The sequence below is a fragment of the Rhipicephalus sanguineus genome, chromosome 9, assembly GCF_013339695.2.
Source record: "Rhipicephalus sanguineus isolate Rsan-2018 chromosome 9, BIME_Rsan_1.4, whole genome shotgun sequence".
NCBI lineage: Eukaryota > Metazoa > Arthropoda > Arachnida > Ixodida > Ixodidae > Rhipicephalus > Rhipicephalus sanguineus.
In genome coordinates, this window is record NC_051184.2 from 6,628,742 (window position 1) to 7,164,596 (window position 535,855).

Genomic DNA, 535,855 nt, shown 5'->3' on the forward strand with positions numbered 1-535,855 from the left:
CAGTTGGCGAAAGATACAGCATCCAGGCGCACTCGACGATAGGAAAAAGCCACGGCTTGGGGGCGAAGCTCAGCGTCAAACCCGATACCACGCCAGATGCGCCAAGCAGGCATACGCGCGACAAATGACAACACGTCGCGATTGACGCCGACGGACACCCGAGAAGAACGCTGGACGCGTCTCTCCGCTAGCATCACCGCGCTTTGCCAGCTCCGTGGATGCGGCGCCACTTTGGATAGCTGCCTCCCATTGAAGTTAAATATACATGAACTGAGCAGAAGAAGTGCCAAAACGACCGGGCCCCAGCGCGGTGGAAACCGAGCGGAGCAGCAGCAAAATACGGGTGACCGCGAAAACGCGAAGCGCACAAACAACAACACTCGCGCGCTAAGCGAAAGAGACTGCGACACTTACAGCTGGCCGGATGGTATATAGCCGAAGCGCAGAGCGAAGAAAATAGACAAAAATATTAACGAGAAGCCGTGCTCCTCCTCATATGATCCTTCTTCGCCGAGCTCAGTTTTGAAGGGCGCTTATGAGCGGTGCCCCAAATATAGGCGCTTGAAATTACCTCCTTTTGACGAGCTCGGTGGGGGAACCTCTTAAAGTCGCAGTGAAGGGGAGAAAAAAAAACAAAACAAAAAAAAGGCTAGACGAAAAGTCATTCCTTTTTTTTTTATATAATTAGCTCGGCAAGTGCGTTCGTTCATGTACGAGCTGAACCGAAAAACGGCACTGCTCGGGGGCTTCTAGAGATACGTTATTATTATATTTTTTTTCCGCGTAATGCTTATGGGTAACAAGATGAAGAGACCTCCGGATATGTTCTGTTTCCTGACTTTGGGTAGTTCGGTATACAAGAAAGGAGAATCGCAGAAAAACGCGGCGTAGACACCCGAACGTACGGACTGGCTCTCCGTGTGAACGCGGGAGCAATCTCCAGAGACGTCCGAGTAAAAAAAAAAATGTCACTTAAAGTGAAACGGAAAAATGTTCTCACCGATGAAGGCCTTTGAATGTCCCTGTCCACTCCTTCAGCTGGCCGGTCGTTCGCGCATATTTGCACCTTTATCTCTGTGGTATTGCGGCAGCTTCCTCGGCTGTTCACTGTCACCCTTCTCAACTTCACCTTCTCAGCTCCTCCGTGCGCAACGCGACGGCTGCCATGACGGAATAAACCGGAAAGACATCACGCACGCACGCTACACCGGAAGTCGTTGCGCCGCTTTTTGCGCCCTCTACAGTCAGCTCAAATCGTATAAAAATGTGGTCAGATCAGCGCAAAATCTAAATACGCCATCTCAGTACCTCAAAACATAGAAAATGCAAAAGCCTTTACAGCGTCGAGGGATCTGACTTGGGTCTAAAATAAAGGAAGAAAAAAAAGGTGATCGCGCCAAATTTGAATTTTAAATTAGCGGTGCGTTATTTCCAAACGAACAATCCAATGAGGTATGGTGGACGAATGTACATTTGGAGTGGTTATTGGCATGTAAAGAAAACTGGCGCCGTTTTCCTGCACGCGTCCGCAGGCCTGGGACCTCCATCAACCTGTCGCAAAATGTGTGACAAGTTTTTTTTTTCCCGGGTCGGATGGGTTGTCGCATACGACCGGTTAAGTCCGGTACTAAGGGCAATCGCAATTTGACTATCTGTCTGTCAAAAGTGACTCTAAGGGGCGGCTCCAGGATCATTTTACCAGGGGTGGGGACACCCACAACAATCATTCAAGGTGCAGAAAGGCTGGGAACTTATGTGTTGTGTTTAGACTAGGGGGGTACATGCGAAGATTATGGCGGGGTGTCGACTCCTCCCCCGTGCCGCCCTAGTGGCAACTATGACGTATTTCGACACTTCCTTTTTATACATTGGGAACCGCGAATGGGTGGACACAATCAAGAAAGTTCTGCTTCTTCCAAGCAAGAGGAATTTTGTTAGCACGGACATCATAATGTAGCGGACTGTCATCACCTGTAGAGCAACCACTACAGAAGAACTTACAACTTCAAGAACTTTTCTTTCACAAGCCTTTTTATCAAACACGACGCTAGAACCTCTGTAGACAAATAGTTTATATTCCACATATATCACTTTCCTTCCCTTCTGTTATGGATTACATTGACCCCCCCCCCCCTTTTTTTTTGCATTCTAGTTGCCTGTTGCATCACGTAGCGCATTTTGAAAGTCTATCCGGGGGTGCAATCCTGGACACTGTCAAGTTCTGCCATATTGTCAAATTTCATAATGCCGGCACTTTAGGCCAATCAGAGAGGCTGTAGCAGCCCTCTAGGCCAATCATAGTTGACCAATGGCAGAAATTGACAACATGGCCGAATTTGACAATGTCCAGGATGGCACCGCAAGAAGGTTAGTGACCACAGGGAGAAAATCGAGGTCATAAAAATCCTGTTCAGACACATACAGTTCTGCTGCCCAATTTTTCGAAACAATATACGAGCAGCGAGCCTTATGTGCCCCACTGATGATGAAGAGTTGCTACTTTGTTGTTACTCTCTACCAGCTGCTGTATTGGACTAATTCTGTGGCGTGTGTACTATCATTTGTTAGATAATGCTTCAACTTTGTCGCCAGTTTGTGTTTATACACAATGCTTGTCTCTTGCACAGTTTTGCAATTTTTTCCACTACTTATATGTGTCTTTACTGAAATAAAACCTTAGCTAGGAAGTCAGCGCTAGTCCAACTTGCCTCCCTTTGTCCATTCGTGTTTTTCCCGTGTGGTAATTTTTCCTTCACATTGGGAAATCGCACTGTGGTAGAGAAACCTCCGGGTGTTAAACCTATCTCCACTTTTACGAGACTGTCAATACGCACAGTGAACAAGCAATGATAATTGAATTCTAGGTTTTACGTTCCGAAAACACAATACGATAATCAGGCACGCCGTAGTGGGGGACTCCACACTAATTTTGACCATTGGGCTTGTGTAACATGCAGCTACATCTAAGTACATGGTTCTTCTTGCATTTCGCTCCCATCAAGAATCACGCACTGTGGTAGGGAATCGAACACACATCCTCAAGTTTCCCAGTGAGATACCTTAGCCCCATGGCTGATGAAGAGGCAATCCACACACAGCAAGTCGACTACTTGCATGTATTGAAGCAGCTTGACACCACAGTTAAATAATCGTAACCTCTTTTTTATTACACATGAACAATGATGCACAGAAAGATCTTTTCTCAAATGGCAGCATGAGTACAGAAGGAACGTGAATGGCCACTAAGTACCATAAATAATGACTGGTGAAAAAAATGGTAGAACGATGGGTCGCTTAAAATATAATTATGCAAAATCGAGGCCCTGTCCATGTGGCAATGATGATCAGCGGGGGAAAAAAAAAAAGAAAACTGGACAGTAACACTCGTGACTTGATTTCTACCGGCACGTATGCTGGATGGTGCCACATTCTTTTGACAAAAAAGTGACAAAAAAGGGAGGGGGGCGCAAAGTCACAGGGGTGAGATGTGGGTCGTGGTGCTTGCAGTCTCAAGAACAAAACTCGTCTAGGCGGCAATGTCCACTGCCGTCACAGGCTAACGTCACGCTGGCACGGGTGATGACGGTTGCCTTCTTCCATCTATCTCCATTTTTGGCATCACACGCACACTTGGAACCAGTCTACGGAAACACTTTCTCAACACCTGCTGCAACCCCGCTTGTGCTCCCTGCGGTCTTCTCTACTGGAGGAGCGCTTTCTGCAAGTACAAAAACAATGTAATGTCTCGTCAAGGCAATGCAACGAACACAACATTACGAGCTCGTAAAAGATTTGCATAATGCAGCAGTCCTTTGTACAACTTGTACATGCACAAAACCAGACTTTGTTTGTGCAACCTTATATTTCAGCACTCGTGATGGAATGGCATTCGCACAATAGTCATGTGGTCACTTGATAAATTCTTGCACACAGTTTTATTATAGTCACGTTAGTATTAAAATAGTGTTCGTAAAGACCAACGTGAAGTCAAAGTAGACTAGAAAATTATCCCTGTGCCAAACTTATGTATGCTGGACAGAATAAAATGGCTTATTAGTGACTCCTAATTTGATGCTGAATAGAAATTCCTAATTACTAATCAGTTGGCAGCAATTACTCATTTGCTGATAGCTGATGATAAAACTCACACTCCCGATTTAACTTCAGCTTCAATCATGGTGTTGAATAATGTGGTTGTATATAATAAAAAAATTCTGCCATCTTTCCAGTAGTTTTCTTAAAACTTTCTGCTACAGAAATTTAAAATGGTACTAGAATTTTATTTGCCTTCTCTATTTTTATTTGGATGCAATTTCTTAGAATGAACACTTAATTGGATTTTAACTTGCTGTTGCTACCATCTGCGATGTTGTAAAGAAGAGCTTTGAAAACTGAATGCGCACCACAACACACCTTTATGACTCGTGTAACTTCCTGGACACTAAACCAATGATGCAGGTAGATGCAATTACTTGAATTGGGTTTTGTTATCAGTCTGTAGTCAAATGTCACTCAGCCATGTTTTTCTCGATCATAAATACCACTCCTGTAGCACACTGAATATGAAAAGAAATTTACAATACTTGCCAAGTAAACACTCTTTCTTTTTAATAATTCAGGAGTGGTATGCGTAAGTAACGAAGTCATGTGGAAACGATATGTCAAAAAGGCATAGTTTATTAATACTATACTAATTTGTTACACAGTAACAAAGACTAGCTTCACAGAATACACACTACACACAAGCCTAAGCCACAGTCAGAGTGATAGCAGCAAAGCCATTTTGAGACCTCACTCTTAGATTTCCTGAATCAACATGTTTACTTATTTACTTTTGCACACCCCTCTACAAGCCAATGACTTGACAGCTGCTGTAGCCTAATGTCGGCTAACTGGTGGCTTAGGTCATCGCTTTGAAACATTTTTTTATTGTGCAGCAATGTAAAGATAGAAAGGAACATCTATTTCTGGTAGAGTCCATCTATGACAATATTGTTTTTTATCTATATAATATTTTTTCCACGTATCTTTAAAAGGACACAAAGACAACGTCTAGCTGGGGCGGTAAACTACAGCCCCGAGAATCTGTCGCTACTTTTCCCAAGCTGAGATGCGATGCAGTTGCTGAGAAAATCCAAGACCGCATGTTTCTGGGTGTCAGGTCGATAAACATAACCACGAATACATACTGCTGATAGAACAGTGTGAAGAGGTAGGGCAAGTGAGTTCTGTAGGAAAATTAAAGAGACCAAGCTATGCTTTCTTTCATGTTTGGTGCATCACAGATGTCTCTTTATTGCAAATGCACGACTGCCATGCACAAATTTTGAATGGGACATAATGCAATGTTGAAAGATGACATCATATATCTATGCGGTTGTCTCAGCGCTGCCCTATGTTTGCATCACTTTCTAATCTATAAAACGCTTTGCTTTTAGAATAGCCTGGTGCAGCAGCACGCAAGGTCGTGCTTTTCAGTTCCAAAATGGCTGCACTAAATCCGAGAAAATGCTTTTGCCTACAAAGGGATGCAGAACATACACAAACTGTACATTGTGGCATACATAACATGCAAAATGGCAACACTTCATAATCCATGTGTTACATCAGAAATAGCTGACAAAAAAAAAAAAAAGTGTGCGCGGGGTGTTGGTTTCAATTTGTTATAGTGAGCAGGAAAATAATTACCAGTCGAATTATACTAGGAGGAATGTTTCACATCAACATGAAGAAAGAACCTGCAAGGGCTTAGTGACACCAGTATGTTGTCTCACCAGAAGGAATTGTTACAAATTCTTTCAAGGCTATTTTTTAGGCTTGTGCGAATATTCGAGCACTTCGAATATTCAAACGAATAATACAGTATTCGAATTTGCTTCGATTTGAATTTAAATTATTGAAAATTTCGAAGTATTCGAAAGGAACGAATAGGTGTATATTATTCCGCTTGTAACCCCCCCTGTAAAGATGGCTTCACTGCAGTGCAGTGGTGCTGTACCGTGAAAACACCTTGAAAAAAAAATCCGCAGTCTGTAATCTCCTGTAAAGGTGGTTTCACTGCAGTGGAGGGATGCTAAACCGTGAATACACCTATCCAGGGAAAATCCGCACTGCCGCGAAGCCCCACTTCAAGGTTAAATGAACATATTACCCTCACATAGATTCATCATTTTTTACTTGTTGTACCAGCTTATATGCTCCAAGTGTAGTAAATTTTAAAATGTAACATACTTTACAGGTTATCACTTGCATTCTACCGAAAGCCAAATCCTGCTACTATTTAGAGTTGCTTCCACTTCCTTTGAACCAAGAAGAATGACATTTGCACATGCCTTGTTACAATTAAATGCAGGTTGGTTGGGTCATGACAAATATGCTCGTTTTCTTTATAATGTGTGATATATACTATTCGAATTCGATTCGAAATTATTGACCAAAATCACTATTCGCTTCAAACATAAAATGTACTATTCGCACAAGCCTACTATTTTTATCATCTTTTTACATAACTTCTACAGCCCACAATATGGGCTGTAGATTAGAGCTATATGTACTCAAGAAAACATATCCTAATGAAAGAAGGCAATGTCACGAGAAACACTAGCACAGTCACAACTTATGAGCATTGAGAACTGTGTTCAGTCTCTAACAGTAGATTGAAATGAACCTAAAACTTGACAGCCGTTTTAAATAATGGCCTCAAAGGGATCCAGAAAACACTTATGCAATCTTAACAAAGGTAACACACTGAAATTGCCAACGCTGCTGGCAACAGTGTGCATTTACAACAGTGTGCATACTGGTGTCTAGTTCAAAACACTGCATCCGAGCAGTAGAAAGCCAGTAACCATGATTCCAATCCTCACCAGCCTAACAAAGAAACAACGGCTGTGATGCGTGGCTACGAAGAGAACACGTTCTTGAAAGCGTGGATGCTTTCACCATCATAGCATTGCGTACCTTGTCATAGGTTCGCCACGGTACTACAAACACAAGTTTCCAATAGATATGAAGGCCCCTCCAGATGAGCTCAAAGAATGACCAGTGCCACTGGGCAACCACGAGTGGTGGACTGGGCCAGAACAGAGCGCAAAGCAGGAGAGAAAGAAGGAGACAGGCAAGCGTAAGCATTTGGCACAGATGGTTGCGAACAGCCATTGCAGCCGAACTCAACGCAACGAAGTTTGCGATGTAACAAACTTTTTGTTACTAATTCTTGCTTCCTTTGAAATGCGTGTTTTTCTGTTACGATTTAACTAAGTAGATTCGTGCTACAATTTCAACACAAAATGTTTTGAAGAGCACCAAAAGAAAATGAGCTTGTTTGGACATATACTGTTTCATTAGAAGAACAAAAGAAGTGGTAATGCACCTTAAAACATTGAGGTAAACATCGTTGCCAAGTTTAGAAGTTAGTTCTTTCGTGACTGCCATGAGAAATAATGTTGCAAATCACCGGTGCAAAGCAGGAACTGTACTTCATAGAAGCATATTGTATTAGATCAGATACTGATTGTCCCGCCACGGTGGTCTAGTGGTTACGGCACTCGACTGCTGACCTGAAGGTCGCGGGATCAAATCACGGCGGCCGCGGCTGCAGTTTCGATGGAGGCGAAAACGTTTGAGGCCCGTGTACTTAGATTTAGGTGCACGTTAAAGAATTCCAGGCGGTCGAAATTTCCAAAGACCTCCACTACAGCATCTCTCATAATCATATAGTGTTTTTGGACGTTAAACCCCAGATATTATTATTATCAGATACTGATTGGCCCGTCAGTGACGTCTCCCAGTTTTGTTTAAAAAACAGAATTTTGACATGATAGATAATTCTTAAGTACATCGTTGAAGAACACTGGCAACAACACACCAATCTCATCACAAGGCAACCTAGCGGTAATCACAATTTAAGGCTTCAGAAATGTGCGACATCAATGGAGCAAGTGAAGGGCCAGAACCTCAGCACAACTATGTCATCATGGAACAAAACTTCTTCCAATGTGTACTACGTACTTCGTTGCATCGAGGTTAAACTGTAACAGGAACCTTTACCTCAAGAATTCCTGCTTAGATATATTATGAAATTGTTTCACGTCCCCAACTGCACCAAATGTGAGGCTTGTTGTGTTAATAAGCTCCCGTGGGAACCAACTAATGAACAATCCAAGGTATCCAGACGAATATAGCCCGAATTCCTTCTTTATAAGGGGCCTTGCAACACTTTTTCAGCATGGTCAGAAAACGCTGAAGATTGGCAGTTGAGGCTCCTGAGAACACGTGAGCCAAAATTATAGCGCAGCACACGGCCCGGAATTTACAATTCATTTTCAGTCCAGCTAGAAATTGTTCCCTCTTCTTTCTACAAATGATGCCATATACCCAAATTCACGGCCATTGGCTGATTTGAGCATGGTGAGCTGTATACCATATTTACTCACGTAATGAAGGCACTTGAATAATAAACGCACCCCCAACATCAGTTGTCAAAATTTGGATTTTTTTCTCCCATGTAACAAACGCATCCCCTACATTCATCCACTGCAGTCCTGCGAACCTACACGCAGCACTTTCTCGCCCGTTGATCTTTTTCATTTTTTTTTTATTATGCCGACGCCCCTCGGTTCAATCCCCCCTCCCCTCCACATGCTGCCGTGCACCATTCTTTGTTTTTCTTTCTACCTGTGCGCGGCACGTCCCTCTCTTTTTGTACTTGTTTTTGAAGTATCCGTGCGTCACAGCAGGATTCAGGAACAGTGCGATTGTAGAGACATCGCAGTTCATAAGCACACAGCGAGCGAAGGTTGCGAAACTGTCCACGTCAGCCAACGGTCGCTTCCTGCAAATATGAAACTTTAAGGGGCCGGTGGCAACCGGCGGCGGGAGTGCGCAGAGACAGCTTGCCGAAGATAGCACCATCTACCACCGAAGCGGCGGAGTTTCCGAGGCCGGGTGGGACAGCCAATCTTAACGACGCTAAACAGGGACATGGGTTCTAGCATTCTAGCCATTCTAGCCCTACTTTTTTTTTTGTTCCCACCAGACATTTCCACTCCATTGCGTGTTTGTTTTTAGCCCGTCTTGTGTTCTGCTAAGGACGATGGGCCGAAATGTGACCTACACGGCCGGTGTCAAGCTGTGGAGTATGCAACTGAGCAAGGAAATCGTGCTGCCGGTAAGCATTTTGGACTTAAAGAAATCTGTGTGTGTTAATGGTGGAAGCAGCGACATGCTGCACACTACAAATAGGGAGCGGCGTGCCCTTAGGGGACCGAAGACCGGAAAGTTTCCTGCTGTGGAAGAAGAGGTCTTAATATGCCCAGGACCTGCGAAAGGAAGGCTGTGTCATTTCGCATGAAATGATCAGGACGCATGCACGAGCCACAGCTTGAAGCATGGCCTCGCGACCACCGCTTTCAAAGCAAGTAATGGGTGGACGACACGCTTCATGCAGCGCAACGGACTGTGCTTAAGGAGGCGCACATCCCTTTGTCAGCGACTGCCTCCTTGCTACAAAGAAAAGGTAGCGGACTTTTCCAAGTTTGTGATACGCCTGCGGCGGGACCGAGAATTTCTTCTGTCGCAAATCGGGAACGTGGACCAGATTCCCATCAATTTGAACATGCCGATGAGCAGGACGGTCAATGAGAGAGGACCACGCAGCGTGCTCGTTAAAATGACAGGCGCCAAGAAGCAACATTTCACGGTAATGCTGGCTATCACAGCAGATGGCAGGAAGTTGCCAACGTACGTTATCTTCAAACGGAAAACCGTGCCGAAGGGCAACTTCCCAGCTGGCATACACATACGAGCCCAAGAGAAAGGATGGATGTCGGCCGATCTAATGGCCGATTGGGTCAGGACAGTCTGGGGAAGGCACCCTGGCACCCTGCTTCTCCTGTCTCTCCTCATGCTCGGCAGTTTTTGCGGCCACCTGGGAGAGAATGTGCGTCGGGAACTGAAGGAGCTGCGCACCGAGACAGCCATCATTCCATATAGACTATCTTCGGTGCAGCAGCCCCTTGATGTTTGTGTGAACAAGCCGTTCAAAGACAGAGTGCGCCACTCGTACACAGACTGGATGGCCCATGGAGGGCACACTCTGATGTCGACCGGCAAGATTAAGAGGCCATCTGATGTGCAGGTGTGCTCCTGGATCTTGGATGCTGATTTGATCGCAAAGAGATTTAAGAAGACTGGAATTGCAAATGCGCCGGATGGCAGCGAGGACGACCAGTTGTGGAAGCAAGATGTCGAAGTGGCCAGCGACCTGGACGACGGAAGATGAGTGAAGCGCAACAAAAAAGCTGTTTCCAAATAGTGTACGTGTGTGTTTACCGCAAAAAATAAGCTACCTAAATTTTTTTTTGCCTTACCGCATTTTTTTTGTCATCCTGGAAAAATTTCCATAAAATTTACCCTACATAATAAACGCATGCGCCAACTTTGCTTCGGTTTTTCGGAAAAAGAAAGTGCGTTCATTATGCGAGTACATACGGCAGTTACTGCAGCCGCTGCAAGAAGCCGCCATGTACCCACGTGCGCACTCGCGGTTGCACTGAAAGCAAGCCGCGCATTCAAAGAGAAAAAAAAATGAAAAAGAAAGTGTTCAAGCTCATGATGCGCCCGTGACAAATTCTTTCCCCCGTGCCATCCCTCCCTGCTTAGCTTCCAGCGCGCTCATCGGGACGACAAAAAAGACAGAAAGCAATTACAGCATGCGACAAATACCTGTAACTCCGCTCGTACGTGACGGATTGTAAATATTTTGCAGCTTTTGAATGATTACTTGAAAAAGTGTTGCACGGCCCTTTAAAAAAGTCCACTCTGCACTGCAGAGGCCTTCATTTCTTCTACAAGGGCCATCCCTATAGAAAAACTTCGATGCAATATGGAGGACACCAGCGCATACATGCACAAGCTATCGACTAGAGCTCAGCGAAGAAGGCCGAGAGCACACGAAGCTCGATGGTCGAGCGACATCAAACACTTGCAGGAAACCGCGAAATGCACCTCTTGCGCTTGTAGCCATTTAGGCTCCCTTTGCCGGAGTCCTCGTCAGAGCTCGAACAGCAGGAGGAATCGGATGAGGATGAGCTGGAGCCGGAAGAGCTGTCCGACGCAACACCAGAGTCTCGAGACACATCCACCTTGTCGGCAACAGCGGCCAGCTCGGGCCTATGCTCCTGGTCGAAGAAAGAGAGCACAAGAATGAAACGCTTAGAAACTTTATTCTATTATGTATTGCCACTAATTTTTGCAATCTTGTACATGAGACACAGTACAACAGAACTACTGTCACTCTTCAATCACCGAAAGAGACATATTATCTACATGATTCTTCTTGTTGTACAGCCACACTACAGCAAGGCATTTAAGACAAGGTAAGCATTCGCTATAATGAGAACTTACGGTACATGTGAGAGTCACATAAGCTAACTCGAGAACTCAACAGTACATTAGGTTCTAATTTAAAACTGTTATTCATGACAGTGCAAATTTGGTGTTCATTCTACAGATCCATGCTTTCCCACCAAAAAGAACAGGAAGTTTGGCCAGATGACATGTTTTTTTAGCTGATGCAAACTGTGACGAGGCTTGGCCAAACTACAGATGAGTATCTAATTCTTTCACTTTAACCTATGTAACATTGGTAAGAATTATACAAACTACCGTAAATACTCGTGCAAAGGCCGCACCTCTAACTTAGGAGCCGAAATTCTCAAGAAGGGAAAGATATTTTTAGCTGCCAAATGCACAAATTTGTGCACCAGCACAAGTTCACAAATCGCTACTAGATGGCGCAACGGTTTTTTGCGCCTATCATGAGTACTCTGATATCGTGTGACATGGCCGTAATCACGTCATCTAATTGTGAATCGCATAGATGGTAAGGAAGATGACTACCTCTGGGAATGCATTCGTGAGACGGACTCATCAAATAGCAGCGAGGGCGAAAGCAACGCCAAGCATCCATAAGTAAAGTATGTGTGATCACCCGGCACTGTTTACGGTGTTATCTGCAACAGTGACAACAACAGTACGAGGTCTTTGTGCAAAGATATAGGCCTGACTCGTGCAAGAGCTGCACTCCATCGAGATCGTAAAAATCATGGGAAATAAGTGCGACCCTTACATGAGTATATATGGTATTTGACACTGCAGGATCCCACAGAAACTGCAATAAGCTAAACCCAGATACAGTGCAACAACACTGCTGAGTACTGTGGTGCGAGCCTCACCTTGAGTGCCTCGTACCACTTGCGTGAGAGCTTGGGCCTCCCGCGCACCGTCTTGTGCCACACAATGGGGAAGTTTGTGCGGCTGCAGAAGTTCTGCGTCACTGCTATGGTGTGGTCGAGGTTGAGAACCACGTGCCACCACCCACCTGGCACAAACACCACCTCACCGGGCTTCTGCACCAACTCCAGCTGCAAAAAGAAAAGTGCTGCTGTTGCGACCTCAAGTAGCATGTGTGCGAGAAGAAAAGCAGCATGCCTGAGACGACAAAATCTGTAGTTTAAAACCTAACCTAGCCTAACCTAAAAGTAATCGTGTCTGCTCGGGGAACCTAAGGAAGTTCCAGAGTGAATGCTGCCTTTGAATATATAAGCTGGAACATTTCAATAGCAGTCGCAACATGCAGACTGCTGTCATCGATACCATTAAGACACTTCGGTCAAATGATATTGGCAGTCTAAAGTTAGAATAATACAGTAGAACCCCGCTGATACGTTTTTGAAGGGACCGTAGGAAATAAATGTAAGAGACGGGAAACGTAAGAGACGAAAAACAGGAAAAACGGCAATATATTTAGTGGTACAGAATTTTATTTCAATTCTTACGAGCAGCAAGAAAATTGGCGCGCTCAGCCATGATCTAGTCGATGGACAGAAACGCGGAGCTAAGGACGGCCTCATCCACAGAAATGTAATCAACGTATGTGATTTTTTTAACACCAACAGCTGTAGGCATGAAAGAACTAAGCACACGCAATCACGACCGGGGCGGCGAGTCCGACCGCGAACCGCATGCACGACCATGCGAGCTCCAACCAGCTCGAACTCCTCCCGTTCTCCGACAAATAACGATGATGATGAGTCTACGCCAACGCGATGGCAGAAGTGAATGCCAATCTCGAAGGCCTTGCTTTCGCAAGCAGTTACGTCATTCACGCCATCTTTGTGCAATACAAATCTCAGAGGCTATGCTTTTGTCAATAGTAAATGCCAATCTCGAAGGCCTTGCTTTCGCGAGCAGTTACGTCATAGACGCCATCTTTGCAATTTGAATCTCGAAGGCCATGCTTTTGTTTGCATCAATTGAAAGATTCTGTTGCTTGTGCCTCTCATGCGGCTAATATTACGGTCAAACGAGGCCAAGCTGCGTGAAAATGCACCATGGCCGCTCTCTTTGGTAGTCACTCGGTCGGCTCCGAGCGCACTTCGCGACGTATCATACGGGAACGGTCCGACAGTTACGACGTAACAGCGGGGTTCCCAATACATTGTATCCTATGGGAGCTATGCCGGGACCGGCGGAAAACGACGTAACAGCCGGGAAAACGCAGCAGTGAGGAACGTAACAGCGGGGTTCTACTGTACCAGCATTAGCCAAAAGCAGAGTAATTACATAGGCCTTTCATGTTATCTCTGCAACACGTTGATGTGGGCTAGTTATTCAAGGTACACTTTGTAAATGACACAGCTCAGCAAGAGGAGTACACCCGTACTGTTTGTCAAGGTTCACATGTTCCAACACCTTTGTTTTTACCCCTGAAAATATCACATTGCTCTGTTATAACACACCCTTGATTTTAATGTGCACACATCTTTGCGGCCAGAAAACGGCACAGAGTACACAGCGCTGGGCGAGTTGGTAATCCATTGTGCCTATCAACTGTGCAAAACCACCAGGAACACCAGGAACTGCCAGCAGCAAGTTATCTTTTTGTCCACTTTACTTTCTTCACATTTACATCCTAATTACTACAAAATAACATCCCCTATACTTTCCTTGGCTTTCTTGTTCTGTTAGTTCTAATTAATGTCAGGAAGGACACGACACTGTGTCGTGTTCCTTCCTCATCCCTGGTGGTTTTGCACAGTTGATAGGCACAAAGTTTTCACATCTCCAGCAACATGTAACACTAGCACAACAGCTTTCATGCTGCATAAATTTTGTCTTGTAAGCAAAGTTTGCTACAAATGGTACCCACCGGCTTGCAGTCAGTGGGCCAGGATGGCTGCTGCGTCCTCGGGTAGACCAGACGGAACCAAGTGATGGCCTCGTCACCCTGCTTGCCACCATCTTCGGGTCTCAACTTCAGCATCTCCTTTGGCGTGTGCGTCGGGAACAGGCACCACCTGACGATACAATGAACGAAAAATCATCAAGCAGCCCAACCATGAAGCCATTTGTCGAAGTTGTAAAGTATACAATGTGCACATGAAACAAAACCATAAGCAGTACAATAACGAAAGCCCGTGAAAGCATCAGTTGTGGTTAACATGCATATACGCTGCTTGAGAGCAGGCGCATTCAGAAGTGAAGGCTCAAGATAACCTGACAGGCTTGAAGCTTTTCAGATGTAGAAAAACACCAGCGCACATAAGCATTAGAATTTTATTTTTTAGTTGAAATCAGGCTAGGGCACACAAACTCAACAGGGGATCAACGTGACAGAGTGCCAGAATGAAAACTGCGTGGCATGAAAATAAAAACAGAACGCATCTCATAGTCAACTATTTGAGATTAAGATGTGCAACTAGCTTGAGCGCTAAGTGTGCTTCACATATAGGACGGTGTCTGGATTTGGTAATCCAATCAGTGTCGCACACACACTGGCAAGTCTGACGAGGTGCTTGATTGCCTGATTATCTTGTTCACATTTCATACCAGTATGATATTACCACTAGCATTGAAGGTGATGGCACTGTGCTCTACATGATAAGAACAAGAAGCACCAGGTCATATAACTAGTGCTCAAATTCTGTCAATTATAGAGACTACTGGCTGCTAGGCATCAGATTACTGGTTTAATATCTGGCTTAACCAAGTTAATATTAAATTTTGATTGGTGTAGACACCAGCCATGTACTCAAATTTTAAGGCCTATTAGTCGAATCTGGCCTAGAGCTTTTTCACTTACGGCATTTATCGTAACCAACATGAATGTTCAGAACGTGATTCAACAGTTAGATACTGTTTTGTTACAGCCTAAGTCAAAATGTCGAAATGCCCCTAGCAAGGTTTTAAATTTTTGCATAAATTGCAATATACATCTCGTTGATCTCAAACAGAACATTTGGATTGTTGGAACTGCATGCTTGTCAGCTAAGATGTTTTCTTACCCATGGCAACGTGAAACCCATATCAAAGATGTTTTGCTGAATTCAGAACATCGCACAATGATGCAGTTACTTAAAGGGACACTAAAGGCAAATATTAAGTCAACGTTGATTGTTGAAATAGTGGTCCAGAAACCTCATAGTGCTACTTTTATGCCAAGGAAGTGCTTATTTTGAAATAAAATCACGTTTTAGTGGTCCACACCGCGTTAGCGCACTTCAAATCACCCGCCTGAAATACGACTTTCATACGTCACTGCTGCCGTGCCCAACGTTGCCCGCATTTACTGCGCGGCCGCCGACACTAGTAGCATCAGAGCGAAAGTAGCGGGACCCACAGCAGCAACAACGGCCATCGAAGCCATCGAAGCTTGCCGCAATCGCCGCAATGGATGTGCATGGAGAACTTGACAAAGAGACATTGGCCCGTGACGCTGGGCTCCAATTCAGCAACTTGAGCCCCGATTAACGCGGTATGCTGCTGAGGGCTCGTAGTGCCGGCGTCGTTGCATGCGGCATTTTGTCAAACTTTCTGTCAGAGCGGCTTTCACGAGCGCGCAAAACACACGCGGCAGTACGCGATCCCGAAACTACCACTGAGGCGCGACCGCGTGAGCGAAGCAGGGCGCCGGGCGAAGCGCAGTTCGGCGAAAACGGAACCTTTGAACCGCGCGCGCCGTTCCCCATGGCAACGCCACCGAGGTTCTTTTTCCATCAGTCAAACGGAAACGAACAAACAGCATTTTATCACGTCTTTTGATGCACGGAGGGTTCTTTTTTTATTGCTGCTAGTTTGATTACTAGTGAGTTATTGTAGGCAGACTCTCATACGTCATAGGGATCACTTCGAAAATGTCCCACTCGTGGCGCTCATCATGTGATACATTTAGCTTAATTTCTCGGTGAGTAGGACACTGCTCTTGATAATATTGCCGTTTTAGAAGTTGTCATACATTGAGCTTTCACTCTGACATAAATTGTTATTTGCCTTTAGTGTCCTTTTAACAGTCTACATTCAAAAGTTATCAAGAAGAGAAACCTCAGTCTTTGAATTATCAGCTGATTCATGAATGTGTTGATGTGTCAGTATATCAGATGGCATCTCATTCCAATCTCACATATATCGTAAAATTCCAAGCAAGTGGACCCCCCCTCCCTCAACAACTCGAAATTATTAGCAAAGTGGAGGGAAGGTGCTTTCCTGGAATAGCACCAAAATTCAAGATGGCGGCAGCAAAGTCTTCCCGCCATTTTAAAGACTTCTGGGGAACATTGAGTTCCTCAGGAGTCTTCTGTCTCTTGTTCATGACACAGCGCATTACAATGGTTAACACAAGGAAAACAAAGGCAACACGATCAGACCGCTGGAAGCATGGCATGGAAGCACCTCCGATAATGATCCCATGCCAACCCAACAGCTCTGGACAACAAACAGATCTCGGAGGCCTTGCTATTTCAGACTAGTGCGCCGCAGGCACCATCATCAAATTGTAAATACAGATCTCGAAGGCAGTGCTTCTGCTCGCGGGAACCTGAAAATTGTCATTGATGTCGTGCGCCTGCAGTTCTGGATGTGATCATTTTGCGGGATAGAAAAAGATAAAATTTTCATGACAAATTTCAGATGAAGGCACTTCGTGATCGGGTCTGAACGCGGTGCATGATCACGATACAGAGCGTGAGAGGGGAGGCAGCGTTTTCCTGGAACAGTGCAGAAACTTGAAATTAGCAGTGAAATTGGAGGGGGCACTTGCTCGAGTGGGGGCACTTGCTCAGAATGTTACATTAGTAGAAGAAGGTGTGTTCTGACCTTTTGTGGCCATGCACCAGCGCATTCCAGGCGCTGGTACCCAAGGGATCAATGTGGATGCCAGTGCCTGAACGGGCAGAGCCCATGACGAACCATCGATACGGCGGTCGCTTCTCCTCACCGGCATATTGGAAGAGGTCGTCGCTGAAGTAGTCAGGCACTTGGTAGTCCTCCAGCAGCTTGGCACGGCGCGAGTGCTGTGCAAACAACAAGAGACGAGTTGTTCACTCTGTTTGCCTGCTTTATACAAATTAGCCTGCTTTACAGTGTGGTGAAAACCTGACATGTGTGTAACAGTTGACGATCGAAGCTTTCTTTCATTGAAAGCTTTGGACACACAATGTGCACATTCTTGAGTAGAGGTGTGAAGATACAAGTTTCAATAACAGTCTAGTATTTCCTTTTGCACATTGTTCTTGGAGCTGCATGATTACAGCATAGAAATAATTGTTTACGTAAGCACATACATTTGTACAGTGCTCAGCAATTGAAATGCAATACTTGGAGCACGTGGCTGCTATCGGTGAGGGTGACGGTGAGGACGTGAGCATTCGTGACGAATGGTGACAGCATCCAGTAAACAGTCATTTATCTGTGGTTCTTGGTGGATCCAGCAGAGTGCTGCAACCCTTCATAACACATTCTCGCCAGTTCCAGCCGTGTCACGTGACGCAGCACGTGAGTACAGTGTTTTAAAGCCATGGCAAGCAGCACTGTGCCGGCTCCACAAAGAACTACAAATTGAACGGCTGTCTACCAGATGCAGTCACCATGTGTCACGAATGCTCTCCCCCTCGCCATCACCCTCATTGCTAGCAGGAACACACTCAGAGTATCGCGTTTTAATCGTCAAGCATACATACATACGTATGTATGTATGTATGTATGTATGTATGTATGTATGTATGTATGTATGTATGTATGTATGTACATATACAGTAGGATCTCGGTAATGAAATTGCTGCTTAAAAAAAACAAATGCTTCTAATTTGGTTGGTTTTGTATTTCACTGTTGGTCCCGCATACAACTTTCTCAGTGAACGAAACCCCTGTTAAGTGGAACATACTTTCCCGGTTACTTCAGGACCTGTTAGACGAGATTTCACTACAAACGTTCATTTATCTACACAGTGTACAGGCACAATAACACATACATGCCTGTGACGAATTTCACAAGCAGGACGGCAAAACTCAAGACCGGAAAAAGGTAAAATTCAATAAGACATGCAGTCGGTTGAACTAAAACGGCAAGAAAGTTCCAAGAGAACATATTCACAAATGGAGATAGATACTTACTGTGAAACAAGACATGGAAATCAACTCATTGTGTTTGCAGTGTTAGTAAAAGTAAAAAAATGGCACGTAAAAGTTTCTAAGAAAGTTGAAAGTTGCATTTGCTATCAATAATAACATTTATCCCACCCAAAAAAGTAAAGCAATGTTATAGTAGGATGAAACTTAAGAAGGCAGCAGAGGCCCCGCTCAGATGACCGAAGCAGGGCAGCCGATTACCTCCATTACTAAAGACATAGTCCCGCTCATGTACTCGGCAATGTTCTTTGACAGCAGGGTCATTGTTGACTTGAGGTTTATGACAATACTCTAGTGTGCACGCTCACTGGTGCAGGCTTGTGAGCATCTGCCTTTGAGGTGGAAATGCCACTCATTTCTAAAGTTGTACCCGACTATAGGTACTACACAACAATGAAGTTGTTGGTACTAGATCCATGATGAAATTTATCACAATGACTGCAAGTTCAAAGTTGACGTACGCGGCGCATGCTAAAATGCAAATTAATCCACTCACTAAAATGTTCATTTTAGCACGAATTGATAGGTCAGAGCTCGAGAGCAGATGCGCTGGTGCCAATCGTCACAGCCAACTGTGTCAAATCATTATGAGATTGCGTGTTAAAATGTTCAGTCCACTTAGTGGACTAGTACAGAATAACCCCTTGGTGTACCAGTACTGCACACTATATGGGTATAAATGACAGACTCATTGTTATCAGTCTGCTTTGAGCAAACAAAGGACAATGCAAATGACATATACATTTTCACCACTTGGGATTGCACCAAATAGTCAATACATGGCACATTTCCGCATCTTTCCAAGTCAAAATGGAGACAACGATCAGTAGAGTTCTACCGTATTTCCTACTACAGTAATTTTACTGCAACAAAGCTTACTGCGTTGTGGCATCAGTATACTTACTGGGTTTTGCAAGCAGGCATACTGCACAAGAATGCATAAACATATTATGAAGTTTATCAAAATATTTAATATCACTTATATTACACTCATATTTATGGCACTTGCGCTTCGTAGTTTGTTTTAGTACGATCAATATTTTGCGTCTGCCTACCCTGATCTTGTTTCGCTTTCCTACACCCTGCAAGTGAAAGCACAAATATAGGATTAAGCAAAGTCGCAACCATGCTTTAGTTTTAAAAGCATGATAAAGCACTCATCACATAAGGCCTTAAACATCTGTACAGAGGCCATTACAAAGTGAACACAACAATGACATAATCTCATCGCTTTATTACCTTAAAGACACCTCCAGGGAGTATTACATAAGGGGTATCATATTACATCTAAAATTTCTAATCTAATATTATAGCTTCTTAAATTGATTGGGGTATGAATCAGACCTACAAAGGCCTTACTTAAACACGGAAAAATACACACTTAAACAATCTTCAGTCGAAGCATGGAACTGTAGCTACAATGCATAGAGATATTTAAAAAGACTGCTTAATTTTTTTTAGGTCAGAACAACCCATCCACCTGGTGACATAAATTTTACAGAAAAAATATGGCGCAAGTTCCTAAGCGTTGAGGGACCACTAGTAGCAGCAGCACTTCTGAATGAAAAACTCTTTAGATTACGGCTATATAAAGAAAAGCTATGTAAATGTTCTCTTGTAAGAAACATGCAAAAGCCATGTAACAAACATGAAAGTGGACTGCAGGGGTTTAAGTTTAGTCTGGTATAAGAATGCCTTTTGTTTGTTTTGTTGGAACAGGAGCAACTGCATGTATCTATCACACATGCTCACATGTGTGCTTTAGCTCTCATTAGCCAAGACAAATCAAAACGTTGACAGGAGGACAGAAGCCTGACAAACAGCAGTTAAATAAGGTATGCATCTGGTAGAAGCAAATATTTTAGCACAATGTTGTTGTGCCAATGTGATTTTACAAAACGGCACCTGCTGTACCCCCCCCCCGTCCTTTCCTAATCTGACTGCTTCTGCTTCAGTAAATCTTTCAACAATTCCGAGAGGAACTGTAATTCTGTGTGAATACCATTTAGGGAAAAGCTTCGGTACTACAGCTGTGTGGTGCAAAAAACGTCGAATCACTCACTTCGCCAAAGCTGCTGTCAAAAATGTACAAGGGGCTGTCGTCTCTGTTGTTCTCCATGTAGTAGACGAAGTACTTCATCTTGAGCTTGACGCTGTAGCCATCATTGTCTTCGCCGCATTTGAACTTCTGGTTGCGGTACTTCCTAGCTAACCTCTGTCAAGGGGAGAGCAAAGAAACATGTCAGTAAACGCAAAACGTAACACATATGACCAATCAATGTCAATCGCTATATGATATCGTACCAATCAACACCAACTTGTTCATGACACCTTTTAAAGGTGTCATGAACAGTTTTTCCAAGTAATCACCAAATGACCTTAGTATTGGAGCTTACTGCCACATGAATTGATTGCCGCAAAAAATTTCTCGAATCCGTCCAGAATGGGCGGAGCTATAGGAATTTGTTGTTAACTTAAAGCGCTTTCTTCTCTCATCACAGCGATCGCACTGAAAGCTACACAGGGAGGAGTGGCAAAGAGTGAAGAAGTTACGTCAGCACGCGTCTTGACCTTGAACGCATGTGATGAAACGCGGTCACTCTCTCCCGTTGCGATTCCTATGTGGGAGTGTGGGTCACTGTGTAATGTAAGCAGACTACGGATTGCGGCGACGATACGTGGCGACAACCTGTGGCACGAAGCCCATCTTATCCAAACGCCGCTCTTGATTTATGGCGGCTATTGGCCAACAGCATGCTATTTGCTGTTTGACATCAAATGGCAGGCGCAGGCAGCTCCCATGAAAGTCAGCACAGGCCTCTGCATGAGAAGAGGGCCTGAGAAAATGGCAACTTTGTGCTCAGCTTGTAAACTCTCCTTGCCGTACACAACTGCAAGATTTGGTTGAGGTGTTCATAGCAGTGCCTGCTATCTGCAGGATGCGTTTTCTCATTGAACCCGAGGGGTGGTTTACCACCACTTTAGTAGTGGCCATCAAATGTTCGCTGAACGCTGCCCAATGGGGTTCAAAGAGAATCTACAGTACGGATGAAAGAGGCACGTTACTTCATGTGGCACTACAGCGTTTTCAGGTGTTCCAGCACGTCAGGATGCTAAGAGCAGGCAAGAAACTCACGGGCAGGGTCCACTTGTATTGGGCCTTCCAGTCGTCCGTGGCTCCCTGGATGACGACGGGTTTGTAGAGCTTCTCGTACTTTTCGATGAACTCGTCCGGTGACACGCAGTTGACATGGATGCGCTCGACGTTGTCTGGCAATGAGTTCGGCTCCATGTTGAAGCTGCTTGCGTAGCCCAGCTTGCTCCAGCCATCGCCTTCCTGCTCAAACAGTTCTGCAAAGGAAGTGTATATTGAGTTATGATGGTAGGAACATTACAAAGGAACTGGAAACACAGCTACCAGGAACTGCGCTAAATTTAAACAAAGTATCGCAATGGCCATCGAATACACAGGAGGTTTGGCAACTCACCACCTAGCTTAGCCCCTTCATAACCTAAACAATTAAAACATTCCAATTAAATCAATACTGATTGACAAACGCAGGGGTATGAGCAAGCTGCTGATTCATGGCAAAATCAGCACACTGAGGAAGACGGAGACACAGAAAGGCAGACACATTCGGCACCACGAGCGCACTTTACCTCTGTGTGCTCGTTTTGTCAGAAATCAAAATCATTACGTCGATAGAGCATAAACCGTTTTATGCAGAGTTTAATGTATGGGTTTCTGCTGGCACGAACGTAATTATTCACATACAGCTCTGATTCATATGTGCAAACATTGTATACGTTTTGACATGAACTTGCTTCTCTAATTATTAAAGGCTCTACAGTTTGTTACATTAGACATTAGCTGAACTGCTCAGAAAGTTGGCATTGCATTATGCTAAATGTGTAAGCCTTGGGCAATAACCTATTAAACCACCACTGCCACATATTTGCAGTGTGCTGTCTACGCATTGTACACACCACTAGCCTATTTGAAGAGTCTACTACGAAAAAATTGTATATATCAACTAGTGTGTTGAAAAATATGGGCACACTAATGCAAGTTTAATAATAACTGGACAGGTTCGAAAACAGAAAGAGTCTGAATACTATTGCAGGTTTACTATCTAATTAGAACTACATGAAAGTGAGACAAATGAAGCAAGTGCGCTTGCACACGAACTCTTGTGTATTGAGAACCAGATAATATGAATGAAATTGAAAGTGCAAATAAAGTGAAAATGAGTACAGTACCACCAATAAACTAAATATTTCAGAATATTGAAAACCAATGAAAACATACAAACAGCTTTTGATGAATAAGAAAAAGAGGCAATGAATTCATTCAAAATTCCTACATTCTAGCTTTTTCTTCACTACTGCAGGTAAAATAGATACAGCTGTTGAATATTCCACTGTTATAAACACAAAAAGGACAAAAAAAATCTCGATAAAGCAAAAGACAGGAACACAATTAGGTCATCTTCCCTCCTAATTTGTGCTACAATTACGGCTGTGCATGTGCAAAACACAAAATATGAAATGAAGAAAAAGAAACACAATTGGCAAAGGAATGTCTTTCCATATTGACAAAGCATTGTTGTAAAGTCATACACTCACTGCAGCAAATGCAGCGCAGACAATAATGCAATGAGCAAGCACAGCCATTGTACGCAAAAAAAAGCAATGCGTACAGCAGGTTGCTCACACTGCAACACAGTTAGCACAGTTAGAAAAAGAGATGTACGGATGGTGATTCATAGTTACGAGTACTACGCCCTGCCCACATCCATTTTTTTATTCGTACTGTATTCATGGCATTTAAATGGAAAGTAAAAGGACAAATATAGAGAGCAACAAACTTTGAGTGCTTCCTTAAAATCCGGCGCAAATAACATGTGCGATGTTGAGGATAATCAAACTGCCCTTCAAGTCTTTGTTACACACACATAATGTATTAAATGTGAATAAACTGTACGGCTCATCTGCTGTAAAAGAATCCGCGCCATAATAAGTATGCTGTGCTCTTCCTACTTACCTGCAGGTCATTTCTTTCTAAACAAATAGAATCATCAGCATTTACCCATAACATAACACAAGAGAAGAGTCATTGCTTTCACAGTATGTTCTGCCCTACAATTTCTAACATGGACTACCATTTATGCAGCACAGGTGTATACAGATGCATTTGAAATGCAAGAGATGGTAAAAGTATTGATATCTGCCAAGAGTGATTACTTATTTTACAAATTCATTATTTTACTATCACATGAATAGGGGTCACTGCACCCATCATGTGGGACTGAGTCCCTTTTCTTTATTAATGTTCACACAGTTCACACATGTAATGTGCTCTCTTTATATATGTAACCAATTAGCTTATTCACTTCACTGTGATACAATCTGCCTTTCAATGTGTGTGTATAGGAACAGCTTAACCACATTAAAGAGCATACTGTTTCACAATGAAGTTGAGAATCTGATACACAAGATATATTGAGCAATGTCCCAAATATCAATTGGACAGCATTCCCTTGCACGTACAAATGCACAGAAGTGTTTGTCATGTCTTAATTTTCTGAAAAAAAAAAAATTAAAACCCACTAGCTGTCTAGCTTATTTTATGAGTGACACGAATACACATTTATAATCACTTGATACATTACGAAAATTTTCAGACGCAACAAATTCGTTGCACAAAATAAGAGCTGTGAAACTGAAAAATCTATCTAATGCCAGCACAGTAACTGACTGATTTGTAATATTTAATGGCAAAACAATGAAACATAAGCAGGTGATGCCCTACAACAATAAAAAAAGTACTTTTTATGAACAGTTCCACCTTCTGTGCTGTAACAAGCGTTTATGCAATGATGGAAGATCCTGGGTCGTTCTCAGAGTAGGCAAGGCATAAAAACCTGACACAACAGGAAACAGCTGTTGGTTTGCGTGCAGTTTACAGCAGCACCACGAACAAGCTGGAATTGAAAGCCTACTGGCACATCGTAAAGGGCCATGGTGGTTTATTGAAAGGGTGACGGACACGGCTGCGCGTTTGTAAGGCTTTTAAATACGTTATAATTCTGTATGTCCTAATTGCTCGTGGCTTCCTCAGAGTATTGTGCAGAGGAACCTTTCAACATATATTTTTCGGGTTAATGATACAGTATACTGGGTGCTCGAATATTTAAAAATTTTAGATTGAATAGTGCCCTATACAAATTGAAAAGTCACCATTCATAAATAGGAATATTCTTTTAACAGCGCACGGATATTCCACAGTGTCAACTGGTGCCCATATACACAAAACTGGTGCATAATTTTACAACAACAAACTTCATCCTGGCGGGCACTGTTGATGCACCAGACACGAGATCATGCATAGTGAAAGATTCTGACAGGAGTTATAACCATGCAAATTATATGCATATGTGCTCATGATGCTTCACTTGTGACTTGAGTCCTAAAATTATGAATACTAGAATGTGAAATTCGTGTTGCTTACATTGTTAAAATCTGATTTTCAATATTTAAAAACTACTCGAGGAGCAAGCAATATTCTATGCGCCCTCAAAAGTAACAAGTGATACACTACTAAACAAGTCATCTTCAAGCTTCATACAGTCTGTAACACGTCGCTCGTATTGTTACAGATGGAAATTCCTCCACCCAACAAATGGTGGGGTATACCTACCATTGTTTGGACCGCGTTTGAACCACAACGTACGGCCTGCGCAGAGGCAAAGAACGAGAGAAACCGTGCAAAGGTCAAGAATCGACGAGAAAAAGTGCTGCGACCGCATTTGGCATTCAAGCGTCAATGCTTGCGACATACGTATTGAGCGCCGCTAAAACAGCATGCGAAGGTCTTCAACACTTCATGCTTTTTGTCATTTTTCTTCAATCATTTACAGCTGTGAAGACGGCGAATTCGATCAATCACGGTTAGGTGCCGTAGAGGTATGCGGGGAAAAAAAAAGAAAAAGCGCCAATAAAGGAGCATTGTAACGGTACCTTACCGTACACGTCAACAACGCAACAAGTTGGGACCATGGGCAACCAACGGTAAAACCATTTCCGAAAACCATTGATTCCAAAACGGCGTGCTTTGTTCTGCGGCGGCGAGCAAGCACAACCGAAAGCGCGGAATACAGATGCACGACAAACTGCAGCTAAGCGCCTGTTCTTGCGACTACGTTATTCCTTATAATACGGAGACCCTCTGAGCAAACTCAAGCGTACACACACACAAAAAAAATAATAAGATGTTTCCTTCATATTTGTAGGCGCATTTGCTAATACGAGGGCAATCGAAGTTCATTGTAGCCATGCCCTTCACGCCGCTTGCAGCAGAATGAAAGTGCACGTGAGTGTTGTAAAATAACAATCCGCGTCGACGATTAATCGTCCGCTTTCCCGCTTAACTAATGCAAAGCTTTCGGTACAGATCAGCAGTGCCGAACGACCAAGTTTCGAGCGAAAAACCGTTGTCCCACCATGCAAGCCACGCTTGCGCCGCTTACACGGTGGACTAGGCACTCGCAAGAATAGAAAAATACCGCAGCGCGGGCAACAAGAAACAAAAATGTGTGTTCATCAGCGGTGATTCCCACGAGTTATTTTAAAAGAGATCGAGCTCTTTTTACTGTCCGAGTGACCCATCGTACCTGGCCTCGCCTTGAGCTTGGCATCGATGATGCGCTTGATGGCCCGTCGCTCCAGCCGCAAGGCGTCGTCGGCTTCGTTATCCATGTCTTCTACACTCACGTAGCATCTGAAGACACGTTGGGGTTGTAATCTCACCTAACGCATCACCGGCCACCAATTTTTCGTAAAAGGAACGGCTATGGGTAAGCGTGCAAGGTACCGTAAATGTCACTTTCGCTGCGAAAGCTGCTTTGATTTTTCGAAGCTCTGGTGGTCAAAAATGGCAACTAGAGCGAACAAAATTCATTTCTACAAAGTCTCAGTAACCTAATACAGCAAGACAACTAACAATATTTTTAAAATTTTTTACAGTTAGTCTTGAATGTTAATTGGACATGGAACACACGCAAAAAAAAACATATTATGTTTTCTGTGGTTACTTGATTCGCCGCACACCGCTGTGATTGGCGACACTGTCGCGGCCAGCTGCTACCCGCCTTTTTTCGGATAGTACACAAGTGAAATAACGTGTTGGTTCTTGCTGTAAACTTTACATGGAGACGCGTGACAAGCTGTCGTGTGAGTATCAATCTTATCGTTTGTTTCTCTACGGGTGAAGCTATCTGTACTCTCAAGCGGCCTGTGCTCAGCATTGCGGCCGACGCAGAACATCATGCGGCGATGTTTCGCACCAAGCCAGCTGGCCAAGCGACGATGTATTCAAGATGACGAAAACAGCGTCTCGATACGCAAGGCGAAGGAAACGTACTCCAATGGAGACTCCACCGAGAACGGCGAGCGCATCGTGCTCAGCAAACACGAAGCGTTCATACGATCTCTGCTCTGCAAGCCGTACAAGGTACCCATCCCGAACTACGTGCCGAGCCTGCAAAGCCGCTCGCTGGGACTCAAGCGAACCTCTGGTCCGCGCCCCTTACACGATCCCGACGAAGAAGGTGCACTGGTCTTGTACGCACCTCCGGCGCTGACGAACCACGAACAGATGACGGGAAACAGCAAGCTCGTGCACGTTGTGGTCGATCCAGTGCTCACCAAGGTGCTGCGTCCCCATCAACGCGAAGGCGTCAAGTTCATGTGGGACTGCGTGACGGGCTGCCGCATCGAAGGCAGCTACGGCTGCATCATGGCCGACGAGATGGGACTCGGAAAAACGCTGCAGTGCATCACCCTGTTGTGGACGCTGCTGCGACAGAGTTCCGAATTTGCGACGCCCACCATCACCAAAGCGATCATCGTGACGCCCAGCAGTCTCGTGAAAAACTGGCACAACGAGCTGTCGAAGTGGCTGGGCGATCGGGTCCGCTCCGTTGCCATCGAAAGCGGCAGCAAGGCTGAGATCGACTCTGAGGTCTGCACAACTTGTGATTCCTGTTATTCTTGGGGATGGGGAATACGATACAGTTGTCCGTGAGAATCTCAGTAGTACGTGTTGCATGTGAACATTGTAGCAGCTCACTTTTCATTTTTTGCATTCCGTTTTGCTGTTTAATGTAACTGGAGACCCTTAGCAATCGTGCACTGCTCCATGCATAAAACAGTTGGGAATATGCATGAGCACGTAGAGAGCAGCTGCTTTTACAGAAATATTGAAATGAAGACAATATGACTAAGAAGTGCATATTTGTATGCACTGCTGCCAGTGTACTGTATGCAATATGTTGAAACATAATGTATTTGTTCCATTAGTTTACAAAGCATCCCATGTTGAAATCCGTGTTGAAATCGCAGCACATGCAAAAGACACGGACACTGTCTTTTGTGTGCTGCGATTTCAATACGAATATTCACTAACTCGCGCAAGTTTCAGTTCTACAATGTATAATGCTTCTTGCTGTCTCTGATTCATTTCAGATTCGCAGCTTCATGACGACTTTCGGCAGGCGCGTCTGCACCCCTGTGCTGATCCTGTCGTACGAAACTTTCCGTCTGCATGCTGCAGCACTACAGAGTGGCGAGGTGGGGCTTGTCATTTGTGACGAGGGTCATCGGCTCAAGAACTGCGAGAACCAGACGTACCATGCCCTGAACGGGTTGCAGACGCGAAGGCGCGTGCTCCTGTCGGGGACGCCCATCCAGAACGATCTGCTCGAATACTTCAGCCTCATCCACTTTGTGAACCAAGGCATCCTCGGCACGGCTCAAGAGTTCAAGAAGAAATTTGAACTGCCAATCTTGAAAAGCAGGGACTCCTGCTCGACCGACGCTGACCGTGCGCGTGGTCAGGAGAGACTAGATGAGCTCATAGGAATTGTGAATCGGTGCCTGATCCGCCGGACTAACGCCCTTCTGTCACGTTACCTGCCCGTCAAGATGGAGTATATTGTTTGCTGTTCCATGACAGCGATGCAGCGCACATGGTATGGGTGGCGTCGTTGCATTGTCATGCAACTGTTCATTCTCTTATGTGCTTTCTATCGATGGATACTTAGTTGCCTACTTGGATGGGTATGCAAACTATTTTGAGTTTCTTAGTGCCGGTGAACATACAATCGCTTGTGCATGTACTGAACTGCTGCTTTGTGTTAAATGCTACTGCAGTGTGTACAGCAAAGGTGAGGAGGCACAGCTACTGCTAATGCAGGTATTAAATAGGTATGCTTGACTGTGGTGCAAAATACATAGCCTGAAAAGGGGGAACAAAAGCTTTTTCTCTTTTCTAAATGTATTTTGCCCCACAGTCAAGCACACCTAACCAATCTAAGCGCCATCTCACCTAAAAAGAAGCCCTTTTGCAGGTATTAAAGCTTGTTACAATTTGATGATAGCACTTAGACATGAGTGCAAACAAGATTATGAAATCTCAGAATGGTTGTATAGCTGGAAGATTGCATGACCTCCAAAAATCTGGCAATACTTTTTTTTTCATTGAGATGCCACCACAATTGAAGGTTGTACGTGGAGGGGAGTGACTACGATGCGAAAAAAACAACTGCCAGAAATTGTGTGCAGTTGACCCTGGCCGATGCAGAAAATTCTCAGTTTGAAGAGTGATACTCTGTTATTCCTGTTTATATTCCTGATTATTATTAGCTAATACATTCATGAATGTCTGATGGTAAGAATAGTGACAATTGGAGCTCAGAAGTGATGGTAAAAAAATTTCGCTCTTTGTTGTCAATGCTCCCCAGATCCACTACTTTGGTGTTAAAGTCTGGGAAACCCTTTCCTTAGTACATTTACCCTAATATGGATAACATACTATGCTGAATGCTCACTTGACATATCTTCTCATCAATCACACTGTCACCAGCCTGCCTGTACTCTGTGCTGTCTGACGCATTCACACTTTTTCTTTCTTTTTCACACCTCAGTTATGTGGCATACATTATGTGCTGTGTGGTGAAAACATGCAGGAGTGCTGTTGGGGCAAATCACTATTATTTTCGTAATGCACGTCACTGCTCACACACACGTGGACGTTTGTCTTGAAAAGCCAATGAGAAAGGCCCCTACTTGGTGCTAAGCTTGTTAATTCATAGTTATGGTGTAAAAGGACATGAAATGATCTGAAGTGTGACAAGCCAGTAATGCGACAAGTACCCTTACAATGACCACTTCTTTTGTCATTGCTTTGAATTCGTGTTATTTTGCACTATCTATAGTTCGTTACAACCTATGAATGAATATAAGCCCCGCCCACAGCCGTCACTGACCCAACAAGGCAGAATTTACATAGATGTCCAGATGTCCTTTGCAATGGCATTTTGTCATTTCTGTGACATTGATCACCTCTCCTGTATTTCAGCGAGGCGATTTTCCCACACAGACACATGTTCGTATCGCTAGTTTTTGCTCGGATGTCAGCAAAGATTTCGACACTACGGCTGAGCCAAATGTAATATTTTAAGGAAGGGCGGTGAACTTTCAATCTTAATATGCATGGTATTTAAATTAGCAGTGAAATAGTACTCGTGGTTTGAACGGAAAGCACCGAGCGCGAATCTCTTGCTCGGATGAATAGTAGATGCTCTACAGTTGCGGGGGCAGAGATTCTACTTACTCCTAGGTTGTAACCAACTGTAGAGCTTTTTCTTTGTTAGAGATATCACATTTAGTTTCTGACATTCACTGTTGTGCAGGTACGAGCAGCTAGCCGGCATGAAGGGCACCACTCCCCTGGCCACCATAACGCTTCTTAAGAAGCTCTGCAACCACCCATCACTCGTGCGCGAGTGTTTCCCGGAAGACGAGAGGATGTTTCGTGGACCTTCGGTGCAGCCCGAGCTATCGGGAAAACTGCGCCTGCTCGACTCTCTGCTAGCCGTGATCCGAAGCACAACTGACGACAAAGTGGTGCTCATTTCGAACTACACCCAAACGCTGGACGTATTCGAAAAGCTGTGCCGCGAACGTGGCTATGGCTTTTTTCGACTGGATGGGAGCATGACCATCAAGAAGAGGGCGAAGATTGTGGCATCTTTCAACATGCCATCCAGTCCAGAGTTTGCCTTCATGCTTAGTAGCAAGGCAGGAGGCTGTGGACTCAACCTTATTGGAGCCAACAGGTAAGTGATTCTGAGTCTCTCTGGCAAAATGGAAATAGTGCGAGACACAAGATACAAGATACCTCAAGTGTTCACCTTCAACTGAAATTTATTGACAGAAACAAGCTGAAAAGGTCAACACAAACCAACTGTGCCAGCCTGCAAAACAGGACATTTGCCAACCATTTACAAACATAAACAGGTGGAAATAAAGGCATGCTGATATTGTGCACAGTGATGGCATCACTGTGGTTGGGCTGTGCCACCTCTAGAAAACAAGCCTCATTTTCCTCACAGCTATACAAACCTAGATTAGAAAACCAATGTCACTTGCCTCACAATCTCACAAGTGTACCAACTCGCCCAAATGTCTGTTTTGTTTTGGCGACTTGTAATGTAAGCTTTGCGACTGCAACATTCTGTCGCTCACCGTGTAGTCAAGAGCTTGATTCCCTGCTGTGCTGCAGCCGTGCAAGTTAAAAGAGCTCAGGTGGTCTGGAGCCCACCACTTTGAAGCCTCTCCAAATGCACATGTATCGTGGGAATGCCAATGCACAAGTCAGGAATGTACAGGTTGCACGTTTCTGCAGAGCTGTAGATCATCCTGTTTTATATTTAGGCGGTATCTTGTTAGTGCCAGCAGCTGGTTCAAGTTGCCGAGGACAAATGATAATTTTGCTTTGACTTTCTTAACTTTCTTTCCTATTATCTACCGTAATGTCACTGTCAGCCTGTGCTCACAGTGTTCTTGGTGTCGGCCGTCTAGCTTTTATATTGCGAAAGCTATTGCACACAAAGACCATAACATATTAAGGTCAAAGCTGATATTGAAAATACTGCAGAATATTTTACAATTAAAATTCTTTACACTAATGTTTATATCAATATTCTGATATTGACTGGCTAACCTTGCCTTGATTCACTGATCTAATCGATAATCTTTTTTACAAAGAAGACCGACAAGAACACAATAGTTTCAAAGAGATAAAAAAGCAAGACTGAGGCTGAGCCAAAGCTTGATGCGTATGTGTAAGGACTTTCAAAATGCACATGCATGTTCGCGCGAAGCGGCACTTCTTGGCGATGCGAAAGAACGATTTTCGCCGTTCATGTCCGATTGCTGGCTGTCGCCACGCCTCTACAAGACTGCTATTCCTAGAACCCGAAAGAAAGCCGCAGGTATCATCGTCGTAAAACTTTGTCGCCGTCCGGCTTGCCGTCCAGCAGCATGGCCTCCGAAACTGGCGCGAGCCCGCTGATCTCGGAAGCCATGGCGGCAGATCAGTACCGCAAGCCGCCGACGTACGGCGCCACAGGAGCTCTTTTGAAATGCAGCGCGTAATTTCAATTGTGATAGTTGTGCTACCCAATGGCCGTGGTTGTGTAAACTGTCCCATAACGGAATGGGATATAGATAATTATGGCCTATATCGAACTCGACATTGGATTTAACGAGCTTAGCGCGGATAAAGTCAGCACAGAGTTACGTCTAGTTTAGTTTGTCCGAGCAACGTCTTGGCATCTAGAGAACACTAATCAGTAGCGTACTGTCTTTGCTTTTACGCCTTTTAAAGGGAAGTCGCCATACACAGAATAATGCACATGTACGTAGTAGCTTGACAAACAGGCGAACGTCCGCCATGGTGGCCTAGCCACTTTGGCGTTGCGCTTCTAAGCCGCACAGCGCGAGTTCGATTCCTATTCACGGCGGCCGCATCTCGATGGCGGCGACATGCAATAACGCCCGTCTACTTATATCTAAGTCCACGTTAAAGAATCCCAGGTGGTCAAAATTAATCCCGAGTCTGCAGCGTGCTTTGCAACTATATCGTGGTTTTATCTCTCAAAATCGCTGGATGCATTCATTAATAGGCGAGCGCTCATTGGTGCAGGTTACGGAAGACATCGGAGCTTTATAGTTTCTTGTTGCTTAACTGCTGAGGTCCGCGTTAGAAATGTATGCTTTTTATCATATCTCGGCCTTTTTTTTTTCTTTCTTTCTTTCTTTCTTTCTTTCTTTCTTTCTTTCTTTCTTTCTTTCTTTCTTTCTTTCTTTCTTTCCTCTTCTTTTTTTTTTCTTTAAAATCTTGAACTGCCATACCGAAAGAACAAAACCGACCACTCGCTTTCAGTGGCGACCTCTCTGATGCACAAAACTTCGTTTCTTGCTCTTGCTGTCACCTAGAATATCGGAGGCTTACTCTTTAGTACACATAGCTGTCTTGCTGTTTCTTGATGGTACGTATGTCATTTTTCGTTGCCCCGCTCGTCGCGCTGTACTGAACTCCTCAAGCATGGTTGCTTGTTGCATAGGCGTGCGCAGGGTTCCCCTTCAGGGGGGCGAAGGTTCATCGCAGCGACCCCTCCCCTTGCGCACGCCTATGGCTTGTTGGGCTAGTTGGTTCATTGCAACTAATGTGAAAAAATAATAAAATTAAGGAAAGGACGACGATAGAGACAGAGTGAAAAGAGCACTTAACGCGCTTTTTTCGCTTTTCGTCCTTTGCTTTCTTTCTTATTTTTTTGTGTTGTTACATGAATTCCTCAAGCATTTTTTTTTTTTCTTAACCTCCAAGTTTCTTCACTGACTTTTAGTGGCGATAAAATGCAGTAGTTGCACCCTTTATTACTTTCAAGCTCAGCGGTACGCAGCCGGTCATGAATTAGTGATCCGTGGATTCCGTGTCGTAAGGCTTCAAACCCATTTCTATTCTTCTCTAGTCTGCATCTGTAATCGGTAATACGGATCGTTTGTAACAGTGTCGTCGGTCGGAAGGTGTGTTAATGAAAGGAAGATGCTGTCATGATAGCATAGATCCACAGCTGTTCGGGCAAATGTGTCACGGTTGTGCTGACGTCAGAGTGAAACAAGTGCAATAATAATCTAAATTTTTAAATTTAGTCGCGCGTTCTCTCAGTGTAATAAGTGCTTCGCATCAATTGCAGTATATATAGGACACTTACGCAGAACATCGGCGCCAATACATTTTTTATTTCTTTCCTTCATTCCATTCTACAAACGTCGTTTTCGTACATTCGTCCACGGTCGTAAAGGAGCGCGCGCGTAAGCTCTCTGTTCGGACGCGCGCGCCGCCCCCACGTGGCGTTGTGTTTGCATTAGACGTCGGCTCTTCTTCATCCGCTGACACCGTACGGAGGAGCTCTTCTTTGTTCCTTTAACGTTTGTCCCCCGTGTCGCAATGTTTTTTTCTTCTTTACCTCGCCCTTGGAAGAAGGCTTTCTCCTCTTCCGACCCCGCGGTTACGTGGCGACCGTGTCAGCGTGGCCCGTTACACGCGCTCTTACGATCCGCGCGCGCGCGCTTCTTCACTGCATCATGGGCAGGCAGGACTCGCTGTGCGTGCTTGTCGCAGGATACGCGCGCACAGCGGGACGAAACGTGCAAGGGAGGGAAGAGATGAGAGAGAGAACGCACGACGACGTTCTTTTCTTCAAGAGGGAGGTGACGACACAACACGCCCCCGTCGTCGCGGCGACCCGCGATGTGCTTCGGCGACGGGACGAGACTCCACGGAATCGCGCGTAGCCCGGGGGCTTTCGTCGTCGTCATCCACGTCGTCCTCGTTTATAGGACAGAGAACGGCGGGGGGAACCGAGGGGGGCTCGATTATTAAGGCGAAAGCCTTAGATGCTTTCGTCAAACTCGAAAAGTGGCCGACGGCGGCGTCAACGCGAGTGATGCCGAGGGTAAGCGAGTACCGAGGGTAAGCGAGTACAAGTACCTCGGAGTATGGGTAAATGAGGGGGATAGATATATGGAGGTACAAGAGAAAGCATCGGTAGCAAAGGGAAAGAGGAATGCTGCAATTATGAAGCACAGAGCTTTATGGGGATACAATAGGTACGAGGTGCTTCGAGGGCTGTGGAAGGGTGTGATGGTTCCGGGGCTTACATTTGGGAACTCAGTGGTGTGCATGAAGTCAGAGGTGCAATCAGGAATGGATGTAAATCAAAGGACGGTGGGCCGCCTCGCGTTGGGCGCTCACGGGAAGACGACAAATGAGGCGGTAAAGGGTGATATGGGATGGACAGGCTTTGAAGTGAGGGAAGCGCAGAGCAAAATGAGATTCGAAGAGAGGCTGAGGAAAATGAAGGAGAGTAGATGGGCAGAGAAGGTTTTCAGGTATTTGTATAGAAAAAGCGTTGACACGCAGTGGAGAAAAAGAACTAGGAGGCTCACCAGTAAATATACGGCTAGCAGTGCGGGCGATATGGCAACAAGGAGCATTAAGCGGAAGGTCAGAGAGGCGGAGAAGACTTATTGGATGACAGCGATGGAAAAGAAGCCGGCTCTGAGTAACTACCGAAAAGGAAAAAACGAAATAAGGAGGGAAAGGTTTTATGATAATTCAAGGGGAAGCGCTTTACTGTTTGAAGCAAGGTCGGGCTGCCTTAGAACGCGTAGTTATAAAGCGAGATTTAGTAACGAAGAAGAACAATGTACATGCTGCGGGGGAACTAAGGAAACGATGGAACATGTACTGATTGAATGTGGCGATATTCACCCAGGTATACGTGTGGGCACGAGTCTACATGAAGCCTTGGGTTTTAGGGACAACAATGGAAAGCTGAACACGTCCGCGATAGAAATAAGTAAGAGACGGTTAGAGTATTGGTGGCAGAAAAGTAGAGATAAAGAACAAAAATAAATAATGGGGGAAAAATAAGGTCATTCTGCCTTAAGAGGCAGAGAGATGGACCGTGAATTTATATTTTTTGGTATAATAACATAGTTTTAATCAATGTAGATAAGGTATTTGGCCAACATGAAACAAGGAAGGGTTTTTTTTTTTTTTTTTTTTTTTTCGAGCCTGGTGGCAGACATGTCACCGCCCCGTTTTAAAGGGGACGCTCATAGCATCCATCCAATAAAGCACCATCACGTGATGACATCACAGATCACCAAAATTTGTGACGTCATCATGACTTCGCATAACTTGAGGTCACATGATGACTTCATCACATGAGGTCTGAGGTGTGGTGATCCCGGAGGCACTGCAAAGCCCCGTGAGGTGCAGACGACCACGGGAAGTCTACAGGAAACGAAGCTAGGGAAAGCACAGAGAGAGAATTATCTGTGGTTATATATATATATATATTTTCAAATCTGAAATGTAGAAACGATGAAGTAAAAAGAAATTGAAGTTACCGCCAAACAAACATTTTGCCGCTGCTCGGAGTTCAACCCATATTTCGTTCCGTATTATTCTCTCGGGACACTCGAACAGTGAAAAAAAAACAAAAAACGATTTTTCTCGTATCAGTAAATAGCCATTGGCACCGCCAACAATATAGCCATCTCAAAATATTAAACAGCGCCCCTGCAGCGAGAAGATGCGCAACAAAGAAAACACAGGTGGCGCCGCCGTCTTGAGGCTTCTGCACTACGACTCGCCCCGACGTCATCGATTCCAACGGCGTATGCTACGCCACTCGCGATTTTGCGCATTTAAACCTTCGGCCGCCAGTGTCGTATATGTGGCAAGTCGGGACTCACAATAAAGAGTCAAAGGACTCTTTTTTTAGCTTGCACTAAGTCGCGCAAGGCTGGCTCACAGCAGAGCTGGTAGCGCCTAGCTGGACCTGGCTTGGCTAGGCTTTTATATTCTCACCTATATCTTCTCACCCCTGGCTATATACTATACTACACATGGTTATGCTTTCTCTCTTTTTTTTTTATTGTCTGTCTTTCTATCTCTTTCTCTCACTCTCTTCCCTTTATTTCTCTTTTTTCTCTTTCTTTCCGTGTCTTTCGTTTTCTCTCCCTGTACTCCTTCTCCCCTCCTCCTCACCCTTACATCCCTTTCCCACCCACTTGCTATGTTATGCTCTGCTCTGATATCGTGCCTGGATAGCCAAGTGGACGACGCTCGCCTTCGGGTCGTGGGTACGCGGGTTCGAATCTCGCCTCGCCAAGAATTTCTCTCTTTCTCTATCTTTATTTCTTTTTCTTTCTCTCTCTCTCTGTACCCGTTCTCTCACCCATCAGAGTTATTGCAACCCACACCGGAAACATCGGCGCACGTGTTCTGGGCGAAGCAGAACAGGAAGGCATTGAAGAAGAGGAAGAGAGCGCGTGCCGGTTCATGATTATGATAATTTTCTATCTACGACATCCCGAAAACCTCGGCCATAACAGCTATGCTGTAATACTATACGCATCTAAAACACACGCAGCGCGTACCGAGCCAATGTGCCCATAGGCGTGCGCAGGGTTCCCCACTAGTAGGGGGGGGGGGCAACGTTTCATCGCAGGGCTACCCCCCTCCCCCTTTGTTGGTCGAGTCCAAGAGACATCGTGCTTCACAATGGCCTGCCTTTGGTCCGTGGCTTTCAGGGATCAAAGATGTCCCCTCTCGTGCGCGCGCCTCTGAATGTGCCTGAAAAAGGCTGTTGTTGTTGCAGGCTGGTGATGTTCGACCCGGACTGGAACCCGGCGAACGACGCTCAGGCGATGGCCCGGGTGTGGCGAGACGGTCAGCGCAAGCCGTGCTTCGTCTACCGGCTCGTGTGCTCGGGCAGCATCGAGGAGAAGATCTTGCAGCGGCAGACGCACAAGAAGGCGCTCTCCAGCTGCGTCGTCGATTCCGAGGAAGACGTGGCCAGACACTTCAGCGCCGCCGACCTCAGGGACCTCTTCAGGTATACATGCCATGTCACCAGACTGGCGAAGAAAATAAACACTTAAGCCGGTGCAGATGAAGCCCTTTAGGAAAAAAAGGATGCCACTGAGATTGTATAGATATCGGCGCACGTCGGTCGTCGATGAAACTGATCAGCGGTAAGGCGCGTCGGCATTTATACATGTCCAGCGTTACCGTTGGTGGCCGCGTTAGCTCCGGAACTCTACTGTTAGCGTTGTGCGCGCAATCTGATCAGAAGGGTCTAAAATAATTTGGAAGGTTCCCAGACATTCCGGCACGGTCTGCGCAAGGCAGTGGCTACACGTTAGAAAAAAAAGCGCGCGTGGCAATATTCCTACACATATTTAGCTCTTTCGATTTTCCCTGCGCTGCGAAACGGCTTCCGCTTCGGTTCAGCTTTTGCACTGCAAAATTTCTAGCAATCAACTATAGGCAGCATTACCGCTTTGACATCTAAGGCGCGTACCGACATGACACGAGTAGTCTTTGACGTTACATCGACTCTTTAGCATTTCCAAGTTATCCAGGAGCACCGCCTTTATTTAGCCTCTTGTGCTTCCGGACGAACGGCATGACGCCCTTAATCTGACCTGTTCCCCCGCTTCTCGGCCGCAGGCTGGACGCCGAGGAAGTTCGCAGTTCGACCCACGAGTCCCTGTCGTGCCGGCGTTGCGTGAACGGCATCGAGGCGCGGCCCCCTCCGGAGGACGCCGACCTCGCGAGCGACCTGTCGCAGTGGCACCATTGCTGGGCTCGCAAGCAGTCCGAAGACCACGTGCTACGACAGTGTTGGGACTCCGGCGTTAACTTCGCCTTCGCGCAGCGATCCCACAAGGCGCCAGTGGCCGTGCCCTAAATGTATGCCTCGCTGGATCACAGACACGCATCTTGCGGAGTTGCCATCTCTGTTTTCCGGACGCTTGCTGTCCTGGATCTCCAGCGGACGTCGCTCTATGTACGAAATACGCGGCGTTTCTGGCTTCGGCTTTGTTGGACTTTTGGCGGCAATGTCGTGCCGCGATTATCTGCTGTCCTGGAGATTCAGGAATGTGGCACTGTCTCCCGACACATTGTGTCCCAGAACAGTGTTGTTGTCGCTACCAATCACTCCTGTATAATGGACGTTGACCGTCAGACGTTCTGTAGCTGCATCGTGCCACCCTGATCTGATTGTCTTCGGAGCTGAGCCTACAGAAGATTACGTTAGCGGTCCTGCCGCTGGCGTAATCCGATCGCTGCCGTTGTACATCTGCGACGGTCGTTTTGTACAGCAGCGTAGCGATACAACATACCGGTAACACCGTGACGCCAAAGAAACCTCTGTTGGCATAACTAGATTCTTTGTTCTTCATCGTGCCGGGGCTGCTTACGGTGTGAGAGCAGCGTCATTCCTCTTTCAAAGTGCCGCCAGTTCGTACACAGGCCATCGCGGACCTGTTTTGATTGAAAAGACCTCAGCGAGGTTGTAGAACACGTTACCTAACCTCATAGCGTTATCTTTTTGTCTTGTGTCTGGACGACTCATCTTACTGAGCTCACTAGCAGTCACCCGGACCAGTTGACCTGTATTCGCTGGATGATGAATCTGACATTGCTCGCAAACCGCAGTATACACCGGAATGAACTTCTGGAATCTTCAATCGTTCTGTTTTACTCGATGATAAACCGGTGTCTCGGTCATGCGATGTAGCGCATATACCATACGCAATGTTATGAACTTAGTTAACATTGTTGTCAGGCCTTGCCGTGGTCTGTCTGCAGCCATCTGCATTGCTGACTAATCGAAGAGTAGAGTGGCCGTAGGCGCATTTCAACTGCAACAACGCGCCGTTCGCTGACCACTTTAGTACACAAAAAATCTAACGTAGCAATTTCTCCTGCTCGTTTCAAAGCACAACACCGCTGACGCCATTGTTCTGCGTATCGCGGTAAATTGTTCGCTCACTTTAAGCTAAACTTATGGCAATATTATTTGTTGATAAATTTTCAAATTGTTTCATATTTAAATTTGTGAAGCTTAAGCTTGTTTATATGTCTTCTTCATCCTACATTGAATTACGTCAATTGATAGCAGACTACGCGGGTTTGTCACAGGTCGTTCGTGCACCGCGAACAGCGCGCTCAATTACGTTATCTTTATTGTCGTAGGGACGCAAAACTCATGTGTCGTTTTGATGTTTTTTTTCTAATTAAAGGGGAATAATGGAGTGACACCGCAGTACACACGTCCGCAGAACCGACCGTGGTATACACTTGTATCGCAGAGTTTACGAAACTGAAATGCGGAGGCCATACTCGAGCTTTTTACGCATTCACTGTTTGAAACTTGCGGGGACAAATCGTACAGTACACTGCTGCACGTTTCGGCTTGCTTCTGCAGTGGTGTGCTGTGTAATGTAATGACTACTTGGAGGTTTAGCTGTGTTGATGTTTTGCGTCAATGTAGAGATGTCTCCCGGTGACGCGACGACCGCAAATTCTGCGATAATTGCAACCTCCAACACTTACTACGTTTTTTTTTTTATAATAATAATAATAATAGTGAGTTCGTAATAGTGAGTTTTCTTTTTTTGTTTCTCTCGCGCAACGATTTCTGCTCTCGGAAACTGTTCATGTCACTGAATTCGTACTGTAAAGTTCTGCATTTCACGTCTGTGATTTCACGGTTACTTTTCGTTCCGCCTCACTCTGTTAAATCAGCTTGCCTCCATGCTTGTAAATAAACGGCTTTACGTGCTCACCGTGTTCTGCTTCTTTCATTTTCATGCATGAAAGCTTCGTGGTGCACTTACTTCGTTTATCGATTAAAACCTTCCAACGACGTGGCTTTGGAGAACGTTTCCCTGAGTAGCACGCCAATATCCCGGATAGCTGACCGAAAACAAAAAGTGTTGACTGCATGGTATACGGGTGCTGTTACGTCGTTATTGCGACGCTGAAGCCAAAAATGAACCGGTAATTATATAAATTAACCAAGCCCAATGTATACCTTTTATATGCTAAGTTAAATACCGCAAAAGTATTATTTAAATGCGGGGAAACAACGTTTCTGATATGCTGCTGTTCACAACGTTCCGTTGGGAACAGTTCGAATAATATTTAATGTTTGATTAATTACAAAAAAGTTACCTAAAGCATCAGTAATTATTATTGTTATTATTTCACTTTGATCTCATGAGGGAGTCCTATGAAGGAAGAAAACCAGTTTTCTTTTTTTCTTTTTTGGCGTAGCGCAACCACGGAACATGGTCGCAGGAATAAGTGACGACTGCGTGTTTGTCATTCCTCGTCTATTTAATTTCATGCTCCATCTGAACTTTATTCCAGTTCAGTGTTTTAGCCTGTGTGAATATCAACCGAGAACGCATTGTTTTGTTCTTTTGACAATGAAAGAACAGAAAAGGAAACGGCGGCTAGTGCCCAGGGGGAAAAAAATTTCACCATCTCCCACTAAAGGGAACCACGTGGGGATGCGAAGGAACGCATGGGTCGAGTTAAACTTCCGTTCATCACGGGCACCTTGCCCGATGTTAGCGCGTCCTTGCATGTGGAGCCCACCATGATTTCACTGTTGCTGCTGTTGCTGTTACTTGTCCCAAACTCTTGTTGAAGCACGCCACGCGGGTTCACGGCGCGTCTGCAGAATCTCGTTCCCCGACGCCATCACGTGATTGCTGAGAGAGTGTAAGGGGGAGAGGCCACAGCGTCTTACCCAGCCCCTTACACAGGCCCGAACGCGCTCACACGTGGTTTTGTCTGCGTTACGCCAAGCTAGGACAGCATACGGTAGCCCTGGCCCCTAAAGTGCTCTGCACGTATCATCATCAAGACGGTTGAAGAACAAGACGAAGAAGACTTCTCCTTGGCGCGAGCGCGCGCTCTGCACGTATCATCATCAAGGCGGTCGAATAACACGACGAAGAGGACTTCTACTTGGCGCGAACGCGCGCTCATTATATTACAGATGGCTATGGTAGGTTTTAGAAAGCGGACGGTCGCCAACGGAACTACGGACAAAGCCCAGCGCAAAATCTGCTTCGCATCTAAAAAACGCGAGTGGAAATAGCCAGGCGTCTTGCTCATTCCGTGCGCACATTCTGGTCGTTTCATACCTAACTACGGTAACGCCCCTCCGGAGAGATCAAGCGCACAAACGTTACAAATACGCAGGAAAGCAACGCGGATTAGTGCTCTACTGGAAAAAGTAACTCGTGCAGCATGTGGGCGCGGTACACTGCGCTCCGTGGACGTCTTGAAGAAGGGTGTTTCGTGTCGGGCGCGATAGCGTCTGCATAACTCCTTCTTCGGGGTGCGCGCACCGCGGCGACAGCGGAGCAAGGCCTCGTCTCGGCAGCAGCCAACGCGCGGTGCCTTACTCCCAAAACGGCAACGGCTGGGCCACGTATTGTGCAAGGCCTTTCTATGGCGGGATGCCCGCTCCGCGGCGTCTATGCTATCTCGCTCTCCGATCGTACAGAGCAGCCGAGGCGTGTACTAAAAGCGGCTGCCTCGCCCTCCGTGCATTGAAGCTATATGGGAAGTGACCGGCTTCCGCCTCCGCTGTGATGATATGCGTGTATAACGCTGCATTTTGCTCGGTTTTGCTCGGCCGGCATTGGTCGCTTCTTGCAGTCTTATAGTGTGCGAGGCACGCAACGGCCTTGCATTTTTTAAGACAATGTCGTCCTGGACCTCTCCCACCCCCACATTCTGTGACGGAGTACCATGTCAACGATAATTTCCGACCTAATTCGACTATTGTATCTACTTGTGTACATACTAGCAGCACTGGCTTGTGTTGGCTATAGTGTTGCCCATAGGCCGGCAATCTCACTCAGTGTCACTCATACTCAGATCGAGCCCTGAGTCTTAGTAAGCCCGGGTGAGTAATATTGTGGTGAGATTGAGTCCGAGTGAGTCCGGTTGAGGAACATTTTGCTGAGTCTGAGTCCGAGTGAGCCCTAAGCGTAAAATATATTTCGTGAGTGAGTCTGAGTGAACCCCACTTTTTTTGCCGACCTATGGTCCTATCTCCTCATCTTCAGCATTGCTACCAGCCTCGTGCCGGCTCACGTTTATCCTCGTGTCTACTCACACATACTTCAATGCACTAGCGTTCATACGCCAGCTTTATATTGATTAATCAGAGGCCTGAGTTACGGAGGGTGAAGGGGGAGGGGGTCGCACCACGAACTCTTTGACCAAAAGTTCTTGATAAAAACATCTCGCGTGAGTCGTGTCTTTCAATAAAAATGTCCTTACTGGATTACAACCACTGAGTGGTCGTATCTGAAAGTACGATATCAAAAGGCGTCACGTATAGCACCGATTATTTGAGATATTCGTGTTAAAAACATTGACACCATGTTAGGAAGAACTATTTACACGCTAACAGACTCATGAGTCGACTCACTCAGATTCACTCAGACTCAGATCGAGCCGTGAGTCCGGGTGACTAATAATTTTGTGAGTTTGAGTCCGAGTGAGCCCTAAGCGTAAAATATATTTCTCGAATGATTCTGAGTGAGCTCCAATTTTTCTGCCGACCTATGGTGTTCCCTGATGTTGGCTAAATAACCACTACTTTAGACTAAATGATGGCTAGAGTTCAGGCTGATACTGCCTGACGTTGGTTAAGTGATGACTATTCTGTTGGCCAACGTTCAATGTAGTGCTGCCTAGTTCATGACTACAGTTGGTTAACGTTGCCTGAAGTGTTACCTAATGATGGCTGAATGATGGCCAATGTTGTGTACAGTTAGCAAAATTACGGCTCGTGTCCATCGTCCGAGGGTACCACTGTACTTCAACGAAAAGCTGTCTTAATTCCAAGTGCTGCCTGAAGCCTGTTAATAACAACGAGAACGCAACGGTCGCTTCAGGATACGCGCCATGAACGTCCGAACACGAATAATGACAGCTCGGGCCTTTATTAACTCGTATGACAGTTCCTAGACTACGTATTCCGGCAAGCAATAGCGAAGTGCTTGCTACACTCGAAAAGGTCTTGGTATCTTGTGTGGTTACTGTTCCGTATGCGCGTGACTGTAAGCTCAGAGCCCACTAAAGCTCGCATTGCGGCGCTAAATAGCACACGCCGGGCGCCTCGGGAGTACTCTAAGTATCTGCACAGCTTCTTCGTCAAAGATGGCTTTCCCACAATGACTGTTGTAAGGAGAAGCCCGCTTTACGATACTATGCTTTCTTTTGGAGGTTTTTCGAAAGAAAGAATGTGGTAGTATAACGGGCTTCACCTCAGAAAGCATGTTACTGTGGGGAAGCCAGATTTGACGAAGACGCGCATATGTCGTTTGTGACTCAGTTCGTCCTCGACCGCTTAGCGCCGTAGCATCTGGTCTGAAGTCTTTCCGATTATTAAGGCAAAAGCCTTAGATGCCTCATCAAACGCGAAAAGTGAACGTCGGTGGCGTCGGCGTCAACAAGAATGATAAAAATAATCATCATCATGTGGTGACGACGTCATAATGACCTCACAGGTCACTGAAATTTGTGACGTCACCATGACGTCGCATTATGACGTCATCACATAACATCTTCGCTTGGTCAAAGGTGCGCCGATCTCGGAGGCATTGCAAAACAACGTGAGGTGCAGAAAGCTTCCACTTCCTCCGATCCTGGAGGCAGTGCAAAGCCACGTTGAGTGCCGAAAGCTTTCGTGGAGAGGGGGTCAATACAAGCGACTGAGAAGGAAAAGAACATGACTTTCGCCTTCCATTCGTCTCAGGCAAATGTATAAAGGGCCCTGCATTTTTTTTTTTCCTTCTTCACACGAACCTCTGTTTCTATAACATACTACTGCTTACGCCTCTAACTCACGTTCTATCAATTCCTTTCTCGATCTTTTGTTGCCCACTGACGCACTAAACGTCTCTTGCTTATCTCAGCCACTGGCCAGTTAATACGTCCATTCGCTTTAAACACCAGAGCCCTTTGACAAGTGGACGCCTCCTCCTTGTCCTGCTGGGTGAATGTCCTTGCCTTTCGAGAATATTCATTCACTCACTCGCAAATGTGAGCGCCGTGGCTTCCTCTGGCGAGCGCAAGGTGCGTATGGATGAAATCTACGCGATGACGACACTACATCTGCAGCGCCATATTCGCAGATAGCGATAAAACAAAGCGACACACTTTGGCGTGATTCACCCTGACGCAATGCCTGATTTGTAAGGACCTATTTCTCGGAACAGAAAGTGAAAACAGGCAGTGCGCGCGCCATGAAACGATCTGGACAGCTGCTGTAAAAGTTGACGCACCCAGTGTAATCCCGTCGCGCTCGCGCTGGGCAGCGTTGTGTTTACACCCGCGAAGTGTCACTCTGTATTACTTCTTTTTTTTCATTTTCCGTACGCTCCGGAAACTTGACTGGAACTGTGCACACAATGATGAAGTTACAACACGGAAGTGGCCATCGCAGAGTTACCGCCGCATAGGATCTCGCCCCTTTTGTAGTCCTCCAGTGATGTGAACGACCTTTGTGTGTTGCGCACTTAAAACCCCGTAAATTATTAATATTATTATTTTCATCTAACTTTTCCTATCTTCAATATCTGTTTTTGAATCTAAATACGAGGACGCCGACCACAAGAGGAAAACACTGTATTGACGTTTCGGATCTCGTTCTGGGAGCTGAAACGTCAATATATTGTTTCTCCTCTTGCGGTCGGCGTCCTCCTCTTTTTATTTCAATGATTCTTCCCGACCAGACGGGTGTCCGTCGAAGCCCTGATTTCAATATGTTTTTATGTCTTCCTTTACAAAAATTCAGGAGCTCTTCCCCAATCGCAGAAATGGGAGCAGCTTTGCGTGGGCATGCCTGACGTATATTACCTTTCTTTCTTTCTTTCTTTCTTTCTTTCTTTCTTTCTTTCTTTCTTTCTTTCTTTCTTTCTTTCTTTCTTTCTTTCTTTCTTTCTTTCTTTCTTTCTTTCTTTCTTTCTTTCTTTCTTTCTTTCTTTCTTTCTTTCTTTCTTTCTTTTTCTTTCTTTCTCTCCTTTTCTTTCTTTCTTTCTCTTTTTCTTTCTTTCTTTCTTTCTTTCTCTCTTTTTCTTTCTTTCTCTCTTTCTTTCTTTTTCTTTCTTTCTTTCTTTCTTTCTTTCTTTCTTTCTTTCTTTCTTTCTTTCTTTCCTTCTTTCTTTCGTACGGTACGGCTTCACTCGTGAGGCATAATTTCCACGCCAGCATTTTTTTTTAAATTTTACTTCGTTGTAAGCGACCATAGTTGACGAGACGACGCCTCGCCGTTGAAGAATCGTCCACTGTATTATAGGCGTTCCCCTTCGTTGCAACAGAAAGATTCGTATCGACCACCGTGATCGAAGCGGCGCGACGGTTCTTCGATCGCTGCTATTAGGCCGTTAGCATCCGAGATGCGCCTATTGTGCCGACCCTATATGGACAACGAGCGAAGTGGTTGATTTAAAGAACAGATTGCGGACGACATATGGTTCGCCATTGTGTACGGTAGTGCGTAATGACTGGAACGTACTGCCTGGATGGGAGTCGGATGAGACTCCGCCAAGTCTTCGGGCGGGGTCCTCGTATACATTCGCTTCCGCGTGCTGAAGACTGAAGGAAATGCACAGCGCTGATCCACATATTTTTCCCATGCTTTAGCCGCGATGCGGGAACGGGTTTTCGTTCGTAGTCGCACGGCCGCGCAGAATGGTGTTCTTCGGCAACTCCTGCCTCTGACTGACTGGCTCTCTTGACTGCTGTTTCTGTACCATTTGCTTTAAATGCCCTAGCATTAGTAGGGTCAAGAAAGCGAAGGAAAAAGCGTAGGAGTTTTTGTCTACCGTGTTTGCTCACTAACCGTGATGGAGCTCATCTAACAGCTTATCTATAATTTTAGCATAACAGTTTAGCATAACATGACAGTTTAGCATAACAGAAAACTGAGCTAGTGGTTAATGATAAAAGACGGTAGACGTGCAAGCACGGACATATGGGAGAAATCAGGACAAGACAAACGCCTTTTGTGTTGTCCCGACTCCTCCCTCGTGACCGTGTTTGCAGGCTCCACCTTTCAACGTGATTCTGACAGTGATCACTGGCAGTGCATACCACTACTCTTTAATATTAGGTAATTTATAATAATATGTAACACAGGACCGAAAACCCAGAACGATTAAGTGGCGAATTTAGCGGTAAATGCAAAATAAACGCGCTAGCATTGACCATAATTACCCATATTCACCTTCAATTGCCTTGTCATTATCAGTTAAACTAAGGCATACCATGTTAAAGAGACAGGGCGTGCAAACACGGACACAAGAGAGCAGTCATGACACCACAAACGCCGGCGTTTGTGTCCGTGTTCGCACGACCTCTCTCTGAATAGCAACTGACTAGCTCACCTCTCTGTTATGCAAAGGCATACCGAGATTACTTCCTTTTGATTTTCGTTTGAAAACGAAGGAAGCCTCCAAGGAAAAGCGATACTACACACACTGACGTTTCTAACGAGTGTATGATGGATAGATGTTTCAGCATCTCCTGCGGGACACAACACAAGGACAGAGCGAGATACGACAGGCGCTACGCTACAGATGCTGAAATGGGGTGCTGTTCTGGCCACTGTCGAATTCCGTCATAACGTCAAACTCAGCCAATAAGAGAGGCCGGAGCAGCCCTCTGGGCCAATCGGAGTTGACAAGATGGCGGAATTCGGCCCACGAATGTTCGACCAGTACCCATGGAATACAAACAGGGCCAAACTTGTGTTATTTCAAGTTAAATTTATAATAGGTCGAGTACCGCTTTATTTTATTTTACCCAAAGATGGGTTGGTTTATAATGAACTTTCAGTAAAGAACCTATGGAGTGCAGGAACGACGGTACACGAGGACAGTTTCAGTGTGTGAAACCATCTTCGTGTGCTGCCTACCTGCGGTTCTTGACTAACAAGTGCAGCTTCGCAAAATGAGTTTTTTTCCGTCCGTCAACTGCTTTTTTGCGAATGAAGACTGGTTGTCGCTTGACGGTGTGGACAGCGCTCGCTTTCCAACGACTGCGTGCTGATTGCTTGCTCTTACGTCACGACCGGCAACCGCAGCAGATGCACAGTTTTTCAAGTCGACTCCGCACGGAGACTGTTTTACGGGTCTCTCACTTTACAGTGGTGGCGGCGGCCGCGGTTATTGCGCGGGCCATCAAACAATTCCGTCGGCAACACGTTGCTCGGAAAGTTGTCGCGCAACGCGCACAAAGCGGCGCTCGCGAACACACACACGTATACGCACGTCGAGACTGCAAGGGGGCTTGCGCAGACTTTTCTAGCCTTTAAGGTAGTTGCAGCAGTTTTTTGTGCAAATAAAGACGTTCGAACAACAACAAAATAGCAAGCAATCACACAAACGCTCGCGTCCGGGCAGTTACGAACACGGATGCGCGCATGCGCAGTGTGACGGGTAACAATGACACACTGAGACGACGCAGCTTTATTATACAGACGGCCGGATTTGTGGAGGATTGCGCTGCTGCTTGTTGTCGTCCGCACGTGAGCTCTCTTTCTTGTCATTCTGACGGCAATTAAGGGGTGACCGCTTCGCGAAAGAAAAAGTTGCACAAGGGCGATTAGGCTCTCTTTTCGCGAGCAATGGTGCGTCACGTGTTTCATGCCATGCGGAGGTCGCGCGAGCGACTCAACAAGTTCGCGGGACGAGAGCGCGCTGCCGTGGCTTCGGTGGAACAAAAGAAAAAAAAATCATCAGTAGTTCGAAGTAACCCGCTCTTGCTCTGTCGTTGCTAATGTCGACGAAGAAGATGACACAAACAAGCAAACAAACAAGCAACTAAACAAACAAATAAACAAACCGCGCATGCGCCTATGCATTTACGTTGGCTAATGGCTACGCACGTTTCCGACACAAATGAAGGACGATGGGGGAGCAGGCCGACTGTTCGTTGTGATGCTTCTGCACTTTTTTCTTTTTTTCGCAAACGCTTCGTTTGGCGATTGCGCTCGGACTCGCCAGCGTTTGGCGGCGTATCTATAGGCTTGCGATCAGCTTTTCCAGCCTTATATTACGTTGTTTGTACACGTTAGGAATTCGAAGTTGGACACAATCCAAGCTCATCAGAGCCTCATTATAGTCAGGGCCTCCAACTTACGTCTACGTCATCTACGTGTGAATGAATGATGACCACTGAGCGTTGTTTCTGAAGAATCAATATTCATGGTCGAACTACTCCTTTCGATCTGATTACTTCAACGCAGCTGCATACAGCGGCGTAGTTTGTTGCTGCCACGAGAAGTAATCATGCGTGGAATTAACGCAAGCTGGAAGATGAAGAAATTTTGGGACTATAGGGATGAACATACGCAACGCGTGAGAATCGTTAATCCAAACGGCGTTATTTGTCGGAACGTTGGCAACCAAGTGCGGCGCCTCCATCGATCAATTCTGCTCTTTTATTAGCTTCATTCGTACCTCAAAAAAAGAAAAAACAAAACAAAACAAAAAAAAAACGACTTTGGACATGGTTCAAAGCAACACAAGCGGAGCACTCAATTCCTTTTTGAAATTTCTGTCCGTCCCCGCTTGAAGGAGCTAAGAAACAAATAAAAAATGGAGAAGTAACTTTCCAGTCGAAGCCTCCATTCGGGGCTGCGGTTTTTGGCAGTGACGCCTCATGATTGATTCCGTGCCACTTTCACGTTCACGGCCGGCTGATCTCATTGAAAACGTGAGCGGGGCGTCGCACTGACCATTTAACGAAGCACGAAGAGGAATATAAACGGAAAAGGCATTGGTAAAAATCAAAATCGAAGGGCTAAATGTAGCCTTTCTTTCTTTCTTTCTTTCTTTCTTTCTTTCTTTCTTTCTTTCTTTCTTTCTTTCTTTCTTTCTTTCTTTCTTTCTTTCTTTCTTTCTTTCTTTCTTTCTTTCTTTCTTTCTTTCTTTCTTTCTTTCTTTCTTTCTGCTGCAATAGGAATGACAACTGTATCATTGATATTCATTTTTAAAAAGCAGCGAAGCAAGCAACCAACACGCCCAGTTTTGCATTATTATTAAGATGAAGGCCTTACATGCATGCGAACGCGACCTTGAACGAGAAGCCGGGGTGAGCAAAATGAAGCCAAAAATATCACGTGACCGCGCGAGCTGCGCCTTAATTTACTTCGTCTTTCCGGTGTTCGCGTGATGAAATGTGCACGGTAAGATATAGCCACGCCGGATGGCTTTCACCTACGAGTCCTCTTAGGCGAATGCATAGGGCATCCTGTGAGTTTTATTACGCTCCTTGAATTGAATCAATGTCATCATCACCCCATCATCACCATCTTCAAACGACCTTCCTTCCTCCTCCTTTTTCTTTCTTTTGTGAGAGCGCGTTCCGAAAACAACCGCGTACTCCCTGATTCTGTCATTGCATTTCGCGAAGAGACTCGTCCCGTTAGACACGCGTACGAACGTTCACATACGCGTTCACATACGAACAACGTCTGCAAGTTATCATCGGTGCAAGTTATCGCGGCCAGATCACACAGTATAGACTCGCTCCGACTGCATCTGAATTCGGTGGCAGTCGCAGCACAGAGCGCCGAAGCGCGTGACAGTAGCATCGAAAAAAGCAAAGCCACGCACTCTTTCTATACAACGGGTTGACACCGCGTCCTCGGTTAGCGAGATGTTGTTTGGAGATGCTTCGACTGTACGCACCCGAAGCAAACTATATACTATAGTAACCACTTCACGCGTTGCGCATGCATTAGTATATAACACGCCCTGTTTTCGGGTTCTGCCTATATCGAATAAGCCAGACAGCCGATATCTAGACAAAGCCACGGAAAACCGGTCGCACATGTTGTGGAGCAAGGTCGGCTCGCTGTCTTCGCGGTCGCACTTCTTTATTTGCGGACGCCGTACACAACGAAACACTTCGGGTGCGCCGCTTTTGACGCGATGCTTAAAATTAAAGGGACACAAAAGGGAAACAATAAATTAGTTTAGGCTGATAAGTTATACTCCGAAAACTCCAGTGTAGTTAATTTGACCACCATGGGTTTATTAATAGATAAGAAAATCAATATCAAAAGGTCAAAAGTTTCACTTTTAAATATCCCGCTGAAGTCTCCGATGGTGACGTCACGCGTCTGGTATTTTGGCCACATTGCCTCCACGAAATTTTTCCCCGCCGAAGTCTCTGATGGTGACGTCACGCGTTTAGCATTTTGGCCACATTGCCTCAACGAAATTTCCTGAAACATGATATGTTAAGTCTCTGTTTCTCTCAGAAGACAATGCACTTCATTTTTACCGATTAGGCCCTGGTAGACGCCATCAAAATCTGTGACGTCGCAGTGCGGGAACTTCAAGGCAGAATCGCCACCAACATTTTCGCCTTGCGCGCCGCCTCGCCGCAAGCGTGGTGTTTCTCGTATCGTGAAAGATCAAGTTACTAATACTATAAAAATCGTTTTTCTTTTAAGTTTCGCATCGAACTGGACACACGGCAAGCATGTGACGCTCATTTTGAAGGTTTTCGAGATTTAACGCTTAGGAAGTGATTTGTTGCAGGCGTGGCGTGAGAACGCGCCTACACAGTTGGCATCGTGCCTAACGACTCACGTTCCGGCGCCGGAACCTGAACGTCAGGTCACATATCCAGACAATAATGAAATGTGGCAACGTGAAATTACAAGTCACCTCGAGAAATGGACTCGTCTTGGTCAAGGTAGCAACTCCATGGACCATTTAATCGGTCGCTGCTAGACTTTCTGCACGAATGTTTTCTCGTGTGTCTCTGACAGCGTATGTTACTATGCCTAAGGGCAAACTATCGAGAAAAAAAAGAACACGCATCTTCACGAAGCGAATCATGACGAGTGGGCGAAGCTCTGGGTATCGTATGGGTGAGTAACCAACCGTACGTTACCCGAGCGTTTACCCATATAATGTAAAATGAGTGACATAAAGAGTCGACGACAAAGCTAGGGTCCATAATGTCTACGTTGAAGTCGCCGACTAGTGTAGAGGGTTTGTGCTTGTAGGTGTTTTATATTGTTTTATCACAATTATGATTGATAATAATCTATTGTTAAACCCGATGTTTCGATTTTACATGGTGCTGTGCCGTGAGCACGGACGCCAAACGGACGGCCTCGGCCTCAAGGTGCTTCGCCCCTAAAACTGTCTTCCTTAGCAGCGCACGTGGAGAACGTGCGCTAAGGACAGTAGAGAACACGTCAGCGACACGCGGTTTGTTATGCAGATATTTGCAGTTTTATGCGAGTTTCCAGATTCTTTCGTGAAAGTTATCTTGCTTACGAAACTGTACGAGTCACTTGAATGTTTTTATGTGCACCTGCACGAAACTTGGCAGACTTCTGAGGCCGTCTCCTGTACTTTTCTATAATTCCGAGCTTTTTTGTGTGCCTTAAATTATGCATGTCACGGGAGGAGAAATAGCGAGATCCAGTCACGGCGGCGGGTGGGGGGAGCTCGGCCTTTCTCCTCAACCGTCACTGGATCCCCCCCCCCCCCCCCCCCGCCCCCCGATAACTGACGCCTCTGTTCCCGAGTGTGAAGACATAGGCTTTCCTAACCGCAATGTTTATTTACTTATTTTACACAATGTATATAAAGAACGCTATCAATTTTGAATGAAGCTCTTTAAAGAAGCTATAGCTATCATGCGTGCGCAAGGCATTTCATTTTTCTCACGCGCGACATTCTTTGTATTCTAGCAAACAATTGTAGTCCTTTTTTTTTTGCGCACATTATAGTTTCTTTCTGTCCTCGTTCTACCGTCGTTGCAGCAACTGCTGGGAGTGTCCCGTTTAGACTTTAAGTAGATCGACAGAACACATTTAGAGCATTCGTCGGGGTGAAGAGCTGTCAAAAGATGCGCATTCTTACCAAGGTTTTATTTCTTGGCGAGATCGGGCACGCATTTTGTCACCACAAGAAACTGAGGAACGAATCCAAAACAAATAAACAAACAAGCAGGGAAGATATACATCGGCGTCATATACGAGTGGGATTGAATACACGTCTCCCGGTTGCTCACAGGCTCGCAGCGAACGCAGAGAACGCCGGAAAAAGGTCGACCTCAAAGAGTTGCTGAGCATCATCACCTGACAGCTATCGACATGCAGTGTGACGAGCTCTATTTTTCGGCATTAACACTCCAAACAGGATGTAACGAAATCGTAGATGGCGTTTTTGTGCATCGCGTCTATTATCCCTTGTATAGGACGTTGGAGCAATAACTGCTGGCTGTAAATTTTATTGACAAATGCGCGCCCAGTTACGCGCATACGCATAACCGTATGGGCTGCAACCATATAAACGCGCAACCGTATGGGCTGCAGCCATCTAACTGTATAACCGTATGAGCTGCAACTACGCGGTGTTCTCTATCACTAAAACCGTGTATAGTGGTACAGATATACACGTGCACTACATATGTACACATACACGCACACATACACACATACGCAAGAACACACACTTAAAGGGTGATTGAACTCTCCCCCCCCCCCCCCCCGAAAAAAATTTCTGGCTACGCCCCTCCTTATGAATTCTTTTTCTTCTAAGTCGTTGGATTGGTTTACAGCCCCCCCCCCCCCCCCCCCTCACCGCCTCCACCCTCCGAAAGCTTTATGCACTTGATGTGATTTTCCACAGTCTCCAGAACCGGGGGCATTGCAAGCTTTGTGCACCTCACCTGGTTTTGCACCGACTCCGAGATCGCCCACCTTTGATCAAGCAACGATGTCATGTAATGATGTCAACATTTGACGCCACAAATTTAGGCGTGATGACGTCATACGGTGACGCGTCATCACGTGATGGTAATTTTTTGCATCACTCGTGTTGACGCCGAGGACGCCGACGCCGACGGTCAATTTTCGCGTTTGATGAGGCATCTAAGGCTTTCGCCTTAAAGTACACTCGACATTACAACACAACAGGCCGCGCTATCCATAGCGCACCAAAATGAATGAGATCAACGTAAGGCGACACAGCCTGCTAAGTGCGCTTAGCGCATCAACAAACAAGCGGCTCTGTGCGACAGCGGCGAGGAGCGAGCGACACGTCGGGCGACAGCGACTCAACCCTGACAGCACCACGACAGTCGATCACGCCGATCGTGACGACACAGTGACGATTGTTCGCGGCTCGAATACCGGTGCGTGAGCGCACGCCCACGTCTGGCCGAGAGCACACGAAACAAACCCGGCGATGTTAAGCGCGCCAAAAGACGTAATAGTTCAAATGACTTATAAAAACAAACAAAAACAAATCGTCAGTCAATAAACAGCATGTCGGTCTATCGGACGATGTATATATGCTTTTCTCTCTATAGTGTTATCACGTTTTCTTATGGGTGTTGATTTGCGAAAAGCGCAACTCGTCCGTCAACCAACAGAATCCTGTCGGTCTGCTTGAATACGGATGCTCCTAATCGTAGTTCAAACCACGAGCAGGAAATCTTCTATTTAGGATGTTGTTAAAGCTTCATCGACGTCTACCTTTTTGCGGGGATATCAATTGTACACTTCCCCACAACCGGCGTTGCCAGTCAGGTTTTGGATACAAATACATGTGCTAAATTTAGATTTTGCTTAGAACGGTGTAGATTTTAAAAAAATCCCTACGGTATTTACGCACCGCGCTTGCAGGTTATTTCGTTGCTCCTTGAAGTACTCATTGTGACGAACTACCTGACAAAGTACAAATCTACTAAGAATTTGATATAAGATTACAAATGCATACGACCATTCATGATGAAAATTCACTACATAGCCATGCTTTCTGCAACAAGATTTTTTTTTTTTAGTCCGTAACGAAGTCCTTCCTGTACGGTAGGCGCGACGAAGGAACTTCTAGCGTTCCAAGGGATCATATGTCTCAATTAGATGTCGCAATTACTTTTGAGTACGCGCCCGCGTTCCATGCCCGTTGCGAAGCGTGTTTTATCAATTACGTTTCATGAAGCGTCGCGACACATTGAACAAATTTCTCAAGCGATGTAGCATACGCAAAGCACGCAGCAAGACTGGCTTCTACAGCTTCCGTTTATGCCCCCAATGCTACCGGTAATGTCGTTATTGTCGAACTTGCACATGACCGATAAGCGCCTTCGAACCATCCTGCGGCTGGCGCCCGCACTTCAGTACAATTCTGGGATGAATAAAAAATATCACAAAGATACCAAATCGAATAAAAATGATCGCTTACATTGTTAGTTATCAACAGGTATGCTTGACTGCATGCTTCTCGTGTATTCGTGTCATATGCAGCGTCTCTTTATGCAAAAACCACAGTTGTATTTAGAGGGCGCACCAATTATGAGAGAATTTGCGAGTGTCCCGTGACCGCTGTGTTCCAGAAGTGTGGTTCGTTGGGTTAGTTGGTCACACATTTTTTTATCGGAAAAACAGCGCTAAAGGAGACGTAGCACAAGCGAAGGAACACACATGACGAGCGCTGGACGAACACACAGGACCAGCGCTCGTCCTGTGCGTTCGTTCACTTGTGCTACGTCTTCTTTGGAGCCGTTTTTGCATTTAAAAACTCTTGGTGAACTCTTATGTTACGCGAGGACGTTTCGGTTATGTGAACTGTTATGCCGTGTGAAAACTCCTGTTGCGTGGACATTTCTGTCGTAGCACTGAGACTGAGTACATGTGAATGTCCATATCATGTGTTTAGTTGTCTATAGTTTTGTGATTTTTGGAAATTTTACGATGACAACTATCACGCAAGAGATGAGAAGCAGCCAACGTCTCACATATAGGCACCAACCTCTCCTTAGAAGAAGAAGAAAAAATAGACTTCAATATATTTATTTAAAAAAAAAAAACGACCGGGGGCTCCTGGTGGAGAGAGTGGTCTCAGCAAAACACTTCGCGTGTTAACAAAACTTCAATATTCGGCGAGATCGTGCATAGCTTTCGGAAACGCGACGTAACAATTTATGCAATCTGTGGCGTCACGATGACGTCATCACGTGATGATTTTCTTGCATCACTCGTGTTGACGCCGCCGACGCCGGCGGTCAACTTTCGCGTTTGATGAGGCATCTAAGGCTTTAGCCTTAAGATAGACATTCACATAGATCGAGCACCTGTTCTGTGCCCTGTATGTAGCACCTGTCCCGTACTTCTCGTTCTATGACAATGTCTATTTTTTTAGCTCCCGTGTAATCAAGGGAAAAAAGCGCGGGTGCACATGTCGGTAAACGTAAAGCGGTCTTCACCGCATTGACTTTGTCTCTCGCCAGGAAGCACAACCTTCCTCGCTGCTTTCTGACCTTCTTTTTGACTCCGGAGAGAGCGAAGAGGAAAGAGAGTACCAAGAGAGGAGACTCTGTCAACGCCACAACGCTTGGCGAAAAGAGAGTGCTCAGCGGAGGGGGGCTTCATCCCCCTCCTCCTCTCGCACTCCGCGCGCTCAGCCGCAAGGGTTAAAGAAAGAGTGCGGCGCGCCGTTCGGTCGGTCGGTTCGGCGTTTGTGTCGGGCCGCCAAACAGGCGCAGTCGACGGTCTGACGCGAGCGTAGCCGGCGAGTCCGAACGGGGCTGCCAAAACACCACGCCGGTACAGTTTACCGAAGACCGCGGTCACCGCTTCGGTAAACCATAAGCCCCGTCCGCCACCTCGATTGCGGCTACTTGCACGTCGGTGCACGATGATTGTTAGGCTAATGAGTCGTGAAGGCTTCGTCTAGTTAAGGAGATGCAGCGCGATACCGCGATGACCACTGATGCATCCCGCGGTGTCCCTCACTGCCAATCGCGTTTGTCAGTCGCGCGTGCTGTGTTCGCTTGTCACAATCCTACGAGTGATTACAGTGACTAGGAGCCAAGACACCTCTCGCGCAAAAGACTATCTCGCGGCTGTTACCCGGAAGACTCTGCTCCGCATCCTCTCTGACTGCGGTTTCGCTTCCCCGTGTTGCCCCTTTCTGTCTCGCATCTTCTTGCGGAAAAGTCACTCTTCCAGGCACGGGGAAGGGGTATCCTCTTTGATGGGTCGTCGAGTGTGGTGATTGGTTGGTGAGAGTGGTGACTCGAAAGTGATTTGCCTCGGATCGGTCCTTCGCCCGAGCTGAGCGATGAGGCTGTGCGCGTGTGTGATTGACGTGCTACTGACGTTCCTCGCGGCGTCTCTACTGGGCGCGCGGCCGGCGTCTTCCGTCAGCGCGGGAAAGCCGAACACTCAGGCGCCGCAGGTGAGTCGTCGTATATAGCTCGTTTTGCGCTGTTTCCGTATTTTATTGATTCGTTCTTCAAAAGCCATATAAATTCACTATAGACGTCACAGATATACACTACAGTTTCTCTTCGCCGCATAGCAAACAAAAAAGTAAAACAAAAATGAATGAAAAACGGACTGAAATCGATGAAAGGAAAGTATGGTAACGAGAGGGCATCACCGGTCGACTGTAGAAGTAAAGTGAAAGGTGATGAAAAAGTAAAAAAAAAAAGGTACGAATGAACAACATAGCGTAGTGAGAGGACGCTGTCACACAGCATTTCAAGGCGCCGCATTGTCATACAGAGCGTCAGGTACAGAGTTACTCAACGTCAAACAGCGCACAATGCCATGCAATGGCAATGTTTGCGCAATACGATCTCCAAAGAGAGAAACTGAGAGAAGTTACACGGTAGGAGCTGATATCGCATGCACAAACACGCAACGTATGGTACACTCCCGCAAATACTAACAGCGCAAAGTGTGGGCCTTACACATGTACAGTTCAAATCAATGACGGTATCTTTGCTAATGAAAGAAACTACATACTGTACTCTGTTTCCTTGCGGTAGGTCCCTTCTAGTTTAAGCTAATCTTCGGGACAAAGCAAGACAATGCACTCCTGCTGGGCTCGGGAAAAAAAAAAGCGTTAACCCTGTCTCGTTGCTCGTAACCCTATCAGCTGTATACCTTTATTGAGTACCTCAGCCGAGTTCTCAGCGCGTGTGTTGGTGTCGTCGCACATTCTTTGCGTTTCGTTCTTAATGATCTTGACCTTATAGGGCAACTATCGTTTACAGCTATAAGGATAACGTTTGAAACGACCCTCAGTGGATGTTGTTGTGCTGTGAAGATTAGATAGCAGACTTTAGTGTTGGGCATTAAGAAAGCTTAGGCTCATCGTAAAAAGGATAAGCAATGTCCGGCAAAGGCGCTTTTGTTTCAAGTGTACATGACGGACAACCTCAGGCTGTTTTTCGAGCTCAATTTTGACGGTCGCATTAGCGTTTACAGCTGCGGACAACGCCTGACTTCTATTACGCAATCTCTATTACAGCATAGCGCAATTGTACTTACGAAACTGTAATTACAATACGATACACGCTTTTATTCATTTATTTATTTCTGATCGTCGCTCTATTGCTGTCTGGTCCAATGTAACTGTCCCTAAATCACGCGATTTAATTTCCAGAGCGATGCAAAGACGCGGCCGTATGCTGCCGGAATCTGGTTGCATAACACGTGCGGTCGGCTACACAGAGTGCTCCATATATGGAGATCGTTCTAATTGGAGATCGTATGATCTCCAATTATGAGAAATGCGAAAGCCGCGGCTGCATTAAACACGACACGTGGAATAGTTTGCTGTTTCGCCTGTCCTTTAGAGCGCAGTCGAGTTTCAGGCACGGCAGCTGCATGCCCCAATATCATTCAGTTTGTTTCGCAGCACAATGCTTTGAACAATGTTACTAAATTTAATTTGTGGACATCACGAATTATCCTGTATTCATTGATTCTTGCCTTTTTTAAGCAATGCTATTAGACGGGCTAGTTGATTGCTGTATTCATGAAACACATTACTAGCGCTAACTAAGACGGGTCACATTTGTTACATAACTGAACTACATAAGACGACTAAGTACTTTAGAGAAAAGTATTTACTCTGCAGTATACTCGTAATGTGATTTGACCGTAAGAGGAAACGACTGTGTATAAACACTTCCTAACACCGTCCGCCCCGGTATAGACAGTGGTTGTGGTGTTCGGCTGCTGACCCGAAGGTCGCGCGGATTCGATCCCGGCCACGGCGGTCGCATTTCGACGGAGGCGAAATGCTAGAGGCCCGTGTACCGTGCGATATCACTGCACGTTAAAGAACATCTGATGGTCAAAATTTCCGAAGCCGTCGACTACGGCGTCCCTCATAATCATATCGTTGCTTTGGCACGTGGAACCCTATATATTAACATTATTACTTTCTAACACCACTGAACTCGGGCGCTGTGGTTTCTCCGACCCTGCCGCTTGCTGATTAGAGCCACGATCGAGGCAATCCCTCCGTCACTGTCTCTAATAAGGACCAAGCATTAATTGTCAAAGTCCGCAGTTTCGGAACACTTTATGGTGGAACCGCAATCAATTTTCTTTCTCTTTTTTTTTTAAATTATTGCTAACTATTGTATATGCTTCGCTGATGCTATCATTGTTATTTTCAGTGCCCATGTCGTACTCACCCCCTCTGTAACACCCTCTGGGTCCTGAAGGTATACTAAAAATAAATAAATAAATAAATAAATAAATAAATAAATAACATGTGTCGTGCAGCCCCTCTTACGATCTGCTGCGGTCTTTCGATCGCGTCGCCGCCTCGAACGACCTTTCGTCGCCGCTTAAGTCCGGCCTTTCTCTCCGGCGCATTGGAAGTGCACTCTTGCGCGTTCCAGCGGTCGGGCTGCGCGCACGCCGGCGCTCTTGCGACGCGATACATATCGGAACGCGTAGACTGTGCGTGCGTTACGCGTGCGCTCATACGTGTGGTGTACGCACGCACGCACACAACGCAACGTTAACAACGCTGGCGCCGCCGCTCTTGAAACGCTCCGGTCCCGCCTCCGGCGGCGTCGGTCGGTCGCGGGTCACAGACGAACGGGCGCAATTCGCCGCACGCCTGAGCTGAGCGGAGAGCCGCACTCAGGTGCGCTGCACCGGAGCTCGTATACACGCAGGCACCGACACTCGAAACGAGCTGCACTGAATTCAGTGCGAGATACATGCGCGAGCACGGATGCCGCATTTTCCGGTGCTCGAATAAAAATTTGCATATCACGTGCGGAGATGCGTGCGCGCTCGATCATCGGATTCAGGCTTAAAGAAGACAATGTTAATGTTACAATAGAGGGCAGGCAACATTCGCTGACATTAGGCAGCACTAACCAACACTAAATGGCATTAGCCGGTTCAACCAACTGAAACCAACATATTATCAGGCCAGGGGCCATTAATTATTGTGTTTAACTGTAGTGTAGTAATAATGACGTAAATTGAAATGAATTAAAGTGGACTAAATATCACTCCTTCCGTCGGTGGGATGCCACCGACCGAAGGGGTGGTTTAGCCCATATTAATCAACATAGCTCTGCATACATTCTAAAAAGACAGGGCGTGCAAACAGGGACACAAGAAAGAAGTCAGGACACCACAAACGGCGTTTGTGGTGTCCTGACTTCTTTCTTGTGTCCGTGTTTGCACGCCCTGTCTTTTTTAGAATGAATACTTACCAACTAGCTCAGCTTTCTGTTATTCTAGCTCTGCATAGTTTTCACTTGTGCATGATGTGTGCAGTGGATGCGGGCAAGTTGATGGAAAACACGGTACAGACGCGCACGCACGCCGGACTGAGAATAAATGTTTTCCAATGGCCGGTTGCGGGGCAGGCATGCCTTATTCTGCGGCCTGGACGCCGCATTTGCCATCGGAAAACACTTAACAGTGTCGGAGAGTGGTCAGCTCGAGATTGAACGAGGGCGGGGCAGTTGTCATCAATCACAAACAAAAAAGTTGGCGCTAAGACGAAGCTCGTTGCTTTGTGAAGAAAAGTGGCGCACGAGAGCTGCACGTTATGTATACAATAGAGGAGTGCAGCGATAGAACGCTGGCTTTCGCGGCACCTATTATTTCAATACCGGCCTGATGTTGCTTTCCGTGTCGGACAACCCCTGCATATATGCATGTTTAGACACTGTGTGCTTCAGCTTTCCTTGGCTAGTGAGCGTCCCACGTATGTCCTAAATAGAAGTATGCACTAAAGTTGGAGTAACACACATTTTGTATAACAATAAAGATGGCTTGGGCGGAAGGGGCTGATAATGTGTATTTGCCATATAAGCTCTTTGCATCAGAGCATGTGCAGACTAGCAGATATGCATTAACCAGAGTTCGGTTGTAAGTTAGCTTTGTCTGGCTGCTTTCACTCAGTGCGTAACTGTTTACTGAAGAAAGTAATTGAACTACACGAAGCATTACCATGAGTACAGTGCTCACGGCTTGAAACACGGCAATTTGGGGCTAAGTAATGCACATATATATTTTCGTTTCCACCATCTTCGTTTCTTGTCGTGTGTCACGATGTGGGCTTTATACAGTCATCGTTCATTTTCGAAGCAGTAGTGCATATTCTACAAGGGTATGTACAACCGCGCATGACGTACATGACTACAATAGGACATGCCTGCGAAATCTCATGACTTATGCGTCGTAGCGATATCATGGATCGGATTTTTGCTTCGTTTATCATGTCCAAGAAAAACCGCGAAACGGAACGGCGCGTGCTTTGTCTTTATTTTCCCTTTTTTTCTTTACTTTCGTTTCATTTCCTTGGCCCAAGCCGCTGGCTTCGGGCTACACTTGGGAAACTAGAACAGCCGCAGCGCCATCTGTGCCATCGGTGTCTATAGACGATTTTACGTTAATTAATGCTTTCTTATCTTCCTGTGCCGCGGCATGAAATTGACAAGGTCATGAAACGTGGAACGTACCGACCCAAACGTTTTCATGCGTATGTGTCTGCCGTATATACTGTTCGTTTAATTGTTAAACATATAAAACGGCAAAGTTAACAGCGCAATATGGTGGCGCCGAAACCGATCCATAAAAATTAATAGTCTATACGTGAATACTAAAGGCACACATATACACGCTGATGAGCTAGACACGTTATTCCTTTTGCAGGTAAAATATATGAACAATAGCAGGCAGGAACAATGCACGCATCTGGTTATCAACTTATACAATGCGCATTCGACTAACTAAATATAATAACGCGAGCGCGAAGCCTTGGAAGCATTCCGCGTTATTCTTTGTTTGGGTTGGAGGCTTCGGCCAGGCTAGATAGAGAGTGACGGCTGTGTACCGGTGCATTAGTTGCATGTATAGCCTACCTGCTTATCTTGAAGTACGCAAGCTTCGGCGCTCTGTGGCATGCAACGAAGGTCGCACGCATGCTCCGGTTACCGCGTTCCGTTCTTTTAAAGACTGCAGCGCATTCCGCGCGGAAACACAAAAACGACGCACCTGTGACACGGAGAATGCATCATGTCGGACACTCCGTACACCAAAGACAGATGCCGTAATTTTGCAGACTAGCGCATACTGAACTGCGAAACTGCGCATCTTCGGTCAGTTTATGAAATAACGACATCAGTCGTAATTTCGTAACTCGACCGTAAACTGAAAAAGGCTGTAGAAAGCGGAGAGAGAGATAGTGTATTAGTTTACAAGGTTGTAGGTTCGGATCCCAGCGACAGAAAGGGCCATTTTTCGTCCAGTTTAATGCGCTTCAATTTACGTAATAATTACTACACTACAGTTAAAGACAACAATTAATGCTCCCTATTCTTTGATTGGCCTAATTGTTTAATTGTTGGATTCATTTGCTTATGTCTAACAAAGAAACGATCCCCACGAAAAAATTTCCCTTCTTTCGTTTAGAAGTTTATTAGAAGTTAACGAAAGGCCTATTCGAAATCTATTGCTAAAATTTGAGAACGGCATAAAACACTGCACAGCGTAGTTTTACAGTTATATGGGACTGCGAAAAGCAAAAAGCCTGATTCTATTCCATAGCTACAAATTTCTAATGTTGGTGGTTGGACTTGTCTAGCTTTTTCTTTTTTCCTATCTCAGGAAATTAGGCGCACGAATACGAAATTTTGTCAGAACTGTTCTCAGAGAAACAGATGAAGTTAACCAGATACGAGTTAACGCAAGTCTGTATAAAATGACGACATATTTTTTTCTTTGACTAAATGCCCTTCGACGCACGCTTACCGCACCTGCCTGTCACGAGCGTTTCAACAGAAGCCGTATAAGACCTAAATATTCTTATTCACACTAACTAGTGTAGCTTTCTAGGCATAGACTCCTTCAGCTTCTAGAATACTGGCTATGTTTTGGGCGTGTTTTTTGTTTCTTTTTGTTGTTTTTTTAAGTAAGACACTAAGCTGAGATAGCCCATAATGCATCACAGTCTCAAGAATTCCGATATATTATATACAAAGCTCAAGCCTGTAAGCACGCTCTACACGTGCCACATTGTGAAGATCTACGCACATGTAGCAAGAAAAAAAAAAAAAAACTAGCTCAAGCGAAAACCTGCTACGACACCGTTTCCGGAAAAACAGATAAAAGGAAGTATAGAAACTCATCAGAAATTCTACACAGCGCGCGCCGTGTAAAGGACAAACCGAGCGCACCTTAGCGGGCTATCTACACGCTTACTTTCGCCCATCGTATACATTCTGTCCGTTCCGGGTTTTCTGTATATAGGTAAGACTTCTTAACAATTCTCACGTTGTACAACGCACAATACGTGCTACTATATTCTTCATTTCCGTTCGGAAATCTTCCTTAGCGTAAATGGAGCCTTGTTCCTTCCTGAAAATGAACGAAATTGGAAACATTCTTTACTTGATAACCGTTTATAGTGTATCCTACTTTTCTGCGGATTGCCTGACTTATTAAGTCAATCGTGCCGAGGAAAATGCCAGTAGATCGTATACGGTAGCCTTCCGGTATGTATACCAAGATTCGCGCGGTAGCGAACTTAGACAATCAGAGGTTGTTTCGAACAATATGAACGTACGCTGAGATCACTTCTTTTATCACGCATGTCACGAAGATAACAGCTTCTAAAGGCAGCAGTGGGAAGCTTACGCGTGTCACCGTGCAGACAGCCGTTTCCCGGCGTCATCAGAGAAATGGTCTCGAAAGTCAATGAAGTTGCTACATTCGGTGACTGCTAATATTGGAAACTGACACCACTACTAGCTGCTGCCTTCGAGATCAGTGTTCGTTTAGTATGTTCTTTTGTTCTCATAAAGCAAATGTTGCGTTGCCGTTTGTTAATGTCATAAGAAGGGCCATTTAATAATAATATCCGGGGTTTCACGTGCCAAAACCACGATATGGTTATGAGGGACGCCGTAGCGGAGAGCTCCGGAAATTTCGATCTATCGGGACTCTAACGTGCACATAAATCTAAGCACGCGGGCCTCCAGCGTTTTGCCTCCATCGAAATGCGGCCGCCGGGGTCGGGATTCGGTCCCGCGACCTTCAGGTCAGCAGTCGAGCACCATAACCACTAGACCACCGTGGCGGGTGGGTAACTCTTTTCGACCATCAGCATAAGATACTCACTTTCGCCATTTCCTCCTTTTCTTGACCTTAAGGCTTCTGGAGTTCATCTACCCGACGGTCAGAGCCGCCGCCGCGAAACAAAAGCGTCCCGTTATTTTCTGTATTTCCTCCCCGCAGCTTTTAAACAGCGAAGGCGAAATTCAGTCAAGGGCAACGCGAACGACGGGGGCGAGCTAGACTCGGTTTTGCTTAATGAGCCGTAACAAGAAGGCGCAGGCCATTTCCTGCAACCGTTCATTCGCCGCCACCGGCAGTAACGGAGAAAGAACTGGTTGCGGTCGGCCACGCCGAGTGTTTCGGTTTCGTGAAGGACCTGTGCGATGCACGCAACTGGTGGCGAGGAAGCCGAGAACAACGCTGTTGGCGTCGTGTCAGCGCAGACTTTGTCGTCTCGGCGAAGAAGCGTACAGTTCCACGAGCGGTCGGAGAAATGCCAGAGAACTCAGTGAGTGGACTTGGAACATCGGTCTTGGAATCATTGGAACAGCGGATAGCAAGGCCTACCCAAAAGTCGCCATTATTTAGCCATAATTTAGCCATATTTTAGCCTGCACTAGCCAACAGTAGGCCAACATAAGCCACCGATGAGATGAAAAACTCTTGAACACACATACACGCACTAAGGTGGGCGGCTGCTGTCTTGAAGAAGGCAAGAGCACTTGTCCAAACGCTGACACCACCAGAGACATCCCGTGTTCAGGAATTTTTCATCTCTTCCATCTTCCCCAGAACTTCTGTCTTGTTTGTTTGGAAGCCACAGCTGGTTATATGCGAGCAAACACAGTATCTAGCCAATGAAGGTCTCTGCTCGAAATAAGCTGAAGTTCGGTCAGCAATTATTGTGAGCATAGACAGATAGAATAAACTCACGAAGAGAACTTGAGCCTGACCTATTTGGTGCTTACTTAGAGAAGGCAGTAAGGTTAATTAGGGTGAGCACGGTCGGGTACCCTAAACTGGAGATGGGAGATTAAGAGATGAGAAGGGGGGAAGTAGTTCTCACTGTGCAAAAATAGATAGATAGATAGATAGATAGATAGATAGATAGATAGATAGATAGATAGATAGATAGATAGATAGATAGATAGATAGATAGATAGATAGATAGATAGATAGATAGATAGATAGATAGATAGATAGATAGATAGATAGATAGATAGATAGATAGATAGATAGATAGATAGATAGATAGATAGATAGATAGATAGATAGATAGATAGATAGATAGATAGATAGAACAATTAACGAAGGTGGAGAGGTCGGCCTAACTGCGGTGACCCTAACCGACAGATGTGAGGTAGGAAAGTGGATGTGGCAGGGTGAGAAGGATATTTGATGTAATAGTTGAAATATCAACCTGCCTATAGCACCTCGCAGTTTCCACACTGAAACGTTCCAGAACATAACAAGATTGTACGAGTGTAGAGGATTGGGCAAGTTCGTTCGGCATTTTTAAAGCGCTCTGGCCCTTTTAACCGGCTTGGCTGTCTCATCTTTTCCTTCGTTGCGCTGTACACATAGGCGTGCGCACAATTAACCCTGCACGCGCCTACGGGTGCATATCGATGTTCAAGTTTGTACGGTACTAGACGACGCAAAACCCTGGTGTAACCCTCGTAACGCTGCACAGTATTGGTCACTATTGGACCAAGCACAGGGCTCTTGCTCCTTTTCCCGCATAGGCGTTGGCCAGCCGCTTTATCGCTTGGGACGCGGAAACGGCGAAAGCTATCACTCGCCCGCATATGTTGTATGCATGCTCGCCTTATTACAGGCGGCGGCGGTCGCCTTGGTTGAAGGTGAGCCGGAACGGACTGCGCGCTTGCATTCGCTTTAAACATCGAGGGCCCACGTGCCCTGACCACCTCTTACGCAACGCCGTAGGCCTCGACGTCCGCTGAGTTACGAGCGCCGTAGGGATTTGAATGCTTGCACGCCCCGCGTCTTGCCCCTTTCTCGCTCCCTATACACTCGTACAAGCTTTTTTTTTTCTCTACTCAGCCTAAACGAACACACGAAGCGAATTAAGCAAAGCAAGCTAGCCTTCTTGTGACACAATGTAGCGCTTTGTGAATTCTAGAAGCCACTCCACGCGGTAGCGGCTGGAACTTTTATGCAGATTTTTATCAAGTCGGGCTCAGCCTCGCAGACATTTCATGCGAAGCGCATTTCTTTAAGTTTTCTTTTTCTTTCTCTATTTCCACATTCGGCTCCTTAATATGCGAAGATTGCTTTCTTTTTATAGCTTTGCTTCTCTCGGTTTTTCGTCTCTGTACTTCCGCTATCTGATTCTCTCTTTCCTTCTTTCTTTCTTTCTCTCTCTCTTTCTTTCTTCTTTCAGCATAGACTGCAATCGCCGTCACCGGTACGACAAGCGTGATTCACAATCATAACCATTACCCTATTTTTAATTAGAAGGTCAAATAAAAGCATTCTTTCTTATCGTGATTTACGGCCGATAAAGGGTGGATAGCTAAATCATGAGACCACTTTTGCAACGCCTAGTAAAACTTGCACGTGCTCACATTAAAAAAAAAGATCATGAACATAAGGAGAATACGCTGATCGAGTAGAAGGGCGCTAACACGTACTTTCCTACTTAACATCGCAAACAACACGGCCTACAAAGAAATGATCTTACATACGTTGCAGTTGCGTCTGCGGTACTTTTCCATCCTCTTATATATCGTCGCCTTTGTAGCATCCTCGTAGGATTTAGTGTTCGCGTGCAGCGAAGTACATCTGTGACTTCTTACTTTGTCTTATGCCTTTCCTTTCATTGATTTTTCTTTGCGTCTAGTCGGGCGTACGGAGAATCGTTTATCGAGGTTACTTAAGGCAGGCCTTCGGCGGTTTCCCGTCTGGCCTTTGTGGGGTGAGATCTGTACCTATGCACGACGACTCGGAGGCGAAGCAGCTCGTCCTTCAACTGTTATCGCCGATTAAGCGAAAGTAAAAATAAAACGGGGTTCACCGCGCGGCGATTACGATCTGACCACGTTCGAGCGAGGATGGCGCTGTGCGTATACTCTCCTCTGTATACAGTTCCGCGCAGACGCAGCTCGCTGTAGACTTGAAGATAAATAGTATAAACGGGGCCTTGACCTCCAAGCGGCATTTTTTTCATATTGCGGTCTTTATTCTGCTAGGCCTTTTTTTGTTGCAGCAATGGCTGCAAGCGTTGCAACAGAGGCCAGTTTTCACCACGGTACTTATTGACTTATTCAATGCAAAGCCACCAACACTCCGCATACGCCGTCACTGGCATAGCCGGGGGGGGGGGGGTGCATTGTGGGATTCAACCCCCCTCCCCCGAAAATTTTCAATTCTGCATTTGCATATATACACGCACACATGCAAATGCACGCACCAACACACGTAACGAAAACAATTTATCGCTGTACGCCGTCATTGACCGAATGCGGTCAATGACGGCGTATGACGAGTATTTGACAAGCACGCAGTGATGGGAAATCCAAAAACGAGATGAAGTTCCGTTACACACCATCGTGAAAAGGGTTTGTAACGATCAAGGTTATCAAGGATAGGGAAGAATGAGACATGCATACGTAAGCACTGCGAAATAAAACATGTAGTCATTCTCCTGACAAAGACCAATCCCTTCGTCGAAACCATGGGCGTTACAGGAGGGTGCAAAGGGGGCATCCCCCCCCTCACCCCCTCAGCCACACTAGACCCGCCCATGAAGATTACCAGCGCTAACCCCCCCCCCCCCCCCCACACACACACACGCACACACAACCGAAACGTCGGCTTTAATGAGATTTTTGTGTATTTGTTACAGCTGGTGAGTGATTACAAGCATCACCTTGATTATTGACGGAGCGAGAGATAAATGAGTGAGGGGGGCGTGGTGACTAGCGAGGTTAGCTTATCGACAGGCTTGACATGCGATACGATATACAACATTTTTATACGACATACAAGCTCTTATACTATACGCACTGAGGCTGGCCAATAATTTAACATCGCGACGAGAAATAATGATGTCTTAACCTCTCGTCTCGTTTTCTTAGAGACAGCGAGGAGGGGACAGAGCATTGCGAGGGCGTGTATGGTTTGAGAAAGAGAGGAACGGCGTTTGGCTTAGCCTGGCACATGCGTCAAAGCATGGCTCGTCAAATTACGAATTCGACAGCGCTGTCGCCTAAAGAGGCGCGGAGGGCGCAAAGTAAACTGCACACGCGGAAGAATCGATGAACGTCGCCCAAGTGGGCGTCAAGTGGGCGACGACGTAAGAGTGTGTTTAAGTGACGTCATCGAGTGGGTTAAGAAAATGGTCAAGTGTCGGAGAGTGGCCCACTCGGCGAGTCAGCCACGTGGTATCATACGTGGTGGCACCTTAGATAGAGAGAGAGACAAATAAATATATAAAGCACTGAGGTAAGCGCGTCAGTATTTAAGTAGTGCTTTGTACTCGACGAAGGGCGAACGATATAGGTTCAATCCATGCGAGTGCACAGTTGGCGGTTAAGTAATGCGTACAGCAAAATCTGTATGTGATGGAGGTACAGTACTCACGGATTGAAATATGACAATTTAGGGCTAAGTAATGCACATGTTTTCGTTTCTACAGTCCTTAGCTTGGGTCATATCGGCGTGATTTCGACTTGAACGCGTACATCAGAGCCAACATTATCTTTAGGGATCGTCGCGACATGACATGGTTATCTCGAGCAATTACGCATACAAGTCGTTATACTAAAAAAAATTGATGTCGCGTTTGAATCCGTGAGCATAAGCGTGCGCAGGATTCCCCTACAGGGGGGGGCGGGGGGGGGGTAGGGGCGAAGGTTCATCGCGGCGCCCCCCCCCTATTAATATTTATTAGGACAATGTATGGGGCAGACTTTGCACGACCCTCTTCCTAAGTGACTGGGGGGGGGGGCACCCCCTCCCCCCGCGCACGCCTATGTCCGTGAGTACTGTACAATGCAATCAGTGGAAGGTAGCGTTGAATGAGAGATGGTTGTTACCAAACTCTTGGTTCCATTAGTGATACATAACTCGTCTTAAAACCCTTATTGTTTACATATTTACGCAGCTGGGCAGCTGTATGCCTAAAGACAGGAACAATATGAAGGGGGAGCGGGGCAGCAAATGCGTCTTGAAACGCGTCATGGACGCCTCGAAAGCTGGTCTTTCACATAACGCTACCATCGGTAACGCACCAGTTCTGGGGTGCGCGAAACGTCTTGTGCATGCATCTGAAGGATCGTTCGGACGAGTACAAGGAAGCGGTCGCTGAATACACAAAAGACATGTAATAACGCGTGACGAAGATTAAACGGTTAGCTTATGATGACGGTTCTTGCAGTGCAATCGTGCTCGGCACTGCTTATTTGTAATGGTCACGTTACGCTTGCTCTGGTTACTCCGAGGTGCAGCTTGTTGGGCCTAGAACGAAAGAAAGAAAAGACCACACGCAGAAGGTCTCAGCTTCCGTGGGATTATACAGCGCATTGTGTAGAAAAAACGTTACTGGACCATCCGAGTAAATGTGTGCTTTGGCGCGGTTTTTCTGTCGTGAAAGAAGTCGTCAATGGCGAACGCCGTCACGGTGGTCTACCTTCGTGACTGAACCTCTCACGATCTGGTGCGGAGAGGACGGTTTACAACGTCCAAGCAATGACATAGATGATAATGACGGTATAAGGGCGCTCAGGAAAAGTGGCTCGCGCCCGGTGAATTCGTGTCGCGAGCCCCGTCACAGTTCTTTCCATTTCCTGGTCCTTTTTTCAATTCGGAAGCCGTCACCCCCTTCTTCGCTTCCTTCATTCGGGTTTTTTTTTTTTTTCCTTTTCTCTTTTTCTCGTTTTCGCTGAATAGCGGTAGCAGCTAGCGATTTTAAGTTTATTTCACCCTCAAAACCACCGTCCATCTCAAGAAAGGGTGCACAGCGCTTGTCAGCAACGCGTTCGCGTGTTGAGCTAGTTACCGCAGTGTGCAAAAGAAAAAAAAGAAAAAAAGAAAAGTAAATCGCGTGTTCCACAGCGATTCTAGGTCACATCCAACGCTTTCACGCGTCCGCCCTCAATGACCACAGAAAACTATCGCTCACGCTGCGTTAGCGTAACGGCTGAAGTGGTACTCTGCCCAGCTCGAGGTTACGGGTTCGAATCCCGGTCACGGGGGCCGCATTTCGACGTAAGCGATGACAATGTGCAAATATAATATATAATATCTGGAGTTTTATGAGCCAAAACCACGATACGATTACGAAGCACGCTGTAGTGGAGGGCTTCGGAAATTTCGACCATCTCGTGTTCTTTAACGTGCACTGACATCGCACAGTACACGGGCCTCTACCGTTTCGGCTCCATCGAAATGCGACCGCCGCGGTCGGGATCGAACCCGCGACTTTCGGCTCGGCAGCCGAGCGCCGTAACCGCTGTACCCCCGATGTCAATTTGCAACAATATCTGTGTGCTTAGATTTAGCTGCACGTTAAAGAATCGCAGGTGTTCAAGATCAATACGAAGTCTACCACTACGGCACGTCTCATATCATGTCGTGGTCTTGGCTAGTAAATCCCCAGGATTGAGTTCGATTCCAAACTGAATTTGTTGTGAAGGCTCGATGCTGCAAATATAACAACTTCACTCAACTTTAATCCAATGACTTAGTTGTCAACCAATATTTTCGCAGCCTGTTCTCAGCGTCATGAATTTCGTCCTTTTTTAGACCACGGCCGGACTGGAGAATCGCGCGGGCGTTTCGCGCTTCTCTACTCCAGCCATGTCTAGACATAAGAGGGTTTCGCAATTGCGGTAGTAGCAGCAAGCGTTCTACCCCAAGAAATTTCCAGTCACTTCATTTATCATTCTCTAACACCGAAGCGGAAACTGTGTTTTAGGGGCGAAGCTCCTTAAGGCGGCACCCGTTCGTCCCTCGTAATCGTAGTCGTAGTCGTAGTCCGTAACCAGTCTTACGCATTGACCTCCAAGGTGGTGCCGGTGGGAGGTTTTTCCTGTGCGTTGTTGAACAATAAAAAATTCGCAGCGGTAGCTAAAAGCCGACTTCTTCTGTCTCTCATTCCCATTAGCAGCCATTCTTTACCTCCAAGGTAGTGCCTGGTGAGATTTCTCCTGTGCGTGATTAAACAATAAAAATTTTGTTCAAAACGCCGTTGATTGATGAAATAAACTAACGAAAGACGCCAGATGTTTTGTAAAAGCAAAACGGAAGAACGCCAGATGTTTCTAAAGCAAAACGAAAAGACGCCAGCTGCTTAACGAAAGACGCCAGATGTTTTCTAAAGCAATGGTTTTTAATGAAAATTCACAGCGTACATGTAAAATTAATGTGAGCTGCAAGTCGTCATAAATCATCGAACCTTTAGTATAAACGCGCCCTATCTCACGTCGGTGATGATGTACTGGGCAGAATTCACGGAAGATTCACGGTTTACCGATGAACCTCCGCAGCTTCGCCCACTCATCATCATTCACTCCGTGGATATGCTGTGATTTTTTTAAGTTGTCTCGGAGTAAGGAAAGTCTCTTTTTGCGTTTTCAGATAAAGAAGGGCGCACACTATTCAAGAGTACCTCTTATAATCTTGTGTATAGCTTAGACGGATACTTATTTGGAATATTTGGGTAAACACACAGAGAAAAGTGTCGAAAGTCTGCAGGCTACTCGCCAAGGCTTTTCTTCCCCGCCAACGCTAGTATTCTGCGTTGGTGGACAAAACCGGAAGCCGTTCAGGGCATGTGTTTGTAAACACTGAAACCTTTGTCTCTATCTCAAGCGCACTTGAAAACCCGACAGGCTCCCGCAGCACTGCACCGTTTTAGCGGAGCGGAATGCAGGCTGCCTTTGCGCCGTCTGAATCGGGCGTGCACTCTAGCGAATCTATATTATGCGAGGGCGCCTTATCTGTTGTACGCGTGACGTTTGATCTTGCGAACTAGAGCGGCTGCGCAGTTCGGGCCGAGAGGTCACAGCATGACGCGCTCTTCTTTTATGCGCATGCTGCACGCAGATTACATTGTTCGGTGTATGCGTACATACGTACAGAGCGGCGGAAGGAAGCCCGGGCTCGTAATTCGTTCTTCCGTGCACCCACGTTCAAGTTCTCGGCGTTTCGTGAATGTCACGTTTCCCTGATCGTTGAACAATTTCTACTGCAGTGAACGAATGGCATTATTATTATTATTATTATTATTATTATTATTATTATTATTATTATTATTATTATTATTATTATTATTATTATTATTATTATTATTATTATTGTTGTTGTTGTTGTTGTTGTTGTTGTTGTTGTTGTGAACGAAGATATCAGTGAAAGGCGTTCTTTTTATTTATTGTTTTCTTGTTCCCGATGACGAGAGCTTCAAGCTTAAAAGCTCCTTTTCTTTCCATTAAATCTCACAGTACTGACGCTTGGCAACGCTTGGCAATAAAAACGGAGTTATACACAGTACCATGACACATTTAGAGGCTACCTGTGTACAAATACGTGTACGTTCTCGGGTTTCAGGTGCCAAAGCCCCGATATGATTATGAAGAACACTGCAGTGGGGGACACCGAATCAATTGTGACCGCCTGAGCTTCTGTTACGTGCGCCTAAATCCAGGTACACGGGTGTTCTGTCATTTCGCCTCCATCAATATGCGGACTCCTTTTCAGGGAAGCAAACCCGTGACCGCAGTAGCTTAGCAGCTTGAGTCGCTAAGGTATACCGCGGTGTGGTGCGTCCTTCCTACGTATTGAAGGTCGCCGTCTAAGCATTCCGCGTTCCTACCTATTCCTTCAACTGTATATTTCACTCGTACGTTGCCTTCACCGTCTTATTCTTCTTCCGCAAACACTGCCGTGTGTACAGTGCTATTTCCCATAGACCACGGAAGCGCTGTAGTTACGCTCTTGCAATTCACGCACGCGAAGGAAGGAGATGGAAAACACTGCGCGTGACGAATACTTCACTGTTGCATTGTCGAAAAAAAAAACTTCCCTCTTAACGTCCCTTAACCGCTCGCTACGAACTTTCAAACTTTCGCATGCTGGTCGCACGAACATGCTAACAGGGCGTTAGCACCAAATACGTGTAAAGTGACATCCAGATTGCTCTCAAAACGCGTTCCCGTTTGCATTATGTACCCTTGCGTGTTTCTCCTGACCACAATAGTGTATGTCTTCAAGCGTGTCTTAGGGCGTGTCGTCAAGCGTGCTCAAACTAAGCGTACGTGAGAGAGAGAGAATCTTTTATTGAAAGGAAGAGAATTTAGCCGGCGTACACAAATGGCTGACTTGCTACTCAGCGTGGGCAAGGGAATTGGGGAGAAAAAAAACGGGAGGAGAGAGAGGCGTGAAAAAATACAGCCCGAATGTTAAAACAGGAAAAAAATAAATAAAAATCAGACTGAGTTTTCTGGCTCTTGGGCGGGGACGTGCGCTGGTAGAGTCTTTCTCTGTGTGCATCGTACACAATGCAAGGTGCAACTAAAGGTTGTCCAGCTGACCGATACTATCCAAATATGTATATGTAAATAGAAAATTCGTCGCACACTTCAGTTGCGTGAGGCAGGCTAAATGGCCTATAGGGACTATAGAAATGCCGGAGTGCAGGACACGAGCGCCGGACAACAAGGCACACGGGGCGGTTACGCGACAGAGAAAAAGAAAAAAAAAGAGGAAGACGTCACAGCGCGCAGTGTTTTCGTTCGCCGCGCAGGGTAGAGGACGGCAGCAGTGACAAACGGACCGTTGACACCGTGCAGCGTGCGACGTGTTGCGGGCACGCGACATCCAAAAGCTCGAGTCGAGACGAAGAAAGAAAGAGAAGAAATCTCTCCACGCGTAGAATCGGGGTTTATGGACCAAGGCGGTCGCCGTGCAGTTCTCGTCACGCGGGGGCGACTGACGGAAGGGTGAACAGCGTGACCGCTGCGCCGGACGCGCACTGCAAACGCTTTCGACCGCAGCACACCGGTCGCGTGCATTTCGTTAATTCCTTTAACGCGAGCGCCTGTTGCGCGGGCCTTTTGGTCGGCATAGCTGCTCGCGCGCCACTGCTACTTTTCATCCCGACGTGTGTGTACGCTGTGCGGACGGCTGGTGTAGCCACGCCCACCGTCAAACTGCTCCACGCGTACAGTGTACACGCGTGTGCGTTCGTGTGTGTGTGTGCACATGTGCGTGCGTGCATGCGTATGCTTACTTCCTTGCAAGTGAGCGAGAGAGACTAGAGTGCGTTTGCGTGAGGAAATGTATGGAAGAGAGAAACGTACATATGTGTGTGCATATCTGTGTAGGAGTGTGTGTGTGTGTGTGTGTGAGTGCGTGTGTATGCGTGTGTGCTTGTGTGTGTGTGTGCGTGTGTTTGTGAGAGAGAGGTACACTCACTTACACGTGTCTACACCACAGGGGAGAGTGCCTTCATGCGAGAAAGCCTGTGTAAAAGAGAAGAGTATACGTGCGCGCGCGTGTGCGTTTGGTACCGCAGCACTGGTATTAGAGGACGTCCATTATTCAAGCTCGCGCTTGCATCGGCCGCAATCTGGAGCGAGCGGCCAGCCTATTTACTTATGCGCGTCGCGCACCGTATAGGGGCGGTCCCGTTTCGAACGATAGCAGCATGGTTTATGGCCGTGCAGACAACCCGCACCATCTCTGCCATAGTTTATCTGCGGGTGAAGTTGTGGCCGCTGCTAAACGGAAGACGACATCTACGAATCGGGATGTATCCGTTTTGCACGTAGTCGAGAGGGTGCCTCGTTCTTTTTTTCAAGCGAAGCTTGTCATGACTCACAGATTTCGGTGGAGCCGTCGTACGCGAAAAGCCCGGTGCCCGCGGATCTCGAAGGTGCGCCGTTCGCATGCGTATGTGTCTTCGCAGTACTTTCCAATCATTGATGCTCTCGCGATCGTGGGCTTGTCGGGGATCAACCGTTTCTGATATCGCAGTGTGCCCCTGGTCATGCCACGTTTCATTGTTGCCTGGATACGAAAGCATGACCGTCGTTGTTGCCTGTAGCAAATGGAGTGTTGCGCTGCTAAGCAAGTGAACGAACGTACAATTCCCGGCATGGTGGAAGGAAACCGTTAGGAGGGAGCATTGCGCGATGCGATAGAAAGCAAGTAAGAAAGAAAGGTAGTAGGCCAGGCATGCAAGCGCGAAGCTTCGCTCGCCTCCATTTTTCCTATAGGGAAGGACTTCCGAATTTCTGTATACACAGAGAAGCTCTTGGTGTATAGCTTTGTCCTTGTATTTGTCGAGCATGTTCTCGTGAATCGAAATGGAAGCTAAGCGTATACACCAATTTCACAAGGAGGCTGCCATTTTTAAAGCTGGATGGATGGATGGATGTATACGGCTGTGCCCTTTAGATCGGGCGGCGACTCACGCCACCTAGCCATAAAGTTAAGTACTATCACTATGTATTCACGGCCACCTGGATCGGGGCGCGCGGCGGTGTTGCTCCGGCCGTCCCATTCGGACGGAGGAGGCGTAATTGCAGAAAGGGGCGTGACCGCTCCTTTCGCCGCACCGCGGCGCGCGCCTACTACCCCTCCATTCCTTGCGCTCTATGCGGGAAGGTTTGCGGCGCCTTGAAGATATCGCTGTAGAGTAACCGTGAGTTAGCATAGCACTTCCCCCACCCTCACAAAAAGCAAATAAAAGGATGAATGGCGGCTATCGCTATATTCTTTATTTTTTTGTGTGTGCGCGCCAGTCCTTGTCGTGATGATGGTGACCGAAGCGAAAACACCCGCGAGTCACATTTCAAGAAAATTGTTTTGGTGTTCTTAAGTGCAGCATATCAGTAAAAAGTATACATGCGAAGGAACGCATGAGATTTATTAAAAACCCCTTTTTTTCTGAGTGCTTCCAGAATAGGGGAAACGATCCGAAGGTTGGTTCCGCTGCTTAAAGGAGGTTGGCGGATTTCCCTTGGGATGCTGCGGCCTTGAGTGCGCGAGCTTTACCTGCTGGAAGGAATGCCACTTTGGCGTCGAGGCAACGTAATCTTTCTTGGTGTTGACTTACAGTAAGGCACGCAGCAGTACGGCACGTTTCTGAAAAACACGGTAAATGAGGCAAGCGAGTGAAAAACTCGCAGCTACAGCTAACAGGCGTAACCTCGTGGTACGCAGACTAAAAACAAATTACTTGCCTGAAGTCAATGTGGTATGACAATGTGAAACATCTAAAGAGAGAAAACTTATATTCACGTCTTTCTTTTATTGTGTGTTACGTATTAACACGTTAATTAGTGCAGACCGTTAGAGGCATTTATTTCCGTCTTACATGTGCACTCTGCCCGTAATTAATTCAGATAGAGTTAAACGCCTCTATAAACTGCCCGTTCACATTAAATACGACACGCACCAACACACCAGAAAAACAATTGATGCGTTTTGTTAGAACACGCACAAAAAATAAGAAAAAAAAGCAGAGCAATACTAGCGAGAAACGTCCGCAACCGACCTACGGCCGTCGGTAAATCGACGCTTATGTAACGTCGGGCCTTGGTCAACCCGCGAGCGGCATGCACTCGGCATCGTCGGCCACGGTGGACGGGCCTACATCGGGTGCCGACGCAGGCCCACATGAGGCCAATGTCAATCCCCAAGACCGGCCCTACATTGGTTGCCTAGGTTGAGCCAACGACAGTGCAGTTGGCCAGCGACGTCAGGCCGACATTTTGCCAAGGATAAAATGTTGCTTGGGAAACGGGCTCTTTCATGCTGTCGCGTTAAAACGACAAGCGATACCAAAACGAGAGAAAGTGGCCATTGCGCGACCGACCCTTAGCTAATTCGCAGGCGACAAGCGTCACTCATCGCTTTCGTGTTCAAATTCGCCTACATGCGGCCTGCGCTTAAATAAGAACGTCGCATTCACATCACTGTCGTATCGTGGGAACTTCAGAAAAAATGTTGCCTATCATCGGCAAGGAGAAAACGACTACAGCATTATCATTACCGCAATTGTTTTCCAGCAACGTGATGCTCTTAAGACAGCGTTCGACCGCAGAAGATAGCTATGCAGTGCCGACGACGACAAAATGTATTTCCTTTAGAAAGAAGCATGGCGCGCGCCGGTCCAGGCGGCCGTGGGAGAAACGATTGCCAAAACAAAGAATGAGAAGCACGGAAAATCACGTACTCGGCACAATATATGTGTCATGGCACTTATGTAGCGGCCGTGGTCATGGCACATGAACGCGCCGCGCCACACGAAGTCTCTTAAGCACGCTGCTTGGCTCTATCTCGATTGTAACATGCTACAGAGAACAACACTCACTGTGTAAAGCCCGATTAACATTACATAATAGCGTACCTTGATTCCAGTCACCACGTGCACGATGTCCAGTGTGCATTTTTCCAAACACATCTGCGGCTGTCTACGGCGCGGTCAGCGCGGCATCATTCGCAAGGGGGTAGGAGGAGAGCGCCGCGTCGCGGCGCGCGTCTGAACTACCTCAATTACAACTTTTCAAAGGGGCGCGCGCCGAATGGGACGGCCGGAGCAACACCGCCGCGCGCCCCGATCCAGGTGGCCGTGATGTATTGAAGGATTGCAATTCACTCGTGCCTTGATTGTAGCCACCAATCGGTTAGCCTCCTCCTGGTTATTTCTACTCGTTTAAAGTCTATTTTGCCTTCACTGTCCCTAAACCCCAATGCTTTGAAATATTCCGCGCCATTATCTTGGACTGTAGGGTGAAGCCCTTTACAGAACATTATCAAATGTTCAGCCGTTTCCTCCTCCTCTCCACACGCACTACATAACGTGTCTGTGCCTTCGTATTTGGCTCGGTACGTCTTGGTCCGCAATACTCCCGTCCTGGCCTCAAACAGCAGAGAACTACCCCGAGAATTATCGTAGATCTTTTCTTTTGCAATTTCCTGCTTGAAAGTTCGGTAGGTCTCCAGTGATGATTTCGTAAGCATCCCCATTTTCCACATGTCCCTCTCTGTTTCCTTCACCTTCTTAACCGATGTTTCCTTTTGGCTTGGTATTCTGCTGTTGTCTAAATACTTGCTTGACAATTTTCGAGTTCGCTTCCTCCATTTAGTATCAACATTCTTCATGTACAAGTAGCTGAAAACTTTCCTAGCCCAATGCTCCTCTCCCATTTTTCTCAATCGCTCCTCAAATTCTATCTTGCTGCTAGCCTCCCTGCCCTCGAACGATGTCCATCCCATGTCACCCTGTACCCCCTGATTTGGGGTATTCCCGTGTGCTCCCAAAGCAAGCCTACCTATGCCACGTTGTTTAATTTCCAATCTTGCTTGAACCTCTGATCTCATGCACAAGACCGCATTGCCGAACGTCAAACCTGGGACCATTACCCCTTTCCAAATCCCTCTCACAACGTCATACCTATTGTAGTTCCACAGTGCCCTATTTTTCATTACAGCTGCATTCCTGTTGCCCTTAGTCATTACGTATCTTTCGTGCTCCCTTAGGTACTCATCCCCGTTGTTTATCCATACGCCCAGCACTCCACCACCGCAGCGCCGTCTAGTGTCTGCGATGTTTCGCCGCCCTTCCGGTGTGTGGGGTTCCGCGGCGGTGTATGCTTGCTGTTCTTCGCGGTACACGGGCAAAACAGAGCAACGCTTCGCGAGTGTAAAGGCGCTGGTAAATAATCGCTAAGCTGTCAGCTTCAATATGGCGAAACAGCAAGCAGCGGCGGCTCACGAGACGTTCCCGCAGCAGCGCCGACGATGAATAGAATGCCAATGCAGTTCTTAAGTAGCATGTGTAAATTGGTAATTGCTTTGTATGCTTTGTTATAGCTGGCCTTGTGGGGTTCTTGCGTTAACATTCGGAACAACTCTCGAAGTAATCGGAGAAACGTAAATGGAGACGAGCGAACACGTAGGCCATTGTCCGGCTGCGCGCTAGGTGCGCGCATTAGTGTTTCAGATGACTCTCGGGTTTCCGTGCCGTGATTATTCAAGTTCAACTTAACTCTAATCCCTAATAGACCATTTGGGACCGCTTGGCACGTTGCAATACAATGTTCATGGAACGACATGAGCACAAACACCGATGCTTGTGTTGATTCATGTCACCGTCGTAGTTAAAAGCCTGTGGCCCCTGATCGTTGCATAGGATAAGAAACAGATGTACGAGGGTGAGCTCAACATTCGGCGTAGAAACAACACGATGATAAAGTGAAAATAAGCCTGTTGCACATCTGGAAGCACGGCATGGCGTAAGGTCGCTTCGGCGCGAGCCGCCGCCACTAGCGATACGCCGAAAGGGCGCCCGTTTTTGGAAACATTATTGTCAGTTTGTTTTCTGGCGAGTATTTGAGAAGCATTACGACGAGCGCACGTGTCCAGGTAACGACCTGGCTTTAACAAACGTGGGCCGACTATTCACGACACCCAGGCTGCCGGGCGAAAAAAAAAGGTGCGGTTGTCATAACGCTACCCCAGTTACCGTCCCAAAATTGACAAGTATACAGAAAGAACGTGCTCTCGACGAAACTTTACAGACGCGTACCGGCGAGAAAGAACACATGTCATGCAGACCTCTCTGTCATGTAGATTGGAACGTGCTAATTCGATAATCTCGAAATTGCACGCACTAAGATGGAACATTTTCTAGCTGCAGGCATTGTAAATCACGTGCTGTAGCATAGAACTCAGAGAGGTTGTTGTTATGAGAGGACAACTCTTGGCCAAACATTTTGTGTAATAATCGTCAGCCTTGACATTGCTTCTCTTTGGTGCAGATGATAAAGTGTACGAGCACCCAAGCACAATCACAAGCTGGTGTGATGACTTAAAAAATGGCCATAAGTGCAGACACTACATATACTATTTGCGGGAGAAGAAGGCGTGCGACCTAAGAGAAGCGAAGTCGTTTAAAAGCATTGTGCAATTCGCATGCCTCGGCTGCCAGTCTTTTACGCTTCCATAGCTGTTGCCGCAGCCAAGCACAGCACAGTGGTAGCTGGTCGACCTGTTCTCGTCCGACATTTCGATTTGCGGCAGCACAATTGCTTCAGCACGTCGAGAAATGGAAACACGTTGACATCTCACGCACTATGCAGTGCAAAACTCGGGAATCCGCACACACCAGCGGCAGCAGTCGGACGGTTGGACACACGGTGGAGAGAGGGAGAGCGGTGAAAATGCACCGGTTCGAGGCTACGCTCCTCCTCTCCGTGAAAACGGTCTATAGCCGAAATCTGCACCGCCTCTTCTGAAATACGTTATGTGCAGCAGGCGATGTTTCCAGCGTTTATGAACTGCATACGTCGCGAATGAAATGTCCGGTATGGAGGGCTTAATCTACTATATACCCCGGATGTGCCCGATATGGTTGAAACAGCTAAGTATATATGCTTCGGGCGAATTTGTTGAGGTGTGTTACAGAAAAGTAGTCGTAAGCATCGCGTGTGCAGAACAACAACAAAAACAACCACATTATGGTTAAATGAACAAACCATACACGCACAAGCGCGGAGCCTTAGTTGATGAAGCCGCGGTTTAACCTATGATGCAAGAACATATATGCTAAACTGTTAATAGACTATTACATCAGCATAAGGTTCGAAATGAGGTTACGGTAGACTCGGCGCTACGGAAAATATGTTTAATTGTGGGCTTGAAACATTCCATAAACACTGTTGGTCAGTCCGTTTACATTATTCGTTGGAGTTCAGGAAGTCCTAAATACAGTTAACCCGCAGGGGTGTAACTAAGCGCCTTAGGTGTTGCTTTGCTGAGCTTGAGGACGCGGGTTCGATCCCTAGCAGCGGCGACCACATTTTGACAGGGCGAAATGCAAAGAACACTCGTGTACTTTGATTTGGTCGCACGTTAAAGAATCGCAGGTGGTCTCAATTCATCCCGAGTCCACCACTACGGTTTGCCTCATAATCATATCGTTGTTTTGATACGTATTGCCTCAGAATGACATTTTCTTAGTAAACACGACGTCGTAAAAATAGACGTCTTTAGATACACGTCCGAAAAGTACGGTGCCGTAAGAGATATATATATAATGGAAAGACGGGGGGTCAGCCAGATGAAGCCTCCGGTTTGCAACCCTCTACCTAAAAAGGAGAAAAGGGGGTGTAAAAAATGACAGAGAAGAGGAAGAAGATAATAATAATAATATCTGGGGATTAACGTCCCAAAACCACGATATGATTATGAGAGACGCCGTAGTGGAGGGGCTCCGGAAATTTCGACCACCTGGGGTTCTTTAACGTGCACCTAAATCTAAGTACACGGGCCTCAAACATTTTCGCCTCCATTGAAAATGCAGCCGCCGCGGCCGGGATTCGATTCCGCTACCTTCGGGTCAGCAGTCGAGTGCCATAACCATTATACCACCGTGGCGGGGCAAGAGGAAGAAGAGTCTGTGACGACACTACACAGTCATGACTATGGCACCTTCCAAGTACGACACACCAACATTGTCTGTGAACAGCCACAATATGTCATTCAGCCCGGTTTCTCAAAGAAACCGCAGCAACGCCCCACGGTGCCATAAGCGTTCGCAGAGACCACGTTGACCTGCTCGTACATTATCAGTCCAGACAAGAATGAGCTCATGCGAGGAGAGAGCGATTTCAGCAGAATCCAGCTAGCCCGATGTTTCCCGTCGTCTCGCTGCAGCGATGTTCCTCCGCAAGCGGATGTTTTCGTGCTTCGACCCCAAAACCCTTTGCACCCAGCTACAAGTTCCAGGAATCCCACTATATTATATACATACACTGATCCGACACGCGACGTGTCTGCGCTCGTTAGCTACAAAGAACGGCTTAACCGCTGAACCGTCGCAACGCGGTTGTTATCTTGTACCTTCCATCTTCGCGTCCTCCTCGCGTGTACGTATGTGGCGGGCATGTAACACGTCGCGCGTCATTAGCACGGGGGAACCTCGGGCATCAGATGAAGATCCCGCCGCCGCAGGGCACAGTGACCCATACCGGGAGAGGGCACGGTCTCACCGCAGACGACTGATGACGTGTACGACCTCAGGGAAGTACGCCAGACAACAGCGTCGGTTCATTACTCTGGGATAAACGCTGACAAGGTCGGTGCGCGCGGCTGTCTGCGGAGATTAAGGAATGAATGAGACCCAAGATATGGCAGCGTTCTTTTGCAAGTCCATCAGAGTCAGATATGTGCAACGCCCTCCATGGAATCTACGAGGGCTCAGGTATGAGCTGCGGTTGTTTGTTACACAGGACTTTTGTTTTTTTGTTTTTAACTGCCGAGCAGTTTAAAGGACCGTCCTGTCGTCGTCTCATATGTCGCGTCACGCAGGTCCCACGTTTGATACACATAAGACGAGGAGGCTGCACATTTGGAACGACAGCGTCGCCGAAGGACTGATTCGTCTGTCCGAGCCAGCGAAACACCAGCGGCGGGAGTTAGACACAGATATACGGAAGAGCGGAGACAAAACGGCAGTGCCAGGAGTTAGAAGAGCAGCACTCGGAGCAGCAAACAGCAGAAAAACCGTAGAAAGAACATCGAACAGAAAAAAGATAATCGCAAAAAAAAAGATCAGACAATCACAAGAAAAGAACAGAAAAGAGCACAAAAGAGAAAGAGAAGAGGAAGGCAGGGAGGTTAACTAGAAGGTAGAATCCGGTATGCTACCCTCCACTGGACTTGGGGAGCACAAAAGATCACGTAAACACAAGGGAAGCACATACACACAAAGAAAAAAAATGAAAATAACACAAAGAGAATGAGGCGCGTCGTAGCAGAATCTGGTCAGGAAGAAAGGCAAGTCGTCACCACGAAAAGGCTATGTTTGTAGGTAAGGTATACTTTGCCTAAAAAAGCATAGCGTTTTGGTCTGATGCCCGATTAGAGGTAAAGTATTGTTCTGTTAACAAGTCAGAGTTTTATCGTGTTCGTGGTAAGATGCGGAGGTCTGGCTTCACTTTCTTTCATTATTTTTTAAAAATCACCTTGGAGCCGCTAATCAGGGCCCGTATTCACAAAAACGTCTCACGCTAAAATTTTTTTGTAAGAGAATATTTCAGCCAATCATGATGCGGAACATTAGCGAAGACGCATCACCCATGGGAAAGCGCTCTAACGAAGGAGAAGTTTTGTGGATTTGGCCCCAGAGCTTCAAGGTCTAAAACGCTGCACGGTATTAGTGATGGCAGGAGCAGCAAAACATTCGTCTTCTTCGCGGACGCAAACAGCGCGGGCATTCGCATATTTCATTTTGTTCCGAGAAAGGCAACGTACACCCTAGCTGTGTACGAGTCTCGGCGACCGTTGCGGTTGATATAGAGCTACATACACAGCAAGAAGCGGCGGCGAGTGGTGAGAAATAAGACCGGCGGAGGCGACGAATGCTTTTCTCGCCTGAAAAATGACCGCCCGGAGGCATTGGCCCGCGGTCGGATCTCGCGACGTTTGCTTACTTAAAGCCCTTGGGCGTCAAACGCCGCTCTTCGTAGATCGTATCCAGGAAGGAGTCTTCCCTGTGTCATGTTTCACTTTCGCGCTATAATACGCGCGATGTCCACGGCCGACGCCCCCACTCGGGCTGATGACCGGGTAACAAGTATGTGGCCACTGGCACGCGGAGATCTCGCGGTCGCTGACTTTGTGCGCACATCGCGAACAGTGCGAAGCACGGAACGTCCCGAAAGATATGGTGGTATTTACATTAGCAACAGTTTTGGAAAAGAAATTGATTACTTCTGGGGCCCCTTGTCACCATTGGCGGCGCCAAGAGTTCTTTACTAAAGGGCGGGGGGTGAAGGGGGTGGGGAGGGTATGCGTTGTGTTTTCACTACGTCGGTGAGCCCTTGGAGGGGGGCGATAGGGGGCCGGGAAAATAAATTCCACGTGCCACCTCCTGGCGCCGCCGCTGCTTGTCACGACAAAACATTAAAAAAAATAACGAATTGTAGCGTGTGAGTGTGGGAACCTCATCCGTAATATTTATGCGTGGTACGTTGTGCAAAGCTTCAACTTGGGCTAGTAGGTACGACATCCTAATGTAGTTGCACTGAGCGAAATGCACGAAGGGCTAACGAAAAAAGAGGACAGGACAAATGTGCGCACTGCTTGCCCTGTCCTCTTTGTCGTTAGTCCTTCGTGCATTTCGCTCGGCGCAACTACATTAGAAAGTGGTATGTTGTATTGCTCCAATTGTAAGCAATTAGAAAAAAAAAAGCAGTTTCACCGGAATGGATAAGCAATTAATGCGATAGCAACGCACTGGAATACTACACGAAGTAAGAATAGAAGATTTAAGGGCGATCTGCTTCCGCTTTGTACTAATAACTGCGGGATCCTGTCAACAAGCTGACGTGGACGAAGCAGACGCGCAGCTCGCGTGCTCACTTGTTGTTGTTTTTTTCACTCACGCGACGCCGCAATGACGAGGTGGACGAAGTATACGAACTCGCGTGACCTTGGCTGAGCGTGAAGGTCAGACTCACGCAACGAGCCGCTTTCTTGGTTTTCACCCGGAGGAGTCGTACTGACGCTCTAAAACAGTATTTTCTCTCTGCTGCTCTATTTTGTCTTATGGCACTGTTCAAGCTGCCACGAGCAGCTTCTTATACCCCCACTTTCCGTGCACATAACCGTATTACGTTCCGACGTGAGGACCGTTCACTCGTTTCATAGTTTACATTTTGGCAAGTGGAATGAATAAGGGAAACGATGATTGACATGAACTGGTTGAACGACATCGATTTGAGAGTAGGCTATAATGTACGTGCTTCTGCTTACAAGTGCGAGGTCAGCTTCAAGGGATATCCGAGATGACGGCGTACGAGAGTCATACATGCGAGCACAATCGCTAAGGACAGGGAGCTTTCTCGTTCTTATAATTCCTATTTATGGCAACTTGCCATGGAGATCGCTGGTGACACAGCGTGCGCAGCTGCCTCCGTTTCCCGCTCGGTGCGTCATTAGTCTCGTTTAAGCCAATTAATAGGAGACGGAGAACGAGATAAACACGGGCTTCCTGTCAATGGCGACCGTGTCTTCGACCTTCAACCGTACGCACTCAATGCGTCTTCTGACAACGCATGCTAATTCACCAAACACGTGTTTTCAATGCAGGAAGAGAGGGGGGGGGGGGGTGTGGACAGGCATGTAGACGGCCGGACGGACGGATGGATAGATGGATAGATGGATGGATGGATGGATGGATGGATGGATGGATGGATGGATGGATGGATGGATGGATGGATGGATGGATGGATGGATGGATGGATGAGAACAGTGGTAGTAACTGTTATTAGAATAAATATTATATAATCGGTATTATCTAGGACAAAACAATTTGACTTGTGTATACACAGATATGAAAATACATATAATATAATTAAAATCAAATATCACATAATATGTATACCTTAATATCAAACGAAACAATTTCACTTGTGTGTACGCAGGCATGAAAAAGCAAATAATGTAATGAAAATTATATATAATATGCGTAATCTAATACTAGACAAAACGATTTCACTTCTGTAGATCAATGTAAAAAGCAGGAAACCAGCTAGTTTTTTCCGATACGAGCAGCTTTAGAAGCATTAAACACTGCGGCAAACTAATTCAAGATATTTTACGTGCTCGCATATTGTAAAACACCTATAGAAATTGTCTCTATAGCATAAACAGCATACATTTCTTATGTCTTCTTGTCAAAAGATTAACTTCATAGCAAAGATTATCAGGTAAATATTTACTCGGTGACGTAACGCTATTTGCACGGTCAGTGCCAAAGTATGGAGAAGATGCTGCCCCTCGCATCATCAGCCAATGTTCACTGCTGATTCTTCAAATAGAAAACAGTGAACACCTACCTGTCTCTGAGGCAGCAAGCGTATTTGCTTGCATGCCCAGCGAGTTCATGTAAAGATTACGCGGCGGTTAGTTAATGAACTTGTTGGACACGCTAGTCGTATATTATGCACAGGAGACAAAAAAAAATAGAGAGAGAAAGAAACTCGCAGGGTCATTTATGCATTTGTCTAAGACGACTCGAAGTCGAAAGCCATCTTTTTTTTTTCGTTTAAGTTGATGTATTGATCCTCCCCCGCTCTCCTCCGAAAGCCGTCTGTGCCTAACGTGGTTTTGCATTGCCTGCGTGATCGGCCCACCTTTAACCAAGCTACGATGTTATTCGATAACCTCATCGTGTGATGTCATAGCGACGTAATGAGGACGTCACAAATTTTGGCATCTGTTACGTCATGGTGACGTCATCACGTGATGATCTTCTCTTTTTTTGATTACTCGCGTTGACGCCGACGACGCGGGACGCCAACAGTCAATTTTCGCGTTTGACGAGGCATCTAAGGCTTTCGCCTTAAAAATCCAGCGGTATACTCTACAGGGGCATCCGGACAGGCGAAAAAAAAAAAAGAAAAAAGAAAAGCTTTCCAAGAGTTCCGATAACTGCATTCACTATACGACTTAGCCCGCCGTAGACTAGAACTGCATGCGATAACCTACGGTGAAAAACTGGCGGTGTCAACAGTGCCCGGCGCAGTCACGGCAAGCAGGTTTATCCACACGGCGAGGCGGTATTGAGGACACGTTTGCGCACTGCAGTGAGACTGTTCGCGTAAAGCGTGCAGCGTTATCAGAGCTACAGGCTCTGTTGAAGGAGTGCGTATGGGAGAGTATGTTGGTTGGAAACGCAAATGTGCACTTAATAACGCGCTGAACACTGTCTAGCAGGCCATAAGACAGTCCGTTGACCTGTTCTACAAATGTACAGACCCGTCATTGAGCAGGAAACAGTGGCGTGTTTTTAATGTTTTTCTTGATTACTTGTTCGACTACAATGCAGGTATAGAGCTAGGTGCCGGCGCCACAGAGCTAAGCCGGCTATACTCTTTGCCGAGTGATGTGTAATCAAGCGAATGTGTGGTGGTCACCGCTGCCGTGAGCAAAGAGACCACAATAATTTACACAAAAAATGTGGGGTAATGTAGGGTAAACATCATTAAGTCAGCACAGTGGTCCCACACATTTTGCATCTCATGTGCGGCGTGCGAATCAACTATTACGCTTGCTTTTTTCACGAGACAAATCTTTTCGACTTCACCCCTATGCGTGCTTTACGAAAACCAGACGACGAAGGTCGCAAATAACTGTTGTCCTAATAACAAAATGGTGAAACCAACTTCGGATGACCAGTGTAACGCCAACGGTCGACCAGACCAAATATTACTAAACACTGCAGAAACCCTATTAAGCGACGCGTACATCTAGAGCGACCGGGCTCTCGGTCACGAGCGTTAGTTACGTAAAGGCTGCTGTGAATCGTGCAACTCGACGCTTTCTGAATGCTTTATATATCCTCAGATATACTTATTTTGTTATCTTCATTTGTATATTTGCACATACTGCAGTCCCGAAAGGCCATCGCAGAAGTTGGAAACGAAGATTGTAAAGATGGACACAATTAAGACACTGTGCAAAATCGGTTACTGTTATAGACGGGCGTAGTTCCATCCTCCTTGGCGCAGTTTGGTTATGAGCACCTAGGTGTATAGTGGGACAGGCGTGATGGCGGTGAATAGAAACAAGACGTTAAGCAGGCGATAGATAGCATTGCTTTATTTTTTGTTGCAAATTATTCGCTTCATTATTTATATCTGCATTTTCCTATCTATGCATTTTTAATATTTTCAAGTTATTTTACAATTTTATTTGTTTCGTCTTGTTTTGAACTCGTGCCACATGTTCAAGGTTCTATTCTGCTCTACTATGTGAACAGGAACAGACAGGACCAAGTACTTACAGGATGCTCTTCTTTTTTTTTCTTTTTGATATAGTGCATTAGTTCGATAGTGCATTAGATTAGTGCATTAGTTCATTTTAGATATAGTACATTAGTTAGCAGTGCGAACTTTCAGTGGCTTATTCCAACCTCCGCATGTGGTTAGCCTAATCCTAACACCGCCTTATAGGCTTCCTGTCCTGCAGCATGCGAGTGGTTCTTGTCGGTTAAACAAGCTCACTCTTTTGCTCTATTGGCTGAGTACTAGGCGCGTTGCCGCGCATTTAAATTCGCTCGCGTTGTCGGCGCTAGCGATGCAGTTTCGCATCCGACAGGTGCCGGCAATATATCCGAAGTGGCGGAGGCCGGGTGTTTGCGCTGTCATGCGGGGAGCGGGGTGGGAGCCATTACGTCGTTGTCGAACGTTGTATACGCGAGGACGTAAGCGGAGTGCCCGCGGAGAGGCTCGCCCACGGAAGGCTTCCCACGCGTGCGGTAAATGCACGCGGATGAAAGCAGTAATCCGAGGGCGTGGCAGCTTGGACCAAAGCTGGCTGTCAACTTTCGTTCGCAGCTGTCACGGCGTCCCGATATGTGGCGAGCGAAACGAGACTGCTGAACAGTGTCATGGATCGATGGACTGACGATAAGCACGAATACAGAGAGGGTGGTGAATTCCACTGCGCGGTGTGGTAGATTTCGAGCAGCCGCTTGAATCTGTCAGGCAAGAGCGCGGACTTTGCAAAGCCGAATGTGTGTACCAGTGGGGAGCTGTGCAATGCGATGACCGTATATGTCACACCGGGCTGGTTCCGCTTGAATATTCGTAAAATCTATCGGCGAACTTCATTTACGCTTTGGAGAAGCTGTCTCATTCCTCAACCGAATGCTCGATTGCATCACGGAGTTCGCAAATCTCAATTCGTCTGATTTCTAGATTATGTTCCGCACTTGGCCACAGCGGAAGCTGTCACGCGTGGCTGAGACGAACGACGCCGTCTCTACTCATCAACTCACGTATAACAAAACAGTACATATATACCTGAAGACGTTGAAAAGGAAGAATAAAGAAGTGCAAAAAAACAGCCGAATTTTCTTAGATAATACTCTTGTCTCTTCTATTATCAACTCCTGTCTTAGATATAATAAAGCTGAAACTTAGTGATGGACGTGCACACACACACACACACACACACACACACACACACACACACACACACACACACACACACACACACACACACACACACACACACACACACACACACACACACACACACACACACACACACACACAACAACACGAAGCACAAACAACTATTGCTGGTTTGCGGTTCGCATTGTTGTGTGTTCACGCCCGTCCTTATAAGTTACAGCGCTATTATATAATGGCATCTTCGACAAATCGCACCGGGGCGCACCGGAGCGCCCCGGTGCGCCGTTTCGTCCAATAAACGGGGAGCCTTGGCGTCCCGGTGCGCACTGGTGTGATTTGTCGAAGATGACATGAGACTATTTATTGTAAACTGGTCCCTATTGCGGTGCTTCTTATCAACTCTTCTATGCGCTGTCGGTGACCCGATATTGGCGACGAAGGCATTTTTAATGCGCGACCAACGCAACCAAACTTCTTCAGGAAAGCCCTCGCATTGCACTTCGATTCGTTCGTCGGTTCGTGTCACCGTCGACAAGACCCGTCCTGCGATGTAGCGGCACATCCTTGAGAGACCTTCTATCTCGCATCTTCCAGCGTGGAGCACCGCTGCTCTGCGGGAGATCTATCTCCTTGAAAACAGGGAAGTGGAGGGGCGGGGGGGGGGTCCAAGAAAAGAAACCCACCTACAGCTCTCACTGTACCGTCGACGACGATTGCATGAGAGTTCTTTTGGCAGTCGTTCAGGTGAGCACCTCCGCTTCTGCACAACATCACTCAACACATGGCGACTGTTCTTCGCCGCCACCGTGTCAACGATTCCCCCGCCTCTCAGATTTAGTGCGCGAAGGTATATATTTTCCCTCGGCAAGCTACCCCCCCCCCTCCTCGCTGTGCCAGCCGACGCTTCATTGTTCAACGTGGGAAGTTGTTTAAAGGAGCTTTCATGCCACTGTGTATACGTGATCGCGCCTTGACAGACATGACTCTACGCGTTCATTGAGTCGTCGTCATTCTTAACATGAACGACGGAGACGAATGTCTGTCGGTTTACGTTTAATAATAATAATAATAGTCGAGGTTTTACGTCCAAAAACCACGATATGATTATGAGGGACGCCGTAATGGAGGGCCCCGGAAATTTCGACCACCTGGGGTTCTTTAGCGTGCACCAAAACCTAAGGGCCTCTAGCGTTCCGCCTCCATCGAAATGCGGCCGCCGCAGCGGGAATTCGATCCCGCGATCTTCGGGGTCAGCAGTTGAGCGTCATAACCACTAGACCACCGTGGTGGGTCTTATGCGATAATTGGTAATCGAATACATTCGTAATCTTGTAGCATTCGGAACAAGCACAGGCTGCTCTTCTTGAATTCAACATTCACTAGCGAAACTCAGTGCACATTCGGCAGGCCGTTGCGGTGGCCCAGTGGTTACCGCGGTTACGGTGCTGGACTGCTGACCTGAAAGACGTGGGTTCGACACCGGTCGCGGCGGTCGCATTTCCTCGGAGACGAAATGCCAGAGGCCCGTGTAGCCGTGAGATGCCAGTGCACGCTAAATAACCCCAGGTGGCTGAATTCATCCGCAGCCCTCAACAACGGCGTCTCTCGTAGCCTGGCTCGCTTTGGGACGTTAAACCCCACCAACCAACCAATGACGTTTCGGCGCCCTTCACTGGCCATTGACATACTAACGCAGACAGACAACGTGAATACAGATGACCGTAGCAATAAGTTTACGACACGTTTTCGATAAACACATGGGTGACAGTGCAGTGTGCGTTAACCCGCATACTGTGCCGAGCGCGCCTGCGTATTCCATTGTTCCAGCATGCATATGGGCCGGCACGAGTCCATAACGCTTGTCACAGCGACTTGATCGAATGCTAAATACACTGCGTTGTAAACTCACAAATGAACTTGCTTCTTCAAACGCTGTTATTTTGCGACTGCGAAGTGTGTGGCCGTTCAAAGATCCTGCACATCACAAGCGTGTATAAGCTAAAGAAAGCACGACGGCCAGAACCCAAGAAAGTTCACGCACTCTTTCTGCAGCCTCGCGATCCTGGTCGTTTTCTTCGCATATAGAAGTTTAAAGATAGCAAGTGTTGACGGCCGCGGGTATAAAGACGCGTGCCTCGTTTTATTACTGCTTCCGCTACTGATGACTCAGCGGCAGTTATTTCTGAATCGAACGTCCTTGTGGCTCAGTAGAGTCCTCCCGTCAACAGCATCCAGAGCGGGCCGATAAAACCCGAAATGCTTCTGCCCGCGTTCTTGCAAGTGGGCGCTGCAGAGCTTGTAATACAGAAGAGAGCACTTGTGGCGGCATGCTTCTCGGCTCAGCGGGTGCCTTGTTCTTCGTAATAGCCGAGTATATAAATGCGCCTGGAATCTCCGAGAGAGAGAGAGAGGGCGTGCATTGCGGCGGCTTCCTTTTTAGAGGCGCGTCAGCAGCGAGCTCGAATTCTCGTTCATGGGAGGCGCGAACAGCGCGCAGGCGGCGTTCTTGGCAGCTCTTCGGAGACGGTGTCTGCGGCGGCAGCAGCGCGTTTTTACTGACACCCATTATTATTAGCCCTGAAACACGTGTGCCGACTTCGCATCGCGGTGTATTGGCCCGATCCACGGCCACGTGGCGAGTGTATACAGGGCGAACCTGCGGCCTGTCGGCCTTGAATCTAAACCTCGCGATCTGCGGCAACAAGGGTCTTATTTGGTAGCTGAGGGTGCGAGGCTTTTATCGCCGAAGGTCTGCTAAAGCGAGCTCTATTCTTTCCCCTTCTTCCGCCACCTCCCTGTTATATTTCAACGGCTTAAAGTGCTGCCTCAAAAAAAAAAAAAAAAAGAAAGAAAGGAAAGAAAGGAAAAGCTAGCCCTGCTCCCGTCAACATTGGCTTCGACAAGTGTGGTATATTTACGACTCACGACTGCGTGTGCGTGTGCGCGTGCGTGCGTGTGCTGGTAGCAGGGGCAGGTCCCCCCCCCCCCCCCCCCCTATTTCACTGTTGTTCTTTGTATATGTGTTTATATGTATGATGTGTTTGCATAACAAATAATGATAATATTTATGTATGCAATAGGGACAATTGTCATCCCACCCGTTTGCATGCAGAGCAATCACGAAGCAAACCCTTTAGATTTGCTTCCTAGAAGCATGACTGAGACTCACCGAGCACCTAGACTTCACTTGGATGCGTGAAGGAGCTCTCGGTGTACAGTCGTGAGCAATATTACAGGGAACACTGAAACTGCAGTTCGAATGTCATAGCGGCTAAACACAGTTAGCAAGCGCGAAGCTCTTTCAAACCCTAATTGTTCAAGCGGAAGATACATCGCTTGCAATTCAATACGTCACATTCATATTGGTGCAGTGCAAGTAGTCATTGGTTAAAGACGAATTCCGTGTTCCCTCTCACATTGTTCACGACTGTACATCATCACGCTGGTCTATATACATAATACAGAAAACGAAAGCTCTAAACGTGCGTGACCGGAGGTCACCACGCATACGCGTCTTTTTTTTTTTTTTAACATTCGTTCTTCCTCATCTCCTCCCTATGCCAATGATATCCTTTCTCCTCGTCTCTAGCACTCTTCCTTTTTCAATAATTTTTTACTCTCTACCGCCGTCCCTACCGCCCACCACGATGGCGCTGCTGCTGCGCTGTTGTCCTTTATTATATTTTTTTTTTCCAGCATACAACGCTGACCTCGCGTGCGCCTCGGCGGTGCATGCGCGCATGCGCGTGTGTATGTGCACACCTCGTCTATTGCGCGTCATTCGCTGTAAGCCATTCTGCAGTGAACATTTATTTTTTTGTTTTATTTTATTTCGATTCACTCCCGCAACGCGTGCCTATGTGTGCGCACACCGCTTCTATAGCGCGCCGTTCGCTGTAAGCCTCTACACAGCCATTCAGCTAGCGAACACTCTATTGATTCACTCTTGCCAACTTGGCCGCTGCGGCCACTCGTTCGTCGCATTATGCCGAGCGCCAGCGCTTATTCAAACGCCTCGTCCATGCAGTATACACCTAACGGAATGAAGGCGAGACCCGCTGTGTATGTGTGCCTATGCGTATACACTCTTCAATCCAGCGACGCGACTTCTTCTCTCTCCCTCTAACGGAACACAGCGTACGTCGCTCCTCGACACCGGAAGTGAGCCGCGCGTGTTACGCATTGTGCGCTCAGCGTTGGATTCAGCGCCTCGCGCGAGCTTGCATTCGGGCCCCCGCACGGCTATTTAGTCGCGGCGTATAGGGACGCGACTGGGCCATTGAGTGGCATATTATGCGCGACGATAGATTCGGCAGCACTGAATAGGGGCGAGCAGTGGACCGCAGTGGTTTATATCCATCATAAAGGAGCGGCACACAACGCGAGCTAGCCCTCTCTCCACGCACCCTCTCCCTCTGTCCGTGTGTGCGTTTTAACCGGAGCCTCCTTGGTAACTGCGAAGCGTCCCCTTAGATCAATGCATAGCTGGGATGACGGATAGTGATGGTATACAGTAGGGTTAAAAAGAACGCCATCTTGCCATTAAAGAGCACTGGCGTCGAAGCGGCGCTTCAACCACACTTGTTGCACCAAAATATTGTAATGGTGGTTTAAGGTTCGTCGGAACTGCAATGTTATTAAGGCGAGAGCCTTATATGCCTCGTCAAACACGTCAACATTACGTGATCATAGATGACGGCTTGATGACGTCATAGATCGACAAAATTTGTTATGTCGTTGTGACGTCATCGCAGTGAATCCCCGCATGGTCAAAGGTGGGCCGATTTCTCGGAGGCAGTGCGAAACCAGGTGAGGTGCAGCTACATCCAATGCCTCCGATCCCGGAGGCAGTGCAAAACCTAGTTAGGTGCAGAAAGCTATCGGAAGGGAAGGGGGGGATCAATACAACGACTGAGGAGAAAAAGATAAAGAAGTTTGCTTTCGCCTTTGAGTCGTCTTAGGCGAATGCATAAGGGACTCTGTGAGGCTTTTTTGTGTTTGTTCGTTCGTTTTTTCTGCTACGAAGTAAATCCCCGTATACGCTGCGATCGGTGAAAGTGCCGACCAGGCTGCAAGTCGGATCTGTGGATGAAAAAAAAAAAAAAACTGGATGAAAAAGAAAAAGCGGGGGAAGTTGGGAAGCAGTATAGATAATAGAATAAACAGTCACTTTCAATCAGCACTTGCAAAAAGTCATTCAAAATGGTGGCTGCCATTGCAATGCACTTGCTTATCGCATTAGCTTCTAACGAGCTTCGTTGATAAGTGGCTTGATCATCATCGCAAGTCTTTCGGGTTAACATGAACTGCCCGCGACAGTTTGAATGCTACGCATTAATAGTTTCAGCCTGCATTATAGATACAAAACGCAACTTTCTGTAGTGCCTGTCACACGCTGCGGTGTAACTGCTCCTACGAACCTGTCAGCGTGCACTATATACGCACGCTGCATCCTTCTGTAGCTAAACGGAATAATGGTGCGGTGGCGGCTGTTCTACGGCGGAGTGGTTCGACGGCGACAACATACGAACGGAGGCACGGCTTCCTTTGTGTCAGTGTTGACAGTGCGCAGGCTGCACTGCGTAGAGTGGACACTGCAACGCACGTGTGTGTATGTGCGTGTCACTGCAGGTGATTTACGATTCCAGTGACCCCGCGTGGTTCCATTGTTCCTCTGGCTATAGGCGCACACAAAAGCAGTGGCCATACATTGACACTCGCAAGTCTGCGAACAGTGCAGCTTCAGCTTCAGCGGTGAAAGTTTCGAGCCTTCGCACGACCACTACGATTTTTCTTTTGTCTTTCCTTCACGCTTTATTCGGCTGACGCTTTAACGGACGCGACGGTATGCACAGTGTGAAAAAAAAAAAAATCGTAAACAGCTCATTCATTAGCCGACATTAGCTGTCAGTTAGTCATCATTCAGCAAAATACCAGACAACGTTAGTCATAATTCAATATAGCCAACGCTATATATAGCCATGATTTAGCCATCACGAAGAGGAGTTGAAAAAATCACTAATTATTTTGTACAGCGAAAATATGCGCAACTGAGCGAAAGCACGTATTTACTTTTTAACATTGTCTCCAGGGTAGCCTCCTTTCGGTAGAATGCACGTTTGCCAGTGCATGATTAACGTTGCTTGTTGATTTCCCCAACGTATGTTAGACTTCAACACTCAAGCTTTTCAAAGTCATCGAAAAACGCGCTATGAGTCAACGGCAAACGCGCTATTGGTGAACGTGCTGATCACTAAAATAACTACATTTGCTGGAAATTTTGAAATAAGCAAAAAAGAAAAAAACCGCGACAAACGAGTGGTAAATTCTACAAGCGACTCGGCGAAAAAAGAAGCCCAAATCCGCTTATTATAAGCGGAACTGGCAACTCTGGTTGCTACATGCAACAACGACGGTCACGCGTTCATATCCAGGCAACAATGAAATGTGGCAACGCGAAATGACGAGTTAATTGTCATTTCGATAATCCTGGATAATCTCGATAAGAGATCAGATTACCGAATGACAAACGGCTGATCGCCGACAAGCCCACGATCGGAGAGCATCAGCGATTGGAAAACGGGGCGTACAAATACACATGTCACCGGTGCACCTTCGATGGCCGCATTTCTTTACCCTCGCGGGCGCCGGGTGTTCTTCTTTATTTTTTTTTTCGGTCACACCTTCAACGCCAAAGACACTAGTGAGGCAATACGAGCTTCGCTTGAAAGACGATGTGTACCGCCAGTACCGCGTCGGCGGCGGATGGCCGATGGCGTTTAACATTTTGAAGCTACATGAGAGGAGGAGGAGGAGAGGTTGAGGAAAGGAAAAGGTGCAACTTCTGCAGCCCTAATTGGGAGCACGGCTGAGCGCTAAGCTGCATGACCGCCGCGAACACGCTTCGGACTTTTTTTTTCCCTTTCCCATTACATGAGCTTGCAAGGATTTCGGAGAAAATTCCCGTCTTCCTTCCCAGTGAGCTGTGTTTATGCAATGGGATATGCCTTACCCCACAGGAAAGTTTTGAACGCGTCCGGTGCGGCGGCAGGCAGGCACGGGACGAGGCGGCTGCAAAAAGCGGACGATGAAGCGGTGTGGCTATCGTGGATGTTTTTCTTGATGCTGTGCAGAGAAGGAAAAAAGAAACAGCGAGCTACTTCGGAAGGATTACTGAAAGATTTACGAAGAAAAACAAAGGTAGAAGGCGTTTGCTCCCGATTTTCCGGGCCCCCTGCTGCGTTTTGCATGACAGACTGTTTACATGGCTGCTCCTGGTTACGAGGCCGTCTTTCAAAACAGAGATGCAGCGACTCTATATATGACCTCGTGGAGCACGCGAAGCGTTATACGTAAGCACGAAGGTCAACGTCATGGCTCAGACTAATCATTACATTTTTTTTCTTGATTAAGAAATATTTATTTCCACGTTGGGCCATGCACTGAGGTCCTTACGCCCGGAGGGAAAAAGTAAATACACACAAGATCACGCGTGTTTTCCTGCGGGTAAAAGACGTTTGAAAAATACACCAATTAGGACAGCGGCGTTAGGCAGAACAAAGCCAGCAGACGCAACTATACCTGCCTGTGACCTTTGACCCTGTTCTTTAGTCTTTCAGCTTCTCGGCTTTCTTTTTTCTGTTTCAGTTAAGCGCTGGAAATTCATCAAACGTCAGTATTCTAACGAGCCCAGCTGAGCGTTTTAACTTCGGGTGGTGATCTTAAATCGGCGCGTACTTTAAAATCCTAAAGACGTACCGCAGAATACGTTGCCTTTAAATCGCTCCTTCTTTTATTTCGACTACACGTAATCTGTAGGCGTCACATAGGTAGCAGGTTATTAAAACCAACTGAACACGGACCCCCTAGATGGCATGCACATAAATAATACCCGCGCCACACAGAAAATGGCACACACTTCCTAATGCATTTAAGATTTAATGTCATTTACGAAGCGCCAGCACCGGCGAATCAAATGGCATTCACCTTAATGCCATTCAGTCGCCTAATGTCTTCGCCACAACTCATTAGACTGAGAAATGAATACTCTCGACACCACAGCTTGTTCGGCACAGTATATGTATAACATTTGAATAGCGTCTATAACGTAAAAAAAACCTTTTACACGACTTATAACTTTAAAACTTTTAAGGAATCTTATGCTATTGCCTAGATGGAACTTTGCGAAATTCAAGCGACGGCTTCGACATGACAGGCGCTGTGTTGTTTCTGGCCTTCGGAATCCGCAAGCATTAGCCGAAGTTGATCGGTTGCAACGTTGTAGAAGACAGCAACGAACTCAAGCTAACGGTACCGTATTGTACTTCTACACTTTACTAGCCCTCAACGCCGATTAAAGCCTCTAAAAAAGCGTGTTTCTTTTTTATTATTACCCTAAAAAAATCTTAATTCAGAATCACTGTCAGATACCTCGTTGCCGCTCCGCGAAAAGAAGACATCCAGCAACTAAGGTCTTAACTATTGAATGTCATATCTTATGCCGCTGTTGTAAGGGTAAAGCGTGCACACTCATCGCCTTTACGAGTCTAGCGGCCACATGCAGTTTGTTGAGCAGGACGTTCTGTACACAGGCGCCGATAACAAAAGTAAATTAACTTTCGAGCTCGAACCAATTAGCCCCTAGAGAAACAGAAGCCTTCACGCAGAGCAGTTATTTGAGAGAAGCAAAAAACACGCAGCGGTTACTGAGGGCAACCTCCGACGGGGCAAAGCTATACAGACTCGTCGTAAATTGCTTTCGCCGTGGTGAGGCAAGAAGTCAACGGCCGACGGCGTCTGTCAACAAACAGAGCATGTCGTCGCTTTCGCTGGCAGACCGTCAAGAAAAAGTGTTTTCATTCGCGACTTTTGAGGACGTTGCAGTTGCGAGGCGCTCCCAGCTGTATAGGTGTCGAATAAAAGTGTTACTTGAACTGTTTCCGTTGCTTCCGCAAGCAAAACGTTCCGGTGAAGTGTTTTCGCACGGACCACCGCCGCCTGTTTTGCCTTAACTTCCCACCCGTGTCGCATTTGTTGCTGTTACTATACGCCTCTCCACTTGCACCTCGGCGAGTTTCGGTTCGGAGCGGGAGCCTGGCAAAAGCATGAAATAGAAGAGGGTTGTAAAAGGTGCAGCTCGCCACTTGATAATGCCAAGCTCTCGCGCCAAACACGGAGTTTCTTTACAGTTGCCTAAACGGCGCGCGCAGGTTCCTTCGTTAAGGGGAGCGGGGATGGCGGGGAGACGAGGTGGGCGAAGTTTCACCCCTCTTCCCATACCCTTTCCACTGAGGCCCCTACGATCAGTATACCTAGTGTAAATACGGGCTATTAGAGGAGCCCCTCCCCCCTTCAGTACACCCTATGCGTACACCTAGTGCTCTTGTATGGACGCGAGTGCCGTGAGGTGATGGACTACTGCGCGTCGAAATCTTCCTTAGAGCAGCCACCACACCCCGAGAGGCACCTTCTGCCGAATATTGTTTCGTCTTGCAACACGACTGCTTGTTGAATAACAATAATTGCCGGGGTTCGGCGTACCGAAGCCGCGACACGATTCGCGACACGATTCGCGACACTCCAGATTTACTTCGATCCACCTGCGCTTCTTCAATGTGAAACCAGATCTAAGTATACGAGTGTCCTTGCATCTCGACCTCCTCGAAGTGCGGCCGCCGTGGCCGGAGAATCGAACACGCGCCCTCGACGAGTGCATATTTAGCAGTTGGGTAGGAATGCGTGTTTCAGAATGGATGTCGTAGGAATAAGGGAAGCGCAGTCGACAATGGCAGAGAAGCATATTGTCTGATTAAATGAGAGAGAGAGAGATTCTTATTAGAAAAACAGATTTTTGTGGGCGTGTATATAACCGCTGGCAGGCTACTCTGTATATCGACATCGACGGGAAATGGGATTAAAAGATTCCAGAAGAGAGGGAAGAAAATAATAAAAATAGGAAAGACTCTAAACAAATATGAATGTGCAAGTCAACCTGATACTATAGTATTTACAACTAGAACGTCAGGTAAGTGTAGGCTTTCCTCTATGAAATAGCGAATCATTAAAGCTTTCCGATGAGGCCAATTTATGACAGGTATTTGAATAGTGACTCTAATACCCGTCGCTGTTTTGAAGGGCCGGGCATTGGACCTAACACTCTGTGCAACGTTAAAGGATCGTCGCAAGTCAGGTCCGTTTGTTGCTCAAACACTTGTCTTTCGTCGCGGTACGCGGGACATACAAGTAATGTGTGCTTCCACTGCATCTATGCTGCCACAGTTATCACAGTAGCGATTAGTGGTACGCCCTATGCGGTACAAACAACTACACGTGTATGCCACGTTCAGTCGAGGACGATGAGAAAATTTGCTGGCATGCCTTGGACTCAGCTATACACATATACAGTGTTTATTAGAGATCGATTGGCAGAGGCCTTCTTGCAGTGGACAGAAATATAGGCCGATGACGTAGCGTTTTGCGTTGTGCGCGTGCCCATGCGTGCATCTAAACGCGTGTCGTGCGCACTGTCGAAACCAGCGGTGTACGTACGGTTCCTTTCGTGTCACCCTCGTTTCGGTGGCTGCCGACCTTGGCTCGGACAAAAGGAGTCAACGTCCGCCGCATCATGTGTTCCGTGCACAGGTGGGTCAGGGCCAGCTAGAGAGACGCGCTCCGAGATCCGTATACCATATCATCCACACGGCGCATGCGTCGCAAAGCCTGTCCTATTAATGTCCAGCCAGCGACTTTTACGCTCTGGTACGTTCGTCTACGCCTTTGTTTTTCGGGCTCAAATTGTCCGGAAAGTGAGAGGAAACCACCATCACAGTCGGGTGCGCACGAGTGATGGATTGAAGCGGTGTCCTACATGCCGCTTATATACGTATACATAGGCGAGTACCGTGGCAGTATAACATGCGAGGCCTATGCAGCTGTGCGCGTATAGAAACTGAGAGTCTGCAGAAAACACTGCCGCGCAAGAATCGCTGAACCAAAGTGGGGTTGCCCTCACACACGCTAGCAGCTATGTCGGCATATGGCTCTAAATTTGTCCTTACGAAAGTTCGCCTAAAGTTTTTTCACGTGTGCATGTGCGCTACATACGCCTGTGCCATTGCGTATATCAAATTGTCATCAGACTGCTAGCTGCACTCTGAAAACAGTTGCGCGCTTTGGGGTGTGTTTGTGTCCCGCAACAATGATTGTCGTCTGGCATGCTTGAGTTTCCTTTCTTGAAAGCTAGGCTCTCCCCACTTTCCTGCGGATAATGTTAAAAGCCAACAGACACTGCGAGAATCTTTATGATAAGAAAATAAGAGCTGTACAAAGTTGTTCATCGTTATTGGCATCGCCTTCGAAACGAGGCGGTGGCTAGCTACTACCTAGCATGTTTTGTTGTGCTTTTTTTTTCACAATAAGGTTTCGCTTCGTCTATTGCACTTCGGCATACAATGTTTCTTTGCTTATTTGTCTTTTTATTTATTGATGCAAACCTCTATTTCTTTGATGAACTGCTATCTACGCCTGTAACGGGTCCTGCTCTGTAAATCTCTCCAAGCTTTTTTTTTTTTACATCAAGATTTTTCTTTGGGTCCATTGGTTATATCAAATATACTGACCGTTGAATAGGCTTATTCATTTAGAAAGAAAGAAAGAAAGAAAGAAAGAAAGAAAGAAAGAAAGAAAGAAAGAAAGAAAGAAAGAAAGAAAGAAAGAAAGAAAGAAAGAAAGAAAGAAAGAAGCCGGCTCGCCTGAAACGAGTGCGTTTTGCAAGTGTCTAGTCGGAGCGTTGCTACAATGCTACGTTGGGCAAGATCACGGTCACGCGTGCGTTTCCATCATCAAGAAGTGGCAAGATCCACTAGTTGTAAGAAGTTTCGAGAGGGAAAAGAATGGCAAAGAAACAGAGCTTCTAGGGGCCGGCACGTTCGAGAGCTGTTACAGTGACACCTCTGTAAATGAACGAGGCATCACCGCGCCGCAGGAAAGTGCTTGTTTACGACACAAAAGCGGCGGAAATCGAGTGCAGAGCAACTTTCGCCGGCGCGAGAAAGCAAGATTAAAGGGAGGGGGGGGGGGCGAAGAGGGACGGCTTCGTGAGTGGGGGGAGAATCGGGTCCGTCGGCAGACGGGGAAACCCGGAAAGTGAACGCTCAGTTCAGCAAGCCGGCGGGCTCTACGCGATGCATCTCTCGAGGAAACGCCGACAGTCAGACACACGCGAGGAAATCCGCTCGCCGACGACGATCAGAAGAGGAGGCTCCGTCGCTCCGTCTTGTCCTCGACTAGTCATATTACCGTCTTTCTCTGAATCTGAGGCTGCAGAGAGTTCGTTAAGGTTCAGCAGCGCGGAAGACGGCGACAGAAGACAAAGAAAACCACACGACAAGGTCGCCTTGTCTCGTGCTCTTCTTTGTATTGTGTTACCTTCTTCTGTGCTCTCTTTCTTTACTCGAGTCATGATGCAAGAAGGCACGACTAACACGGCACACGAGAATAGAAGGACACAGGACGACGCGCTTACATCATGAATTACATCACGAATCAACACCAACTCGCCCAACTTTTTATTGTACTGAACCTAATTCCTTACTCGATTTTTGCACTCGAGCAGAGGACGTCTCACGAGCCAGCATTTTCAGGTGACGTAACCTCTCCGAGTCTAGAAAAACGACCCGAAGTGTGCATGTGTGTTTGTGTGTGTGCTTTCACCAAGTCGTCGCGGCTGTTTGCTCGCCGTCTGCCCACAGCGTGTTGTTTGACTACATACAGACTAACTCTCGCAGCTCCTCGATCAGTAAGTTCGAAGAAAAGCTGCCGCGCCCATCATTACGACAAATGCTGCAAACGTGAGCTTGTCATGTCGGCGCACGTGGTTGAACGATGATGTCGTGTAGCGGCGTTGAGAGAGAGAAAGAGAGAGATAAGAAAAGGCAGTGAGGTCATTCTATAGACCATAGAACTATAGACGTCATTCAGCTTGCTACCCCATGCATGCGGAGGGCAATGGGAGGGGTAAGAGAGACCATCAATGAAGAAGATTCACAGTTCACATGCGGAGTACGGCGTAGCTACAGACTAACACTTAGGACAGATGCCTTCAGGTGTCGCAGCAAGTCTCGTATGAATTTCTGGGGCTTATGAACACTGGTGCCAAGCTCCGAAGATATTTTCTTTCGCAGGCCGATTGGCGAGTCTGCCTCAAGGCAGAAGCGTGTCCAGAATATTTTTCCGGGGGGGGGGGGGGGGGGGTTGAGTCCTCGAAGCCATTCTCACCCCACCCCTTCGCTACGCCACTGGCTCTTGCACACTAAAGAGACTGGCGATGTCTGCCAAACGGAGTACGGTGGCTCAGGAGAACCAAATTAGGCTATCACGTGTGTTGCGACGATTCCCGCGGAATAATTTCAATAATTCTGGCTACGGTAACTTAGCCATAATCAGAATGCAAGACCGACAGTCAAGATCGGGTATCATTTTGATGCATCCTACGCAATCTGAGGCTTAGTCGTTTTAATACACAGCTGAGCGCATCTGCATGAGTATTCGTCTATCTGTATAAACCAACCGAAATCCCACAGCCCATTGTTGGTCGTACGTAGCCGCTCTTCCGTCCTATAATCATCCGCCCCATTAGTTCGTCGCACATCGGATTCAAGGCAGCCACTCATCCAACTCTCCCAGTTCCTACGTCATACCTGCACTTTCATCTCATCACTCTATGTAACCTAACCTGATATCCCCGACGACTGATTACATGAATTGTGCAACTTCGGCTTTTCCTCTTAACCTTAACGAGGAGGTCACGAGTTCGCTAGCTATTGATCTCTAATCGACAATGCTGTGATTTTTCGATCTGTCTTCGCGTCAGGCCTGTCGTTATCGTTTCCGGCGCTCTTTGCTCTGGTATACTTACAGCTTCTTCCGTGTTTTATTGTTATGACCTTCCTAAGCCGGCGGCCTTTGCTAGCATCCGCCGCTATTTCAGCTCTCCGTAAACGTTAGCCTTGCAAGTGGATCTCTTAGTTTCGTGTGAGGACGAACACTGGGTGGCAAGCAGGATCTATAGAGCGTATGACCTCTTGCAACGCGTGCTTTGGAGTGTCGCTTACTTATCCAACTCTGAATAGCAGATCATCTAACTCATTTGACCCTGAAAAGCTTAACGCATTGTGTGTCTCGGGTGCTGTTATACAGCTTCCGCAACACTGCACAGTTTTAGCGAGCGTGAAGGTCCCACCGGAGACAAGACTAAACTCGTCGTTCGTGCAAGCGACACGCGCGGCCGGTTGGTCTACGCCAGCAAAGCAACAAAATGGCGCAATGCACGCGGGAAGAAAGCGGTGCATGCGCCGCTGCAAAGCAGATCGCAACGAGCGCGTGTCACAAGTCTGCGTTCTTCGCCGACTCCACCTCGAGGGCAGCGCTTTCGCTTGGTCTGTTCGCTTCCGGAGACAGTTTCCGTTTCTTGGGGCCCGCGTTTCGTTCCGGAAGGTTCTTAGAGTAGCCAACTCACGTTTGGCTGCGGTCAGCGCGCGGACACTCATTTATTTACCTAATGTCGCCGGCATACTTTCACAACAGCGTCCGGGCTTCCAGTGGCAAAAAACGTAAACATGCAGTGGACGAAACGGGTGTGGCAAAAAGTTGCGCGAGAGCAACCAGAGACGACAACACCGTAGCGCTTGCGTCTGTTTCCTGTTTGCTTCTGGCCTTTTAGCCCCTTTTCCGCTGCTGTTGCTATACATCCTGTTTGCCTATATAGACCAGCAGGCTCAACCTGATGCAATATTACTCACAAAGGCATTACTCGCCGCGGAGCAGCCGTGCGATGCGAACGCGAGTAGCTGCAACGTACGGCAGCCCTAATGTTCGCCGAACCGTATTTGAGACGTCGGAGCGGAGGCGTTTAACCCAGGTCTATGCTCGGTGGCGTTGAACTGCATCGTGCGCAGTGGAAGCGAACCTAAATGTTCAGAGGATCGGACAGGCAAAAATGAAATGCAACGTTTGCGTTCGCTGCCCGCTAAGCTCGCCGGGAAAACTGAGCTTGATTAAATGGGCAACGTTACAAAAGGATGGCATTTTATTAAACGGCCCGCTCCGCACGAAATAAAACAAAGCTCACTTTGCGTAATGTAGTGAAGCCTGGTGTGAAATCTTGGTTTTCCACGCATAGCACCGCAGGCGTTTAGCGGAACTGATGACTTGCGGTTGCGGGCTTCACACCAGTAATTACCCGAGATATATTTTTAGGGTTTCAGTGACCACCGAATGTGACAATTCCTCTGCACGTGCAGAGATTAGTATTTAGGCAAAGCTACATTTAAATCACAAGAGGGGAAGTGCGCTGTGATCATGTGCTGTGAAGAAAGCTTAAAGAACAGGCTGCGTACGAAGATATAGGCTCACATGTAGAAGTGTAATACGTGCATCTATCAGGTTTATCTATGTTAGCTTTTTATAGATGTGAGCGATACGAGAAAGCTGCTCGAAGTCAGGACAAAGTTTAGGCAAATCGACGTTCTAAGCATAATTCCCATGCTTGCAGGACGACATACCTGCATGACCCATAGAACTCTGCCCGCCAGAGTTCATCGTAGTAATTTTCGTAGGAAACTACGAGAATGAAATCAAGGTGTCGTAATGAACATCGAAAAGTCAGTTTCATCACTTTATGTGACATATTCTATCCCTTTCTGTTCTTTTATTGTGATTATTTCATTTGCTTTGGGATTATCTATTTTCTGTTCTATGGTGCCCTTTCTGCTGTTTTTCTACTGTTTGCTGCTCCGAACGCGGTGCATCTAACTCCCGGCGCTGGCGTTTCCCCTCCGCTTCTCTCTTCCAAGATCTGTGTCTAGCTCTCGACTCTGGCGTTTCGCTGTCGCTTCGCTGGCTCGGACAGACGAATTAGCCCTTCGGCGACACTGGCGTTCACGGGCAAGCACGCACTCGCGTTCCAAACGTCCAGCCTGCTCGGCTTATGTGTATCAAACGTGGGATCTGCGTGATACCAATGCGAGACGTGAGAGACGCCGACAGGGAGGTCCCTCAAACTTCTCCGCAGTTAAAACTCCCGGATTTATAAAACGTGGCAGAATAATTCGCCATGGCAAATTTAGGACCACAACAAAATGTTCACCGACTGCAGAGAGCTCTTTTCCGCAACGCTTGAGATTAGCTATCCCTCACAACGCAACGCTATGCAACCTGTTCTAGCTGCACGCGCAATGCACAATTCCATAAAGTAGTCCGAAGAAAATGGAGCACCACAAAGACGTGTAATACTGCAGAGCACGAAGTGCGCGCGGCCTTCCGCAATAAACAAGCGCGGTCAACGTGGGTTAACGGCTGCAGCGCGGAAATTGGCTAACAAGACTGTTCTTTGCCAACACACTTGGGACTCTTATTTACTAAACTTCAGCATTACTATCAGCCTTCTGTCAGCTCACGTTTATACTCACGTATACTCACACATGCTTCAGCGCGCTATCGTTCATACGTCAGCTCAATATTTATTGATCAGAGGCTTGAGTTGACCTCCCCCTGCAAACTTTTTCACGGGAAGTTATTGATAAAAATATGTCGTGTGAGTCATCGTTCAATAAAAAGGTCCTTATTGTATTGCAAACTCTGATAACTGCCTTTCCTTCTCTCCTTCGCCTTCCTCCTCCTGATAACTCGTATTGAAGGTACGAGATCCAAAGGTGCTGATATGTACAGCACCCATTTTGCGAGATATTGTTGTTAAAGGCCACTGACACTATGGCAGAAAAAGCTAATTATATAGGCTGACGGTCTCATGAGTCGACTCATTCAGACTCAGATTGAGCCGTGAGACTGAGTCTGAGTGAGCCCGAGTGGATTATATTTTGGTGAGTCTGAGTCCGAGTGAGTCCTGTTGAGAAAAATTATAGTGAGTCTGAGTCCGAGTGAGTCCGGAGGAAGAAATTAAAGTTTGGTGAGTCTGAGTCCGAGTGGGCCATAAGGGCAAGATATGTTTCGTGAGTGAGTCTGAGTGCGCTCCACATTTCTTGCCGACCTATGCTAGGGAGTAACGAAATTACAGTAATTAAATTACTTTTCTGGGGCTGGTAATTTAGTAATGTAATAAATTACTCCGAGCGAAAGATTTCAAGAATATTACTCACTATTTTTCCAATTACTTCTGACTAAAGTATAGCACGTCCACTTCCCTTATGAGATATGAAATTGGCCAAAAAAATAAGGAAAGAAAAATAACGAGTACCAAACCTCAAGCGTAGAAAGTTGAACAAAGATTTCTGAGACTTCACTGTATATATGCGCTGTAAGTAAAGTGTGCACGAGTTAGTGCGTCTATGATGAGCTTTTGTTAAAATGATTCCAAAGAAGCTTCATTACTTTTCAAAAAATGATAGCAATGTAATGTCATTACATTCGGCCAGCTGTAATTTGTAATGCAGTTTACTTACATTTTACAAAATTTTGGGAAAGTAATTAGAAGGGTAATTTATCCCAGGAATAATTTTGCCATCTCTGCATATACCGCGAGCAATCTTTGTGGCCAATAAGTGCCCACCGCTTCAACGACCTGTCTTATCTAACACAATATGTATTACTCGTGCGCTAGCGCATCGCAAGTTGTGCTTTATACGTCTTTCTTTGTGTCCTCGTCCGCTGACGCCAAAAAGTGTTCCGCCAACTCCTCGGGTAGCGAGATGCGAAGGGAAAGCCTGCTTGAGGAATTTTATGTAATTCGTCTCTCATTGGCAGCGCTTGCGTCAAGCTTCACGCTTTTGTCGTGCACCTCTTCGGACATCTGTGGACTTGGTTGCAGCTGAAACATTTTCGCGAAATGTTTCCGCGCACGGTGCGCCGCATTCTCTTCCGTTTTCATCATCACCAGCCTGACCTGGTCCATGTAGCCACCCTCGCCCATGCAGGGCAAAGACTTCTTCCATGTTTCTCCGATCAACCCGGTCCTTTGCTTGCTGCGGCCACGTACGTCATCCCCGCAAACTTCATAATCTCATCTGTCTAACTAACTTTCAGCCGCCCCCTGCCACGCTTGTCTTCTCTTGGAATCCGGTCTGTTACCCTTAATGATTACTTTTCTTTTTATTTATTGCAATAACTTATAATTTTTCTTTACCTTACTATACGTGCCCGTTTATAAAATGAAAAGTAGCAGCCATCGCCAGGAAACGGCAACAATTAATTTGCTTTTCAAACGGGAAAACTGACCGTCGTCCCACGACGTCGGCGTCTGCACGAGTGATGCGAAAAATCATCGCGTGATGACGCCACTATATGACGCCATTATGGGGTCACAGCTCGCCTAAACTTATGAAGTCACCACGACGTCATCACGACGTCACTATGACGTCATCACGTGACATTGTCGCTTGGGCAAAGGTGGTTCGATCACGGAGGCAGTGGAAAACCACGTTAGATGCGGAAAGCTTTCTGAGGGGAGCGGGGGAGGCTCAGTTCATCGATCGAGAAGAAAGAAGAAGGCGGCTTTCGCCTTCGAGTCGTATTGGGCGAATGCGTAAGGGACCCTGTGCGGTTTTTTTTTTTCAGTAAGAAAGAAAGAAAGGAAGAAAGAAGGAAAGGAAGGCCGTAATGGGGTTTGGGGGTTTCGAACGATCATCTTCGAAGTCATGATGGCGACGCGAATGCGACAGTTGCGTAACCTGCGCGCGTGTGTCACAATGGGGGAGAAGGATGCAGCGCGGATCGAGGAGGGCGCATGGTTCGCACGAGAGGTCTTGTAGAGCGCATCTGCCGTGTGGCCAGCGCGGCCACAAATCTCGATTCGCGGTCGTCGTTGCCGCAAAGCGCGCGCCGCTCGAATAAGGTCAAGGAGCGTCTCTCCCTGGGTGCCAGTTTCCAGGGCGACGACGATGCCGTGGCTGGGCTGTGCCCGACTTCTTCCGCGCGAACATTGTTCGCAGTAGCAGTCTCTTCGCGACCGTTTGAAACCACGAGAGAAAAGGCGTCGCACTTTCGTACGATGTTGTCCCGTGAACGCAGCCCTAATCTTTAAAGCATCACAACAAACATATCTATAGGTAACAATGGGGGACCACCCTGCTGAACGCGGATACTCCAGCTTCTCGGAGATGGCTCGCGGACCGGGCTGAGCGAGCGGTACCGTGGCCAAGGGAAGCCTCGGGCTAGAGAGTCTAACAATGGCCTCCGCGATCGACTGTGGCAGCGCTGCCGGGGCCGATCGCGGAGGCCAGCAACGGCGATCGGACCGTCGTGATTTATCAATAAGAATCACTGCACCAATAAAGGTTTGCTCCCTCACACACACACACTGTCCGGATGGCGTTGCCGCTGTGTCAGTTCCCTATGAGTGATACCGACTACCAGCCATTGACTTGGACTGATATGGAAATAAAGAAGAGACTCTGAAGAGTAAACGATCATCATAAAAGTGATCAATAGTACATGTATTCGCCTAAACTTAGTCCTTCTTACTTAAGGCAGGCATGGTGCCTCCGCAAATTGATCTTCAAGAAAGTATTGCGTTTTAAGTACAAAAATCCGTAGCCGTTATGCATGCGCGATGAGTCTTATTGCCATCTGCTTTTAGGGTCGCTATAAAAATTTAGGATCGATATAAAATTGATGTCAATAAAGTGATGAGAAATAGACGAACAGGGAATGCCGCTGGAGGCAACGTTTCGACAAGTTGACTTGTCCTCGTCAGAGAAGCAATAGTTGCTGCCCTGACAAAGACAAGTACACCTATTCAAGATCTAGCTGCAGTTTGTCAACGTGGATTTTTGGGCTAGTTGGTTATATGCTTCAGAATGTCTCTTCCTCGTCCGCGTGTGTTAGCGCTATGCCCCATTCTGGCTGCAGTGACGTTCTTTCTTTGCTGATAACTATCGCCACTCTAAGCTTCCACCACAACTCGTTTTCGATAAAGGCGTGCAAAGCGTAGAACAGACGAATCCACGCACTGCCCGCAGTCGCAATGTTGTAGCCGAACGATCGGAATGACGATGTAATCCGGCATCACTTCAGGGCGATCCACAAGATTTCACATCAAGCACGTGGTATCCGCGGACTTGCTCGAGAACCAGACACAGCTGTTATACCGCATCAGAACCGACTCCGCATACACCCCGCCTTGGTCATTCAGGACTGGGCGATGCGCTTCCCCGCTCTGTGCCTTCTGCGGTGACATCGGCGACATTGAACACTTTATTTGGCTTTGCCCGCAGTTCGACAGAGAAAGAGAAGACATGCTCAGCAGCCTGAAAAGGCGTGGTGTCATGTGCACCGGACATTCGAAGATGTCATTTTTCCCGAAGGGCTCGCGGCAACGAAGAGGAGCGTGCAACGAATTTTGATTGCCTTCCTGCGAAACACTGGGCTGTTTAAACGTACTGTAAAATCCCGAGCAAGCAACCCCCCCTACGGTGAAAGATAATCGGACAAGATTTAAAGGGTGGCCCTTGCTCGGTCGCGGACCAATATTCAAGATGACGGCGGAAGAGCCTCTAAGAAGAATGGACATCTGTGCTTCTAATGAAATGCCTTATTGAATAGGCAGTGCATTCACTATTTTTACTGAACCGGGGGGAATCCTCGTGTGAAATTTCACGTGTTACGACAAGGGGGGAAAGACGTTTTAAAATGTTCCCACAATTTGTGACAACTAAGAATGCAACCCCGAGGCACCACATTGTAAAAGTACTCGGAAATCATGCACATATCCAAAGACTCTCAGAACATGCGTTTCTAGGAACCGCTAGCTGCAGAATTCTGTAGCAGAGAACTGGTTGAAAAAAAAAAGAACAAATGATGGGAGGGGAGGAGGGGGAAAGTGTTTGCTCGGTCATTGGCTCATATTTCAAATCTACCGAAGAGTGGAAGGGGCCGCTTGCTCGGGTAGGGGCGGTATTCTACGGCAGTGACAGACCGGCAATGTAGGCCAGGCTAACCCCGCCTGATGCAACACCACAACAACCATCGGAGTGACACAGTTCCGCCTGGTAAATTCCGGTACCCTCTGACCAGCATATCGGTCAAACCATGAAGTAGCAGTAGCAGCAGCATCGACAAACGAAACACGGGACAAGGAGGATGACCGCAGTAGTGGCTCTCGCAGGAACTACGCTTTCTAAATCGGTCGCCGGGCAAAGGCTTCACTCGGCAACGACCACCATTGTGTCCCCTTCGCCTCACAAGCTGTGCCCGCGACCACGGACAAACACAGCCGAGACAGAAATACGAGCTCTCGGTTACAGCGACCTCTCTTTCTGTGAGAGAATAAAGGATCCGAACGAGGCGACGCTCGGCTTGGCTTGTCTTGACTCGAAGCCGAGTTAAAGACGCGCCCACAATGAGCACCGCTTTCGCGGCCACGCTCTTATATGACGTGTCTACACGCGCTCGCTGCACTTCCCGATCGGCTCGCTTCCCTCTCCTTTATGTGCGTGCGTTTCTCGTCTTCAGCTTGTGCACGAGCCTTTGTTTTCCGCGCTTCTGCCTCGCCTCCACTTTCGCTTTCGCATTTCCTTCTTCTTTCATGCCATTTCTTTTTTTCTTCCGCTGTCTTTTAGTTTGCTTAGTCACCGCAGGACTCGACTATCACGCCTTCTAGTTTTAGGGGCGAAGCTCCTTAAGGCGGCACCCGTTCGTCCCTCGTAGTCGTAGTCGTAGTAGTCGTAGTGCGTAACCAGTCTTACGCTTTGACCTCCAAGGTGGTGCCGGTGGGAGATTTTTCCTGTGCGTTGTTGAACAATAAAAAATTCGCAGCGTGCGCGTTAACTAAAAGCCGAATTCTTCTGTCTCTCATTCCCCATTAGCAGCCATTGGCACGTTCCAGTAGGAAACGTTAGTAGAAGTAGAAGTGTAAGTGTTAGCTAAAAGCCGACTTCTTCTGTCTTTCATTCCCATTAGCAGCCATTGTTTACCTCCAAGGTAGTGCCTGGTGAGATTTCTCCTGTGCGTGATTAAACAATAAAAATTTTGTTCAAAACGCCGTTGATTGATGAAATAAACCAACAAAAGACGCCAGATGTTTTGTAAAAGCAAAACGAAAGAACGCCAGATGTTTCTAAAGCAAAACGAAAAGACGCCAGCTGCTTAACGAAATACGCCAGATGTTTTCTAAAGCAATGGTTTTCTAAACAATGAGAATTCACAGCGTACATGTAAAATTAAAGTGAGCTGCAAGTCGTCATAACTCATCGAACCTTTAGTATAAACGCGCCCGATCTCACGTCGGTGATGATGTACTGGGCAGAATTCACGGAAGATTCACGGTTTACCGATGAACCTCCGCAGCTTCGCCCACTCATTATCATTCACTCCGTGGATATGCTGTGATTTTTTTTATTCTGTCGTCTGTGGACAGTGTACCTGACTGTCAAAAACAACAGTCCAATATTGGAATGAAATGGCATCAAGACGACAGTGTTGGCGCTAATACAACCAATAGCTACACGAGCCAACTTTAGCGATAATTAAGGGATATTTAGTCAACATTAGCCGACATAACCAAAATTAGCCACAATTTTAGGCAACGTTAGCCACTGCTAATTGTTGCTAGTAGTATGCAACCAAACGCGCTAGTTGAAGTCAATGCATGACTGTTACAGTTACTTCCAAGTTCCAGTACAACTGATCATGGTAGCAGTTGGTTGCCAGTTGTCTAATTTTAACTGGAACCACTTGCTTCCATTGCTGGGACCAGTTGGCTTGCAACTAGGACCAGTTGGTTCCGAGCTGGAACCAGCTGATCCCAGCTAACAGCAGTTGAAACCAGGTAGATTCCCAGTTACACATTTTCACCTGGGACTGTACTGCTTTCGAAGTCGCTGCATATCATTCGTCAGACATCGGACACCACCTTACATGCGGGTGCATGGGAAAGCACTAGGAAGCCATTAGAAAGTCGTAGAATAGATTGTACCCAGACGTTGGGTTCCTTGAATACGCGCAATACTTTCGAAAATTAGCGTGCGTACGTTTAACGTACGCGCATTGGCTACAAACTACTGCGTACTCAAAGCTTTTGGTGTCATATTGAAAAGCTCTTTTATCGCCTTCACAAAGTGAACAATGACACTTCGCAGTCACCGTGCTCGGATATACAGTCAGCGTTCCAAACTTTAGAGACCACGAGACACAAGATAAAGCTCAATATTCGCGCTGCTTCGGCAGGCAGCCTTGACTTCAAATTTCCGGCCTGTTCTAAAACGTGTTAACAACATGAGATGTGCAGTTCAACCGAATACGCTCACAAATTCCATGGGAAGTTAAGACGTTTTCTCAGACCTAGCGATCTCGAATCTTCAGACGCCGACTGTACCTGCCTGTGAATCTCTGGCGCCCTTGATGTGTCTCTTCCATTGGAGCCTGAGATTTCTGTTTCCTTCTATGTTTTTCTTTCCCATAGCTGAATTTCCTTGTTCGTCGCTTTCTTCTTCTCAAGGTGCACTTGAAGGCGGTCGACCATAAACCGATCGAAACAGTCATTTCTTTTACTTATTTTCGCGTGTGGTCTCTCTTCTCATTTATGGTCTGCCGCGAGTTTTCCCGCCCGCAAATGGAGCGCCATTGTATACACTTGAAGCTGCAGCAGTTACAGATACGGAAACAATGCACCGTCGACTTCTGGGTCACTTACGCTAATTGGCGGCTACTTGCCTCGCGAAGGGGGAAAAAAGAAAGCGCCCGCTCGGACCTCGAGAAACAACTAACGCCGTTTTTCTAAACAGGACAGCTCGGTCATCGCTCTTTCGTCCACCTTCTTTCCTTCTCTCCCCTTTTTTTTCGTCATTACGCCTCCGTGTAGCTGTGCTTGTCCACTCCGTATAGGTTGCAGAAAAAAGCATCAACCGTCCAGTCGCGGTCACTCAAGCGCACAACGATGATGACCTCAAGACTCTGTCGTACACATCTGCAAAGAGAGATCGGCCAAGAAATTGGTTGGCTTTATTCGGGCCTTTTGTTTTCCTAATCGCCTGTCCATTCTTCTCTGAGGAGCGATTGCCCTTTTTTCTCTGGTTGTTGACCTATATATATATATATATATATATATATATATATATATATATATATATATATATATATATAAACTTATGCATTCGCCTAAGATTTTTTTTTTCTTAGTTAATGCACTAATCCCCCCCACTCGCCCCCCAGAAAGCTTTCTGCATCCAACGTGGTTTTGCGCTGCCTCCGTTAGCGGCCCATCTTTGACCTTGAGGTGATTTCGTCCGATGACGTCATCAAGGAACGTCATCTTATGTGAATTGATAGTGACGTCACAAATTTTCCGATCTACGACGTCATAAGGTGACGCCATCAACCTGATGGTGATCTTTCACATCAATCGTGTTGACGCCGCCGACGGTCAATTTTCGCGTTTGATGAGGCATCTGAGATATTGGCCTTAATAAATATCGATAATGATAGGAAAGGAGAAAGCAGGTTGGAAATCACCACTGGAAGGGGCGCAATGCACGTCTCCTTTTCAGGAAGGCGTTGATAAAAACGTAGAAATCGAAAATAGAAAGAAGTCAAGAGAAAAGCAAGAACAATATGGTATACAGATCAGATATATTATATACAGTAATGTGACGACACAGAGGAGGACACTCCAGATTACTTTTTGACTGCCAGGGGTTCCTTAGCTTGCGCACGATTGTTCTTGCATTATCGTCCCAATCGAAATGCAGCAACCGTGGCCGGGGATCGAACCCGAGCCCTCGAGCTTATCAGCTCGACACGTTACCTGCTAATTTAGCTACCACGGCGTATATATAACCGTGGTAGATAAATTAATAACATCAAAAGCTAAATAAATAACAAGTTGTCGCGTGTACATCGCCTGCGACACGACCTTACCACAATCTACACGCTCCACACAATGTGTACACGCTATACGCAACGAAATCAACGGGGCAGGACACGCTTGCGCACGCAGCTTGATCGGTTGATTACACGGCCGAAATCATATTTCACGTATCACAGACAGGAGCGAGAACACCTGCGGCACGCTGTGATGGCATTGCGACAAACGCCGTGACACGGTGGCATGGATGTCGCGCAAGCAGCGGTCGTGTCGCGAGCCTCGTATCGACGCAATCGGCAGCGTGGCAGACACGCGTGCCTCGGCGATAAACGTGTTCTTGCGCGGCAAACGAGGCGCGAACGACGGGTAGAAAACAGGCGCAGTTGCCGAGGCCCGGCATCAAGACACTCTCCATCATTTACCCGAGTTCTTAATGATTGTTGTTGTTTTTACGTCCCAAAACCACGGTATGATTATGAGGCACGCCGTGGAGGGCACCGGAAATTTCAACCACCTGCGGGTTTTTTCATGTGCGCTTAAATCTAAGCACACGGGCCTCTACCGCCTTCCCTCCATCGAAATGCAGCCACCGCAGGCCGGGATTCGATCCCATGACCTTGGGGGCACCCGAGTTGTTATAGCCTTGCAATAGTCGACGCTGTTCATTCAGAGTTTGTGGCGTTATGTGCCCACCATGCATTGTAGCGCGTCTCCGAATTTTGCCTTGGTAGAAAGTCTTAAAGGAAAGCTCACTTCTCACCAAGGATTCAATCGCTATCCTGCAGTTATCCTTGATATAACACTATTATCCTCGCCATTGTCGTCGTACAGGCCCAGCTATATAGTACTGTTGTGTTGCGTTGCACTGCGGAAGTTTCATTTGAGTTCGCTGCCGAAAGCGTCGCAATGCACTCCAAATTTTCTTGGTTCATTTGACGCAGCCCTGCAATGGTGCGAACAAAGTTTTTTCTTTAAATAGTGAAGTGGGTGTCACACTTTCGTAAGCGTATACCGTGCCAGGCGGCCAGAGAGTGTCTTTCAATGAGAAGTGAGCACATCACGTGATCGCCGGTTATTACGTCAAGTGGGCGGCCGTAAAGGGTAGAACTCAAGATTCTCTTTCGACTGCATGCTGACCCAAAGGTCGCGGGATGGAATCCCGTCCGCGCCGACCGCATTTCGATGGAGGCGAGATGCTAGAGGCCCGTTTACTTAGATATAGATACACGTTAAAGAACGCGACGAAATTAACAAGTTCGCAGGTATAAAATGGAATCAGCTCACACAGGATAGGGTAAACTGGAGACCATTGGGATCGTCCTGCACTGGACTAAATCAGGCTGAGAATGATATGATGATGATGATGATGATGATGATGATGATGATGATGATGATGAGGGAACCCCAAGTGGTCGAAATTTCCGGAGCCCTCCACTACGGCGTCCCTCATAATCATATCGCGTTTTTTTTTTTTTGGAGGGGGGTGGGGCGGACGTAAAACCTTAAGAATTATTATTATCAAGATTCTTTAAAAATTTCGTAGTCTGTCATTCTCCAAGTTGCATGCATACTACTACCTCCCAGCCGTTTTCGGAGTGCCATCGCAAGGAATCTGGCGGGCCTCCATTTGAGTGATATCCCGCGTCTCCACCGGATAATACACGAACTGTATAAGACACTCGCCGCCTCGCTCGCAACTTTAGCGCTCACCCGTGCAGTCGACCGCCAAGACACCTGTCCTGCAACATCAGCGAACGCCGCCTGTCAACCACGTCGGTGCGCTTGTGTCACTGATGACGCGTCGGCTGTGAGACAAGAGAGGAAAAAAGAAAACAAAAAAAACAAAAGGAAGACACCGACGTTGTTCATTACGCTTTTTGCCTCACGCAGCGCGCTTTCACAAACAATAACAAAAGAAAAACAAGATTATGGAATATAAGGGGTAGAATTAAGAATAGAGAGAAAGAGTGTGCGTGTGTGTGTTTGAGAGAGAGAGAAAGAAGAGGCAGTGAGTTCCGACGTGATGGCCACGAAACGGAGATGCCTTCGACGACCTTTCTCGCCGAATTACGTCTCGTGTGCCACTTTTGGGCTGACATAGGGCAGACGGATGCGCATCAACGGTTCGGTCGGACGGACAGCTGCGCAATAATGAAGCGAACACCACCTTATAGTGGAGGTGTATATAACGCTGCGTCCCTGGGTGTTATGTGTGTGCACGTATTGGAGAGGGGAGGGGGAGTATATAACGTTCCGACCATCGGAGGGGGGGGGGGGGCGAGGTAGAGAGAGAGGGGGAGGGGCAGGCCGAGGCAGCGTCATCAACGGCATCTCGAGACGCTGCAGAGAGATGAGACGTGATTCTTCAGATGGCCCCTCCTGAAGCCGCGCATACAGAAAGAAGGCAGACGCCATATTCAAGGCGACGCCGACGCCGCACGTACGAACGAGCGTCGAAAGAAAAGACAAAAGGCGAGGAAGAACCACAAAAGTGACCCCGATAACGTGACGAGCGCGCGAAGCACGTAACACGTAGCACGTATAGCTGACCGGTTGCGCGTACGACGAAAAAGGTTACGCGTGCATGCAGATGAAAGATACGCCAAGAGAAGCAGCATACAACGGACGGGCACTTGTGTTACAAACCTGAATACGCGCGTGCGGGACAGGGTCGCTCAGGGCGCGGCTGTCCAAAACAAATCGTTTGTATCGCGCCCTTGCTAGGTCGGCCTCGCCTGCCGCTAGGAGAGGACGTGGACGATCGAAGACGACTCAGATGGGGGGGTCGGCATTGTTGCTCGCGTATAGCTCTCGAAAGAGACTCGAACCGAGCCGGCGTATGCGCGTGATGGTGGCACAATCCGCCCGGTTGATACTCCAGAGCAATGCGAGCAGCTGATAACGTTTTGATAAGATTGGCCTGGGCTTGCTTGTTCCTTACTACACTGTAGCATTGTACCCTCGATGCACTTGGCGAGCGACGTGGTAACGGCACCATGAAAGAACCATGAAAGATGAAACATTACAAAGAAGACGAGGACGACGACGAAGAAGGAGAAGAGAGAGAGGACCGCTCAAACGAAAGTCATAGTATCAGATTAAACAGTAGTCGTGGACTTGACAACAGCAATGACAGGACTGTACACACGGCTCAAATGGCCCACAAAATTAATTTCTCTTCGATTTTGATAATTCTCCTCGACTATCCAACATTACCGAGCATCATCGAACAGAACGTGAGACAGAGTAATTCATCAGCCTCCAGGTGACGTTGATGCACACCTATACGAGCGAACCAGAGAACTGCGACTTGCGCAATTCATCATCATCAGCCTGACTACGCCCACTGCAGGGCATAGGCCTCTCCCATGTATCGATAGTCAACCCGGTCCTGCGCTTGCTGCGGCCACGTTGTCCCCGCTAACCTATTAATGACATCTGCCCACCTCGATAGAGGCAAAGTGCTAGAGGTTCTCACTACGTGTCCTGCTCATGCACATTTCATCTTCTTGATTTCGACTAAGATGACCCTAATACCCCTGTCACACTGGAGGTGTTAATGTCATTAGGTTCGAATGTCATTCGGCGCAACGAATGCCATTCGATCCGTGGCGGTGCTACACAGGAAAAAGTAATGTCATTCGTTCATGATGTCAATGTCGATAATTCAGAAAAAAAAAATGGCCGGAGAAGTTGTGGAAGGTAAATGTAGAGTGGCATGAAAGCGAAGTTCTTTATTTTAAAAGGCATGTGGGAAGTCTCATCGCTAGATAAGCACGGATAAAAATTTCATATCGCAGGATATCTGGCCACCATAAGCCAAGACGACGCTTAGCCAGTAGCGACAGCCGATAGAATGGCTTACATGGCGGTATCGCTATTCTAGGCACTGTAGTACCGCTGAACGACGACGCTAAGCTGCAGCAAGTAAAATATTCAGTTGCTTTGTATACTTAGCGTTGAAAGGAACGCGCATAAGCCAGAAGAAGAGATTTGACGGAAACTCGGAGCGTTCCGCGTTTGTTCGCTTTCAAAACGCGGTCTCGCACGCGTCCTTGCGGGAAAACAGATTTCAACGAAACTGCAGCACAATTGTCTTCTGATAGCCTTATGAGAGCAAACATGGAGGAATGAGAGCAAACATTTGCACCTCGGTCCGGTGCGCTCGTGGAGTTCATTCCATCGCTGCAGATACACATGCACACAGGCGTCTGTTTGTGTACATTATGGCCGACAGTGCCGGCGGCCAGACGCCACTGAGGTGGAGAGTAAAAACATTTTGCGACAGCCTTCCGTAGACCTGTGCTCGTTAAAATCACAGACGCCTTTAAAAAAAATTCGGCAGATCCCACGTACCGTGGGAGTCGTTGTTATGCGAAGCATGCGGCGGGTAGGTGAATGTGGCGTAACTTTTTTTACTTAGCGACACGTACAAAATGACGCTAAAGATTTGTATAAATTGTGTGTGCGCGCGCGCGCGCACACACACACACACACACACACACACACACACACACACACACACACATATATATATATATATATATATATATATATATATATATATATATATATATATATATATATATATATATATATATATATATATATATATATATATATATATATATATATATATATATATATATATATATATATATATATATATGGCAACGTGGGTATTACCAACACCAGAAGCGGTAAGCTGATATGTAGTGCTTATACGTGTCCCGAGAACGCACGAGCGTTTCACGAACCCGTGTGCATGTGTGCAAGAAGTTCTTGACAGTTCTTGAACAAGGGCATCATCACCGTGATCAGCGAGCACCAGCAGCTGGTCATCACCTATTACAGGATCCGGTCGTGATCGTGGTGACGAATGGTCCATGTGTAGTGAAGTATGTGGTATAGTAGAGCTGTTGGAATTCGTGGATGCCTCGGTCATTTCGTCGACAAATTGTCTGTCGACAGAGCCGGCGACATGTCGGAACCTGAAGCCACCCTTCGTGTTGGTGAGGGAGGCTGGTAGGCCTGGATAGTGCTACGTAGACCAACATCAGTGGATGGTGTTTGTCGTATTCGTAGACTACCTGGGCCTACGTAGCCTATTCTACAAGGCGGCTATCAAGCAATCTGGCATCATCCTCGGTCAGCATGAGGCCATCGCCCAGCCTCGTAAGAAATGAAGAGGACACTGCGTCGTTCTGGTGGACGAAGTGCACTTTACCGTACGGTGATGTGGATATCATATGTAACTTTCGTTAATGTATACCTCCGGGGTCAAGCAATACTTCAATATAGCTTCCTGAATCATAGGAATACAAACGTAATGTTTATTATACTGCTATAAAAGCGGAGCCAACACTGGAGCTACAGACGTTAATCTGATATGACGCCTGTATCGTAGAAGTACACATCGTAGGAGTATCTTGTAGTGTCTATTGCTTTCTTGTAAAATTAGATAGCCAGCACCACAACCACAATTGACGTTGCACCGACACTACGCCTGCGTAGGCTGTTTTCCCAAACCAGTTTATAGACCTTTCGTGGCTCAGTGGTAGAATAGCTGATTGCCACGCAGAATGCTTGGGTTCGATTCCTGCTGGGATCCTAATTTTCATTCTTTCCATTCTTTGAGTCAACGCTGCCAATATTGGTTTTCCTTAACGTTCTAGCATTTAAGTTACCAATGTCTGTTGTCGCCGTTCCAGGGAAGATATAAACTGTCAATCACCTGTGGCGCATACCCGTACACCGCGGCCCGTGGTAAACGGGTATGTGCCACACGTGTCTAGTGGAAAGGGTTTGACGACGTACGCGACAGGATTTTAACGTTATTCATGTCATGACCCGACAGTCATATTCGTCAAATCCTCTTACCCTACCATGCAAATTTTGGTCTAGACCAAGTTAAGGAGGCGATCATGAGAGCACCCAGACGTAGGCGGCTAGATAGATAGATAGATAGATAGATAGATAGATAGATACGTAGATAGAAACGCTCAAAGTGCCAGAGGTTCGCTAAGAAATGCTTTGCATTTAAAAGCAACATTAATAGCGTGTTTGCACGAATGCGTGTCGAATTGAGAATACTAAATGACACATTTGAAGTAGTCTCTGGTGTAGAGACTATACATTCGGTTCGACTTCGACAGCGAATGTGTTTTTCGAACTCATTCGATCGCCTAAGTCATTCGGTTCTAATGACATTAAATATCGCTGTGTAGCAGCCGCATAATATCATTAGGTGCGAATGTCATTCTGTTCGAATGACATTAAAACGTCCAGTGTGGCAGGGGTATAACACACGTTTGTTCCCTGACCCATTCTGTTGTATTCTGTTCTTTTCCCTTAAAGGTGTACATTTTCCTTTCCGTGGCTCGCTGCGTCGTCCTCTATGTAAGTTGAATAATTTTCGTAAGCCTCCAGTACAGGGGTCCCAAACAAGCGGGCCGCATGCGGTCCGCGGCCCACGGACCATACTTTAGCGGTCCACGATTCTTTTTTTTTTTTTTTTTTGTGAGGCACTCTATGTGGCCACCAAGTTTTGAAACATAACCGTGCAACAAAATCACTGTTTTAGAATCGGCGTCCAGATTTTAGTCATTCTGGATATCGGCATCGACATGTTTGAATCCTGACGACAAATCCTCTTCAGAAATGACCCGTATACATGCGATACGGGAAAGGCCGTGTTTCAAATGACAATGTTAGTTGACATTTTGTAGAAACTACAGCCCCCCTCCCCCCTTTCTTCACTGTCCCGGTCCCTGCGGGACTCAATTTTGTGACTGCGGCCCCCGAGCTGAGGCGAGACCCTTGCACTAGTAAATCAAATAAAATTACGCTGCTTCGAACGATTTGAGAGCAGGCCACCATATGCTGCTACACATCACCGCTTATAGTCGGGAACGTCCCACAAGGCAGCTAACTACACGTATATTTCACGCACAGCGGTGATTTACGCAGGAGCGCGCCGCCGAGCCGCTTTCACCGGCGTTAACGGGACCGTGCCTTTGTGCCATCGCTGACACGTCTCCACGACGTATTGTTAGCGCGAGGGAGCAGGTGATGCAATTGTAGACTCCAAAAAGAAGTACAGGAATAAACGAAGATAAAAGTGATTTACACTGGTTCTTATGGCTCCAGATTGTTCTTCAACCGGAGCAGTTAATTTTTCTGAAGAGTTAATGACTGAATTGCCAGAGAAACCTGCTGCCAAGTGCGCTTACACAACGGCTACCAAATCGCACTGATTTGATAACTGCAATCAAAAGGCAATTTACGCGTGCCAATTGTTGTTGCTGTCGATGATGATGATATTTGTTTACTGCTGGCACGCACCTGCTATATACGAGATGGGCGGCAAACCAGGTGGTATTTTGAGCTAATAATGCTAATAATAAATAAGGCACAAGATATGTAAAGAAAGATATGAAAGACGTTGCTGTTGCCTCAATATTTTTGTTGCAGTATTTTCTTCTTTCCAAGTCTCCTGTGTCCCCTCCTCCCACCCCCTTTTCTCACCCTTTCCACCTGCCTTTTATTAAAATACACGTAGCGGTTCGTATTTGCTCCATTTAAAATTTTATTTCAACTCTAAATGCACTCTTCTCTGCTGTATAGAAGAGGAAGTGCTCTGAATGAAGAACATTTTTTTTTTCGAGCTTACTTTGAGTAAACCCACCAGAAAGTTCTCCATTGAAGCTTACGTCTACGTTACAACGACTTCCTTATTTTGCTGACCATTTCACGGGCGTAGAAAAATTGCGCCTTATTGTCCATGCTCGTTCTGTTCGGCTGTCTCCTCTCTCGCTCCCCGTTGGAGCCTTTGTACGAGATTTTCGTATTCATTAAACCACATGCACCGCTTTGTCGTAAAGAACATTCGTCACCCTATTTTGCAAGAAGTTGTACCTCGATTTAGTAAACTAGTAGTATACTCAGTTTTCCCACACCTCCTTCTACTCCTTGTTGTTGTTTTTTAACAACATGCCACCTATCGCTTTTCGGAGCAGTCAGCAACAAGCCAGCGACATACACAACCTCGTTGACCATTTGCCGTGCGCAGCACTACTTGTACGCCCTAGAAGCTATTGGAACACACGTAGCAGTATTACAATCATTCCTGTTCTTCTTTATTCTTCTGTTTTTTTTTTCCTCGGCTTTGTTCGACTATAAATCTTTTCCGTGCCGTTTTTCACGCTTTCATGATTTTCTATGATCATTGCCGATTTACCCTTAAGTGAGGTGCCCTTACCGCCCTGTTTGTGTAAGTCAACTCCCCACCCCCTTTTTTTCTTTCTTTCTCTCTCTCTCTTATTTCGTGCTTCGTGTAGGATAGGAACAACTCAAAAGTTATCATAACATTCAATCGCCCAGCGTCCTGTCGATGTTTCCCAGGCAGTATTTTCCGCTCTGAATGACTTCGTCGCATTCGGCTTTTCAAACCGTTCTCCCAGTTCTCCTGTCTACAGTGCTGTTCTGTGTAAAGTGCTCGCCACTCGTGCTAGTAAATGCATCGAGGCCGTTGTGTTTATCAAACTGGGTTATAGTCTCAAAAAGAGAGATCCCACTTGGCGTTCTATACTACAACATTTTCCTTTTATTAGCTGGTCTATACCGCACTGGTCAATAACAAGCAGCACCAGCGCGTCGAGTGGCCGCCCCGCTGTGTGCGCTCAATGCCGCTTTCGAATGTCGGTCGCGGTGGCCACGGTCCGTTGTGTTGCCCGACCGGCGGCCGCGCGGCGACTGGTTTTGGCGCGCACTTCCGAAACGGAAGCTGCTTCCGGATGCGGCACCGCGGGTAGCGCCACGGACGACACCCCCCCGACGAGGACCGAGCCATCAGATGAGGTCAGCCGCGCCGCGGGAGCGAGTACGAAAAAAGGTGGCTCACGGCCGCGCCGAGGGCTTGTAAACGCCACGAGTGCCGTTTGCAGTCCGAAAGAACTTGTTCTCGTGCTAGCGGGTGTCTATTGATAGCTTGCACGTGATGTCATGGACGCGCAACATGGCTCTCTAACATGGCGGCTTAGATGACGTCAAGGCAGTATAATCACGCGGCGATTAACCTGCTTCAGAGTGATAACGACGTCGCTGGAACGTTATTGGGCCTCTGTGCATGTATGGATAGCGAAAGAACCAGTATGCGATGTACTGATAACCCTAACGTGACGTCACAAAGTTTGCGTCCCACCATGCTGGTTCTCCAACGTGGTTGTTTCAGTGACGCCAGTGCAAGCGCCGTCTGAGCCAACGGTCCAAGCCATCAGGTCCAACGCTGTAGAAGCTACGCAAGAAGTTGCGGTTAGCAAAATGTGCAAGTCCGCACGTCTCGTGCTTGGCCTCCGCGATTAGTTCCGGGTGCGCGCTTCGGAGCCGATCACCGAGGCCACGATACGAAAATAAAGAGACGTTAAGCGATCCAGAACAACCTATTGACAACCGTCTAAATTGCGGGGTTTGTTTATTTCTAAGGCACGAAGCATGTTCATTTATTAGTCAGTCTAAAAACGAAAAAAAAAAATCACATTACGGGTGGTAAAATCATTGAACTATTTCTTGGCGTGAACGCATCTACAGCAAGATGTCGTGAGTCTACTTTCCGTGTTTCCACAGAAGCGATTTGAGAGAACTCTACGTCGTTCTGTTGAACTCACAGCCGAGACAGGTGGTCTTGATTGATCTTGAATTCATTCATTCATTCATTCATTCATTCATTCATTCATTCATTCATTCATTCATTCATTCATTCATTCATTCATTCATTCATTGTACCCTCTGGGCCGCAGCATTACAGAGGGGAGAGGTATCAAACAATAATAAGGGTAAACAGAAGAAAACAAAGAACAAAAGAAAGTAAGGTAAACTTATTAGTTCATATTAGTTAAAGTGGTCCGAAAACGATGATCGGTAATGTCTGCAATGAGAGCGGGAAGGAGGTTCCAATCCTCACAAGTCCTATGGAAAAAAATGAGTTATGAAAAGTGGAAGTCTTATAAAAAGAAACGGCAACCTTATAATATATGTCGGTGATCAATGCGTGACGGCGCATACTGGGGAGATGAGATTACTGGGGATAGAAATTACTTGTACAACGTGAAATACAACATAGACGTCAAAGAAGTACACACAGACAGCGCTCACTCTCAACGGAGGGAGGGGGGGGGGGGCTTTATTGCATACGAAACAAACGTGAACGTGTGCACGGATTCTCAAGGGGAAATTGATTAACAAGCAAAAAGAGAAGACACAAAAGATACCTCCATATGTTTACCCCGGCATGACTTCTTTATCTTCCGTGTTGTATTTCGCCCTCTACAAGATGAGTCGTTCTCCTGATTTGCCTCGAGTAGACTGAATAGCGAACGTGATAGAGTGAACCCGCAGTTAGTAGTACAGAACCGGGTCCTCTATGCGTGTGACACAGCACTTGGGGCTCCGCCAGCAGCCCTTCAAAGTGGTCAGACATAGACAGGCAAAAAGAAAGAAAAAAAGACAACGCTGGGACCTCACCAGCGCCTGACTCACTTCCGTCAAGCTGAAAACAGTTTCACTGGCCAGGGTGAAAGAAACAGAGCAGCCAGGTATAACGGCGACTTGTAAGTAGCGAACAGCTCAGTGTGTCCGAAAACATAACGTCAGAGGCACTGCACTAACCAAGAACTTTAAACTCGGCTCGAATACAGCATCTAATAACTTCAATTCTTCTCTCTGTATGTCTATCTCTCTCTATTGCCTGTGGAGCCCTGGAGGAAGAGCCCCACCCACCTTATACCTAAGGAACTTGCGACTTTAATCTGACATTTTGTGCTGATGTTTGGCAAACATGCATGCGTCATTTGCATCAGAGCCTTTCAATTGGCAATGGAAGTCCGACCACAGTAGCGGGCCGGGCGAAAGAGCCAAAGAAAGCCGCTCGCCTATAAAAATGTACTCGAGCAACAAAGCGACACTTAAAGGGACACTAAATGCAAATGTTAAGTCGAAGTTAATTATTGAAATAGCGTTCCAGAAACCTCGTAGTGCTTGTTTCGTGCCAAGGAAATGTTTATTTTGAATGAAAATCACGTTTTAGTGGTCCGCACAGCATTAGCGTGCACATGCTTCAAATCGCGCACCTGGAAAGGCCTCCTGACGTAGCATTAGCCTTGCCCAACGTTGCCCGCCTTTACTGCCCGGCAGCCGACGCCGTGGTTTCTGCTCTGAAGGGAACATTACACAATGTCACATGGACGCGGCATTTTGTCAAACTTTCCGTTAGAACGACTTTCGTGAGGGCGCAAGGCACACGCAGCAGTACGCGATAACGAAACTATACCACTAAGACGCGACCGCGCGGAAATGGAACTTTTGCCCAACCCGCGCCGTTCTCCATTATAACGTCAAGTTCTTTTTTCCATGAATCAAACAGAAACGCACAAGCAGCATTTTATTACGCCTCGCAATGCTTGGAATGTTCTTCTTTTATCATACGTAGCTTCAATACTTGTGAAAATTTGTACTCGGGACTCTTGACGTCATCGGGCTCGTTTCAAAACCTCCCACTGGTGGCGCGTATAGTGACCTATATTTGCCTTAATTGCTCGATTAGTAGAGCACTGCTGATAATGCTGACGTTTTAGACGTTCTCGAACATTGACCTTTCACTCTGACAAATTGTTATTTGCCTTTAGTGTCTCTTTAGGACAGCAACCATACACAGTCGCTGACGCGCATTCGCGCCGTCGGCCCCGCCGTTGTCGTGATGTCCCGCTGACGGCACATGAGCTGGCGATTAGGTCTCCAGAGACGCGAGTTACCTTTGACTGCAAAAAGGTCGAAGTCGAGGCACCATTTAAATGTCAGGGGCGTAGCCAGAAATTTTTTTCGGGGGGGGGTTCAACCATACTTTATGTATGTTCGTGCGTGCGTTTGTATGTGTGCATGCCTATATACGCAAGCAAAACTGAAAAATTTCGGGGGGGGGGGGTTTGAACCCCCCCCCAACCCCCTCCCCCCCTTGGCTACGCCCCTGTTAAATGTCTACAGAAAACATTCACACAGGGCTACCCCCCTCCCGTTCTCCTTACCCACAAGCAATCAAGCAGTCCATGTGGTTGAGGGGCGGGGCGCGGGGCTCTATGAGCAATGTTGGGCTACCCTTGATCAAAAGGAGACATTAAGCGCTACTCGACCGGCGCTGCTGCAACGCCTTTCCACATTGCTTTACAATTATTCAGAAGTGTTCTTTTTTCTGTCTCAGCGTAACGGTAAAAGCGCTCTCGAAAAATCTCACATGGTCCCTTATGTATTCGCCTAAAACGACTCGAAGGCGAAAGCCACCTTCTCTTTCTTCTCAGTCAATGTATGGATCCTCCCTCGCCCTCATCCGAAAGCTTTCTGCACATAACGTGGTTTTGCAGCTGCCTCCAGGATCGGAGGCATGGAAAGCTTACTGCCCCTCACCAGATTTTGCACTGTCCGTGATCGACCCACCGTTGCCCAGGTGACGATGGCATGTGCTGATGCCATCATGTGACGCCCCGTTGTGTGACGTCATATGGCGACGTCATCACGTGATGATGATTTCTTGCACCCCTCGTGTCGATGCCGGCGCCGCCGACGGTCAATTTTCGCGTTTGATGAGGCATCTAAGGCTTTTGAAATAGGCTATAGGTTCTTGCGTTCGCCGAAACGATTAGAGAAAGCTTGGGCAGCAGCCCTGGCCACGTTGCCGAACCCCAGCGCAAATACGAAGAACGAGCCCATTAAGCCAGTTCTGCAAACCTTCTGGGGGAAGTGAACGAAAAACGCAGACTCAGGCCTGTACGAAATACGTAACACGGATAAACATGTACAAGAGCGTCCTACCCTTTATAGCTTGCAAACACTCGTGAATGCCTTACACAATTGAAAGGTATAAGTGACGTGTCTCAGAAACTTCGACGCAATCGCTACTTCCAGGGGAGCCTCAACCGCTCCCGGCACGTGCGGGCTTCTGGTATATGCGGTCTCGTGGACTGAAGTGGCTTTTGTTTCACCGATATCATCTCGGCGCGTGAGTTCTTTGTTCATCGCGCCTTGACAAACAGTCGCCGGCCCTTGTTTCAGGCTAATGCATTGCTTCAACGCTCCAGGAGTGCATGCGTATGCCAGACGCCACCGAAAAAGAGTAGCTGTTCTCGCTAGCTCATCAGCTATGGTTGGCAAAGAAGGTTGGGGAGGAGGAGAAGGGTGGAGTATTTGAAGCGTTGAAGCAAGCGCCGCGCGAAGTTCGCAAGGAAGGCCCTTGGCGCCAGCGTTTTTTTCTTTTGTTGAGTTTGACGCCGCAAGCTCTTGGCACCGAGCGTTCGGCGCCGCCGCATGCAGTGCAGACGGCGACGGCGGCTCGGAAGTCTCGCAGACTCCCCCCACCTCTATTTTACCAAGGTTGGCGCCTCCCCACAGAGCAAACTGCGGGACGTCCGGAGTACAGCTCTTTGAGAGTCCAACAGTGCGCTTTGACGCCGGCGATGGAATCGAGTCGTATGAATGCTGAGCGACAGCGACTACCTCGTGACAGTTTAACGAAACCAACATACAATGAAGCTAAGGAACATATAAGGTACATTACCGGCGTGTTTTAACTGTACTAGTCGTGACTGTGACGTAAATTGAAAGGAAATTAAGTGTATGAAAAATCAACTTCACGTAGGTATAGGACCGAACCTACAACCTTCAGATAACGCGTCCGATGCTCTTTCAATTTGGTATAGCATCGGACGGGTAATCTCGAGGTTGTAGGTATGGCCCCTACCTGCGTCAAGTTGATTTTTAATCCACTTTATTTTCTTTCCGTTTACGTCACAATTACTACTACTACAGTTAAAACGTGCAAGTAATGTCCCTCATAGGTTCCTTAGATTCGTTGTCTGTTGCTTTCGTTAGGCTGTGTGCAACAAAAGAAACGAGCCCTCGATCAATCTCGCCTCTTTCGTTCGTGACAGTTAAAGGTTGACAAAACGGACCGGCTTATGACAACTCGTCGGATACTACACCTTGTTAGCAGCGCATGACAGAGTGTTGCACGGGTTCGCTTGTTTTGAGACAAAATGTTGACTGATCGCGTTTTTAGCCAGCTTTTGCGGAAGAAGCTGCAGTCGAGGTCTCCTGATCAGTTCTCATCTGCCGTGTGTTCCTAAACACGTCGATACCTCTACGGGTTTTGTTTGCGTGTCTTTGCAACCGAAATGCGCGCTCCGGTACTGGGAATCGAACCTGCGACCTCGTGGTGTAGGAACACCATACCCATGAGGCGGATGTTTCAAAACAAAATGAAAACAAGAATGGCAATACAGCAACGTTTTGAAGAAGCAGGCCTGTCGGGTCTTTATTCGTGCGGTTGATAGGGTAGTGGCAAGTTGGAGACATTAATAACGTATCCGGGCTGTTCTTATTGTGGAAAAAGATGAACACGAAAGCGTCGGTGGCGGATAAACTGAAAAATGATATCTTTTCTTCGTTCTTTTCCTTTCAAGTGTCTCAGTAGAATGTTAGCGAAAAATCAATGATATAGTGAAGAGCACCTGGAAAGACTAATTACAAGAGCTTCAACGTTGGCATGAAAAAAAAAACATATATTTCCAGCCATTTGACTTTTTCTTTCGTTTAGCCACAGCTCGCTTAGTCACCTAACGGTGGCACACGTCCAAGCGTTTGCGGCACCACAGATGGGTTGGAACATAAAATGCAGTCAAAAAGCAAAATAAATCGAGGTACTTCTTGTCGCAATTTCGCTGACGAGACGCAGTTTCCTCTGCGTTCGCGAAGACGGACTGAACAAAGAATCCCCAGAAAACTAAAGACGCCGCGGAAGATGTGTATCATCTGACTCCCTAATCCGACGCCGGACTGCATACTAAATGTGGCATCGCAACTTGGCACCGCTTTGCATTGCCCTAATGACGGCGCCCGTTCCAGTCTGCTTTCTGTGACCTCTGTTGTGAATTCGTCGGCCCACGAGGCGGTGAAGGCACTCTTGTGCTTCTTTAAGGGACGACTGGCCTTTGCGAACGTTTTAGTTAAAGGGCCCCTAAGCCACTTCGCGAGTTCAAAGACGAGAGAGCGGTTTCTTTCTTGCCTTCACTATACCATTCCTACAGGCGTTGTCTCCTCCTCGCCACCTATTCCTTCATAAAACACGCTGTCAATGTCGGCACTAAGCGTTGAGCCTATCAAGATTTCGCGCTTTTCGGCTACACGCTGTTATATCCGCTTGCGCAGTCCAAAAGGCATAAGACGATGTAAAATCAGTTGATCGCGCGTGATAGTCAAGCGAGACGAGGCAGAACGGGCGCGCGACTACATGGCAAAGAGTGGTATAGGAGACAATTCACAACTGATATCCCACGTATGTGGGCCAATCGAGAGCTTATTATTTCCTCATGACGTGACGTGAGCAGACTGCTGGCGTCACGAATTGTGCCGACAAGACGGGAAACGACAGATGAGAATAACGCGCCCGTGTTCTTTACATTTTCAGAAGTTGTGTAGGTGCCCTTTAACTAAGCTTCGGTGCAGTCCAGCACGCGCGCGAAGTCACCGCACCTCCCCTTCCCCACCGCTATCTCATTTCTATTCCCCTTTCCACGCAGTAGGGTAGTCAATCAGACGCTTTTACGGTTAACTTCCCTTCCTTCTTCATTTCTCTTGTGAAGAGTCTATATCTCATTCATGTGAGCCGACTGCACATGCTAGTGCGCTTCGTGCGACTTCTTTCGTGTTTACTTTGATATGAATCAACGTGAGCTGACTTTAGCTTTCATTGTAGAAGGAAGTAAGGCGTGCAAATACGGACACAATTCAATTAAATTCACTGTTCGTCTTGTTCTCCGTGTTCTTGTACACCTGTTCCATATGTTTCATCTGTTAAATACCTTGGGGTACTTCTTGACAGTGACTTCGCCTGGAATTCTTACCTGGCGTATGTTTGTTCAAGGCTCAGGGCAGTCTCTCGTACATTATACACTATGAGATACTATACACCACTATCTATTCGCAAAATGATACTGAAAGCCCTAGGTTATAGTGTTCTTCGGTATGGTGTTACGGCGTTCGGTCACTGCGCGATTCGTTGGAAAAATAGAACAAACTCCATACTTCGTACAATTTTGAAAGTGATTAGTTATGATTTAAGACTGCCCTCAGGCACAGACCTTTTTAAATCATTACGATGCTCCAACTTTGATGCCCTTCTGACTGAGACAGCTGTCCTAAGGCATTTTTGGTCTAACAAGTTTAAAGTTCCTTACGTCCCTACACGCTGCCTCCGACCTAAAAACCGTTTTCGAGTGATTCGCTGCTCCACCAGATACGGTCAGCGCACTCGTAGCTACTTTATACCGTCTCGCCTTAATCAACTACCCCCGAGTGTCTTCCGTGCAAAAACAAAATTCAAGCTTAAGCAACTTCTCCGTCGTATCAATCTTTAACTACTTCGTGATGTCTTTACTTTTCCTTCGGTAAATGCCGCTGCGGCATCAAAACCTTAAGGTAACCATGTATTTCAGGCTGCGCATAGCTGTGGGTGTATTAAAGGCATTAAATTTTTTTTCTCTCTACAGGTTTGAATGATGCTACATTGCTTTATCATGTGTTCTTTCGTTTTTCATGATTTTTCCGCTTATTTTTTTTTTTCTTTACATCACCGAAAATCTGATGGTCTTTTAATATTGTATCTTTGCCATTGCATGTACGAATGGTCAACTCATGTAAGGCTAGGTGACGTTATATGTATTACCATTAGTTTCATTTCTTCGTGCACTGCTGTACATGCGCGTCTACTGTTTGTATGTATGCGCGAAAAGGTAAAAAAAAAAAGGTGTCTGCATTTAAGTGGTCCTATAGACAAATGAATTCCTGTTGTCTGCTGTCTGCCGGCTCTGCCCTTCAAGCCCAATGAGGCTTTGGCAGGCCAATTTTGTATCACATTGTTACTGTGCCAAATGTTAATAAAGCATTATTATTATTATTATTATTATTATTATTATTATTATTATTATTATTATTATTATTATTATTATTATTATTATTATTATTATTATTATTATTATTATTATTATTATTATTATTATTTTCATTTATTCACACAGAACAAGAGAAGAGAACCGAACAGCACAAATGTTTTGTTTGTCTTCTCTTGTACCCGTGTTGGACTCTTAGCAACTATATAGCTCAACTTTTCTCGTTCCACATTTTAATTTGTTTCTAGGGTGTTTTATGTGAGCTCTCTTTTAAGTTGTTTTCAATGCATTACACGCGATCGGAATTTTCGTTCTTGTTGCCACGTTTTTTTTTTCTTTTGCACAGTGGTAAGGTGTTCATTTCATTTTAGTATAAATTAATTCGATACGCAAATCAGTAGCCAAAGCCAATTGACGCCAGCACAGTTGAGCACGACACCTCACTGCACACAACTAACGAGAGACAGGGACGATACTCGGAGCCTCGGCTGCCGGCCATGGTTCGGAGTCTAAGATTAGCCGCGCGATGACTGCCCTTGTTCCTTCCTCGGCGCTTCCGGTATTTATAGCGTGCAGTGCGCTCCGGTCCTTCACCCACATGTCCGGTACACAACACGCGCCCCTGAAGTAGGTGACGGGCAGCCACGTGGCGGTGCTAAAGCTTCCCGCCGAATCGCGATTTTTTGCTCCTCTCTGCAGAAAGAAGAGGGGGGGGGGGGGTTATGGAGGCTCTTAGGTGGCGTGGTGACGTGATCTATAGTGTTGCGCTGATGACCTATCATAAAGCTGACGTGCTGAGAAGCAACGCTGCAGCGAAAGGACATATTAGAGGCCGAAACTGGAAAATGCGGTTTACACAATGATAAAAAGGATCTATCGACAAATTTTTTACAGGAATGTTCAGCTAGAAGAGTATGGCAACAGTGAATGTAACCATGACGGTAAGAAAATTAACAATATAAATTCAGGCTCTAACAGCAAGAACAACAAGCTAGCCAGAATATAACAAATAAAATAAAGGAAGGAACAAATTTAAAGGACACAATTTAGACATGCTACTGAAAAAAAAAAAAAGACTTTTAAAGTGCGATATATCCATGATAGCAGTGAACAAAAGAAGATGAATTTTTTCGTTCGACACAACTAAATGAATCCAAAGGAAAGCATAGGCGACATTAATTGTTTTCTTCTAACATGCAGTGTAGTAACTACGACGTAGACTGAGATGAAATAAAGCGGACGAAAAGACACCCTTTCTGTCGGTGGGATCCGAACCCACAACTTTCGAATTACGGTCATAATAGCAGTAGCTATTCGTGGCAGCACGTTCTACTGCGAGGTGTTCGTGGCAAAAGAATTCATGTGTTAGGTCACGGTAATGCAATAAGGAGCATGAACCTTTTTCTAGGTGATCAATTCTAGATGACGTGGAAGCAGAGGATTTGACGAGCCTATATAGTGTCAATCCATCTGATAGTCTCACCGTTTGCTCGTTTAGCATTTTCATTCATTAGCAATGTTTTAGTCTAAAGTTCCAGTGTCTGCTTTTAGCTCCATAGGTCTTTACCTTAAAGATCCCGCCACCCGGTTCTTGGCCGATCCCCCACTGTGCGTGAGCGCCATCAGAGTGAGGACATCGCCATCGTCATCATCGCAGCCGTTCGCATCAATCAATCAATCAATCAATCAATCAATCAATCAATCAATCAATCAATCAATCAATCAATCAATCAATCAATCAATCAATCAATCAATCAATCAATCTCTTTTATTTTCACAATTTCATACATATGGTTAAAAAGGGGGAACTGGAGAAAAAGCCGAAAGTTATTCGGCTTGACAAAGCTCGTTCCGTATCCCCGGCGTCCCCGGCCGGCATGGCTGCCATCGATACATGCAGGCACTGAAAACACTGATCTCGCTGCGTAGAAAGACGATCATATATTCGTTGCCGCAGCGCACGCTTATGTGCGGATGTGCTACGGCCGGTAAGATAAGGGGCACGATCCCTTTGTGGCCGCGCAAGATTGGACCGGCTCGCCCGACCATCGGAGTCGCGCGTTCTTCACGCTGCATGTCGTTAGCGCTCAACAGAACGGCGCCGCAATGCAAATCTCAAGGCTGACACAACCGGAGCAAGCACGGAGTGTGCCGCTTACACACAAAGGATATGTACATGTAAATCGACGGATTTACATTGGTTCGAGCTCCTTCATTGCCACAGCCGCATCCTCTGGGTTATAAGTTACGTGCAATTCGTGGCTGATGATGCTTCGTACCACATTGACGCGGTTGTACGTAGGCGCCTCACTGATTAACAGCACGTTGTACTCATTTCCAGTACGGCATGACGTCTCCAAGTGGCGCTGTTTGGCGTGCAGCTGTATAGTGGAAATTTCGCTCGTTGACTCATGCATATATAAGTTCGCAGTTATAGGACTGAGTCGTGAAAGGAGGACAGTTTGTGCGCATTATAAGGACAGTTTGTGCGCATTATAAACGACTGACGTTCCGAAATAGCGTAGCGGTGTATGAGGGATGACCCTTGCGTTAACTCACTTGCCACGGCGTTGCAAGAACAAAAGTACTTAATTATTGCGTAAATAGCATCGACTGAAACATGACTTTAGTAGCATATGAAATAACAGAAAGTACATCAGTGAGCAACGTTGACGAACAAATTATACTAGCTTCTTAGCAGCTTCATGCACAGAGCACACTGGCAAGCCTGGACACTAAATTTTGCAGTTAAATGTATAGGCCACGCTAGGTCTGACGCGATGAAGGTGAGCGTGAACTTGCATTTTATTGGTAAACGAGCAGCTGTGCGAAAGCAACGATACACACGCGTAACGTATATGTATAAAACTCACAGGGTCCCTTATGCCTTCGCATAAGACGACTCGAAGGTGAAAGCCACCTTGTCCTTCACAGTCGATGTGTTGATCATCCCCCGCCCCCCTACGATAGCTTTCTGCAGGTAACGCGGTTTTGCGCTGCCTCCAGGATCGGAGGCAGCGCGAGCTTTTTTCAGCTCACCTTGTTTTGCACTGCCTCCGTGACTGGCCAACCCTTGACCAAGTAACGATGTCATGTCATGACGTCATCATGAGACGTCATATTATGTGACGTCATAGTGATCTCACATTTTGGCGATCTGGGACGTCATGATGACGGCATCGCGCGACGATAATTTTTTACATCACTCGTGTTGACGCCGATGGTCAACTTTCGTTTGATGCGGCTTCTAAGGTTTTCCCCATATTAACTTAAACAAGCAATTTCTCGTTTACAGATGTCGAAATGAAGCGCAGTTAAGGTTTTCCTGCAACTAGCTGCGCGCCTGTCCTGAGCAAGCGTTTGAAAAGGCAGGTGACCTCCTTCGGAGTTTCAAAACCAACCGGGCACCGCGTGGCCCATCTGGATCCAGCCTCGCGTTCTTCCTTTCTCTCTCTTCACAGTGTTTCGAAAGCGCGCGAGAAAAAAAAAAAAAAAACATCCCGCGTGCTCATTAAGATCCTTCGCGATGCCGACCTGCGCTGACCCCGGCGCGACAACAGCGGGCATGACGAAGACTCCTAGAAGAGAAGACACCGAGTCGCTCGGGCGAAGAAAAGCGTCGGAGACTCGGAGAGAGGTCGCGTGGACGGACCGCAGCGCGTACATCTATCGGCCAATTATCGATGCCTCACGAAGCCCTTCGTCGGTAACGTGCCTTGCGGAGGAACGTTGAAAGGCCGTGCGTATTCTGTACAGGTTTAGGCTGGTAAACAGCGTCGTCGGCACGCGCTGCAGCCAGCGTATTCGGTATGAATGCAACGGAATTCGTGCCTAACGACGCACGAGAGAGCCAAGGAAAGTTTGCGCTGAAAGCCCGTTTCACGCAGCGAACTACAGCGAACACATACGGATCCCGAACACTCTGCCGCTGGTTGCTGCCAGTTTGTATAGGCACTGTCCTGAGGAGAGGTCGCGCGAGCGTCAGGCATTTCGAACGTTCGCTTGCACTGTCGTGATTGGCCGACGCAGCGCTCTAAGTCGGCACGGCAATGCACGAAAGCAAATTCAACGCCGTCTACTTTGGTATTCTAGCAGCACCGGTTTTCCGTATGCAGTTTAAGAACGAAAATGCCGTACTGTCGTGGCCGGCACGTCCGACCGCCACTGTAATAGCTATAAGCCACTACAATAGTAGTATCACCAGGTTACCGTGCGTATCGAGCAACTCGAATATATAAAGCGTTTTCGTATCGTGGTACATTTAACACGAAAACGCAATACCGTATAGCGTAAACGGGAAGGTATTACCGTTACGGGTAAAAAACCTTAGCACAGAAGGCAACACACTTGTCTAGAACTCTGGAACGGCACGCTCCGGCGCCGTGTATGATGTAGCCCTCACTTGAGTATTCACCCTTGGCAACCGTGCGTGCTATAATTTGGGCTCTTTCAAACCAGGTGTAATCGGCAAACGTCGCCAGTGCTGTCTGGAGCGCGTCTTTCTAGTGTTCTAGATAAGTGCGTTGACCTCTGTACGTGAGACCCAAAGCGAACGATGGGAAAGCGATCGAGCACGTTCGCGCGATTTCAATCCTGGTAAAGCGACACATATTCTCGATAACGTGTTTTCTATAGGCCGTTCTCCCATATCACTTGCAAGTGCAGCGGTCAGCTATAGTGAAATCGCAGCTAGTAATATTTGTAACTGGAAGAGGTAGTAACAGTTAAGTAGAGGCTCGCAATTGAGATATCGCCGAGGAAATTAGCCTGACGCAACAGGTGCACCAACGAAAACTCGGCATTGTTGAGGCTGGGCGTGCAGCCCTATATCGTTGTTGAACCCTTGTCTGTAGACTTAGAGAAGCGCAAAAACGTGTGACGTACAAACATCGACACAAGAGACCTTCTCTTGTGTAACTTCTCTTGTGTCCATGTTTGCACGGGTTACCTTCTTAATCCTTACCAACCATGTCAACTTTCTGTCGTTTTAGATAAGCGCGAAGACGGCAAGAAGGCCCACACAAAGCCAGACTTGTGAACGCTAAGCGGCATGAGAACGAGAACACAGAGAATTACAGCTTTATCGCCTGCTGTGCTTTTGAATTATAGCCGCTGGCTACGACGCGCGCTTACGTACGTTACACAGGCCCAGAAATGGCCGCCCCCTTTAATCGCCGTCCACCGTGGCGCCCCCTATCTTCCGCGGCACGGACGATGAAGCGGCAAAAGTGGGCCGAACAAGCGAACAAGTGCGTGTACATATGGGCTGGCGGCGGACGAGAAGCGAACCGAAACGTCGTAGGCCACAGTGGCACTTGTGGACGCAGCGAGCCGTGTGACATATTAACGCGCGCGATGACAATGAAGGCGCCGCGGCGTCGATGTCAAGGCCCATTGGCTCCGTATGGAGCGCGGGCGTGCTGCAGCTGCTGCTGCGGAAGGCTTTTATGTAACGGGCCGTTATACGACTGCAAGTGACATATCGGGCGATGGCATCGACAGCCCGAGATCGCGGGGCACATTTCTGACAAACAAAATAATAATGGGATGGTCAGATGACGATACGATGATGGACGTGGGTTAATTTGATTATTACATTGTCGTGGTTGTGGCGCTTCGAGATGATTCGAAAGCATGTGTTTTATTACGTAATTTTAAATTCTAGGTTCTGGCATAACAAAACAACGACGTAAGGCACGCCGTACTCTCTGAAAAAAAAAATGAATATTTTGACTCTTTTCGGTCAGTCATAACTTGCCACGTATATGACTCTCTTTAAAGAGACATGTGAACTCTCTTTGGGGGTCATTATAGGCTTTTCGGAGAGTCGTGTGACCCACAAGAGAGTTAACGGGACTCTTTAAAGAGAGTCATATACGTGGCAAGTTAGGACTCGCCGAGAAAGGTAACACATTTTTTTTTTTTTTAAGTGTGGTGGGGAACCTACCAATTTTGCCCACCTGACATGCATCTGAATCTAAGTCAACGGGTGTTTTGGAACCTCGTCCTCGAGGTCAGCAGCGCAGCACCTTAAAGGAGCCATGACACCGTCACCCAACAATTTGCGGTTTTCAGCGAAAAATAGAAGTAAAGGGTCAACTGTGCCTGTAAATATACGAATAACAGACTGCAAAAGAATATTTCAGTGCAAAATGAGCCCTAAAAGTCGCCGGCTATAAACCCCGCCCACCACCGGCGACCGCCATTTTGCCATGGCGTATGTGACGTCATGTGCTGCATGGAGCGGAGCCACCGCCTTCTAAAAACGTTTCAGCCACTGCAAAGCATTCAATTTCATTGCCAAGCTAAAGAAAGCTGAAATAGCTCGATTGTACGAGCAGCTGACCCCGGAACAAAATGGTCCACCGAAATGCAGACGCTCGCAAGGCAAGCAGCTTGTTACGTCACTGCTCGCGAGTGCGCCAGTGTTGACCGACACCCAGGTCACTCGCTTGTTTATAAAAATATTGAATTATAAATTAAGTGCTCGACCAATTGCGCTAAAATTTCTCTAGCTTGTTCGCAAAAGCATAAGGATTAACCCACAAAACACGGATTATGATCGGAAATCGGGTGTCATGGCGCCTTTAAGCGCCAGACTACCACGGCGAGTGAATTTATGCATGACCAAGTGTACCAGAATAACCGGGTATACACTCGTAAATGCAGCGCGCATATCCGCTTCGGGTGTGGTGTCCGCATTTCTGGGCGCAACTTGTTCTTGCCAGCTGTATTCACCAGTAGCTAAGAAAGAGCAAGATACATTGAACTTTGCATGAATTAAATCTCCTGCATAATCAATATCAGTGCCGTAGGCAGAAATTTTTTCGGGGGGGAGGGGGGGGAACCTCCTTGATCCGACATTGGGTCTGGGCAGATAAGTGGGTCGAGTGTCATCTTGTGCTCTGTATCCCATAGGGGAAAAATTTCGGGGGGTGGGGGCACGGGCCCGGTATGCTCCCCCCCCCCCCTGGCTATGCCACGGATCGGTATCTCTTGACTTAAAGTCCATGTGCTCTGTATTGGTGCACATGATCACACTTTTGAAGGCGCTACCACGTTCGACGAGTCATTCGATGTACCGCGTTACGGTAGCTACACCAAAAGTGAAAAATTTATTAGCTCAAAATGAATACAGCAAATGACAAATTGTGCGTGCACTTTGAGCCCGCGATTTGATTCTTTTCTCATGCAAGAATATAGCGTGACTATGACGTCAGAGTAGATAGACGCTTAATTATGCTTTAATGATGATTAATCACAAGAAAAATGGGCAGATCAACACATCTTGTCGAAATGGTCAGTTGTTGGGCTAGTTGGTTCGACATCTTGCATAGGGGAGCGCGGATTTGGCCAGAAAGAAAGACAACACGACAGAAAAGACGCTCACTTGCAACTGAGTTGCAACTTGCAACTCAGTTGCAAGTGAGCGTCTTTTCTGTCGTGTTGTCTTTCTTTCTGACCAAATCCGCGCTCCCCTATGCAATACACCTTGTCGTCCTTGCAAAAGAATATTGAGCTCTTGAAATAAAGTTCTGCAAGTTCGAACAGTTTACAGACAGTCCACCATATATACTTCGTGCCTGAGGAGGTTATGAGCAGCAGGAAAGTCTATAGGAAATCACTTACTGTGTACAATGCGGCGTTAATTACTAAAGGTTGTGTATTCCGTGCATCCGGAGGCCCTGTGCCGGAAGTTTGTACAGTTCAAGGACTGGCACTACGATTGATTTCGGAAAATGTTTCGATGCTACTAGTACTAGTGGGTACTGATGAATTGTCCTTGTAACGGCGTGGAGGCCAACGTTTCGTCTCACACTAACGTGGACAATACCACAGCTAAGAGGACAGGACACGCGCTACAGGATCGGCGGTTGCCCTGTCACCAATTCCCTGCGGCGATTTGTGAGTCACGGTCGCTGACGAATCCTATATATGTTTCGGCGTTTAGAAACTGAGTACGGATTCCTTGTCCACCGATGATGATGATGATGATGATGATGATGATGATGATAACGTTATTTTCCGCCAGATAAGGAGGCCCCCTATACTCCCCGTCCCCGGCACACAGGCCCAGGTGACGGGGGCCGGCACCTCCGCGATTAGAAGCAGGCAAAGAGGTCTTGACTCTCCCTTGTTCACTTCCTTGTTCACCGAGGAGCACAGGCTGTCGTCGTCACTTACGTAGTACGTACGCAACACATGACGTCATGAGCGTGCGTAAACTTGCCGCAGTCTTAAGGCTCGTTCACACCTGCGACTAGCACCGGTCGCGCGACCAAGTTAGTCGCAAAGCGACTGGTCGCACATGGCCGCTTTGATCACAAAGCTTTGGCTCAGTTGCTCGCTGCTCGATTTTTCAGTCTCGCGAACTGCCGTCGCAACCGTCTGGACCAATCATATGCGCGGGAACATGCCGCCAGTTTATTTTACGGGGCAACTGCAATGCGAACAGACGTTAATTCTGTGCTGCGACAGGCATACGCCGCACGCCCGTGTGAACACCGGTCGGATTGAGTCGCTTTTTGGTCTTGCAGTCGCGAATGGTCGCGCGACCGATGCTAGTCGCAGGTGTGAATGGGCCTTTATCGCCGTGGTGTTGTCATGGAGAGTTCCTACAACAGTCATCGCTACAAGATAAGTAGGGAGAAGACCCCGTCGGTCTCATAACCCTGCACTGATCCCGCATCGCATGAGCTATCGCCCGCGGTATACTCTTGCGTATAAAACCGTGCACTACAGAACATTTCCTTGGGCTGGCCGTTATAGCACTCGCGTAACTGGTTGCTCACTCAGGTGTGTAACTGCTTACGAGTGCGTCTCACGTTTTCGCCGGCGACGCCCGCGGTGCGATCCGCAGCGGAAACGAGAACGTGGGATCAGCGAACTCGTTGTACTTCAATTCCCGTACAGCGACAATGGGAGCACGCACACACACCTGCAGTAACCGCCCGCCCGACCTCTAGGTTTGTACGCGGTATACGAGGCGACAAGCGGTGCGGCCGCTGCACTGTTTTGCGCAGTGTTAAATGGGCAACTCTGCAGTGCGCGCGCCCTTGAGTCAAGACTGCGCCGTTAGCGGCCTCTTGTTGAGCATTGTTATTTTGCCGCAGACGGTGCGCTCGTTCGCGCGAGCGGAGATTAAAAGCGGAAGTACATGAATAGTCGGTCGTTTTGTGCAGAGCCAATGTGCTCGCCTTGCAAGCAATCGTTTGTAAAGGCGAACTTCTTTTTACCGAAGTGGCGGTGAGGGGCACTCTTTTTCGGTCAGTCATTGCATAATAATTGTAGCGAGAGAGAGAGAGAGAAACGTGACGGCTCTCGATCGCCACTTATTAAGACTAGATGGCGAACGGCCGAAACGGTTGATATTTGCTTTAAGGCGCGAAAGAACGCAATCACGGTTCTAGACAGTGGTTCTAAAAATGTCGGGACAGAGCAACATTTATAGAACTTGTTGGGACAGATCGCCACAAACAACAGCTGTTAGTGGCAGGGTTGCCAATGGTGGCTACTTTTCGCCAAATTGGCGAATTTGAGAGGCCCGTGGCGACCTAAAATTATGAATGGCGACACGGCGAATTTTTGGCGCTTTTCAGCTTAGGTCTCCACTGAGTTATGCATCCTAAGCTCAGTGCCTTCCCAACGAATGAGCGGCACTATTCTCTGTATTTTTCTGGGTTTTGAGGTGCACATTACGCGCCGTTCTGTATGTCCGTCCTGTAACTCGTGTGTATCTCCTCAATTCATCTAGATGCTTCTAACTCAATTCATCTAGATTCATCTAAATGCTTCAGAGCTTCGCTAAAGTTTCGCTTCTGAAGGGGCTAGATGACGGGTTGGTCGTGTGTTCCGGCCATTTGTTCCGCCAAAGCTCCAACTATTCTGAATAGCTTGGCGACCTATTCACCGCTGCAGTATCCCCTAATCGAGCTCGTATAGCGAAGATGGGCGGATACGCGGGTGTTCGTGCAATAAAAAATTATTTATTCAGGCATTTTCTACTGTTCTCGGTGAGCGTGTGCAATGAAAACAATTGCTATAAAACATTTTACAATGTCTACCTGTCCAAATATAACGCACTGGAATGACGCGGGTAGATATAAGTGATTATATATGAAAGGGACAGTGGCGTCCGGTATCATATTAGTTCACACTGAAAGGTATAAGACTCACTAATGAACGATACCTGTAAGAATTCTGTCTTACTACTTTCAATAAACCTGTTAATCCTTTTTTCATATGAGGGGATGTAAAGCTGTCTACAAACAACGCCTTCGCGGCTTTCGCCCAAGGTTTACCACACTTTTACCTTTGAAACGAGCTGACAGGGATGGAAGGATATCATGAGCGTTTTATCCTTTCATACTAGCGCCTCCGCGCACATCTTGCGGCTAGTCGGAGAACCAGGTGCACCAAGCACTCCCATGGTGAAGGGGCGATGCGCCTGGCATTGAGAAATGTCAAGATACTTTAAGGGCTTTGAATGGCACTGTATTCTACGGGGCTATACATCAGTGAAAATTCCTATTACTAGGATATGCCGCACACATCTAGAATGGCGACTTTTTTGGCGAAATTTCTAAAAAAATGGCGACTTTTGGCGACTTTCTGCTCGTTGTTTGGCGACATTTACTCGAAAGTCAGTGGCAACCCTGGTTAGTGGCGCCCTGTCCCGTGTCCTTTATCGTGATTCTGACAGCAACTCGCCCAAGAAAAAGTTCTCTAAAGGCCGAAACCGTGAGCTCGATCTATACCTGGCTCGCGCCTCGAGCTGTCGGCATGAACTGAGCGACCGGCGCGGCATGATGGCGGAGAAACGGTAATGATGATAAGTGAGGATGACGACGCTACAGCAACAACAACAACAACAACAACAACAACAACAACAACAACAACAACAACACGACGACGACGACGACGACAACAACAACAACAACAACAACAACCAAATCAAACGTTTATTTAATGTGCCCAGGAACAACCGTAAGGTCTTTGTACTGGCGCACGAAAAAAAAAAACTTTCATAATAAAATATCAAGGATAAAAAACGTTATAAAATTGCACATATACAACTATGCGCAGGCAGAAACAAAAATATCAACAGTGTACGAGGCTATGTAAGTACAGTGCAAAGCTCGGAGCAGAACAACGACTGGGAGCTGTGAAAAACATCGAGCTCCAAAAAGTAAGCATTGTAAAGACGTTGTATCCTGCCAATGGTCGAATGTTCACAGAGGCAGGCGGTTACATGAAAAGGTCTATTCTCTCTGGTCAGCTTACGTGGAATTCGGAAATTAAGAGAGTTGAGCAGTACAGGGCAGGATATGATACCATGCACAAGCTTGTAAAGAAATAACAGATCAGCGCGATTTCGTCGGCAGCAAAGTGATGGCAATGATAATAATCCAGCAGCGTTAGAACGAGATCCAGAGTCATTTCTAGCGAAACGATGGTTGTAAATGCTTAGGAATTTTTTCTGGACTCGCTCAATGGCGTTGCTGCTGGAATTAGGAATGCCATTCCAGATCACAGATGCATACTCTAGTTGAGGAAGACATAGCGCGGTGTACAATTTTCGGAAGGGCACAGGAGAACGGAATTCTCTAGACATTCTGCAAACACAGCCTAGGGTGCGAAGACCCCGCAAAGCAACACGCTTAGCGTGAGCAGAAAAGTGTAAAGTGCTATCAAAAAGAACACCTAGATCATTCATCTCACATACCTTACACAACGACACAGAATTGACAGAATATAAAAATGGCACACTAGATGTTTTTCGAGTGAAACTCATTACCTTGGTTTTTGAAATATTTAGGGAGAGGTTATTGCTCCTGCACCATTCAGAAAAAGAACACAAATCAGATTGCAGCAAGCGACAATCGATAACTGAATGAATTTCCTTAAATATCTTTATGTCATCGGCATACAAAAGGAAAGAAGAATTCCGAATGACAGAAGAAACATCATTAACATAAATTAAAAAGAGGAGTGGGCCCAGTACCGACCCTTGAGGAACCCCACTAGTAGCTTTATACAAAGAGGACATTTGGCCATTAACGGCAACGTAACATAATCTATCTAGAAGATAGCTATGGAGGAGATTCACAATTGAAGAATCAACATCAAAGTGTGCAAGTTTATCCACAAGCAGCGAATGGCTGACAACATCAAAAGCTTTGCTAAGGTCACAGTAAATAGCGTCAACCTGTCCTCTCTGCGAAATAGGCGTGGAGACTTGCATCATGAAACTGGCAAGATTAGTGACAGTTGAGCGGCCAGCGAGAAACCCATGCTGATTCACAATCAATGAATTTTTTACATCAAAAGACAATATTTTGTGAAGAGCAAGCTCAAAGATTTTGGATGCGGCACAAAGAAGGGAAATAGGGCGGTAGTTCGAGACGTCACTTTTACAGCCAGACTTAAACACTGGGAAAACACGAGCAGTTTTCCACATGCTAGGAAACGTTGAAGCATGCAGACACTTATTAAATATGGTAGTCAATACTGGTACAAGTATACTGCCATAGGCTTTTAGTATGGCAGAGGGGATGCCATCTGGGCCAGCTGAAAAGGATGGTTTCAAGCGCTTAATGCATTCTGAAATGGAATCTTCATCTAGCGACACAGCATCAGCTGTGCCAACTGCCTTAACCTGTCGACCGTTACTAGCTACAGAGGCTGGAAACTTATAGACAGATGAAAAATGCATGGCAAAACAGTCAGCGACGGCTTGAACTTCTACTCCATTTGGGTCCAGTATCCTGAAGGACTCGCCATTTTTGCTCGACCGTTTGCGCACATACTTCCAAAACTCAGCCGGCCTGTCAGACGCGCTTTTTTCTAAAGATGAAATATATAGACTGTGATCCCGTTTATAAAGGCGTTTACAAAGAGTACGAAAACGACAGAATTCTTCCTTCAAATAAGTTGATGCAGAACGTTTATACTTCCTGTGTGCACGATCTTTATGTTTCAGTGCACTTATAAGTTCTGATGAGAACCAGGAGGGATATTTACAATGATGAGGTGTATACTGGGGAATGAACTTGCGCATGCTGGTCAAGATAAGCTCCGTAAACTGATCGACTTGATCATCAACATTAGGTTTGTCAGTTACCAGTGACCAATCTGTGGTGGACAAGTCATGGTACAAGCCAACGTAGTCACCTCGCTTGAAGGCAAATCTGGGCGTTTTGTCGATTTTTCTGGGAAAGCTTGGTTTTTCTGGTGAAATACAGAGTGTTAGTTTGAGTGGTGGGTGAAATTTGTCAGGTCGAACAAGAGAGATGTGAGAGAGTGATACTTCGATAGGTTGATTATTAGAAATACACAGATCTAAGACGTTACCACAGGAATTGGCAATACTATTGTGCTGCTGTAGGGAATTAAAAGCGAGAAAATCTAACAATACGCTGCATTTGTTCTTTAAGAAATGATGATAATGAGAAAAATTAAGTGTGGTCCAGTCAATTCCAGGTGTGTTAAAATCGCCAAGTACAAGAATTTTGTGCTTCTTATGTGAAATTACCACATTTTCAATAGAAGAGACGATTTGATTAAAAGCAATTGGTGAAACGCTAGGCGATACATAGAAACATCCAATCAACAATTTTACACAGTGCTCAAGACTAATTTCGATCCAAATTGATTCAGAAATTGTTTCTATGTCCTTGCGTCTAACAGATCTTAGAGAACTGTCTATAGCCATCAATACACCACCACCTTTTTGTTTAGTTGCACAGAAGTCCCGATCACTGCGGAAGGTGGTGTAGTTCGACGGAAGATAGTCAAAGGAAGGAATTTCACTGCACAGCCACGTTTCAGAAATCGCAATAAGGTCAAAAGAAGACGAAACAACATTAGCAAAGAATTCGCGCGTCTTAGTGCGAAGACCACGAGCGTTCTGATAAAATATATCCAAATTACACGGCACCGTTGCTTACGGGTGCGCACTCTGAGGGATGGAGCATGTCGTCGTGGAGAATCCCACGGAATGGTTTGAAAATGCAACCGCACGGCCACATTGACGGGTCATTCAGACGTTTCGATGTATCTTCGTCAACTGTAACGCAGAACGAGGAGTAAGAAGGATATTTTGTTTTGAGCCGCCGGCAGGAAATGGCAGAAAGGTCAACAGACTCAATGTGTTTCTTGAGGTCAGCAGATGTAGTGTCAGGGCTCAACTTGGACACAAATATAGCCCACTGCCGCTGGGGTCGTTTGGGGATTTGAGCCACTAACAAAGTGGACGAGTCCATGGCTCCAGTAGATACATGTGTTTTCCTTTTCGTTTCCTTTCTTGCACTCACTGTGACATTGGCCGAAGAGGTTTCCGTACGATCCACAACGCGGAGCTTCAAATCACGCTGAAAACCTGGTGGTGGGGTAAAAGGTGGGAGCGTTTCGGTGTTATGAGTCGTATCAGAGGTCGCAGGGGTGTCGGAGTTCACGGAATACTTTGCCGCTGGAGACAATAATAATAATAATAATAATAATAATAATAATAATAATAATAATAATAATAATAATAATAATAATAATAATAATAATAATAATAATAATAATAATAATAATAAATAATAATAATCGATCGATCGATCGATCGATCTAGTCACCCGGAAACCACAGATCTAGTTTGCCCTTCCCACATACTCACAGAAGAATAAAGAACAAGAAAACGCGTGTAACTTAAGAACTTCACGGCCGCTTGAGTTTTCGGAAGTGGCCGCTTCCCGAGCGTATGCACAGTGACGCCGTTGCGCAACTTCCCTGGGAAACTGCACTTCCCGGCGCCGCGGCGACCTAGCGAACCCGGCCCGTTTGTGCTACCGAGTTCCGCTGACCACGACGGTCACGCGTTGACCACAATGCACGCAGCGCCCAAAGCACGACGCGTCTTTGTTCTTTGCTCACCCTCCTCCTCCTTCTCGCCCATCTTCGTAATGCTAAAACCGTGCGGCACTATGCGCCGCGACGGCGCAGCTCGCTGCACGGCGTATTGTTTTGCTATACTCTGCGCCAAGTCGCCTGTTCGACTCCCACGCGCGTTCCGATTAAGACGGAAGACGAAAACACTTGTTAAAGCTCCCTCGAGGAGGTAACTTCACAAGCGAAATAAGAGGCATTACGTCGATCATTTTGTGTACATATTTAAACAGCTCCCCTCTCCTCTCTCTCTCTCTCTCTCCGTGTCCTCCTTCCTCATCCACGGATGGCCGTCGTTCAGGAGTCAGTTGCTTGAGACAGACGCCTAAAACTGCAGCCATCAATACCAATTTTCCTCTTCCTTCTTACCTCCCCCCCCCCTTCCCCTTTTGCTCAAATAAATAATCACTGCTACTGCTCAGGACACGCGCCAATTAAGCATATGCTTCTTATGCCGAAGGATGCGGTGCGGGCTTGCTGGTAACACATTTTTCAGTAGGGAATCCTTGTAGCGCATATAACGTACAGGACAAATGCAGGCACACAACAGCGCCCTGTGTGTCCATGCCAGTGTGCATACATTTGTCCCGACTTTTATCTGCGTTGCAAGGAAATCTTATGCCGAGGATGGTCAAAAAGGACCCAGAGCTATCAGCTACAGCTTCTGTTGCCACGGCAGTACTATAGGTCGAATCATTTTTGCCGCTACTATACCCGTCCGGGTTAATTAACGGCTGCGCTGTTTCGTTCCCAGTAACGAGGGTGCGGGTTCGATTCCCGGCGACGGCGACCGCATTTCGGTGTGGACGCAATGAAAAAACGCCCGTGTGACAAGAGTATTGCGTGCGCCTGTTCGTGACCTAAGTGCACAGGAAGCGCAGAGAAAGAAAGCAAACACATGCAATATATGCGACGATTATTGTTTGACGACAATGTAAGCCTCGAACGGCGAAAATCTTATCAAACTTTCACACTTTCTAGCGCTGCGTCCCACAGCAAAAACGGCACTGCACGGTATTACAGAGGCGGAGTGGGTATTCAGATGCCTCCGTCAATCCTTTCAGCGAATTCAGAGAGCTGAATGGAGTGTGTGCAGTGAACGGGGGGCCACCAACCCCATCGGCCGCGGCCTTTCCGTGTTGACTTCCGGAACGCGCGCCACCACAGGCAGTGGTCGGCCGCTGTTTCATTGTGCGAAGAACAAACACACAGGCAACGCTTCGCATGTCCTTCCTGCGGCAGTGGACACTCTTGCAATTGCCAGTGGGGTATATAGTGCGCCTCCTGTCGAGTTTCGTCCGTCTATATATTTTCGTTTCCGCCCTTTAATTTCCTGTTCGTCAGTGTTAAACGAATTCAAATAAAGCATGCTAATTCGCGGCAAGTCCACAAACAACCGTATTACATGCGGCTATCGAAACACTGTCATCATTGTCGGCGAAGGGAGAGTCTTAATTGCGCCCCAACAGCTTCGAGTCACGTGACCTGAGTAGAAACGTCACGTATTACGTCATTAGTAAAAAGGCACGTCCTCACGTCGACACTGGCTTTGGCAGTAGTGATGCAGGCAAAATAGTGGGGACCACGAAGCGGCACGGCGTAGGTTACTGCACTCCTTCCCCCTCCCTCCCGTGACACGGGCCAACTACTGACACTGGCAAAGTAGCGATACTTATGCTACAGTGTACTTATGCGACGCCAAGCAGAACCTTTTCCCTTCCAGTCAAATCGTACGGCGGCGGTATGACGTCATGCGTGACGTTTATGCCCACGTCACGTGACCCCGAGCTGGTGAGGTGCAAATAGACTCTACAGTTGGCGAACCAACATACGGAGTCCGCTACATACTTTCATGTTTTGTCTCACGAACAGGAAGTGTTCGTGAGACAAAGCTGTACAGGCATGCACACAGCTTAAAGGGAACATCGGAGCGCGTGTCGTCCACTCGAGCCGGCAGCGCCGAGTAGACGACACGCGCTCCGATGTTCCCTTTAACCGCTGTTTACTTTTTCGTACTCACGCATACAGTTTTTGCAGACAAACGACTTCGTTCCAATGAACTCCACTCAACGATATTGCAGCTACTGAGTCGGTTTAAGCTACAGTTTAGACCACGTTTATTTCAGGGCGCATCTCTTGAACCTCTTCTACTCTGCAACACTATGTCTCTTCAACTCGAATCAACCACAACCCGAAGTTTGATATCTTGGCCAGCAGCGACTACGGTCTACGCCGGACATCGCAGTGCTGAGAAAAATAAATCTAGGGGTTCACTGAAACCGATCACGGCATCTGGTAACAAACTTCAGAAACGTTCGCTTTTAGGCTATAGATGGCGCATCGTACGAGTTGAAGGTAGAGTTACTGCTTAAGGTAGCATATATAGTAAGTCTAGTTGAAGGAAAGAAAATCGTATATATGTCTTCTTTGGTTATTTCCTCCCTTACCCACTCAACAACCGAACTCGGGTAATAGAATGGGCGGCGTCACCCGTGTCGTACTAGATAATCGCCTTCCCGAAAAGCCGGCAGGACGGCGACGCGTCATTCATCCATCACTTTCCCTGCCAATGCACGGTGGCGATACTCAGGCCAATAGAAAATGAAAGAAAAGCCTGCCAGACAACCGAGGCTTGTTCGAGCCTCGCGCCGAAAAAAAAAAGGCACAAAGAAGGACCACGTAAACCAGGTCAGCTGTTCAGGCGCGAACAGGCTGCTATACAGCGAACGAGAACTTTTTTTCTTTGTATCGGCTGTCTCATTTTCACCTGGTCGTATCGGTGCAGTGGCCGAAACGCGGAAGAAGCGGGCGTTGCAGCTATGCGCGAGAAAGCGAGCCTGCACGGAAAGTGATCGCTGATGTGACGGATGCCTGACCCGAAAATAAAAGATAGATGAAAAGCGCGTGCGCCCTTTTTTGTTCGGCAGGACCTGACTGAACGGGTGCGCGACGTCGACATCTCAATTTTCGCAGCGTCGTCAATCGCTTCCTGACTTTTGGTCATAAGTGCTGTAGTGCAGTTTAGCTCTGTCGATCTCACCTTCCGCGCCGTAGCTGTATTGGAAGGCCGCCAAAACACGTTCCACGAGCATCAATAGGGTGAAACGAGAGGGGAAGAAAGAGATAATGACTTTATGAAACAGGGTCAGCAGCTTGACCAGCGCGGAAAGGGTGTATGGAAGGCGCAAGGTATCTCGCATGCATGATGGTGGTGATGGTGATGGCGGAGATGTTGCCGCACGCGGGGTTAGAGTTACCGTAGGTGCTACCATGGTCCCTCAAAGTATTGAGGGACCATGGTGCTACCTTGGTAGCATATACAGTAACTCTAGGCGGGGTTAACCTGGCAGACCTGGCCGGAAATTTCTCCGCCTGAGCGACTCTTTCCATGCAGCATGTCTCACCATACATCAGTTAAACCTGTCTCTGACAGAAAACGTAAAAGAATAGCAGCCACTCCCTCGCGAATCATCCGCACACCTTCCTGAAACACAATCTCATCACAGCATCCGCGGGGAAACCCTCTTTTATTTATTTGTCCATTAGTCACATGCAGGACTCAGTACTGCAATGACGTATCCGTCTCTCAAGATAGATAACCAGAGCTTTTGTGAAGAGGAGGAAGACGTTGTAGGTTGCAGGAGGATCCAGACTCATTTAGGCGACAAACAAACAATCCAGCCTTGCGAAATATGCAGGCAATTGCCTCGCCCGGTTCTCTCCTTTCAGGTTACGTTGGAAACATGATTCTTTAAAAGGGAAGCGCGGGCAGGCCGTACCAAAAAGTTTTTGCGGGTGGCCCCTAAGGGGGCATCGCTAATGGTAGGTGTTCCTGGTCCAGGGCATCTCTGGCTATTCTGGATCCAGCTGGTACGAACGATCCAGTCGATTCATCTTGCTCTGGAGAGCGGAGAGGACGGCGAACGACAGACAGAGCTTCACAAGCTATGTCATTCGACCAGACAGGCTGGCCGTGTAGACACGCGAGCTTTAACGCACGGTGTTCATTTGTCAAGTCCTTGCACGCATGCGAGGCGAAAAAAAGGCTCTGTGCGCCGTCTCGCGTGCGCACACACACACATACGCACATATATGCAGATCAGTGGCGCGAGCGTCTTGTGTGCATTGCTCGCGCGTGGCCTTGCATCGTTGTCAGGAATGGCCCTCAGCCGGCATCCATCAGTTGGGCTAATCCGGCAGTGCACGCCTCAACTCTCGCGGTCTCCACGGCGTCGTGACGTAATACGACCTCCTACGCCTTTCGCGTCTACACGGCCTTTGGCGGCGTCCGATCGACGACTGCGAACGACCCAGACGCAGCCGGCTCTCTCGAGACACTCGTTGAAGTCCGCTTTGGAAGAAGGTCGCGTTCACTCTCGACACCCGCCGCTCGCTTATGTAATCGTTCTAATGAGCCAGGCGAACACTGCCGTCAGTGGGTACACGTACTGTAAGCCTAATCGGAACACAGCACAACCGTGACGCCTTTGAGTGCCACGAGTTTTAAAAACTCACACGGTCCGTTATCCATTTGCCTAAGACGACTCGAAGGCAAAAGTCATCGTCTTCTTTTCCTTCTCAGTCGACTGTATCGATCCCGCCCGCAAGCTTTCCGCAACCAATGTGGTTTTGCACTGATTCCGGGATCGGAGGAACCGGAAGCTCCCTGCATCTCACGTGGTTTTGCGGTGCCTGCGGGATCGGCTCACCTTTGAACAAGCGGCGACGCCATGCGATGGCTTCATCATGTGAAGTCCGTGTTACATTATGACATCATCATGACTTCCCAAAATGTGTGCCCTGTTACGTTATGATGACGTCATATGGTGACGTAATCACGATTATTTTTGCGTCGATCGTGTTTACATTGATGCCGCTAACGTCGACGGCCACTTTTCACGTTTGATGAGATTTTTGCCTTAAAACAACTAGCGACATGAAAACACCGGCAGACGTTTTAAGATAATAAACATTACCACAAGTGTTAATTAAAATTAGCAAAAAGTCATCAGGTCCCTTTAGCTAACGCTAAGGAGATGACAGGGGAAAAGTATGCTCTGCGATGCCTTCTTAATCCACCTGTGCCAATGTTGATTGGCATTTAAGTAACTTGATGCATTCTTGATTCACACTAAGTTCACTTGCTTCACTCTTGATTCGCTTTAATGTAATTTAATTCACTTTAAATTCCCCTTCACCTTGAGTTAATGATGGAAAGAAGGCCAGCTATCGTCGGACCTTGTACCTCAATGCCTCGACTCGTGCGCAGCCTGGTAATTATGCAGGAACACCACTGATTTGTTATGCGATACACTGTTCGTAATCTACTATTCACAAGACGTTTCATGCGCCCGTGCGTGTGTGCTCATCAACGCGGAAGCTAATCAGTTTGCAGTGCAGGAGTTTCAAAGCTGAGAAGTGGCGACGACGGACGCTGGTCTACGCATCCCACGCAGAGAACGTCACATACTTGAGCAACGTATAACGACCCGGCAGATGTAGCACATTGTCGAAAGCTTTAGAGGCGTCGACGCCGTTATGGCGCGCCCTTCCATTATCGTGTCTGCGCTGGCGGCGATCAAGTGCACAGGCGACCATGACTCACGCTGAAATTAGGAAAGCGCGTAGACTTAAAACCTATGCTTAGCGCCAGTTTCTATTTCCTTGTCAAGAATCACGAAAGGCTTCGGTACCCATCAGAGAGCAGTTGAACCGGTTCGCATTAACTTCTGTTGCATTCGAGATAAATGTTTAAATTGTAGACTGTTAAACAGTTGACAGTTGTAAGCGCCAGCCTGTCCCGCCGACTTCTTTTCGCTGTGTCCTGTGTTTTCCGCTGGTTTTTAGCCTTGGTGACTATGTGCCAACTAGCCCAGTCCAACGCCTTGGTATGTAGACTGTCCATAGGCGTGCGCGGAGTTGTCCACCGGGAGGGGGGGGGGGCAAGTTTCAGGGCAGGTTTCAACAATTAATGCCCCCTACCTTTTCTAGTGTAATTGTCTCTTCGATTCATTTGGATGAATCACCGATGCAGTAACTTCGTGTCTGCGTTAATTACACAAGAAGGGAAACTTAGTTCATTGAAAGTCAGCGCTCGTGTCGTCGCCTTGTTCGTACTTTGTCCTCGTCCCTTTAGCGCTGTGAACTATCGAAAAATGCGTTAATTACACATGTTTAAGGTAAGTGCGTCAGTCCCGAAGGCCACATAGCTCACGCGCTCTTGAAGCTTTGCGCGCCACACTGACTGGTGACAACTTACGAGGAAGTCCATTCGTACGCGCTACTGGACGTGCAAGGTGTGAGCCGCGGCTCTTTAGGTTGGCGTATAAGACAACTGGTATAATGACCACGCGTCTCGTAAGCGGTGACCTGCAAGGCCGTTCGAACGCAGACCGCGCGCTGACCTCTTCGCACTCGGACAATGGAAGGTCACCGCCTTGTCCCTCCATTCATACTCCGTCTCACTCTGGTAGAAAGTGACGTCCATTCGGCGTCTGGTCTTCGCGCGGCTCAACGTCGTCAAAACGGTGCCGCTCCCTGACACCTCGTGACAGGTGAACGGCTTGGGAAGCATGCAGCAACAAGCGCGCCAACGGGTTATTGCGGTATTACGAGCTATACATACACAAGGATACCAAATAGCCCCGTGGGTGCAAATTGATTATCGTTCTGCGTCACGAACACCGTGCAAGGACAGAACACCGATTCAAAGGACAGCTGGCGGGCGTTCTTGGCGGGCTCGTGACGTATAAACGTCTATCAAGCGATGCCAATACAGCCTGGAAGGCTCATATCATTGGTCGTATCAGCCTGCCAGGTTGATATACAAGCCGATCAGGCTTTGCTGGAAATCCCAACTATATAATATTTTGTGCACGCACTCGCAAGTCTACGGCCTGAAGAGCTTCCCCCCACGCTATCTGCCACATTTTACATATACTGCACGATGTAGTAGATAAACAATACAATCATGTTTGTTTATTCGCCTGAGTGCCCCACTGAGTGAATGTTCGTTATTTCTTGTCTTGTTTTTCTTTTTCTTTGAAGTGCTTTGGCGACGCTTCTGCTCTTTGTGATGAAGTATTTTCTTTTTTTTTTTCTACATGCCATTTCTTTACCCGCATTGCCATTATTTGTGCACTCGGGCTTTTGAATTGTACGTTCAATCTTTACTTGCGATATCCTATATTTTATATTTGCGATATAATTTTTGTTCTGTTTGTCACGTGCTGTTTATTTTTTCTGCATATTTTTGCATAGCTCACGCCTGACTAGGACCTAATAATCACGCTGGCAGTAAGGAACAAAATAACGATCAAAGCAAACCGCACAGATGCGTGCAGAGAAATTCATAAGCCGTTGTTAAAGGCAGACAGATCGAACATTTTCAGAGGGATGACAATGTTATAATGTCAAAAACAAAATCGTCGTGGTGGCTAGCTAACAGGTAAGGTGTCGCGCTGCTAAGTTAGAAGATGCGGGTTCTATTCCTAACCCCGGCGGCCGTGTTTCGATGGGAGCAAAACGCACAAAAGCACCCGTTTCCTTAGGTTTAGATGCACGCTAAAGAAGCCCGTGTAGCCGAAAATTATCTTGAGTCCTCCACCATGCCCCGGAAAAGTAGATAAAACGCAGCCCAATTTAAGCAAGCGAAAGCTCAACCTCTCTTCGCGACGCCATCACAGAAATCTAAATGCAATTAATATAATAATATTAATCATTGCTGAGGTCTTAACGTCCCATAACCACGCTATGATTATGCGGGACGCTGTAGTGAAGCGCTCCGGAAATTCCGACCACCTGGGGTTCTTTAACGCGCACCTAAATCTAAGTATACACGGGCCTCTAGCACTTCGCCTCCATCGAAATGCGGCCGCCGCGGCCGGGATTCGATCCCTCGACCTTCGGGTCAGCAGAAATCTAAATGCAGGATCCAGGAACGGCACTTGTTTACGGATGCGATGAAAACTTTTCGGTGCCAAAAATCGCCGGGTTGGCCAAGACCTCTTGGAACTTTTTCACTGCTTGCTGTGCGTTTCGCGGCGTATCTTAAATAGCTCCCGCTCTCATCTACCGAGCGCAAAACTTCAAAGGGGAGCTCGGAATTAAAACCGCTCGCTGGCCCGGGTTCAAATCTCAAGGCACGCAACAGCGCACGAGAAATAAACGGGCCGAATATTCGTGCCGCCTCGCAGTCTTGGCCACGAAAACAGCGAACGCATCTTGTTTTCTTTCTCGTATATTAGAGCACGCAGGAGGTGTTTCATCGACAAGTGCCTTCAATATCAGGATGGAACGCTGGAAAAGTTTGTATTAGGTTGCACCTGATAATAATAACGGCAAGGACGAAGGCGCGCAACACATTACGAGTGATGTAACCACTACATCACAAGCGGCCTCGCCATCTTCAAGGCAGCAACAGCTATATGAGCAATTACACACTTGTCATCACATGACGTACAGAGCTGATCGCTCTCAATAGCACTATCTACAGACACACATCAGAATAAACCGAATCGCAAATGAGGGCGACGAAGGTATATACTTGTGCAATTTATGAGGATAATAGATTTGCACAAGCGGCTGTATATGGCCTGTAATGCTGTTGTTTTCTGTTATAGACAAGTGTTATCGCGCAGTGACAGCCAGATGCAATTTTACCGATTGTGATGGTGTGCCTGTGTGCTTCCTCTCCGACTCTTTCTCTTTGCCTGTGCTATCTTATCTTTCAATATCTATATCTCTCCACCTTTTCTCTGCTGGTTTACCTTCCCGCCTATCACTTCCCTGTTCTCCTCTCTCTCATCTTGGGCGCCTGGATACACGCGGCTCATCAGCCCAGAAAGCCATACGAGCCCTTCTACAGCTCTTGGAGGCAACTGACTTAAGTGCTCGTCTGTAGCTGTACGCTGCACTGTGCATGCGAATTGTGCATCATCCGCACTCATGCTTTCTCTCTCTCTCTCTACCTTTTGCCTCCTCACTCTCGTTTTGACGTGTAGGCAAACAAACCTGACAAAGTCTAGTTAACTACCTTGCCATATCTGCATTGTTAACCCCCCCTCCCCCCCAGCCCGTCCTCCCTCTCTCTATCCCGACAATAACGACAAAGGAAGAGGAATCAACTTTATTATCCCTGTTATAATCCCTGTGGGATTGTTATAACCCTGATGATTATTATAATCCTGCAGTTTGTTGTAACCCTGTGGATTGTTGTAAGCCTGGACCTGTTATAATCCCTGCGGGATTGACAGTATGTGTAAATAAGTAAGCTAAATTTACTGAGTCCAGATGGTGTGGTCTTCAGAGTGGCTCAACGTGGGCAGCGGCCTTTTCGGCCCAGGCAGCCATGCTATTTGTTTATCCTTAATTAATGGGAGTTTTAATGAGCTCCTCCCACGCTGACCGTGAGGGAGCTGGCAGGAGCGTTTTGTAGGGAAGGAAAGCCTTCACAGCCCCAAAGTACGTGATTTCGTGTGTCCAATTCTCGCGCGCTACAATTTTGGCAGATTGGGTTAACCGATCCGCATGTAATACGCGCGAACCGGTGAGGGCGCCCATTCGCCGCATTCAAACTTACTCCTTGAATAACGACAAAAAAAAAAACGCAAAGTGAGAACCATTCTTTTCATTACCGTAGCCACAGCACTCGCGCCGCAGCGCGCGCCTGTAGTATCTCGTCACCCCACGCTGCAGCACGTGCCGGTGTTGCTGCGCCCGCTCGGACCGTGCTCGGCAAATGAGCCGGCGTTTAAACGGGGCACGTGCCGCACGCTGCATTGCGCGGTTTGCGAAACTGGGTGACGCGCCGATTATCTTCCGGCAACCACGTCAGCTCCGGGTTATTAACGCGATAGCGTTAAAGAGCTCGTATCGCAGAAATTGCGCTGTCGGCGTCGGGGCCGTTGGTTGTGAGCGAAAAATCATCATCATGTCCGTGACCGAAAAATCGAAAAAGCTGCAAATAAAATAAATAATAAAAATGTTGGGTCCGAATGAGAATCGAACCCAGGCCGTCTGCGTGGCAAGCAGGTGTTCTACCACACAGCCACGCCTCTGCTTGGAGCAGCACTGAAAGTAACTTCTATGCTTCCCAAAAATACGCGTCCTGTATACAGGTGTCACAGTACGAGATGTAATATCGCAGTAATATTGCGTGGCACAAGCGTACATTACCATCGGGCGTCACACCATGCCAATATCATAACGACTTCGTGGTTTAAAGACAGCCACCCATTACAAAAGGCGCACACATTAGTGCGCGTATTCCCTTAAGACCACGTAGTGGGTGCATCGCAACTTCGAAGAAGTTTCTCGCGCATAATTGCTCCTGGTTTAAAGCATGCTACCCATTACATAAGGCACACGCCTTAGTGGGCGCATTCTGTTAAACCCTCGTAGTGTTCGAACTGCGCAGTAGGAACAGAATATCGCTATCGCGTTCAGCTCTTAAAGGTGAAGCTTAAGCGTCCCCCAATTTTTTCGCCCTGCTTCTTTTCTTTCCTTTCATTTCGCCACCTTCTGCTTCTGTTTAATACAACGAGATTTTATATTGTGAAGTGGTCAGCGAAGCGAGTCAATGGGTGCGATGTCGTAACGCGAGTAACACGACGGCGTTTAGCGTTCGTCGCTCTTCACACGGCAGCGAGAAAGAAAGGCAAAGGGTGCGAGCGGTTGAGTGATAGCCATAACCTGCGTTCACGTAGACGTCACGTTTGCCGCACGCTCCGATAACAATATAGGGTGACGTGACGCGCGCTCGAGTGAACGTGCAACCGATGTTATTCTTGCGCAGTAGGGCGTGCGAGCTATAACGTTAGCCAAATTAACGTTAACCGAGCCAAGCTTAGTTAGTCAAAAATTTGACAGAGAACAGCCAAGCTACTGTTTGTCGAACTTTGATGTCGCGTTTCTAGGCTTCTTCCACCCACTTTTTGCGGCGGAGTACGATTACGTCCATATCCGCTATAATATCGGCAATAATTTCTGATAAAATTCAAGTCGTCTTGTGTATACATGCTCTCCTAAGCTATCTACCGTATTTACTCGCATAATACCAGCGCCGGCTAACGTCGGTCGATTACTGGCCAATGTTGCCCAATATCGGCTGATGTTGGCTGTTCATTGTCATTATCAATCCAATGGTCAAGTTGTCAACGAAACTAAAAAAAAAATTTCATAAAGTAATATGTCAATCTGTGTAGCAAATACGGATATCCGCAACTGTCAAGATTGCAGGTTCAGGATGTCCACCCTTCCTCTTCTAACGTGTTGCCGAGTGACTGTCTTCTTTTCTAATAACGGCGCAAAACATGTGGGTCTTCAGCAGTAAGTTTTGATTGCGGTGCTTGGGACCTTGGCCTCTAGCCGTCAAGTCTAGCACGAATCATAATATCCAGAACGAAACGTCCCCTCCGCCCCTCTGCCATGAGTCGCTCGAATAATGGTACTTCTCTCTCGCTCTATCTTTCTAATGAAAGCCTTCCAAATACTTCGTGACGTTCTGTGTCAACTATCTTCTCTCTCTCTCTATCTCTTTCTTAAGAAAGCCTTCTAGATACTTGATCACGCTCTGTGTCAACGTCACATGCCGACTTCTCAGCTGGAGAGACAGCTATAGTGTCCACAATGGATGACCTGACCTGCTGGTCTGGCTCTTGACTGTCGACAACAACGCGTTCGGTTTTTCGCATTCATATAACGTGAAGTCCACCGCTCCTGCTATTAATTGAAAACGTGAAAACTGTCGCGCGCACCTTCTGTCTTTTTTTTTCCTCTCTTTTTTTTTTCTTAAGCTGGAAATCCTTTATCACCGCTCTTTCCGCAAGCCGACCGGAAGCAGCGCCGACACCGATCGGCCGGCTTCTGCGAAGTCGTGAACTCGCGATACAATGTATCTCTTATATGCGCGGACCGCAGCGATTCGCGAACGTAACAGTATTCGCGACAATTCCGCCCGACTGCGGCGTGCTTCGTGCGCGCCCACTACTGCCGCCAAAAGCCCTCTTTCTTTCTTTCTTTCTTTCTTTCTTTCTTTCTTTCTTCTTTCTTTCTTTCTTTCTTTCTTTCTTTCTTTCTTTCTTTCTTTCTTTCTTTCTTTCGTAAAACTCCCTCCCGCTAAGCCTAATGGTTACAGCGTGGCCTGGGTGAACACGCCTCCGTTCTTTTACTCCGCAAGAAGCCCCAGAGAAAACTATGCAGTGAAAGAGACATTTCCACATAAGTTGCGAAATACTGCGTGGCCGCGGTGTTACGTAGTGCCTTGTTTGTGTGCTTTACGAATTTCACAACGAGTAAGAAAGATGGGTAATAAACTGAAGCAATAAAAATATATTGGCCGCTATGATGAAGACCTCAAGCAACGCAGTCAGACGTTGCTTGTAGCCGGTGCAGTTTATCGCCGAAAATATACGAGCTCAGCTTCTCGACGTCTTCATATTAGCGTATTATAAAGTATAAAAAGCGTACGCATTTCCTTTCTCACACATTACTAAATATTTTTTCGTCCTGCTGCCTGTCTCTCTTGCGTGTGCTGGCAGTGTTGCCTGCTTCTCTGCCAGGCAGGGGAGGAACGTTGCAGAGGAATGCTGTGGACTGTTTCATTCTTTTCATTTACAAAGGATCTCTGACGTCACTGGCTCAATCAGGCCTAGGCAAACATGGTCCCAACATATAACACCACGATTATTATCAGCGCCATTTGCGTCATTCATCGAAGCTGGTTTGTTTTGAGCCTCTTGCCGGAACGACCTCCGTCAACCAGGCTTATCTAATCCTAATAATAGACTTGGCGCCAAAAAACACTACCACAGAATGGACACGGAGACAGGACGAGCGCCCGTCCTGTCTATCTGTGCTTTCTGTGGTATTATTTTTTGCGCTGTCTACTATTATTATTGGACATGCACAGACTAGCACAAGAGCAATTACTAGTAGGGTAATACGACAAGGACACCCCACAGTCAGGTTTTCCTGTGCCTTTGACGCGTGGCGGTCACATGAAGTTACTGCCGTCAATGTCTACAGCCTTTATCCAGCCCCATCAAGATTCGTGCATTCGGTATGCGTTACGCGAAAACTCGCCTTTCTTTACAAGGCACTTTTGTCCCCGATAAAATGTCCCGCTGTATAGTGGTACCATGTTCCACTATACGGTATCACTACGTGACCCCAGTACGTGGCCCCTCTAAGTGGTCCCATAATGCCGTGATATGGTCCCATCATGATGGTCCCATGATACCAGGACTGCTTAGCAGCATTACATGTTTGCGAATATGCGGTCTGCAGCTTTCACTGCACTGCACCGCTTTACCGAGACGGAGCAGCTGGCTCGTGCGCTGTTGTCGCTTGTGAGCGGTCACCGCACCAGTGATGTGGCGCGCTCGTGATTTCCTTGTGTCATTGTTTGCTGCGGTCGCATTGCCTCCCGCGTGTGTGTCACTCACTTTTCTGATCTCTTTACTTCGGCATTGTTGAAACAGGGGACGCACGATTCTTGAGTCCCCCGGGGAACTCCGATTCCACGCTCCTCGGTGGCTGTATTCAGCTACCCGAGAATCAGGCCGACCCCGTGGAGTTTTCCGCAGATTGTGCAACAGGACCTCCGACTATATATTTATTTGTTCTGGTTTATTCCCTTTCTTCCTCATAAAAGCTTAGAAGAATGTTAGCATCAGACGATGATGCTGGTTACCAAGCTTCACAAGACAATAAAATCGCCAGTCACTCATCACTAAGTCTCAACGCAACAGAGATTACAGATGCCGTTGAAATTAAATGTTTGAATTTAAACGCTTCTTCAGCACACACACGAAATGCTTTCAAGACTTTCAGAACACAAGTATTACCATGTTCACATTTTTCGCCAAAGTCGAATAACACCACTGCCTTTCTTTTTCATGTTTGCTGCAGCTGGAGGCCCAATTCATCAACCAAGTCGTTGCCAAAGTAGAGAAGCTACTCATGGTCGGGTCGGGGAATACAGGTGAGAACAGGCTTATAGTTTTGCGCACGCGCCATCTTTATGCACCTACATGATGATCGCTATGAGGCGAAGAAGTGGCAAGTAGAATCCGGGCTAGTTAGGGATGCGCTAGTAAGGGACTTGCACATCTAAATGACGTACGTCTTTTCTTCCCGTATTGGGCATTGGAAAGGGACTTGAACTGGATATATCAAAGGGCCACGGTGACCGACGCTAATTGCAGGTTAAACAGGCAGACATGGTAAGCAAAAATCGGACGGAAGCCGCAAATTTCGGCCTCATATGAGCGCTTGAGAAGGCCTACGAGTATACTGTGAACTGGGCTAGTTGGAAGTTATTAAGTTTGCCATAGCGCGACAAAGACAGGGACTAAGGCGAAGAGACGCGAACGACGGGACGCAGCACTGTAGCCATTATCGCGCTGCAGTAAAAGGAACGTCTGCGTCGAAAGTGGGTCGGATGGGGGACTCTCCAGTACAGAACGGTCCATCAAACGGCACCGTCCATTACATGGCGGTATCGATAGCCGGCTATTAACCTGCCTCTCACCACTGTCTAGAAGGTGCTGATCATATAAACGTTGCTCTACCCTTGCTCCTCCTCTCCACACATTCTTTCCCTCAAGCATTCCCTTCTCTAGAAACGCTGAGCTTTGCCCCTTTCAGGTGTCACAGAAGCAGCGTCTCTTTTATCCCCTACCCCCCCCCCCTCCCCTCTATTAACATTATACAAAATATACTCCAAGTGACACAGCTATTTCTTTGTGAAAGACCAGCGAGCCAATGACCGTCGTTGCAGAATCGCTGCAGTACGAGGTGTTCGAGCCTCACGTGGACTTGCGGCCCGCGACGCGCAAGCGCCGTCGGAAAAGGCGACGGCGGCGGCGACATTTGGAGGAAGGCAGCGGTGCAGGCAGCGCAGACCTGAGCCTCGAGCTTCCGGCCTTTGGACAGACGCTGAGGCTGGATCTCGGACAGGTAGTCTGTTGCATACACGCGCGGATCAACGCGTGTTTTAATCGGGGATGAATGTATACGGTACGCAAACGCGGACAGAAGTTTGCGCGCAAGTACAAAGATAAGAAAAAGGTAGACTGCGCTCTGTCCTGTCATCCTATTCTTCTTTATGCTTGCCCAGCACGTAATTAATTCGTTATGAACCAACTTGTCTGTACGATGGACATAAAAGAAGAGAACCAGATAACACAAACGCCGACTATTAACTGAGAGGTTTCTTCAAGAAAAGGCGCAAAAAATGACAGGACAACAGAAGTAGACGCACATATATGTTGTCCTGTCGTCGTTTTTTTTTTTTCGCTGTTCCTTGAAGTACGTGCAACCAACTCAACTATCTGCACTTTTGAAAGGTCTCACTGTGGAAAATAAGGTACTTTCTTCGACGATGAATCCCTGCCATGTAGTACAACCTCTATAGTTATAAAAGTTTTTTTTTTTTTTTTTGAGAAACGTGTAATTTGGATTGTGTACAATTATTACAATGTAGCAAAACCATCTTTCAGCACTGCACCGATAGCGTGCCGGGGAGGAAATGTTTATGTTGAACGCTCTACTAATGACTTCCGAATAACGACCGTAGCCTGTCGGCACGGCTCCAAGACGTAGCCACAGCAAATTACAAATGTAACTTGTTTTAGATGCGAAGCATCTTATGGCGGAGTTCAATTCGGTGGTGTGCGGCGTGGCCACCCTTACTGCGCATGCGCAAACCCTCTCCACACCCCTCCACTCCCCCTCTCCCCTCCCCCTGTCTACTCTCCACTACCCCTGTCCCCTCCTCCTCTGAAACGCGTGCTCGACATGCCAAAACGCTGTTTCGCGTCGCCTCATGGTCTCCTACAGCTGGAGATGGAGTGATTTTTTATGTGATCCACGAACGTAGCGCCTTCATTAACAACATCTGTCCTTCACGTAGACTGAGGAGCTCATCTCGAGCCAGTTCCAAGTGGTGGAAGAAGGTGTCTCGAACAGCAGCTCTAGGCGGCGCCGACGCAGAGACGTCACTTCCGGCGAGGACCTACCGGATGCATCGTGCTTCTACCAGGGGCACGTGCGAGGAATCGCCCAGAGCAAGGCGGCGCTGTCCGTTTGTTCGGGCCTGGTAAGATCGTAATGCGTACCTGGCCATTCGATTTCGCTAGGGTGCTCACCCGGAATACCTATAGGATATACCTTGTCAATATAAAACGCATAATCTAAAATTTGTTGAAGGGCAGGTCCTGGCTGAATCATGTTGCAGTCATGCATTCTGTCCGCAGACACAGAAAATAGGCGATAACGCATGTTACTGAACGTGAGTCGCTGAACCCGCTGAACGCAGGAATGAACAAATTTATCGAATGAAAGTAGATATAAGATGATCTTCTACAGCGTGAAGATAAGCGTGATCTCAGTGATATAGAATCAAATTTTAAGCCTTTTTCTATTTGCGGGCTCTTGCGTGGCAAAAATCGCGATATGATCATATCTGACACCATGTTAAAGCGTATAATCGTCAGAACAGAGCAATGTCTGCGTTTCATGATTGTACAATCTTTTTCCTTCACACATTTGCTGAAATGTTTTCTGTGCCGACATCGAACGGTGGCCGCCCTTGTATACAAAGGTGACCTTCTTCAATTTATACTTGTCAGCCAGCGTTAATTGCTTATGCCAGCCTGGCAAAGAAAGAAAAGCGCCAATTAAAGAGTCGACGTCTGGCGTATCTGCTTACGCAACAGCAGCGCCTCTGTTGTCAATCATCATCACGAAGAGCGGCAGCCAAAACGAAAACAGGGCTCGCGACGTAAAAAAAAGAAAAAGAAAAACAAAAAAGCCCGCGAATGTAGCGTTGGTCAAAGGACCACCGCAAAACTTTTCAGGGCTGTGACGAGTAGACACTGCACTGTTTTCCTTATACCTGCTATGAACCCTTACTAACTTGCCCAGTGCTTAATCCTATTCAGAGTAGACCGATATAGATAAACAATGAGGGGGGTAGGGGGGTGATTAACCTGATTTCGTGATTAGCCTGACCTGGGAATGAACACGACCGTGGGGAAAGGATATGAAAGATAAGAAGTCTGCGTGCGCAGACCAGCAGATGAATGGACATGCTTGAATGGGTACAAGCGCTCCGGGTAGCCCTTGAGGCCTCCATAAAGAGCATCCGCACTTTGGTGGGCCTCGGGCATGCTAATGTTCTTTGTTCGGTAAGGTACAGAACTTTTACATCTGAGGACTGGTCTATCGTCTAAACAGGTGATGCTATACACAAGAGATATCGTTGACAGTTGAATGTTAGACAGTAGCCTAAAGTGAGCTGTATGGTTTCGTAGAATTCGAAATAAATAAATAAGTAAATAAATAAATAACGACGTATGCTGCGTTGTTGGCCATTCTGGTGAGAAATTAATAACCGCTTGTGTAGCTTTATCAATATAGAGTTCTAGATATTTTTGTATAGCGCACAAGAAAAACAAGTGTACACATTTTGCAGTACAGACGGGTCCGCTGTTAAAGGGAAGACTTGCATTTCGGGTATGTTCGCTCTCCTACAAAAGCATAATGGCTGAGATTTGCATAACACTACTGGTGGTTGACAGTTGAGAACCCTTACGATAGACTAGTAACATACACGACCAATCTTTCCGCACCCACTAGCCGTTAAGGGGCCAAAAAAATGAAGGTTCCTCATTCGAGTGTTTCCTTTAACAGTGGACCGTACTGTACATCGGGGTTCTTTTGGAACATATTGCAATGTAAACTTGCGGCTTTTCCATCCCGCTTCTTTAAAATATGACACAGTACTAGTTTAGTTTCATATTGGTTTTCCTATTACTGAAGCCTCCTCTGTGAAGACAGTGTCGTACATGGGCGTCAACAGGGGCGTGCAAAGGGGGCATTTGCCCTCCTCCCCCCCCCCCACCCCCCGAGCCACACAAGCACTTTCCCCCTCACCCCCCGCCGCTTTGTAACAAAGTTTTGCAACCCCCGCAAGACAAAGTCCTGTCGACGCCTATGGGACTGTCGTAGACTCCTAGTACTATTTCATGCGCTTCATCATGACGCTTCGCAGGTTATCATTTCTGGAGGACTGCTTTCACATAATATGATGTATGGTAGATTACTATTGGCTCACCTTCCTTTGCCCTTGCAACAGAGGGGCCTGGTAGAGCTGCCCGGCGCGACGTACTTCGTGTACCCCCTCTACGCCCTGGCCAGCAGCGGCCGCAGGGCGGGCGTCAGCGCAGGGGCCACCAACTCCACCTCGACGCCGCACATCCTGGCCAGGGCGGACACGCACAAACCGCTGCGATGCGGCCACTGTAAGTGTCCCAGCTCATGCAGTTATACGCACCTTTGCTCAGAAGCTCAATTGGTTCAACCTTTATTAAGGAAAAAAAAAAATTAGCGCAGCTTGCACTAAGTCACGCAAGGCTGGGTCACGGCAGAGTTCGTCGGCACCTAGCTGGTCTTGGCTTGGCTAGGCCTTTACCCTCTAACCTGCCTCTTACCCCCCCCCCCCTTGCTATACCATGCGACACATGGCTAAACTTGCTCTTTTTTTTTCAATCTTTTTTTAGTCTGTCTTTCTATTTCTGTCTCTATTTGTCTATTTGTTTCTCTGTCTTTCTATCTTTTTCTCTCTTTCTTTTTCTTTCTATGTCTCTCTCTCTCTTTGTAGTCGTTTTCCCGCCTTCTATCTTTTTCACTGTTTATTCCCTTTCTATTTCTTTCTCTCTCTGTGTACTCATTCTCCCCTCCTCTTCACCCTCGCATCCCTTTCCCAGCACCTTCCTATACTATACTAGACTTATTTGTCTCTGCTTATTTCCATATCTTTCTTTCTCTCTCTCTCTCGATATATATATATATATATATTTCTTTCTATTTCTCGCTATACTTCTATCTTTCTTTTCCTTTCTTTCCTTCTCTATTTCTCGCTTCCTATTTCTTTCTATCTCTTACCTGTCTATATATTTATCTCCATTTCTTTGATTCTTTCACTTTGCGTCTATCTTTCTCCTTCTATTTTTCTTCCCTTTGTTTCTATTTCTAGCTTTCTTTCTTTTTATGCTACGCTCTACTCTCTCCCCTCCTCCTTTCTCTCCTTCCCTTTCGCACCCCTTGGTATTAGCCCCGAGAACGAACACTGGCGGCGCGGCAGTCGTGGAGATCTGACGTCACGGCAAGGACTCTCTTGCTCCGCGGCCGAGGATCGCCTTTTTCTGCGCGCGCCGCGTACCCGCTCTTTCGAGATACGGTGGTGATTACTGCTCATTCTTGCGATGCAAACCTCCCAAGGGAGAAGGTAGAAGTTTACACTACTAGCGAAAGTTTGGATAATATAGCTTATAATGGGCGAATTCCCGTCCGAACGAAAGCTTCACCGCGAAAATGGTGATGCACGAGAGCAAGACATTCGTTGTTTTCACCGCGTACAGTCCAAGACATCGGTGCTAAAGAATTTACGCTAATGGTTCTAACTTCACTACGACTTTGCGTAGACTCCACGGTTAAAACGCGCGTCCCTAAGATTACAAATTAAATTAGGACGTTTTCAATTCACTAACTACATTGCGGCTTATCGTACAAGCTATGTATGCCTTTGCATACATAACTTACAAATTGTAGGTGATTTGACAAAATTGCGCTTTCTGCTACAGAAGACTTTAGATGAATCTGTCTATCGTAAAGAATCATTTAATACACCCGGCAAATTAAACAAAATAATACTGACATGCACACATTGGTTTCGGAAATTCTGAGGTGTTAGTATACATGGATTATGTAAACATTTCTTCTCAATACTCGTCTGGGATTATGTGGCCGTATACCCTGACTCGCATGAACTCACATTCCGACCAACCGCCGGGTCTCGAGCGGTAATGTTAAATTCTCGTGGGAGCACTGTTCATAACAATCGTCTGCAAAACAAACGCTTGAAAGTCGAAATGAGCGTTTTGAACTGTTTTGATGGCACTCTCAGTGACGTTGCCCACGTATTAATTGAACGTCCTTCGCCTTAATGGGCCAACTAATGGTCTCGCATGTCATGTCCACATAAAGGTTGATGATGCTCAGGGGTATATCAAATGCAAAAAAAAAATTAATTTAGCAGCTGGGTATCTAAACTAGTACTTATACAAGTGTAACAGCGCCGTTGCTACGGTGCTGCATGAAGACACAATCTGACAGCAATAAGGAGTTTCCGCAATTAACCTAAATCTTTTTATGTTGTGAAATGAAGCCCCGAAATTATTGCGAGAAAAACGTGAAACTAAGCTACATGATGAGTGAGCGAGTACACAAGAAAAACAAACACAACAACTGCGGCAGTATTCTCGGGCGAGCGCTTTCGAGATATTTTGCGAAGCTCAATACTGCATTCGCTTTCGTAATCGTGCGCGGGGCTTGGCACACCGGCAAGAACGCTGTCCGCCGATCGCGGATGCGTCCGATGCAAATATCACTTGTGGAGGCGAAGCCATCATAATTTTCAAAGGAATCGTCCGTGAGCAACGCAACCTAATAATGTCAATAAGGTGTCTTGCGTGTCAAGACCACGACATGATTGTGAGACACGCTGCAGATTAATTTTGACCGCCTCGAATTCTTTAACGTGCTCCTATATCTAAGCAGAGGAATGTTGCTTTTCACACCCGTCGGAATGCGGTTGCTGTGGTCCGGAATAAGACCCATTGCTGAGGTTAGCAGCGCGACACAACAGCAAACCTGATCACCCCTTTCAAAGTGTGCACGACGGCGCGCGGGCACCGTTGGCGACTGTGAAGAAAAAATGCATATAACTTTTTGTCGTTTTACTAGAAACATTATCGATGCTGCTTTCGTCATTCATCTGAAGCTTGAGACAGGCAAAACGCGAACGTAAGCAGCGGAACAGCGTACGAAGCAAGCGCGTGATATGCCGGCGCGTCACGGCGGGCGTCGAAGAGTCCTTGCCGTGACGTCATCCACGCCTCCCGCCAGGCGGCGCCACCCCAACTTCTCGGGGCTAATACCATAACTTACAAGGCTATAAGCTAGCGTGCCTGGATAGCCGAGTGGTTAAGATGCTCGCTTTCGGATCGTGGGCTCGAATCTCGCCTCGCCAAGAATTTCTTTCTCTCTCTCTCTCTGTACGCGCGTTCTCTCACACACCAGGGTTATTGCATCCCACGCCGGACAAATCGGCGCACGTGTTCTGAGAGTGAAGCAGAAGAGGAAGAAGAGGACGGAGAGAGCGCGTGCCGGTTCTTGATGATGACAACTTTCTATCTACGACACACGGCAAACCTCGACCATAACAGATCTGCTGTAAAAAGCACGTTTGCTCAAAGAACGCCTTTCCTCCAAAAAACTTCCTATTAGGCTCCTTAGAGAAAATTTACTACGACGTTCCGCGAGGTCTCACTCCGACACCAACAACAACAAGTTCAAGTTCACAACAAGTTCAAGTTCAAGTTTATTCATTATTATTGCATGTACAAAGATCGGGTTACATAATACATACAGAATCAGGAGGTCCCAAAGTACGAGACTGTCAGGGGGACCTCCTGACAGTCTCGTAGTTTTAATGTCTCATGCGGGCCAAGGAACAAATAGGATAGAGAGGAAAGGCGGGGATGTTAACCATGCAGTTTCGAATAAGCGGTACGCAACCCTACACCAGGGAAAGGTATGGGGAGTTTGAAAGTTAGAAGAGTAAAGAAAAGAGAGAAAGAAAGAGATAAAGGAGGGGAGCACACGCACATCGTCACAGTCCGTCCGTATTGTGCAGTACACATCACAATCCTCGATCGTAAAGTCTACCACGTGCCGCGCGCTGTTATTTAGTCGCACTTGAACATTACGCGGAACCTCACGGCGACGGCGAACTTTAACTTGGAGTGCCCTTATAATCACTGTCGCGATAAAAAAAAATCAGCAGCTAAAATAATTTTTCTCAGGCACTCGCGCGGATGTTTCTATCGTAGTACGATGATTACGATTGATGCAAGCGTTCTTTCTATTCGCATCGTCGCTTCAGCCAATAAAATTCGTAGCACCTGTGCTGTTGTTTAATCTTATGTGCTTTTCTTTCTTTTGACATTTCTTCCTAGATGAACCGGTACACCAACCAGGCCAACAGCAACATGCTATGCCAGCAGTGCATTTCAGTGATAGCAACTACTTGAAAAGCCGGTGTTTCAGGAGTAGCAGTAGTATCAAGGCATTACATCTCTTCTTTGAGCACACGTCTAACGGATCCGTCGCTTCTTTCGCCTTTTTTGTGCGGCATAGGCGAGAGAGGTTCGCGGCCGGACAACGGAACACGTTCTGCCCGAGTCCCTGCCGGCGACTGGAAGTCCCGACGGAGGAGGACCAGGACAAGGCGAAGGGTGGGGGGACCTTCGCCGTCCGCCAACAGTGGCGGCCGCAGGAGGAACCCCAGGGACGGGGGCGAGGCCCTGGTCGAGACCGCCGTGTTCGTGGACCAGGCGCTGTACCAGGCCATGGCCAGGGCCTTCCCGGGAGAAGACACCGACCGGGAACTGATCACATACGTCCTGACGATCATGAACGCGGTACGTCACGAAGCTCCGTTCGCGACCCGACCGTTGTCTTTATTATACAGACGTCGCTTGCAGGGGCGTAGCCAGAAATTACTTTCGAAGCGGGGGAAGGTGGCGTTTTCCAATAACCTTGATGGATGTTCGTACGTGTTTGTATGTGTGCGTGTCCATACACACATGCAAAGTTGGACATTTTGGGGGGGGGGGGGGGGTTCAGCGCCCCATCCTCTCTTTCTGTTTTTACTAATGGTCGCATAGAACGTGCAATTCGTCTGTTTGCAGACTCCTTCCATACAGCTCTAAATTAATAAAAATACAGAAAAATCTGATTGTACAACACATATCTTACGGAAGCTACCTTGAAAGCTTCTGTAAAATATATAGTCCCGCTCGTGCACTCGGCAATGTCCTCCGACGGCAGGATCGCTGGCCGTCCGTCTCATGACGTCAGATTGAAGTGCACGCCCATTGGTGCAGGCCTCTTTGCATTCGCCTTTGAGGAGGAAATGTCGCTGACTTTTAAAGTTGTATTTTATTATAGCCCCTTTGTTATTGGTTTTGTGTATCTCGAGGATTTATGAAATGTACTTGAAACTGCGCTGATATGACAAATGTCGTTTCCTCACGTCAAACATTCACGTTTCCACCTTCTAGGTACAAATGCTCTTCAAGCACGAATCGTTAGGGAAGAACATCGACGTGACTGTCGTCGAACTTGAAGTATTGAAACTCCAACCCAGGGTAAGTCACTGCTGCCTGGTGTCCGTTCGACGCTCCATAGTATGAACTGGTCGGTGCAGGACCTGAGCCCCTCGGAAAACATCGACACGTACCTGACCAACTTCTGCGTGTGGCAGCACCAAAGACGGAGGACCGCCTCAGCCCAGGGCACGCCAAAATGGGACCACGCGCTTCTCTTATCAGGGTACGTGCCATAGTGCTCCCATAAGATAAAGTAAGCGTTACGTGGACTTCTTTGACGGACGAGTGGTGTGTCGGTTCACGTGAGGTTTATGCATGTCCTTGACCAGCATGCAAATAATCATGGTCGTACGTGGCTATGATGTCGAGGGCGACTGCCAACTTGGTGGTTCAAGCAGCGCATCATTTGCGCGTTGGTTGTATTCACGCACAGACACTTCTGTACTTCGTTCCATCGAGCTCTTAAAGAAACGTACTTACAGGAAACGTGCCGCTTCCGTTTGCTTACAAGGACATGTGCAGGTTAATTTGATTCCCGTACATGCGCTAACTTTCCGCTACGTTTAGTACGTCCACGTGCGAGGCGTTTGCAATGTTTCCTTCGTCGTTCACGAGCGTATGTCCATGTATACAAATACGTACCACTAGGCTAGTTGGTTCACTGAGTTTCAACAATCTGAAATCTATAATTATGACATAAACTGAGAAACACATTCTGCATTTACTAAGTTTCACCTTTTCTTGCTATTACTTTGCAAGAATACTAATCAAAAGCGGCACACTGTTGTTATTTTAACTGTATAGGCAGGTAGACTTGGAGACGAGGCCATGTCATTTATCCGTGTGCCCCTCGTTTTAATGAATTTGCCTCTTACTGTTTTACAGGATCAACATGTTCGTCGTGGACGAGAAAGGACTGCGAAAACGACACGTCGTCGGTGAGACATTTTCTTTTCGTATCGGTGTAGAAGCCACGCAATATAGACAGCATACGTCAAAACTCGCGCGGAAAACTTAACCACCAGCATTTTTGGCATTACGGCAATGCTTAACATTGCAGCAGCGGTCACATTTTGTAATACGACTGGGGAGAACTTTAGCGCCTTATCTGGTGATTCCTACTGGATTTCAACACAGCATGGACAAAAGAGACAAGAAAAAGAGTCAGAGTTTTGCCGCAAGGGCGAAGCTATGAATGCGATAGCAACAAATTGAAATGTTATACGGAGTAAGGCTAGCAGCTAACTCCATTAGCAACCGATCTGGCGTATCTCTACAAAACGCTGGCATATTTCCAGGAAGAGAAGCGGTTTCCATGCTGTCTGTCGCTTCAACGCGAAGTATGCGGTGAGAGCACGGCACGTACAAGGGTATGGAGTCGCCCACGGATGTCAGTCGAGAAAGCGCGACCACCCCCTTTGGATAAAAATTCGCAGTTGCCGCCTGAGCAACGCAGCACCTGCACCCCCCCCCCCCACCTTGCGCCCCTTCGCCCGAGGGAACCGGCTGGCGCGTCTCATCTCTGCTTAAACCGCGCCCATCTGCAGCCTTCGCAAGTTTTCGCTAGCACGTTGAACATACGACGCGCGGGGTGACTGATTTGGGCTTTATATGGAACATGACGCCGACATCGACAAAAATGTGCCTCGAGTGTCCATATAATTGCTGTCGCAATAAAAATACAGGTTGAAAGTTGCAATGTCATCACGGTGCGCATCTTTCACTTACCGTAATTAAACGAGCGTTTTCTTGTCGGTGCGATCGTGTGCGCAGGACTCGCCCCGGTGAGCGGAATGTGCAACTCTCTAAACAGCTGCACCATCAGCGAGGGAACCAGCTTCCAGAGCGTCTACGTTGCCAGTCACGAGATGGGACACAGGCAAGGCCACATTATTTAAGGCTACATAGGTTCCTTCTTAAGCAGACGCAGATGTATGGTTATATCTAATAATCTGTACGAGGATGTGAACGTCGAAACCGGTACGGTCCTCGCAGCCTGGGCATGGAGCACGACGGCTCCCAGGACGGGAACCCCTGCGACGTGGACAATTACGTGATGTCTCCGACTCTGGGGGCCGGCAAGACCCGCTGGTCATCCTGCTCGCGCCAGTACGTGACCAAGTTCCTGCGGCTGCCGGCCGCTTCATGCGTCTTTCAGCGGGGAACCCGCGAGGTCGACGTCGACCTGCTCAAGGCGCGCAAGGCGCCCCTGCTGCCCGGGGAGATCTTCTCGGCCGACCGGCAATGCGCGCTGCGCTTCGGGTCGGCCAGCCGCCGAACAAACCATCAGCCGCTTCAGGCGAGTGTTTCTCACGTCATTGCGCTCGGCGGCTGACTGATGGTCGTGGGACAGAATCCCGGCCGCGGCGGCCGCATTTTCGATGGAGGCGAAAATGCTAGGGGACCATGTGCGTAGATTTAGGTGCACGTTAAAGAACCCCAGGTGTTCGAAATTTCGGAGCCCTCCACTACAGTGTCTCTAATATCGTGGCTTTGGGACGTAAAACCCCAACAATTATTCCTCACATCAAGTTTCAATTGACTTGCTTAAACTGACTGAATACACGTAGGCATAGGCCATCGGCACGGATTCGTGTACACCACGGGGGATTTCAGAATATAGAGCGCGCCACGGAGAGATTACGAAACGTTGAGACAAAGGTACCCGATTTCTTAAACTTATGGACATTACGTCAGCGTGAATGATGTCTATAGTAGCCGACAGTGTTATATAGTCATTGTTATATGAATGTATGTGACGACATATATTTTCTTGTATATGAATATTTGTATAGTGTGCATGAATTGCAAGTGCCCATTTTCATACTAACTTATTGATCCCAGTTCCTCGACGAACATAAGGGTGAATGTAAAGGTGCATGAACTGTTCTGTAGAAAGTGCTTTGGTGTCACATGAATATGTGCATAGCGAGCCGAGGCGAAGTCAGCCAGAATGCTGCCTTAGTCACCGCTTCCTCTCAGAGGTTGAGAATCAAATAAAGAAAAAAAATACCGGCGTGGAATTCAAACGATGTAAACAACTTTCGGAACAAAAGGATTAGCCATATTTTCTTTTTTGCTGTTGATGTGCTTGCTTCGATTCATTTTACTGCGAGTTTTGGCACCGGTATATTCTTTACATTGCACCATTTCTTCTCATACCATGGGACACGTTATACCCCTAATGGCCAACCTTCCACGCTTGTTCCATTTCCCACCTCACGCACAGTAATGCAATTGTTAATGCTACTCGCAGGACATCTGCCGAATGCTGCGGTGCGAGATGAACCGCGGCATCACGCCCGTCTCGTTCGCAGCCCACCCTGCCCTCGAAGGAACGCCTTGTGCCGAAAACATGGTAACGTCCTATATTCGGTTCGATTAAGCTTATTTCGCCACGGCATTATAGCCGAGAAGCCCGCAGTAAAATTGATCTCGCGACCGTTTGATATGATGATGATTGCCTTTATGAATGGCTCACACCCACTCTGGGGGATTCGTCAAGAAACGAATAAGTTATAGATAAAAGTGGTCACATAGGAATTGTATGACTAATAAATTCTAGAATAGTTAGAATAAATTAATAATGCTAGTTTAGAAATCTGAAATCAAAACAGCACTGATTCAATAAAGAATTTTCGTTCAGCGGAACAGATCGTTTCACATATCAAGCTATCTTCGTCTTCGCAGAGCTGTAGAGACGCAGAAGACATAGGCGGAACTGCAGCCGCGCACGAATAGGACAAAATATAAAGCTACGTTTGAAGGACGAAGCATTAGTAAAGACACTTGAGAGCTAAGTTAAACAAATATTTCGTGGACGAAAAAAACCAACAAACATTCAAGATTAATGAACATGCAGAAAACCACAATGTCTTACTAAAGAGGCCCATCCATAGTGGTTGCTCCTTAGTTTTTCGTTCTTCGCATCTCTCTACGACAGAAAAATTGAAAACTTATGAAAATTTTCTTTATACGAACCCCACTGGTTGTGAACCATGAATTTTACATCTCTTTCTCTGACCCTGTATTACTATCTTCGACGACATTGACAAAGGAGGTTGAGTTTAAAGGGACACTAAATAGAAACAATAAATCGGTTTAGATCGATAAATGGTGCTCCGAGAACTCTAATGTCGTTAATTTCGCCATCATAGGTTTATTAATAGAGGAGAAAATCAAGTTCAACGTTTCATTTTTAGATCTCGCGCCGAAATCTCCCCGCGTGAGGTCACGTATTTCAAAGTGTATTTATCGTATTTTGGCGCCATTGGCTCAACAAAATTACCCCAAACTTGGCATGTTAAGTCTATGGCCCCCTCAGATGACAGTGTACTTCATTTTTTACCGATTAGGAACTACGTAGTCCCTAGTAGGCGCCGTCAAAACACGTGACCTCACGGCGAACGGTGCGGAAACTTCAAGGTGGCGTCGCCACCCACATTTTGTTTTTGCGCGTTTTCTCGCTTACTGAGCGTCTTCTCGCAGCACGTGTGGTGTTTTTGGTATCGTGAAAGAGTACTTTACTAATATGTGAAAAATCGTTTTGCTCTTTAGTGTCCCTTTAAGCTTCTAGAGCACATCGTTTTGCTTTGAATGATGGACAGTGGCACAAAAGGTTCAAATGTCCACGACGTGGTCCTTTCCACTTATTCAGTGGTGCAGGGGTGGCTACTGCGTGGCTCGTCGGGACGAGTTGGAACGGCGTCGGTCGCGGGACCCTCCCGTGGACGGCGGCTGGGGACCCTGGTCGTCGTTCGGAACCTGCCGCTCGGACTGTGTGGCGAGGGGAGACTACGCCTACGTCGGCGTCAAGGTGTCTCGGCGACGATGCGACAGGCCCAGGTATTTTTAATGCGACAGCATTGCGAGAGGCTAAGTAGAAAAAAGAAATCTATAGAAGTTTGTGTGAAACCAGTTGGCGCGCGTGACGGTGCAAGTTGTAGCGAGCGCGGGCCAAGAAACCGCCGTTAACTTATCGGCCTACCGCTGCAACGGAGCCGGCGAGTCGCGGCTGCAGCTGATTTCGTTCGCTCAAACCACGGCTGAGAACATGTTCGCTGCGCGCGAATGCGCTAGTCAAGTGGTTATTTTGTATTTGGCGGGCTTTCTTTGCAGCTTGGAAAAAGTTGTATACGTGAGACTTTCTTTATCGCAAATAATGCAATGGGGGTTTCCGAAGACGCTCTCGAACTTTGCAAGTCGCATTTCTTGCCTAAAGTGAATATTTAGCAATTTGGTTAAATAATCCTATTTAACAAATTAAGTAATTACAAAACAAAAAATTGTAGTGCGCAAGGTGACTGTCAGCAATTTGCAACTGATTTCACTCGTCTGCCTCTAATATTGTATTTTTTAACCCTTGGCTAAAGATAGCTGGAACACCCGGTATAAGGGTACGCACAGGAAAAATACAAAAGACGGCAGTGCTGTCGTGTGTTATCACGCATTGTTTTCAGCGATATATTGCACTCGCAACGTGACTAGAAAGGTAGCCGAAGACGGGCATGTATACGAGTTGTTCACGAAAAAGCCTTCGTAAGAGGTAACTTCTCCGCAATAAGCGTCTTCGTGAGGTGAAGCCAACTTTTGGGCGGCATATTTTGATCTTGCGTCATCTGGTTGTCCAGTATGGCACTAGCGCTACGTTAAAAGGATTTAACGTCAAAGAACGCATGCTCAAGGCTGATCACGCGTACAACGTCTATTCACCGAAGGGAACGAGTGTCATATGAGCGCACAGTATGCAAATAAGTATATTTCTAGCGTGTGAGTGTAGCAGGGTCATGTAGCGTGACGGCAGTGTCGAGGAGATGTTGGAAACGAAAATGAGAACACTTAATAATAATAATAATAATAATAATAATAATAATAATAATAATAATAATAATAATAATAATAATAATAATAATAATAATAATAATAATAATAATAATAATAATAATAATATCTGGGGTTTAACGTCCCAAAACCACGATATGATTATGAGAGACGCCGTAGTGGAGGGCTCCGAGAATTTCGACCACCTGGGGTTCTTTAACGTGCACCTAAATCTAAGTACACGGACCTCAAGCATTTTCGAATCCGGCATCGAAAATGCAGCCGCCGCGGCCGGGATAAAATGAGAACCCTTGGGTACACGAACCCACAGTGGTGCAAAAATAAGCAAACTAAGCCAAAGGGAGCAGAAAGGTACGTTTCAGCGGTGAGGCCGTTGGCTGGAGCCTGTGCAATCTATGCTAAATTGGTGCAATGAAGTCGCTATTTTGTTTTCTTTCACTAACTGTGAATTGGTCAAAAAAGGACTTTCCGTCGAGTGTTCCCTGTATCAGTGTCACTATCGCAAAATTAATTTCGATTGCTTCGGCTGGCGGAGAGCACGTGAATGGAACGTATCAGTGCCAATTCATGGGTACACATGCAAAAAGATTCCTCTATCAAAAGTTCACGTACGTTCACTTCGGAATCTAATCGAAGTAATCTATAAGCAATCAGGCGCAACCAGGTGGTTATTGATACTTAATTTCAGTGCGCTTGTTATGTTCTTAAGACAAAAACATTGATTAAGGAACGTCAAAGGGTGCACATCTTCCATGCGTCAGGTAAAACTAAACCTCCTATGCACGTTTACGTATACACAGCGCACCAGCAGCCGACATTACGGCGCGCTGTACGGCACGTGCTTTGCCGCATCGTCGATTTGATGAGACTAAGATACACCGATCACTTATCTTAGCATCATAACCTCTGCTCGTTTATTTTACATGCGGTTGCTTTTCATGTCACCGTCTATTAATCCAAGTAATGCATTCGTTTGCAGCCCACAGAACGGTGGCCGCTTCTGCGAGGGCTCCGACAAGAGAGTGCAGATCTGTGACGCAACGCAGGTGAGCTGACCGCTGACAATTTCAGATTGAAATGAGAGTACTAAAGAGCCTCCAAACGACCTCTGAAAATACAAAGGGCGAGCGCGTTCTAAGACGAGAGATTGGTTTCTTTCTCGCCTTCCTACAGCCGCCATATCCTCCTCGCCACTTATTTCTCCATAAAACACGCGGACAATGTCAGCACTAAGCACTGAGCCTATCAGGATGTCGCGCTTTGCGGCTACATGCTGTTATATCCGCTTGCGCAGTCGAAAACGCGTAAGATGAAGTGGGTACAGCTGATCACGCAGGATAGTCATGCGAGACAAGGCAGAGCGGGCGTGCAAGTGCACAGCAAAGCAGGGTATACGAGACAATGCACGACTGATATCCCTCGTATATGGACCAATCGAGAGCTTAGTTCCTCATGACGTCACGTAAGAGGACTGCTGGCGTCACGAATTGTGCCGAAAAGACGGGAAACGCCAGGAGAGAATAATGCGCTCGTTCTTTGTATTTTCAGGAGTTGTTTGGGGCCCTTTAAGGAACCAATATTTGCTTTTTCTTTCAACACTGACGATCAACTAATTGAATACCGTAATTTGTTCCAATCACTCCAAACAGCTGTGCACGACGTCGAAGAATCAGCGGTTGCTGGATGAGTTCGTGCTCGGCATCTGTCGCCAGGCGGCGGCGCGAGACAAGAGCATCGAGCCGTACGGCACGCAGTTCCCCAGCAGAGACTGTGAGTGCACGCCATTTCCCTGGAAGCCTTCTGAATGGCGTGTTTGCGACGTCACATGAATGTGTCCGATTTACCGAAGAACGCGATATGATGAACAGCAATTTCCACCGAGATCTTTTACCTCCCGTTCAGCCAACAAAGGTCCACCTGTGACCCGTGTGCGCGCTTGTTGCAACTGGAATCAGCTACGCCAGATGCGCAGTAGCTCATGAATGAAATAGACACGTGTAGACAGAGCGGGATTCGCTTTCGGGACTCTGTATTTATCGAAACTAAGTATAATGTGTCTTGCAACCTTTTTTGTTGTTGTGTAATGTTCGATTTTGTCTAAGACTATAGATATGTGACGTTTCTTACATTATTTTTCAGAATTATTAATAGGCGTGAAGCAGTAGCCGTCACCATATGAATAAATATACATCTTTTATTTCAAATGAAAAAAGAAGGCAGGAGTATCCGGAGGTCGCATACTTCTTGTGTGCCTAACTGAACACGAACGCCAATCGGTGACCTTACTCACAGACACGCACTCGTGCTACGTGTGGTGCCGCAAACGTGGAGGCGGCTACATGACCCATGGCTGGCGCATCCCCGACGGCACACCCTGCTGGAGCCTGAGCCAGAGGCGGCAGGCCAGGAACACCAACCGCTACTGCGTCGACGGAGAGTGCCAGGTATTGCCGATGTGCTGCCCTCAATCATTTTGAAATAAAAACTACCGGGGTCCACTGGTCCTTCCTGAAAGACATCAAAGCGAAGGGCTTTTCACCTTCATTGCAACTCTTCCTTGAATTGATACGGAGTGTTAACGCGGGCTTGTTGGTACACTCCTGTCCCTTCTTTCTTTGTCCCGTTGTAGCGCTGTTTACCCGTACTTCCTTGAATGTTTTCCTTGCCCTTCACTGAACCCTTACTTGAATCTTCTGTCTCAGCCCTTTGTGATCATGCGCAGCATAGACGCGCACAGGGTCCCGCATCAGGGGGAACGAAGTCTCACCATCCCCACCCCCTGTGTTCACGCCTACGATGCACAATGATGACATCCTTGTTGCCACGGGTTATAGACATGAATATTTGCAGGCGTTCGACTGCTACGGCCGCAGCACGGAGGACGACTCGTCTGAGGCGTCGTGCCCCGTACGCCAGTCGCCGCTGATGGCGGCATCCGCGTCTGCGAGCCCCCGCGGTGTCGTCCCGTCCGGTTGGGGACCGTGGCACGCAGTCAGCGAGTGCCGACACTCCTGCCTCACCGGCGGCTCAGGATTCCAGCTCGTCGCTCGAGAGTGCAACGCCATGTGAGCAGACACCATTCGAGCATTCTTTCGTCGTCGTATGCAGTAGTTCTGCAAGCGTCAGTCCCTGGGAAGCTATGTCGGGCGCCGTCAAATTCCGCCATCTTGTAAGCGCCGATTGGCTCGCTGAAAGTTGCTACGCCCACTCTATTTGACTCATAAGGCCAATAGGGCACTGACACCAAAATTTTGCATCTTGTTTTTTTCTGTTGCGATAAGTAGTTAACGACCCATTATCACGGCTGGAAAGCTCGCTTGCTCGAGCGCGCAACCGTTAATTATTTGGAGACGGTTTTATAGCGCCCAGTCGCAGTTTCGGTTTCAGAGAGCGCCGAGGGAGGCAGGACCCAGAGTGGTGGCTGTGTAAGCATAGCTGGCTACATGAGCACACAAAACCGCGTGCACATGAGCACCGCGTCGACAACTCTTTTCAACGAAGGCTTCCTGGTGCTGCTACAATGCCCTCTGAGGCGTTGTAAATATGCGTGACTCCCCCAAGATGCACTGCCGAGGCGAGGACATCAGCCTTTGTACTCCCGTGCAAGTCTCCCCTTCTTTCCGTTGAAAAGGTCTGCTAGGAGTCAGTGGGAGAGAGCGCCCGCAACAATCGTGGCAGCCAACACAAACTCGTGACGCAGGTGGCCGTTGGTTGTTTACTAGGATACCGAAGGCGCGTTTCGCGTCAAGTGGGGCGACGCGAACTTTAATATTATCCGTTGATATTTCGTAGATGATGCGTGTGTGTCCACATAAATCCATCACACGGGTTATCTCGCCTTCGAAATTTTGTGTCAGTGCTCCTTTAAGATAATGTCAGGTCTCTCGGTAGGGCTGATAAGTCGGCCCGGCAGAGTCAATAAAATAATAATGACGTTAATAACCCCACAGTATTTCGTGATTGAAGGGGGCTCAAGTAAAGCCTGCCACGCAAGCACAGTTTGACAGGAACCCTGCTTAGTCTGACCGTAATATTAGCGTAAACAGCGACGCAAAGACGAAAATATCCGCAAACGCATTGGGAAGACGAACAAAAATGGACAATACCGCGGTAATTAGTAAAGACTAATAATAATATCTGGAGTTTTACGTGCTAAAATCAATATGATTATGAGGCACGCCGTAGTGGAGGGCTCCGGAAATTTCGACCATCTGTTGTTCTTTACTGTGCACCGACATCGCACAGTACTCTCTAGTATTTCGCCTCCATCGAAACGCGACCACCACGGCCGGGATCGAACCCGCAACCTTCGGGTCAGCGGCCAAGCGCCGTAAGCACTGTACCACCGAGACGGTATTACTAAAGACTGCGTGCTGAAATGGAACTAGCGACTAGGCCAGGTAATACATATATGCATAGCAAAAATAGATCACCTTCGATGTGGTAACACTCCTGTAAATCCATAAACGATTAATGAACATAAACGCACAGCGAGGCACACTCACACAGAAAATGCGAACGGCGAAATGTTTACACAGTAGGTGAGCAATAATTATCGGACACGCTGCACAGTCACTGGTCAACATGGCAGTCGGTGAACCGATGCCACCTTGACACTGTTTTCGATGTCCTGTTTCAGATCGCGGTGCACCGGGAAGAAGGAAACGTACAAGCTCTGCGATTCCACACGGAAGGTGAGTTCAGTGGCCAGAGATTACGTGTTCTTTATACTCGTGCCACAAGTAGTATGTGCACACCTTCAAGACAACACAATGACGCTTTGTAGGTACCACAGTTTCAGACAGACTGTGGGCTGGAAACAGTCTCAAAAGAAAGTTTTGAAATAAATGACATGGCTGAAGGCGCCCCAAAAGTACCCTTCACATCATGCAAGGCGACATACCGATAATGGGTACCCAAAATGCTCAAGATGTCAAATCATATCTGGACTCCACTTGCGACATGTTTGATCAAAGATAACAGTCCAGTTCAGATGTTGCAGAACCAAACACCTTTTCTAGGCTTGTGCGATTATTCAAGCAGTTCGAATAGTTGAACGAATATTACAGTATTCGTATTTGCTTCGACACCAATTTAAATTGTTCCAAATTTCGATTCAAGATGAACGAATAGACATATATAAACCGCATGTAACACCCTGTAAAGGTGGTTTCACTGCAGTGCAGGGGTGCTATACCATGAATACACTTAGCAAGGGGAAATTACCCTCACATCGATTTATCATTATTTAGCTCGTTATGCCGGCTTATATGCTCTAAGTAAAGCAAATTTTAAAATGTAACATATTTTACAGGTTATCACATGCATTCTACCGAAAGTCAAATCCTGCTACTATTCAAAGTTGTTTCCACTTGCCTTCGAACATTTGCACATGCCATGCCTTGTTTCAATTTAAAAAAATATTGTGCAGATTCGTCGGGTCATGACAAATATGCTCATTTTTCTTTATAATATGTGATATATACTATTCGAATTCGATTCGAAATTATTCGACGAGATCACTATTCGCTTCGAACCTAACATTTACTATTCACACAAGCCTAACCTTTTCCCTTGCAGTGTCGGGGAATGGTGACACCAGACCAGTACGCAACCAAGGTGTGCGAGAAATACCGGCGCAAATACTCCAGCCTACTCAGCGGACGAGGAAGGCAGCTCCCGCTGCAAACGGGTGAGATACATATTACATAAGCATAAAGCAATTAAAGAAATGTGGAACACGTAGGATCGGTACCAGAATAATCAAAAGGAAGCTGCACAATAAGTGGGCTTCTCTATCGGAGACACCTGCAGTCCCCCAAAGAAAGCAAGTGAACTGCGGTGGCATCCACTCTAAAATGGCGCACACTCGAACGTGTGCTTGCAGGAAATCCGCACGTATCGTGCGTGGTGGCATGCCAGGACCGCGTGTGGAAGGACACTCACTACCAGATGGACGTGTTTGACGAAGGACGCTTCCCATTCGGCACCGATTGCAGCGGCGGACGAGGAAGGGCCTTCTGCGTTTCTGGACGATGCCAGGTATATGCAGTTCCACAATATGAACGCGCCCATATGCAAAGCCACTATTCTAGCTGTAACCACGACCATAAGGTTAGTATAACCAGCATAACATGCCCTGATCTTTCTTCTCTATCTCTCATTATTTCAGAAATTCACAAGTGAAGGAACTCCTCTCGATGAAGGTGAGCTTTTGGGACAACACTCAGATTCCAAGACGACAAAACAGTAAAACATGGGAATGGCAAATGATGAACTATCACATGCTCTTGTTTTATGTAATGTTCTAGTGTTGTAGTCTCTGTGTAACAATATTCATAGTGTCTCGCTATCTGTGCAGAAAGTGTGACACCCCGTGCCTTGCAAAGGAAGCGCCGACGCCGGAGAATAAAGCGTCACGTCCCTACGTTCCGCAACGAGACGACGAATGCAGCCGTTGAGGAAGGCGACGTTCGGTGGGCAGCCGAGCACCAGGCGGTGCTAACGCTCCCTGACATGAATCAAACCTCGGAGGTTTCGCATTCGTGGAATGTTCACATGTCCGACTGCTCGCTGCCCTGTGGTGGAGGTACGCACGCTTAACACAGGCAGCTTACTTCTCCTCAGTGTTGCTTGTGGCTTGTTAGTCTGCTCTTTAAGCGTTCTGTCACGTTGCAGTTGATGTTTTGATATTTGTCTTTGTTGATTAGCAAGCTTCATGGTTTACTGTTCCAAGGTTAGCTGTAAACTGTGTCTTAACACACCTTCATTATTTGATTTCCATTCATCTCTACATAACATCCTCGAGAATAATTTTAAAAAGTGCTGTCAGTCAATGCAATTTGACTTTCAAATATAGCAAATATTATGCGAACATAAACGTAGTCAGGTGAGAGGGGGTGTTGAGATTGTTCAGATCCCCTCCAACCGCTTCGCCTATGTTCTTACATTTGTTATATGCGCACGAGGTATGTGATAAACATGAGATGATCTTGCGCAAGAGTAATTCAGGGGAGCATACCCTGCATTTGTAAGAATATGTATAGATAGCTTGCACGTGATGTCATGGACGCAGCTCCTGAACGTAACAGCATTCCACGATGGTGGCCTAGATGACAAGTTGCGGTTAATCTGCTTCAATGTGATGACATGGCGGGAATGCCTCTGTGCATGAATAACGAAAGAACCTGCATGTGATGTTTTCATAATATTAATCTGACATCGCAAACATTGCGTCCTCCATGCTGGTTCTCCAACACGGTGGGTTCAGCGACATCAATGCAAGCCATCTATATAAGATGACGCATGCCCGAGTCGGAATTCCTCATATTTTAGCCGCATGGTGCACGTCTCTTTCAAACAGGCACACACAACGTGACTGTCCAGTGCGGTGCGTCGAGGAAGTACCCGAATGGCAGTTGCGATCAGGGTCAGAGACCCACGCTCAAGACGGGCCCCCTCGCTTGCAACACTGAGCCCTGCACTGGAAGGTTAGTTAACGGAGCTTGCCTTTCCCTGTCATAATTCACATTTGGCTGTCTTCAATGTTTCGTGTAGCTCAAAGCACTCAGATTTTGTACATAAATGCGGTTTACCTTCACTTATAGCAGACAATTGTTCATGAGACATAGCTCAAAACAAAGCTCACGTGAGAAATCTAGTAATACTTACACCAATTACTCGCAAGATATTGAATCAACGTAATTTACTGATGGAGTTCAACGTCTAAAGGCAACACCTGGACTGCACAAGATGTGGGAGTGGAGTGCTCCACATTTTGATAACCTTCATCAAAATGTCAATACATGTGCACTTTTGCATTCTGCCCTATACAAAATGTGGCCGTGGCGGCTGGGGATTGAGCCAGTGAACTGAATACACAAGCAACAGCCAATGTGACCACACACGTGTAAAAATTCTGGATACAAGAAATAATTACGTGCCACATTTTTTTCTCCTGTTCGCTGCATTTCACATGTTTTCTAAGAGGAACCTTTTTATCATAATGCACGAGAGTTTAACAGTTAGCATACAGAACTAAAAATCAGTTGAAAAAGTGCACACTCAAGCATTGTTGCAGCTTGTGAGCAACACTGAGAAATCAATATGAGGTTGCGAAGAAAATAAGGTGTGCCATCCTATCGTCTGTGTAGAAAGCCAAATTTCTTGGACACTGTGATGAGACTACTGAAACCTCATCAAAGGTTGTGGGTTCGGATCCCACTGACAGAAAGGATGATTTTTTTTGTCCCCTTTAATTTATTCCAATTGACATCATAATTACTACACTACAGTTAAAGACAAGTGATATACAGTACAGCTAAAGACAAGTAATGTCCCCTATGTTTTTTGTGGCCAAGTGTCTGTAGGATTCATTTAGTTGTAACTGAAACCTCTAAACACTCAGAATTGTCAGATCAAATTAACGTGTACGAAAGTAACTGCACAATTCGTACCTTCTGCAGGTGGCACACAGAACCGTGGGGCGCCTGCATACGCGGCACCCTGCAGAGCCGCCTCGTGGTGTGCGTGGAGCCACTGGTGCCGTCATCTTTGTTCTCGCTAGTCCCCGACGGCCGCTGCCCACCTCCCCATCCAACACGTCTCAGGAAGTGCGCACCCCCGCCGGCAGAAAAAGCCGTATCACTGCCTCAAGCGACCGCTGCTTCGCTGTCACGGCTACTACCCGGCTTCTCGTGACATCCGCAAGGCGTCTTTTGTTGTACAGGTGTGGACAAGGTCGTTTGTGCGGCGTTGTCATTTTGCCATACCAAATGGTTGCACCTTTTGTTGCACTATGTCACGCAGTCATGCTTCGGTAGAATACTGATCTCTAAGCTACTGGGTGTCTACCAGTCTATGCTTCCTTGTGGTCATTCCAGTTCCTACTCGTGCACTCTTTGTAACATGTACTAAACGAATGTACAAAAGTTTATAGACGTTTTACTATGAATATATGTACTGGAGTTTTGAGTCAAACAGTATCCTTTCATCACATGTAGAACACAGCATGAATGAATGAATGAATGAAAAACTTTATTGGTGCAAAGAAATTCTCCCGGCGAAGGTGCAGCCCTCAGTCCAGGGCCCCTGTGGCCTTTGCCATCTTGCGAGCTCTGTCGATCAGCTTGAGCTGTTCTTCAGGCTTCAAGCAGGACAGTGCAGCCTGGGCACTGCCCTGCTCAGGGCAAGCAAACAGAAGTCCCAAGTAACAACAGCACCCCCAGCAGCCGCCCCACGTTTTAATTACATTGTTATTGTATATGTTGGTGCTAACGAAGCTACAGAATTTCTAAGAGAACCAGTTAAGGCATGTGTGAGATGAATGTCAGACAAAAGGAGCAGGCAGCACCAAAAATGATGACTGATCCCTCTGTCATAGGAATCGGTATAACACGAAAGTTAAACGTGTCGTCACAGAAATAGTTGATTGTTTACTGCATTGATATATGAGAGCTTGTACAATGTCTACTGTTGTTTGGCAGATACACCACCGCTTGATGTGGATGCAACTATGTTGATGACTAGTGGCGCATCTCCGTACCGACGACTAACGCCCATGATCATGGTTTAACCTTTACAGCAGCTGAAGTTCTGAACATATACGTGGCCACCGCATATGGTGAATCCCGCGCAAAGGTGGCATCAACAAGCACATAATAAACACTGATACTCAATGTGCACTGCTTCAAACCGTCGTGAAATGCGAAGAGAAACGCAACGCGTGTCGTGTCTTCGTCTAGCCTGGCTGTTAATTTTCACTGGGCAAGCGGGGAACGCGGTGCAACAGCCAGGCGAGCATCGGAGAGCTATTTTTCGATATGGATGGATGCTATAAGCGAGGCTTGGGCTAAAGCCATCACCTCGCGGTGTGTGAAAGCATTGATAAAAATACACTTCTATTGGAAACGCGCCCAGTGGGACGATCGTAGCAACAGTGTTTTTTTTTTTTTTTTTCGAGCCTGGTGGCACACATGTCACCGCCCTGTTATAAAGGGGATGCTCATAGCATCCATGCATCCATGCAAGAGCACTGTGAGAGGAAAGTGTGAAAGACAAAAGGCGCGTTCATGTAGCTTCTGTTATATGTTTGGCAGTAGCTCAGGGCACTAAATGCCCGCCAGCCATCGTCGTGGACCGAGAGGTCATGGGTTTGATTCCTGTCAATGAACCTTTTTCTTATAGTTTTTTTTCTTTGCCATCTGATAGCATTCATTTTGCTGATGTATTTCCGTGATGGAAATACGCCATGAAAGTCTTGATGGACCCCAGCATAAAACACCTTCGTGTTAAAAAAACATGTGGCTTTAGCCTCCACATACCTACTACAGATGCCTTTTAAAGCAACAGTTTTCTTTGCCTATGTATGAGAATCTGTCTGGACTTTGTTTCTAAGGCTGAGCATTGGGTTTGTTGGCACAATACACTACTGCTTAAGAGCGCACTGATTGGTTGACAAGAGAGCTTGCGTCACTCTTCGGTTAGATGATGAAACGCACCTCATCACGCAAGGTCGCAGTTGATTAGAGACAGGGTCGGTCTGTTGTGCACACCTCAGTAATATTTCGAAATTTATGCAATTACTGCAGACATTTGTTAAACGAAAATCTCTTATTAAACGGAATTGCTGCTTAAATGGAACAAACGCCAACATGACTGGTTTCGTACTTGATTTGTGCACTTCTGTTCATGTCTCAGTAAACAGAACAGCTAAATGGAACATATTTTCGTGGTCCCTTCAGGTTCCGTTTATCGAGAGTCTGTTGTATTATCATTCGTTGATTAATGTTTATGCAGATTAGTGAAACTTTACAAAGAGACACCCACTCTAAATAACATATTCATGCAACTTTCATGCCTTTCTCGCAGGTAATACCAGCTGCGGTATTTTAGGAAACAGTGCATGCGCTGGGCTGCTGTGCAGCCCGCCACCAAGTGGCCTCCTCCAGAAGACGTTCGTTCGCCGCTGCCGTTTGCAAAGCCTCGCCAGGGACGTTTGTTTCGCCTGCACGTTATAACTTATTTGTTACGCATCGTCTTAGTGCTGTCACTTAATAAAATACATTGCCATGTTCGACGTTGCTCCCGTTCAGGAGCGCCAGATGAAATTCTGCATACGTCAAAAGGTAGGAAGGCAGCATGACTGACTGATCGTCAGCTTCTTAACGACGATGTGGCATTGCAGTCTCCCAAAGTTAGCACGAGAGCGCCAGCTAATTCAGTCTGTCGCTTTTGTATGTATTCGTAGTGCCGGTGTACAACCTTCGGAGAAGCTGCACAGCTTACGTGTAGAAAATTATGCATGGGCAGAAAATACTGTGCTTGAGGACTACAAGATCTGCAGTCACTCATTTACACCTCCAGTGCACCAGAATAAAATGGTACCAATGCGCCAAATAGAACAGTGGCAATGCATCTTGATACCAAAGTTTGTATCTCTTTTGTTTGTTTTTTTCCATGCCAACGACCGGTCGGCATACACAACACCAGTCATCAACGTGCAATCATTGCCTTCTCCAGCAGTTGAACAGATGGTGATGTTATTTGCTGTATGTTGCCGCAAGACAATTCTTTTTAGAAACAAGTGCAACAAACATAAATGTAGAACATGTACACACTGGTCTTAAAGAATTATCAGAAATGGATGGCACACTCTTGCATGGTGCTGGATGTACACTACATGCAATTCCAGTGCAGTAACGGCGGCAGCTGCCTCTGCTGCATGATGTTCCTTTTAGAGCTTCAAAAGACATCCATAGATGGGCCATGCCCCAAATATGGTGGCTATGGTGACCTTCTAATGCATTTTGGCCAGCTTGTCGCCTCTGTTTCTGAGCAAAATGTTAATTCAGGCTAGTTAGTAATGCATACTTATTAACATTTTAGCACAGAATCTACATAAAAGTAGACACGAAGGGCATTACATGCTATCCCATATACACAGAAAAATAGACAAAAGAAAATGTAAATACTCAATTGTACTGACACATGTGCTTGATACATGTGTTCTAAGCACTCGTTACCAGCTGCCACTAAGAAAACTGATTTCTATGGTAGAAAACGAAAAAGACGACGAGCTGATGGACTTGCAGTGATCACTATTCATTGCTGCAGCCTCAAAAATCTCGCACTTGACGATTTGTCTCTGAACACAACTACAGTTTGTCGAAATACGGTACACCCACACCCACAGTCACAGCAGTGTAACATCAAGCACCCCTGTCCATTCGTCACTTTCCTGCAAAAGGCACAGGCTAGCTGTGGCTTTCACGTCTCTGTGTGCTTTGTGTAACTTCTGTGCTAAATACCTAATAAATACCCATTTCTGCTCTCGTGGGTTGGGCCTAGGGCTGGGGACCATTGCTTCCCAGAACACATACGCACATTCTGTCCCACTCTAGAGTCGTAGTTTGAACAATGAAAAAAAAAAATTCTGCTTATTAACATCACATTTCGTGGCTTTATCTAGTTTTGTCCCTCTTCAGTACGTATCCTACAATCTACAGTTCAGTTCTCAGTTTCCGTAATTATGCATGCATAATCCGTGCCTAAAAATGCAACATTTGAAAAAGTGCATCTGCGTTGCTGCGGGGCCTCCGTGCCGCAAAGCTTGTGCATAGCTGCTCGTTCAAGCTGCACTTGTAGATCACAAATATACCAATACTTATCCATGAGCACCATGTTTCCACTAAATTTACTAACAGTGGCATAAATCCAGAAAAATCACAAAGGGGGACACACATCTTGCCATGGCAGCCATTCTGTTTTTATAAATATAGGTGTCGTTTTGATTTATATAAAAATTAAGATAATTTTATGAAATAAAAATAAGTGACAAGCATGGGTTCCCAGCTCTCGTAATTGGATTGTTCTATTGAGTCTATTGTTGCAAGTTCAATAGTCTCACACAGCTGAGGGGTACTAAATACAAGTATCCGCAAAAACATAAACGGGCATCAAAGAAAGTTGAACGCACTATACATCACTGTCAAGCAATTCAAATACGTGGTGTATGAAAGATAAACCTTAAGGAGGGACATTTGCAAGGGGTGTCCCCGCCAAGTCTGGACACAAGGGGGGTCAGGACCCCCCTGACACCCCTGGGATTTACGCCACTGGTTACTAAACCATAAAATAGTGCATTGCACAGGTCTGCCTTGCTACTTGCTTGAAGTCCACTGCTCAGTTACACATTACATCAAACTCGCATATTCCTGTGGACCTGGGTATCAAGTCAAATGAAAGAAAATATTCTACTCATTCATTCATTTGGGTATGATATACTAACAGATCATGTGTAATTGTACACACACCTAGACACCAAATGCCGCAGTACACAATATATGGTGTGTCTAATGGCAGCTATAGCCTGCTTTCAACGTGGTTATTTGCTGAGGTACCTTCGAGGCTTTTTTTTTTCCATGCTTAGTCATCGATACAAACTGTTCTTTGAAACATTAGAGCCACCAACACTCTATAAGCTTTACCACATTACGTCAAAAAGGCTCCTACACAAAGAAGCAACAAGAATGTGTGGATCTCTCATCACCTAAACTATTACAAACACATTAGACTCTCATTAAACAGAACCTGAAGGGACCAGGAAAGCACAGTAAAACCTCATTAATACGAACTTGGTTATTTCGAAATCCTGCTTAATTCAAAGAATTTCTGCGGTCCCGTATTTTGCAATGTAAATTTGAGTGGATAAATTGAAGCGGTGGTCAGCAGCAGCCCAGTTAATTATTAAAACTTTGGGTGCCATGTTCTAATTCCCGGTCCCAATTTTACCACGAATCCGCGGCAACGACTGCCCTTAAGAGTCACAAGGCAATGCAATGTAGCAATACTTGTGAGTGACAGGTGAAGCACCTTAGCCTTGCTGTTGCCAGCAAAACACACACACACACACACACACACACACACACACACACACACACACACACGCACACACACACACACACACAAAAAAAAAAAAAAAAAACAGTCTCGTAGCTAGCTAAAATGTGTGCCTGCGAAAAAGAATACGTGCTTCACTGCAATAAAGCGTTGACACATAGGCAGCATGTCACATGCTTCTCGCAACGTCAGCACGTCATGATTTACCCATTCTTTCTGGGAAAATGAAGAAACTTATAAAGAACGGTCTGACGGAATTCACGGTGTATGCGAACTTGCCATTGGTGGCTGCTTCGCAAATTTGCACACTTGCACTGCTGCCGGAGTTATTGCCTGCAACGCCTACTTTGAAAACTCAGTTTGTAAAACTTAGGTGATCATGTTTTCCAGCCAGAACATGTCGCGAATTTCGTCACACTGGCCATTATTAAATTCTTTATTTTACCAGAAAGAATGGGCGGATGGTCACATCATGATGCACTGATGCTGCGAGGAGGTGACATGCTGCCCGCGTGTCACCGCTGTGTTGCAATGAAGCCTGTCTTCTTTTACGCAGATGAGCATTTTAGTTGACCACGAGACCGTCTTTTTTTTTTTTGGACCAGCAGCAGCTAGGCCCACCATTTCCCAGGGTTTGCGACAAAACTAGGACCAGGTATTGCTGGAAAACTTAACCCTTGGAGTCGCAAACTAGCCAGCACAGCAAACGACCACCTCCGATTACTTGCAGTAATTCAAAATTCCCTCCATTTCATTAATTCAAAAACCCATTTAAATGAAAGATTTTCCACAGTCCCAGAGACTTTGAATTAACGAGGTTTTACTGTATGTTCCGTTTAACAGGAATTCCATTGCTGATAAATGAACAGGGGTGCCGAATTCATGTACGAAAACAATCATATTTCAGACAGTTGTTCCATTTAAGCAGCAATTCCGTTCTAAGATATTTACATTTACTGATAGTCTACTGTAACAGCACATCTACTGTGTACAGCATCGTGCTATAAATTGCATGGGTCTCACAGGCCTAAGCAGTAGTCTACTAACAATTAGGTAGCTGTTCAGCTATGGACCACAGTTTGCAGGTGCTGCAAACACAGATAAATTTTGTTATAGTAAAAGTAACTGACTTTACAGTGTAGTTAATCTTACTCTTCCCTCAACACCAAAAGTTAATGGGCCACGGAACCTCAAAACCCCTTACGGTTCTTAGTGTCTATGGCCACAAACTGGTTGTAAATTCAATGCTTATTCAGACACCATGGCCCACAAACTTTTGACACCATCTCCTCAATGACCACCAAAACCAAGATGTGCAATGACTACTGGTTTCAATTACCGATGGTATCGGCAGTCTAAAATGGCAAATGCCTTCAGTGTGAGATGTGCAGACCTCTAAAGGCATAAATGTCACTTGGCACAAGGCTCTGTAGTGGCTTTAACAGGCCTCTTGCCTGGTGTTTATTCCTTTCATGTGTAGAGGGCATTAAAACAGATGTTTTCTTTCTTTTTTTTATTACTTTGCCACAAAATTCACGAACACAGCGGAACGAACACTTTCAAGAAAGGAGTGTATACATATGTACAATGAGTCTCAATAAAAAATTAAAGCCGAAGCCAGTAAAACATGAACACATTGTTTTCATAAATACTAAACTTAAATGTAAGCCAAAGCAGGACTAAGTGCGGCATCTTTAACCCCTTCAGCGGCGGTGTTTACACTTGTACACATCAACTACAGAGGCGTGACGGCCACCGCGAGTTTCTTCAAGTGGCTTGAAACGCAATGTGCACATTTGTACATGCTTCCTGAGTGAACAATTAGCACTCATTTAAGTTCATTGTGCTGCGTATTGCCACAGAATTCCACTTTGCTGGAGACACTACCATGTTCGACGATCGTTCGACGTGCCGCGTTCCAGGAGCAACGTCAAGAGTATTGTTTTTATTTTCTCGAAACAAATACAACTAAAAACGAATTGGGATTGCATTTTGAGCCTAATATTTTATTCTTTTCTAGCCTGACTGATTGCAGAATAATTAGATATTCAATTATTGCTAATTACCATTAATTACTGAAAATTACGCAGAACAACGTATTACCTCATTTTCTTTCTTGGGATGTAATATAGAGTGCCTTGGAATTATGTTGCGTGAATATGAAACATTTTCAGACAGTCCATCATAATTCATGCCCGAAGGGGTTAAAGCACATTACAGAGTACTGAGCTTCTAAGCTTAATCAAAGCTGAAATGCCACTGCTTTGGGTCAAGATGGACAAAGTAAGACAACGTAATTTGTAAATGTCTTGGCCTTCACTTTAGCACCGGTTCTAAGCACCATGAGATAGAACACAAAGCAGAGTACCTGCAGTCAATGCATACTGCAGAGGTGTTGTAAATGAACTAGTGTCCCTGAAGCAATGCAAAACTAACTACGGCAGTGCTTTTCACTTTTCGCACTTGATTCCCTTAAGTAGTCCACCTAGTTAGTGGTCACAAAGCTAAACGATGTGAAACACAAACAGTAAAGGACAGTCACTGCTACAAACTAAAGATGAGCAATAAAATAACCTTGCCGGCATAAAATTCGGCATTTCATCGTGACTGCCTACTTGCAATGCAAACGAGAGGACCACAACACAAGTAACTTTTTCATTGAAATTAAAATACTATCTGCACACCATAGGACATCATTTGGTTGTGTCAGAGATCACAGGAAATACTGCCCAATTGCAATAATCAGACTACTGCTTGCATGCACAAATCATACGACATTTCACAAGGCACACACTTCACTGTACAACTGAACGTGCTCTACAAAGTAGACATGTGACAAGAGCTCACGTTCTGCACACGAAGTTACTATGAAAAATAACCCTTACCTTGGGCTATTTAAGTAATGCAGCGCTTTTGTTTCCTCAATGGCTTTGGCTAAATGCTTGCAAGGAATAAAAATAAAAGCTAGGCTTGTACTGCTCCCATGCGTTACTTGTTTGCAACAGCATCACCCCGTGGCGCTTCAGGGCTCTTGCAACGGTTGACGCATCAAGTTTCCTTTTGCCCTGAAACAGCAAGAAATTATTCTGTTTATAATGAAATTTCACGCTTACAGAACTATGTACACAGCAAGCGTGCCAATTTTTTATGCAGCAGTGTTACATTCACAAGCACTGACAGAAAGAATTTGCGAGTCAGTGCCAAATTATGCAGACACAAATATCATGAAAAACGGTAGATGAGTGGCAATAAAGCTATGCTTTGGCACATGAAATACAGAGGAATACATTTAACTGCAGGCACATCAAAGAGAAAAAAAGTAAGAAAGTAGCTGTACCAATTGAAAAGAGCTGGTATAATTAGCAGAAATGAAACATCAGTGCAAGGTAAACACAAACATTCTTATTACTGCAATTAAAGTAATTAACACATTTCTGATGTAGAAACCTCACCACACTGTTATTGCACACAAAATGATCACACTTCGCAGTTGTGAATGCTAGAAAACGTGTCTTAATTCTGCACTAATGTCTCGAAATGCTGGACCTTCTGTCGTGGATATTTTTACGATATCATGACACAGACCAAAAGGGGCTGACATTGTGTATCAAATGATGTTACTCATAAATAAGCTACAGAAAGGCACATAGTTGCTTGAGTTGTGTTTGCTAACGGTAGCTATGAAAATCACAAAAGAACACCAGCAACTGTGTCAAGACCCCATGACCGATCTATCTATCAGTTACCAAATCGAAACTGGTATATAGAAATTAGTACTATATTATTGTCAATTATTTACTGCACTCTGGTGCTTTCTAATACTTTCTCTAAGGTTTAGAATGCTTGGAGCTTCATTCTATATGAACAAAAAAGACAAGAAAAATATGTCAAGCCAGCACTCATTACCCAAATGCAGAAGAATAAAGCTGCAGTGTTTAGCATATACTACGTGCCACACGCATACTAATTGCACTAAGGCCGAACTCTTAAAATAAAGGAAAGTGATGTCTAAAGAATGAATACTATTACATACCAAAATGGAGAAACGCTGTTGTTACGTATCATGGGCTGTAATCGTTCACTGAAACGGTTGTAGTTGCGCTCCAGTTCCTTCTGGTAGTCTCGCTGGTCAGGTCCAATCAGGGTTCTGTTTTTTCGTAGTGCCTCAAAGCATCTGAAAGTTAAGAACACACATAATCCCTCCAGATCCTGTATAGTATGCTATTTCTCAGACAAGTTGTGGTAGACCTAATAACTGACTCATTATATACTCACATTAGGCAGCACCACTAGTACAAAGGTAATAATAGTAATAATATCTAGGGTTTTGCATGCCAAAACCACGACATTATTATGAGGCACATTATGGCTCTGGAAATTTAAGGCCCATTCCTTTCTCCTGCACTTTGTCAACCAGTTCACGGTGGCACTGCACTGTGGCATTCGTTTCACGGAGTCAACATGGCGGTGTCAACACCGCAGTATTCATTCTGAAAAAGTGCAGCCGTCGTGCGAGGCTGATTCACGAATTCCCTGCACTTGCTTGTAAGGTAGTGCCGAGTCTGTGCAGCACAAGATGGCTGGAATGGCAGCAGATGACAAAGCCGCCTGCATTCGTGCCTATTTTAACGGCACCCAACAAGTACGTTAGTGAACATTTTCCGGTAGTTGCAAATGCCATGCAACGTAAGTGGCATTGACTTTAACAGATCATAACTTCCACAACCCGTGAGACAACCAACCGAAGAGTGCCTGCACGACATCTGCACTCTTGTATTTGTTTCAGCATCTCGTTGCTGCTGCACTAGCTGAAATGTTCCCTGCGTGACGAAGGCACCCAGATTGCACCATCATGAACCAGTTCAGTAGTGCAGGGGGAATCGAATGGACCCTTACATTATCTGGTGTTTTTTAACGTGCACTGACATCACACAGTACACAAGGCTCTATCTTCCTAAACGCCAGCTCGGCTGATCAGCAAACTCTAACAGTAATGCAAGGAGAAAGGAAAAGGTGACGACATCTTCATTTTAGTGCTAAAAAGACAAAGACACGAGAGACAAAAGGACAGGTTTTGTCGTCTCTCATGTGTTTGTCTTTTGTAGCACTAAAATGAAGATGTCGTCAAGTATTCACCAACTCGCCCAGCAAAGGCAACTCACTTGCGGCTGAAATCACGGAAACAGAGCCTCAGCTTGTGTTGCGATGGTGTAGGGACGCGAGCAGGGTCGACTAGATCGGCGAGGAAAACAAGTGCCACCTCGAGAGGTCCCTGGTTAACGGTGGTTCCCATGCAACCCTGCAGCACCATCTGCAGGATCTTGGGATCGGCTGGCTCTTGTAGCGTCGCTCGCGACAACTCGGCTGTCTTTTTCTGAATGTCCTCGATGGCCACTTCGATCGGCCGAAGAACAATCTGCACATCAACACAGCCGTCATCATTATAAGGGGGAGGCAACGGTCTTCTGGACCAAGATATCACCAAAAAGCAAACTTTCTGAAGACTTCGTTTTTTTTTTTTTTTTGCAATGTAGACTTTTAAGAGAATTTACTGCTGGAATAACGAATCATTCTGAAGAGTACTCATTTCTGTTATTGCGCTCTAAAGTCAGCTTCATGACAATTTTCACTTGCAAATGCCCCCCCCCCCCCCCCCCCCCCCAAAAAAAAAGAGGCACTTTTTTCCTATGTGCTGGGCTGTTGCTCACATTACTTTTTGAAATAATAGTCAGATTTCGATTATTATTGTTGAAATTGAAAGCTTATGGGTACCTGCACACACAATAACTATTTGGCGATACACAACTGGCAAAAATTGTGGGGTTCCCAACCTCCACAATACACGTGGCAATAAGGTTTATACAAATAGAGCTAAAATTTAGGGATGGGCGAATAGCAAATTTGAGGTTCGAAGCGAATCCGAAGCGAATAGTGATTTGGTCGAATAATTTCTAATCGAATAGTTCGAATAGTATACAGCGCATATTATTACGAAAAATGAGTGTTTTTGTCATGACCCTTGCACAATATTTTTAAGAATTGGAACTAGGTATGAGTGAATGTCACTTTTTTGGTTTGAAATGAAGTGGAAGCAACCTTGAATAGTATCAAGATTTGAATAGCAGTAGGGTGCAAGTTATAAGTGGTACAATATGTTACAATTTAAAAATTACTATACTTAGCGCATATAAGCCCATATAACACGAATTAAACTAAAAGAAAATGTACACTTAACTTTGAAGTGTGGCTTCGCGGCAGTGCAGATTTCTCCTGTAAAGGTGGTTTCACGGCACAGCAACCTGACGCTGCAGCGAAACCACCTTTACTGGGGGTTATGTGCGGTCAAACATACATATATTCGTTCATTTCGAATACTTCGAAATTTCGAATAATATAAATTCGTATCGAAGCGAATTCGAATACTGTAATATTCGAATATTCGAAACACCCGAATATTCGCCCATCCCTACTAAAATTACAATGGTGGTCTAGTTGTGATCTCTGATGTTCAAGGATGTGCCCATATAAATTTTTCTCGGATATTCAATGATAAATTGCAGAAAAGTTGGGCAAGTTGATTTTTCGTAATATATTAACTTTCCCAAAAACTACTTCATATAACGAAAAAATGAATTGCTATCTGCTTTTAGCAGGCTAAAGTATACTTTGCCTGACAATTTCATATGTACAGAGCCGTCCACTTCTACCCTGAACACCGCGCCGTGCGGCCGGCGCTCCGCGGAGCGCCTCTGCCGGGCGCTTCGGAAACTAGCGCGCAAGCGCAATGACAGCTGTAGGCGGGGCCTTCGCCGCGTCGTCTGCTGGAGCGCGGCTGCTCGACCGAATTGCGCCTGCTTTGCGGTGAAGCAAGCATCACTCTTGTGATATGCGCACGCAAATTGGGAAGTTGGTGCGGTTCTCATTCCTGCGTCCTTCATTCCTGTACGCTTGAATGATCCGGTTGACAGTTGCAAGATGACGGTTCGTCATCGCAGGTATTGCACGTTGAGAATATCCTCTAAGGCATAAATCTACGATGCGTCGTCTTTCGCCTTCCGGTACTTTCGGCGTGGTCCTTTAATCGGGAGGCAATACTGCAATTAAGTACTACCGAACATATGCAGCCCCTTTATTATGCGGCGATAAAAAAAAAAAGAAAGTTTGACGGCGCTACGAATTGAAGGGTCACATGAGCAGTGGGCTAGCGTTTCGAGTCAAGAAAGGTATAAAGCAATAAGCGGGCCTTGTGTCGCCCAGAGACAAAAAAGGAATGAAGCTTTATTCTGCACCTGCTCACAGCAGTAAAAATTTGTCATCGGCGCTTGTTTGGTGCACTGAATGCCTCGTACGAGTTCTGCTGAAAACTTGATTAGAACGTTTCTTAATTTCTATGCATCAATAGCACGAAGAAACACGGCTGCCGGTAGGCAGTGAATAGGGTGGAATATTGGCGAGTTAAATTCGGTAGCACATGAAAGCAGCGCTATTGGTAACACATAAATGCTATAATATCAGTTTTCTAAGATTAACGGACAAGTCACATTCTTTTGTTTACAAGTTAGTAACTAATCAAAATTTTCAAACGTTCCAAGATGTTATGTCAGAACTTACACGATATATTCATCACCAATTTTGCGGCGCTAAACTTTGCGCTGATCACAAACAGTCGTGTGAGCTGCGGGATATTCTTTCTGTTCCGCCGAATCACTCATTGTGGCAGTGCCAGCGCCGCTTGAAAGTTTTGCTCATGTATGGGCCGAGGTTTATTACTTGTACGATTGCTTGCAAAAAAGCCAGTCTCGGCGCTTCTCGAGAACCGCACCAAATTCTCAATTCGCGTGCGCATATAACAAGGGTGATGCTTGCTTTACCGCAAAGAAGGCGCAATTCGGTCGAACGGCCGCGCTCCAGCAGACGACGCGGCGAAGGCCCCGCCTACAGCCGTCATTGCGCTTGCGCGCTAGTTTCCGAAGCGCCCGGCAGAGGCGCTCCGTGGAGCGCCGGCCGCACGGTGCGGTGTTCAGGGTAGAAGTGGACGGCTCTGTACATGATAAATATTAAATTTCTTTTTAACAACAAGGCTCCATAACCACATCAACTGCCCGAAAACACTAGGGACAGTGACTGTGACTGCGGACTGTGAATATGACTGTGAACAAAGCCTCACATCCCCTTTACAGACCAGGGGCCAAGCAGCATTCAGAGTGATAATTTCAGTACAGCTAGCCCAGTTTGGAGATCCCCGTGCCACCCAACTAGACTAACAAATAGTGACAATGATTGTAAAAATGGTCGTTCGTAATCAACAAATGCTAGTTAATTTCTTGTTGGCTTGTATAGAACTGTCCCAATCGTTTTAGCTACACAAAGCTTGACACGCAAAACACTCCACTCCATATGACTCACAGCACAGACTATAGATGATGTTCTGGTGGAAAAGTACATAAGTAAAATAACTACTACATACCCAGAACCTTTACACTTTTGGCATAGATAAAGTGTATATATTGTACCTTTGTACAACACTCCGTGTTTATACCCTTTCACTCACCAAGTTGCCATCACTCTCTTCGAGCCCATGACATTAACACAGCGACAAATACGCCTGAAGGCGTTGAACATGATATAATTCTACTTCAAGTGCAATCTGGTAGTCCCAATAAAGCTATTCGAAATAGAAACTCATAAGGCCACACATGCACAAACGTGCACAAACAACACACACAAACTCTTACCTTACCTCAGAAAGTAAGAACTTTATATAAACAATACTACATTATGGCATGCATTTCATTAGCAGCACATGTGTGTGTTTACGTATCAAGCTTTTTTCAACTGAGAGACAGTGACCCTAAACATGAAAGAACGAGCGATAGTCTTGCCTGTGTCCTCTCAATGACCTGGATGCGTGTCTTTACGTATGGAAAAGAGTTTGCTGTGGTTACAATAGTTTTCCGCTTGAACTGCTCGTGGAGGTCACCGTGGGCTCGACCGTCAACTGTGAAGGGCGTGGCGTACACAAAACGTCCTAAAGGTAAAAAACGAGGTGCAACGCATCAATTGAAACACCAGGCCTTTCAGGAAGTGCCACGGGTATGAGCAACACTTACTGATGTTGTAGTTTTTGTCAAAGTATGTTACTCGTTCCCGTAATTCGTACATGTCAAAGTAGGGCTCCACATAGGTTATCTGGATGTACGCCTGCAAAGAGCACAAAAGGGGCATAAATTTAACATAGTCTTTTTCTATATAAGCTCCTTGTGTAACACATGCAACTTACTAGAAATATTAGTGTTGCTAATCGCGACCAATTAAGGCACACAGTGAAAAGATACAACAGTGCAAACTGCTCATCATCCTGAAAACTCATTAGCTCAAGTCAAAGTGGCAAGCATTATTAATCATTAACGAAAAAGCTGAATAGTATCCACCTTTTCTGGATGAAGCCTCGAAACGTCCACCATGTTTGAATCCTTGATGACCTCCACATAGTCGGAGCCAAACCGCTCCGAATAAAAGTTCTGGGAAGAATGATTGAGAATCAGTAAATATACACTCAAACCTCATTATAACGAAGTTACATCTTACACGAAAGTAACTACGTTATATCCAAAAATTCGTTATAAACGTATATTCTTAACCCTGTATGCATTGCAAGACTATTATTCATTTACTTCGTTATAACCAATAATTCGTTATATCCGTGTTCATTATATTGAGGTTTCAGTGTATAAGCACCAAGAAATATTATGATTTAAAACTTTAAAAGATTTAAAGGAAGTTTGTACACATTTAATCAATCTTGTTATTTGTATAGTGCACATAAAAAAAAAAAGAAAACAAGACAACCTGGAAATGAAGCCCACAGAACAAGTGTTTGTCATTTGCAGTTCGTTTTCTGCTCCTTTGTTATCTTTTTTTTTTCACTACAAAAATCACAGGACAACTGAGAAACAAGAAATGCGCATATAAAACAGTACCAAGGTCACAACAAGGTCACTGCAATGGTTACCTCAAGTCTGTGCGAGATTTCAGGCAGCTTGGTCAGAGTTGGTTCCTTGTAGATGAACTCCTCTCCATCCAAATCTCCAAACCGTGGGCCATAGAATCCCACTCGAAAGTATGTGCCAAACACTCTCTTGCCAGCCTGATCAGAAAGAAAGCATGAAGTCAAGCCTGTGAAAGCTTCCGCATTTATAACCACTGGATGATCACAGTTGTGTAGTACCAGCAACTTCACAATGTGCTGCACCAAAGACCCAGCAACACAAACAGCACAACACCTTTTACAGTTGGCAACCACACATTTTCACCTTTAATGTATCAGCTTTCTCTCTCTCTCACACACATACACGCACGCACACATGCACACCCACATGCACACACACACACACCAAATATTTTGTAAGACTGTTTTTTGACAGATGAGCCTTCTATTGCAACCAAAACACTACAACCATCTGGAAAACTTCTATAAACAATTTAAACATGGTCATTAAAGATCTAATCAGATAACGTAAATTAGATTTCAGAGGTGAGCATTGCAGCATAAGCTCACGTTACCTGCAAAAATACACCTCGAACTACAACAATAACCGAAGCAAACCCTACGAAAAATTTAGCAATAATACTTACAAAAACAATATGGCATCAGTAATGTCAATTTGCCTCTGTCTAGTGATTTTATCGGGTGTGAAACAGGAATGCTATAAGGTCATGCAGCTCATTACTGAAGTAGGATTCGTATTAGTATTGTGCGCTGTTACACATTCACCACATTTAGAGTGGAAGTAGTTGAAATACATGCAGTTGAGCAACGACAGACATGAGAATGCCTTTGACGTCTTTCAGCTATGCTTTTAACTTGCCTGCTGGTCAACTTTGGTAAAGGCTTCATGTAGCTTGCTATGAATGTTGGCAAGCTTCTTGTAGTCGCGCTGTGCTTCTGCAATGGGTATCAGGATCTTGTAGACCTCATTTGTCGCTTCATACATGCCAGCCTAAAACAAAGGAAAAAAAAAGAGAAAAAAAATCAGCACTAGTAGTTAGGGTTGCCTGCAACTCATTTTGCGTCATTTTTTTACACTTGCATTGGCATCTCAGTAACTTCTTTTTATTAATGTAGCCTTCAATCCATTTATAGAAATCTATGCTTCTGAGAAAGATATGATACACTGGGATCTAACTGTAGACCAGTCTACAAAACCAACTCTACATACATCGTGTTCTGCATAAATCTTGCAATAAAACTCATTTTCTACAACAGAGGTGCTACGGACCAATCAGCCATCCTATAAATGTATCAAATGTAAAATTAGCAATTACTAGAAGCATCAGCACTACTCCAACAGTCGCACAGCTGTAGATGTCTTCAGGTATCTCTGGCACTGTGGAGAGGCCCACACATTGGCACTGTAAATGGTTTGGTGCATGCCAAGGTTATTTTTTTTATTCTCCGTTTCCATGTACAGAGTTGGCATTGTTAGCTTAGCTTCCCATTCACATGTACATTGCTCTCCTCACTCTAAACACTGTGCAACTCACCAAGGAAAAAGAGTTGGCTGCCTGCTCCAGCAGACCAACAAGCCCGTTCTCGGTGAAGTATTTTCCGGTGCATATTCCTTCTTCGTCTGGGGACAACACATCATCCGACACCGCACTCTCTTCCAGGATGTTTTGGGACACATTCTAATGGGAAGAAAGAAACGGAAAGTGGAGACCCACAATGCTGACTGCTAACAATCACACAATGCCTTCAAAGATCTCTCCTATATTTTTGTCGGTGCACCTGGTTTTCTTCAGCAGTGATAGAATATGTGCATTGTTGCAACGATCTGTCCTATCAGACTTTAAAAGGGCCAGGTAAAATTTTTCTAATAACTGCTGGGGTTTAACGTCCCAAAATCACATGATTATGAGAGACGCCGTAGTGGAGGGCTCTGGAAATTTCGACCACCTGGGGTTCTTTAACGTGCATCTAAATCTAAGTACACAAGCCTCTAGCATTTTCGCCTCCATCGAAAATGTGGCCGCCGCGGCCGGGATTCGATCCCGCGACCCGTAGGTCAGCAGTCAAACCTCAACCACTAGACCACCGTGGCGGGTGGGTATAATTTTTCTAATTCGCTGATTACAGAGAGTTAATGCAGTTTAAGGGACCAATGTAGGCAAACATTTAACTGACACCCTCTATGACAACACATCTTTTGGAGGTTAAAGGGTAATCACTCAGTGTTACAGCAAGGGTCTCTCTTCTACTGCAGTTGTGATGCCAGTGAAATTGTTGACAAAATGCAATACATGACCAAAGAATGAAGGACAAGAAATGGCTACCACACACCTCGAAGGAAACACACCCTATGGGCAGGTGTGGCTTGTACTCTAGCATGTGCAGGTACTCAGCTACTAGAGCTGCCGAGTGGACAAGGCAGTGTGCTGCTTCAGCGTGGTTGCATCTCTGTGGGACAGAAATTGAGAGATGAGGTCAAAGGCCATTCTGAGATTAAATGGACGCTAAAGTGAAACAACCAATCGGTTTAGACTGATAACTTATTCTGTGAAAGCTCTCCTGACGTTAATCTCACAATTACATATTTATTAACAGAAGTGAAAATGGAGGTCAAAGTGTCATCTTAAAATTTTGTTCTCTTTAGTGTCCCTTGAAGGCTAGTATGGAAGCCTGTAGCACTCTTTCATTACAAATGTGTATTTCAGAGTCGATTAAAACTACCACATGCTCATATACTTGATGTAGCTAACTAGTCCTAGTTATCAATGCTTACTGTGATAAATTCTTGCTGCCCTGAAATATGAAAAAAAAGAAACGATTTATAGTGAGGTTCAGCTGTACCGAACGCCCTTCTACGAAAAAATTTTCTCTCGACTAGCTAGAACAGAAAAAAAATGAAGACAGCATGCCTCAGTGTGCTTCTGTGCCATGTTTGCGAGCCAGGTGAGGCGCAGGTCGGGCGAGTTCTGGTAGCCCTTTGCGATGCGGTACATGAGGTCGAGCAACATTTCAGGGTCCTCCTGAAACTCCTTCATCTTCACCGTGTCCGACAGTATCATGTGCAGGTTGAACACCAGGTCCCGAACCTGTATTTTAAAGTAAAATTAAAGTAAAATTTAGAGCAAGTTGACGATGCCAGTGTTCACTGATATTTCTGCTAAACTAAAGTGATGAAGCATACGGGAGTGAAAGGCACTCATTGTTAGGCTCATGCCTGATGCAACGATCGTTAGGCTCATGGTTTTCTGCACTGCATCAGTAATGTTTCCAGCCAATACCTAAGCCAGCATTATTATAAACACCTGCACAAACCTCTCTGCATGTGAATTGATATGATATTGTTCAGTGCGATAGCATTCTTGGTAGAAAGTCGGAACAGAGACGTGTTTCAAACCACTTCATGTTCTGTCTGTACCCACTGGTTCTGGCACATACCGCACTGCTATTAAAGTGATGCCTGTGCACATGCATAATCTACACTAAACTGTCTCTGCACTGCTACATGTACGAACAGTCTCTTGCACTTTCAAATTTTTCCATGTCCATTTAAAATGTACATAACCACTTTTAAGAGTTCGTTTGTTCAACGAAAACACTTTGAGCATCATAGCTTTTATGTACTCCTTTGTTTATGTTAGAGACACACTGGGTTTATCGCACTACTATTATGTTCTCCAAGAGCCTTTTTAGTAACTTGTTTATGTGCTATCTGCAGGTTATCTGTGCACACTGATGCCAACATTGAGCTGGTGTTGCAGCGTACACTTGCGGTGATCGGAGGAACGATGAACAGCTCATTCACCAGGAACTCGTGCAGCCTACAAACCTGCTCCGGGAATGTAGTCTCCTGCAGTTCCACATCCTCTTCGGCATAGACTAGGATAGTCTTGAGTGACTTGCGCAGAAATTCCTCGTTGAATGTCTGGCTTGTCCCAACGAGTGAGCTCAGTGACATTGTCACTTGCATCTTGACTCTTGCAAAGTTCTGCGCAGTGCAAGATACGCCAGGTCCAAATCCATAAAATAGTCATTAGTGAAGGCATCCATTGCACTACTTTGAATGATAAGGAATGCACTGCTGGGCAAGGTGACAACTGGTCAAAACAATAAAGAAAATCGCAACAAATGAGATATATTTAGCTAGGTCACTAGACAGGCTTTGTTCTTGTCAAAATCCTTACCCTCATTTCATTCAATCTAGCGATCGTGATATAGGAGCACAGTACTTCAGCACAGGTTACAGCCATTACTGGGGCTGCAAGAGGATTGCCACTCATTGATTTCTGTTCCTGGAACATATGCCAGTACTGTGATCAACACCTTTTTCTTATGTGTTATGCAAAATTGAATACAGTAGAGTCAACTATTATCAATATGGCAAAGGTTAACCGACTTTTGCCCTAATTATTACCCGTGTAAGGAAATAAATTGATGCCCAAACATTATTTCAACACTTAAATCTTGTAATTGTATCTAAAAATCTGACAGAAAGTTTGAAGGCATTCTATTGAAAACCTGTCTTCAAAGGTCTCCCAGTTAATTTATCTCAGTTTTATTACAGAGGCCAAATAGAGACACATTAGCATTCTTTTTTTGCCAAAGAGAAACAATCTCATCAGCCTGTAGAGGTAACAGGAAAAAGACGGTGCTACTAACATTTCCGATCTCAAAGTTCTGGCGCATGAGGAGGTAGAGTGACGCGGAGGCCTGAGACCGAACACTGCTGATGCAGGAGCTGCAATGCCTTAGGAGAAGCAGGCACAGGTCGGCACACTGCTCCGTTTCTTCCTCGAACAGGAGCTCGGGAAACTGCAAAGGAATGGAGACTCACTCAGTGCACTGTGTTATGGTGTTTTGTTTTTGTTTTTTATATGCAAAGCCAAACCTCGTTATAATGAGCTTGCATTAAAACCACAAATTAGTTTGTTATATCAGATACTCGTTGTAACAGTAGATATAAAGATCGGCTCTAACAAATTGGCAATCTGGCCTGCGCAATGATTGGAGATACAAAAACGCATTATTCCAGGCTTCAAACCCACTATAAACGAGCTAATCCATACCTGTCTCCTTGTGGAATTTCAAACCAGTACGTTTTAGGTGGTGCAACCAGTCAAATGCACTTTCTTTTTGCCCTGAATGACCCAAATTTCTGCAACCTCTTTAACCACATTTTTAATGTCACAACTCGATAAATTTTTAGTGTCAACTGTGATTTCTCTTTCAATATTTATTTTGCTTTCCATGCTGACTTTTCAGTTTTGAGCCTCGCGCAAGCCAGATATTTCTTCGTTACAGCCGACATCATGGCAGCTCTCGCGTTTTTGGTTTGGTAAAAAAATGAACATCACTGAAATGAAACCTGATCAAGTAAACTTTTTATTTACAGTAAACCCTCGTTAACTCGAACTCGCTTATCTCGAAATCTCGGTTAAGTCGAAACTTTTTTTCGCCGTGCATTAACCTCCCATAGGTGCTATGTATTTGCCCCCTCTTATCTCGAAACGTTTTCCGGAGGGAACAGCGGATATCTCGAAATCTTGACCGGGAGGGCCGAAGGCAAAGTCCACTCCCAACAGGAAACGAGGGCTCCATGCGAACGCTTAGCTCTTACTATACGTGCCGAACGCGGTCGTGAAGGCCGAATTTGAAATTCCCGCGGACGCAGCCGTTTCCTATCAGCCTTGTCAAGCAACCGTGGGAGTGATCACATGTGCGCACCTGCGCGCGACTTATGCGCCGTGGGCGGCGTGTGCAAGCGTGGGCCAGTCAGTACGCAACCTAACCCTTGCATGTGCGAGCTGGTATTCTTTGTTTTCCCCGCGATCTGCGCACGACGCATCTTGAGTTCAGTTTTGCTGAGTAGTGAGTGGTGTGTGCAACGGACGCTTCCGAATATCGACCACGATGTCCCGCCCAAAGCAGTGCAAATCTCTGACGTTGGAGAGAAAAGTCGAGCTAATCAAGGAAGTAGAAAAGGCAGGTCGAAGCAAGTCGTGCATCGCCAAGGAATTCGGCATCCCTTTGTCAACCCTCTCGACAGTGCTCAAGAACAAACAAAAGGTTTTGGAAGGCTTCGAGCAAAGCTTCTCAAGCAAACGGAAGCGCGTTCGAGCGTCCAAATTCCCGGACGTCGAATCAGCACTTCTGTTGTGGCTCCAAAACGTTCGAGCAGCCAATCTTCCCGTGACAACCCAAATGATGATGGAAAAAGCAGACGCTTTGGCACTGCAGATGGGTCACGCGGACTTCAGCTGCAGCAATGGCTGGTTCGAGCGGTTTAAGAAGCGAAATAACGTGTCATCGAAGCCTATCCACGGCGAAAGCGGCATTGTCGACGAACAGGCTGCAGACGCATGGCGCAACCTACGCCTCGCCGAGCTGCAAAAGGAGTACGCGGACAAGGACATTTTTAACCTCGACGAAGCCGCTCTCTTTTACAAAATGCTGCCTAACCGCACATACACACCAAAAGGCGAAGCGTGCTCGGGCGCTAAGCAACGCAAAGACAGGATAACCATTCTTTTTGGTGCCAACGCTACCGGCGATGAAAAGCTGCCCCTCCTCATTATTGGCAAGTCGCTTAATCCCAGGTGTTTCCGAAATGCACGGCTCCCGAGGGATGTGACATACCGCGCCAATAAAACGGCCTGGATGACGGCGGCGCTTTTCGAAGAGCATGTCCGTGCGCTTGACCGGAAGATGGCAAAGGACGGTCGGAAAGTGTTGTTTGTTGTGGATAACTGCCCCGGTCACGGAAAAATCGACAACTTGGCGGCTGTTAGGCTGGAGTTCCTGCCGGCGAACATGACGTCCGTTCTCCAGCCAATGGATCAGGGAGTCATTGAGATTGCCCGCAAGTATTATAGGAAGAGCCTGCTGCACCGAATTCTGCTGTCATACAACAATGGGAAAAAGTATGAAATCGATCTGCTGGGTGCAATCAATCTGATGGCCGAAGCCTGGCGCCAACTACGCCCGCTGGCGATTGCTAACTGCTTCGCACATGCAGGGTTTTCTCGCGCCCCCGAATCGATCGAAGAAGACATTGGCGCAGAATTCAGTGGCTGTGATGAGCTGTGCAATGAAGTGCGCAAGGCAACTGGCTGCGTGAACGATACTGAAGACGGCGAGATGGCCTTTGAGGAGTATGCGCTCTACGAGGCGGACGTCCCCGTTACCGGAATGCTGTCGGACGCCGATATCGTTGAGATGGCCGTGAACGACGCAGAAGACCATGCAGACGAGGAAGAGCCCCGAGAAGTGCCTACGACGACAGAAACACGTAACGTGCTGCGCTTGCTCCGCAACAAGGTCGAATGCAGCGGTGGCGACCAACGGCTCATGCGATGTGTTGAGCAACTGGAGAACGCCTTTCTGGGACCGAACGCGAACGCGAAACAGGCGAGCATCACGCAGTTTTTTGGTCCTCGGTAATAAATTTTTTTTTTCGCTCTGAATTCTTGTGCTTTACTACGGTTGCCGTCTCATGCAGTGGAGCTTTTCCTGGCAGCACTGGCTTTTCTTTTACAGTGACCTGGGCAAACATTTTCGGCGTTTTGCTTAACTCGAAACACCGCTTATCTCGAAATTTTCCCTGGATTTTACGGCTTCGAGTTAACGAGGGATTACTGTAGTTTGCTTTAACCGACAATTCACTATATCAGTGTTGTTAAACAGGGTTCAACTGTGCATATATTTCATTTTTTACATTAGGGGGCCCTGCCGTCACAGAAGAACAACTTGTGCAAAAGAACACGCCGTCAGCAACGGTCAAAGAGGTAGCACAAACCTTGAAGACGAGTGATCGTTGAGTCGCGAAGAGGTTCTGAAGCACCAGAGTGCTCTGGTTGCAGTCCAGTGCATGCAACAGGACACGCAGCACAGTGCCCAGCACGCTCTGTTGTGCGTCCGACTGAGACACCACCTGGGGAGCAACAAATTATGAGTTAACCTAACCTAACCTAACCATTTTGAAACTATAGCAACGTGAGCACTAGTAAATACAAGGAGTCAGCTAAGAACTTTTTTCTTTAACCCAAGTAAACTAATGACTAAAAGATTTCAAAGATCTTCGTGGTAATACCGTATTTATTCGGAACCATCGGAATGCCGATGGTTTTTTCGTAATTTCTTTGTATCAAACTCCAGGGTCGGCTTAGATTCGAGGATTTTGAAAAACGCGCCATTTTTCATCGAGAAAAGTGTTGCAAAACTAGCACCACCTAGACAGTATTGTAGCCGTTAGTAGCCGAGCCAACATCTGGCTTAAGGGGAGATGCGGGTCGAAAAACGCGAGTTTTCTAAAAAATTATCGATTTTTTGTTTTCACCTGTTTTGTTAAGATTAGTACCTCTACTGTTCTGAAAAAAAAAAATCAATGCCTAGACTCAACTGGAACCTCTTTAAAATTGCGTCTAAAGAGCACAAGGTGGCTGTCAAAAGGCCGAAAGTGTGTCGTCTTCGAGCACCTTGCCGCCGATAATGCGCCGCCGCTCGCCATTGTCGACCGCATTAGGCGAAGAGCCGAGCCTCACTGTTCAAATAACGACGGTTTCCCGCGCTGCTGCAGCGCAAGAAATAATAAAGAGACGCATGCTTTTGCCGCCTTTTTCGAGCGCCGCGACTGGCTTTAAATCACGTGGTACGGATCGGGAGCCGCCATTGGCCGCTGCGCGCCTGTGTGTGCTGTGAAGCCTACTTGCAGGATCCGTGTCTCGTTGAGCAGCGCAGCTGAACAACGCTTTTCTCGAGTGCTTATCCGTTATGGATGAAGAAAGCCATAGGAAGCGCGGTCACCGGCCTGTGAAGTTTCACGCGGCGTACAAATTTCGAGGACGCCGGCGCAAATCAAAGCCGAACACTCAAACCACGAAAAGAGCGTCTGCTGCCGCAAGGTGTAGTGGCAGTGACGCCGATGCGTCCGACGAGTTTGCCGCGGTATTCGAATATGTGACTGCCTCCCAGAAAAAGATCGGACTCTTCGAAGACGAAAAAAAATCACAGGACGACGAGTCTTCGTTGATTGCTGATATGACAGCACTGAACATGTTGGTTTAATCGAGGGCACTCCAGTTTTGAACGTGTTCTGGAAGAGCTTGGCGTGCTCCCGCCTCATGATCTGGTTGCTCTTGGCACATCACGGGACAGCACACGCCAGAAAAAAATGTCTCAAAAACTAACAGGAGAAGCAAGGGCTCGTCGGCGTTCGCTGAAGAAAAAAATCTCTTGTCGAGGAGTCAGCTCGAAAGAGCTGTGAGGGCCAAACCTATGGTGCTAGCGCATTTTAATGGCAGTGGCCACTACAAGGAGGATTGCTCTTTCTTGTGTACAAATTTAGTCGCATTCAATGACATCTTTGATAAATAAACATGCAATTTTGACTTTAAAACTCGTTTTTCTCAAAACGCAAATTTTGCCATTTTTGTCAATGTGCCCCTCCTTTTTCGGGTACTTCTGGTGCTCAGATCTGCATGAAATTTTTCCCAAATTTTTTCCAAAGTAGGTTAAATGCAATTATCTTGTTTAAGTTTCAATATTCTTATTATATAATAAGAAAAAGTTATGTAAACTTTTACTAGGGTAGGAGAAATATGAACTTCCCACGTTAAAATTTTTCTCGTCTAGTACATATTTTGTATGGACTTCCTAATGAGTTACTTGCATTCCACACTTTATTTGAAACATTATGAACTATCAATTGTAAAAAATTATTGAAGTTTAGGTCTGAAAAGAGGGGGGGCAAAAGGCTTAAGTTTTTCACTTTGTCATGTCGCAGAACTAAAAGTATGCAACTTGCAAGAAAACTAATTATATATTTGAAATCAGCATAAAAAGTTCTAAAAGCAGCTCAAGTTTCATTGCTCTAGGGTGAATATTAAAGAAAAAGTGTCTTCGAGTAGCATCTCCCCTTAAGTACGCACGCGAGGCCGCCATTTTTATCTTTGTGGCGAGTGTTGAGGCGAGCCGTTAGTCATTTCAAGTCTGGCTTCGAGTGGGCTGTGTGTGGCGTAGCTCAATGGCGCCAAACGAGCGTAGTCATTATAGTGCGGCGTATAAAAGGAAAGTTGTGCTAGCCGCGAAGTCGTCCTCAACGTTCAAGCCGGGCGGGACTTTGGAGTGGACAAAAAGAATGTTCGTCGCTGGAGGGGCCAGCGGAAGAAGCTCTTCGCGTGCGCCGCAACGAGGATGGCTTTTACCGGTCCACGGAAAGGCCGTCACCCTGAAATGGAGACGGCATTGGCCGACTTCGTTCGGACGCAGCGAGCAGCTGCCCTTCCAGTGACAACGGAAGTGCTCCAGGCGACGGCGAGGGCGCTTTCAAGGGAGCAGGGTGTTTCGGCAGCAGACTTCAAAGCCAGCCGAGGCTGGCTGCAGAAATTCATGAAGCGCTTTGGCTTCAGCCTCCGTCGTCGCACCTCAATCGCCCAAAAGTTACCGGCTGACTATGAAGAGAAGTTGCTGGAGTTCCAGCGCTTCGTGCTTCGGAAGAGAGAAGCGAGAGCGTATCTGCTAGGCCAAATCGGCAACGCGGACCAAACGCCGGTGTATTTTGATATGCCGGTGGCGTACACAGTCTCAGAAAAAGGGGCCAAGGAAGTAAAGGTGTGCTCTGCGGGCTATGAAAAGCAGCACGCGACTGTGATGCTGTGCTGCGCAGCGGACAGGCACAAGCTCCCTCCTTATATCATTTTTAAAAGGAAGACGCTGCCCGCCAAAGAGGCCTTCTCGCGAAACGTCACTGTGCGAGCCAACGAGAACGGCTGGATGACCAGAGCCATGGTTGAGGAGTGGCTGAATATCGTATGGCGGCGGCGTCCAGGCGCCCTTCTGTGCAAGTATTCTCTCCTTGTGCTGGACTCGTACCGCGGGCACTTGACCGACAGCGTCAAGGCTGCGCTGGCTGAAATAGACACCGACCTCGCCGTCATACCGTGTGGTATGACGGGCCAATTGCAGCCATTTGATGTTTGCATCAACAAGCCGTTCAAGGATCGCCTGCGGGGATTATACACGGACTGGTTAAGCACCGAGGACCACCAGCTGACGCCGACGGGCCGCATCAAGCGGGCATCACTGTCTCAGTTGGCAGGCTGGGTGGCTGCAGCGTGGGACGACATCCCAGGAACTTTGATCGTGCGCTCTTTCAAGAAGTGCGGCATATCAAATGCGCTTGATGGCACCGAGGATTGCGCACTGTTTGAGGGCAGCGACTAAGAGATCAGCGACGACTACTCGGAATGATTTGACATTTTGACCGCACAAAAAAGACGAGGACAGAGGGAGGCACGACAACACGGGCGGTAAACTTTCAACTTATTTTATTCACTGAAAGACGTAGCAATATATAGCGATTTGTGACATGCGCAGACACAGTTACGTACCTCCCTCTGTCCTCGTCTTTTTTGTGCGGTCAAAATGTCAAACAGTAAGCACCAACTAGGCCAAACGCAAGTTCTCCTGACTCGGAATGAGCGCGGCATCTTGCTGATGAACCAACTGCTCCTTTTCATCTTCATATTTCCAATAAATGTTTTCTCTTTGTGAATTTTACCCGGCCTACATTTGAGGTAAGTTTTTTTTTTTTTTCGGGCTTCGGAGTTTAGGGGGTCGGCTTAGAATCGGGGTCGGCCTAGATCCGAGTAATTACGGTACTAGCGTACAGTGACAGTGAACAATCATTAGTTATGATGGCCACCATTAGTTACGAGGATTTAGTGATATTTCACAATACGTAGAAACGTATTACAGCTCCTACACATTACAAGTAGTTGTAAGCTGTGGCAGGCAACATCAGGATTATGTGAAAAGCTACTACAACATGCAAGTAGTCAGACACTGTTTGGAGAGGGCAGCGCAAAGACATAAGGATGAAGACACAAAGTAGATGCCAGTTGTTCGTCCTTGTGTCTTTGCGCTGCCCTCTCCAAATAGTATCAGGCACCAACTAGCCCAAACCAAAGTACTGCTCAAGTAGTCAGAACCGTCGTTTTTTACAGCACCTGTATGATCAACTCGAGGACGTCAAGAATTGTCGCTGTCACTTCAGTGGACAGGTTCCCTTCAATGTGGGCGTCCATTTCAACTTCCACCTTGGGTCTAGGAGTGAAGGTTAGCATAGAGTCAGGACAGTACATGCATTGCTCAAGAAATGCATTTAAAATCAAGCGTGGCTTTCTAAATGCAGTTAGTCCAGTGATGGAAGTGACGTTTTACTTTTTGGAGCAGCAAAAGTACTGCTTTGGAGCAGCCATAAGTGTTTTTGGAGGAGAAGAAATGCTAGTTTGGGGCAGCTTTTGGTGTTTTAGGAGCAGGTGGCAAAATAGGCCATACAAATCCTGGAGTTCCAATCATTGCCGAAGCATCTGATAAATATTAATATTTATTATGAAAGATATTTTACAGACATTCAAAGTAAATTGCAAGAAACGTGCAATTAAAAAGATGATTATCGAATACACTGTGAGATGAGCTATATATTTAAAATACCAGTACTTGTGGCGGAAACGAGATCAAACCAGTAAAGCTAATACCGCATCATAAATGTAACCACAGTGACATATAAATATTGCCAAAGCAGCAGTTGATGATCGGTATGAGATTAAAGCAATCTTGGTCATTTTCACTAGAGCTGTGCGAATAGCAAAATTTTAGGTGCGAAGCGAATTCGAATATTTCTAGAATCATTTTCAAATACTTCAAAGCGAAATTGCAGAAAAAAATGTTAGAGAGGTTTCCTAAGCATATTCTTATGAGATAGAAACATGAAAGTGTTTCTTATCGCTAGGTTCATGAAGCATTGGTGGGGTGGTGTTTCATAGTTGTCTTATCAAGAATGAGGCAATGTAGAGGCCGAATTCTATTTATGTACATGATTTGGTGCAACCAAAGTGTTGCCGACAACACTTTGCACGTGATAGGCAAAGATGCCGTTTCCTCAGCCTCTCCTCCTCTTTGAACTTCTGTGGAAGCCCAACTGATGTGGCAGACAAGGGTGTGCTCCCTTCAAGTCCAGAGTTCCAAATCTGCCTAGACCTCGATATATAAGAACATCTGAAATTCTGGAGGCTAAAAAGCTTCGGCTTCCGATTTTTCGGACTTCCTGCCCAAGTTTCAGGTCCAAAACAGCATTTATTGAGCCCCCACCTCTGCCACATCTTTCATCTCCATGTTGGAACCAGCGTTTTCTTGAGTTAATACATTTGTGACCGTAACGGAGCTCGAAAGGCAGCTTTGCCGCAATACCGGGGTGTGATGAGGTGAAGCATATCAAAAATCTAGGGACCACTTCCATTTGGACGTTGACTGTCTCTTGGCAAAGTTCTACTGTCCGAGCTTGAAAGGCAGCTTTGCCGCAATACTAGAGTGTAACGAAGTGAAGCATATTGAAAATATGAAGGGGTCACTTTCAATCGGGTGTTGACTGTATTTGTTTTTGGGAAGTTCGAATAGTAAAATTACAGTGCGAATCGAATCGAATAGCAAACCCTATACGAAAAATATTCGAAATTTCGAATATTCGCACGCTCCTAATTTTCACATTTCACCAAAATAGCCTGCATGTCAAGTTGAAAAGAAAAACCAGCTAAATGAGCTACATGCTTGATATGCCAGTTCATGTAGCATAAATGTACTAGTAGCACACCAGGATGATAGTATACAGATTATTTTGGTTTCTTCAGGGCTTGCACGTTGGTCACACGGTTAATGTTCCTCGTCTTCATTTTCTCAGTGCTGTTTCGGGGCAAGTTCAGAGCAGTTACTAACAAAATTTACAGTTTAGAGCACTATGAAGCAGCATTTCTCTTTTAAAGCAGTTTGGAGCAATTGGAGCAGCACTTTCAATCACAGAGTTACATAATCACACTCAATCATACTGAGCATGCAAGACATACTGCACCTGTCAAAACTTTCTGAGCCATGACGCCACTGCGTCAGGTCTTTGCGCCACCTCAGCCGGTCACCCTGTTGTGTTGGTGTCTGCAATGCACTACCACGCTCTGAAGAAGCAACAAAATGAAACAAAATTCTCACTAAACAGTCGTTCCATATTAGCACACTGCCTGAACAGACAGCTGAGGGCCATGGCATCCAGAACAAAGGATGCCACTGGGCATCCAGAACAAAGGATGCCACTGGCCTGAGGGCAACATACACAAGATCGCCAGCTCTACCCTCTTCTTTTGAAGTTCGCTTCATCATTACATGGCATAGCTATTTAATCTCTGATGAACAATTAATTCATCTTGCTCCACAATGTTGCCATGCACTATAAATCCCCTCATTTAAAATTTCTCGCCACTAATGGACACTCGTCCCAGTTCAAAAACTGCATGCAAGAGAACGTAAAATGACGGCCACATCACTAGTGCATCACCTGCTCCAGCAGCACCAGCATTGTTGCCACGGCGACGCATCATCATCTCACTGCGTGCACTAGAATGACCAAGGATGGCGTCTTCTAGCTTAGACTTGATGTCCGATGTCTTCCTCAGTGTCTGCTGGGCAAACTTTCGCATTGTCTTCTTTCCCTAAGTAAAAAGACGTAATAGAAACGTCAACAACCAACTATGATATTCCGACACACATGAGCTTCATATGGGGTTATCCTTTGTGCCAACGTAATATCGTTTTCTTTTATTGCTATACGTGGCAAATTATGCGTCTGCACTAATATCTACATTCAGTCATTTTTCTACTCCGCAGTCTGCACTTCTGACCTTTCGGATCAGGTTCATTGTGTTAAATATACATTACACCGAAGACAGAAACTTGGAGGATGCTTGAGCTTCGCTTTCAAGAGTAGAACGCGATAGCGTAATCGCACCGTCTTCGTATAGCCTTCCCAATCACTAGCCTGGCTTCGCTTCTCGGTCGACACCTAAACCATGCCGCAAGGAAAGCCAAAGTGCAGAAGCTCTCCGGCTCCTATATCCATGCATGCGGAGCGACAAAACACGGCGGAGCAATGCCGTTTAAAGTGCGCCCATGGGCCCTTTGTGCCATCTCACGGGTGATAGTCAAGCCTCTACCATGCTGAAGCACTCCCGCAATGTGCGTAACACTAACGGTAAATGGCGTATATAAATAGCTTGCCGTTAGTATGGTAGAAGATGTAAGCGTGGCGGCCGAGCGGCTAAACGCATTGCGCCACGGAGCGAGAGGTCGCAGGTTCGAATCCCCGGTCCCACTCGAACCTAAGATTTCTTATTATTTCTTTATTTGTATCTACCTCAAATTCTTGCTCACGGACAATGCTGATTTTTCGCTCACAACCAACGACGCCATCACCGACACAGGAATTTCTGCAAAATGAGCTCTTTAACGCTATCGCATTAAAAGTGGCACCAATGAAGTAATGCCAACTGTAACAAATGCACACAACAGCCACTCAGTGTCGTACCTTGTACTCAAAGCAAGAGACGCAGATGTAAAGCACATCAAGCAGGTGCTGCAGGCGATGAAGGGGCCAGTCGGCCCACCACTGGCGCAGCATGCGGTGGTCAGCGTTCTTGAGCACCCACAGGAAACAGACCAGCAGGTGCCTGGTGGCCTCCTCTTTCAGCACACTCTGCTGGCCCTGACCACAGCAACGTCATGGTATAAACCAAAAGTGCAATTCATTAAAGAAAGTGAAAATAGAAATTATTAATGCCAGAACTACACTCCCAAGAAACATTAACAATGTTTAGAGTTGCAGGTGAAACCACATACACCTTACAAGGTGGTCAAGTACACAAAAATGAAAAAAAAAGAGAACAGCTAACTCTTACTTGAGCATAGGCACTGCCATGCTCAGGGTTTTCCCTCCAAGGCACAGATGAACCAGCAATCGCCATGGCAACTGCTTGATGAATGGATGGTGGACGGTGCTTGGAATTCAGTTCCGTGCCTTCTGCGAAACGGACTGTGAAGAAAGGGAAGACAAAATGTCGTCACTGCCCGTGCGTTTCAACATTCTTACAAGAATGCACTATTCAGAATAACACACTACAGTGGGACCTTGCTAGTGCGATGCATACATAGATGAGAGATGTGGCTTAGATCCAGTTCATATGAAGTGCTGATGTGGTCACTGTTAATGAAAGTGCATGTTACTTTCTTGTCAGCACTTTCGCCATGTTCCTTCTTCCAGAGTAAGAATTGATAGCAAAGTTACATTGGACCTTTTTCATTGCTTAGGCCTAGCTGAGCTCGTGCACCTCCTCACATAGTTGATAGTAGAAGGGATGTTACATCGGACATTTTTCTTCACTTAAAACAAACCTAGCTGAGCTCACCTCTTGCCTCAGGGCGCCACTCGAACAGACAAGGCAGGGCGTCCACCACCACGGCAATCAGAGGCAGGTAAAGGGCAGCAACCCTTGGCCGAACAACGTCCAGGTCTGTAAAGCGAGGGTCCCAATCGTGCATTGTCAGCAGGTTTCGAGCCATGTTCACAGCCTTGGCCTGTAGCGGTGAGTTGCTGGAAGGACGTTGGAATAAAAAGACGTGACGCTGTCATGAAAAGGCAGAGCTGAAATGTGAGCAAGGACATGCAGGGTAATTCACACACTAGTAGGGCCCCTGCTATGCAATTCCCTGAACTGTACTTTACTTTTGTTTCAAATTTATTGAGCAACCTCACTCTTAAGATCGCAACAGACCACACGAGCCATCTGGATGGTGATAGTGGTGTGCCTGTGGTACCACTTCCGTTATGTATCTCACTTCGTTGCTCTGCACATCTGACGCCCCAATGACTACACCTTTCTTCTCTACAATATTTCTCTACTACCAATTTATAACCTGATTACTTGTGCTTTAACTACCATCAGCTACATTGCTAACAAATACTCGACAATGCCAGACAGCTCTACCTTTGCATAAGCCTCGCGGCTAAAGAAAATCAAAAGTGCCTCATCTTCACCCCAATGATTACATGTTGCCAATAAAATACTATAAGCGATAGGACACATCGCCGTGAATGTCAAAGCACAGATTGCAAGACACCAATTATAAATTGTGTAGTCACGTGATCTTGTGAATACCTAATTAAGCTAAAAATTCCATCAAACTAAATTAATAACAGAACAGTGCTGCAAAAAAAAACTAATGTCACTACAGCAAAACCTCATTAATCCGAACTCGGTTATTTCGAAATCCCACTTAATTCGAAGGGTTTCTGCGGTCCGGTATTTTGCAATGTAAATCTGAGTGGATATTTTGAAGCGGCGGTCAGTGCCAGCCCGGTTAATTCGAAAACTTTGGGTGCCATGTGCCAATTCCCGATCCCGATTTCGCTGCATCTCCGCGGAAGCGACGGCCCTTAGGAGCCACAGCGCAATGCAGTGTAGCGATATTAATGAGTGACAGTTGAAGCAACCCAGCCTCGCTGGTGCTAGCACAAAAAAAGTAATAAAGAAAAAAAAGAAAACGCGGTCTCGTGGTCAGCTACAACGTGCGCCTGTGGAAAATAAGACGTGCTTCACTGCAACACAGCGGTGACATGCGGGCGGCATGCCGCATGCTTCTCACAACGTCCGCGCGTCATGATTTACCCATTCTTTTTGGGAAAAGAAAAGATAATAAAGGACGACCTGACGGAATTCATGATGTATGCGAACCTCCGATTGGCGGTTGCTATGGCAATTTGCGCACTTGCACTGCTGGCGGAGTAGTTGCCTGTAACGCCTACTTTGAAAACTCAGTTCGAAAACTTCAATGATCATGTTTTCCAGCAAGAACATATTGCGGATTCCGTCACACTGGCCGTTATCATATTCTTTATTTTAACAGAAAGAATGGGCGAATGGTCGCATCATGACGCGCTGACGCTGCAAGGAGCAGGTGACATGCTGCCCTCGTGTCACCACTGTGCTGCAGTGAAGCACGCCTTTTTTTTTTCCGCAGGCGCGCATTTCAGCTGATCACAAGACTTCTTTTCTTTTCTTTCTTTCTTTTTGCGCTGACAGCAGCGAGGCCCGCCGTTTTCCCGGGTTTGCGGCAAAAATGGGACCGAGTATTGCTGGAAAACAACCCTTGGAGCCGCAAACTAGAAGGCCAAACGACCACCTCTGATTACTTTCAGTAATTCAAAGTTCCTTGCATCCCGCTTTTTCTGTTTCGTTAATTCTAAAACCCGCTTAATTCGAAAGTTTTTCACAGTCCCAGTGACTTTGAATTAACGAGGTTTTACTGTATTTTACCACATGTTAAGCAAAATAAAGAAAGGAAAACCACAAAAGTAAAGCAGACTAGTCTCAGAACCAGCTTCCTCAGACTTGTGCTTTACTAGCAAAGGTGCCGTTGCCCTTGCTTACTTGGACTGCTAAATACGATTATCACGTGGCTCAACCCCAATGGTTGCGAAATATAAGGACAATTACACATACAGCTGGGCTCCAACCTTTGAAATGTAACCCAGAAGGCCTAGTTTCGTTGTTGATTACATCCATATGGAACAGCAAAGGTCTACTTCAACAAGTGATGGTTTGACGATAAGAATCCCTTGGTTTTACTTTGTCATTGTTCTACAGTGCCTGCACAACACTTTTCTGATTTTGCTCTCTCCTTTCCAGGAGTGATGCCATTAGATGCACAAAAAAGCAATGGCACGAAGGTCAGGATAATGGTGAGACTACCACTGCTTTTTCCACGCTAGTCAAGTCGACAATGAGAAGTTCGGCCTTCAAGTGAGGTTCCTTTCAAGACCATGTCCAGCTTTCTACAGAACAAACCACGGGAAGGCCCCGGATGGGCAACTCATGATTATTTTCTAACATAAAGCCCAAGTTTATTGCCTCGAAGGCAGTTGAATGTAGAGTGCTACAAGTCCAATCATGTCACAAAGAATGGCGGTTCAAACCTGCTCTGCAAGGTCGTCGCAAGGTCGGCCAGGACCAGGCCCACGAGGAAGTGCTGCTGGCGGAACTCGGGTGAAAGTTCGGCGAAGGCGCTGCCACGGTCAGTGAGAGTGGAGCTGGACACGACTGAGCCCTGGGACGATGCGATGCTGGGGCAAGGAGATGTTGGTGGCGAAGGGGTCAGCGGTGTCGCGAAGGGCAGGTTGAGGGTCACAAAGTGCTCGTGACTACACAGCACACGCAAGAAGTCCAGCTTCAGTGATGCCAGGCTGCTTGCGTCGGGCAGGGACTGGATCTTGGCCGATACTTGCTTGCAGAAGGCCTGTCGGCAAGGAAGCAACAAAGTGTGGCCACAAGGCATGGCTACAAGTTGACTTAGTTTTGAATATCGTTTTAGATCTAGTTTCGAATTTAGCTTCGGCGACTTAGTTTGGCACTGCAATTGTGAAGGTGCTGGATTGTTGTTATGGGCACTCTTGCAATAGTACAAAGTGGCATGAAGCTTGAAATGAACCTTTGAAATGTCAGAAATATTCAAACAGCTATCTTGCTGCACATTCACCACAACACTACACAACAAATATTAGTACAGTGGAGTACTACACATGAAGCATTACAGTGGAATATGTTCATTATGAACATGACAATATGGCAATGCTGGAAACTGTTACAATAGGTCAGTGACAGTCGGCAGGCTTTCATCCTTCTGCAACAAAGCAACCAGAGCACTTGGAACTCCTATCAATGGTAAAGCCTGTGGAGATAGGTTTGCACTAGGCTTACCTATATGAGCGCGACCGTGTAGGGACGCGACGTTCTCCACTGCCGCAGCGAACAAAGACGCTACGGCCGGGTTCGTCGATTCTCCGGCACGGCGCAGAAACCACGCACGAGGCAGGGTAACAACAACAACACGGGTTTATTAACCCAAGATGCAGCACAGTACGACACTCACAGGCTTGCAGGCCGTAAGGGGGAACTCCGCAAGACCGATCGAGTACGCTTGCCAGCGGCGCTAAGACTACCACACAAAGGGCAGCGGTCGAGCACACGAACGAGAAGCCGCCTGCTAGAGCAGCGCGTCAACCTCTCGTGCTAGCCTGAGAGCATCTCCCGCCGCGAGCGAATCGTCGGGCGCATCATAGCTCGTAGGAGAGGAGGATGTCACCAGCGGCCCAATGGGGAATGGCGCTGCGTTGTGACGTAGGCCCGCGCAGCACGCCAGCGTAGCGTGTCCGGACATGCCAGCGCGGGACGGAGCCGACGCTTAGCTCGCCCAGACAAAGAGGCGCCCTGGCCGCCATCTTGGCGATTGCCGGTGCCTAAGTGCGCCCGGGCTACGCGGCTGGCACGCGCGCGGCAGCTGGGGAACGAGGCGCCAGGTAGGAGGACGCTCTCGATCCCCACATTCCCCCCTCCTAAAGACCGAGGCCAGCCTGTGAAAGAGGCTGTCCGAGGCCAAGTGGCAAGGTCAGCTCAGCCGCAAGGGGGCTGGCCAACGGGGCAAAGTCCAACAGGGGGGTGTCGTCTTCCTGAAGGTACAAGTCCAAAAGTCGGCCATGACCACACAAAAGTTCCACCACAAGGGGAGAGCCCACCGCCGGGAAGAAGGTCCACAGCCCAGGAGGAACGGGGGCAAGACTGCACAAGGGCGGGCAGCCAGCCCGCTTGAAGGTCACCGGACTGGAGAGGTTGGCAGCCGGGAACGTACGAGGCGTGGCTGCCAGTTGCGTGCGGCAGCCCACTGCCGGAAGTCGCTGGGACGGGGGCCACACAGGAACGGCAGGCCGGAACAGCAGGCAGCCAGGAACGGAAGCCGGAGCGACCACGCTCGGGCCTGGGCCAAAGCTTGAGTGGGCGGACCAGCCGCCGAGGGCGGCTGCCGAAGCTGCCAGGTGGGTTAGGCAGGGTGGTGGTGTCTGCAGGCCCGAAGGCAGGAACCCGGCCACAGCAGGAGGGACCAGGGGACAGCAGGCCAGCTGGTCAGGAACAGGCTGGTGGCACGGTAGAGCCACGCGCAGGGAGACGACTGGGCGACGCAGGAGTGCACAGTAGTGCCCCCGGCATAGCCGGCTTGCCAAAAAAGGTGCCTGCCTGACAGTGCTGCCCAACAAAGGGGGCGCTTGCCAGGTTATGGCTTGGACAACACGTCAGAGGGTATTTTCGACCAAGAGGGCCTTCTACCACTTCCGGACGTGTGCCACCGCACCTTAGCGCTTATTCTCCATTCACTGTCATGGTATGGAATAAAGTCCAGCTACCTGTCAGTGGGAGAAAGGTTGCTTAAGTGCGTTTCCGCAGATTGTACCGATGGCGTGGCTTGGAGCCAGCCTTCTCACGGTTTTCCTGCGGTTCGGTGACCGCCTCCCCCCCTCCCAAGTCGTTGCTGCGGGCAACGAAAGGTTTGAGGTCGGAGACGTTAACTGGACCGCCGACTTGTCTCCCTTGGGAGTCAGCCAGCCTGTACACCAGAGGCGACACTTTGGTCTGCACTCGGTATGGGCCCAACCACTTGGCCGACAGGGAGGCAGAGATGCCTTTGGCGGCGTCACTCAAGACGTGATTGCGCCTGAGGACGAGATCGCCGACATCGTAATGCACTTCCCGATGCGACCGGTCGTATTGAGCCTTCTGTCCAGCTCGCGCTTTTGCCAGGTTGGAACGCGCCAGGTCGAGGGCTGCGTCCATCCGTGAGCGCAGTTCCGCCGCGTAGCCAGACGGGCCGGCTTTCGTGGCGGACGCCCCGCTGCCGCACCGCAGAACACGGTCCATGGGGTTAGGCAGCTCTCTCCCGAAGTTGAGGAAAGCGGGCGTGTACCCGGTTGAACGGTTCACCGTGGACCGCAAGGAGAAGCCTATCTCGTTGAGACAGGCATCCCAATCCCTGTGTTGCTGCGCAAAGGCTGTCAGCAAGGGCTTGAGGTTTCGGTTTATCCGCTCAGTCGGGTTGGCCTGTGGGTGATACGTGGTTGTTTTGCGGTGCTTAATGCCAAAGGCAGCACACGCATCCACAAACACCTTGGCCGTGAAGTAGGACGCATTGTCCGTGATCAATTCCGCCGGAAAGCCAAAGCGGGTAAAGACCTCGGTCAACTTGTCCCAGATTGCGCGTGCCGTTAGCTTCCGAAGGGGAAACAGCTCGACCCACTTCGTGAAGTGATCAGTGACAGCCAGGAGAAAGACATGGCCTCTCCGGCTTCTTGGGAAAGGTCCCATAATGTCACAGGCCGCGACTTGCCACGGTTGTTGGCTGTCGATCGGCTGCATGAGCCCGGGAGGCTTGCCCCCACGAGGCTTCACGCATTGGCACACGCGGCATGAGCGGGCGTAGTGAAGGGCATCACGCTTCATGCCAGGCCAGGTAGCAGAGCGGCACAACTTTTGAAAAGTCTTAAGGCCACTCGCATGTCCGGCCAACCGCGAGTCGTGGAAATAGCCGAGGGTGGCTTTCCTTAGACTGCGGGGTATCACCACCTTGAAAGACTCCTGGGGAGCTTCTTCAGATGGGACATAGCGCAGGAGAACGCCATCAGCATCAAGCAGATACGAATCCAACGTGCCCGCAGCAATACCAGTCTGCGTCCGGCACTCGGCGCCGACAGCAATACCAGCTGTCCGTTTGCGCCCGGCGGCTTGACCGCCCCGCTCCTCTTGGGAGCTCAGCTCTTTGAGCCCGTCAACAATTTGCTGACAAAACGGATCGTCCTGCTGTGCCTTAAGTAGGTCCTCTCTGCTGAAGACGATACCGGCGGACGTTACAGGGTCTACCAGGTATGCGTCCTCACCCGAGGCGGTCGACTCGAAAGTCACTGCGCCGTCGGGGTTCGCGCCTTTCGACCCATTGGAGCCAGGGGCCCCTGAGTCTACTCGGTGCGAGTGCTCTTGGGAGTGGCAGACATAAGTGTCAGACGCCAGAACGGGGGCACGCGACAAGGCGTCGGCCACGACGTTCGAACTCCCTTTCCGGTAGCGCACAACAAAGTTGTACCGCTGCAAGGTCAACGCCCAGCGCGCGAGGCGGCCCGAGGGCTCGCGCAAGCGCTTAAGCCAGGTGAGTGCCATGTGGTCCGTCTCCACCACGAATGGCACGCCGTCGACGTAGCAGTCGAACTTCCGGAGAGCAAAGACTATAGCGAGACATTCCCGTTCAGTCACGCTGTAGTTGCGCTCGGCGGCGTTAAGTGACCGGCTCGCAAAGGCGACTGGCCGGAGGACGCCGTCGTGCTCCTGAAGCAGTACCGCTCCGAGACCCAGGTCGCTCGCGTCCGCTTGGACAACGAACTCCCTGTTGAGGTCGGGCAGCTTCAGATCGGCTGTGGCCACTAGAGCTTGAGATAGAGCCTTGAAGGCTCGCTCTTGCTCTGGCCCCCAGCTCCACCGTGCCGACTTTTTCAACAGTGCGGTCAAGGGCGCTTGGAGGTCCGCGCAATTTGGGATGAACTGTCGGTAGTAGTTCACCATGCCCAAAAAGCGCCTCAGGCCCTGAATGTTCGCCGGCGTCGGGTACTCCACAATGGCTCGTACCTTCTCCTCGCACGGCAGAACGCGACCGCTCTCGATGGTAAAGCCCAATAGCGAAATGCGAGTCTCAGCTATTTGAGCCTTCTTCGGGTTCAAGGTCAACCCGGCGGCACGCAACCTCCCGAGGACATCCTCCAAGTGGTGAAGGTGTTCCTCGAACGTTCGAGAGAAGATGACGATGTCGTCGAGGTACGCCATGGCGTGTTGCCATTTAGCGTCCCCGAGAACGCGGTCTATCAGTCTCTGGAACGTAGCTGCAGCTCCAGAACAGCCAAACGGCATGCGGGTAAACTCGTACAAACCTCTGTGGGAGGTGAACGCAGTTTTCTCCGCGTCAGCCGGCTCCATCTGAACCTGCAGGTAACCGCGGCTAGCATCCAAGGTGCTGAAGTAGCAAGCACCGCCTAGCGCAGCCACGATCGAGTCAACGTTAGGCATAGGATAAGCATCCTTCCTCGTGACCTCGTTCAGCCGGCGGTAGTCCACACAGAGCCGGTGAGAGCCGTCTCTTTTGGGGACCATTACCACCGGTGAACCCCAGGGACTGTTCGAGCGTTGGACAACCCCGGTCTCAATCAGCTCATCCAATGCCTGGTCAATTGCTTTCCTCTTCGCCGCACTGACGGGGCGAGGATTGCATTTCCACGGTTGTGCGTCGCCTGTGTCCATCCGGTGCCTCACCAGAGAGGTGCAACCCGGGCGTTCCGTGAACATGTCACTGAAACGTGTCAACAGCGACGACAGGCGCGCCTTCTCATGTGTCGACAAGCTGTCCGGCAAAGGCGGCAGCGAGCGATCCGAGCTGCTGCTTACCGGGGTGGTCACCGGCGTAGCCGAGACCTCGTCCACCACGGTAGCGCTATGCTCGAGAGAAAGCGGTAGGCACGGACCGTTTGCCGCCGCGCCGGCCAGAGGGCCAGTCTTGGCGCCGGAGTGAGAGACACGGGCCGAGGGGGCCACGCTTTGTCTCCTCTCCTCCTGCTCTCTCGTGGCGTCCGGCGACTTACAGGCAGCCGAGACCACGGGAGGTGTAGCGAATGGCCGTAGGGCGCCGGAAGGGCCGTCCCTGTAGCCTCCGCTCGCGACGTCTATCACGATACCCGTGTGCGCGAGAAAGTCGCGACCAAGAATCACGGGCACGGAAAGACCCGGGAGATGCACGAAGCGCTGTCGGCGCGCGCGATTCTCCCAGCGCACAACCAACCGCGCAGCGCCGCACGAGGTGGCGGTACCGCTCGCGAGATGGAAGGCAGTGTCGCAAGCTCGAATGCGGACAGAGCGGTCGCGCAAATGAGCCATAACCTCTTCGCCGAACAGCGAGATCGAAGCCCCGCTATCCAGCAACGCCGCAAACTCTCGACCAGCGATCGTAAGGGCGATGAACGGCGCCGGCGTGGCTGGAAAGTCATGTCCAGCGCGACACGCCATCGGTGCCAGAGGTTGGGTTACACCCCCATGCTCTCGTACTGCTGTAGCCGCCGGCGAGGGGGAGCTCACCGACGGCTCACCCCGTTTCCCGACGGGCGAGCAGGCCCTTGCATCGGGTGGGGCGCGTTGCATGATCGCGCGGTGTGGCCACGCTCATGACAACGGTAGCAGACGACGCCTTTTCCCCCATCAGTGAGGGATTTTGGCGACCCTTGAGAGCTAGGAGGCCTCCGTTCGCTAGCCGCAGGGGGGGCTCCGCGATCGGATCTCTTCTCGTGCATTGGGGCACGGGGGTTCCGTTCTCGTTCGCCCTGCAGTGCAAAGGGGCACGCCCGGGCGTACGAGTACGGGTCGAGAGCGCGGTCCGAAACGTCCGGCGCGTCTCGTTGCTCTCTCACGGCCGAGGCCACCTCGTGTTTAGGGGGATTACGGAGTGACGAGTCACCACCAGCCCACGCACAACGAGGCTCGAGAGAAGCGGACGGCGGTGGCGGCGGGCGGTAGGCTCTCGCCGCCAGTATGTCGCCCTGAATACGCTTCGCATCGGAGGCCAGCTCGTTTAGGTTACGATAACGGGCGCTCCGAAGGTAAGCGGCGAAGGTTGGATGAGCCTGGCGAATGGCTCGCTCTACCTTCTCAGCGTCTGATGCCGTAGGGTCGGCAAGGAGGTAGAGCTCCTGCAAAGCCCGGACGTACTCGAGGAGAGATTCGTCGGGATGCTGTGTGCGAAGCTCTAGCTCGCGACGCATGCGGCGCTCGTAGTCGGGAGGAAGGAATTCGCTACGGAAGAGCGCCCTAAACTCCTCCATCGAACGAGCTTGGTGGCCGACAAGTCGGTACCACCGCGCCGCTTGGGCTGTCAGCGATACAGGCAATACGCTACCGAGCATAACGCTGTCGCTCAGCCCCATCGCCCGCTGATAGCGATGCAGCGCCTCGAGGTACTCTGTGGCACTCATGCGGTCCGAATAACCGCTGTACTCAGGCAGAGGTACCCTTAGGCTACTCGGTGCGCTTGGCTGAGGGGGCTCGAGGCCTCCCTTTACAGCACAAGGCTGCGAGCGCGCCGCTTCCAACAGGACGTTTAGGAGCTGCGCCGCAGTTGTGTGCAGCTGCGATTGCTCCGACGCAGGCGCGGCCGTAACAGGGTCGCGCGCCTGTTCTCCGGCATGCACGTCAGACCGAAAAGGGCCAGTAAACGGCATGGAGGAGTGTAGGGTTGTTTCCGCTCCGACGGGTGCATGAGGCCTCACACGATAGGCAAGCGGATCGACCGAGGAGCACGGTGGCCCACGTCTGTCGAAAGTACCGCCTACGTGAGTCTGAGGCATGCAAGCGTCGGGAAACACGGCGACGTTGTCGGCCAAGCGAGCTGGCTCGCGCACGACGTTCTCAACCCTTTGCGCTCCTGACCAAGATGGGTCAGTGAGAGCGTGCATGCCGACACCTAAGTGGCCTAGGTAGGAAGGCTCGGGTGCGGCGGTTTGGGCCGTCAACTGCGCTGCTGACAAGGAAAGGCCAGCGAGCGGAGACTGCGCCGGGGACGGGCCCGTAAGTGCGTGAGTCTCGAACAGCTGATACAGCCCGTTACTGGCTTGGCTAGGACTGTGGTCCTCGTTCAAGCGGCTCGCATCACTGTAGGGGGCCCCGAAAAAGGGATCTCTCCCAGTGAACGAAAGCAGAGGGTCGCCGAGAGGGCCGTACCCCGTGCTGTCGGTCGAGCACACGAACGAGAAGCCGCCTGCTAGAGCAGCGCGTCAACCTCTCGTGCTAGCCTGAGAGCATCTCCCGCCGCGAGCGAATCGTCGGGCGCATCATAGCTCGTAGGAGAGGAGGATGTCACCAGCGGCCCAATGGGGAATGGCGCTGCGTTGTGACGTAGGCCCGCGCAGCACGCCAGCGTAGCGTGTCCGGACATGCCAGCGCGGGACGGAGCCGACGCTTAGCTCGCCCAGACAAAGAGGCGCCCTGGCCGCCATCTTGGCGATTGCCGGTGCCTAAGTGCGCCCGGGCTACGCGGCTGGCACGCGCGCGGCAGCTGGGGAACGAGGCGCCAGGTAGGAGGACGCTCTCGATCCCCACAAGCCTTCCGCAAAGACTTCTAAAGCTCATACGTTACAAACAGCTGGCATGTATGCTAAGCATCAGTACTAAGCACGGTGAACGGGCAATGAAGAATCTGTGATGTGAGGAAGTTTCCAAAGATATCCTGCAGATCGCACCTTGATCAGCTTGAAGACGTATCCACGATCCATGATGGACAGCAAGTCGTGTAAGAAAAAGGCCAGGCTGTTGTTAAGGTTCTGCACATTCCGGAAATCCCGCACCTCTCGGTGGCAGCGGCTAATAACGTCAGATGTCAGTGAGGTCACCTGCAATGTTCAAGGTAGAGCTTTAGACTCTCTTGTGACCGTGTCTATGATGATGATGATGATGGCTATTACTGATTTTTTACATTAAATGAACGAATGTGGATTGGACGGAGGGGCCCATTTTTTTGTTAGATGCAACCATAAGAAGCCATCAAATAATGATGACAAGGAAAGCTCAGATGACGTTACTTGTACTTTTGAATTGCAGAGTAGTAGCTATGAGACAAATGGAAAATAAGTACTACATTTCAACTAAACTGCTACACTTCAATTAAAAACTAATCACCTATGCTTTCCTTGCCTTCATTACCTGTTGACTACCTACACTGCGACTTTTAGAGAAGTAACAGCAACATTTTGAGCATTTCAACAAGGAAACCTCACTTACTGCGGTTGTGTTTAACCAAACAAAGGAAACCACTGCAATTTACAATCTTGTAACTAACCATGCCAAGACCAAGCATAGGAGATCAAACCATCACAGACACAAGTTTCGTGCATTCTAAAGCTAAATTCATCAGAGACCAAATTATCTTGGCACCCTCCTTCAGTGAATGGGGAGGAGGGGGTGCCCTAGCACACACGCCCACGCTTACGACATTGTATTCGTACAATGACAGCTCATCATTTTTGCTGCTTTGGTATCATACTCTATTCTAAGCCGCATGGCACCTTTAAAAATGTTTTCTTAGAAAAAGTGCTTGGCAAACACAGTAAATGTGTGGCCAGTTAATAAAGTTGTCTCAATGCCTTAATGAGAAACCCTGCATACCTGTGCCACATCATTATGTCGGGGGACCGTATCAGAGACCGCAGAAACCTCAGCTGACGGCTCTTTCTTAATCCCCCTTTCATGTACTATGCTCGTCAAGGACATTAAAAAATGAACTCGCAACACACAACTCATCATCATCATAACAGTAAAATACAGTAAAAGCTCGTTAATTCGGATTTCTAGGGACCGGAAAAAATGTCCGAATTAACCGAATGTCCGAATTATCGAATGGCCGAAATAAACACAATAAATGCACGAGTTTTTTCAACATACCTTTACTGAACAAAGTAATCGCGGATGCTTGTCTGTTTTCGAGCAGAAATTCGCGCGGACACAATTTTTCTGAGCCCTTCAAGGTGCTCAGCAGCTCGCACGATGTCTGCAGTACCGCAAAAGTTTCACCCATCATCCACGCTTTTCGGTTGGCACGGTAATCCACGGGAAGATTGTTGATGTTCTTAAAGCAGCGTGGCTTTTGAACCTTTCCGATAACGAGAAGCGGCAAGCGCTCTGTTCCCGTCACGTTGGGGGATTAAAAGTACGGTTACTCGTTCCTTGCTTCTTGCCGCCGATTGAAGGATCCCCTTTCATCACTCTTCATCACTTCTTGTCGGGAGAGCCCGTTATTCAGAGCACGCAAAATTTCTACTTTGGTGGTGAAGTCCTTGGCCTCGTACTTGGGCCGCTTCGCCGGCGTTGCCATCGGCGGAGAGTGCGGTCGCACGAGAAGTCAGCACAAAAGCACCAGCAACGATCAAGCTAAAGGAGCCGATAATTGATGTCCATGGCGATGCTGCGTTTGAGCTTCACTTTTGTTCCGAATTGTTCTTTTTTCGTTTTCGAGCCTCGCCAGCGGCCCGAAAGTCGCCGAATTATCCGATTTGCGGTCAAATCTGTCCGAAATAACGAGCGCCCAGTCTCACAGAGTGATGCGTATATTTACAGGGACCAGATGACGTGTCCGAATTAACCGATTTTCCGAATTAACGAGAGTCGAATTAACGAGCTTTTACTGTATAGCAAAGTACAGAATGTGGTTCACTGCTCTCCTGCTATAATGAAAATTCAAAATCCAACACATTGTCAGTTATGGAAAAGCAAGTTCTGGAAGACCGAGATTCGAAGTCCATCACTTGCTAGCACCATATTTGCACTTTACTGTTCATAAGAGGAGAGTAGAAAACAAGTGCTTATTAACTACGTAACACCTAAAAAAAAAAGAAAGTAGTAGGGGGGTCCTCACCAAGGTCGTGACATCGTCCACAAAGCGAGTGCTGAACCTGGCCCGGCGCGGTGCCTGAAGTCTGCCCGTGGCGGCAAGGTGCTGAGTCATGCTCTTGATCACAAGTTCCATCAGGAACCACGTGTTGTTGAGTGCCAGCTCCCGTGCCGCTCCACTGGACACCACCCACTGAAGGACGAGCTCTTCGTGGACCAACTTCCGTGGCGGAGGCGACCTCAGGGGAGACGAGGCCGTCCCGTTGGCGGGCCGCATGCTGGCCGTGCGGTCCAGTGGCCGCGCCACAACCGTGCTGACGTCCGAGTCTGACTCTATGTGCGCCAGGGCCGAAGCACTCGAGCTGGCAAGGTCTGGGTTGCTGCTGCTGCGACCATGGGGGGATTTCTGAAAAAAAAAGAAAGAAAAAAACAGGAAAGAGAACTCAGAAAGAACGTGCCACATGCTTTGTTCCATGCAAGGTTGGAGTCATATACGAGGTTCCTATGTTTTGAAGTAGCCTTTACATAGGACAGACTAGCTGTTGTATAAATGACTGCCTGTGTGAACATTCTAACAATATTAAATCCACAACAGGAAGCAATCTGTCAATGCATTGTGCAGAGTGCAGTTGCACCCCAAATTTCCACCAGACGCAGATTGCGTGCAGCTACCGAGATAACTGCACCCGCGAGATTTATGAAGCCTTTGCCATGCATTCCACAGGTCATTCGTGTATCAGCTCCCCATTAATCGCATTGACAGACAACGAGTATCTCTGCAGATGAGTGCTGCATGCTCTTTGACAAGTTTGGGAACCTGCGCATGGATGAGAAAATCGATTTCTTCTCCTCCTGCCTTTCGCTTTCCAGAATATTTGAGGAGCAAAAATAAACACACCTGTCGGTAGTCAACCCTGGTCCTGTTTAGTCTTTCTTGTCCTGCTTTTGTTGAGCTGTTCTTTCACTAAGATCGCGCCCCAGCAAGCTCTATTTCATACGCTTTTAAGGGGAGATGCGGGTCGAAGACACTTTTTATTTAATATTCATCCTAGAGCAATGACATTTGGGGTATTTGTAGAGATTTTTATGTTGATTTCAAATATATAATTAGTTTTCTTGCAAGTTGCATACTTTTTGCTCTGCACCATGACAAATGTGTAAAACATAGGCCTTTTAGCCCCCCTATTTCGATCCTTAAACTTCTATACATCTTGACAATTAATGGCTCATATTGTCCCATTTGAACAGTAGAGTGCCGAAAACTATCCAGAAAGTGCATAGAAAATATTTACTAGACGTGAAAAATTCAAACATCGGAAATCCATTATTACCCAGACCCTGGTAAATATTTACTTGCGAATTTTCTAATATGCATAAATTACATTAACATTTCGAGGAGATAACTGCACTCCTCACACCCTAGAGAAGATATGGGCAAAATTTCATGCAGATCCGAGCACCAGAAGTACCAAAAACAAGAGGGGCACGCTGAAAAATTTGCCAAAAAGTGTGTTTTGAGAAAAACGAATTTTAAAGTTAAAATTGGATGTTTATTTATGAAAGAGGTAACGAAATCTGATCAAAACTGCACACAAAACAGGTAAATTGTTCTTCTAGTAGCCACTGCCGCTAAAATGAGCCAGCGCCACAAGTTTCTCCTTCACAGCTCTTTCGAGCAGAGTAGCTATTGCGCGAGCTCCCGCTGCCGTAGGTTCTGCTTGCGATCGGTCCGTCACTCGCCGCCCCTACGCTGGCCTCCTTGCTCGAAGCAACTCGCCGCAACGTATACGTCACCGAAAGAATACTTTCTGGGCACTCGCTGTTCTCGCATTGCAGTTCCAGAAACGACGCCTTTACGTTTGTAAGCTGGATCTCGGACGCTTATTCCCGAACGATGACACGTTGGACACACTGCACCGATCACGAGGATGTTCAATGCTGTTATGTCAGCGATCAAGGAAGACTCTTTCTACTGTGATCTTTCTTCGTCGTCAAAGGGTCCGATCTTCTCCTAGAGAGGCACTGACATACTCTAATGCCGCGGCAAACTTGTCGGAAGCATCGCGGTCGCCGTCGCTAGGCCTCGCGGCAGCAGATGCACTTGCCGTTCGGCGGGTGTTTGGCTTCGATTTGTGCCGGTGTCCTCAAAATTTGTTCACCGAGCGATACTTCACTGGCCGGTGACTGCGCTTGCTACGGTTCTCTTCATCCATGATGAAAATAAATACGCGAGAGAAACGTTCAGCTGCGCAGCTCTATGAAACACGGACCCTGCAAGCAGGCTTCACAACACGCAAGGCGTGCAGCGGCCAATGGCGGCCCCCGATCCGTACCATGTGATTTAAAAGCCAGTTGCAGCGCTCGAAAAGCGCGGCAAAAGCATGCTTTCTTTATTGTTTCTTGTGCTTCTGTAGCACGGGAAACCGTGGTTATTTGAAGATCTTATTTGAAGCGAGGCGCTAGAAGACGTCACACTTTCGGTCAAGATTAACAGCCACCTTGTGCTCTTTAGACGCAATTTTAACGCATTTCCAGTTGAGTCTCGACCTTGATTTTTATGTTTGGAACAGCAGAGATACTAATCTTAACAAAACAGGTGAAAACAAAAAATCGTGTTTTTCGACCCGCATCTCCCCTTAAAACTCAGGACAGCAATGCCGATGTTGCTGAACGCAAATAAAAATCTCCTGACGTTGTAAATTAGTTTATTTCACAAAAGCAAAAGAAAAAAAAAGATGTGCAGGAAATTTCTCTAAAGGAAACAGTCATATGTGAAAAGCATTAGCTGCTCATTTCATGCATCAGTAACATTAAGCCCGCAGTTTCCAATATTAAGCAAGCATTAGCCAGAACTAGTATTACATGTCCACGGGCCTTTCACTTTTCACTTGAAATTTTAACCCTGAAAATGCTGTTTTTATGTGAACCCGAAAGCTTCTTCTAAAACCGGACTTTACTTTCCATATTGGCAAACGGAAATATTTACGAAAAGAGGGAAGGAAAAGGACAAAATGCTTTGCATTAATTAAAGAAATGTGTTGAAGACTCACAGCTATGCTAGCACATGAGTGACAACCAATCATTTACTACTTAAAGGAAAGGAAAAGCCCCCATCTTCACAGTAAGCCATGACCAAAGAGGAAGAGCTCACTGAAAGAGGCACAGAACATGCTGGATGCCCTGCTGGGCTGCATGCTGAGCCAGGAAAAGGAGGCGAGGGTCCATCACTGGTAGGCGATGGCAAGTACGGCTCGGGATGTGGCAAGGTGCACTGGTACTGGATGTACGTGGCCAGCAAGGCATTCCTTCCATGAATGTCGTTGCGATCGTCCAAGAGCTTCTGCATCAGAGAACAAACAAAAAGTGAAGATACGTCACTCCGTTACCCAATGATGTTGTTTATGTTATGACATTCATTCCGCAGAAAATAACCAGCGTTGGCTCATTTGGACAGTGACATACACGCCTCCTTGAAATTACATCTGCACTTGAGTTGCAATTGAGTGGTTACCGTCATTACTTGATTCTAATGCGACACGAATTGTAACACACGCCTAATTTTTTCATACGGCAAAAAAAAAAAAAATGCAGTGCTTTTGACGGTCCCAATACACAACTTTTCTTGTAAGAGAGAAAGCAACAATTGGTTCTCACTTGAATCTCACATTCGATTCTGCCCATGGTATATTGCCAAAGCATTTATCAACTATGTTGGTGCCAATGGCTACCGAAGCTGCAGCTACCATGTAGATTGTAGAACTGCTCTAGTCAGTACATCGTAAGTCCCGTTTCTAGCATGGTTTGTTCACGTTATAGTGAACATTGCATTGAATTACAACAACTTTGAATGCCAGTGACAGCAAACTGCAACTACTACGTACTGCAGTTTTGGTGTCATACTATTTTGTAGTGCACATGACATCATCAGAAAGCTTTTTCGAAAGAAGAGTGGCATAAAATTGAGTAAATGCGATAACTGTGTGGCCAGTTAATAAAGTTGCCTCAATGCCTTAATGAGAAACCCTGCATACCTGTGCCACGTCATTATGTCGGGGGATCGTATCAGAGACCACAGCAACCTCAGCTGACGGCTCTTTCTTAATCCCCCTTTCATGCACACTCGACAAGATACTTTACAAAAGACAGTGAAAACTCTCAAGGTGCTATGGACAAGTGCCAAACATGCCATGCTATATACAGTTGAACCCCTTTATAAGAGACACTGATATAAGAGACACGTGGGGTATAAGGCACCAGTGTGCTACATGAAAGTAAGGGTTGATAGGAAAATGCATAACTTAGTACCCTGCTTATAAGAGACACCTCATATAACAGGCAAGAATTTCTCCCCCATGCGTGCCTCTTATAAAGGGGTTCAACTGTAGTCCAATTTCAATTTAACAAACACGGATATGACAAAGTAAACTCTATTGCCCATGTTTTATTTCACTGGAGTATTTTATCCTGCTACTATAATGAAACGGTAAACATGGAAGCTGATGTGATGTTACCTATTGCAAGGAAAATTCATTTGCATGGGCTGAAAATGTGCGTTCTGGCAACAACAATGTCAAATGCAGTCACCAGCAGATTTGTGATCTGCCCTGCTTTCCTCAATTGTGCACTTATGTGTCACTTGCCGTTTACCACGACTTTTCCATAGAACATACACATACTAATTGGAAATACAATTTTGAATGCTGTACAGCGTGTTGCTAAATTTTTAGGTTATTCCCTGCGTGCATGATGCTGCAGACTTTGTAGCAATGACATGGCACCAAACTGCAACTTCACCAGTTGAACGGCCTGCAAGCAGCACTCAAAGCACAATTCACATTGCCATGAATCCACACATTAAGAAAGTACTCAAGCATAATCTGTGACCTGACTTCCCTGCTAAATTCTTCATATTTTCTGAGCAAGCTAGTAGTACACGCTAAAATATGGTACTTGCCATTTCACAAAACATTTACACCTCGTGGATATTTAGAGAGCTTATTCACTTGAAAGAAACTACAATACACCCACTGCCACGCAATAGCATCGTACAATAGCACTCACCACCACTGAATCGGCAACAGCGGCCAGCGCATGGAACGCAGCCTGCCCTAGGTTGAATGGCTGGCCGCCGAGACGGGGCGGCTGCACAAGAAGCCGGACGAGTGCGTCCAGAATGGTAGGCAGAAAACGAACGAGTGGACCCGGTTTGCATTTCACAAGCTCCATTAGGCTAGCTCGGAGCATCGTCTCTGCCGTCTCGCCGTTGAGAAGACGCTGCGGCACGTGGCCGCACTCGACAGCCGTGCAGAGTTGGAAAAACCGGTCTAGGTGTTCGTCCTGGGAGAGACCAAAGAGTAACCAATTTGAGGTACTCCTGCAGAAACAAGTTATGCAAAGTACACCACATACAGCTTGTAACATTTTCTTAATGAAAGGGTCATCACTAAGGCAAGTTTGATGTATTTTTAGGCAATAAGCGAGCATTTATTGGTCAGGGGCCTGCTCATAAAGTTCACATACTAAGTGATGTCAGCGCACAAGGACAATGTTCCATGTTCACCACCATGGCTACAAGTGACACTTGCTAGAGCTCCCAAGGTTACACCTACATAATTATACATGCTAGACAAGACAGACAGAATACAATTTCAATCTAAAGATGCCCATCTCGAAAACGTTTTCACTGGTCGGGTTTCTTTCAGTATGACGACATAATAAGGCAAAAAGTGCAAAAGCAGGACTACATTAGACGCAACTCACCTAGTCATCTGTTTCCCTAGTTTAATTTTTGCGCTCTTCCCCACAATAAATCGTCACTAACTTTCATAGTTGAGAGCTCTAACAACAAAACTGGGTGAAGACATCTTCCCCAGCAACCACTTGAAGCTACGCATGCTGCCCCACTTCAGCTGCACTTCTCTACACCAAGCGATGACAAGCATCACAGTCAGGAGAATTTCCCACGTCAAACACCATTTTGCTGTCGATTTCTCTGATATGTACAAGTGGCTGGTCACAACTCATACAAAATGCTGGTTGTTTAAAGGTATCAAAGAGAACGAAGACGACTCACTGCACAAAGCCAAGAAACAAGAAATGTGATAGTTTATGCTCTCTGACCAAGTACAGTGCAGAAGGAAAACGGCTTAGCTAAGCAGTATGTATAGTGGTACATATAGCTAAGTAAGTGCGATTTTACACACCATATACTGCAATGCACTCAAGCAGTAGACGAATGACGTCACTTATGTACCTGCGGATGGACGGTGGAGACTGGCTGCAAGGAAATGTCAAAGAGCCCTTTGTGATTGTCGACCCACTTGGTGTTGGGAATCTGTATGCTAGGCGTGAGGAACGAGTAGCTGGCTGGAGGATGGTCCAGCATCACTGGCAGCAACTGGTCTCCCGTTTGCAGCTGTCCATCGTGGTACAGTGGCAGCCACTGTGGGAAACGGGCAATAGTTGCACCGTCACAGGCTGTTCAACCGTATTGTTTCCTAACATCACAATGTCTACACGCAACTTTAGCCTACTGGTTAGCGCATTAGCACTGCCAACGTGAAAAATCGTTGCATGATAACAGCACGTACTGATATGTTCTGCATCTTCAGCATCTTCTTATGCACTGCCTGTTGAAATACAGTAATAGCCAGACACTTGGAATAGGCTCCATGCTGTCAAATAAGCAGGCTATAATAAAGGTCAAGTGCAACTGTAATATTATAAAGATTATCATATCAAGTTCAATGAGGGCTTCTCCACGTGCTGCGTGGACTTGTTGCCCATCAACCCACACACGTGTGCTGCCGATACCTCCATGATGCGACGTTATGACAAACTCACAGTGTAGCCAATGGGAGTTTCCGTTGGCATCGTCTGCTCCACCTTGCGCTGACAGCTTATGTGGTAAAACGTGAAGAACAGGTGATGCCGGTCTGTGAGCTTGGCCGGCAATTTCACTTTGATCTCATCGTGGAAGTCTGGAGACCTGAATGAATGAATGACAGAAATGTTCATGTCGAGAATACCGCTTTCACGTGGGGAATGCTACCTTTTTATAACCTGCATGTCCGTTATGTACGATAACAAAAAAAAAGGCCCTTTTTGTTCTTCATAAATCCGCGGTATTGTAAAAGCAAATTGTTGTAGCCCATTTCGAGACCTGTTTGTGTTGTTAATAGGAAACCAGTGGTGTTCTTCCAATGACTGTGCAGAGACAAAGACCTTGGGCCCTGTTCATAGCTGAGGAGTCATGAAGAACCTCCCGGCCTCATCCTCAAGGGTATGCCTCAATGTTCTCAGTACAAACCGCCGCTTTCACCACTTTGTTCTTCCATGTCACAAACTTGTTTCCTGGCTGTTTTTTGAAACAGCAGGACTAGCACTGCATAAAGGAAAAGAGAATGTTCTAACCAAGATTTATTTTTAAATACCCGACGTTTCAAAGCCTGACCGACTTCTTTTTACCCCCAATCGGGCAGGTATCTGCCGATTGTGTACCTTTGACTAGCATTGCATTCATTCAACCCAGGGCCGTAATTAAGGGGGGGTTGAGGGGGCTCTGACACCCCCCGAAATTTTTTCATGCTTGAACTTTTCGGGTGACACTAAAATACTTGCACGCCTTCACAGCGACCACCAGTTGCCAAAGTTGGCCGTTCTGCACACAAATACCCCCCGAAAAAAATTCCTGGGTACGGCCCTGATTCAACCACAATCTCCACCATACATGGAGGAGTTATTTTGAATGTTTGCTCAAAGTGCGGCTCACATTTTACTTCACACAAACAAAGTGCTCCCATGAATGTGACACGAAGCTATGATATGGCATATGCACATCAACTTAGTGAGGCACAAAGACATATATATATATATATATGCAACTGCCATTGTTTGGTGGTAGCTCACAAACATCATAATATGCACATCTAGAAACACATATAGTTAATCCTTGGGTAGGCTCCTAAATTTAATTTCCTCAGGAATTCAGTAATAGAGATTAGAACCAACAAAGGCAACATTTAAAGTGAAGGAAAGAGCTGATGAGAGCTATTTCAGTAAATGACATACTACTTTATGCACATTATTTTTGTGATAGCACAGTGGACTTGCTACCTTGCGAATGCATCTGAATATCCCAATATGCAGGTCATCATAATAGTTGCATGCGAAGTACAATTCTGTGCACACTAGTACTTCATTCCTATGAAATTAATGGAGGGAAGAGCTGCTGCGTCCTTACTTGTTATGATATGTCACTGTTGTGTAGACTTCGGTGACAAATTCAGGACAGCTTGATTTACCAAAGAGCACCTGCAAAGTAACAAATGATGATACAGATGCCGTGCCCAGTAGAAGTTTGCAGATGCAGAGCTCCTCTACAGCAAATGTTTGCGTTAATGCTAATTGTGTTGACATTACGTGACGATCATTGTAGATACTGTGCAACGTTATGCAGGTGCCATATTAATGTTATGCGAGCAATAACATTGCTCGTACTGAAGCGATACATAATTTCTTGAACAAAATGAATGATTATCACGGTGTCGTATTCAAGCATTTCCACACCTGTGATTGCTTTCATCTCAATTTCAATACTGAGGCCCTGTTGGTCTCATGGTGCAGTTAGAATTGTGAATAGGGGTGCACATACTGAGGAGTATGAAATGTAACACTTGCAGAGTGTCTACACACTCTAGAAAGACACAATCAAGTGCACCTCCAAATCAAGATATTCACCGTCCTTCGAAGATGAATTTGCAAAGGAGCCAAGATTTCAGCAGTCACAAGGCACAAATATATAAACTGCACAGGAAATCGATAATCATTTAAAATATGACAGCAGCAGGCAATCCACTCTGTCCGCACTTTCCGTGCAATCTGTCTCTCATCTCAGCTCAACGTGGGTTCTATTTTCAGTGCGAATAAAACAGACACTCACAGGAAGGGCACAAGTGATTTCGTCTTCTCCGCAGAGGAGCTGCACGCGGCAAGCAATGTTGCGCGCGGAGCCCGGCCGGCCGGCAAAGTTGAGCGAGCGTGGGTAGATGTAGAGAAGGTTCCGGTAGAGGTACTCTGGCCTGAGGACATCGCGCAAAGGGAACTCGAGCATCTCCTTCGTTGGACGGCCCTTCTCATCGGGATATGGATGAAGACGTGCCAACTCGGGACTCAGGCAGTACCGCACCTCCTCCGCGCATGGCGATATGTCCAGGCGCAGAGTGCCTGACGAGAAGCGTACAAGTGGTATCTAACAACTGTCACATGTCGGAGCTAGATAAATGGTCTATACTTCAATCTTGTTATAACAAAATTGTAGCCAACATGAACATACCCTCAACATATGCGACCGTCTTTACAATCATATTTTATTTTGTGCCTTACACTGGAGAGAGATTTTATGGAGTGCCATGCATGTTGCGAGAGGTAAAAAAAAACATGGCGTAAGAAACTAAAGCTCATGAAGGCCAAGAAAAAAGAACAATGCCTCAGATGAAGATATGTTAAAGCCTAAGGTGCAACTAAGCTTAGGCAGTATACCTGGGATGCTTTTGAGTCTTTTCAGCATTGAGCCCGACCGCTTGAGATCTATGAGGAACTTGTAGAGATCTTCATCTCTCAGTCTATCACTTTCCTGCAACAAAAACAGATGAGAACAACTCGTAATTACAGAAATACAGGAAACAACAAAAAAAAAATAAAACACATATTCTAGCCTGAAGCATTGGGCAACTCGCCTGCTTGAAAAAGCTCGACACGGTGAGAGTAACTGGGCGAAAAGTGTCGAGACTGTTGGCAAAGTCGTCGGGGGACCAGCTACGACGCTTTTCAGACCCAGCCCGTCGTTCCAGTGAGCCACGACGACCTGAAAGCATTTAAATAACCTGTTCATAACTACGCCTTTTTTTTTTTTAACGAGCTACAACTTCTTGACAAATGCATGCTAACTTGCAGCTGCATGCTAAAGCAGTACAAGAGCAAAGCAGCACTCTTAACACATCCACAGCAGGCAGACACCACACACCATACAATAGCTCATAAACATTATTTAACATGGTTACACGACGACAACGATGTTTCATGAAACTTCACAATGTAGTTATATACAGAGCATGCAATGCACGAAGGAAAATGTTAATATTGTGCAAACTAACCGTAGCATGAAAGTTAAGCAGTTGCAAGTTAACATGTGTTTATTGATAGTCAAACAACACGAGAACAAAATGTCACCAATCAAACAAATGCATTGGCCATCACACTCCATACTACCAAATGATGAACTTACCAACAACAATTCCAAGGTTTGCTTGATAAATAGACACAAGAGCATATTACTAAAAAGTGCATACAATATAGCCTCCAAAGTGCAATAAACATGTCTATATTCAATGAAAAACAAAAGTTCAATAAATAATACAAGGGGTTTTGAATGAAACTGCTACTGTATAGACAATCACTGTAAGATGACACTTAAGGGGGGACACTGCTCTTAAAATTTTTTTCTCATTTCTTGATCGATTTTTTGATCGATTTTGATGATACTTGGTGAGTTTGTGTATATTTGTGTGCTGATTTCAAATATGCAATTATTTTTCTATTATAACCGGTAGTGTTTAAAATACAATATATTTCATGTGCCTTTTGGGAAGGAAGATTTTTTTTTTTAACAGAGAGAGTTACAAAGTAAATCAGCATATCACAATAACCTGTAATCAGAACTGAGTGCAACGAAACAAAAACTGATGTTCTAAGCCCATTAGAACAAAAGTTATGGTGTGTTGAACATTCGCGAAGGAAATCGCTGCTTGAAATTGACGCACTCGTGAATGTTCAGCATATTGTAACTTTTGTTCTAATGGGCTTAGAACATCTATTTTTGTTTCTTTGCACTCAGTTCTGATTACAGGTTATTGTGATACACTGACTTACTTTGTAACTCTCTTTGTTGAAAAAAAATCTGCCTCCCCAAAAGGCACATGAAATATTTTGTATTTTAGGAACTACTGGTTATACTAGAAAAGTAATTGTATATTTGAAATCAGCGCACAAATATACATAAACACACCAAGTATCATCAAAATCGATCAAGAAATGAGAAAAAAATTTTAAGAGCAGTGTCCCCCCTTAAAAGCGGTCTTAACCACAATGACACATATTTGTAAAGTGTGCTTACCATGTAACAACTTGTACCCTTCATGTATATATATACTACATAAACCTGTACTACTGAAAAAAATTACACCATCTTCCCGTAGGGAACCCTGAGTAGTACGCGAAGCAGCGTGGGGTCGACGCAAGTTCCTATTAGTTTCAGTTCGTCGTTTCCGTAAGTTGAGGTTCGTAGCTACCATTATATTTACCATTTGGTTTTCATGGTAACTACTACCAAACTGGGAGCGAAGCGAGCACCTGTAACCCTTCGCAGTATCGCGCGCGGAGCCGCAGGTTCGTTGCGCAATCCCAGAGAGGAGAGGAGCTTCGGAGAGGAGAGGAGGAATGCCGGAGAGGAGAAGCGTCGGAGAGGAGACATGGAGAGGAGGGGGAGGAGCATGCGCATGCGCAGTGGGGGTGTGGACGCCGCACAGCAGAGGGAGGGAGTGACATAGCCCCGACCATAAGCTGCTTCGCATCTAAAAGTAGATTAAATTACACTAAATTAAACCAGCTAAATGTTTACTTCACGTTGGAAGATTTACTACGAGCAGTGATGTGCCGAACCATCTTTTCAACAGACAAGGCTTTTTCAAAACCACACAAACTGCGTGTAACGTACACTTCAAGGCAGTTGTTGACAGTGCAAGAGAGAGTAGACTGCTTAGTCTAACAACTCAGCCGTAATTTGCACCAGCAAACATTACTTGTTGATCTGCAAGGTGCTCACCCAAGGTGTTGTTTGAGCCAATGCTGTCTCGATCGCTGCCACTATCCTTGTCGAGGCTGTTGACCCCCGTCAACACATTGAGCAGGTAGACTGCCGTCCAGGCAAATGGCATGCGGTACTTGCCAAGGCGTTTGCACGTAGCCAGAGCATTGGCACGGACTTTTTCTTTGTTCTGCATCCATTGCATTTTTTAGGTCAACATTAGTAAGGAAGGCAGGGATGGTGGTTAAAGAACAAAAATCCCATCCAACTAAAAAAAAGATCATTCTTTTTTCAGATTTACCTTTTCATCTTTCATGTAAGGCTCTGCGCATTCATTGATATCTCCTTGCAGCACTTTCTCGAGCTGAAAACAAACAGAGACAACCTTGTTTCATATCATGCACCGAATGAACACCGAGCAGGCAAAATGTAAAAAGTAGGCATGATGACCGAAAAAATCCAGTACACCCTTGCAAAGAAAAAGATGTGAACATGTAGGATGAAAACACAACTGAATTGAGCATTAAATCCCAAAATAGTAAATATCTCAAATGTTAGTAATCAGCTGGATAGAAGCACTAACACTCCAAGACAGTAAAAACAGGAATTCACAGCCGCCACTATTGCCAGTAATCTACCTAACTTAGCTATCATGGTTACCTATTGTCACTGCTGTAAGAAGCCTAACTTAATGCCCAGTCAGGCCTTTCTTACAAATCACACCCTTACACTGTTATTATCCTACGCTACATCATTTCACATTAAAGATATGTCGGGAAGGTGCAAAGTATGAACTAATGCCTTTTTTTTCCAGCTCAGTGATCGATAGTAGCAAAGCGTAACACAGAAAAAACGATAAGCCAATAATCTTGGTGTTCCATTAAGCGCTATATTAAAGTGCTATATTAAAACGAATATAACAGGCAGCAACTATTAGCTCAGACACACAACATTCAAGCACATGCTCAAGTGTTAACAGGTTATTTCTTACTTTGATGACCAGAAACAGGTCAGTCGACGGGTACGTGATGTTGAAGATGCAAGATCGACAGAGCGTCGAGATGTCATGGTAAGGAATGTGGTCAGAGAGCATCCTCTTCATAGGTTCAGAGTTCATGTCAAAGTAGAAGTTCTCCGACACCTGAGACCGTGTAGGACAAAAGAAACCACACGTGAAGTTTGGCACGTTCGGCAAACCAAACAAGCACAGCAAACTGGCGCGACCAGAAGCACACAGGAAAAGAGAGAGTTTCGAGGTTATGGACGTAGCTCACCTTTTTCTTTTCTTTGGCATCGTAAATGGCCATGCTACCAAAGATTGGCTCAACCTCCAGCTCAAGTCTTTAAAGAACAAAGACAAACATGCAGTGAGGCCAAGCACTGAGGCATAAAGGCACAGAACACAAAACCAAGAGCACAATATGCGCAGTAAGACTAGCAATACCTTTAATACGACTGAAAGAAAAATGTATCTATAAACATGATTATTGCACAGATTACATTTAACAAGCAGTATTCAAATATGGCACCCACTAGGCTCCACAGTGTAACAACCAAAATCTACATTCGTACCCTGCAAACCTGCAAACAAAAGGCCCGGCGACTGACAAGTGAAACTTCTTTGCCAACAGAATTTAATTTGTAAAACTTAACGAAACATTTACAAAATCACAAATACAAATTCAAAACTTTTTAAAAGTTTGTCAGTTGAAAGGTATCAGCACCTTTTTAAAGTGCCACTGTTTCCAAGATGCAATCACAGAAATACCGAGCAGCATTCTTGGCTAATATATCTTTAACAAAAACTTTTGTAGATGCAATAACTTTCATATGACTCAACACTAGATATGGAGGCATATTTTGCTGGCCGACAGCATCCTTGGTGCTGAGCCAAGGTCATCATCCAGAAAAGTGGTTGCTTGTGAATGCCATCAGGGTTCATTATTTTCAAGGTAAGCAGAAAGACAAGCACTTTGACTAAAATTTTGGCACTGGAGCCATTGCATAGTTAATGTGCAATGGCTCTCCCCATACTGCCACTTCTATGAGTAATGTGCACGTTACAACTTATTACATTCAGGAGTTGCATGTGACTGCTAGACAGCCAATGAATATTAATTTTCTATGAGAGAATATATGAACGTATGTATTTTGCACTTTCCTGAAGACACACTACCCATTACAGAAACATTTCACCAATCTATATGCAAAGCTGCGAATGAAAGCCTAAAGTCAGGCTAGTAGAAATCACAGCCAGTAATGCTACAGCAGTGAAAAGTTGCAACCATAAAGTGTAAATAGCAAACACTTTGATGGGAGACAACCTACTTGAGAGCCAGACATCGAACCAGAATCCGGTGAGCCATATGTTCTCGTGGTGGCTCGGCAGGCAAACGTCTTTCAATGATTTCCTCCTATGAGTAAATAAGTTACCTTCGAGCATTCACTTGCAGGTAACACACACACACACAAACATAGAGATACAGTCAAACCTCGATATATCGAACATGGACATATCGAATTATTGCCTATATCGAACGGTTCCTATATCACGTGGGAAATCGCATGCATTTTTAATTTTTTATTTCGAACGAAGTTTGACGTATAATGGATATATCGAACTCGGCCACCCCAAACCGCCCGCGCTCCGTTGACAGGCGGCGAGCTTTCCCGCCGCGCTCCGTTGACAGGCGGCGAGCTTTCCCGCAACTCTCGAAAATAGCGGTAGCGCGGTGGGCGTTTACGACTGCTGCACACATCGATGGCGCCGAGTGCGCCACTTGAACGTAGCGGCATACGCACGCCGCAGCCTTGCAGCAATGACGCACTGCACTTGTTGCACCAGCTCCTCCTTGATAGTATCGCCAGGCATCCGTCGCATCGGTCGTTGTTGTGCTCGTGTGTTAGGCCTGCTGCGCGTTGTGGTGTGTGTAGCGATGGCTGCAGACGCGAAGAAACGGACGACCCTGACTTTTGCAGCAAAACTGGAAGCAATCCAGGCTGAAGGCGTGGGATTCAGACCTGGTGCGTCAGGGACGGAAGGTATGCCTTATCGTCGATAACTGCACGGCACACCACACCGATGCCCAGCTGAGCAACATCGAAGTGGTATTTCTGCCGCCCAACACCACTTCGAAGCTCCAACCGTTGGACCAGGGCATTATCCGCACATTTAAGTCTATCTACAAGCGTCGGCGGATCGACATTTTGCTTGTAAGACTCCGGATGGGCCAAGATCTGAAGATCGATCTTTTGGGCGCCATCCAAATGCTCAAGGCGTCGTGGGAAAACGTCAAGCAGTCGACGATAGCCAACTGCTTTCGGCATGCGGGCTTCGGTGGACGCACTGACGAAGCATCAGTGGAAGAATCCGAGGAAGCTGAGTTGGCATGCGCAGATGAAGAAAGCGAGCTCGCCGAAACGTGGAGCAAGCTGGAGAGCTTTGTTGGTGCGGAGCCGCAAAGCATGTGCATCGAAGACTTCGTTGGAGGTGACGACAGCACTGGTACAACGGTGGAGCTAACGGATGTAGAGATCGTCGCCGAAGCTACCGCTGAGCAGCCGAATGAAGACGCTGCCGAGGTGGATCCCGCAAGTGCTGATGGTGCCCCGCTCCCGACATCAGCTGAGGTCGTAGCCGCTTTGGCCCTTGCGCGTCGCCACTGCAGCGCGATTGAAGGCACCGGCCTTTCACTTGTGGATCGCCTGGACTATGTTGAGGACGCAGTCGTCAAACACGCCATTGCCAACAAAAAGCAGGCTACTCTTTTTCAGTATTTTAAGCCAACACAATAAATGCTTTGTTTGAATCTTCAAGTGAGTATTTACTGCACCATGATTGGTTCGTTGGTTGTTTTCCACAAGTTCTTGACGCATTTTTTACGTGATTTTTTATATCGAATTCTGGATATATCGAACTATTTCGCGATCGCCGTGCCGTTCGATATATCGAGGTTCGACTGTACTTGAGCTTTTAGCATGCCTACGGATAATGCTTGCATGCAGCCTTGCTGATGTTAAAAGAACACAACTGGCGTATAGTTAAGCTGCTAAAATGATGAAAAAGGAGCTACATTACTAAGAGAGAATAGCAAATATCTCGGTCGTAAGAGAAATCACTCATGGATGTTCTTTTGAAGCAAAGGTCCTGAAACTAAAGCTTTGTAATTTCGGTCATGTTATGACATTTACCAGTTTGTCTAAGTGAGCAGAACTTGTATTAAATAGGTTTGACTTGCATTTGCATACTCATGTTTCTTAACAACAGCAGCATTCAAAAGGAATAAGTATCATAGGTGATTGACTGATTAATTGAATTTTAGCACTATCTTCATTCTGTAGACAGAAATTGCCGAACTTGTAGGTATGTGCAATTATTTTCATGCAGAATCATTAGTTTGCGGTCTCTGGAAGCACTGGATGCAGTATATGTTCTTAACAAAGAGTATAGGTGAATCATTATTAGCTGTCTTAAATTGAGTGTAGATTTTGTGTTAGTATTAATTTCAGAAGACAGGAGATTACTTGCCAAAATAATAAGAGCATTAGTAAAATATGCTGATCTGCAGTGCAGCAGTAAAGTACCACTGAAATCTATTAAATTTACTGTTATATGTGCAAATCCTGATCATAACATATTCAATTAACTGTTTAGGGTTACACATCTGATTTTTATACAGTAAGCAATCACCTGTCACTAAACTTGCTATTCTCTTTTGATTGAAAGAATGCTACCTCTTCTTATTACAGATTACAATCACAAATGGAAAGAACAAGCTAATCTTATTTCCCGTCTCAAGAGTTCTAATACAGTTACATATAGAGGTGCAACAAGTGCCCACCTCGTCTTGGAGAGGGTATAGTTCAAAGAGAGCATCGTGGCGTCTTTCGAGACGCTGAGTTGCGTTCCGGCGATCCAGTTCCTCAGGGGGCGTGCGCTCAAGCAGGGCTGGCACCAGTGGATCGGCCGCCGAGTTGCGCAGGTCAAAGACGCTGCTCGCCCAACTTCCTCGTGGAGTTTCAGCAGCACTGGCACAACGGAACTCAACCGAAGAAATGCTCTCTGCTGGCGAGGGCTGCGTAAAACACAAAATGGCAGGACCCGCTGTCAAACCTTACTTAGCCTTTAAGGACAAGGCGTCCTCATTTGGCGATGCGACTTACTTTTGCCATTTCTGGGCACTATCAGCAAGGAAGAGCTCGCAAACACTGAGCTAATGGTAAATTAAGCATTCTTTTGATCTAAAGTTATTTTATATCACATCTGGGTAAAATATTTCACTACATACGATTGCTTTTGTGAAGGCAGTACTACGTTTAAAGGGATACTGAACAAAATTTTCACCGTCGAGATAAATGGCCCAATTGAGAGATTTGGTGCTGAAATTTGTTGAAACAACCTTCATTTCAGCCACAGACTAGGAGAAAATAATGAATTTAATGCATTTTTCACAAATTGGCCAACTAGCGGCTGCGCCGCGAACTAGAGAGGAAGTGACGCGAAACTCGGCGGATATTGACTCGCCAACCGTGCTCGCTGCAAAATCGCTTACCAATCGACATCGCAAGCTGCCACCCGCTGCCGCGCGTCTCTCTCAAACATGGGGGAAGGAAAACTCAAAGCGTGTTCTCACGGTTGGGAAGGTGTTCTTGAGAGGAGAGGTGGAGAAAGGGAAGTGGCGGGGCAGGAGAGAGCATGCCGGTTGCCCCCCTCTTGCTGGAGCATTTGACGTCACGGCCGTCGACAAGCGCACTGGCGTGCAACCGCCGCGCTCTCACAGTCCACTAAAAATACGGCCAACTGCTCGAAATTACGTGAAATAAACGCTGTTTGTAGGAACAGTCGTGTCGTCCGAGTCGAATGCAAGTGTTTGCGTAGCTTTTTCAAATTTTTGTTCAGTATCCACGCTGGACGTGGGGCATTTCAACAGGAATTTCAAAATATTTTTTTACTTTTTTAAAAATGCTCACTGCTCGCAGATAACTATCACATGTAATTTGAGTGGGTCAGTGAATTCCGTTTATGAAGAAATATACTAGCATGGCTGACTGTACAATAATTAGGTAATCATTTATGTTGTAATTACGATTAATTGCAATTAAATACAAAAGGGTTAATGTATTCATTATTAGGCTTGTGCGAATATCCCTTTCTTGGTTCAAAGCAAAGTTGACGTGAATGGTAATTAGTATTGAAGAATTTCTCGGCGGATTCAAATAGTTGCATGATTTGAATGTAGCACGATGCAAGTTATAGGTGGTAAAAGATGTTAAATTTTTAAATTTGCCAACTTTAGCCGACTTAAAAACATGAATCGAAGTGCAGGTAATTTGCACTTCACGGCAGTGCAGATTTCCCCTTAGTAGGTAGTTTCACAGCACAGCATCTCCACGCTGCAGTGAAACCACCCGTTCAGGCAGGTTCCACGCGGTAAAATACGTCTAATCATTAGTTTAGAATACCTCTAAATCTCAGTAATCTTACTTTTTGAGATTAAAGTAGCATTGCATGTTAAACTTCGTGTGTCCCACAAAAAAAGTTAGCAAAATTTGAGTGCATTCAGTGCAACAGGAAATTTGTAAGTACTTGAACTGTGTATACTGCATTTGAACCACACAGCAGCTTTTCAACACTAACTAGCAATGAAAAGAAATTTTCTGAGATAGGAATATGTCAAAGGCCATGTTTACTATTATTATTATTAGCACTACGTAACCATTAACTTGAAGTTTAAAATTGGCAAAATTTCACAGATGCAACCCTGAGGAGGTGCAAAGGAGGAAAAGCACAGAATTAATTATTTTCAAAGCTTTTGCCCTGAGCCTTTTCCTTTACTGGGCGTACATATATACACTTTATATGCAGCATACAAGCAGTAACAAGCTTTGCACACCAACTACCGCCAGTTAGCACACTGTTTTTAGAGCTCAATGACATATTTAGCAACTATAGTGGTACTGATGTCGTCTGTCTCAGAAACATGCCTATACAAATTTGCTTGAAGCAAGTACCCTTACGTATTGTTTATTTATGAGAAGGTGACACCGCAGCTTGAACGTCAAAATAAATTAGCGTGTCTCAGAAATCAACCTCTGAAAAATATGCCGCTGTTGAGTGGTATGATTCAGCAGCAGAATAAATACAAAGTCTAGGATGATGAGCGATCAGAAGCCACAACTAAATTACGAAATTTTGTGGCAGTCTGTGGCTGGCACAGGAAAGGAGTCGGCCTGACAACTTAATAACGAGGTGGAGATGGTAGTCATACCGGAATGTCGTCTCCCTGGCTCAGAGAGGATTGATGTGAATGGCGAGACAACTCGTCGCAGACGTCCACCTCAAACTCCTGCTTCTGTGTGGTGCGCACGACGGCCGCCCTTTCCAGTGCAGCGTCCCTGACGATGACGCTGGAGCTGTGGCCCTGGTAGCACCGACTCACCACCACCCAATCAGAGGTGTACGTGTGCAGGCATTGCCTCATGTGAAAGTCCAGGTCCTCCCTACAGAATAATTGACAGTACAGTTTAAGCATGTCCGGTATTTCAGTATATGTAGTCATGGACAGCCTAAGTTGAAACAAAATAACAAAGAATAACGTTTTTTGTGTTTGATGAGTGTTTTTGCCAAAAACAGGTGTAAAATAAGGCAATGTGTTCACAATTACACTGCTGCTGAAAATCCACATCAGCAGCAAAGTAGCATACGCTTCATTACAGCAATAATAGCTGTGTTTGTCTGAGCTCTGCACCAACAGATGGCGCTACCACCCCGACCACATACATTTATGCTGCCAGTAACACAGCATTCCGCTAATGCCTACAAGTTTGCAGATGAACTAAAATCCTCAAATAGCTCAGATGTAATGGCCATAAAAAGTGGCTATGTCGAAATTCACTCTTGTTCTTTTTCTGCTTGACTTGAGAGGCAGCACTGCTAAGCACAAAGTGCAACGCTAAATTCCAAATCAAATTAAACTGCGCGACATGTGTGCCAATGCCGGTGTGAAACCCAGCCACATTCACCATAGCCGGGAATCAAACTCACGTCCTCGTGCTAAGCAGTGCAATGCTGCAACAACCAAGTGACCACAGCAGGCAAGATGTTTCCGTACAAAGCCAGTACGCTGAAACAGATTTCTAACCCAACAATTCTCAAGTTCAAAAAGAGACCTTCGTAGACTCAAATAATCCATACAGAAGCTGGGAAATGTTCTGCTTCAGGCATCTGTTTTCTTTTTCTTTATGTCAAGACTACAGCATCAAATACTACTGGATGGCTAGCAATGAAATTTTTGTGGTTTAACAACTTGTTCCGATGAAAGTAGGCTGGCTCTTCTTCAACCCCTAAGCAACCACGTTCGCACAGGAGCTACTCCTGATAGAGATATGTGCTAAAACACTGATTTCACATAAAAGAAGCACCCCTTATAGAAGAAGTGTACATTTGTTTATATTAATTACACTTCAAAATATTAGTGCATGTAATAATCATTGCTATGGTTTTATGTCCCAAAACCACAGCAACTATGAGAGACACTGTAGTGGAGGGCGCCAGACATTTTGACAACATGTGGTTCTTAAAGTGCACCTAAACCAAAGCACCAGGATTTGATCCCACGACCTTCAGGTCAGCAGTCAAGCACTATAACCACTAGACCACTGTGGTGGGTGTGAATGCATGTAAAGAAACAACTTGTACGTAGGGAAAAAAATGGGCTCTTACGGGTTCTCCTCTGGCACAATGGGTTCTATGGTTCGACATTTCCTTGGCAGGATACCAACTTCTACATCATCAGGAGGGAAGTCCAGCAAGTCACTGATGGCATCCCGATCAGACAAATCCTGATGCTGCTGAAGGAACTCCTCAAAGTCCAGGGGCTCAACAACATCAGTGAGAGGAACCTGCAATGTTGCATTGAAAGCCCACCTTAAAGCTTGGCAAAACAATTTTTTTAAAACTTATGCCTATACAATGCAATGCGTAAACTGCAGTAAACATGCTTAGGGGACTGAACTCAAACACTCTCTTTTTTTTAAGTCAGTTAATTAATTGGCATTGCATGATTTCCAGAACTTACAAGTCATGAAATCTTTTCCTAAACCATATGTGTGAACACATACAAGTTCACATACACACAGCAAACATGTCAAACCAGCTAGTGTACTACTGCTGACAGTTAAGAAAGGATCCAGGCAGTGCCATCAATTCCTTTCCTGTTAGCAAGTAAATGTTGATATTCCTACGTCAATGTTCTCAATATCCAACAAGAGGATAGAAAATGGAGCACTTGGCGCTGTGAAAAGAAAGTTGTTATAGGACAATATGTGCACGTTACTCACTACATCTGTGAACTATGATGTAGTGCTGGGATGCATAAAATTTCTGGTAATTTATTACAAAGCATCGGATGCTACATTTTTAGAAAGGTGGCAGCATGTTGCTTGGTACATATTGCTAGTGAGCCACGATAGTCAGTGAGCAATTAAATGTATTTTTATTGTGCAGTCGATCATATTATGATTTGAATCATGAGCACATACACTAGTTAATTACAGACTGCAAGCATTACGAAAAATAAGAATGCTATTTTTTGACGTTGCTGTAGTTGATAACACATCCCAACAAACGTGAAAATATCTTTAACAAAGCGATCTTCTTTAATACGCAGCATACTGCAAGGGAAATTAATGTAAATTGAGTATGGCGGGAGTTTAATTTACCGAAAGTTCAATGTGCCCTGTTTTTATTTGTCATCGATGGGAACAAATGGCAAAAACAAATCGCGTACACTTATGCGTGCATGCTGCCTGAAGGCAATTTATGCAAGTGTCAGGGCCTGGCGAGTTTCATTATTATTATTATTATTATTATTATTATTATCATCATCATCATCATTATTATTATATTTCATTCTCGCCTTACACTCGCCAAAACCTCGATATGATTATGAGGGACGCCGTACAGACGCTTCTGGATTAATATTGACCACATACGGTTCCTCAACGTGCACCTAAAACCATAGCACACGAGCATTTTATTCCTTTTGAAATGCGGCCGGCGCGGCCGGGAATCGGACTCGCGTCCTAAGCGCAACACAAGCCGCTAGGCGGGAAGTTTTATTTTGCAACCGTCTCCGGAAATAGTGATGAAACGTGCAGATACAGACACTGCCTTGCGCTCCACCGAGTCCATGAGCGAAATCTCTCTCCGCTGCGCTACTTGCGATCTGGCGTCTGACATCTGCATTCGCTTGTCTGCAAAGAAAATCGCAAAACAAGCGTCAAGCCAGAGCGAATGCAAGGATGTTCACGGGAGAACGGCACAATATCCCGCCAACGCCCCGGCCCATTTAACGGAGGTTTAGTGTCAGCAAATGAAACCGGCAGCATTGGTTTGTACGTCGCAACATAAAGCGTAAGCATGCACGATGACACATCAACTGGGAAATTGTCAAGCACGCCTTACTTGCTCAGTTTCTGAACAAACGCGCGCTGACCAGACGCCATAGCGGGCTTCGGGTGCCTTCGATTTGCTTGGCGCGATGGGCGTTGTATTGTTACACCAGAGTAGTCTTGCACTGCACTGTGACAGAAATAACGTAAAGTCAAAAATACAATCTTGCCTCCGAGATTGTTACGCTCTTGTGGCTACCCACAGTGATCTTAAGGGCCACATTATACATACATAGTTACATAAACGCAATAAGGCTGCAAACGCTTTGATTAGTACAATGCACGTGTTGCGAAATTATTTTAACAATTGTATATTCTTGTTCAATTAAAATTAAACGGAAACAAATTTGGTTGCCAAACCGGGGCAATTTGAGGGTAGCCTATGAAACTACCTTTCAAAAACAAACAAACAAAAGCACTATTTAAAGATCCGCATAATATGTTAAAAGAACGCAGTAAACTTAAAATTAACAAGTGTAAATTAACTTAAAAAATTGTGAAAATAAAACGCTTATTGTCGATAATTTTTTAACCTTCACTAATTGCGGACCACGCAAACATTTATTGCGGGACCACTGTACCATTGTTGCGAGACGTCAACAACTGCGTGTGGCTGGCCGATCAGATGTTCGGCGATGGTGCAGGGGTGGCGAAAGTTTAAAAGTTATCCCTGCTCGAACTCCCGAATGGACGAAGAACGTAGGCAGCGCTAGCCAACTGCACCGACACCACAATACCGGCGAGGCAGGCCCACATGATTGCGCGCCTGGGTACGGTAGCACCTAGATCGTCTCAGAACCTCGCCAACAAGTTTGCGTGTGTGTGTGTGTGTGCCGAGATCACGCGTTTACACAGCGATATTTCGGGAACGCCCAGCTCTCGTAGCGTGGCGATAAAACTGTTTAAACCCAAACGGATGTTCGTGCACTAAGAAGTCATGGTACAAGATTAGCGTTGCGGCGACTGCTTCGCTTCTTGGGACATTTGACTGCTTGGCTGACCACGTAACATCAGAACCGCCGGCGCCGCAGGCTGTACGTGCGTCACTGCGGCAAATGACAAGCGGACGAAGCAGTGCAGTTCCAGTGCGTTAAATGAGTGAAGATGGCTGCGAAATGAATCGAAATAAGTGAAACTGAGTTTGCTTCGCGTGCGTGTCGTCGCAAATGAGACGCGATTACGTATTTGCTGAAGCGTGGCGGTGATGCGCTCCTTAATCTCTTGCAGGTAGAACACCAGAGCTATGGATATCGGGGAGAAATTTCGAAGGGTCAAACGACTCTGCGATGGCTACCTGTCGTGAGTAGTGCAAGAGAAAAAAGATTGTGTCGGAGACCACTGCACAGCCTGTCGTTATTGCATGATTTTTTCTTCTGTAGCGCCCGAATGACCTTTCCTTCCTAATAAGTTCATACCCTGGTTTTCTTGTTTTTAGGCATGCTCATTACCACCCGAAACTCGTGCTTAAGAGGTACAATATGCTTACTGCGTTCTGTGCTTATTCTTTTTTTTTCGCTTTTTTTTCCTGGTCATCTGTTGCACTGCATGCCGCTGATGTAGAGGAAATAACGTTCATCTTTCGTTAGATGAGACTGAAACAACTACTTTTGTTACGTGCCCGACTAACTCGTGTCACGGATAACTACGTTGATCTAATTCCGTCGAGCTGAAACTGGCATTGTAATTGCTTCTATCTTGTCAACTCTTTAGTGGGTGACTTGCATGTAAATTGTTTTGCCGAAAGCCTGGAATTCGATGTTTTGATTTCTGCTTGCACTGTTTTCACAGATCTAGAAAAATGTTGTTGCTTGTTATGATGGCCCTTGCATTGGTCCTGTACATCGGGCCTTCCCTGTTTCGATGGGTGAGGCGAAAGACACCCATCATGATTGGTGAGCAGCGTGTTGGAGTGCTCGATGTCACTCGGTCATTCGCATCTGTCCTGATCTGATCCTGCCTTTTTTACAGATCCGAGCATTGGATGTGTGGCACTGAATGTTGACCCATTCCTGCGAGATGTCGGGGAGTTTGATGCCAGTTTATATCGCAGCTACGAGAGCTCTACTGACAAGCGACTTCTCTCATTCGTCGGTGAGTTGGGGCACTTGTTTCTATTGGCCACTGAGACTCACAGCTGTTAAAAAAAAAAGGAAAAAATCTAGCGTTGTGCTTGTATATTGGACTCTTGGGTGCTACTGCTGATTAAATGCGATTCACTTAGTGTGATGTGCTTTTGCTCTACCTTAACTTCTCAGTTCTGTACACTTGCCTCAGTGTCATGCAAATGGACAAATGTTGCAGTTATATGCGCCAGTCATAGTACGATTCATGGGCATCGGCAGGATTTTGTCCTGGGGTGTACAAACCCATGTTGCATCGCAGTTGGTGGAGGGGGGAGCGCTGGTGTAGCTTGGGTGGAAGCGAGGGGTGGGGGCAAGTGCGCCTTTTGCACCCCCCTGCCGACGCCCATGGTGCGATCTCCTGATAGTGGTTCTGCGTTACATTCAAGAGGTACCACACGTGTCAAGGCCCTCTTAAAGGGGTAGTGCCACCAAATTTGTGGCTTGCGCGTTCTTTGCTATAAGCGTTTCATATAGCTCCAGGAAGCATGATGCACGCACCAAGATTCATGTATTCTCTAGGGGTGTGCGAATATTCGGAAGTTCCGAATATTCGTCGAATATTACATTCGAAATATTCGTATTCAATTCGAAAATCGTGTATTCGAGAAGTTTCGAATATCCGAAAAATTCGAATATGCAATTCGATTATCATGCATAATAACTCGTCTTCCACATTTCTGCTGCGTTCGCATCGCTAGAAACGTTGCCGAGAGGAGCGATAAACATCGTAAGTACACGGAGGCACGATATCTGCCTGCGACGAGCGCCCCAATACGTATGATTTATTGCTGGTGCATCTCCAACGTGCAGCGCTGTTGGCGATCATGTAACCGTACATTTTCAATATTAGACGGCCGTAACGTGCCGCACTACCACTCGTTCACTCTGCGGGACCACTTCTGAAGAAAGACAGTGACCCACGTGACTGGTGGCGGACTGTAGGCACTTTCAGATACCACAGTATGGCAAAGCTTTCCCCCATGTACCTCCCTATACCAGCCACTTCTGTTCCAAGCGAGCGTGCCTTTTCAGTGGCGGGGGGGGGGTCTCTGTTACAAGGGAGGTTACAAGGGAGCGCCTGCTGCCTGATCATGTGGAGCAACTCATATTTCTTCATGACAACATGTATTCATTACTTTCATTGTGCCGTGATATTTGCTTGTGTTGTGATGTGCATTGTGCTAGCCTGGACATTAATTGTGTTCTGCAGATAGCAGTGTATGTTGTGTTGCCAGTCAGGCTGTTAATGTTTTTTTTTTGTTTCAAATAGCTACATGTTAAATGAAATATTGTTATTGTGGAGGCATTTTTCCTTTGATATTCGATATTCGAAGGTGGATATTCGTATTCGATTCGTATTCGAAAAATTTGATATTCGCACACCCCTAGTATTCTCGCTAAATAATTTAATATCGCCTTTTGATGTAGACAACTTTCGGTTTCGGTTTCTGGGCGTTGAGGTTGGGCAGTGACGTAGAAGTGTAGGAGGCTTGGTCACGTGACCATACAAGGCTGTGACGCACTTAGCCAGGAAGCGACCGAAACTCGGCGAGTGATGTAGTAACGAATGCTTTGCCGGTGCTAAAGTGAACTACAATATATTCTAGCTCACTACAGCCGCTACGTACATTGCGGAGGTGGCGGAGGTCACTCACGTCACTACAACAGATCTGGTGTGACGTCACTACAACTTTCGTTGCCCATCCTACAGAGTCACGTCAGAGTTGGCGCGCTAGCGATGGGTTTTGATCGGGAGAATGGGCATTTAGGTACACTTTGGAAGTGAATTAAAACATATTCTAAACGTTTGCTGTGTCCGACCCTTCGTGTGGAGTGTCCTTGCATACAGAGGAAACCCACAACAGGCTTGTTATAGCCTCGAAATTTGATGGCACCACCCCTTTAAGGAGCACTCACAATCTCTCAACTCTGTAACACATTATATAATTTGTAGCCTACTTGGTGAAAAAAAAAATTCACCGACGATTACGATACTGCCTAATGCAAATTCTGAGCGCAGCTTCATGTTGGGGCAAGGCCAACTATGTTTGAAGTTTTGGCTTTCCACAAGGTATCGACTATGCCATAAATCATAATTTTTGTGAAGTAGGACAGCACCCACTATGCCATTATTCGCCTTTCTGCAGATAAGCAGGGTACCCGCTACACATCTGTAAGGTATTATGTGCACTTTGTTTATGCTGCATGTGGCTGATGATGAAGAATTATGGCTGAGTACTTTGCAGTGGGTGGGAAGCATTAAACCACACACTCGTTGGGCAATTAGCATTCTGTGATGACAGGTTATTATTTTAAGCTTCTGCCACGCTATATTACATAGGCTAACACGATTTCTTGCCCGACATAGAGCCTGTATAGAGTTTTTTTGCAAATGAGTTTCAAGCACCAGCTTGGCTCTGTGGTAGGATACTCGACTGCCCCGCAGAGGGCCTGGGTACAAATCTTATTAGATCCTGAGTATTTTTTTGTCATTTTATTTTTTCATGTCTATTGGTTACGCCACAGACGGCAGTGGCGACACTGCTCAACGCAGGAACAGGCACCCAAGAGCTGTGTTCTAAAAAATTATACAAGGTGACTTCTTACCGTGTTTATGTTGTCTGAAAAGGCATTTACAGCTGTACACACATTGGATGTAAACTGTAGGCAGAGCTAGGTGTGGTGCATGATCTTCCCAACATATTTATGTTAGATGAAATGCTAATTCTCTGCTATTATCCACATCATGCTCTATAATCTCTATGGTATAACTTTGTAATTAAAGAAACCTCTGTGCCTCATGCAATATTTTCTTTCAGGCAATGGAAAAATAGGCTTTTCCGTTGACGATGACAACACCCTGTTCATTTTCAACAACAGGACTTTGTCCCTTGCCTTGCCGTTTCATCCTGGTGTTGAAATCACGTACCCGCAAGCCTCCCACCAAGGTTGGCAGACTTCAGTTTTTGTAGCTACTTAGCCTTTTGTTGTGCAGTTGTACTGAAACGAGTTCTGCTTTCTCTTGTGCATGTTGCAGAAGGCAACGTGGTACACTTTGTAAAAGGCACTGTCTTTAGGTATCAGTGTTTCAACAAGGTAAGTAGCCTACTTCTAAGAGCTGTTAAAGCACCTAGTATCATCTTGTTGGTGGAACGTAACAGCTGTTGATATTTGCTGCTCAAAAGACGACCTGCTCAAAAGAAGAACAGGGACATGTGAAACACTTGCACGAGGGTAAATTAGTGTGGAAGCTTGTGTAACTGTAATGTGCACATTTTCTTTGCTCTCTTTTAAGCAGCGCATGCGGGAACTCACGCGGGAACATTGTTGCTGGTTGTAATACGATCTCTTAGTGGATCAGCTTTCCACTTATAATTGATCACTTGGTAGAGGTCTCAGTTTTCATATTAGGAAGTGAAATTAATTGCATGTTTCATACCGAGAAAACGAAATTAGAAGTTCTCAAATTTCAGCTCATGATTTGCTTTGTAAAGTATTATTTGGCAATAGTAAATTTAGTGATGTTACAAATAGGCAGAAATTGTTTGAAAAAAATATTGTGGAAGAGCGCAAAAAAAAAAATATATAGTACGCAGAGACACAGGCTAGAGAGACGATACAGGCACTAACTTTCAACTGGCATTTATTTTCAGAAACGCAACATATCATCATAAATCTGGTAATGCGAAATGACTCTATCCAACAGCAAAAAATTTGAGATTTTATTTGCTGTTAGACAGAGTCATTGGACATGACCAGGTGTATGTTTATATGTTGCCTTCCTGAAAATAAACATCAGTTGAAAGATGCCCCTCCACGGTGGTCTAGTGGTTATGGCGCTCGACTGCTGACCCGAATGTCGCGGGATCGAATCCCGGCCGCGGCGGCTGCATTTTCGATGGAGGCGAAAATGTTTGAGGCCTGTGTACTTAGATTTAGGTGCACGTTAAAGAACCCCAGGTGGTCGAAATTTCCGGAGCCCTCCACTACGGCGTCTCTCATAATCATATGGTGGTTTTGGGACGTTAAACCCCAGATATTATTCTTATTATCAGTTGAAAGATAGTGCCTGTATCATCTCTCTAGCCTGTGTCCCTGTGTGTTGTTCTTTTTTTTTTTGCTCTTCCAAAATGCATTAATACCAACTAGCTCGGCTTCACTTACTACTGAGAAAAGTATTCAAACCTTCAATATCCTGATGCCGTACATTGGCTGAGACATTTGTGCCTTGGATTACAGAGGAGAAAAACGATCAGTGTCAGTCACACCTACTATGCCCATCGAACAATACCGTCCTTACTTGTACAAACTGTCAAGATTGTCAACCCTCTGGTGAGTTGAAAACCCTCATCTTATTGCACTTCAACTATTCATTTAATCTAATTACGGCCACACTTTGGCATTGTCTGGCAGGGCCTCTCAGTTTGCTTTCTTACACCTCGCAGTCGGATCCAATCACATTTGGCATCGAGCAGAAGGGTTCTACCACTGAGAACCTGCAGGCAAAGCCTCTTGGGTTTGTTTGCTTCTTGTTCAATCTTGCATGAAGTTTGGGGCAGTCAGTGTGTTAGAACAAATCAGTGCTCATAATTGTTTCTGTGCAGAGGTCCACACATTCTTGATCAAACTCTCTTTATCAATTAAGATGAAACTCGATGAGTTTATGTATAACTGTGTGCAGGCTTCAAATATGCAATTATTTTTCTAGTATAATACGTAATTCTTAAAATGTCAAACATTTTATATATGCCTTTTGGGAGCTAGAATTTGCCTGAACTGCGAGAGTTAAAATGTAAATAAGCACGTCAGAATGAGCTGCAATGAGAACTGAATGCAATAAAATATGGATAAGTGTTCTAAACTCATTTGAACAAAAGTTATATGTTGAACAATTGCGAGTGAGTCTATGTCAAGTTGTGATTTCGGTCACAAATGTTCAACATACCATAACCACTAGAATACAAAAACCACTAGGCTGTATTTGTTCTCGCACAGTATTAAGTGCTTCCGATAGTGGCGAGACATAGGTATATGTCTCGCCTGCGACCTTCAAATCCGAAGGTCGCAGGTTTTGTCCCTGCCGGTGGCAAGTTGTCTTTTCGTCCACTTTGCTTTCTTCACATCTATGTCACAATTATTACAATACACTTAAAAACAGTACAATTAACGTCCCCCATACCTTCCTTGGCATATCATCTGCTGGTTTTCACTAAGGTTGTGTCAAACAAAGAAACGAGCCTTCGAAAAATTCTCTTCCTTCATTTCACAGCATATGTTCAGTGTCATTAGGCAGCTTACCGTGTCACACTGAGTTGTTCCGCCTTCTTGGAGAGTAAAGACGCAGTGTTATTCTTCGCTATAGCTCTAATTTAACAAGAGTATGTACTGGTATTTCTCTTAATGCTTTGCTTTGAAGATATGCTTAAGTGCTTTCTGCTTGCATTGAAGGATCAAGGATCGTTACGGCCAGGAAAACATAATCTGGCATGGCAAGGTCTCGCCAGGTGTGAGCAAGGACACCGTCATTGCCTTTGCACTTGTCACTCCGAAGTTGCCAAACACAGTTACAGTTGAACCAAAGAGGTGAGCCATTTGAACTGACCCATGTTATATTTCTTATTTTCCTTATCTGTATATGTACGTATTATAAGTGCAACCACTTCAACAGGCACACATGCGAAGATGTTTACGCAGACCATGTGTTGTGCAAGAATAGAAAATGAATTTGTCATGGATTAGGTGTACAGCCTTAAATTCATAAATGGAATCTGAACTTTACCGTACAAAGGCTGGACTGCAACTATATTAATTTGAAGCCGTCCGAGTAGGCTTCGACGTTTACACCAAACCAGTAGTTCTCATTTCGGGCACACATTTTAGGGAGCTATTGCACAGACCGTACAGTTCTACACTTTTAAAAAGAAAAAGTTCTATCCATCCAGAACTGTCAAGCTTGCCTCCGGCATCAATTAAGAAGCTTATGTGAGAGGGACAGTTTGTAAGGGCATTGTAAAATGAGAAAATTCACTAAAATATGGCAACATAATTAAATGCTGTACTTTATGGTGATGAAGGGCTAAACGCATTTCATCACAGTTCTTTATGGATGGAACAACATTAAACACATTTCATTCCCATGCCACAGTGCCAGCATTGGGACCCTGATGGGATAAATGATGAGGCAGCGAAACCTGGCTAATGTGTGTTCAACTCCTGTCCCTTTCAGTTCCACAGTGCTTAAGGTACAGACCCTGGTGGATTACTCTCTGCCTGTAAAGTCAAAGGACTATCCATCTGCAGTCTCACAGCTTCAGTCTTTTCTTAGGGAGGTGAGTACATTTTTTATGTGTGCTCTCTTTCCATTTCTCTTGTAATAATTCTATAGTCAAGCTTCATTGTAACATAGCCTCCTCTTATGCGAAGACGCCGTATTTTCTCACGTATAACCTACACAAAAAAATCCAGAAACTTCAGAGCTAAAGTCGGGGTGTGAGTAATGCGCAAATTTCGGTGTGCAAGGTGCTTCACGTCAGTGTTGTACAGTAATGCAAGAAAGGTAGCTTCACGGCAATACACTGGGATCTTCTTTTAAATTTTTCGCTTATCGTAGTTGGGGTTGTGGGTTATATATGCAAGGGCAGGTTATACACGAAAAAATACAGTACCTTTAGGATATCTGTACTAGGGGAAAATATTTTGAAGTTTACTTCATTGTATAGATTGATTTATTACCTCGAGGTTTGACTTTTGTATTTCCAGGCTCAGTTCATATCATACTTTGCAGTTAAATTTTGTGTGTGCATTTCTCCGCATTGCAGGAAATGCAGAGAGTCGTAAGCATCGAAAGCCATATTCTGCGCAACATGCATGTCGATGCATGGAGCCAGGTGAGACTTTTACTCCCTTTTACTGGATGATGGCACACAGAGAGAGGGGAGTCTAGATAGTGAATGCCAGCATAAATATAAGTTACAAAAAGGTTGGGAGAGCACAGGGGAAAATTTTTAAATTTGCTGCTAGCAAATGAATAATCTGGTTTTCCTTGCGACGTGGTTTTGATTTAATAACTGCTGCAACTAGAGAATGTGGTTATGGTACGGCACATCATTTGATAGATCGCTAGTGATTGATAAAGGGATGTTCATGAAACGAGCATTTTGACAAGGAGACTTCTGTTCATAATATAGCCCTTACTAGTCCACCCATTGAAACACGAGCTCATTTCAAATCACCATCTTCTTCCGATTTGCAGTACTCTATATGGATTTGCCTAAACCTTGATCATCTGGCTTCGAAAGGCTTTGCGACATTGCGAATTGATCATTTGCAACAATGTGTTGAGTTATAAGTGAAACATTTCACCCAGGCAATAATTACACATATATATGCAGAAACGTTTTTGTCTTCATGTGTTTATGAAACTGTGATTTTTTTGGAAAATTTAGAAAGATTAGGCCTAGTAAATAACATCACTAGTAATACTAAGATTGGTCAAATTGGTGTACTAATTGTCATTCCCCTGACAATTAAATGATTGCAGCATGAGGTTCACTCCACTAACTTTTGTAGAACACATTTATGCTGAACCTAAATAGGCTACTGATGGAAAAGGTGTTCATTACAAAAAGTCTGCTTAAACTCTATAAGAGTTTTGTTTGTGAGTGTACCAGTGTGTGTGCACCAGTGTGAGAGCACACCAGTGTGTGAGTACACCAATGTGCGAGTACACCAGTGTGCAGCTCTAACAGCGCTCACTGGTTAGCGGGTGGTCACGGGCTTCCGTTTTGGATGTTGCAGTTGTGGAGCACGGGCTTTGGCATTAGCCAATCCAAAGCATACGGCGCACTCAACGGGGACGTCATCAACGGCACCATCTACTACATACTATCCCACCAGCGTGCCTTGGCCTCCGAGTGGAACACTGGCCCTGCGGAACACCGGGAGCTGCAAGCACTCCTTGCCTACCCGGAACACTGCTACGGTGGCCACCACACCCTGTGAGTACTCATGCCTGGTACCGCCCCTTCTTACGTTCAAGAAGTTTTAACAGCAGAGCTGTTCTAAAAGCGTGCGAACTTGAGCTTGTTGGTACATACCGTATTTATTCGAATCTAAGCCGATGTTTTTCTCGTAAAAACGATGTGCAAAAGTGGGGGGGGTCGGCTTAGATTCGAGTACAATGATTAAGTTTTTTTTTTTTTCTGGCCTTACGAATTTCGGGGGTCGGCTTAGAATCGGGGCCGGCTTGGATTCAAGTAAATACGGTATTCATAGTAGAAAACGGAGCGATACAACGAAGACAAGAAAGACCAAACAGGACTAGTGCTGTTCTAAGTTTAACCTGCACCGTCTGAATGTCTGCCTGGTGTCACGTAGTCATGTGACTAGAGGGGGGCATGAATAAATAAATCAAATGAAATGATGATGATGATGATGATGCTAAATGGTGATGATGGTGCTCAAAATGAGACTAAGTTGTCTTAGCTTACAGCTCTCAGGTCTGTTGTACTTTGTTGTGTTGCGATGCTGATGGCATTGTCAAGTACAGTGCACTAAAGGTAAAGGAACTTTACCTTCCTTGTTTCTGTAGCCATAGTAATAGGAAGTGCTTGAAGTGCGTTAGCTAGCCATCTAAAGAGAAAGTAAAAGTGTTACTAAATAAATGTGGGTTAATAGCTTTTTGGCACATATCTTAACTGCAGAATCGAATGTGTAAGAATGTTGATGGCTCACTACTAGCATTAATTTTGCAAGAATGCCCTGGGAGCACTTGCTTTGATATTTTGAGAACGTTAGAGCCAGTGCTTTTGAGAACGTTAGAGCCAGTGCTCATCTGAGGATTTTCTAGTTGGACACGCACGCCTTCAGCTTTTGCTGGCTTCATTGACTTGCTAACAGTTTAGCGTATAAACTCGAAAGGCAGTTGCGAAATTCATGGCATGATGGCATTGATTGTTGCCCCCTACCTGCAGGCAAGCCTCAACCCTATGGGCTGACCTGACGAGCCTGTCTTCAGTTACAAACGCAGTAAACTTGTGGATGCTGACACTGGAGAATCAGGGATGTTCGAAACTTATTAAAACAGGTGAGCTTTGCGTGGAACAATCTCTCTCACCCTGTGTGTTGGTTCTTTATTATTATTACTGTTGTTATTATTATTATTTACTTAACAAGCTCTGACACAAGTCAGAATCTTGGCAGAAGATGTAAGCATTTAATTCTAGGCATTTTTTTTTCACTGCAGGCTAGGGTACCTGACGTAGCATGTAATCTTTTTTGTTTAACTGCAGAAAAGAGGAGGATGTTTGTTTTAATATTATGAATCATAATTTTGTGGTTGGACTAAAACTGCTTATTTAAGAGATAAGCTTGTTGTTTCTTCAAGCCTGGATTAAAATGGGGTATCGGTGGCTTCCCTTATTGCTCTGACTACCCTTGCTCATGCTGCAATCAACTGGATTGTATGATGAGTACATGTGGCCATTTGGCACTTACAGTCTTCCACTGCTTCCATTCCTAAATGCTGGTAGGTGCGGAAGGCGTGCTGCAAGCCGTGGTATTGAGCCTAGGTGCCTTCCTGTTCAAGGACAGCCACCTAGAGCTCAACACACAGCCGAAAGACCTTCACCGAGAACTCTTCTTTCGCCGCATCAGCTACGGCAACGCCACGCACCTCAATGTGAGCGTCGTCCTGGGCGATGACAACAAGGCCCTCCTGCAGGTTTGGCTCGACCGGAGCGACCGTGACTATTACGCGTGTGACGGTGGATGCCTTGACCCGCCAGTGAAGCTCGAGTAAGTCTTGCATTCCTGTTCATGGGGGTCATGCAGCACTTTTCTGTGTTTTATCACTTTTAATGAAACTCAGTTCTATCGTGTTTAAAAGACTAGGCTTGCAGACATGGACACAAGAGAGAAGTCAAGACAATGCAAATGCCATGTAACAACTGCCCTGACACCTCTCTTGTGTCCATCTTAAGATCCATCTGTGCTCGTTTTCGTCAGTTCTTTCTTGGTGTCTCATCCTGCTGCGCAGTTTTTTCTTAAGATGTTCCCGTACCAACTTGCCCAACTTTCAACCCCTCTTGTGTCCATGTTTGCACGCCCAGTCTTTTAAAAAACATGAATACCTACCAACTAGCTCAGCTCTCTGTTATTCTAATCAGTTCTATTATGCATGCCAAAACAGCATGTTGAACAACAGGAAGTTACATTGAATGGAAGTTTGCCTAAGAAAACGCATTTTTTAATAACTTCAAGGTGCTACCAGCTCACAGCTGAGAGGGCATAGCATATCTATGTTTTAACACCATCAGGGTCAGGTGTACCACCAGTTTTCTGATCTCTGAGTGGGAGGAAATTCCTTTCATGGTAAACAAACAAGCAGAGAAGTTAAATTTCCTGCTTGTCACTATTCTTTATGCCTAATCACTTTACTTAGAACAGGAACCACAACTCTTTCTCCCTGTTGCATTTTTTTCTTGCGTGAAGAGAAGACTGCCAAGTTGATAAGACAACACTTTGTTTTGTCTATTCGGTTCGCAACATTATGCTGGAAAATAGCACTTTATCAAATTGCCCATCTCAGTAGTAGTACATTCTTGCAAACTACAACCTCTCTCTGCATTTTTGCTTGTGTTAAAACAACAGTCGTGCATCAGCCCTTCTGCGGATTGTTAAAGTGCTTCATATATTTCATTTCGTGCAGCTTCAAGGCAAAGCAATTCCCGGTGAAAGTGACGGAGCCCGTGACGGCTGTTCTGTACATTACCTCAGACCTGGAGCACATGAAGGAGCTCAGTCAGACCATACACGTCAAAGAGGTGGTGGAAGGTATGTGCAAAAGGTTAAAAAGGAGCAAGAGCATGCAACTTTTGCTCACTGGGTTACTGGCAACTGTGGCATAAATAGGAATGCATTACTGGGTTCAGCCTTGTTATAACACATTGCATAAACAAAAAAAAATGGATCAAAGATTCTTTTTGTCACTTTGATTGGGTTGTGAAAAAAGAAAAGACAATGCATGTCATATACATATAGGATACCACATTGAAATGAAAGCAACAGGGTCAAGAGAGCAGCCGTATTTGTTCAGAATGTTTAATAATGTGCTTTAACAAATGGAAGCTATTGATTTGCAGGATTTTGAAGTTGGTGTCAGTGCATGTGATGCAGCTCTGTGTCTCTTCTTTTCCTTATCTCAGTCTCACTGTGCTTCTAAACGAGTGTGAACCGGCTCGCCCAATTCAAATTTTTACCGTAAAGTGAAGTTATAAAATAAGAGACCTTTTCTTTCTCCCAGCGCCGGCGCACGAGCACCACGTCATTGCATTACATCGGCACGGCCATCAACTCGGCGGCCTGCCAGCTCTCTTCTGGGTGTCCATCACTTTTCTAATCGTCGTCTTTCACCTGTTCCTGGCCAAGCTCATCTATAACGAATACTGCGGCTCTTCACAAGAGAAGACAAGGGGACGTTATGTGGTGTGACGCAGTGTGCCGTTGAGAACACGTGGACCAGTGCTTCAAGCGTCAAGTGGGTGAGAGAGCCTCGCGAGTGAAAGACAGCTTTGACGGTGCAGAAGCCGTCACATGTGGACGTGATGAACGTCTGTGTGCCTAACGTCTCACTTGGCGTCAGTCTAGCCAAGTTGTAAAGTGCATTCTCCTGCAAGCTTCACGAACCAGTGTTTTTTCATCACCGACACTGTCACTTTACTGGTTGAACCAAAGTGGCCTGTTTTCACCTCCGGTGTTAAGTGTGTACATAGTATGTCTAGATGCTTCGCGTACAGACGCAGCGATGCATCTTCTGGTGCCGTATTCGATGTCGGCTCCAGAGGTGTGTTTATCGTTATTATGATTATTATTAATATTTGCTTGTCCTGATATAGCTCTCTTTGAAAGAATTGGGAGATAAAAGTGCTAATCTTTACTTTTGCTTGTGATAACTGCTTGTCATTTGACCCTGTATTGTCGTGGCTGTTTGGTGTCAGGGCGAACGGATTTTACGTGTTGCTTAAATTCAAGCTTTTGGGGAAGAAGTCTCGTTGAGGTTAAAGATATTGTGAGCTCTGATAATCAGATTTAAAAACTATATTCGAAGGTGCAGTATTTGCACAAAACGGTTTGAATGAAGGTGCTAAGCGTGGAAGTTTGGTTTGGTTAATGCAAATAAATAACCTGTATTTAGTGTCCTAATAAGGTGCAAGAAAATGTTTTTGGAGTTTTGCATCTGGCAGTGCAATGTAATGTATTGTGAATTTATTGTATTTATTGTCTTTATGTGTGGTTCTGGTGAGCTTGACACCAATCATGTTATGCAAAGTAGACCATTCTTCTTTTTTTTAATTTCTGGCTCGTACTAGTTTTGTTGTACATGACCAGTTTTGAATACATGCTGTGTACAAAACGTATGCTAAGTAGTGTATAAAGGATTTCACTTCCACTTTTGCAACTGCTCCCGACAACTTTGATACTGTGGTGCAATAAAGCAAAAGTGGCATTACATGAATGTAAATAAGGTCGGGGTTGTCCCGTGTGAGGGTTCAATAAATTGACTCAAGGTGTGTCTACTATACTGTCCCACTTATATACAGTACCTCGATATAACGAATTTTTGGTTACAACAAAATGAGGAAATATGTTAGCATTTGTGCGGTGTTACGAATATATGTTTATAAAGAATTTTCAGGTATATAAAGAACCTATCAGATGTGACTTCGTTATGATGAGCTTTTGCTGTATATTGCAAAACAAAAGAAGGCTCACGTGCAACAAAACTGAATTTCCACCCAGCTTTTGCTGAAAGACGAAGTTTACACTTCATCTACAACCACTGCGCTCGAGCTCCTATTTCAAGTAGGTTTAGTTTGACCCCTCACTAAACTGCTTGGTGCTTACCCAAATGTGCAAAAACATTTTCTTTGTGTGTGGTATAGCACAATGTCCAGAACAACGCCTCACCAGCAAATGCGCGTGCCTGCAGAAAGATTCACTTGGCTTCTTTGCAGCAGTTAGTAAGTAAATACCATATAAGTCCAAGCAATAGCCTTCCACCAGACAGCATTTTTGTGGCGAAAACTTAATCCCGTTTTCACATTCTCAGTAACCAACACTGCAGTGGACGTTGAACAAGTATCAGTGAGTAAACACTTAACGACCAAGCATAAATGGAAATTCTACTCACTCAAAAGATCAGGTGATTTTGAGGTGCAGTTTGGGATCGCTGGGAGAAGCCTTCACTCTGCAGTGGACATAAATACACTTATGACTGTACTACTCTAAACATATTGACATTTTTTAAGCAAACAACAGGCATGAGTAGGCAATATGCATGGCAAGTGTGCCTCGTGTTCTACATACAGTCGAACCTGGATATACCGAATTATTCTCGATAACAGTCGTAACATCCACTTGGAATGGAAATACCATGCAAAAGTATAGCACTGTATTGTGTATAATGAACAGCCGCTGATCTCCACATTTCATATATCATTTGCTGCACCCCTGCATGTGCACTTCTTCCAACTGTTGCGCAATCACTTGCATCATCAGAAATATCCATGCTGACAAGAATGCACTGTTTGCAAAACTGCACGGAAAACGTAGACAAAGGAAGAAACACATAATGCATTACCACATAATGTTTTCCACATAATGCATTACCAACTCGCCCAACAGTCTGCTCTTCGAAGAATGCACTGTTTTGGCAGGTGTTGTTGAACAAGGCACTGAATCTGGAGGGCAGCGCAAGCCATGGAGGAAAATGAGATAGGAGCATGCCTCAAAATATGGATGGCTCGTGCAGCAGGGATTTTACTGCACTTCGTAATAGATTTTCTTTTGTAAGCTTCACCGCAATACAGTCGTGTAGTGCGGTAAAGAGTGCTCATAACGAAGAGAATTAACTGTCGTGCAGTGAAACATACCACCTGCGGCGGTCGTTCGCTATCGGAGAGGACCGCCACGCTGCTTCAAGAACGCGAAAGGCGCTCAGGTGTGGTGCGTGCGTGGATTAAAAACGAATCCAAGGTAAACTTCTGAGCCTTTGACACGGCCAGAGAAACAAACCTGTAAATTCCCGCCTACACAATCTCAGTAGTTTTCTGGAGGCAGGGAGTTTTCAAAGGGTCACTAAAGTGAAACAATGAATCGGTTTAGATTGATCAATTTTACTCTTAGAACTATAATGTCGTTAATTTCACCAACATAGTTATTAATAGAGGGAAAACCCAAGGTCAAAGTTTCATTTTTAAATTTCGCGCCGACACCTCCGCTCGTGACGTCACGAATTTTCGCATTTTTCGTATTTTAGTGACATTGGTATGGTAACATTGGCGTAACGGAATTTCCTGGAACTTTGTATGTTAAGTGTATGGCCCCCTCGGAGGATAATGCACTTCATTTTTATTCATTAGGAAATACGCAGGACCTAGCAGACGCCGTCAAAAGGCGCTCGACTGCTGACCCGAAGGTCGCGGGATCGAATCCCGGCCGCGGCGGCTGCATTTTCGACGGAGGCGAAAATGTTGCAGGCCCGTGTACTTAGATTTAGGTGCACGTTAATGAACCCCAGGTGGTCGAAATTTCCGGAGCCCTCCACTACGGCGTCTCTCATATTTCATATCGTAGTTTTGGGACGTTAAACACCAGTGATACGATACGCCGTCAAAAGCTATGACGTCACGGCGTTTGGTGCGGGAATTTCAAGGTGGCGTCGCCATCCACAATTTGTTTTTGCGCGTTTTCTCGCTTATGAAGCGTCTCCTCGCAGCAAGCGTGGCAATTTAGGAATAGTGATAGAGTAATGTACTAATACGAGAAAAATATTTTGTTTCGAATGCTCGATTATATCGAACTATGCGCGACCCTTCTCTAGTATTCCTTCAAATCTCCTTTTTGTGTGTGTGTGTGTGGTTGCAGTAAAGTAAAGGTTGCGTTGGTTACCCTTTCGATTGCTTTCGATTTCCATTTCCCGCCCAATAATGGCCAAATCTTCAGTTTCGTATTTTAAGGTATTCTTTTTTATATACGCTTTACACATTCGTGGCGCAAGAAAGGTTATCCAAGCTTACCAAGTTCAATCTTTCGCTGTTTTAGAATACAGTGTCAGCCATATTTTTACCGATAAATAATTAACTAGGCCCGAGCCATGGCCCGAGCAAACCAGTGGAGCAAACACCACCCATGACGTCACGACAAGTTGCAGCGGGAAGTTCGAAGGAAAACGAAAGTGGACGACAAACAACTTACCACCTGTGGGAGCTGTGCGCGCCTTCATGCACCACATTCCAAGAAAAAGTTGCGCCCTTTATGTTATGCGTATAATGAAGCTCGAACAATAGTGGTGTGTTCGTCCAGAATACTAGCTGTTACCCTGGTAGCGTGCATATTCTGCGCGTGACCGCGAAGCACCGGTCGCGCAGCGTGATTGATTGAAAACTTTACTTGGTCCTGCGTGAAGGAAGAAAATTCTGGGCGAGCATAAGCCCTCAAAGAGAGAGAGCACGTCTCTTTTAAATTGCACTGCTTTGAATTCTCACAAACCGCTATGTAATTGCTCCTTTCAGTGCGTAGTTTTGTTGCGCCATTATTTGTTGTTCAAAACACCTTTCCCTGAAAACATGCAGAGTGCTGGGTAACTCTTGCTTCCAGGGGCGTAGCCAGGGGGGTTCGACACCCCCCCCCCCCGAAATTTTTCAGTTTTGCTTGCGTATACACGCACACATACCAGGGGCGTAGGCACGTTAGGGCACACCGGGCCCGTGCCCCCCCCCCCCCGAATTTTTTTTTTTTTTGCCATAGCATACAGAGCAGAAAATGACACTCGACCACATCTGCCTGCTCGTCCCCACTACAGATCAAGGAGGTGCCCCCCCCCCCTCCGAAAAAAAATTCTGCCTACGCCCCTGACACATACAAACGCAAGCACGAACATACATAAGGTATGGTTGAACCCCCCCCCCCCCCGAAAAAATTTCTGGCTACGCCCCTGCCTGCTTCAAAGTTGTTTCAAAGCTGCATGAAAGAGTATACAAATGGGTTTTAGTAATTGTAGTTGCGGTGTATAGACCTTCAATGGAAAACTGTGAACCGATTTCAAAAATGGTGTTTTATAGTCGAGCTGGTCAGGGGCGTAGCCAGAAATTTTTTTCGGGGGGGGGGGGTTCAACCATACTTTATGTATGTTCGTGCGTGAGTTTGTATGTGCGCGTGTATATATACGCAAGCAAAACCGAAAAATTTCGGGGGGGGGTTGAACCCCTCCCCCCCCCCCCCCCTCCTGGCTACGCCCCTGGAGCTGGTGCGATATGTCACCCTATAGCTCTTCAGTGTGCTGTATGCCTATGTTTTACCGTGTCATGTGGCCAATCCCTTAACTGTGTCGCCGCTCCCATAGAAGGGCTAAGAAAAAAATGACGCAAATAACACCACTCAGTGTGCAGGAGAGCGACAAGAATGACCTGTATTTGCACGAAAAAAAAAAAAAATGAGAACGGCAGACTGTGATGAGTTCCAATGACTATCTGGCTACTGCTGTAGAAGAGGTCGGGCTGAACATCATGGGCGTTGCCGCAGGCATGGGCGATGGCCAATAGCAGTGTTCCGATGACTCTGATGATAACGACGGAGCTGCAGTCGATGTCTGGTCCGGTGCGGGAGCACATGAAACAAAGTCACAGCTGTAGTTGCCACACTGTTGGCTTGCAGGCTGGGGAACGAAGAACTGGGATGCGTCTTGCGTGGTAGCCGGTTGATATTCTAAAACCGTCGTCGACATCAAGGAAGAGTCGCCGGATGCCTTACCACTGTCAGCGTTAAGCACATCCACATAGCGCCTGCGCAAAGAGCGCTGCTTGCTCAAGTGAAACCGGTTCTGACCTTGCTTGTTGCTGTACGGATTCTGGCGGCCTCCACAACTAGAGTCTGTAGGCGGCGGAGCCATCGGCCCATCAGTTTTACCGGAGGGGGCATTCTTGTCTACCCAACACTTTCTTTCTTCGTCCCATACAATGCAGGGGTCAGTGTCGTCTGGAAGAATGATCTGGTTGGGCTGCTTCGGAGTCAGCTTCTCAAAGATGGCCCCCAGCCAACTCTTTCTGGCGGCCTCTCGTGATCTATCAGTCGCCGGTTTGGCAGGTTCCGACACTGACGGCGAGTGCTCTGGCCGCACGTGCGTGTGCAGAGGAGACGTGCTGCAGCTGATACCGCTGATGTGATCACTGTCGGTCAAAGTTACGGGACGTTGCGAATAAACTGAAGCACTGTAGTAGTCTAATCGAGCGGGATCCGTTTCGGCAGGCGAACATGACTGCTGAGAATCTTCAAGCGGCGACTGGTCCTTTACTTTGACACGTGACTCGGCGGTGTGAGAGCACGTGGCTGCGAAGTGGCGCGCGTCTGAAGGCTGTGCCACTGTCGACGGCTGAGGCAGTGATGATTCATCGACAGTTTCTCGGTGTGTCGCAATGAATGAATGATCGGCCGGCATTTGAATTTGAGAGGCGTCCATGGCAGCGCGCTCTGTCGTAAAGGGGCTCCATCGCTCAGTCGGAGCGAAGGCCTGCGTTTCCGCCACTGAGGTCTGCTGTTCTACTGGGGACGAAACATCCTTGCACGCAGAGCTGTCCATGTAAGAGCTGAAGTATTCTTCTGGCTGCCGCAGAACATATTCGTCGTCTTCGCATGCGAAAAAGTCCGAACCATTTGTGAAGATTGGGTGACTCTGGAAACCACTGTCTGAACTCAGTATCTCAGCCATGAGCCTTATTTCTTCGCTGTCTGCATCATACTGATGTGTGCCGTTGTCTCCAGCTTGAGGAACCACCTTATTCTCCAGATGTTTTGAAGTTACTTGGGCAAGGACATCCAGCCAAGGAGCCTCATCAATCTTCTGTAGTTCTCTCTGCTCTAGGCTGAACTGGCTGAACTGTGGCACGCGGTACTTCAATCGGTTTGCCAGCTCGAACGTCTGCGCCGCAATCTGCATCGACACGCAATTCCGCGCCATCGCCACTGCCAGAACCTCGCAATAGCGAAGCGCCTCTTCCAAAAATCCGTACTCGGCGAGTCGCGTGGCGTGGAGGAGCTTGTACTCCTGCAAGTGAAGGAGCGCGTAGGTTGGATCGGACAGGGAGCGGGCGTACTCGTAGACCTCGGTGCAGTGGATTGCCTCGTTGGACGCGAATCTGCGAAACGGGAGCGTCCTGTGATCGGCTCCGAGCAACACGAGCTTGCTGGACTTGCGAGAATACGATCCAAACTCGACGTGGGCGACCACGTAACAGAAATGCGCCGCCGCCAAGCAGCCGTGACTGGCTAAAGCGTCGCCGAGGATGGTGACGTTTCGGGCATCCGCTTCCGGACACGTCGATGAGTTGGAGAGGATCATGGCCAGATGAGGCCTCCAGTCGCCCCATTTCGTAGTAGCAACCAGAGGGACGGCGGCGGGCTGCCGTCCAGACAGGTGCTGGTACAGCGTATGCAGAGGGTCATTCAGGGAAAGAGCGTTGGTGAAGCGAGTCATCATGGCTGCATGCGTTTTGGCGTCCATTCTAGAGGCCAGCGAGAGGGCGTGGCCCCAGAGGCCGTGTTTCGCTGCCCACTCCAAAGCACACTTTTTGCGTCCGAAGAGCAGATACTCGCGGAACTTGGCGAGCACGTGACTAGTGGATGTGGTTCCGAGCTGGCTGCCGTCGCATACAACGATGTCCTCGTCAAAAGAAGAGCCAGTACACACGCCGGAGCTCCTGGATGATACATCTGCATCTCCATCGCACGTTGGCCGGGAACAAGGCGTGGAAGGTGTCGGCTCCAACGTTTCGTAGTCCCTAACGAGCAGCTCCGCAATTTCGGTGCCCGAGACCACCCCGTTCTGTCTGAGCATGACCACAAGCAGCTCCCAGAGCAGAACGTGAGACGACCGGTCGGGTAAGTCGGGGATTTCGGCAAATGACGCGATCTTGTTCTTGCAGTAGTCGATCACGTTTTCCTTGTGCGTTTCGGACCTAATCAATGGTCCTGGAAACGCCTCCAGTTCGCGAAAGTCGGGATCCTTCTCGAACAAAGGCGTGAGTCTGTGAAGTTCGACGAGCTGCGGCAACTTATTTCCGCTCACGGTGGGAACCAGCTTGACCAGCCCATTGGCGCCGCAGAAACGGGCTATGGGGTGCGGTCGCGGGAACTTGAGCACTTCTTGCAGCTGGGGTTCGTCGTGTCGGACAACGTTGTCGGCGAAATTCTGGCTGCGGAGCGAATGCGCGTCGGCGGACAATGGACCGGCGTGTTCATTCCACCAGTCGATTAGCTGAGCAGTGCTGTAGCCTAGACGAGAATAGTAGGCATCTACTTGCTCCTTGTAGGCCGGGTTATTCCTGTACAACGCATCGTAGTACGCACTTTCCAGTTGTGAACGTGAAGCGCAGTCGCAGTGACTGTAGCCGTCGCGTCTTATCCCGTAGTCACCGTGGTTGTAGTCAGAAGACACGTCAACGCAACTCCGGTAGTTAAGGACATCCGTAGGCCGGTCAACGCCGTGGAATTGTGGGTGTCTGCTAAAATTGTCACCTTTTCGCGAGTCCCAAGAATAAATGCTTGGCTCACGTTTGCAGTGGGCTAGCTCTGTCCGGCGTTCCTGTTCATTCAGGCAGGTTGCGGACTGTTGGCAGTTGTTACGCCAGTCGCCAGCACGGACGAACCAATGTTCATTACGTTTTTCGGGACTTGCTCCTGTCATCCACCACTGATCTGACCGATTGTAGAAATGGTCGGGCTCATAGTAGTCCGGCCGGAAGTTCTCGCCACGATACGCACTCCGGTCGTCGTAGCCGTCGTATCTCCAATGCACCCTCCGGTAATCGTTACGAACGTTTCCCGCTGTTCTGTCCTCCTTCGGTCGTCGTCTCCCGCCTTTTCTCGAGTACTGCTCCCAGTACTTTTCCGAAGAAACTCTCCGATCATCTTTTAGTTTCGACTGCCGGTCCATTTTGAGATTCTCGCCTCCCACAACGACTCCGCTTCTGTGGCGACTACCATATTCAGAACTGTTGCAACTCCTGAAATTTAGGATTTCTTCGCCGTCTCGGTCGAAGGCTGGTCTCGAGTCTCGACGCTCTTCGTGCTCCCTGCCGCGCCCTGCGTCCGTGGAAATTTTACAGTTCGTGTTACGCCGACAGTAAAATTGTTCTTCGCTGTCTTCTGCCATCAGCGATCCACGTTCCCGCGCGCGCAAATCACTGTCATTTGCATCGCGCTTGAGGTGCGTCACAGCAACACGACTGCGGTCAGCATCGTGGTCGGAGCACGCATGACCACTCAAATGTGATACGGCACCAAACCGAGATGTCAACGGAAAGCCTTTAGCGTCCTCCCGAACACTTGTTTTCGGGACAGCAGGCAAGTCATCGCTCTCGGCGTTGCATCCCGCCGGCTCGGTCCTGGCCGGCAGCGTCGATTGCGACTGTGACCAGGTAAAGCCCGGAACGGACGACACCTTTTCAAGCGAAGATAACGAAGCACCAGCAGCTTCTTCACTTTCTTGTTGCTCCTCCCACCCATGACAGTTTCGGCGCATCGGTGCGGGCGTTGCCACGCCCGGCGCTCGATCCCGGCGTTGCCTACGCGACACCGCAACATGGTCCTCGAAGCCACAGGTGTCGGTCACCATCACAGGCACATTTACCCGAAGCTGGGCGGGCGGCGAATATCGCGCCTCTTCAACAGTCTGGGCTCCCGTCAGGGAACGTGCCCGTGAGGCGGGCCGGTCCTGCGGATTGGATGGCGCTGCTGGAGCCAGGTTTACGAGGGTACCGCGCGTCGTCGGCCGCGCCGAAAAAAGTCGGAGGCCGATCCCGATGGCACACACTGCAGCTGAATGCGAGTTGACGGTGGCGTACGTCACAACGCACTTGCAGCGTGGACGGTGACGTGAAGATGTACGGCAGGTGCGGTCACCATCATGGTCCGCGAGGCGACCTCGGCGCACGGCGACGATGCGCCGGCGACGTGAAAGACGTTAGCAGATCCGTGCCTCTTCATCTTCTTTCCGTTCTGTCGAACAACGTTCTGAATGCACGTGGCGCGTGTTCCACGTGGCGCGTGGCGCGTGCCGCCAAGCGCCCGAAGCCGCCGAAGCTTTTTCCTCGACTGTGCAAATGATCATTTCCTTTTCGTACTGGTGCCAAATCGTTAATGCAACTTCTAAAGTATGGTTTGGAGTATTAAATGTGAACCCAGTCGTAACTACAAAAACGGGATACTTGGGAAGCGTGCACGTCGGCCTAGTTCGATCGATATGCACACGTGGCAGTTTTCGCGTTTCATATCCCGTCGGTTCAATGAACGTGCGTCATACGAGACGATTTATGGAGCGAAGTGATATCAACAGACCAACAAAACAAATTTCAAGTATTCGCTGCTTGGTTGCAGTCGGCTTTGCCGCTACAAGTGACGCTACGCATGACTTCGACTGTCTTGCGGAGCCAATCCAAACCGATGCCCTTGCGTAAGAAAAGGCGGCAAGTGTTCCAGCAAATCGCGAAGTACTTTCGGTGCTTCTGCAAACTTACAATGACATCCAGCGTTTGCGGAAGATTCTAAAAGCGAGCTCGACTAACGATATGCAATAGTACCTGTCCACAATGAAAGTCGGGTGATGTTGATTAACCTTGTCATGTTGCAGTGCGGTCGCGGCCTGCTGTTAGCAGACGACTGGCTTTCGCATGCTACGGTGCTACATACTGCACCGCAGTTTTCGTTGTGTCGAGAAGATATTGAGCACTAAAGGCGTGAGCAGTACCTTATACTAGTTAATCAGTGAGCGAATTCGTTGAGGCCGCCCGAAACGCTCGCCTGAAAGCCAAGTAATGAGTCTTCAGAAGCTAGACTCGCGCACCGCGAGGCTTTTACATAGCAGCCAGTCAATTGCTTCAGTTAGCAGCATTGTGAAAGAAATCGTGGAAAACTCACTTGATGCGGGTGCTACCAGCGTTGTCGTCAAACTGGTGAGTTTTGTAGACTGTGACAATGCACACAACTTCGGCATGACAGCCAAATATCACTTGCGCTTCACACCGATGCCATCACGCGGCGGTCGATGACGTTAGTATGACAGCGTCGCGCGAATTGTTCGAATAATTTATTCACTGAACATTGGTTGGGCTTGGTTGAACATTGGTTGGACATTGGTTGGGAACATTGGTTGAAATTGGGCGTTTTGCCCCTCTTTGACGATAAACGGTAATCGCCAACGGCACGTCACAGCGACTGGCATGAGTAGGCTTTCGCAGGATCGAAGAATTCATTACTTTTATGTCTTAGCTGCAGTATGGAAGCCTTGGTAAAACGTTACAAATAGTTTGCTGTTGAATGGCCAGCTATGTTCTTCCAATGACAACGTATTTCACCATAGCGAATCATACGTTTGATACAGTCATTTTTGGCGTTGTCACAGACGTGCATTGATCCATATTAAGAAGCCAACGTAATATGCTTGTGTGTGAAAAGAAAGAAAACATCTAATAAAGAGAACAGAGAAAAAAGTGAGAAGAAGGGTGTTGATGCAGTTGCTCCTTTGCGGTATTGCAGCTTGATAAAACACTTGCGCTCTATCATTTTTTTTTTATGTATCTTCTTTCGTGTTGTCCTTTTGCTAATTTCGCGCAGTTTACAATCGTTTACTAGATTGCACCAACTAGCCTTTCAATATATGTTCCAATTTTTCACATGCTTGGTTTCTCGTGTGCATGGGTTTTAATTCACCGCTGCATTATGCGTGCCGTGCCCCCTTCACCGTCTTGGCAGGTTGATTATGGACTCGATAGAATTGAGGTGATCGACAATGGCCATGGTGTTGAAGAAGACGACCTGCCACTGGTCGTACTTGCCGGCTACACATCAAAGATAAGAAGTTCAGAGGATCTCCTGTCCCTCTCCACCTATGGATTTCGTGGACAGGCGCTTGCAGCCATTGCCGCTGTGTCCAGAGTCACTGTCGCCAGTGGGCCCCAAGACAGCGAACAAGGGCTGGCGTTGTGCTTCGACACACAGGGAAACATTGCGTCACGAAAGACCTTGCCTTGGAATGGAGGTGAAGCACTGCTGCTGATTGTGCTCTTTGGCTGGGTATAAATCACTCATAGAGTGATACTAGCAGAGGGTCAAAAGGCAGAGCTTGTTGGTGTGCATCCATTAGAAAAATATTATTCTAAGGGATGCAGAAACTTGTTCTCTACTTGAAGTACTCATTTTTGCATCTCATCTTTTTCCACACTTCACAATATGTGCAGCTGTACATGTTGAAAATGTGTAACTCATCTGTTATGGGGCAATAGAGTTCACGTGTAGGTCATGCAGATGAAAATCTGTACGGCTACCCTTAATCATAGGTCGGCAAAAGAGGTGGAGCTCGCTCAGACTCACTCAAGAAATATATTTTTTGATTGGGGCTCACTCGGACTCAAGCTCACTAAAAATTTTCTCAACCAGACTCACTCAGACACACCAAGACATTACTCAACCTGACTCACTCAGACTCGTGGCTCAATCTGAGTCTGAGTGAGTCAATTCATGAGTGCCAATTCAAGTGCCAATCTATGCCCTTAATAGTAACATAGAAGCTAAAAAATTAATGTATACATTATCAATCTGTTTAAAGTTATACATTTCGAATATCTTTGAAAGAATGTACTGTGTAAATGTAGATGGCAGCTCTCATGTTGCTGTACATTAGCATGTCTCGGTTTGTGATTAACATTGCTCTAACAGCAATTCTGAAACAAAGCACTCTAACAGATGTGCATGCAACATTTGTTTCAGGAATGCGAGTGACCATTGAAGACATTTTCAAGAACATTCCAGTGCGAAGGAAGCAGATGGACACAATGAAAGCAAAATCGGTGCAGCTTAAGAAAGTTCAGCATTTTCTTCATGCCATGGCCATTGCTTGCCCTGGTAAGTTAATAAAATAGAAACTGCGTTGAGAGGTAGTGCGCAGAATTTTATTTCTGTACATAATAGCTTGGCTTAAACGCTTTGCAGTGATCCCTTAGCAGTTTGGTTCACGTGAAACACCAGGTTATAGTTTCCAACATTTGAATTTTATGTATTTGGAGTAAAATGCAGTTATAAATTACTCTGAAATTATTGTTCCATTTATAAAGCAGTTGTAAAGTGATCATTTTTTTTTTAATGAGTGTGCTGTGAAAGGTAGACTATGAGGTTACATAACAGTTTGTAAATATTCAGTATGTTTCACAATTCCTTATGTCACCTACCGCTTAGAGGAAATATTTCTTAGCGTTTTTAACTAATTTACATTCCTGATTATTGATGCTAACTATTCCTAGGTGTAGTTAAGTGATCCCAACATTGCATATAAAAAGAAGCCAGTTCACTTCCATGAATTCGAAAGGAGTTTGTTGTGTGCTATGCGTAATCACCAAGCCCAAGAGTTGCTAAGCTGCTATGCGATAGTGATGCCAGTATTTGTTAGTAGTTCGATGTAAGCTTATGCACATCTAATGCTTTGGTTACTCTTAAAAGTGTTCCGTTATGTTTTCATTTACTTGTGTGATTCTTTTTAAGCAGGCCATATTTTGCATTATAGCCTAATTTTCTTACTGACTGTAAGTAGCCGTGCTTTAGGTTCTTTGTGAAATTTGTGTCGGCAAATTGAAGTATTTGCTACCCGTTTCTTGATGTACCCTTTTTTGTGACAGGTGTGGGCCTCAGTCTTCACCACAACAAAAGCGTCATCTGGACGAAAGTGCCCGTGAAAACCATGCGGGAAGCTATTGCCCAGGTGTACGGCATCAGTACGCTGCAAATGTTGCATTACAGTGAAGCACACGACGACAACATAGGCACTGTAAGTGGCAGAAATAAAGATTTGTCGAGACGTACTCGTTTGTTGTTTAAGTGAAACTAAAGGTTATTGAGGAAACCCAATTTGTTAATGCTGGAAAATGTGCATTGCACGGTTCCTGCCTTCTTTTTAATATCGTTTTCAGAGAGTTGTACCATGTGAGAGAAAATAGATTCATTTGGAAGCAAAGCTATGCTTTTAACAATCAAGCATTCACTTTGTGCATTGCAGCTCTTGCACCTACAGTGGCGTATGTGGAAGTTGAACAATACACATCTTCATCAATACACCAGCAACCATTCCTTGGTGCTCTCTTACACGTCAGTCAATTGAAATGAATACATATCAGGTATTTAACAAATGTTAATCTGTACAACCCCATATCATCCAGCACGGACCATAAGAGTGTCCCTCTCTGTTTTTGAGTTCAGCTTTTGCAAGAGCTTAACTGCTTCGTAGCTATCCTCTTAGTAATTTGAACATGAGCTCTCATGATCACTGTGGCATTTTCAGTCTTCAGCAGGGTCTTTTTATGCTGGTCCTCAATTTGTCTTGCAGACTATAAAGCTGTTTGTTCCTGACGTGTCGATCAAGGACAAAGAAAAACTGCCCACTAGTTCCGAGCCAGAGAAGAGCTTGCTTTTAGTAAATGGGAGGCCTGTGAGGATCAAGGAGATGATGCAGGTATTAGCATTTCTGACCCAAACAATTTTCATACTGGTGTTTGATAAGGCTGTGTCTGAGCTGAATTGTAGTTATTGCTAGTAAAGTAGTGTCTTTATTCATCACAGAAGCTCTGAAGGTGCTGAAAAAGCAATTTGTGAGCATGTAAGCTTATATCTTACTTTAGTAGCATTCGTAATATGCTTTGGTAAATGTCGATTGATTTAACGATGTCTTAGACACCGTATTCTTGGATATAGACCGTACTTTGCACCACTTGTAGGTGACATTTTTATGGGAACTTGTGGAACACATGACCAAGATAGCGTTTAACCCGTTTGTCTCCTGCTTGTTGGCAGTGTTCGCTTGTCACTGCTTTGACGTTGGTTGCCCAGTCATCAAATCTACAGTCCTCATTCATGTTCTCAAACCTTGCCAATTTCTTTGTACTAATGTATCATGTTTATGCAAATAATAAAGCCTAATAAATCCTAATAGCTGGTGTCTGGAGTTCAAATGAAATGTATGATTAGTATTAGTGGTATAAAAAATCGTAGGTGTGTGGATAAGCAAGTTCTGGTCTACAAAAGGAGGTGGCTTTCTTATATAATATTGTTTTTTTTATGTTATTATCTTAAGCAACTGTGCTAGGGTTGTAGGTAGCCAAGATTTTTATGTCTGGTAGGCTTTTTGTGTAAATATTGTTTTACATTGCTCACTTGTCAAGGTCTCAGTTGCGCGTGTCATGTCAATTCATAGTGCTACTCAAGTGTTTGAGTTTCAGGAAGGAGCAATTCTTGTGCGTAAGTGTGTGCTAACAAACATTATCAGACAGGCAATGAATCTTGTGCTCTTTGCTTTTGCAGTTGCTACAAAATGAGTTTTCTTTGGCGATCGGCGCGGAGGATGGAAGTGCAATGAAACATCCCATTTCTGTCGTCTCAGTCGATGTTCCACCAAGTGAGCTTGATGTGAACTTGGAGCCGGACAAGAGTGCTGTTGTATTCACTAAGAAGGTGAGCCATGGAAACTTAATAATGTAACTAATTAGCATGTAAGTGCAGATTGATAATCAAGAAATATTATTAGTATTGTGTAGTACCTATCTAACAGCTTTCTATATATACATGCACTGTGGAAAATAGCATCTTGAAGAAAGAACCAGAGGTTTTTTGAGGCTAATATGGTCTACCTTTAAATATGCCCTAATAAGACGACCGAATTTCAATCGTGTTCATTATATTGAGGTTCAAATTCAATGTCATAGAAAACCTGAAGATGTGCTTTCGCTAAGCAACAACTGTGCTCGGTAAATTATAGCTATTTGTGAACATATCTTTCACTGTGCTTATGAGTTTAGTCTGTGGAAACTTGGGCCTTCTTGGCACCACTATTGCCAAAACAGGGTGGTACAAGGACAAAGTTGTGGCAGTATGCGTTTGAAAGAAGGGTCTCTTTTAACCCAACAGCATACCATGGAGTCACTGTAATCACGAAGCAATCCTACTGATGTGTTATGCTTAGAAAGAGGCTACTTTGAACGTTATTTGGTAAGATTGTCATGATCCTGTCTCTTTTTCTCAAACAGGATGCAGTGTTTGAGCTTTTCGAAGGTTTAGTAAGAAAGGCGTTCAGCAGTGCATCTGCAAAGGACATTGGTGATGATGCCGTTGAAGATGGTGTTATGACAGCACAGCTTCCTTCAGACGATTTGGCAGCTAGGAATCGGCAGGACCTAAGAACAGTCGATGACTTGGATCGACTGTTCGATGACTTTGTGATGCCGGGCGATGTCTGTGAGGACTTGGAATGCCAGATAAACAAAGATCTCCCTGTCACTCCTGATGGTAACAAGGAGAACATGGCATCACTTTCTGAAAAGGCAGTAGTTCCTCCTGATGAGACCACTGCACCGCGCAAGGACCTTCCAGGAGTATTATCAGAGAAAATTTCAACACCATCAAAAAACGTCGCAGCACCCCTACCTGTGCCTGAAAGACAAGCGTCACTCTGGTCTCTTGGTATCCTTCAGAACACGCAAGGGAGAACAGTGGCGGTAAGCAGATGCTTTGTAGTCTGATATTTCTTTTACTGCGCCTTGGTGCCAAGTCAATTTACTAATTAATACATTCCTGAGAATTTAGCCTGCCTAATGGAGGCAGCTAACTGTGCATGGTAACTGTGCATGGCTAACTGTGCTAACATGCTAACTGTGCATGGCTGGTTCTTAATATCTGCATATGAGTCACAATGGGAACCATTTAAACACCTATTGTTTCATAAGACACGCCAATTGGCACACGTTCTTCAAGAAAGGCTGCAAGGCCAGCATGTTGGTGTGCAGCATTGCAGAAAAGGTAGTCTAACAATTATGCTAGCTTGACAAACCGAAGCACTGGAGTCATTAAAATTAAGCTGGAATTGAATGTGCATTTCAATAGAACAGAAACGCAAAGAGGAATGAAGGAATAACAATGATTGTACGTCACATGCATAATAGTGGAGGAAAAATTCGACTAGAAAAGTTTTACTTTGCTAGTTGAATTAGAGCTAGTAAAGTTCTAATTCAACTAGCAAATGCTAATTTCATTAGCATTTCATCAGTCACACCTCCAATCTTCTACATTGTTTGAATTTTATTAGTGGTGGCTATCACAACAACGTGCATGCTTTAATAACTTGGCACTAGTGTCATGATGAACCATAAGCTTACAACTCGTGCCATATGCATGACTTTCAGTAGTCGTAGTGCTATTTGCGGTGCATCCATTTGAGATCAGCCTCACTAGCATGTAGCACCTGCTCGGAAAGCAGTTACTGCAATTTGTGCAAGAATGAAATTGCTACACAATATACAATAGGATCATGCAGTGCAACCCGTAACAATTTCACATCCATGTTTACGGGCTTTGAGCCAGTGACACGTTTGAGTGACTTTGCTCATTGAAGGAAATCTCTGGCAGGAGCCTACAAGAGTGGGAGGAGCAGGCATTGCAGAGAAGAGGCCCATGATCAGTCCACTGAAAGACAGGACGCCTAGCAAGAGAATGCGGATGCTTACAAAGCCATCGGGAGTTCAGAGCTGGCTGAAAGACATGCTGGGCACTCAAAAGCGCTCGGCCAAGGAAATATACTGCGCTAGTCGGAAGAAAGAGAGTGAGTGGTGCACGTATATATCCTCATTAATATAACACAGTTACGCAAACAAAGAAAAATGTGAAAGCTTGTGCGAGTGGCAGTAAACGCGTGCCGAGATTTCAGGAAATGACGCAACCAATAGTGGTTGAATAAGAAATGCCACTGGAGCTAGTGCTTCAACCAAGGCTTGTCTGGTTGACACTAGTAGGCACATATGTTCCTGTGTGCCATATCTGGTTGAATACTCCAGCACGAAAACTATGCTCCAAAAGGAAAAAGAGTTACGTGGTAACAAATAATTTGCCATTTTCTGCTTTGTTGCCAATTTTCTTTCCAGTCCTGTCACAGGTTCCAGAAATGCCACTAATGGAGCTCAGTGATCTTCTTGAAGAAGGGTGGACTTCGTTAACACCTGACGAAAAGCAGCAGTATGAAAAACAGGCTGGAAAATCTCCGATGGAATGGTAAGTGTTGCTTGCAAGAGAGCTCCATTTAAATTCTGTGATGAATGCTGATAAAGCAGATTACAGGGCACAGGGGAAAAACCTAACGTATGGGCCACTCATGATTTCTTTGTAAAAGCTGTCAAGATCAGTATCCACAATAGTGAAGCACATCACTGTTTGTGTACTGCTCAATATTCTGCCAATCACAGCAATAATAATAATAATATCTGGGGTTTAACGTCCCAAAACCACGATATGATTATGAGAGACACCGTAGTGGAGGGCTCTGGAAATTTCAACCACCTGGGGTTCTTTAACGTGCACCTAAATCTAAGTACGCGGGCCTCAAACATTTTCGCCTCCATTGAAAATGCAGCCGCCGCGGCCGGGATTCGCCGTGGCCGGGTTCGGGTCAGCAGTTGAGCGCCATAACCACTAGACCACCGTGGCGAGGCACCAATCACAGCAAAAGCGCAGTGCTGTTGTACTGTTTCACAAACTACTTATAATCACAAATAAAATCACTGAAATTATGTCACGCTGTTCCTCATAAATAAAACTTGGGAATAAAAGGTAGTGCCTGTGCCACCTTGTCATATTAGACTGTTCTTGCCCACTCTAATGGTTGACTTAATGAAGATTTAAGTTTGTTAGTATCCGGAACAACAAGTGCCACACGTTATCTGTTCCAACACCTTCAAATGCTAGAGTATGCACGAAGGGCTGTGGGACGATTGAGAGTCTTGCATTGCTCAGCTGTACATTATAACGGTGTATTAGAAATGACATGTTTCCGAGATATCCTGTATATGTATTTTGTATAACTATAACCACGTTATATGCTTTTTGGTGTGCTCCTAGTAAATATCTTTCTGTTTTCTTGTTTCAGCAACAAGTCACTTAGTGTGTCACAGCAGGCAAAGGAAAGCGGTCCACCAAAGCAGTCTACATCAAATTGGAAAAGAGTGGAGCTGCAGTTCTCTATGCAAAGCATAAAAGAGCACTTTGAGGACTATTGTCTGCTTAGGTGCTTTTCTCTTTGCTTGTTATGTTGTGTCCTACTGTTAAAATGGAAGTCAACCCATACATTTCATACTTTCGATGATAACACACCAGGAGTTAGCATTAGTCAATGGTGTGCCATATCTAGAGTTTTTTTGTCTTTGCTTACGTCTCTGTTATACCGGTGTCATGAAAAACCAAACTTGCCCACACTTCCCAGTTGGGACAATTTGTATGAGTATTGGGCAACTAGCTCTCTTGAACCCACTATGGCAGCTTTAACAAGACTCAATTTCACACTGGATGCTAGCCTTTTACATCATCAATGTGCATGTGAACTTTAAGGCACACTGCTGTGGAAAGGCCCAAGTTAATCCTTAAGTGACGAGGTCATTCAACATATGTCTCCACTGGCAACCTACAACATCCTCATCATCAACGTATGTCAATATCATAGAATGACAGTTCTTGCGTTCCACCTCTGATGGCACGCAGCAACAACAGCTTTTAAGTTGCTAAACACGTGTTCAGTATCAAGATAGCACTCTTAAGTGATTACTTTGGCTCAGCACCAGGTGAGCCTGTGCCTGCAGTTTCTGGCACTGCGTGAAAATAGCCTACTCGCCACATTGTGAGGAATATCTTAGTCATCTGCAATCTGACAAAGGTGACCACATTCCTGAATATGACCACTTGAGGATATCGCCTCCGAATGCCTTGTCTACTAAGGCAGCTATTGCATTTTAACATAAATTTGTAGTAGACATCAACGGTCAATATGTGTAAGGTACAACACTAAGCCCAAGCCAATTTTTTCAGCCAACAGCCGCTCAGCCTGGACACTACACTAGTGGGACCACTTCGTGGATGTCCCAGCGATGCCTGGGTCGTCTGGCACAAGGCCAAGCTTTGCACATTGAACACTGCACGCCTACGTGAATCAATCACGTTCAAGAGGCTTCTGGCTTCGTATCCCATTTCATCGCAGGAAGCCGATCCACCCATAATTGTGACACCCACGTAAGGATCGCTACTTGACGAGAGTTTCATATCACTAGTTTACATTTCTTTTTTGAGCATGTTTTATTTTGTAAAATAGGAGTACACACTTGCAAATGAATGGATGGAAGAACTTTAATTGATTGTCCAGAGTTTGGGCCATTAATCTGCCAGACAATAAAGTTAGTTTTTCCATCTATTCTTTGCAAGTGTGTACTCCTATTTTAAAAAAAGAAACATGCACAAGAAAAGGAATTTACACTAGTGCCAGCTAGATTCTTGTTAATGACCAAATGGAAAAGGTTTATGCCTTGCATTCACACACAATTTACATGTGTTCTGTGCTCTCTTGTTTGTCTAGAATCTTTCATTCCTCTTTCTGAGGCATTGAATACATAACCAAGTCTTTACACTAGCTGCACAAAAAGCTTTTCTGTATAAACCTATTCTAAGTACTAGTGGAGTGCATAATCATAAAATTCATGCCTAATATGTCAACGTTCCAGTGGTACACAGTCATTTTCCGCTTTTATGCATAAAAGAAGCCAAGATAAACAGTGTTGGCTGCGTATAGCAAAACTTCTTTCAACTTGCCCACATTGTTCTGTAGTTGAATTTACATTCTTTGGCACCTTTACCTTCTGCAACAACCACATTTCATAATTTTCTACAAATTTTCACGAACACTGTACATTTTCCCCCTAAATCAGCATACTTGGCAGCGACCTGTTGTGGAACACGTTACTCGGTATGAAGAACGAGACCCGAGATGCATCTGGATACTTGTACGTGACAGATCCACTGCTCACTTGCAATGGCTTCCACGTGAGAATCCTGCCAGGTGCGTGGACAGACTTTCAACAGTAGTGTCGTGTTTTTTTCTGTCGCTAGAAATTTTTTATCAATTTTCATAGGCTGCCATCTTATCATTGTTCCATGAAAGATGTATCCAGTAATCGGCAGTGTCTGGAAACTGCACTAAAGCGTTGTGTAACTTGCACGCGCAAAATGTTGTAAAGATCTGGGATTAAATGTCATGTTCGGTTACAGTGGGAACAGCCAAAACATTGCCTAGAGTAAAAGAATTAGTAAATAGAAAAAAAAGGACTTTTTAAATTGGTTAATGTTTCGCCTATTTTATTAGATTTCTTGTCTTGAAGCCTTACAATGGTGGCAGCAGACTGCTCCAAGATCTGAAAGAAACCACATGTTAGAGCTAGGCTTGTGCGAATATTCGAGCACTTCGAATATTCGAACGAATAATACAGTATTCGAATTCGCTTCGATTCGAATTTAAATTATTGAAAATTTCGAAGTATTCGAAATGGACGAATAGGTGTATATTAGTCCGCTTATAACCCCCCTGTAAAGGTGGTTTCACTGCAGTAGAGGGGTGCTGCACCGTGAATACACCTTTCCAAAAAAAATCTGCACTGTCCGTTTGTAATTTTCTGTAAAGGTGGTTTCACTGCAGTGGAGGGGTGCTAGACCGTGAATACATCTTTCCAGGCAAAATCCGCACTGCCGCGAAGCCTCACTTCAAGGTTAAATGAACATATTACCCTCACATCGATTCATCATTTTTTAAGTTTAAAAACTTGTCATACCGGCTTATATGGTCCAAGTAAAGTAAATATTGATACGTAACATATTTTACAAGTTATCATTTGCATTCTACCGAAAGCCAAATCCTGCTACTATTCAAAGTTGCTTCCACTTCCTTTGAACCAAAAAAACACACATGCCTTGTTACAATTAACAAAAAAAACATTGTGCAGGTTGGTTGGGTCGTAACAAGTATGCTCATCTTTATTTATAATATGTGATATATACACTACTATTCGAATTCGATTTGAAATTATTCGACCAAAATCACTATTCGCTTCGAATTCGCTTCGAACCTAAAATTTACTATTCGCACAAGCCTAGTTAGAGCCATGAGTGCACAATTTTCCTCATCTAGCGAATCATGACATGTGTTCACTAACATAGAACTCCTCCACCAAGTTTATCGCAAGCAGTTCTGCACATTGCCCGGTTACATGCAGGTAGTAAAGCAGAAATTGTGAAGCTTCCCAAGGACCAGGCATTATCGGAGATGGTGGAAATTCTGAAGACTGTCTCATCGTGTCCGTCTGTGACTGTGGCTACCTGTCGGCTGCCCAGGACGGTGGCTTTGCTCAGAGACGAAGCCACACGAATGGTTCGCAACATGCCACCAAAAATGTCGCGTGACGAAGTTAAAGAACTGTTGGCCACGCAACAAGACTTGCTGCAAGAGCTGTGCGTGCACAACAGGCCCATATGCACGCGCTTCTTCGACATGAGCACAAGCTTTGGCCATGCATCTGAAGACACCTCATCACAAGTCACTCTTTAAAAAGAAACAAGTGTTTTGAAATATTGCTTTCTATTGACGAATGCAGTTTTGACATCCTTATAAACTGGAGGATGGCAACAGTTAAGCGCTTAAAAGTTGCGTTATTAAGTACATTGTCAGCAGTATTTGCCAGTCTCATATTTATACCAAGTTTGCTGGCACATTCGAAGGGCCAGATGGAAATTAAACATGAGTTCATATACTTTCTCTGCAAGTTTGTGCCTGCTCTGGGAGCTTCACATTTCCACATAGCTGTTTTCCTGATGACTCTGCAACATAATGATGAAGATAACGAATGCAGGCTCAAGCTTGTGCCTCAATCTCAAAAATATTTGACACATTAGAACAATATTGCATTTTAACACGGTAAATAAAAACTAATGAGTTCAAGAAAATGAACATGAAAAAGCCTGCTAGACAAGCACTTGTGCTATCAGCAACTGCCCGACATTAATCTTAATGTGCTCCTCAGATGCACAGTCATGCATGTACGTGCATACATGATAAACTCTGTGGCACCAGCCAAAACTGGAAGTATTGTGTACGCAATATGTGTTAGTGCATTAATGAAAACAACAAGGTCCATGTGTGCACATGTAAGCTGCACAAAGGGAAAAACAAAAATGGCAATCTTACAGCAGTCATTGCCACTGTATGCTACAGTTGCACTCGTGTTATTGGATATTTTGTACATTCGAGTCAAAAATAAATTCTCTACATTCTCTTGGTTTTACGTGGCCCTCAAACAAGCATCTGTCTCGCACGCATTGCTTGCTTGTGGAAAATTCACTGTGCAATGCTGATATTTGCATTCCATTCGAGACCTGAATAATTATCTTTTGCAGTCAAAATAAGCACAAAAGGAGGGAAAGCTTTTCACAGGGTGTAAGACAAGCCAGATTACATTTCAGTACTTCAGGTGTGTTGAATGCTTTTTCATTTGGCAGGTAAGACTGCGAAGTGTCCCTTAGCACAGAATTGTGGAATTATGCTTAGTGGCCAAGACAAAACCTAGCAGATTTTGTATAGATGATTTTACATAAGACATATGGGCGCCGCCACCTTGGGCTGTTAAACGAACGTCTTCCTATTTTTGTATATCGCAACGTGAAATAATCAGGTCACGAAACGTCGAATGCACCAACTCAACCGTTTTCATGTGTACGCATCTACCTTAGCATTGTTCGTTTAGTTAGTGAGCTTGAGGAGGAGTGATGTGAGTGAGGAGAAGGGGGAGGGTAGAGCATGGAACAGTCGTGTATAGTACAGTATTGCAAGGTGTGGGAAAGGAAAGCGAGTGTAAGGAGGATCGAAAGGAAGAGGGGAGGGTAAGGCATAGCATCCACCAAGACTTCACCGACGTCATTAATGGAAATGACGGCATTGCAGCAAAGTAAACAGCCCAATACGGCAGCACTGAAACCCGTCTGTAAAACTGTCTATAGCCTCGTTAAGAAAAAGGCAGACATCGATTTACATGTTTGTCGATGGAGTAGTTGCCTTAGCTGTAGACTCAACAACATAGTGGGGTTTTATGTGCCAAAACCAAGATACGATTACGAGGCACGCTGCAGTAGGTGACTCTGGATTAATCTCACTCATCTGGGGTTCTTACCTAAAGCTACGCACATAGGCGTTATCTGCAGTTCGGCCCCGTCGAAGTGCGATCACTGTGACCGGGAAGCAAACCCATGCCCTCGAGCTTAGAAGTGAGACACCCTACAGGCTGAGCTACCACAGGGGTTGGCTGTACACTCAAATGATTATATAATATGCAGTAGAAGAACCGGAACTTGAGCCAGTTGGTGATGGTACTTAAACGTATTCGGGAAAACAGTGTAAACACGGCGCGGACACAGAAGGGACAAACCACAGTGCTGTGGTTTGTCTCTTCTGTGTCCACATCGTAATTGCGCAGTTTTTAGAATATGTTCAAGAACATATGCAAGAAGTCATGCGACACGTTTCCTTTTTCTTTAGTGTACTATGTGCAGTAATGAGTGATACAGCTCCTGCTTCACAAATATCAATGTACTAATTTCTGGGGTATTGAATGATTAAGAGGTACCTCGTAGTGGGAAAGTCCAGATGAATTACGATCATCTAGGGTTTTTTTTAATGTGAATCTAAATGCAAGTACATAGTCATTTCTTGCATTTTGCCAACGTCAAAATGTGCCCACCATGCTAGGAGGCGAACCTGCGCCTTTCTGCTTAGTAGCACCATGCCATGGCCGCCAAGCAGTCCCAGCAGGTCCTGCTTAAAATGCATTTGCCACTATTTTCACACTGTAGACAACGCTCTCAGCAGGCATCTTCAGCAGTTGATGCTGGGTACTACATGTGAAAGGTTGCACTGAACCAACAGAGTTTTCCTTTAAGATATGCAACTTTTCTCATCAAGCCAGAGAAACTTCTCTTATGTGGAGCCTTCGATCATTTTAGGTTCATCCACAGTTGCTCTTTGTGAGCACTATAGAAGCACAACTTAGGGACTCTGCAAAATAACTTCTTTCAAGGTTACTTTCCAGAATTTGATAATTTTGTAAGCAGACATACTTTTACGGTATTTGCTGGCTTCCGACTATAACATCAGTGAGCCTATGCTCAGTTGTTTCACTTGAACATTTACTTTCTGCAGATGCATTACCAAATATGCACTAAAATCTTTTCTACAGCACAGATTAAAGAGCTTTGCTCCAATTTGAACATTTTATCGCTCTAGCGAGAACTTTAGGAGCCTATTAAATTCCAAAAAAGTTATTTCAGCACTTGTGAGCTAGAAGAGTTTCACAGGACCGCTAAACCTATGAAATGCCATCCGAAAGTTCACGACAGCCGTATTTTTACGCTTCATCCAAATCAATACCCAAAGAACGAGGACTGGATTATGACAGTAGGCTAGTGTATTGTCGCACAGTAGGAGAATTTGTCAGGATAATACTACATACTGTGTGCTGCTGTCAGTAGATTTAATACAACTGGAATCGTTGAATGGACTTATGTGCAGTCCTCAATTTTTTATTTGCCTACTTACACTTTGTACATGTACAGAACTTGCAGCACTGGAATGTTGGCAGGGACAGAACACGAAGTCTTCAAAGTCGTCAGTAAAATAGACATTACACCAACAGGTACTACAAGGACACTAAGACTTGTCACTGTTTGTAAATATAAAATGGGAACATTTTTTATTTGGAATAAAAGAGTGTAAATGGCTACACGCGGAAATATATTGCTTAATAAATAGTTCGCCCATGAAAATAAAATATGCACGTCTGGAATGTATCACTGAAATTTCATCCTAAGCTGGCATTCGTTTGCGGCCACAAGCCTTTGCTACGTCAGACATTCCTTCACAGTTTGGAAAATAACCTAGTACTGTCTCTAGCATTCAAGCAGCCACTTTCATGTAACGTTCAAAGGGTTCGCACAATACACAGTGTGCGGAGCCTTTCTAAGTACGAGATTACTTCTCACAGCCTAATAAGCACAACACAAACATGAAATTAATAAATTAATGACAGCTGAAATATACATAAATAGTTGTGAGCTCGCCAAAACGATGAAATTCATAAATAGGTTTTGATTAGAACAATCCTAAGAGAAGTGGAAGGCTTCCACAATTAAACAGCGTACAAACTTGGACCGGTTTGAAACTTCTAAGCCTACAAATTGGCCATTCGTTAAAAAAAGGAAACTCGTTAAAACATCCTGAGGCAGCAAGAACAGCTTTGGTGAATATTGCAGCAAACTAAAATGTCTTTAAAAAAAAAATGAAGCACTTTCAATAGGAAATTCATTAAATTGTATAATAAAAGCTCTCATAAATAAGTGAAAGACTAGGGGCAGTCAAAATGCACTCGTAGAAGTGGAGAAAAAAAAAATGTTAAAGGGGCTGCCTCAAGATTTTTTGATTGGGAATGGTTGGAGTAAAAAATGAACAACACGTAAGAACGATAAAGCGTGCTGCCGCGACGACAGCGTCGTCACAACGATAGTCCACGTCGATCACAGCACGGACTGTGGTGCGAGCAGTTTCAGTCGCACTTGGAGGTAGAGCGAGCGTCTGGCGTATCCGCGCAGTTGGACGCTAGTAGTCGGGGAGGTCGGGAGAGATTTCTAGGCTGTTCCGCACTTGCCAAACCCGCACGGTGTTGTCGCTGGTCGGTGACAATAACAGCAGATCGACGAGAGTGGCACACACGGGATGGGGAGGAGTGGGCGTGGCAAGGATGGAAAGGAAGCAAATTGTTGCGGTCAAACATGCTGGCAGGATTGCAATGGCAAAACTAAAGACAAACTGAAAAGACTGGAGGGCCACTGTCTTCCACAATGAAGGAAACACAAACTAAATTAACAGCAAAGTTCGGGGCATATGCAAACGCTTAAGCAAACGTCGAAAGTAAGGATAAAAGCGCGAGAAATAAATGCTCATACGATCAACATTTTACAGGGCAAGAAGCTAAAAGAAGCCAGCTATGCTGGCCATATAAGGAGTTCGAACGTGTTTGAGTGCTGCTCTGGGAACATTTGAATAAGCTTTCCTATTTAATCGCAGTTTATAATGTATATATCTAGAGTTGAGAAATTGGACTCCTATGGTTCATAGGCACCATAATGAAAATTTTATCTATGCTATGCATCTTTTATCGCTTATTTATTACAGACACTAAAAGAAGAGAGACCAACATAACAGCAAAGGAAGCTTATTGCATTACAGCAGTAAACTATATCATAAATCGCATTTGACAAAACGCAATGCGAATGTGCTGCATTTCTGAACCAGTTTATGCGCATAATGCACAAAATAAACAAAAGCAAGGATTGCTAAACCACGACCGTGAAAAATTAAACAGAACTGGTGCAGGTTGGCCACTTCATGCGGGATGTATAAGCAAAAGTAAACTGGGACAGGAAATTGGAAGTTATTGTTAGGCGATCGGCGGACCGCAGGCCACCTAGCCTGTCCCAGGCCCGAACTTGGTGCTGTTGCCCTCGGCATCTTCGGAGCACATCTCGGCTTCAAGATAATAGCCCGGTGTTCGCCATATCTTAATGTCGCTGTTGCTGCAAAGTTGCATACACCACAGAGTGAAAGCCACATTTAGCAGTGACAAAAACCTAGACCCGAGAAATTAATTTCAGTGTAAGTGAACACATGTTAAAGCATTCAAAGAGAAAAAATTTAGTGCTGCTTTCAGGTCGCAGGACTATGCAGAACATGAAGGAAAAGAGCATACCCTAGTAGACAGCTGCTCTTGCACAGCTAGTCTTACACAAGAAAGATTATGTCCACACGAAAGCTATATATAAACATTTTATTTTGGGTAATGTAGAGCATATTCATACAGACATGGAATGTTATTTTAGTTATTACCCTAGTGATCACTGAGCAATTTGTTTGCTGAGCTACACAAATACGGAACTTTGCTCCAGCAAGTGAAAGTGCGTGAATTATGGCAACCCTGCTTTCATGGAGACAATGTGTACTTGCACTGTCCAGGCACTGTTTAAGGGATTCCCGTGGTAGCACTCTGCGGAGCGCCATTACTGTGAGGGCTTGTGGAGAAAATGTAATCTAAACAATTAGTACAGCATCCAGTATGATGCTGCTACAATTCATCACTATGCTCACACTCCAGCCGATAGACTAACTAAAACTGTACGGACGCTCCACTGATTGCTTTGAATGTGCATGTACAGCAAGTCTTTGGCACGCAGCAGTGGTGGCATTCTGCAGAGTTGCTACGGGTTCCTGGGTCCCCGTTCAATAGTGGCTGCAGCTGCACGTGCACTACTGGTTCTTTTCTGAGCAGCATGGGAGAATCATTTGGCAAACTGACCTAGAGCCTAGACATCTGAAATTCACATTTGATCCTGTGTACTAGTATGATCAATGGCAACATGTGCGCTGTTACAAGAGCACCTGCACTGCACCAGCCAGGTAGTTCTTTAAGTGCCAAATTATAGCTTATTAGTAAGATGTAGCCAATTAGGACAAAAAATTTGGAGTGCCGGAAATACAGGACAGGCAGATGACAGGCTAAGGGATAAAAGGATTTCAACTGAACAATTTAATCAATAATGTAGACCCTTACCTGGACGCCGTGAAGACGCAGGACGAATTTGTGGCAATGGCATTGATGGTGGAGCCGTGCGCCTTAAGCTCGCCAACGAGCGAGCAGTTTTCAGTGTTCCACATCTTCAGCAGGCCGTCGCGACAGCCACTCAGCAGCACAGGCGGGGCACTGCCGTTGTGCATGAATGCAAGTGCGCAGATCCAATTCTTGTGGGCTTGGTTCAGCGACTACAAAGGAATTGGGAAGAAGTCATTCTGGAGCAATCTTTACAGGCTCCTTAAGTAATCTGCGAGAGATTGTTCAGACATGAGAACTTTACCAGCTTAGCACCAATGTATGTGCACATTCCAAATGGTTAGGAGTTGTTTGAAGTGTTCTATTTATGTCACGGTGCAGAGGGAAAATCCGTACAATGTCGTCGAACAGCCCTGCTCATATACCTAAATTTGCAGGCCTAATGTTGTGGGCTACTGCAGAACCGATTGGCCACTACTACTGCTCAGGCAAGCAATTCACTACTAAGTATGCAAGTGTTTGGCATAATCCGAGATTAGGAGCAGAAAAATATTGCGATTTGCTAACCACCAGATGCACAGGCTAAGCAAATGCTACTTTTAAGAAAATTAGGCAGTTACCAGCCCTGCAGTTTGAGACCAGCTAGAGGGTTAATCATGTTACCGAGAAGTTTGGTTTATTCAGACATGTATATGTATACAAAATTTATCATGCGCACGAAATGAGGCAAAAGGAAACGGGTGAGGTGTCTTGGCCTGTCCTCATGTTTGTTCAGCCGTGTGCTGCAATTCTAGTAACGCCAAGCTTTGCCAAGAACGCCCTGAGCAGTATTTACAAATTTAGACTGAAATTTTATTGCAGTCAGCCTTCAATCATTACATGGTAGCAAACAATGAGTAAGGTATACCATAATGTGGCATCGATTGGCGAGGTCCCACTTCTTGATGCACCTGTCGCGTGATCCAGAGAATAGGTACTCGTTGTAGACAGCAAGGCTCTGGATCCCGTCGTAGTGGGGTGGCTCCAGGTTTACCTTGGGCGTGAAGACCCCACTCCCACTCTCGGGGATTTCGAACACCTGCAAAGCACAAGAAAGGCACACAAAGATAAACCATGCCAATGTACCACAAATGAGCACTTGCTTAGGCTAGTGCCATATAGAAAACATGCCACGCTGTCAAAATGCTGCTGCTGACCTTAATGTAGTGGTCCTTGGAGCCTGTGATCACAAGGCTGGATTCATTATCCACTTCGTCCACTGCCATGCACATCACCGCTGCCTGGTGTCCACCTGCCAGCTTGCCAACACAGGCAAACCTGAAGATGCAAGGGGAAAAAAGGTTTGACAATGGTTCATGTACAGCAGAACCTTGACTTGTTTGTTACATCCCACGATTTGAAACACTGATACTGTAATTTTGATAGAGTCGCGAGTCTTGGCTTTTAATTACATTTGTTACGACCAAAAACTGCATTATATACAAAAAGTGGCAGTGCATCACCAACATGGTATTGCCTGTCTGTGGCATCTGTGTGGCCTACATGATGTCGCTACTGAACACTGCCACATCAAGTCAAGCTTGCCAGTGCTGGAAGTGTTGTCACTCATGATTATTTTTAGTCAACACAGCCTGCAAAGTCAAAGGCCAGGAGGAAGCAAATGAAGGCAAAGGGTTCACTCCACACCACTATTCCATCTTGAGCTATCAACGTAACGGATATACAATGAATTGTTAGGTACAATGCAGCAAATATAATTTATGCCATTGTACAGGCATGTTCGGGCCTGCCCAACCGACATGTCTTAAAGTTACGAAAAATTGCTTACTTGCGAATGTCCCAAATGCGAACGATGTTCGAGGCAGCAGAGAAGAGCAGGTTACCATATGGGCTCAACTCAATGGTATGAATGCGCGTTTCCCCTTGTGGAATCTGGAGGCTGCGAGATGCAGACTCTGCAACAACGGGCCCACTGCTGCACTGGCCTGAAGAGCTGGAAGCGATAAAAGCGAGAGCTTAATGTCTTATTAGTTCTTGACAAGTGGTTACATGAACCAGTGCAAAATGGTCAAGAAATGCAAGGTTTCTAGCTTGGACAATACAGTACAATAGTGGTCAAAGATGGTGGATAAAATCCTGAGGGATATAACTGCACCTTTATCATCACATGCACTTTTATCAAGAGGGGATATGTGTGTGCTCACAAGGCAAAGTCATAACATAACTAGTGCCTAGAACTTTTTGTAGAAAGCCTAAAGTGAAACCACTTTCTATAGTACTGAGTGTAGAGTCACTTATGTTTTTTTTATTATCCGCAGAGGCAGACTAGTTGGCTTCAGGTCTAATGATAGAGCCAAGTTAGCGACACAGATGCCATACATCTACCTTTTTCTAGCATTTGTCCATTTTTAAGTTACATGGAATGCTAAGGCCCCTTGAGCAATGCAAGCAAGGCAACACATGTTCATACTTATTGCTTATCAATACCTCTGTTTAAGAGAAAAAAAAGTCCATGCAGGTTTAACGGTACACTCAAGAGAAATGTGTTAGCATTAAGGCATTACATAGGAGGTGTTCTGCAGTAATGCACATGCACATTTAGAAGCGCCAAATTATTGGACATTGATACAGATGCAAGGAAGATGTGCAGCAGCAGCAGCTCGTACTCACAATAGTGTGCGGATGCACTTGGCGGGGCTTTCTCGCACGTCCCACACCTTGATGAAGGCCGTGGAAACCGTATAGGTAAGGCGCTGGTACTCGCAGTAGCGCACGGCCACCACATTGTCTGCATGGCCTCGCAAGCAGTGAATCTCCTGGCCCGTGTGCAAGTTCCAGACCTTCACTGTGCGGTCTGAAAGCAAACGAAGTTGCCTGCTTTGAGGCCCACCTTGGCAGTGACAAAGATTGCAGTTTTGAAAGCCGTGAATTACTGTTATCAATAGTACATGGAAGTACAGCCATCGTCTTTATGAAAGGGAACATGCGAGCGCGTGGCAGATAGCCTCAAAGCCCACATGTTGCGCGGCACTATGGAGACATGTGAAAATAAAAGGAAGGAGCGGTGCCGTTTCTTCTACTGGCTACACTCCTGTGACGAATTTATCTTTTTTTACACGTTCTCTATATACATCTTTCGTTGAGACATTTCAGCAAAACCGGATTGTTTTCGATAATGATTGCTATTACAGCTTCGGAAGCATCCGGGCAAATGAAAAGTATAAAAAATTTTGCAACAAAGGGTGCAGGCAGTAGAAAGAATGGCATTGCTCTCGTTTGTTTTATATCCTGTCGCAGTGCCGTGCCCCATGTAGGCTTCAAGGCTATCTGCCACTTATTCACATGTTCCCTTTCATAAAGATGGCAGCTGTCTGCAATAGGAGTCTCATCATGGCTGGACAAAAGAGCACAACTTCAAGAAATGTGAATGCTGTGGCACTCTGGAATCAAAACTAATTCCCAGTTTAGCCTCGTAACTAGAATGTTTCAGAGTTTTAGATTTTCAGTGTCAAAATTTGGGCTAGCTCTTTGAATACATAGTTGCATTCAAAAATTCGCCTTTTGCAGTGGATAATCTACCACGCTCAGCTTAACATAGTATTGCGAATGTCTAGTCCACAAATCTTTTCAAACATGCTGTTTCAAGTCCAGCTGCATCTAATATGTCAAGGAAAGCAGTTTTTGAGAAGCAATAAAGCAATGTAACAAGCAGTTTAATTATTACTGATCTTAAACCACTGAAGCATTGAGTACTTATAGTTCTGAGGCTTTACTTTGCGCAGCGTAATTTATGAACAGCAGTACAGTTTGCAGTAATTATGGACAATTTAAAGCACTATTATCAAATAGACTGACAGCTTGGCGATTAAATTTTTTTTCATGTATTGTAGAAAAAATATATTGCCCCACTACAATTTTAAAACAAATTAGATTTACGTTTAGGCAACGGATGTTATTCATACTGTTTATTGAAAACAAAGTTAATGTAGGAAACTGAACAAAGGAATGCAACACGAAGGTGTTATAGCAAATATACGGTTCGTAAATATCAAGTTTTAGTACAGCAAACATAGCTTCTGTAATGGCATTGCAAACTCAAGAACGCCCCATTTCACACAGTGCTTGTACAGTAGCTCTGCTCATGAGCACTATGCAAAACTCTACGTTCTTACATACACAACGCCATGACTGATGCTGTGTACGCAGTACAGAAACTTGCTAATAACTTGCGCGTGTGATAGACGTAAGCATTACTGTTTTTAGAAACCTGTGGAATATGTATTGTCAAAACGGTAACAGATTTTCAGAAATGCACCTTTTGAAGCACTGAACAGGACGTCGTCTGTGACAGCCAGGGAGAGGACAGCCTTGCTATGGCCCTCTGCCACGTGCGTGCAGACCAGTGGGGAGCTCCGCGAATAGCCTGGCTTGCCCTCAAACGCACTGATTACACCTCTGCGTCAAATACACACAAGATATCAGATGTCCCAGAACAATGCGTGAAGGCTTTGTACAGGCATGGTTGCTGTACAGCAGTCATGCACAGGCAAGTTCAAATTCTAAGCAAATTATGGCATGTGGTGTCTCGCTAAACGAGGACAAGCAAAGAAGCAACCACAGGGTGTGCTTGGCTCAACCACAAGCAGTTTCTTTGTAAGGCAATAGGTGCAAATGTGCAAGCCCGCACACTTCTCTGAAAATGCAGGTGACGTCAAGCCACACTCCCTTGCATGGCTGCTTTTTGCAAAGCTTTCATTCACTTTCATTTTGTGCTCTTTCTCGTAAAGTTCCTTGTCTTCCTATGCACTGCTTTGAGGAGACAAAGAAATATAGAGATGAATTTGGACGAGATAGTCCACTCTCGTAACAGTCCCATCTCACGTGCAACGAACGCAGCACAAAGCAGCGGTTTTCAAGTATGTTTGCTACATGCAGATATGGGCATGAAGGGAAAAGTTTTTAGATTTCCTTTGTTATATTTGCTGTATACAATAATCCGTTACATTTAGGTTTCAGTGTTACATGTTTTAGTTCACAGCCTGGCTGATGTGGATGATGCGTGTGAAAGTTTTTTGACTAGACAATTAAAGGAGGCTGAAAATGCAGAACTTTATACATTAGAGGCTTACCGTGAAACATTACCCACTGGCAATGACACCAATATGAGCACGGCACACAGTACCAACAGAGTTAGCTATTATGCATCTCAATTTCAGCAGTGTTACTCAGATGGATTACAGTAAAAAGTGTATGATCTACTTGCATACACTGTCCAAGCTGCCTATTAGATGCAATGGCCTCTTATCGTTGACAAGACCAAATACCTCCCAATCAATGTCACTTAACTTGTATAGAACCGAATACCACTGACGGATGTAACTGCTTTTAAGTGTAGTCAGATTTTGTTTAAACCACATTTCTACTTACATGCTGCCTTCAGCATGTAGCTGGGCCAGACAATGTGAGCTTTTTATCATTTGAAGGCACAGTGGTGAAGAACAAATGACATGTTTCCCAAAAGCAAACAGCAATAATGCTCTTAATCTCTTGTACATTCTTTGGTATGCAGCCAACTTCATGCCTGGGATACTACATAATCGCTCAAGTTAATGCAAGTTATTTGCTGAAGGAATGAATGTGACACGCCCTGTGGGGTAATAACAAGGTTAATGGCATAGGTATTTCTATGCAACAGCATGCAAGTGTTTTGCAAGCACTGTGTAACAAAAACCAAAAGTGGCAAAGAAATACCTGTCTGGCTTGACTAATGGATTCGTGGAGGTGCTGGTGAGCCTTGAGAAGACATTGTTGTCCCTCACCTTCCGATTTACAGGGGGCGACGGTGGTGGTGTGGCATCGATGCCAGCATCTCTGAATAAAAATTTATGCATAGCAAAACAAGCATGTGACAAGAGCGTGGAGGCAGACAAGCAGTTGTCCCTTCACAGGCCAACCTTGTCGTCCCCTTGTATGGCTCTGAGAGCTCTCACAACTGCAAAGACTAGTCCGCAAGGTAGATAGTTGACATCTTGGCAAATGGAGTAAAATTGTGCAGATTGTTGTGCAGGACAGCAGTTGCAGAGATTCTTTATATTGCACAAGGGTTCCACCAAATTAAACGTCAATTTGACAAGAGCAAAGAACACGCTTGGCTGAATGGCACACTTGCCACTGTTAATTTGTATGGGAAATTTGAACATTTGAATATGCCTCAAAATGTTACGTTTTCAGTTAACTTTAGTGGCTGTCAACGTAGGTAAGTTCTGTACAGAAATATTTTAAATTGGATTTCACTGGATGTTAAAAGAAAATAATTATGCTATTACTAGCGTAAAAAAAAAAAGCTCGGGGCCGATGCAGGCTTGAAGAGATTAAAAATTCTTGAACAGGCACCCCGTGTTCATCAATTTTCCATCTCTAGTTGTACAAAAGAAATCGCCGCCCATGCACTCCACCCAAATGGTTAATCAGTGAAGCTGAAATGTGCAGCCCCAGAGTATCACTAGATAATCCCGAAGGTCCATTGAAGTCCTTCTCAGTTATTGGTTACGTCTGTCCAGAAATCTTAATTTGTGTTAGCCTCCCTTGTGTTTTCTTCCTTTTTATCGGAACAGTGGTGAGTAGTAGAATTGACCCAATTTCAGTGGCACATACGTTTTTGCCTGCAGGCCAGTGGTGAGCAGTGGGGCTTGCCCAATTTGTGGCATATATGTATTAGGAGTTTTTGCACACACAGGATGGAGAAATCTTGGTTTCGCCTAGCCATATACAGCTCCACTCAAAAAAAAGGAGATTCTGATGGACATACCTTTTGGTTGTGGATAAAAACTAATGTTTCTATTCATCAAAATGCCTATGGTGCGATTATAGGTACCCATAGCAACAAAGAGCTCTCTTCAAAGTGTAGGTGAAGTGATATGCTTACAGTACTGAGAAGACCATCTCCATCAGTTACAGGTTGGAAACTGGCTGGCAATTAAAATTGCCAACTGCATTGGATGTCCAACACAGCATGCAGACTGCAATTACAGGAAGATAGCTTCCAAGAACTTTGCCATCATCACACAATTTGCCGAATCAAAGCAAAACCACAATTTGCAACGATTTCCATTGTGCGCACCACAGCACAAGAATTCGCAGCGGCTGCAACAATTCGTGCAGACACATGATAAATGTGCCATGTGAAATACACTACGCATTTTTACAACACATTTTAAGCACAATCCCTCGTTCCTTCAATTTAGGGCATAGTGTTCTCCACTGCTGTGTTTTGTTGGAAAGCAGAGTCTTTCAATCAAACATTTATAGTCCTCTACACCTTGCAATACTCAAGCGCTTGCCAAAGTCATTCCTAATGTGATACATACATGGTGCCACTAAATACAGTAGAATCTCGGTGATACGAACCCAGCCGATACGAATTTGTAAGTTTCCCTGGCCGTCGCGACTGGCGATACGAACTTGGGTACCTAAACCGTCGAGCACTGGCCGAGAGTAGTGTGCTCCAGAGTGCGCGCGTGCAGCCAGGCACACCCAGTCAGAACTGTTTGCCACAAGCACTATGGACAAACCCATAAGTCTCTTTCGGCACGTTCATGTATGGCAACAACGAAAATCCTCAAGTACACGCGCATCCAGTGCTCACGAAGTCAAAGTGATGCTGCTTACCGCTACCGCTGTGGACAAAACTGCGGTGCACGCTCTCATCGCAACGACGCAGTTCTGAAGGCATGCGAGTGGCAAGCGCACACTGATTGAAAACAGAACTACCGTTTGCCGCAACTGCTATGCACGAACTGTGGTCGTTAGCAACGCTATCATCGATTAGCTCCAAAAGTACACGGTTAACGCAGTGGTATATTAAACAGAATCAATTCGTAAAAAGGCACGAAGTGTTTCAGCATTTCTATCGTTCACTTACGACTATGGTGGAGCGACTTTGGCACTTGCAATCATAGAAACGACGCAAGGTGTAGCTTTGATGCACGTTCGCGGCAGCCACCATGGTTTGTTCGAGTGTTTCCCAGAAGGACATACGCAATTTCTTTCTACAGAAATGAGTTTTGTGCGTATATCGCGACTTTAAAACCAATTTTGCTAATTTTTTGCCGATATGGAACATCAGGCGATACAAATATTTTGGCTCCCCTTTGAGATTCGTATCACAGATTTTACAGTAATGCGCACATCTAAACTGCAAGTTAACTAGGCATTGTTTTGGGCAAACACTCAACTTTAAAGGCGCATTCACATCAGGAAGCCTTGTCGCTTGAGCAGGCGTAATTGTGTGTTCATGCCGACGCTCTCGCCATGCAAGTTGATGGCTGGGCTAAAGAGGAGTCTATGCATGCACGCGCATGCATAAGCGAGCGTACGCTGAGTCTTCCCTCTGGCCTGGCCATGGCTCATTGCACACGCCAACAGTTCAGAGATGTTTTGTATGGTCATGACCATGCTGCGACACCAGCAGCGTTCCACAGCGGCCATGGCTCATAATACTTTCCCTTCCACCCATGTTCAGATTGGTTCAACGAAAATCTCTTGGACAGAGAGAAGCGCCGAGGGCCTTTTTCTGTTGCGAGACATTGTGTGCCGTGTTAGTAATCTCGTTGCCAAGTGGAAATCTTTCAGTTTGAACAGGGCTTAAAGCAGTTGCCCATATAACAAGCATTTCATTGAGCTTGACCTATAAAATATAATCCGAGAATTGTCATATAGCAGCCACACTGTAGGCAAAGGCAAGAATCTTAGCATATTAACTGGAATTATGCACTAATGCTGCATTGTAAAATGCAAGTGCAGCAACATGTACAAACAACGAAGGAAGTGAATTCTAGAGTTCTGCAAGACAATGCTGAGCAGAATTTCATTCTCGAATTGCAATTTCCTCTATGTTACAGGCAGCTTATGTAGAGTTTGCAGGAGAGCAAAAGTGAATGCAATGCAGTGCTATCACAACAGCCTTAATGCATTAAACAGCTGAATTAACACCACCGAACGTTATATGCTTTTAAGCAAGACTTTGCCACACACAAGTAAGACAAGGTTAGCTTGGGACTGGGACATTTCAAACACACACACATTCAAGCAATCAACAGTAGATAAGTGCAAAGGAAGGAAACTGAGGTTTGAAGAGATTAAAAGCCGATGCACAAGGAAGGCTGCTAATTTAACGTTTCAGTTGAAGACAAATCTCTCCTCAAAACACTGGCTCCAGCGACGTTTTTTTTTTTTTAAGAATTCTCAGTCAAGCAAGAAGGAGAAAGGTCGCTCCCATACCTATTCTAAAGCTAGCTTCCTTGTAAGCTGTCAAGCATAACGAACAAATTAAGCCTCTTGCCTTACAGAGAAATGGCAAAACTAGGATATTTAAGACAGTTGCATCGATATGAAGTCAAATACCGACGTTTATTCATAACTGAAGCATTAACAGTACTGAAACAGACAATATCAACACTGGAAATGCACCTAGAAACATTAATAATTTTCACAATTCATTTACCTTGACCTATAAACTATAATCCAGTAATTGTCATGACAGTCCTAATGCAGGAAATGTTAAGTGTCTTAGCATATTAGCTTTAGCTTTTTAACAAATGCTGGTGGGTTTTATATGCAGCCTGTGATGCATACTGCTTTGAAAGGAAATGCAAGGATCTTGATGCCTTTGCAATATCACTACTGCAATCTAACCATTAAAAGATAAACATCTGAGCAGTTTACTTGTAAAAAAGCCATTTTATTTAGTTCAGTTCAATTCAGCTGATTAAAAGTAAAACACATTGTTATAGCTGCAAGACTAGAAGTTCAGTTAATATAGAGCCTTATATTAAAACAACACTTTGGATTGTGAAAATTTCCAATTCATTTTCTAATAGCAGTCCCAATTACATAACATAACATAGAACAAGTCCATGGTAAAGCTCGAACAGACAACTAGTATTTGTCATATACATGTAAAAATACTTCCCCATGCATTGACTAGCGGTAAAAGTCTAAGGTAGATATCATGCTTAGCATCACAACACTATGGCATTGTGCTTCGCTGCCATATCATTTGCCATTAAAACAACTTAATCATGCAGGGTCCCATAAAATTTTAACATGTGAATAAATATTAACAACGGCGGCAACAGCAAGATGGTTTGAGAAAAAAAAAAGCAATCAGTTGCAAGCAGTGATCAGGAAGTGCAACAGCCAAAGAAGAATAGAAAACAAGGTATGACATGCTTTTACTGCCTAGACAGGCCCGAAGAATGAGCAAAGGTACAAGCACGGCACAATACCAGCACGTGCATCCCAAAGAAAGCACGCCAATGTTCGATAGCAGCAATCAGCTCAAAAAAAAGCAAATGCTCTTTGCAGTTCAGCATTTGCTTGCTAGTTTCACAAAGCGCAGAATTGCAAGAATCGTCATGCACTTTTACCTACTAAAACCAAAGTTCGTTATGGCATTGTCTTTAGCAAGTTGTCCAGAAATAAAAATGAGTACATTGGTTCATTGAGTAAAACATGCAGGCAAATATATAAAAATCGTGTGCATCTCATTGTCCATGCTACACGCACGCAAGAAGCGTTTGAGACAAGCGAGCGATGTAGTCGGCGTCGGAAGGGAGGAGTGCCACCTACTTTTGCAAGTGGCGGTTACTGTTAGCATTTGAGAACTTTCTCCTCAGCATAGGAGAGAGCTCGAGGGGCAGGTGCTTGGTGGGAGGCTTGGGGCGGCGAAGTCCGGGCGCACCACGCGGAGGTGGCATTGGGTCAACGCCCACTTCTCTGCGTTTAGAGGCAACGACAGAGCCGCGTTACACGAGCGCGACATGCCCTTTTGCTCTAATGGCTAATCAAAGCATCGCATAGAATCTCAGTCTTCCCATGTCTTTTAATTTTAATAAAAGTAGTCAAGGTTTCAGTTTTTCTTTACAGTGCCCTTAAAACACTCCTTAGAGAACAAATACAAGGCTCTTGATGCCTTTGCAATATCACTACTGCAATCTAACGATTAAAGTTACACCTGTTTGTAGTCTACTTGTCCATTAGCCATATTACTTAGTTCAATTCAGTTGATAACAAGTATCAAATCAGTTGATTGCAAGTATCAATTCAGTTGATTACAGGTATAAGACATTTACAATAGCTGTAAGACTGGAAATTCAGATAAATACAGCCTTAATTGAAGCATTTATTCTAATTGCACATTTGCGCTAAATCAGTGGCGTCACATCTTACAAAAATGTGCCCATAAAACTTCTAATCATCAGGGCATTTATACTATTTTACTTCACTTAAACGGAAAAGGTACGGCTGTTTTGGTTGCTGAAGTTTGTCAGATGACTTCTACAAGTTCTCTGGCCTAAATCCTAATCCTGGCAATACTTTTTAAGGCCTCCAATACTATGTTAGCAGGTTCACTGAAAGTTCAAATGAACCTCACTCATCCCAGCCAGTGCCCAAGCACACGGAAAGGTTAGTGTGAAGCATTGTTAAGGTAAAGGCATGAGTTCCGAGGCAGAAGCGCAATGAAGCAGTGAAGCTATAGCCATTTTCGAGCACCCAAGCACAGTTCAAAAGCCACACAAAGCAGGACTTAAGCACCAGAATGAAACTGCAAAATGTGGGAGAGCAAAAATTTCAGAAGGACTTACTTTAAAGATCCTGGCGCACTGAGCACCCGCTGGAGATTTGCATCTACTCCTAGGTTGAGGCAGCCACCGTCAGGATGAGACATGATCATAGCATCCGAAATGTCACCAAACACGGATGAAGTCATGGCAGATGAGGTCATGACAGATGATGCCATGTCGCTGCCAGTGTCCTCCGTGATGCCCGAGAGTGATGGAAGAGATGCATCCATAGGTGCGGGTCTGTAGTAGAGGAGCTCTTGAGGTGTGGCTGTCTTGCGACGTGCCTGCACAGAGTCGTCGTCATCAGCCTGACTATGCCCACTGCAAAGCAAAGGCCTCGCCCATGTTTCTCCACTTAGCCCAGTCCCGTGCTTGCCACACTATCTCCTCAAAATTCTTTAATCTCATCTGCCCACCACTTTCTGCATTCCTTTGCCATGCTTGCCTTCTCTTGGAATCCAGTCTTGCTCTTAATGACAAGCGGTTATCTTTGCTTCTCACTACATGCACTGCCCATTTCTTCACGATTTCAACCAAGATGTCATTAAGAGGCATTTGTTCCCTGAACTACCGCTTTCTTCTTGCCCCTTAACATTACACCTATGAATTTCTTTTCTATGGTTCGCCGAGTCGTCCTCAATTTAAGTTCAACCCTTTTCGTAAGCCTCCAGGCTTCTGCCCCATAAACTGCCATTTGCGATACGAGAATACCTTCCAAATGCACTCCACCCCATTCTTATTCTAGTTACTTCAGACCTGCAGGTACTACCTGCCCCAAGTACTTATTCCCTTACCACTTCCAGTGCCTCGCTACCCATCGCAAACCTCTGTTTGCGACAGGTAGCGAATATCAGGTTTAGTTTACAAGAACCTAGAATCTACTTGAGATCTGCCAGTCGTACTGTAACCTGTTAGATTGACCGGCTAACCATGCTGGTAAATCTAAAAAGCTTAGACCAATCCTACGCCAATGGGCAAGCCACAAAATGTTGTCCCTCATGCATGGCCCTCAACTGCATGAGGCAGAGCTTGTTTGCTCAAAAGAACGAGTCATAACATAACAGAAGTGTCGGATAAATGATCGTAGAAGTCACATCACAAGATTTGGTGACAGTGTTTGATCAATGTACATGCACTACGTTCTAACTAGGGATGGGTGAATAGTGAATTTGAAGTTCGAAGCGAATCCGAAGCGAATGGTGATCTGGTTGAATAATTTCTAATCGAATAGCTCGAATAGCATGTACCACATATTATTATGAAAAATGAGCATTTTTGTCATGACCCTTGCACAATATTTTTAAGAATTTGAACTAGGTATGAGTGAATTTCACTTTTTTGGTTTGAAATGAAGTGGAAGCAAGCTTGAACATTATGAAGATTTGAATAGCAGTAGAATGCAAGTTATAAGGGGTACAATACGTTACAATTTAAAAATTACTATCCTTAGTGCATATAAGCCCATATAATACGCTTTTAAACTTAAAAAAATATGTACACTTAACCTTGAAGTGTGGCTTCGCGGCAGTGCAGATTTCCCCTGGATGGGTAGTTTCACGGCACAGCAACCCGACGCTGCAGTGAAACCACCTTTACAGGGGGTTATGTGCGGTCCAACATACATATATTCGTTCATTTCGAATACTTCGAAATTTCGAATATTATAAATTCGTATCGAAGCGAATTCGAATGCTTTAATATTCGCTGGAATATTCGAAACGCCCGAATATTCGCCCATCCCTAGTTCTAACAGTTCTTTCCGTTCAATACCTATTAATATAGTACAATCGCATGAACAAGCTGAACGAAACATTCTACTCACTTTACTCCTTGCAAATGTTGCTGTGGTGCACTGCGACTGAGCATCTGATGTTGACCTGTTGCCAAAAGAGAAAAAATGACAAAGAAAAAAAACATTTCATAATGATAATATTGCGCACGTAACACAAAAACACAGACGAAAAGTTCACAAGGACCAGCGCAGATTTTTTTTTTTTTTCTCACATTCCTTGATATGTCTCTCGCCAGAGCACTTTTCGTCTGTGTCTTTGTGTTACGTGCGCAATATTATCATTATGCAACCAAACCAACTAGCCCGCCTTTCCGTTTTATTGAAAAAACGTTTGTTAACATTATTTATATTCGTAATTCATGTTTTTGAAATGTTGCACGAATGAAACAGAACTAGGCTGAAGTGTGAAATTTAGTTTCAAATTGGAGTTTCAAACAATTCAAACAAAATGGATGAATATGCAAAATGGTACAAAGGTACACTGCCATCAAGTACGGTGAAAATTTCATCATCACATATAGAATGCCAAAAGTCGCTAGCACATGTAGGAAACCTAAGGGCATTACTCAATTATCACAATTTGGTGGGTCGGAAGACAGTCCAGCAAAAGGTAACTGAAATTCAACACAAGAATACCTTTCTTGTATGCCAATATTCACAACAATCATATTTAGATTTACTTTGTTAGACTTCGTAATATGTTACGTCCACACTCATTATAATGAAGTTGAACATAAACTTGTACGAATAGGTCTCGCAATAGGCGAATAAACACTAGGCTCACAGGAAGGAGGCCCATACACTTACATGTCAGTTGGCGACGATGACCTTGTGCTGGGTGCACTCTCTGAAAGAAACAACAAAGGCATGACCATTAGTAGTGATAGCCAGTAAGTAATTTGTCACTTCACTGCATTCATGCACACATCTCTATTTTTGCAGAGAGTTTTCAAGAGCTGTGGAATAACGCCACACATCTTGAGGTTTGACAGAGCGATCTAGCGTAGTAGGTAGTTAATCATGCCATTAAACACAATCCGAGCAACATCAAACACAGGGAAAAATGTATGTATTTTGAACTCTCAGCCAAGTAACTCGCCAGATGCAAGTACTCTTGAAATTGCTTTCTGTAAATGTGTCAAACATGCCTTGTGTTGATTTATAAGGAGTCTGCTGAAAAAGCTCCACTAGTGTAAACAAGCCAGCCTAGCAGTTATGATATCTAGGAAGATAATGTCGGACTATGAGCTGGAAACATTAGAATTGTAAAGGCTTTTACTATCGGTGCGATGCGCGCGATAATTGCTGACGATGCACGACAGCGACAGTCAAGGCAGGGCCGACTCTCCGCACAAGGGGCGTGCTCTCAGAGAAGAGGACAACCCACTAGAAGGCGCTCGAGAGGACGACCCATTACAGAGTTCGAACGCTTCGCTACAATTGCGTGCTCTCAGAGAAGAGGACGACCCACTAGAAGGTGCTCGAGAGGACAACTCATTACTGAATTGGAACGCTTCGCTACAGAATCTAGATAGAAAAATGCCAAGAAAACCTGTGCCAACAGTTCAATGAACAACTCTATACTAAAACCTAGTAACTTTTGCTTCCTAGAATAATCTCTATTTTACGCTCATGCATAGAGCAATGCATTTATGCACCATGAGCACAAATTAGAAAGCAAAAGAAATCTGTTACACAGTTATGGACTAAACATGCTTGCAGAAGACTAGATGCTGTGCCGTCATGTTGCATTCCTATGAAGCTTGAGTTTTGAGGTTGATACTACAGACGTAACAGAAATGCAACTGTGCAGCAAGCAGGGACCTGTTTATATCTGAATTAATGCATATAGTGCAACATACACAGCTAATACAAGTCATGGTACACACATGGCATGAAGTGTATGTGTAAAGGACACTTATTAATTAGCTTACTGGCTCCCATTTTGGTACACAAAGGTTCCTAATGTGGCTTTTGAACACAGAGTTGTTGAAAGCTGAGGATGCAAAGGACCACGAGAGTGAAAGATTAACTTGAAGGGCCTTTCTCACAAGGCCCCCGTAACAGATTCTGATTGATCAGTAGAGGTGCTAAGGTGCCATGTGGCGAGAGCATTATGGCAATAATCTTTCAAATCTATGTAGGCATGCATCTCTCTCTCTCTCTGTGTGCTAAGATTTTCACTTTAGGCACAACTGAAATTTTGTCAGTTCTTTTCACCACAGGGGCACATACCATATTATCACTGAGTGGCCCTATAAAGTAAGAGGTTCATATTTCACGCATTATTAGAAGAGGCTTCACAACTATACCAAGACGAAAATCTACAGCTATCGCATCGCAAAAACTAGGCTGGCACTATCTCCGATAAGTGCCTACACACCTGGCTCCTCTGACCAGCTGGGCGGTGCCAAGGGCTCCAGTTGCATCTGGTTCATGGTGTGCTGGAGCAGGTTCTGGTGCATGGTGTTGCTAGCCTCCACCTGCTCCAGTCTGGCTTCCAACTCCTGGACCTGGCTTTTGCTTTGCGCTGCCTGCAGACTCTGAAAGGTGCAAGGAACAATGCAAGTGACTCAAGCATGGTTGACAGGTTTCGCTAAATTAATGCTGAATGACAAGTAGATGCACATAACACAACATTAGACCTACAACAATGTGCGAACTAGGTACGCTGTCGTGTGCCAGTGATGGGAGCTTGGTCATGACAACTCAAGTCTGCATGTACACCAGTGGGCAGAATGAATCCCTTGGTTGACTATAGTAAGGCTTTTACAGAAGTGCTGCCGTCTTGGGCTGTTAATCTATCCATATTGTATCCAGAATGATGGTCAGTTAGAGCAACCAAGTAGGTACCAAAGGATGGTAAATGCAGCCGAGGATGGCACAGAGTTAGGCAGGGCGATGAACTTAAATCTGCACGCATAAAATGGAACCAGCTGACGTAGGACAGGATAAATTTGAGATCGCTGGGAGAGGCATATGTTTTGCAATGGAAATAAAATAGGTCAGTGATGACGAACTACTGAATAAACTTTACTAATGTACGACGTATGTTAGAAAAGTATCAGACCTTTGGTGGAAGAAAAAAAAACTGGCATAATTGTAGCGTTGGAAACCTAATCCCCCTCAAAGTAGTCCCCTTGGGACTCCAGACATCTCCCAGCGGTGCTGCCATTGTTGGAAGCATTCTGAGAAGGCCTCTTTCAGAATGGAGTTTAGCTCAGCTGTCGTTGCAGCCATAATGTCCTCCCTTGTCTGAAATCGCTCTCCTTTCAATATCCTCTTGAGTTTGGGAAACAGCCAGAAGTCGCAGGGGGCCATATCAGGAGAGTAAGGAGCCTGTTGAACTACAGGAGTCTGACTTTTCGCCAAAAAAGTCTGAACCAAGTGTGAGGAATGTGCAGGAGCATTGTCGTGATGGATGCGCCAGTTTCCTGTTGAGCACAACTCAGGTCTCTTGCGCCGCACAGCATCACGTAGGCGACGGAGGACATTCCTGTAGTACTCTTTGGTGATTGTTTGACCCTGTGGTGCGTACTCGTGGTGTACCACACCGCGGGAGTCAAAGAAAGCACTCAGCATCACTTTGACGTTGCTGCGCACTTGGCGGGCCTTCTTTGGTCTTGGTGACGTGGAATGCTTCCACTGTGACTACTGGGATTTGGTCTCTGGGTCGTACACTCAAGACTCATCACCACTGATAATGGTGTTCATGAAGTTAGAGTCACTGCTTGTGAAATCCAGCATGTCCTGTGAGACTTCAACACGAAGTTGCTTTTGCTCCACCGTGAGCAGTTTCGGCACGAATTTCGCCGCAACTCTCTTCATGGCCAAATCTTCGGTCATAATGGAATGTGCAGAGAAAGTGCTGATGCCCACCTCTTCCGCAATTTCCCGGATAGTCACATGACAGTCCCGCATCACCACAGCGTTCACTTCGGCAATGACCTGGTCATTTCGGCATGTTGATGGCCGACCGGAGCGTGGCTCGCTCTCCACCGATGTGTGGCCGTCTTTAAACCGATTGTACCACTCCTTAAGGCACATAGCGTCGTCACCGAAAGCCGTCTTGATCTTCCCAATGGTTTCCACTTGGCTGTCGCCCAGTTTCTGGCAAAATTTGATGCAGTAGCGCTGCTCCAGTCGCTCCATCATTTTCCTTGCAATGAAAAACTGACGAGAGCACTGCGCATGACCTCACTCAAACTCTGCGTCCCAGCGACTGACGCTATTGGCAGGCGGGAAAAAATTCACGCATGCGCACGAAAGTTCAAGGTCGGCTGATGCAAGCACGCTTGTTTTAAATCCATCAGGTGCTCGCAAAATAAAAAATAAGGTCTGATACTTTTCTCACAGACCTCGTAGACTGACATAGTTGAAGACTGCTGTACGTATGCATTTGGCATTTCTTGACATTGCTAACTTGAAGCGGGAAAATGTTTGCAGTAATGTCTACGATGGCAGCATCGATGAGAATAGCCTATATAGCATCTTAAAATTAAGGGAAGCGGGGGGGGGGGAGTGCATGGCTTTACGTCCCAAACTTCACAGTGGGTTAATCTTGAACTGTATTGCAAACAGAGCATGGTACACTGACATATTTTTACATTCTGCACCCGTCAAATACAGCCATGGTGGCTAGGAGGTGAACCCGCAATGTCTTTTTCAACAGCTAAAGCAGTCAACTTGTCCCAACAGCTCCAGCTTAGAAGCAATCGGACGGTCACCACAAGATTATCCCGTGCCTCAACATAGCCATATGTATGGAACACATTATCTAGGAATTTGGTCTGTGTCATTTCCAAGCCTCCAGGGCTATGTGCTACAACTGAACAGCGACAAGCAGTTTGCACAACACTTATACGAGTGTGCTGAGTAAACTGCCGTCTACCTGGTTTATCGCCATGTGCAGCAGCTTGTCGAGCAGGTAGCGACCCTGTGTGTCCACCATGCCTTCGAGAATAGCGTCCAGTTCCAGGCAGTCTGTGTCGTCTTTGGTCTCCTCAACTTGGAGGATGTTAGCCTGGCACTCCCGGATGTTCTCGTTCAGATAATCCAGATTCGCCCTCATGCCCTCAATCTGGTCGTCCAAGTCCCGGATGTCCTGTACACAGTGAAAAAATTCAGCAAGCAATCTCTTTTCAAAGGAAGCAGAAATACCTCAACGTGTGGCACATCACACTTGTCAAAACCCTATTAATGCAAGACAAAGTTGCAGTGCCATGCTCATGTGCCTAGAGCAGTTACCCAACATACACAGAGATCATGAAAACCAAAGCTCTGAGAACCTGAGGGCACAACCAGCTACAGTTTCACGTGCACAAAAACCAAGGCAGTTCTTTGTTGGACACAACCAAATGAATCACACAGACAATTAAGCCAGGGAAAGCATAGGGGACATTAACTGTTGCCTTTAACTATAGTGTAGTAATTATGATATAAATTGAATTAAAGTGGATGAAAAATCACCCTTTACGCTTGTGGGATCAGAAATCCACAACTTTCGATTTACACATTTGATGCTCTATCAATTGAGCTACGACAGAAAGCGCTTCCCCGTCCACTTCATTGGGTATTTGTGTTATGTGTTATCCCTGGGAGCGCTAGCCAGCTACGCTTACAGCCAAGGCAGCAAGTGCACAACACGTTTTGCCAGAGGGCATCACATGGCACATGATGTTTACACAAGGCCCTCGCTGTATGACAATGAAACGTGCTTTTGGATCCAGGTACTACCACCAAAAGCAACGTGGGAGCTAATTGCGTTTACTCAAATTTTGGGAATTAGTTCTCGCACAAATGGCATGGTAGCCTAGCTGCAATTGTTGCCCGCTGCTGAGATCAAAGTCCCAACAGTCACGTTTTCGTAAAACATTCCCCTTTTGTTTAAGGCAGCTCTTGCATTGCAAGTTTGTGGGGTACACCACAGAGAGACTTGGGATTGATTCAGACCATCCGAGGGTCTTTTAGCATGCACCTGAACTTGGATACAAAAATGTTTTTGCCCTTACCAAAACATTCCCGTCAGGACTTTGAGCTCGGCAGTGGAAAAAAATTGCAGTTAGGCTACCATAGCAGGTGTTTGGGCAAACTAATACACAAAATTCGAGTTAGAGCATTAACTCCCAAGCTGCCTTTGCTTGCACTTGGACCCAAGTGCAACCAAAATTTAATTCAATTCTTGAAACATTCTCCAGTCAAACTTTAAATTCAAGGAGTACAGCATACCTTCCCAGCTTGAAGCGCTCTTTCTCGCTTCCGCACCATTCTTTCCAGGTAGCGCGTCAGTTTCTCCCTTTCCTGAAAATATAAGACAGATGTGCTTAATCTAAAACAACCGTCAGTGAAAATGCAAGTCGCAACAAGGAATTGCAAATTAAGGTGCTTCAAAAACAATGTGCCAGCTATGCGTGTACTTTTGCAACTGTTAAGATTGTATATAGTGCAATACATATTTTTAAGAACAGTATTACAACGTAGTTGAATGTACAAGGGTGGTCAAAAGTTCCCAGGCCGCAACGCCCGGCCAAGGAGCAGCAGCTCGCTGCTATCGGGGCGCTGTTATCGCAATCGCGCGTTGGCGCACGCTGGCGTCGAGCGTGCGCGTGGTAGAGGGTGTGCAGCCCTCTCCCTTGTTCTCGTTCATACGAAATCGAGGAATAAACATGGTGCGTCCTATTCGTTCACTGTTCGATCTTCGAATTGTATACTTCTGTGCAGCACTGCTTATTCGGCTAAGATGTTCCAACTAGCCCCAACACAAGATCTTCTGAATGCATTTCGGGCTCCGACCATGTTCGTATGCAGCGAATTGGCCTGCGCGGACGTCTGAGAGAGCTCCTGCATTGCCAATGGAAAGCTTAGCGCACGATATTGTACTACAGAAAGCCGAAAACCATGGTAATGGGTTTGCTAGACGGTGTCTATAGGAAATGTGGCCGCAAGCATGATGCGTCAGTTTCCGGAACACTGTCGCCCCACTACACGCTGCACAGTATTCGAAGAGCGAACAGTGAGGAAACATGACGAACCAAATTTATACCTCGCTTTCTTATCAAGGAGAGCAAGAAAGGGAAAGGGATACAATCATCCCCGCCCCCTTCCACGCACACGCTCGACGCCAGCGTGCGCCAAGGCGTGATTACGATAACAGCGCCGCGATAGCAGCGAGCTGCCGTTCCTCGGCCGGGCGTTGCGGCCTGGGAACTTTTGACCACCCCTGTACATACCGTAGACAGTATTTACAGCCCATGAAATTTTGTATATACCATTGCCTTTTTTTTAAAGTCCACATCTGTATTGTTACATTGACTACTCTACCAAGCTTCTGAAAGCACATCGCCAGAAAGAAATTGAGAGCTCTGGAACTTAATAACTTTACTGTGTCCGACGATTCATGTGCACTTACTATATGTTCAAAATATAAGCAACAGGATTTCAAAATCACTAAAAAAAAAGGGAGGGGGAGGGGAAGAGGATACACTGTTAATGTAAAGCTCACCAAGAGTGATCGCTCCATGTCCTTCTCCAAGGTGTAGACACTTTGCTTTGTCAAGACCAGCTTGTCAATCTGGATACAAAAAAGTGGTTGAAATTGCACCCTGCTCCCTAATGCTACGTGCAAGATACTTACGTTCTTCTCAAGTGTCTGCCACCTTTGCTTAGCAGCTTTTGGAGAGAAGAGACCTTTTCGCGCAGCTGTAATGAACGGAAATTGTGTTTGAGCAAAGAAAATGACATTACTAAATGATAATATGAATGCAGTTTCTAGTAGGCCACATAGGTTCATAGCAAATGCTTAGGCTTTGTAGGGTTGAACTCCGCTGTTTACAAAACTAACACTATTCTAAAAGATTTCTCTTAAAATTTTCTCATTTTCACTATTTTGAGTTAACGAGGTATTACCATGTTGCTATCGGAGTTTACTGCCTGATGAATTGATTGCCACAAAAGTTTTCTAGATATGCAACATACAAGTGAAATTACAGGAATTCATCACTAAGCACTTCTTTCGTCCTGATGAATGCATGGCAGTGATCACAAAGGGGTAACAAGCTCAGGCAGCGCACTCAAGGTCCTGACAACATGCTGCACTTCAATGGCATGTGTCACGACCTTGAGCATGCTCTCGCGATTATCGAATCAGCCAATGGCTGTATCCTTCCCTCTGTTGATGTAGTCAGGCCCGACAACGACATAACTTGCCGAGAAAAAGAGCGATTTGTAGCCGTTTTTGAAACATAACTGGCCTTCCTGCTGAGTGTAGTGCAACAATAATTCGCTTGCATGTTCACAGGAGCCTCGACTACCTATCGGCAGCTTTTCTGGCCATGTTCAATTGAGAGGCCCCTTCAAGCTGCACAAGCTTGGACAGTTAGGTGCCAAGTGTGCATGTGGTTACCCCACCTGTATTCTGTTGGGGAACGCGCCCGGCAACACGCTGCGACATGGGTCGTGCCTGTCGGCGCAGGGCAGCCATCTCCTCGTGGCGCCGCTTCAGGACCGTCTCCTTGGTGCGATTCTGGGCCTCAAGGGAGCGGATGCGGTTCTCCTGCTGACGGCTCTCCTTGAGCATCTGCGCTATCTGCCGGTTGCGCCGCTTCTCGGTCTCCTGGTGCCGCCGGCTCTCCTCTTTCATCTTGGTCACCAAGGCCACCTGACGACAGAGGTAAACAGCTTCAGTACGTGCAACGTCATAGCGATCCAAGATGGGATGAGAAAAGAAAAATCCTATTCAAGCGGATAGTTGTACATTCATGTGTATCATTCATATTGTTACTGGAAAGACTGGCACGGGAAGGGAAGGGCTATATACAGATGCATGCATATGCAACTGTAAATGCAGCACTGCCCAAAACGAACAGCTTACACCAGTTTGTTAGTAGTCATTGCATGATTAACAATGAACGAAGTGTCTTCTGTCAAGAGTTTAACTGCTACTGCTGTGTAGCAGTATTATTAATTGTTGTTGCTACATATACCAAAAGCTTCACTCTTGCCATGAGAAGATGCTTGGTAGGCCAGGAAATCAATAAAAAGAAAATGCAGGTGGCAGCACCATTTTTGAAATACCTGCACCACTATGCAACAGCATGGATTTTGATGTCTACCAGAGCCTACAAAATCTTCTGGCTCCCAAAGAACACAATGCAATTCCTACTCATTGACAAAGAATTAACATCAGGGCATTTTGTTGAGCCAATGAGACCAAAAGAAAAAAAAAAAAGGCAAATCTGACCTCACATTTCGGTGTCTCGATTCCAGCTTCATAAACATTCATAAATGAAGCTTGTACATTTGTAATAATGAACATATGATGCTAAAATTAATTTACAATACAGTTTTCCAAAAATAAGTTATCAGTCTAAACTGATGCATTGTTTCACTTTAGAGTCCATTAAATTATACATGTGTGGCACAAAGTGAACTGAACACTAAACAACTGGCACTGACCTTGTTTTTCTTCATGTCAGCCACTTCCTGCTTGAGCTTACGGACCTGTCGCTCGTACTCGCCCTGGTTCTTCATCAGCTTGGCATGCTCACGTTTGGCTGACTGCATCTTCTTGAGCTCACCTTGAAGATGGTTCAGCTTGCGCTCGAAGTCTGTCTTGATCTTGCGCACTTTCTCGTCGGTGTCCTTTGATGCGCCAGCAGAACCTGCGGCATAAACACGATGCAAAGCCACAAATCAGCTGAAAACAGGACTGCAGGCAAATTCGAATCTATAGCATTAGGATGAAGCAGCAGAGAAAGATGAGAATATGTCTGGAACAGTTTTCGTCAATTCACAGCATGAAAGATCAAACTATGTGGCTTTCAAAAACTGTAGTGCATGTTGTACCAGAACATTAGTGTTATTTGTGTCAATAGAGGGAAAAATGACAGACTCTTACGATATTCCCGAATGAAAACACATAGGGCTGTGCTCAAATTTTGCATTTCTGGAACTATTGAGGCAAAGACATGCTCCTGCTTCAAAAAATGACCTTTCTTAAGTCGTTGATGGTAATTAAAGAAGGCTTATGGTAGTGCGAATTATTGTCATGTAATCATTAAATATTGTTTCATCCATGATGTGCAACTGCACGTTAGCACCAGTGTTATGTCCGTTCACCGAAAGGTTCAACACCTGCACCGACTCCGCCGAGATGCGCGGAGGGCACAGCCATCTGGCGATATTGGAAGAAACCACAATACCATGCCGTGTCAAGCTCAGATTGGTGAACGCAACTTGCAAAGAGTTCCACTGTGCTTGTTCACTCTGTTACGGTGAGGGACAAGGCACGCATGAACTGGCAGCCATGAGCTGTGCTCTGAAATTAACTATACAACTACGTCGGGATGCAAGCTCTCATGCCGTAATTTCTTAATTGCTCAAAGGATACACTAGAATGTCCATGGTATTGACATTAAAATTTTGCTACAGTGACCTCGGCTAGCTCACAGTAGTCATTGCAAAATGTATGAACATGCCGAGCTTATCCATTGAAAGGGCTGGAAAAAAAAGGTTTCTGGCAGCCTCCACTGAAGTGTCATTTGATGGCCAACTCACTCATGTTGGAGAGGATGCGATCCCTCTCCATCTCGGTCTCCCGTATCTTCTGCTGCAGCTGCATCAGCTTGTCCTCGTAGTGCATGCGCATCGTCTGTAGCCTGCGCTGACTCTGCTCCAGTTGGTCGATGAGCTTCTGCTTGAACGAGATCTCAGTGGTGAGATTCGCCAGGTCCTTGCCAATCGTTTCTGCACAAAGCAAGATAATCAAAATAAGAGCATTTGAAAAGTTTGCCAAAAACAACAGTGAACCGACCTAGTTGGTACATAGAATGAGAAGACACATTCATGTCCATTTTTTACATAGTTTGAACATGCAGTTGACCCTAGAGATATAGAATTGTTCATTATACTGAACCATAGTAATGTCTCCTTAAATATCCTGTCATAAGGAATCGAAGATGATTGTGAAGTAAGCTTTCACACCTTTGTCGCAAGCTTGCAAAACAAAATCTAAATTCCAACTTCTCACCATCTCGGGAGTGCGTCCGAGCGTGTTAGATCCAGATTTGTTGTTCACCTTGAAGTGTTCAGTACACAATGAAAAAAAATTAACCTCAACTTTAAATATGCAAAGTGTGGCACCCCCTATCCCAGATATTCAGTCAGAAACAGCAACCATGAATCCAGCACTAGTGTTACATGAAGAATGTGCACATAATGTAAACTTGGCTGGAGCTCTTACATGGACTTTTGTTGACATTTAGAGTTTTAAGCTAACACACACGTGCAAGCACGCGGTTGCAAGGTGTGTTATTTGTACAGCAGAAAGTATGAACTTTATGGCTAGCAGTCTGCATGGCAAGATATGCCACAACTTCAGAAAGGCAACAGTTGCAGTTAATGTCGCCCCTGCCTTGCACTCTCTAAATATTAGCTTTTGCCTGCCGGGCATACTATATGCACACACAGGGAACACCTTGTTCCAAGAACCTCTCTAACACCATGGCACACCAGTGGTGTTCCAGTCTTACCGTCTTCCTCCAGTTCCTCCGCTTCGGAGTCCGAGCTCTCGTTACCACTATTCTCAGCGGTGTCCTCGTCAGCGTCGGACTTCTTTTCACTGTCCTCCTCCTCTCTAGATAAACAAATGCACAAAAAAAAAATATGCCAGACAAGTTCTCTAGAAGCTGGCAAGGCAAAGGAATGTTTTCAAAAGAAATACTATCACAAATTAAAAATTGAAATGCACATACGAGATTCACTAGTGTAAACTGCATGGCCCAAAATATGCTACGAGTGTGCTATGTTGTTATGCTGCCATGAACTGAACATTCCACGCCTTTAATTTCACCTGGGACAGTTTGCTTATTCAGGCATGCAAGTATGCTGCAAACATCCCCATACAGATTCTGAGTACAGAAACCCAGCCAGTGCATTTGAAACAAATGCGCTGACGAAAACGGTGCAAAAGTGCAGATCTAACTTTAGCTTCATGGCGTTTCAAGCAATAACAATCGACAAGACACGTTTCGGAGGAAAGCAAAATTGGCGCTTTGGATATATAAGGCAATGCATTTGTTCAAGCAAGAACACCAAGCAAAATTGATGTCAAGTGGAATAAAATTTAATGCATACTTTTGTGTGCCATAGTTTAGGCGATGGCATAGTCTTTGGCAGAAAAGAGAAAATGTAGAGGAGGGAACTTTGTAGTTACCTTGATGCGCACAAACTTCAGTAAACAATCAAGCATCATTTAGGTATTCAGTAAACAGGGGTAAATTATCTGTGAAAAGCACTGTCGCACATTTCAAGTTGCATTTTATTGCAGAATTTTAGAAAAGGTTAAGACACATACTTGTTCGCTTTTGTCGACAAGTGCTTCGTCTTGCGCTTGAGGTTCTCAACGTCACGCTTTGCCTCGGCAAGTACATCTTCTACGCTGGTCTCCTCAACGCTGCAGCTGATGTCATAGATGCCGCTCACTGCCACTGTCGAGTTGGGACCCATGCTGGTGCGGGCCTGGTACCTCTGAAGCTGCTTTCGCAGCTGGGCGCACACCTCCTCAGACTCCATGAGCTTGGACCTGTGCACAGAAGCAATATCAAAGTGCATTTATACGCTGTCATCCATTAACTACAATCAGAATCGTTACCACCTTTCAAGACACTGAAACGTTAGATTTCATTTGTTCTGCATGTTATAACTCATAACCTCTAAAATAAAAGGAATAACAGTAACAATTACTATACTATGCCCTTACAATGTTATGCCATAACGATTACTATGCCTGTATAATATCTGCTTGACTAGGTTCTCACCCCCTATATACATCAGGCAGAAGTCAATAGAACACAAGGGCCAATGAGTGATTATTACTGGCTCACGTGTAGACCACACACACACACACACACACACACACACACACACACACACACACACACACACACACACACACACACACACACACACACGTGTATGTGTTTACACAAAACAATACATGATGACAATAACATCGGTTATGTACGCGTAACAAACAGCAAAACGCGAAAGTAATAATTGCTAATTTGGACAAAGGTTTCGATGGAAGCAACAGAGGAGCATATGGATACATTAGTTGGCATGCATAGGCAGATTCAGGCTACATCAAAGTTTGAGAAGTGAGGACTTAATGACGAATTCACCAAGCATACAACTAATATTAGCCAGGTTGAAAGCCTTGTAGCTGAATGTAAGCTACAACAGTCCGCATACTTTTGGCCTCACTTGTCACCTACATTTGCTCTGGTAGCAGGTTGTTGCAAAAACTGATGAATTTTTTCCGAATATCAAGGCATCCTGCAAGACAACAGCATACCTGAACTCTTCAACCTCCTTCAGATATCCCTGGATGAGGTTCTTGACCTCTTCACCGGTGTCCGAGTCACCACGGCCAACCCACGCCCCAGTTGCTTGCTCAGCCAGGAGCTCAGTGTTTTTGACGGTGAGGCGCTCTACAGTTTCTTGGAGGGCCTTGATCCGGGTGCGGAAGTTGCTGTTCTCCGTCTGGAGCATGGTGTTCTCGTAAAACATGTCATTCACCTGCTCCGTGCCGTCTTCTCCGACCAAGCGTTTGCCCTGCAAATGAAGGCAGCGAAGGACACCAAATCGGGCGAGGTACTTTGTTTTTGGATAGGTACACTGTAACAACAAGTGATTTATGGCTGTGGTGTGAACTGCAAAAAACACCGATTACACCATCCAGATTAGCGTATGGAAAACAAGTGCATGGATTAGCGTAGATGGAAAACATCCAGATTAGCATAAAGATCACAATAACAATAGCATTTATAGATTGATGAATGTATCATCAGTGTATGAATTCTATTGTGATCTTTAACACCAATCTGGATGTCATCACCGGCTGGATGGTACGAAAGAACAAAAACAACCTCGTACATAAATATGATAAGCTTTTGATAACTACAGACACAATTATGTTGATTATCTCTTTGTACGGCTCTTTAACAGTAGCTAAACCGAGACGCAGTCACCAAAATGCTGGATAGAGATTCATATGTATCTAGTGTGTAACAAAATGATCCCAAGGATAAACAGAGACTGAGGATTAGAAGTTTTAACCAATTTGAAAAAAAAATTAAAACCTCTCATTACAACAAATTCTCAATAAATAACTCACTTGAGTAGAATTACCACACAAATGTGGGAAATTCAAAACATTATTGTAACCTAAACTTCTTGCATCTCAAACAGAATGACAGGACTGTGTTTCACTACTACTTCTGCTAGTTTAGAACAAACCAGATGCCAACAGTCTAGAGACTGCCATTGCCATGGATGAAATCATCCTCAAAAGTGGCGGAAAGTTATCAAGGTGATAATTTATGCTTTTTTCCACAGTATGCCCACTTAACAGTCAATAGATTTTGTAAATGTTGAACTAAAGCACACTGTCAGTTTTCTTTTTCAGTGTGTGTGTGGACCATGCTCATTTCATTCAACGAATAATCTTGGTGATTGGATATGTTTATCTAGTTCGTTAAGATTCTGTCAGATTGAGATTTCACCTATATACTAATTACATAAACCAAGAATAATTAAAGGGAGAAAATGAGGAAGGCCTGCAGGTGGCTTAACGTCTTTCCAGACCTACTGCGGTTTGCCGCTCTCACCTGCTTGTACTCCATCAGCTCCAATTTCAGCTCCTGGATCTCCAGTCTGAGGGCTGCGATCGTCTGGCTCGACTTGTCTTGGTTCACCGTGATCCTGTTCTTGATGTTCTTTGCCCGATTGGCATATTTCAGGGTGTTCAGTGTCTCCATGAAGTCACGGTCACAAGGAGAGACGCAGGCAATCATTAGGGTACGGCTGAAATTAAATCGCGCCACAAGCGTCACACAAGGTAAATTTGACATGGCTCAACCAGTGACAATACCACAACAAAGAAACTGAAGGTGAGTAACAGCGTAAGGCAACAGCTTGTACAAACACGTGCTAAGGGCTTAACCGTAAAGTTGTGAAACAGCCATATTGCTTGAATATAGACGAGCAATGTCTATTACTGAACAATCCCTTGAAAAAGCGTAAAGTTCATCGTGTGCGTTCTCTGCCACACAGCTTTCTTGTTTCAGTGTACTAGCAGTATTACAAAAAATGCTGGTACACATGACATGGAAAACTTGTTCAATCCACTTGTTGGTACTGGTGGATTGAACAAGCACAATTAGTGCAACAGTGAACTCGTGCACCTCCTGTGGTTTATGCCAGAACTGGGCAAGGCATGCAGTGTCTTGAGAGTGGGACAAGGGGCACAAACTGAACAAACCTGTTCCCGCCTAGAGAGTCCTGTAGTAGCCTCGTCAACTTGGAGTCTCGGTAGGGGACGTGCAGCACTTTCCTTGACACATCACCCAAGGCGGAGATGACATTTCCAAGAGCAAGCTGGGGTGGGGGAGAGACCACAATGAAGGAAGGAATAGGCCCTTTTCAAATTGACATGATTGCCCAAATTCATTACAAAATAGTTGCGCACACTGCTTAAGCAAAATTTATAGAGTGGCAGTTCTCAGCTTTTGGATAGCACCTGAAGAGATGACATTACACCTGATAAGATTTGAAGCATATACGCCAAGATTTTTCAGCATGCTGCAGGCAACTGTAAATGGTAGCTAATCTTGAGGTCATGCCAAAGAGTACTTGGAGTTCCGACTGTCTGCCAGTAAGCAGTAATAGTGCTCTTTCAGTTTCAGAAATATGTAATGTTGTTGTAAGCAAAATTTTGCACAGAGGCTGCTCTATAAATGGGCCGGCCCCGCTATCAGAGACCGGGCTTTTCATATGTCCAAAAATGCTGCAATTGGAGTCTGGCCCCAATACACAGATCTTTCATAAAAATGTGCACAAGGTTTACCCCCCTCTTTTTTAACGCGACAGCGTTAAAGAGCTCGTATCGCAGAAATTCCGCCGTCGGCGTCGGCGCCGTTGGTTGTGAGCGAAAAATCACCATCTTGTCCGTGACCGAAAAATCGAAAAAGCTGCAAATAAAATAAATAATAAAAATGTTGGGTCCGAGTGAGAATCGAACCCAGGACGTCTGCGTGGCAAGCAGGTGTTCTACCACACAGCCACGGCTCTGCTTGGAGCTGCATTGAAAATAATTGTCATGCTTCCCAAAAATACGCGTCCTGTATACAGGTGTCACAATACAAGATGTAATATCGCAGTAATATTGCGTGGTACAAGCGTACATTGCCATCGGGTGTCACACCACGTCAATATCATAACGACTTGGTGGTTTAAAGACAGCCACCCATTACAAAAGGCACACATATTACTGTGCGTATTACCTTAAGACCACGTAGTGGGTGCATCGCAACTTCGAAAAAGTTTCTCGCACATAATTGCTCCTGTTTTAAAGCATGCTACCCATTACATAAGGCACACACCTTATTGCGCGCATTCTGTTGAACACTCGTAGTGTTCGAAGTGCGCACTAGGGGCAGGATATCTCTATCGCGTTCAACTCTTAAAGGCGAAGCTTAAGCGTCCCCCAATTTTTTTTTTAATGAATTCGGGTTAATGTGCAATAACTTGCTGCAATAGAAATATGCTAGGTTTATCCTCCGTGATCACCAGAAATATTCAAAGTCATCTAATCTCTGAAGGGAAGCTTTCCCGCAGCACACAAAGTAGGTTAGAGCATAATTATCCAAGCAGGTGATAATGAAGTAAATCGAACAAATTAAAGACTACGTTCAAGTGCTCAAACTACAAAGCAGAAAGCATCTGGAGTTGAAAGCTGCTCATCTCAAGCGATCAAAGCATAAGAAGCTGTGGCCCAGACAAGTACAGCTTGTGTTTGGTTATATTTGTACAGATAGCCAAGACGAAAAAAAAACAGTTCAGGTTCTTCGAGTACACTTTTACACTTTTACACTTTTCGAGTACACTTTTAAGTGCATTCTTTGAGTACACTAAAGAACAAGTGCTTGTAGAGAGTGGGCCCACAGTCAAGCCTCCACAATGACATAGCCGCGTGGCTAAACATGAACACATGCGACAACACAAAGAAGAGAGCAGCAAAACTTACAAGGCCACAGTTTATGGAGATTCCTTCCTTAGCCCTGTCCCCAGTGGCACCGGTACGTTTTAGCCGTTCTGAGCCAGCCAAATCGACGAAATGGAACTTCGCTGTCAGTGTTTCGAATTCGCTCATCGAAGAACCTTCCCCGTTGACCTTGGAAAGGGAGTTGTCCTCCTCCTGGTCCTCTGCATCGCCATCTCCCAACTGCGGATGAAGAAATGCATAATCAGACTAGAATAAAACCTAGCAAGCGCAACCTGTTAAAACAATTGGTTCCACAAAATACATAAAAAATGCCATTATAAACTAACACAGATGGCAAATACAACAAAAGGATCTTTTTCCAAAATGGTATTAACAGTAAAATGGCAGTAATGAAAAGAGACAAAAATGAAGAAATAGAACTTTTAACACCAATAATTATCTACACTGTTCAGGTTTGAGCCATTAACAGTAATTGTTGAGGTTTCATGTCCCAAAACCATGGTACGATTGCGAGGGACACTGCAGTGGAAGGCTCCGAAAATTTCGAACACGTGGGATTCTTTAACGTGCCCGTACCCGTAAATCCGAGTACAGGGGCCTCTAGCATTTCACCTCCATCGAAATGCAGCAGCGGTGGCCAGGATTCGATCCTGCGACCTTTGGGTCAGCAGCCAAGCACCATAACTACTAAACCACCATGGGCAGGTAGGTCGGAACCATTATTATATATTGTTCACGTTTTAAGTACACACACAAATACTATGATGAGATACTTGTTTTTTCTCACATTCACTACTGAACCAACACTGTCTTTTGGTGAGAAATGAGCTGCGAGAGCCCCCATTACGAACACTGGCAGGCAGCCCCTTTACCAAGATGCACTTACATTTAGTTGGACCACCCTTTGCTGCTTGATGTGCAGGGTAAAGATGGCATGCGATCGGGACGACTGCACATTCATCTGGGTGCTGGCCGTCGTCCGCGAGAGAGCCCCCGATTCAAGGCACTTCATGACCTGCACGTAAAGCATTCACATGGATACACTGCCCTTTTAAGCAGTTTTTCTTTCCTACAATACCTTTGAAGAATTTTATTAAATACGACTAGTACTAATTCATCACAAGATTCTTCTCCAGAATTTCACAGTCTTGTATGAGTAAAGTAGTAGGGAATGAAATGTTGCAGTCGAATAACAGTAAGCAATACAGCCCACACAATAGCCCCAAAGGCGCCGTTACGCCATGGCATTAGTTAAACTGTGAAGCCAAACACCAGTGTCTGCGACTAGGCATTGCAAAGAAAGACTGGGCACACAGTCCTACCAGGCCACCAAAACATGCAACTATATGCCAGCACTAATACAAAATGGCAATTGGAATAAGTGCAAGATACAATGCAGGATTTAGAAGTACTACTAAACTGGACAGATATTATGTTGAACAAACTACAGACCCACCTCTGCATGCACAAAATATTTGGCTCCGACATTTGTCTGATATGGTCAAAAAGTGCAGCAGGGCCCCCTTTAAGGTTGACTAAGTTGGAACCAAAGAAGTGCATTTATTTCACCGCCCAGCTCTGTTTTGCAACTTGCATAAGACAGGTGGTGTAGAGATGACTAAGTTCAGTTTGTATATATACCTAAATTCAACTTCACCAAATGGTGAAAATGTACACGATTGTGCTACATTCAAGAAGTGTAGAAAAAAAGAAAGATTCACTTAATATAGATTTGCCATACCGAATCTTGCGTGTCCAAGTGCAGGACGACAAGAACAAGCAAGGGGCCATGGATGCAACAGTTTGAAGAACACATTCCAATTCCAAGTTTCGAAACTGAATGTGCATGACAAGTGCAGCAAACATTAAATAGTAATTGAAAGTGGAGAATGAGAAGAACTGCTCACCTGTTCCGCATTCTGTACAGCCTTGGTAGTCACACCAACAGTGTAGATCTCTCCCTTGGAGTCTTCGTGAATCTTCACAGATTTCCTCCCCTGATGCAACAGTAATGAGGAAGTGAAACAATCTTTAATGTAGGACAACTGAATCTGTTGGTACTACACTAGTGCATCACTTACTGGCTCATGCGTGTCTTTGCCAGGGCTCAAGAGGTCGAAGATCTCCTCGTTGTATAGCTGCAAGGACAAAGACATGTATTAAGGGTGAGCATGGGTCTTTAAATTTTTTTAAAATTTTCTTTTTAATTTGCGAGCAGAATCCCAGCTTGACACCGACTCATGTACAGTTTTCTTTCCGGATTATTGTGACATGCTGTTTTACTTTGTACTCTTTCAGTCTAGGAAAAATCTTGCTCCCAAAAAGGCATATACAATGTTTGACATTTTAAAACCTAGTACTACCTAGTACTAAAAAATATAATTTCATATTTGAAATCGGCACACAAATACAGCGAACGGAAATCTGCGGAATTGCTGCTTAAATCTAACAACTGCCTCAAATATGGTTGGTTTCATACCCGAATACTGCAATCCTCTTCACCTCTCAATAAATCGAACTCCTGTTAAACGGCGCATATTTTCTCGGTCCCTTCAGGTTCCGTTTAATGAGTGTCTACTGGATACATAAACTCTGCATGTTTCATCCGAATAGATTAAGAATTTAAAAAATGTTTTAAAGTACAGTGTCCCCCTTGAAATGACAGCTTTGAACTGTGATGACAAACAGATGACAATGAAAAACGAAATCCTGGCATTTGATCTACAAGTATGACCAGATTATGAAGCACACCATAGTGAGGAAAGTAAGGATCATAGTTTTGATTTCGGGTTTTTTAATGCACAGCTACATTTGAGTGCATGAGTATTCTTGCATTCTGCACCAATCAAAATGTGGCCACTGTCAATTTCACGACTACGATCTCAACAGTGAAGTGTCACGGGGCTGCATTAGCTGGCGAGTTTGTCGCCGTTCAAACGGGCACTAATTACCACGGGCCGCTTGGATGCAATGGAATGCACGTTGTGAATAATGATGCTCACCTCCATAAACTGTACATTAATCTTGAAGTCTGGGGGTGGTTTGCCTTGGTCTCGTGCCTCTTGCTGGCGGGCAGCGATGCCATCAAAGAGGTGCTGGACGGCTCGTGGTATAATTCCCTGCTCGTGAGGATTAACGTGCAGGTCGTAGCCTGTGCCCATTGTGTACGTTTTCCCAGACCCAGTCTGCATAAGAAGACATAGGAAGGCTGCACGTTACGTGGGAAAGCAATGATGCATGTTATTATACTCGTGAAAGATGTTTACATATCGAAGCTGATTCGGCAATATATGTCTGAAGTTACTAGCCCAGACTGATGAGAGCACCAGACTTTTTTCATGTTTTGATGGTGTACGAATTAGCTTCTAAACTTTGAAGCATGTTCATTCACTGCATGAAACCAAACTAGTATACACAGTACAGGAAAGAAAGTAACAGATTAAAGTTACAATCGCTAAAATGCAGGCAATTACAGTGACAAAAGAAAAGCTTGTAGTTTTCTTGATCTGTACAGCCTCAGTGCAACAAGCCTGCAGCTTCTTGACTGCTTAAGAACTTGCATACAAGAACTGATAAAAGGACACGAGTTGGGAGAATAAGTATATAACACCATTTTAACATAAGCATTGCCTGACGCCAATGATGTCTTAGTTTATTACAATAAATTCCAAATAAAGAACACCAAGGAAAAGAAAACTGAAGTGGTTACCTGACCATAGGCAAGTACAGTGGCATTGTAGCCTTCGAAGCACCTGTAAAATGACAAGGGAAAAAATAGATACCCGTGAAGAAGGGATGAAAAAAAGAAAAAAAGCACTAGCTCTAGCACATCCTTCATGAAAACGAAGCTAGGCACTTGTTTGCGAATCATTAGAGACCTTTAGCGCTTATTTCACATCTGGTAATACTGTCAAGGTTTTTTCCATCCGGGACCTGAAAAAGACAGCTGAACCCATACTGCTATTAAGGGTCATTACCGGCAAGCATTTACATTTACTTTGGGTATTTAATGCTGTTAGAGTTGAATAAAGTTCTAACTAACAAACTACATCTTCCTTGAAAATGCCCTGCAGAATTTAATTTGATGTAAACCAATGCCAGGAGTTGCACTGCTTAGCTATTACACGAACATTCAGATATCGCCGCAATTGGCACAGCTGTGTGCCAGTGCACACAATCTGTCAAGTCTTATTAGAAGCCAAATTTTATTGAAATCTAGGGGGTAGTTATAGGATTGGAATATTCCTGTACTAGATTTGTGCAAGAGGGTACATTTGCAGAGCCTTTAACTCTATTCTGTGCAGACATACATTGTCTTAAGCTGGAGGAAAGAATACAATAAAACTGAACAGAACTCACTCCATACGAGGGATAATTTGAGAATTTATTAACATACGTTACAAGTGATTAAAGAGCGAGATGGATGTCAGAATATATGTTCATAAAATCTGGATTCGATGAAAATCAAATATATATGCGTATAGACTAAAAGCTATTGTAGATGATTGCGGTAGAGTATCAATAAGCCGTATGAAATCTAAGCAGCCTGGGATTGTGATCTCGGTGATCTCATTGAAATTACAGAAGTTTTTACACAAGCATGGGTGCACCACTATCTCTGGTCATTAACAGGAAATTTTTTTAACTACAATAGCAGTACAAGTTTTTACAGTTAATTTGCATAGGCATGAAAACTTGTACAGATGGCTTAGCAATTCTGTCATCTCGATATCGCTACCATAAAAACTTAATACAACAAACACATGTAATGAATTATCGTACACTGAAATTAAACGTATCACTATTACAGTGCAACGTACACGTTTATAATTGTTGCATATAAAAGTTATTTTCATGTCAGATGCAACATTGTTATACAGAGGTTCTATTTAGAAAAATTGAGAAAGAACTTATTTCAAAATGGTCTGTAGTATCGCAATTTTAACATAACATAGGCGCGGTCATTGATCAGCCATATAAGTTAATTTGGCCGTTTGACAATGTACCAGCAAAGCTCGAACCTGACGGTTAACACACAAGACAGTATGGTACGCAAACCACAGTCATAGTGCAGAAAGTTCACGCTGCATGAAAAACAGTTCTACATTATGAATACGGGCCATAACATGTTGACTGCTCTCGAGCAACAGAATCTAAGGCAAGGCTATTCATTACAATGTGCGAAGCCTTTACAGAGGGCCCCCTACACTGCTGTAAAGATGCACTGGCAGACATCTCACCCATCAATGAGCTGGCGGACACAATTGTTGTAAATTGTCTCCTGCTCCGAAGGGCAATCGAAGACATGGTCGAACGTAAACGCCTTCTCCTTGCCCACCCAGATCTGTGGTTCGCCGGGGGTGACACTGGTGCAAGCGTGGCACAGGTCTATGACCTCCCGGGGAATCAATGGGCGCACCCTGGGAAGACAAAAGGAAGCAACTGTCAGCAAACACCGATAAAAACCACGCGAAGATCTTTGGGCACATGCGAAGTTACATTCCAGAACTCACTGCAGCGCCATTTGTTTTCAGAGAATGAATCTTAACGCAATGAACACTATAAAGCTTAGCTGAACAATAAAGTTGAACAATAATTAAGTGAACAGTGCTGCTGTCAAAGCTTGACAGATTTTACAGCAGGAACAAGTCGCTATGCGGCCCCAAAATCACTATATGGGCAGATCTGAAGGGCCCACAATAGCCGTTTGTAAAGGTGTTTGCACATGAATTACTGGGCATCCTCGAGCTACCACGCTCTGGATTATGCCAATAACAGCAGTGCTCCAGCTAGACATTTTTCAATGCGAGATACCCACAAATGTTAACCCTATAAATATCATTCTGGCATGTTGACATGCTCATCTAAAATATACCCAAAATTTCTTGGCATGTTTTGTGAACCAATTCTTACATGCTACACCATTGGATATCAAAAAAAAAAATAAAAAGGCAGGAAGTGGAAGATGGAAGCTTGCGATGAAAACATCTAAACAGGGGGTGGGTGCTCGAGCCTCACCTCCTGTTTACGGATTTTTTCACCATTGGATATGTAATGCATGTCCACTTACTACTTTGCAAATTGCATTAGATGGCACTAGATACACAGGACTATTTGTTACTCCTATGAGGCTTGAATAATTTTTTGCTAAGGGCTCAAAATTCCCATTAAAAATCATTAAAGGGCGCAGCAGAGGGTTTTCAGTCGTACAGTTCAGCAAACCAATGACTAGCGAGTCATGACGAGCAATTTAACTATTCATCAATAATTAATAATATTCCAGCTTTTCTTGACGTGATAATGTGTTAGCGGCATCATGGGCTATAAAGCGACTCCCAGGAGCAAGCACATTGCGTAATCTTTTGCAGCGAGGTCACATTATATGTCGATTACAAGTGAACGCCAAGTGTGTGCAGCACCCGTCAGTGGCTGCAGTAATCCTCTAGGCGGGCACTGCTTAACGAGTAATTCTATATGCGCAGCCACTCTGACGCGTACGTCGTTTCTAGGAACACCGTCTGATGCGAGCTAGTCCATCAAGACAACTGCCACCTCGAGTGGACAGGCAACCACAGCTGCGATCGTCGTTCTCAATGGTGGACGCCTATAAGCTCGAACCGAACGCAAGGAGGCGGCAGCAGCAGGAAGTCGAAGAGCAAACAAGCCCGACGCCGCGCAGGTGTGTGGATTACGCCTCCGCTCAAGCTCGCAGAACAAGCAAGCGCGATCGAAACTAGAAGACAACAAATGAAGCTGCCATGGGAGTGGAGTACATGGAAAGGGGAGGGGGGAGAGAGGTTTATAGGCATCGAGCGTGCCTGACCCACGCCTTTGAGGTCTCGTGTGTGGTGGCTGCGGATCGGGGAACTTCACGGAACGGGCTTGTACGGATACGAAACGTGTGCGCCAAAAGCGTGCACTCGGCTCCTCACGACCGCGAGCTTCGCGGTGCCGATGCGAGGGGCACGGAGAGATCGGAAAGCGATCAGAATTAGACGCGAAGATCGAAGAAACGAAATAGAAAGAAAGAATTAAAGAAAAGGAAAGAAAGAAACGGCGTGCACGCCAGCTAAACGTTTCAAACAAGCACGCACGCCGGCGCCGCGCGAGTACTCGATACGCGTGCGATCATGACGCGCACGATTAGCCGCACCCAACAGATCGTGAATGCATACGATTGCAAAGCAGCCGTTTAAAAGGGACACCAAATGAAGACACTATACCGTATTCGATGAATAACGCAGTATTTGTATACACACCGCTGCATTTTTTTTTTTTCCTTTTCGGGAAGGGTACACGAGAGGCAACGTTTCCCGCCTTCAAATTTCGCGCCCGACTGCGACGTCACTCATTTTCGCTCTGTTAGGGAAACTTCTTACGGACGAAAATACCTTTCAGACATCCCCTGGTCGAGCGTTTAGTTGCACGCGGCAATCCAGGGGAAACCGTACTCCATCGAGCTTACGTGCGGCTAGTAAGCGTATCGAAGTAAGTGACGTCACTGAACTTCAAGTGCGCGGGAAATTCAAAATGGCCTCGATGCTCGTGTTTTGTTACGTATTTTCTAGCTTACCTAACTTACGCTCGTGTTGAAACAGATCTTGCGTGGTATTTGAAAAGAGCAATTACTAGTACAGGTGTCCTTTGTATGCCCAATCAGAAGGGGCGTAGCTAGAAACATATATATATATTGCGCACACGCACGCACGAAAAAATTGAACTTGCATGGGGGGTTGCAGCCCCAATCCCCCTGGCTACGCCAATGCTAATCAGGGCCAATACCGATCAAACATTCCTGCAACGTTTCAAATGTATACAAATTCGCATGTTCGCGTAGGTGACACTGCGGATAGGAAGCACAAAGAATAAATGCTCTGACGTATTCTCTACAAAATGCGAGTGTCCCGCTCAGGGGCCTAGCCAGGTGGGGGGGGGGGAGAGGTTTAACCCCCCCCCCCCGAAATTTATCAGTTTTGCTGGCGTATATATACACGCGCACATACAAACGCACGCACGAACATACATAAAGTATGGTTGAACCCCTCCCCCCCCCCCCCGAAAAAAATTTCTGGCTACACCCCTGGTCCCGTTTACTTATTCAGGTCAAGGGTTGAGATGCCTAACCGGAATACACACGTCTCAGTTGACTTAATTTGACGTCTAATTAAGTTCGTTATTCTCGGAGCGTTTTCGCGTTTAATTTTCCAGAAAGCTTTCGCTGAACGACGCACCGAATAAGGCTGCACACGCATCGGCGAACAGGCTATGGCAGAAAGGGTGACGCAAGAGCTGAATTCATCCCTACTGAAGGGAGTGGTTTTTTACGGCGAAAGGGGTACAAATCGCACGAATAACATACACCAGAAAGAGCTAAGAAAAGCAACGACGACAAAAAAAAAAAAATATCACGGGGCAAAACGCATCAGCATTCAGCCGAGACTAGACTGCGCGACATACAAGAGGCGAGCTTTCGTTTGTCGAACCAATACCGTGCAGCACACGTCAGCCCGCGGAACCCTTTAAATCGCGTACCCAAATCCCATTGAATTGCACGTAAAAAAAAAAAAAGCAGAACCACCGACTCTTCATACAACTATCAAGCTTGTTAAATAGCTTTTAAACAGGTCAGCGAGACACAGGAAAAGTACCACAAGACTGATCCTTTCGAATCCTGTGCTTCCCTCTCCGTGTCCTGAGTTCCACTATAGGCGCTAAGTTCCACTCTATAGAGCGCTTGCTTTTACGAGATGTACCAGGCACGGCCACCTGGATCGGGGCGCGCGGCGGTGTTGCTCCGGCCGCAGATGTGTTTGGAAAAATGCACACTGGACATCGTGCACGTGGTGACTGGAATCAAGGTACGCTATTATGTAATGTTAATCGGGCTTTACACAGTGAGTGTTGTTCTCTGTAGCATGTTACAATCGAGATAGAGCCAAGCAGCGTACTTAAGAGACTTCGTGTGGCGCGGCGCGTTCATGTGCCATGACCACGGCCGCTACATAAGTGCCATGACACATATATTGTGCCGAGTACGTGATTTTCCGTGCTTCTCATTCTTTGTTTTGGCAATCGTTTCTCCCACGGCCGCCTGGACCGGCGCGCGCCATGCTTCTTTCTAAAGGAAATACATTTTGTCGTCGTCGGCACTGCATAGCTATCTTCTGCGGTCGAGCATCACGTTGCTGGAAAACAATTGCGGTAATGATAATGCTGTAGTCGTTTTCTCCTTGCCGATGATAGGCAACATTTTGATATGGGCACGTCTCTTTGCATTCTGAAGTTCCCACGATACGACAGTGATGTGAATGCGACGTTCTTATTTAAGGGCAGGCCGCATGTAGGCGAATTTGAACGCGAAAGCGATGAGTGACGCTTGTCGCCTGCGAATTAGCTAAGGGTCGGTCGCGCAATGGCCACTTTCTCTCGTTTTGGTATCGAATTGTCGTTTTAACGCGACAGCATGAAAGAGCCCGTTTCCCAAGCAACACTTTATCCTTGGCAAAATGTCGGCCTGACGTCGCTGGCCAACTGCACTGTCGTTGGCTCAACCTTGGCAACCAATGTAGGGCCGGTCTTGGGGATTGACATTGCCCTCATGTGGGCCTGCGTCGGCACCCGATGTAGACCCGTCCACCGTGGCCGACGATGCCGAGTGCATGCCGCTCGCGGGTTGACCAAGGCCCGACGTTACATAAGCGTCGATTTACCGACGGCCGTAGGTCGGTTGCGGACGTTTCTCGCTAGTATTGCTCTGCTTTTTTTTTTCTTATTTTTTGTGCGTGTTCTAACAAAACGCATCAATTGTTTTTCTGGTGTGTTGGTGCGTGTCGTATTTAATGTGAACGGGCAGTTTATAGGGGTGTTTAACTCTATCTGAATTAATTACAGGCAGAGTGCACATGTAAGACGGAAATAAACGCCTCTAACGGTCTGCACTAATTAACGTGTTAATACGTAACACACAATAAAAGAAAGACGTGAATATAAGTTTTCTCTCTTTAGATGTTTCACATTGTCATACCACATTGACTTCAGGCAAGTAATTTGTTTTTTAGTCTGCGTTCCACGAGGTTACGCCTGTTAGCTGTAGCTGCGACTTTTTCACAATAAAAAAAGACGTCAATATACGTTTTCTCTCTTTAGATGTTTCACATTGTCATACCACATTGACTTCAGGCAAGTAATTTGTTTTTAGTCTGCGTACCACGAGGTTACGCCTGTTAGCTGTAGCTGCGAGTTTTTCACTCGCTTGCCTCATTTACCGTGTTTTTCAGAAACGTGCCGTACGGCTGCGTGCCTTACTGTAAGTCAACACCAAGAAAGATTACGTTGCCTCGACGCCAAAGTGGCATTCCTTCCAGCAGGTAAAGCTCGCGCACTCAAGGCCGCAGCATCCCAAGGGAAATCCGCCAACCTCCTTTAAGCAGCGGAACCAACCTTCGGATCGTTTCCCCTATTCTGGAAGCACTCAGAAAAAAAGGGGTTTTTAATAAATCTCGTGCTTTCCTTCGCATGTATACTTTTTACTGATATGCTGCACTTAAGAACACCAAAACAATTTTCTTGAAATGTGACTCGCGGGTGTTTTCGCTTCGGTCACCATCATCACGACAAGGACTGGCGCACACACACAAAAAAAATAAAGAATATAGCGATAGCCGCCATTCATCCTTTTTTGTGCTTTTTGTGAGGGTGGGGGAAGTGCTATGCTAACTCACGGTTACTCTACAGCGATATCTTGAAGGCGCCGCAAACCTTCCCGCATAGAGCGCAAAGGAATGGAGGGGTAGTAGGCGCGCGCCGCGGTGCGGCGAAAGGAGCGGTCACGCCCCTTTCTGCAATTACGCCTCCTCCGTCCGAATGGGACGGCCGGAGCAACACCGCCGCGCGCCCCGATCCAGGTGGCCGTGGCCGTAGACAGCCGCAGATGTGTTTGGAAAAATGCACACTGGACATTGTGCACGTGGTGACTGGAATCAAGGTACGCTGTTATGTACTGTTAATCGGGCTTTACACTGTGAGTGTTGTTCTCTGTAGCATATTACCGTCGAGATAGAGCCAAGCAGCGTGCTTAGGCGACTTCGTATGGCGCGGCGCGTTCATATCCCATGACCACGGCCGCTACATAAGTGCCATATGACACATGTATTGTGCCGAGTACGTGATTTGCCGTGCTTCTCATTCTTTCTTTTGGCGCTCGTTTCTCCCACGGCCGCCTGGACCGGAGCGCGCCATGCTTCTTTCTAAAGGAAATACATTTCGTCGTCATCTGCACTGCATAGCTATCTTCTGCGGTCGAGCGCTGTCTTAAGAGCATCACGTTGCTGGAAAACTAAATTGCGGTAATGATAATGCTGTAGACGTTTTCACCTAGCCGATGGTAGGCAACATTTTGGTGGGCACGTCTTTTTGCATTCTGAAGTTCCCACGATACGACAGTGATGTGAATGAGACGTTCTTATTTAAGCGCAGGCCGCATGTAGGCGAATTTGAACGCGAAAGCGATGAGCGCGCGCTTGTCGCCTGCGAATTAGCTAAGGGTCGGTCGCGCAATGGCCACTTTCGTTTTGGTATCGCTTGTCGTTTTAGCGCGACAGCATGGAAGAACCCGTTTCGCAGTAATTCCGGTGTCGGCGGCAATGTGTGTGTGTGTGTGTGTGTGTGTGTACGTTCGTGTGCGTCTGTGTATGCGCGCAGATATCGCTGTCGCATTTAACTCTTAAAGGCGAAGCTTAAGGGTCCCCCAATTTCCACCTCCATTATTGCGTGCATGCGGTTTGCCCTTTAAGATTCGAACTAATCTACCGGTTCGTTGGCTGAGCGGCTGCTGATAAGGCTTTCTGCGTCTAGCATATATGTTTTCATATGCATTTTCACATTGTCATACCACGTTGACTTCAGGCAAGTAATTTGTTTTTTAGTCTGCGTTGGGATTCCGTGTGTAATTTACCGTGTTTTTCAGAAACGTGCCGTACTGCTGCGTGCCTTACTGTAAGTCAACACCAAGGAATATTACGTCGCCTCGACGCCAAAGTGGCATTCCTTCCAGCAGGTAAAGCTCGCGCACTCAAGGCCGCAGCATCCCAAGGGAAATACGCCAACCTCCTTTAAGCAGCGGAACCAACCTTCGGATCGTTTCCGCTATTCTGGAAGCACTCAGAAAAAAAAGGAGTTTTTAATACATCTCGTGCTTTCCTTCGCATGTATACTTCTTACTGATATGCTGCACTTAAGAACACCAAAACAATTTTCTTAAAAAGTGACTCACGGGTGTTTTCGCTTCGGTCACCATCATCACGACAAGGACTGGCGCACACACACAAAAAATAAAGAATATAGCGATAGCCGCCATCCATTCTTGTATGTGCTTTTTGTGAACGTGGTGGAAGTGCTATGCTAACCCACGGTTACTCTACAGCGATATCTTCAAGGCGCCGCTATGCGCCGCAAACCTTCCCGCATAGAGCGCAAAGGAATGGAGGGGTAGTAGGCGCGCGCCGCGGTGCGGCGAAAGGAGTGGTCACGCCCCTTTCTGCAATTACGCCTCCTCCGTCCGAATGGGACGGCCGGAGCAACACCGCCGCGCGCCCCGATCCAGGTGGCCGTGTACCAGGCATAGAGTTTCCTACAATACTTACTAGAGGGAACTCTGGCGCTAGTGTCTATGGGAGCTGCAACGCATGACGCTTCAGCCAGCATGGGAATGATGGGTAGTACACAAATTTGTCTAAACTTCGTTCTTTCGGCTCCGTTTGGCTCCGCGTCGGCTGCATCCGCTTTGTCGCAAAACAAAGTTCACCAAAAGTCAGCAGTTCCACTTCACCACTTTAACTTTTTTTTGGCTCACCAATTCAAACCTGGTCACGAAGTTCACAACGGTCCATTCTTTTATCCGAAACAAACGCCAAAACACAGCAATAAACAAAGCCACAAGTACGTTTGAAGCCGCAAGCACGAAGACTAGGCAAATTTGTGTACTACCCATCATTCCCATGGTAGCTGAACGATCGCAGCGCCAGAGTCCCCTCTAGTTAATTTTAGGAAACTCTATGGTACCAGGCAGCTCGAACGAACGTGCCGATTTGTTGTAATAAGTGAGGGTTGTAACGAAGTTGTCTGAAAGCGTTACGAGAAGCGCAGTAGTAACGTCACACGCTCCGTCTGGGCTTCCACCTATACTGCACAGTACTACGAGGACAACGCGAAAAAACTGCACCGCAAGTGGAGGATGTTACTTCAGAGGGGGGCGCGGATTTAATGGAACCGCCGAGGAAGAAAGACATGTTCACGCCGTCGCTTATTCCCCGGCTTTCTGTACTTTAGTTGCGTACACGTAGGGCATCCAGCAACCCCGATTAAGTTTAATCTTCGCGACTTGCGCTACTCGACTCAGTTCCCATGCGACGAACAGGCCTACCGGTCACGTGACGAGTGCGCGGGGCTTGATTGGTGTAATCCGAGCTAATACAAGCCAGTTGGCTCAAGCTAAGCGAGGCATCAGGGCGACAATGGGGTCGCGCAGGATGCGGAGGATAACCGCACCGATGACGTAACACGTTTCCGTTGTACCCCCTCCCCCTCCATCGTTTAAAGAGTAACCCGGATCAAAAGCAATGTTTGCACGATAGGCACCCGAGGGGCCGTTAGACCGCTGCGGGCATGCGGTACTTTCCAGCTTTTTAGTTCTGCGAACAACGCGAATGGAGACGGGCCTTCGCGTCGTCAAGCAGGCAGTGTTACTTGGATGACTTGATCTTACTACGCAACTTTATTATTTTTTTTTTTTGGACAAGAACGCCCGACATTTTTTAGTTGACTCCGTTTGACCTCAGTTTCATCCGCGTTTAAGCGGAGTTTTACCAATTTAGCTCCTTTCAACTTTCACAATCCGTTCAGTTGAAGACACTTTATTCTGGATGTAAATTTACTGGAGTTGATAACAAATGTCGGGGTTTTAAGTCCTAAAACCACGATACGACTATAAGAGACGCTGTAGTAAAGGGCTCCAAAAATTTCGACCACTTGGGGTTCTTTAACGTGCACTTAAATCTAACACGGGTACCTATAATTTCGGTTCCATCGAAGTGCGGCCGCCCCGGCCGAGATTCGATCCCACGACCTTCGGGTCAGCAGTCAAGCACCATAACCACTAGACCATCGCGGCGGGTAAGAAGTCTTTTTTAAACAAACAAACAAAAAAAAAGCGGCGCGCTTTTCTGTAAGTTCACTTTCTGTAAGGGAAGTTTGACCTCAACTGCATCCGGGTGTAAGCGTCATTTTTATCAATTTCGTTCCTTTCAACTTCAAATTCGTTTATTTGAAAGACAGTTTACCGCCAGAAGTGGAGTTTCAAAGGAGTAACACTCCACTCCTTTAAACCACTCCACGGATATAGAAATTCCATTATGGGATTACTCCCTATATTCGAAAATTCTGATGTTCTATTCGAATAGTTCGGTATTCGATTCGCAAAGTACTTTTGTGGCGTTCAAATATTTCGAATAGCAAAACAACATGTATTCGCACCTGGTTTTAATTATCCGAATTTGCTTCGAAGTTGAGAATTTGATATAATTAGCACACCCCTATTATAAATCAACTAGAGGGACACTGAAGTTAAACAATAAATTAGTTTAGACTGATAAATTGTACTCTGAAAACGTCAGAGTTTGAAAGTAAACGTCAAAAGACGTTTACTTTCAAAACGTCAACGTCAAAAGTTTTCACGTTTCCTGTCAAAATCTCCCATTGTGACGTCACGGATTTCAAAGTCGTTTTTTTTTTGGTATTTTGGCTAGACGAAACTTCCCGAAACTCTTCTGAGAAGGCTAGAGGCAACCTTCAGTGTACTTCACTTTTGCCAATTAGGAACTAGATAGGCCTAGTGGACGCCGTCAAAATGTACTAAGTCGCGGCGTTTGGTGTGGGATTTTCGAGGTGGCGTCGTCACCCGCATTTTCTTTTTGTGCGTTTTCTCGCTCACCAAGCGTCTTCCCGCAACAAGCGTAGTGTTTTTGGTACTGTGCGCGAAAGAGTGGTTTCATAGTGCGAGAAAAATCGCTTCTCTCTTTAGTGTCCCTTTAAAATGACACCGCTGCAATCGCCGAGTAACGTTGGGCGAGTTGGTGCATAGCTTTAAGAAATATTTGTGGCGCAACTGACAACTGAGAACAGGATAGGGCGCCCTCTATTCTGTTTTCTCTCGTTTTTCTTCCTTAATTGTTCTCAGTTGCGCCACACATTTCGTTAAAACACCTCAACTTTGCAGCAAACTGGTTTGTGAATGTACAGGCCTTTTTAATCACAACCTAATCTTGCGTCTTCATTATCGGTTTAGTGCCTTTAGTACGTTTGATGAACAAAGTAGGCCGGTATTCACAAACCAACCTTGTAATTATCTTTTACCTGTTACCGTTTTTGTGCCCTTATAACGAATATAGTGTTCACAGAAACAAAAGGATAAGGTTGGTTTGTGAATACGAGCCCAAGTCAGCTTCAAGGGAAGTTCATCTTTCAATCAGAGAGAGAGAGGGAATGTTTTCCCAGCAACAGAGGGGGCGCCATGGGAAACCTCGAGGGCGGGAAATCGCTAAACACGAACGGGTGGCCGGCCGGCACGGCTTTGCCATGCAAACACGCGCGGGAAGCACGCAGGAAGGGGAACCCAGCTATAGCACTGGTGGGTTTATAATGTACGCATCGAAACAAGCTCGCAGGGGCCAAAACTGTTGCGGCAAGACGAGACCGAGGGGGGGGGGGGGAAGAACGAAAGCAACAAAATGCAAATCACTTCCTCCGCTCCCGGCTGTTGGGCAAGCGAGCTGGGCTCGGCGCGATGTTATAAAAACCCGGGCCGCGCCGGCGGCGCATCTTGTATCGCACCGCGGCCGTCGAGGAACCCGTCAGACCGGACGTGCGGCCAGCAGCTCGTAAAAAAAGCACAGGGAGACTCCGTGCGAATGTATATACTGCAAAGGCGCTGCGCGAGATGAGAGAGGTATACTATAGGTTGGCTAAGGTGACTGACAGTGCGCAGAAGAAAAGAGTGCAGAGCTGGAAGAGTACGCTACTAGCATGCCGACTTTCACAAAGCGCGTTTTGGCGTCAACGTCACTGAATGTTTCTAGCAAGTAATCTTATTCATGAAGGGCAGCTAGGAGGGGAGGGTGTTGACACAGTCCACAGCAGAGTTGCCAAATGCTACCGCGCTAAAAAGCAAATAATCACCCCAAAAGAAGCCCGAAAAAAGCGGCGCGACTTTCGCGAAGGAGCCCAAAAGAAGCGGAAATTTAATGAATTTTCCCCCCCATTCTTGAAAATGGTTTCAATTATAACCAAAAAATGTCACTCAAGTACGAAGGGGAGTTGAAAAAAAAACACCACTAATTATTTTGTACAGCGAAAATATGCGCAACTGAGCGAAAGCACATATTTACTTTTTAACATTGTCACCAGGGTAGCCTCCTTTCGGTAGAATGCACGTTTGCCAGTGCATGATTAACGTTACTTGTCGATTACCCCAACGTATGTTTCACTTCAACACTCAACTACTATTAGTGAACGACAAACGCGCTATTGGTGAACGTGACGATCACTAAAATAACTATATATATTTGCTGGAAAAATGCAAAGAATCCCAAAAAACGCGACAAGCGATTGGAAAATTCAACAAGCGACTCGGCGAAAAAAGAAGCCCAATCAGCGGAACTGGCAACTCTGGTCCACAGTGACCACCCACATCCCAGGAGTAGTCGAATTTTCACTTTATTACGACAACGGGATTCCAACTCCTCTGACAGTTCAATAGTTGAATAAAGAACTGTAGCTATCTGCGGACCTCCATTCGTAGGATGGAGTGGAACCCGCGACCTTGTCCGTATCAGCAAAGCGCACTGCGGCATGTTCTCGCGACTATCACGATATACACATGGTCTTTTACGATCATATGTGTTCTTTGCAAAAGACACTGACAAGGTGATGATGGACGCGATATTTTTTTTTGTAGCCTACGAGTTATGCGACATGTCGGTTACATCTTATTAATTTGGCCAGTTGTGCAACGCCGTTTCATGAGTCTTAGCAATTACCAGACTGCGCTTCGAATGCGACATTTCGCGTCTCGAATGCACAAAACAAAAAGCATTGGGAGAACACAAGCGACAGGCCAGAAAGAAACTAAGAAAGAAAGCTGGTGATGCCGCCTTGAAGGTACCGCCACATTGGCGTAGCCAGGGGCGGGGATTCAAACCCTTCCCGAAGTTTTTTTTTTTTTTTTTTCAATTTTTGGTGTGTACACGTACACACACGCATACAAACGCACGCACGAACATACACAAAGTATCTGTCAGGAGAATACGAACACTAAAAGAACTCCTTGGCTCTCTTCAGTCTCAATGTAACGCGCTACGATAATGTCGCGAGAAGCGCCCATGCACGCCGAAAGAAAAAAAAAACGAAAAACAAAACAGAGCCACAGCCGTTACAGTGAACTAGAACAGTTGGCGTGCAACGCAGCTCGCAGCTCCACTGCAGATTGGTATCTATGGCTCTGATCCACTGGGAACCCAGCATTGCCGCCATCGCCCATCGATGCATGCGACGTCTCGTCTATCGCTATTTCAGGCATTCCTTCTATACACAGCAAGCGCACGGACGCAGCAGAGCTTTACGGAGACGACTTCTCGCTGATACACTACCGCGGATTAGGACTCTGCTGCTTGCACGATGGCAGATAGTCCCTGAAGTAAATCGCGCCTGGGCGCCTGGATACACCGAATGCTCTATCACGACCGCCAATAATACCGTGAATGCCAAACCGAATGCGGTGCGAAATATGCGCCGCTTTCCAAAACCCATGGGTCCACAAAGCCAATGGAGTTCTTGGTTTTGCATACCCAACGTTAGAGAACGCAACATGTGCAAAATTAACTGGTATACGAAAGAATATGAGCAGGGTGCTGCGCTAAGGTCCCTTTCAGGTACGCAAGAGCGAAATTTGGACACCCTGCGGCTGATGTAGCATATATAATTGTTGGTTCTACGTTCCAAAACCACGTTATGATTATGAGGGACGCCGTGGTGGAGGGCTCCGGATATTTCGACCTGCGGTTTTTTTAATGTGCACAAGTACACGGGCCTCAAGCATTTTCCCCGCAATCGAGATGCGGCCGCCGCGGCCGGGATTCGATCCCGCGACCTTCTGGTCAGCATTCGAGCACTATAACCAATAGACCACCGCGGCGGGTGCGGTATGCATCAGCAGCCGATTTCGCGCAACTAAAATCTAATTAACAATCGTTCAATTATAGTTTATTTCACCAGAAAAAGCTGGATGTTCTTCGGGGCTAAAAGCTGCTCTGATAGCGTAACTGGGCCCCTGAAAACCTTTACACTGGCAAGGCAACATAGGAGGTTTGCAATAGAAACCCGCACATAACAGAATAATGTTTGTGAATAGTTATCTACCAGAGTTTTCCGCTTAATTAACGTATCAACGAAACTAGCGGCGCGAGACGGCTGTAAATATATATGTGCAAGCGTTGCAGCTATATATATATACAATCGAATTGCACAGATAATACCAGATAATACGCAGGGAGGCAAGGCTAGGAAGTGCCGCTTCATTGCCGTTGTATTGCAGACTAAACAAGGCACCAGCCACCACACGCACAAACACACACACTATATATATATATATATATATATATATATATATATATTGTGAGCGCAGTCACTGATTCTTCTTTGTCAACTGGACAAATCATCATCATTTGTACAACTTCCTCATCTGTAGATATCATCATCAGTGTGTGTCAGCTCGAGCTCGACTCGAATAAAGCGGTTCCTTATAAGTGGTGGAGGTGCTTTTCTGTCCCCCAGTCCTCTCGCTCAATCTCGCTGGAGCTCCGCTCGGGTCGTCGTGTACTACCACCTGCCATGGCCGCTCACGAAAATCCTGGTACGTCCGACGCCACCGGCCCACTACAGCCTCCGCCTTCAGCCTCCGCTCTGGCCAATAACAGCCGCCAGCGTGATCCGCCGGTCTTCTCTGGTCTACGAGGGGATGACGTCGAAGACTGGCTACAAAACTTCGACCTTGTCAGCGACTTGAACAGGTGGGACAACCCACAGAAGTTGCGAAACGTCCCCTTCTACCTTTGTGATGTCGCCAAAACGTGGTTCTGGAACCATCAACCAGATCTTCCCGACTGGGACACGTTCACGCAGCAGCTTCGTCAGATTTTCGGTGCCCCCACAGTTCGTGCTGAGGCAGCGAAGAAGAAGCTGGCTGAACGCATTCAACTGCCCGGTGAATCGTACACCTCGTACATTGAGGATGTCCTTGCACTGTGCAAGCGTGTCAACTCCGCCATGTCCCAGACCGATCACATACGCCATATTATTAAAGGCATAAACACCGTCGCCTTTAACGCCCTTGCTATGCAAAATCCTGCCACCACTCAGGACGTCATCACCATTTGCCAGCGACTTGACGAACTCCAGTCTCTTCGCCTATGCTACGACACCTCGGACGTTCGTCTTCCTGCGGCCGTGGACTTACGTTCGCTGATCCGTGACATCGTTCGTGAAGAGCTTCATGGGCGTTGCTCTTCCTGCGCTCCGCAATCTCCTGTACCTTCAGCTCCGACCAACTTGCGGGACATCATTAAGCAAGAGATAGCGGCCGCATCACGTCTACCGTGTTCCGACGGTCCCTGCGCGCGTCAGGTGCCAACGTACGCCGATGTTGCGGCGCTCTCTGCAGCCACCCCCGTCCCTGCGCCTACACCAGGAGACCATGCACCTATGGCTTCGTTGTCACAACCGATGCGTCTACAGCCTTATTATACCGCACAACGACCTCCTCGACCCATCTGTTATTACTGTGGCTACCGAGGACACATCTCTCGGTTTTGCAGACGGCGCCAACAGGACGAGCAACGTGGCTACGCTCCCGAGGAACGCACGGGCGTCCGTCCACCCGCGAGCTACCAACGAACGCCTTACCGCTCTTCCTTCCGCCGTTCACCCTCTCCTCCTTACAGTGTTGACAGGACTGGGAATTCTCGTGAGTCTCGCCGCCGGTCACCATCTCCACGCCGCCGTTCAGTGTCGCCTCTGCGACCCGCCTCCCAATTCTCAAACGCCCACTCGGAAAACTCCCCGATGCAGTTTTAGGAGGGGAAACTGCATCCGCCGGACAGCTAACAATTCCTCCAGAGCGACCATCGAACTTATTAGTAGTGTTCGTAGAAGGTGTACGTGTCGAAGCTCTTGTGGATACTGGCGCTGCTATTTCGATTATTCGCGCTGACTTTTGTTCTCGCCTCAGAAAAGTGACCACGCCTTATTGCGGCCCATCTCTCCGTGCAGCGACGAACGCCATCATACGCCCACTGGCACAGTGTACGGTTCGTGTTTGCATAGATGGTATTCGTCATCATATAGTATTTGCTGTTTTGCGTGAGTGCACCCACGCACTAATTTTGGGGTGGGACTTCTTGTGTTCTGCATCCGCTTCTATATCTTGTCGTCAGCGCCTCATACAGCTCAATGCCACTGACTCTTCTTTGTCTGAACACGAGGGGCGCATTCGCCTCGTCACCACCTCAGATTATGTGCTTTGGCCATCTAGAGAAGAAATAATCAGCGTTAATTCCAACAACATTGTGGATGGTGACGTGCTCGTGCTACCTTACGGTCATACCCTACATCGAGGCATTCTAATTGTTCCAGGGCTTATTCGCTTCTCTCACGGGTCTGCCTTGCTTACTGCACTAAATCAAACCCCCGAACCCTTAATGCTGCCCTGTGGATCAACAGTCACTTGCGCGGTTGACCTTCATCCCGTTGCAGTTGTTGCCCTTCCGCGTCAAGAAGAACTACCGGAGTCAAGCTCGCCGCCACTGAACCCTTCTACACCTTTGTCGACCACCATAAGCCCTGACCTGACAGCAGCCCAGAGTCAAGATTTACTCACCTTATTGAACCGGCATCGTTCTCTGTTCGACATTACTTCACCCGCCCTTGGTATGACCACTGCCGCTACTCACCGCATTCAGACTGACGGTTCTCGTATTATTCACCGGCGCCCGTATCGCGTGTCTCTGGCAGAGCGCAAGATCATCGAGGAAAACGTCTCAGACATGCTTCGACGGAATATCATACGTCCTTCCTCGAGCCCCTGGTCGTCCCCAGTTGTTTTAGTGCAAAAGAAAGATGGAACAGTACGTTTTTGCGTCGATTACCGTGCGCTGAACAAGATAACGCGCAAAGATGTTTACCCCCTGCCACGGATCGACGACGCACTGGATTCGTTGCATGGTGCCGAGTATTTTTCTAGCCTTGATCTGCGATCGGGCTACTGGCAAATACCGATGTCCGAATCTGACAAAGAGAAGACCGCTTTTTCCACCCCAGATGGGCTGTATGAATTTAATGTAATGCCTTTCGGACTTTGTAATGCGCCCGCTACCTTCGAACGCATGATTGACAGCGTACTGCGCGGTTTGAAGTGGAAAACCTGCTTATGTTATCTCGACGACATAGTAGTGTTTTCGTCCACGTTCCCGCAACATCTGCAACGTCTCGAAGAAGTCCTAGCCTGCCTTGCAAAAGCTGGCCTGCAGCTGAATACAAAAAAATGTAGCTTCGCCAGCAAGACCATCAAGGTTCTCGGGCACTTAGTCAGCAAAGAAGGGATTCGGCCGGATCCTGAGAAGCTTGCTGCTGTCCTTGAGTTTCCCCGTCCGCTGCGTCAAAAGGACCTGCGCAGTTTTCTCGGCTTGGCATCGTACTTCCGGCGCTTCATACGCGACTTCGCAGAGCTTGCGTCTCCGCTCCATCAACTGCTCGCAAGTAACGCGCCCTTCGTTTGGTGCGAAAGCTGTGAAAGGGCTTTCTTGGCGTTGAAGCAAGCCCTGACATCCGACCCAGTACTGTGCCACTTCGATCCAGGCGCACCAACCATCCTCCACACTGACGCTAGCGGTCGTGGTCTCGGTGCCGTTCTCCTGCAACGGGACACCAACGCACGCGAACGAGTCGTCGCTTACGCCAGTCGTGCTCTGACTACTGCAGAAAAGAATTACACCATAACAGAGCAAGAGTGCCTTGCTGTTGTTTGGGCAGTACAAAAATTTCGCCCATATCTCCATGGCCGCCACTTTACAGTCGTTACCGACCATAACGCACTGTGCTGGCTGTCGTCCCTAAAGAACTTATCGGGTCGCCTTGGTCGCTGGGTGCTTCGCTTGCAAGAGTACGATTTCGATGTAGCCTACAGACCTGGAAAGAAGCACCAAGACGCTGATGCTCTCTCTCGCTGCCCTCTTCCCAGCCGTGATAACTCACCATCGCCATCTTCCACCGAGACTGCTCTGCCCATCTCAGCGCTCAGTTGGCTAAGATCCGGCAGCCCATCTGTCCTTGTGTCGCATCAACGCGTCGACCCTTACTGCAGCTCTATTCTAGCACGCATGGAAGGTACTTCTACTCCACCGAACGCCCGACTGCGTCGACAACTTGACCAATTCAAGATACACAGTGGTGCTTTACATCGCTACGTTTATCACGTCGATGGAAACAAATGGGTCCCAGTTATACCACGTTCTCTACAACGTGAGATTCTTCATACATTCCATGATGATCCCACCGCCGGTCATCTCGGCTACCACAAAACGTACGAGAAAATACGAAGTCGCTGCACCTGGCCTGGCCTTTCTTCAGCCGTTGCCAAATATGTTGCATCGTGCGTCCACTGTCAAAGCCGCAAGCGACCCACCGCAGCTCCTTCTGGTCTCCTGCAACCTCTTCCTTGTCCCGCTTTGCCTTTCGAAGTCGTCGGGATAGACTTGTACGGCCCCCTTCCCGTGACCTCCAATGGCAATCGTTGGATTGTGACGGCTGTTGACCATCTAACCCGCTACGCGGAAACAGCATCGCTACAAGCTGGGACTGCCGCTGAAGTCGCCGATTTTTTTCTCCGAAACATATTTTTACGCCATGGAGCTCCACGCGTGCTGCTCAGTGACCGCGGCAAAGTCTTCCTTTCTTCTGTTGTTGCTGAGGTTCTGCGCGCCGCCAACACCATTCACAAGACCACTTCTACTTACCACCCGCAAACCAACGGCTTGACAGAACGCTTTCATCGCACCCTCTCGGACATGATCGCCATGTACATCAACCCCGACCACACGAACTGGGATTCAATTCTGCCGTTCGTGACGTTCGCCTATAATACGGCTACGCAACGCACCACCGGCTTTGCTCCCTTTTTCCTGGTCCATGGTCGTTCACCGAGTTTCGCTCTGGACGTCTCGTTTCTTTCGGCTCCTGCAACCTCAGCAAGTCCTTTATGCGAACAATTTCTGTCTCGCCTTGCACACTGCCGTCACCTGGCCCGAATTAACACCGGCATCTCCCAGGAAGCTCGGAAGTCTCGCTACGACTCGACTCACCGTGCTGTCGCCTTCACCCCTGGCGACGAAGTTCTTTGGACTCCGGCGCGCGTTCCCGGCTTATGCGAAAAATTCATGAGTCGCTTTATTGGACCTTACACGGTCATTGAGCAAACATCGCCCGTTAATTACCGTGTCTCACCGCTTAGACCTCCTTCCGATCACCGTTGCCGTGGGACAGAAATCGTGCATGTTTCTCGGTTGAAGCCGTATACACGACGTACCTCTTAATACTGTCGCGCGGCCAGGCGGCCGCTTCCAGCGCGAGAGGGAATTAGTGTGAGCGCAGTCACTGATTCTTCTTTGTCAACTGGACAAATCATCATCATTTGTACAACTTCCTCATCTGTAGATATCATCATCAGTGTGTGTCAGCTCGAGCTCGACTCGAATAAAGCGGTTCCTTATAATATATATATATATAACACACAGTGTGTGTGTGTGTGTGTGCACCTTTCGTTTTCGTTATCTCGTCATTTCGCGCAAAGGTCGACGCCGCAGGAGCTTCAACCTTCCGGCGGTCTTCCCTCTCTTCCGCCGAGGTCGCGCCGTATACGACATACGTGCAGCGCGGGCAACGCACGACAGAGCAACAGTTGGTTTCGAGTTGGCGCCAGCGGCACCGCCGCGATCCAACATGCCCGCGGCGTTACAGCAGTGAAGGCGCGTGACCGCGTTGCGCGATTTCTCACGCGCGGCTGCGAGCGCGTTTCTTCGAAAAAAGAAAAAGCGCGCGAGAGATTCTCACCGCAGGTGTACAGTAGACGGAGTACGTCACGCCTTCGAGGGCGCCACGCAACCGCTTTTCGTGCGTTCCGCCGGTGCCGCGTCACCTGTCTCGAGCGGCGGCGTTTAACACCTTGATACCGATGTCCAAAGCTAACCGACGATACAGTTATTCCGCAAGAAGAATGTCCTCGGTTTACAGAAGCTTCCAAAGGGGACGCGCTTCACGCGTCAACACGCCGCAGCGCGTGGCGACAGCGCCACTGACGAAATCGTTAAGCTAAACGTTCCAACGAATCTCACTGCATGGTACGACCGAAACTGAACAAGCAACGTTTTGCATAAGCGTTATCGTCTTCCTCCGCCGATTCCGCAAATTGGGGTCTATAGCGCACATTTTTTGTGACGTATACTATGTGGAAGTTGCGAGCTTATGCAATACAGTCTCCCCTCATGCCTTTTCCGAATGCGCCGAACATGGTGAATGCATGCACGACACGCAGAAGGCTTTTGTTTTGGTTTAGTCACAGATACTAATTAGCTAAACGTCGTCTTTTCAGTTGATCATACAGTCCTAGATTCTACGGAGACCCAAGTTCATATATATGCCCACATCCGCTGTGCACACTTACTCAAGCACCCAAAACACCCTTTTGCCAAACAAGAACTTGCAAAAATGGGGATGTATAAGACTTTCTTTGGGCTTGCGTAAAGGTCACCGTTTTACCTGAAACACCTTTAGGAGCTAAGGGTGTTTTTGGATTGTCGAAATACCTGTGGACGATAGGAAGGCGCCATGATATTCGTGAAAGTGCCTTTGTTCTATAGGGTGTTATATAGGCTCAGTAAAACGCCCTTAAGGGCACCGCGGGTAAGGCAAAATCTTTAAAAAAAAAAACATCAAATTTTCTTTGCAATCCACACTCATATGCTTTCCTTGAAAGTTTTTTTGTGGCATGAAGACCAGTTTTTTCCGAAAGCAAGTAGTGAGTGAACACGCACAGAAGCCGCTCGTATGCGCACCGTGCTTACGGTCCATTTTTCTAAAAAAAAAAAAAAAACACCTTCGTGTAAGAAAGCCAAAATGCTTGTCTGGAGTTAGCTGTGTACAGGAAATTTTCGGGTAATTTCTAAGGCAGCCTGAAGACGCTGTGCGCCTTTTTATTCGCACTTGTTCTTCGGAGCGCGTCTGTTCGAACGCTTTCACCTCTTATTACACCTTGTGTCTTGTCGTGCCCGTCGATAAGTTGAGATGCTGAGGGTAAAGGACGTCTTCAAGTATAAGTTTCCTGGCAACCAATACAGTTCTCTTGCAGATGCGAATAAATTCCGGCGACGTACTGAGGTGCTGAAATTTGAACCAAGCAAGCTCTTCGTCGTTGAACCTCTCAGCCTTTTCAGCGTCCTTCGAGGAGAATCGCATGCAGGGTGACAACGGGCATGTTTTAACGCGATAGCGTTAAAGAGCTCGTATCGCAGAAATTCCGCCGTCGGCGTCGGGGCCGTTGGTTGTGAGCGAAAAGTCATCATCTTGTCCATGACCGAAAAATCGAAAAGCTGCAAATAAAATAAATAATAAAAATGTTGGGTCCGTGTGAGAATCGAACCCAGACCGTCTGCGTGGCAAGCAGGTGTTCTACCACACAGCCACGCCTCTGCTTGGAGCTGCACTGAAACTAACTTTCATGCTTCCCAAAAATACGCGTCCTGTATACAGGTGTCACAGTACGAGATGTAATATTGCAGTAATATTGCATGGTACGAGCGTACATTGCCATCGGGCGTCACACCATGTGATTATCATAACGACTTGGTGGTTTAAAGACAGCCACCCATTACAAAAGGCACACATTAAGACCACGTAGTGGGTGCATCGCAACTTCGAAAAAGTTTCTCGCGCAGAATTTCCCCTGGTTTAAAGCATGCTACCCATTACATAAGGCACACACCTTAGTGCGAACATTCTGTTTTAAACACTCGTAGTGTTCGAACTGCGCACTAGGAACAAAATATCGCTATCGCGTTCAACTCTTAAAGGCGAAGCTTGAGCGTCCCCCAATTTTTAATGGAGGTGAATATTATTTGCGATGCAATTAGACCGAATTGTCTGTGTTGCAAGTGCTGAGCTAATGGGAATTGCGTGGGAGGGTCATTGCTGTCTTTGTTCAGAGTCTTAAGGATTGCGACATCGGATGTTCTTTCGTTTAATGACGGCAGTATCGCACGAGCCAAAATTCTGAAATAATTAGAATTGAAGCCTGACCAAAATACAGTAAATTTACTGGAAAAGGTTGCCCACAATCGACAATACATTGCGGATAGAGCTCCACGACATGTAGCTCACAAAAGAAACAAGGCAAGCAAGACGAGAGGCTCCAAAGTGAGAAATTTACTTTGGGAATTATTTGCAAGCTAGTAGCCACTAAATAAAATAGTTGAACGGTGCTTTCGGCAAAGTATCTTCGCTTTTCAGCTGTTTTCTAACTTTAAACTAGATTACCTCAAAACCATGTTTTTTATTACTTAGGTACCATTATTTGCCATGTATTCCAAGATAACCAGTTGATTATTTTTTTTTCTTGTATTCTACATAAATGCACACAACTACTGAAGCAGAATTGAAATTATGCACTTTACAGTTATTGCGTTACAAATTTTCAAAGATGCAAATTAACTAAAAAATTAGGTCCTAGTGGTAAAAAATTGAAAATTCTAATATTAGTGAGATTTAAATAAATCTGCTTCAGTTAAAAGAGCGGAACATTGGAAGAAAAAAAGAACATTGGAAGAAAGCTCAAGGTGCCAAAAATGCATGGGACGTATAGGGCTGCCCTTAAGGGTGTAAAGTGGTTGAGTGAAGAAAATAAAATGGGAAGTGAAATCATTTGATGCTTATGAACAGTGGTCGGCAGTCACTAGGTTACGAAGTTATGCCTATATATACATAGTCAGCGCTTCCTCGAGAGTGGGTCATCGAGAGCCCAACAGCACTGCGGTAAATTGGCGGACAAATACATCTACAATAAATATTTACAAAGCACGCCTCGTGCCCTGAACACCTCCTGCAATTCGAATGTAACACAAATCGACGTCACCGGACGCAAGCGCTGCAGCGTGTTCGTCGAAACTGAGAAAACGCCAACCGAACGTGAAATAAAAGCTGCCAGGATGGCGGGCAGAGGTGCAGGCAGGTGCCAGTCGCAGGAACAAAGGAACAATACCATCCGCACGAGCATGCAGTAAAAAAGGGCAGGAACCGATTCGTCGTACGACGAAAGGATGTTGCTTCGGTTTGTATACTGAATAAAACAAGGTATAAGCGCTTAAAGGAAGGAAGGAATATTTCCCGTCTCCATAGAATAAGTGACGCAGTAGTCCAAGGGATTCTTGATAAGCGCAGACGAGAAAACCGCAAAACAATGGCATTAAGAAGCGTGCTAACTTGAGCTTGTTGGTACACATTCATGGTAAAAAACAGCGCGAAAACACAAGGACGAGTCCTGTTTCATCCGTCTCGTCCTTGTGTTTTCGCGCACTGTTTTTTACTATGAATGGCATTACAATAGAGCGGTATACCGATTACTTCACGTATTCCCCGACGAATTAAGGTACGCGCGGGATGAAACATTGGCTCCGAGGTCGCGGAACAACGGCCTGACCGGGGCTGTCCCATCGCGTTTGGAAGTGTCGCGGCCTCCAGCAGCGTTGGAGGAGAGCTCGGAGGGGTCAAGACAACAAGCCTTTGAGCACCGTCTGCCGATGCAGACAGGTAAAGGAAAACAGCAGTGCTCTGGATACTGCACTTATTTTAAGCTGGCTTTCTTTGAGTGCGAGGTCCAATTTTGAGCTGGTAAATTGCTGCAGTAATATATATCATGTGTGTGCCACTATAGCGTAGCGACGGGGCAGGTTGGGGGGGGGGGGGGTTCAACCCTTCCGCCCTCCCCAAAATTTCCAATTTTGCGTGTGTATATCATACATGCACACATACAAACGCACGCACGAAAATGGGCAAAGTATAGTTGAACCACCTGAAAAATGTTTCTCGCTATGTTACTGGCGTTTGTGCTTGCCCACGTTGGCAAGAAGACTCAGGGGCACTTATCAAGCGTGTCGGTTCCGATTTTCGTTCCGATGTACTAAAACAGTATTGGCATGCATATCGACACGAGACGGGAACAGCAAATTACCGGAGTGTAGAAACTTGCTGCCACTCTAAAGGTGTGTGCACCAGCAAGACGACTTCCGTATGACAGGGTTCGATATAATTTCTGCGTCAAAAAATAACAGCTTCGTCTGCCAGCCATGTTTATTTTGCAGAAATGACAGCAGAGGCTACAATTCTCCGATGGCTTCGCATGACATGCAAGACAAATCGGTAAAGCACACATCTGGCCACCGAGGAAGCGTAATCACCGCAATGAACATTAGCGGGACTTTGCAAGACTAACATGGTCGGTTCCAATAGCAGGTGTTTCCTGCCTTGTGTCTATATACTTGTGCCAATATCCTCAGTGCACGAGGGGAGGTTTTGTATCCTTGAAACAGCAGTTATGAGTATATATACACCATGCTTAATAGTTATTTTTATATTGCAGAGTCTTGCCGAGATTTGCAGCTGCCTTTACCTTTGGTTGTCTGCGAACGAATTCACTCAAGCTAGTTAATTTAATTGTTGGGGTTTTACGTCCCAAAACCCCGATATGGTTATGAGGGACGCCGTAGTGGAGGGCTCCGGAAGTTTCGACCATCTGGTGATCTCTAACGTGCACATAAGTCCAAGTACACGGGCCTCTAGCATTTCGCCTCCATCGAAATGAGGCAGTCGCGGCCTGGATTCGACCCCGCGACTTTCCGGTCAGCAGCTGAGCACCATAACCACTAGACAACCGTGGAGGGTCACTCAAACTTCGGGGGTGCTTTCAGTAATTACCCGTACTAATAACACTACAAGAAATCTGGCGCATTGGCGCACGAATGCGCCAGGTATTCGAAAGGTGTCCGTCAATGCAGAGTCCGCCTTCGCCACGCGATCGGTTCCTTGGCAAAGACCACCACCACCACCTCGGGCTTTAAAGAGGCGACGAACCCTCACCCCGGCGGCGGTCGTTGTACGCAGAGAGAGAGAGACTCGCCGTCGGGCATTCTTCGCGCTAAATGGGCCGACAGGTGTGCCTGCCTTTTGTCATCCTCTCTTCCCCCTCCGGCTGAGAAAGAGTAAAAACGTCGAGAAAGGTAAAGAAACAAACACCTCGGCGCGGCTTCGGTGTGCGGCCGAACGAGGCGCTATTTTTTCCCCTCGGCGCGGACGCGCCGAAGAAGGAGTCGCGTCACGCTACGTGGAGCCGCCACGCAACGACGAAAATCGCACTGCGCTTTCTTCCTTTTCATACGCGGCTCGGCCGAGCGAACCGAGGCGAAAGGTAGTGTCGCCGTCTACGACGAACACGAGGAGTACGCACCCGTGCTAGTCTATTCTGGACACTATAGAAATTCGCCACGTTGTGGAATTTCGTAATAGCAGGATTTAAGCCAATCGGAGGACATGTCAGATTTGGCTGGCCCACGGGGCTGTTAATTATAATTATATGGCGAATATGACACGACGGAATTAGTATCCACAAAAGGAGTACTTTTTCGCACCTGTGTGCACAGCTAAGTGTCTGAAAAATTTACCATTTTTGGAACTATTGTCTGGATAAGTGTAGGGGCGGCGCCAGGAGCAGTCACTTCAGCAGTTGCGCAGGTAGTGGGTTCGATACCCACTGACGGATAGTTGTTTTTCGTCAACTTTTCGTTCATTTTCCAGTCATTTGAAGATCCCTGCACTTGGGTTAAGCGAAATATAACGCCTGATAAGAACAGGCCCCTCGATCCATCCCACTTTGTTGATTTGAGCTGTATTTGTAGCTTAACTAGGCGTGCACGGAGTTGTCAAAAATAAAGTACGGACAACAGCACAAGAAGTAGGACACAAGACGTTAAGGAACCAAACACTACATAAATCGGCGATTGTTTCTTTACCTTCTTGTGTCATGCGTTGCTTACGCAACATGTACCAAGCGGACGAGTCTTGGAACTCTACAGCAAATGTAGTTCCCACTTGGCTAAGAAGCATGGTAGTATATTAGCGAGAATTTAAAAGCGGGACGTCATTAAACAGGTTATACATAACTTGGTGTAACGACGTATACTGGGTGGGTAACTCGTACCATGACACGAGTTACCCATCCAGTTGCTGTTCTAGTAACGAGCGTAAAGTCTCGCCGACTTCGTTAACGGAGTCACGGGAGCCGAATCGATGAAAGCGGCTCGAATCAATCGCTTTCCGCTTATGAGCGTGCATGCCCCCAAGATTTGGAGTCGCCGCTTGAACACGCGTCAATAAACGCGGCATTGAGCGGAGGACTCTGCAGGGGAGAGGGAAGCGGAAGATCAGATAACGCGGTGGACCTCCCGACAGCGTTTGGCACTTTATTTCTGGTGCAGCAATTGCGGCGGCTAAGAGAACAAAAGGCGGCACCGCGGCGAGAGACCGGAAAGAGTTAAAACATAAAAGACAAAAGACGGGGCCCGTATATAAAGGCAGTATACGAGCGAACGAAGGACGTCCGGGAGGCACTTGCGCACGCATGTGTGGCCTCCGCAGACGCGCTTCGGTGCTTTGAGCTCAGAAAAGAAACTGTGCGCTCAACTATACTATAACTAGTAGTTATTAAGCAGGCGCCAGATGTTATCGGTTACAAGTCGACAGAGAATCAGAGGCCACGAAGCAGGCAATTATTAGTGGCTTTTTTTTTCTTTTTTTTTCTCTGGTGCAAGGGTTAGCGTTGACCAATGCTTTACATGATGGTATGCAATATGGCTGGAAAGAGGCCTAAAATCACGCGCTATATCGAAGCGTAAATGATGTATGGTATAAAATAATGGCAGCGAGACTGATACATGGGTCTTACTTGGAAGACAGGTGGTTATGATTGTAAGAAGTGAGGAAGTGCAAATATCGAAGAACAATGCGGCAAGTCTCAACGGCGCGGGCTATGCGCCGTCTATAATAAAACACCTCTCCACGACAAGGCGCAGATCCGCGTATTTGCTGGCGTCAACTCCACTTTCAGTAATGCTGCACGAAACTACAGAAAAGAGTCTGCGCAGCCGTAGCTGATGGCAGCCATCGTGTGTAGCCTTCGGCAAACATACGCCTACTGTGCCATACACGTAGTATGGGGGGGCCCCTGGTCTTCCGCTGCACGGGGCCAACACATTAATTCGTGGCGATGACGACCGCGATGAAGATGTTGCGAGAGAACTTTTTAACGACCCTGCACACTCGACGCCGGTGGTCGCTGGACGTCCTTGAGCAGTTACACACTCATGCGAAGCTCTTCGTCAAAAAAAAAAAAAAGAACGAAAGAAAAATAAGAGGAAACTAATTGACATGCAACGTTGTTCCAAGCATGTATGAAAAACTCGCAGGGCCCCCTTCTGCATTCCCTCAGGACGACTCGAAGGCAAAAGCCATCGTCTTTTCCTTCTCAGTCAATGTATTGATTCTCCCCCGCACCCCTACGAAAGCTTTCTGTACCTAACGTGCTTTTGCGGTGCATCCAGTACAGGAGGCATTGCAAGCTTTCTGAACTTCACCTGGTTTTGCACTGCCTCCGTGATCGGATCACGTTTGACCAAGCAAGGTCTTCATGTGACGACATCACGTAACGTCATAGTTAAGTCATGACGTCACAAATTTTGGCGATCCGTGACGCGATCACTTTTTGCATCACTCGTGTTCACGCCGCTGATGACGCCGACGGTTAATTTTCGCGTTTGATGAGGCATCCAAGGCTTTCGCCTTAATTGAGCACTGCGTTCTGCTCGGTGCACCACCATGTCCCTAAGCACCTCCACTATTTACACATCCCTGAAGCCACACCTTATATATGGAGACATATAAAAGATGGATGAAAGCTTTGCGCACACTGAATAGTGTGGGTCTGCCGCATCTGTCCCATTAAAAAAGAAGAAGAAAGAGGAACGTCGCTGTCTAAGTTAAAGCAGCGCCACAAAACTCTACGGGATGTGAAGTTGGCAAACAGCGGTACGCCTGCGCGTCGATTAAAAAGCTGCAACGAGATTAATGCAACTTGTGTACACTGACACGTGCGAGCTGCACATTTCTACCACCACTCCATTTACAACATTATGATTAAAACAAGAGCCGATGTTAAAGGCGGAACCTAACAGAAAACTACAGCAAAGAACGACATTTGGAGCGAGGAAGTCTCTGTAATATGCTGGAAAGGCTACGCGATCAGGTAGACATGACTGCGAACGAAGTCATAGACACGTAAGACGTGAAATGGACACGTTAAGAGAATGGATACAGCATCGAAGCAAACAGATAAATGCAGGTCAGAAAAAGTAAACATTTATCTAGGCAGTGGCAAGAGAAACGTCAATGAGACCTCCTATAGGGGAAAAAAAAAAAGTGACCTAGTAGTCTAACAGTGATATGGACATATATAGTTCATCAGCGCAACACCACATATAACCGAACCGTAATATTAGGACGGCGGAAGTCGAGCACACTACGTAATGGTTTAATGCTACTGTACAAAGGAACATTGTAGCTTGCAAACTGTGTCCTTTGAAAGGACACAGTTTGCAAGCTACAGGAGTGCACTGAAGTATAGACCTGGTGCTAATGTTATTTTGTTCGGCAATGCCTGTCTCCATCGTTTATATGCATCTGCGTGTAATACGACACTCGGCTGTTCCCGAATATATAGTGAAATATAGATACGGAACATCCGAGCTGTAGGCGCCATGTATTTGTAGGAAGCGGTTGGGCAGAGACCTCCGTAGCGCAAGCTACTATCTCACTTATGAACTCCTGCTACAACATTCACGAGTAAAATCGTGAGGAAATTAAGTCATCGTTAGGTGGAGTCCAACAGGACGGGCAAAGCAAGATGATGAGGCGAATGGGGAGGGATGCACGAAGCTCGCGCTCTGTATATACAGCTCGTACAAAGCCTGCCTGGATCGATACTAGGGGTCATTGTTCGCGCAGTACAATACCGAGAACTCAGAAACGCGGGAGTGAAGTGAACGCGCCCTTGGTGTGCTGGAAAAGTTTCGAAGCGCTCGTATCGCAAGAATTGAAGGATCCATTAAGAAGGTACGAACAACGCACAGACGATAAGGGAAGAGGGACATGACTTTTGCCTCTACCCTGTCCCTTTTCCTATCATCTATATGCGCTGTTAATACCTTCTTAACCGTTCATATCGTTTAGTCCACCAACAAATAAATAAAAACATCATGCATTTATCTGCAAGTCATGCGCCGCCGTCGCTTTCGTTAGCAACCGAGTTCTGCATTCGTGCGCATTCGCGTCAACCAATCGTAAGAATATCGAGGACATTTAGCGATGCAGTAAAACGTAGTATACGCGGCCAAGACAAACCAAACATTCAAGCATGCTCGAATTTGATCGACTTGGTTCATTCACGTGTAACTGTTACATTCCAAGTTCGGTACACCAAGCAGCCGCTTTGAATGAAGTTCTACACTACTCGGTTACAGCTCCCCCCCCCCCCCCCCCCAAAAAAAAAAAAAAGAAATACGAGCTCCGCTCCCAGAACCGATGCGCACTTGCCCTTCGCCTGTAAAAGGCAGCCACGCTAGATGGATTTCGCTCGTACCATAAGCAGTCTTTCTCCTACAATGTAAATACTGCGCATATTAGGAGTTACAGGTTAGTCGCTGAACCATTACGTTTGGCAGAACAGCGTTGTCAGTATATCCCTGGCGAAATTTACTAGTCCATTCGAGTTTCCGAACACCCGCGACACAAACGTGTGTCTGTATGGGAAAATCAACTATCTGAAACAATCGAGAAGCGCTTGACGTCACGAAAATGAGTAAGCGCTATTGGATGGATCATTTATGGAAATTCTGTGTGGAAAGGAATGCGATAGCTGTGGCCGTACGGAGCTGACATTTTTTTCTTAGGTTGTAACCGACCATAACACAACAGAGCGTTACCCGTTTCGAAGCAAGTCTCAGCCAGTGCTGCCCGTGGGAAGTTGCGCGAAGATTACTGCACCGAAAAGACAAAAAAAAAAAAAAAAAGGTACGAGTGTGTGTACCTATAGAGACTGCACGGGGCGAGTGAACCATAGAGAGAAGGCGACGACCCCCCCGTCCGTCGTTCCTGCCAAGACAAGCAAAGGAGTGACAAAGAGGGTGCTTTGATTTGGCGGGACCATCGGCCGGCGCGTTCAAGCAGTGTAGCCGAGCGGAACGGGGCGGCTCTGAATAACCCCCCTGTCGGTCTCTTGCTCGGGACCGCACGTCATCAAAGACGCGAAGCTTCCGGCGTCTTCGGTTGCGCGGCGTGTGCACATGCACCTGCCGTCTCACGTTCGAAGCTCCGCACAAAGCCAGCCGGACAGGTGGGCAGCAGAAAATAGAATTCAAGAAAAAGCAACAGGGGAAGCGGAGGTAGTCGGGGCCACTCCTTAGCTCAGTTAATGGTAGTTATCGGTCACACTGCACAGCGGAAGGAGCTAACTAACGGTTACTATATATACGTGGCCGAGATTAAAATAAGCACGTATAACTATAGTAGTAGCCGTTGCGCCACATGCGAGCTCTGCTGACCATAGCGTGTCCAAAGACACCTTGCAAGCTCCACCCCCCCCCCCCTTTTATTTTCCTTTCGTATACTTCATATAAATTTGCGTTAAGTGGCTACAGTCTTCATGGTCCGTAACAAAGGTGTACCAATTATTCAGATAACCCACTACGCATCCATATATATATATATATACGTTACATAACAATGCTAACTTAAAGCAAGCAGGCCGCTGACAAGAACGGCTTCATACAAGGTCTGTAGGGCAGCGCACGAAAGGAAACGTATAATACAAAACAGGCATAGACATCAGATGCTCTTCTCTGAAAGCAGCCTCTCCGGCGTTGTAGACTTCCACGAGACAGCGTGCGCTGCAGGCACCGTGCAGGATGGAAAAGTGCAAGCGCCCGAAAGGAACAGCGGGGAGTATTCACTGCGCAGTCTGCTACGTATAAAGGACGCCTTGTACCGTCAACTACAGCTCGTTAAATGTGTCATGCGTCGGCGAAGCTCCAAAGAAGCCGCCATGATTTGAAAGTGCGTCGTCAGAAGCGCTGAACGCGCAACTGACGACACTGTACCTGCGTCAACGAGAGCATGCGCTGACAGTCATTCACCAATGACGCGGGGAGAGCTTAAAAAAAAAAAAAACTGCCCTCACAGGAAGGATAAAACATTCACACAAGTGTGCACTGCTGATCACGTAGAACAGCTGCTGCTTTGACATATAGGTTAAAACAGATGGATTTTTCTGTGGTCTTTTATTAAATATGACGAGCACGATGAACGGGCATAGTTCTGAATCATCGCAATCTTACAATGGAAATTAAATCCGACAAGCCTATCCGGATTAACATGCGACACGACACGCTGAATCCTCCGCAGTGCGTGGAAGCACGCGACTGATGATGCAACTAACTGCTCTCTATTAGTGCAGGATGGTTTGACAATGGAGAAGAGCACATTGTAGAGCCGCAGTATAATTTAAATACGTCACGATTGCAGTTAACAATGTTCAACCGCAAACGGACAGTGACGATCGGCCCAGCTGCCGCAACCTTGTTACATCGCAGTAGCGGCCGCACAAACCAGAACTATATTGTCAGGTTTTATATTATCAATGTTTTGTATACCGATATTTTACTATTCCTCCGGCTGTCTCGGAGAGCAACAGATGCACATATTCTCGAAAACTACGCGTACATAACTTCACTGCAGAACAGACATGAGCCGCCTTACTGAACAGCTATAACTTTATGCAAACTTTATGCAAGGCCTGCGCATGATATATATGCACACATAAAGGACTGTGTCGCGTTGGCCTGTGGGCGACAAAGCTACATCGCAGGACGGAACAAACGAAACCCCAAATAGCATCGAAACTGTTGGCAATACAATAAAGTTGCAGGTGATAACCAGAAAAACCAAAGATAACGGCCAACTACGCGTTGCGTGTTCCCGAAGATACGTGCGGGTCAGCCGAACTGGCAAAGTTATCGTCAGTGATAACGAAATGGTACGATAACTGCCCAATTGGTGATACAATGAAGTGTAGCATTGTAGCATAGAAGAAAAAATTGCATTCAGTGCACGCAACTGCACACAGTGCAATCAGGATTTCAATATGGGACAACCATTCTGCCTAGACCACACAGTGGCATTAACAAGGAGTCGTGATCTCGTCACCCAGTGTGTATACTACAAACAGACACGCTTGGCCTACTCCCCTCGCGTCTGGCGCTGACGGATGGGTCGCGACGGGTCGGCCTGCAGGACGCGGTCGCCTGCGTCACGTTTTCCGTCGCATACAAATGTCACGTTCCGCATGACGTTTCTGCGTGCGGGTCACTGTGTTGACGCCACGCACTGTATATTTAGGAAATTACGGAGTGTGGTCAGTCGCCATAAATTCCCGGTGGATGCATTACACACATGTAACTTAGTGTTGCGGATATTAAAAACCCTAGGCTATCACGCGCAAAAACCAGGATATGATCATGAGGCCGTAGTGCGAGACAGCTGGTTAACTGATCGACCGGTTTCCTTAATGTGCGCCTAAATCTGGGTAAACCGGCGTATTTTCATTTACCCATTGACCCCACCGGAATGCGGCCGCCGTGTCTGGGAAGCAAACCCGTGTCCTAATGGCGAGGCACCACGACGAGTTGAACTTCTTGCGGGTAAGTGTTCTCGCGCGCGCGCGCTCACACGCACACATCTCAAAAGCTCGTAGTCAGGAGACCTGAGCAGAAACTTCACGTCATTGGTAGAGTGGTACGTCACTGCCGACCCTGCAGCAAGTGATGGCGGCAAAATAGTAAGAACGGCGAAGCGGCACGGCGTAGGTAACTGGCCCCCCAGTGACACGAGCCAACTACTGACACTGAAAAAATAGCCATCCTCATCCAACGCCAGGCAGAACGTCGCCTTTCATTCAAGTTGTACGGCGGTGGTGTGACGTCCTACGCGACGTTTGTAATCGGGACACGTGACCCTGAGCTGTTAAGGTGCAAATATACTCTATTCCTACGCCCACACTGCAATAGCAATGCGTGTACGTATCTAACACTGCAGGTTAGTGTCACGAACATGTGAAGAGTACCGTGCAAGAGAATTGACAACTTTTTGCATTACAGACGAAAAAAAGGAAGGACAACGGGACAATCACTTTGTACTTGCAACTGAAAGATTTCGTTCACAAGGAAGCATATAAATACAAAAAAAACTGACCGACGCATGCGTGTCAAGACAAAGGTTCTCGCAGGCAAAACATGAAAATTGTGGGTTAACTATGGCGATAAACGATCACGCAATAATATCAAGGAAGCGCTTGCCCTGTTGTCTCTTTTTTCGTCTTCGTTGTAGTGCGCTTAGTTAAACCAAGCAAGTGTATAATGCATTTACGCTGCATTCATGTCACCGACCCATTGGTTGCTTCACAACCATGACGACTTAAACACGTTCGAAATCGTGCTGAGAATTGAGGACACAGAGGTTACTTTATCAGAAGCTGCCTTCACTCGGTTAAGTGCGCATACGCGTACAGTTCCGGAAGGCCATGGACACATACTCGAACGCAGTTATCGTGGGGAGTGCTATCGAGCGGCGGCTCTTATACACGTGTACTGAGCAAACGGCTCTGCGCATTAATTCGCGTTCAGTGGGTACGCTCGCGTTTTATCGAGAGAGATAAGCGTATTGCCGGCATATTGGCCACGATTGTCCGCCGAAAGAGTGGTTGAGTGGTCCCGGCATGCGTTTACCAACAAAGGGAGCTGATACGCGAACTCGGAGGAGCATTTTTTTCTCTCTCTCGTCAATGATAAGCGGGCGCACAATTGTGCACGGCCGTATCTCGAACTTCCGTTGCCGGAAAAAAAAAATATCCATGAAAGAATCAATGAAAATGGCATCGTGAATGTCATAATGCAACGGAATTATGCTTATTATACGGGAGAGCTATGTGAGACTGCCGCTTGCGGGTGCGCAGATTTCTTTCACCCATGATGTGCGTACGAAGTACGTAATCTGTATACCATAGTAAATACTAGGGGTGTGCGAATATCAAATTTCTTCGAATACGAATCGTCCACCTTCGAATATCGAATATCAAAGGAAAAATACCTCCACAGTAACAATATTTTATTTAACATGTAGCGATATGAAAAAAAAAAACATTAACAGCCTGACTGGCAACAAAACATACACTGCTATCTCCAGAACACAATGTCCAGGCTAGCACAATGCACATCACAACGCAAGCAAATATCACGGCACAATGAAAGTAATCACTAGGTGTTATCATGAAGAAATATGAGTTGCTCCACATGATCAGGCAGTAGGCGCTCCCTTCTAACATAGACAACCCCCCCCCCCCCCCCCGTCACTGAAAAGGCACGCTCGCTTGGAACAGAAGTGGCTGGTATAGGGAGGTACATGGGGCAAAGCTTTGCGCCAGACTGGGGTATCTGAAGGTGCCTACAGTCCGCCACCAGTCACATGGGTCACTGTCTTTCTTCAGAAGTGGTCCCACATAGTGAACGAGTGGTAGTGCAGCACGTTACGGCCGCATAATATTGAAAATGTACGGTTACATGATCGCCAACAGCGCTGCACGTCGGAGATGCACCAGCAATAAATCATACGTATTGGAGCGCTCGTCGCAGGCAGATATCGTGCCTCCGTGTACTTACAATGTTTATCGTTCCTCTCGGCAACGTTTTTAGCTATACGAACGCAGCAGAAATGTGGAACACGGGTTATATTATGCATGATAATCGAATCGCATATTCGAATTTTTCGCATATTCGAAACTTTCGAATATTCGCACACCCCTAATATATCTATATATATCTACACATATATTATATATATATATATATATATATCTAATATATATATATATATATATATATATATATATATATATATATATATATATATATATATATATTAGGGGTGTGCGAATAGTGAATTTTGGAACCGAATCGAATACGAATACTAATTGAATACTTTTCGTACAGTTTTCGAATAGTAAGACAACCATTCTCTTAGGTGAATGCCCCCCCTCTTAGGTGAATAGGGGGGCAGCCCCCCCCCCCCCCCCCGCCCCACCTGTGCGCACGCCTATGCCACTGAGGGCACTTGACAAACCGCAGGAAATCTTTAAAGTAAAAAGCAGTCGTGCACCCTCACTGTCTAAATTTATACCACAGGTCGCCGCGCTTTGCTGTTCGAACATCGATCGTTAAGAATACGCGAAACTTAAATCTTGCTTTCAATCAAACTCTTTCAACGTGCACACGTTTTACTGCGACCGATCAGGTAATTAAATGACAGGCTAGCCAATGAATATCCTTGGTAAACACACAACGCATGTTCTCTGGATCGAAGATCGGCTGCCCGAATGGCTTTCTAGAGGGAAATCCTTTAACGTTATTTCTTTTCCGCGCACACATATATTTTCGAGAAAGTGGAAAAGCCACTTAGTGCATCGTATAGCGCGAAGCAGCAAAAAAAAAAAAAAAGAAAGGCCGGCCGTCGTTTGTAGTATGCGATCGGTTGTACGTGAGGCGACTTTCGATCGTGCAGAATGAAAGCTCTCGCGTATCAGAATCGCTATAGCTTCATGCCTTCATGCGAGCGTGTATGAAGTCTTGCGGTGACGCCAGAAGAATGTTAATGCCATTGGCTCGTATGGAGCTAGATATACATCAGGGTGAAGTTATGGTGTTCAAGAAAGCAGCTCCTTACCGTGCTATAATACCCATACCTGACGACCACGGCCAGTACACAATAATCATGCGTACAATTACAAAGCTGAGCTAGTTCGTAGGGGTTCGGAATCTGAGTTGCCCTGACCTCTTGTGTCTGTGTTCGCATGCCTACCATCTTATATCATGAATCACGCGCCTCTTGACGTTTGCGCAACTGTGCTTCAGCGAACGATTTACTGTCGGTGGCGCGCACACGTTTCTTGCTTACGTTGCTTCTATAGAAGAACTAGCACCCTAACATGGAGGCCAAGCATACGTGTATCTATAATGGTGCAATGTTCAGGACCACTACAATAACTTTCCAATATGCACGTGAAAAAAAAAAATACTGCTCTGTTTCCAGAAATACAACGAAACCTTCCGTAACATTACCTATCATCCAACATTTTGTTTTCAAAAATGCAAGGCTTTTCGTAAAGTTATCGAACAACTCCCGTTTCATGTTTTACGGACATTTATAACGTACTACAGCGACTTCCGAAGGGGGAGCAAAAGGGGGAGTGCGTAATAATAGTAAGATACGCCCTGTGTTGAATTAAAAAAAGTTTCTGTTTAAACTTTTCAGACGTTCTTTACGTAAATATACGACAAATCCTTTGTTTCTCACCAAACTATGAGAACGTAAAAGAAATACGGCAAGGTCGTGAGTAAAGTTACAGAAATTCGCATCCTTGTGAAGTATTGCAGACATTTCGGAAGTAACAATGCGGTGATCACTCAGTTTCTAACTAAACGGATATAAAATCCCAACGGGCAGAAAAAGAGTGTTCCACACTCGCCGCCATGGCTGCGACTGGCGCTGACTAACACTCCTAGATTTAAATGCACATATAAACCCCAGGAAGTGGACGGGGGGGGGGGGGGGTGACCGCCGCCGTAGCTCAGTGGTAGAGCATCGGACGCATTATTCGAAGGTCGCAGGTTCGGTCCCTGCCGGCGGCAAGTTATCTTTTCGTCCACTTTACTTTCTTCACACTTTATCCTAATTACAACGAATAACATCCCATCTACTTTAGCATTATTGTCTGTTAGTTGTCATTAACATTGTGTCTAACTAAGAAACGGGCTCTTAAAATTCATATTCTTTCCTTCTGCAATAATATAGAAACTTGAGCGAGTTGGTACATTATGCGTGAAGACGCATAATGTACCGACGCATAATAAACGCATAATAGACGCATAATAAACGACGGGCGAAACAGAAGAAGCAAACAGGACTAGCACCATATTTTGCGTTCGTCGTCATCAGTAGTATCTGTTTGGTGCGAGACGTAAGGGCTCGTCGTCGAATGACCGAGAGGAGGAGGAGCAGCAGTTCGGCGAAGTAAAAGCTACGCACACTCGCTCGCTTCAGCCTTCGTTTCTTTTACAACAGGATGTCGTTCACCTTTTCCGGAGAGAAACTGTCTACACCTTACAGACGCAGACAAGAAGAAATGACGTCACGGCGCGCTGGTGCGGGAACGGAAAATACGCTGAAGCGTGGGCACCTGTCTTTACATTTCGATTTTGTTTTAAGGCTTCCAATTTTCACGACACAGGGCAAAGTAGGAAGAACGGGCACACGGCGCCTGAACTTGCAACTGGTTCGGCTTTTAAAAGCAAGCTTTTTTTCCCCAACAAACTCAGCTGCAAGTTCAACGTCCTGAGTGTCCCTTTTACTTTGTCCTGAGCCGGCAGCGCCGTTTAATAATTTATAAGGATGAACACTAGCTCACCAAATCCGCCAGTCTTCTTAAAGCTCCTCTAACAGCTTTTCTGATATTGCGGAGCGTAGTTTATAACGTAGCTTATTTCTTCAGTATATTCAAATGACTACAACGTACTGCTGAAGCGCCAGCAAACAAAAACCACGCGCGGACTATACTTGCTCGTGCAGAATGCCAGATGAAACATGCAGACGCGTTTTGCCGATTGCTCGCCCCCTGCAAGGCACCTGCTTCGCCGATGGCAATGACAAGATGGATCGAGTCCGCGCCGGTTTTCGCGTCAGATGTACGCAGCCACGTATACGGGGGGTAAGAGAAGGCAAATATATATAGCAACGTAAAAGCTAAGACGTCTGGCTGTCGTTATACACCACAGATTGATGAAACACTTGGCGCAGTCAAAAAAGAAAAAAGTCGTTCCAGTGGGAGAACGCATGCGTGCATACACGCGAGGTCATATAGCCTCTCGAGCTGAACTACCAATAAAAGCGCAGGTCGGTCAAAACGGGGCCGCAACTCGTTGCGCAAGCCCGGCATTCGACGGCGTTTACGTGGGGATTAACCTCGAGGTGAGAAAGAACGCAACGTCGTGTTCAGTGCAGTTGGAGAGGTCACGGAGTGCAACTACGCATACACTCTGCACACATGCTGATTAAACAACGAGGACGCGCAGGAAGCGCACGCAAGAGCTTGATTACCTTCAACTACAGCCACGTTAGAACACCGCGACGATGCCGTAAAACGCAACGTTGGCAGCAGCTTCTCAACGCTCTAAAGAAATATTCGACACACTAAATCCGTTTGTACTAACCTATTCTTTGAGTTATCTTTAGTTTTACTGCAACAGGGTGATCACTACAAAGAGTGAAGGTCAGAAATCTGATTCAGCGATGCCTTAATGCCAGGCGTGACGTCACTGTTTGATATACACACACACTCGTGTTCTGGCCATTCTGGCGTGATAAAAGGTCTTGACGCTATGCCGGACTGCTTCAGAACACAAAACAATACACACAATATGCCCAAGCTAGGGCCGTCACAGTCGATGACGTGATGCCAACGTGATGCGTCAACCATTAGATAGACCAACCATATATATACAATCATTCTCGGTCCTTATACGAATGCTATCGAGATAAACGTGGATTGAAGATAAAAGCGGTATTAAAAGACTGTAGTACAACCTACCAATTCAGCTCAAATTGTTTGTTTGGTGCGCTTTTAGACAGGCATGCTGAACTGGCTTTGCAAGTTTGTGTCGATTACAAATTTGTTCGGCAACATGGCAACGCAACACAGGGGATAGCACGACGATGAATGCGAAGCCATATTTCAGCATTACGTAAGAATGAAAAGGAAAAAAAATTCGGCAGATCCCACGCACCGTGGGAGTCGATGTTATGCGAAGCATGAGGCGGGAAGATGACTGTGGCGTAATTTTTTTACTGAGCGAAACGTTACAAAATGGCGCTAAAAATTTGCACAAAATTTATACGCACACATATATGTTGAAGAGCCGCATATGTGTTATATAACCAATTGTTTACAGTTGGGTAACGCTGCCAAGGGCAACGTGGGTATTATATCAACACCAGAAGCGGTAAGCTGATATGTAGTGCTTATACTTGTCCCTTATGATGGAGAACGCAAGCACGTTTCACGAACCCGTGTGCATGTGTGGAAGCACCTGTTGACAGTTCTTGAACAAGGTCATCATCACCGTGATCAGTGAGCACCAGCAGCTCGTCATGACTTGTTATCGGATCAGGTCGTGATCGCGGTGACGAGGGGTCCATGTGTAAAGTATGAGGTATAGGACAGCTGTTGGATGCCTCGACACTTGTCGTGGATGCCTCGGTCATTTCGTCGACAAACTGTCTGTCGATAGAGCGGGCGACATGTCGGAATCTGAAGTCACCCTTCGCGTTGGTGAGGTTTAGGCCGTCGAGGCTGGTAGGCCTGGAGAGTGCTACGTAGACCAATATAAGTGGATGGCGCCTATCGTATTCGTAGACTACCTGGGCGTACGTGGCATACGTAGCCTAGTCTACAAAACGACTGTCAATCAAACTGGAATTATCATAGGTCAGCATGAGGCTATCGCCCAGCCTCGTAAGAAATGAAGAGGACACGTTCTAGGCGGACTGAGTGCGTTTTACGGTGCGATGATGTGAATATCACACGTAACTTCCGTTAATGTATTCCTCCGGGGTCGAGCAATGCTTCAATATAGCGTTCTGAATCATAGGAATACAAATGTAATGTTTATTAGACTGCTACAAAGGCGGAGCTAACACTGGAACCACAGACGTTAATCTGATATGACACCTGTATCATAGGACAGGGGCGTAGACAAGGGGGGGGGGGGGTTGGGGGTTCAAACCCCCCCCCCCGAAATTTTTCAGTTTTGCTTGCGTCTATATACACGCACACATACAAACACACGCACGATCATACATAAAGTATGGTTGAACCTCCCCCCCCCCCCCCCCGAAAAAAATTTCTGGCTACGCCCCTGTCATAGGAATATAGACATCGTAGGATTATCATGTGTTGTTTATTGCTTTCTTGTAAAATTAGATAGCGAGCACCACTACCACATTTGACGTTGCACCGACTTTACGCTTGCATAGGCTGTTTTTCCAAACCAGTTTCTAGACCTGGCGTGGCTCTGTGGTAGAATACCTGATTGCCACGCAGAATGCTTGGGTTCGATTCCTGCTAGGATCTTAATTTTCATTCTTTCCATTAGTCGGGTCAACGCTGCCGATGTCGGTTTTTCTTAACGCTCTCGCATTTAATGTCTGTTCTCGCCGTTCTTGGGTAGATATAAACTGTCAATCACCTGTGGCGCATACTCGTACACCGCGGCCCGTAGTAAACGGGTATGTGCCACACGTATCTGGACGAAAATGTTTGACGACGTACGCGACAGGATTTTCACGTTATTCATGTCATAACCCGACAGTCATAATCGCCAAATCCTCTTACCCTCCCATGCCATTTTTGGTCTATACCAAGTTAAGGAGGCGATCATGAGAGCCCCCAGACGTAGGCGGATAGATAGATAGATAGATAGATAGAAACGCTCAAAGTGCCAAAGGTTCGCTAAGAAATGCTTCGCATTTAAAATGTACAGTCGTATACCGACCACAACAGGCTGCTTCTTGAACTGTAGGCACATCCGGTTGTTTGAAAATAATGTATACGATTGAAAATAGACGGCAGTGATTTGCTACATAGGGGCGGGCCATGCGCTCATGAACGTCACCGGAGGTCAACGAAATTGACATGACACGTCGAGTCTATAGTGTACGTGTACACACACACACACACACACACACACACACACACACACACACACACACACACTACAGCACCGTATACGACAGGTGTAGGCTAGACGTGTGGCACAAATTAAGATTTTATTTTTATGCTAGCGCCTGATATACGGCCTCCGGGGCCTGACAACTATCTGACGTTTGCGCAAGAGGACAGACGTTCTGCACCTGACTAATCGAATAAAACTCGTGTTCTGTCCAGTCTGTATACAGTCTCATTGATTTATTTACTGCGGTCCGTCACCTCGCGCTGCGAATGCTTTGAACGACTGTTTTCAATTGGACAAAAACCCCAGACACCGATTGTCAGAGCACGCGCTGTTAACGCTACGGTTTTTTTAAAGGATATAGACACAGGCCGTTGCGATTCTACACGAATTTTTGTACGCAAATTACTCTGGTACGTACTACAGCCTGCAGGAACTGCTATAATCGCGGTTCAGTGCATTGTAATTGACGTGGCTGAAATGGCCTTTTCAGTACATATATAATTTCCATTTTAGTCACTGAAATTTCAAAAGACAAGGACCAGATTAAGCGTTTCTGATAGGAAATGCTGTTTCGTAAAGTTGTAGCGACACAAGAAGATGCAAACAAATAATTGCATGGAACAGAACCCGTGTCGACCGCGCTTGTCCCGCGTGTGTTTCTGCTGCGTTCGAGTTATTGCGACCATGCTGCTATAAGTAAGTTCCAAATCACCCAATTTGGCATTAGTAATGTCAAAGTCCTTCAATGGTAATGTCTCAAGCGAGCGTGGCCTCGAACGAAAACCGCGGCGACGACACGACACGTTCCAAGAACATCAGGTGACCTCTCAAGCGTATAAAAGTTATTTTGTTGTCAGGACAAGGCCATTGATGAAAGTTATTTGGACGTCCACATAGGGTTGGAAAGTAGAGAAGCATGTTCTGTGTAAGTCTTTAAATACAAAGCAAATGCGCTAAGGCGTTCGCCTCCGAGTCGTCTTAGTACAAGGTACCCGGTGAATTTCCGGACTCTTCTCTATCAGCAGATACATATGAGGGAGTTGAATTGCGCAGGTGCAATCAAAACCAAGCGGGTAGCTCTTCCAAATCTCACAAACGAGAGCTGCCTCGAAGGTGTGCGACAAATAGCAAGCATATACTAGGGAATCGTTAACACGCTGGTTCATGCTAACTGTCCGAGGTGCGTCACGTGGATTTTGCTGGTTCTGAGCAAGCTTGCACACATTCCAGAATTGCACGTAAGAGGAATTGCCTTTAAAGATCAAAAGCAGGAGAACACGCTCCTTCGGGACACGGCGACTGTGTGAGAGGATCACGCTACGCGCTGTTGGGCCCCGCGTTATCGCGAAGGCCTATTGTCGGTGCCTTTTAGTGGAGTTGATGTCTGCGCTCTAAGACGGCGCGCGCGCCAGGTGAGTGTGTATGCGTATATAGTACACACATTCACGCCGCTACAGGCTTGCGCAAAGCGGGCGGCATCGCTTTCGTCCCTTGCCCTGCCACAACTCCCACTCTGTATCCCCTTCTCTTGCAAAACTAATGTGGCCTCCGCCGCCACGCGCCACTCCCACAGAAGAGGCAGTCGTTTTCTTTCTGTGTGTTTTTGTCGTTCAGTTTCCGAGCAGGAGATAGACATGCGGGCAGGTGTGCGCCTCTACGCGGAACCAGACCGAGGAGACGAGACGCGACAGACCGCTCAGCGATGTAACTTTTTCCAGGGCGCCTTTTTACTAGCGGTTATGGAATGTCCGAATATGAAAACCAAGAGTAGAAGCTGGGAAGAGTTGGTTTTGGTTGATGATAACACAGCGCGCGAACGTCGTATACAAAGGGACAGCAGAAAAAAAGAGCGCTGTGTGCGGTAGTGGCAAGGCACAGCGAACCCGTGAAATTATAGAAGCAGAAAAGATATACAAGATAAGCGACTGCTCGGCTTGAGCGTGACTACTTGGCCAGGTTGGAGAAGAGCGATTTGGCTTGATGTACTCTTTACTATGTCTTTTTCCCATGTTCGCGCGCTGTGTTATGCACAGTCAGAAGTTTTTTTGTTTGTTTTTTGCGGAGAAAGGGGGGAGGGGGATAGAAGCAAAAACAAACATCGAGAGAGAAAACTATGTGCACCGTCTTCGCAATCAACAGCATGACACCAGGACGTTCTTTTCCAATTTGGCAACGTTCCATCAGAACTTTCATCTTACAGGAGCCCTGCCACCGCAGCCAATACTGCCGGGCGCTGGCGAAAATTCTTGAAGAGCTCCAGTTACACAAATCCACAAGATCCCGAATATGACATCCCCGGATGCTTCGCGAAAAATCCGAAGAGGTGCGTTCAAACGAAGCGTGATTTAGGTTAACAACACCGCAAAACAAACTGATGTTCCATTTCTATCAGCATCATGTTTATCATGGGCGGATCCAGAGCAGCCCCAAATGACGTGAAGGTGGGGGCACTTGCTGAAGGTCTTGACTATTCGACAAAAACACATATTTTCATTATTTATTTCCGGTAAAATATCTCCTCGATCTAAATTTCGGGGGGGGGGGGTCCCTAGGGCACCACCCCTAACTACGGGCATGGCGAGAGCCATACAAAAAGCTAGTGAAAGTATGACTGTGCATACAGTCGAAACCCGCGATAACGAAATCCCGAGGGAACGAAATTCTCACTGCAGCGAAATATTTTCGGAGCACCAGCGAACTCCCATAGGACTCAATGCATTTCGTAACTCGCGACTACGAAAGATATTCATACCGCAGTCCCTCATTAACGAAATTTTTGAAACAAGAGTGAGCAAATAATGTACTCTCGCAACATCACCTACATTCGAAAACTGCTGAAATACATTCATGCTACACTTAAATTGTGCAAAACTATCGCTACAGCGCACTTGAGAAGCAGCCGCCATCAATCTTTCCAAAAAAACAACATAAAGCTGGTGACAATAATGATGATCATGGCTTCCCGAAACACCTGCCTGTGCTCGTTATCGCGGACTACGTAGCCAAATCCACATTCCTCATGGAGTCTCGTTCATTGGCCTGGCTCTGTGCTTGGCTTTGTCAGCTTTGCGCGCACATGGTCGCGTGTGTGGAGCCATTTTTGGAGCGTTTGCTTGGTCGCTTGGTGCAACGTGAACTGTGTTTTGCGACTGCTTCGTCCAATTTCGCTGCCTGCGAAGATGCCGCCTCCAACGAAAAAGCGGAAGCTCATCCCGCTGCAAGATAAGGCTGCAATCATCAGTGAGGTGGAAAAGGGTAGGAAAAAAGTGGACATCGCCGAAGAATTCGGCGTTGCGTGCAGCTCGATGTCCACGATTCTGCGCTGATCCAGCGGAGCCGAAAGAGGGTTCGCCTGTAGGCGCACTTGATGACGGTACTGGTGACAGCGCAGTGCCGCCGTCAATGACCAGTTCATGGGGCGAACTTTGTGCCATGGCAAATGAGATTCCCGATCGAGAGGCGTGAAAGTGCTGCATGGTAAGGCCCGCCAAAGCAAACTTACTGACTTTTGAAATAAAATGTGTTTTTTGTAAATTCAATGTCTTTTCTACTGCATTCTCGCGCCAACGAAATTCCCGCAAGAGCGAAATTTGGTGCTTTCCCCGCCGATTTCATATTGCGGGTTTCAACTGTATACAAGATAACAGAAGCAAATTAAGTGAGTCCATTAGTGAAGATTAGTCAACTTTGGACGTCGGTATAAAGTGCACGGTAAAATCCTGATGGCTTTCACATACGAGTCGTCTTATGCGAATGCATACGGGACCCTGTAAGATTTCACCTTGCAGTCCCTTCATCAGCGTTCCCCGCAGCGGAAGCCATCGATTGTGAACAGCAAGGCTACGGAACTGACGGCCCCCGTCAATGAGTCTCCACCCCATTTCGAATAAGAAACTATGCCAGTCATGCCGTTACAGCGCCCGATAACGCCGCGACTGCACATTCATAGCAAACTAATTCGTAATGGTAAAAACGGAGCCACAAGACTGTCCTCAAAGCGAAGAAACACACACGGAAAGCGGAGACTGAACGTTGAAGTATTTCACGATGGGAAGCGATATGTAGAAAGGAAAAGGGGGCGGGAAACAGACCGGCACGTGAATTATCAAGGCACGATAAGACATACGGGGTAAAATGCTAAAAGTGCGAACGCTCAAAGCTACACGGCCCTTTTTCCTTTGCGTATTATATTGCCTCGCAGCAATAAAACCTGCAGTTAGCGCCTGTGTTTCTTCCGTTTTGTACCGTGGATTGTTTTTGAAGCAGATTTCACCGTTACGAACATGTAACCGACTACACCGACGTGTCGCGCTTCTGCATGGCAAACTTACTCTGGAAACTTGTTTTGCCTAATCGCACGTGACTTTACTGTCAGGAGAGCAGCGAATTCACGGCGCCACGCCGAGAGCATTGTCAGCTCTCGGCGTTAATAAAATCAAAACCCGACTGCGCGAGCATGGATAAGTACGTCAATAACTCCAACAATGGGTGCAATTCATAGTAAACAAGGTGACCAAGCGAGGTGGAATCATCGAGTAGCTATCGCATGCGGATCACAACTATATACCGAAGCAGCTTCACACGAGCAGTCGACACTGAACAGCCCAAAGAAGGAACAAATTCAACGGTTAATCTATGTCCGGACATACTCCGGGATATCGTGTTATTGCAGAGTTCCCGCCATACTTAACGCATTCGCTGCAACTGGATAAGGGATTATACGAACTTCCGGATATTGCGAAGTTGGTCATGCTCGACGTGCTGGAGTGCAATTATAATTTCAATATGTGCGAAAAATACGTGGCACATCTACATCTAAACTGAATACGCGTAATGAGTGCATTAGGCGATCGAGTCACAAGAGTGGATGATTACAGACTCCAACAGCGATATCGCCTGCCTTATCAGATGGCGAAGCCAATTTGTTTGGCGCGTTCAAGTGCACAGCGCTTGGTCTCGGTCAAGCGGGTTGACGCGAGCACCCTATCTGGCCCCCTCCTGTCCTACGATAAGAAATCAATGTCAAAGCTCGAGTGACCCGCAAACAAATACGCTGGCTCCAGCATACACAACACCACCGGGCTTGGGAAGAAAAACGAAGTATATAGGAGGTCCACAATAATGGGGCCAGAATGAGAGCGTTTTTTTTTTTTTTGTCGTGTAATTTACGTTGCAACTTCGTCACTTTTCCTGCTACGCAACTACAACGAAAGCGGCTGCGGTGGCACACAGAAAACCTCGGCGTTGTTTCAGTGCAAACAAAAAACAAACGCGTTCTGGGATGTGTGCCGCCGCTGGGAGGATAGTCTGCTTTTTTTCGTATTTTTTGTTTCCCGACGACGCCGCCGCTGCTGCTGCGCGAGGGTGCGATAAACCCGCCAGCGTAATATAACGATGGGTCGGTCCGCAGCCGCTGCACGCACCTTCCCCACCAAACCCAGATTCACGCTCCGTCGACCTCCGGCGCGGGGCCGCGCTCGCGATGGCAAGGCCGGAGAACAAATCGGCAACACTCATCGCACGAGTGAAGTAAACAAACTACATACGAGCCGCGCAACAAACAAGGCGAAATGTGGAGGCACAAGATTACCCTCAGGGAATACCACGCCAGCTGAGCATCTAGGCAATAGAACTGCCGCAACGTTTTCACAAAAGGAAGCTCTATTGTCCGCGCGTGAAGCCGGCGGACAACAATTGAGAATGCTGCTTGCGGCGCGCGCCGACGCCGCCAACTCGGGTTTCGTGGCCGCGTATGAAACGAATGCCGCAACAATTTACACGCGCAAAGGTCGCGTCCCGTTACTCGGGAAACGCAGAAACCATGCACGAAACAACTCCAGTATCCCTTTAACGCCCAAGCAAATGCATGCAGAGTTTATGAAAACCAAACATCCGCGCTTCGCGTCACGTCAGAGGCTAAAGATCAATGGTGGAGAAGCTTTCTTTTTCGCTAAAGCTGTGGCTCGGCGGCCTGCATCCCGCTGCTATTAGACCTTGAGTCTTTGGGCAGCGTGGGTTGGTTTCGATTCCAGCCAGCCTACGTCGACAAGCGGCCCCAACCTACGCGGAAAAACGGCCTCTCGCGCAAATTGACGCACGTACGAACACGAAGGTGACGGTCTCTCCCCTTTTAAAGTCATGCAACAAGAGGTACGCTACGCCGCAACGGTGGCTACAATTTGACATTACGTGTAATGACGGCGCTCGGATTTTTGAAAGGAGAGCTATCGAAACAAGGTGCGCCGAAGCGAACTGTCAGGTGCTAGCGGAAATCTTACCGGACGGCCACCCGAACGCTTGTGTCGTCGCCCATTATGCCGGTGCAAGCGAGTCCGAGGCAATTTCTTCGGTCAGCGCCGTAGTAGTCTCATCTCGGCTGCAGCATCCCAGTGGTCACAGCTTCGGCCGTTGCCCCGAACGGGAGCGCGAGAAAGCACAGCGCGAGTGGCTTCCGCGTGTCGGAGTCAAGCACAGCGCGCAGCGACGGCAGCACAACCAACGCTAAAACTAAAATGTTAAAAACCACCGCACAACACCGCCAGCATAGACGTTCTCCGCGCCGCGCCAGCTTCGCAAGCGATTTATATTACTTTTTCCATCATTCGAGAGGCGGTTCTCGCAGCTGTAGCACACAGATAGTGGCGTCCTCTCCCGCGCAATAAACGCAGTTGACACGGCCTCCGAGATAAACCCAACCTTTAGTGTCAAAAGTTGTTCATACGTGGCGCTTTAGTCGCCACGTATGAAGTTCAGTAGGGAAAAATCGGCAATCATGATTCTTAATGATAATGAAGGCAGTGAGCATAAGATACAGGAAGTCACGCTGGAGATAGTGGATAAATACAAATATCTGGGCGTATGGATAAACAACGGGGATGAGTACCTAAGGGAGCACGAAAGATACGTAATGACTAAGGGCAACAGGAATGCAGCTGTAATGAAAAATAGGGCACTGTGGAACTACAATAGGTATGACGTTGTGAGAGGGATTTGGAAAGGGGTAATGGTCCCAGGTTTGACGTTCGGCAATGCGGTCTTGTGCATGAGATCAGAGGTTCAAGCAAGATTGGAAATTAAACAACGTGGCATAGGTAGGCTTGCTTTGGGAGCACACGGGAATACCCCAAATCAGGGGGTACAGGGTGACATGGGATGGACATCGTTCGAGGGCAGGGAGGCTAGCAGCAAGATAGAATTTGAGGAGCGATTGAGAAAAATGGGAGAGGAGCATTGGGCTAGGAAAGTTTTCAGCTACTTGTACATGAAGAATGTTGATACTAAATGGAGGAAGCGAACTCGAAAATTGTCAAGCAAGTATTTAGACAACAGCAGAATACCAAGCCAAAAGGAAACATCGGTTAAGAAGAAGGTGAAGGAAACAGAGAGGGACATGTGGAAAATGGGGATGCTTACGAAATCATCACTGGAGACCTACCGAACTTTCAAGCAGGAAATTGCAAAAGAAAAGATCTACGATAATTCTCGGGGTAGTTCTCTGCTGTTTGAGGCCAGGACGGGAGTATTGCGGACCAAGACGTACCGAGCCAAATACGAAGGCACAGACACGTTATGTAGTGCGTGTGGAGAGGAGGAGGAAACGGCTGAACATTTGATAATGTTCTGTAAAGGGCTTCACCCTACAGTCCAAGATAATGGCGCGGAATATTTCAAAGCATTGGGGTTTAGGGACAGTGAAGGCAAAATAGACTTTAAACGAGTAGAAATAACCAGGAGGAGGCTAACCGATTGGTGGCTACAATCAAGGCACGAGTGAATTACAATCCTTCAACACATAGTGATAGTACTTAACTTTATGGCTAGGTGGCGTGAGCCGCCGCCCGATCTAAAGGGCACAGCCGTATACATCCATCCATCCATCCATCCAGTTATAAAGGGGACGCTCATAGCATCCATCCATCCATCCAGTAAAGTGCCTCGATGCGCGCGCCGCGAGCATCAAGGCACCCTTAACTTTATTGTAACAAATCTCAAAGGCTATGCTATTATTCATTTCTATAGCCGAAAGTCAAGATGTACACCACGGAGATGTACACCATGACCACCATAATCATGTTCACAATATTGGCCTCGAGGAGTTACGGAGTCGCCCTCTATCGGACGCGCCTCGATTGCGTGCTAGGCAGGATGCCGCCGGCGCGCTCCCCATAGGTTTTGCTGTCGGCGCTCTACAAAAACACCTCGCGAAAGCCCTCCAGGGCATTTCTTTAAGTACTTTCGAAATGAACTGTGTTCTTTACTGTCAAGATAATCATTTTCGACGAACTGAAAGCACAAGACAGTCTACAGTCGCTGTCTCTTTGCAGAAAATCGAGCACCCGCTTCACGCTGTCACCGCGTTAGAGACCCCTGAACCGGCTTCTTGCGTGAAAGGTAGTCACTCGCTGAGTGCAAACTATGTGAAATATCTCGTTAGAGTAGACTGCCTATATAACCAAACGGAGCACAACAGAAAGAAGCCTCAAGCCTCAAGCCAGCGATCGCACGGGTTCGCGACGGCTGACGGTGTCTCTACATGTATGAGCGTCTGCATGTACGTACTGATGGTTTCGCTTTTGCTACGAGCGCGTTTTGGCACCGCGATGTGAACTTCAGGCCGCAAAACATGAGAATGTGTGAGTAAACAAACAACTACTGTTGCGCGGACGCTATCAGAGCAGTTCAAACAATTTCCTTACAACTGCGGCTTCGGTGCGCATGACAACTTTGTGATCTGCCGTCCCGGCGATTCAGTGTTTCTTTTTTCTTTTTCGGTCTAAATTCGGGTACGTTTCAATGTCATTTGACAAGTTGTCTCGCACTGCGTATTGATCGGTCTTCTCAGCGGGCAAATGCCGCTGCTTCTGTTTGTTTATTCAGAGCATTCGTTTCGTTTGGTGCTCACGCAAAACGTGAGCAAATGCGACGCCTTTTTTTAATGCTCCTTATTATCGTTCCGTTTGCATTCCAGTGAACTTGCCGCTCTCTGTGATCAACAAATTCATAAACCAAAGCTTCACCACTTCGAGATTGCTGGTGGAAGGAGAACCAGTCTACGAGACCGAGCATGTAGTAGCATGCGACGCCTAGGAAAAGAAAGGAAATACAGTAACGCGGGAGAATCAGTACATCGACTGACAAGAAGATGGCTTTCGCCTTCTAGTCATCTTTAACGAATGCATAAGGGGCCCTGTGCGTTTTTTAATTCAACGTATCTAAACAATGAGTTGCGCATCTGCAGCCGATTTTGTGGACGCTGAGCACGGGGCCGACGATCAAGAGGTCGCATTGGAGGGTTCTGAGATGGCATCGCACGTGGTAAAATGTAGCGCTTTTACCATCCTGTGGCAGATAAGCATAATTTGCCGGCGGGAAGCGCGCGCGAGCCATTGTCTCAGAGCGCGCTGTCTGCTACTCACCGAACATCGCAGGCCCGACGCAGTAACAAAAGTCTTCGTCGCGGAAGTGCTTGTTGCACACAAGACTCGTAGCGGATGGCTACTTGCCGGTTCTTAGCTTTACAACCCATGCTTCACGCTGTTTCTTGTCCCGCGGTTACCAGTGCAGGCTGACACTGGGCTCCTTTGCGTAAGCGCGGCGCTGCGGCACCGAGCGGTAGAGCCCCATGTTCGTCGCCTTCGGAGGCAGCGACTCTATTACAATGGTTTCAATTGAGTAGAAAATGAGAGAAAACTTCCGAATTTGAACAGACCGCAGCGCATGTGGGACTTGAAACTCGTTTTCAAAGCACGCGGCAGTGCGCCACAAGCAGCCGACGCGGCCGTGGAGACCACGTGATCCTGCCAAGTACGTCACGCCGACGGTGGCGCCGGCGTTTCCAGTGGTGGGCCTCGAGGCCAATAGTACCAAATTTCACAACAAAGCATGGACCCTCGAATATAATAAATAACCGAAAAAAGTAAGCTATTTGCCTCATATCGCACACAGAACAAGTCTGACCAACGTTACTAGAACAAACTCAGTTTCAAAGCTCCGTATCTCCGCCAGCGGAGGAGGGTGGTCCGAACGGCGGTCGTGAGAACTAGCGGCGCTGCAGTTCCGTCGAGGGACTTTAGTCTTGCTCCACTATCGGCGCGTCGTCAGCTGCCACGGCATAACGTTGCGGTCCGCCGCGCAGTTGCTCGCGCCAACTGCGCGGCAACTTTCTTATTGTACTAGTTAGGTGGATACTTAGGTGGATATGCATAAGGTCTACTCTATGCATTGGCCCGCGTGCGTTGTTCATTGATTGGCTAAGAATCGATGTTCGGTCTATATTGCCACGTCCACTTCTTGTTTTATTTTGACGTATTCGGGTTTGACCAGCAAGGACGGTTATCAACGCCCGACGCTGTCCGCGAAGCAGTGTTCGAGAAGCTTCGCGATTGTAGATCGTTTTGGTAAGATTTCGCGCTGCACGCGAATGTTCCAGCTTTGTCGAGAGATAACGCCGCCACCAGCGATATCGCTGGAAAGTTCGATAGCGCGTGTATAAAAGCCGACGCGCTTGACCGCTTGTCAGTTGATCGACGGTCGACGCTGTGTTCGCCGCTGTCAGTCTATTTCTGTAGTTTGATTTTCAGTTTCCCGGCCACAAGTTCGGCCAAATAAAGAGTTTCATCTCGGACCTGCTGACTGCTGCCTTCGTCGACGTCACGAACCCGTGACAATATTTGAGCTGTCTACATTGCGCTTAACTTCCAAGCATAGGAGTTTCTAAGCGAATGAGGGTTTTCAGAGTAATTTTTATAACTACCACCCCAATTTTAGCCGATGCCGTCTTATCTAGACCAAGAACAACCCAACATGTTTGTAAAAGCCTTTATAGTGCACAAAGAAGCGTACTTACTCGAGATACAAAAACGTTCTAGAAAAATAGTACTCATGTTTCTACAATTTATTGAAAAAAAACTTTCTCGAAAAACATCACCAATGCTTTGCAATGTTTACAAGACACGTTTTCGCGACGGTTAAAGGGATACTGACCCAAAATCGGAAAATTTTACGAGAACTCGGTAAATGAAATCTCAGTGTGCGATTACATCGAATAGATATCGTTTCTGAGCAATTTTTTCAGTGGATAGTTGTATTTTCGGTGTCTCATCTTTCTACGTCGCATCTTTCTACGGTGCCTTAAACAATTCGAACAGATCGGCCGTGATGTGAGCACCGAGCAGTTATTCGCGCGTACTCTGTCGCTAGAAGAGTCGTCAATATTCAACTTCAGTTTTTCAATTTCACCGAGCAGATGTTCCATGCCCGCAGCACTGTACGACAGCCGTTTGCGTTTCGTGCTGTAGCCGTTCACTACGCAGTTAAACTGCTTGTCAACTACAATTATCTTTTGCACAAGTAAGTCTCCGTTCCCGAAGCAAAGTGTGGGATTGGGCTAGTTGGTATTCCATTATTAAACTGCTCAGCGCAAAAATTTGACACGGTACACATAGAAAAGACGAGGACCAGCGCTGGTCCTCGTCTTTTCTATGTGTACCGTGTCAAATTTTTGCGCTGAGCAGCCCGTTCCCGAGCCGGCGAGTGTAAAATATTCCGCACATCTTGTTCAATACCTCGTCGTAAAATCTCTCGAAAATCCACTGCTTTGAAGGCATAGCGACAGCTGACAAAAACTGATCGAATGTTAGTGTGATGCAACTCTCAGTCTCGGTAGCGTATATAGGTAATCGCCTGCCTTTCGTTTTGCTGTTCTCTTTCTGGCGGCTCCTCCAAATTGGGCACTGGGCTTTCGCGGGACGCCGTGCGTTTTGTGGGGGATTTGTGCCTAAACCCCGAACATTTTGGCTTTGAAATGTGGGGTGGAAGTGCTGGGAACAAGCGCGGCACGGCACCTGGCGCGAGTTCCCACTTTCCACGTGGGATCAAAACGTCTTGTCCCGCAACGACACGACGATAGTGCTTTACAATGTCGTCACTCTCAAAATGAACGTCACAGACCTTGAAATTCGCAGTAAGCTTTCCATCTTTGCGATGCAAAGCCTGAATGGCGTAGGGTCTTTTGCAGGTCCGAAGTGTCGTGAAGCGGAGTCGTCGTTGCGGTAGCCGCTCTTGCAGCCCGGCGCAAAGCAAGTCGGCATACCGCACTGTGAATCTGTTCGCCCTCGTTACGCTTCGTACATCACTTCGCACAAGACGCTAAGCCTGGTCAAGAACAGTCGCAAAAATGACGAGCTAACAAAGCGCAGACGACGCTGTAACCCACGTGCGCTCGTACATCGGTGGCGCCGATCATAACACGCGCCAGCCGCGGGAGCTAGACGTGACTGCAGCGCCACTAGTTCTCACGACCGCCACGCGGACCGCCTCTCCGGCGGAGCTTTTAAACTGAGTTTGTTCTAGTAACGTTAAGTCTGACGGCCTCTCCCGCGAAATAATCATTGTTAGCAAGGCCTCCGGGACTAACCTATCACGGCCACTTTTTTTGCGCGATCCAGGTGGCCGTGAACCTATGCTCTTAGTGTTAGAAGTTATGTATAGATGTCAGTCAAATCACGCTTGTAGTAGTAGTAATAGCATATACAGTGCATTGGTTACGTACATTAGCGTACCTCTATAGACCTTTATAGCCTCTATAGTACCTCTGGCGATGGCGATGGCGATGGCGATCTGGCTATACCCTTTGAATCGGGTCGCCTGCGCTCAATGCGCGGCGTAGCCGGGAAAAAAAAAAGAAGAACAAGAACAAGAAGGAAAAAAAAAAGAAACGTATTTCAGAGCATCGCGGCTCCAAGACATTCCCGGAAACATGGGCACGGGAGTCACCGCGGCGCACCATACCGCCACCAGTGTTCCAACCGTTGTTTGGTTAACTCCACATGTGTTCTGGCGCCTTTACGCTGGTCTTCTCCTTCGACAAAACCGAGTGCCGTCTGTAGCGATGTTGTCTCGGAGGGTGGGTGGATCTTCGGACACTGGAGGACTATGTGTTCGATTGTTTCCTCTGCTGCATTGCAAAGGATGCATTGCGTCTGCTGCCCGTCAACATAGTGTGCCCTCCAGTGTCGAGTACGTAGCACGCCAGATCGTGCCTCCGCCAACAGACCACTTCCTCGCGAATTGTCGAAAAAAGCCTCCTTGGCGATGTCTCCCTTCCCCATCATGTACACAGTCATAGACGACTTCTTTTCGGCCGTTCTCACCCACTCTTCCCTTTCCTGCTGCCGCACCAGCTGCCTTGTACTGACCGCTGGCACTGCCACCTTCACATCGCCCTGCGTGGAGTTCAGACAGGCAGTGGGGAGGTGATATCGGTCCCGCAGGCTACGTGTGCGACGTGCCCACTTTGTTGAGCAGCTGGCAAAGATGGTGTGCACCCACACCTGTCGCGCGAGATTGGCATTGGGGAGGCGCATGAAACGCTTTTCATACGTTGCCTTAGCCACCGCCTCACGAGCCACGAAGGAGGACCACCCCACGTCTCCCTGTATCGCCTCAATAGGTGTCTGTCGGTGCACGCCCAGGGCTACTCGGCCGGCTTCTCTTTGACGTCTTTCCAGAAATTCTCTTGTACCGGATGAGATGCACAGCACCGCATTCCCATACGTCAGCCCCGGTACCGCTACCATCTTCCACAGCCCCCTCATCACTTCGTACCTGTTGAAGGCCCACAACGTCTGCCTACCCAAGATGCCCCGGTATCTTGTTGCCTTCATCCTCAGTGCGTGCTCGTGCTGCTCAAGATATCTGGGCCCTGTGTTCAAGTGTACTCCGAGGTACTTCACCCTGTCCGTGCACTGTAGGGTGCTTCCTTGTAGAGACCATGCTTCCCCGGAGTAGTTCTTCGGCCCCCATACCATGACGCCGCACTTTTGTGGGTTGAACCGCAGATGGAGTGTGGCCATCGTGTCCCCACATATGTCCAGCAAAGCCTGGAGCTCGTCCGGTGAGTGTGCCAGCAACGCAATGTCGTCTGCGTAGATCAGTGCTGGGACCCTCCTCGTCACTGCCCTCCCCTGCTCCTTGTGCCGCAGTGCGTACCCGCACCCTGATGCTTCCAGCTTTTGGGATAAACCTACAATGTAGAGCATGAAGAGCAGCGGCGACAAAGGACACCCTTGCCGAAGTCCACACTTACTCTTCACAGATGCTGTCATGTGGCCCCCCCAGTCCGCCCTGGCCGTTACCCCTTCATACAGTGACCTGAGGATATCCAGGTCCTCTTCCTCAAGACCCAGCCGTTGCAGAATATCCCAGAGCACTGGCCGATGCACACAGTCATATGCTTTCGATATGTCCAGAAAAGCCACCAGTAATGGGCTCCGATTCTGTTCAGAAATTTCGATGCATTGTGTCAAAATAAATAAATTATCTTCAATGCGTCTGCCCGTACGAAAGCCCATCTGGAACTCTCCCAGCACACCTGTTAGCTCTGCCCATCGTTGTAACCTTGCCCTGACCACCTGTGTAAACATTCTGTACAAAACTGGTGTCACTGCAATGGGTCTGTAGTTCTTCAGGTCTCTTTTGTCACCTGACCCCTTGTACAAAGGAATCACCCTGCTCTCTTTCCATGATTCTGGGATTTCAGAGTTCACCATAATTTTCTTGAGGAGCTCTCGAATGGTCTGGCGTGTTTCCTCACCTGCGGCCTTCACTAGACTCATTGGGATGCCGTCCCACCCTGCTGCGGTACCACCATCCATTCTAGCAGCTGCACGGTCAAGCTCTCTATCTGTGGGTGCTATTCGAAGTTCTGCCTTCTGTTTCGTCTCCCCAGTCGGTAGTATGACTGGCTGAGCCTCTTCATCATCTCCGCTATCTTGAGTTTTTCCCTGTATATTACACAGCCATTCCTCCAGCAGGGGCAGGCATGCCATTCCTTCGATATTATGTCCCTCCGGCGTTGCACGTAGTACATGCTGCTGCTCCCTTCTTTGCCCTGCTTTAATGTACCGCCAGAATCTTTGTGATGCCTGTGGACCTGCAGCCTTCAGTTCCTGCATGAACTGAACATTGACCCGGTGTATGCTTTGTTGTACAAGCTTGGCTGCATCCTTTTTCAGGGACATGTAAGTATCCCATGCCTGGACAATGATCTTCTCATCCCCATCTTTATTTGCTTGTCGATGGATTCGGTTCGCCTCCCGTCTGGCCTTTATAGCTATTGCTATTTCCCGAGTCCACCACTGTTTAGCCCTCACAGATTTCGTAGTTTTTTGGTTCAGCACCCGTTGCATCTCCTCTATAAGGGCCTCATATGTGTCCACCTCCTGTACCCTTGTTTCTAATTCTGCCGCCATTTCCTCCAATTCCTGATCCGTTGGCCTTCGGTTCATTGCTCGATGCTGTCGTTCATCATACCGATGACCCCTACCAAAGATCAGGCGTATCCTATTATGGTCACTACCGAGGTTGCCTGATCCATCCTCATCCACCTCCATTCTTCGCAAGGCCTGGAAAATTCTGGGTGACACCAACGCATAATCTATACAAGTGTGTTGGTCCCGTCTCGCCCAAGTAATCTGTCCATGGCATTTCTCGGAGGTGTTCACTAGTACTAATCCCTCTGTTGCAGCAAGTGTGAGTAACCGCTTTCCATTCGCATCTGTCCTCCCATCCATATCCTCCATATGACCATTAAAATCTCCCACAATCATCACTTCGTAATGCTGTCTAAATTTCTGGATGTCTTTTCTCAAGCATGTGCATATGTGATTGTTGATATCTTCTTGGGCACCTGTCCAGAGATAGACCACTGCCAGTGCCACTTCACTGCCGGCTATTCTTCCTGTTACCCACATGTGTTCCTGACATTCCACTTGCACCCGTGTCCATCGCTGTTCCTCATTCCACATCACTCCAATGCCGCCGCCCCTGCGTTCTGTGCTGCGTCTGTTGCAGCCTTCCCAACGCAGACCTGGACATACTGGCGGTCTTTCTTCCTCACGTAAGTGCGTCTCTGTCACAGCAAAGACTGACACTTGGTGCTCTATAATCTGTTTGGTGAGTTCTTCCCACTTTATTTCACTTCGACTTCCTTGCATATTGAGGAAACCAACTGCAGTCATACCCTGCTTGTGGCTAGTCTGCCGAGGACCCCTGCGACGTCTTTGTTTTCTGTTCCGATTCACCACCATCAAATTTACATCCTGACCATTTACATGCTTTCCTATCCTCGGCAAATGTGGAGGTCGGTAGGTGGAGGGCTGCCTTGTTTCTACATCTACGGGCATTTGCCCATCTGTTTCAGGATCTCGCCCAGTGCTGTAATCAGCTGTTTGTTGGACTGTGGGCTTCTCCTCCATGCCCGTGGGTGAGCCTTTCTTTCCACCATTGGTGACGTTATCCCTAAAAAAGCACATATGCGGTGTCCAAGCTTCTTCCCCAACCATTGTGCTGTTTCCTTCGTGTAGTGCCCATTCTTGTATGCCCTTTGCCCTGTTGTGTCCTTTGCCCAGACGAATTCAACTTGTGGGCCCAGCTCCTGACAAGCCGCTTTCACATGCTCATTCCAACACTGACTCTTGCTTTCTTCCTCTTCTGCATGAAAATCTGGATTCGCATATATGAGGTAGTGGTTCTGTGGGTACTCAGTTCTCCATTGTCTTATCCTCTCTCGCAAATAGTTCGCGCTTTCCTGCGGTTCCATGCCATCCTGAAGGTCGACCATGCCGGCATGCAGTACCACCAAGTATTGACAGCTTTGGTGTCTCTGCAGGATTGTCTCTACTCTTGTTAATGCTTCCTTGAGTGTTGATCTTGCCTTTGTGTTGAAAACCACACGACTATCGCAGTTGGTTATGTTTAGGGCCATAGGCTTCAGCTTGTATGCATTCACATCTCCTGCAATGATGACCTTGCGTTGTTCTTTGCTGCCATCCGCTTCTCCCGTTGGTGTAGCACTCATACTGTCGGTTTGGTCTGCCTGGTGCTGGGACTGCATTGTCTTCCCTTTTTTCTTCTTGTTCTTTCTCTTTATTTCCTGCCACTCTGTGTCCTGGGTGCTCTCCATTCGGTCGTTACTGTGGTCCCCTTCTCCTCGCTCTGGATGTGCCTTTGAGTGTTCTGCGCTCTCTTGCTGGCTGACCTCTATAACTTCTGCTTCTAAGACTCCCTGTACTACTGCTGCAGAGGTTGATGTGCCCATCTCCTTTTGGCCCACCTTTGGCTGTCCTGCATCCACCAACATCTGCAGTTGTTTCATCTGTGCCATCATTTCCTCCTGTTTTCTAACTTCACCCTGAAGTCGATTCTCAAGTGCAGCCACTTGCTTCTGGCAGCCCTGTTGTATCACCGTGACCTTTGCTTCTAACTCTGCCGCTCGTGCTTCCCATTCTTCTTTGGCCTGTTGGATCTCCCTGACCTTTTCTTCCAACTCTCCTGCTCGAGTTGCCCATTCCGCTTTGGCCTGCTGGAGTTCTGTGACTTTCTCTTCCAACCTTTCTCCTCGTAGCGTCCATTCTTCTTTGGCTTCCTTCAACCGCTGTGTGACATCCGATTGTATAATACTCAACTTGACGCACTGAGTGCAGTCATATCTTGCAGCCGCGTTCGCCTCCTCAATATTCTCGAACGGTGTCGCACTCAACTCCACCCATATCTCACACCCGGCGCATTGCACCCACTCATCACTCGAGTCCTCCTTTTGCGATGCCACCGCCGTGGAGTCCTGCTTTTCCGGTGTGTCATCTCTCCGTGTTCCGGGTATCTGAGCTCTCCTGCTACTCGGCCGCTTCCCCGCTGGCGCCTCCCTGCTCTCCGTCACTACCATGCTCAGGCTTTCTCCAGTTTACCGCACCGTCAATGTCGGTGTCTGCCTAACGCACTACGCCAGCAGCAATCCTCCTTGATCGGTCAGCGCTGTTAGGACTCACCCGAGGGGGGGGGGGGCCGCGACGGGGCTGTCAAAACTAGGCCTGCCGTTCTTGGATCACTCACGCTGACGCCGCCGATATTGGACTAATTCACGACACCACCGACGGGTACGTATACGCTCAAAACCTAAGCCGCCAAGTCGCACTCGGGCAAAAAACGAAAATGTACTGCGTGAACATTTTCACACAAATATTTGCAATACGCGCCATCAACCTGGTCGATGGCCAGTCACGGGCCGACCTCTTTCTTTGGTTGTATGGCCGACTAGATCGGCCAACGACTGCTCCCCAACTCGTTGCCAACCGTCGGCCACTGGCCATGTCCCCTTGGGAGGCTGGATGGGTGGAAAGAACTTTATTTACGTCCGGTACAGGGTGTTGCCACCTGTCTGGATAATCCCATGTCGGGACCGGGAGGTCAAGCCTCCTAGCCCTGTCATGAGCGTGCTGGACAGCCAGGACTTGGGGGATGGTCGTGAGACTTGATCATCCCTGCAAACCGTTCCCGGGAAATGCCAGGGTCAAGCGACCGACACTCCCAGATCATATGCTGAAGTGTACACATTTCTTTCTTGCATGCCGTGCAAATAGTGTCCATTTATTCAATGTCATACCGTTCTTTTGTCTGTGCCGGTGAGTAATAAGTCTGTGTCTGTAGTTGTCTAAGTGTGGCCGCTTGTGCTAAAACTCTATGTTTCGCTGCGTTGTGGAGGGCAGCATTCCAAAACGATCGATGCAGCAATCAACGTTGCCAGCGACAACTGTAAGGCACTTTAATCTCAGAGGCTATACTATTGTGTACTGCAAGAACCGAAAGTCCAAAACGCGTCATGGACAACGCGTTCAAAATTCGCAGCAGCACCGAATCTTGCATTAAATCTTGCCTTCGTTTGTTGCGGCTGCACTGGGTGATATTCGAAATTGTTATGTGAAGTTGGTTGGCTAATTGGCTTTTATTTCATATTTCGCGAGTTTTCTTTGAACGCCGGAAAAAATCAACGTGCAGTGTGTACGTTGCCACAAGAAACTGCATCGATCGTTTTGGAATGCTGCCCTCCACAACGCAGCGAAACATAGAGTTTTAGCACAAGCGGCCACACTTAGACAACTACAGACACAGACTTATTACTCACCGGCACAGACAAAAGAACGGTATGACATTGAATAAATGGACACTATTTGCACGGCATGCAAGAAAGAAATGTGTACACTTCAGCATATGATCTGGGAGTGTCGGTCGCTTGACCCTGGCATTTCCCGGGAACGGTTTGCAGGGATGATCAAGTCTCACGACCATCCCCCAAGTCCTGGCTGTCCAGCACGCTCATGACAGGGCTAGGAGGCTTGACCTCCCGGTCCCGACATGGGATTATCCAGACAGGTGGCAACACCCTGTACCGGACGTAAATAAAGTTCTTTCCACCCATCCAGCCTCCCAAGGGGACATGGCCAGTGGCCGACGGTTGGCAACGAGTTGGGGAGCAGTCGTTGGCCGATCTAGACGGCCATACAACCAAAGAAAGAGGTCGGCCCGTGACTGGCCATCGACCAGGTTGGCAGCGAGTTGGCCAGCGTGCTTGGCCCGACGTCGCCTGTTTACCTTCTGCCAACGCCACCCGCGCCTGGTCGGAACACGAGCGTGGGCCGACCTCTATTTTAGATTGCTGCGCTATGCTCGGACGCGGGTGCTTGGCGCTCGTCAATTTGCCTGTTGTGTAAACAGCAACGGATATTCCTGCCGCATTTCTTTCTTTCTTTTCTTTACTTTCTTTTCTTTTTGAGGCAGGCAGTGGCATGTCGTGAATCGCGGTGTAATTGGCAGTTTATGTACTTATATGCCATTAACAGGGGCGTAGATAGAATTTTTTTCTGGGGAAAATGGGGGGGGGGGGGCGGTCAGCCACCATTTACACATGTTAATTCGTGTGCATACACACATGCAAAATTGAGAAAATTTAGGAGGGTTCGGACCCTCTCCCTCCACCCCCGGCTATGCCGATGTTTCAAAGTGCGCGTACTCGACAAGCTCCACCGCCGTGAGAGAAGAGGTTCTTGATGGAAAATGGTAAAAATAGAAAGGTGGGGGAGTGACACAGTAACTGTCTCTCAGTCGAGGACACCACACTTCTGTGCTGTGTGCGCATCGGGAGGGGAGCGGACACCCCTTCCTTCTTCACGTGGTGGACCGGTTCCTCTCGCTCGTGGGTGAGTGGGGATGAGCATGGGAGGGACTAGGGACTAGGGACTCCAAAGGAGAGCGAAAGAACACTGCGAACACTTTGTTGACCTTGAACTGGTATTGGCCTCGAGGAGTTATTGCGTGCTAGGCAGGATACCGCCGGCGCGCTCCCCGTAGGTTTTGCTGTCGGCGCTCTACAAAAACACCTCGCGGAAGCCCTCCAGGGCATTTCTGTAAGTACTTTTGAAATTAACTGTGTTCTTTATTGTCAAAATAATCATTTTCGACGAACTGAAAGCACAAGATAGTCTACAGTCGCTGTCTCTTTGCAGAAAACCGAGCACCCGCTTCACGCTGTCACCGCGTTGCAGACCCCTGAACCGGCTTCTTGCGTGAAAGGTAGTCACTCGCTGAGTGCAAACTATGTGAAATATCTCGTTAGAGTAGACTGCCTGTATAACCAAACGGAGCATAACAGAAAGAAGCCTCAAGCCAGCGATCGCACGGGTTCGCGACGACTGACGGTGCCTCTGCATGTATGAGCGTCTGCATGTATGTTCGTACTGATGGTTTCGCTTTTGCTACGAGCGCGTTTTGGCACCGCGCTGTGAACTTTAGGCCGCACAATATGAGAATTTGTGAGTAAACAAACAACTACTGTTGCGCGGACATTATCAGAGCAGTTCAAAAACAATTTCCTTACAACTGCGGCTTCGGTGCACATGACAACTTTGTGATCTGCCGTCCCGACGATTCACTGTTTCTTTTTTCTTTTTCGGTCTAAATTCGGGTACGTTTCAATGTCATTTGACAAGCTGTCTCGCACTGCGTATTGATCGGTCATCTCAGCGGGCAAATGCCGCTGCTTCTGTTGCTTTATTCAGCGCATTCGTTTCGTTTGGTGCTCACATAAAACGTGAGCAAATGCGACGCCTTTTTTTAATGCTTCTTAATTATCGTTCCGTTTGCATTCTAGTGAACTTGCCGCTCTCTGTCAACAAATTCATAGACCAAAGCTTCACCTCTTCGAGATTGCTGGTGGAAGGAGAACCAGTCTACGAGACCGAGCATGTAGTAGCATGCGACGCCTATAGGAAAAGAAAGAAAATACAGTAACGTTGCCGGACTTGTTCTGCAAACGTAGGCTGTGAACAAGGACCCACATGAACTTGAAATAACGGTGAATAAAATAGAAGCTATTGCAGCAACCAGCAGCCGCAAAACAGGATAGTAATTATTTGGAGAGTACCCCAACAATTTTGGCAGCAGTGTCGTTTCTAACGCCAACAGGGTGGCATCTTTCCCACGTAAATAAATGGAGGGTTCTGAGATGGCATGGCACGTGTTAAAAGGTAGCGCTTTTACCATCCTGTGGCAGATAAGCATCATTTGCCGGCGGGAAGCACGCGCGAGCCATCGTCTCAGTGTGCGCTGTCTGCTACTCACCGAACATCGCAGGCCTGACGCAGTAATAAAAGTCGTCGTCGCGGAAGTGCTTGTTGCACACAAGACTCGTAGCGGATGGCTACTTGCCGGTTCTTAGCTTTACAACCCATGTTTCACGCTGTTTCTTGTCCCGCGGTTACCAGTGCAGGCTGACACTAGGCTCCTTTGCGTAAGCGCGGCACTGCGGCATCGAGCGGTAGAGCTCTATGTTCGTCGCCTTCGGAGGCAAATGGTTTCAATTGAGTAGAAAATGAGAGAAAACTTCCGAATTTGAACAGACCGCAGCGCATGTGGGACTTGAAACTCGTTTTCAAAGCACGCGGCAGTGCGCCACAAGCAGCCGACGCGGCCGCTGAGACCACGTGATCCTGCCAAGCACGTCACGCCGACGGTGGCGCCGGCGTTTCCAGTGGTGGGCCTCGAGGCCAATAGCGCATTACGGGGAAGAAGAAACGGCCGAGCAGACCGACACAAGAGGACAGAGCGCTTCAAGGACGACGAACCAACTCGCCCAATCTTCAACACTTGTGCACTTTGTTGAACCGTCAAGCCGAGCGGCACCTGAGGCGAAGACTCGAACTGACAGCTGGCAGCTGAAGCGCGGTCCCGCAGCCGGACCCACGGCTCGAATCAAATCTCCACCTTCGGCAGCGGCGTGTGACTCGAGTCCCTGCTAATCGTCGGCAGCGGTTTACGGCGGCAAACCACCAGCATACGAACGTTCGACTAACACTGCAGATGAGCCTACTTGTTGAACAGCTCTCGCACCTTCCGTCGGGACCATCTTGCTTTAATCGCGTTCAATCTTTGCTTTGGTTAACCATCGCGTGTTTCTCTTTCGAATATTCTGTCTGTTAGGGTTGCCGCGTGTATTGCCGCGATGATTTCGCGCGTGTGTCACGTAATTGTTATGTCTTGATAGTGGATTCCGACGTTGTGTTCTTTTCTTGCGTGGCGGCAGACTGTGATTTGTTTGTGTTTAGTGTGTGTTGGTGATCACTGATTTCGGGGCGCGTGATGTTATCTTGTTAAGGCGAGTGTATGTTTTGACGTCGTCTTCCGTCCGATGCCCCTGGCCCGCAGTCGATCAGGCGTGGACTTAATCGCCGGTGAAACGCACGAGGGTGGATTTCTTGTCGCCGATCCCCTTGCGGAACGAATAGTGCAGAAAATCAGCCTTTATGTGTAATTTCGATTTTATATGTTAATTGAATTATCTGCACTATACGTTCCGGAAGGGATGCAGTGACAACAATTCCACCCACGTGCGTTTGCGGGTTGTTCGACAGGCTGACCGGCGATGAGGTCCACGCCTGATCGACTGTGGGCCAGGGGCATCGGACGGAAGACGACGTCAAAACATACACTCGCTTTAGCAAAATAAGATCACGCGCCCCGAAATCGGTGATCACAAACAAAGGAATAGTCAAACTAAACACAAGCAAAGAACACAACGTCGCAATTCACTCTCAAGAAATAACAATTACGTGACACACACGCGAAATCATCGCGGCAATACACGCTGGAACACTTCACTAAGTGAAGAAAATATGGGACGCGGATAAAGCATGAGAGTGCCGACCGAAGGTGTGAGAGCTGTTGAAGAGGTGGGCTTATGTGCTTGCTTGACACTGCATAACAGAGAAAATAGCGGAACGTAGAGGCGGCAGCTAGGCAGCGAGCTCGCATGTATCAACGTGAAAGTTCCCGCGCCGTAAATCTTCTTGTGCAATAGACTTGTGCAAACTTTCTTGTGCCATTTTACGTCCATGTGCTGGTGATGTGGTGAACTGCATTTGTGTTCCTATACAGACAATCTTAGTTCACTGTGTTTTTCTGCACTGTTCTGATGTGTAAAATTTTTTCAATAAATGGTCAAAAGAATTTCCTGCATTTTGTACTTGTGTCTGCCGACTTTACACTGGTGTGCAAGACGGGGTTTCCCTCCTGTTGCGTGTACAAAAATATGGCATCACGAAAAATCTAGGCTAATTATTCCTCGGCCAAGCTGGGACCTACGTGGCTTACAGCTGGCCGTATGCGCGAATAAGCACCGGGCCAGGAGTGGTCTCGTAGTGGCTGGCAACTGGCCACTAACACATCACCGGCCCAAGCTTGGCACTAGGGTGGCTGGCGCCTGGCCGTGAGCTAATTTTTACAGGGCCAAGCGTGGTCCTAGAGTGGCTGGCAATCGGCCAGGTTGGCCATTCAGGTCGGCCCAATGTCGGTGGCCATAACATCGGCCAACCTGAGGCCAGTGTCAATCCCCAAATGTGGGCCGACGTCGGCAGCTGACCTATGGCCGAGGTTGGCCAGGTTGGCCAGTGACCTTGGGCCAGTGTTGGGCCGAGCACTTTTGTACCATTCGGGTCATTTGACTCTGCCCGCGATCTCTGCTAACGCTACGCCTTAGGTTCGAATGCTGAAGCACAGCGCGTGTTCTCGCGTGAATTTGACAAAAAGAGATATCCGCAGCAAATTGAAGCTGGACTCTTCATCTTCAACCATATTTCGCAACTTGAAGCTGGACTGGTATTTTGGTAACTCTCTCTCTCTCTCTCTCTCTCTCTCTATATATATATATATATATATATATATATATATATATATATTAGGGGTGTGCGAATATCAAATTTTTCGAATACGAATCGAATACGAATATCCACCTTCGAATATCGAATCGAATATCAAAGGAAAAATGCCTCCACAGTAACAATATTCTATTTAACATGTAGCTATTTAAAAAAAAACATTAACAGCCTCACTGGCAACACAACATACACTGCTATCTCCAGAACACAATGCCCAGGCTAGCACAATGCACATCACAACACAAGCAAATATCACAGCTCAATGAAAGTAATGACTAGATGTTATCATGACGAAATATGAGTTGCTCCACATGATCAGGCAGCAGGCGCTCCCTTCTAACAGAGACACCCCCCCCCCCCCCCGCCGGCACTGAAAAGGCACGCTCGCTTGGAACAGAAGTGGTGGTACATGGGGCAAAGTTTTGCCAGACTGGGGTATCTGAAGGTGTCTACAGTCCGCCACCAGTCACATGGGTCACTGTCTTTCTTCAGAAGTGGTCCCGCATAGTGAACGAGTGGTAGTGCGGCACGTTACGGCCGCATAATATTCAAAATGTACGGTTACATGATCGCCAACAGCGCTGCACGTCGTAGATGCACCAGCAATAAATCATACGTATTGGGGCGCTCGTCGCAGGCAGATATCGTGCCTCCGTGTACTTACGATGTGTATCGCTCCTCTCGGCAACGTTTTTAGCGATACGAACGGAGCAGAAATGTGGAACACGGGTTATATTATGCATGATAATCGAATCGCATATTCGAATTTTTCGAATATTCCAAGTTATCGAATATTTCGAATGTAATATTCGAAACTTTCGAATATTCGCACACCCCTAATATATATATATATATATATATATATATATATATATATATATATATATATATATATATATATATATATATATATATATATATATATATATATATATATATATATGCTTCTGTCTACGGCTTTAACGAAAAACAGCTTCAACGTTTGATGTTGCTGTTGAGTTGCTAGACCAAGGTTACTCTAGCAAGAGCTCCGTGTATCGTAGACAAAACGTATTCAGGCGTACTGTACTTTTATTAACTTGTAAAAAAAAATATTTGCAACTTACTTGTGGCTTGGAGACCAAGCAAGAGGGGAAGATACCATGCTTTTTATTCGATGTTTTACAGCGAAAGCTGTTACGAGATCATTTCAACGGCCGTTTATGGCGGCGTAGTTGTCTGCCGCCGCCGCCGGTGTCCGTAACCACTATCGCTCGAAATAAGGAAAAAAACGAAATAAGGAAATACTTCCAGTATGGAAGGGGGTTCGAACCTGGGCCCTCTGCGTGGGAGCCCAGTGTTATACCTCAAAGCCATGCCGGTGCTTGGAACTGCCTTGCAAAAAGACGCTATACAGGCTTCATGTCCGGAAGGAACCACGTTAACATATGTAATTTAGTGTCGTAGAAGAGTGAAATAACAACCACGCATCACACAACGCGAATTCTGTAACCAGGCGTCACACAATGCGAATTGCGCAACGAGTGGGCTATTGGATGCTTCCAACCCATTACAAGGGGCTCTGCAATAATTCTTCATCGTCATCAGGCACAACACCAACAAAGTGCGCATAATGCCTTAGATGTTTTTAGCGGGTACCACGGCTCTCCGTTGAATGACGAAAAATGGCATAGTGGCTGCTTCCCCATTTCAGAGAAATTATGATGATTTATAGTATAGTGGGTTCCTCGCAAGTGCACTTGCATTGGTTGCCAAGGAAGCCCATAAGCCCATCATTCATTTCCTCTGGGTCTTAATAAAGTTCTTCCCCCCTCTCTCTGTCTCTCTTTGTCACGTCAACGTATGTTATATTGCAAGGTGGGAAAGTGAAATAGCGACCGGGCGTCACACAAAGCGAATTACGAAACTGGTGAGCCGTTTAAAGCTTCCAACCGATTACAAAGGGCTGAGCCACAATTCTTCATCGTCGTCAGTCATGACGTAAACAAAGTGCACATAATGCCTTACATATGTGTAGCTGCAACCTCGCTTCTGCGCACAATGACGAATAATGGCGTTGTAGGTGCTTCCCAATTTCACAAATATTGTGATTTATGGCGTAGTGGGTACCTTGCTAGTGTTCTTGTATTAGTAGCCCCAAGAGAGTTTACAACGGGCTCTAGAAATGCCGCTCTTCCAGCTTTCGCTGTGACTGCGCTGCGCTTTCCGCGCAGGCCTGGCGTTTTTTTTTTTGTTCTTTGAAAACCACACTACTTAAATAAAACACTATTCATAATATCGCCTTTGAACCATTTGGCTACAAGTTTGGCGCTCAAACTGAACAGCATAGCTACTTTGGCTACTTTCAGCTGGAGTTTTGGCTCCTTTTCGAAGCTACCCAACGGTAACCTTGCCAGCGCATACGTAAATATGGGCTACAGCCTCAAACCATGAGTGTTCGGTAGACGCCGTTTGTGTTGTCCGGAATGGCCCGCTCCAGCGTTCAGACAAGCATGTTGAGCTCTGTACGTTAGAAATGTCAGAAGAGCACATGCTGCATTTGCGAAGCCGAGGTGTTTGCTACAGCATCATTACCACGGATGTGCATTCATACGTGCCATCTGGACACTTGGCTTCCATCATTATGCCAGGACATACCGGTATCTTTCAAGAAGGTGCCATCCAAGCCTTTCTTTGATCACAATCAGGGGTGCAGCCAGAAATTTTTATTCCGGGAAGGGGGGGGGGGAGTGTTTCAACCACTCTTTATGTATGTGTGCGTTTGTATGTGTGCGTGCATATATACGCATGCAACATTGAAAAATTCCAGAGGGGGGTCGAGCCCTCCCTTCAAACCCCTACGCCACTGGCTGCGCCAATAATCAAAATGGTGTCACACCTTGTTTTCCAGGCAGCATGCAGGCGCATTCCCTAAAAGGCAGAACTCTGGAGTGCTATCGCTGAGCGATTCTATTGAGATTCTATGACTTTTTTTGTGTGAGTGCTTTTCGCCGCCACTAGACATCTGCCATTGGTCAAAATGCGCAGCCTGGAAATTTCAACCAATGGCAGACGGCTACGGAACACCTTTAAGAATGTCCCGCGTGCAGGCAAGCGCGGTTTCACGTGGTTTCTCACGCTGAAATTGCAAGCGAACAAGTCATATGCGAGATTCTTGAGATGAGCCATGCATACAAAGAAAGAAAACTGAGCAAATTTTTTTTTTATTTTCTATTTTTTATTGCAACTTTTTTTCTCAACCTATGGTACGCGCATCGCTCGCTTTCTGGCTCAATACGTGTTGCATTTGGACAGCAATATCTTATCGCCATCGTTTAGCGTCGGAATAAGAGTTATTACAAATCTTCTCTTGTGCCTGGAAAAAGAATAATAAGAGAAAAGAATGTACTACAGTGACCGACAGTTTTCTATCTCGTAATCTTAACCCATAAATGAGCTCAGAAACTATAGGACAATGAACGTACAAGTTTGTTGTTTTTCTTTCAGCAACGGGGAAGATACCTTTTAAACCACTATGACTGTGAAGGATGGATTCAAGCTTACATATCGTACTGCAGACGCAATGCTGTACTCAGGAAATACACAGCCAAGCGCTTTCCTAAGTAAGCTGGTGTCTAACGTAGTTTTTTTTTTTTATTTGCGACATAGACTTGCCCTTAAGGCATAATATTTGTTTTGTATATTTGTGTTAAATGTGCGCCGTTAGGCCGGTGTTGTGTATGAAGTGAAGAAGTGTCTTGTGGAATGTGTTGTCATGTATCCATCGGTCATAACTGTTTGTGTCACTGTAGCGAAGACCAGCTTGCAGGAGATGACGGGAGCGTTCCGACTGTAATCCTTGGCATGTCCATATAAGGTGGTATGCATCTGCTTGTATCACCGGAACAGAACAGTACGGGCATGTAGAACCAACTGGTAAATGCGACCAGTTCCATGTTGAAGTTGCACACACACAGTTAACGCTTGCAGGGCTCATAATCGTCGTTTTAACTGAGATATACGAGCGTCTATGTGCTTCATGCAAAATACTAGCTGGGGCCAAAGCCCCACCTCTTCCACTGCGTCAGAGGCGCTAATTCGCTCTCGTCACTTTAAATTCCGCATAGACGTGCTCCTCCCCTTCCCTAAGCCCGCGCCTGTGCAGATGGCTATAATATTCAATTTTGATGATTTGGTAGGACAACACTAAGAAAGACGAAGAAAGAACATGCACGGACAAGCGCATGCTCGCATCTGAAATTTTATTGAAAAGAAAAACACATAAGTAGCAAGCAGGGGCGTAGCCAGAAATTTTTTTCGGGGGGGGGGGGGGTTTCAACCATACTTTATGTACGTTCGTGCGTGCGTTTGCACGTGTGCTTGTATATATACGCAAGCAAAATTTAAAATTGTCGGGGGGGGTTGAACCCCCCCCCCCGACAATTTGGCTACGCCCCTGGTAGCAAAGTATAATTGTTGCGGTAGAAAGGGCTACAATGGTTGCGGTAGGGAAGGGAGGCGCGAATTCGCCCTAACTGTGCTGAAGGTGCTCGGCGTTTAGGTAATTCATCCTCGTGAAAAAACTGCGCGAAAAAGACATCAGAGACGAGGACGAGGCACGGCACGGGCGCAGACTAGCAACTGAAGATCTGTCAAATATACAAGTGTACATACATATCGACATGGGCGATGGCTCCAGCGCCGACGACGCAGGACATAAGGACACTCCAACCACACACAACGAGATTACCAAGTATTATTACATGGCGAGGCGGGCTTTCCCGATCCCACATTCAAAACTCAATCGAGCACAGGCAGTCTCGTTGCGCTTACTTCAAACCCATTCGTACCCATCTTTAGCACACCTAAATGAAATTTATCCACACAAATTCCCCGACGCCGCCTGCACCGCTTGCGGGCAGGCCGCTACATTAGCTCACATGCTTTGGGAGTGCGGGTCGCTCGGCCCGACTTACAGCAAGGCCGAGTGGGATGCGCTTTTGCGCAGCCCAAACCTACAGGACCAAATCCTGGCCGTCCAGTGCGCGCGACAGGGCCGTTAGGCTAGACCTGCCGGTCCCAACGTGGGAGTAGCCGGGTGGCGCGGGGCAACCTCTGCGTCTGCACTGGACTCTTAATAATGTTGTACTCTCCCTCTCTCTGTCACGGGGTCGTGACGCTGACGAAGGCAGCAGTCGGCGTGTCCAAGATGAAACTCTTTGTCTCCGGGAAACGGAAAGTCTATTACAGCAATGCAGACCATGCACTGATAGCGGCGAACAGAGCGTTGGCCGTCAATAACCTAATCTGCAGTAAGGCGCGTCGGCATTTATACAAGCGGCATCCAACATTCGAGACTTATCGCTGGTGGCCGCGTTAGTTTCAGAATAATCTCAACTGTTCGCGTTTGCGTGCTCAAGCCTATATAGGAAGATTCTAAAATAATCTGGAAGGTTCCCAGACATTAGGGCGCGGCTTGCGCAAGGCAGCGGCAACGCGTGCAACGCACCAGTTAGATAAAAATAACAAAAGAAGCGCACGCGGCAATATAGTACAAGCACACGTTGGAAGTCTTACAGATTGGTAGATAAGCAATCATTTTTTAGATTTGTGCGACATCACAGCTATGGCCTTGCCACACAGGTATCACCTGACTTGTGGATAAAAGAAGCTTCGGTGATTAATCACGCTGTACTGTCAGCCTGGACAATAGTTTAGTTTCATTCAGCAACTTTCATTAAGGCTAGAGCCTTAGATGCCTCATCAAACGCGAAAATTGACCGTCGGCGTCGACCGTCGTCCTGCAGCGTCGGCGTCAACACGAGCGATGAAAAAAAAAATCATCATCGCGTGATCGCGTCATAATATGTCGTCACAGATCGCCAAATTTGTGACGTCATCATGACGTCACATGATGACGTCATCACAAAACATCGTCGCTTGGTCAAAGATGGGCCGATCAAGGCGGTAGTGCGAAACCCGCCGAGGTGCAGAAAGCTTGCAACGCCACTGATCCTGGAGGCAGTGCAAAACCACGTTAGGTGCAGAAATATCTCGGAGGGGGGCGGGGGAGGATCAATACATCGACTGAAAAGAAAAAGAAGATGGCTTTCGCCTTCGAGTCGGCTTGCCGAATGCATAAGGGGCGCTGTGAGTTTTTCGTAAGAATGCATAGGCGTGTGCATGAAGAGGAGGAGGGGGCGGGGTTAGAGGGGCCACGCACTACCCCCTCAACCCCTCAGCGGGGAGGGGCGCGTGGCCCCCCTTGGTGCCTCCAGTGCGCGGGCCTGAGCAGAAGGCGACATGCACCAACATCTCTCACCTGGCCACGGCGACGCTATTCATCAGGGACACGTCCACTCTCCGAATCGCCAGCTCGCCACTGTGACCTCTGCCGGCAGAATGCACGCTTAACGAGCCTTCCAGTATATCACCGAGTCTTGTCTGAGTTGTGCACAGGTATGTGAACTGCGAGCCGGAAGCAAAGCGTTCGTCCCTACGCACAAACAGGTTGGATATTGCAGAGCGTGAGTGCCGTTGGCAAAACATATAGGTACGTAGCTTGAATAACGAAATTCATTGGTAAAATTAAGTTAACGAATATTCGAAAAAATTCAGGAGGCCTTGCCCTATCGTGAAAATGGGGGCAAGCGAAGCTTAATTGGCGAACGCGTGCCTGACGTTCTACTCCTATCTATCTATCTATCTATCTATCTATCTATCTATCTATCTATCTATCTATCTATCTATCTATCTATCTATCTATCTATCTATCTATCTATCTATCTATCTATCTATCTATCTATCTATCTATCTATCTATCTATCTATCTATCTATCTATCTATCTATCTATCTATCTATCTATCTATCTATCTATCTATCTATCTATCTATCTATCTATCTATCTATCGCATTGCGCAATGCTCCCTTTTAACTGTTTCCTTCCTCCATGCCGGGATTTGAACTTTCACCCACATATTCTGCAGCGCTACACTTCAGTTGCGACAGGCAACAACGACGCTCTTGCGCTAATGTACAGGCAGCAATGTAGTCGGGCAACGTGAAATGGCACGTCACCTCGACAACCTCTATAAAAGATCAGATTGCCATATCAGAAACAGCTGATCGCCTACAAGTCCACGATCGAGAGAGCATCAGTTATTGGAAAACGGCGCATGGAAATACGTATGTGACCGGCACACCTTCGACAGCTACATTTCTTCACGCTCACGACCGGCGGCGTTTCTTCTTTTGCATTTTTTTGCGGTCGCATCTACGACGCCAACGACACTTGCGAGACCCTACAAACCTCGCTTGAAAAAAAAAAAAAAAAGAAAAGGTATGCTTGTCGGCATGCATTGGTAACATCTCAACAAACAGAACCCAAAGCTCTACGCGGCGTTGACGTCAATCACACCGTTTCAGGACACGCTGCGGAGCGTTCGAGTCAAGCTTGGTGACGACTGTACACGCCCATACACCACCTGTTTAAAACCCTAAACTACTCCGAGTTTAAAGACGAGATAGTGATTTCTTTCTCGGCTTCCCTTCCTACAGGCTCTATCTCCTCCTCGCCACTTGTTTCTTCATAAAGCACGTGAAAAATAGCAGCGCTAAAAGCGTTGAGCCTATCAGGATTTCGCGCTTTTCAGCTACACGTGGTTATCTCCGCTTGCGCAGTCGAAAGCACAAAACGGAGTGAAATCAGTTGATCGCGCACGATAGTCATGCGAGACAAGGCAGAACAGGCACGCGACTGCATTGCATAGCAGAGTAAGAGACAATCACAAATGATATTCCTCGCATATAGACCAATCGAGAGCTTATATGCACTCATGACGTCACGTGAACAGACTGACGACGTCACGAATTGCGCCAGGAAATACTGAAAACACCGGGAGAGAATAACGCGCTCGTTCTTTGTATTGTATTTTCATAGGTTGTTTAGGGGCCCCCTAATGCCCCTTAATGCTCGCACAGGCCGGCGTTAAGCACGCAGACGTACGTTTTACTCAACGTCAGGGTAGCTTGTCCTTCCTGTCCCGTCAGCTGAAGGCTCAATTTTCCAGATATCGGCGACGACAGTGAATCAAGGAGCACAACTACGTGGTAGTGGTACACTGAAAAAGACCAGAAAGGAATAGGGGCATCATCATCATCATCATCATCATCATGACTACGGCCACGGCAGGGCAAAGGCCTCTGCCATGTTCCGCCAATCAACCCGGTCCTGTGCTTGCTGCTGCCACGTTGTACCCGCGAACTCGTTAATCGCATTTGTCCACCTAACTTTCTGTCTCACCCTCACGCGTTTGCATCTCTTGGAATCCAGTCAGTTACCCTAAATGACCACCGGTTATCCTGCCTATGTGCTACGTGCCCGGCCCATATCCATGTCCATTTCTTCATCTTCATTTCGACTAAGATGTCCTTAACATTCATTTGGTCCCTGACCCAATCTGCTCTCTTGTCCCTTGAGGTTACACACACACACCTATAATTTCATTTTCATTGCTCGCTGCGTCGTCCTGGAGGCTCACAAAGAGCGTTCAACCGAAAGGGGCATCAGTTGACATTACATAGTTCGAAATGCGAACCATGTCACCTTCCGCTATTCTAACGAAAAAAAAAATGTCGTTCCAGAAGTGGAAGTGCGCAAGAAGTCTTCATGACTCGGCCAACTCACAGAATTCATTTGTCATGTGCTTTGGAATCGGGCTGATCGGTGCGTCCCGTCGGTTAAAGGGACACTAAGGACAAATATTAAGTCGACGTTTATTGTTGAAATAACGGGCCAGAAACCTCGTAGTGCTACTTTTGTGCCAAGCAAGTGCTTATTTTGAAATAAAATCACGTTTTAATGGTCCGCATACGCACTTCAAATCCCCCGCCTGACAGCGGTGTTTATCACGTCACTGCTGCCGTGCCCAACGTTCTTTACTGCGCGGCTGCGTGCACTGGCGGCGTGCGCCATTCGGGCATCCGGCAACATCACATGCATGCGGCATTTTGTCGAACTTTCTGTCAGAGCGACTTTCACGAGCGCGCAAAGCACACGCGGCAGTACGCGATACCGAAACTACCACTAAGACGCGACCGCATGAGCGAAGCAGGGTGCCGGACGAAGCGCAGTTTGGCGAAAACGGAACCTTTGAACCACGCGCCGTTCCCATGGCAACGCTAAAGTTCTTTTTTCCATGAATCAAACAGCAACAGACAAGCAGCATTTTATCACGTCTCTTGATGCACGGAGGGTTCTTTTTTTTATTGCAGCTAGTTTGATTACGAGTGATTAATTGTAGTCGAACTCTCTCACGTCATCGGGATCATTTCCAAAATGTGCCGCCCGTGGCGCTCATCGTGTGATGTATTTAGCTTAATTTTTCGGTAAGTAGGGCACTGCTGTTGATAATATTGCTCTTTTAGACGTTGTCATACATTGAGCTTTCACTCTGACATAAATTGTTATTTACCTTTAGTGTCCCTTTAAGGCACTCAAACCTTAAGCCGTTACAGACCCAGTATAGTTCAGATGCTTCCGTCTGTGCGTTATTTTAGAAGCGCGAACCGAATAACAACAGTAAAATTAAGACCGCACTAACTAGTATAGCGTGTTACGAGCTTATATCTTTTATATCTGCGAGAGACGCTCTGGCGGAGGTATTGCAGGTTATATGGGGCGACCAGCCTGACACCACCGGCAACCATATCATCACCGACAACCAGAATTACATGCGCCTCAGATCAATATATGGCACTAAGCAATAAAAAATAAGCCTCATATACACGTAACATGCTCGCTCATTCGTCCATTCCCCCACCTACCCGCACAATCACTCGCTTACCCAACTCACTCAACCATACATCAATCAATCAATCAATCAATCAATCAATCAATCAATCAATCAATCAATCAATCAATCAATCAATCAATCAATCAATCAATCAATCAATGATTAACCGGTCAGAGAAGACATAAACGTACTAACTCCACTCACGGCAGAACGGGGCCTCCTGGCTAGTCTGGATGTACATCTTAACCGTCCCCTGCTGAGGCCGTGAAGCGATGGACGAGAGGCCCATCACGGCGCACCCAGTGCCGTCAGGACCGCAGTCGGCGCATTTTCCTGACAGGAACTTCTCGTAGCTGGCGCAGGCGTAGGCGACGAACGCGCACTGTCCTAAGTCACGACTCGCCTCGGTCACCAGCGCCTCGGCCACGAACTGGTTGGCCCGCTCGTGGCGGCATGTCACCGACTCTCGGAGGCCTGTCTGGCGGACAACGCGCGGTCTGCGTATTCTTCGCAAGTGCTGCGAGTCTGTCTCTGACGGTGTTATCTCAGAAAAATGCGCTGTTTCTTTCCTGCATAATTCACACGCCCGCCTCAACAAAGTCACTGCCCCGCATTATAGCAATATTCTTTGTAAGACATATAGAACACGGCACTGCGCCGTCTCGCACGTGAATGTCGGAAAGTGCCAAGAACAGTGAATTACTGAAACAGTTGAGTCCAATTCTTACTTAAAATATTCAAGCGCTACTTTTGACGAGGTCAGGACCGAGAAGTGCATGACAGGACCAAGTCTGCCCCATATCTTTACTTGGTCGGACCTGTACCCATCGGCGTGCGCAGGCTTCCCCATTAGAGATGGGGTGGAGTTTCACCCCCCCCCCCCCCTTTTCGGTTGAGTCCAAAGGACAACATGCTTCACAATGAATGAAAAAAATATATATCAAAATGAAGCGACGGCGTGCTTCTCACAATAGCCTGCCTGTAGTCCCCGGCTTTCCGGAAGTAAAGATTTGGGAAGTGAATAGTTCTTGGAATGCGTTTGAACAAGACATCAGCCGACGTTGCCATTTGGAACAAGGCGTTTCTCATATCTCATTCTTATATTGGTCATTTCGGAAAGGGATTTGGTGTCAGGTTTCAAGAAACATATCTATGCTGATATGGGACGGAGATGGTCATGTGCGGGCCACGGGCCGCATGCGAAGGTCCTACACAGACGTGGCTTGAGACCAGCCACGTCTGTGTAGCTCATGAACATATATATATATATATATATATATATATATATATATATATGGAACGGAGATGGTCATGTGCGGGCCACGGGCCGCAAGCAAATGTCCGCGGGCCGCGTGTTTGAGACCCCTGCTACAGCTCCGCTTAGCAAGCGAAATAAATAAATTGTATAAATGTTCGCCTTCCGTATGCCAAGGCATTATGATGTTAGGTGTAGTGTTCTTACTGTAAGAAATTTAGAGCAAGTGTGAAGCGCTAAAGCGGTTAATGTAGCAGGCTAAAGTGCCCCCTTCTGCTCAAAAAAAAAAAAAACACAAAGAAACTGTCTAAATGTACAATTGTCGTGACAAAGAGACGAAATGGCCCACTTGTAGAGCAGCTTTGTGCGCATCGGCCAGACGTATAAAGCACGAATGCCGCAATCTGTCAACCAACAACTTATTTCGGAAGGAAGTACATGTTTAGTTTGACGAAAGTACGGGAAAGGGACAGCGAAAACAGAGAGAGAGAGAAAGATATCTCTAGCATTTGTAAATCATCCTTTCACAATAACAAAACGACACCATGCTTTGCCGCGAGAGCAAGCTTGACTAAAAAGAAGGTACAGGTGGCGACACCACCCTGCAGGTTCTCGCACCAAACCGCCATGACGTCATCAGATACTGACAGTATCTGCTAAGACCAGAATATTTAGGGGTAAAGATGAATTTCATGCAATTTAAGAGAACCAGAGACTTAAGATGACAAGTTTTTCTGGAAATCTCATTCAGCAATGTGACCAAAATACGAGAAAAAAAAAATGAACACTTTAAAATTCGTGACGTCGTGGATATGCAGGTACTGAGGTTTCGACGCGATCTTCAAAAACGACTTTGATTTTCGTTTCGCATAATGATCCTGCAATGGCGAGGTTAAGAACAATAACATTACAAATAGAATATATAAGCAGAATTAGTGCTTCACTTCAGTGGGCCCTTTAAGAAGGGATTCACAGAGCAAACACGGGATGAAGATAAGAAAAGGCGAGGTCGTACTGTGTTTACGCTATTAATAACTTCTTTGACCCATACACTAACGAGGCCGCCTTTCACCGCTTGCTCAACCCTTTATGGTTAAGAAGGTGACGTCATTAGGCAAACGTGAGAACTACCTTGAAATGCTCCATTTTTGAGTGAAAAGTTCTTGATGACCTTTTCGCAACCGGGCTGCGTGACGCCGCCGTTGGGATAGAAGTCGATGTGCGCCACTGGATCGATCATGCCGAGGCCGACTGGAAATGGGAAGAGAACGGCGTGCTTCATAGCAAACGTGTTCTGACGAGTGATGAAAGATTGGTGTTATCATTTGCATGGCTTCTGGAAAATTTCCTCTGTTATCCCGATTCATCATGCAGAAACTTCCTGGTTAGCTTCAGTTGGTAAAGCTTACAAACTGACGTCCGGCGTGCCTTGTTGATGCAGCGCTAAAAGACAAAAGACGTAGAACGAGAAAGCACAGGACAGCGCTCGTCCTGTGCTGCCTGGTGCTACGTCTTTGTCTTTCAGCGCTGCATCAACCATGAAAATATTTTTTCAACCAGCCCAACTTTCCATTCTACTGCAGTGTATATAGTCCGGCGTAGTGCGCGCGCGACCACGCGCGGCGCGGTTAAACTATACGCCGAGAAGCATTGGATAAAACGCGAGACAGACGGTACGATTTTCCATGCAATGTGCCGGCCGACACAGCGGTGGGGAAACCGGAATGGTGACCTTTCATAGCATCGGACAGCCACCATTCTCTCTCCCCCACCGCCGCGTCGGCCGGCACATTGCATGGAAAATCGTACCGTCTGTCTCGCGCTTTTAAAAAACCACGTTACATCTTCAAGGGAGTTTTAGCACATCTATATCTAAAACCCTCACACCCTACAGGAAAAAGGCAGTTTCACGAATCAAAACATCCATATGAAAGAGGGGGGGGTGGGTAATCGTCTAAACACACTTATCACTGAAAAATAAGAAAACAAAAGCTACTAGCCAGGCAAAGTTAAATCAGCACCGAATGATAGAATATCACGCGTACACGCCCGACCGTACGCACAAACATAGCATAGCGCGACAACAAATACACAGAGCACTTGCGCTACAGAATCATGTACCGAGTATCTGGTGTATATAGACATAGTATCTTGAGCCGCCATACACTGCCGGTGGGGATATACCTGTCATGCATAATCAAACAAAAAACATCCACAGAATATGCGCAAGTTTACGGTGAGCTTGTAGATTCTAAACCAACGTACTACTGAACGCTTTTTTTTAATTAGCGAGTTCCGATTATCAGCTGGCACCCCTGTCGTATAGGCCATAGGTGCTTTAATAAACCCAGAGCACCCTTAACCCCCAAAAGTGTTTTTCATAGGTAAAACATGAACCCTTACACAAACGAAAAGCGCTATTTGGAGAAGCAAAACAACCTTGCACCCCCTCCCCCCCATTTTTTGCAAATTCTGCAGTTGTTGCTCCAACAGGAACTGCGTACTATGAGCAACCGGGCACTGTTGCACGCGCTTTATCTTGACAGGAACCAGCAGACGGCTCATACCTTTGTACGTGTCGTGTTCTTACACCTCACTTTGCGTTCATTCATTCATTCGTTCGTCCATCTTATTACTTCAAAGGTCTCTTGTTGAAACATTACACAATGAAGTAGGTTATGAAAAGGTTAACAATGTAATAAAGTTATGATAGGATGGTTTCTATGAGTCGCTTGAATGCTTGAGGGTCGACGATAGTGGCAACTTCAGTGGGCAGGTCATTCCAGTCTCGTGCTGTGCACAGAGAAAGCGAGTGGTGAAAAGTAACGGTATGGTCTCGTGGGGAAAATAATGCGTCAGAGCGACTGTTTCGGGCAGTGCGGTAGGCTCTCCTGATGTGTCGGTTATCTAAAGGGAAAGAATTGAAAAAATAATGAAAAATGTTAAGACGTGCGATCTATACGGCGTGTGACCAGAACTGGTAAGTTAATATGTGTTTTTGGTGCGGAGACGTTTGTGTTGTAGAAATAATTAGATAGAATAAATCATGTCGCACGGTTCTGAACTGACTCGAGGGTGTGGCGAGGGTCAAAAATCGCATTCGCGTACTCTAGCTTCGGCCGCTCAAAGGTTTGGAAAGCAACTTGTTTAAAAGGAGGAGCAGCGAGCGAAAGGTTATGGCGTATGTACCCTAGGCACGTTTCCTTACGCCAGCGTTTCTTACCCCAGGTCGGATACTAAGGAAGTTAGCTGCTAGGCTCACTTCGTATGACATTCTAATTTGTTGCTATCGCATTCACTGCTTCACCCTGCATCGAAACAGTGACGTTTTTGTTTCGCAGGTGTGTTGGCTTGTCAATGACTTCCTTTTTTCGTGTCAGTAATCGATCTCCACCGCATTGTTGATACAGGCTTCGTTCGAGGCGAGAAGGTCATGATGCGGTCATCGCTCTCTGTAATAACGCAAGGGCATTCAGCAATCTTCAGCACTTTCTGCATAACGGCTTTGCGTTGTGTTTATCCGCTTCATCAAACAGCATATTCAGGTCGAACGCATATGTTCGACAAAATGAATGACCAAAAAAAGGGGGGGAAGCATCGCAAAAAATGAAATGAATAAACTTGGACAGAGGAAAGTGCGGTTACGATTAATCTTATAATGCATGTATAATGCACAGATTTTGGTGGCGGCGTCGGCGGCGTCGCGTAAAACCCGGCGCCGGCGAACGTACAGAAATGCGGCCCTTGAAGGTGTGCCGGTGTCATGCGTACTTGTACGCGCCGTTTTCCAATAACTGATGCTCTCTCGATTGTGGGCTTGTCGGCGATCAGCCGTTTATGATATGGCAACCTTATCTTTTATCGAGGTCACCTGTCACTTCATGTTGCCGCGTTTCATTGTTGCCTGGATATGAACGCATGACCCTTGTTGCTACCTGTAGCAAATGAAGTGTCGCACTGCAAAGCACGTGAATGAAGGTCCAATTCCGGCATGGAGGAAGGGAACAGTTCAGAGGGGTCATTGCGCAATGCTAAAGAAAGAAAGAAAGAAAGAAAGAAAGAAAGAAAGAAAGAAAGAAAGAAAGAAAGAAAGAAAGAAAGAAAGAAAGAAAGAAAGAAAGAAAGAAACGAAAGAAAGAAAGAAAGAACGTCAGGCAAAAAAACGCGAAGCTTCGCTTGCCCCCGTTTTCCCGATAGGGCAAGGGCTCCTGAATTTCTTTAAAAATGTCTCTGCATTCCAAGGATTTGGGGGCACTTGTGCGTGGCGCCATCTCTTGGCGATAGCAACGGCGTCCTGCCATAACTGAATGGGAAATGGGCGAAAAAAAATTATATCTCTTGAAAAAAGCAAGTTATCAAAAACTACCCGGGATTCTATACAGTAGAGACCTACTGGAACATTTTGGTAAAATTGCAGTATCGCACTATAGAGCGTGTGGCTTCCCGGGACAATTGAACACCGTCCATTAGAAACACATGGGGCCCCATTGTCAAATTTTAAACACTCAGGAAAGCCACGCGGTTTGTAGTGCGACACTGTAATTTTAACGGAATTTTCAAATAACCTCTACTGTGTAGAACCGGGAGTCGTTTTTGATAACTAACTTTTTTCGTGAGATATGATTTTTTTCGCCTATTTTTCATTCAGTTACGGCAGGACATCGCAGTCACCTACGAGAGATGGCGGCACATGTATATGTCCCCAAATCCTGGTCATGTGTGCGTTTGTGACACTGTGATCAAATTAATCAGTAAGCGACTGCTTGCTTCAGTTGATGCGGCCGACAAAACCACGAGCTTCATTCGTACGACTATCCGGTGCAATGTATCGCCTGCGAAACTGCGCCTACTTATTTGCCGGAAACAAGTCAAACCGCTTGATCCATTAACTGAAATGGCATATGAATGTAACAACAGAAAGATGATAGAACAAAATGCAATGAATCTAACCTGTAGGCAGAGGAACCGTAAAACGTTTTCCGTCGGTGTGAATAGCGTCGACAAAAATGGCGTCACCCGGGTCCAGCCGTACTAAGGGTGACATTCCCTCGAAGAATGGCTCGGCCGGATCAAGACCTGTGCAACGCCAGCACATGCTGAAGTTCAAGAGAAGTGCGTTACATTGCCATAATGCGCGTATTCAGTGAAGCTTTATGCGCAGATTGGTTGACAAGTCAGTTAACAATTCGTTTGACTCGTCTACCATCGAAGACAGCGTCGCTGTTGTAACAGCAGGTAGTCGACATTACAACAGTAGCCAACGCCAGCCATTCTTTAGCCAACACTAACCAAGATTAGCCACAAGGGCGGCGCCAGGATTTCTTTTTTTACAGGAGGGAGGAAGGGCACCCCCGGCAAGTGATTTTTTTCGGAGGGGGGGGGGGGGGGGAGGTGATAAGGAGGCGGGGAACTTATGCGTTGTGTTTTAACTATGTTTGCTGGGGGGGGGGGCGGCTTACTCCCCCTCCTGTTCCTCCCCCTGGCGCCGCTCACGATTAGCTATAGCTACCCGTTCACCAATTTAATAATAATAATATCTGGGGTTTAACGTCTAAAAACCACGATATGATTATGAGAGACGCCGTAGTGGAGGGCTCCGGAAATTTCGACCACCTGGGGTTCTTTAACGTGCACCCAAATCTAACTACACGGGCCTCAAACACTTTCGCCTCCATCGAAAATGCAGCCGCCGCGGCCGGGATTCGATCCCGCGACCTACGGGTCAGCAGTCGAGCGCCATAACTACTAGACCACCGTGGCGGGGCGTTTACCAATTTAGGCAGTGCTAGCATCCATTAGGCAGCGTTGGTAGTACTCGAGTGAATACGCTTGTCGAATTCGGTCACAAGTTATCGCCGTCATAATGTTCCGTTACGGAAGGTGGTTGGAAGAAGTAGTTGTCCTCAAAAGAGGTCGTACAACACGCGACGACTCACCTGTAATTCTTCCAAGAGATCGCAGCTTCTGTCCAGCGTAGCCGGCTACGTGGGAGCCCAGGCTGTGACCGAGTACGTGAAACCTATCCGGAGTGACTCCGAATGCTTCCTTTAAAAGAAAAAAAAGAAAGAAAAGAAAACGAAACTGAACGATCGGAATAAATGACTGAACAACCGAGCTTCCGTGGATTAGAATTTTTACATCGTACAGCTTGGCAAACAATACGACGTCACACGCGCGGCCTGCTTCCTGTTGTGACGGCTCGCGAGAATGCCACTCAGCAAAGCAGGAAACCTAGTGAAGAAACACTAGCCGGCCTAAAAAGGGTCTGTGGTGTTACAGAAATGAGCGAAAAAGTGCAGTGGTATATTTGTTCGCTAGCCGAATAAATGAATAAATATAACGTTTTGTTCGTAAGAAGCCCCAATAAACCGGGTACGGTGATCGTGACGGGCCTGTCAGAAGCACGCGGTTTTAAAACAGGTATACAAGTTGAGGCACCGTGGCACCACACATGCGCTGCCAAATTACCGTAACCGCCAATAATCGTCTTTATTCCCTCGTCTTTCCCGCCGTGGTGACTCGGCATATATACGTATGTCACCTTGACAAGCAGGAGGGCGTGGGTTCGATGCCTAGGCACGTAAAACCTCAAAATTACTTTTTTTTAGAGCGAAGCTGTCTTAGTCTACCCTGTGCCGTCGTCATCGTAGCAGTATCAACGGTGTGATGCACGTGATTTTGCTAGCCAATCACATACACTCACGTGATTACGCGATTCACGTGATTCTTGTCATTATTCGCTTGCTTCGGCAAAGCCGAAACAATGCAGCACTTCTGCAACGCGACAGTAGTACACATCGAACACACAATTTTCGAGCAACATACTTATCTAACCCGCTTTCACGAACAGCGTTGCTCTCTCCCTCTACCTAGTCTCATCACCTGGAGCAGGTAGATCAGTCTGGCGATCTCGAGCCCGACGACACGAGTGTTGGCAGTCGCCTGGATGTAGTCGTACTTGCTGCCGCTCGCCCAGTCAACGAGGATTACGTTGAAGTCCCCCACTTGCAAGAGAGCATCTCTGATGGTCTGAAAGCAAAGAAAGATTTGTGAATTTTCAGTTTCGCCGAAACACTTTGCCACCGAAGATCGCGTAATTTAATATCGCGCTACAGAGCTCTACGATGACCTTTGAATGTGCAAACGTTGTTCCTGTGTTCCTCTTGGAAAAGTACGCCGACTTGCAGCTGATGAACAAGACGTCAGAGTCAGGGATCACGAGAGAGCGAGCGAGAGAGAATAAACGTTTATTTTAAGCAAGCGCACTGTGCGCCCAAGGTGGCCGGTCTCCTTATTCCAGGTAGCCTGGGCCTTCGCCATAGAAGTTGAAATTATTTACGTATTCATACGTCAGCCGTATGCGTGCAAACTTCAGAGAATGCCATACCACGTGCTCTCTCTCTCGCTATCTGCACTATATATATATATATATATATATATATATATATATATATATATATATATATCAGAAATAACAGACAATAATGCCAAGGAAAGTATAGGGGATGCTTTTTAGTAGTAAATGTAAGGCAAATGTGAAGAAAGAAAAGTGGACGAAAAGACAGCTTGCCGCGGGCAGGGACCGAACCTGCGACCCTCGAACAACGCGCCCGATGCTCCACCAACCGAGCTCGGTTGGTGGAGCATCGGGCGCGTTGTTCGAGGGTCGCAGGTTCGGTCCCTGCCCGCGGCAAGCTGTCTTTTCGTCCACTTTTCTTTCTTCACATTTGCCTTACATTTACTACTAAAAAGCATCCCCTATACTTTCCTTGGCATTATTGTCTGTTATTTCTGATTAATATTGTGTATAACAAAGAAAACGAGCCCTTGAAATTAACACTTCTTTCCTTCATATATATATATATATATATATATATATATATATATATATATGCATGCGTGTGTGTGTGTACAGTGCAGGAACGTATTTATTTTTGACGTTTCAGCCGGGTCCGCCCTTCGTCAGTAAATATATGTGGACACATGTATTCCCTGACGAAAGCCCGACCCCGGCCGAAACGTTGGAAGTAAACACGTCGATTTTCTTACTTTCGTGTACTTCATGTGAGTTCCTACCCAACTACCGGATGCAGGAAGACGTTGGAACATACATACATACATACATACATACATACATACATACATACATACATACATACATACATACATACATACATACATACATACATACATACATACATACGTCAGATTAGATAGATAGATAGATAGATAGATAGATAGATAGATAGATAGATAGATAGATAGATAGATAGATAGATAGATAGATAGATAGATAGATAGATAGATAGATTACCAAGTGGTATGCTTGGTAAAAACGTGCATACCCGCATCGGATAATCTGGAACCTTGATGATCTGCAAAAAACCGTGGGCGAACAGCTTGGTCTCCAGCCGCGGATCGAATGCGGATTGGCGCAGCTGGTCGGCGGTGACGTTCCACGCGAAGACGTCAGGCACGTCGGGCTGGAGGCGCGTGTACAGCTGAAAGTGGGTGTCGATCTTCGCACGGGACCACGGCATGGCGTTGACGAAGCGCACCTTGGGGTCGTAGAAGCCCGTCAAATTGAGACAGCCGAGATCTCCGTAGCAGGAAGACATCGGCCCTGCGGAAGGCGAGAGGTGCAATATACCACGAGTGAGACTTAAACTCCGGCGATTCTCTGGATCTGAGCTTATCTCAAAAACTCACAGAGCCCCTTATTCCTTTGCCTAAGACAACTCGAAGGCGAAAGCCATCTTGTTTTTCTTCTCAGCCAATGTACTAATATATACTCCTCCACCTCCCTCCCCCCATCCGGGAGCATTCTGCATCTAACGCGCGGTTTTGAACTGCCTCCAGGATCGCAGGCATTCAAGCTTTCTGCGCCTCACCTGGTTTTACACTGCCTCCGGGATCGGCCCACCTTTTACCGAGCGACAATGTCATGTGACGATGAAATCATGTGACGGCGCGTTATGTGATGTCATAGCAAGGTCATGATGGCACAGCAAATTTTGGCGATATGTGCCGTCATTATGACGTCATATGGCAACGTCATGACATGATGATATTGTGGCGGTGAAAAGAACAAGGAAGCTGGCGCAGATTAGAGGAAGACGACGCCTCTTACCGCCGCTTGGCACCAGCTATATTTGTTGTAAATACACCAACTCTGCACTCGTGTGCCTGCTTTCTTCGTGGAACAATATTTTGCATCACTCGTACTGACGCCGCCGACGCCGACGGTCAATTTTAGCGTTTGATGAGGCATCTAAGGCTTTCAATAATAGTTTGACTTGGGCGAGTTGGTACACACTTAGAACGAATGCAAAGCGATTTTGATGACGGCAGGAGACACAGACAAACACAGACCCACTTACAACTGGGTTTATTTGCACTTCAACAGGCCTTCTTACGCACCATACCTGGCTTTATCACCACTTCTTCTCATCACACGAATGAGGTAGTTAGTTCTTGGTCTCGCGTTGCGCGGTCTACCTCGACGCTGGGTTCTCTTGAATTACCTTGGTCCGTTCCTTGTTATGTTTTATTGTTTCTGTTAGTTCTTGTTCTGTTATTGTTTTTTACGAAAGATGCGCAAGCAAACCGTCGGCTTTACTGAGTGACGCCGAGATCTATCATCTAGTTTTGTTAGTTTTAACCGTTTCATCCTCACATGCTTTTCCGTGTTTTTGTTGGTCACTTGTTCGTTTATCGACGTAGTTTCACTCATCACCAGGTCCAGTTAAGTAATTCACTCCCTGCGCGTGTTCGTTCTTGTTAATCTGAAGCCACGTTTTCAATGTGCAATGCAGTGTTGTCGGTCTTCTCATCGCTAAAATAGTTTGCTTGTGTAATATTGGTGCGCATCAGCGCTAGCATTTCCAGCTTGTAAACACGCGATTAATTTTGCCTACAACATCTTTTCTTTCTTGTTAATTTGTCATTCTTGGGTGATACAGCCAGGTGCGGTGCATAAAAAGGCCTGTTGAAGTGTAAAAAACTCCGTTGTAAGCCGGCGCTCGTCTGTGTTTGTCTGTGTCTCCTGTCTTTATCAAAATCGCGCTGCATTCATCCAAACTAAGGCTTTCGCCTTAATAAAATTTTCAATATGTGTTCTTTTTGGTACTCTGATGATTTGTGCCAAACGATACGACTGTGAGTCATGTTGCTGTTCCGGAAATGATTTTCTTTAAAGACTGGCTGCCGGTTCCCGAATCATGGTCTCGATCCCAAGGTAACCTAGCCTAACCTAACCTTACGTTCATTTACTCCCCGTACGCAAGATAGTACGCGCAATAGCACGATGTGTTTGTGTCGTTGGAGGTTAAGTCGACCATGCAGCACGGCGACACAGGGGGTCAAACCTATCCCCACCCCCAAATTTTCCACTTTTTCATCTGTGTAATACGCGCACACATGCAAACGCACGCATGAACATAGATAACGGATAGTTGAATCCACTCCCCCTCCTCGAAAAAACTTCTGGCTACGCCCCTGGCGAGCGCGGAGACCCTTCGAGACAGCGTATGCTGGAATATTGCTTCTTCATTATAGTTACCGCGCACCCACGGACTCACGGGCCGCGACATCGTTACAACTCCTAGCCGTACACAGCTTCGATGTATTACCTATGACAAAAAGCGACATCAACCGTATTCGTGCTTACGGTCTCCGAAGATTAGGCAGCGGACTACGCCCATCGCTGTGAGCTGCAGCGTCAGGGCGAGCGTCACCCATCCCGGCGCCGTACACGCCAGAAACGGGCATTTTGGAAACATTATTTGTCCACTGTTCTCAGCGGGGTTCCGGGAGCGGGTCGATCGGTGCCGAGGCTCCTCGAACCATGACACGGACGTCGACGATAGGCCGCGGCGAATGCGATCTGTAGCGCGACGCTAAGACGTACAATGGTACGGTTTTTCGGCTTCGCGAATCAGCGACCGTATACGCGTCTACACAGCATCAATCACAATTGCCCAGCGCATCAGGCTCTCCAAGTCACGGCCGACTTGACATAGCGTGCGCAGAACGGACTCTTTCCTGGAAACGAAACGGGCACGCAGAGTTTGCCCAGCCACTATGAGTAAAGACATTAAAATACAATCTAAGTCCATGTTCAAGGTAAAATGTTTCGTTTTGTCGTCTAGTGAATCTGGCTCATACCCACTAGGGGGACTGGCCACGCTGTCCATTATAAAGGAATATGAGGGGAAATGATTAAATAAAGCAATACAAAACGCTATGTAACATCAAAAAGAAAGGGAAGGACGAAATGCCACATAAATGTGAATGGCATTATATAGTGTCCCGCTTTGATGTGTGTGTATGTGTATGTGTACGTGTGCGTGCGTGTGCGCGTGTATGTGTGTGTGCGCTTGCGTGCGGGTGCGTGCATGCGCTATGCATTGCAGGTTTTCACTGCGGACCGAATCAAGTGTGGTATGTACCCACTACGCGGACAATAGGGAATCGAAAAAGAATCAGTTGGAAGCAACGACTTAGGGCGTTGAAAATACGCACGAAAGGGGAAAAAAACACAAACAAACACACAATCATTTGGTATGTACAAAGTCTGCCGGTCGGTCGGTTGGTTTCTCGGTGACTTCTCGCAACCCCCATATGGAGGATCGGCCATGCATCGGGAAATACAGTGGCTTAGAAAGAGCAAAATGGATTAAAACGGTAGTAGCAAACCGTAACTGTGAGAAAAATAAAATAAAATGCTACCCATGAGGGCAATTAAACTGTACCCCAACCACGAACGTTCGCTAAAAGCAAGACGTTTCGGATCGCCTTGCTTTTGTGTGAACATTTGGGGTTGGTGTACATTTTAATTGTCCTCATGTCTTTTCCCGACCGGACGGGTTTCCCTCCGACTCTCGACCTAAAATGCTACTCAGTGTACGTCTTCGAAAGGGAAACATTGTCATCCAGCCGGCCTTTCTTCAATGCGGACTTCCGCACAACTGATTTGCCGCATTAGATGGTAATCTGCAGCAATTATGTGTGACTGCTGTCGGAAAGGTTTCGAAGAGGGAGAAAAAAAAAACATGGTTGATCCCTCCGTCATAGGAATATCGGTATAACACGAAAGTGAACCATGTCTTCACAGGAGTATGATCGACTGTTTATTGTACATTGATCTATGAGAGCTTGCACAATGTTTATTGGTGCGTGGCAGCTATAGTACCGTTTGACGTGGATGTACCCACGTTGGCGCCTAGTGGCACATCTCCATCCCGACGACTAACGCCAAATATCCTGATTTAACCCTTGTGGTAGCTGAAGTAGTTAACATACACTTGGACACAGCATATGCTGAATCCCACGCAAAGATGGCATGAACAAGCACATAACACTGGTACTCGATATGCCCTGCTTCAATGTGTCGTCATTTCAGGAGAGAAGCGCCAAGGTGTGCGCCCCCCAGTAATAGGCAACCTACACCTGTCCTGATGTATATACCCCACAGCGCCTCAGGAACGCCAGGTGCAGAGTTCGTAGTATGAGCCGTGAACTCGGGAAGGCGTACCGCTTCCCGCTGGCGTGTCTCTTGCTGCACCTAAAGCTCCCGTTGCGCTGAAACTACCGAAGCGCTCCCTATCGGCGCTCGTTAGTGTCAAGATGCAGTACTTCCCTTCACCGAACCCAGACGGCGATACATGAGCGTTGGTAGCGCAGTGGGTCGCGGTCCGAGAAGTCGTGGGGTCGACTCCCAGCTATAGCCACCCAAATGAACGAAACTTTTTCTTCTGGTTTTTCTTCGTCATCTGTATTTCACTGAGGTATTTCCGTGACGTTAATACGTCAGTGAAGTCTTGGCGGACCCCGGCCTGAACCACTTTAATGTTAAGATTTCGAGGGGGGTTGAACTACCGCCCCCCCCCCCCCCGGCCGCTGAGGCTTTCACCTTCGAGTCGTCTGAGCGATAGTGTAAAAGACCCTCCACATGTTTCAAGAGCGCGAAAATAAAATATAATCTTTTTAGGACAGCAAGCAACGGACGTTCAAATGCAAATCCTTCAATGCAGTTTGCATTATTAATGACTGAATTTAAGTGGATAATCTGACGAGCATTTCTATGACGGCGCGTTAACGATAATTGACTGTGTCTAGCGTTGCATCCAGGCGTAACGATAAACAGTTGTTAATGTTACCTCCAGTGTGTTTGTTTGTGGTGCGTATTTGACTCCCACTGTTTTGCCAGTGTCAATGGTTGGCTCTTGTCACTGGAGGGAGGGCCAGTAAAATACGTTCCAGTTCGCGATCGGCGCTCTCACACTCTCTCAAACGACTGCAAATTCTATTCTGCAACGAATACACTCTATCGTATATTATGGAAGTGTGTACACAACCCATCAGTGGCACCTATCATTGGACCAAACGTAGAGCAGGCTAGGGGGGGGGGGGGCGCAAAGTCTGCCCCATACATTGACTTAGTAGGGAGGGGGGCGCTGCGAAGAACCATCCCCCCTGCCCCCTTGATGAGGAACCCTGCATACGCCTATGCTTCGGCTCACAGCCACACTTGTATCCGTTGCACACACGCACGCTGTGGTATCGGCCAAGAACCGGATAGTTTTAAAGAAAATTCTTAAATAACTCGACTGAGTAAAGTTCATTCATCCTCTTTTAAAAGAGAATTAGGGTTCCTTCAGAGCCGCAATGTTAATTTTAACACTACACCTGAAAAACAAAAAGAAAATAAAACGCGGACATAAATGAATAAGCACGTGATTCGAGCTAATTCCATCGCAACCCCAGTCTTCGGTGCTTTAGGCCACTACACCACCAAACTTTCTTTCTTTTCGAATTTCGGCAGTGTCTAATAGGCTGGATTTATTAACACGCTGGACGTAACTGAAACAATTGTTATGGATACGTCTGAATGCTAGACGCTGCCACGATAATTATGCTTACTTACGATACGTGACGTGCCAAGCCCCTTGTCGCTGAAAAAAATAAAAGACAGGGAGAGAGACTAGAGCGAAGGTAATCATTGCGACCTCTCTTGACTCGGCACCATAGAACGATAATGCTGGCATTTAATCGAAGGCACTGCCTCTCGGTTTTGCTGGAAACGCCAAGAAAAAGAAAACAAATAACGCTGGCACGTGCCTGAAATGCGAGATGTTCTCCCACTTTTCGAGTGCGGCTGTGAAAACATGTCGTTCGCGCAAAAGTGCAGCTTGGTAAACTTACTGGCAACGTCATATATAGTGTGGCGATTTGATCCCGTCTGCCTGGGCTGTGCATTCTGTTCTTGGATCAATCGCTACATGCATAGCCATAAAGGAACAATAGAGAATTACGGCAGCTTCGCGCTATAGTGGTACCAAGCCTGAAGGAAGAGCGCAGCTTGGTGGCCTTCCTTGTTTCTTTTTATTTATTTTTTATTTCTTCCTTCTCTTTCTTTATCTTTCTCTCTGTTTCTTCCTTTTTATTATTCTTTCTCTCTCTATTTCTTTGTCTTTATCTATCTTTAATTTTCTTTCTTCTCTTTCTGTCTGCTTCGTTCTATACCTTTCGCTCTCTTTCTACTTTCTTTCTATCTTTCTATTCTTCTGTTTCTCTCTCTCTCTACTTTATATTTCTTTCTACCTCCAGCTCTTTATTTCTCTCCCTCTCTCTTTCACGTGTTTCACGTGCTTCCACTTCGCCGAGCAGAGTTTTCGTTCAAGGCTCTCACCTGCTGTACTCGGTAGTGGGGCTTGCCCAATTCCTCTGGCGCATACCCACCTGTGGTGTTTTGCAACACCGCACAAACTACGGCGTGCTACAACAGGTTCACACCGTTGACGTTGCAGAGAGCACGTAAGCAAGGAGGTTATATACTATTTCTTCTGGAGTGCAGGTGGCGCCCCCGTAAGTGAAGCCGGTCGCCGCCATATTGCAAAAGGAAAAACTCGGAAGCAGACGACGGAGTGCGCTCCGTTGCCCCGCCGTCGCAGTTGTCTTTGGGGACGGTGGCATGCTTTTGTAAAGCAGTTAAACATTTTACGAGGCCATGGCGACTTCGTGCGTCGCTTATGGCTGCACAAATCGCAATAAGAAGACGCCTGGGATCACTTTTCACGTGTAAGTGTCCTCACTTAGTTCGCTGACGATTATCTGTTTTTCGTGCATGCTGTTAAACTGGAAACAATTTGAAAGGTGCGCATACATGTAATACATGCGTGCAGTTGTAGCGACGAAAATTTTACGCTTTAAATGTTCGCTGACACGACGTTGTACGTGATTTTTAAGTGTGTACACGAAGTGGGTGCAGTCTAGCTGGACGTACCGAGCAATATTGGTACGAGTAGGAAGTCAGAACGCCCTTAGAATTCCGAGCTTTCTGGTGTTTTCTTGCAAGTCAAGACTGACGGCGTGCATGCATATTTATCCGGTGCATGGATATCGAATTTGATGGATGTTTATCGAGGAATTGGCAAACGCAACATTCCATGACGTGATTATCCGTGTTACATGTTTCCAAAAGACTGCGCGCAGCGTTCTACCTGGGAACGTGCCGGTCGAAGAAGTGGTTAGAGAGCTATAAGGACGGTTACCAGCTCGACCAGCTCTGACCACCTCTGCTCCATGTAAAACAATTTTATCTCTAAAATAAGGTGCCGCCCGTTTCATGGCCGATACCCCGCGGTGGGTTGCGCCAGGTTGCCAAGGAACAACCAACCAACCAACCAACCAACCACCTCTGCTCTATTCACTTCGCAGAATGCTGCTTCGACAGAACGGGGCAGACGGCCTGGCACCTACAATTTGTACCTACAATTTTTCCTGCTTTCCCAGTGCATCTACAAAAGCCTGTTAGTTTCTACCTCCTTGACGTAGCTTCAACACAAATAGTTACGAAAAGAAAAAATTGCGGCAAAAGCAAGATGTAACTCTTTTGAAATCCGACCAAACTGAAACCGAAACACCGAAGGACGCGGCTGCTTTACTTTTTTATGCGTCTAGTCTGAGAGGGCGAGAGCTACCTCGTTTCGAGGCTGTGCGCGCTGCGCTTGCCGTGATGGCACACGTCGCCCACGTAGGTTAATGCTTGCGAATCCTGCTTCTGGCCAAATGTTCGCGTGATTGATGTGTGCTTATGTAAAGAGAATAAGTGCGTTCCACGTTAGCTTGTGGTTACCCCTTGAACACTGACGCCGTTACAACACAAAAACCCAGTTCCTAGTAACACATATGTAATTACAGCGCGCTCGATATACGAAGCACCCCTTCGACAACAGATTAGTCTGCAGCTGACATAATAGTATGACATAATTTGTTTCATAAACGAGAAGAGGCAACTGTTCGTGGGTTTAAAGCAGTTTCCATCTCATTTTTTGATTGTGGGACTGCAAACCAACGCGCGCGCCGCGCGTATTCCATTGCCGTCTATGGCGGTCGCGCCGTGTTTTTCCTCTAGCTACATGGCCGCCGGCGGCTTCACTTGCTCCCGTTGGCGGCGGCCGGGACTGCCACTCCAGAGGTTCTATAGAACCTCCTTGCACGTAAGTCACTTCGCTCGCTGCAGCGGCCGCGTTTCCCAAAGAAGCGCGCTGCTCACACGCAAAGAAGTAACAATTGTGACAGTTGTTAGTTCGCGCGCTCGACCTGTGTATGTTCTTTTCGTGCCTCCTTTCTGCTTTAGAGCGCGCTGCAAGTTTCGAGCTGCTTGCCGTTCTTCACGTGACATTACAATTTGCTGCTATAGCATTCATTCCTTCGCCTTTGTGGCGAAACAATGCACAATAAGCGCTCAACTAAACCTGCGAAGACATGTTTCACTTTCGTGTTATACCGATTCCTATGAAAGGGGGATCAGCCATGCTTTTTTTTTCGTTCCGGAACAGAAACGGAACGGAACTTTTTGCGGTGGAATGAAACAAACCGAAACGAAAAACATTTCGTTCCGACACCCTGCACACGATATACTTATTGATTCTGTTTTTTTTTTCTTTTTTCGCTGAAGCTGCGAACAACCGTATCTTTATCGCAGTTGCCCAGAAAAAGCTGCTTGTTAGACTGCTTCCCGCCGGTCATCCCGGCTATGGAGAATGGAATGTGCTTGGCACTCTCGATATGGGTGCACTTGGGAAAAGCGCAGCGCCACGTGTCGCAATCTTGTCGCTCCGGCAACCGGTCACTTGTGCCAATCTTTTACCGCTGATACTGTACATGTCACGACCAGACAGTCATATTCGTCATACCCTCATGCCCTTCTACGCTAAGTTTGCTCTATATCAAGTTGAGGCAGCCACGAGAGCACCCAGACGTAGGCGGCCAGACAGACAGACAGACAGACAGACAGACAGACAGACAGACAGACAGACAGACAGACAGACAGACAGACAGACAGACAGACAGACAGACAGACAGACAGACAGACAGACAGACAGACAGACAGACAGACAGACAGACAGACAGACAGACAGACAGACAGACAGACAGACAGACAGACAGACAGACAGACAGACAGACAGACAGACAGACAGACAGACAGACAGACAGACAGACAGACAGACAGACAGACAGACAGACAGACAGACAGACAGACAAGACAGACAGACAGACAGACAGACAGACAGACAGACAGACAGACAGACAGACAGACAAGACAGACAGACAGACAGACAGACAGACAGACAGACAGACAGACAGACAGACAGACAGACAGACAGACAGACAGACAGACAGACAGACAGACAGACAGACAGACAGACAGACAGACAGACAGACAGACAGACAGACAGACAGACAGACAGACAGACAGACAGACAGACAGACAGGACAGACAGACAGACAGACAGACAGACAGACAGACAGACAGACAGACAGACAGACAGACAGACAGACAGACAGACAGACAGACAGACAGACCAGACAGACAGACAGACAGACAGACAGACAGACAGACAGATAGACAGACAGATAGATAGATAGATAGATAGATAGATAGATAGATAGATAGATAGATAGATAGATAGATAGATAGATATAGATACGCTCAAAATGGCTTTGGTTCGCTAAGAAATGCTTGCATTTAAAAGATGGCTTCCGCCATCAAGGCAAATGCATCCGCTCAACTTAAACGGCGCTTGCTTCCACAGCAAGTTGACTTAAATTTGACGTTTCTTTTATGCATTTGTGGATTAGTTAGCCTGGCGGTAGCAGTTGCATGAAGAGTGAGGACGTAAAAAATAAATGGCATGTTAATATTATGCCCATCCATAGATTTACTCGAGTTTTAGTTGATATCAATGGTTCAGCTACGAAGTTGCTTGCTGTCGTGAATGGTGTGATAGAAGGGCGGGTTTAGGGCAGCTAGAAAAAGGTAAATCCAGGCTAGAGCTCAGGCATGTAGCATCTAGAACCGGGGTTTCAAAAATGGTGTCCACGGACCTTTCGCAAACGGCCCGGCTCCCACATGACTGCCTTCGACGCATACTTCCTTATTTTATTCATGCTACTACTGAGTACGCTACTTAGTCATGCTAGTCATGCTAATACTGAAAACTGTTCCTCTCTAACATCTGTTCATAGCCACACAGTGATTCTGATTTCTCTCAAATGAACGCGTCTCAAATTTCTGACGCTGATTGTGCCACAGGATTTACTCTAAAAAGGGCACTGCCTACTACAGTGCTTTTAATTCTCGTATAACATTTCTTGTTAACGACTCTCTATATAATTTCGCTATCAGGAACCAAACTTCCGAATAGAGCTCCGAAATCTCTTTGCTTCTTTTCAGAGATAATTTATTGTTCCTCTATCCTAAGAACTTGTTGAAGGCCGCGCCAGCGACGCGCACAACGGCCCGGCCTGTCGGCGTATCTTCGAGCCAGGCGAAGAATCTGTTAGCCCCCAAGGTGAATCTTCGCCAACACGTGGAGGTATCTGCAGGACCCAGGAAGAAACAAAAGAAGGCAACATGATTTGTGACGGCAGTACACAACCTGTTCTTGAAATACAACAGCAGACATTGGAGTCTTATGTGTCACCTGCAAGCTGCATTTACGGTTGGTATTACCAGGAGTAGTTGTATCATAGAATACGTTGCATTAATTCTGTATGTGAGAGTGCGCTTTGTATTTACAAATATCCCACTGACCTGGTTCCAAAGCCTCGCAGCCAATTGGGAAGGGGGGGGGGGGGTAGGGGCTGTGGTGAAACTTGCCCCTCAATGAAGGAACTCCGCGCACGCATGTGCTAGTTACGCAACACCATATTGACATACTTGCGCACGATTCTACAAGCCTGGACTAATTTTCTCACAGCATAGAAGACCTAAACTTTTCTTTTTTTTTCATTGAACGCCTATCGCCAAATTACAATATCAAGAGCATATCATCCTCTGCTACCAGCGGTGAAGTGCGATTATTATAATGTGCCACACAATTTTCACAAGCGCCCGCCGTTTTCCTTGCGTAATCTCTTGCATTGATAGCTAGAGCAATAGCATGCAGGCTTCAATGAGGTCTGTCATAGCTCACGGCAGTGCACGCATCACGCGCAATGCCATGTCTGGAAAACAAGTGTTTGCTTCATATGACGAGGTGCAGGAATGAACTGTGGCATGCTCTTTTAGAGTCTGAGATAATTAGCGCTGTTATGTTACATTGCTAGACGTCCTCATATGTCTAGAACAAGGGATTACCGGCGTAAACACGGTACGGAGGAAAAGCAGGAACGGGCAGTGCCAATCCCTTCTTCCAGCCCACCATTCGACGCTTGTTCACTTATGCCACTTCACTTATGCCATCTCGGCGGAGACAAAGTTTCTCATCTTGAGAGTTTCATCGCCTAAGCTAAGAATAGCGCCAACGTTCTTCAGCAACACAATCCTTCGCATTGAACTTTCGGCATTTGCCAAGAATCGAGCACAATTGCAGATTCATCATGGTGGCACCGTTTTGGAAAAATTTCAAGGCTTTGGTGAAGTTTAAGACAAACTTTACATAATGTAAGATTGTTTCCGTGTGGCTGACACATAAAACTGTAGGGCTCCGTGTTTTCGGATAAATTAGAAAAGTCCGATAAACACTCGCCGGTAATATTTTTAAAAATTCGGACTTATCCGATAAACTCCGATTTTTACGGCCAATAAGACACCCCCCCCCCCTTTTTTTTTTGGTGCTTCACTGTGTCTTTTATGAGGTATGTTAATCTATCAATAAATCCAGTTGTCAGTCAGCGCTGGTTAGTACGTACACGTCGCTTCTCACATGTGTGTCTATTCGCCCCGGTACTTCCTTGCTCCATATTGAACCAACTCGCCCAAAAAGAAGTATTGATCAATATTACCCTATTTCGTTCTTTATCGAAAATGCTTGCTCAAAGCGGTCATTCACACATTGGTCGGTTTGGTCGATATGAACTTTACCTCACGTTAGCAGTATCTCGTAGACCGCACCCTTCGTACATTTATCAAAGGGCTTGTCGCGCACGGAGCGAGAGACGTCAACGTACGTAGGACTCCCGGGAGCGCGACACGGCAGCTTGATATACGGTCCCTTGGCGGCATACAGTCCCCTGACGACATCGAATATACGGACCTCGTAAAGCTTGCTTGCGTCTATTACAATTAGCTTTGAGGTTGTAATACGCACAAAGGCAGGTGTCCTGTATTCAAGTATTTCTGCTTGTGTGTATATGTGTTTGTGCGTTCAAACCTTCTAGGCAACTAGTACGCGCTTCGCGCGTTCTGTTTTTTCACGTATCACTTCATTTAAGATAACGGAGTATTGAGAATATTGCAAAATTAAACTCCGAGTTTTGGAGAATTGGGGATTTACGAGAAATAAACTCCTATAAACGCCAAATTTTCGTAAAAAATAGAAACTCTGAAAAACAACCTCCGAAAACACGGGGCCCGACATATAATTCACTGGACCCGCGCAACTATTTTATGCAGCGGAGCAATGTTGACTGGGGAACTCGAATCCTCCGCGTCTGCACTCTGCAGTGCCCGAGTCGATGGTGTAGCACGTAATGGGCGAAACAACTTTCCACAAGACACCTACGGCGGCGCTCTTCGCCGCCCGCATTTTATGGCGGTAAAGCCGCACAGATTTCGTTGCTGGTTGCCTGCATACAACCGTGGCCCAATGCCATGTTTTGCGCCCAGTGGGAGTTTGTTTCACCGATGAGTTTAGCACGCCTCCCGAAAGGCAAGGTGCGTTCGTTGTGTTCAATTTGGTGCGTCAGGTTTCCACAAAAATTTACCTCGCGCATAACGCCCTTAGCACTTATCAACTCCTCAATGATAAACTGAGCGAAAAATGGGGGGGGGGGGAGATGATTTGGAAACATAACTTGCCACTTAAGGATAAGTGACGCTCGCGTACACGAACGTTGTTTATTGTCTCGAGGTCCTCCCTGTTTATGCGCGCAAGCCATGTGCTCCGCTTCTCGGACATATCTTTTGTGCGGTCGTGCGATCACCTTTGGGAAACAGTACGTCCCCGCGTCTGGTCCTTTTTTATTTGTTTTACACTTACTTTTCGTGCGCAGGTCAAATACCTTACATATCGCCATTGCGACGCACGGCGTTGATGGGGATGCGAGAGCCGCACAGCTTGACTCGGTGTCGTCCGCTGCCATGTGCTTGGTGATGGCGGCGAGTGCCGAAATCGTATCCCAGAGTTCCGCGGTGTGGCATAATTGCAAGTTATATATATCACCTTCCGCTGACTTGGAAATGACAATTTAATGTGTGCAGGTGCAGCAGCAATGATTGTCTAAAAACCGCACAAAAAATTGGGGGACGCTTTGCTTCGTCTTTAAGAGTTGAACGCGATAGCGATAACCTGCCCCTAGTGCGTACTTCGAACACTACGAGTGTTTAACAGAATGCGCGCACTACGGTGCGCGCCTTATGTAATGGGTAGCATGCTTTAAACCAGGAGCAATTATGCGCGAGAAACTTTTTCGAAGTTGAGATGCACCCACTACGTGGTCTTAAGGGAATAATAATATCTGGGGTTTAACGTCCCAAAACCACCATATGATTATGAGAGACGCCGTAGTGGAGGGCTCCGGAAATTTTGACCACCTGGGGTTCTTTAGCGTGCACCTAAATCTAAGTACACGGGCCTCAGACATTTTCGCCTCCATCGAAAATGCAGCCGCCGCAGCCGGGATTCGATCCCGCGACCTTCGGGTCAGCAGTCGAGCGCCATAACCACTAGACCACCGTGGCGGGGCGGTCTTAAGGGAATACGCGCAGTAATGTGTGTGCCTTTTGTAATGGGTGGCTGTCTTTAAACCACCAAGTCGTTATCATATTGACGTGGTGTGACGCCCGGTGGCAATGTACGCTTGTACCACGTAATATTACTGCGATATTACATCTCGTACTGTGACACCTGTATACAGGACGCGTATTTTTGTGAAGCATTAAAGTTACTTTCAGTGCAGCTTCAAGCAGAGGCGTGGCTGTGTGGTAGAACACCTGCTTGCCACGCAGACTGCCTGGGTTCGATTCTCACTCGAACCCAACACTTTTATTATTTATTTTATTTGAAGCTTTTTCGATTTTTCGGTCACGGACAAGATGATGATTTTTCGCTCACAACCAACGGTGCCGACGCCGACGGCGGAATTTCTGCGATACGAGCTCTTTAACACTATCGCGTTAAAACATAGATGTGCATGGGACACGGTGTGTGCACAGCGGTCACATCCAAATGTCGTCTCAATTGCGCAGAACGCGAGCGCCGCATCCACAAAAGGTAACCGCGCGAACGTTCCGTTTAAGCAGCATAATTGCTTTAGAAGGACATAAGGTCGAGCGCACCCTAAAGAGGAACGCTAACTGAACGGACCAAGCTCAGTAATCGGCATCAGTCATGTTCTGTTCTGGCGATGTTGTCGACGCCGCTCGGACTGGCACGGCCAGACAGAACCTCCGGCGATGGCGAAAGCTGTGCTCGCATAGCTTTCCAGCCACTCTAGCACAGTGCTCCGCGCTCTTCTGATGACTTCCTACGTTTTCCTTCCAGGGTACGACCCGTCTAGCCGCAGAAGCGAGTGGCAGTACACACTTTTAGTTGGGCGTCCGCAGCAACCCACGTAAGTGCGGGCGAGGTCGAGCGTGCGCAGCAAGGCGTGCTTGCAGTGAACGGTTATAGTTGGACGGACGTAGACGCTGCAAAGTGGATTGCTGCATGCGTTGCACGCACCGGAGCCGGTACTTAGTGTAGGGAGCCTGGCGTACATGCCTCCTTATGGTAGCGTACTACGAAGCGACGCCAGATGACAGCTTCTGAAACCATCACCGCGGCCAGCGGGTTTAAAGGGTCGGCGCTCGCTTTCGCGCATCGCGTCTCCCCCCGCCACCACTAATAAAAAAAAATCACAGCATATCCACGGGGTGAATGATGATGAGTGGGGCGAAGCTACGGAGGGAATCATCTGTAAACCGTGAAACTCTTCCGTGAAATGCGCCCAGTACATAATATAAAGAGTGTGAAACATCGTGTGTATATTAAACATCAAACTTTTATTGTACTGTTGGTTTACGTGGTCCCTTCATTATCACTTGTGATCGGTGAAATGCAAGGAAGAAGTCCGCTCCCGAGCGAAAGAGCGCCAAGAGCGACCGCATTCCCCGCTCGCCCTGTGCGAATTAAAGGCAAGGCTAGAGGGAAGACAGGACGCGCGTTCCACGACGCGAAGTCGGTAGCATGCTCAACGAAAGCCAACGGAACGCGATCGTGCAAGTGCTCCGACTTCGCATCGCCTCATGGTTCCATTTAGCGTCCCAAAACCAAACATATTGCTCAAGGTGTGCCTTGCGTTTTTCGTAGAAATAATTTCTTTATCATGTACATTAAGACGAAAAGTTGAAAGCTCACTAGAGTGTATCGCCCGCAAAGTATGTCTTTTAGTGTGATTTAACTCTCGTACGGCAGGGTCCTCGCGCCGTTGCCGGTCCACCTCGCTCGTTGACGATCGGGCGAGGTGGCTAAATACAACTACTACTACTACACTTTAAGAAAAACATCTGGCGTTCTTTCGTTCTGCTTTTACAAAACATCTGGCGTCTTTCGTTGGTTTATTTCATCAATCAACGGCGTTTTGAACAAAATTTTTATTGTTTAATCACGCACAGGAGAAATCTCACCAGGCACTACCTTGGAGGTAAACAATGGCTGCTAATGGCAATGAGAGACAGAAGAAGTCGGCTTTTAGCTAACACTTACACTTCTACTTCTACTAACGTTTCCTACTGGAACATGCCAATGGCTGCTAATGGGGAATGAGAGACAGAAGAATTCGGCTTTTAGTTAACGCGCACGCTGCGAATTTTTTATTGTTCAACAACGCACAGGAGAAATCTCCCACCGGCACCACCTTGGAGGTCAAAGCGTAAGACTTGTTACTCACTACTACGATCACGACGACTACGAGGGACGAACGGGTGCCGCTTTAAGGAGCTTCGCCCCTAAAAGAAAAATAAAGAAGAAAACGCGAGAGCGACACGCAAAGCCCGCAGCGCCCGTAAGAAACGCCACGCATATTTTTAAAGGCTGCGGACGCTCGCAAGAAACAGCGCGTTCTCCTGCGTACTGGGCATGCGCATTGTCACCTCCGCGCTTTTCCCAACTATAGCTATCTAGTGTCACCTGCGCGACGCATTTGGATGCAGTCGAGACTGCAGGAAAGGAAGATTATACTGACACTGCCATTGTGTCACCGAAACATAAGGAAAAGCCATCTTGCAGTTGGCGTCATTACGCAACTGTAAATAACTGGTTATGTAAACATATCCGACTGTTCAACATATGTCTGTGCGTACAACATTTGTACATTTCTTTAGCGTTATTTCGTAACGTTTCGCTCAAAAAAAGAAATTACACCACAGCCACCTTCCCTCCGCATCCTTCGCATAACATCGATTCCCATGGTACGTGGGAGCTGCCGAATTTTTTAAATGTAATGCACTCGAAAAGTTTTTCATTAAACAGGAACTCTTGCGTTGCTGGATGCCATGATATGTCTAAAAGAAGGGATTAACCTCGTAAACACGGGACGGAGAATGCGCGAGGGTGGACGCTGTTTTGTTCGTCTGTTGTTTACGCTGTTAATCCCTTCTTCGAGCCCGCCATTCGGCACTTGTTAAGACCATAATATGTGCACATACGGCATCACGGCGGACACAAAGATGCATAACTCGACAAAGCGCCAGTGAGAGTACCATCACGGCAAGCTACGAATAGCGTTAGCGTTCTTTAAAAAAATAATCCTTCCCATTGAACTTTCGGTATCGGACAAGAATGGAACAAAGCTACACATTTGTCATGGTGGCACCATTCCGGAAAGATTTGAAGGCTTTTAGTGAAATTTAAGGGAAAGTTGACATCGAAAGAGGTGGTTCCAAAGCCTGCCTGGCAACGACGGGGACTGCGGTGAAATTTAGGCCCCGTATTGAATCAACTCCGCGCACCTATGTGCTAGTTTTGCAAAACCATGTGGCTATACTCTGGCACAATTCTGCTGGCCCGGGCTAATTTTCTCACAGCGCAGAAGTTCTAACTTGTTTTCCATTTACAGCCTATCGCCAAATTACAATAGGAAGAGCGTTTCATCCTCTCCTGCCAGCAGTGATGTGCGACCAATATAATGTGCCACACAGTTTTCACAAGCACTCGCAGTCTTCCTTGCGTAATCCCTTGCATTGATAGCTACAGCAATAGCAAACAGGTTAAAATTAGGTCTGTCGTAGCTCACGCCAGTGCGAACACACGCATCATGTGGAATGCCATGTCTGGAAAACAAGTGTTTGCTTCATATGACGGGGCGATGGAACGCACTTCGGCATGCTCTTGCAGAGTCTGAGATAATTAATTCTTGTCTGCCAACACAGCAGTCCAATATGCAGCGTAAGATGTAATATATGGGCACCTGGCGTATTCGTATTCTGTGTCGTAACGGTCACTGGCCGGCGTCGTCGGGCGGCTTCCACGGGAGGTGTCTCCTGTCCTGTTGGCTCACGAGGAATGCCAGTGTCGCTTTCTAGAGGAACAATATTTCAATGTACTGCGTTAGAGTATTTTTCAATTGAAGGAAGAACACTTCCGTTGCTAGTAGTCATCATTTGTCAAAAAAAAAGGGGATTAACAGCGTAAACACGGGAAGTGCTTACGCTGTAGCGCGCCTTCTCGCGAGCTAGTTAAAGTAGTTGTTAGAAAGCGCCTGTCCTGCGTATATTTCTTCTTCGTCCCTAATGAAGGAAAGGAGATGACTCTTAAGGGCTCGTTTTTCTTTGTTAGACACAATATTAATGAGAACTAACAGACAATAACGCCAAGGAAAGTATAGGGGGTGTTATCTGTAGTATTTAGAATATAAATGTGAAGAAAGAAAAGTGGACGAAAAGATAACTTGCCGCCGGCAGGGACCGAACCTGCGACCTTCGAATAACGCGTCCAATGCTCTACCACTGAGCTACAGCGCCGATCACCCCCCCCCCCCCCCGTCCACTTTCTGGGGTTTATATGTGCATTTAAACCTAGGAGTGTTAGTCAGCGCCAATGGCAGCCATGGCGGTGAGTGTGGAACACTTTTTTTTTTTTTTTGCCTGTTGGCGTCACGTAGCACGTGATCTTTTTGCGAGCTGGCAGCTGACCAGTAATCCCTCGCATACTACCTGAAGGCATCAAGTCTGCCAGGACGAGACACTCGCTATAATGAAGGAAAGGAGATGGCTCTTAAGGGCTCGTTCTTCTTTGTTAGACACAATATTAATGAGAACTAACAGACAATAACGCCGAGGAAAGTATAGGGGCGTTATCTGTAGTATTTAGAATATAAATGTGTGTCTTTCGCGCTTCTTAAGCGTGAAGGATCTTGATTATGGAAGCGTCCATGCCCGCGGTCAGGGTGCACACTCCCTAGAAAAACAATATTAAACGCAAAGCACTTTTTAGCGAACTGCAGGCACATTGAGAGTTTTATCTATCTATCTATCTATCTATCTATCTATCTATCTATCTATCTATCTATCTATCTATCTATCTATCTATCTATCTATCTATCTATCTATCTATCTATCTATCTATCTATCTATCTATCTATCTATCTATCTATCTATCTATCTATCTATCTATCTATATCTATCTATATCTATATCTATCTATATCTATATCTATCTATGTCTATCTATCTATCTATCTATATCTATATCTATCTATGTCTATCTATCTATCTATCTATATCTATATCTATCTATCTATATCTATCTATCTATATCTATCTGTCTATATCTATATCTATATCTATCTGTCTATATCTATATCTATATCTATCTATCTATATCTATCTATCTATCTATCTATCTATCTATCTATCTATCTATCTATCTATCTATCTATCTATCTATCTATCTATCTATCTATCTATCTGTCTGTCTGTCTGTCTGTCTGTCTGTCTGTCTATCTATCTATCTATCTATCTATCTAGTGTAGGCATCTATTATGCACTTCTTCCTCATCGCTGCGTTATTGTACTCATCATCACGCGTTCGCCTTTCATCATCATCGTCTTCGGGTGTGTGCTCTGGATCATCGTGGCCGTGGCGCTTGTTCACTCTCGAAGTCGCGACCTAATAAACCTCGTTACGACTGCGACGTCATACGTGGTGGAGGTGACTTTACGATCCTCGGTCCTCTCCTCGTCCCGACTACTCGCTGGAGCTTCGTTCGGGCCGCCGCTTGCACCCACTGTGCCCCAGCATGGCGCAGAACCAGCCAGCCGACGCCCATGCCGCTCCCATTGCCGCTCCCATCCCGGCGCCGCAAGCCTCACCTCTCTACGTCATCAACAACCTCCAGCGTGACCCCCCGATCTTCACCGGTCTCCGCGGAGATGATGTGGAGGACTGGATTGACAATTACGAACGAGTAAGCGCTATTAATCTGTGGGACGATCCTCACAAGCTCCGTCACGTCTCCCTTTATCTCACGGGTGTTGCGAAGCCGTGGTTCTTCAACCATGAGATTGATTTCACTGACTGGCCTGGCTTCAAGCAGCAGCTTCGCCAAGTTTTCGGCACACCTGCCGTTCGATCAGCTCTCGCGAAGAGGGCCCTCGATGCTCGCACACAACATCCCGGCGAGTCATACACCTCGTACATCGAGGATGTCCTTGCGCTCTGCCGGCGTGTCAACTCATCGATGACGGAGTCAGACAGACTACGCCACATTCTGAAGGGTATAGGGCCTGTTGCCTTCAATGCCCTCGCTGTTCAAAATCCGTCTACTGTCGCTGACGTCGTCACAACGTGTCAGCGCCTCGATGAACTTGACTCCGTCCGCCTACAACCGGGCACTGTCGAACACCGTCCTACGGCGGACCGTGACGTACGCGACATGATCAGGGAGATCATACGCGAAGAACTGCGGTCAATGGGCTTCTCCCCACCTTCACAGTCCCCTGCACAGCCTTCAGCAACGGCCTTGCGAGACATCATCAGGGAGGAACTAACATCCTTGACCTGTCCAACGCACGTCCAACCAGATGCTTCTCGCCCACCGACGTACGTGCACGTTGCTGCCGCGCCTCCCAGCAACGTGAATTCGACGTTGCCGCTACCATCGTACGCGTCGGTTGCTGCCGCGCCGCCGGTCCACTTCCGGGCGATGCCATCTGAATCTCCATCTACCCACCTGACTGCACTATCTTCCGGTGCACCGAACGCCCTCTACTACCCGCCTTGGCGTTCGTCCCGCCCAACGTGCTATTATTGTGGATATCGCGGGCATATCTCACGTTTCTGCCGCAAGCGCCAGCAGGACGAGCGTCGTGGTTACGATATGCGCGAACGTGATTTGTCCACTGGGGATTCTTACGGCCGGCGTTATTCGTCCCTTCCGCAGCGGTCTCCATCTCCGCCCGCAACGACTGACGCACGGAGTACGTACCGGTCCGCAAGACGCCGATCACCTTCGCCCTTTCGTCGCTCCTCCTCTCCGCTCCGCCCTGCCTCGTTCACCACTGCCGACCGTTCGGAAAACTAAGTGATGCAGTTTTTGGAGGAAAAACTGCATTCCAAAGTAGGACTGAAATTCCTCCAGCACGCCCGTTCAATATGGTTTCTGTCATAGTGGAAGGAGTCCTCGTCGATGCTTTGGTGGACACCGGTGCGACATTTTCTGTGATCCATGCTGATTTGTGTAAACGCCTCAAGAAAGTCACGACGCCTTATAATGGACCCACGCTAGTCGCGGCCCAGGGGAGCACCATTCGCCCTTCCGCTCTTTGTACTGCGTTTTTATCGATGACATCCTTCATTACATCCAGTTTACTGTGTTAACCCGGTGCTCCCACCAACTAATTTTAGGGTGGGACTTTCTATCTTCTGCTTCGGCCGCAATTTGTTGTGGGCAACGTGTTCTACACCTTACAGACACAGACTCCATGTTAGACGACGACACCTACAAGCCACTTCGTCTGTTCGCTACGGACGATCTCGAACTACCGCCACGTCAAGAGCGAATTGTGACCCTTACGTCTAAGGACATCGACCACGGTGACGTCTTGGTGTCCCCTTCATCCCATTGCGTTACCAAAGGCATAGCTCTTGCGTCAGGTGTGGTTCGCTTTCGCAACGGCTCCGCGCTCGTCATGGTCATGAACGCAACATCGGAGAAAATTCTCCTTCCACAGGGCACCACGGTGGCCTGCGTTGCCGATGCTGAGCCTGTAAGCGTGGCGCCACTTAAACCTGTCTCTACCAACGACCCTCCAACTTGTGAGCCTGCTTCTTGCTCTCCCTTTACTGCACTCCTCAGCGATGATTTGTCCGCTACGCAGGCGCAGCAGCTACTTGCCTTGTTAACAAAACACGCCGATTCTTTTGACGCCTTCTCCTCGACGTTGGGCCAGACTACCGCTGCAGCGCATCGCATTCAGACAGAGGGAACATCTATTGTGCACCGCCGCCCATACCGCGTGTCTCTTGCCGAGCGCAAAATCATCGAAGAAAACGTCGCTGACATGCTCCAACGAGAGGTAATCCGTCCGTCAGCTAGCCCCTGGTCGTCGCCTGTTGTCTTGGTCCGAAAAAATGATGGTTCCGTGCGTTTTTGCGTTGATTACAGGGCGCTTAACAAGATCACTCGCATGGACGTGTACCCCATGCCACGCATTGACGACGCCCTTGATTCCCTACAAGGCGCGGAATACTTTTCAAGCCTCGATTTGCGTTCAGGATATTGGCAAATCCCCATGCACGAAGATGATAAAGAAAAAACAGCGTTTGCAACTCCCGACGGACTCTATGAATTCAGCATGATGCCTTTCGGGCTCTGCATGCAATGCACCCGCGACTTTTGAGCGCATGATCGACACCGTGCTGCGTGGCCTAAAATGACATTGTCATCTTTTCATCAACATTCCCTCAGCACCTGCAACGCCTGGATGAAGTCCTAACATGCCTCGCCGGCGCTGGTCTGCAACTCAACACCAAGAAATGCCGTTTCGCTAGCAAATCCATCCAGGTTCTCGGTCATGTCGTGAGCAAGGACGGAATTCGCCCTGAACCTGACAAGATTGCTGCGGTCCTTCACTTCCCTCGCCCCGAAAGGCCTAAGGATCTGCGAAGTTTTCTTGGTCTCGCATCCTATTTTCGTCGTTTTATACGAAACTTCGCTTCAATGGCGGCGCCGCTGCACAAGCTACTTGCTTCCGATGTACCATTTGTCTGGTCCGACGAATGTCAATCGGCGTTTGACCTGCTGAAGGGAGCCCTCACGTCAGACCCTGTACTATGCCATTTTGATGAGACCGCACCGACTCTCCTGCACACAGACGGTAGCGGCCGCGGTATAGGTGCTGTTCTTCTCAAACGCGACGACCCTTCCCGAGAGAGAGTCGTTGCATACGCTAGTCGCGTACTGACCCCTTCTGAGAAGAACTATACGATCACTGAGCAGGAGTGCCTGGCTGTCGTTTGGTCAGTACAGAAATTTCGTCCTTATCTGCACGGCCGTCATTTCACCATCGTTACGGACCACCACGCCTTATGCTGGCTTTCTACCCTAAAGAACCTCTCCGGACGCTTGGGTCGGTGGATTCTACGTCTCCAAGAGTATGATTTTGACATCATTTACAAGTCTGGCAAAAAACATGACGCCGACGCTCTTTCTCGTTGCCCACTTCCTACCACTCCGCTCGACGCTCCCGCAACCGTTTTCGACAACACCTGCTCGGACGTCGCTTCTAGTTGAGTTACCTCGCTCGCCTCGATAGATCAGCTACCAGCCGACGACGATCAACCATTCATTCATCTATCTATCTATCTATCTATCTATCTATCTATCTATCTATCTATCTATCTATCTATCTATCTATCTATCTATCTATCTATCTATCTATCTATCTATCAGCTACCAGCCGACGACGATCAACCATTCATCTATCTATCTATCTATCTATCTATCTAAATAGGAACTCTTACGTTGCTGGATGCCATAATATGTCTAAAAGAAGGGATACACCTCGTAAACACGGGACGGAGAATGCGCGAGGACCGACGCTGTTCGTCTGTTGTTTACGCTGCTAATCCCTTCTTTAAAATAAAAATTTTGATTCCAGCAGGAGTCGAACTCATGCAATCTGCGTGGCAATCCACTATTCTACCTTAGGGCCACGCCAGGACTCAAGACTGCTTTGGAAAAAGACCCTATGGAGGCGTAAAATTGGTGAAACGTCAAGCAGAGTTGCAGTGCTGGTTATCTGATTTTATAAATATTAGATATGTAGTCCTATGATACAGGAGTCACTTCGGTTTAACGTCAATATTAGGGTAAGGCGGGGCAAAATGAGACGCCGGGCAAAACCCGACAGTTTGACTTTCCCGCCCTCTATAGCTAATACAAAAAGTACCTTTTCTTGGTTTCCCTATTAGGCAACAGGTGCCTGTAGTTTTCGACGTTTTTTGTGTAAAAGTTGATTGCTCACTGCGTTCGCGCGGGAAAAATTGCGCGGCTGATGTCAGTGTGTTCGTGGCCCGCCAAAAAGGACGAAATTCCGCTCGGAAAAATTTTCGGATCCGTGCATAAAGCTACTCCGACGTTAGTACAACAACGTAAGTATTTATGTTTTGTGACATTATACAACTAGCTACATGCCACCAAAAGTTTAGTTCATTTGGTGCCGTGGGCCAAAGGGCAAACTTCTTTAAATTCGGGCATGTGAGAGGGGCAAAACGCGACAAAGAGGCATTGAATTGCCTTAGAGCGTGTTTTATTAAGTGAACAATTTTTTACGCTCATTATATATAATATTTTCTTGTTAGGGATGGTGCGGACGTTCAAGAGAATATCATCTACAATTTCCTGGCAGGAAAACGATATGAAAAAAGCACTGAATGGTTCTCAGGAGTTTCGGAGCAACGCTGCGCCGGGTTCTGTCTGGATACAATGCGTGGAGTGCAAAGCCTGGGCGCATGAAGACTGCGCGGCGGCCCACGGAGTCAATTTGAAGTGCTTTGCTGCAAGAACTGAAAGGATGAAATTTTTTTACGCTGTCTCGTTTTGCTTCACGCAGCGTCTCGTTTTACCGCTCAGGTTGGGGCAAAATGAGACATGTGGTGCATTTTTTGTTTCTTTTTAAAATAATATTTGAACAGTCGCAGCATGGCAATATTGATGTAACACATACCTTATACCGAAAAGAAAGTTCCCGTGTTGACACTTTAATGGTAGCGAGTGAAATAAAAAATATATTCACTATTTTCTATTTTTTGTCGCATTTTGCCCCGACTTATATACCTAATCGCCATCCACTGAAATGGGTCTACGTAGCACTAGCCAGGGCTACCATTCCCGCAAGCACGAGCCCTACATATCAGCTTACAAATTCTGGTGTTAGTAATACCCATCTTTCCGTTGGCGTCATTACGCAACTGTAAATAACTGGTTATATAAACTTTGTTGCTTTGCCGGGTTATGGACTCGCTTGCAAAGTTTTGCCAGCTTCTCCAGAGCTGAAAAATAAACACCATGATGTCGACACGCTAGCATTTTTTTTTTCAGTCGACGAGACACACCATGAATATACTTTAGTGATGCAGAACTATCGATGGTACTATCGATACTATCGATAGCTGAGTCACTATAGAACTATCGATAGTAAAAGATACTATCGATAGTGCTATCGATAGTAAGTACTATCGATAGTTTAAAATCAACAGCGCGGACTCATTGCAGGATAAATTTGGTTCCACGCGCGCGTGGTACATAGTGCAGCCGTAGGAGCAGGTTGAAGGGCAAAAAATTTGACATGCTTGCGTTCTTCACCAGAGTGCTTCGCTGACACATGGTCATAAAGTCAAACTATTCAGCTGTAGCGGAAAGGAAGGCGTTACATGGGGTGGAACTGCGCGGTTTCAGTTTTATATTGCATTTGATGATATCAAAATAAAAATTATCAAGAACTAAGTTTGTTAATTGTAAGATGTAACTGGTTGCTCTTAAATATTAATTTATTGATGGACATATGCCGCCATTTTCACTGCGCAAATAATTTCTCTCGAAAAAAATTTCCTCATAAATTAAGCGAAGCTTATAGTAGGCTATCGCGAATATTTTGGCAATTTGGCCAGCCAGTAACAACATCATTATTCGCACCACTATTTATAGTTTGTCGCGTGGTTGTGACGGTGAAGAATGCTGCATGAAGACTGGGAAATACGAAGCTCTTTTTTTGGTCGAACTTGTGCCCAGAAAATCAGAACTCAGAATACAATGCGATACACGCTGCGCACTGATTGCGGCCAGAACAGTCGCCAGCCGCCGAGTAATCTGATAATCGGTGGAACGCTTCGTCTTTTATACATCAGTCATCAAACCCTCCAGCGTTATCGCTGGTGCTCGCGTAAGCTCTCGAATAAACTTGAATATTCGCGTCCGGCGCGTAACCTTAAAATGTCAAACAATCGCGAAACTTCTCAAACATTGCGGCGTGGTCTTGCGTCAAATGCAGCTAACAGTCTGTGGGTGAAACCCGAATACATCAAAACAAAGCAATAAACACGCGTGGCAGTAATATCGCTAGTAATATTACCGATGATACTACCGATTCAACTATCGATATTTTATCGATAGTAGTACTATCGATAGTTTGTTTACACTATCGATAGTTTCAAAGAAACTATCGATACTATCGATAGACAATTTACCGATAGTTTTGCATCACTAATATACTTGATACACGTGAACGCCTGACAACAGACTGGCCACGTGAGGGTGCGTCTTCGTCACGTGTTGTGCACTTGAGCAGCTGTCCAGCAATGGCAGAGATAGTGGTCACCCGCCACGGTAGTCTAGTTGTTATGGTGACCGACTGCTTACCCGAAAGTTGGAGGCTCCTAAGGGGCGTAATAGGTGCCTTTGCACCTTGTCAGCGAAGGCTCTCTGGGTGCCGCCATAATCCCCTATGGGCTGCTGTTAACATGCGCTACCCCCAAAAGTGCACTGCTATACTCTGGTACTAGTTGAGAAAAAAGCGTCTTTTCGCCGTCAAAGGACCCTCCAGCCTTTGGCGTTGGCGTCATTTGGCGTCCAAGGACCCCCCTCCAGACAATGGCGTTGCCGTGCTATCGTGACTTCAAGTCAAATCAAATCAATATTTTTATTCCGGTGTACAGTGAACACTGTATACCGAGGAAATTGGGCTAAAGGTGTGTTAATACATCTGACGAGGGCCCAACTTCCCTTCGGTAGTTCAGGCACATGTTGGAGCATGAATTTCACAAAAGTGTTACACAGTGATGATACAGTAATATACAATGTTATAGAATGTGTCAGTTATACAGTGCATGAAGTCACTGCCTCGAATCAAAGCATATACCATGCTAAACGCAAAAATAACAAATATAAAACAAAGCAGATCCCAACCAGTCACATGTACATAACAGTAGTTTAAGACATCAATGAATAGTTGGTAAATATTTATTGGACATAAAAGATCATGACAAAATTACCCGAAGAAGACAATACAAGATTATAAAACTTTTTCTACATTTCTGGTAATATTGAACTGTTTAGCACATTTGAAGGAATGTTACAGTTTGAGTATTCTCTTATTAAAAAATCAATTTATGAATAAAAGTTCAAGGTACGAGGTATGATAAGCGAAAGTGTCTGAAGGCCATAATTTGTCCGTGTTGTATGGAAGTAAGAGTGTTTATGTCAAAAATCGTAAGATGTGTTGACATTTAAATATCGTTGTTCGAAACCCTTTTTATCATTTCTAACAAGTTGGTGTATATGAATTGATAGTTTTTTCAGATATATTTGTGAAATGTTCAGTAGAGTGTGTTTTCGAAATGTACTTTTCGTGCTTTCACGAATTGAGAGACTTTTCGATAGCACGTATAGTTCTTTTTTGGAGTACTGAAAGCTTAATTACGTTAATCTGTGTAGTCGTTCCCCATACAAGTATGCAATAATGAAAATGAGAATAAACAAGCGAGTAGTACCCAATAAGAGCTTTATTCTAACCGGCAATGCATAACGTAATTTATTTATTATGTCTATTGAGCGAGCAACTTTAGTGGATAAGTAATTGATGTGTTCCGACGAAGACATATTCTCGTGAAATACAACCCCAAGAAATTTGATTTTTTCATTCGCGTGCAATTTCGTTCCCGCGATATTTCAATCAAAACTCATTATTAATGGTTTTATTCTTTGGTCTGAACAATACATACTTTGTTTTTGTGACGTTTAATTGCAACCGATTTGTTTGCAGCCATATTGATAGTTCAGATAACCATGCGTTTGCTGCATACTGTAATTGTTGGCAATCCTGTCCGGCGAAAAATACGTTCGTGTCGTCAGCAAAAATCACAATGTCCTTACTACCTTCTACGTTAACTATGTCGTTGATATAGAGTAAAAATAGGACGGGACCAAGAATAGACCCTAGTGGTCCTGTGTTTGACCTAATATTATTAACATACAGCATAGACCATTTATAACGTAACCGCCTATAGTGCAGGACCGGATATAATGCGGTTTTTTGTGACCACCAGTTCACCTCCCATTGAGTTCAATGTGTTAGCGTACCGCTTAGTATGCGGGCGCGCGCGACGACAGACCGGGTACAGTGCGGTTTCTCCGAAGAGCGCACCCCGCTGCACCCTCTACAAAAGAAAAACGCAGCGATGGAACTCGTCGCCAACCCCACTGAAAGGGGAAAAAAAGAAACGCGCAAAGAAAAGAAGCGCGACCGGCCTCTCTTTTCTCTCGCTTTCCTTTTTTTTTTCCCCTCCTTCGTGCGGCACCGCTGCCGAGCCGACCGGGAGGCCCGCGCGGGCGAGGAAGAAGTCGTCGGGAAGGTTCATTCGTTCGTGGGGGGTGGCTGGTTGACAGAATTGCCCCGACACAGTCCAATCTTTCACTCTCTGGCTGTCTGCGTGCATGCCTCGAAGCAGCGTTGCCAGATGGTGAAATTCGGCACCAGATTGGGAAAATCTGGTGAAAATTGGGGGCTGCTGGTGTTGAAGTGCCAGAACGGCTACACCAGACAAAATCTGGTGAAAAGTGGTGAAAAATGTTGAGGAATGGCTTGTCACTACAATTATTCTTATTTACACCGCGTCGTTCCCGACAACTTATTGCTTCATCCACACCACATCCCACGAGTAGCGCCAGTTTCTTGCTGCACTCAAATCTACAAACATTGAAACCAAAACCGGCCGAGCAGGCTGATTGTGTGGCGAAGGTCGCGGGACAGTTCAGGGGCCTGCTGGACGCCACCCCGCTCGTACCTCTTGTCTTCAGTAATAAAGTTTATTTTCTCATTCTCCTTGCCTCTTCGCCCACGTGGGAGGCCTAGGCCAAGGCACTTAAATTGCTGGTTCTTAATAAAGTTTATTCCTCCTCCTCATTCTCCTTGTTTATGCATATCCACTTTTATGGCTCTAGAAGGCGACGGGCTCCAAGGAGGTTAAAAAAATTCTAGAGTGGAAGCAATCGAAACTTCGGAGAAGCGAATGTGGAGCCAGCGTTTCGACATACATCTGAAAAACATAGCCTTCTCGTCTGATGTCCGATTAGAAAATGCCCTTGTTCTAGTGACGTAAATGCTAAGTTAGTCATTGGTCGGTTACGAGGTAAGTAATATATCCAAATGAGTATGTAAAGCTCGCCAAGGCTTTGATAAGGATGCCAGTAACACAGCGGCACGTTGAGTATCTGTTCGGAACAATTAGCCATCGAAGGTCCGTGTTCAAAACCAACCTTGTCTTTACCTCTTGTTTTCTTTATAGCTTATGGGCCCTTAACACGCGCTAAGTGGATAAAAACAGTAAACAGGGCTAAATAACTGAAGTCGGTTTGTGGACACTGGCTTCATCATACGAAGAGAAAACGAGATGTAAGGGCATGGTGTAAGATATATGTAGATCGAGTATATATCTTACACCGTGGGTAAGGGTAAGCTAATTGGTTTTAAACTAAGAAGAGCACATGTGACAGTTGACTTGCTACTTTTTCTAGCTGACGTTTTATCGTTCGGCTTTTCCACTCCAGCATCTTTCTTAACATCCTTGGGTGGGCCACCCAAAAACCTCCTTGCCTGTTTGTAGGAGTGCGCGAATATATATTCTAAAATTTCGAATAATTAATCGAATAGTGTTCTATTCGATTCGCCATTCGAATCGAATAGTGTATATTCGAAATACCAAATATTTTCCAATATACGCTCTTCAGCATGGACGGAAAACCCAGAAATCGATATGCTGGAGCACTGAGGGGTCATTTTTGTACACGCTTTACATGCATGACTAACAACAGACGCAACTGTTATGGGTTGCACGGCGGGCTCGCTTGCAATTTATAGCTTCCAAAGGCATAGCGCATCACGGCGAATGACAAGTAGACAGGCATAGACATCAGGGGGTAGCCAGGGGGGGGGGGGCGAAAATTTTCAATTTTGCTTGCGTATATATACGCACACATACAAACGCACGCACGAACATACATAAGTGTAGTTAAACCCCCCCCCCCCGCCCCCCCTCCTCAAAAAAAAATAAAAAATTTCTGGCTTCGCCCCCAGCAGCTAACAGCACCCACTCGCGACGCTCTGAAAAATTTTTTCATACGACTGCGCTGACAGCCACAAGTAAAAAATGCAGAAATAATCAAATCACTCTCCTTTGTAATAACGTCGTTATAAACAACAAAAATATTTTCTATGGGGCAGGGCTTTTGCAAAGTAAAACGCTAAAAAGAAAAAAAAATGACGTCATAGTCGCCATTTTGTAGTGTTGGTGAAATCTGGTGAAATTTTGTTCTGGGGTTGGTGTCGAAACCCCTTTCCAATCTGGCAACGCTGCCTCGAAGAGTGTCGCCAACGTCGTAGGCCTAGCCACCGGAAACGTGTTTGTGTGCGTTGTGCCTTGTGCGCGGCCGGTACACGTGTTGTGTTATCGATCTTCTGGCTTCTTGTGGCACGCTGCACTGAGCTGCCATGCCGCCTGGTCCTTCCAACCCACGAAAGCGGCAAGCTTTATCTCTCGAGACAAAGCAGAGCATCGTAAAAGATGTTGCAAGTGGAATGAAGAAGGTTTCCGTCGCTCAGAAGTACGGCATCGCCGACACTGTTGTGTCGGCGATTTGGAAAAACAGAGAGAAGGTGCAACAGCAGCTTCAAGGGGATGATGGATCACACGCAAGAAAGCGGATTCGTGTTTCAAAATATGAAGACGTGGACGCCGCTTTGTACAAGTGGTTTTGCGAGGTGCGAGCCCAAAATGTGCCTGTGAGCGGTCCACCTTACTGGGAATCGATGGCTTCAACCCGTTAAACGGGTGGATTCAGCGCTGTCGTGTTATCTCCGGGGAGAGTGCAGCAGTCGATGACTCGGCTGTTCAGGCGTGGCTCAATGTAAACATGGAGACCATGCTGTCTAAGTACGCCGAGAGGGACATATACAATGCGGACGAGGCTGGTGTATTTTATAATCTCGTTCCAAACCGAACTCTCGCACTGCCCCACGAGCGTTGCTCCGGTAGAAAGGCTTCGAAGGAGTGTTTTACCGTTCTCTTCTGCGCCAATATGGATGGCAGCGACAAGAGGTGCTTGTTTGTGATTGGGAGGTCGGCGCGGCCGCGCTGCTTCAAAAAAAGGGAGTGCCTTCCAGTCACATACAAAGCAAACAGCAAGTCTTGGATGACACGGGATCTGTTTGCGAACTGGCTTCAAAAATTTGATGAAGACATGATGTCAGAAAAGCGGCAAGTCGTCTTGGTCCTTGACAACTGCAGTGCGCATCATGTAAATTTGAAGCTGAAGGCGGTAAGCCTCAAATTCTTGCCCCACAATACGACTGCCAAGAGCCAGCCAATGGACCAAGGCGTGATCGCGGCAGTGAAGGCGCATTATAAAGGCGCATATGCGAGAGGCTGCTGATAAAACATTCAGCGAGATCAACCAATGAAGGTTCATCTGCGTAACGCCATTGACATGGTCACGGCATCTTGGTGGCAGATAAAACCATCGACCATCGCCAGTGTTTCGCTAAGGCTGGGTTCGTTCGCAACACCGCAGTAGGCGATCGGGATACAACGAGCGACGATGACGACGAAGCCGTCGACGTGGATGATGTGTGGTCGGACCTAATGAGAAACAACATTGTTGGTCAGGACGACACCTTCGAAGGCTTCGTGAACGACGACTGTGACGACATTGTCTGCGAACAAGCAGACACGGACGAGGCAGGCAATCGTGGCAGCTGTGCAGGATCGCGGTTGACGAGGTATCGGACGACGATACCGATGAGGAGGACCGCACACCAGAACTTTCATCCAGGATGCTCTGGATTATGTCAGTAAGCTTAAGTTGTTCTGCGCGCAGAACTTGAGCGAGAAAGCTCTCCAGCATATCATCGCCGTTGAAGACGAAATGGTGCACAATGCAGTGAAGGCTCGGCGCCAGACAAAGATCACGGCATTTTTCCATTGAAAAATAAATTTTTGTTCGTTTTAGTGTGCATTCCAATGCCTTATTGCGTGTCGCCTTGTCAAAAACTTATTAAAGGTGAGTTTACAATAGTACCTGCATATGAATAAGCTTTTAAAGTGACGTTTTGGTTATAGTGCGGTACCGCTTATAATGCGGATTTTCGCGGCTCCGCGACCTACGTTACAAGCAGTCTATGCTACGTGAATTGCTAGCGATTATTTAGGTAGTTACTGAGTAAGCCCAACTCAACTCCTCTTATACCGTAATAATGCAATTTTCTTTTTAATATATCATGGGCTACTGAATCAAACGCCTTGCGCAGGTTTAAAAATATAACTACTGTTATTAACTTTTGCTCAAAGTTGGTCTAGCATTTTTTTCCTTTATATTCATTCGCGACCCACTACCTTCGCGCCGCGCTCACGAGAGGAATAAAAATTTGGGGAGGGGGCGAATCATGTAGGGAAGGGTGTATCAGCTCCACTAACGGGGAGACCTGTGGAGGAGTGAAGCATACAGTGTGCACCGGTGTTTCCCACAGCAAAATTACTGCTAATGTGCAATGAGACACAGAAGGAAGATTAGACACAGTGACCCCGTAGTCCGCTTGTAGTTAACGTGAACGCTAGGAATCCTTGTTGTTCAACTACGCACAAGAGTAATTTCCCACCGGCACTACATTGCAGGTCAAGATCCAGTGCCTATATATACGGAGGCCGATGAACGGTTGTGCCGCTGCCTGCGTCGGCGTTGTCTTTCATGGCGAGGGCGTGTTCTCGTTCCTTGCGACCTGGTAGTTCAGCGTTCATTGCAGAAAGAACGTTTCCATAGTCAAGGCGCGCCGTTCGCTCTCTCTCACCACAGCCCCACGGCAAGCGCTGAGGCTGTGGCGCCCTCTCGCGCTCAAGCAAATGGACCATGACGACAGCAGACGACGATGCACGTCGACACCGCCGAGACCCTAAGATGCTTCGCCCCTAAAAGCGTGTTCTTCCGTGCTTACGGACCTAAAATGGCCACCTCCGCTGTTCGGGACAATCCATCAGCATCGTCAATGAGATCGCGCTCTCGCAAGCTGACTTTAGGGCCGTTCATCCCTATTTTTTGAATTCCACGAAAAGCTTTGTTCGTGTGTTGTGTGCAGTGTTCGGTAACGATGATCGCCGTGGTGAATCGTATGCTGCGTAAGCGCTTGGCGCTGCCTGGAAATAGCCGCCCATATTTGCACCGTTGATAGATGCTCCAATAACCTGTGTCATGAAAAGTGGTCGTCATTATCCTCTGTAGGTGTTTTCTCTAGAGCGTGAAGTGTTTAGCGTTCTGCTGTTTTGTCCTTCCTGCGCCTATGGTGTACGTTGCTTCACACGCTTGTTGTCAAATCAGTGACTGAGACAGGTGGCGATAAATGTCATTGATTACTCCAGTAAGTTTGTGCATAGCGCACGACGTTAGCGGGTGATTCCCACTTATGGCGCCTACACGAAAATGAATGTTGAGTTTCTAGTGTGTCGACTTAATGCACTCCTAATGTGTCATTAGCCAGGCATTTGACGTGCATTGCCTAATGTCGTTTTAGCGATTAAAGCACATCAGAGAATCAAATGGCAACACACATTAACCTTGCCTAATGTCGTTTAGCGATTAAAGCACATCGGAGAATCAAATGGCAACACACATTAACCTTGCCTAATGTCGTTTAGCGATTAAAGCACATTAGAGAATCAAATGGCAACGCACATTGAATTTCTGGTGACTGCAGTGGCCTGATTTTCTTTGTCATGGCTAATATCAAAAATCATCCCCAACATGAAGCAGCACCATGTCCTTCAAGAAGAAATCCTTTGTAAAGTGTTAATACAGCTAGTGATCTGTTAGTCTAGCTTACAGATCAAGTTTCCCGGGCATATTGATGAAGCCTTATATAGTGCGCCAGAAATGTTGGTTTAGAGTAATGTTGAGGTTTTACATGCCACTGACGATCGGACCTTACGCCATTATTTGATGGCGTGATGTCCGACTCCATGCATGATAGCGCAGACAGAGAGACAAAGAACTTTAATGAAGAAGTACTGAGTGACTATCTGGGAAGGACCCGTTGGATACATGAATTTTGCGTGCCATGTAGATGTTACAATTATACGGAGGAAAGAAGTGGAAATTCAAGGGCTCGTTTTTCTTTGATAGAAACAATATTATGGAGAAGTGATCCATTTATGCCAAGGAAAGTATAAGGGATGTTATTACTAGTAATTGTAATGCTCACATTTACATTACAATTACTACTATACTCGGCGACAACTTTTCTTGGCACTGGAGCGAAGGCTACGGAGGCGGGCATCCGCACATTTGTGTTACTACGCAAGTAGTTCGGCATCTTGCAGCCGATTTCAGTTCCAGTTTCGGTTTCGCTTGCTCGCATCGCTAGAGCGTTTAGCACCACGTATACATGCAGAATGGGAACATCAGTGTGCGTAGATGCATCTACCTACTGTACTGTATATTGTCACAGGGTTGTTACGTTGACGAAGGCAGCAGTGGGCGTGTCGAAGATGAAACCAGATGAAACTCTTTATTTGGCCGAACTTGTGGGCGGGAAACGAGTCAGTCAGAGCGTCGACCGTCAATAATTCTGACAAGTCGTAAAGCGTGTCGGCTTTTATACATGTTCTATCGAATGTTCCAGTGTTATCGCTGGTGGCCACGTAATCTCTAGACTATTCGCGTAACGCGCGCAATCTTAACAGAAAGATCTAAACAATCGTGGCGCGTCTGGAACATCGCATCGCGGTCTGCGCGGAGCATTCCAAACAGTCTTTGCGGGTGTGAAGCCTGAAGACAACAAAATACGACACATGGGAAAATGATGAACGCCACCAATCGCACACCGCCGCCTGAATACGGCGTTTGCTCGATTGTAACGCGATCACGATTGTAACGCGAGGAGCGACTTTAGTAGCAATAATTTGGAGAAAAAGCTCACATTGTATTCGAATAAATGCGGAATGCAAGTATCATGATGCCACTGAATTGGGTTTAGACTTAAAGAGAGCTCACGCTTAATTAAAAAGAGACTGACGCAGATTATTTTATCAAGCTTCGCTGGTCACACCTTCACAGAGCATAACGGCCACCGATGTTTTTTTCATCTGTACATGCAGTATGTGTACATGCAGTATGTAACAGGTATTGTCCATAATACCGATTGCCACTGGTAGAAAAAAATAAAGCATAAAAAACCGTTCTTATCTTTTATTGCATTGCTTCCAGGCATGATTTGAAACAGCACGAAAGCAAAAGGCAAGTAATTATATTGAGTAGCACTGACAATTGGGCGAGTTGGTACAGATGCATGGCTTCAGAACGGCGCAACAAGGAAGACGAAAATACGAAGGATCACACGAACACAAGCGCCGACTCACAACTAAAGTTTATTCCATATCACAGAGCAGATATATACACACACGTGGCCTCACACAACGTCAAAAACCAAAAAAAAACAAACAACCAAAACCCAAAGCACGTTAACCATTCAGGTACAAGATTTCTTTATCCTGTAGCGCAACCGAGGGACAGCTGACACAAGACTGTTTTTTATTTTGAATGTTCCATGCCTCGATTACTTCCCGAGTCGTCTTATCATGATGCCTTGAAATGATGCTAGTGAGGCTAAACTGAGGCGCGCAGCCGCACTTCTGACAATGCTGAGAAATGTGCGAAAAACTATCACAACGTAAGTTGGCCGCATGTTCCCTTAATCTCACGTTAACACATCGGCCCGTCTGGCCTACATAAACAGAGCCGCAAGATAACGGCAGACTGTAAACCACATTCGTAGCACAACTGATAGCCGGATTTTTGTGCTTAACACCACAGCCTTCTCTCTTTTCTTTTTCTTTTTGGCCTCTGCCTGTCTCTCTACACGTTCGCAAATAGCCCCTAATTTGTTTGGTACCGAAAAAACCACTTCCACCCATATCTACGTGCGACATTTTTCAAACCATGGGACAAGCATGAACATACGGTACAACGGCCACACATTTCTTCTTTTTCTCATCGATTTGTTCTTTCTTTGCTTCCTTGCCCTCCCCTTGTTTTACTGCTCGAATTAACTTTTCACAAGTACGTGTCAAAACATGATCCGGGAACCCCGCACTTTTTAACCTACCGACCTGTCTTGACACACTGTCATTTATTTTATGAAAGCACGTCTTATTAATAGCTGACCGTAGAACAGAGCCAGCAATGCCATCTTTCACAATTTTTGAATGGCCAGACGAATAGCTCAAAATTTCTTTTTTAGAACGTGGCCAAAACTCCCAACAAATGTGATCATGAGAGGCGGACAACATCAAATCAAGAAACCGCAGCTCGTTCTGCTGAGGAGCCTCATACGTGAATTTTAGACCCTTGCCAACCCTCTTGAAAACGTCAAGTACGTCACCCAAAGTTCTGGAGCTTTTACTTTCATCTACGATTACAAGATAGTCATCAACATACCTAAAAATTTTTACACCACACCCACCAAGCTCCTGTTCAATATCTTCATCAACGCAACCCAAAAATATATTGCTCAGAACCAGTTCCTTCCTAGAATTATTAAGCTGTTATTTAAGATCCACTGTTATAGGTTTTGAGGGTAAGCTGTACTTGCAAGAGAGGGTATTTGTATCGGGTCGAGGATTGCCCCGGTTCTGAGCAATATATTTTTGGGTTGCGTTGATGAAGATATTGAACAGGAGCTTGGTGGGTGTGGTGTAAAAATTTTTAGGTATGTTGATGACTATCTTGTAATCGTAGATGAAAGTAAAAGCTCCAGAACTTTGGGTGACGTACTTGACGTTTTCAAGAGGGTTGGCAAGGGTCTAAAATTCACGTATGAGGCTCCTCAGCAGAACGAGCTGCGGTTTCTTGATTTGATGTTGTCCGCCTCTCATGATCACATTTGTTGGGAGTTTTGGCCACGTTCTAAAAAAGAAATTTTGAGCTATTCGTCTGGCCATTCAAAAATTGTGAAAGATGGCATTGCTGGCTCTGTTCTACGGTCAGCTATTAATAAGACGTGCTTTCATAAAATAAATGACTGTGTGTCAAGACAGGTCGGTAGGTTAAAAAGTGCGGGGTTCCCGGATCATGTTTTGATACGTACTTGTGAAAAGTTAATTCGAGCAGTAAAACAAGGGGAGGGCAAGGAAGCAAAGAAAGAACAAATCGATGAGAAAAGAAGAAATGTGTGGCCGTTGTACCGTATGTTCATGCTTGTCCCATGGTTTGAAAAATGTCGCACGTAGATATGGGGTGGAAGTGGTTTTTTCGGTACCAAACAAATTAGGGGCTATTTGCGAACGTGTAGAGAGACAGGCAGAGGCCAAAAAGAAAAGAAAAGAGAGAAGGCTGTGGTGTTAAGCACAAAAATCCGGCTATCAGTTGTGCTACGAATGTGGTTTACAGTCTGCCGTATCTTGCGGCTCTGTTTATGTAGGCCAGACGGGCCGATGTGTTAACGTGAGATTAAGGGAACATGCGGCCAACTTACGTTGTGATAGTTTTTTCGCACATTTCTCAGCATTGTCAGAAGTGCGGCTGCGCGCCTCAGTTTAGCCTCACTAGCATCATTTCAAGGCATCATGATAAGACGACTCGGGAAGTAATCGAGGCATGGAACATTCAAAATAAAAAACAGTCTTGTGTCAGCTGTCCCTCGGTTGCGCTACAGGATAAAGAAATCTTGTACCTGAATGGTTAACGTGCTTTGGGTTTTGGTTGTTTGTTTTTTTGGTTTTTGACGTTGTGTGAGGCCACGTGTGTGTATATATCTGCTCTGTGATATGGAATAAACTTTAGTTGTGAGTCGGCGCTTGTGTTCGTGTGATCCTTCGTATTTTCGTCTTCCTTGTTGCGCCGTTCTGAAGCCAAGTAATTATATTTTACAGCACAAGAAGGCACATTGCAAACAAAAAGACCAAAAGTTCTTGTTGCTCTAAATCAGGATTTCCAGACGCTTCCGTAACAATTCAGTCTTGTCCAATTCACAAATCACTTTACATTTTTTTCAAATTAATCATTATGTCCGACAACAAAGGCATTTTCACATAGGCTTTCAAGCGCAATAAGAAAGCTTTTCTGCAGTGGGGAATACAATATTTTTGGGCACTCTGTGTCAACATATTGTTTTGCCTTTATGGCACAGAACATGATAATCATAACAACTTTTTGTTGACATTCATAACATTTATGCACTTGCGACATAGAACATGATAACCATTACAACCTTTTGCTGGCACTCGATGTCAACATGACATTTTACACGCGTGAGTCATGACACAGAACATAACCATAACAACGTTCAGCTGGAAATGCATGGAAACTGAGATTTCGCACTTGTTACCATAGGTCGGCAAAAAAAAAAAATACTGGAGCTCACTTAAGAAAAATATTTTGCTGCGAGAGCGCACTGTGACTCAGACTCACGAAATTTCCCTCATCTGGGCTGCCTAAACCTTTTCTCGACCAGACTCATTCGAGCTCAAACTTTTTTTTATTTAAATATGAAAGAAAATAACATCAGAAGGTAGGCTAGATTAGAGGCGGTTGTCTCACCAAGAAGAAGAAAGAGGCCATAACAAGAAAAATGAAAACAAACAAAAAATAGAAAGAGAAAAACCATCAGCTGAACTATGCACATATGCAACATGCGTCGTACAACTTCGCACTTGCAGAGTCCAAGTGCAGAGTCTAGCACATAGAGGTTTGTGTCGCATAACACCTCGAATGCAGTCCACACAGCCAGTCTACCGTACAAGGACATATGACATGACTAGAAAGTATTCTCAATAATGTAGTGCTATGAAAGTAAAAAATCATGGCAATCGTAAGTCTGTATCAATTAAAATGTCCAAAAGAGCACTCATAGCCCATCTTTTATTGTCAGGATTTGGCCATGGTCCAAACCTCGCAAACTGAGAGTGGTCGTTTGTCAAGTCTCTTGAGTAGGTCAATAAGTCGAACAAGCTGTTCTTCATATTTCGGGCATTCTACAAGGAGATGCTCCACTGATGCATCAGAATTATCACAATGGTTGCTGGTATTACTCGGCAGAATAACCATTTCTAATAAACAAACCTAAACAGGCAAGAGTAGGAACACATTGATAACAAGGAAAGCCAGGGTAGAATAACTCAGTAAATGAGTAAATAAAACACAAAAATGAGTAGTGGTATCACAATTCCATGTCCGATTGGGAGAGAAATGAAACAAGGCAGCAAGCGCCATTGACATGAGATCAGAAAAAAAAAGGGAACCTTACTTTGATCATTTCAAGTCTCAACTAAGCAATGTGGTTCTCGTTGATGCAGCATATAATGTTAACATTCATGACCAAGATAATCACATCCCAGCCACAGTGACGGTACAGTGCTTACAGTACGTGGCTGCTGACACAAAATACTCATGTTTGAGCGTGTCCCATTTCAATGAACGTGGAATGCCAGATGCCCGTGTACTTATAATTGGGTGCACATTAAACAACGCCCAGAGGTCAAAATCTGTACAACCTCAAGCACAGCATGCCTCATAATCACAACGTGGTTTTGGCACACAAAATCCCAGCAGTCATCATCACATCACGATAACGTAATCAAAACATACACGAAGTGCAACAAAACAGATCAGCAGATCAAAACACAATGAAGTGAATAAACGATCAAAATGTAAAGAAACAGCAGTGACCTATAGTCCTGAAAACGATATCACAGTTGCTGGTTAGGTACATGTGCAATCATTTGCTCGAAGCATTGGCAAGGCACACATGGAGATGTCACAGCAGTTCATCAATTCCACTCATGTCGGAGCTGCTCGACTCATCTGAAGAACTTGAGTCTGTGCACATAGAAATGATGAGACTTTCTGTTTGGCTGTCTATAATGTCATCCCGCTCCCGTGCCTCATCCTCAAGCCTCATCACGTGAGTGCAGTCATGGAGCCAGTTGTGTTGGGTCACACTTGCGATTCCTTCCTGCAGCAGCTTCTCGACAGATTCAATCTTGAAGTCTGTGTTCCTTGAAGCAACATAGCCTTTGACTTAGCTTCATACAAGCTCTATAGGATTTAGCTCGCAGTGGTAAGCAGGCAAGCGCACAACCTCATGCCCGGCAGCACTGGCAATTTTGTGAACCTGGTAAGCAAGGAAAAGTTGCTTATTCTGCTTAACGAACTGCAGCAGTTCACTTTTCAGTTGGTCATCTGAAAAAGGAATATTTTTCGATATCAACCAGGACTGGATTTCCGCTTTCCTGGATGATGAGTTTGGTAGCTTCTCAACCTGAGCACTTTGATACGACGCATTATCCATCATGATCACACTGCGTGGCTTCATGTTCGGTAGCAGCTATTCAACAAACCATTTCTGGAACGCGAAGCATCCATTTCTGTATGGTAATCACAAGCGCCGTTCTTGGCACGGAAAACTGGGGCGGCTCCATCAACAGAGCCTTCTGCACTTCCAGCATGTAAAACGATTAGGTGTCCTCCTTTACCGCTGGGTGCACGGAAGCCAGTTGAGAGCCCTTGACGAAATGCGTCTTTCCGAGTCAGCACGCTGTTGTCTGTCCAAACTCTCCCCTTTGTATGGCCGGCGTTTACCCAGGTCTCATCAATGTAGTAGATGGCCCTGTAAAATAGAAAGCAGTCTTATTGTTAACAGCGCACTTTACCTGGCAAGAGCCCATTAACAAAGCAGACAGCCTTCAACCGAGGGCAAAAAAAAGTGCACTGACAAAACTTATGTGAATACATATAACATACATAAGCTGGCAAAACTCTCCGTGAAAGAAAACTTGTTTCAGGCTGCCAGAAGCGTAGCCAGAGGGCGGCACTCCGGGCCTGTGCCCCCCCGAAATTTTTTTCTTCCACAGAATACAGAGCAGAAAATGACACTCGACCACATAGTCCGACCCAGCCCCAAGCTCAGAAGAAAGTGGTGTAAAAAAATTCTGCCTACGCCCCTGCAGGCTGTATATCAAAGCTGATGCAACCACGTCCCCAATCCCCAATTACGTGCGCAGCGTATTCGCTCAATAAACTCTACAATTCAGAGGGCCATCACTAGCTATTCCTTTCTCCAAGCCATTGAGATTCCTTGCTCCTGCGCGGAAAAACGGCAGTAAGTCTTCAAAGATGCCACGGCAAATGCTGCAATACACAACGCTGAGTTAAACCTACACCACATGCAACGGAATCCTCGGCGAATACTATTATTTACCGTGCAAGCGCAAACATGAACAGCCACCATGTCCTAATGGGGAATTTCGCTACGACTTAAGCCAGGATTATGTAAGGCTTTCGATCACTCACGTCAATAGCACACGTTTGGCGATAACAAAGGCAAAGCATACCTATCGTTTTCGCTCACAAGTTGGTCAACACGCATGCTCACCATTCGCGTCAACTTTTTTACCAACAATCACGCGTAGTTAAAAGAAAATTTGCAGAAATAAAAAGAACGTAAGAACTTACCGCCGCTGCCTCCGCATTTCTCGGATGGTCCGGAGGTACTTTCGACGCCAAAAAACGATGTCGTCTCTCTCGAGCAACGCGGAATTCCTTTTTCTTTTTCGGAAGGCGAACCCCAAGTCGTTCAGCATTCTTTGAATCGTACGAGTGCTGATGGTCGGCATGTCCATGTCAGGGTCGCTGATCACGTCGTTGCGTAGTATCTCGGCCGTAAGTATTTCCTTGCGCATGAAGTAGCTGTGCACTTTGCGCCGCAATGCTGACAACGCAAACGTGTAATAGCGCAGCAGCCGCGTCTTGCCGGTGATGCGCTTCTCAGTTTGGCCCGAGAAATTCAATTTCTTGCGCTCGGGGAGGCAAGTGGGGCCCGCAGAGCTTCAGCCTTGACCCGCTTAACTGTTCGCTCGCTCACTCCGGTGAGCTCGGCGACAGTCCGGCACACTACATTTGAAGACAAGTCACGCTGACGGCGCCTCACTCCAGCGATGACATTGCAGATAACTTGCGTGGTCTGGTTTGATAGCCACTTTCTGTCACATTTAGAGTACAGCTTCTTCGGAGAACGAAACGGCGAGTTTGCGACCGCACACGGTTCAGGCCAACGGTTCAGGCGGCATCGCGGACGCCATGTTTACTGAGACTCTGAGCAATGCTCTGAGAGAGCAGGCGTGAGGAAAATGTGGTGCAGGCGTGAGGAAAACGTGGTGCTGTCCAATAAATAAAAAAGACAGAAACAAACTTGAAGTTTACAATAACATTTTTTCACGAATGGCTTCCCATACCTGTTCTCTTTTTATAATGAAGAAATCTTTATTTATTCGAGCTAGGTAACGTTTCGAATTAGAAAATAAATATAGGTACTATTTCTTCGCGCGCGCGAATGCAGGCACTTTGGCTCTGTAGCTTCCACAGTGGTGCCAAGAAAAGTTGTCGCCGAGTATAGTAACATCCCCTATACTTACATTGGCATCATATGCCTGTTAGTTCTCATTAATATTTTATGCGGATGAATTTTAAGCATGTTTCATGAGATGAATCAGGTGTTTGACTTTTATTATGTAAGATGCATTATAAATTACACTTGTGTAACTTCGGATTATAAGTAGTATCTTGTGAATAGACTGGAAAAAGTGCAAAATCAAGTAGCTAGATTTTTAAGTAATAACTGTAATTCATTTTCAAGTATTTCAGAAATAAAAAGGACATTGGCATTCTAGCCATTAACAATAAGAAGGCGACTAGAACTCCGGCTGAGATTTCGTCAAAGTATTCATAATAATAATAATAATAATAATAATAATAATAATAATAATAATAATAATAATAATAATAATAATAATAATAATAATAATATTGTACTAATACTCATAATATCCTGAGAGCTCGGACCGACGTCTCGCTTCGACAAGATCATTAGATCACGAAATATTAGCCCCGAGAAGTTGGGGTGGCGCCGCCTGGCGGGAGGCGTGGATGACGTCACGGCAAGGATTCTTCGACGCCCGCCGTGACGCGCCGGCATATGACGCGCTTGCTTCGTGCGCTGTTCCACTGTTTACGTTCGCTTTTTGCCTGTCTCAAGCTTCAGATGAATGACGAAAACAGCATCGATAATGTTCCTAGTAAAACGACAAAAAGTTACATGCATTTTTCTTCACAGTCCCCAACGGTGCCCGCGCGCCGTCGTGCACACATTGAAAGGGGTGATCAGGTTTGTTGTTGTATCGCGCTGCTAACTTCGGGGATGGGTCTGATTCCCGACCACAGCAGCCGCATTCCGACGGGTGTGAAAAGCAACATTCCTCTGCTTAGATACAGGAGCACGTTAAAGAATTCGAGGCGGTCAAAATTAATCTGCAGATGGAGGCTTCCCGAGTCGCCCCTCAGAACCACATTAAAGTTCATTGTCTGTCTATCTGTCTGTCTGTGTCTCACAATCATGTCGTGGTCTTGACACGCAAGACACCTTATTCACATTATTAGGTTGCGTTGTTCACGGGCGATTCCTTTTAAAAGTATGATGGCTTCGCCTCCACGAGTGTTATTTGCATCGGACGCATCCACGATCGGCGGACAGCGTTCTTGCCGCTGTGCCAAGCCCCGCGCACGATTACGAAAGCGCATGCAGTATTGAGCTTCGCAAAATATCTCGAAGCGCTCACCCGAGAATACTGCCGCAGTTGTTGTGTTTTTTTGTGTGTGTGTGTACTAGCTCACTCATCATGTTGTTTAGTTTCACGTTTTTCTCGCAATAATTTTGGGGCTTCATTTCACAACATGATAAAGTTGAGGTTAATTGCGGAAACTCCTTATTGCTGTCAGATTGTGTCTTCATGCAGCATCGTAGCAACGGCGCCGTTACACTTGTATAAGTACTAGTTTAAATAGCCGGCTCATAATTTTTTTTTGCATTTGATATACCCCTGAGCATCATGAACCTTCATGTGGACATGACGTGCGAGACCATTAATTTACTCATTAAGGCGAAGGACGTTCAATTAATACGTGGTCCACGTCACTGAGAGTGCCATCGAAACAGTTCAAAACGCTCATTTCGACTTTCAGGTGTTTGTTTTGCAGACGATTGTTATCAACAGTGCTCCCACGAGAATTTAACATTACCGCTTGTGATCCGGCGGTTGATCATACCAGCAGTTCATGCAAATCAGGGCATACGGCCACATAATCCCAGACGCGTGTTGAGAAGAAATGTTTACATAATCCAAGTGTACTAACACCTCAGAATTTTCGAGACCATTGTGTGCGTGGCAGTATTATTTTGTTTAATTTCCCGCATGTATTAAGTGATTCTTTACGATAGACAGATTCATCTAAAGTATTCTGTAGCAGAAAGCGCAATTCTGTCAAATCATTTAGATAATCTGCAAAGGCAGACATAACCTGTACGATAAGCCGCAATGTAGTTAGTGAATTGAAAACGTCCTAATTTATATTTGTAATCTTCGGGACGCGTGTTCTAACCGTGGAGTCTACGCCAAGTTGTGATGAAGTTAGAACCATTAGCGTAAATTTCTTTAGCACCGATGTCTTGGAGTACGCGGTGAGAACAACGAATGTCTTGCTCTCGTGCACCACCGTTTTCACGGTGAATTGCTTCCGTTGGGACGGCGATTCGCCCATTATAAGCTCTATTATCCAAACTTTGTACAGCTTACTAAACTTTCGCTAGTAGTGTAATCTCCCTTGGGAGATTTTCGTCGCAAGAATGAGCAGTAATCACCACCGTATCGCGAAAGAGCGGGTACGCGGCGGGCGCAGAAAAAGGCGATCCTCGGCCGCGGAGCAAGCGAGTCCTTGCTGTGACGTCACATCGCCGTGACTGCCGCGCCGCCAGTGTTCGTTCTCGGGGCTTAGATTGGTGATGTTCAGACGCCTATTCTTCAAAGGTCTCGCGCGACTAAAATCATGAAGATGGCAGTTGGTGTGGCTGTGCGAAATTTGAGGACGAGCTGAGGTGGTTCGTCCTCAAAATAAATTAATATGAACAAACGTCCATCGGCTGCGGAAACAGCGGCTGCGGAAACTAACTTAACTGCGTATGACCACTCTGAAAACTCAGTTGCAATTCACGGATGACTCCTTGTATATCCGCGTTTCATTTACTAGGCCCTTTGAGACACGCACTGCCTCATGAAATAATCGTAAACAGGGGACGTGCTGGAGCACAGCTTTTTATCACACGCTTCCATCTCCCTCTGACCTTTTTTTTTTTCTTTCTGTTTTCTTTTGCACTACCTGGTGTCACATCATTAGTCTATTCCTGTGTTATGAGACTCAAGTTCCAATTCTCATCTCGTATTGCGGCAAAGCTGCCTTTCAAGCTCCGTTACGGTCGAGCTTGGGCAAGAGACAGTCAACGTCCGATTGGAAGTGGTCCCTAAATTTTCAATATGCTTCACCTCCTCACACCCCCGTATTGCGGCAAAGCTGCCTTTCAAGCTTCGCTACGGTCGCAAATTTATTAACTCAAGAAAATGCTGGCTCCAACATGGAGATGAAAGATGTGGCAGAGGTGGGGGCTCAATTAATGCTGTTTTGGGCCTGTAATTTGGGCAGGAAGTCCGAAAAATCGGAAGCCGAAGCATTTTAGCATCCAAAATTTCAGATGTTCTTATATATCGACGTCTACGAGGCAGATTTGGAACTCAGGACTTGAAGGGAGCACATCCTTGTCTGCCACATCAGTTGGGTTTTCACAGAAGTTGAAAGAGGAGAGGCTGAGGAAATGGGCATCTTTGCCTATCATTTGTAAAGTGTTGTCGGCAACACTTTGGTTGCACCAAATCATGTACATAAATAGAATTCGGCCTCTACATTGCCTCATTCTTGATAAGACAACTATGAAACACCACTCCGCCAGTGCTTCATCAACCTAGCGAAAAGAAACACTTTCATGTTGCTATCTCATAAGAATATGCTTAGGAATCCTCTCTAACTTCTTTTTTCTGCAATTTCGCTTCGAAGTATTCGAAAAATATTCTAGAAATATTCGAGAAATATTCGAAAAATATTCGGTTCGATTCGCACTCAATCTTTATTATTCGAATTCGCTTCGCACCCAGAATTTTGCTATTCGCACAGCTCTAGTTTTTTATAAAGATAATTCACTTTAAATTTGGGACCTTTACAAAATGGTACACGGTAACAAGGTACTGCCCCCATAAACAGTATGCTAGGAACCCCTGCACCAACAAAGCAAATCGTACAGCACTTGCTACGTTGCATTTTGTGGAAGAAGTTAATCATAGCAACACTTTACACAAGACATGTCTAAAGCTTCGAGACAGGCACAATGATCTTACCAAATGGGTTCTTGGCAGTGACTGGCTTGCCCTCGAGTGGTTCACTGATGCCGTAAATGTTCTCTGCACGAACACGGAACTTGTACTGCTTGCCTTCCTCGAGGTTGCGCACAGTGTATCTTGTGTTGGGACAGTAGCCTGGCACAGGCTGCCAGAAGTCGGAGCCGATCTCACACTTCTCAAGAAGGTAACCTGCACCAATGAACACACAAATGTTGCAAAATAATTTGTACCATTAGTTTCAGCACGAAACAATTAAGCTACCTAACTACAAACATGATGTAACAGCACATACGCACACAGAAAAAAATAAGAGACAGAATAGAGTGCTGAACTGAACAACTCTGTCCTGTCTTTACCTGCTTTTTTACTGCATATCTGCTGTAACAGTAGAACAATGCATCATCGACTAGCCTGCCAGCAAATGTTAATAAACTACAAACAATATTGAAAAAACTACATAAGTGTTTATGAAGAACATTAAGACACAACTATCACAGAGGACACATATTTTGCCACAAAATACAAATTTTTGTAGATAAAGAGCTTTCGTGCTCAGACAAAGCAATTACAAGAAAACAATTACAGTATCGCAGCGCATCTACGATGCTGCCCGTTAAACTGCTCTATGCAGATGTGCAGCCATGTAAACTAAATCAAACAGAAATACTAATTTGAATGAAAAGAGCAAGAAATAGCTCAAAGCTGCAGATATTTACCTGAACAGCTGCCTAAAGAGATCCAAGAAGCTGTTCTACCTATTTAAATGTCAGTCAGTCTGTCTGAAACACTTTACTCTATTTTATAAAATCTTTATTAAATAGAGCATAATATGGCATTCATCCAATAGACAATCATACCTGTGATCTCTGCTCCACCATCATCCTCTGGTTTCCTCCACTTGAGCATAACTGTAGAGTTAGTCACCTCAGGATATTCAAGTGGTCCTTGAGGAGGTCCAGGCTTATCTGCATTAGAAAAAGTATTGCTGTTAGGAACTATCCTATTCTAGCTAATACTTGTCAAACGACATACCGTAGACGAGAACGTCAATGTCAGCTGAATCTTCTTCATACATGTTCTTTGCCTTGATGTTGTACTTTCCTCTGTCACCTCTCTGTGACACTGGAATGGTGAGGTTGACCGTCTCGTCAGCGGTGTCGGTACGGATACGGTTGGTGGGCGGGATCTCCTTGTCGTTGATCAACCATGTGACAGCAGGTGCAGGTGCACCCGTGAGTGGGATGTTGATGTTGAGTGGATCACCCGCACGTACGCGGATACCCTTTCCGTAGAGACCGTCCAGATGCAACTTTGGCTTCTCTGTAATTCAATATTACAGACGTGTAGATGTCAGCAATTACAAAAGAAATTCAGCAGCTTTTCTTCTGGGATGGCTAAAGAAATGATGATGGTAGGTTAAGGAAAGGGTACATTACTACTAAAGTAAGTCATAAAAAATAAGATTAACACTAGTGTTCCCACATAAGGACTATGTATGCAGATTTAGTGTTGCCCTTTATGCTTGCTCACACATGAGTATAGTAACTCTTAGTAAAGAAACCCTGAATATAAGAGTTTGCACACATACATGCAGCTCATTCTTATAAAAAAAATATTAAAAGCAGATATCAGTAACCTTGCTGACGAAATTTCTACCTTTTCCTAGGAGAATTACAACGCTGCCCATGTTGACTTATCTATGCACGCATTAAACACGCATTAAGGTTTCAGAAAATGTAGTGTTGTGGTTTTGGTTTCCGCTAGGGGTGAGCGAATATTCGAAATTTCGAATATTTTTCAAATAGTGTTTGCTATTCGATTTGATTCGCACTGGAATTTTACTATTCGAACTATTCGAACTTCTCAACAACAAATATAGTAAACGTCCGATTGAAAGTGACCCCTTCAAATTTTATATATGCTTCATCTCATTACACTCTCGTATTGCGGCAAAGCTACCTTTCAAGCTCCGTTACGGTCGAATTTAGCCAAGACACAGTCAACGTCCGACTGGAAGTGGTCCCTAGATTTTTAATATGCTTCACCTCATTACACCCCGTTATTGCGGCAAAGCTGCCTTTCAAGCTCCGTTACGGTCGAACTTTGCCAAGACAGTCAACGTCCGATTGGAAGTGGTCCCTAGATTTTCATTATGCTTCACTTCACCACACCCCGGTATTGCGGCAAAGCTGCCTTTCAAGCTCTCCTACCGTCGCAAATGCACTAACTCAAGAAAACGCTGGTTCCAACATGGAAATGAAACATGTGGCAGAAGTGTGGGCTCAATTAATGCTCTTCTGGACCTGAAATTTGGGTAGGAAGTCCAAAAATTGGAAGCCGAAGCATTTTAGCATCCAAAATTTCAGATGTTCTTATATATCAACGTCTACGAGGCAGATTTGGAACTTCGGACTTGAAGGGAGCACACCCTTGTCCGCCACATCAGTTGGGCTTCCACAGAAGTTGAAAGAGAAGGAGAGGCTGAGGAAATGGCATCTTTGCCTATCACGTGTAAAGTGTTGTCGGCAACACATTGGTTGCACCAAATAATGTACATAAATACAATTCGGCCTCTACATTGCCTCATTCTTGATAAGACAACTATGAAGCACCACCTCGCCAGTGCTTCATCAACCTAGCGAAAAGAAACACTTTCATGTTGCTATCTCATAAGAATAAGCTTAGGAATTCTCTCTAACTTCTTTTTCTGCAATTTCGCTTCGAAGTATTCGAAAAATATTCTAGAAGTATTCGAGAAAGATTCGAAAAATATTCGATTCGATTCACACTCGCACTTCAATATTCGAATGCGCTTCGCACCCAAAATTTTGCTATTCGCACAGCTCTAATATTAATGCAGGCATTGAGTATTTCTGGGATCAAGAGCAAGAAACTGGTCTATGAAAAACTACAACGACCAAAGGAACACAGGACTGGCATTAAAGATGCTCTAATTGCAACCGAGTTTGATAGGCATGAAGGGTTCTCTGGACGTCAACTGCACATATTCAAGAACTAGTGCATTTCTTATGAAAATGTTTAAACTAAAAAGAAAAACATAAAAGAAAAAAAGGAGAAAACATATGACATCCTGAAGTGAACTAAGCAAAGTTATGCAGGCAGGCACATGCAGATGCTTCATTTTGACGTTGAGTTTTGAATTTAGTGTGAAAGTGGTGTAAGGTGTGAAAAGATATAAAAGCAGGGTGCATTCACAGGGGTTCAAAACAGGATACACAAGAGGAGGGTGAGAGAGAAGTAACAACACTGAAAGCCATCAACTCGTCGAGAAAAATAATTCCCTCCCTTAAAGTTGTATAGATCGTACTCTGGTTCACAAATCTGCTGTTCCATAAATATTATCCGCCTGAAGAATCTACCTCTGCAACCTGCTCCTAACTTGGCCTAACAATAACACCTTGACCTGGGCGAGTTGGTACATACTGGGACAAATGCAGCGCGACTTAGGTGAAGACAGGAGACACATAAAGCGGCGCTTGCCTGTGTTTTATGTGGCTCCTGTCTTCGTCTAGGTTGCGCTGCATTTGTCCGAGTCGGCCTAACATCTTGACATCATCAAAGAGGGCAGAGCAGCCACACTCCCGGCAACGCATCGGGAGGTGAGCACCATTACTCTGAACCCTCAATGATGCTGTACACTTTCTCAGCCTGTCATTTAAACAGCGCATAGTTTGTCCTACGTATGCTGTACCGCAGCTGAGCGGTACCCTATACACCACCTCCATGGTGCATGGCACAAGCAGGTGTGCATGCTTTTTTAAACAGGCCAGCACTTGATTGTCCAGCAGCAAGTCCAGAGTAACGGTGCTCTCCTTCCGATGCATTGCAGGGAGCAGGGGTGCCCTGCTCTCTTCGATGATGCCAAAGTGTTTGGCCGTATTAGGGGCAGGTTGGAGAGGTAGATTCCTGAGGCAGGTAGTAGTACATTCCTGAAGCAGACAGTACTTATGCAACTGTAAATATGTCTATCAGTGTACCTTCACTACATCCCTCAGTAGGGGTTTACGTTATTCACGAGCTGATGGCCTTCCGTGTTAATTGTTACTACTTTGTCACCTTCCTCTTCTGTATCCCGTTTTTAACCACTGTAGTTGCATCCTGTTTTTCTACCTGTGTTCACGCCTTGCACCATTTTAAAGACGATGATCTTTCTTGGGATACTTGAACGCAGAAATTTTGGTGTGTCTGTCAGTCTGTCACACGATTCAGCCACCCGGCCAAAGTTTAAGCTCTTGCTGAACGCCCAGCCATCTTGAACTGGTGGCTGCGTTCATACTTCTGAACATTGTCAATCAAAAAGCAAATATTACGCATATCTGAGGCGCAACATCAATACGCGAGTATTAGGTGGTGTGTTCCTTTCCTAGACATTACATATACGTAATTCTAAAGACCCTAAGACCCTAGTATTTCTTAGGCTGCGCCGAAAATGCGACGCTATGCACGAAATGCGAAGCTAGGCACGAAAAAGCCCTCTGCCGACGATATGGTGCTGCCGCTGGCAGTGGCCCTGGGTTCTGCACAAGCTCATGTTTCCTGAAACCGTTGCCAGATGGCATCCATATCTCACGTAGCGCCTCCTCTATTTCATCAATGCCAGCTAGATGCGGCCGATTCAACATAGAGGAGGCTCTGTCTGAGGCAAGGCAAAACATAGTAGTACGGCCGGCAGAAGACTATAGTCTTTCGACGACATTTGCAGCGAAGCACGCAGATCTGCGGCCAATTTGTTACACTAGATTCTAAAATCACTGTCAAAACGAAGCATCTGCAGGTGCCTGCATAACTTTGCTTAGTTAACTTCAGGACATCATATGATCTCTAATATGTGCATAATATGGTATGATCAAGGCATATGTTTTTTGCTTTTTTTATGATTTCCTTTTTCGTTTAAACATTTTCATAGGGATTGCATTAGTTCTTGTGCATGCACTATTCTCATCTATGGGATTATTTGTGCATGTCACACTCGGTTGCAAGTACGGTGTCTTTCCTGCCAGTCCTGTGTTCCTTTGGTCGGTGTTGTTTTTCATCAACAAGTTTTTCGCTCTTGATGCTGGCAATGTCGCACCAATTTGCCCAACTCTGCATGCTTCTACAGCTTATGATTAAGTAATCTTTTTCTTACTGTTATAAAGCTTGAGTTCTTGATACCAGTTACGCCGATTATAAGGCTTGTGGACATTTTAAGAGCTGGATGTGTGGTACTTGGTTTTAAAGGAGCTAAAGCATACATAGACAGTAGGATTGGGAGTGTTGGTACAGTATGATGAAGACTGCGTATCAGTGATAAAGCCAAAATTCATCACATGAGCACACTTAAGTACATCATTTTTTTAATCTGTGATCATGATAGAGGGGGTGCTAGCTGACACAATCATCCCTTGAGGAAATAATCTTGTCAGCCTCAATTCTTTCCCGTGTGGTGCAATTTCTGCATTTTGCACCAATGCTGCAATTGGAAAGCCTTGGCCTACATCCACATGTGCTACAATGAGCAGACAGCCAACCTTGTTTTGACTGATCAGCATTATACAGATGTTCCTTCAACCTCTTGCTTCAGCAATGACCAGCTTGGCCAACGCAATATTTTCAACAGGATAAGGGTAGCCGGCAAAGTACATTGCAAACACAATCCTAAATTTATTTGTATGCTTGATAGTACACCCGTGATTGGTTCTGACCTTGGGACAGACTTTTTTGCACAGGATGCTCAATTTTTGTGGGGCCGAGAAAAGCACGTTCACGTTCACTTGCTGCACTACTTTTTTGAAAATGAGCCCTATTTTATGCATATGAGGAATCAGTGAAGTAAGTCTCTCTATCACGCTGGACTACATTAGTGTTCTGAAAACCATGCAAAAGGCCTTCGGTGACAGAAACTTGCACATCTCTGGTTAACCGGCCATAGTCAGCCTTTGGGATTTGCTCCTTAAACTAGGCTTGTGTTTGTAAGGTTTACGTAAAGAATTTATGAAGCAGGATTTTACAATGTCACATTTAACTAGCTTGAAATGCACAGAATGAAAAGAAACAATGTGTCTATTCCCACGCGGTCGATACATCCACCAAGAGCGACCATTATTCAAGAATAGCCTCACATCATAAAACCTAATTTCACCATTCACAGGAAATTCATGGGTTAGCTCAAGACTTCAAAATAATTCCGCATCAGACCCTACACAGCAGGAATGTCAGTCCTGTATGATGCAACATTGCTGTCCAAACGAAATTAAAGAATCAACACTGTATCTGAAAATGTTACATCACTTTAGTGTTAGCAAAATCCTCCGAAGCAGACCTGTCAAGTTTAGCTAAAAATTAATCACTGATGATGGAAGCAATGCAAGAAGCAATATAAATGCCTGGTTTTTGAAGGTGAGGTTTACCTTCAAAATAAGCCAATTGTCACGTAGGTGTGAGTGACTTACCATGTTTCTTATACTGGAACCTAGTGTTTGTATGGTTTACCTGTTATGCCATTTTTTGATGCTGAAAATTGTCATATCAAAATGTTCAGGTCCCAGAAGTTCAAAGGTAATCATCACCCCTACCTTACCCCCTCCCTCCTGTAATGTGTAGACCTTGCAGTTAGATTGCTATTGGTAGATGGTATTTATACCTTAGTACATATCATAACAATCTTGTAGGCTTGTGCGAATATTAAATTTTAGGTCCGAAGCAAATTGGAAGCAAATAGTGATTTTGTCGAAGCGAATTTCGAAGCGAATTCGAATAGTTTATATCACATATTATAAAGAAAAATGAGTATATTTGTCATGACCAAACTAACCAGTGCAATATTTTTTAAGTTGAAACAAGGCATATGCATATGCCATTCTTTTTGGTTCAAAGGGAAGTGGAAGCAACTTTGAGTATTAGCAGCATTTGACTTTCGGTAGAATGCAAGTGATAACATGTAAAATATGTTATGCTTTTAAATTTACTATACTTACAGCATATAAGCCGGTATAACAAGCTTTTAAACTTAAAAATGATGAATAGATTTGAGGGTAATACAGTAAAACCTCAATAATTCAAACTCGGTTATTTCGAAATCCCACATAATTAGAAGGATTTTACGGCGCCGTATTTTGCAATGTAAATTTAAGTGGATAATTTGAAGCGGCGGTCAGTACCAGCCCGGTTAATTCGAAAACTTTAGGTGCCATGTGCCAATTCCGGATCCCGATTTAGCCTCAAATCCGCAGAAACGATGGCCGTTAGGAGCCACAAGGCAATGCACTGTAGCGATACTAATGGGTGACAAGTGAAGCATCCCAGCCTCGCTGCTGCCAGGGCAATAAAAAAAAACAAAAGGCGGTTTCGTGGTCAGCTGAAATTTGCGCCTGCGGAAAAGAAGACGTGCTTCACTGCAACACAGCGGTGAGACGCGGGCAGCATGACGCATGCTTCTCTCAACGTCAGCGTGTCACGATTTACCCATTCTTTCTGGGAAAATTGAGAAATGAATGAAAGGCGGTCTGACGTAATTCGCAATGTATGCGAACCTCAGAGTGGCGGTTGTTCCGATAATTTGCGCACTTGTACTGCTGGCGGAGTACTTGCCTGCAACGCCTACTACGAAAACTCAGTTCGAAAACTTCAACGATCATCTTTTCCACCCAGAACACATCGCGAATTCCGTCACACTGGTCATTATTGAATTATTTATTTTAACAGAAAGAATGGGCGAATGGTCGCATCGTGACGCGCTGACGCTGCAAGGAGCAGGTGACACGCTGCCCGCGTGTCACCACTGTGTTGCAGCGAAGCATGTCTTTTTTTCCGCGGGCGCGCATTTCAGTTGACCACGAGACCGGTTTTTTTCCTCTTTCTTTTTTTTTTCTTGCGCTGGCAGCGGTGAGGCCCGCTGTTTCCCCGGTTTAGCGGCAAAATTGGGGCCAGGTATTGCTGGGAAACATAACCTTTGTAGCCGAAAACTAGCAGGCACAGCAAACGACCACCTCTGATTACTTCCAGTAATTAAATGTTCCTTGCATCCCGCTTTTTGTATGTTTGGTTCATTCGAAAACCCGCTTAATGAGATTTTTCACAGTCCCAGTGACTTTGAATCAACGAGGTTTTACTGTACGTTCATTTAACCTTGAAGTGGGGCTTCGCGGCAGTGCCCATTTCTCCTGGAAAGGTGTCTTCACGCTATAGCACACCACCACTGCAGTGAAACCACTTTTACAGGGGGTTATATGCGGTTTATATATGTCTATTCGATCATTTCGAATACTTCGAAATTTCCTAGAATTTAAATTTGTTTCGAAGCAAATTCGAATAGTGTAATATTCGTTCGAATATTGGAAGTGCTCGAATATTCGCACAAGCCTACAATCTTGGATGAAATCTAATGAGTTAAACTGGCATGTTGTTGCTGCCAGCTTGCACGAAGAGTATGCTCTTGCAACAAGATGCTCGAAAACTGCATAACAATAATTGAACCAAGAATTGGGTAGATAAACACGTTGGGCTAGTTGATGAACTGCGTGAAGGAAATGTATATCCCTCCAAAAATATGTGACTATTGGAAATGCTGAAGAAGACCAGCTGCCTTTCTTATTTCATCACCATTTCTTAATTCATTTGTGGCTGGATGTATACTTTCTCAGCTGGGTAAATGCAGTGGATGTTTCAGTGATGAATTGCCCAAGAAATTTTAATTTTTTTTCTTCTTTTTTTTCACAGGGTACACGTGCAGCAAGTTTACAACGAGCATTCTTCACTTAAAAAATAGCCTTTCATCGATGCTCAGCAGGGAAATTAAATGAAGGGGAAATATGACAACCATGTGGATGTCATATTTCCCTTTCATTTATTCACCCATTACTTCTGCTCAATAAATGTTTTTTATTCATTTTCTTGAGAAATGCCTTTGTCGAGCACAACTGCATGTTGGTTGAACATGCATACGTGCACATTTGTGTTATACTGGCTTCATATATGTCAATCATTGAATTTATGGTCAGGCACAAATATAATTACATCTGATCACTCATAACAAGTGTTATTATGCATGGTAGCTAATTTTTTTATATGATTGTTTTCGGTGTCATTGGCCACAATGCTCAAGCTTGGCTGCTGGTCATTGTAATAAGATGTTTTATGCTTGCTAGGAAAGCACTCTCAACAACACACAAGTGGAATTGTTGTCAGTATGTTTTGAACAATTCAATGTGGCCAATATATTTTTCAGCCACAGTAAGATGTCCTGAAGGAACACATCAAAGAGTCGAATGACTGTTGATGCTGGAAGTCATTTTGTGCTCACCAGACAATCACTTGTAAGGACACATCAGAATGACGGTGGCCAATATGTTTTTGAATGACATTACAAGTACATTAGGAAAATTCTAAAGAATAACATTAAACAGTCAAATGACGGTTGATGACGATGGTCGTTTCATGCACACTAGACAATCACTTGTATTCACGCATCAGAGAATAATCTGGAATCACGCATCAGACAATCACTTGTATTTACGCACCAGAAAATCGTTTGCAATCACGCATCAGACAATCACTTGTATTCACGCACCAGACAATCACTCGTATTTACGCATCAGAATAATTGGCCAATATGTTTTTGAATGACATTACAAGTACATTAATTTATTCTTAAGAATATCAATAGACAGTCAAATGACCGAAATGTCGGAAGTCATTAGACTTTCTTGTTGAACTCATCTCACATTTTCATAAGGGACGAACGATGGCTGTCTGCTTTAGAATCTCTCAAAGGGTGACCGCTTCGTTACACTCTCGTTTATTGCTCGCCGGGGCGCGATTACGCCTGTTTTTGTGCAGACAGAAGAGCAGAAATTCACCGTCAGCAATAAAGCTGCAATTCACTACTCCAGATGACCAGTAAACTCTTTCACGTGTTGTATTCTAACGGGGCAAAAAAAGAAATTGAACTAAAACTTTATCTTCGCTCAAAATGAAGGGTTCCAGAGGAACTACTTTACATCTCTGACGCACTCATAGAAGCTTGGTTCCAAGCGCTGCCTAGGCGCATAGTGGTCGGCCGCGACGTGACGATGACACGTGAAGCCATTAGCTGGAATGGGGTCCCGTGACGGCCAAAAGCCTCAATAACATTTGCTGGCAGGCTAGTTCCAATGATGCATAGTTCAAAGGTAAAAACAGCACGAACGAAACGAAACACTAGGAAGCCACGGGACATAGTGGTGACTTCAACTAACGGTTTATTCTTGGGTGAGCTTGCCTAGTTATCGAAAACCATCAAAATCAGACAAGATATCGCTCAAAGAAAACGGAACAAGAAAAAATATGAAGCCCTTACCACAAACACGTGCGCCACTGCGTCGTCCTCTCCATAATATAAAATTCCAAGAAAAAAGCGGCCCAAAGCCGCTTTTTTCTTGAGTTGTACCCGAGAGGGCACGTCAGCGTTTCTACCTTCATGCAACAGTCAAGAAAGGAAGTATTCCTTCTCTCCTTTGAAAAGGTCTGTAGTCTCACTTATTTATATGGACTCTATATAGACTTACCTCTTTCGGGTGGTGTTTTTGCTCGTCGCCTTGGAAAGAAAGGAACAAAAAAGGAATTACGCTTTCCCCAAAACACGCCATTTACAAAGAGCTCCACGACTAAAACATGGAAATGGTGACAATAGCGTACAAAACTGGGCTAGTTAGTTGATCTTTATGGTATAAAAATCACAGTTTCACCACAAGGGCGAAGCAAGGAATGCGATAGCAACAACTTGTAATACTATACGAAGGCTGGCAACTAATTTTTTTGGATCCAATATCGCGTAACTCTACAAAACGCTGGTGTAAGAGAATGCGGCAACTCCAGGGAGACATGCTCATTTTGCAGTCTCTTCGCGTTGAGAGCGCAGCATGTAGGAGGGTATACGAGCCGACCGCTACTGCCTGTCGAAATAGCGCGCGCGCCTGCAGTCGTGACCTCGCCCTTAGAATCAAAGTTCACAGTCGCTGCTCGAGGAAGCCCCGGCTTCCCCCCCCCCCCCCACCTACCCGCGTCCCTTAATGCTCATTAAAGACGGGCGGGGCGTTTCCTCTCTGCTTGAGCATTCGATGGCCGGCTAACATGCGGAGTGATGTTATCGCACGCGCCCTCCGAGCGACGGAAATTGGCCGGCTCGTTTGATCTCTGCTTCAGCCGCGTTCATCGCCGACGCTTGCGCGCGTTTATTCACGGGTAGAACATACGATGCGCGGGGGTATGTTATCAGTTTGGACTTTACGCAGGACATGACGGCAACGGTGACGTCGATGCCAACGGCAAAAACCAGTCGAGAGTGTCCATATAACTATAACTATAGCTTTATTGATGCATAGAAGTGTGCTAGCATGAACTGGTATCGCGTGAGCGGCTAAAAACATTGAAGGAATAATAGAGATTTGTGTGCATTGGCTATAACGTTAATGCAGTGAAGCAGGTGACAGTGTTGTGTGCCACCGACGGCTGTTACAGGTTTACGCTAGCCATAGTTTTATATTCAATGAACAAACTGTGAACCACATGCAATAAAATGCAATTTGTCAGCAACATTTGTATAAGAACGTATAGCGTAGGTAAGCTTAAATTTTGTTTTGGTAACATTTCAAACGAAATGTACACATGCGACACGGCCACTAAAGTCTCGTCCGTGCTTGTTACGGCGTCACGCACGTAGAGGTCTTTTAAAGCTCGGAAACATCGGAAATTAAAGTGGAAAAAATATTAAAGCGCATTAAAGTATTAAAACAATAAAGCAAAAACAGCATGCGTTTCAACCATAACGGTAAACTGCGTGAAACAACCTTGTCTTGCACTATAGCGGAAGGGAGCCAAATGAACGCTAACGTAATTAAGTTCATCCGGTGCCATGAATTTAGATGTAAAAATGCTACTGCACTTTCTTTTGCAGCGGAAGATATGGCCCATCTCAGCTGGCTCGTGGTCATATGGCCAGAGTCTAATACTTCTTACGGTCACGAAACTTCACCGTCACGCTATGGGGCAGCTTCATACGCCGCCCAAAGCTGCCGCAATGCGGCGCCGCTGTGCCATTGAGGGCAGAGCCGTCGATGGGGAGAGTCTGGCGAATGGGCGGGGCAGTGACGTCGCGGCGCGGCGATGACGCTGTCACGTCACCGCCACGCCTCCGCTCCGGCGCCGTCCGCCATATATAGTCTTTCCGCGCGACGGGCGCACGGCTGAGGCTATGTACGCGCTGTTCGTTCATGAAATCTAGCGCTCCTAAACAAATTGCGAAAGCGAAATTGTGCAAGAACATTGTTATACAAGTTTAATGAAGAATATGGAGTGAATTAGACGTGTCCAAATCATCGTGAAACTGAGTTGTGTACGCCGATTCGAGTCCACGATGTTCTACGATACGCGCTGTGCTTTTAGAGCGCAGCTCTTAGGCGCCTGTTCCTGCGTTGTTCGGCATCGCCGTTGGTGTCGTCGGTGTAACCGATAGAGCGAACGAGGACGAAAGACAGCGAACGTGGATTCTGTCGATGTAACAAGCCACTGGCCTCTAACATCGCTTTCTTCCTCCGTCATGCGGGCTCACCCTTCGGTCGGATCTCGTGCGCATGCAGGGTTGGTGGGTGCGCTGATACTGTGTCGCTTGTCCTGACGAGGATGTCGATGACGCCTGCAATGCACAGAGTGGCGTGCGTAGCACTCGAGCACTGGCAGTTTCTGTGGCAATATGTAACGAATGTTCCAATGCGGATAGCCAGAAATTAAAACACAGTTCGCGTTGCCTCAACAGAAAGCTGCCCTCAGAATTCGCATGAGGGATTATAGTGATCATCGGTGACTTTTTCAGCTATGAAGATCTGTGGGTTTGCGTCTATTTTGTTGTTTTTTTCTTGATTAATTTTTTAAAGCTTGAGTTCAATAATAACGACGCTTGGTAATGTTTCTGTCGCTTTTTTGATCCAGCGATGATGCTCGCTCCGAACTGTGTACTATACTCTCCTGAACTTTGTACTATGTACCGGAGTACCGGCGAGTGCGCAAGATCACTATACAGTCAGAAATCGGATCTCCCATGCTCGCGCTTTCAACAGTATGGGGGTGTTCATGCAGGCAGAATTCGCGCTGTTGAATGTCATGGTCATTAAAACATTGCTTTTAGGGCGAGCGCCTTATATGAAACGCGCGAATTGACTGGACTCCCGAGGCTTCGGCGCCAACACGAGTGAGGCAGAAAATCCTGTGATGACGTCACCAGAACGTCGTAGATAGCTCAAATTTGTGACGTGTCAACGACGTCATGCTGACGTCGGGTTACGTTACGTCATCTGTTATTCTCATCACATGACATCGGCGCTTTGCACAGCCTCCGTGATCGCCCGCCGATCACGGAGGCAATGCAAGACCTGGGCACGAGCAGAAAGCTTGCAACGCCTCCGATCTTGGAGGCAGTAAAAATCATGTGATCACTTCACTAGGACATCATGGATAGCTAAACGTTGTGACGTCACAATGACGTCATGTTGACGTCAGCTTAGTCAACATGACGTATCAGGTGACGTCAGCTTACGTTACGTCACCTGATAACGCCATCACATGACATCGGCGCTTTGCACAGCCTCCGTGATCGGTGGGCCAATCACGAAGGCAGTGCAAATTGGCGAAGTCATGCGATGACGTCATCGCGTGAAGTTACGTTATTCGATGTCATTATGACGTCACAAGCTTTGGTCGTATGGTGACGTCATTACGTGATGATTTTTAGCATCCCTCGTGCTGACGCCTCCGACGCTGGACGCCGACCCCGCGGACGCCGGCGGTCAATTTTCGCGTTTGCTGAGGCATCTAAGGTTTTAGTCTTCGGAGAGTTCGGCGGAGGGGCGGAGCCAACAACCATCCAAATTTAGCGGCGGCGCTGTCCGCCAGCCATTTTGTGCCGCGGCACTGTAAGCTCGCGTTGGCGTGCGCCCGCGACGCTCCGTCTCTGGCGAACCCTTTCTTCAGCGAGTTAAGGGGCTGATATACTCCAGCGTAACGTTGACGCGCGCGCACGCTCGGCACAGTGACGCTACGCTAACAAACGTGCAGCACTCTATAGGCCAACGCGCGATGCGACTGACGCGCCCAGCGTCCGTCAACGCGCCCCGGCTGCAGCCGGCGCGAGATGCGACATGCTGCATTCCACGCCGGCGACGTTATCCAGACTGAACTGCGTCTGTGTCTCTACGTGAAGAAGGGACGCCAAGTGCGCTCAATTGCGCATGCGTCAAGGCGACGTAGTGCGTCGCGCAAGTGGGAGTATAGAGTGCTCTGTTTTCGCGTCAACGTAACGTGACAAACATAGCGTCCCCAACTCCCGCCGCCGCGGGCTACTGCGCTGCAAGCCCCCATTGCGACGTCCGTGCAGGTCCACGATGTTCCACGCAGCCGACACGTGCACGAACAGCAGCAAAGACACACCAGGTCGGTCACAGAGGAAGCATAAATGCCGACAGCGACGTCACGTGTACAGCATCACGAGAAACCTCGGCACGAAATGGCGTCGGCGGCGCGGAAGCGCGCTGTTGCACGACTGGCGGCGAGATCAAAAGAGCGCCGAACTCTCCCAAAGGGAATATACGGCTCTGGTTTTAGCCAGAGCAGGTGCAGGGCCCCTAGAAGGCGAGTGTTAGATGAAAACACTACTTCGTACTGCTAGTCTGTGATAGCGGACATCCTGTTGGTTTACTTTAGAAAATCATTTTTCTGCTCAACTTCACGCTCTATACTTCCTAATCACGAAATTTCATCGAGTACATGAGGGCCCCTTGCTATAGTAGAAGAGCTTCCTGCACGAGCACAGACATCGCGCACATACGTAAATGAATAAAAAAGCGCAAGGCACATTCGCTTAGCACAGAGGCGCGGATTAATTTACCTGCGCAAATTAAGCGTAAAACTGGTTAGCATGTGCAGAAGCGGCAACACACTGCGGTAAATGACACCATAGGCTGACAGTCACAGACGCGCAGACCACATAACGCGCAACACATGCCAGATAAACGCCGCAACTGACGCGCGGCGGCACTAACCCGCGATATCGAAATAAATCTTCCCCTCACAACATCACGGTAACATTCCAATGTGCCCAAGCGTTCGAAACGCGAACCATAAAACTCCTTTTTTTCAGCGTGGCACAATGATTTTTAAAGTTTGTGCGCCTGAAAGGGCCCCATTGCACAACGAATAATAAGTTTGTGTTAATGGTACGCTGTTTATAATACCAGCAATATTCAAGCGAAATACTCAAGTACGTATCTCGCGTAACACGGAGCAGTAGGGTCGGGGTCCAATTTGCTGCGTCTAATGTTTCTAATCCAAAGGCGTTGTCGGTTTTTGATTAAACAACAGCCCATCGCACGCAACAAATTCAAGCGTGAATGCGAGGAGCAGTCGCCATGAATACGCGCGCGAGACCATACGCGGCTTCGCACAAGAGCTTCGCAACCTACGACCTACGCGCGCTACTCAGCAATCGTGTAAATGCGGCGTGCCGGCGCTCGCCGTCGCGGCTCCGCGCCGCGCTACCGCTGCTGCCGCCACTGCCGCCCGCCGCCGCCGGCGAGGAAAGAGGATTTACGTCACGAGAAGAAGGCGGCGCTGGGGCGGGGCGCGGCGAGCGGCGAGATGAAACAATCGCCAAACTCTCCCGAAGGGTATATATGGCTCTGATTGAGGGTAGGGAGCCTACATGACCGGCCGTTCACGTAGGCTCCCTAATTGAGGGTAGAGCTACTGTATATTGTCGCGGTGCAAAGCGAACAAAAGATAAGAACAACATACAGCGACGAAACAGCGTGTTCAAATCTGCTGTACAGAAAAACGCCTTCCTTCTCTCCGAAACCTACATTCCCACTAGCCGGAGTCTGCAAAACATTCCCATCATCATTGTCTTTCATGTATACACACGTTACCTTTCCTTAAAGCGGTATGGTAGGGTAGATCGACCAAAAAGCGATTTATTTATTTTATTGCTAAAAAATTATAGACACTATGAGGAGCAAAACCATGCATGCATTCGCAAGCACGTTGGAGGGCCCCAAGTTCTTTAAAAATGGCGGCAAAGACCGCGCCTTGTTGGCACATTCAGAACACATTCAGTCTTGGCACATTCAGAAAATGTGAACCGGTCCTTAGGAACAATGCCCTCAGTATACGTTCACGGCCTCCGAAACGTGAAGGAAAGGGAAATCCGGAGCCGTGGTGAATTAAGTCGGGGAGATCATGCGATGACTAACCTAGTCACCCCCTGAGGAAGGGACCGAATCGGTCCCGAAACGTCGGGCTCTCTCTAAAAACTTGGCTGGAGCCATTTCAACTTCCTAAAAGAAAATACTACTGGCCTCGCCTCATTGCCGACGTCACCCACTACGTAAAGACTTGCCGAGACTGTCAACGACGGAAGACGCCGCCCAGAAAAACCAGCCGGACTTCAGCCGATTGAGCCACCTGCTGGAACGGTCGACGAGTAGACCTCGGCGACCGTTCCAGCACATTGGGATGGACCTCCTAGGGCCGCTCCCAACGTCGCCTTGCGGTAATAAGTGGATCGTCGTAGCTACCGACTACATGACCCGCTACGCCGAAACACGGACCCTGCCCAAAGGCAGTGCCGCCGAGGTAGCCAAGTTCTTCGTTGAGAACATCGTCCTACGTCATGGCGCCCCAGAGGTCCTCATCACAGACAGAGGTACCGCCTTTACTGCGGGCCTAACTCAGGCAGTTCTGAGATACAGCCAGACAAGTCACCGCCGCACAACCGCCCACCACCCACATACAAATGGCCTCACTAAGCGTCTAAACAAGACAATCGCTGACATGCTGGCCATGTACGTCGACGTCGAACACAAGACCTGGGATGCCATCCTTCCGTACGTGACCTTGGTCTACGGAAGGAACGCGGCAACGACGCTTGACGCCATGTTACCCAACATCCGCGATGAAGAAAATCTGGAGGTCACTGTTTACCTCCAGCGCGCCGAAGAAGCCCGACAGCTCGCCCGCCAACGCATCAAGAATCAGCAAATGACCGACAGCCGCCGTTTCGTGGAATTCCGCTTCGTAGAATACCAGCCCGGCGACCGTGTTTGGGTCAGGACGCCGATACGCCGACGTGGGCTCAGTGAACGATTTCTTCGGCGATACTTCGGGCCATACAAGCGGGCCATACAAGGTGCTTCGACGTCTCGGCGCTCTTAACGACGAGGTTTGAGCCTATATCTATCTAGCCGCCTACGACATTGTGTTCTCCTGGCCGTTTCGTTAATCGGATGTATACCAAAATTGGCATGGAATAACATGACCGTATTACGAACATAAATGACAGGTCATATCATGAAAATCATGACATGCATGTCATGAACAGCATGATTTACATTCCACGGCCTTGGGGCTCTGCAGCCATTCCGTTAATTTCATACATACCAAAACTGGTATGACGTGACAAGAGTTCATAGCGAACATAATGACAGGTCCTAACGTGCAAATCATGACACGCACGTCATGTGCCGCATAATTTACATTACATGGTCTCGGGGCGCTCGCGGCCGTTTAAATGAATGGATGTATACGAAAACTAGTATGACGAGACATTTCGACATGACAAACATAACTGACACGTGGTAACATGAAAATCATGACACGCATGTCATGCACGTCATAATTTACATGCCACGCTCGTGACGCACTCGCGGCCGTTTCGCTAGGTTGATATACACCAAAATTGGTATTGCGCAATGTGAATGTATGAAGAACATGAATAACAGGTGGTAGCATGAAAACCATGACATGCATGTCATGTATGTCATGATTTACATTCCACGCTCATGGTGCATTCACGGCCGTTTCGCTGGCTTGATATACACCAAAATTGGTATTGCGCGATGTGACTGTATGAAGAACATGAATAACAGGTGGTAACATGAAAACCATGACATGCATGTCATGTATGTCATGATTTACATGCCACGCTCATGACGCACTCGCGGCTGTTTCGCTAGGTTGATATACACCAAAATTGGTATTGCGCGACGCGACTGTATGACGAACGTAAATTAGAGGTGGTAACATGAAAATCATGACACGCGTGTCATTCACGACATAATTTACATGCCACACTCATGACGCACTCGCGGCCGTTTCGCTAGGTTGATATACACCAAAATTGGTATTGCGCGGTGTGACTGTATCAAGAACATCAATAACAGGTGGTAACATGAAAACCATGACATGCATGTCATGTATGTTTACATGCCACGCTCATGGTGCATTCGCGGCCGTTTCGCGGGCTCGCTATACACCAAAATTGGTATTGCACGACGCGACTGTATGACGAACGTAAATTAGATGTGGTAACATGAAAATCATGACATGCGTGTCATGCACGACATAATTTACATGGCATGCTCATGGTGCGCTCGCGGCCGTTTCGCTAGGTTGATATACACCAAAATTGGTATTGCGCGGTGTGACTGTATCAAGAACATGAATAACAGGTGGTAACATGAAAACCATGACGTGCATGTCATGATTTACATGCCACGCTCATGGTGCATTAGCGGACGTTTCACTAGCTTGATATACACCAAAATTGGCATTGCGTGACGAAAATGTATGCCGAACGTAAATGACAAGTGGTAACATGAAAACCATGATATGCATGTCATGTATGGCATGATTTACATGCCACGCTCATGGTGGTCTCGCGGCCATTTCGCTCGTTTGATATACACCAAAATTGGTATTGTGCGATGTGCCTGTATGACGAACATAAATGACAGGTCCTAACATGCGAATTATGTTATGCATGTCATGTACGGCATGATTTACATGACACTGTTGTGGTGCGCTTCCGGCCGTTTAGATAACTGGATATATATCAAAATTGGTATTGCATGACAGGAGTGCGTGATGAGCATAAATGACTGGTCATGCAGTGTATATACCAGAATATACGTTTCATTGGCATGGTATATACCACATTGTGCATGCACGCGTGCATGGCAAACATGCGATATATGGTGAACTAGAGCACTGCACGGGCCGGATTTTACGGCCCGGGCCCGGCCCGGGCCCGCTTTATGAAGCCCGAGCCCAGCCCGGGCCCGTGGTTCCAAGCCCGGGCCCGGCCCGGGCCCGGGCGTACATGACCGAACCCAGCCCGAGCCCGGCCCGGGCCCGTCGTTCCAAGCCCGGGCCCGGCCCGGGCCCGGGCGTTCATTACTAAACTATTCCAGGGCGCGCTTGTTCATGACGAGGCCCGACCCGGGCCCGCTAGAGCATATTAGTTGTTGATGATGATTATTAATGATGCCGTGCGCTTTGTAGCGGGCGATCGGACGGAAAATCCGGTGTGTACATGCATCGAAATGCTGCTTTGCCCACGGTGGTAGCTCAGCGGTTAAGCTGTTTCGCTGTTAAGTCCTAGGACGCGGGTGCGATTCCCGCGGCCAGGACGGCCGCAATTTGGTGGGGGCGAAATGCAAGAACACCCGTGTATATACTTATCTTTAGGTGCACGTTAGAGAACTCGAGGTGGTCGAAATTGATCCGCTGCCACTACGGCGTGCCTAGTAATCATATCGTGGTTTTGGCACGTAATACCAAGGAATATAAATGAAATGTATCGTATCTGTCAACCTCGAATAAAAGACCGAAATCTTTATGCCTCCCATGGGAACAACCGTGATCTGGCCCATTGTTAGTGCTGTTAATATTTAATATATATATATATATATATATATATATATATATATATATATATATATATATATATATATATATATATATATATATATATATATATATATATACGTGTCACTTCAGCTTGGCACAGTATACCTTAGACCATGCAATGCATAACATTCGCGTGTGCTCGAAGGCCCGACTTACGCCTTTTAATGAGCGGGTCCGAGTCCGGCCCGGCCCGCAGCCTCAAGCCCGGGCCCGGCCCAGGCCCGCGGCTTCAAGCCCGGGCCCGGCCCGGGCCCGCACTTTCAAGCCCGAGCCCAGCCCGGGCCCGCCGGAAAACGCTTCGGACGGCCCGGGCTTTCGGGCCGGCCCGGGCCCGTGCAGTGCTCTATGGTGAACTAGATGCCATGGCATGAATGATTTCATTCGGCTCAAAAATAAACAAAGCGATGTATGCAGCTCTTTGCTGGCTGCTTCGCATTACATCGATTCCCACAGTGCGTGGGATCTGCCGGATTTTTTACAGCGAAAGCTGTTATGAGATCATTTCACCGGCCGTTTTTGGTGCCGTAGTTGTCCGCCGCCGCCGCCGCAGCCACCGGTGTCCGTAACCAGTATCGCTCCAAATAAGAAAAAAAAAAACGAAATAAGAAAAAAATTCCAGGATGGAACGAGGTTCGAACCTGGGCCCTCTGCGTGGGAGCCCAGTATTCAACCTCTGAGCCATGCCGGTGCTTGAAACTGCATTGCAAAAAGGTCCTATACAGGCTTCATGTCGAGAAGGAACCACATTAGCATATGCAATATAGCGTGGTAGAAGAGTAAAATAAGCACCAAGCATCGCACAACGCGAATTCTGTAACCAGGCGTCACACAATGCGAATTGCACAACGAGTAGGTTGTTGAATGCTTCCGACCCATTACAAAAGGATCTGCCATAATTCTTCGTCGTCATCAGGCACAGCATCAACAAAGTGCGCATAATGCCTTACATGCGTTAGGCCGGTACCACGGCTCTCCGTAGAATGACGAAAAATGGCACAGTGCCTGCTGCCCTACTTCTCAAAAATTACAATGATTTATAGCGTAGTGGGTTCCTCGCAAGTGCACTTGTATTGGTTGCCAAGGAAGCCCATAAGCGCATGATCCATTTACTCGGGGTCTCAGTAAAATTACAATTATTTAGAGCGTAGTGGGTTCCTCGCAAGTGCACTTGGTTGCCAAGGAAGCCCATAAGCACACGATCCATTTCCTCGGGGTCTCAGTAAAGGTCTTCGCCGCCCCCCCCCCCCGTCTCTCTCCCACATCAACGTATATTATACAGCATGACGGGAGAGGGAAATAGCGACCGGGCGTCACCCAATGCAGAGTACATAACTGGTGGGCCGTTTAAAACTTCCAACCGATTACAAAGGGCTGAGCCATAATTCTTCATCGTCATCAGTCGTCGCGTCAACAAAGTGCACATAATGCCTTACAGACGTGTAGTTGGTGCGTCGCTTCTCCGCAGAAAGACGAATGATGGCTTAGTAGGTGCTTCCCAACTTCACCAAAATTGTGATTTATGGCGTAGTGGGTACCTTTCTAGTGTACTTGTATTGTAGCCCCAAGAGAGCTTACCACGGGCTCTAGAAACGCCGCTCTTCCAGCTTTCGCTGTGACTGTGCTGCGGTTTCAGCGCAGGCCTGGCGTTTTTTGTTTGTTATTGTAATTTATTTGTGTGTGTACTTGTCTTTTTTTTTCCTTCTGTGTTCTGTCACAAGCATCGGGACGATGCTTTTTCAGAGGGGAGCAATGTCACGCCCGTTTCTTGTTTTATTTTGATGTATTCGGGTTTGATCAGCAAGGAGGGTTAGCAACGCTCGATGCTGACCGCGCCGCAGTGTTCGAGAAGCTTCGCGATTGTAGTAGATCACTTTGTTAAGATTGCGCGCAGGACGCGAATAGTCTAGATTATTCCAGAGCTTGCGCGACCACCAGTGATAAGACTGGAAAGTTCGATGCGTGATGTATAAAAGACGGCGCGTTCCAGCCATGAGCAGTTCATTGACGGCCGACGCCCTGTTCGCCGCTATCAGTGTACAGCGTGTATTGTTGCAGTTGGAGTTTTCATTTCCCGGCTACAAGTTCGGCCAAATAAAGAGTTTCATCTTGAACACGCCGACTGCTGTCTTCGTCGACGTCACGACCCCGTGACAAAATCCTCAATGTTGTTCACCGCGTGCTTGGAGGAAGTGTTTAAACAGCTAGAAGGGAAAGAAACAGGAATCAAGGTTAGCGGAGAATGGCTCAACGACATACGATTTGCAGATGACATAGTGCTCCTCAGTAACGATAGCAACGAATTGCAAAACATGATTGAGGAATTAAACCGAGAAAGTATTAAAGTAGGCGTCAAAATGAATTTTACAAAGACAAAGATAATGTTAAATAGCCTGGAGAAACAGAAAAAAATTAAGATCGAAAACCATACATTCGAGTCTATACAAGAATATGTATACCTATGACAGCCACTCATAGAATAACCTTATCATAGGAAAGAAATTCACCAAAGAACACGAATGGGCGGAAAAGCATTCGGCAGGCGCTACCAAATATTCTCAGGAAACCTGTTACTCTCATTAAAGCGTAAAATACACAACCACTGCATGCTACCAGTTCTAACATATGGGGATGAAACATGGAGAATAACATAACAACTAGAGAAAAGGCTGATGAGCGGGCAGCGTGCAATGGAACGTAAAACGATAGGAATCGGATAGGAATCGGAGGACGGCAGAATGGGTAAGGCAACTGACGGGAGTTGCAGATATCCTTGTTGACATCAAGCGAAAAAAAATGAACCTGGGCTGGCCATGGAATGCGTAGAACAGAAAATCGATGGACAGTAAGGGCAGCAGAATGATTACCAATGGATGGGAAACGCAGTCAGGGAAGGCAGAGAGTTAGATGGAGTGACGAAATTAAGAAGTTCACAGGGAATGTGAAGAAGTTCAAATGGAATCAACTTGCACACGATAGGGTAAACGCAGATGATTGGGAGAGGCCTTCGTCCTGCAGTGGACTAACAGAGGATGATGATGATGATGATGATGATGATGAAAAATTGCACAGACTGAAGGCCGAAAGCTTTTGTTGAGCACGCAAAATTTCCAAACAAGATATGGAACAGTTCCTGAGATATAAAGCTGAAACCAGGACAACCAGTTTACCCTACCACACGCCCTTAAAGCATCGCCCCGATGTTAAATCAGAACCGCCGTTTTATGAAAACGCACAGTCTGTCCATACGGCTTCATGCGCACTACGTGCACAAATTCCGGCCGGTGCTGGCGACGCCAGCGATGCCTCGTGAAATAGGGAGTGTCGGGGACGACCTTGTAGGTCACGTCACTCAGCTGTGGCGTACTCGATATGGTCTGGAATATCGCCTTAAGTGTTTCTCCGACATTCCACCTTTTCGTATGGCCGTCCAAACCCAGACTCTGTCGCCGGTTTCGTAGGTTACTCTTCTATGGTGGGCGTTACAGCGGCCTGCGTCGTAGTCTTGTTGCTAGTGGATCCACAAGTGTGCGAGCTGCCTAGCTTCTACGCATTGAGTAAACACGATGGCGTCCCTGTCATTGTCGTCTCATTCGTGTAGTAACATTGCATCCAACATTGTCGTACCTTCCGTCCATGAACGAGGCTGAACGGAGTCATGCGAGTCGTTTCATGCTTAGCTTATTGTATACGCACGTGATATAGAGAAAGATTTCGTGCCAATTTCTATGTTGGCCATGCATGTACATTGAAAGCATGCCTTCAATCGTCTTGTTTAGGTGCTCGTTGTTTGTCCATTCGTTTGCGGGTGCTAGGTGGTGGTTCCACTTAGCATCAAGACGTGGCCAAAAGAGCTGCCGTGGATGCGGTTCCACGGTCTGTTATTACGATGGTTGGCGCACCGTGTCGCAGTACCAGATTTTCTATGAAAAATCTCGTGACCTTTGCTGCTGTGCTTCCTTGGGTAGCATTTGTTTCGGCATACCGGGCCAGATGATCCGTCGCGATGATAACGCAGTGGTTCCCTACAGTGGAGGTAGGAAGGGGACCTAAAATGTCCATTACGATCTGGTCATATGGTGATCGTGGGACCTGAACAGGTTGTAGCTGGCCGGCTGGTTTCGTCGGAGGCGACTTGCGTCACTGGCAGTAGAGGCAAGTACGAATGTGGTGCCTCACAGCTGTGGTGAGTCTTGGCCAGTAATATTTTTGCTGAACTCTTGCCAATGTGCGCGTGCAGCCTAAGTGGCCAGAGATCACCTCGTTGCGACATGCTTGAAGCACTTCAGTACGAAGGGTTGCAGGAATGACGACCAAAAGGGAGACCCGATCGACGAAAAGTTTCTTTCGTAAAAGACGCTATTCCCTAAACAAAACGACGACAATACTCTTGCAAAAGCTCTGGGTGAACTCTGAGGTCGTCCGTCCAAGTAATTAAACCAAGCAAATCAGGGTCGTCACGTTGTTGTTGGGCCATGGTGGACGTGTCGATAACACCAAGGAATGCAGTTTCATCCTCATTAGGTAGAGAAGCCGACAGTATTGGTGATCGAAATAGGTAGTCGGCTTCCATATTTTGGTTTTCAGACTTGTGTATGATCGTCATATTGTCACATGGTCGTGACGAAGAAGGCAGCAGTCAGTGGGTTTAAGACTAAACTTTTTAGTTGGGCGAACCTGCGCCATAGAAACGAAAACTGAAACTATACAGCAATGCACACTGTACACTGATAGCGGCGAACAGAGCGTCGGCCGTCGATAATCTGATCTGCGGTGAGCTGTGTCGGCATTAATTATACATGCGGCCACGGAGAAAGCAGTACTTCAGGAGAAGAATCTTCTACGCCGCGGCGGCGCGCGAGGGCGGCGCGATAGCGTCACGGAGGAAATGCGGCTTTCGCCGCAGCACGCCGGATGACGCTTCCGGCGCGTTGCCATGGTTTACACGCTCTTCTATGGACGCGATGCACAAAAAGCGTGATACCACCCCGTCCATTGTAATGTTTCTAAGATTTCTGTCTGTAACGTCAATTGGTAGATGTGACATATTTTATGGGGAGTACAGCGCTTGAAACGAGCTGCTAGTTGTGGCTCCTGAGCCGAAGACGTCTTCCGCATGCATGTGTCCCTCGCTCCTAGCTCGCATGTTGTGCGCGCGCGTGCCTAGGTGGCCTTGGGAAAGAAAGTTCCCATAGCGGGCCAGCGAGCTGTCGCCCATTCCTTCGCAATTTGCACGCTTTCTGCCTCTATAGCGCGCTCAGTGGCCTCCGCGTTGCGCCGGCGGCGCCGACATTTCTATCTTTGCGCACGCTTTTCACTAGGCAACAAAGGAGAGCACTGTACGGATTTCCACCAGTACTCCTTCGGAATGGGGCGGAAATGTGTCCCGCAGCACTGCAACAGTGGGCACGCATCCTGCAAGGAGGAGGCAATTACCTTCAAAGTTCCTAGTGACCCGGTGATGTTGGAAGCGTGGGCTCGTGTCATACCAAGGAAAGATTGAAAACTCACGGCTCGTGACTACGTTTTCGAGAAGCACTTCTCGGAGAGTAAGTCCCATCATTCGTTGAGAAAACCCATAGGGTCCTTCATGCATTAGACGAAGACGACTCGAAGGCGAAAGCCATCTACGTTTTGTTCAGTTGATGTTGCTGTCGTGCCCCACCCCCGTGCAAAAGCTTTCTACTAGGGGTGCGCGAATATTCGAGTTTAGAATTCCAACCGAATAGTTCCTAACCGAATAATTCGATTCGACTTTCGAATAGCTGGTATTCGAAGTTTCGAATAATTCGACAGGACGAATATCTGAAACGCGAAAAAGCTAGGCCAATGGTGCAACTTGGTTAGGGTGGGGTGGCTAAAACTAACGCTAACGTCGCCGTTCGTTGAATTTTCACCGACATCCTGGTTCAAAAGCGAGCGCATGTTGATCCTAAAGGAGATTGTCATTTCCGCACGTAGAAAAACACACGAGAAAACGGTCAAGCCCTCCACAACATCGCTCCAGAAACGAAGGCACGGACTTCTTGCGTAGTTCGGTCGCATATGCCCGCAATCGCCGTAAAACGACCTGACTTTGGCCTGCGAAACCCTCAGTGATTGGCTTTGCATGTAAAAATTTGTTCACGCTGGCAGTCGCCAATGCCGCACCGCACCATTAGTTCAGAAACTCCCATCGTTCCGGCGCGCAGTTAAAACACTGCTGTGAACGGGCGCCCGAAGACTTTTGGGCCCGGAGCACACATGGCAATGAAGCACATTACCGTTGTCTGATGAGCCGTCTTGCGCGACCATAGGGAAAGAAAACTAGCTACCGTACCCCATCTGTTAGTAGGTGGTTGTTCTATGAACATGCTTGCTTGCCCATAAACGCTGAAACAAAAGCCACTCCCGAACAAGTGCGTAATGACGCTGTCAGCATGCCGTAGTGTCCCTGATTTTTTCTTTGTCTTGCCATAACTGGCGGTACACATTTCTTGTAAATATACTATTCGATATTAGATTCGATATTCGATATTTTTGGCCACTATTCAGCACTATTCGATTCGAATTCGATTCGAGATGAAATTTCACTATTCGCACACCCCTACTTTCTACTAGAACGTGGTTTTTCACTGCCTCCGGGATCGGAGGCATTGCAAGCTTTCTGCATCTCACCTGGTTTTGCACTGCCTCCGTGATCGGCCCACCGATCACGGAGGCGGTGCAAAGCGAAGATGTTTTGGCGATCTGTGACGTCATGATAACGTCATGTGGTGACGTCATCACCTGAGCGGGACAGCAACTCCAACCGTCAGTTTTCACTTTTGATGATGCATCTTTGATGAGGCATATCACTCAGGTAATTTTTTGTACGTGACGCAATTTGTCCCGTTATTTACCGAAAGATTTGGAGCCGGCGAAGATGCATAAGAAATACACCCACTTGGGCATAAAGCGTGAACGGCGAATCGGCGCCGAATGGCCTTGAACTAGCGAGCTTCGTCGGAGAGCGCGAAGCGCGCGTTTTTCCTTCTCCAGCGGGTTCTCATAACAGAGGGCGCGTGATTGCCGTGCCCTATTCCGTGACTCTATTGGGACGCCCGAGCGAACGCAGTTTAGCCTCCTCAAGAATTCTTGCTCCGTGCATGCGGCATCGAACATTCGAGTCTTATCATTGGTCCTCGCGTAAGTTCTCGAATAGACTTGACCACTCGCGTCCTGCGTGTAGTGAAGTCTAATTCGGCTAAGTATCTTAGCCGAATGAGCTCGAATAAACGCGAAGCTTACCAAGCATTGCAGCGTGGTCTGCGCCGAGCATTCATAACAGATTTTGTGGATGGACAAGACTGCATCAAAATCAGACAATAAACGCGCGTGGCAATATCAAATTCTTGCAGCCTAAGACTCCAACGCGCTAATCGGCCGGTGGGATCATTAAGATCAGTCAACCAACAAAGTGAATGATGGTGGTTAATACCTTTGAAGGGGCGGCCATACAAATATGAGCGAAATTTCTTAACTACCCATACCACGCGATGCATCCTTTCTCTGTTGTTGAATAAATGGCCTCTGCGCGTGTTAGCGCTCTGCTTGCGAAGGCGATCACTCTTTCTGTGTCCTCTTGCCGATGCACAAGCACAGCTCCCAGACCTACATTGCTAGCGTCTGTGTGAAGCATCGTAGGGCTTCCTCGTCGAAGTGGGCAAGCACTGGGGGCGTTTGAATACGTTGATGTAGAATATTAAACACAACTTCCTGTTCGTCGTTCCACGCAAAGGTAATGTCGTCACGAGTAAGGTGAGTTAACGGCAACGCAATGCGTGTGATGTCTCGATTAAACCGCCGATAATAGGCACAAATACCCAGAAAGCGCCTGAGAGCCTTATCAGACGGCAGCGAGAACTGCATGTACAACGGCTGCAATTTCTTCAGGATCGGGTCGAACGCCTGCGTGGCTGACGACGTGCCCAAGAAATTGCAGTTCTTCAAAACAAAAGTGACACTTCTCTGGTTTCATCGTCAGGCCCGGGGACCGCATGGCTCGTAAAACAACTTCCAGCCTTTTGAGGTGCTTGTCAAAAGTTGCGGAAAACACTATGACGTCGTCTTGATAAACTAAGCAGGTTTTCCACTTCATCACTGAAATTGCGCTATCCATGAGCCTTTGTGTAACGGGAGCGTAGCACAAACAGAAGGGCAAGACTTTAATTTCATATAAACCATATGGTGTCACAAAAGCGGTTTTATCCCGGTCTCTCGGGACCACCTCGATTTGCCAATATCCGCTCCCCAAGTCCATTGACGAAAAGTAGCGAGCGTGTCGAAGTCTGTCAAGGTAGTCATCGATACGTGGAAGCGGGTACACATCTTTCTTGGTCACCTGATTCAGCTGCCTGTAGTCCACGCAAAACCGTAGGGTGTCTCCTTTTAGATGCGAAAGCATCTTATGCTCGGGGCAGTGTCCGTTCTGCGGCGTCCGCACCTATACTACGCATGCGCCAACTCTCCCCCCTCTCCTCGCGCTCACGTGAGAAGGTGGGGTGGAGGAGGTGGCGTGAGCGATGCCTCCGCTTCGTGTCTCCTCCCCCGTTTCTCTCTCTCCGCCACAGCTGGGGCCGTATTCTCAAACGATCGCAAAAGTATCGTCTTTGGTGCGCGCTGATTGGCTATTGAGCAAAACCGGAAAAGTGAGGGCGCCATCTAGTATTTCCGTCGACGTGACGGTGCTCTACGGTGCTCCTGACATGCCTGGAATAAACGAACGCACCTTATCACTGTCGGTTGGTGGTGAAGTCTAGCATTTCATAGACATAGACGGTAGCTTCCACTGTTCAATCCTCGGTGGATGTGCGCAGCATTTTTACGCTGAAGCTTTCAGCAAGCATTACCCTGGGGTGTTTTCAATACTCGTTCTTTGCCAGCACGTGTTTTTTCGTGCTTTGAACGTTCCAGGAACATGAGCCATGCCCTGCTCGCGCGGTTTATCGCGCGCCGGCAACATGTTGAGATGTTGAGACGATGTCGCTGCGGCGGCACACTACAGCTGAACTCTCCGAGTACGTCGCGTTAAACGCTCAACGAAAATATATTTCACACAAAGGTGCCCTCTTTAAATATTATACTGTGCATTAAACAATTGCACAAAAAACCGTTGAAAGCACTTTCAACACGTCCTATACTTCAAGTAGCCACAGCCAAGCCTGGCCACTGCGTAGAAGCCAGCATACGCTCGAAAACTCCGCACTCGGGTCGCTCTACGCTCGTACGGTACGCTCACCCCTGTGTTTTAAGACATTCGTAACATCAACGGCCAGTGCAACAATGGCGTCACAGGCGAGTGTTTCTTAAGTTATTGAACGCATCAGATTCTACGTCACCAAACGCAATACTATTGCCTTTCGCGATCGTTTGAAAATACAGGCCCTGTGCGCTATTATAGAATGCGGCGCGCGCTCGCTCCCGTTGCACTCTACTTCGCAACGGCGCTATGGACGCTCGCGAAGCTGAACGTAAACGGCAACGCCGGCAAGCGTTGCACTCTCCTTCGCCAACGGCGCTATGGACGCTCGCGAAGCTGAACGTAAACGGCAACGCCGGCAAGCGAATCTCGAAGCTGCGAAAGCGCGCGTTCGCTGTGCTTCCGTCATTCTCTCTCTGTGCAACGGTGTGCGAAACGCCATGAACGTCAACGTCGGCGCTAGTTGCAGCGGCAGCGCCACTGCCGCGTAGTAGAGGAAGGCTCGGGAAGCCGCACGTAAACGTCAGCGTTGGCAAGCTGTAATTCAAACGCCTCGACAACCACCGTCTCATAAGTCACATAAGAGAAACGGAAACTCGATGCGCACCCCCCGCGATGCTTTCGCATCCCACCATGATTGCCCGTAGGGGGAGATGTGTAATTTTTTTCTTGACTAGCACTACAGGTGATGCCCAGAGGCTCTGTGATGGCTGAATCACGTCATCTTCAAGCATTTTCGCTACTTGTTACTTTATCACTTCGCGTTCCTTTAGAGCCACACGATATGGATTCTAGTGAATAGGTCTCGCCGTGTCTTCGGTAATTGTTGGGTGCTTTGGTGGCGGCGTTCGACCACTTCGTTATGTCGATGAAAAGCAGTCCTAGAATATGTTTAGCAGCTCAAGAAGTCTCTTTCGCTCGTCCTTTGGCAAAGTAATACCAACGCCAAGAACAGGCACTGATTCTCGGTTAGGCGCTTCGTCCAGTACCGATAAACAACCTTGGACTTCTACAATATCGTCAAAGTAAGCGACGGCTATGCCCTTCGGAAGGTGCCGGCGCTCAGCACTAAAGTTGGTGAGGAGCAAGTTCATTCGTTCAGCAGTGATACTGACAATACCTCGTGCAACTGAAATGCCATGGCTAAACATCAGCGAGCTGATTTGGTCAGCAATGCCTTCGCCGTCGAACAGGGCGTTCCCTGCCACCGAAACAAGAATGCATGACCATGGCGGGACGATCCCATCATCAGTCAGACGTAAAGGGTTATGTCTCTCCCCTGAACAATCGACTGCTCAGGGGCAACCAGGGCTGTTGCGGAACGTAATTAAACTGTCCAGGATTTTGATGACGGCGCCATATTCCCTGCGGAAATACATCCTAATTATTAGGTCTTTGCAGCATGAGGCGAGAACGACGGACGCCGCCACGAAAGAAGAGCCACCGATGTCGATCCGCGCTGTGCACCTTCCGACAGGCATAAAGTAACTGGCCGCCTGCCGTGCTTAGGTGAGGTACCGTCCACGGCGTCTTTACTTCCTTGAGGCATACGGCGAGGTCTTCCCTTATAATAAAAAAGTCGGCACCGGTGTCGACTAAGGCTGTCACTTGCTGTCCGTCCACAAGAACGGTAAGGTCTGCGGTCATAGTTTCGGCGGTGTTACGTCTTGTCGGCTTTACGGCGCTGTGGTGAGAGTAATGGGGGCTTTTTTTGGTCGTCTTAACGGCCTGCAACCTTACTCCTGGGGGTCGTCGCCTTCAGTTTCCCCGGCGTGGGCTGGGTGACCTACTTCCTCTGAGGACAGCAAAAGTGCGGCGGTGCGATGAAGTCGAGTGCGCAGGAGACGGAGAGTGTGGTCGATGTCCCAAACCCGGCTGGTAATCGGGCATGCTGTCGTCATCGTTGGTACGGTAGTCGTCAAGATGGGGCCGAGACACTGTAGGTCCTTGAGGTCCGGCGTCGCCGCGGCGAGATATGTAGTCGTCGTTGGCGCGTCGACTGTCAGACCATGACCTGAGAGAGCAAAACAAATCGACGCGCTGCCAGCAATGACGGGAAATGTGGCCCACACCTCCGCAGTTATAACAAAGTGGACGCCTGTCTACAGTGAGCCAGGCGTCTGTTTTTTACGAAGCTGTGAACTCCGCAACGACTCATCTTGTGACGAAGACCATGGCGTGCCAGCAGACGTCTGGTCGTACGGCGGCAGAACGGCAGGGTGCCTCGATGTCTCCTCTTGGGGTGGTGACCAATTAACGGCTGCAGACGGCAGGTGGTATGACGGCGGAACGGGTGGTGGGCGTCGAAGGGTGGCGGCGTAACTCATGCGACGCTGCTCGTGAGCAGCGTCAGCCGTCGAGAATGCTTGGCGGATTTTGTCGCGGACGACTTCAACGACAGACGCCGTGGGTGTTTCCACTACCGAAGTCCGCAACTTCCGACGTTCCTCGCGAACAATCTCTCGCATCAAGTCATGCAAGGAGCTATGCTTATCAAACGTCATGGCGGCGGCATAAATGTGGACGCTGCCGATCGTACTATCGGCACCGTTGGTGAAGTGCCCACTTGATAGCCGTAGCTTCCTTGATATAGTCCGCCACGGTGCTTAGCGGGTTGTGCAGAAGTCTGGCAAACGAATGCTCTTTTACGCCGCGCATGAGGTAGCGGAACTTCTTGTCATGGCTCATGTGCAGGTCAGCTCTACGAAAGAGACGGGCAATGTTCTCGGCGAACATCGTGAACGTTTCATTGGGTTTTTGAACCTGTAACCCTAGTAGTTGCTGGGCACGGTCGTTTCGGTCGATACTGGCAAAGGTGTCAATCATCTGCTATTGAAAGTCGCTCCAGGTTGACAAACTTCTGTGCTCACGAGACTACTGGTTGATCTTGTTTTGTTGCTTAGACATTTGGCCAAACGATGTGGGAAATCTCCTCCGCAGCCTTTATTGGCGCACTGCGCGATACCGTCCCAACATGGCGTACGAAAGAACAGCCCAAACTCCCCCAGCCTCTGTCCCACTATCTTGTTCGTCTTTTTGTACAACTCTACGGCTTCTTCAGCGGTCGAAACGCCCAGCACTAAGTCATCGACGTAAAAACTCTTCTTGAGCTATGCGGCTGTTTCTTCGAACAGTGGTGCGACGTGGTTAAAGTGGTACTGCATAGTAGCAGCCAAAAGAAACGAACTCGAAGTTGTTCCGAACGGCACTCTAGTCATTCTTGTTTCCTGTATTCTTGGTAGTGGTTTTCCCAAACAAGGCACCTCCTTGAACCAAAGGAAAGGAAGTGCGTCTCGATGTTCAGGTCTTATGTAAACTTACAGGAACGCCTTCTGCACGTCGGCGGTTATGCCAAACGTAACGAGATAAGCATTGTGAGAAGGTTTGCATTAAGGTTTGGCCCCTTTTCCCGTTCATCATTCAAAGAGTGCTCCCCTGCTGAAAGTGTCGACTATGCAGAACCCGACGTTCTTAGATATTTCTTTTTCTTTTAAACCACGGCGCGTGGAGTGACCGATCTGCGTCTCCTGCCACGCTGCAGCATCTGACGCAAGGTGTGGCTAGAGTTACTGTACCTAAAGGAGCCATATAGAGTAACTCTACACTTCATCTCACAATTACCTCGCAGCACTACCGAAGCTACGAGTACACAGGCAGTACTCTTGCGCAGCATATGATATAGTTCCGGGCATAACTGTTTCATTATTAATCATATACAAGGGCTTTAGCTGTGCTTCTTGCATGACGCGTTACAGCGATACGAAGTACGTTAGGCATCTACTTCGCAAACTCTGAATTATCGTAGCAATTGCCAGCTGGTAATCGTAATAACCTCCCTAACCGCGATCCATCCGAATTCGTGCTGTTTACTGGCTCTCTACAAACGTAGCAAAAGATAGGTATAACCTGTCATCGCTCAGTGTCATCTAACGGTGAGCGCAAGGCATCAGGTATATTTTGTTGCTATTATTTAGATCGCTCCTTTCTTTACATTCTGCTAGGACTACCAAGGTAGTGCCGAACCGTAAGTTTGTAAAATTAGTGTGGCCGGCGTTCTTTCTTTCTTTTTAAATGCGAAGCATTTCTTAGCGAACTTCTGCGACTCTGAGCATATCTATCTAGCCGCCTACGACTTTGTGCTTTCCTGGACGTTTCATTAATAGGATGTGCACCAAAAGTGGTGTGGCGTAGCATGACTGTATGACGAACATAAATAGCAGGTCATAACATGAAAATCATGACATTCATGTCATGAACGACATGATTTACATGCCACAGTCTTGGTGCTCCAGCGGCCGTTTCGTTAACTTCATTACCAAAATTGGTATGGCATGACAAGAGTGCATGACGAACATAAGTGACAGGTCCTAACGTGCAAATTATGACACGCATGTCATGTACAGCATGATTTACATGCTACGCTCATGGTGCGCTGGCGGTCGTTTCACTAACTCGATATACACCAAAATTGGTATCGCGCGACGTGACTATGTGACGAGCATAAATAACAGGAGTTCATATGAAAATCATGACACGCATGTCATGTACAGCATGACTTGCGTGCCACGCTCATGGTGCGCTGGTGGCCGTTTCACTAGCTTCATAGACAACAAAATTGGCATTGCGCGACGTGACTATGTGACGTACATAAAAAACAGGAGTTCATATGAAAATCATGACACACATGTCATGTACAGCATGACTTGCGTGTCACGCTCATGGTGCGCTGGCGGCCGTTTCGCTAGCTTCATAGATACCAAAATTGGTATTGCGCGACGTGACTATGTGACGTACATAAAAAACAAGAGTTCATATAAAAAGCATGCCACGCATAATCATGTACAGCATGACTTGCGTGCCACGCTCATGGTGCGCTGGTGGCCGTTTCACTCGCTTGATATACACCAAAATTGGTATTGCGTGACATGACTACGTGACGAAAATAAATATCAGGAGTTCCTATGAAAGTTATGCCACGCATATCATGTACAGCATGACTCGCGTGCCCCGCTCAAGGTGCGCTGGCGGCCGTTTCGTTAGCTTGATATACACCAAAATGGGTATTGCGCGACGTGACTGTGTTAAGAACATCAATAACAGGTGGTAACATGCAACTCATGACATGCATGTCATGTAGGGTATGATTTAGACGCCACGCTCATGGTGTGCTTGCGGCCATTTTGTTAACTGGAATATACTAAAATTGGTGTGGCATGACAGGAGTGCACGACGAACATAAATAGCAGGTCACGCATCGTTTATATAGAGCAGAATATACGTTTCATTAGCATGGCATATACCAGATTGTACACGCATGCATGTATGACAATCCCGCGATATATAGCGAACTAGATGTCACGACATGAATGACTTCATTTGCCTCAGTGACAAACAAGACGATGTATGCAGCTCTTTTCTGACTTATTCACCTTACATCGATTCCCACATTGCGTGGGATCTGCCGATTTTTTTCGCTCCACATCGCGAGTGGGTAAGAAAGGGCCACTTTTTATGCGCGTCTCAAGGGCAGTTTTCAAACTGAAAGAAAATGTAGGAGCGTTGCGTGATAGAGGACATGCTCAAGCTCCTCCGAGATCTGCGTTCCGCCAGCGGCAAATGGTGTATATAAATAGCTTGCCTACACTCTAGCTCGCCGTCATTATGACTGCGAATGCATAGCGCGTGGTAGAGTTGTCCAACGCGGCGCGCGGCGGAGCGAGGGGTCACTCGTTCGAAATTTTTTTTCTGCTGATTGATTTTTCTTTGTGCCCTATATATATATATATATATATATATATATATATATATACACATACATACATATACGGGACATGACGGCAACGGCGACGGCAAAAATCCGCCGACGGTGTTCATATAATTGGTATCGCAATAAAAACTTGGAGAAAACCAGACTGCTGTAGCGGAGCAGATAAAATGAAACACCACCAGAGCATACAAGCGGATATTTTTTCGGCCTTCAGTTTCAAAGGAGAACCGAACGAAGGTCCCCAAAATCAATATTCATGCCTCAAATAGTCTGTTTGGCATAGGGTGCCGTGTCAGTACTTACATATTCCAAATGACAGCCGCTTCCGCTATTGCCGCTGCGGCGGCGATGCACACAGCTGTCTGGTAAACCCACACTTCATATCCTGTTGAGAGAGAGAGAGAGATTTAGCTTGAGCATACCACGCAGTCATTCCACAAATGCAGTGGCGGGGATGAATTAATCACGAACCACACATACGCTTCCAAACGCGACCGAGCACGTGCGCGCTCGCTCGCAAGGCTGTGCATGGGCAAACGGCGCAAACGCGTCAAAACGCATTGGGTAAGCGAACATTTGGCGCAGTCTGATGTCGGCCTTGCAATGGCGCGCGTCTAGAAGCGCTTGGAACCCAGCACGTAGGTTGTGCTCTTTCCGCTTTGCCAGTGGAGCGACGGCCCGTCTGTTAAGTCATCAAAGAGACTGTACAAAGTCTGCCGGTCGGTCGGTTGGTTCCTCTGTCTGTCTGTCTGTCTGTCTGTCTGTCTGTCTGTCTGTCTGTCTGTCTGTCTGTCTGTCTGTCTGTCTGTCTGTCTGTTCTACGTATCTACGACTGTGAGTCATGTTGCTGTTCCGGAAATGATCTTCTTTAAAGGCTGGCTGCCGGTTCCCGAATCGTGGTCTCGATCCTAAGGTACCCTAGTCTAACCTATCCTTACGTTCCTTTACTCCCCGTACGCAAGATAGTTCGCGCAATAGCACGATGTGTTTGTGTCGTTGGTCTTTAGAATTACGCATATTTTTATTTTCTGGTAAAGCAAACACCGCCTAATACTTACGTATTGATGTCGCGCCTCAGATATGCGTAATATTTGCTTCTTTATCGACAATGTTCACAAATATGAACGCAGCTACCGGTTCAAGAAGGTTGGGCGTTCAGCAAGTGCTTAAAATATGACCGGGTGGCTGAATCGTGTGACAGACAGACAGACAGATAGACAGCCAGGCAGACCAAAATTTGTGCGTTCAAGTATCACAAGAAAGACTATCGTCTTTAAAAATTCACACCACAGTCACCTTCCCTCCGCATGCTTCGCATAACATCGATTCCCAAGGAACGTGGGAGCTGCCGAATTTTTTAATGTAATGCACCCGAAAAGTTTTTCATTTAAATAGGAACTCTTACGTTGCTGGACGCCATAATATGTCTAAAAAGGGATACACCTCGTAAACACGGGACGGTGAATGCGCGAGGACCGACGCTGTTTTGTTCGTCTGTTGTTTACGCTGTTAATCGCTTCTTCGAGCCCGCCACTCGGCACTTGTTAAGTCCATAGTATGTCACCTACGACATCAGGGCGTAGACAAAGATTCATATCTCGACAAAGCGCCAGTGAGAGTATCATCACGGCAAGTTAAGAATAGCGTTAGCGTTCTTCAAAAAAATAATCCTTCGCATTGAACTTTCGGTATCGGACAAGAATGAAACAAAGGTACACATTTGTCATGGTGGCACCATTCCGGAAAGATTTGAAGGCTTTTGGTGAAATTTAAGGGAAAGTTGTCATTGAAAGAGGTGGTTCCAAAGCCTGCTTGGCACCGACGGGGACTGCGGTGAAATTTAGGCCCCAGTAATGAATCAACTCTGCGCACGCATGTGCTAGTTATGCAAAACCATGTGGCTACACTCTGGCACAATTCCGCTGGCCCGGGCAAATTTTCACACAGCGCATAAGTTCTAACTTGTTTTCCATTTACAGCCTATCGCCAAATTACTATAGGAAGAGCGTATCATCCTCTCCTGCCAGCAGTGATGTGCGATTAATATAATGTGCCACACAGTTTGCACAAGCACTCGCCGTCTTCCTTGCGTAATCCCTTGCACTGATAGCTACAGCAATAGCAAACAGGTTAAAATTAGGTCTGTCGTAGCTCACGGCAGTGCGAACGAACGCATCATGTGGAATGCCATGTCTGGAAAACATGTGTTTGCTTCATATGACGGGGCGCAGGAATGCACTTCCGCATGCTCTTGCAGAGTCTGAGATAATAAGTTCTCGTTTGCCTACACAGCAGTCCAATATGCAGCGTAAGATGTAATATATGGGTACCTGGCGTATGCTCAGTGGAAGCGATCACCGGCCTGCGTCGTGTGGGGGCCTCCTCGGAGGATGTCTTGTCTCCTTTTGGCTGATGGGTGTCACTTCCTAGAGGAACAATATTTCAATGCACTGCGTTAGAATATTTTTCAGTTGAAGGAAGAACACTTCCGTTGCTAGTAGTCACCATTTGTCAAAAAGAAAAAAGGGATTAACAGCGTAAACACGGGAACTGCTTACCCTGTAGCGCGGCTTCTCGCGAGCTAGTAAAAGTAGTTGTTAGAAAGTGCCTGTCCTGCGCATATCTCTTCTTCATCCCTGTGTCTTTCGCGCTTCTTAAGCGTGAACGATCTTGATTATGGAAGCGTCCATGCCCGCGATCTTGGTGCGCACTCCCTAGAAAAACAATATTAAACGCAAAGCGCTTTTTAGCGAATTTATCTATCTATCTATCTACCTACCTACCTGTCTGTCTGTCTGTCTGTTTTATTTGTTTATCTGTGTACGTCTTGGTGCTCTCGGGGTAGCCTTCGTAGCTTGGGGTAGACAAAAATTAGTATGGGAGATCAAAATCTGGGGTTTAACGTTGCAAAGCCACCATATGATTACGAGAGACGCCGTAGTGGAGGGCTCCGGAAATTTCGACCACCTGGGGTTCTTTAACGTGCATCTAAATCTAAGTACACGGGCCTCAAACGTTTTCGCCTCCATCGAAAATGCAGCCGCCACGGCCGGGATTCGATCCCGCGACCTTCAGGTCAGTAGTCGAGCGCCTTAACCACTAGACCACCGTGGCGGGGCGTTAGTATGGGAGAGTGAGAGGGTTTGACGAATATATCTGGCTGGTCATGACATGAAAAACCCCGCATACCACGCTGCGGTATGCGGGTGTTCGCTACAGGTTATTACCAGTTTATATCTACCCAGGAACGTCGAGAAGAGATTCGTAATTTAAGTGCGAGAGCATTAAAAAAAGCGACATTGGTAGAGTTGACCCGACGAATGCAAAGAATAAAAATTATGATTCGAGCAGGACTCGAACTCATGCATTCTGCGTGGCAATCGACTATTCTACCTTAGGGCCCCATCGGCTCTCAAAACTGGTTTGGAAAAAGACCCTATGCAGGCGTAATGTTGGTCAAACGTCAATAGGAATTTATTTATTTATTTATTTATTTATTTATTTATTTATTTATTTATTTATTTACAAGTACCTTACAGGCTCCACGGGGAGCATTGAGTAAGGGGAGCATCACAAAAAGAAATGTAGAAGAAAGCGATACATGAGTATGAACACTGCAACAGTAACGTACCTGCGAGACGATTAAACAAATTGACTTACATGGCAAAATAATACTAAGAATAACACTAACTACTTACTAAAAGCTTAATAATACGAAAACAATATTCAGAAAAAATAAAAATATAGGACACCAACTATGAACTAACAGAACAATACTAAGAAAGCAATACTCAGCGAGAGAAATGAAAAATAACATTCATTGTTGCAATAAGAGCGGCACGTAAGTCGCGTCAAAAAAAAATAAAAAAAACATCACTTGTGCACTCATAGAAACAAGCAAACAAACTAGAAAGGATTGTAACCGAAGCAATGCTAAAAATTAAGAGAAATGCAACCTAGATACCGAGAAACTTCCAGTAAAATGCAAAAGAAATGCGTAGCACAGAGTTTGGTACATTCTTCACAAAAAAAAGAGAGAAAAAAAAAACTCATGACACGATACGGCTCGATGTACAATGTGATGATTGTGAATATTTGTTACGATAATACTGTAGGGCCAAGAGTTGCCTAAATTTATCCTTATCTGCTTGCGCAACAGTGTCGTTTGAAAGCGAGTTCCATAAGCGAATGCCTCGTGGCAAAGCCGAGAAATTAAATGCGTGAGTGTTTCCATAGATGCGATTGTAGCTTAATACGTTGTGAAGACGTCGTGATGTGCAGGACGCGCGTACCAATGGCAAGTTTGATGGCTTTTTTTGGTAAACATATCTATGCAGCAAGGACAAGAGTGCCATGTCACGTCGATTACTTAGCGATTGAAGGGAAAGGTTGATTTTTATCTGCGTTATGCTTGACTGATAGTTGTAATCGCGGGAGATGAATCGACTAGCTCGATTTTGGACAGCTTCTAACATGCGGATTAAGTATTCTTGATAAGGAGACCATATGGGAGACGCGAATTCAAGCTGCGGACGTACAAATGTTAGAAACGCGAGCTTGCGGATGTCAGATGGACAGTGCTTGTTATCTGATTTTATAAACATTAGACATGTACTCACTTCGGGTTAACGTCAATTGTATACCTAACCACCATCCACTGAAATTGGTCTGCGTAGCACTAGACGGGGCTACCATTCCCGCAAACACAATCGTTACACATCAGCTGACGAGTTCTGGTGCTAGTAGTACCCACGTTTCCGCTCGCGTCAATACGCAAGTGTAAATAACTGGTTATATAAACATATGTGACAGTTCAACATATGTCTTTGCGTACAACATTTGCACATTTCTTTAGCGTTATTTCGTAACGTTTCGCTCAATAAAAAATTGGCCGCGTATCTGCGTGCTTCGCTGCAAATGTCGTCGAAAGACGATAGGCTCCTGCCGGCCGTTTCTACGCCGTTTCAGCACTGCCGAAGGAACACGAGTATTTTCAGCGCAGCCTAAGAAGAACTAGGGTATTTGGAATTACGTATCTATGTATTTTCTGGTAAAGGAACACAGCACCTAATACTTACGTATTGATGTTGCGCCTCAGATATGCGTAATATTTGCTTTTTGATAGACAATATTCATAAGTATGAATGCAGCTACCAGTTCAAGATGGCTGGGCGTTCAGCAAGCGCTTAACCTTTGGCCGGCTGGCTGAATCGTGAGACAGACAGACAGAGAGACAGGCCGACAGAAAGACAGCCGGACAGACCAAAATTTCTTCGTTGATATATCCCAAGAAAGATTATCGTCTTTAAAAAATTACACCACAGTCACCTTCCCTCCGCATGCTTCGCATAACATCGATTCCCATGGTACGTGCGAGCTGCCGAAATATTTAAATGTAATTCACCAGAAAATTTTTTCATTCAAATAGGAACTCTTACGTTCCTGGATGCCATGATATGTCTAAATGAAAGGATTAACGTCGCAAACACGGGACGGAGAATGCGCGAGGACGGATGCTGTTTTGTTCGTCTGGTGGTTGCGCTGTTAATTCCTTCTTGGAGCCCGCCATTCGGCACATGTTAAGTCCATAATATGTGCACCTAAAGCATCACGGCGGACACCTCGGTTCATATCTCGACAAAGCGCCAGTTAGAGTATCATCACGTCAAAGTACGAATAGCGCCAGCGTTCTTTAAAAAGATAATCCTTCGCACTGAACTTTCGCTATTTGACAAGAATGGAACAAAACTACAGATTTGTCATGGTGGCCCCATTCCGGAAAGGTTTGAAGGCTTCTGGTGAAATTTAAGGGAAAGTTGACATTGAAAGATCCCTTGCATTCATCGCTACTGCAATAGCAAATAGGCTGAAATTAGGTCTGTCGTAGCTCACGGGAGTGCTAACGAACGCATCATGTGCAATGCGATGTCTGGAAAACAAGTGTTTGCTTCATATGACGGGGCGCAGGAATGCACTTCCGCATGCTCTTGCAGAGTCTGAGATAATAAGTTCTCGTTTGCCTACACAGCAGTCTAATATGCAGCGTAAGATGTAATATATGGGTACCTGGCGTATGCTCTGTGGTAGCGATCACCGGCCGGCGTCTTTGGGGGGGCTTCCTCGGAGGATGTCTTGTGTCCTCCTGGCTGACGGGGTATGCCACTGTCACTTTCTAGAGGAACAATATTTCAATGCACTGCGTTAGAATTTTTTTCAGTTGAAGGAAGTCCGTTGCTAGTAGTCATCATTTGTCAAAAAGAAAAAGGATTAACAGCGCAAACACGGGAAGTGCTTACGCTGTAGCGCGCCTTCTCGCGAGCTAGTAAAAGTAGTTGTTAGAAAGCGCCTGTCCTGCGTATATCTCTTCTTCGTCCCTGGGTCTTTCGCGCTTAAGCGTGAGCGATCTTGATTATTCACTCCGTGGATATGCTGTGATTTTTTTTCCTTACAACGACGAGTGGAGACACCCAGTCGGAAGCGGAGACAGGCTCGATAATTCCGCTGTCTAGTAGACGGGACAGTTCTGCAGAAACTTGCTCACGGAGCAGAAGAGGAAGGCGTCGAAGCTTAGCACGAACCGGACACACATCAGGTCGACGCACCACTTTATGCACAAAGCCGTGCACACAACCCAGTTCACGGGTGAAGAGCTGACGGAATTCACTGGGCGCGTTGACCGGAAGATCAGGTTGCACTTCGACTTGGGCACAAGTCAGGGAAGCACCGAGAATGTTTATGGATAATGCCTGTATAGCATCACGACCCAGTAAGGAGCTGCCATTTCCAGTGACGTAGAAAGTGACAAAAGCAGTACGACTGCAATACCTGACTTGCGTTGTGAAAGATCCCAAGTTATCAATTGTTCCTTTGGAATACGTCTGCAGAGCGATGTGCGAAGGAGAAAGCCTAACGCCTGGAAAATGACTATAAAATTGAGCGGCGCCAATTAACGAAACGGACGCACCAGTATCCACGAGAAAAGTCAGGGGAACATCGCCGACTGTTGCGACAACGCTAGGCTCAGACGTTGTGTGGCGGCCAGCCACATTTAAGACGGTGACCTTATTTGCTTGGCCGTTACTCGACGTCGGCGAAGAGACTGCATCTTGACGTGAGACCGAATTGCATACGGCCTGATAATGTCCGCGTTTACCGCACGCGAGACAAGTTCGGTTCCGAGCCGGACACTGAGCAAAATTCGCTAAGTGGCGAACTGATCCACAACGGAAGCAAAAGGCAGGCGGCGACTGTGCAGAAGAATGTTGAATTGGGCTTGAAAAGGCGAAGTCGAAGGCGCGGACGCGCCATTTTGGAGGCTTCCTCGCCCCCGCGAAGCGGAAGAACGGCCATGTTGAGCGCCGCGTTGAAGTTGGGAAGAATGGCAGCCATCTTGGGCTGCACGCCGACACGAAGAAGGGCCGCCGTTTTGGCGGGAACCGGGGAACGAATGGGCGCCATGAGCAGGAGGCCCCGCAGCAGACAGTTGCTGCACCGAACGCGGAGCGAACTGCTCCAACTGCACACGCACAAGTTCATCCTCTCGCGCAATCGAGAGAGCTTCTGAAAGAGTGATGGACGAGCCTTTTTGAAGAAGCCGGCAACGGACATTCTGCGACGCGACGCCAATAGAGTTGCTGCCTGATCATGTCATTTTCGAGCGCGCCGAACCCGCAGGACGCGCCTAGCGACCGGAGACTAGCTATGAAGTCTACCGCGGGCTCACCGGGGAGCTGACGACGCTCTTGGAAGCGGAGGCACGCGACATAATCGCAGGACGCGTCTTTGAAACGGTCGTCGAACAATGCGACTGCGGCTTGGAATACGTCAGACGACGCAGGCGTCTCTGACGCGTTGGCGGAACTCAAAGTCTGATAGAGTTTCAGGCCGGCGTGGCCCAACGCGTTAAGCAGAAGGGCCTTCCGCCGCTCCGGTTTGCGGGCGTCATCTCCGATGGCATCCACGTAGGCTTCGAAAATGAGCTTCCAATCAGCCCAAGGGATCGGCAGATCCCCGGGCGTGGAAAGAAAAAGCGGAGGAGGTATGGGAGACGCCATCACAAGAGAAAAACTCTACACGAAACCAAGAAAAGAAGAAAACGAGGACGAACGAGAAACACCAACGCGAAAGGAAAGTCCGCAGTGTTCACGAATAAACGCGGAGCCGCTCGACTGGGAAGAGGCAGAAGAGACGCGACGCGGCGGTCGCTACGGAGAACAAAGAAGCGATGGCAGGAAACGCCGAGGTAGCGTCGCAGCAGAATGGAATCATTGAGACGGACCGGCAAAAAGGAATACGAAGGAAACTGTTCGTACTTTACCTCGTCGCCATTGTTGTGTCGGGGTTGAAGTGGCCAAGACGCCGACGAAGAAGAGCGAAGCGCCGCAGCAGGCCGACGCTGCCGGCGGCAGCCACCCACGACTTCGGCACGGAGCGCCGAGTGCAAGAACGTCCGCCTCCAACGAGTGCTCGTCACCAACTGCTTTATTTACAACTATGTACACATTAGAGTTACTGTATATGCTACCTTTAGGTAGCATATACAGTAACTCTAGTACACATTAGAGTTACTGTAAAGGTAGCATATACAGTAACTCTAGTACACATACACCTCATATGCACCCTAGCGGTGCATGTGAATACACATCGCTGCCGTTGCGAGGCGTCACCTCGCAACTAGACCGAAAACTAAACTGAACATAGCAGCACAACACAACACCCCCCCCCCTCCCCCCGAAATATTTGATACATCGTGTTTTACCGAAAATAAGTAATGAAAATAGGGATTTTTTAAAAAATAGTCAAGGCTTTCAGCAAGTGCCCCCCCCCCCCCCCCACACACACACACCCCGAAAAATATTCCTGGCTACGGGCCTGGTGTACGTCCATCCTTACGGCGCTCGCTTACCTTCTTCTTGCGGGGGAAGAGGTGGCTTGAAGACATTAGAGAAAATAGACCAAAACCTACTTATGCGGTCCACTAAAAAATCGAGCGCAGTGGCCATTTTCAAGGCCTACTTTCTGGACCAAGACTTTTACCCACTACGGGGGATTGACCATGGAACCGGCGGTTAATAAGGGGATGATGATGATGATGATGATGATGATGATGATGATGATGATGCAAACTTTATTGGGCTTCAGACGAAGGATGAGGAATTAATCGGTCGTCTAGGGTATAAAGATAAATTGAAGAATGATTACTTTATATAGTGATAAAGATAAGAATAGTACAATAACAGGGAAAACAATCAACGAGAAGAATTCCGAAGCACCAAATTCTGTGAATAAATTAGCAACGAATTCTTCTTGCATCGTTAAGAAACAACCATATGGCTAAGCAGACATTCCTGTTACTGTAGCCCAGAAAAGGCGCCTTATTGGAAAGAAAATATTTTGAGAATTCAGAGTGAGAATTACTCTGAAAAAATTTTTCGAAAGGCTTTTTTCTATGGCTAGTGAAATAACGGCAAGTAAAAATGACGTCTTCAGGCTATCGACAGTAATCGCATAGAGGAGATGGCACCAGACCATACCTGCATAAATAAAAATTAAGTGCAGGTATACGCCATCGAATTTTTGTAAAAGACTCTTACAATTTGCCACTGCGTCACCATTTATTATCCCAAGCAAAAGAAATATGACCATATTCTTTAACTGGTAATTTCATTTTCATGGAATCTTGAAGTAAGGAATATGTGCGGAATCTGGATTAAGTAATAAAAGCTCTACTAGGCACAATTTAGATTACCAGACCTTACAGGGACCACCGTGCGAGAGTATCAGCCATCTCGTTTATAAATGTGCCGCGATGACCTGGCAGCCATACCAGCTGCACTCAACACAAGTTTTTTAGGGATTGACGATGTGAATGCATTCAGAATAGAAGACTCGGAAACAGAAGATGAAGCGAGAGGTACTATCGCGCTCAGTATGAGCTACACCACGCAAAAAATCAAAATTGCCCCAACATTTTTTTTACTATACATTATCTTTTTCGCATATTCCTGTTATTTTATTTTAACACGAAAGTGTTTTATGCCGGGGTCCAGCAGGACTTCAGTGACGTATTTCCGTCACGGAAATGACGTCGAAAAATTTACACGATCAGATGGCAAAGAAAAAAAGGTTCCGTCAACGGGCGTCGAACCCACGACCGCTCGATCCGCAACAAGAGATGCCGGGCACGCTATCCACTGCGCCACGGTCTTTTTTTTTTCTTTATTTCCGGTTGTACACACTGCGCCACGGTCACAGACTCTAGAGCCTTTACAAACGCGCCTTTTATATCTACCACTCTCCCAGTCGGCGGGGTGGTGTTGCCCTCTGGGAGTGGTAAGTTAAAGTAATTCGTCATTACTGTGGCCTCCGCGATTAGCACCTGCAACGTGTTAAGCCTGTTTCACATGCAGCGATTTTGCTCCAAGAGCGGAGCGGCTGCCGTCGCGGAAGCCCAAAAACAGGTTTTAAGGGCGACCAAAGGACGCTGCGATCTTGTTCGCTCCTTTTGGAAAAATTCGCTCGCGGCAGCGCGTCTAGAGCGTCTGCCCAAGGTCAACCAATGGGGGAGCAGTGACGTGGGGGGCACGTGACTGTAGGGATGGAGACGAGAGCAGCCGCGCGCGCCGGGAGGAACTCGCTCCGACTCGGTTTCCTAGCAGACGACATTTGCTGTAACGAGCTGGCAGTGTAGAAAACGCCGTTCTTTTCCTTTTGTTGTTCTTTACTGCGCTTCCATCAAAGCAGACAAATCGTTTGCACGTGCCATTTTGTTCTTTTGTATTTTTATCTAATCGTGACACCAACATAGGTCCGGACAGGGGAACCTACGACACTCCGCACTTGTTCGCAGCAGATGTTTCAGTTTTTTTTTTTTTACTACTCTGGTGCAGCACGTTCGAATAGTTTACTCCTTTCTTTTTCTTTTTTTTTAGTGGTCACGTACCCCGAAGACGACAAATGCCGCCGCTTCTTTACTGCAGAATGTCAATAGGCAAAAAAAGAAAAAGAGACGAGCTCCTTCACAAACCCACAATGTCGTTGACTGGGCCGCTTGCATCCGGTTGCCGGCCCATACGGCGCACCAACGCCTTGCGGCATTCGAGAGCAAAAGCCACCGAAAGCCCTGTGAAAGCTTAAAACCCCAAAAACAAATTCTTTCTTTTGCTTTTCCATGGCCAAGTGTATGGGCGTGCAACATGACTTGCGTGGTAAAAAAAGAAAGCTGGAACAGAAATAAACGTGACTACTGAAGTTGTTTAATTGCACTCTGATACACTGCACATTTTCATCATTCAAGGTTTAGGCGTGTGAAAATCGATCACCGAAGTAGAAGGCTCGTGAAACTTGCAACCCAAGCGCACCAAAACAAGCGAGCCCGGAGAAAGGAAACCCGCGGATAACGGGCGCTTCCCACAACCATCACTGCGCATCGCAGAGGCGCGCGCCGCGCGAAAGCGGTGCATGTGAAACGAAGCCGCGTCTGAGCGTCCTGCTGCCGCTCGATCGCTGCGGGCCCCGCCGCTCGGTCGCTCGCATGTGAAACAGGCTTTACACGTCCGTCCCATTCGGCGCGTTTTCAATAGAAGTTCAATTTTGTCACTGCCTTAACACACCGCGAGGTGGCGACCTTAGCTCAAGCGTCGTAAAAGCGTCGGCCTCGCTCATACACCACGCTAATTCAAACCAAAAATAGCTCTGCGACGCGCGCCTGCCTCACCTGGCTGTAACACCGCGTTCCCCGCTCACGCGCTCGCCGCGAGAAAAATCGCGGCCGGGCTACTGGGGCGGCACGACGCGCTTTGCGTTTCCCTCTAGTCCGGCCGTGGTGTTCAATCACATTTTAACATGCCGCGGGATGTCAATCGCACACTTTTGTAAATTGCTCACAATTTAAAAAAAGTTTACAGCCAACGTTATCCTCTTGCCTAGCACTGAAAATGAAATTAAAGCCATGAGATTGTGTTCTGTTTTAAAAAGCACTATGAGAAAATCACAGTTTACGATACCTTCCACAAATGGAAAGTCTGTAAGTGCATGGTGGAATTCTGATTGTGATCGAGAGTACAGGCGCAGAAAGGCTGCATGGAAAAAACTTTTAATTAGCCAGAATCCTACTAATTGGAGTAATTATAAATATGCCAAAGCTAAATTTAAGAGAATTGTTTCCGAAGCTAAAGCTAAACATGACGATAATCGTTATACTTTTCTATCTAAAAGCAAGAATATATAAACAAGCTCTTTTTAGATTTCTTAGATCTCGTAAGGCTATTCCTTCTCCTATTAACGTAGAATCAGTTGTTCCAACTTCAAAAGAATTGGCTGATTTATTGGATGAAATTGCATTGGGACTAAAACAGCAATTTGCCTCTCAATTACAAACAAAATTCCAAAAACCTTTATATGTGAATGATTTCGTTGACGTAACCATAGAAGAACTGGCGCATGCTGTTCAGTTACTCCCGAATTCAACCCCCGGTCCTGACGGTATTGCGTCAGGCATGTTAAAAATATTATTTGATGTGTCTCCTCAGAACCTTCTTAATCTTGTAAATCACTCACTCGGAAATGGTTGGATCCCTCCAGACTGGAGACTTGCAAAAATAATTCCCTTGCTTAAGAAACAAGGAGTAGGTATGCATAATGATAATATAAGACCTATAGCATATTAACTTCGCATGTCATTAAATTAATTGAAAGAGTATTATACATTAGAATCATTAAATTTATTGCAGATAACTCGTTATTGAGCCCATGTCAGATAGGATATAGACCTGGATACTCCATATGGCATGCACATGTAGATTTAGAGGGACGTATTAAGCTTGCTCGTCACAAGCGGAAATTGGCAGCATAAGGCGTAGGACAGTGTCGAACATGTCATCTTGCTCAATGCCTTAAAAAATTTGAATCTTCCGGGATATATTATCAATTAATTGTATGAGTTCCTAAAGGATAGGAAATTTTACTGTTCCCAAAGTGGCTTATCATCCTCGAAATATGATCAATCTAGAGGGGTCCCTCAAGGTTCAGTTCTTTCCCCTGTTTTATTCAATATTCTATTAAGCTCAATTCCGTTGAACAATAACGTTACAGTTTATGTATATGCAGACGACATTGCATTCTTCGCTTCGGCAGGTAATATTCATTCACTGTATGCAGTATTACAATCATACTTGGGAAGTTTAGAATTCTGGTTTGAACATATTCGAATGACTCTAAACGTTAGCAAAAGTTCCTTGATTGTTTTTCCATTGAATGCTCCAGTTAGCATTTCCCTTCAGTATCGTCACGAAGTAATTCCCCAAAATGACTGTGTCAAATATTTAGGAGTTTTTTATGATGAAAAACTCAGCTGGCGCAAACACATTGAGCACGTCAAATGTAAGGCAACACGCGCTGTTGGGATGTTACGTAAGCTTTGTCACCACCCTTCTGGGCTACGCAGAGACAAGCTCCTTATGGTTTATCGGATGTATGTTCGACCAATTTTAGAGTTTGGTTGCATATTATACTCAAGGGGGCCTGCATACAAGTTTCATCCCCTGGTTCTCATAGAGCGAGAGGCCCTTCGAAGTTGTCTAGGGGTACCAAAATTTACAGGAAACAGTATTCTATACCTAGAAGCCCGAATCCCCACCCTAGTTTGCAGATTCCGCATTCTCACCGTCAAAACATATTTAAAAATTTTTGCGTCCTCACAAGTCGAGTGCAGTTCGTGTTCGTAGCTGAATCGTCAACGTTTTTTAATGAGCCTTGGTCTCGAATATATAAACCACAAGCTTTGTTCGTACAGGACCAACTAGAATCATTAAATGTTAACATACGCGACATCGTAGCAAACAATAAATCATCGGCCATAGCAAAAATTGAATTTGATGATATCTTCCCATCTAATGCCAAACTTTTACCTTCTAGATATTTAATAGGATTGTTAGAGGATCATTTACTTCGATTGGGCATAGATAACATCATTGCCACTGATGCATCCATGTGCGAAGAGAAAGCGGGAGTGGGCGTATTTTCAGAGGCTTTATCATGGTCGTACTCCTTGCGCCTCCCAGATTATACTCCCATATTCGAAGCTGAGCTCCTCGCAATTATATTAGCCCTTCGAAAACTACCAGTAAATGAGTCATCCGTTGTTATAGTTACTGATTCGCTGACAGTATGTACATCTTTATCTTCTACTGCTTCCGAGTCTCCCGTTCTGAATGCATGTTACGTTGTGGTTTTAGGTCACGCACAACGTGCAGGTTCTTTTTATTTCGGAGGTGCCGGAGACATCGCCTCGAGACACTCCTTAAAGGACGAGACCGCTTGCAACCCACATTTAATAACAACACTAAAATCAGAACACACAACACTAACAAAGACAGAATAACTACAGGAATAACTACAGGAATAACCGGCTATACGACTGAGGCCACATCATTAGGAATGCATAAGCTACGTGCTTAGTTCTTCACCACTCAGTAACTAACCTACAGTTAGTCGCGGGGAGAAGTGACGACACGACGCCGATCTCACCAAGGTCAGTGATGCCAAGGTCCTTGGAACGAAGTAGGGAGCCGATGCAGTTGCAGTTGCCGTCGAAGTTGAGCAGCTCGATGGCCTGCTACATCGGCAGCCTTCCTAGGCCGCCGGTTGACGTTGGTGTCAGACCGCTGGCTCTGAGAAGGGGTTCCGGCCGGACAGCCGCGTCTGAGCTCGAGCCCGAAGCCCGACGGCTTAAACCTGTCCACGGGCACAGGAACGTTGGACCGGGAGCAGCACACGAGCGACCTCCCGCCAAGAACAGCAGCAGGTAGCCATGATTATCCTCAGGTCACCGGTCGAGAGTGGTAGAGGTCTTGGCTCGGGTCCGAAATATGACAGCCGAAACGCGTGACCCGTCTTCCTCGCTGCCTCCGAGCTGATGATGATGATGATTTCCTTGATGCATGGCTCACACCCACTCTGGGGGATTGGCCAAGAAACGATTAATTTTAGGTAGAAGTGACCACATGTGATTTCTATGACTAATGAATTATAGAGTAGTTAGAAAAAAATGCATAATGCTAATTTAAAATTCCGAATTAAAACCGCCCTGATTCAATTAAGAATTTTTGTACAGCGGAACAGACATCCCGGTGACAGTGACCTAATAAGGAGGCTCCCAAGGATAGAATATTAGAAGTAATGAAATCCAATCTAATTCGATTAAACGCTGCTTTGAGAATGTTTTTCCTTAGTAAATTGAAACGGTTACATGATAAGAAATAATGTTCAACTGTTTCGTCCTGGTTACAAAACGAGCAAAGAGGGGAGGGAGCCAGACCAGATCTATGCATATAAAAATTTAGTTTTGGAACGCGACATCGTAATTTAGTAAAAATAACTTCATCTTTTTTTTGTTGAACAGAAATTCCTAGGCCAAGGGAACAAGAGGTGTCGATATTCGTTTAGATGAGTGATTAATGTTTTGCCGGAGTCTTGAATTATGGCACGCCTTCTAAATCTGTCACGAATTATGAGTGCTGTTATGGGAATAATTGAGAATATGGGACCACTGAGAGCGCCTCTTCCTCTTCGCTTTCCTTTCTCTCCGCGTGCTTCCGAACGATCGCTGTGGCTCTCTCTCATTGGCATTTCACTTTTTTATTCTTTTGGCTCTTCTAGGCCTGTGCAAGTTCCTTTTTCGTTGTCTTCGATTTGGTTCCACGGCGCGCACTTCAAACTCCGCGCACTTCACCACAATGCATTCACTTCCTTAATCCCAAAAAATTTGAGTACCGTGCGGTTGGTTTGGGTTCCAGGTCATTGTGGCATACTAATAAACGAGATGGCAGACACTCTCGCGCGGTGGTCTCTGGGTGGTCCTATTTTGTCCATTGTACCTGACACAGCTTTTATTACTGATTCGAGATTTCGGAAGTATTCTTTAATTCAAGATGCCAAAAGTATGAAATTACAAGTTCCCGAATATGGTCATCCTTCATTCGGCTGGAATAATAAATGGTGTCCCACTCGAAGACTGGAAGTGGCTATTACGAAATTGCGATGCCGGATACCCCCACTTAATTTTTATTTATACAGGTCTGGTCTGGTGCCATCTCCTATGTGCTATTTTTGTCAGGTATCTGAAAACATTGATCATTTCTTGCTAACCAGCCGTCGATTCATTAGGCATAGAAAAAAGCATTTTGAAATGTTATTCAGAAACTTAAGAATTAATCTGAATTCTCAAAATATTCTTTCCCTTGGGGCGTCTTCTCTTGGCTTCAACAACAGGAACATCTGCTCAGCCCTATGCGAATTTCTCGTTGAGGCACGAAGAATTCCCTGTTAACTTATTCCTTAACAAAATTTGGTACTCCAGACTTCCTTTCATTCATTCGTTCATTGTTTCTCATATTGTGGTATTATTCTGCTCCTTATTTCATGTCGACCAGTCATTCTTAAAATTTCGTTTATTCCTTCGGCAATTGATTTATTCCTCATTCTTTATATATAAAAAAAATATTATATTAACCGCCGGTTTCATGGCCGATCCCCCGTAGTGGGTAAGAGCCAACAAACGGGAACAAGCAAGCAAACGCTCCCGAAGATGAACCATCAGTCTCAGCTGACCAAGAGCAAGTCCAAGAAGCGGCGCGCTTCCAAATCAAGTCGGGTACGCTCTATTCAAACTTGTACAGGCGCTACCGCACCTAAAGAGCTTCTTTTTAGGTGCGCGCACGGCTGACGCATATTGTCCGCCTGCAGGTTGTACGAGCCACAAGTTCGAGTGTCTGGTCTGACGAGTATGGCATGTACTAACGCGGCAGCCGCACGTCGATCGAAATGCAAACACGCAATGTGACCGCCTTTCACTGGCTTTCCCTCGCGGGATTTTTCAGATGATTCCTCTCCACGCAGCTATTCAAACTGCAATAAGTGCACTTCCAGGTTACCACATTCTAAGCACCAACCACGGGCTATGCTGCGCAGCTTCACTAACCTATAGAGAACCTCCATTTTATTCACATGCATGGCCGACGGCCATCTTCTGAGCAGGTGGATAACTACAGGAACAAAACAAGGCTTTTTCATGCACTCCTAGACGATTTTCCCCAGTTGTTTATAACTGCTTTAGAGTGGCGCTACGCCACTCGTGTGGGATTGCTTTTCCCCTGACGACCCTGGCACACAAAATAGCGCTGGAGTCACTGCGTGGTAAATTGCTTACATCTTAAGTGAGGCCCTCTGTTTGCTGATCGGGACTGCCATTAGTGCTGTCTTGCTCAACAGCTTGTACACACACTCCATGAAGAGCGCTCGCCCAGCGAATCCACAGATGTGCCAGCGGCCGTCTCTCTACACAATCACACAGTGAAACAACACACACTGCCTAAATGCCCTTTGTGCAACAAGCGTATGCCTTCAAGCGCCCGATGCATCTTCTATCAGTCTTTCTCATTTTCCGAAGTTTCGCGCGCCGGCTCAGTCAGCATCTTGTCGAGCAAATTAAGGCTTATTGGCTATTAGCTATGAGCTCTTAAAGGGGCCCTGCAACACTTTTCAAGCATGCTCAGAAAGCGCTGCCGATCGGTAGTCGAGGCTCCCGAGAACACGCGAGCCAAATATTATAGCGATGCGCACGGCCTGGAATTTACAATAAATTCTCAAAGTCAGCTGAAAATCGCTCCCTCTTCTCTCGACAAATGATGTATTAGTCCGCAAAATATGACGCGATTGTCGGCAGTTCCACCATTGGCTGATGTTATAATCACGATAACACCTCATTATTACTTTCGTTGTTAATTTTGAGTTCAATAAGTAGATAATATGTATGTTTATGTTCTGTTATCGCGTTAAAAACACCGAACAAACATTAATATTAGCACTTCCGGTCTCACCGACAGCTCGTCTGCTCGTAGTTGCGTGTAGAGTGACCTAGAATATGGGGAGTGTCCAAAGCGCCGCGCGAATACATGGGAGGAGCGAGGGCCTTTTGCGGTGAACTTCCGCGCCGCGGCGCTGCCGTGCCGGACCCGTGGGCTTTCTCCGCGGCGGAAGCCGCGTCAAAGCGGCAAGCGTCTGCTACGCGCCTGATGTTTTGGCCGCTATTAGCTAAAATTGTGGAAATTTTGGCAATATTTAATACTGCGTCACTGCAACATAATACTGCAGCGACTCATCACACAGAGAACGCGTTTGTGTGTTGTGAAACGGCGATTTTGTATATATCCTTTCAACTGGTTTGTTACCGCATTAGTCCGCACTTCCGCGGCTGTTTGAGGAACGCATCCTGCGCGCACCTCATCGTGAGAGAAGGCGCTTAACTTACTTTCGTGTGGGATTACGAACGTACACTTGCTGAAGGAGAGAATAAACTGGAGTTAACCATGAGAACGTAGCAGATATGCACGTAGGAACTAGCTCGTGCTAACGCGTTTGCACCCTTCATATCCTATCTTTTATTTCGTGCATTCGATTTGTTTTACAAGGCTGCCTCCCGCGCTCTGCTGTTTCAAGCCATTTCATGCGAAGCCGAATGTGTCAGTCGGCGTGGCCGCGGTACCAAAAGTAAAAAATTACTCGCGTAACTCGCGCCTCGTGCACTTGGTATACACGAAAATTGGCACGGAGGGGCACGAATGTATGTATGCCTAACACGACCGATAGGTCATGGCATCACTAACTTGACATGCTTGCCAATTTCGTAACGACTAACAATAATAATATGGTGTGTGGCGCGCAAACCCGCTTTCTTTAGCCAGAAATAATTCTGACGATGTGTGGTCTGACGATTTGTTTCCGTCAGGTTATAAAAAACGTGGTGGTCACCAATATCGATGCCAACATGTAAGGCTTACCTAAACATTTTGACGAACTGACCGCATAGGTAAAATGTATGCGAAAAAAAATTTCATGAAAAAAAAAGACACGCTCCCTTATGCATTCGCCTGAGACGAGTCGAAAACGAAAGCCATCTTTTTTGTCAATCGATGCATTGATCCTCCCTCGCCCCTCTCCGAAAGCTTTCTGCACATAACGTGGTTTCAGAGTGCCCACAGAATCGAAGGCATGGCAAGCTTTCTGCACCTCGTCTGCTTTTACATTGCCTCCGTGATCGGCCACAGATCACGGAGGCAATGAAAAGCGACCATGTCATGTGATGGCGTCCTCATATGACGTCACATGAAATGACGTCATAGTGACGTCATACGATTTGTCGATCTGTGACGTCATGGTGACGCCATCTCGCGATGATTTTGTGCATCACTCAAGTTGGCGACGCGGGACGCCGATGGTCAATTTTCGTGTTTGATGAGGCATCTAAGGCTTTAGCCTTAAAAAAACAAGACAAATCAAAGTAAATGAAACGATAACAGTGCAACATCGTGTATGCCTCACTTCATGTTACGAGCGATCGCCCGGAAACAAACGTGATTCTCAGCTCACAGCAGCTGATTACACGCATCCGCGGGACAAAAGAGGCTTACTTTACCCGTCTGGTCATCTCAATATTTATTCAAGAGATGACCAGACACACTGTTTAAGTACTACGGAGCTTCACCACAAAATTGTTGTGAACGCTATATTGAGGTCATCAGGAAAACGCGGGAAATTGCGGTCGGGTGCCTTGTTGACGCGCACTGAATTGCCGCGGAAACAAGTGCATTTTATGTAACTACTCGTCCACGTCTTTTTGTGAAGTCTCTGAACCGAACGAACGCTAACCGCCGAGAACCGTGAACATATCTGAAGTTGACAATGAGTTGTTTGAAAGTGTTTTCATTTCGTATGGTGAAGGCTTGAAGCAATGTACGCAGCTCGCACGAACGTTTCATAGTGACGTTCAGCGATCCCTGTAGATAGAAACTATAAGACCGACGCATGAGTGACCACAGCTGTCTGAAACACCGAGTCGATATTATATGCCTGCCTGTCTCTCTCTCTCTCTCTCCACACACACACACACACACACACACATATTTATATATATATATATATATATATATATATATATATATATATATATATATATATATATATATATATATATATATATATATATATATATATATAGTTTCGAAATGATATTCCTGGCTATTGGTTTAATTATATGAAAGAAAACTAGTCACAGTGAAAAACATAACATTTATTCTGAGCTTTCGGCCGGGGACCGGCCTTCTTTGATAAAGGCCGGTCCCCGGCCGAAAGCTCAGAATAAATGTTATGTTTTTCACTGTGACTAGTTTTCTTTCATATATATATATATATATATATATATATATATATATATATATATATATATATATATATATATATATATATATATATATATATATATATATATATATATATATATTATCGCATGTTGTATTCTTTCAGGCTAGGTACATAAGGGATCTCTGCATTTCAACAACTTCTCCTTTTTCTGTTTCCTTCCTTTCTTGAACAATTTTCTGAAGTGATTGAGATATTACACTTCTATTTGTCAATGTCTTACCGCGTTTTTGTTCAGGCAGCTATTTAACTCGTATAGCAAGGATGGGGTATTTGTAACTTTATTTCATGATATCAGAATATTTGTAAAGCATTTTCTATATTACGCCTTTTATGCATAAACTTGTGGAATAAGGTTAGTTTACCTGGCATTGCTTTTCTTTCAAATGTTTGCGCACGGTGAGCCTTGTTGTAAGCTACCTCAGAAGCAAAAATAAGCCAACAGCATTGCGGTCGTATGGCCGTCTCTACTCTTCTTTTTTATTTCCCTTGCGTCTTTCCGGTGTGCTCTGTCCATAATAAAATTCTAGGGGAGGCTAATGAATTGTCGAATAAAGCGGTATGCAGATGGCTAGCAAACCACTGGCGACCATGAGTAAAAAGCTCGTAGTGTGAAGTAGTCACTGCGCGTAAGTATTTCAGCTGACTGCGCGTGTAATTTACTTTTTTATTACTCTTAATTCGTGCATGCGTGATGCTATGGCCTCTTTACACGTGCGAATAAGTTTTTTTTTTCGTTCTTTGCTCGTGCGTGTCCGTTTTGCGCGTTTTTACGCACGCACCAACTTTCTCGAACTCTGTGACTGGAACTATAGCCATGCTGATGCCGCTTGACACATGATTTTTTGCATTCTGTTGTTGCCCAAGTTCTCACACAACGCTTAAAGGTGGATAAGCTCCATTCTGCACCGCATTATAAAAGTTAAGTAGACTTCAAGTGCCGTGTGTGGAAACCCGGCGCAAAAAACTACAGCGCGGAGCAGACGCCCCTCGCTTTCCGCGCGCTTCCCGAGCGCGGAAAGCCCACGGGTCCGGCGCAGCAGCGGCGCGGCGCGGGAGTTCACCGCAAAAGGCCCACGCGGGAGCCGGCGCTTTGGACACTCCCCCTATTCTAGGTCACTCTAGTTGCGTGGTTCCGTTTTCTTCGCCATGCGCAGTGCTGAAAACATGAATATTTCTGTGCTTTTGACCATCGCCGGTTGCCGTTGAGAGTGGCAGCCGTTCGAGTGTTGCCTCGTCAGCTGGGAACTGCATCGTCGGCACGTTCTCACGACCGACCGAGGCAGCCGTGCAGCATGTCTCCGATAACAATGCTGGCGTCCGGTAATGGCGGCGCTTCGGGGTCGTCTGCCAGTGCCGTCTTACGAGGCGGTGTATCGGAGTATGGGCCGAAACCGATCTCAGCTGTCATTCGTTCCAAACGAGCGCGCAGGTTTGCTTCCATGGTTGGCAGAGCGATGAAAACACTACGGCGTTCGAGGTGCACACCCAACATTACCAAACCGACGCGCAGTTTTCAAGCACGCGCGATACACATCGGCTCCGCTCGACGAGAACGACGCAAGCCGATCAGAAGTGGCGGCACAGACCACGTGGTTGCGCCCAGACGTCAGAGAGAAAAAAATGAAGAAAAAATTTCCACCGGCGCTCTTGGGCGGAGCCTCGCTCGTCTGCGCTCCCTCCCTCGAGTCGCTGCCTAGCTCTCCGCGCACTCGCGGCGTTGAGTTGAGGGAGAAAGCTGCGGAACGTGATCTCTATAATTTGGTAACACCACTTAGACTTGACGGATTCGAAAAATTTTTGCGGCATATGACTCGTGAAGAGTCATACGTCAATAATGAGACTATTCCAATATAACTAAGAAAGGCGTTGCAGGGCCCCTTTAACGTTACGGAGATAGCGCAATGGTATAGTGCTGATTCCTAAAATTGCGTCGATGAACATTGCAATGGATGAACATTATCATCCTCACTGGTCATGCAGACGGAGATCTCGGCCGCCTCCTCAAATGCGGACGAGCCGATTAGGTCGACTCCTGAGAAGACCGCTGTTAATGCTGGTCGGCCGTCCGATTCTGAGGCGTCCACTGCGGCAGCCAAGAAAACCGAGGAGAAACGACAGTCACCCAAGCGAACAGCGCCAACCACTAATAAGGTACAGTCTGCGCTCGTTGCAACGGATCCAAATATACCAAGGACTTTCCCACTCACCATACCATACTTTTATTTTGCCAACCTCCAACGTGTTATACTGACGCCAAGGAGTACTGTACTGTCTTCATTGATCGCATATTCGCATCGGACTGTGGGAAAAATGCAGGTCACTTACTCTAACTTGGTGCCCCCTAAGGGCAAGTTATACAGGTTTTAATGGGTTTAGACAAACGAAACGTACTTGTGTCAGCCAGGCAATATTTCAAACTCGCTGGAACCGGTATAGTACATGTAGCCAAGTAACCACCACCTGCCATGCAATGATCGAGTTCAGCTAATTTCGTTCCGTTGACTTGTGGATGGAGTCGGTCAATCAGCACGGCAGAATTCAAAAGTGCAAAGCCGAACAGCTTGCGCTCGGTGTTCAAGATCATCAGAGCTGCAGTGTTATAGATGGTGACTATATAAGACGGTAAGCGAAAGATATGAAGATTTTAAGGTAACACTTAACACAGCCTCGCGTGTCTCGTTTCGATTTTTTTTTTTCAATTGAATAGCGGGTAAAAATTCATAATAACAGCTTTTAGGTGTAACCTCCACCATCCTTTGGGCTGTGATCGAAGATGCCGGATACAGCGGACTCCATTTGGCGAATTATAGGCGGGTCCGTTGTAACGAGCTCTGACTGTACATTCATCGCGAAATACTATAACAAGATTGAAAGTATGCGGCTTGAAAGTATACGCTTGGGCTTAAGCACTCTACTTCTGCTATGTTTAGATCTATCTCTTTGAATTTGTTTTCGTCTTAGTTTTAGCAGTGCCTTTCCGCCTAAACGTGCGATACCGGCTATGTGAAATACCAGCACTGGTACTGCGTGTTCGTGTTATCCTTCAGTGTTCGTCTTTTGCGCTGCTCGACCATGCGGAAGAGCTTCAACTTTGGCTTCTCAATAATTATTGGTTATGAAAACAGCACAATAGTAAGATAATGCCAATTTCATAAAGCATGAAAATAAGGCTTTTCTCGAGAACCTTGCTAGCTCTCTAAGCTGAAATCGCTGTTTTATTTGTGTCTCGTCTTCGTAACCATACTAAAGCCTCCTCTAGCTCGATGTGTTTCGCAAGATTCGGTGCAAGGTTGACGAAAACCTGACATAAGCTGGTGAATATTTATAGTTGAATTTCGTTACATTGTACTGTCGTATAAAATGTCTGTACATGTAGCCGATAAGTGTCTATGAGTGAAAGCATTGGGCTTAACTTTAGTGGATTAACCAGAAACCGGCACACCCTTCTAAAACTAAGGCAGAGGCAGCGGAAATAACCTGTCTAGTGTATAATTTAACGGTCGTTCTTGACAGTGCCTATACTTAGGTTAAGGTTCCTGGTCGTTCTTACAAATACCGGTAACGCAACGCTCATCTTTGGTTTCACCCGCCATGGCAGCAAGAATCAAGTAGCGGATGTCGATGTCATCGTAAACCAAATGTTTTCTACATCTTGTGTCTAACGTCTTTTGATTCCAGGCACAACATCGACACAGCAAGAGTCACAGCCTCCAAACCAATCCCGCGCGCCAAAGCGGAGCCAAGCCCGAAACTGCAGCCGGTCAAGTAGCGGGCGCCAATACTTCAGCGCTAGGCAAGGCTGCGTTGTCATCATTGTCAATGTCGACGTCCACAGACGGTGGAACCATCTCGACAGAGACCTCGCCGAAGTCCGGCGACCCAGACGAGGCGGCCATCGCAAGGCGAGGCAGCCAACCAGCACCACTCAACGCGGTTCAATCAATGCAGGTCGTAGAACAAGGTGCGTTGCAGCTGCAAGGCCAAGCAGCTGTCGATGTGCCGCAAGGAAAGCAGGATTCAGCGCCAAAGACAGAAGAAGCGAAGCAGATGGTCAAATCCGCTCAGACGCAGCCACAAGACCTATTGGGAGCACAAGCCGAAGCGGAATCACCGAAGGCGGCAAAACCGAGCACGCACGCCGAGACACAGACGACGACCAAAGCGGGGACGCCACCAGCGACAGGTCCAGCGGCCAAGCCGGTGTCGGAGACGAAGGCATACGCAAAGACCGAGACGCAACAACCGAAGCAGGTGGAGCAGCAGACGGCGGGCAACAGCGCACGCGAGCAGACCAGCGGCACGCCACCTTTGACACCGCTTCAAGGAGAGCCCGCACCCGTAATGGTGGACACGGCGACGCAGTACTGTCTCCCAACAGGCGTACCGCCGGCGCGTCGGAATGCCGCAGTCGACACGGGAACGGACGCCCCCGACGACTTCTGTGCAGAACCGGAGCTCCCTTTCGCCTCTGCCGAGTACACCTCGCCGCGTGCGGCCGGCGCTAAAGTGGCCCCTGCAAGTGGCCAACGCAAGGCTGACCTCAAGCGCTTCGAGAGCACGACTACCGGTGAGGTCCTGAGAATGCTCAACATATATGCGAGATTGGGCACTCAAGGCTCTGTTTAAAGGCTTTGTCACCGTAACCTAAACATATAATTACAATGACAATTAATATGAACAGATACACGGGGCCTGGATCTGCGCCTGTAACTAACAATGCCACTGGCAACATAGCGCGTATGATAAGGCTCAGAAAACGAGAGTAGGTGACATATCACTCGCTAAGACCTTCAATTTCTGTTCTCGTCATTTAAAGTTGTTCTGTGCGTAACTGATGGTTCTTCGATAGCTTAGATTTAGCCTGTAACTTGCGTGTGATTCTTGGATTGCCAGCATCGGTATTCGCATTTTTTCACCTACTAGTACTTTCTGCCTTGGTCTGAACAAGGGAGATGGACCGTAGGAAGTTGACAAGTTGCAGCGATATCAAACATGGTCGAACAAGGAAAGTCTAGAGAGTCTATAGCTCTCGACAATAAAACCTGTCTTCAGCGGTATACAGCTAAGCAGTTGTTGCCCTTTATGATTTTATACTTCCTTCTATAGCCCGGTTCCTATTGCGACGGGCGCGTGTCATAGCTCAGGTTCACTAGTCATTCCACACTGCACAAAATGGCATAACAGCCATTACGGGGGACACGTCACAATCTAGATCCACCAAAGACCGCGTTCATGCTTCCATCCGAATGGACCCATTTGACCACAGTATGCTCCTGAATGGACAATTTCGTGCTCATATGATCACAGTTGGCCTCCAAATGGAACCAAGTGGTTCCAGCCGAGCCCCATTTGGTACCAGTAAGGCCTCCACCTGGTCCCATTTCATAGCCACCAGCGACCAGTTGGAACCCGTTGGTCCCATGGAGGCTGAAATCACAGGAACCACTCGCCATATTACAGCGAAAGCTGTTATGAGATCATTTCAACGGCCGTTTTTGGCGCCGTAGTAGTCCGCCGCCGCCGCCGCCGTAACCGCTATCGCACGAAATAAGAAAAAAAAAACGAAATCCATGTTGTAACGGGGTTCGAACCTGGGCCCTCTGCGTGGGAGCCCGGTGTTCTACCTCAGAGCCATGCCGGTGCTTGAAACTGCTTGACAAAAAGACGCTATACAGGCTTCATGTCGGGAAGGAACCACACTACTATATATATAGCGTGATAGAAGAGTGAAATAACAAGCAGGCGTCACACGACGTGAATTCTGTAACCAGGCCTCACACAATGCGAATTGCGCAACGAGTAGGTTGTTGAATGCTTCCAGCCCATTACAAAGGGCTCTTCCATAATTCTTCATCGTCATCAGGCACAGCATCAACAAAGTGCGCATAATGCCTTACATGTTTTTAGCGGGTACCACGGCTCCCCGTAGAATGACGAAAAATGGCATAGTGGCTGCTTCCCTACTTCACAGGAATTATGATGATTTATAGCGTAGTGGTTTCCTCGCGAGTGAACTTGTATTGGTTGCCAAGGAAGCCTATAAGCCCATGATCCATTTCCTCAGGGTCTCAATAAAGTTCTTCCCGTCCCCCTCTCTCTCTTTCTCCCGTCAACGTATGTTATATAGCATGGTGGGAGAGTGAAATAGCGACCGGGCGTCACATAATGCGAATTACGTAACTGTTGAGCCGTTTAAAGCTTCCAACCCATTACAAAGGGCTGAGCCACAATTCTTCATCGTCATCAGTCGTCGCGTCAACAAAGTGCACATAATGCCTTACAGATGTGGAGCTGGTTCATGATTAAACTCGGCGCAACGGACACGATATACAAACGAAGAATACACGAGGACAGGCGCCGGACTCTCAACTTATCTTTATTCACGCCGACACACACTTATATACATGCGCGTGTTTACACAAAAACACGCGAAGGTGATAAAATATACAGGGTTTTATCACGCTGGCCTGCTCAAATGCGAAATTTCTTTTTGCTGCAGGGCGATGGACGGAACGCTGATGCATGAGCTGCTGTTATGAATGTTCAAAGCCTCTATTATCTCGCGAGTTGTCTGTTTAATATTCCTGGCGATGATGCTGGTTTTTTCAAATTGAGGGCGCACCCGGCGCCTGTCCTCGTGTATTCTTCGTTTGTATATCGTGTCCGTTGCGCCGAGTTTAATCATGAACCCATACCAACTTGCCCAACTATCAGTGTTACTGAACGTGTAGCTGGTACCTCGATTCTGCGCAGAATGACGAATAATGGCGTTGTAGGTGCCTCCCAACTTCACAAAAATTGTGATTTATGGCGTAGTGGGTACCTTGCTAGTGTATTTGTAGTAGTAGCCCCAAGAGAGTTTACAACGGTCTCTAGAAATGCCGCTCTTCCAGCTTTCGCTGTGACTGGGCTGCGCTTTCCGCGCAGGCCTGGCGTTTTTTTTTAACACGAAAGTGTTTTATGCCGGGGTCCACCAAGTACATCCGTCACGGATATGACGTTGATAAAATGGACGCCAACGGGTGAGAAAGAAAAAAACCAAGAAAAACATACCCCGCTGGGAATCGAACCCACGACGTTGCGGCCGCGACGGCAAGCGCCCGACGCGCTACCGAGTAAGCTAACTCGGGAGATGCAGGACACGGCGCGAACGCGCCTTATATCTTTCGCACATTCTCTTTCGCGGCGGGCGGAGCGGGGCGGTGCCGCCGTCTGTGAGGTGTGAAAAGAAGTAATGCTTCACGATCGACACTTACTAGCGCTTCCTCCGAGATTGCACGCGATATCGGAGGTAATGGTTAAAGCACTGATAAAGCGTCTCGATACCAGAGAGGTAGACTGGCCGCGCTGCCGTCGCCGAGGCACGCTTGACGCAGTTACGTTCTTTACCTTTGGCTTCGTGTTAGCGTGCGTCGGCTCAACGGAGTAGCTTCCACGTGCACCAACGGGATTTCTCCGCGGCCGACTGCTGCAATATGCGTTGCAGAAAGGACGCGATTTCGACGGGCGAATGTCGTGCCTTGGTGAGCGAGAGCAGCGCCTGCGAGACAGAGGCCAGCGGGACGCACGCGTTTGCGGCTCAGGCTACGAACCTGTACCTCCCGTGTTGCTGAAGCGCAGTGTGTGTTATGTATGCCTGAGCACAGGCGTCGGCTACCCGTTACTAGAAAGCGCACACCGTGCCGTTTCTCTCCTTAATTGACGACGCTTTGAAGAAGCGCATACCGGGTACCAGTGTTGATTATGAGCTTGTTGATATCATCTTTACGCGGGATTCACGATTCGCTGTGTCCAAATATCACATCGTCAGCTACCACAACGGTTTAGTAATGATCATGGGCGTTAGTCGTCGCGATAGAGACATGCTGTCAACATGGGTGCATCCACGTCAAACGGTGCTATAGCTGCCAAACACGAATAGACATTGTACAAGCTCTCATATATCACTACACAATAAGCACTACTTCTGTGAAGACACGTTTAACTTTCGTGTTATACCGATTCCTATGACGGAGGGATCAGCCATGTTTTTTTTTTTCATCACCAGTTATATTTTCAGCAAACTGTCGATGAAGTTCAAAGCATGATTCCATCATGCAGCGGGTGGCGGCCGCAAATCCGCGGCCGTGACGAGTGAAGCGGGTGTCGCGGCCACTACGGAAGCGACGGTCATGCTGGACGTGAACCCGTACGTGCGCTACCCGCTGCTCACCATGAACCTCCTCATCTGGCTCATGGGTCTCACACTACTGCTGGTCGGCGCGTACGCCTACGTGGACACCTGGACCCAGACGGACATCCCGTCGCATTCGACTACCTACAACATCTACAGGTACGTACGCAGACGGAAGCGTTTTCGGCCAGGTATGTTAATGAAAATAAAGTGCGTCAGCTTGCTGGTAGCGATTCATTTCCGTATCACCAGTGATCACCAGTATTTTCAGTTTGAACAAAATGTCAGCTAACGTTGGTATTTGGAAGAAGGCCTTTCCTATATATCATATATGGATCTTCTTTATCCCGAAGCGGGAGATAAGGGAAATCCGGTATGTCGGAGGAAGAGGCAGCGAGACGCCAGGTAGAGGTCCCTTCTCGCGGCTAGCTAGCAACGTGACCTTCGACAGCCTTGGGCCACTACGAGATCACGTCTTGAAGCAAAAACATTCGAAAAGAAACCCGCCCATTGCCCTTGCCCGCCAAGTTCCTTTCTGGTGTGGATAGCTGTCCATTGCGGGTTGAAGGCTCATCAACATATTTATTAAGGAAAAAGACACATATGAGATGATGACAGTCATGTGCGGGTGCGTTTGAGACCCCCGGTTTAGACGAACGACAGGTTGCTAAAAACTTTCACGCCGCATGACGTAAACAAAGCGATGTTTCCGCCTCTCGCCGCTTTCTACCGCCAGCATGTTTGTGATCAAGATGGAGATCACGGTGATGTTGTTCGGCGTGGTTACCATGTCACTCTCGTTCTGCGGCTGCGTCGGTGCTCTGCGCGAGAACACCTGCCTGCTGAACGTGTACTCTTCCTTCATCACCGCGCTGCTACTCATCAACCTGGTCGTGGGCCTAATCGTCTTCTTCCTGCCATCGCAAATCAAGAAACTGCTCTCCGAGACCTTCTCCATGGAGCTCATCGTCCACTACCGCGACTCGCCGGACTTCCAGAGGCTCATGGACAGCATACAGGTGCGATACACATTTTTTGTAAGGGATATAATGGGTCTGAGTGGGGACACTGCGGAGTTATTCAATCATATATACGCAGGGGCGTAGCCAGAAATTTTTTAGGGGGTGGAGGGGGAGGTGTTCAAGCGTACTTTATGCATGTTCGTGCGCGCGTTTGTAGTGCTCGTGTATATATACGAATGCAAAATTGAAAAATTTCGGGGCGGGGGGGGGGGGGGGGGGGGGGGTTGCACACACCCGATCGCCCCCCTGGTTACGCCGATGATCATACCCATAGGCGTGCGCAGGGTTCTCCATTAGGGGGGGGGGGGTTTAACCGCAACGCCATCCCCCATAATATTTGAGTCCCAGAGAAAGCACGCATCGCAGTGGGTGAAAATATGAAAATTAGGCGATGACGTGTTTCTCATAACGGTCTCCCTTAGGTCCCCGGCTTCCCGGTGGTAAAGATGGGAAGTAAACAGTTCTTCGATAATGACGACCGAGGACCCCTGATGTCGCATTCAGGGGTCCTCGGTCGTTATTATCGCCAAAAACCTGCATGGTCATAAGTTCTCATAACCCTGCCTCTTAAAAAAGTGACGGGACAGGTCAGATTGGGATAAAGGTATGGGGCAGACTTAACGCCACCCTTCGATAACTAGGGATGAGGCTGCGCCCCCCCCCCCTCACCGTGCACACGCCTATCATCATACCAGTTACGAAACTCTGTTCGGAAACCCGCGGTCATGTCGATGAACAAATTTGACAGACCATTCTTTCACAACCGGTTCCGCAAAACCCAGCGACGCGCGCGTCCCAGGCCACAACAGAGCAAGCAAAAGCCGTCTGAAGAGGGAATGAAAGCTTCGCTTTATATTTTACTGATGGACTTTTGCAGGAGCGAATGCAGTGCTGCGGCATCTCGAAGAGGAACTTCCGGGATTGGAACGCCAACATGTACTTCAACTGCTCCCGTGCCAATCCGAGCAGCGAGCGCTGCTCCGTGCCTTACTCGTGCTGCAAGCGCAACAGCACCGAGCAGGTTCGTGCATTCGTATAGCCTCATCCGACCATCACCAAATGTGGCAAAGTGGCAGCGCACGTGGTGAATTTTTTTAGGGCTCTTCTCATGACAGGTATTGATTGTTTTTTTATTGGCGCCAGTATGCCCTACGGCATAAGTTAAATAAAAAGAAAGAGTTCAGTTTCGTGGATAAAGGCCAGGAGCAGCCGATGCAAAGATCGAGGGCTCATTTCCTTTTGCTAGACTCAGCCTAATGAAACCAACAGACAATGAAGCTAAGGAAGATATAAAGGACATTATTTGGATGTTTCAACTATAGTATGGTAATTATAAAATAAATGGAAGGGAATTAAGGTGGATGAAAAATCAACTTGCCGCAGGTATGGACCGAACCTAGACAACCTTCGGATAGTGTCCCATTGATGTTGCAAGTACCTGTTCACACCCTAATGTCGACGCAGGTGGTGAGCCTTTCGTGCGGCCGCAACGTGCTCAACATGACGGACTACGACGCCTGGTTCCAGGTGTACACGGGCAACTGCCTCGACTCGGCGCACCGGTACGTGCGCGAGAACGTGACCATCATCACGGGACTCTGCCTCGTCTTCGTCATCGTGCTCGCCTTCGTGCAGATGGTCACGCAGGCGCTCATCGACGAGATACTCATCATACGGCGCATATACGAGAAGTTCTACGAGCGAGCCTACGACATGCGCGCCGCAGAACAGACCGAGCCGTCGGCCAACTGACGGCGCGGACCATACGGCAATGTGCCGGCTAGGTTCACGCGCTCCGTTACCACATGACAGACCATCCACCGGGACTTTCGTCATCCATTAGTAATATCTTCGCAACTTGATTAGATCGATGTCTCAGTGTTTGTGTCGGCAAGCAAACTCTGCTGACTGTTCCTTTAGTGCCAACTCAAGCACAAGCTGTTCGATACAATTGACTGTGCAACCTCATTCGGTGTAGAATGATTTGCTGGGCGAGTTAGTCTGCTTGTGTCCCTTGTCCTGTCTTTTTTTTCCTCTTTTTTTCTTTGCGCTGTGCTTTCATTTTAAGATCATTTAGGGATGTTTCTTCTGGCGGCGCCTGGAGGGGCCCGCGCTATGCTTCCTTACGGTGAACTCCTGCAGATAACAGCGTGGTTCATGAGAATGTCGCATCCTTCCGGGCATTTCAGAGGCTGGAAGGCGTCAAATACCCGATAATAGTAGCTTTGTATCAGTCTGAAAACGCAGAAGCAACCAGTTATAAGAAACACATACAGCTGGGTACTGAGCTGCCGCCATTTTCGCTCTCTGCAGGAGCAGAAGCTGTCAATAATGTAATGAACGCTTCCGAAGAGTACAGATGCCTAGATGTGCGCAGTCGCAGAACTGTCCGCGACACGTCACTGCAGGAGAGTGGCTGTTTGACGACAGCGTTGTCGCACACTCCCGCCACGTGCGTTATAATATATGCCTTTCCGTGGTCTGCGAAATGCCGCGGCATTAGATGCTTGTGTAGACATGCGTTCGATAAAGACGATATCGTTGTGCATAGACAGCTTAAACGATTACGGTGTGCCAGCAGTTTCGCGAGTTGCATTGGGCAAAGTGAAAGCTCTGGAACACACTTTGTGCTTTATTTGTTTTTATAGTTGTAGCATGATCCACGTCGACGCGAATTGTATTTGTGCATATGTGACAAAATGAGTCAACGCTTCACTGATTGCGTACTTAGCATTCTTATTATGGCCAGCACATTTGGATCGGGAATTAATCTCGTTTCAACAGATACGCAAAACCTGCGGCCCTTGCATGCCTTATGGCTTCCTCTTTTTTGCCTGGCTTCTTTCTATTCACTGTTTGTTTACCCGCAATGTGGTTGCGGACGATTGCCTCGCTATACGTAATTAAGTTCTTTGTAATTTTGCGAATGAAACAAGCCTGCATTTTGGTCTTTTGCTTTAAATTCGGACTGTGGTGTAGCCGACGCCTGGCTCACGTTCGCGAGGTGGCCGGTACATCTTCCAGCTATCGAAAGGCCTCTCGGCCATTAGTTTTTCGCTATGTATACACACTCATGCATGGCGCAGATTTTTTTTTCAAGCTAGGTGCATAACAAAAGTATGAGCGCTCCCAGCCGATTTTGGCCTTCTTATTGCAAAACTACAGGTGAAAAATTATGGTAGGGCTTTCAGCCGCCATTTTTCATTGGTAATACCAAGTTCGTAACTAATCTGCTACAAAGATAGGTCGAACACCTACCCCCACGCCCCACCCCCACCTTCCACCGGGAATTTCTGGCTACACTCTTAATCAGGTCCCGCTTAAAGTGCTATACATATCCAGGAAACAGGACATTTTTCGTCTGGTTTCCTGCATATAGCCAGCATTTAACCAGGACCTGATTAAGGGTGTATACGCCCCTGCTCTCAGCTCTTTTCTTTTTGTTTTTTCGCTTGTGAAGCATGCTTCACCTAGCGCACTTTTTAAAAGCTGTTAAAGAATTGACAGCTGGGCTAGTTGGTCACAGTTCTTGAACATCTCGAAAACAGCGCAAATTGCGACACGGGCAAGAGGAGAGTGGATGAAGGAATGAAAATTTGCGCTGTTTTCAAGATGATCAGAAAAACTGGTTTCCCGGTCATGTACTGGCAGAATTTATTAGAGAGATTATAAATACAATAATGTTACAACAAGTAAGCACCTGATACAACCCACGTTTATTTGGTTTGAGCTACAGCCTTGGAAAATTGGAGGACGCTTGAGCTTCGCCTTCAAGAGTAGAACGCGCTAGCGTAATCGGGCCCCGTGCGCGCATCGCCTTCAACCGTGCCGTAAGGAAAGGAACGTTTGTGCGCGTAACATTGGCCGTTTCAAACTATCCTGGAATGCCTATCGGTCCCCGCCGGCGGCAAGTTATCTTTTCGTCCACTTTACTTTCCTCACATTTATATCCTAATTACTACAAATACCACCCACTATACTTTTCTTGGCATTATCGCCTGTTCTCATTAATATTGTGTCTAACAAAGAAAAAACGAGCCCTTAAAAGTAATCTTCTTTCATTCATTCATAGCGAGGGTCTCGTTCTGGCAGACTTGATGCCTTCAGGTAGTACGCGATGGATTATTGGTCAGCTTCCAGCTCGTAAAAGGATCACGTGCTACATGACGCCAACAGGCAGAAAAAGTGTTCCACACTCGCCGCAGGGACGTAGCCAAGGGGGGGGGGGTTCAACCCCCCCCCCGAAATTTTTCAGTTTTGCTTGTGTATATATACACGCACACATACAAACGCACGCACGAACATACATAAAGCATGGTTGAACCCCCCCCCCGAAAAAAATTTCTGGCTACGCCCCTGACTCGCCGCCATGGCTGCGATCGGCGCTGACTAACACTCCTAGGTTTAAATGCACATATGTACCCTATAAAGTGGATGGGGGATGGCCGCCGCGGTAGCTCAGTGGTAGAGCATCGGACGCGTTATTCAAAGGTCGCAGGTTCGGTCCCTGCCGGCGGCAAGTTATCTTTTCGTCCTCTTTACTTTCCCCACATTTATATCCTAATTGCTACAAATAACACCCCCTATAGACCAGAACACAGAGAATTCCATGCGCATCGCCATATTTGCATCGCGCGTTGCGCCATCTATCGCACACGCGACGAAACAACATGCGCGGGCTGCCACGCCAGCAGACGCTACACAGAGCAAACGTGAAACTCGCGAAACTCAGCCCGTCGGAGGGCGTGTTTCGCGTCTTTTCTAGTCTGGACATTTTCGCTGATTTTATTGGAACATCAAGAACATCTTGCTCATGCAAGTCCACAATGTATACATTACGTGCTGAGTGGGCTGCGGAAGCAACCTCGTCAGGTACGTACGCTGTGTGAAGAGGTTTATTGGTCGTTGAAAGACGTAATGGTCGTCAGCGGCAAGCAAGCGGGAAGAAGCGTCCAGAGGCACAGCGGCGATCCGAAACACGAGCCGAGCGAGCCGAGCGTTGGCGATGCTGCTGGATGGAGGCGCATCTTCTTCTTCACAATCGCCCCCGCTGAAAAAGGAGCCATCCTGGCGACCTAAGAAGTTTCAGGTAGAGGCTCATGGTACGGCTTGAGGCGGGAAACATGGACGATGTCACGTCCACGCCGGCGCATGTCATCCGATCGAGAAACTGGCTCGATAAGAAAATTAACTGGAGAGGTTTTCTCCAAGATGGTGTAAGGGCCCTCGTACCTTGGAACGAGCTTCGAGGTGAGTCCCGGAGTCTGGTATGGGACAGAGAGCCATACGAGAGACCCTGGGGCATAGCTAGGGTCTGGAAGTGAAGTGCTGCGGTTTTCTTTCTGTCGCTGCTGCTCTTGCGAGGTAAACGTGCGGGCGAGCTGGCGGCACTCTTCGGCTTGTCGAGCAGCTTCGGAGACAGGTGGACACTCGGAAGCATCAGGACGGTAGGGAAGTAGGGTGTCAATAGTATGTGAAGGCTCGCGTCCGTAAAGGAGAAAGAAAGGCGAAAATCCGGTAGTTGTTTGTATCGCGGTGTTGTATGCGAATGTTACATAAGGGAGAACACGGTCCCAGTTGGTATGGTCAGATGCGACGTACATCGAGAGCATATCACCCAGGGTGCGGTTAAGCCGTTCCGTGAGCCCGTTAGTCTGCGGGTGGTATGCTGTGGTTGTCCGATGAATGACGTGGCATTCCGAGAGCAGAGCTTCGATGACCTCGGAGAGAAAAGCGCGGCCTCTGTCACTAAGGAGCTCTCGAGGGGCGCCATGTCGAAGGATAAAGTGACGTAAAATGAAAGAGGCGACATCCCGAGCGGTAGCGCTAGGCAAAGCGGCAGTTTCGGCGTAGCGTGTCAGGTGGTCGACAGCCACGATAATCCACCGGTTGCCATCTGCGGTCATTGGAAGGGGACCGTAGAGGTCAACGCCGATGCGATCAAATGGCTTGGCAGGGCATGGAAGCGGCTGCAATGCGCCGGTCGCACGTAAAGGTGTCGATTTGCGTCGTTGGCAGTCAGGACAGCACTGCACGAATTTCCGCACAAAATTGTACATGCCGCGCCAGTAATAGCGATGGCGAAGGCGCTCGTATGTCTTGAACACCCCAGCATGGCCACATTGCGGATCGTCGTGAAGAGAGGCGCATACTTGTGATCGCAAGCTGCGTGGAATGACCAGTAGCCATCGGCGGCCATCGGCAGCGTAGTTGCGGCGATGAAGCAGTTGATCGCGGATGGTGAAATGGGAAGCTTGACGACGGAGGGATCGAGATACAGGAATGGTGGATGTTCCACATAGATAATCAAGAAGAGAAGCGATCCACGGGTCACGACGTTGTTCGGTGGCAATGGAGTCGAGATCGAGAGATGACAAGGGGTGGACGCATGTGGTTTCGCACGCTGGATCTGGCGGTAAAGGTGAGCGGGAGAGGGCATCAGCGTCAGAGTGTTTGCGTCCGCAGCGGTATACGACGCGAATGTCGTACTCCTGGATGCGTAGTGCCCATCGCGCTAGGCGGCCAGAAGGGTCCTTCAACGTGGCGAGCCAGCAAAGCGCGTGGTGATCGGTTACTAGATCGAACGGGCGGCCGTATAAGTACGGCCGGAACTTTCCAAGCGCCCACACCAGAGCCAAACACTCTTTTTCAGTCACGCTGTAATTCGTTTCGGCTTTCGTCAGCGTGCGACTAGCGTAGGCGACGACGTATTCGGAATAGCCGGGCTTTCGTTGAGCGAGGACAGCGCCAAGCCCGACCCCGCTGGCGTCTGTGTGTACTTCGGTAGGAGCCGTCGGATCGAAGTGACGAAGAATAGGTGGGGAAGTGAGCAGGCGGCGCAGTGTAGCGAAGGCGACGTCACATGCAGAGGACCAGGAGGAGAGGTTCACGTCGCCGCGAAGAAGCTGGGTTAACGGTGACATGATGGATGCAAAATTGCGAACAAAGCGCCGGAAATAGGAGCATAGACCTACAAAACTTCGAAGTTCCTTCATGGTCGTGGGCTTAGGGAATTCCGCGACTGCACGAAGTTTTGCAGGGTCAGGTAATACGCCCTGTTTGGACACGATGTGGCCTAAGATGACGAGCTCCCGGGCAGCGAAGCGGCATTTCTTGAGGTTAAGCTGAAGGCCAGCGTTGGTCAGACAAGTCAAAACGTGCCTGAGGCGACGGAGGTGTGTAGGGAAATCATGGGAGAAAACCACGACATCGTCGAGGTAACACAGGCACATAGACCACTTTAGACCACGTAGTGTATTATCCATAAGTCGTTCAAACGTAGCATGCGCGTTACAAAGTCCAAAGGGCATGACGTTAAACTCGTATAGGCCATCAGGTGTAATAAACGCAGTCTTCTGGCGATCGGCTTCAGCCATAGGAACTTGCCAATAGCCAGACCGCAAGTCCAGTGACGAGAAGAATTCTGCTCCGTGAAGGGTGTCAATGGCGTCGTCAATGCGCGGCAAAGGATAGACGTCCTTGCGGGTTATCTTATTCAAACGACGGTAGTCCACGCAAAACCGGATAGATCCATCTTTCTTACGCACCAGTACGACAGGAGACGCCCAGGGACTGTGCGATGGTCGAATAACGTCTCTACGAAGCATGTCTTCGACTTGGTTGTTAATGACGCGGCGCTCTTCAGCGGAGACGCGGTATGGTCTTTGACGCAGCGGCTGGTGTAAACCGGTGTCGACGTAATGTTGTACTTGCGACGTGCGGCCCAGTTGAGGTTGCGACACATCGAAAGAATTCCGGAACTCGTGCAGAAGAGCAAGTAGGTCAGCGTGTTCGGCAGGGGTGAGGGTATCGGCGATGGCACTGGAAAATATATCACTGGATGACTCGCCGAGTGCCGACAGGGCATTTGGTGGGTCGCAGCAGTCATCCGGGACGTCAACCAAAGACGAAGAGTCGAGATCTTCCACGCGGCCGAGACATTCGCCTGCAAGCAGCGTGACAGGTGCAGAGAGCGGATTCAAGACGAATATATTGCTGCTGCCGGCGGCGATGTCAATCGTTGCGAAAGGTAGCGGCAGAGCTCTACGACTCGTGAAGACATCGGACGGCGTGAAAAAGACTGTAGCGTCGGTGTGGGCGTTGCAGGAAACAGGGACCAGTGCGAAAGTGCCAGGCGGAATGTCGGTATCCTCACGAACGAGCAGCTTGGGCGGCTGATGAAGAGCGTCAAGTAATGGGGCGTCACACAATGGGGAAAACTCAACTTCGGCGCGTGCGCAGTCGATGACGGCATTATGGCGGGATAGGAAGTCCCACCCGAGGATGACGTCATGCGAACAGGCAGAAAGGACAATGAACTCAACGATGTACAGATTGCCTTCAATGACCACTCTTGCAGTGCAGGCTGCGAGAGGCGTCACTTGCTGCGCGCTTGCGGTGTGGAGCGACAGTCCCGAAAGCGGCGTCGTTACCTTTCGTAATACACGGCAGAGATTAGCGGCTATGACAGAAACGGCGGCGCCGGTGTCCACAAGGGCAAAAGTACGAACACCTTCAACAGTTATGGCGACCACGTTATTTGGGGAAAAGTGAGGGCTTGGACAGTTCGGAGATGGCGCAGTTCTTGCCTCTTGAACTGCGGCGTTTAGTTTTCCTGGTCGGAGGGTCCGGGCCGGCGACGCATGGGGGACGGCGATCGCCGCCGAGGAGATGGTGAGCGCTGCGGCTGGAAGTCAGGGCGGTGAGTAGGGGCATCGCGCGGTGATGGGCCAGGAACGTATTGGAGGAAGGGCTGGCTTCCGGCTTGCGACGAGCGGGCACGGTCGCCGAAAGTTTGGGGGCGACGGCGGCAATAGCGGGCGACGTGTCCAGGAGTGTAGCAGGCGTATAGCAAATCGGTCGATTATCAGGCGTCCTCCATGGATTGGCGATTGTCGGTGCTGCCCAAGTGGAAGGATAGACAGGCGGTTGCGTGGGCTGCGAGTGCGTAGTGTAAGGTGGTTGCGGAAGCCTACGCAGAACGTCAGCATACGTGAGGGGCGCGGCTACAGGCTGCACGGCTTGCGCATAGGCGACAGGAGCGGCCACAGGCTCCGATGCACGCGCGTAGTGAACAGGGCTGGATGGAGGCGGCCCGCGGCGCGCAAGGGGAACAGCGTGGGCAACCTCCTCCGAAATAACAGTGCGGAGCGGGGTGGGCAGACGGGTGGTAGGCTCGTGAGTAAAAGGCATTAAGGACAGTTGGCGGGCAACTTCCTCGCGGACGAAGTCTCGAACCTGCTGAAGCAACGTCGAATGGTCAGGCATGGTGTCGAAACTGCACAGCGACTCGCCACCCCGTGGAGGCTGCCGAGTCAGAGCGCGCTGCTTCTTCAACTCGTCGTAGCTCTGACACAAGCTGACGACTTCTGAAACTGTGCCCGGATTCCTAGCCAAGAGCATTTGGAATGCGCCATCGTCAATGCCCTTCAGGATTTGTTTGATCCTGTCAGCTTCGGGCATGGTGTCGTTGACACGTCGACAAAGGTCGACGACGTCCTCAATATAGCTTGTGAAGCTTTCTCCAGTCTGCTGTGAGCGGACGCGCAAGCGTTGCTCTGCGCGCTGCTTGCGGACTGCTGGTCGACCGAATACTTCAGAGCAGGACGTCTTGAAGACGGTCCATGTGGGGATGTTCTGTTTGTGGTTGTTGTACCACAATTCGGCGACGCCAGTCAGATAAAATATGACGTAGCCTAGCTTGTCGGGGTCATCCCACTTATTATGCGCGCTCACCAGTTCGTAGTGGTCGAGCCAGTCTTCCACGTCGGTCTCATCTGCACCGCTGAAGACTTTTGGGTCCCGGAGCCGAGGAAGCCCGGTGCAGGTGACGGACAGGGACGAAGGCGCCGGTGGGTTTGCGTGGTCAGTCATGATCGGCGGTAGCGTCCGGCTACGCAGCTCCAGGGTGTAGCGACGGGGATGAACAGCACCCTCCACCAAATGTGAAGAGGTTTATTGGTCGTTGAAAGACGTAATGGTCGTCAGCGGCAAGCAAGCGAGAAGAAGCGTCCAGAGGCACAGCGGCGATCCGAAACACGAGCCGAGCGAGCCGAGCGTTGGCGATGCTGCTGGATGGAGGCGCATCTTCTTCTTCACAGCTGTTACATTTGTAAAAAAACGTTCTCGCTGTAGTACGCGTGAATCGTAATTGCAGTGCAGCTCGCGAAAGAGTGAAACAATGCTTTGTTGCGCCATATTACAAGTTGTGCACAAAGTTTTGTGGAATGTGATCATTTCAGCATGCATCGCGTGATAATTAGAGTACGCTTTACGGGTAGTTTCGCGGAACGTAATTTTTGTTTCACGAGCACTCTTACAATAATGCGTCTTGCTCACAAAAGCGTGCTATCAGAGAGTATAACCTGCAGTATCGTTCAGCGATCCCTTTTGGAAGCTACCTGCGCGATTTTATTCTTGTAACGATGATGCTTTACAAGCGAAACTGTGCTACTCTTAGTTAAGCCGGTTAGCTACGCCTGCGACGTGAAGGACACTGGCGCGAGTACTGTTTACTTACGTGCCAATATATGTATTATGTGCAGCTGGATGCCTCGTGTCCAAATAAATGTGGGGACATCAAACACTCCAATGAAAGCACGAAATTCTGACCAGCTGTTGAGGAGCACCGTGCCATTTATTACCTTTTGAAGACGAAATCTCGAAGGCGTGGATGCCATCAAATCACTAAAGCTTCATACTACGTTGAAAGTGGCAAAGCATGCTGATTGCTTGGGCTTGAAAGCACTACCTTGCACTAGATTTTCGTCAAAGGAAACGCTCAAAGGTATGAAGTGCACCCCCACACAAAGCTCGCGCCTGCCTTCAACCCAGCTGCGTGTCACGCAAATTAGGTTCGCAAAATGAAATAGGTGGGCATCACACTGCAGAATACACGCATTTAGTGCACTTACTCGCGCATTTTCACTCGGCTTCTAGTTTTTTTGCTTGAATTGCAGTTATCCACTCGCGGCGAATCTGAAAACATCGCACCGGCACTATTTCCGTGGCGCGTCGTAATCGTCGCAGACAACGCTAATATCCTCTTGTTGCGCTGCTTGTTTTGGCATCCAAAGACGACGCAGTAGTGCCCTGACGAGCTCTTACACGCTGAAGCGGCGTGAACGGGTACTTTTTCGCACTTTAAAGCCTCAGAACTGCAGCTTGCCCTGTTTACTTGGTGCAGCCCGCGCGCGCCTCGGCAGCCCGGTCAGCCCGGCGTCTGGGTGCGAGAGTATCCGCTCGGCTCGCCAGCAGCCTGGGTGCGAGACAGGTGTGCTCTGGTGCATACTTTCCTTGGCTTTATTGTCTGTTAGTTCTCGTTAATATTGTGTCTAAGAAAGAAAAAACGAGCCCTTAAAAGTAATCTCCTTTCCTTCATTGCAAGTACAGTTGCGAAGTGCCCACTACGCCATAATTCTTCCTTTTGCAAATTGGCGAAGTACCCACTATGCGTCCGTAAGGTGCCACGCGCACCCGCGCAGCTGCGCACTTTGTAATGGGTGGACAGCTCTAAAGAACCCCCACGTTGCGCAATTCACATGTTTTGACACCTGGTGCGATCCTACGATTCTGCTACGCAATATTAGATGCGTTAAGGAGCCACATGACATTCTTACAGCCGCTTTAAAAAAAAAAACTGTTTCAAGCACTGGCGTGGCTCCGTGGTAGAACACCTGCTTGCCACACAGAAGGCCTGTATTGTTTGCATCTATATCGAATTTTCGCTCACAGACAACGGCGATTTTTCGTTCACAACCAATGACGCCGACACCGACGCCGACGCAGACACCGGAATTTTATTTATATATATAGCCGCGGTTTGGCACCATCACCGCTTTGTTCTTATTGTAGGAGGAGGAAACAATAGAACACTTTCTGATCTCTTGTCAAAAGTTTTCTACATTACGAAAGACATCTCTAATAGTATGGAGAGCTGGGCGAGTTGGTTTGAGGACATTCTTGGAAACATTTCGGCGCGCACACAAAAGACGAAAACGAAAGGCGAGAAGACAAACGGGCGCGAACTCACAACTAAGTTTATTGAAGGAAGTACACGAAATATATAACCCAGGGTAGCTCAAGAGCCTATGTGCGTAAAAAGAATCAAACAAACAAACAAGCAAAATATAAGGAAAGAAAAGAAAAACACATCATGACAGTAATTTTGCAGAAGTGGTATCTACAACATGCAGCAGATTGTAAAAGTCAAGTGCTACTCAAAAAGGTGAACTCCTTGTCAGTTAGTGCAATCGATGGGTTGCTTACGAATTTATCAGCACACCTTCTAATATGAAAAGCTTCAACTGTTTCCCGAGTTATCTTGGTGGTGGTGGTGGTGGTGAAACTTTATTGCCCAAAAAGAGGTCCTGGAGGACATTCGGCTAGGTGCCAGGTGCAGAGGGCATCTCCCACGTTGGGACAGAGAGCCCGAAGCTCTTGTCTTTATGATAAAACAAAATGTTAGTATCACACCACACAGGATGACATTGACAGTTCCTGCAATGCTCGGCTAGATGGGAGTGATTGCTATTATCCAATGACTTCATATGTTCATTAAGGCGAGTGTTGATGCATCGGCCAGTCTGACCTATATACACACGACCGCAGGTTAAAAGGGTCATGAAGCACCCCTTGGGCTTGTTGAAAAAACACAACCTGCGGAAAGCTGACACGGCTATGAACTGCTCTGCAAAATATTACAGTCGTGCGCGCAGCGTAAAGGCCACAAGCGGAGCGCGAAGTTGGCGTTTCCTCAGGCGCCCTCTTTTCAAACAGAGGCCGGTTCTCACTCTCTTCGGTGGGCGGGGCGTCTGCACGTTGACGTCGCGGGCACATAGCATGCTTATTGGCCGATAGCGGGATGAGATGCGCTTCTTGCCACGGGGTGCCGCCACTTGCCCGCGCCGCACTCCTCAGTCTGCTAACTTAACACGGTAGCCGCACTCGCGCATGCGAATCACAACGGGAGAGCGATCGCGTTTCATTACGCGCGCTGACGTAACTTCTTACCCCCGTGCCATCCCTCCCTGTCTAGCTTCCAGTGCGCTCGTCGGCACGAGAAAAGAGAGAAAGCGCTGAGAGCGTGCGCCAAACCCCCGTAACTCCGCTCATTCTTGACGGATTCGAGAAATTTTTGCGGCAATCGATTCGGGAGGCAGTAAACTCCGATACTAAGGTCATTAGACCATTACTTGCAAAAGTGGTTCATGACCCCTTTAAGGGCAATAAATAAACTGCCCCCATCCTGCACCTCACGAACTTTCCGCTTTCTTTTGAAAGGCAAACACATTTATTCTTCTTGATTTTTTCGTCGAATTTTTGGTCCACCGCACGACAGATGCGTTGAATCTTGTTGGGTGCACTGAAAACAACCTCTACACCGAACCGATTGGCTATGTGCTTTAGCTGATGGGAGAAAACGATGAATGTAAGGTAAAACAGCAAAGCGTTTGCGTTGAGTGTCTTTCTTTGTAGAAATGTGCTCTAATCTAGCCTTTAAAAACTTAATAATCTTTTCAACAGCTCTGCGTACAACATTGTCTGGGTATGCAGCCATTTTTAGACGGTTGATTTGACGTGAAAATGCTAAACTCATGGTATGGATGCATGACTTAGACAAGGCACTCCTCAGACAAGACACTGCGATTCCATTTTTTACAATTTTGGAATGGCCTGAGCTATAGAATCTCTAGAAACGCCGTTACGCATCATGGGATTAGAGTTGACAACCTCAAATTTACTATATCTAGGTGCACTTACCCTTGGACACAGCAGCGGGAAAGTATGCGAGGCCATGCAAGATTTCACAGAACAATCAAAGAGATTTACACAATAACCACAGTTCCAAAGTTCCATAGTTAACCAAAAGTAGAATACAGCAAGATTCTTTTCTATATTAACTTATTTCTTATTTGATGAGAATTAATTCCATCCACCTTTTCCTTTTTTTATTATTCTCGCAAAATTAACTTGTAAAAAATATTTTTGTTGTACAAAATTAGAAATTATTCTCATTTCTAATTTTTTAATATTTTCCTAAGCTACCCGATTTTTGGCCAATCCCCCTGAGTGTAGTGTAGTGTAGTTCCTATAATTTTGGCACACACCCACGCTGGGGGATTGGCCAAGAACCGGATAGTTTTTAAAATCTAATTGTTAAAGTAAAGCGTAGATTTTTTCTGAGTGGGTGTGAGCCAGCAGTACAGGATCCACATCCACATCTTCTGCCAAACGAGCCCTTTAACACTATCGCGTTAACGCAGCTGAATCGTAAATATCGAGCTGCAGACGAACGTTGAAAGAGCGAATCCATGCATTGCAGAAAAAGATAAAAGAAACCATCCAGCTAACAAATGCATACCAATTCACGGATTTTTATATCCCTGTGTTCTGGCACGTGTGCGTTGTAGTGAGCCCTTGGAATCCGTGGTGCTAGAAAGCTCTCTATTCGAAAAGGGACCAAATGATCTATCACCCAAATACCTTGAAGTGTAGTCAGTGTGTAGATTCTGTATAAATCCATGAAGAAGCAGTGCTTTTTTTATGGAAGGGAACTTTGCCATATCCTCCCAATTTCTCACATAAGTCAACGAAACGAAACTATACGTCATCATCGACGAAGGAATAGCTCTCGAATGACATTCGAGTTTCGATTAACACTCATGAGTTCCAGATGAACCATCCCACTTTCAGATGGGCTGCGCTGTCGTGTTTATTTTCGTGGTCCGCATAGTAATTGCTGCCAGGAGGCTCTAGGTTGAAAAACCAATCGCCCGTCGAGAATCGGCTGGAGAAATATATCAAGCTCCTCGGCCGTGCCCCAGCACGTGAACGTCCCGGGCGTCGCCCAGTGGCCCACTTCCGACGACCGCTTTTAGTGCCCAAAAAACAAACCAACTCGGCTCCCTTCCCACTCCCTATCCGTCTGGCCGCCACTCAGCCCAGCCCACCGCCATCCACTTGTCGCCCAGCCAATGGATCAACTCCCCGAAGCAGCAGGCGTCCCCGTGGTTGTAAAGAAAAACCCGGGTGCGCGTGAGAAAGCAATGTGGCCGCGGCAGCGTAAACACACACGCGCCGAAGAACAACAACGCATAAAAGCGTCCCGACGGGGTCTTGCGTTTCACTTCGCGTATCGGCGG

General features: G+C 46.6%; 11 protein-coding genes and 1 non-coding gene across 19 annotated transcripts in view; 5 read left to right on the forward strand and 7 right to left on the reverse strand.

Moving 5' to 3' along the window:
- Positions 1-1,174, reverse strand: part of LOC119404517 (uncharacterized) — a 152,304-nt gene extending 151,130 nt beyond the window's left edge. Inside the window, 1 exon segment of the mRNA XM_049418906.1 lies at positions 1,001-1,174. The gene's annotated coding sequence lies outside the window, so the exon portion shown is untranslated.
- Positions 1-26,372, reverse strand: part of LOC119404522 (bifunctional arginine demethylase and lysyl-hydroxylase JMJD6) — a 122,654-nt gene extending 96,282 nt beyond the window's left edge. The window contains exons 1-8 of one of the 2 annotated variants that reach the window (XM_037671053.2): positions 26,139-26,372; positions 21,602-21,816; positions 20,528-20,680; positions 17,155-17,351; positions 14,213-14,360; positions 12,237-12,425; positions 11,008-11,180; positions 3,142-3,718 (exon numbers count right to left, since the gene is read on the reverse strand). In XM_037671053.2, coding sequence (XP_037526981.1) covers positions 3,658-3,718; positions 11,008-11,180; positions 12,237-12,425; positions 14,213-14,360; positions 17,155-17,351; positions 20,528-20,680; positions 21,602-21,816; positions 26,139-26,223 — 1,221 coding nt within the window. In that variant the 5' untranslated portion in view covers positions 26,224-26,372 and the 3' untranslated portion in view covers positions 3,142-3,657. Of the gene's footprint in view, positions 1-3,141; positions 3,719-11,007; positions 11,181-12,236; positions 12,426-14,212; positions 14,361-17,154; positions 17,352-20,527; positions 20,681-21,601; positions 21,817-26,138 lie in introns of those variants that run through there. The other variant, XM_049418911.1, reaches the window with a different exon arrangement.
- The window catches only part of LOC119404521 (DNA repair and recombination protein RAD54-like), a 114,357-nt gene extending 74,341 nt beyond the window's left edge, over positions 1-40,016 (forward strand). The window contains exons 1-5 of one of the 4 annotated variants that reach the window (XM_037671051.2): positions 26,643-27,487; positions 27,991-28,496; positions 30,219-30,644; positions 37,050-37,286; positions 37,904-40,016. In XM_037671051.2, the coding sequence (XP_037526979.1) occupies positions 26,792-27,487; positions 27,991-28,496; positions 30,219-30,644; positions 37,050-37,286; positions 37,904-38,144 (2,106 nt within the window). In that variant the 5' untranslated portion in view covers positions 26,643-26,791 and the 3' untranslated portion in view covers positions 38,145-40,016. Of the gene's footprint in view, positions 1-26,642; positions 27,488-27,990; positions 28,497-30,218; positions 30,645-37,049; positions 37,287-37,903 lie in introns of those variants that run through there. The other 3 variants (XM_049418908.1, XM_049418909.1, XM_049418907.1) reach the window with 3 other exon arrangements.
- A 15,763-nt stretch (positions 40,017-55,779) lies between these two features.
- On the forward strand, positions 55,780-185,523 carry LOC119404523 (A disintegrin and metalloproteinase with thrombospondin motifs 16). The gene is made up of 25 exons (XM_037671054.2): positions 55,780-56,496; positions 159,251-159,323; positions 160,122-160,300; positions 161,256-161,441; positions 163,482-163,647; positions 167,606-167,889; positions 168,532-168,618; positions 168,678-168,802; positions 169,465-169,517; positions 170,353-170,458; positions 170,575-170,878; positions 171,836-171,937; positions 173,237-173,424; positions 175,400-175,466; positions 176,070-176,190; positions 176,713-176,864; positions 177,271-177,485; positions 179,060-179,114; positions 180,001-180,112; positions 180,308-180,462; positions 180,593-180,626; positions 180,782-181,009; positions 181,784-181,910; positions 182,886-183,148; positions 185,290-185,523. Exons 1-24 carry the CDS (start codon positions 56,380-56,382, stop codon positions 183,118-183,120), a joined length of 3,471 nt encoding a protein of 1,156 aa, XP_037526982.1. The 5' UTR covers positions 55,780-56,379; the 3' UTR covers positions 183,121-183,148; positions 185,290-185,523.
- A 5,805-nt stretch (positions 185,524-191,328) lies between these two features.
- LOC119404524 (dedicator of cytokinesis protein 7) lies at positions 191,329-249,899 on the reverse strand. The gene is made up of 42 exons (XM_037671055.2): positions 249,816-249,899; positions 249,517-249,604; positions 248,073-248,251; positions 246,619-246,850; positions 244,192-244,425; positions 241,679-241,764; positions 240,625-240,691; positions 240,342-240,491; positions 239,652-239,714; positions 239,369-239,540; positions 237,773-237,793; positions 237,225-237,352; positions 237,028-237,121; positions 236,429-236,712; positions 235,730-235,800; positions 234,331-234,475; positions 233,741-233,929; positions 232,549-232,824; positions 230,639-230,827; positions 227,513-227,893; positions 225,345-225,494; positions 217,176-217,495; positions 214,609-214,793; positions 214,102-214,235; positions 213,732-213,908; positions 212,706-212,859; positions 212,229-212,328; positions 210,331-210,427; positions 206,121-206,255; positions 202,985-203,137; positions 202,155-202,313; positions 201,238-201,414; positions 200,660-200,776; positions 199,864-200,007; positions 199,188-199,319; positions 198,332-198,466; positions 197,751-197,840; positions 197,430-197,520; positions 197,202-197,347; positions 193,482-193,735; positions 192,353-192,493; positions 191,329-191,384 (listed from the first exon to the last, which is right to left on the reverse strand). Exons 1-42 carry the CDS (start codon positions 249,854-249,856, stop codon positions 191,342-191,344), a joined length of 6,324 nt encoding a protein of 2,107 aa, XP_037526983.1. The 5' UTR covers positions 249,857-249,899; the 3' UTR covers positions 191,329-191,341.
- A 491-nt stretch (positions 249,900-250,390) lies between these two features.
- On the forward strand, positions 250,391-264,494 carry LOC119404527 (uncharacterized protein KIAA2013 homolog). 2 transcript variants are annotated; one of them, XM_037671060.2, is made up of 17 exons: positions 250,391-250,572; positions 251,030-251,101; positions 251,238-251,273; positions 251,591-251,694; positions 251,771-251,893; positions 254,745-254,873; positions 254,963-255,021; positions 256,165-256,257; positions 256,371-256,441; positions 257,374-257,508; positions 258,152-258,254; positions 258,744-258,812; positions 259,723-259,922; positions 260,898-261,010; positions 261,456-261,720; positions 262,634-262,758; positions 263,228-264,494. In XM_037671060.2, the coding sequence occupies exons 2-17, from the start codon at positions 251,046-251,048 to the stop codon at positions 263,413-263,415; spliced, it is 1,869 nt and encodes a 622-aa protein (XP_037526988.1). In that variant the 5' UTR covers positions 250,391-250,572; positions 251,030-251,045; the 3' UTR covers positions 263,416-264,494. The 2 variants fall into 2 exon arrangements, with proteins under 2 accessions (XP_037526988.1, XP_037526990.1); XM_037671062.2 differs by lacking the exon at positions 251,238-251,273 and having other exon boundaries at positions 250,397-250,572.
- A 3,881-nt stretch (positions 264,495-268,375) lies between these two features.
- On the reverse strand, positions 268,376-273,146 carry LOC119404525 (protein transport protein Sec16A). Its single transcript, XM_037671058.2, has one exon. The coding sequence runs from the start codon at positions 272,591-272,593 to the stop codon at positions 268,451-268,453; it is 4,143 nt and encodes a 1,380-aa protein (XP_037526986.1). The 5' UTR covers positions 272,594-273,146; the 3' UTR covers positions 268,376-268,450.
- Positions 273,147-273,429: 283 nt separating this feature from the next.
- On the forward strand, positions 273,430-285,435 carry LOC119404526 (PMS1 protein homolog 1). Its single transcript, XM_037671059.2, has 13 exons — positions 273,430-273,929; positions 274,729-275,014; positions 275,743-275,877; positions 276,645-276,793; positions 277,349-277,474; positions 278,320-278,469; positions 279,042-279,509; positions 280,417-280,609; positions 280,929-281,055; positions 281,927-282,064; positions 282,859-283,059; positions 283,749-283,879; positions 285,087-285,435. Exons 1-13 carry the CDS (start codon positions 273,792-273,794, stop codon positions 285,416-285,418), a joined length of 2,574 nt encoding a protein of 857 aa, XP_037526987.1. The 5' UTR covers positions 273,430-273,791; the 3' UTR covers positions 285,419-285,435.
- A 3,146-nt stretch (positions 285,436-288,581) lies between these two features.
- LOC119404528 (kinesin-like protein KIF21A) lies at positions 288,582-373,678 on the reverse strand. Of its 3 annotated transcripts, none has more exons than XM_037671065.2 (33): positions 373,415-373,677; positions 327,234-327,413; positions 325,703-325,745; positions 324,996-325,178; positions 324,075-324,131; positions 323,901-323,990; positions 322,880-323,008; positions 322,015-322,212; positions 320,251-320,366; positions 319,598-319,793; positions 318,283-318,542; positions 317,284-317,511; positions 316,460-316,563; positions 315,486-315,674; positions 314,385-314,590; positions 313,338-313,587; positions 312,565-312,629; positions 312,433-312,501; positions 311,160-311,231; positions 309,823-310,035; positions 307,315-307,474; positions 305,739-305,778; positions 304,962-305,016; positions 303,161-303,423; positions 302,145-302,291; positions 297,267-297,386; positions 295,831-295,970; positions 294,186-294,369; positions 293,344-293,508; positions 292,712-292,832; positions 292,423-292,593; positions 291,519-291,727; positions 288,582-289,580 (listed from the first exon to the last, which is right to left on the reverse strand). In XM_037671065.2, exons 1-33 carry the CDS (start codon positions 373,447-373,449, stop codon positions 289,511-289,513), a joined length of 4,728 nt encoding a protein of 1,575 aa, XP_037526993.1. In that variant the 5' UTR covers positions 373,450-373,677; the 3' UTR covers positions 288,582-289,510. The 3 variants fall into 3 exon arrangements, with proteins under 3 accessions (XP_037526993.1, XP_037526992.1, XP_037526994.1); XM_037671064.2 differs by having other exon boundaries at positions 289,537-290,487; positions 373,415-373,678; XM_037671066.2 differs by lacking the exon at positions 302,145-302,291 and having other exon boundaries at positions 289,537-290,487; positions 373,415-373,678.
- On the forward strand, positions 362,967-363,038 carry Trnam-cau (transfer RNA methionine (anticodon CAU)). Its single transcript has one exon. It is a non-coding gene; the product is annotated as a tRNA-Met (tRNA).
- Positions 373,679-394,390: 20,712 nt separating the features above from the next.
- Positions 394,391-410,824, reverse strand: LOC119404321 (pancreatic triacylglycerol lipase). The gene is made up of 9 exons (XM_049418834.1): positions 410,552-410,824; positions 409,089-409,235; positions 408,143-408,251; positions 407,157-407,282; positions 403,338-403,457; positions 401,156-401,425; positions 399,163-399,277; positions 397,479-397,652; positions 394,391-394,532 (listed from the first exon to the last, which is right to left on the reverse strand). The coding sequence occupies exons 1-9, from the start codon at positions 410,822-410,824 to the stop codon at positions 394,448-394,450; spliced, it is 1,419 nt and encodes a 472-aa protein (XP_049274791.1). The 3' UTR covers positions 394,391-394,447.
- Positions 410,825-456,472: 45,648 nt separating this feature from the next.
- LOC119404322 (twitchin) lies at positions 456,473-457,829 on the reverse strand. The gene is made up of 3 exons (XM_037670874.2): positions 457,540-457,829; positions 457,365-457,472; positions 456,473-456,696 (listed from the first exon to the last, which is right to left on the reverse strand). Exons 1-3 carry the CDS (start codon positions 457,580-457,582, stop codon positions 456,473-456,475), a joined length of 375 nt encoding a protein of 124 aa, XP_037526802.2. The 5' UTR covers positions 457,583-457,829.
- Between the last annotated feature and the right edge of the window lie 78,026 nt (positions 457,830-535,855).

Excerpts from the sequence above, each read along its gene's own strand:
- LOC119404523 (XM_037671054.2), top strand. The coding sequence starts at position 56,380 with ATGAGGCTGTGCGCGTGTGTGATTGACGTGCTACTGACGTTCCTCGCG. Across the intron at positions 160,301-161,255 it reads TGAGGCTGGATCTCGGACAG|ACTGAGGAGCTCATCTCGAG; the intron begins GTAGTCTGTTGC and ends TCCTTCACGTAG. Across the intron at positions 180,113-180,307 it reads GCAGCTCCCGCTGCAAACGG|GAAATCCGCACGTATCGTGC; the intron begins GTGAGATACATA and ends GTGTGCTTGCAG.
- LOC119404524 (XM_037671055.2), bottom strand. The coding sequence starts at position 249,856 with ATGGCGTCTGGTCAGCGCGCGTTTGTTCAGAAACTGAGCAA. Across the intron at positions 214,794-217,175 it reads GCGACGACCTTGCAGAGCAG|CAACTCACCGCTACAGGCCA; the intron begins GTTTGAACCGCC and ends ACGTCCTTCCAG. Across the intron at positions 197,521-197,750 it reads CGAGGCTTCATCCAGAAAAG|GCGTACATCCAGATAACCTA; the intron begins GTGGATACTATT and ends TGCTCTTTGCAG.
- LOC119404527 (XM_037671060.2), top strand. The coding sequence starts at position 251,046 with ATGGATATCGGGGAGAAATTTCGAAGGGTCAAACGACTCTGCGATGGC. Across the intron at positions 258,813-259,722 it reads ATGTCGATGCATGGAGCCAG|TTGTGGAGCACGGGCTTTGG; the intron begins GTGAGACTTTTA and ends TGGATGTTGCAG. Across the intron at positions 262,759-263,227 it reads CGTCAAAGAGGTGGTGGAAG|CGCCGGCGCACGAGCACCAC; the intron begins GTATGTGCAAAA and ends TCTTTCTCCCAG.
- LOC119404525 (XM_037671058.2), bottom strand. The coding sequence starts at position 272,593 with ATGGTGACCGACACCTGTGGCTTCGAGGACCATGTTGCGGTGTCGCGT.
- LOC119404526 (XM_037671059.2), top strand. The coding sequence starts at position 273,792 with ATGAGTCTTCAGAAGCTAGACTCGCGCACCGCGAGGCTTTTACATAGC. Across the intron at positions 275,015-275,742 it reads GACCTTGCCTTGGAATGGAG|GAATGCGAGTGACCATTGAA; the intron begins GTGAAGCACTGC and ends CATTTGTTTCAG. Across the intron at positions 279,510-280,416 it reads CGCAAGGGAGAACAGTGGCG|GAGCCTACAAGAGTGGGAGG; the intron begins GTAAGCAGATGC and ends AATCTCTGGCAG.
- LOC119404528 (XM_037671064.2), bottom strand. The coding sequence starts at position 373,449 with ATGGGCGACGACACAAGCGTTCGGGTGGCCGTCCG. Across the intron at positions 315,675-316,459 it reads GGAGGAACTGGAGGAAGACG|AAACGATTGGCAAGGACCTG; the intron begins GTAAGACTGGAA and ends TGCTTTGTGCAG. Across the intron at positions 293,509-294,185 it reads AAGTGCATCCGCACACTATT|CTCTTCAGGCCAGTGCAGCA; the intron begins GTGAGTACGAGC and ends TATCGCTTCCAG.
- LOC119404321 (XM_049418834.1), bottom strand. The coding sequence starts at position 410,824 with ATGTCTTCCTGCTACGGAGATCTCGGCTGTCTCAATTTGACGGGCTTC. Across the intron at positions 409,236-410,551 it reads TTCCAGATTATCCGATGCGG|ACCATCAGAGATGCTCTCTT; the intron begins GTATGCACGTTT and ends CTTTGCTTTCAG. Across the intron at positions 403,458-407,156 it reads TACGGTTCCTCTGCCTACAG|TCGGCCTCGGCATGATCGAT; the intron begins GTTAGATTCATT and ends TCCCATTTCCAG.
- LOC119404322 (XM_037670874.2), bottom strand. The coding sequence starts at position 457,582 with ATGTATGAAGAAGATTCAGCTGACATTGACGTTCTCGTCTACG. Across the intron at positions 457,473-457,539 it reads CATTGACGTTCTCGTCTACG|ATAAGCCTGGACCTCCTCAA; the intron begins GTATGTCGTTTG and ends TTTCTAATGCAG. Across the intron at positions 456,697-457,364 it reads TGGTGGAGCAGAGATCACAG|GTTACCTTCTTGAGAAGTGT; the intron begins GTATGATTGTCT and ends TCATTGGTGCAG.